This window comes from Lissotriton helveticus, chromosome 7 (genome assembly GCF_964261635.1).
Source record: "Lissotriton helveticus chromosome 7, aLisHel1.1, whole genome shotgun sequence".
Classification (NCBI taxonomy): domain Eukaryota; kingdom Metazoa; phylum Chordata; class Amphibia; order Caudata; family Salamandridae; genus Lissotriton; species Lissotriton helveticus.
In genome coordinates this window covers 656,883,960-657,460,675 of record NC_136068.1, presented here as the reverse complement: position 1 = coordinate 657,460,675, position 576,716 = coordinate 656,883,960, and the positions used below count along the sequence as shown (strand labels likewise).

General features: G+C 42.8%; 1 protein-coding gene and 1 long non-coding RNA gene across 2 annotated transcripts; both read left to right on the top strand.

The window, feature by feature from the left end:
• Positions 1-193,023: 193,023 nt before the first annotated feature.
• LOC144769211 (uncharacterized) lies at positions 193,024-472,605 on the top strand. The gene is made up of 8 exons (XM_078653237.1): positions 193,024-193,087; positions 196,456-196,604; positions 221,076-221,141; positions 245,167-245,226; positions 351,459-351,509; positions 462,263-462,316; positions 470,100-470,172; positions 472,577-472,605. Exons 1-8 carry the CDS (start codon positions 193,039-193,041, stop codon positions 472,603-472,605), a joined length of 531 nt encoding a protein of 176 aa, XP_078509363.1. The 5' UTR covers positions 193,024-193,038.
• A 50,001-nt stretch (positions 472,606-522,606) lies between these two features.
• Positions 522,607-548,669, top strand: LOC144768924 (uncharacterized). Its single transcript, XR_013598652.1, has 2 exons — positions 522,607-523,049; positions 548,474-548,669. It is a non-coding gene; the product is annotated as an uncharacterized LOC144768924 (long non-coding RNA).
• The last annotated feature ends 28,047 nt before the right edge of the window (positions 548,670-576,716 follow it).

Below are 576,716 nucleotides of genomic sequence, written 5' to 3'. Positions count from 1 at the left end.
ACTGACAATATTATTATGCTAGCAGACTCCATTTAGAAATACCCAAACGCAACATAATTTATTTTATTATTTAGGGATGGGATTTGCCCTACCAATGATTGTATTTGTGCACCTAACTTGTGTTTGGGGCCTGATACTTTTGAGAATGAACCAATGGTGATATAGTTGAATGTACCTGCATTCTGGTATATTTAGATATTGTTTTACTGTCATTTGAAATTCTGCTTTTATTCTATTGCTAAGCCTACTACCCTCCATTTGTCTCCCATTTCCCAACCATTCCATCATATCTCCTTTTGCCCTATACGTATTAAATGTTGTCAATAATGAAGCTTCCAATTGGAGGTAGGGAACTACTTAACAAGTAAATTAGCTCTTGTAAGCTTATTGCTTTGGTGAAAATAAATCACATTTAAAGAATTTGTTCTCTATTTCTATTAGTCTCCTCAGATATTTTCAATTTAGTAACCAATGGGCATATTATCAAGACAGGCGATAAAAAAAGAAAACTGCAGCTAAAACGGCGATAGGGGAGTTGATAATATGCTCTATGGAATTCCAATTGAAGCCCATGTTAGATGTGAAGGAAGTCTAACATGGGCTTCAATTGGAATTCCATATAGCATATTATCAAGCCCATTATAGCCGTTTTAACTGCAGTTTTCTGCCGCTAAAGCAGCAATAATTGTATCGCCTGTCTTGATAATATGCCCCTAGTGATTTTTTTATCATTCATGTGCGTTAAGAAGGGTGCAATTTCTTAAGACAGATTGCATTGTTTCCTATGAGCAGTCTTTGGACCCCCTTAATGGGAGATCACCTGAGCTAATAATCTTTTAAATGTGGGTTAAAATCTTAATGTTCTACAATACCAATAAAAATGTTCTACCATTTCCAAGTTCTTTTGAAAGACAAATAATGCAATCCAAAAAGTCAGGAAAGTAAATATTTCCACAGGGTGTGATGCACTAGCAAAAGAAATTATTTGGACTGGAATGTTTCCTGGAGGAGGACCAGAATTTCAGTATTGAGACAATGATGTTGTTGCTGACACTGGAGAAAACAGTGACCCTCAGAAAAAAAAAATGAAACTTAATAACTTTATGGATTTTTATTAATGCTAAAACACCCACACCAATGTGAGATTTGTTGAAATTCAGCCAAAGTAATAAAAGCAAAACCAGGCTAAAAACAGCAACTTGGGGAGCAGTTCCTACAGATTATTATGGAGAAAGTTGAATACATATACAATGCATTTTTGGTGATTTTCAGGAATTAGCCAGCCTTCACAAATATTGGAAACAATATTAGGCAGCAAATCATGTATTTTAGATTGTGTCAGGAGGTTCACATAGACGGAAGATGATCGAAAGCTTTATCAGAATTACCAAATCAGGTAAAAGCCAAAAGAGAAAACAAGACCTTCCCCTTCACACTTTCACATTTTGCAGCTCTTTACTGGAGACGATAAAGCTACAACTTACCATATTTTCTTCAGCAGAAAAAACAAGAAATTTCATCTGTTTAAACCCATTCCTTCTAAAGCATTAATTAAAAAATTGAAAGGGGCATTATCAAGAAATTTAACCTCTTCCCAAGTTAAGTGTGTTGAGTCAACAGTAAGAAGAGGATGTATAGAAGAATAAAGGCACATTTAGAGTTTCCTTTTTATGTTTGAACCAATTTTATTGATTTTAGGATTTAATTATACTAAATCCTCATTTGTTTGTAACAACTTATAGAGAAAGAGATCATATTTTCACAATGGGTCAGAGTAGGATATACAGCAATGACAATTGTGACAGGAGATATTGATTCCTTTTCCTATGAGCAACATGCAACATGTGCAACACAAGTAACTACCAGGACACACATAGTTTTTCAATCAAGAGCTATGAGCCCAAAGAGCAGATGTCCAAGGCACAGGCTGGGAAGCATCCACAGTGCCACTCTCCTTGCAGAGAGCATATGAGGCTACACCGCTTTAGCATCAAGGCCGGCAAGGGCATGCTACAGTATAAGAGGTATTGTAGGCGCAGGGCCATAATAACAATGGGATGAGAAGAGAAGGACATGAGGAGAAGGGGGAGAGAAGAAGGAAAATTGGATAAGAGGGGATTGGATGGGGTGTATGTTATGGTTCATAGTGAGCAATTAAAGTTCCCACCGGTCTCATCACCCTCGAGCCCCTTGGAGAGGACCTGCAGGTCTTTTGTGAGGGCATCCCATTCCAATACCATGGAAACCCTGTGCAACCCTCTGACCTCCACTCTGGGGAACTGCCAGCCATTCGACCCTGCTCCATATCTAGAGGGCATGCCTGAAAGGCACGTAGCCTTCCAGTTCAAGGCTATAGTTCTCTTGGTTATAATCAGGGCTAAGTCAATAAACTGACTAGTGGCGCCTCCCTTCCTCCTGCTCCTATACAGCACAATAGTCCTGCCTCTATAATGTGTAGGACCCTCTTTCCTGTGACTGCTAGCAAGGTGTTCACAACCATCTCCCACAGTAACTGCACCTCTACGCAGTTTCCAAACATATGCGCTATATACGCGGCATCTGCACCACATCTAGAGCATCTGGACTCACTCCCATGTATCTTCTGTATTCAACCTGGCTGAAGGTATGCTCTGTGTAAAATGCTGTGTTGAATATATTAGAATTGTGTGTAGTGGGAAAGTCTGCGTGCATATATGAGCACACCCTCTAACTCTTTCTTTGTGAGTTCCCGGACGATATTCTGCTGCCGGTGATGCCTGGTAAAATGCATCAACACCTGTGGGGCAGAGGCCATCACATGTGGGAACCGCATGATAAGATGTCTACCACCACCCGTAAGTGGAGTGCATGTCATAGTGGATAAGTGTTCGGATCTATGTCTGTGATATACTAAAACCACTGTAGTGTGGCCATCAGAGTTCAGTCTGCTAGGAAATGACCCACGGAATATCTATGATCTTTGCAGAGTTGCTCATATGGTATGAGGGCCCTCCCTGAAAAAAGGACTCCCAGAGTTTCCACGCCCTTCTTCTCCCAGAGCTCTACCCCACCTTCTCAAAAAGTTCCCTGAATGGTCACAGGAATCCAACACAGATCTCCAGCATGTAAGGTAACAGGGCCAGGGTCGGTCAGAGGCTCCTCATGTAGCTCTTGTAGGCAATGATCGGAAGTTTATTAGCCTGTGGCGAAGCTTATCGAATGAAAGTAGTATTGCATGAATCCCTTGATTCTGTGCAGGACAGCCAAGTCCGGCAAGGTATTGACCAGTCAGCCAGTGTGACGGCCACTGTAAATGAGCTGCCAGATAGTAATGTTCAAAGTCAGGGGCCTCCCAGACCCCCTTATCAACTGAGAGCTGAAGCTTCTATGAGGCAGATCATCTGCATCCCTTATTCCAAATAAAGGACGTTGCATGCCATGCAGGTTACAGAACATGAAGCATGGTATATGGGCTGGGAGGTTATGAAAGGAGTCGATGAAGCATTAATATCTTAGCAAGAGAGACAGGTCCCTGTTCAACAGGTGAAAACATGCCCCTGCAGGCCATTTGAGGCTGCCAGGAGACAATCACCCTACTCATATTACCAACTATTAAGTCTCTCATGTTGTGTTACATTCTGATCCAGAGACATCCCAACACACCTGGTGTTGTCCCAACAAGAGGCACTACAGGCTGCATGCTGGGTTCAGCTAAAGATTGACCCTGCACCCGAGAAGGATAAGTATTCTTTTATATAATTGTCCTAGTACATCAAGTTTAAAGAATGGAAAAATATATTGAAAACAACCTACCTTCCCAGAAGAAAGTAAAAAGTCATGTTTATTGATTGCAGTCAGAATTAATCTTTTATTGAAAATCACTTGTTCTTTTAAAAGCACCACACAATTAATTGCCTACGCATTTCATCCCTCTTGGGACTTCTTCAGGGCTTAGTCAAAGTCTCTATCTGCTGTTGGTGTTAAAAGTAACTTCAAGCCAACCTTAACTGCAGCGTCGGTGAAACTGTATATTGATCTTAAAGTTTTCGTTGTCGGTATTGTATCATTATATACTGCTAGGCATCAAAAGATAATTCATATATTACACTGATTTTGAAGGTAGCCGATGTTCAAAATGAAAGCTTGCTTATAATTTCAATTCTATAATTGGCAGTGGGAGTCCATATCTTTTTCATATGTCCCCTATTATAAAGGAGGTAGAAATTCTGCATTTTCAACACTGAGGGCGCAATTAGGATAGCGGGCAGATCGCCCCCGCCGGGCCGGCGGTAGTCATCACCGGCCCAGCGGGGCCGATCCGCCCGCCATCCTTGCAGAAAAGATACCCCTGCCATATTACAATGGCTGGGGGGTCCGCGGAGGACGGAAAGACCTTCCGCCGCTTTTGTGCCACTTTCCACTAGGAAAAAAGTATCAAATTCTAAAATATCGAGTACAAAATATTGTGATGACAAATTATAATAATATTGTAAAGATAAGAAATATCGAAAATGATAATATTGAATATTAAAAATAGCAACATTTGTTAATATCAAAATGTTATTAATGTAATATTAAGCAATGTAAAAATAGTATAAATAATATTTGTTAAAAATATTTAAAAATAATAATTTGTAATATACATTTTAGGAGTGGGAATATGGGTTATTAGGGGATAAGGTTTTAAAAATATAGAGATTGATAACATGTAAATAGAAAATTTATATTGTTGAGAGTATATAAATATTTTTTAAATTTCCTAGAATTTTGTTTATAAGTGTTCAATATTTAAGAATTAAGAAGTGTAAATGTTACAATTAATTTTGTTAATAGTAAAAAAAAGCATGTAGACTCAATAGTAAATTGTGATGTAATATTTGTTGTTAAAAATAAAATTGTAATAAACATTTTAGGAGCAGGATGTTGGATTTTTAGGGGATAAGGGTGGGGAGTGTTTTAAACATATATAGAGATTGATAAAATGCAAATAAAAAATTTATATTGTTGAGAGTAAATACATTTAATTGAAATTTTCAAAAAATTTGTTTATAGATGGTTAATATTTAAAAATTAAGAAATGTCAATTAATTTGTTTTTTTATCAGAATAAAAAATTAATTTTGAAATAATTGTAAATAGAGATCTAATTGGGTTTTTTAACCAAATATGTTATTTTTAATGATGGGTTTGTTGAATACATAATCAATTTTGTAACAAATTTGGGAATGTTAAAAAACATTTTTTTTAAAAACATTTGCTGTATAATTATAACATAAAATTAATTGTTGAAATCTATATTGAGGGTAATAACAAAACTTTAATATATTTGTTACAAAATTAAATGTATTTTATATTTCCAACATTACAAATACAATTAATTTAATATTAACTGGACTAAGAATAGTAAATTATATTTATATTATTTATTATCCAGCACCTTCCCTGATTTAATACTGACTGGAGTGGGAATAGTAAATTGTATGTAGTTACTATCCAGCACCTTCCCTGATTTAATACTGACTGGAGTGGGAACAGTAAATTATATTTATTTACTATCCAGCACCATCCCTAATTTAATGCTGACTGGAGTGGGAAAAGTAAATTATACTTATTCACTATCCAGCACCTTCCCTGATTTGATACTTCTTGCAGTGGGAATAGTAAATGATATATATTTACTATCCATCACCTTCCCTGATTTAATATTGGCTGAAGTGGGAATAGTAAATTAAATGTATTTACTATCCTGCACCTTCCCTGCTTTAAAACTGACTAGAGTGGGAATAGTAAATTATATTTATTTACTATCCAACACCTTCCCTGATTTAATAATGACTGGAGTGGCAATAGTAAATTATATTTATTTACTATCCAGCACCTTCCCTGATTTGATACTGACTGGAGTGGGAATAGTAAATTATATTTATTTACTATCCAGCACCTTCCCTGATTTAATATTGACTGCAGTGGGAATAGTATACTATTTTTATGTACTATTTTGTAAAGTAAATATTATTATATTTTTGGGGAAATTGTTATTGATCTACAAAAGTATTTTTGGTAAATGAATGTGTTTATAATAAACATTCAATAACAATAGAAAGATTGCTAAATAATCAGAGCTTGAAATTGAATGAACAAATGTTTTATTTTTATTTGGATATAGTTAGATGAAAAACTTACATTTTTTAGATAGATGATATATTGATGAAGACATATGTTGAACAATTTTTTGGTATTACATTTTTGGAACATATTACAATGTTTACAATATATATTTTTCCACATATAATTTATACATTGTTATGTTTAATAATACATGTATATATAATTGGTAACATAAAAATTGTTTTTTTTATGTTTGTGAGAAACATATGTTTAATACAAAATAATATTGGTATAATAATTATCAGTTAATTTTTCCATGTTTCACATTTTCAAATGTCAAATAAAAATATTGGTCAACAGAATATTACATTTTAATTTACTTGTATTTAACAAAACATATTCTTATTTTTACACAACATTTTTACATATACACAATACATATTTCGCATTAGGATTATTAATAAGTGTATAATTAATCATATTAATAATTACATTGCTTACATTTTCATTATTGTTGTAAAAAGAATTTTGCATTTTAATATACTTGTATTTAACAAAACATAATATTAGTTTAATGGAAAACGTTTTCAATATACCCAAGAAATGTATTTATTAATATTATGAATATGTTTATTAATATTAATATTAATGATGACATTATTTAAGTTTCTATGTTTTTTGTCAAAAGGTATGTATTTATTTAACATGTTCATATATTTTATGCATATATTTCAAATGTATAGTAAGCCATACAATTCTTTAATAATATAAATTAATATATATTATTCATTATGATAAATTAACAATGTTTGAGAAATGTTGCAATATTTTTCCTTTGTTCATAAGCATTTTTACATTTTTCAAACACATATTTGTTAATTATTTGTAAGTTTAATAAACGCTTTTATATTATTTAAGTTTAACAATAATATTTATTCAGCCATTTTTGTTCAGGGGGACTACTTTTGTAACCCCTACCTGTCGTTTTGGGTTATTTCTTCGGGATAAGATCGCAGTTGGGAGCTGCGTCACTTTGTGCCAGGTAAGACTCATTTATTTTTGTTCAAACTAAGTTTTCATTTAATTTGGATTTAGGGGCCTATTATGATGGCGGACGGACCTGCATCCGTCCGCCACCCCGAGGTGGAGGGACCGTCCGCAGGGGCAGCGGCGGTCCCTCCGGTGCAATTAGGATGTGACCGCCACCCTGGTGGTCATATCTCGTATCTTTAACCTTGCGGCAAGTTAAAAAGGCATGCTTTGCATTTGCATGCACAAAGCGGCAGGCACCACGCGGTGCCTGCCGCATTGTGCATGCAAATGCAGGGGGGTACCATAGGTACCCCCCATGTGCACGCCCACACCCCCCTTCACCCTGGGGGCCCGCAACTGGCCCCCAAAGAAAAGACCGTATGCCTTTCCGTGGTGGCATTGCCGCCACGGAAAGGCATGTCCTGAGGCACATCCTAATATGGCTGGCGGTGTCTGATAGACACCGCCACCATATTAGAGCTTTTGCGCCACGGTCAGAAGGCGACCGCGGCGGAAAGGCGGCGGACAGTCTTCCTGTCCTGCGATGACCCCCCAGCCATCCTAATGTGGCGGGGGTCTTTTCATGTACCGCAGCGGTGAATCCGCATCCTTCGGGCCGGCGTTGGCTTCCGCGGGCCCGGAGTATGCGGATTCACCGCAATCCTAATCGACCCCATAGTTAGGTGGTGTGTAGTTCTTTATGTCTTTAGTGTTAGGGAGTTGTGTTTTTGGTGTGTTTTAAGTGTATGTTCGGTGTTTTCTTTTGACTAGATTTGGTGTTTGTGGCCTAGTGTTTTGAGTGCAGTATATGTCGATAAATTCATGTGTATTGTTTTTAAACAGTTAATCAAAGTATTTTGAAGTTGTATATGTGTATATTTGTGTGGGTGGGGATGTATTTCTTTTTTCTTACAGGCTTTCCTTTTTCAACATTGCGTTTTGGAGAAAATTGCTGTTTTTTTACGAGGTGTGTATTAGTTCTGTAAACTAATCTTCATTGAACAACCTCTTAACTTTTTGAGTGTTAATGGAGCATTTTTACCTATACTACATTTTCATTTTTTTTATGGGATTTGGCAATTCGATTTATAGATAGAGGAATTGTTTTTGGAGACATTTGCATTTTTTACATTTTTTGGCTTTATTTAAATTATTTTCGAGAAATTGACACTTGGATTGATGTAGAAGTTGTATTCAGTTAGCTTTGGTCCTACAACAACTGTAACTAATTTTTAAAATGGTATGTGGGAGGGAAATGTAATTTTATTATATTTTAATATGTGTTATATTTTGTAAAATATTATTATTTTGTCAATATATTTTTTGAATTTTATAAATTATATATATTTGACAAATTAGTAATGTTTTATAAAATATAAAAAGAAAAAATATATATGCAAATGTTGTATTTTAGAATACAATTGTTTAATTACTGTTTAATTTTGAGTTAAAGTATGCTTTCTGTGATTAGGGATAGGTATTCTAAGCCTCTAGTTGTAGGAAAGAGTGTAAATTTACTTTGTAAATGGTCATATATTTTATTTGTTTGTTTGGTTAGTTTTGGTCCAATTAGTGTAATGGATTGTTGCATTCGTAGTTCTTGATAACTTTCCTCCTTTTGGATAGATTGTAGTAATTTGTGAAGTGTTAGTGTACCGTTGCCTGTTGTTGCTTGGAAGGCGTTATGCCATCCTTCAGCGGCATTGTTAGTTTTGGCTTGCTTATTTATGGTACTAAGGTACACATTCCACCATGAATGTGGAACTTAGGTAATCTTCTGTGACCCTATCGATGTAGTCTATCTACCCATGTGTCCTCAAAGTAATCAAGTAGTGGGCTTAACTTCTCCTCATTTCTCTTTTAGTAGGGACTCTCTATTAGTAGGTTATAGTGTTCTACTACTTCCATCACAGGCACATAGGCTAGGGCTATAAGTTATTTTATTTGATATGCTAAGGTGTTGTCTGTTACGTATTCAACACTTAAGGGGTCATTAGGGTGGCGGGCGTTGGTGCAGAGTTCCCTCTGGTGGCATTAGGATGCGCCCGCCACACTGGCGGGTGCATCCTGTATTCTTGACATTGCGGCGGGAGGTGCTCTCAGCACCGCAGGCCACAATGCCAAGAAAGCATGTTGTGCATGCCTTCAGTGCATGGGAGTACCATAGGTCCCCCCCATGTGCACCCCCACCCCCTGGAAAACCCTGGGTCCCGCTACTGGCCCCCATGACAAGAACCACCTGCCTTCCATGGCGGTATTGCCGCCATGGAAAGGCAAGACCCAGCATGCAACATAATATGGATGGCCCGCCACCATATTAACTGCTTTTACGCCCGGTAGGTAATTGGGTGAATTTTCCATCTGCCCGGGTCCCCCCGCCATAGGAATGTGGCAGGGGAATTGGCATGCGGCCGGACTCAAATGACAGGCGGATCACCACCACCATGCAGGCAGTGGCGATCAGCCTGACATGCTAATGGGCCCCTTCATATGGACTTTTGGAGATGTCTTCACAGACACTGATTAAAATGATAGTAGCACCCTTGGATAGCTGTATGAGGGTATGTTTTTAGAATAGCGTTAATCATGGCTTGTTCAAATTCCATGAATATTTTCTGTGGAAAATTATTAGGATTGTAGTTTTTTATTTGGTTGGGAATTTTTAGATAGGTAGCTTGGGTTTTATTTGGGAGTAAGCAATAGATTAAGAGAATATTAGTATTTTGGTATGTAGACTGTACTTTGTATAGTTGATGAAATGGTTTGGGACATATTGTAAATGTCCCATCTATCATCCAGGTTTTGGATTGCTGCAGTTTGATTAAGTTATTTGCAGTGTCAAACATTATTATAAATTTTTCACTGTTTTGATTGTCAAAGAAAACAAATGGCTCTTTATTATGGGTAATGCTTAGTTCTGGTGGGATAAGTACTTCTTGGAATGTTTTAGAGACAGGCATGGTAGTTGTTGTTTTCCTTTTCTGTCTAATTATACATTTTCTAATGCATCAATGGATGGTAATCAATATTCCCTCTATTTTTTTTCTTCTGTGTGCTGCAGTTTATGGTCTCTGTGCGCTGCAGCCAGGGCTATGTGCGCCAGAAACCAGACCGTGCGTGTGTGCAGCGCCAAATATCCCTCCAAACTTTTGTTTAAAAAACTGAAAAGACGGTGCATTTCCACACACACGGCTTCTGGGTCCCTTGATTTCTGGCTGTGCACTGGCACTGTTCAAGTTCAAATAACTTTATTCGATTGTAAAGATTACAATCATAAAAGTACATATCATCGACAAACAATTAAAAACGGTCCGGATAATTCATTTTGACAAGTAAGAAGTCCAATACAGAGTAAAAGGTAAAAAAGAGAAAGCAGCGGGCAACATGAGCATTAACATTATTAAAAGTACATTAAAAACATAAATAGATTCGTTATAAAAATTAAAAGTACCTAGAGCATTAGCAGCATAATTATCCATCCATACTTTTCCTAAAGGTAATGGCTGATTTTAAAAAGTTACAGACAAATAAAGTGCAATCACAATTCAGCAATTGAAGATAGTAAAGTGCGGGTTTGACTTGAGTAAAATTCAATTTTTTAAGGCATGGTTTCAGATATAATTTCCGTGGTAAAGTGTAATAAGGGCAAGTAAATAAAAAGTGTGCCAAGTCTTGTGGAGACTTCCCGTCGCAGCCGCAAGCTGGCACTGGCACTGAAATGTTGCTCATGCACATTCGGCATAGCTGCGGTTACTCTCCTTTGTCACTTCCTTTGAAACAACAGCTGTCGCCGCAGCAGGGACGAGAAATCCCCGCCTGTGGTCGCATGAAATGAAGGCCTTCATTTGCTTGCTGTTCCTGGGGTCGCTTTCTGCTTTTAGTGACCTGCTGGCCGAGAGAGAGTTACAGTGTCACGGGTCCGCGCACAGGGAGTTGGTGTTGGATGATATCTATGGCCTGCCAGCTGCTGTGAGGCATACTGTGGGCAGGGTAGCACCATGCCACCAGAGCTCAGCTGCTACCGACAACGGCGCAGTTCCTCTTTGTCCCACCTTCACCCTCCACCCTCAGTTCTCTTTTTGGTACTTATCATTCCCTAATCTGCCTGCCTCCGCCCTGGCCTCTGTCTCATTGTCACCTGTCCCACAATTCTCTCTGCTGCCCAATTTTCAGCCTCACAGGAGTACAGGGGCAGCATTGACGCCCGCAAGACTCCAGCAGGATGGGTAAAACATTATAACAAGAATTTGCAATGCAATAGGTCACATATTTACGACAAGTTTGAGCTACTGGTATTGTAAATGACAATGCCTTTTATTTATGTGTTGACTCTAAAATAAAAAATAAAAGGCATTGTCATTTTACAATGCTCATAGCTGATGTCTCGCATATTTATTTATATAACCCAATCCTGGAGGCATTATCCAACCATATGACCATCTGCAAAATCTGCATTATGAGACACAAGGGATTGCAAAAGCACATTCTTTTATATGGTGAAATACAGCAGTATATCTTATAAACAAATCTATCTTTTGTAAGTACCTTCTCCTACTGGCTTCTCACATACCCCTTTTTTAGGTTGAGCCTCATGCATTGCTTTAGCAATGCTTGTTGGCGATATATTTAGTAAGGGGCACCTGAAAATGCTGCCAAAGACCTTTGGAATGCGGTTTATGGCCGGTGCATGTGAGGCATTCAAGCGCAAAGCTGGCATCTGGCATCGGACTTGAAAGCAGCAGACTGCTTTGGCCAGCGCGCTCCCCCTCTTACAGCAATTAACTTTTGTTATCACTCACACCCCATATACTCGTTCCCTCCCACCCTTCCTTTGATGTCCACTTTTCTTTTTTTAATTCATTCCTCTGAAGGCATGACACAATGCCTTTCCTGATCTCACAATTTGCACTTGTGTAGCTGAAGTTGATCCCAAAACCTGCCCTTTCACGTCAAAACTGTTTCTTCTCCCTTTTCCACAAGCGATGGATCATCCCAGGTAGGAGGGACCAGAGGGAGAAAGAGAACCGCAACGCCTCATTCTTTTCTCGAACCCTCACTTGCTCTCCTCTGCCTGCATTGCTCGGACTTCCCTCTTGGCTTTGTCCAGATAATTTCCATCTGCCCCTTTGCAAAGCTGATTCCGTCTCTTTTTAGTCTTCCTTTCCACCCGTCTCTTTTCTGTCATTCCGTATTTCCTCTTTGCCTCTCTCTACATTGGCTGTAAAACTATTACAAAGAATTTGACAACTATAAAACTACACACAAACATATAAGCCCCTTCACACAGACTCATGAACACTTTAAGTACAGATGCATACACACACCTCAATATTTGCACACGCCCTATATATAGACACAGTCACACTTTTCTCCCATATACACCACTGTTACAAATTGCCCTGAACACTTGCAACTCTATAGGTTTGCATTTTTTGCATTTATGAAAATACATACAAAGCTCCGGCCATGATAGTGTTACCTCATACTCCCCTTTCCGGCGCGGTGCCGACACCCCTTTTTGTTCCTTGCTATTTTTATGTATTTTTATGACACTATGCTCTTAGTGCGTTTGGCCCACTAAACGATTGGTCAGCTGGCAGCCACTACCGTGTAACGTTCACAGGAGGAGTGTGCGTTTCCCCCAGGTAGAATATAACTCAATACTACACAATATTGGATGGTGTTTAAGCCACCGCAAGATACATGTTTAAAAAAAAAAGTAGACCATGTATTATTTTTGCATCCATTTGTAAAACCAGTGAAAGCTCCTAAAGAGGAGTGCCAGGCAGCTAACTGACGTGGATTTTTTTTTTTTTTACTAACAGTTATACTTTTACTTGATTTTTGCCTACTGTAGTTGAAGAAGTCTGGAAATAATTACGTGTTTTTTTCTTTGTTCTACCAGCAAGTTAGAGGCTCTCATCTCCGGTGTCAGGAGTAAGTGGCTGTATATACCATTTTTACAAACATATCACACATTCCTTAAAAACTTTTTCCAAGTGTTGAACAGAATACACTCCGTCAGTCTTCTATCAGCCAAAGGAAAATAGAAATAGCTCACGTTACAAAAATTATGACTTCCATGAAGAGGGTTGTTCTAAGATGTTGTGCCATTGCTCACAATGTTTGCTAGCACATACACAATGGCTACCTTGGTCCAGAAGAAAACTGTAATCTAATTATTAATATTCTACTGTTTCACTTTTATTGATTGTGATGGGAGCAGTATAGGGCAAAATATTTGATCTATGTTTTAATGATTTATACACATTGTAATGATTTAATTAATCAAACAATACAATAAATAATATTGAATTTTTGCTTTCACCACACAGGACGTGTAATCTCAGAAATGTGCAGGATTCACCAGTTTGGTATTATTTCAAAATGGGACGTTATCCTGGTTCCATCCTGTAATACGTGGGGTACCGCGGCTGATTTATGTTGATGCTTCTTTGCCAATGTATTGACTCTTGTTTAGTTTGCAAAGCTCATTAATTAATAGAGTGTTCCTCTATAAACGCTTTCAAAGAGAGTGGTTATGGCATTTGACTGCACGTCTATGGCACGATTAGACAACATTCATTTGGCACAACATTCATTTGGCTTTTAGTAGGGATAGCGGTTCTTTCTTGCAAGATTGTGTGTTTGCGAGGATGGGGTCCTCTGACTGCAGCCTTCCGCCGCTGGCTTTCCTTCGCTTGTTTAGTTTGCAAAGCTCATTACTTAATAGAGTGTTCCTCTATAAACGCTTTCAAAGAGAGTGGCGAGCGCATTTGATTGCACGTCTATGGCACGATTACTCAACATTCATTTGGCACAAAATTCATTTGGCTTTTAGTGGGGATAGCGGTTCTTTCTTGCACGACTGTGTGTTTGCGAGGATGGTGGCCTCAGGCTGCAACCTTCCGCCCCTTCCTTTGCCCAACAAGGATAGCCGTGGAGGGGAGCAATTGACAAGGCTTCATTCCCCTCCCAAGAATCAATGCTTGCGACCCTTGGCTCCAGATGGAAGCCACGTCTGTTGCAATGTTGACACAATTGGCCATTAATTAAAGAGTCTGGCCAAACCACAGGACGATACGAGAGGTGCATTTCCCACTTCCTCCGCTCATTATTAAACACTAATATACACTGGTAACCAAAAGACACTTTCAATATGTTTCTTCGGATGGATTTTTATTTATCCATCATATTCCTGGAGGATTCTAAGCTCATGAGCAACTAAGGCAACAAACAATCCTTCGGTGCTGCTGGCATCCGCGTTGAAAGACTTTATGGGGACTTCAAAGCGGCACACTGGTTCTGCTCACCACTCTCCCTCCCCCTCCATTTCAATCAATCAAGGGCTTCAGCTACACACCCACTCACAAACACACGTACTCACAAACACACAGACTCGCAAAGACACGCACTCGCAAAGACACGCACTCCCGAAGACACGCACTTCCAAACACACGCTCTCACAAACAGGGTAGCACTTTGATGTCCCACTTGTTTGACAGCTTCTTTGGAAGAGACTGATGATTATGCATGGCGAAGATGTGGTGTCATGGCAGAGCTAAATATACAAACAATATCCTCGCAACCTCCTCATCAGAAGTAAATCAGCAAAGCTTCTCCCATTTAACATCGGAGCAGTACATTCTCACAGAAAGAGCTGGTCTTGTGGTCTTTCTGAAACTCTAAAGGTGGTTGTAAACCCGCAGGCTTTGCTTGAGCTCACGTGCACACATTTCCACATTTATTGCAGAGCTTATACAATAAAGGCTGCAGGTTGGGGTGCTCCTTTCAGCAAGGCTTTAAGTGGGATGAACTGGGGGGGTCTCTCAAGGTGGTGTGGTCAATGTAATTAAGGGCGTGGCTTGAAAAAAATCTAGCCTTACACATATCTATCGCCGTCACTCTATCGCCCTCACTTTATCTATCGCCCTCTATCTATCACCCTCACTCTATCTATCGCCCTCACTCTATCGCCCTCACTCTATCTATCGCCCTCACTATACCTATTATCTATCTATCACCCTCACTCTATCGCCCTCACTCTATCTATCTATCGCCCTCACTCGATCAATCTATCTATCTATCGCCCTCACTCTATCTATCGCCCTCACTCTATCTATCGCCCTGACTCTATCTATCTATCGCCCTCCATCTATCTATTGCCCTCACTCTATCTATCTGTCGCCTTCACTCTCTGTCGCCCTCACTCTATCTATCTGTCGCCCTCACTCTATCTATCTGTCACCCTCATTCTATCTATCGCCCTCACTCTATCGCCCTCACTCTATCTGTCTATTTATCTATCTATCTATCTATCGCCCTCACTCTATCGCCCTCACTGTTCTTTTCTCCCGCGCTGATCTGCTGTTCTCTACCACCCGCCTCCTTCTTTAACTCCCTGTTCTCTTCTCTTGTGCTGATCTGCAGCTGTCTTTCACACGCATCCTTCTTTAAATCCCTGTTCTCTTCTCCTGTGCTAATCTGCTGCTCTCTTCCAACCGCCGCCTCCTTTAACTCCCTGTTCTGTATTCCTGTGCTGATCGCTGCTCTCTTACACCCGCCTCCTTCTCTAACTCCCTGTTCTATTCTCTTCTCCTGTGCTGATCTGCTGCTCTCTTCAGCCCCACCTCCTTCTTTAATTCCCTGTTCTCTTCTGCTGTGCTGATCTGCTCCTCTATTCCACCCACCTCCTTCTCTAACACCCTGTTCCCTTCTCTTCTCCTGTGCTGATCTGCTGCTCTCTTGCACCCCGCCTCTTTCTTTAACTCCCTGTTTTCTTCTGCTGTGCTGATCTGTTGCTCTCTTCCACCCACCTCCTTCTCTAACTCCCTGTTCTCTCCTTTTCTCCCTCTGCTGATCTGCTGCTCTCTTCCACACCGTCTCCTTCTTTAACTCCCTGTTCTCTTCTGCTGATCTGCTTCTCTCTTCCACCTCGCCTCCTTCTCTAATTCTCTGTTCTCTTCTCCTATGCTAATCTGCTGCTCTCTTCCACCCCCACCTCCGTCTTTAACTCCCTTTTCTCTTCGGCTGTGCTGATCTGCTCCTCTCTTCCACCCACCTCCTTCTCTAACTCCCTGTTCTCTTCTCCTGTGCCGACCTGCTGCTCTCTTCCACCCCACCTCCTTCTTTTACTCCCTGTTCTCTTCTCCTGTGCTGATATACTGCTCTCTTCCACCCCACTTCCTTCTTTAACTCCCTGTTCTCTTCTCTTGTGCTTGATCTGCTGCTCTCTTCCACCCTGCCTCCTTCTTTAACTTCCTGTCTTTCTCCCGTGCTGATCTGCTGTTCTCTTCCACCCGCTTCCTTCTTTAACTCCCTGTTCTCTTCTCCTGTGCTGATCTGCTGCTCTCTTCCACCCCACCTCCTTCTTTAACTCCCTGTTCTCTTCTTTTCTCCCGTGCTGATCTGCTGCTCTCTTCCACCCCGCCCCTTCTCTAACTCCATGTTCTCTTCCCCCGTGCTGATCTGTTGTTCCCTGCCCGCCTCCTTCTCTAACTCCCTGTTTTCTTCTCCTGTGCTGATCTCTTGTTCTCTTCCACCCACCTATTTCTCTAACTCCCTGTTCGCTTCTGCTGTGCTGATATGCTGCTCTCTTCCATATACATCCTTCTCTACCCGCACACACACACACACACACACCCACGCACACAAAAAGATACAACCGCACACACACACAACCTCACAAACACAAACAACCACACCACACACACAATCTCACAACCACACACACACAACCACACAACCACACACACACAACCACACATATAACCTCACCCACACACAACCACACACACACCCACACACAAAACCACACACACACCCACACACACAACCACACACACACCCACACACACAACCACACATGCAACCACACACACACAACCACACACACAACACACACAACCACACACACACAACCACACACACAACCACAAACACAACACACACAGCCATACACAACCACATACAACCACACACAACCACACACACCCACACACAACCACAACCCCATACACAACCACACACAACCCCACACACAACCACACACATAACCACAAACACACAACCACACACCCAACCACACACACACACAACCACACACAACCACACGCACAACCACAACCACACACACAGCCACACATACAACCATATACAACCACACGCACACTCATACCCAACCACATACCCTAATACACACACAACCACACACACGACCACACACAACCATACACACAACCACACCCAACCACACACATACAACCACACACAACCACACACACAACCACACACACATAACCACACACATACAGCTACACACATCTATCTATCGCCCTCACTCTATCTATCTATCTATCTATCTATCTATCTATCTATCTATCTATCTATCGCCCTCACTCTATCTGTCACCCTCACTCTATCTATCTATCTGTTGCCCTCACTCTATCTATCTATCTATCTATCTATCTATCTATCTATCTATCTATCTATCTATCTATCTATCTATCTATCTATCTATCTATCTACCTCACTCTATCCATCTATCTATCTATTGCCCTCACTCTGTCTATCGCCCTCACTCTATCTATCTATCGCCCTCACTCTATCTATCTATCTGTTGCCCTCACTATATCTATCTATCGCCCTCACTCTATCTATCTATCTATCTATCTATCTATCTATCTATCTATCTATCTATCTATCTATCTATCTATCTATCTATCTATCTATCTATCTATCTATCTATCTATCTATCTATCTATCTATCTATCTATCTATCTATCTATCTATCTATCTATCAGCCTCACTCTATCTATCTATCTATCTATCTTTCTATCTATCGCCCTCACTCTATCTATCACCCTCACTCTACCTATCTATCGACCTCACTCTATCTATCTATCTATCTATCTATCTATCTATCTATCTATCTATCTATCTATCTATCTATCTATCTATCTATCTATCTATCTATCTATCTATCTATCTATCTATCTATCTATCTATCTATCTATCTATCTATCTATCTATCTATCTATCTATCTATCTATCTATCTATCTATCTATCTATCTATCTATCTATCGCCCTCTATCTATCTATCTATCTATCTATTGCCCTCACTCTATCTATCTATCGCCCTCTATGTAGCTATCTATTGCCCTCTATCTGTCTATCGCCATCACATTATCTATCTTTCGCCCCCACTCTATCTATCCATCTATCTATCAATCTATCTATCTATCTATCTATCTATCTATCTATCTATCTATCTATCTATCTATCTATCTATCTATCTATCTATCTATCTATCTATCTATCTATCTATCTATCTATCTATATATCTATCTATCTATCGCCCTCTATCTATCTATCTATCTATCTATCTATCTATCTATCTATCTATCTATCTATCTATCTATCTATCTATCGCCCTCACTCTATCTATCTATCGCCCTCTATCTAGCTATCTTTTGCCCTCTATCTGTATATCGCCATCACTTTATCTATCTTTCGCCCTCACTCTATCTATCTATCTATCTATCTATCTATCTATCTATCTATCTATCTATCTATCTATCTATCTATCTATCTATCTATCTATCTATCTATCTATCTATCTATCTATCTATCTATCTATCTATCTATCTATCTATCTATCTATCTATCTATCCATCCATCCATCCATCCATCCATCCATCCATCCATCCATCCATCCATCCATCCATCCATCCATCCATCCATCCATCCATCCATCCATCCATCTATCTATCTATCTATCTATCTATCTATCTATCTATCTATCTATCTATCTATCTATCTATCTATCTATCTATCTATCTATCTATCTATCTATCTATCTATCTATCTATCTATCTATCTATCTATCTATCTATCTATCTATCTATCTATCTATCTATCTATCTATCCATCCATCCATCCATCCATCCATCCATCCATCCATCCATCCATCCATCCATCCATCCATCCATCCATCCATCCATCCATCTATCCATCCATCCATCTATCTATCTATCTATCTATCTATCTATCTATCTATCTATCTATCTATCTATCTATCTATCTATCTATCTATCTATCTATCTATCTATCTATCTATCGTCCGCTATCTATCGCTGTCTAGCTATCTATCTATCGCTCTCACTCTATCTATCTATCTATCGCCCTCACTCTATCTATCTATCGCCCTCACTCTATCTATCTATCGCCCTCACCCTATCTATCTGTCTATCTATTACCCTCACTCTATCTGTCTATCTATCGCACTTACTCTATCTATCACCATCCCTTTATCTATCGATCGCCCTTACTCTGTCTATCTATCTATCACCCTCACTCTATCTATCTATCTATCGCCCTCACGATAGATAGATAGATAGAGTGAGGGCGTACCGGGCGCTCCCCCCGGTGAAAATTAAAACTGAGAACTAAGCATTTTTTTTGGGGCCTATATGGGCCTCCTAAGACCCCCTCAGAAAACATAGGCTGTCAGGGGGTGCCTACCGTGCCCCCTTATGCCCATTCCCAACGTTGTTTGTCCTCCATTTTCTGTGTCAAATCTACCGAAACACAAAATGGAGGACTCCCGTAGCGCTGCCGGTACACGTACCGGGGCGCGCACCGGGAAGCGCTCCCAAAAAATGTTAAAAGTTAATTTACATAAAAATCACTGGAGACACTTTCACCAAATATAGAATAGCTCATACTACATACCAGTCCCTACCATTTTCCTAAATTTGGTGGAATTCCATTGAGCCATTTAGCCAGTAGACCTCTCTAAATATCCTGAGGTAAATTACTTCACAAAAACACATCTGAAGTGTTAGAATGTACAACCAATTAAAATGGTACTTTCATTTTCTACTATTATTACCTGACATTTGATTGGTTATGTACATGAATATATATAAAGAAAGAGAGGAAAACACAGCCATTTTGACTACTACTTCCTGAAGTACATTTCAACAGCATTTTCACTGAGAACTTAAACTTCTTTTTGAAAGGTAAGATGTTATTTTCAAAACTGAAGTATGTTGTGCACTTTAAGTTAATTTGGAAAACACTTTCTGATAATCTGTAATAGTTATAGATTGAGATAGACTTCTCTGTTATAGTTATGGATGGAGTTAGGCTTCTCTTGTATAATTATGAATTTACTTAGGCTTCATGATATACACTTTTTTATATTTCTACTTCCAGCTTGATACCATACACTGCCCAAAGATAACTTCACTGTTAAAAAAATCCAAACTACCTGTCTGAACCTAAACCCAACAGTGCCCTATCTCTACTGATATATTTATTTTTTATGCAAATTACAGCAAGAAAATGGAAGGAGAGCAGAATATTTCCTTTGAAATTGTTCTGGAGAGCAACAATGAACAAGTTATTGAACCCAATGATGACTTAGAATTCATGGATGAATCACGGGACTAAGAATTAGTTCAATGTGTAGAAGCAGTAGATTCTCTGATTCAAAATGAGGACATTTCCGACAATCTGTTATTAGAAGTTCTGTTAAATTTGGAAAAAGAATCAGAAAAATAAATTTATATTTAACAATTCTAAAATTGTTTGAGACATTATTTATTTTTATATGTAATTCACAAACTAGTACCAAATTGATTATAATGTAAAGTCAGACTTATAGTATACTGTGCAACTTTTTTATGTTACATAGTAATTTTGCTCATAGATACTTCCTTTCTTACACTATATTATCTCCAATGTGCATTTGACATCTCTTTCTCATCTCTTGCCTCCATGTTCTTTCTGCTTTCCTGACAGACTATGATATGGATTCCATATACCACAATATCTTCTGTAACAACATGCAAGATATTTACAGAGGAAACGGTGGACATTAAATTTAAGACTCAGCATTGGTACCTACATGTTGGTACTTAAAACACCCAAACAACACAACAACTCTATGCAGATCTACCCTACCTCTAATCACTTTAAATTATTATTTTCCTGTTTCACTGGGTTTTCCCCGTGGTACGCTCCCCGGTACGCTCCCTGGTGCACGTACCGGGCGCTCCCCCCGCGAAAATCGAAAAAATAAATATTTTTTCTTTTGTCCCTCAGGACCCTTTTATGATCCCCACATCAAACCTAGGGGGACAGGGGGGGTCTACCCTGCCCCCTTTTGGTCATTTCCCCCTTTGTTCTTTGCCACCTCTTGTGTCTCGATCCTACCGAGACACAAGATGGCGGCCGCTGCGGACTGTTTTGAATGTATACAGACACCCGAGAGCCAATCTGCTTTCCATGCGCAAGTCGCGTGGCGCGCCCGGAGCGCTCCCCGGTGCGCGTACCGGGGCGCGGCTATAGATATATACATTTTTTTGAACCTAAATTACTCAAAATCCTCTGGAGCACATATCTTGAGACATAGCAAAGGCACATCGGGCTACCAGTCCCTACAATTTTGCCAAATTTGGTGAAAATCCATTCAGCCGTTCGAGCTAAAAGTGAGTTCGACCGCCCTATGGAAATTAACATGGGGAAAACACGTTTTGGGACCCCCCTTTTATCTCGGCCCCCAATCGACGAATCCCCACCAAACTTTCAGGGAAAGAGCGGAGAGCCGCGAGGCAAAGTTGAGGAAAAATTCAGGCAGATTCCTCAACCAACGCCAAAGTTATTCCCAATAGAATGTTGCGTTTTCCCTATGGAAATCAATCCTAACTATAACTACCTACTGGCGACCGCCAGTAGGTAATATATATTATATATTATATATATATATATATATTCACAGAAAAAACCATAGGTTATAGACCATATATAGTTAGGAATTAGCATTTACAAAACCTTGAAAATTCACTGAAAAAACCATAGGTTATAGACCATATATAGTTAGGAATTAGCATTTAGAAAACCTTATTTTACTCACACAAAACCATTGAAATTCCATATATAGTTAGTTGCACTAACTATATATCGCGCACCCGCAATCCACTGCTGATGATGTCACATATTACATCAATCATGACATGGTCAGTGACATCACTGATAACAACATCCAGTGATTTTTTGTTTCTATAAAGTTTAAATATGTCTTACATATTGAAGAATGAGTGGATGTGTAAGTGTCTGGACGAAGGATTTAGTAGGTGCATGACTGACTGTATGAGTGAGTGATTAAATGTGTCTCACTGACTGCATGGGTTAGTGACTAAACTGTCTTAATTTGTGCATCATTATGTCTGTTGTTCTGTAAACTGCTGCATGTGTTGATCAGTAGCTATATGAGTAACTATATGGGTTATTGATTGATTGCCCAAGTATTTGTATGGGAGACTGAGTGTGTGTGTGGCTAGCTGGGAGGTGTGTGACTCTGTGCAGATCAATCTGTACTTGTATCAATGATTGTATAAGAAGGTAAGTATGTGTTAGTATATGTTTGAAAATGTAAGGTGCTCTATGTTTAACTCTATAGACAAGAAAATGGAAGTGTCATTGATTCTTTACAGGACTGACTAGGTATGTGAGTAACTCCATGGATGAGTGGCAGACTGTGAGTGTCTGTATAGGTGTATGAGTGCATATGATAGTGTTGTAAAGATGAGTGATTGTATGTATGAATGATTGTATGGGTGAATGAGTGAAGGTGTGTGTAGACGTAGCAATCAGTGAGTGCGTATGTAGTAACTAGTATTGGTGTATCAATGGTTTCAAAAATTATACTCTCTTTTTAACACTGGGTGAAACAGAGGTTATTTTAAAATGTGAGGAGATGCATTGTATTGTCACATGAATGATATCATCAGTGATGTGGTCATTGATGTCAAATGAGATGTCATCAGTGATGTCATCAGTGATGTCATTTGAAATGTCATCAGTGATGTCACTGACCATGTCATGAATGATGTAATATGTGACATCATCAGCAGTGGATTGCGGGTGCGCGATATATAGTTAGTGCAACTAACTATATATGGAATTTCAATGGTTTTGTGTGAGTAAAATAAGGTTTTCTAAATGCTAATTCCAACTATATATGGTCTATAACCTATGGTTTTTTCAGTGAATTTTCAAGGTTTTGTAAATGCTAATTCCTAACTATATATGGTCTATAACCTATGGTTTTTTCTGTGAATTTCATTGGTTTTTTAACAGCTAATATCTGTAGCTGTAAAATGTATTCTTCTTTAAATCCAAAAATATATTTTATATGTTTATGAATATTTTTTTTTTTAAATATTTTTTTTTCTTCGTTCCCGCTTCGCGAATCGGGAAGCTTCCCGTTAGCTGACCTTGATGCCGCGAAATAGACCGCGAGCCGGTAAACGTTTCTTTACCGCAAGTGCCGCGTTAGAAAACAACATCGTGACGCCTCCCGTCCGCATGACGTTTCACGTTGTCGCGTGATACGTCATATGACGTGCTACGTTAGCGAACTGGTACGCGAAGCGAGTCGCAAAGCGCAGGTTTCTGGAAGCAAACCGGGAGGCCCTGCAAAGTGCTTAACGTAAACACAGCAAGTCATGTGACTTGGTAATAACACTTTTCATTGGTTCATTTCACTTTTGGTTTCCTAATGATGTAAGACTAGGTCATATAATCTAAAATGAACACTTTTGATTGGTTGAGAACTCTTGTTTTTCCCAAATGATGAAAATCCCTCCTTCTTTCCTCACTCTGACTTTCATCATTGTGAGAGAAAGACCCTTTGTGATCACTGAGCAATGGCTTCTTTAGTAGCTTCAGCTGGTGCTTCCCCACCACCTCCACCACATCCAAGGAAGAGTGGACCACCTGCTCAAGTTATAATTCAACAAGAAGAAGAAGAAGAGGAACAGGACCACGAGCACGAAGAGAGGCAGTTTTTGCCTGGACGTCTCACCGGAAAGAAAACTTCATTTGGCAATTTTTTAAAATTCCCAAAGGTCAGAAAAAAGTAAATGCAAGATACGTAACTTGCCTTATATGTCAAGATAGACTGTCCAGAGGAACCGAGAAAAAATACAGTTTCGGAAACTACACAATGCATCGCCATATGACTAGGTGGCATCCTAACAACTACAGTGCTGCACAGTTTCGGAACGACCTAGATAATCTCCCTATTATGGCCAGAAGATCTGTTGTACCGGAAGTAACGGGACCAGAGGGCAGGGAGATGGTGCCAAATATACAAATGAAATTTGGTGAAGTAAAACACACCTGCGTATTTTGCGATGGATTCATTTCCTACGGAGAAAAAAGCATCACTCTGATCAACAGAGCTATTGACTATCATATGCAAGTTTGTACGAAACGCCCAAAATAATAAATACTTCTTTTTTTGTTTTGTTGCTCCTGTTGAGCCCTTTACAATGAATCGTTTTCATTGCCCCCTCCAAGAAAAACCCCAAAAAATATAAAACTTCAGAAAAATTCAAAAAAAGTAAAAAAATGTTCCGAAAAATAATAAAAAAAATATAAAACAACAAAAACAATAAAAAAAAAAAGTTCTTTTCAGAACTACCTCCCTGTTATTAAAAAATTGGTACAATATTTGGAACTGTGCCAACCTCTATTTCTCTTAGTTCGCTTCCCAGTTCGCTCGCCGGTACGCGAACTAGAAGCGAACCAAAAACAGTAAGTATAAGGGAAGGAAACAGACACTTATGTTAAAAGAAAGACAGCTATAGGGGAGTAAACTAGAGATACTATTACCCGTAATCCACTGCTGATGATGTCACATATTACATCATTCATGACATGCTCAGTGACATCATCAGCAGAGGATTGCGGGTTTTTTGGCAACGTGCCTTATCCACGGTTTAATAACGCTGCCTTTTGCTTTATATAAGTTTTCAAATTGTATGAAATATATACCAATAGGTCGTTATGAACCTTTAGGTAGTGCTTTTCTTCATGAGGTCTGGTCGCTTCCATACACATACAGATGTTTCAAAGATGATCAAGAAGTTTATCTGAATGGAGAGGAATGCACTGAGACGCCAGATCATTCACTAATGTGTAGGCACATACAGTTACACGGTTCATGCAACAAACACCGACCAAATATGGCTTGCGTGTTGCAAGGCACGCCAGTTCCTGCTATCATCCCCACGTTCAAGTTGTTGGAAAATGGTAGTTATTTGATGCTCAATAATGAAGATTGTTCTGAGTTAATTGAAAAGGGTCTGCACCTCTGTACGGGTGTTCGCTATGTGAAGCACGAAAGTTTCACGGGCCGAACTCAAGGCCACCTCTCTCTGAGACAAAAGAGCTCTTATTCTTGCCATGCCGTTGAAATCTGTCCCAAGGTTGGTATTTGTGGCCAGATTGAAAACTCCCTATGTTCATGTGTGGGAGGAAATAGAACATTTCTGCAGCAAATAACCCGTTCACTTACTGTTACGATAAAAGGAATACTTTTAATTCAGATTTGCCTTTCAATTTCAGCAAGATGGTTCCGACTATCTTTAACGCATCCTCCACAAAGACCCTGGCGCACTTTTTTAAAGTTGTTACCAGTGGTCTCGTGACTTCATTTGAGAAAATCTTTGGAGTCATCCCTGCTTCCTTTCATTCTATTTTCTCCACTCTGGTTCGTGGATTGGCATTTTTACTTGCATTACCAGCGGACGCTCTTGTGCTTTTTTACATTTTTAAATATGGATGTCCCTCCTATGCAACCTCCCACCCTGCAGCTGCTGACACTGTTCCGCAATCGCATGCTAGAATATTATGGCACAATGCCGTTGGCGATATTAAGCACGGCATATGGATTATCTTTTCGATTCTCCTACTTCACCTGTGTCCAGCCTGTATTTCACTGCCTGACCTGTGATTTCGATTGGGCCATTGATTTGTGTCTCTGCGGACCGGTTTCTCCTGACGTCGACTTTAATCAGCTGATGACTCCTATCATTACTCACGAGTTGGTTTGTCCTGGCGAAAGGATTATGGCTGTGGCATTGATGCATGGACTACTTGGTCCCTGGAATTTACTGGCGGCAGCACAGTCTTTCTTGGAACAGAGCTTTCTTGAAAACCCACCGAGCTGTCCTCTGATGGTGATAGAGGATCCGGTGCTGGGAGAGCACGTATGTTCTTTTCCGCTTTTAAATTGGATGGCTGAACTGTTTTCGGATGAAGACGGTGACTTCCTATTGGAGGCTGTTGCAGCTTATTTTGCATACACAGTTATGTCATAGACCTTTTTCATGTTTGATATGCTGAGTACTAGCATTTCATTGACAATTCATTGACTTATTTGTCAAGTTTTTATTATTTACCTTGCCTATTGGCTTAAGACTCGATAAAGTACTTGGCTGTTTTATTTTTCTTTAGCATTAAATTTTCCTAGTTTTTAATGCTTTACCTTGCGGACCGTCCACATATAAACTTGCAATCTGCTCTCATGAGATGGCACTTCTATTATCTTATTCAGTTCGTTTCCGGATCATGGGGAGGTGTCATCTAGGTCCTGGATATCTTTACACCGTGTTAAGTTAGCATGGGCTCATTACCGGTTTAAATGCCATTTTTCCTTTTTTGCAACTTCTGCACACGACACTTAGTTGTTGCTTTAGCTTTCCACCTAGTAGTTCATCGTGGTTTACATGAGAATAATATGTTATTGCTCTACTATCTGCTTTGCTTGTTAAACTATATCTGTACAGCGAGTGCTAAAGTTTCAAGAACAACACGATACAGAATTGTTATGAGGTCTGATCTCCACGACTTCATACTCATAACATAAGTGCAACTTCTGCCAATTCTGGGCATGAGGCGGGTTTTATATTGCTTTGCCGAACACACATACACAACAGTTGATGCGGTTCACATGAAGAGAGAGCTGGTGTATGCTGATGTGATTCCTTCAAATCTAAGACACTAAAGTATGGGCACGCCCTAAACCAACACAAAGAGACCTTCTTAGCAAATAATCTAATATGTGTATTAGGGAGGGTGAGATATAAGCAGCCGCGGGCCGTGGAGGGAGTTACGGTGAGGCAGGGAGGCGGGGAGGAGGTCAAAACAAAGGGGGAAATAACTATAAGGGGGCATAGTAGATCCTCGCTGACCCCCTAGGTTTGATGTGGAGGTTTTAAAAGGGCCCCGCGGGGCAAAAAAAAAATAATAATAATAATAATTGAACGGCTGAATGGATTTGCACGAAACTTGGCAAAATATTAGGGACTGATAGCCCGATGTACCTTTGCTAGGTCTCAATATATGTGCTCCAGTGGATTTTGAGAAATTAACGTTCAAAAAAAGATATATATCTGTAACAGCGCTCCGCTTCGCGTAACGGAGGTTTGCGAAGCTGATTGGTCATTCTGTCACTGGGCTATAGTTGGGCTACATCTGGCTGATATTTGGGCTACATTTGTTTTTTTGTGTGTCTGGCGGCCATCTTTGGGCTACATTGGGCTACATTGGGCTTCATTGGGCTACATTCGGCTAATTAGCAAATAGCTCATCGCAAACTAGGAATGGTAAAGAATCGCTATTTATTCCTTAAAGTTCGCTATTTAGGAAATGCAAAAAACTTTGATGATATATATGGCGGTTCATCTCTAACAAGATAAGAAGCATAGGGATACATTTATGATGACTGGCGCATCCCCAGGGATGTGTTAGTCATTCTGTGCCGCTGTTCCGTCACCTATGGTGTGCTGCATTTACAATGCGGCGCATCATGGGGCAAAAACAGCACAGATGCGTGATGTATCTGTGCCGTAAAGGTGGCGCATTGCTGGAGTTGTATCGCAAGTGTGATGAAGCTCCAGCAAGGGTCGGGGGTGCCCCTGTCGCAGGGTTTCTGTTCTCACACAGAACTGTGGACAGAGGATTGGAACCTCGGCGAATGCATTGCTGGAGTTGTATTGCAAGTGTGATGAAGCTCCAGCAAGGGTCGGGGGTGCCCCTGTCGCAGGGTTTCTGTTGTCACACAGAACTGTGGACAGAGGATTGGAACCTCGGCGAATTAGGGTGTCCCAAAACTCACGTTAGTAATCAAAAACTCCTTAGTAAGCTAGGTACAGTGTCACATTGGATATAACAAACTCTCAATGTTTAGACAATCCAGAATATGAACTTATAGTACCTCAGGATACGTGGAACTCATGAACAGTCGGTCGTTATAGATTTCTTAGAAACCAGAACATGGACTTAAGAAGAACAGATGTGTATTTGAAATGTTTATTTACTAATGCCGTCTTCTCAGGCGTAGTACCTTAGATAATAAAAGTACACATATTATCAGTAGCAAAATTACCAGCATAGTTACTAGTACATAAAAAGTGAATGGTGATAGTATGTTAACATGCTGTAAATGAATAAGAGTTAGCAACACTTATAAGCAGCCGCGGGCCGTGGAGGGAGTTACGGTGAGGCAGGGAGGCGGGGAGGGGGAGAAGCAGGGTGGAGAATACAAGTACACATATTATCAGTAGCAAAATTACCAGCATAGTTACTAGTACATAAAAAGCGAATGGTGACAGTATGTTAACATGCTGTAAATGAATAAGAGTTAGCAACACTTATAAGCAGCCGCGGGCCGTGGAGGGAGTTACGGTGGGGCAGGGAGGCGGGGAGGGGGAGGGGCAAGGTAGAGAGGGCTCCACCCTGCTTCTCCCCCTCCCCGCCTCCCTGCCCCATCGTAACTCCCTCCACGGCCCGCGGCTGCTTATATCTCACCCTCCCTAATACACATATTATATTATTTGCTAAGAAGGTCTCTTTGTGTTGGTTTAGGGCGTGCCCATACTTTAGTGTCTTAGATTTGAAGGAATCACATCACCATACACCAGCTCTCTCTTCATGTGAACCGCATCAACTGTTGTGTATGTGTGTTCGGCAAAGCAATATAAAACCCGCCTCATGCCCAGAATTGGCAGAAGTTGCACTTATGTTATGAGTATGAAGTCGTGGAGATCAGACCTCATAACAATTCTGTATCGTGTTGTTCTTGAAACTTTAGCACTCGCTGTACAGATATAGTTTAACAAGTAAAGCAGATAGTAGACCAATAACATATTATTCTCATGTAAACCACGATGAACTACTAGGTGGAAAGCTAAAGCAACAACTAAGTGTCGTGTGCAGAAGTTGCAAAAAAGGAAAAATGGCGTTTAAACCGGTAATGAGCCCATGCTAACTTAACACGGTGTAAAGATATCCAGGACCTAGATGACACCTCCTCATGATCCGGAAACGAACTGAATAAGATAATAGAAGTGCCATCTCATGAGAGCAGATTGCAAGTTTATATGTGGACGGTCCGCAAGGTAAAGCATTAAAAACTAGGAAAATTTAATGCTAAAGAAAAATAAAACAGCCAAGTACTTTATCGAGTCTTAAGCCAATAGGCAAGGTAAATAATAAAAACTTGACAAATAAGTCAATGAATTGTCAATGAAATGCTAGTACTCAGCATATCAAACATGAAAAAGGTCTATGACATAACTGTGTATGCAAAATAAGCTGCAACAGCCTCCAATAGGAAGTCACCGTCTTCATCCGAAAACAGTTCAGCCATCCAATTTAAAAGCGGAAAAGAACATACGTGCTCTCCCAGCACCGGATCCTCTATCACCATCAGAGGACAGCTCGGTGGGTTTTCAAGAAAGCTCTCTTCCAAGAAAGACTGTGCTGCCGCCAGTAAATTCCAGGGACCAAGTAGTCCATGCATCAATGCCACAGCCATAATCCTTTCGCCAGGACAAACCAACTCGTGAGTAATGATAGGAGTCATCAGCTGATTAAAGTCGACGTCAGGAGAAACCGGTCCGCAGAGACACAAATCAATGGCCCAATCGAAATCACAGGTCAGGCAGTGAAATACAGGCTGGACACAGGTGAAGTAGGAGAACCGAAAAGATAATCCATATGCCGTGCTTAATATCGCCAACGGCATTGTGCCATAATATTCTAGCATGCGATTGCGGAACAGTGTCAGCAGCTGCAGCGTCGGAGGTTGCATAGGAGGGACATCCATATTTAAAAATGTAAAAAAGCACAAGAGCGTCCGCTGGTAATGCAAGTAAAAATGCCAATCCACGAACCAGAGTGCAGAAAATACAATGAAAGGAAGCAGGGATGACTCCAAAGATTTTCTCAAATGAAGTCACGAGACCACTGGTAACAACTTTAAAAAAGTGTGTCAGGGACTTTGTGGAGGATGCGTTAAAGATAGTCGGAAACATGTTGCTGAAATTGAAAGGCAAATCTTAATTGAAAAGGGTGTGCACCTCTGTACGGGTGTTCGCTATGTGAAGTACGAAAGTTTCACGGGCCGAACTCAAGGCCACCTCTCTCTGAGACAAAAGAGCTCTTATTCTTGCCATGCCGTTGAAACGTGTCCCAAGGTTGGTATTTGTGGCCAGATTGAAAACTCCCTATGTTCATGTGTGGGAGGAAATAGAACATTTCTGCAGCAAATAACCCGTTCACTTACTGTTACGATAAAAGGAATACTTTTAATTAACTCAGAACAATCTTCATTATTGAGCATCAAATAACTACCATTTTCCAACAACTTGAACGTGGGGATGATAGCAGGAACTGGCGTGCCTTGCAACACGCAAGCCATATTTGGTCGGTGTTTGTTGCATGAACCGTGTAACTGTATGTGCCTACACATTAGTGAATGATCTGGCGTCTCAGTGCATTCCTCTCCATTCAGATAAACTTCTTGATCATCTTTGAAACATCTGTATGTGTATGGAAGCGACCAGACCTCATGAAGAAAAGCACTACCTAAAGGTTCATAACGACCTATTGGTATATATTTCATACAATTTGAAAACTTATATAAAGCAAAAGGCAGCGTTATTAAACCGTGGATAAGGCATGTTGTCAAAAAACCCGCAATCCTCTGCTGATGATGTCACTGAGCATGTCATGAATGATGTAATATGTGACATCATCAGCAGTGGATTACGGGTAATAGTATCTCTAGTTTACTCCCCTATAGCTGTCTTTATTTTAACATAAGTGTGTGTTTCCCTCCCTTATACTTACTGTTTTTGGTTCGCTTCCAGTTCGCGTACCGGCGAGCGAACTAGGAAGCGAACTAAGAGAAATAGAGGTTGGCACAGTTCCAAATATTGTACCAATTTTTTAATAACGGGGAGGTAGTTCTGAAAAGAACTTTTTTTTTTATTTTTCTGAACATTTTTTTACTGTTTTTGAATTTTTCGGAACAGTTTTATATTTTTTTGGGTTTTTCTTGGAGGGGGCAATGAAAACGATTCATTGTAAAGGGCTCAACAGGAGCAACAAAACAAAAAAAAGAAGTATTTATTATTTTGGGCGTTTCGGACAAACTTGCATATGATAGTCAATAGCTCTGTTGATCAGAGTGATGCTTCTTTCTCCGTAGGAAATGAATCCATCGCAAAATACGCAGGTGTGTTTTACTTCACCAAATCTCATTTGTATATTTGGCACCATCTCCCTGCCCTCTGGTCCCGTTACTTCCGGTACAACAGATCTTCTGGCCATAATAGGGAGATTATCTAGGTCGTTCCGAAACTGTGCAGCACTGTAGTTGTTAGGATGCCACCTAGTCATATGGCGATGCATTGTGTAGTTTCCGAAACTGTATTTTTTGTCGGTCCCTCTGGACAGTCTATCTTGACATATAAGGCAAGTTACGTATCTTGCATTTACTTTTTTCTGACCTTTGGGAATTTTAAAAAATTGCCAAATGAAGTTTTCTTTCCGGTGAGACGTCCTGGGCTGCTCAGGCAAAAACTGCCTCTCTTCGTGCTCGTCCTCCTGTTCCTCTTCTTCTTCTTCTTGTTGAATTATAACTTGAGCAGGTGGTCCACTCTTCCTTGGATGTGGTGGAGGTGGTGGGGAAGCACCAGCTGAAGCTACTAAAGAAGCCATTGCTCAGTGATCACAAAGGGTCTTTCTCTCACAATGATGAAAGTCAGAGTGAGGAAAGAAGGAGGGATTTTCATCATTTGGGAAAAACAAGAGTTCTCAACCAATCAAAAGTGTTCATTTTAGATTATATGACCTAGTCTTACATCATTAGGAAACCAAAAGTGAAATGAACCAATGAAAAGTGTTATTACCAAGTCACATGACTTGCTGTGTTTACGTTAAGCGCTTTGCAGGGCCTCCCGGTTTGCTTCCAGAAACCTGCGCTTTGCGACTCGCTTCGCGTACCAGTTCGCTAACGTAGTACGTCATATGACGTATCACGCGACAACGTGAAACGTCATGCGGACGGGAGGCGTCACGATGTTGTTTTGTAACGCGGCACTTGCGGTAAAGAAACGTTTACCGGCTCGCGGTCTATTTCGCGGCATCAAGGTCAGCTAACGGGAAGCTTCCCGATTTGCGAAGCGGGAACGAAGAAAAAAAAATATTTAAAAAAAAATTATTCATAAACATATAAAATATATTTTTGGATTTAAAGAAGAATACATTTTACAGCTACAGATATTAGCTGTTAAAAAACCAATGAAATTCACAGAAAAAACCATAGGTTATGGACCATATATAGTTAGGAATTAGCATTTACAAAACCTTGAAAATTCACTGAAAAAACCATAGGTTATAGACCATATATAGTTAGGAATTAGCATTTACAAAACCTTGAAAATTCACTGAAAAAACCATAGGTTATAGACCATATATAGTTAGGAATTAGCATTTAAAAAACCTTATTTTACTCACACAAAACCATTGAAATTCCATATATAGTTAGTTGCACTAACTATATATCGCGCACCCGCAATCCACTGCTGATCATGTCACATATTACATCATTCATGACATGGTCAGTGACATCACTGATGACATCACTGATGACATCTCAAATGACATCACTGATGACATCTCACTTGACATCAATGATCACATCACTGATGATATCATTCATGTGATAATACAATGCATCTCCTCACACTCTAATATAACCTCCGTTACACCCAGTGTTAAATAGAGAGTATCATTTTTGAAACCATTGACACACCAATACTAGTTACTACATACGCACTCACTGATTCCTATGTCTACACACACATTCACTCATACAATCATTCATACATACAATCACTCATCTTTACAACACTATCATATGCACTCATACACCTATACAGACACTCACACTCTGCCACTCATCCATGGAGTTACTCACACACCTAGTCAGTCCTGAAAAGAATCAATCACACTTCTATTTTCTCATCTATACAGTTAAACACAGAACACCTTACATTTTTGAAACATATACTAACACATAGTTACTCTCTTATAGAATCACTGATACAAGTACACATTGATCTGCACAGAGTCACACACCTCCCAGCCAGCCATACACACACTCAGTCTCCCATACAAATACTTGTGCAACCAATCAATAACCCATATAGCTACTTATATAGCTACTGATCAACACGTGCAGCAGCTTGCACAACAACAGACATACTGAAGCACACTTTTAGACAGTTTAGTCACTAACCCGTGCATTCAGTGAGACGCATTTAATCACTCACTCATACAGTCAATCACGCACCTACTAAAATCTTCATTCAGACACTTATACATCCACTCATTCTTCAATATGTAAAACATATTTAAACTTTATAGAAACACATAATCACTGGATGTTGTCATCAGTGATGTCACTGACCATGTCATGAATGATGTAATATGTGACATGATCAGCAGTGGATTGCGGGTGCGCGATATATAGTTAGTGCAACTAACTATATATGGAATTTCAATGGTTTTGTGTGAGTAAAATAAGGTTTTTTAAATGCTAATTCCTAACTATATATGGTCTATAACCTATGGTTTTTTCAGTGAATTTTCAAGGTTTTGTAAATGCTAATTCCTAACTATATATGGTCTATAACCTATGTTTTTTTCAGTGAATTTTCAAGGTTTTGTAAATGCTAATTCCTAACTATATATGGTCCATAACCTATGGTTTTTTCTGTGAATAGTATATATAGTTAGGATTTTTTCTCTATGGGTTTTTTGAAAATTCTATGTCTAATAACTTTGGCGTTTGTGGACGGAATTGGCTGAAATTTTCAGGAAAATGGCACATTTTGTTTCTGAGCAGCCCTTGAAAATTTGGGGGGGGTTCGTCAAGGGGGGGCCGAGAAAAAAGGGGGGTCCCAAAACGTGTTTTTAACATTGAGTTTTCCATAGGGCGGTAGGCCTCACTTTTAGCCCGAACGGCTGAATGGATTTGCACGAAACTTGGCAAAATTGTAGGGACTGGTAGCCCGATGTGCCTTTTGTAGGTCTCAATATATGTGCTCCAGTGGATTTTGAGAAATTAACGTTTAAAAAAAGATATATATCTGTAACAGCGGACCTGGCAGCGTCCCAGGACGCGTACTTTACGCGCAACGGAGCTTTGTGAAGCGAAGCTGATTGGTTCTCCGGCGTCTGTCAACATTCCAAAAAGTCCGTAGCGGCCGCCATCTTGTCTCTCGGTAGGATCGAGAGACAAGAGGAGGCCAAAGCGAAGGGGCAAATGACCATAAGGGGGCATAGTACATTGTCGCTCACCCCCTAGGTTTGATGTGGAGGTTTTAAAAGGGCCCCGCGGGGCAAAAAAAAATAAAAATAATAATAATCGAACAGCTGAATGGATTTGCACGAAACTTGGCAAAATTGTAGGGACTGGTAGCCCGATGTGCCTTTGCTAGATCTCAATATATGTGCTCCAGTGGATTTTGAGAAATTAACGTTCAAAAAAAGATATATATCTGTAACAGCGCACCGCTTCGCGTACTTTTCGCGTTACGGAGCTTTGCGAAGCGAAGCTGATTGGCTCTCCGGTGTCTGTAAACATTCCAAACAGTCCGTAGCGGACGCCATCTTGTCTCTCGGTAGGATCGAACAGCTGAATGGATTTGCACGAAACTTGGCAAAATTGTAGGGACTGGTAGCCCGATGTGCCTTTGCTAGGTCTCAATATATGTGCTTCAGTGCATTTTGAGAAATTAACGTTCAGAAACAAGATATATATCTGTAACAGCGCTCCGCTTCGCGGAGATAAAATTATATGTGTATTACCTAGCTGTTGCTAACACCAGTTAGCGACGGCTAGTAGAATATAGCGACCATCTTGGGCCCCACTTTGCATGTGAGTGATATTTATCACTAATGACATGCAAAGTGGGCATGCCAAGATGTTAGCGACTGGAAACAGTCGCTAACATCGCTATCTCCTATTATCAACTTTTGGAAATATTCGAGATAAGCGCGAATATCTCCAAAAGCTACCACCTGCCCTGAGCAGTTCTTAGCCATGTTATCCAATGGGAGGTGGATAACATGGCTAAGAGCATTAGCTCGGTAATGCATGAATATCGCTGAGTTTTCAGCGATATTAATGCATTGCGGTCGTTTTTTATCGTATTTCCGATTAACCTTGATAATAGCAAGGTTTATCTGCGATAATTTCTGACGGTAAAAAAATCGTTGCTAAGCATCGTTAGGGATAAATATCGCTTAACTTTGGTAATATGCCCCAACGTCTGTTAACGTTCGATTCGAAGGAAATCAGGAAGTGTTGAAAAACATTGTCTGCGCCATCTTGTCTTTTTTCAAATGCCACACTTTTGTCGTGCACGGCAGCCATTTTAGATGCCCTGACCAGACCCACTCTGTGCACGCTGTCGATCCTTAGCATGGCTCCCCACCCTCGCAAATATCTCCCCCAGGCAGTGGTCACCCCCGCTCCCTGTCTTATGCATGGGTAATAAACCTCCCCCCATCTGCGCTGCTCTTCCCTGAGAATCACACCCTGTGCCCGCCCGACACCTCCCTTTCGCCCTATTCACTACCGCACCCTCTGACACTCCTTTTCCTCTGTGTCCGATTGTCCAGGCTGGTCCTAGGGTATCAGCTAGCCCTGCAGATGTAGTTTATGGCCACAGCTGTAAAGAATCACCCCTCTTCAAAGGAGTTATAGTAGATCAAGGCCCACACTCGATGAGATCCGTCACAGCAGAAGCGTTGCTATTATCTGAAAACCATCCTGTATTGTGATTGGGGAGGGGACCGAGCCTGAAGCGGAAGATTCCAGGGATGACTCTTTGTACATCAAAATTTTTACAATTATGTGTCACATTAAAAATATATAGCACTCCGACAAAGTAGTAAGATTATAAAACTTTAATAATTTATAAATATATACAAGAAAACAAAAATAGTAATAACATATAAACATTTTTAGGGAAAAACAACGAAGTAGCGGTCGGCTGTGCGAATAGTCCCAACGCAGCACAACGTCCAGATTTCCGGCGTGGGGCGTCGCGGGGGGTGGGTCATCAGTAGCAAACTGTTGTGCGAATAGTTCCAAGGCAGCAGAACGCGCTGAAATCTAGATGACACTAAAGTGATGTCTAGTAAGTTGCCACCCAGCAAATAACGGCATGGGGCGTCGCGGGGGGTGGGTCATCAGTAGCAAACTGTTGCGCGAATAGTTCCAAGGCAGCAGAACGATGGCACCAAGGTGATGTCCAGTAAGTTGCCGCACTGGTTTTGGTATCCTACAATGCTGCTCCGAATAACGGCGCGGGGCGCCCCGGGGGAGGCGGCGTGAACGGGCCTCTCCAGGTGGAGTGTCATCTGTTGTAGTGGGGCGCCCCTTTACCGTTTCAGTTGCCATTCCGTCCGTTTTTGGTCCACTGTGTCAAAAGCCGCAATTCAGCTGAGTTGTGCCCACTCTTGCGGTGCAGCGACAGGCGGCTGTCACAGGACTCTCAAAATGGCGGCAGGCTGTTTCCTTTTTGGGCCTGGTCCACTCAAATGGCCCTGGGACACCTTGGAAATCGGACGCTTGTCTGCTAGGTCTTGGACCCCATTCTCGAAAGCGTCCCCTCCGCCTTGAGAATTCATCAAAAGTTTTGGGGGCTTCGACTCCTGCAGGCTTCTGGTGGGGAGCGGCTGCCATGATTGCTCGCGGAATGACCACGACTGAGCTACGAGATGGTGGTGCTCTCATGCTGACGCCAGCTTCAGTCTGAAACATCCAGAAACAAGGTGGGGCTTTCATCGTTTGGGAAAAAAAAAAAGTTTTCATCCAATGAAAAGTGTTGTTTTTAGGTCACATGATCAAGCCTTCCATCATTAGGAAACCAAAAGTAAAATGAACCAATGAAAAGTTTTATAAACAAGTCACATGACCTGTTATGCGGCATAGGGTGTAAAATGCGGAGAAAATACGTTGGCACGTGAGGCGGCGTCAGTAGCGGACCGATGTGCGAATAGGCCGAAGGCAACACAACGCGCCAAGATCCGGATGGCACCGAGGTGGTGTCCAGCAAGTTGCAGCACTGGTGTGGCCATCCTACAATGCTGAAAGTCGGCGTGGGGCGCCCCGTTGGCACGTGAGGCGGCGTCAGTAGCGGACCGATGTGCGAATAGGCCGAAGGCAACACAACGCGTCAAGATCCGGATGGCACCGAGGTGGTGTCCAGCAAGTTGCAGCACTGGTGTGGCCATCCTACAATGCTGAAAGTCGGCGTGGGGCGCCCCGTTGGCCTGTGAGTTTGCGTCAGTAGCGGACCGATGTGCGAATAGGCCGAAGGCAGCACAACGCGCCAAGATCCGGATGGCACCGAGGTGGTGTCTAGTAAGTTGCCGCACTGGTGTGGCCATCCAACAATGCTGAAAGTCGGCGTGGGGCGCCCCGTTGGCCTGTGAGTTTGCGTCAGTAGCGGACCGATGTGCGAATAGGCCGAAGGCAGCACAACGCGCCAAGATCCGGATGGCACCGAGGTGGTGTCTAGTAAGTTGCCGCACTGGTGTGGCTATCCTACAATGCTGAAAGTCGGCGTGGGGCGCCCCGTTGGACTGTGAGATGGCGTCAGTAGCGGACCGATGTGTGAATGGGGCCGAAGGCAGCGCAACAATATTTTCGGAATAGAAGACACCACTAGGCGCTGAGATTCCAAGATCCGGATGGCACCGAGGTGGTGTGTAGCAAGTTGCCGCACTGGTGTGGCCATCCTACAATGCTGAAAGTCGGCGTGGGGCGCCCCGTTGGCCTGTGAGTTTGCGTCAGTAGCGGACCGATGTGCGAATAGGCCGAAGGCAGCACAACGCGCCAAGATCCGGATGGCACCGAGGTGGTGTCTAGTAAGTTGTCGCACTTCTGTGGCCATCCTACAATGTTGAAAGTCGGCGTGGGGCGCCCCGTTGGCCTGTGAGATGGCGTCAGTAGCGGACCGATGTGCGAATGGGGCCAGAGGCAGCGCAACAATATTTTCTGATTTGAAGACACCACAAGGCGCTGAGATGCCAAGATCCGGATGGCACCGAGGTGGTGTCTAGCAAGTTGTGGCACTGGTGTGGCCATCGTACAATGGTAAAAGTCGGCGTGGGGCGCCCTGTTGGCCTGTGAGATGGTGTCAGTAGCGGACTGATGTGTGAATGGGGCCAAAGGCAGCGCAACAATATTTTCTACAATATTTTCGGAGTAGAAGACACCACAAGGCGCTGAGATGCCAAGATCCGGATGGCACCAAGGTGATGTCTAAGTTGCGGACCGATGTGCGAATGGGGCCAAAGGTAGCGTAACAAGATTTTCTGTATGGAAGATACCACTAGGCGTTGAGATGCCAAGATTCGGATGGCACCGAGGTGATGTCTAGCAAGTTGTGCCACTGGTGTGGCCATTGTACAATGGTAAAAGTCGGCGTGGGGCGCCCTATTGGCCTGTGAGATGGTGTCAGTAGCGGACTGATGTGCGAATGGGGCCAAAGGCAGTGCAACAATATTTTCTGACTGACACCACAAGGCGCTGAGATGCCAAGATCCGGATGGCACCGAGGTGATGTCTAAGTTGCGGACTGATGTGCGAATGGGGCCAAAGGCAGCGTAACAATATTTTCTGTATGGAAGATACCACTAGGCGTTGAGATGCCAAGATTCGGATGGCACCGAGGTGATGTCTAGCAAGTTGGTGTGGTCATCCTACAATGCTGAAACTCGGCGTGGGTCACCCCATTAGCCTGTGAGATGGCGTCAGTAGCGGACCGACGTGCGAATAGGCCGAAGGCAGCACAACGCGCCAAGATCCGGATGTCACCGTGGTGGTTTCATAGTTGAGAGGCACTTCATCTGCAGTGGGGCGCGGAGATCCGGATGGCACCGAGGTGATGTCTAGCAAGTTGCTGTACTGGTGTGGTCATCCTACAATGCTGAAATGTAGTGGGGCGCCCATTTACCGTTTCAGTTGCCATTCAGCTGAGTTTCGGCTGCTCTTGATGCTACAGCAACAGGCGGCTGCAAGAGGACTCTCAAAATGGCGGCCTGTTCTTTGGATTTGGGCCTGGTCCACTAAAATGGCCCTGGGACACCTTAGAACTTGGACGCTCGATTTTTTTTCCTTTCCTGTACATGCAAAAAAAGGTAAATGCCCGGTACGTTACACGCTTCATCTGCCACGATGAACTCTCCAGAGGAACCGAAAAAAAATATAGTTGTGGTAACTATACCATGCATCGTCATATGGAGAGGTGGCACCAATTAATTATAGTGCTGCATAAAAGAGAGATTTGGAGGAGAACCCCTGACCTGCTAGTACATTCATCAAAGAAGTGGCACTGAGAGCTTCAGAGGCAAGGGAAACGGTCCCAAATATTTAGAAGAACTTTGGAAAGATTAAAATGACATGTTTAGATTGTGGTAAATTAATTTCATGTGGACAGATGAGTGTTACTCTAATAAATACAGCATATGAACATCATCATAGTCGATGGTTGGTAGAGACATTTTGACTATATCCTGGACCTGCCCGTCCTCGCCCAAAATGGCGCCGGAATAAATGGGACTCGTAACTCCTTGTTGTGTACTGGTTGCAGAACCTTGAAATCACGAGATACGTATGCAGTTTTGAAGCACATGGCGGGCGGGGACGAAAATTGATTGAATATTTCGACATCCCTATTGATATTAAGTTCTGATGTGTTATTGATTACTGTACTGTTGAAAGTTCGAATTAACGTCACCCATGGTACTTGCCCGCAAATGTATATCTAGATAATTTTATTGTAACTGGCCCTGTCGTATTTTAATTATAAAATGTACGTCCACCGATTCCGTAACTGTTAGACACCTTAGTTCTTGCAACCTAATGGCCCGCCCGTTACGTTCCTCTACAGTGTAAATGTCTATTCATCATATACGATTACAGTTTGCTCCGTGGCAGGCCCACGTGGTTATAGGCTCGTATTTGTATAATGAAATTTTCACAATAAAGGTTTTTAAAAGAAAACATGGTAGTAGTATATACATTGGTAAAGTTTTTAATAATAGTCACTGTTTTAGAATCATTAAAAGGCAAGTGAAATAAAGCAGACCAATTACATGAAGGGTAAAAGGTATAATACGAAGGAACGCAGTAAAGATAAATGGTCAAGGGCTGTTGTGTTTTCTATTCCTGCAACATAAAGTGATCGATAAGAATCTCATATTCAGGCGTATCGGCGACTAAGACAGCAGGTCGACCCTCTTTTGCTCAACGGCTCCGTCATGGGACGAAGAAACGCTCTTTTTCTCGAAAAAAGAATATATTTTACTTGCAGGACAGTTGTAAAATTTCCGGGAAAGTACATTAGCCTGGAACATTATAACATATATTTAAGAAAAAATAATGTTCGGAAGTAATTAAAAGCGTAATTTTTAGGTGATATGACCAAGGCTTTCATCATTAGAATAAGAAAAGTAAAATGAACCAATGAAAAGTTTTATTAACAAGTCACATGACTTGTTATGCTTACGTTACGCGCTGCGCGCCCCGGATGACTTCCGGATGCGCTAACGCGGCGCGTCATATGACGCATTACGCGACAACGCAGGTCCAGAATATAGTCAAAATGTCTCCACCAACCAGCGGTCGAAACACAACCCCTTTCAGCAGGCTAAATAGTTCTGTTAAATGACAACAGAAGGGACAGGCAACAAGAACCATCAGTCAAAGAGGGGAGGGCTAGTTCTTCTCTACCGGGTTACATTGGGGCGCTACCGGAACTGATCGAATTGGTAGTCTACAGTGTTTCTGGATGTTTCAGACTGAAGCTGGGGTTAGCATGAGAGCAGCACCATTTCGTAGCTCCGTCGTGGCCATTCCGCAACCAATCATGGCAGCCGCTCTTTATCGTTATTTTGGGCGGGGTGGGTGGCGGAGCCGAGCTGTTTTGCAGCCATCATTGTGTGGAGTTCAGTTCATCTCACTAGTTTTGTATTTGTCATGAGGGGTTGTTCCTAATGTTTCTATTTTAGCGAGGTCAAAAAGAGATCCCATTAGTGGCCTACTGATTTTGCTCGATTCCTTTTCTTTTTTTTTACACGATTTTTCGTTATCTGCAAAGACTAAACAGAGTATTGCGACTCTGTGTTTGTTTGTAAATAGAGAATGAACCAAAGAGAACTAATTCTAAAATAGTAAATACTTGGATAACAATCAATCAAATGGAGAGAGAAGCAGGCACGACGGATTACAACGGGGGCAAAGGCCTGCGTTAACTACCTTTCACTATCTGCAAAGAGAGAGTACTCCTAATAGAAATGAGGGGGGGGGCACCATTCAAAGCAGATCAGTGTGCATAAACACGAAAATGTTTTCACTTACCACGTACTTGACATTCGACAGCTTATGATATTTGCTATTAAAAAACCATTGAAATTCACTGAAAAAACCATAGGTTATAGACCATATATAGTTAGGAATTAGCATTTACAAAACCTTGAAAATTCACTGAAAAAACCATAGGTTATAGACCATATATAGTTAGGAATTAGCATTTACAAAACCTTGAAAATTCACTGAAAAAACCATAGGTTATAGACCATATATAGTTAGGAATTAGCATTTAAAAAACCTTATTTTACTCACACAAAACCATTGAAATTCCATATATAGTTAGTTGCACTAACTATATATCGCGCACCCGCAATCCACTGCTGATCATGTCACATATTACATCATTCATGACATGGTCAGTGACATCACTGATGACATCACTGATGACATCTCAAATGACGCACGCCACGACCGAACCACCGCCCCCACAACCACCCTCTGCGCATGGACCCCGATCAGCACCATAGACACCATCCGCACGATGAACTCCATCCACTCCGGATCTCCGACAGACCCCTGCCCTCACCACGTCTTCAACAAGGCCGACGCTGTCATCGCACCCCACCTGCGGGACATCATCAACACCTCCTTCGACACCACCACCTTCCCGGAGAGCTGGAAGCACGCCGAACTCAGCGCTCTACTTAAGAAACTATCAGCCGACCCCACCGACCTCAAGAACTACCGCCCCATCTCGCTGCTTCCGTTTCCGGCAAAAGTCATCGAGAAGACCGTCAACAAGCAACTGGCCGCCTTCCTCGAGACGAACGGTTCTCTCGACCTCTCGCAGTCTGGCTTCCGGGCCAACCACAGCACCGAGACCACCCTGATCGCAGCCACCGATGACATCCGAGCCCTGCTCGACAACAGAGAAACAGCGGCCCTCATCCTCCTGGACCTCTCCGCGGCCTTCGACACTGTCTGCCACCGTACCCTAGTACAGCGCCTGAGCAACGTCGGAATCCAGGAGAAGGCACTGGAGTGGATCATCTCCTTCCTCGCCGGAAGGACACAGAGAGTCCGCCTCCCCCCGTTCAGATCGGAGGCCACCGAAGTCATCTGCGGCGTTCCTCAAGGCTCCTCGCTCAGCCCAACACTCTTCAAAGTATACATGAGCCCCCTCGCAGCCATCGCACACCAGCACAACCTCAACATCATCTCCTACGCCGACGACACCCAGCTGATCCTCTCCCTCACCAACGACCCCGCCACCGCCAGAGCCAACCTGCACGAAGGGATGACAGACCTAGCCAAATGGATGTCGAACAGCCGCCTGAAACTGAACTCGGACAAGACGGAAGTCCTCATCCTGGGATCATCACCCTCCGCCTGGGACAACTCCTGGTGGCCCCCCGCCCCGGGCAGCGTACCCAAACCCACAGACCACGCACGCAACCTGGGCTTCATCCTGGACTCCTCCCTCTCCATGACCAGACAAGTCAATGCCGTCTCCTCATCGTGCTTCAACATCCTGCGCATGCTACGTAAGATCTTCCGATGGATCCCCACCGAGACCAGGAAGACGGTCACCCAGGCCCTCGTCACAAGCCGTCTGGACTACGGCAACTCCCTCTACGCCGGAACCACCGCCAAACTCCAGAAGAGACTCCAGCGGATGCAGAACAACTCAGCACGACTCATCCTGGACATTCCCCGCCGCAGCCACATCTCCGGACACCTGAGAGACCTGCACTGGCTCCCGGTCAACAAGAGAATCACCTTCCGGCTCCTCACCCACGCACACAAAGCCCTACACAACCAAGGCCCAGGATACCTCAACAGCCGCCTCAACTTCTACGCTCCCAAACGCCAGCTTCGATCGACCAGCCACGCCCTCGCCGCCGTCCCCCGCATCCGAAGAGCCACCACGTGAGGAAGGTCCTTCTCCTACCTGGCAGCCAAGACCTGGAACTCCCTTCCGACCCACCTCCGCCTGACCCAAGACCACCTCGCCTTCAGGAAGCAGCTCAAGACCTGGCTGTTCGAGCAGTAGCGGACCGCCTCCCCCAGCGCCTTGAGACCCTCCGGGTGAGTAGTGCGCTAAATAAATGCTTTGATTGATTGATTGATTGATTGAGTGATAACCACAAATGCCCGAAGAAACCTTAATTTTTTCCTGATTTCTTTTTGCTCCAGTTGAGCCGTTTACAATTCCCTCTTTTTTGTTTATCCCCATAAAAAAGAGAAAAAAAAATAAAACTGTTTAGAAAAGCCAAAAAAGTAAAAAATGTTAAAAAAAATCAATAAAAAAAAATACAAAACAACAAAAAGAATAAAAAGAAACAGTTCTTTTTAGAACTACCTCTAATTTATTAAAAAAAACTATTTTTTTAAAAAAAATCTCTGTCATTCTTTTTTCTCCAGGGTACGCGTACCGGGGCGCACACTCAAAAAAAATAAATTAAAAAAAATAAAGGAGTGAGCATGAGGTAAGGACACAGAGAAAGTGATGTTTAGAGAAAGAGAGCTAGAGGGAGCAACACAGAGGGACTGTTTATTACATAATAAAATAGAGAGAAGGTGTAATAGGGTGTAAGTGAGAAAAGGAAAATGGATAAGGGAGCAAAAGAACGGCAGAGAGAGGAAGAAGACTAAAGCAGAGGTACTAGGAGAATGTGAGTGGGTGTTGAAAGTAAAAGGAAGGACAGTAAAGGATGGGGAATGAGGGGTAGTGACGGAACCGGAATAAATGAACAACGGTGAGGGAGGGTGAGAAAAGAGCAGTGAGTGTAAGTAAAGAGGGGTGAAAGAGGGTGGATAAAACTGAATTAGGGTAAGACATGGGGAGTGACAGAGAGAAAGGACAGAGAGAGTAAAGGAAGGAGTGACTGAAAGGGTCTGAGTGAAGCAGCAAAGAAAGGTAAGTGAGGGAGTGTGGGTGACTTGTAGGGAGTATGCATAACGAATGAGTAGTTACAGAGTGAGGGGACAGAGACAGCGACGGTAAGAGAGACAGAGTGAGGGAACAGAAGTGAGGAACTGTGAGGACAGACGGACTGAAAGAACGAGTGAGAGGAGTGAAGTAAATGAGTAAGGGAATGAGTGAGGAAGTAAAGGAAGGGAAGAGAGGGTAAGGGAAGTAAAGCAGGGAGACTGAAAGAAGTTGAATGTGGTAGGACAGTAGGGAAAGAGGAGTAAACATGGAGGATAAGAATAAGTGAGGGTAGCAGAGTAAAGAAACAGAGTGTGGTAGGGGGAGAGAATAGTAATGAGGTTAAAGCAAAGGGTGATGACAAATTACATTTTTTTACTCATACTTACCATATAATTAATGTAAATTTAATTACATGTTTTAACTGCACTTTGTATCTGTGAAAGAGAGAAAAAAAATAAGTTATAATTAGTAAAATATATATTTTAAAATAGAAGAGAATGAAGAACTATGAGAGAGGAGCAGTGAATTTCTTTTAAGAGAAATGATAGAAGGTAGATAAACATAAGTGAGCATAAGACAAGGAGAGTCAGGGACTGAGGACATAGAGGTAATGAAGGAAAAACAAAGAGAAGAGGACAAAAGAAAGGAGCATAGAAAGATAAGTCAGGGAGAGGGGGTGAGTTATACTGACAGACTAAGACAAAAGAGCTGAATGAGTAAAGAGGAATTACTAAAACAGGAAAGAATGAAAACACGGAAAAGGGAAATAAAACAGAGAGACTGAAAGTTGAAAAGTGATGCAAGGGAGAAAGGGGATGCAGACAGTTGAAATGGGAATAATGGGTTGTGAAAGAAGTGGAGTAGAGGAACGGGGTGAAAGAGAGTGAGAGAAAGACATTATAAGTGAGTAAAGAGAGCTGAAAGAGGGTGGAAAAAGGAAAGTGAGTGTGAGACAATGGCAATACAATTTAAATTACACAATACAGACTATACAATAACTTGTAAAACATGTTACAAACTTTATTTTTGCTGTTCTCAGAATATATTGAATTTCACTTAAAACAGTGAGTTCAAACTACTCATCATATGACAGCGGGAAAAATCTTTTAGATTGTGTTTTAAAAAAAAACATATAAACTCAAAAATCACAAATGTACACTAATCTTTCATTCACTTAAATTTTCCTTTAGGCCAAATAGTACATCGTGAAGGTCCTTTTCGTTGGAAAGTACTCTGCTGTCCTGTAAAAAATCCATTTCATCGACTTTCTAGAAGAAAAGCTCCAAGAACATCTGAAAAATGTTTCAATGTTTTCAGATCCTCCTTGTGTTCAGTCATGACTCTTTGTTCTTTCCTTCACTTTTCCTTAAGGCCAAATAGTGTCAGATGTATCAGTATATTTTCAAATTACTTAAAAGAAACTCTGAAATTACCGTTTTCCCGACGTTCTGAAAGAAAGACTTATACAACATTTTCACAATGTTTAAAAAATCATATTTCTATCTCTGGCTCACTCATGTTGAACATTTCCTATAATACTGATATCACTTACTATGAGATCCACTTATCGTACCTATATGAGAACTAGAATTTTTATATTATCTTCATCACTTTTACTCACAATATAATTTTAAACAGCAGATTAACTTTTATTAACTGCTCCTGTCGTTATAGGCCAATTACCTTTACTTAAATTTCGGTTCTAAAAACACTAGGTAAGAATTTTTTAAGTCAAAAGGCAAACGTTGTTTGAAAGAGTATCATTACAGTTAGTCCAACCTTTTCGACATTTTAAATAAATTGAATAATTCCCTGATGTTGTTGAAGGACCGTCATGATAAATAATAGCTACAGTTGCAAAGGTTCTTCCTGAAATTGATAATTGAGAATCCACAAACTTTTTAATAGAAGTTGTCAATTTCGTTCCATCAGGTCTACATCGTTGAAACATTAAAATAACATACTGACCATAACTTTGTAGAAATAATGTGGACAGCCTTGCAGACTTACATTGGGTACATACCATATTGTGATCAGCTGCTTTAACTAGATTATTGAAAGACACTGATTTGCAGTCTGGTAAAGTCAAATATATAAATCTTTCAGTGTCTATTCTAGTACTACTTGGTAAACTACAATTGTCACAGTCATGCTGCCCTTGATAAGAAAGGCCAAATAGATTTTCTACATCTACACCTTCATCTTCTAATACTTCAAACATATACATTAAAAATTCCTGCGAATCCTGCTGAATATTCTGTGAAAATTGATTTTGACCAGAGCATATGTCTAAAAGATTTCGAATTTCTAAAACACTTTCTATTTTTGCCCTATCACTGTTACATTTCTCAAACACAGAATTCAATAAACAGCAGAATGTTTGATCTCTATTTTCAACAATCTGTTCTTGTAGATTTTGAAGAAAAAAAAACAACATTAACCACTACATTAGCATAGCAGTTGACACCAGAACTGTTTTCAAATTGAAATCCAACAACATCTTCAACAGAATCCTTTTTCTTTCTGCTTACAATTACAGTTTCATCTACTTTTTGTCTTTTTGCTAGTACCTCACTGCAATTATTCTCATTTCTTCTTTTTCGGCCTACCACACGTTTTTCAAACAGAGGATATTGAGGCAAATGTCGAGCATACTCTCTTCTTAACCTATTGTATTCTTTAACACAATTGAGATCTGCACAAATCTTTGTCTCATCACACTCAACCAAGTACAATCCTGATAAAGTTCTCATTCGTGATAATGCCACATATGCCATACCTTCCTTAAACACAGAACTTCCAATGTTCACCAAAGCACTATCTACCCTTAAACCTTGAAATTTATGAATTGTCACCGCATATGCCAAACAAACAGGAAACTGTTTTCGGCGAACATATAAGTCTTTTACAAGCAAAAATATAGCAGAAGAACGACTGATTTGTTGTACTTCCTCAATGCCATCAAATTTAATTTTTCAAAATTCAATTCCATCTCTATTTCTGTAATTCAAAAAATCAACAACATGACCCATTGCTCCATTTACCAGACCTCTTTCAACATGTAAATTCCTTTGATACGGCAATTTAAACACACATTCAGAGTCTTTTCAAAACCAGCAGTTTTAGATATACTCTTCTCTAATGAATCCAATTTTGATTTCAAATTTTCAGACAAAATAATTGTTGCTCCCATATGCTCTATTTTATCTATAGCTTCCAGTTTCACAATCTCTTCATTTTCTAACTTTAACATTTTGTTGTTGAAGATGGAACATTCTTTCACAGTTGGCATCAAACATATCCCAGATTTGTTGTCAGTAATTTTCTTAAAAATATTCTCTGGTAGGATGTTTTCATCTGGATATAAGTTTGAAATTAATCGTGCATATAAAGCTTCTTTCCCATGCTCACTTAGTTTTCCGGTTCTTACATTTTGTAGAATATTTTTATAACCTTCATCCTTTGCCTGTCGCATATTTTGAAGCAGTTCTGCATATTTGAAGTTTAACCATATATTAAAGTTTCCAATGCTTCCTAGGCACTTCCTGGTATCTTCATGCGTGAGCATTTTAAACACAGGTTGTCCTTTCACTGGAGTCAACTGCAGTAGATCTCCAAAAACAATAATGTGTTTTCCCCAGAATAAGACTTCATAGTCTGTTCTAAGAATTTCTTGCATTCTCAAATGCACAAAAGCAAGCATTAGATTTGAGACCATGCTTACTTCATCAATGAAAAGAAGTTTCATTTTCTTCAGGATTCTCGAAACTTCAGAACACGCATCTCCAGATAACTTGTGGTATTGCAATGTATTATCATGCTCAACTGGTAGCATCAGTTAACGATGTAAAGTAATCCCTTTAATGTTATGTGCTGCCAGCCCAGTTGGAGCAGTTACAACACAAGACAGCGGTGATTCAGTCCTTTTCTGCAAATAAGTTGCAATTGCTTTAATCAGAAAACTTTTTCCAGTTCCCGCTTCTCCACTCACGTACAGTCGGACAGGCTTAAATGATGTACATGAGCACTCTTTTTTCTCATGACTGAATGCATGTTCAATCTGTTCTGTGACTTCGTCATATATCTGTTTCTGCTCAATGTTAAGTTGTTTCACCAAATCTTCTAAGTTAATTACATCCTCTTCATCTTGTTAAATAGCTCTGTCCACCTCATCCATGGCAGTGGCAGCCTCATTTTGAATAATTGGTCCTCCTAGTGGATCCTGACTCAATGAAGTAGAACTCTGACTGTCTTGAGAACTGTCTCTAGCAATCTCTGCAGCAATTGTGGCTTCTTGCTCTATTTCTTCGTTTAACATTTGCAGATAATTTGGAAAAACAGGACATTCTATGGTATCCTTGGTTGCATTAAAAGAATCTTCATAACAGAGAAAATCTCCAAGTACTTCCTCTTCTGTACGCCATGGTTTAAAGAGTTGCAAAAGAGCCAAATAGAAAATCTCCAAGTAGTTCCTCTTCTGTACGCCATGGTTTAAAGAGTTGCAAAAGAGCCAAATAGTAAAATTCCCTTCTGTCTCGATTTTCGCAACTCAATTTTCGATGATTAATCAAATGACCTTTTCTCTGTTTCACTAGACATCCTTCACATCCAATGACAGCATATATTCCATTATTGATATCTTCTCTGATGTTTCTCTTATAAATATAGCTTTGCAGAACTTCATAGAGACAAGCGTTCTCAAGGTGAGGACTTCTGTTTGGATAGTATGTATCCAACATGTTTGTCTTCAAAATATCAGTACTTTCTGGTTCTTTCTCCGCCAAATACTCTATTTCTTGTACAGATTTTAAAACTCGGTTTCGTGTTGCAGCAAGACCTAGACTCACCCAAATGATGGTTCTAGATTTGGCATATAGACTTGCTGATGACAATCGATCAGAACATTCATATGTTCCAATTTCTCGATGTGACAACATCTTCAGACTGTAACTGTATAATTTCTTGCTTAGACTCTTTTCATGTGAAATATCCTCCCACATTTCCTTTAGTTCAGTCTTTTCTTTTTTTGTGATGTAAGACGTCACATATCAAGCCACAGCAATAGAGTTGTCAGCAACGAATTGAATAGCCATGTTAGAATTCCACATGGACAAAATCACTGGGTTGTAGTCGTTGATGTACTTGGATTCTTCGTTTCTTTTGAAATTGTATGTATTTTTGGGTGATTTCCTCGTCACAGTATGTCGTAGAGAAGACATCAAATTATTTACTCTTCCTATAGAAATCACTGGTCGTGGAAAGACGAAACAACATTTTGTGTAGAACTTTTCCTTGTTTTTGAATTTTCGACGACAATACTTCCCACAACGATGGGATTGAAAGCGTAAAACTTGTTGCCTTAAACTATTTTCCTCTGTAGTTTTCGGAACAGCACATGTTAAATACTCTTCAATGAAACTCATCACTGTTTCATCCGAATCTGTTCCAAATTTGGGTGCATCTTTAATCCACAACAACATATGTATGTGAGGAGCACCTCTCGCTTGATACTCCTTTCTCCAAAAGAAATCCAAAACCTCTCCAAGGGGAGGATTTTTTTTGTTGGTAATAAAAGACATCATAGCTTAAAATCTATGATTAAAATATCTGCATACATTCACTGGATCCAAAGAACACAGTTCTCCAGGTGTTTTGAATTCTATATTTTGTATATTTGCCTCGCGTATAAATTGAAGTAAGTCGTCCCATGCATACTCGGCACAGCTAAGAGTGAGGAACCATGTAGGAGTTCCTAAGTTTCTTAGCATACATTTCAATTCCCCATGACGACCGTACCAATACTCATTTGTATCACGCTGACATGCCATGAGATTGATTAGATGAGATTCCAAAATATTATCTTGCAGATTGACTTTCTCCATAAAGTCCCTCGCTGAAACATTTTGCAAATGTGCTGCACTTTTCAGTATAAGATTTACTGCATAAGAAAGCCCAGACAAGTCACTTCCATACAGTAGATGAAACAAATATGGAATGCATTGACGAAACCTTGGATTTTCAGCATATAATCTTAAAGTCCTGTATTCAGATGCAGGAATTTGAAGTGGTCGATCGTCATATCGTCCACCTCGACCTGTTGGAAATAGCCGTGGAAAAGAACGAGCTTCCAAACTTTCTATCCATACACTAATGGGACTTCCTTTTGCTGCTTTCATTTGAAACAATTCAATTGCATTCCCCATTACTTCTTTGGAATGCAAAGGATGAACAGTATAATGTTCATATATTTCTTCACTTCTAGACACATCAACTTTTTCAATTTGGCCGACTGAACAATCACTGTCTTCTTCTACAGCTATTTTCTCTGCTCCAACACATACATGTTTGTAGTACTCATTGTTTTTGACTAAATACAACGTTGCCTTATTGACTTTCCTAACATCCACTAAATCTTGCCAGATTTTCTTACTCTTTGTCGGAACCCCATTAACTAGAATAACTAAAGGTTCCTCTTCCACTTTTTCTACACCAATTGTATCAATATTTTTCTTGAAATCTAGAGGCAAATAAACAACTCTTCCCTTTAATCCTCTCTGTAAATCTGAAGGAGGCAATTTCCCTATCTTAGGCTCCATGCGAACAATAGCCTGAAAAGGATGGACACATTGAATCAAAATAGATTCATATGTATTTAAATCCATCAATTCAACAGGAATGTCTACCAACTCAAGATTATTATGAACAGCTCTAGCAGACATTCTGTTTTCATTTAATTTATTATAACAATATTTACAAATACGCTGATCAGAACTCAAATCAAAAGAATTCTCCACCAACAAATAAGTTGCAAAATTCTTCCATTCACTATTATTTTCCATTTCACTTTTTGCATATAAATCAACTAACCTAGTCTGAATCTTATAATGAGTCCGTCGATAACACACACAAGTAAAATTAGGCCTTTCACTTGATTTCACCTTAAACTTGGTAATTTCCTGGTCAAACTTTTCTGTACTTGAAATCTGTACATTATCTTCCACATTACCTTATATTACTGTGTCAATTTCTACACTGTCCTCTTTTTCACAAAAATAACAAATCTCAATTTCTTCACAAATCGTCTTCACATCTAATTCAGTTCCATGCAAAAAAGCATTATTTAACTGTTTAAGCTTAAGTGCTGGACTTTTTGCATGATACAACCTTCTCACTAATTTCCTCATTTTGTTATGATGCACTGCTAACATCCTAAAATGATGAAAAACACTCTGACATACTTTTCTTGAAAGACAAGCCAGTGAATGTCCATGCAAACCTGTGTTTTCTCTCACTCTACAAGTATCTAAGTCTTGCAACAGCTTCATTTTCTGTTTTAGACTTTTCTAACTATATGTACGTAAGAAATTACGAAGCACATCGATTGAATACTGTCGCACACTACAAATAATACTACACTTCCAAGTGTACACTAGACCCTTAGTACGTCTCCCTAAAACTTCATCAGCTAACACCTCTTCTGCATCTCTAGATACAAGTTTCTCTTTTTCAATCGGACAACCATCTTTCACCTCATATGCTCGACCAATGGTGTCAACTGCATGCACCAAATCATTCTCCTGAAAGTAACTCTCCTCATTAAAAAATAAATGGCTCACAACTTGAACTATGCATCAATTCTCCAGAAAAAACTTTACAAAAATTAGTTTGATTAATTACTCTTTTGCATCTACTGTTGGATTTGAAAACATCAACTGTCTTGTTAAGTGTCCTAATTCTATTAATTATTAAAATAAATAATTTTTTCTTAACTTCAAAAGCTTGATCAACAATCTTCTATACATTTTTCTTTTTCTTGTAAAAAGCAGCTCTCTGTTTACCTTTCTTAAGATTTTTCAACAAATTTAAAAATACCCTATTGCAAAACATTTGTTTACGAATGTCCCTAAATTGATTTTGCCTTCTATTCCTATACATATTATTGTTTCCTGCTGCAGTAGTAACATTTTTGGGGATCTCTCCTTCCTCTTCAAATTTGCTCTCTCCTTCTGTACATTCACATGTATATTATCATTTTTTTGGATCTACATATGTTCCGAAAAAAGACTTCGTTGTCTTACCAGGAGCTTTTTTCGCGTTTTTTGAAGTATTTGTTGTAGGAGACTGCTTTAATTCAGTTGCTGTTTTTGATTTTTTTCCGTTTAGCATCTTTCCTTCTCCTCTGCCTTGGGGGCATATTTCCTTACTATTGAAATCTTGATTTCAATCTGTGGTAAACAAAAAAAAACACATTATAGACCACTATTACCAAACAACAAAGCAATGACAATAAGCAAACAATATAAACACTATAATGCTTATACATATGACGTTATCTCTGTTTTTTAAATGTTATTCTAAAAAACATTTTCGGGCACATGAATTGGTTTTACATTATTGACAAGGATTAGATAGTATCTGCATGATTAAAAAAATATATTTGCACAGTTCACAATCATATCACCTGAGTTTCCTCAGATTAGTAAGCAGATTGTACACATGAGGTAAGGCCTGTCCTGGGGAGAATAGGTGGTGAGGCCGGTGTCTAAGAGTGCACTGGACTGGACTTCATGAAGCCTATCCCCCACTACACTCTTAGACACAGCCCTAACCTTCTTTCCACCCCTGGACAGACCTCTCTTCCACTACACTCTTCAACACAGGCATCACTTGCTATGCACCCCTGGACAATCCTCACCTCATCTGCAACCCTGAATAGACCTCAACTCATCTGCACCATTAGACAGGCCTCAGTTCATCTACACCCCTGGAAACGCCTCATCTCATCTGCACCCTGTTACCATCAATTATACTCAATGTATTGAGGTCTGTCCAAGGGGCACAGATTAGATAATGCTTGTCTAAGGGTCAGAGGAGGTAAGTCCTCTCCATTGCACTCATGGACACAGGCCTCAACTCCTTTGCATCCCTGGACATGCCTCACCTCATCTGCACAATCCACTTCCTAATCTGAGGAAACACAGGTGACATGATTGTAAAAGGTTCAAATATGTTTATGTTATCATGCATACACTATTTATTCCTTCTCAAAAATGTAAAAGCCATTGATTTGCCCCGAAATCGTTTTTTTAATAACATTTTAGAAACAGAGCGCAGGTCCTATGTACACGCATTCAATTTCACCACTGAAACCTCACTATTTCACAAAATAAAAATCCTCTATCCTGCAAATGTAGATACCAATCATTATCAAAAAACATGACACAAACCAACAAGAAAGAATTTCAATCTGCTTCCTAATCTGAGGTAACACAGGTGACATCATTGTGAAATGTTCAAAAATATTTATTTAGTCATGCAAACACTGTTTTTTTCTTCACAAAAATATAAAAACCATTGATTTACCCCTAAATCGTTTTTTAAATAACATTTTAGAAACAGAGCGCAGGTCCTATGTACAAGCATTCAATTTCTCTACTGAAACCTATTGATTTGCCCCAAAATCGTTTTTCCAATAACATTTTAGAAACAGAGCGCAGGTCTTATGTACATGCATTCAATTTCACTACTGAAACCTCACTATTTCACAAAATACAAATCCTCTATCTTGCAAATATTGATACCAAGCATTATTTAAAAACATGACACAAACCAACAGCAAAGAAGCTCAGTCTGCTTCCTAATCTGAGGTAACACAGGTAACATGATTCTGAAAGGTTTAAATATTTTTTATGTAATCATGCACACACTATTTATTCCTTCTCAAAAATGTAAATGCCATTGATTTGGCCCAAAATCAATTTTTGAATAACATTTTAGAAACAGAGCGCAGGTCCTATGTACAAGCATTCAATTTCACTACTGAAACCTCACTATTTCACAAAATAAAAATCCTCTATCCTGCAAATGTAGATACCAAGCATTATCAAAAAACATGACACAAACCAACAAGAAAGAATTTCAATCTGCTTCCTAATCTGAGGTAACACAGGTGACATCATTGTGAAATGTTCAAAAATATTTATTTAGTCATGCAAACACTGTTTTTTTCTTCACAAAAATATAAAAACCATTGATTTACCCCTAAATCGTTTTTTAAACAACATTTTAGAAACAGAGCGCAGGTCCTATGTACAAGCATTCAATTTCTCTACTGAAACCTATTGATTTGCCCTAAAATCGTTTTTCCAATAACATTTTAGAAACAGAGCGCAGGTCTTATGTACATGCATTCAATTTCACTACTGAAACCTCACTATTTCACAAAATACAAATCCTCTATCTTGCAAATATTGATACCAAGCATTATGTAAAAACATGACACAAACCAACAGCAAAGAAGCTCAGTCTGCTTCCTAATCTGAGGTAACACAGGTAACATGAGTCTGAAAGGTTTAAATATTTTTATGTAATCATGCACACACTATTTATTCCTTCTCAAAAATGTAAATACCATTGATTTGGCCCAAAATCAATTTTTGAATAACATTTTAGAAACAGAGCGCAGGTCCTATGTACAAGCAATCAATTTCACCACTGAAACTTCACTATTTTACAAAATACATTTCCTCTCTCTTGCAAACATTACTACCAAGCATTACCCAAAAAATGACACAAACCAACAGCAAAGAAGCTCAGTCTGCTTCCTAATCTGAGGTAACACAGGTGTCATGATTGTGAAAGGTTCAAATATTTTTGTGTAATCATGCACATACTATTTATTCCTTCTCAAAAATGTAAAAGCCATTGATTTGCCCCAAAATCGTTTTTTGAATAACATTTTAGAAACAGAGCACAGGTCCTATGTACAAGCATTCCATTTCAGTACTGAAGACTCACTATTTTACAAAATACATTTCCTCTCTCTTGCAAACAGTCCTACCAAGCATTACCCAAAAAATGACACAAACCAACAGCAAAGAAGCCCAGTCTGCTTTCTAATCTGAGGTAACACAGGTGACATGATTGTGAAAGGTTCAAATATTTTTATGTAATCATGCACACACTATTTATTCCTTCTCAAAAATGTAAAAGCCATTGATTTGCCCCAAAATCGTTATTGGAATTACATTTTAGAAACAGAACGTAGGTCCTATGTACATGAATTCCATTTCAGTACTGATAACTCACTATTTTACAAAATACATTTCCTCTCTCTTGCAAACATTCCTACCAAGCATTACCAAAAAATAACACAAACCAACAGCAAAGAAGCTCAGGGTGCTTCCTAATCTGAGGTAACACAGGTGACATGATTGTGAAAGGTTCAAATATTTTTATGTAATCATGCACACACTATTTATTCCTTCTCAAAAATGTAAAAGCCATTGATTTGCCCCAAAATCGTTTTTTCAATAACATTTTAGAAACAGAGCGCAGGTCCTATGTACAAGCATTCAATTTCACTACTGAAACCCATTGATTTGCCCTAAAATCGTTTTTTAAATACCATTTTAGAAACAGAGCACAGGTCCTATGTACAAGCATTCAATTTCACTACTGAACCCCATTGATTTGCCCCAAAATCATTTTTTGAATAGAAACAGAGTGCAGGTCCTATGTACAAGCATTCAATTTCACTACTGAAACCTCACTATTTTACAAAATACATTTCCTCTCTCTTGCAAACATTCCTACCAAGCATTATCAAAAAAATGACACTAACTAACAGCAAAGAAGCTCAGTGTGCTTCCTAATCTGAGGTAACACAGGTAACATGATTGTGAAAGATTCAAATATTTTTATGTAATCATGCACACACTATTTATTCCTTCTCAAAAATGTAAAAGCCATTTATTTGCCCCAAAATCGTTTTTTCAATAACATTTTAGAAACAGAGTGCAGGTCCTATGTACAAGCATTTAATTTCACTACTGAAACCCATTGATTTGCCCTAAAATCGTTTTTTAAATAACATTTTAGAAACAGAGCGCAGGTCCTATGTACAAGCATTCAATTTCACTACTGAAACCCATTGATTTGCCCTAAAATCGTTTTATAAAATAACATTTTAGAAACAGACCACAGGTCCTATGTACAAGCATTCGATTTCCCTACTGAAACCCATTGATTTGCCCTAAAATCGTTTTTTAAATACCATTTTAGAAACAGAGCGCAGGTCCTATATACAAGCATTCAATTTCACTACTGAAACCTCACTATTTCACAAAATACAAATCCTCTATCTTGCAAATATTGATACCATGCATTTTCAAAAAGCATGACACAAACCAACAGCAAAGAAGCTCAATGTGTTTCCTAATCGGAACTCTCTATCTATATTGAATGAATCATAACTCACCTTTACAAATGCTTTGAGAGATTGAGAACAGTGTCAGATACACACACCAATATTTCTTTAGCAGAGCAAAAGGTATGTACTCCAGGCACTGCAACCATGAATGGCACAGAAATTCTCTAATTCTACACACATATCCCTCATGTTAACCAATCAAAACTCTTCCCTCTCTATTTTGAAACCAACACCCTTCCCCCCTCAGCCCTTTCTACCTGTTACCATAGTAACTCCCTCCTCACTGAGCTCTCAGGGTTAAAAGTTTATTCTGCAATGTTGCAAATGAACTCAGCAAGGATGTTTAACCTCTCAATACACCAGCTTATCAGGTGTAATGTTTCTTTAAATGACTTTTTCTTAACCATTCCAATTACTTCTTTCACTGAACAGAACCATGCACCCTAACTTTCAGTTTTCAACTATCTGAATCCACCAATCTTTGCTTGTGATTCAAGAGCACTGAAACTCCACAGTTTTTTTTTGCAAACTCCTACTGTTCCAACTGCCATTTTATTCCAACACTTCATCTGACTGGACCGGAACCTCCTCTCACCATGCATTCTGTCTGGATTATTGGACATAGCTACATCCACTGGGCTCAAAGGTATGCGGCTCTCAGAAATGTTCACAACCTTGATTTACCAAATATGCACATCAAATTGATTGGCCAAAGTGGATTGAGATGTCATCAATTGATACCACTGGTGAAAACCTTTCACCATCTGCCTCACCCTGACCTTATAATTTTGCACTGTGGTGGAAATGACCTAGGCACTTTGACTGGGGTAGGTCTGGAAATGGTTTTAAAGGACACCTTTGGGCAATTGATGACACTTTTTACACAAACTGCCTTGGTATATTCCAATATATGCCAAAGACAGAAATGGAAGTGGTCCAAACAATTTTGTCCACAATTTGAGAAAGCACAGAAACATGTGAATAAATCTGTTTCTGCTTACATGAGAGACTATGGAATGGGTTCAATATACAACAATAACTTGCGTTACAACATGCAAGATATCTACAGAGGAGATGGTGTGCACTTCTCAGATGAGGGGAATAGAATATTCCCCCTGAATTTAAGACTGTGCATTGGAACCTACTTGTAGGTACCTAAATCAGCCACAGAACCCAAAAGCTCTTTTCAGGGCTACCCTACCTCTGATAACCCAAAATTATTATTTTACTTCTACTTTTTCACTATTTTTCACCATAGTACGCTCCCCGGTACGCTCCCCGGTGCGCGTACCGGGCGCTACCCCCGCGAAAAAATGTTAAAAATTTTTTTGGGGGCCTATATGGTCCTCCTAAGCCCACCTCAGAAAACCTAGGCGGTCAGGGGGTGTCTTCCGTGCCCCCTTTTACCCATTCCCAACGTTGTTTATCCTCCATCTTGTGTCTCAATTCTACCGAAACACAAGATGGAGGACTTCCGTAGCACTACCGGTACGCGTACCGGGGCGCTCCCCGGTAAGCGCGCCCAAACATTTTTAAAAGTTAATTTAGATAAAAACCTCTGTAGAGATGTTCACCAAATATAGAAGAGGCTCTACTACATAGCAGTCCCTACCATTTTCCCAAATTTGGTGGAATTCCATTGAGCCATTTGGGCTGTAGCCCTGTCTAAATATCCTGAGGTAAATTACATGACTAAAACACATATGAAAGTGTTAGAATTTGCAACCAATGAAAATGTTACTTTCATTTTGTATTTTTATGTGCTGACATTTCATTGGTTATGGACATGAATATGTATGAAAAATGAGAGGGAAACACGGCCATTTTGAGTACTACTACCTGAGGTACATTTATAAAGGATTTCCTCTGAAAACATCAACTCCTTTCTGAAAGGTAATTTGTTAATTTGTAAGGGGAACTATGTTCTGTGTTTTAAGTTAAATTGGAAAAACGTTTTCTGATAGTGTTTTACTGTCCCTCTGTTGTAGTGATAGATTGAGATGGGATTCTCTGTTGTAGTTATGGATTGAGTTAGGCTTCTCTAGTATAATTATGAATTTACTTAGGCTTCTTCACATGCATTTCTTATATTTCTACTTCCTACCTGATAACATACACTGCCCAAAGATAACTTCAATGGTAAAAACTCAGAAGTACCTGTCTGAACTTAAACCCAACAGTGCCCTAACTCTACTAATATAGTTATTTTTTATGTAATTTACAGCCCAAAAATGGAAGGTAAGAGGAGACCAATACAATTTCTTTTGAAATTATGGATAACAACATTCTTAACGAAGACTTTGATTTCATGGATGAGTCTGGGGATCAAGAACTAATAAACTGTCTTGACGCAATGGAATCATGCAATGAAATTGTGGAGGAGATTCCAGATAATCTGATGTTAGAAGTCTGAATAGAGTATGAAAAACCTCAACAATAAATTTTTATTTAATAATTAAATATTGTTTCAGATATTATTCATTTTTATATGTAATTCTTATGTAATTCTTGAAGTTGTACCAAAAAGATGATATTATAAAGTGAGACTTATACTATACTGTGCAATTTTTTGGAGTTAAACGGTAAGTTTGCTCATAGTTACTTCCTTTCTCCCACTATATTATCTCCAAAGTGTATTTGACATCTGTTTTTCATCTATCTCCTGCCTCCTTTCTCTCACTGTCTGTCTCTAATGCACGATATCACCGCCTATTTTGTGTAGATTTAGAAGAGATTAAATGTAATACTGGAAAAAATCATAAGGGAGCAGGATAGACTACCTATGATCCCATAGACCTTCTCAGGGTGTGCTTAAAGGATCTGTTTCTACTTTCCTGACAGACTATGCTATGGATTCCATATACCGTAATAACTTCTGTAACAACATGCAAATTATCTACAAAGGAGACGGTCTACATTGAATTTAAAACTCTGCATTGGTACCTACATGTTGGTACTTAAATCACCCACACAACACAACAACTCTATTCAGAGCTACCCTACCTCTAAGCACTTTCAATTATTATTTTACTGTTACAGTGGGTTTTGCCCATGATACGCTCCCTGGTACGCTCCCCGTGCGCGTACCGGTCGTTCCCCCCGCGAAAATCGTTTTTTTTTTTTTTTTGCCCCGGGGGAATTTATATGGCCCCCACATCAAACCTAGGGTGTCAGGGGGGGTCTACCCTGCCCCCTTTTGGTCATTTCCCCCTTTGTTTTTGCCACCTCTTGTGTCTCGATCCTACCGAGACACAAGATGGCGGCCGCTACGGACTGTTTGGAATGTTGACAGACACCCGAGAGCCAATGAGGTTTCCGCTCGCGAAGTCGCGTAGCGCGCTGGTACGCGCCCCGGTGCGCGTACCAGGGCGCGCTTATAGATATATATATTTTTTTGAACCTAAATTACTCAAAATCCACTGGAGCACATATCTTGAGACATAGCAAAGGCACATCGGGCTACCAGTCCCTAAAATTTTGCCAAGTTTGGTGGAAATCCATTCAGCCGTTCGGGCTAAAAGTGAGTCCAACCGCCCTATGGAAATTAACATGGGGAAAACACGTTTTGGGAACCCCCTTTTATCTCGGCCCCCGCTTGACGAATCCCCCCCAACCTTTCAGGGAAGGAGCAGAGCGGAGCGGGCCATCTTCTTTGAGAAATTCGCGAAGATTCGTCCACCGGCGCCAAAGTTATTCCTAATAGAATGTTGCGGATTTCCTATGGAAAGTAGATCCTAACTATAACTACCTACTGGGACCGCCAGTAGGTAATATATATATATATATATATATATTCACTGAAAAAACCATAGGTTATAGACCATATATAGTTAGGAATTAGCATTTAAAAAACCTTATTTTACTCACACAAAACCATTGAAATTCCATATATAGTTAGTTGCACTAACTATATATCGCGCACCCGCAATCCACTGCTGATCATGTCACATATTACATCATTCATGACATGGTCAGTGACATCACTGATGACATCACTGATGACATCTCAAATGACATCACTGATGACATCACTGATGACAACATCCAGTGACTGTATTTTTCTGTAAAGTTAAAATATGTCTTGAGTGGATGTATAAGTGTCTGGATGAAGGATTTAGTAGGTGCATGACTGACTGTATGAGTGAGTGATTAAATGTGTCTCACTGAATGCATGGGTTAGTGACTAAACTGTCTTAATTTGTGCATCATTATGTCTGTTGTTCTGTAAACTGCTGCATGTGTTGATCATTAGCTATACGAGAGGCTATATGTGTTATTAATTGGTTGCCCAAGTATTTCTATGGGAGATTGAGTTTGTGTGGGGGTGGCTGGAAGGTTTGTGACTCTATGCATAGATGTGTGAGCAGTTTATTCACTAGGTGTATGAGTTCAAGAGTGCATGTGGAAACAGCTACATGGGCAGTTGACTGTGTGCATGAGTGTATTGATGAGTGAATGGATATCTCAATGCTACATGTCATAGTAAGTACATATGTAAAACACAGTACATGTGAGAGTTGGCATATATAAATAACTGTGCATGAGAGCCACTGAATGAGTGAGTGGTTGTATCGATCATTGTGAACTTGTATCAGGGATTGTATAAGAGAGTAAATATGTGTTAGTATATGTTGCAATAAGTAAGGTGTGTTTAACTGTATAGTTGAAGAAATGGAGGTGAGATTGTTTCTTTGCATGACTGACTGGGTGTGTGAGTAACTCCATGGATGAGTGGCAGTGTGTGAGTGTCTGTATACACTGAGTGTATCTAAGGTTATAGTAGAGTCTGAAGAGGTTTATCGTATTAGCACAAGAATGATGTCAAATGAGATGTCATCAGTGATGTCATCAGTGATGTCATTTGAGATGTCATCAGTGATGTCATCAGTGATGTCACTGACCATGTCATGAATGATGTAATATGTGACATGATCAGCAGTGGATTGCGGGTGCGCGATATATAGTTAGTGCAACTAACTATATATGGAATTTCAATGGTTTTGTGTGAGTAAAATAAGGTTTTTTAAATGCTAATTCCTAACTATATATGGTCTATAACCTATGGTTTTTTCAGTGAATTTTCAAGGTTTTGTAAATGCTAATTCCTAACTATATATGGTCTATAACCTATGTTTTTTTCAGTGAATTTTCAAGGTTTTGTAAATGCTAATTCCTAACTATATATGGTCCATAACCTATGGTTTTTTCTGTGAATTTCATTGGTTTTTTAACAGCTAATATCTGTAGCTGTAAAATGTATTCTTCTTTAAATCCAAAAATATATTTTATATGTTTATGAATAATTTTTTTTTTTAAATATTTTTTTTTCTTCGTTCCCGCTTCGCAAATCGGGAAGCTTCCCGTTAGCTGACCTTGATGCCGCGAAATAGACCGCGAGCCGGTAAACGTTTCTTTACCGCAAGTGCCGCGTTACAAAACAACATCGTGACGCCTCCCGTCCGCATGACGTTTCACGTTGTCGCGTGATACGTCATATGACGTACTACGTTAGCGAACTGGTACGCGAAGCGAGTCGCAAAGCGCAGGTCTCTGGAAGCAAACCGGGAGGCCCTGCAAAGCGCTTAACGTAAACACAGCAAGTCATGTGACTTGGTAATAACACTTTTCATTGGTTCATTTCACTTTTGGTTTCCTAATGATGTAAGACTAGGTCATATAATCTAAAATGAACACTTTTGATTGGTTGAGAACTCTTGTTTTTCCCAAATGATGAAAATCCCTCCTTCTTTCCTCACTCTGACTTTCATCATTGTGAGAGAAAGACCCTTTGTGATCACTGAGCAATGGCTTCTTTAGTAGCTTCAGCTGGTGCTTCCCCACCACCTCCACCACATCCAAGGAAGAGTGGACCACCTGCTCAAGTTATAATTCAACAAGAAGAAGAAGAAGAGGAACAGGAGGACGAGCACGAAGAGAGGCAGTTTTTGCCTGAGCAGCCCAGGACGTCTCACCGGAAAGAAAACTTCATTTGGCAATTTTTTAAAATTCCCAAAGGTCAGAAAAAAGTAAATGCAAGATACGTAACTTGCCTTATATGTCAAGATAGACTGTCCAGAGGGACCGACAAAAAATACAGTTTCGGAAACTACACAATGCATCGCCATATGACTAGGTGGCATCCTAACAACTACAGTGCTGCACAGTTTCGGAACGACCTAGATAATCTCCCTATTATGGCCAGAAGATCTGTTGTACCGGAAGTAACGGGACCAGAGGGCAGGGAGATGGTGCCAAATATACAAATGAGATTTGGTGATGTAAAACACATCTGCGCATTTTGCGATGGATTCATTTCCTACGGAGAAAAAAGCATCACTCTGATCAACAGAGCTATTGACTATCATATGCAAGTTTGTCCGAAACGCCCAAAATAATAAATACTTCTTTTTTTTGTTTTGTTGCTCCTGTTGAGCCCTTTACAATGAATCGTTTTCATTGCCCCCTCCAAGAAAAACCCAAAAAAATATAAAACTGTTCCGAAAAATTCAAAAACAGTAAAAAAATGTTCAGAAAAATAAAAAAAAAAGTTCTTTTCAGAACTACCTCCCCGTTATTAAAAAATTGGTACAATATTTGGAACTGTGCCAACCTCTATTTCTCTTAGTTCGCTTCCCAGTTCGCTCCCCGGTACGCGAACCGGAAGCGAACCAAAAACAGTAAGTATAAGGGAAGGAAACAGACACTTATGTTAAAAGAAAGACAGCTATAGGGGAGTAAACTAGAGATACTATTACCCGTAATTCACTGCTGATGATGTCACATATTACATCATTCATGACATGCTCAGTGACATCATCAGCAGAGGATTGCGGGTTTTTTGGCAACATGCCTTATCCACGGTTTAATAACGCTGCCTTTTGCTTTATATAAGTTTTCAAATTGTATGAAATATATACCAATAGGTCGTTATGAACCTTTAGGTAGTGCTTTTCTTCATGAGGTCTGGTCGCTTCCATACACATACAGATGTTTCAAAGATGATCAAGAAGTTTATCTGAATGGAGAGGAATGCACTGAGACGCCAGATCATTCACTAATGTGTAGGCACATACAGTTACACGGTTCATGCAACAAACACCGACCAAATATGGCTTGCGTGTTGCAAGGCACGCCAGTTCCTGCTATCATCCCCACGTTCAAGTTGTTGGAAAATGGTAGTTATTTGATGCTCAATAATGAAGATTGTTCTGAGTTAATTAAAAGTATTCCTTTTATCGTAACAGTAAGTGAACGGGTTATTTGCTGCAGAAATGTTCTATTTCCTCCCACACATGAACATAGGGAGTTTTCAATCTGGCCACAAATACCAACCTTGGGACACGTTTCAACGGCATGGCAAGAATAAGAGCTCTTTTGTCTCAGAGAGAGGTGGCCTTGAGTTCGGCCCGTGAAACTTTCGTACTTCACATAGCGAACACCCGTACAGAGGTGCATACCCTTTTCAATTAAGATTTGCCTTTCAATTTCAGCAACATGTTTCCGACTATCTTTAACGCATCCTCCACAAAGTCCCTGGCGCACTTTTTTAAAGTTGTTACCAGTGGTCTCGTGACTTCATTTGAGAAAATCTTTGGAGTCATCCCTGCTTCCTTTCATTCTATTTTCTGCACTCTGGTTCGTGGATTGGCATTTTTACTTGCATTACCAGCGGACGCTCTTGTGCTTTTTTACATTTTTAAATATGGATGTCCCTCCTATGCAACCTCCGACCCTGCAGCTGCTGACACTGTTCCGCAATCGCATGCTAGAATATTATGGCACAATGCCGTTGGCGATATTAAGCACGGCATATGGATTATCTTTTCGATTCTCCTACTTCACCTGTGTCCAGCCTGTATTTCACTGCCTGACCTGTGATTTCGATTGGGCCATTGATTTGTGTCTCTGCGGACCGGTTTCTCCTGACGTCGACTTTAATCAGCTGATGACTCCTATCATTACTCACGAGTTGGTTTGTCCTGGCGAAAGGATTATGGCTGTGGCATTGATGCATGGACTACTTGGTCCCTGGAATTTACTGGCGGCAGCACAGTCTTTCTTGGAACAGAGCTTTCTTGAAAACCCACCGAGCTGTCCTCTGATGGTGATAGAGGATCCGGTGCTGGGAGAGCACGTATGTTCTTTTCCGCTTTTAAATTGGATGGCTGAACTGTTTTCGGATGAAGACGGTGACTTCCTATTGGAGGCTGTTGCAGCTTATTTTGCATACACAGTTATGTCATAGACCTTTTTCATGTTTGATATGCTGAGTACTAGCATTTCATTGACAATTCATTGACTTATTTGTCAAGTTTTTATTATTTACCTTGCCTATTGGCTTAAGACTCGATAAAGTACTTGGCTGTTTTATTTTTCTTTAGCATTAAATTTTCCTAGTTTTTAATGCTTTAACTTGCGGACCGTCCACATATAAACTTGCAATCTGCTCTCATGAGATGGCACTTCTATTATCTTATTCAGTTCGTTTCCGGATCATGAGGAGGTGTCATCTAGGTCCTGGATATCTTTACACCGTGTTAAGTTAGCATGGGCTCATTACCGGTTTAAACGCCATTTTTCCTTTTTTGCAACTTCTGCACACGACACTTAGTTGTTGCTTTAGCTTTCCACCTAGTAGTTCATCGTGGTTTACATGAGAATAATATGTTATTGGTCTACTATCTGCTTTACTTGTTAAACTATATCTGTACAGCGAGTGCTAAAGTTTCAAGAACAACACGATACAGAATTGTTATGAGGTCTGATCTCCACGACTTCATACTCATAACATAAGTGCAACTTCTGCCAATTCTGGGCATGAGGCGGGTTTTATATTGCTTTGCCGAACACACATACACAACAGTTGATGCGGTTCACATGAAGAGAGAGCTGGTGTATGCTGATGTGATTCCTTCAAATCTAAGACACTAAAGTATGGGCACGCCCTAAACCAACACAAAGAGACCTTCTTAGCAAATAATATAATATGTGTATTAGGGAGGGTGAGATATAAGCAGCCGCGGGCCGTGGAGGGAGTTACGATGGGGCAGGGAGGCGGGGAGGGGGAGAAGCAGGGTGGAGCCCTCTCTACCTTGCCCCTCCCCCTCCCCACCTCCCTGCCCCACCGTAACTCCCTCCACGGCCCGCGGCTGCTTATAAGTGTTGCTAACTCTTATTCATTTACAGCATGTTAACATACTGTCACCATTCGCTTTTTATGTACTAGTAACTATGCTGGTAATTTTGCTACTGATAATATGTGTACTTGTATTCTCCACCCTGCTTCTCCCCCTCCCCGCCTCCCTGCCTCACCGTAACTCCCTCCACGGCCCGCGGCTGCTTATAAGTGTTGCTAACTCTTATTCATTTACAGCATGTTAACATACTATCACCATTCACTTTTTATGTACTAGTAACTATGCTGGTAATTTTGCTACTGATAATATGTGTACTTTTATTATCTAAGGTACTACGCCTGAGAAGACGGCATTAGTAAATAAACATTTCAAATACACATCTGTTCTTCTTAACTCCATGTTCTGGTTTCTAAGAAATCTATAACGACCGACTGTTCATGAGTTCCACGTATCCTGAGGTACTATAAGTTCATATTCTGGATTGTCTAAACATTGAGAGTTTGTTATATCCAATGTGACACTGTACCTAGCTTGCTAAGGAGTTTTTGATTACTAACGTGAGTTTTGGGACACCCTAATTCGCCGAGGTTCCAATCCTCTGTCCACAGTTCTGTGTGAGAACAGAAACCCTGCGACAGGGGCACCCCCGACCCTTGCTGGAGCTTCATCACACTTGCGATACAACTCCAGCAATGCATTCGCCGAGGTTCCAATCCTCTGTCCACAGTTCTGTGTGAGAACAGAAACCCTGCGACAGGGGCACCCCCGACCCTTGCTGGAGCTTCATCACACTTGCGATACAACTCCAGCAATGCGCCACCTTTACGGCACAGATACATCACGCATCTGTGCTGTTTTTGCCCCATGATGCGCCGCATTGTAAATGCAGCACACCATAGGTGACGGAACAGCGGCACAGAATGACTAACACATCCCTGGTGATGCGCCAGTCATCATAAATGTATCCCTATGCTTCTTATCTTGTTAGAGATGAACCGCCATATGTATCATCAAAGTTTTTTGCATTTCCTAAATAGCGAACTTTAAGGAATAAATAGCGATTCTTTACCATTCCTAGTTTGCGATGAGCTATTTGCTAATTAGCCGAATGTAGCCCAATGAAGCCCAATGTAGCCCAATGTAGCCCAAAGATGGCCGCCAGACACACAAAAAAACAAATGTAGCCCAAATATCAGCCAGATGTAGCCCAACTATAGCCCAGTGACAGAATGACCAATCAGCTTCGCAAACCTCCGTTACGCGAAGCGGAGCGCTGTTACAGATATATATCTTTTTTTGAACGTTAATTTCTCAAAATCCACTGGAGCACATATATTCAGACCTAGCAAAGGCACATCGGGCTACCAGTCCCTAATATTTTGCCAAGTTTCGTGCAAATCCATTCAGCCGTTCGATTATTATTATTATTATTTTTTTTTGCCCCGCGGGGCCCTTTTAAAACCTCCACATCAAACCTAGGGGGTCAGCGAGGATCTACTATGCCCCCTTATAGTTATTTCCCCCTTTGTTTTGACCTCCTCTTGTCTCTCGATCCTACCGAGAGACAAGATGGCGGCCGCTACGGACTGTTTGGAATGTTGACAGACGCCGGAGAACCAATCAGCTTCGCTTCACAAAGCTCCGTTGCGCGAAAAGTCCGTGGACCAGAGCGCTGCCCGGTCCGCTGTTACAGATATATATCTTTTTTTAAACGTTAATTTCTCAATATCCACTGGAGCACATATATTGAAACCTACAAAAGGCACATCGGGCTACCAGTCCCTACAATTTTGCCAAGTTTCGTGCAAATCCATTCAGCCGTTCGGGCTAAAAGTGAGGCCAACCGCCCTATGGAAATTAACATGGGAAAAACGCGTTTTGGGACCCCCCTTTTTTCTCGGCCCCCCCTTGACGAACCCCCCCAAAATTTTCAGGGGCTGCTCAGAAACAAAATGTGCCATTTTCCTGAAAATTTCAGCCAATTCCGTCCACAAACGCCAAAGTTATTAGACATAGAATTTTCAAAAAACCCATAGAGAAAAAATCCTAACTATATATACCTACTGGCGACCGCCAGTAGGTAATATGTTATGCTGGGGACAGACGAATATTAAACCTCTGTTGAAGTAAATTAGCGCTGTCTTGTGGTCTGTACCTACATTTGGTTAGTTGGATTCCATTGCCGACTAGTAGGAGTGCTGATCAGATATATATATATATATATATTCACTGAAAAAACCATAGGTTATAGACCATATATAGTTAGGAATTAGCATTTACAAAACCTTGAAAATTCACTGAAAAAACCATAGGTTATAGACCATATATAGTTAGGAATTAGCATTTAAAAAACCTTATTTTACTCACACAAAACCATTGAAATTCCATATATAGTTAGTTGCACTAACTATATATTGCGCACCCGCAATCCACTGCTGATGATGTCACATATTACATCATTCATGACATGGTCAGTGACATCACTGATGACATCACTGATGACATCTCAAATGACATCACTGATGACATCACTGATGACAACATCCAGTGACTATGTTTCTGTAAAGTTAAAATATGTCTTACATATTGAAGAATGAGTGGATGTATAAGTGTCTGGACGAAGGATTTAGTAGGTGCATGACTGAATGTATGAGTGAGTGATTAAATGTGTCTCACTGAGTGCATGGGTTAGTGACTAAACTGTCTTAATTTGTGCATCATTATGTCTGTTGTTCTGTAAACTGCTGCATGTGTTGATCAGTAGCTATATGAGTAACTATATGGGTTATTGATTGATTGCCCAAGTATTTGCATGGGAGACTGAGTGTGTGTGTGGCTGGCTGGGAGGTGTGTGACTCTGTACAGATCAATGTGTACTTGTATCAATGATTGTATAAGAGAGTAAGTATGTGTTAGTATATGGTTGAAAACGTAAGGTGCTCTATGTTTAACTGTATAGAGTAGAAAATGGAAGTGTGATTGATTCTTTACAGGACTGACTAGGTGTGTGAGTAACTCCATGGATGAGTGGCAGAGTGTGAGTGTCTGTATAGGTGTATGAGTGCATATGATTGTGTTGTAAACATGAGTGATTGTATGTATGAATGATTGTATGGGTGAATGAGTGAATGTGTGTGTAGACGTAGGAATCAGTGAGTACGTATGTAGTAACTAGTATTGGTGTGTCAATGGTTTCAAAAATTATACTCTGTTTTTAACACTGGGTGAAACAGAGGTTATATTAAAATGTGAGGAGATGCATTGTATTGTCACATGAATGATATTGATGTCAAATGAGATGTCATCAGTGATGTCATCAGTGATGTCATTTGAGATGTCATCAGTGATGTCATCAGTGATGTCACTGACCATGTCATGAATGATGTAATATGTGACATCATCAGCAGTGGATTGCGGGTGCGCAATATATAGTTAGTGCAACTAACTATATATGGAATTTCAATGGTTTTGTGTGAGTAAAATAAGGTTTTTTAAATGCTAATTCCTAACTATATATGGTCTATAACCTATGGTTTTTTCAGTGAATTTTCAAGGTTTTGTAAATGCTAATTCCTAACTATATATGGTCTATAACCTATGGTTTTTTCAGTGAATTTCAATGGTTTTTTAATAGCAAATATCATAAGCTGTCGAATGTCAAGTACGTGGTAAGAATTTTTTTTTTCGTGTTTATGCACACTGATCTGCTTTGATTGCTGCCCCCCACCCCTCATTTCTATTAGGAGTACTCTCTCTTTGCAGATAGTGAAGGGTAGTTAACGCAGCCCTTTCCCCCTTTGTAATCCGTCGTGCCTGCTTCTCTCTCCATTTGATTGATTGTTCTCTTTGGTTCATTCTCTATTTACAAACAAGCACAGAGTCGCAATACTCTGTTTACTCTTTGCAGATAGCGAAAAATCGTGTAAAAAAACAAAAGGAATCGAGCAAAATCAGTAGGCCACTAATGGGATCTCTTTTGACCTCGCTAAAATAGAAACATTAGGAACAACCTGTTGAAAATAGCAATGCGTATGTATATAAGCGGCGTTCATTTGTGTTCACAGTACCCCTTGTTGATTGTTTCAATCGAGCATTGAATTGTTCGAAGTTAATTCTCTTAACGATCTTCTCTACCTGCAAACGAGGAAGAATAGGAATATTCTATCTCCCTTTGCAGATAGTGAAGGGTAGGTAACGCAAGCCTTTAACACGTCGTACCTATTTCATTCCTCATTGATTGATTGATTGTCCGAACATTGACTGTTTGGGAATTAGTTCTTTTTGGAGGTATTCCCTGTTTGCAAATAAACGTAGGAAAATCTTTGCAAGTAGTGAAAGGGTATGTAATGCGGACCTTTCTCCCCCGTTGTAATCTGTCATGCCTATCTACTCCCCACTGATTGATGCACCTTTTTCACCCGGACCATTTACTAGAGATACGTCATCTGGCCCGACCAGAGAGCACCCCTAGTGAAAAGGACATATGCAATAATAACGAAGTGATCACTGTATCCTGTTAACAGAAACTTTACCATGAAACAACCTGGAAAGAAAAAAATAGGAAAACGAAAATCAGTAGGCCACTGATGAACATGAACTTTTATTAAACAACGAACAAAGAAACGATAACATAACGTAATGATAAAACCTATTAATGTCCTAGAAACAAGAAAACGTTAAAATATGCCAGTGGTGAGAGACCAGAAAAACAGTAAGAGAAACCAAATCACCCCTCGCTGTCCCACCGCCTGCCACGCCAAAAAAATCGATAGACTAGGGAAAATGCAAGTCAGTAGAACATCCACCCCCACTCTGGAAACTTCCAAGGTGGGGCAGGGTTCCGGCTACGCCCAGCCGGGAGCAGCCCATATAAGGCAGGTCCTGCTGCCACGCCTCGGCCAGGAGATCCTAACGTAGGGTGTAGCCGGAGGAGAGGCCGAGACCAGCGGGACCCGGCCAGGGGATTGCCTTTACAACGCTGAACAGTTGCAGGGGGGGGGAATGTCTCCTCGACCCTCCCCTCTCTCTCCCAGTCCTGCCGCGGTGGCCCTTGAGAGTTGCAGGTAGTCCCGCCACATGCTCTTCCGGTCCGACCACCAACGGTCGGGGGGCCGAGGCCGACGGGATCCGGCTGCAGCCGATAAACCAAGAAACCCGTTCATGGGGCCAGAGCCAGGGGCGTCCGGCCGACATCCACCGGAAGCCCGGCCCGAAGACGGACGGGACACTTCTTTCTTTTATAATGGCTGCGACAACACTGGAGGGGGATGTCTTCCACATGCCTCCGACCCCCCCCTCGTCCTCATCGCCTGGTCCGGCCATAACAAATCTCAAGCGAGACGCCGTGGGGTGCACTGGGAGGGAGAGACGGTGCGAACAGGCCTCTCCCGCCTCCCCAGGTGGAGGCTTCCCAGCTGCACCCTCAGCGCTCCAGGCGGTGGCATCCTAACAACTACAGTGCTGCACAGTTTCGGAACGACCTAGATAACGGTTCTTCCACTGTGGCCATGCTGCAACGTCTCGCCCGGCAGGGTGGAGCCCGTCCGCTCATGTGACCCCGCGATCGCCGGTAGCTGCCGAACTCTCAAAATGGCGGTCGACCTGGCAAGAGCGGGCCCAACATAAAGAAATGGCCCGGTCACTGGTTGACTCCACCACCGTAGTCCTCCACGACCTTGAAGATTCTAGAGGAGCCGCGGGAGTCTCCGACCCCCGATGGGGAATGACTGCCATGATCGCCCGTGGAGTGACGAAACTGTATCCGCGGGACGTCGGCGCTCCCATGCTGGCGCCAGCCTCACTTTGAATTACTACAATCCTGCAGACCTCACTTCCGGTGAAAGCACAGTGTGACCCGGTAGGAAAAATTATTGCACCCCCTCCCCTTTTTGACTGATAGTTCAAACCACCGATCCTTTCCTTTGCCCTTTTAACGGAACTTTGGACTGCCTCCCCCTCTTTTACATTTTCTAGAGAAAACAAAACATTAACCACTACATTAGCATAGCAGTTGACACCAGAACTGTTTTCAAATTGAAAACCAACAACATCTTCAACAGAATCCTTTTTGTTTCTGCTGTGACCCTGCTACAGCACAGGCATTGTCCCCAGCAGTAATTCTGCAATGCCGGTAAGAATAGCTGTGGTGCCTACTGGACTCACTCACCCCCGCGGCGCCCCACGCCGTTATTTGCTGGGCGGCAACTTACTAGACATCACTTTCGTGCCATCTAGATTTCAGCGCGTTCTGCTGCCTTGGAACTATTCGCACAACAGACTGCTACTGACGACCCACCCCCAGGCAACATCTTCTGAATTTTCATAATTTGAAAGAACTAGTAACATGTCCTCATCAGGAATTCAAAAGAAATTGCCACGGTCTCTTCGTTGTTTAAATGTTTTTACTGTTTTTGTTTTGTTGTATATATTTATATGTTATTAAAGTTTTATATTCCTACTACTTTGTTGGAGTGCTATATATTTTTAATGTGACACATAATTGTAAAAACTTTGATGTACAAAGAGTCATTCCTAGAATCTTCCGCTTCAGGCTCGGTCCCCTCACCAATCACAATACAGGATGGTTTTCAGATAGTAGGAACACGTGTGGTGTGACGGATCTCATCGGGTGTGGGCCTTGATCTACTATAACTCCTTTGAAGAGGGGTGAATCTTTACAGCTGGAGCCATAAACTACATCTGCAGGGCTAGCTGATAGCCTGGACAATCGGACACAGAGGAAGAGGAGTGTCAGAGGGTGCGGTAGTGAATAGGGCGAAAGGGAGGTGTCGGGCGGGCACAGAGTGTGATTCTCAGGGAAGAGCAGCGCAGATGGGGGAAGGTTTATTGCCCATGCATAAGACAGAGAGCGGTGGTGACCAGTGCCTGGGGGAGATGCTTACGAGGGTGAGGAGCCATGCTACGAATCGACAGCGTGCAGAGAGTGGGTCTGGTCAAGACATCTAAAATGGCTGCCGTGCACGACAAAAGTGTGGCATTTCAAAAAAGGCAAGATGGCGCAGACAATGTTTTTCAACACTTCCTGATTTCCTTCGAATCGAACGTTAACAGACGTTGGGGCATATTACCAAAGTTAAGCGATATTTATCGCTAACGATGCTTACCAACCAATTTTTTACCACTAAGCATCGTCAGAAATTATCGAAGATAAACCTTACTATTATCAAGGTTTATCGCAAATGCGATAATAAACGGCCGCAATGCATGAATATCGCTAAAAACTCAGCGATATTCATGCATTACCGAGCTAATACTCTTAGCCATGTTATCCACCTCCCATTGGATAACATGGCTAAGAACTGCTCAGGGCAGGTGTTACTTTTTGGAGATATTCGCGCTTAGCGCGAATATCTCCAAAAGTTGGTAATAGGAGATAGATATCTTGCATGTTGTAATGCAAGTTATTGTGGTATATGGAACTCATACCATAATCTCTCAGGAAAGCAGAAACTGATCCTTTTGGGACCGCCTAAAAAGGCCTAGGGGGTGAGGAGTACTCTACTTTGCCCCCTTTTCACGTTCCGAACTATTTTATTTTACTCTCTTCTGTAATTACACAAAATAGCAGCGATAAGATGCATCGGAGACACACAGTGAGAGAAAGGAGGCCGGAGATGAAGAAGACATGTCAAATACACATTGGAGATAATATAGTGGCAGAAGGGAAGTAAATATGAGTAAACTTACCATGTAACATAAAAATGTTGCACTCTATACTATAAGTCTCATTTTATACTACAATCACTTCGCTACAACCTCATAAATTAAAAATAAAAATGAATAATGTCTCAAACAATTTTTGATTTCTAAATATAAATTTATTCTTCAGAATTTTCTAAATTTGAAAGAACTAGTAACATGTCCTCATCAGCAATGTCCTCATTAAAAGTCTCCAATGATGATTCTTGAAACTCTATGGTCTCCAAACACTCGATAAATTCGCCATCAAGAGATTGATCAAAAAAATCATTCAAGTCATCTCCTCCTTCTGACAATATTTCATTATTGGTGCTGTCAATTTCAATCAATGTAGTGGAATCATTCAAGTCATCTCCTCGTGACAATATTTCATTATTGGTGCTCTCAATTTCAATCAATGTAGTGGAATCATTCAAGTCATCTCCTCCTTGTGACAATATTTCATTATTGGTGCTGTCCATTTCAATCAATCTAATGGAATCATACAAGCCATCTCCTCCTTGTGACAATATTTCATTATTGGTGCTCTCAATTTCAATCAATGTAGTGGAATCATTCAAGTCATCTCCTTGTGACAATATTTCATTCTTGGTGCTGTCCATTTCAATCAATCTAATGGAATCATACAAGTCATGTCCTCCTTGTGACAATATTTCATTATTGGTGCTCTCAATTTCAATCAATGTGTTGGACAATTCAAAAGAAATTGCCACGGTCTCTTCATTGTGAGCCATTTTATTTTGAAATTGCTTGCTGTAAATTGCAGAAAAAAATAATCACTTTCATTTATCGTCTTTAGTAATACATAATATAAAACTAACTTTATCAAGTATTTAGTATAACAGAAGGACTGCAAATAAATAACAGAAAACATTTTTCAAATTATCTTCAAGTGTACAACATAGTTCCCCATACAAATTAACAACTCACCTTTTTAAAAGTAGCAGAAGTGTTAGTACTGTGTAAATCAAACACCAGAAATTCACCACCAAAAATTCCTCACAAATGTACCTCAGACAGTAGTATCACAAAATGGCTGTGGTTTCCTCTCATTTGACATATATACATAACCAATTAACTTTCATCACACACAAATACAAAACCAAAGTAACATTTTAATTGGTTCTAAATTTCAACACTTTCAAATGTGTTTTCCCCATGCAATTTTCCATAGGACATTTACATACGTCTACAGCCTGAATGGCTGAACGGAATTACACCAAACTTGGCAAAATGGTACATCAAACCTAAGAGGTCAGGAAGGATCTACTATGCCCCCTTATGGTCATTTCCCCCTTCGCTTTGGCCTCCTCTTGTCTCTCAATCCTACCGAGGGACAAGATGGCGGCCGCTACGGACTGTTTGGAATGTTGACAGACGCCGGAGAACCAATCAGCTTCGCAAAGCTCCGTAACGCGAAAAGTACGCGAAGCGGAGCGCTGTTACAGATATATATCTTTTTTTCAACGTTAATTTCTCAAAATCCACTGGAGCACATATATTGAGACCTAGCAAAGGCACATCGGGCTACCAGTCCCTAATATTTTGCCAAGTTTCGTGCAAATCCATTCAGCCGTTCGATTATTATTATTTTGTTTTTTTTTTTGCCCCGCGGGGCCCTTTTAAAACCTCCACATCAAACCTAGGGGGTCAGCGAGGATCTACTATGCCCCCTTATAGTTATTTCCCCCTTTGTTTTGACCTCCTCTTGTCTCTCGATCCTACCGAGAGACAAGATGGCGGCCGCTACGGACTGTTTGGAATGTTGACAGACGCCGGAGAACCAATCAGCTTCGCTTCACAAAGCTCCGTTGCGCGAAAAGTCCGCGAACCAGAGCGCTAACCGGTCCGCTGTTACAGATATATATCTTTTTTTAAACGTTAATTTCTCAAAATCCACTGGAGCACATATATTGAGACCTACAAAAGGCACATCGGGCTACCAGTCCCTACAATTTTGCCAAGTTTCGTGCAAATCCATTCAGCCGTTCGGGCTAAAAGTGAGGCCAACCGCCCTATGGAAAACTCAATGTTAAAAACACGTTTTGGGACCCCCCTTTTTTCTCGGCCCCCACTGGACGAACCCCCCCCAAATTTTCAAGGGCTGCTCAGAAACAAAATGTGCCATTTTCCTGAAACTTTCAGCCGATTCCGTCCACAAACGCCAAAGTTATTAGACATAGAATTTTCAAAAAACCCATAGAGAAAAAATCCTAACTATATATACCTACTGGCGACCGCCAGTAGGTAATATATATATATATATATATATATATATATATATATATCCAACACACAAGTTAGCCTGGGGAGAGGGAGCCCACGCAGACAGGTAGAGTATTAGCCTTTATTCAGTGGAGATTGCGGTGTAGGAACAGCAATACCGCCTCATCATAATTATGTCCTTCCCTTACGCGTTTCATGCACAGCACTTCGTCAGAGGGTAACGGACTCGCAGAGTTGAACAAGCTGTATTTTCTCCATGCACCACTTTAAATATAGTTCTTTCAGCCTCAGTGGGCGTGGCCATTTGCATGGCCCGATGTTTCATGTAGTGCTGAGGTTATACTCCGGTGAGTTGCCGGTTCAATCCTCGGTACTTTTAGTAAAATCCCAAATAGGTCGTGTGGCCAGTTCTGCTGTAAAAACACTTCCGTTAATTTCACCACAGGCACTATCTGCTCCTCGCTGCCTCGTCGTTTGGCGCTGCAGTACAGACTGTTTAACAACAGCTGGGCTCACCTCGCGGCTCAGGCAAAAGCCGCTCAATATCCAACACACAAGTTAGCCTGGGGAGAGGGAGCCCACGCAGACAGGTAGAGTATTAGCCTTTATTCAGTGGAGATTGCGGTGTAGGAACAGCAATACCGCCTCATCATAATTATGTCCTTCCCTTACGCGTTTCATGCACAGCACTTCGTCAGAGGGTAACGGACTCGCAGAGTTGAACAAGCTGTATTTTCTCCATGCACCACTTTAAATATAGTTCTTTCAGCCTCAGTGGGCGTGGCCATTTGCATGGCCCGATGGTTCATGTAGTGCTGAGGTTATACTCCGGTGAGTTGCCGGTTCAATCCTCGGTACTTTTAGTAAAATCCCAAATAGGTCGTGTGGCCAGTTCTGCTGTAAAAACACTTCCGTTAATTTCACCACAGGCACTATCTGCTCCTCGCTGCCTCGTCGTTTGGCGCTGCAGTACAGACTGTTTAACAACAGCTGGGCTCACCTCGCGGCTCAGGCAAAAGCCGCTCAATATCCAACACACAAGTTAGCCTGGGGAGAGGGAGCCCACGCAGACAGGTAGAGTATTAGCCTTTATTCAGTGGAGATTGCGGTGTAGGAACAGCAATACCGCCTCATCATAATTATGTCCTTCCCTTACGCGTTTCATGCACAGCACTTCGTCAGAGGGTAACGGACTCGCAGAGTTGAACAAGCTGTATTTTCTCCATGCACCACTTTAAATATAGTTCTTTCAGCCTCAGTAGGCGTGGCCATTTGCATGGCCCGATGGTTCATGTAGTGCTGAGGTTATACTCCGGTGAGTTGCCGGTTCAATCCTCGGTACTTTTAGTAAAATCCCAAATAGGTCGTGTGGCCAGTTCTGCTGTAAAAACACTTCCGTTAATTTCACCACAGGCACTATCTGCTCCTCGCTGCCTCGTCGTTTGGCGCTGCAGTACAGACTGTTTAACAACAGCTGGGCTCACCTCGCGGCTCAGGCAAAAGCCGCTCAATATCCAACACACAAGTTAGCCTGGGGAGAGGGAGCCCACGCAGACAGGTAGAGTATTAGCCTTTATTCAGTGGAGATTGCGGTGTAGGAACAGCAATACCGCCTCATCATAATTATGTCCTTCCCTTACGCGTTTCATGCACAGCACTTCGTCAGAGGGTAACGGACTCGCAGAGTTGAACAAGCTGTATTTTCTCCATGCACCACTTTAAATATAGTTCTTTCAGCCTCAGTGGGCGTGGCCATTTGCATGGCCCGATGGTTCATGTAGTGCTGAGGTTATACTCCGGTGAGTTGCCGGTTCAATCCTCGGTACTTTTAGTAAAATCCCAAATAGGTCGTGTGGCCAGTTCTGCTGTAAAAACACTTCCGTTAATGTCACCACAGGCACTATCTGCTCCTCGCTGCCTCGTCGTTTGGCGCTGCAGTACAGACTGTTTAACAACAGCTGGGCTCACCTCGCGGCTCAGGCAAAAGCCGCTCAATATCCAACACACAAGTTAGCCTGGGGAGAGGGAGCCCACGCAGACAGGTAGAGTATTAGCCTTTATTCAGTGGAGATTGCGGTGTAGGAACAGCAATACCGCCTCATCATAATTATGTCCTTCCCTTACGCGTTTCATGCACAGCACTTCGTCAGAGGGTAACGGACTCGCAGAGTTGAACAAGCTGTATTTTCTCCATGCACCACTTTAAATATAGTTCTTTCAGCCTCAGTGGGCGTGGCCATTTGCATGGCCCGATGGTTCATGTAGTGCTGAGGTTATACTCCGGTGAGTTGCCGGTTCAATCCTCGGTACTTTTAGTAAAATCCCAAATAGGTCGTGTGGCCAGTTCTGCTGTAAAAACACTTCCGTTAATTTCACCACAGGCACTATCTGCTCCTCGCTGCCTCGTCGTTTGGCGCTGCAGTACAGACTGTTTAACAACAGCTGGGCTCACCTCGCGGCTCAGGCAAAAGCCGCTCAATATCCAACACACAAGTTAGCCTGGGGAGAGGGAGCCCACGCAGACAGGTAGAGTATTAGCCTTTATTCAGTGGAGATTGCGGTGTAGGAACAGCAATACCGCCTCATCATAATTATGTCCTTCCCTTACGCGTTTCATGCACAGCACTTCGTCAGAGGGTAACGGACTCGCAGAGTTGAACAAGCTGTATTTTCTCCATGCACCACTTTAAATATAGTTCTTTCAGCCTCAGTGGGCGTGGCCATTTGCATGGCCCGATGGTTCATGTAGTGCTGAGGTTATACTCCGGTGAGTTGACGGTTCAATCCTCGGTACTTTTAGTAAAATCCCAAATAGGTCGTGTGGCCAGTTCTGCTGTAAAAACACTTCCGTTAATTTCACCACAGGCACTATCTGCTCCTCGCTGCCTTGTCGTTTGGCGCTGCAGTACAGACTGTTTAACAACAGCTGGGCTCACCTCGCGGCTCAGGCAAAAGCCGCTCAATATCCAACACACAAGTTAGCCTGGGGAGAGGGAGCCCACGCAGACAGGTAGAGTATTAGCCTTTATTCAGTGGAGATTGCGGTGTAGGAACAGCAATACCGCCTCATCATAATTATGTCCTTCCCTTACGCGTTTCATGCACAGCACTTCGTCAGAGGGTAACGGACTCGCAGAGTTGAACAAGCTGTATTTTCTCCATGCACCACTTTAAATATAGTTCTTTCAGCCTCAGTGGGCGTGGCCATTTGCATGGCCCGATGGTTCATGTAGTGCTGAGGTTATACTCCGGTGAGTTGCCGGTTCAATCCTCGGTACTTTTAGTAAAATCCCAAATAGGTCGTGTGGCCAGTTCTGCTGTAAAAACACTTCCGTTAATTTCACCACAGGCACTATCTGCTCCTCGCTGCCTCGTCGTATAACCTCAGCACTACATGAACCTCGTGGTGAAATTAACGGAAGTGTTTTTACAGCAGAACTGGCCACACGACCTATTTGGGATTTTACTAAAAGTACCGAGGATTGAACCGGCAACTCACCGGAGTATAACCTCAGCACTACATGAACCATCGGGCCATGCAAATGGCCACGCCCACTGAGGCTGATTGAACTATATTTAAAGTGGTGCATGGAGAAAATACAGCTTGTTCAACTCTGCGAGTCCGTTACCCTCTGACGAAGTGCTGTGCATGAAACGCGTAAGGGAAGGACATAATTATGATGAGGCGGTATTGCTGTTCCTACACCGCAATCTCCACTGAATAAAGGCTAATACTCTACCTGTCTGCGTGGGCTCCCTCTCCCCAGGCTAACTTGTGTGTTGGATATTGAGCGGCTTTTGCCTGAGCCGCGAGGTGAGCCCAGCTGTTGTTTAACAGTCTGTACTGTAGCGCCAAACGACGAGGCAGCGAGGAGCAGATAGTGCCTGTGGTGAAATTAACGGAAGTGTTTTTACAGCAGAACTGGCCACACGACCTATTTGGGATTTTACTAAAAGTACCGAGGATTGAACCGGCAACTCACCGGAGTATAACCTCAGCACTACATGAACCATCGGGCCATGCAAATGGCCACGCCCACTGAGGCTGAAAGAACTATATTTAAAGTGGTGCATGGAGAAAATACAGCTTGTTCAACTCTGCGAGTCCGTTACCCTCTGACGAAGTGCTGTGCATGAAACGCGTAAGGGAAGGACATAATTATGATGAGGCGGTATTGCTGTTCCTACACCGCAATCTCCACTGAATAAAGGCTAATACTCTACCTGTCTGCATGGGCTCCCTCTCCCCAGGCTAACTTGTGTGTTGGATATTGAGCGGCTTTTGCCTGAGCCGCGAGGTGAGCCCAGCTGTTGTTTAACAGTCTGTACTGCAGCGCCAAACGACGAGGCAGCGAGGAGCAGATAGTGCCTGTGGTGAAATTAACGGAAGTGTTTTTACAGCAGAACTGGCCACACGACCTATTTGGGATTTTACTAAAAGTACCGAGGATTGAACCGGCAACTCACCGGAGTATAACCTCAGCACTACATGAACCATCGGGCCATGCAAATGGCCATGCCCACTGAGGCTGATTGAACTATATTTAAAGTGGTGCATGGAGAAAATACAGCTTGTTCAACTCTGCGAGTCCGTTACCCTCTGACGAAGTGCTGTGCATGAAACGCGTAAGGGAAGGACATAATTATGATGAGGCGGTATTGCTGTTCCTACACCGCAATCTCCACTGAATAAAGGCTAATACTCTACCTGTCTGCGTGGGCTCCCTCTCCCCAGGCTAACTTGTGTGTTGGATATTGAGCGGCTTTTGCCTGAGCCGCGAGGTGAGCCCAGCTGTTGTTTAACAGTCTGTACTGCAGCGCCAAACGACGAGGCAGCGAGGAGCAGATAGTGCCTGTGGTGAAATTAACGGAAGTGTTTTTACAGCAGAACTGGCCACACGACCTATTTGGGATTTTACTAAAAGTACCGAGGATTGAACCGGCAACTCACCGGAGTATAACCTCAGCACTACATGAACCATCGGGCCATGCAAATGGCCACGCCCACTGAGGCTGATTGAACTATATTTAAAGTGGTGCATGGAGAAAATACAGCTTGTTCAACTCTGCGAGTCCGTTACCCTCTGACGAAGTGCTGTGCATGAAACGCGTAAGGGAAGGACATAATTATGATGAGGCGGTATTGCTGTTCCTACACCGCAATCTCCACTGAATAAAGGCTAATACTCTACCTGTCTGCGTGGGCTCCCTCTCCCCAGGCTAACTTGTGTGTTGGATATTGAGCGGCTTTTGCCTGAGCCGCGAGGTGAGCCCAGCTGTTGTTTAACAGTCTGTACTGCAGCACCAAACGACGAGGCAGCGAGGAGCAGATAGTGCCTGTGGTGAAATTAACGGAAGTGTTTTTACAGCAGAACTGGCCACACGACCTATTTGGGATTTTACTAAAAGTACCGAGGATTGAACCGGCAACTCACCGGAGTATAACCTCAGCACTACATGAACCATCGGGCCATGCAAATGGCCACGCCCACTGAGGCTGATTGAACTATATTTAAAGTGGTGCATGGAGAAAATACAGCTTGTTCAACTCTGCGAGTCCGTTACCCTCTGACGAAGTGCTGTGCATGAAACGCGTAAGGGAAGGACATAATTATGATGAGGCGGTATTGCTGTTCCTACACCGCAATCTCCACTGAATAAAGGCTAATACTCTACCTGTCTGCGTGGGCTCCCTCTCCCCAGGCTCCAAAATACAGAAGAAACAGACGCCGATGAATGACACAATAAAAGACAACACAGTAATTAATCTAACCAATATGGAGCTTTCACAAGAAGAACTTGACATTTTATCTCTGGGACTGACGTTTTGTAGCAACACTAATTTTGACTACACACAGACCCGAATTGATTTGTTTTTATATGTACGGAAACTAAAACTGCAAAAATATTTTTCCAACTCTAGCCAAAACGATGCCGAAACACAATCTAACACTGTGTCTGAACCGATGCTCAATGTAGAACACATGGAACTATTACAAACTCTTATAGGATTGGAACAATCCAGTGAGATCACCAATGAGGAAATCACACCCAGTGGTGCGGCCGGGAGAGCAGATATTGACATTTGGCAGTCTGTCAAAACAGGTTTCAAACCCAAATCTATTTTTCTCCCAACCATGCCCAAAGATGGACTGGACCTCTTTGCTGAGTACGTAACAAGGGATCTCAAGGAACTTTCTGTAGTGAGTACTAAGCAAACTCATCAAGATAACCTAGACCACAATAGAAAATACAACGCTCTGATGCAAAAAATCAAATCAAGATCAGATATAGTGGTAAGGTGGTCGGACAAAGGGGGAAATATTGTCCTCTGGCCCTTGGAAATGTACAACGATGAGGCTCTGAGCCAACTTAAAGACAGAGAATGTTATGCGAGAATCAGCCCAACTCATTTAATCGGAATCCAAGAGAAATACCACGTGGAACTTTATAAATGGAAAGGGAAAGGTTTGATAAACAAAAAGGAGTTTGACTTCCTGAAGAACGACTACCCTGTGACTGCTCAAATGTATCTCATCCCTAAAATTCACAAAGACGACAAAAAACCACCAGGAAGGCCGATCATATCGGCAATTGGGAGTTTATTTGAAAACACCAGCATTTACATTGATCACTTCCTACAACCTGAAGTCCGCAAGTTACCAGCGTACATTAAAGACACGAGAGACTTTTTAACCAAAGTGTATGATGTCAAATGGAAGGAAGATTACCTATTTCTAACCCTGGATGTCCAATCGTTGTATACGAGCATCAGACACAAAGATGGACTCAATGCCATGAAACATTTTTTGGGGAAAAGACCAATTACACTATTTGAACATACCAAAATGCTTCTGGAGATGACGGAATGGTGCTTGACCAATAACACGTTCATCTTTGATAGACTGTTTTACCAACAAGTCCAAGGATCAGCCATGGGTACTTGCTTCTCTCCCAGCTATGCGAACCTCCACATGGGCTGGTGGGAGGAGCAAGTACTCATGAAAGGGTATCAAGAAATTATGTCGAAAAATGTCATCATCTATAAACGTTTTATAGATGACATATTCATTTTGTGGGAGGGCAGTGTGGAAAGTGCTGTCTTGTTTACTCAAAAGCTAAATGAAAACGCTTTAAATTTGAAGTTTACTTGCAACACTAGCAGGGAAAACATCCAATTCTTAGATGTAGAACTCTTTATTCAGAATGATAAAATCCAATCACGCACATACCGCAAACCCACTGCCGGGAATTCCATCCTTCATGCCAACAGCTTCCACCCGACACCACTAAAGCAGTCGATCCCCTACGCTGAATGCCTTAGGATGACACGAAATTGTAGCACTGATGAGGGTCTCACTGATGCCAAACGTAATCTCTTCACAAGACTCAAACGTAGGGGTTACTCTGAAGCAACCTGCAACAAAGCTGAAACAAAGTGTAGCACGAAAAACAGACATGATCTACTGTTTCCCCAGACATCGGAAACACCCGCACAACAAAGACAACCCCCAAGATTAATCACAGGGTATAATCGACACCATGCGAACCTTCGCAAAATCCTGAGAAGGCACTGGCCCCTAGTAAGTAATGACACCACCATAGGCAATCTAATGGGCAATCACCCATTGGTGTCATTCAGGAAGGCTAAATCCATGCGGGCAGAACTAGTCTGTAATGCCCCGGCAATCAAAAAGAAGAAAAACTGGCTGCAATCACAAACTGGTTTAAAAAAATGCAGTAAATGCAAGGCATGCACGCACGGGGTTAACACAACCAGTGTGGTGACGCCCTTCAGAAAAAACCCCCTTACCATCAGAGATCAGTTTTCCTGCAAAACCGAATTCGCAGTGTATGTTTTAACATGCGAATGTGGGAAACGATATGTGGGATCCACCATCCATCAAGCACACGTCAGGATACTACAGCACTTGCGTGCTATAAATAACAAAGACCAAACCTACCCAGTAGCGCGCCACATCCATGAAGCACATGGTGGGGATTCGTCTGGTCTAACTTACTTTGTGATTGACAACATCCCCAAAAATGTGAGAGGCGGGAACCGTAAATTAGCCTTACGTCGATTGGAATCAAGATATATAATTCTATTGAATTCCAAGATCCCGTCAGGGCTGAATGCTGATGAAGCCCTTACTGTCCATATCTAGTAGCCTCCTTCCCTTCCCCCAGTACCCGTGAAGCACGTCTCACCATCATTTTACTTCACTACATTCACTTGACTGCGGTCGAGCACAAGTAAAAAACTATCATGTACACTGAGGCTCATAATCGCAATAACGAATCTCCAAGGCACACCATCTCATCCCGCGCCTACCTGAGCCAAACCATTAGGGTAGGTACATACCAGTAACCGTAGATGCCCACCGGCACTATGCCGCCATTAGAAACCGCGCCTCAGACCGACTCAACTCTCGAGCGCACTGGCTCCGCGCATCAGGAAGCAAACCAGAGTTGTCGGCATGGTTGCTAGGGTTATACTCACAACAACAGTCCTTAGCCAATCAGGGATCCACACGTCTCCAAGTTTACTGAAGCTGACGTATCAGGACCCATTCAAGGTTAACGTGGGCGGATACGGGAGGGCGCAATGTGGATGATACCTTTTAACGGAGAATTGTTTACATAAATCTACAGTAATAGCCTCACTGTACGATCAATATATAATTTCTCACTGGTCCAAGGGCAAAGCTGACAATGAATGATGCGATATTAATGTTGACATGATGTAATGTTTAATGTTTAAATATCACACAAATAGTCACTGTATATGAATAGACTACGGCCATGCAGCTAATGTGCCTTGTTTAGACAACTGTGACGTCACTAACCAGGATGCAATTGAATCACCTTAGCAACAAGCAATGCTAATTATGTGTGTGACGTCTGTGCTCCAATCGCTGTTTGTATATATAAGTGCACTGTGAGATGGTCAGATGTTAGTGAGCAAGGCGGGAGTTAGCCGCCGAAACGCGTCTGAGCAGAAGCTGTAACTGAGAATAAAACGCTTGAATATTGATACACGGAGTCAGCGCCTTCTTTTGATGGAAAGTGTGGTATGGTGAATATATATATATATATATATATGTGTATTACCTACATGTGACCAAGGGCCCACGGGCACGAAACGCGTTGTGCTGTTGTTGCTTCACCTGCACAATAAATTCTCCTGAAGCCAGATCCTGTGGTCCGTTTCTCATTTGCTTCGCCAATCTGGATGATTGGAGGTGGCGTGTGGAGTTTGTCTTTCGCATATATATATATATATATATATATATATATATATATATATATTCACTGAAAAAACCATAGGTTTTACACACGTTATAGTTAGGAAGTAGTATTTAAAAAACCTATGAAATTCACTGAAAAAACCATAGGTTTTACACCAGTTGTAGTTAGCTCAAAGTTTTACTCACATAAAACCATTGAAATTCCCATGTTATAGTTAGTTGAACTCACTATAACTTGCGCGTGCAATGCACTGCTGATGACGTCACATATTATATCCCTCATGACATGGTCAGTGACATCACTCATGACATGACAAAAAAAAGTAAATGCTCCAAAAGTAACGTGCACAATTTGTAGCTCAGTAATTTCCAGAGGAAATCCTACCAAAAAATATTCCTTTTCAATTCATACCATGAAGAGACATATGAGCCAAGTCCACCCTGTGCAATATGCACAGGCAGCGACAAGAGCTCTGGCCACAGAACTACCACCAGCTGTGGCCAGTACTTCATCGACCACACGACCTACATCTCCATCGACTACACAGATGGAGTTGAAACCATTTTTGTCGAAAGTGCATATAAAATGCAACAAGTGTAAAGGATTGATTGTGTACGGGGAGGAGAGCCTCATTCTTATTGAAAGAAGATTTAATGAGCATAAAAGGTTTGAATGCATCTAATTTTTTAACAACTTCAAATGTTCCTGTTTTACAGTTCAAAAATGTGGTTCCTGTTTCACAAATTTTAAAGAATGAAAAACTTAAAAAAAAAACAAAAAACTTAAAAAAAAAACTGTTCTTTTCAGAACTACCTCATTGTACCAAAAAGAGCTCTATTTATAAGCTAAATTATCGCCGCATTTTAGGAACAATAATTAAAGAATGCGGCAATACTTGGGACATATTATGAAGAAGACGTTATAATTTCACTTCGCTTTTATCGGCAGAACGCTGTAAAAAAAGCGCCGATAATCGCCTTCATAATATGACCCATATTATCAAGGATGGACGATACAATATCGCCGCTTCTATCGGCAGGAAAGTGCCGATAAAAAGACGATAATGGACTTGATAATATGCTGTATGAAATTCCTAGCGTAGCCCATATTACATGTTTTCGCATCTTACATGGGCTTTGATAGGATTTCCATACGGCAAATTATGAAACCCATTATCGCCGCTTTATCGCCAATTTCCTGTCGATAAAAGTGGCGAAAATGTATCGACTGTCCTTTACAATATGCCCCTATGTTTTTCTAAATTCAAATTGAAACGTATGTTATATGCCTTTATATCTAACATTACGTTCGACAGCAATTTATAAAGCATATTATGGACGCCGTTTTCGCCCCTATATCAGCAACTTTCTGCCGTTCAAAGCAGCGATAAAGTCTTTTGAATCTTTGTAAATGTTCTTAAACATCTTTATGAGAACATCATAACACCGCCTGCGGTAAAAGCACTTTGCATGTGTGCCGCACAGACAGTTAATGACATGCATAGTAGGCGTATGTTAAACTACAAGCAAAACCTGTTTAAAGGCGAAAATACTATCTCGTACACGGCTGCTGTTAGAAAAACAGTTTAAATAAACTTGTTTATCGTACGAGTGCCACGGGCAGCTTTGATGAAGCATTTGGCAGCGTTAACGTGGAGGTGTGGAAAATAAAACTAAATCAACCCCCTCTCGTATTTACAAAGCACACATTAGTGCATAAAAACAACGCTTGTTTTCACGCGGCAATGTTAACTGCCGCAGGCTGTCACAGGGGTACTATCACATATGTATTCAAATTATGTTCAGACTGCCTCTTTTGTAATTCTCTGCTAACATGCACTCTCATCACTAGAAGTGAAATTATAGTCCTTCTTCTATTTTCATTTAATGTCCCGTTTTTTGCTTTTAGAAATCTACTTACCGTACACAACTAGCAAAAATTATCACTATGTTGGCTTACTTCCAATAATTTTTCGTAGACCAGCGGCGATTTTTAACGCTTAGGAGTGATAGAATTATCAAAGTTTAATTCTAAAACTAGTGATTCCCAAACTGTACACCGCAGCTCCCCAGTCCGCCGTAATGAGGTGCCAAAGGCACAGCGCACACTAGGATGCCTAACCGTCTGTAAATTCCACAGACGTCACTACCCTGTTATGTGTAACTGTATCCATCTCAGAGAGCTGCGCGCTCCTCCCCTGTGATAACGCTGATAGTCCCTGCTGAAACGGCCTTGAATTTTACTGCAGCAGGAGCACCCCTCCCACGCATTGGAATTCTCAAAGGAGCTTCGTGCCTCAATGAACAGAAGACATTGTCTTAGATAAAAAAAAGTAAAACCACCAGCATGGCTTATTATGAAACAGTTTCTTTAAAAAAGGCTATGAAAGAAAATTAATACATCAGATTAACGTTCTTTCATTGTCTCATAAATTTTAAACAGCAGTATTTTCATTACCATATTCAACAATACCATGGTTACTGCTTTTGTACTTAAAGGAAGTAGCACCTATTCTCAAAGCCAATAGTCTTTGCTTGTTGTTTGTGTGAAGGAATTTGCTAATCTACATATCTGCATGCAATCAGACATACAACATACCTGCAGTCGAGCACCACACTATACTACACGCATATTTGTAGTTTGGGTGCTTTAATCTGCCTACAGAATAACATCTAACACCTCCTTTGAAAAGACTCCTCCCCTTTCTAAAACAGTGCTGAAAGTCAGGGGCGGATTGCCAAGGCGGGCATTCGGGCATGGGCCGAAAGGCCAGTGCCTCAGTGCCCTCTGTGGGCCGTTTTTTTGTCCCCTGCCCCAGTCCACACAGACTGGACTTGGAAAGGGGAGGAAAAAAAAAGCCGGCCCACAGAGTACACAGAGACAGACAGCGAAAATCAAAGCAGCCTCCCTGTGCGGCCGGACACCCCTGCCCTGCCAAGCAATGAAGCTGAGGCTGGGCTGGGGAGGGGTGATTGTTTGCAAGAATCGACCTCCCTGGGGGCCAGGTGTTTCTCAGGTCTTTGAGCCATTTTCACCTCGGCCCCCCCTGGGGCCCATGCAGCCCATACAGCAAGTATCTAAAGCAAACAAAAGTGAGAGGTAGCATAGAGTGTCATACCAACGAAAAGTAACGTGTGCAAGTAACAAAAGAGTACCATACACAGGTACAAGGATAATACTACAGTAAATGATAAAAACTCAATCTGCCAGAACACACTGGGAGGGCACTTCCCATGCACCAGCTTCACCTCAACCTTACCCTGGCTACCTGGCTGTGTTTTCTGCTCCCCTGCCACGACATTTTCCCGAGGCCTGGAGGGCTGATTAATTTACTAATTGCAGGGGCCTTACCTCTGTTCAAGTGCTCCTAAGCTGAAGGCCTGGGAAGGACTAAGTAGGTTACTAATAGCAGCGACTTTGCTGCTTTTCAGGTGCTCCTGTGCTGAACGGCTGAAATAATTTTGGGACAGAAAGGGGCCTTGCTATTTTTTTTAGTTGCTCAGCATGTTCCCATTGGCACCTTGGCCCTGTGTCCTATGGAAGAACAGTGTCCTCCCACTTTCATGCCTTGTATGTGCAAATGGTGTTTCATTAAAGGGTACGCCCCTTGAATGTGGGCCACACCCATTAAGTATGGACCACGCCTCTTGAATGTGGGCCACTTTTTTTGTCAGTGCCCGGGCAGATTTGTGATCCCAATCCGACCCTGCTTAAAGCCATGAAAACAACAACATTTAACGGTAACCTCACATGCTGTTACTGAACATCATGTATAACTCATAACTTCTACGTTTTCAGTCTGCCCATGTAAGGAGATATTGTAAACTCTCACCCACCGCACCCCACCCTTTGCTGTAGGTTGTTCTTCACAAGCCTCTTCTTCCTACAACTCTACAGAGAAAGAGTCAGGTCATAAAGTACAAAGGTGGGTCAGTACATAAATGTGGAATGTCTAAATAGCTAGATCGATTACTGAAAGGATGAATGAAAAGAGAATAGTTATATAAATCACAGAAAGCATAGATGAATAAATGAATAAGAGCAAGTATAGATGTCAGAAAAGATAAATTGATGTATGTATGCCTAAAATAGTGCTTGAATAGCTAGAAGGATGGATAGGTATGTTAAAGGATGGATGCATGAGTAAAAGAGCACGTGATGGATCAGTAATTTACTGAATGGATGTTTCAAAGGATAGATAGATAAATAAATGAAAGTGTAGATGATGGTCAAATAAATGCGTGGATAGATAAATTGATATGTGAAAAGGTGAAAGAATGGTTAACTGAAAAGGTGATTACAAAGATTAATTAGTAAACAACAGGGGGTATATGGACAAAACATAAATACATCAGTAAAGTAAAAGGGTGGATAGTTAAGAGAACGGATGGCTGGATCGGTGAACAGATGATTGAATGAGTAATAGAAAGTGTCCCAATTAATTCAAGAAAGGTAACAGGACGTACATACCACCTACCAACCATTAGATAAAATGGTGTGTAACCACTGTAAACTGCTGAGTAGGTCAACAAACCCACAGGTGAACATTGTATGCGAACCACTATCCTAAGTGAAAAAAAATCTATCCAAATAAATAAATATTATTGTGAAGTCACCAATATTCATCCATTACGAAACTCTTTCTCTTAGTCAAGTTATAAACCGACCATTAAATAATACACCTAAGAACTGCTCAGGGGCAGCTATTTGATTTTGATCATTTTCGAATATGGCACAAATATGTTCCAAAGTGGGTAAAAACAGATAGCAATGTTAGGAACTGTTTGCAGTCACTTACATCTTGCAATGTTAACTTTGTATGTCAATTATATTAAATTTCACAGACAAACAAAGCAAATCCCAATATAGTCATTTTCTGTTATTAATTGTCGCTAACTGGTGTTACCATCAGCTACATACTAGTGAGACAATTTTATCTGCACTATCTTGTCTTTTAAAATCAAAAATGCAGAATAAAACTCCCTTGATAATTTGCTGAAAAGTTCTGTAACACATATCATTTACCTGCATTATTTTCACACATCCGCATTAGTGAACAGACTGACTGAAATATTGCTGATTTCTTAAATTAATTTTTTAGACGCTCCTTGTGACCGTGCAGCCAATCCTCCATGGAAATGCTCACATAAAACACAACACTAGTATGACCAGGATACTCAAAGAAATAACACAGGGTTTAAAAAGTATTTTTATTATTTATACTTACCTAAGAAATAGTAATAAAAAAAACTTTAAATATTTCAAAAACATGGTATCTGTGAAAGAAAAGTAAAAATATGGTTATAGTGTTATTTCATTAAACAAAACAAAGTAGAAGTGATTGAAGTAGAAAGTGAAAGAAAACAAGACTGAGGGACAGAAAGAGACCGAGACAGAATATTTTGAAAGAAATAAAAGCACTCAAACAATGACTCTCTAAAGGAAAGTGAAGTGACAGCCAAAATGAGACTATGATCAGTGATAATACACAAAACAAACAGTCTGTGAAATAAACAGACTAAGAGTACCTAAATGTCTTAAAGAGATAGATAAAATGAAGAAAGAACACTAAGAGAAAAAGAGTCAAAAAGGTACAGTAACAGAAGATGAATGGAATACAAACAGACATGGAGTCTAAGAGAGACAGATAAACAGAAATGAAGTAGAGTGAGAAAACTAAACTATAGATTTTAGATTGGAAATTGTTCATAAATAAAGAAAGCAGAGTAAGGGAACAAATTGTAAAATACAGTAAGACAAAGAAATTAAGATTCAGGAAACAAAGCCGATAAAGGATCAATAAAGGTGACTCTCTATAAAGCAACGTAAGTAAGAAACTGAAGAGTAAGAAAGACTGAATAGAATACTAACAAAAAAGATGTAAAAGTAAAAGCATGAGTTAAAGAAAATAACCATATCTAAACACCATTATCAAAGGAAGAGGATGAAGAAAATTAGGGTAAGAGATAGGTACACGAAACTCTCAGATATGATTAGTTGTTCTTACCTTAAAAATGTAATATCTGTGGAAGACAATAAAGAAATCTGTTATAATACATACTTCTAAATCCAAAGTAACAAAATAACTTAAACAACATATTTACTGGTTTATTTTTGCTGTCCTCAGATAAATTGATTTTCACTATAATCAGTGATTTCAATAGTAATCATCATGTGACAGCGGGGAAAAAAAAACACAATCAAAATGATTGTATTTAAAAAACCCATACAAGATCTCTATACATACTATAAATACCTAGAAAAAAACATGTCTTAAATGTTTTTCTCTAATTCGCAATTTCTTGAGTAAGCACACCACATATTCCACAATTTAAAACTAACTAAAGTATACCAGTTACTTTTAAATACCGCTCCACAAATAACCGTGCAACTATGTTCTTAAAACATTTATCTCAAGTCAACATTTTGATATCTCATTTTTTTCCGCATGGCCAAATACTATGAGATAAGTCCTTATTTTTTTGAGTACCTCTCAACAAACTTGCGAGTAAGTATGTTCTACAAACATTTATCTGTAGTCCACATTTAGATATCTCATACGTTTCCGCAAGGCCAAATGGGATGAGTTAATTCGGTTTTTTTGAGTACCTCTCCACAAACTTCCAAGTAAGTATACTCTAAAAACATTTATCTTAGGTCAACATTTCCATATCTCATTGTTTTCCGCGTTGCCAAATAGTATAAGTTAATTACAACATATACTGTACCAGAAACATTAAGGAAACCTTACCTGATGCTATCACTTTGGCACATAAAAGTTTCATTTCCATATTTGAACACCCTTAATCACATCATATTTCTAAAGAACACATTTTCATATCTTTACAGTATTACTCTGACTCAACCAAGTAATTTCACTGAAATTTTGGTTGCAAAAATATCAGATAAGAATTTCTTAACTCAGAAGGCAAACGTTTCTTAAAACTTAATTGACTATCATTGCAGAGCGTCCAACCAGTTGGACTCTTCAAATAAGCTATGTAATGTCCTGATGATATAGATGACCCTTCATGAAAAATAATTGCTACAGTTACAAATGTTCTTCTAGAAATAGATATTTGAGAAGCCACATAATTATTAATTAAAGTTGACAATTTACTTCCATCAGCTCTGCATCGTTGAAGCATTAAAATAACATACTGTCCATATCTATGGATAAATAAGGTAGATAACATTTCTGAATTACATTGACAACAGACCATGTTCTGATATGCATCTTTAACTAGTTTATTAAAGGACACTGTTTTACAATCTGGTAATGTTAAATATATAAATCTTTCTGTGTGTATGTCACTACTACTTGTAAATGAGCAATTATCGCAAATATGTTCCCATTTATAAGAAAGGCCAAAAAGACTATCAATACCTACACCTTCTTCTTCCAAAACTGTAAGCATATACATAATAAATTCCTGACAATCTTACTGAATATTCTGAGAAAATTGATTTAGTTCTGCACATATGTCTAAAACATTCCTTACTTCTGAAACACTTGCTACTTCACTATTACCACTGGTAAATTTTTCAAACACAGAATTTAAAGAACAACAAAATGTTTGCTCCTGATTTTCTCTAATCTGTTCCTGTAACCTTTTTAGAAAAAAAACCCACATTAACCACTACATTCGCATAGCAGTTGACACCAGACCTATTTTCAAATTTAAATCCAACAATCTCTGTAGTACTAACCTTTTTCCTACTCTTATCAATGACAGTCTCATCTTTTTTTCTTCGTTTCTCTAATACTTCAGTACATTGTTCCTCATTTCTCCTTTTCTGACCAACTATACTCTTTTTAATTAAAGGATATTGAGGTAAATGTGGAGCGTATTCTCTTCTAGACCTATTATACTCCTTTACACATTTTAAATCTGCACTGATCTTTGTCTCATCAAAATCAATTAGATAAAGCCCAGATAAAGTTCTAACTCGTGATAAAGCAACATATCCCATACCCTCTTTGAATACACTATTTCCAATATTTACCAAAGCACAATCTACACTTAAACCTTGCGATTTGTGAATAGTCACTGCATATGCCAAACAAATTGGAAATTGTTTCCGACGGACATACAAGTCTTTTACAAGTAAAAAACGACTTGAGCAGCGACTGATTAGTTGAACTTCCTCAATTTCATCACATTTTATTCGTAAAAATTCAATCTCATCTCTATTTAGGTAATTTACAAAACTAACAACATTACCCATTGCTCCATTCACCAGACCTCTTTCTACAAGTAAATTTCTATGTAAAATAATCCGACTATTTAAACATACATACAGATTCTTCTCTAAACCAGCAGTTTTAGATATAGATGTCTGTAAACTATCAATTTTAACTTTAATTTATCAGACAAAACAATAGTACTTCCTTCATACTCTATTTTATCTTTTGCTTCCAGTTTCTTAATTTCTTGATTTTCCAACTTCAACATTTTCTCATTGAAAACTGAGCATTCTTTTAGAGTTGGCATCAAGCATATAACTGACTTATCTTTTACCTCTTTACTATATATTTTCTCAGGTACATTATCTTCATTGGGAAACAACTTACAAAGTAATCGAGTTCGTAGAGTTTCTTTTGCATCTTCAGTTAGTCTTCCAATCCTTATATCTTGAAGAATATTTCCATATTTAGTATCCTTTGCCTGTCACATATTTTGAATCAGTTCAGTATATTTGAAATAAGACCATATATTAACATTTCCAATACTGCCAAGGCACTTTCTGGTGTCTTCATGTGTCACAGTTTCAAATACAGATTGTCCTTTTACAGGAGTTAGTTGCAGTAGATCTCCAAAAACTATGACATGTTTTCCTCCAAATAAAACATCATAGTCAGTTTTAAGTATCTGCTGCATTCTTAAATGTACAAAAGCAAGCATTAAATTGGATACCATGCTTACCTCATCAATAATAAGAAGTTTCATTTCTTTAAGAACTCTTGAAACTTCATAACAAGCGTCTCCAGATAGCTTGTGATATTGTAATTTGCTTTCAGGTTCAAATGGCAGCATCAGTAAACGATGTAAAGTAATACCTTTAATATTATGTGCTGCCAATCCAGTTGGAGCTGTCACAACACAAGACAATGGTGACTGAGTTTTTTGCTGTAGATATGTAGTAATTCCTTTTATAAGAACACTTTTCCCTGTACCAGCTTCTCCACTTACATATAGTCGAATAAGTTGAAATGACATACATGAGCATTCTTTTTTCTCATGACGAAAACCATGCTCAATGTGCTCTGTCACTTCGTCATATATCTGTCTTTGCTCAAGATTAAATTCCTTCTCCAATTCTTCTAAGTTTATTATATCCTCTTGAGCTTGCTGCATTGCTCTTTCCACCTCTTCCATGGCAGTGGCTGCTTCATTTTAGATAATTGGTTCTCCCAGTGGATCCTGACTCAACGATGCTGAACTTTGAGTATCTTGTGAACTTTCTCTAGCAATCTCCGCTGCAATTGTTGCTTCTTGCTCTATTTCGTCGTTCAACATTTTCAGGTAATTACTAAAAGCAGGACATTCTATACTACTTTTAGATGCGTTAAAAGAATCTTCATAACTTACAAACTCTCCAAGTAGTTCCTCTTCGGTACGCCATGGTTTAAAGAGTTGCAAAAGAGCTAAATAGTAAAATTCTCTTTTGTCTGGATTTTCGCAACTCAGTTTTCGGTGATTAATCAAATGTCCTTTTGTTTGTTTCACCAGACATCCTTCCTGTCCAATTACAGCGTACATACCTTTTTCAACATTCTCTCTAATATTCCTTTTAAAAGTGTATTTTTCAAGGACTTCATACAGACAAATATTTTCAAGCAGAGTACTTCTATTTGGATAGTATGTATCCAACATATTTGTTTTCAGAATGTCTGTACTGTGTGGTTCTTTCTGTGCTAAATATTCAATTTCTTGCACAGTTTTCAAAACACGGTTTCGTGTTCCTGCTAGACCTAAACTTACCCACAGGATACTTCGAGATTTCGCATAAAGACTTGCTGATGATAATCGATCACAGCATTCATATGCTCCAATTTCTCGATGTGATAACATCTTCAAACTGTATGTATACAATTTCTTGCTTAGGCTCTTTTCATGAGAAATATCTTCCCACATCTCCTTCAGTTCCGTCTTTTCAGATTTCGTGATGTAAGACGTTACATATCGAGCCACAGCAATAGAGTTGTCCGCAACATATTGTATATCCATGTTAGCATTCCACATGGACAAAATGACAGGGTTGTAGTCATTTATATATTTGGACTCTTCTCCTCTTCTTAAATTATATGTATTTTTGGGTGATCCTTTTCTGATGTTATGTCGCAAAGATGACATCAAATTATTCACTCTTCCTTTTGAAAGCACTGGTCGTGCAAATCCAAAACGACATTTTGTATAGAACTTATCCTTTGTTTTGAATTTTCGCAGACAATATTTTCCACAACGATGTCTTTAAAACCGTAACACTTTTCCTCTTAAGTCTTTATCAGTTGTACTGTTAGGTATGTCACAAGTGGCATATTCCTCAATAAAAGACAGTACAGTGTCATCGGAGTCTTTTCCAAATTTGGGAGCATCCTTGATCCATAGTAACATACGAATATGTGGAGCACCTCTAGCTTGATACTCTTTTCCCCAGAAGAAATCCAAAACTTCACCAAGTGGTGGATTCTTCTTGTTTGTAAGAAACGACATCATTGCTTCAAATCGATGATTAAAATATCGGCAAACATTAACCGGATCCAACAAACACAATTCTCCTGCTGTCTTGTAGTTTATATTTTCAATATTTACATTCGCCTCTCGAAGAAATTCAAGTAAATCTTCCCAGGCGTACTCTGCACAGCTTAGAGTTACAAACCATGTTGGTGCTCCCAAGTTTCATAGCATGCATTTTAAATCTCCATGACGACGGTACCAATATTCATTAGTACCACGCTGACATGCCATTAAATTAATTAGATGAGAATCCAAAACACTATCTTTCTGTTGCACTTTATCCATAAAATCCTTTGCTGAAACCTTATGCAGATGCACTCCACTTTTTAAGACATGGTTTACTGCATAAGAAAGACCAGATAAGTCACTCTCAAACAGAAGATGAAACAAATATGGAATACATTGACGAAATCTGGGATCTTCTGCATATAATCTTGTTGTCCGCTACTCAGATGCAGGGATCTGCATAGGTCGATCATCATATCGCGCACCTTCACCTGTTGGGAATAAGTGTGGGAAACAACGACCTTCCAAACTTTTTTCCCACACACTAATAGGACTTCCTTCTGCTTTTTTCATCTGAAATAACTCAATTGCATTCCCCATTGCTTCTTTGGAATGCAGTGGATGAACACTGTAATGTTCATAAATTTCTTCACTTCTGGACATGTCGACTTTTTCAATTTGTCCAATATACAAATCATTATTCTCTTCATCACTTAAATCTTCTTGTTCTACATACACATTTTTATAGTATTTATTATTTTTGACTAAATACAACGTTGCCTTTTTCACTTTCCTAACATCCACTAAATCTTGCCAGATTTTCTTACTCTTTGTAGGTACACCATTAACTAGAATAACAAGAGGTTCCTCTTCTACATTTTCAATACCGTTTTGTCTCTATATTTTTTTTAAATCAAGTGGCAAATATACAACTCTACCCTTTAATCCTCTTTGTAAATCTGTAGGATTTAATTTCCCAGTCTTAGGCTCCATACGAACAATAGCCTGAAAAGGATGTACACATTGAATCAAAATAGTCTCATAAGTATTTAAATCCTTCAGTTCCGATGGAATATTTATCAACTCAAGATTATTATGAACAGCTCTAGCAGGCATTTTATTTTCATTTAATTTATTATAACAATATTTACAAATACGTTGTTCAAAACCCAAATCAAAATAGTTTTCTACCAGCAAATAGTTGCAAACTCTCTCCACTGAATATTATCTTCATCTTCACTTTTTAAATATAAATCAACTAACCTAGTTTGACTTTTGTAATGAATGCGTCGACAACACACACAAGTTAAATTTGTTTTTTCACCGGCAATGACCTTAAATTTTGTTATTTCCTGTTTAAATTCTTCAGTATTAAAATGTCCAACATTTTCTGACACATTCCCTTCTATAACTATATCAGTTTCTACATTCTCTTCATCTCGACCAAAATAACTTACCTCAATTTCTGCACAAATATTCTTCACATCTAATACACATCCATTCAAAAGAGCACTATTTAACTCTTTAAGTTTAAGTGCTGGACTTTTTGCATAATATATATTTCTGACTAATTTTCTCATTTTGGTATGATGCACTGCTAACATCCTAAAGTGATGAAAAACACTCTGGCATATTTTTTTTGAAAGACAAGCCAAAGAATGGCCTTGCAAACCTATTTTTTCTCTCACTCTGCAACGATCTAATTCTTGCAACAGTACAATTTTTTTTTAGACTTTCCTTAGTGTACTTACGTAAGAAATTGCGAAAGAAATCAATTGAATCCTGTCGTACACTGCAAATACTGCTACAATTCCAACTATAAACAGGAGCATGAACACGTCCCTGTAAAACTTCTCCACCTATTTCCCCTTCTGTATTTCTGACCTCAATTTTCTCTTTCTCAATAGGACAGCCATCCTTCACTTCATACGCTCGACCACTGGTGTCAACTGCATGCAATAAATCATTACTTTGAAAGTAACTCTCTTCATTAAAAAATGGCTCAGAATTTGAAGTATGCATCCATTTACCAGAAAAGATTTTACAAAAATGTGTTCTATTTATGTGTCTCTTCCATTTACTCTTAGCTTTTAAAACTCTGATTGCCTTATTTAGTGCATTTATTCTTTTAAGCACTAAAATAAACACATTTTTTTTCGTCTTGAACGCATCATCCACAACTTCCTCTATATATTATTTTTTTCTTATAAAAAGCAGATTTCCTTTTAGAAACTTTTTCCTTTTGTAATAAATTCATAACAACTCTCTTATGAAACATACGTTTCCTTATTTCCGCAAACTGATTTGTACGTCTTTTACTGTACATATTTTCCTCACCACTCTTTTCAAACACAGTTTTCTTTTTTCGTCCATTTCTCCTTGTAGATCCTGAAAACTGTTTTTCCTTTGCAACATTATCCAATTGACTTTTTCTCTGACACAATTTTTTTTTAAATTCCTTGCTGCTCTTACCAGGAGCACTCTTGTTTTTCTCCGTCCTTTGTTGATTAGGTAAATCTTGTGCCTCTTTTCTCTTCAAATGGTATGTCTTTTTATACAGCTTTCTTTTTTCATTTCTCGTCGGCATACTGATTGATGTTTCTGATATTAATGATAATCTGTTTGGAAAAAAATTAAAAAATATTATAGACCCCTACTACCATATACCATACAAATTATAACCAATGCTTGATTTTATAACTTGAATAAAGACAAAGAAACAGTCTCTGGTCAAAGTAGGAAATCCTATAGTGAATATTGTTTCTAAATTTGTGACACTCCATATCTATGTTATCCTTACACATATATTCTATGAATGTAATTTTTGAGACATATAAGTACTATTCTAACTTTCAAGCATTGTCGATGTTCCTAATGCTTTTTATTTTTATAACTTTAATCTTTTATCCACCTTATAACAACTTTTACTGTCATTCTTAAAAAAGAGAATACTGATTAACAGTACAACAGTAATGTGTTCAAAGTTTTTTTTATTTAATCAAAAATAATTTTATTAATTTAATAATTCATATTCCAGAAGCACATTTAGCATAATTTCATCTGATACTTCATTATTATTTTGCTCTTCCAAATTCTCTTCGTCCACCATCTCTAAGTATGCACTATCAAAAGTGCAGTCCAAAAAGTCCTCATTTTCAGTTGAAATTTCATCCTCAAATAGTCCTTCAATTATTTCTTCAAGGACTTCTTTTGCCATTTCAAAATTGATATTCTTATTTTCACAGTATTCTTCCATGTTTTTATTAATTTTCTATCTTCTGTGTCCTTTTAAAAAAATATAAAGACTAAATTATATATTTTTTATTATTAGTTAACCAATGATTACCTTGAGTAATCTTTCAACTACATACATTTTCATACTTTTAAAGACATTAACTACATTGATTAATATAAGACCTTCCTCTTTATTTTATTAAAAAACAGATACTTTCATCCTAGACATTAACAGTTTCCTATTTAATTTTTTTAATTAAATTTGTGCTGTAAAAACACATTTCACTGTGAAATTTGCTTTCTGCATTTCGTGCTGTAGAACTATTTATACACTTTCTAGTTTTATTGTAGAGATCTATTTTCTAACTTCACCACTACAAACTGTGATTCAAACTGTATGCAAACTGAAGGAATGACTCACAATATACCAATTAATCATTCACTAAACCGATTGCTACTTCCCACAGAGGCAGTTGCTTTTACCTTTAACAGCATACTCATCATCTAAATTTCATCTAATGTAAAACATTTCATCATAATCATATGAAACCACAATCATCCGCGACTCGTGGAGGGAATTATGGTGCGGCAGGGAGACGAGGAGGGAAAGATCTTTGCTGGAGGGACCTAAAAACCAGGATACAGATAATTTGTAGTAAATACATAATTTAATTTTTTAAATGAATTTTGCAGTGTGCACTGCATTCCAAAATGTGATGCTGTGTACACTAAAAAAATTATTTTATTAATTAAAATACATACTTTCCTACATTCATCTATACACCACATTTTAGATCTCTCTACCCAACACCTCCCCCTCCCTCCCTGCCCTACCATTACTCCCTCGATGGCGTTTGACTGACCTCATCATCATACACTTGTGCAAATGCATATAATACAGTGCAAATAGATAGTACAGTCACAAAATGCATCCGAAATGGCCATTACGCCAACAGCCATGTCATAATACACCTCTATAATTTCTCAAAAATTTCTGTACACAAATGATACAGCATAAAGTAGAGAGATAATGATGACTTAGCAAAAATTAACCAACGTAAACAGCAAACTCTTACAGTCAAAGAACAGATGAACCCAAACTGCATAGAAAATAACACATGGACCCGGCCCATCAAAAGGTTGTAACAATAAACAATAAAACCGTATTTCAAAATACATATGTACTACAAGCATGTTCAGACATGTTTAAAATAGAAATTAAAATCCTCATGTAAAAGAGAAGCAGTATAATTTTTCTTAAAAAACATGCATATTATGATAATCTTCTCAAAAATAAATTATCATTTTAAAATTATCAACTCACCTGTAAAAAAAGGATTTTCTGTTTGTATACTCTCACGCTCACTTCAGGTTGTTGCTTTTCAGCACCAAACACTCTTTAAAAAAAATACACAACTAAATTTTAGTTAACATAATACACACATATGTATTAGACAACATACACCCATTTTACCAAATATCATGCCTACCATATACATTTCCTAATTTTCTATCCAATATATATCGTAAAGCCTACGTTTAAGATTTCTTTGTGAACCACATTTATTTATCAAATTTTTCCCCCTACATTTTTTTTAAATCAATCATTATTTACAATATAATCTACCATACATTACCAGGATACTACATGCAATATTTTTGATATGCACTGCTACACAACCTTACTTTCTATATTTATTACCTAAATACATATCGATTATGTGCAGGGAGTTTTTTAACAAAATGGCGGTCAACACTTTCTGAATTCCCCCAAATTGGGCATATTATCAAGGAGGTTTATCTCCACTTTTTTGCCTTTAAAAGCCAACAAAGCGAACATAAAATTATCTCCCTATTACGTAGCTGTCGCTAACACCAGTTAGCGACAGCCAGTAGGAGATACCAACCATCTTGTGCGCCACTTTGCATGTCAGTAATAATTCTCACTAATGATATCCTAAAGTGGGCGTGGCAAGATGATAGCAACTGGAAACAGTCGCTAACATCGCTATCTCCTATTACCAATTTTTAAGATATTCGCGCTAAGCGTGAATATGTCCAAAAGCTAACATCTGCCCTCAGCACTTTTTAGCTATGTTATCCAATGGGAGGTGGATAACATGGCTAAGAGGATTAGCTCGGTATTGCATGAATATCGCTGACTTTTCAACAATATGCATGCATTGCGGCCGTTTTTTATCGCATCTATTATAATTTGCTGCTCAACGTCTGTCAACATTCCATTCGGAGGAAATGAGGAAGTGTTGCCGCCATTTTGTTAATGCGAGTGCATATATTCTACCGAACAAACGGTGAGAACATGGAAAGAGAAAAAGGCACAGATTATCTAAGCGAGTACGTTTTCTCAGGGGGGCACTATAGACCCTAAACGCCATAACAACATATTTTTTTTCTAAAAAAAGTTACGGGGTGCGCGCACTCGGTCGCGCAACCCTATTTACAAGACTGTGATTCACATGCTTTATAAGTAAAATTTAATGGTGCAAAGGCAGACGACACTTGAAGATTGTTTCAGAACTTTAAGTTTACTTATTTTGCCTATTGTTTAAAATTACAAAAAATATACAGTTTACGGAATTCTCATTTGCTGTTTAACGTCTGTCATCATTAGAATCAGTGGAAATCAGAAAGTGTTGGCCGCCATTTTGTAACTGCGAGTGAATATATTGTACTGAACAAAGGGTTAGAACATGGAAAGGACAGAAGGTACAGATTATCTAACCGAGTAGGTTTTCTCAGGAGGTCCAGTGTAGACCCTGAACGTGAAAGAAACTTTTTTTTCTCCGTAAAAAGTTACGTGGTGCGCGCATTGGATCGCGCACCCCTATTTACAAGACTGTGGACTATTGCCTTTTCTCACAGATTATTAGCTGCACATATTAAATACACCTTAATTTACTTATTTCACTAATGTTTATCAATCTTCAACTTACAGTCCCGCTAACACTGTAACAATATTCTCATACCTTAGTTTGTAAAAAAAATAAAAACTATTCCATACTAAATGTAACTCTCTTTAAATGTTTTCCATTCCGTAACTACACTACACTCACCTAACATCATTTCATTCCGTCACTTCTCCACTAGTCATAAGTACACAGAGCCTTATTTATGAAGCCCTTGCGCCGCCGGTGTGTCACTTTTAACATGGAAAAAATTAACGCATCTATGGCGCAAGCCTTTCATAAATGAGGCCCACAGTGTCAAAAATATCAATGCCGCACATAATCGTTCACATCCAGGCACTACCAATTGCATGACTTATTTAACAGGAAGCACTGTAATGTTGCATGTGTTTTCAAAGGTACACCGGTATCTCCTATAATGCCGAATTTTACCATAACACTCAGCAGTAATTATTTATTTTCAAGCAATATTAATTACTATGACTTTTTAAATGACAAACTTTAGTCTGTAATAGTCACTCTGCATATGTTTCTCTGTAAAAATGAACTTCACCCACCCACGCATGGGAACCTTCATGTTTGCATCTGCCGCGAAATACGGCCTTGAACTCAAAGTTCCATCCCAAGACTTGAACAACAGCCTTATTGTCCCAAAATCAAGCTACCCGAGCATCTGTTCACAAACATATCTCATTCACTTAGCTAACACTCGCAGAAAACTGCATATCTTATTAAATAGTGACCTTCCTTTACAATTTTCTAAGGTGACTCTCATAATCTTTAACGCTCCTCCACTTCCCAGTTGCACTATTTTTTTTGCAACTACTAACCAATGGTTTGGTGCTTTTTTTGCACCAAATCATTTAAAGGTATTCTGCTACTCTCACTCCATACTCTCTGATCTATGTTTCTGGACTTCCTCATCTATTACCAGCAGCTGCAACCTTTGTATTCCTATTTTCGTTATTACAAAATGGATGTCCGTCCTGCCTTCGCAAACGAGCTGGAACACTTAGAACTATTTTGCCACAGGATGCTTGACCAGTATAGCATTCTGCCACTCGCGACTTTGAGTGCATCATATGGATTATCGTTTTGATTTACCTATTTCACCTGTGTGCAGCCTGTATTTCATTGCCTGAGCTGTGATTTCATGTGGGCCCTGGACTTATGTCTCTGCAACTCGATACCTCCTGAAGTGAATTACAATCATCTCATGAATCCGTTACTTGATCATGAACAGCTTTGTTCCGACGGAGGGATTATGGCCTTTGCAGCGATACATGGAGTTCTGGGTCATTGGAATATTTTCGCAGCGGCGCAAGATTTCTTGGCACACAGCTACATTGAAAATTCACCGAGTTGTCCTCTGATGCTACTAGAGGCTCCGGTAATTAATGACCATGTATGTTCATTTCCTCTTTTCAATTGGATGGCTGACTTGTTTTCGGATGATAACAATGACTTTCTTTTAGAAGCAGTTGCCACTTACTTTGCCTATTCAATGGAAGGATAACTGTTCTGCAAACCATTGACATCTTGACAGTTTTTTCCTTCCTATTTTTTCTTCTTATTTTTTTATTGTTAAATTTTATATAAACTGACATATTGGCTTTACTAACATTGGACATTGCAATTTCCTGCTGGTGTGAATTTTTTTAATTATGTGGAGTTAATTTTTTTTCCACACCTCCTCGATTTTGTTCAAAACATTTCAGGATGCTCTGATTTCAACAAATCACTACCTTATGTTATCTTATCTGATTTAAAATGTTCTCGAAGCAAGGCTGCGTAAAATATGGTTAAATGTGCCCTGATAAATGTGTATAGTTACAATGTCTTTTTATATCGTTTATCACCATTCTCCCTTTCTGCTCCTTATTTCCGCCTCACACACATGTGCTGCTTTTGTTTTATGCCTATTGAAAGATTTTTGATTCATAACTGAAAAGTATATGATTACCCTGATATTACCCTTGCTTATCAACCTGTATTAGACATTGAGGGGCTCATTAGGATTGCGTTTTTTCCGCATCCTCTGGCCCGGCGGAATCCACCGCCGGCCCGGAGGATGCGGAAAAACCGCAGCGGACCCACCAAAGACCCACCGCCACATTAGGATGGCTGGTGGGTCCTGGTTTCCGTCCGCAGCTTTTCCGCCGCGGTTGGCTTACAACCGCGGCGGAAAAGCTGGAATATGGTGACGGTGTCTCTCAGACACCGTCCACCATATTAGGATGCACAGAAAGAAATGCTTTTACACGGCGGATATTCCGCCGTGTAAAAGCATACGTTGCTTCACTGCGGAGGCCCGTTGCGGGCCCCCTGGGTGAAGGGGGGGTGGGGGGTGCACATGGGGGGTACCTATGGTACCCCCCTGCATATGTATGCAGCAAGCGGCAGGCACCGCGCGGTGCCTGCTGCTTGCTGCATACATATGCAATGTATGCTTTTTTAACATTGCGGCGGGTGCAGCTTGAAGCTGCACCCGCCGCAATGTTAAATATCCAGGATGTGACTGCCAGGGTGGCGGTCACATCCTAATGTGCACGGAGGGACCGCCGCAGCCCATGCGGACGGTCCCTCCTACTCTAGGGTGGCGGACGGACGCAAGTTCATCCGCCATCCTAATGAGCCCCTGAGTACTGAAACCTTTCAAAAAATAATATCAATACAATAGTTGTTCTGAATACTGATTTTCGAACGTCCCTGCAGATAACATACATGCACCTCCAGCCAAATTCTCACTTTTGGCGCGTTTTTCATTTCCTTTCACAATACCATACAACAAGCTTGTTACTGCTTCGTATGCTGAAAACTAACTGTTAATGAGGTGATGTTTAACCATTAGCATTTTCATATCTGATTACTGAACTTAAAATCAAAAGACACCTTCTTGCATGCAATATAATTAAATATATTTCATTGCGGGGCTGTACAATATGTTTTTTAAACGTTATTCATTTTGCTTCATACTACATTTCCATCATTTGTGTTGTTTGGATTAGTAACTATACCCACTATTTTCTTTATATTATGTTAACTTGTATTAGATAAAAAACTTCGCTTCAAAGCACTGCATCATTGAATAAAAATTTGAAATATATACGTTCCCTCTTTTAACCCATATTCACAACTGAAATAATGTATACTAAAACTGTATTCATGTATTTGACGTAATCTCAGCTGTACTCAATTCATGTTTTCTTATGTCAACCTGAATTTTTCATAGTTCAACCCGCTGGCCTGTGACGGTCAGTCAAGCCTTTCTTTTTGGGTTGTGAACCATACCATCAATCGTACCTCTGGCAAAAAAATTATTTATTACTATAACGAAACACTGCCGCAGTTGTGGTTCACTCAGAGTGTTAATCACTGCTCCCCCGCTTTCACAGAGCACACGCTATGTCGTATTTCAGTACTTATCACCCTTTCATCTCCACTATAACAAACACTTCTTTGCCAGCCATCAGACAACCAAGTGACAAACCAAACGGACTAAGAACAGAAACACAACAAACCCTCAGCTCTGTGGAGCCCACCGAGTGATAATTCGGAAACTCGACATACACTGACTAACGCTTCCAAAAACCATCTCAATTATATAAATAATATTTTCGAAACCTGCCAAGTACTTTGATGTGACTATTTGTGTCTGCCTGCAGAACAAACTTCCTCAGCTCAGACTGAGTGCGCACACACACACATACACACACTAAGATAACACAAAGCAACTGATATGAAAAGCAGGAGTGAGATGAAAATGGAGTCACACTGTGGAACACAGAAACCTCTATATATATTTGGTCTTCTACATCAATTTATTAAAGGCATATACTCCTCGAACCTTTCTACAACCTCATGGTCACAATTTTTCATTTGATTGTACTGGGACACCTCTCCTTCTCACTCCACCCCCACCACTGCATCCCTCGGCCGCAAACCACACTGTAATTTTTTCCTCAAACTTAAAGTTTAAAATACCTAAAGCATTTCCACTTTTTTTCGACAACATCACATTTAATCAACTATTTTTCTCTCTACCTGCATTATCTGTGTCTCTGCCAATTCCTTTTTTTTTTATCTGTAACCAACTTTACAAAATATGTGCAAACGCTCCCAAATGTTTATTAATTTCTGTCTATTTTATTACTTTTTATATTCTGTTTATTCAGTTTACCACAAATACAATCAAAACTATAATTCAGACTTGAAAGAAAGTGAAGAAACGGCGCACAACCCCTATTAACTTCACACAACTTCAGCCCCCTCCCCCCTCACTCACGTCTGCTGCAGAAGCCCAAGATAACACACATCCCAGATACACAGAGCCGCACCTGAACGTTTAACATCTCTATAAAGAACCAGTTCAATATTAATTAGGCCTAGCACTTGTTTTACCTATTGTAAGAGCCCCTCCACCTTTACTCTACCTACTGATTTCACGTTCATGTCCCCCTACAAAAAATCTTTTTTTTTCGCCCCCCCCCTCAAATTTCGTTGTAGATCCGTCTCTAAGTGACATTTAATTCATAGACCTAACAGTAGCTGATAACTTAAAAACTTGACTGAACTCCACTATCCTTAATCAAATTATTTAATCGTAATTTTAAACTAATAATTTCAAAGAAACAATGTTCCAAAACATTGATGTAATAAAATGGAACATTAGTTGAAAACATATAAAACTGTATCAAAGTCAAAAATGTGGTTCCTTAGACACAGTAAGTCAAATAATCAAATATAGTGATCAAACCACATTTAACGGTACATCATAAAACAAACAGTTATACACTCACCTTTACCAAGGCTTTATCAGATGTAGAACAATGATAGTAGCAAAACGATAGCCGTTTGACGGAGCTCTCAATAATACTTCTATCACTGCAACCAAAGAATAATGGCATAGATTTTCTGTCAATACACACTCATATATGTCTCTTCAACCAATCATATTTGTTCCTGCACAATTTCATAATCAAATTAACATTTCATTTGGTTATCCTTTCAATATTTTCAAAGTCACATAACGGTCACCCTTCACCCTTCTCTGGCTGTTACCATGGTAACAGCTCAATCTGCACCTGGCTGAAGGCACAGGTCAAAAGTTCATATCTCAACGTTCTAAATCCAAGCAAAATGGATAATTTCCCACCAAACACACCTGCCTATCCACTGTTGTTTTACATTTCTCTTTTTTTCCACGACCAATAGAAGATTTGTTTGTAATAAAACTGTAACATACAGCGTAGTCTTCAATCTTGAGGTATATCAATTAACCAATCATGTTCAGTTTTCATCAACACCAAACCTCACACACTTTTTTATCGTGACTTTCACCATCTACTTGCCATTCCACTTCCAGAACCCATCGGAGTACTACTGCATGTACCTTGAAAATGAAGGTTTGGCTTGTAGGACACAGTTATATTCACTGGAGTGAAAAATATGCTGCAAACAGACGAATTTCTAACCTTGATTTACCAAATGTGCAGATTACGTGGATTGGCCAAAGAGGATTAAGATGTCACCAATTGATACCATTGGTGAAAACTTTTATGCATCTCCCTGAACCTAACCTGATAATTGTGCACTGTGGTGGGAATTATCTAGGCACATTAACAGGTGTAGGTCTAGAAATGCTTCTAAAAGACATCTTTCGTCAATTGATGTCACTTTTTCCTCGAACTGTCTTGGTGTATTCAAATATATGCCAAAGACAAAAATGGAATTGGTCCAATGAACGTTGTCCACAGATTGAGAAAGCAAGGAAACATGTAAATAAATCTGTTTCTGCTTTCCTCAGAGAATATAACATGGGTTCTATATACAACAACAACCTACGTTTCAACATGGAAGGCATCTATCGGAGAGATGGTGTTCATTTCACGGATGAGGGAAATAGAATTTTCCTCTGTAACATGAGACTCTGCATCGGAACTTACTTATAAGTTCAGCAAAAACTCAATTAACACAAGGGCTCGTTTAAGAGCCACCTTACATCTAAACACTCAAACTTGTAATTTATCTCCATCTTTCTTTATGTTTTTTCATCGCCGTGCGCGTCCGAGTGCGCGCACCTCGTTACTTATTTGCCAAAAAAAGCTACTTTTAGACTTTCGTCATCCTTAATAAACCCCTCAAGAAATCTACGAAATCAAACACTCTCCACCCTGCTCCCTTTCCATTCTCACCACTATAGTTTTTCACAGTCTTGTAAATAGGGGTGCGAGACCGAATGCATACACCCCGCAAATTTTTTGTCCCCAAAAAAATTGTCTTTTCGCGTTCAGGGTCCATACTGCACCCCCTTAGAAAACCTACCCGGCGAGACAATCTCTACCTTCTCCCCTTTCCATGTACTAACCCTTTGTTCTGTATTATATATTCACTCGCACTAACAAAATGGAGGACAACACTTCCTGATTTCCTCCGAATCGAATGTTGACAGACGGTAAACAGCAAATCAGAATGCCGCTCGCGCACACCCGCATAGGTGCGCGCACCCATGCGCGCTTACAGATATATAACTGATTTCAACTTTAATTTTCTCAGCAACTACTGAACAGATTTACACCATTTAAACAAAAGCGTGATCTGCGACCCACACTCTACCTTTCTACCAAATTTCTTATAAATCCATTCAGCCGTTCGAGCTGTAGCCGTGTCTAAACGTCCTATGGAAAATAACATGGGAAAAACACGTTTTGGGACCCCCCCTTTTATCTCAGCCCCCACTTCACCAATCCCCCCAAAACTTTCACAGAATGAGCGCAGCAGACCGAGCCATCTTCTTTGAGAAATTCGCAAACATTCATCCACCAGGTCCAAAGTTATTCCCAATAGAATGTTGCGGATTTCGTATGGAAACTAGGTCCTAACTATAACTACCTACTGGCGACCGCCAGTAGGTAATATTACCTACTGGCGGTCGCCAGTAGGTATATATAGTTAGGATTTTTTCCCTATGGGATTTTTGAAAATTCTATGTCTAATAACTTTGGCGTTTGTGGACGGAATTGACTGAAATTTTCTGGAAAATGGAACATTTTGTTTCTGAGCAGCCCCTGGAAATTTGGGGGGGTTCGTCAAGGGGGGCCGAGAAAAAAGGGGGGTCCCAAAACGTGTTTTTAACATTGAGTTTTCCATAGGGCGGTTGGCCTCACTTTTAGCCCAAACCGCTGAATGGATTTCCACGAAACTTGGCAAAATTGTAGGGACTGGTAGCCCGATGTGCCTTTGCTAGGTCTCAATATATGTGCTTCAGTGGATTTTGAGAAATTAACGTTCAAAAAAAGATATATATCTGTAAGCGCGCTCCAGGCAGCCTTCCGGTTCGCGGACTTGACGCGTAACGGAACTTCGCGTAGCGAAGCTGATTGGCTCTCCGGTGTCTGTCAACATTCTAAACAGTCCGGAGCGGCCGCCATCTTGTCTCTCGGTAGGATTGAGAGACAAGAGGAGGCCAAAACAAAGGGGGAAATGACCATAAGGGGGCATAGTAGATCCTCCCTGACCCCCTAGGTTTGATGTGGAGGCTTTAAAAGGGCCCCGCGGGGCAAAAAAAAAAAACAACTTTTTTTTTGTTTTTTTTGCGTGGGTAGCGCCCGGTTCGCGAACCGGGAAGCATTCTGGGCAGCGTACTATAAGGAAAAAAGAATGATAGACTTTTCAAATACTGTATGTTAATTGATTGTTGGTTTTGTTGATTATTTTTTAATTTTTTAATTTTTTAAGCAATTATTTATTATTGTGATTGTGTTTCAAAATGTAATAACATTTCTATTAACTAGTTTATGAATTACATATAAAAATGATTAAAGACTCAAACAATTTTTTAATATTACATACAATTTTATTTTTCGGATTGTTTTTCAAAATTTAATAGAACGTCTAGCATTTGACTGTCCGATATGTCCTCTTGTTGAGTGAACATAAGTTCCCACATTTGACCGTCATCATAATGAAGTAAATGATCCACAGATTCTACACATTGAACTAATTCATGGTCCCGTGATTCATCCATGAAATCTGAGTCATCATTGTCCTCAATATCTTTTTCTGTGTTGTTCTCCAGAACAATTTCGAAGGAAATATTCTGCTCTCCTTCCATTTTCTTGCTGTAATTTGCATAAAAAATAAATATATCAGTAGAGATAGGGCACTGTTGGGTTTAAGTTCAGACAGGTACTAGTGAGTTTATAACAGAGAAGTAATCTATGGGCACTGTATGGTTTCAGGCGTGAAGTAGTACTATTAAAAAGTGCCTGTGAAAATTATACCACAGAACCTAAATCAATCCATAATTATAATAAAGAAGCCTTTCTCAATGTCTAACTCTTACAGAGGGATAGTATATAACTATCTGAAAATGTTTACCATATTAACTTATAGTGCACAATATACTTCAGTTTTTAAAATAACAACTTACCTTTACAAAGAAGTTGAAGTGATTAGTGAAAATCCTATTGAAATGTACACCAGGAAGTAGTAGTCAAAATGGCTGTGTTTCCTTCTCTTCCTTTATATATATTCAGGTATATAACCAATGAAATGTCAGGTAAAAAAAGTAGAAAATTAAAGTAACATTTTAATTGGTTGTCAATTCCAACACTTCAGATGTGTTTTGTGAAGTAATTTACCTCAGGGTATTTAGAGAGGTCTACAGGCTAAATGGTTAAATGGAATTTCAATCAAATTTGTGAAAATGGTAGGGATTGGTATGTAGTATGAGCTAATCTATATTTGGTGAAATTGTCTCCAGTCGCTTTTCTGTAAACTACTTTCCCACCTTTTTTGATGGTGCGCTTCCCAGGGAGCGACCCGGTACGCGAACTGGCGAGCGCCCCGGTACACGAACCTTAAGCGTTACGGGAGTCCACCATTTTGTGTTTCGGTCGAATTAAGATACAAGATGAAGGGCAAATAATGTTCAGAATGGGTAGAAGGGGGCACGGTAGACTTATCTTGACCCCCTAGGTTTTCTGAGGGTGGCTGAGGAGGCCCATATGTGCGAAAAAAAAACATTTTAAAAAAAATTTAGCGAGGTTAGCTCCCGGTTCGCGTACCGGGTAGCGCCCCAGGGAGCGTACTTTGTTGAAAATTAGTGAAAAAAGTTAGAGTAAAATAATAATTGTGAGTGATCAGATGTAGGGTAGCTCTGAGAAGAGATTTTGGGTTTATGGTACATTTAGGTACTTATAAGTAGGTACCAATGCACAGTCTTAAATACAGAATGAAAATTCTGTTGCCCTCATCTGAGAAGTGAACTCCATCTCCTCTGTAGATATCTTGCATGTAGTAACGCAAGTTATTGTTGTACACGGAGCCCATTCCATGGTCTCTCATGTAAGCTGAAACAGATTTGTTTACATGCTTCCTTGACTTCTCAATTTGTGGACAAAATTGGTTTGACCACCTCCATTTCTGTCTTTGGCATATATCTGAATATACCAAGGCAGTCTGAGGAAAAAGTGCCATTAATTGCTCAAAGGTGTCCTTTAAAAGCATTTCCAGACCTACCCCAGTCAAAGTGCCCAAATCATTACCTCCACAGTGAACAATTAACAGGTCAGGTTTTGGCAAATGCATAAAGGTTTTCACCAATGGTATCAATTGGTGACATTTTAATCCTCTGTGGCCAAACCACTTAATTTCCACATCTTGTAAATTGAGGTTAGGTAAATTCCTGTTCTCAGCATACCTCTGAGCCCAATAGATGTAACTATGTCCAACAATCCAGACAGAAAACATGGTGAGAGAAGGTTCTCCTGCAGTCAGATGAAGTGTGGCAATGAAATGGCAGTTGAAAAAATAAGAGTTTAAAATGAAAAAAACTGTGGAGTTTCTGTGTTAATGAAGCATTAACAGTGATTGGTGGATTTTGATTGCTAAAAACAGAAAGTTAGGGTGCATGGATGAGTTCTTTGAAAGATGTATTTTGAGTGGTCAAGAAAAAATCATTAAATGAAAGAATGCACTGGATATGAGGTGCACTGAGAGTTCAGAGTTCAATTGCAACATTGTTGTGTGAACTTGCAAACACCAGAGGTCTTCCAAGAGGTGGTTGCTATGCAAAAAAGGCAGAAAGGGCAGAGGGGGGAAGGGTTTTGATTTGAAAAAAAGTGAGGGAAGAGTTTTGATTGGGTGACATGAGAGATATGTGTGAAGAATTACAGCATTTCTGTGCTTTTGATAGCTGCAGACTCTGGAGTGCATACCTTTTGCTCTGCTGAAGACAAATTGGTGTGTTTCTGAGACTGTTTTGAAACTCAAAGTATTTGCTAAGGTGAGAAAAGATTTCTTTAAATTACATAGAGAATAGTGTGCTTTAAGGAGAAAATTATGAAGAAAGTTGTGTTTTTCAAATGTTGCTTTGTCTCAAGTGTTTTACAAATAGATTTTGTTTCTTTGAGAAATTGTAATTGGAGAAAATGTGAAGTATTAGTACTGACAGGGTTTTTTTGTGCATAGGAGCTGTGGAGTGTTTTCAAATTATGACTTGAAAATCGTTTTTGAGGAAAAGGAATGGTTATAATATTTATGACAAGGACATAATGGTGTATGCTTCTTTATAAGGCAATTGAGTGTCTCTGATGTTATTTTTCCCATTTTAATGTAAGACCTTTCCCTGTGGAGCAAATTGCTTGTAAATATGCTCCCACCTGTGCATGGCAAATTTAGATTTTGAATGTTTGCGTTACATAGCCATGTTAAAAGTGACACAAACATGCTGCAAAGTCAATCAAAAAATGCTTTTATGTGTCTTAAGGACATTTTAAGTCATTTCCCCATGTGCAGTGTTTTCAAATTATAATTTGAAAATCGTTTTTGGGGAAAAGGAATGGTTTTAATATTTATTACAAGGACATAATGGTGTATGCTTCTTTATAAGAAAATTGAGTGTCTCTGATGTTATTTTTCCCATTTTAATGTAAGACCTTTCCCTGTGGAGCAAATTCCTTGTAAATATGCTCCCACCTGTGCATGGCAAATTTAGATTTTGAATGTTTGTGTTACATAGCCATGTTAAAAGTGACCCAACCATGCTGGAAAGGCAATCAAAAAACGCTTTCATGTGTCTTAAGGACATTTTAAGTCATTTCCCCATGTGCAGTGTTTTCAAATTATGATTTGAAAATCGTTTTTGGGGAAAAGGAATGGTTTTTAAATTTATGACAAGGACATAATGGTGTATGCTTCTTTATAAGGCATTTCAGTGTCTCTGATGTCATTTTTCCCATATTACATTAAAAGACCTTTCCCCGTGGAGCACATTCCTTGTAAATATGGTCCCACCTGTGCATGGTAAATTTAGATTTTGACTGTTTGAGTTACATAGCCATGTTAAAAGTGACCCAAAAAAGTTGCAAAGGCTTTAAAAAAAGACTTTCATTTGTCTTAAGGACATTTTAAGTCATTTCCCCGTGGGCAGTGTTTTCAAATTATGACTTGAAAATCGTTTTTGAGGTAAAGGAATGTTGTTAAAATTTATGTGCGCCATATGCCCCCAAATTTCTTTTTCAGGGGTGCAGCAGGGTGTTCTTGAGACACCCCTGCACCTTTGGAAAAATTCCTAATTTGCGATGAGCTAATTGCTAATCGCAAATGCACCTTCATTCCTATGGGCCTCCTGGCCCATGGAAATGAATGGGTAATTTGCAATTAGCAATTTGCTCATTGCAAATTCGGAATGGTAAAGAATCGCTATTTATTCCTTAAAATTCGCTATTTAGGAAATGCAAAATAGTATGATGATACATATGGCGGTTCATCTCTAACATGATAAGAAGCTTAGGGATACATTTATGATGACTGGCGCAATGAAGTGGACATCACTTATTTCATTGGTAGACCTTTACATGTATTATCTCCTCTGTATTCTTCATCAAGCGTAACTTTCATCTGCAATCCTGAGTAGGCCTCACCTTAAACAAACCTCTGGATAGGCCACACCTTATTGTTATCCTGAATTAATCATTTAAAATGCTAGGGACAGATTTATGATAGGTGTATGCCTCTTTTGCGCCACTGTGCGTCACTTTTCTGATGCAGCGGTGGTGCAAAAGATTTGCTATGAGGCGACAAAATTACAAATTGATGCATTTAGGCAGATGTGTCATGGTGTAAAAAACACCGTGCCACATGAAACTGATGCAGCAGTGATGCAAAAGATGCACCATGTTGCAAGACAGGCCTCACTTGGGGCCATATGTATCAAGCTAATTAGCATTTGCAAAGGCCGAAAATCTGTGAATTTCGGCCTTTGCGAATGCTAATTAGACAAATGGTATGTATCAAACAAGTTTGATGCAAAATAAGGAATAATAAAATTTGCTATTCCTTATTTTGCGATTGCACTGAAGGATGTGCAAATTTTGTGATTTCTTAAATGCAATGTATCAAACAAAAAATATGCAAAAAATGCCATTAAGGATTTGCAAATTACCACCAACTTCTAGTTGGTGGTAATTTGCGAATTCTTTTCAAAAAGCTTTTTTTCCAAAAAACAAAAGGTGCCATATGACGCCCATACATGCCCTTAGGGCATGTATGTGCGCCATATGCCCCCAAATTTCTTTTTCAGGGGTGCAGCAGGGTGTTCTTGAGACACCCCTGCACCTTTGGAAAAATTCCTAATTTGCGATGAGCTAATTGCTAATTGCAAATTGCACCTTCATTCCTATGGGCCTCCTGGCCCATGGAAATGAATGAGTAATTTGCAATTAGCAATTTGCTCATTGCAAATTAGGAATGGTAAAGAATCGCTATTTATTCCTTAAAATTCGCTATTTAGGAAATGCAAAATAGTTTGATGATACATATGGCAGTTCATCTCTAACAAGATAAGAAGCTTAGGGATAGATTTATGATGACTGGCGCATCACCAGGGATGTGCCAGTCATCCTGCGCCGCTGTTCCGCCACCCATGGTGTGCTGCATTTACAATGCGGCGCAGCATGGGGCAAAAATGGCGCAGATGCGTGACGCATCTGTGCCGTTAAGGTGGCGCATTGCTGGAGTTGTATCGCAAGTGCGATGCAGCTCCAGCAAGGCTCAGGGGTGCCCCATCTCCACAATGTTGCGTCAGCTTTCTCCTATCTGATTGTAAATGCGGCACACCATGGGTGGCAGAGCAGCGGTGCACGTTAACTGGTGCATGCCTGGGGATGTGCCAGTTAACATAAATCTGCCCCTTTACATTTAAGTATGTGCAGGGGACACAGAGTCGGTGAGGCTTATCCAAGGTTAAGAAGAGATGAGTCCTGTTCAGTGAAAAATTAGACATAGGCTTCACCTGCTCAGCATCGCTGGACATGGCTAAATAATAGCTGCAAAATGTTACTCTTGTTAAACAATTTTACTATTATAATCTCTGAGATTTGTCTCTTACTCTGCAACATCTCATTGTTGTTATCTTTCTTTAAAGATAAAGACAACATCAACATGAGCGACAATCAGCAATCAGTTGATTTCGACCTCATCATTGAACTCGTAATTGAAACATCAGTGGATGTTGATCCCTTGGATGATTTAAATCCTGAGGATGAAGAAGAACGTGATGAGGATGCAGATTTGTCAGAATTATATGACATAGGAAGGGAAGCTGACGTGCTTGAGCCTATGGAACTATAAACATTTATTTAAAAAATTTATAATAAATAAAAAGTAAAAATGTAAACCGTTTAATTTAAAAATAAAGACACCTTCAAAAACAGGTTATGTGTAGTGTCTTCAATAAAATATTAAAATATGCTCATAAAATTAGATCAGATTCACATATAAAATAGCACAGGTAAAATGAATATAAATTCCATTTCTTTTCTGCTATTTCTGTATTCTAAATTTGCCAAGCACTAAAAAATCTTCTATGTAAAAATGTCAAGTAGTGTTTTAAGTTTTTGATTACTGTTATTGATTTACTGTTGGGTAATAGTGGTTAATAAAATGTTTTAATATATTTTACCACAGATTCAACTGCAGATCATTTCAAGATTTCAGCATGCCAACTAAAGAAAGACTGAGAAAGGCTGCAAAACCTCAAGCAGGCAGCAGGTCAATGAAAAAAAGCAGCAGTCCTCTAACAAAAAGATTTGTCAAGTCACCAAGAAAGCACCGGGTAAGAGTACAAAAACATTCATAAGAAATATCTGTAGTAAAAAAAATATTACTACAGAAAATGTTTCAGTCCAGAAAAAGAGAAGCAATTCAAATGGAAAGGCCAATGAAAAATGTTACTGCTAGAGCAAGAGATAACTCTGTGCATGATAGTAGAAGGAAACAACAGTTTAGGGACATTCGTAAACGAATGTTCTGCAACAGGATCATTGGCAATTTGTTAAAAAATATTAAGAAAGGTCAACAGAAAGTGGTTTTTTATAAGAGAAAAAAAAAAGTTGAGAAAGTTATTGATCAGGCATTTGAAATTAAACGTAAGTTATTTATTTTGATAATCAATAGAATTAGGAAGCTAAACAAGGCAATTTATGATTTCAAAAGAAATAGTAGATGGAAGAGAATAGTTAATCGTAGTAATTTTTGTGAAGTTTTTTCTGGAGAATGGATGCATAGTTCAAGCTGTGAGGCATTTTTTAATGAGGAGAGTTATTTCCAGGATAATGATTTGGTGCATGCAGTTGACACCAGTGGTCGAGCTTATGAAGTGAAAGATGGTTGTCCAGTTGAAAAAAAAAAACTTGTGACAACAGAGGCAGAAGAGGTGTTAGGTAATGAGGTTTTAGGAAGACATCCTAAGGGTCCTGTGTACACCTGGAAGTGTAGTAGTATTTGCAGTGTGCGACAGGATTCCATCAATTTGCTTTGTGATTTTGCACGGTCATTTAATAAGAAAAGTTTGAAGCAGAAAATGAAGTTGTTGCAAGAATGAGATCCTTGCAGAGTGAGAGAAGTGACAGGTTTGCATGGTCATTCACTGGCTTGTCTTTCCAGGAGAGTATGCCAGAGTGTTTTTCATCATTTCAGGATGCTAGCAGTGCATCATAATAAAGTGAGGAAATTAGTTAGAATGTTGTATTATGCTAAGAGTCCAGCAATTATGCTTAAACAATTATGCGCTGCTCTTTTGCATGGTTCTGAAATAGATGTGAAGAATATATGTGAAGAAATTGAGTTTTGTTACTTTGGAAGTAAAGAGGAGAATGTTGAAATTGACCAAGAAGAAGCGGGTAATGTGGATGATAGTGTACAGGTTTCCAGTACCGATAATTTCCAGAGGCAAATTGCGACGTTTCAGGTCAAATCAAGTGAGAGGCCAAATTTCACTTGTGTGTGTTGTCGACGCACTTATTATAAGAATCAGACTAAGTTAGTGGATTTATATGCAAAAAGTGAAAGGGAAAATAATAGTGAATGGAAGGATTTCGCAACATACTTGATGGTAGAAAATTGTTTTGATTTGGGATTGGATCAACATGTGTGTACTTATTGTTGTAATAAATTAAATCAAAACCAGATGCCTGCTAGAGCAGTTCATAATAATCTGGAATTGGTTGAGATTCCTTCTGAATTGAAGGATTTAAATACTTATGAATCTATTTTGATTCAAAGTATCCATCCCTTTCAGGCTATTGTAAGAATGGAGCCAAAGACAGGGAAATTGCCTCCATCAGATTTACAGAGAGGATTAAAGGGAAGAGTTGTTTATTTGCCTCTAGATTTGAAGAAAAACATTAACACAATTGGAGTAGAAAAAGTGGAAGAGGAACCTCTGGTTATCTTAGTTAATGGGGTTCCGACAAAGAATAAGAAAATATGGCAAGATTTAGTGGATGTTAGGAAAGTTAAAAAGGCAACATTGTATTTGAAAAAAAAATATATACTATAAGAATGTATATGTTGCAGAAGAGGAAGTAAGTGAGGAAGGGGATAGTGATTTGTGTGCTGGTAAAATTGAGAAAGTAGAACCCTCTACTAGTGAAGAAATATATGAACATTATAGTGTTCATCCTTTGCATTCCAAGGAAGTCATGGGGAATGCTATTGAGTTGTTTCAAATGAAACAAGCCAAAGGGAGTCCCATTAGTGTTTGGGAGGAAAGTTTGGAAGCTCGGTGTTTCCCACAGCTTTTTCCAACAGGTCAGGGAGGAAGATATGATGAGCGACCTCATCAAATTCCTGCTTCTGAATACCGGACTTCGCGATTGTATGCAGGAGATGCTAGGTTTCGACAATGCATTCCTTATTTGTTTCATCTCCTGTTTGAAAGCGATCTGTCTGGACTGTCATATGTAGTGAACCACATCTTGAAAAGTGGTATACACATGCAAAACCTCTCGGCAAGTGACTTTATGGATAAAGTCAATGTCCAAGACAGTATTTTGGATTCTCACCTGATTAATCTCATGGCGTGTCAGCGTGGTACTAATGAGTACTGGTACCGTCGTCATGGTGATTTAAAATGTATGCTGAGGAATTTAGGAACTCCCACATGGTTCCTCACTCTGAGTCGTGCCGAGTATGGCTGGGAAAACTTACTTGAATTTCTACGAGAGGCAAATGCTAACGTAGAAAATATCGAATTCAAGACACCCGGAGAACTGTGCTCTTTGGATCCAGTCAATGTATGGAGGTACTTCAATCATAGATTTGAAGCTATGATGTTTTTCATCATGAATAAGAAGAATCCACCTCTTGGAGAGGTGTTGGATTTCTTCTGGAGAAAGGAGTACCAAGCAAGAGGTGCTCCTCATATACATATGTTGCTGTGGATCAAGGATGCACCTAAATTTGGAACGGATCCAGAAGACTCAGTGATGAGTTTCATACAACAGTATTCTACGTGTGCTGTTCCAAACGCAAAGGAGAAGAAAAGCCTAAGAGAAAAAGTTCTACGTTTCCAAAGCCATCGATGTGGAAAGTACTGTCGTCGTAAATTCCAAAACAAAGACAAGTTCTACACCAAATGTCGTTTCGGCTTTCCACGACCGGTGATTTCCAAAGGAAGAGTGAACAGTTTGATGTCTTCGCTGCGACATAATGTGATGAAGAAATCACCTAAAAACACATACAATTTGAAGAGGAACGAAGAGTCTAAGTACATCAACGACTACAACCCGGTGATTTTGTCCATGTGGAATGCTAACATGGATATACAGTTTGTGGCTGATAACTGTATGGCTGTGGCTCGGTATGTGACATCTTACATCACCAAAAAAGAGAAGACAGAATTGAAGGATATGTGGGAGGACATTTCCCATGAAAAGAGCCTCAGCAAGAAGTTGTACAGTTTCAGTCTGAAGATGTTGTCGCATCGAGAAATCGGAGCTTACGAATGTTCTGACCGGTTGTCTTCAGCAAGTCTCTATGCCAAGTCCAGGAGTATCGTTTGGGCGAGTCTTGGTCTTGCTGCAACGCGTAATCGAGTTCTCAAACCTGTGCGGGAAATTGAGTATTTGGCGGAAAAGGAGCCAAACAGTACCGACATTTTGAAGACCAACATGTTGGATACATATTATCCAAATCGAAGCAGTCACCTCGAGAATGTTTGTCTGTATGAGGTTCTTCAAAATTACATATTCAAGAGGAACATCAAAGAAGATACTGAGAAAGGAGTGTATGCTGTAATAGGAAGTGAGGGATGTCTGGTCAAGCAAAGAAAATGCCACTTGATAAACCATCGAAAATTGAGTGGCGAATCTCCTGAAAAAAAGGAGTTTTTCTATTTAGCACTTTTGCAACTTTTCAAGCCTTGGCGTGCAAAAGAGGAACTGCTTGGAGATTTCCTCTGTTACGAAGACTCTTTCAATGCCGCCAAGGAGACCATAGAATGTCCTGCTTTTCCCAAATATGTAGAAATGTTGAATGTGGAAATCGAGCAGGAAGCAACGATTGCAGCCGAGATTGCCAGAGACAGTTCTCAGGACAGTCAGAGTTCTGCTTCATTGAGTCAGGATCCACTAGGAGGACCTGTTATCGAAAATGAAGCTGCCACTGCTATGAATGAAGTGGAAAGAGCCATGGCACATGCTCAGGAGGATGCGGTTAACTTAGAAGAGTTGGAAAGACAACTCAACGTTGAGCAGAGGAAAATATATGACGAAGTTACCATGCAAATTGATCATGGATTAAGTCATGACAAGAAAGAGTGCTCATGTACGTCGTTGAAGCCTGTCTGACTGTACGTGAGTGGAGAAGCGGGAACTGGAAAAAGTTTCCTTATTAAAGCAATTTCATGTTATTTGCAGGAAAGGACAGAGTCATCGCTGTCTTGTGTTGTCACCGCTCCAACTGGACTGGCAGCACATAACATTAAAGGGATTACTTTACATCGTTTACTGATGCTGCCAGTGGAGCATGACAACAAATTACAATATCACAAGCTATCTGGAGATGCTTGTTGTGAAGTTTCAAGAGTATTGAGGAAAATGAAACTTCTTATCATTGACGAAGTAAGCATGGTTTCCAATGTCATGCTTGCTTTTGTGCATTTGAGAATGCAAGAAGTTCTCAAAACAGAGTATGATGTGTTATTTGGTGGCAAACACATCATTGTTTTCGGAGATCTTCTGCAGCTGACACCAGTGAAAGGGCAACCTGTGTTCAAAATGCTCACGCATGAAGATACCAGGAAGTGCCTAGGGAGCATTGGCAACGTCAATATTTGGTTAAACTTCAATTATGCTGAACTGCATGAAAATATGCGTCAGGCGAAGGATGAAGTTTACAAGACTATTCTACAAGATGTTAGAATTGGAAAAGTGACCGAGCATGGGAAAGAAGCTTTACATGCACGATTACTGTCAAATTTATATCCAGAACAAGATGTTGTGCCTGAGAATATTTTTCAGAAAATTACTGAGAACAAATCTGGAATATGTTTGATGCCAACTCTTGCAGAATGTGCCAAATTCAACAACAAAATATTGCATTTAGAAAAGCAAGAGATTGTGAAACTGGAAGCTATTGACAGAGTAGAGCATATGGGATCAACAATTATTTTGTCTGAGAATTTGAAAACAAAATTGGATTCATTAGAGAAGAGTATATCTAAAACTGCAGGTTTTGAAAAGACTCTGAATGTGTGCTTGAACTGCCGTATAATTTTAAGAAGGAGTTTACATGTTGAAAGAGGTCTGGTAAATGGATCAATGGGTAATGTTGTTGATTTTGTGAAATACAGAAATAGAGATGGAATTGAATTTTTAAATATTAAATTTGATGACATTGAGGAAGTACAGCTAATTGGTCGTTGTTCTGCTAGATTTTTGCTTGTAAAAGACTTATATGTTCGCCGTAAGCAGTTTCCTGTTTGCTTGGCATATGCGGTGACAATCCATAAATCGCAAGGTTTAAGTGTAGACAGTGCAGTTCTGTGTTCAAGGAGGGTATGGCATATGTGGCATTGTCACGAGTTAGAACTTTATCGGGATTGTACTTGATTGAGTGTGATGTCACAAACATTTGTGCGGATCTAGATTGTGTTAAGGAATACAATAGGTTAAGAAGAGAGTATGCGCCACATTTGCCTCAGTATCCTTTGTTTGAGAAACGTGTGGTAGGCCGGAAACGAAGAAATGTGACCAATACTGGGGAGGTTGTAGCAAAAAGACGAAAAGTCGATGAACCTGAAATTATAAGCAGAAACAAAAAGGATTCTGTTGAAGATGTTGTTGGTTTTCAATTTGAAAACAGTTCTGGTGTCAACTGCTATGCTAATGTAGTGGTTAATGTTTTGTTTTCTCTAGAAAATGTAAAAGAAGAGATTGTAGTAAGATTTTGCAGTTTGTTAAATTCTGTGTTAGAGAAATGTAGCACTGATAGAACAAACATAGAAAGTGTGTCTGAAATTCGAAATCTGTTAGACAGATGTTCAGGCCAAACACAATTCTCTCAAAATATTCAGCAAGATTGTTAGGAGTTTTTAATGTATATGCTTGATGTATTGCATGCTGAAGGTGTAGATGTAGATCACCTGTTTGGGCTTTCTTATCAATGGCAGCATGACTGCGAGAACTGTAGGGTATCAAGTACTACTAGTGTAGACTCAGAAAGATTTATATATTTAACTTTGCCAGACAGTTAATCAGTCTCTTTTAATAAGCTCGTAAAAGCAGCTGATCACAACATGGAGTGTAGCCAATGTAAATCTGAAATGATGTCCACATTATTTATACGAACATATGGCCAGTATATCATTTTAATGTTCCAACGATGTAGGCCTGATGGAACAAAATTGACAACTTTAATTAAAAATTTTGTGGCTTCACAGTTGTCAATATCAGGAAGGACTTTTGTAACTGCAGCAATTATATATCATGACGGTCCTTCAATAACATCAGGACATTACACAGCTTATTTAAAGTCTAGAAATGGCTGGTCATTCTGCAATGATTCTGTTTTAATTTTCAAAAACAAATTGCCATATGACCTTAAAAACTCTTACCTGGTGTTTTTAAAACCAAAATTTTAGGGAAACAATCTCGGGATGTGCTCTGAGGAATTTCAAGAAGTTCTAATGGCTCCTACACAATTTGGCCTTGAGGATAAGTGTAGTACAGAGACATAACTTCTTACCATAACAGTTGACATCATCGAAAAATAACTGCACTTTGAATGAGTTCAGAAAAACTGATTCTTTTTATAAGCTAATTGAAGCAGCCAATCAAAACATGGAGTAGAGGGAATGTAAGTCTGCAATGCTGTCTACTGTTTTATATTGCTTTGTGATTAAAAGTGATGTAGAGAATTAAATAATTGTAGTAGTCATAGAGGTAGTGTAAATCTGCTTCATAGTAAGCAGTATCAGTGTCATAGGAAATGTAGAACATGACTGAGGAAGAAGGGGAAGATATTACTAGTCCAGGATTGTGAAAATGATCTTCAACATTTTAATTCTGAAAGTTGCGGAAATGCCAAATGACGGGATTGGCTTACAAGAAATCCAAGAGTTATAAATGGCTCTGACAAGATTTGGCCTTGTGGAAACTTGTGGTAGAGAGCAAGAAGTCATTTATTGTATGTAACATGTTTTTCAAAACGATGGAGGTTTTCTTTCAGAAAGTGGCGGGCTGAAAGTAATAACAGCACAACAGAGTGTAAGCTGTTCATAGGACATCCTTCGACGTCATGGAAAGTAAGTTAACTTTAAGGAGTTCTGAATTCTGATTTGTTATGTTGTATGGTTTTTTTTAAAACAATCATTTTGATTGTGTTTTTTTTCCCCGCTGTTATATGATGAATACCTTCAAGTCACTGTTTTTAGTGAAATTTGATACATTCTGAGAACAGCAAAAATAAACCATTTAACATGTATAATTAATTCTGTACTGTTTCCATTTATGATGTACATTTAGAACTGTGTAGGAGACATGGAGAAGGAGAGGCTTCTGTAAGTGTCAAAGTTCTTGCATACAGTGCTCATATTCTACGTAGTCTTTCATATGATAGACTACATTTCCACAATGAGATACCTAAGCAAAGGAAACACAGGTCATATGATTGTGGAATGAGCAAAAAAAATTTGCATGTTTTTCAATTATATTACCTGTGTTTCCTAACATTACACACCACATTGTGTAGATGAGGTTTAGGCCTGTTCCTGGAGACAGAGGAGGTCTGACATTTGTTCAAGAGTGCAGTGGACATTACTTACTTCGTTGGTAGGCCTCCACATGTATTATCTTCTCTGTATTCTTCAACAAACCTAAATTCCATCTGCAACCCTGAGTAGGACTTACCTGAAACAAATCTGTGGATAGGTTACACCTTATTGGCATCTTGAAACAATCATTTAAAATGTTAGGGTCAGATTTATGGTGGCCGTGCGCCTCTTTTGCTCCATTGTGGGTCACTTTTGTGTAAAAGATGCACCATGTTGCAAGATAGGTTTCAGTTCATCTCCAGCAAGATACCATCAGTTTAAAATGTATATAATTAGCATTGTGTAGGGGGCATGCAGAAGCAAAAGCTTTTATAAGTGTCAAAGTTGTTGCATGCAGTGCTGCACTTCTAGGTACTGTTTAATATGCTGGACTACATCTGCACTATGAGATACCTAAGCAAAGGCAACACAGGTGATGTGATTTTGAAATGAGGAAAAGAAACTCCACATTTTTCAATTACATCACCTGTGTTTCCTAAGTTTATGAATGACATTGTGCAGATGAAGTTTAGGTCTGTCCACGGACACAGAAGAGGTCTGGCCTTTGTTCAAGAGTGAAGTGGACATGACTTACTTCATTGGTAGGCCTTCACATGTATTATGTCCTCTGTTCTCTTCAACAACTCGAAATTTCATTTGGAACCCTGAGTAGGTCTCACCTCAAACAAACCTCTGGATAGGACACATCTTATTGGCATCCTGAAGCAATCATTTAAAATGTTAGTGTCTTGCGACACTTTTGTGAGACAACAGCAGTGCAAAAGATGCACCATGTTTTAAGATAGGCCTCACTTCATCTGCATCAAGATACTGTTAGTTTAAAATGTATATCTTTAGGACTGTGTAGGGGGCCTGGAGAAGCAGAAGCTTCTGTCAGTGTCAAAGTTGTTGAAAAACTGTTTGTCCTTCAATCTTTTCCCTTGTCTTTTCTAATTTTTAAATACATGTTTTAATATTTTTCAAATGTTTGTTCTCTCTTTCACAGATTGAAAGTATAAAAACAAAAAGTGAGTAATTTAACGACAATTATAAGGTAAATGTTTTGTAGTCTTTTCGTTACATTTCTATCACATTCACCTACTAGTAGTTCGACAGCTTCATTTCTTTAACCCTCAATTTCCTGCCTTTGCTACTTTCCTCATTCCTTTCTCTATTACCTTCTTACTCAACTCCTTCCACTCTTTTTCTCAGTCCCTCTCTTCTCATAGTTCCTCACTCTTGTTCACTCACTCCGTCTCTATTACTCTTAGTGTCTTTGACTGATCACTCTTTCACTACTTGTTCATAATGCTTTCTCTGTGTAGTTGAAGCACACTAAGGGGCATATTATGAACACAGCCAATAAAATTATTGCTGTTTTTATTGGCAGAAAACTGGTGCAAAAGTGGTTTTAGCGGCAGTTTTCTGCCGCAAAAGCGGCTTTGGTGACATATTTCTGCCGATAAAAGCTGCAAAACTTTTATTGCCTATGTTGATGATATGGCTCTATGTTATTTACATTTCTTTGCTGTTTCAATTAATCTTTTTCTGTTATTTTTTGTTTTCTGTTTTCTATTTTTTCTCTCTGTTATTCCCCATGTTTTAATCTTATTTTGAACATTCACTCACATTCTCCAAGAAACTCTTCTTTGTTATTGTTCTACTCTCTTTTTTTCTTTCACTTCCTTATCTATTTTGTTTTTCACAATTATACCCTCTTCCGTCTTTTCTTCGGTAAATAGATCTATTAAACAGTATCTCTGGTTTACTCCCTATAGCTGTCTTTCTTTTAACATCACTCTCTGTTTACTTTCCTTATACTTACTCTTCTTTTTTTTTTTTTTTTTTTTTTTTTGGTTCGCTCCCGGTTCGCGAACCGGGAAGCGAACGGGGAAGCGAACCAAAAGAAATAGAGCTTGCCAGAGTGCTAAACATTCTAGCAATTTTTTTTGAAAGGGAAGGTAGTTCTGAAAAGAACTTTTTTTTTAATGTTTTTGTTGTTTTATATTTTTTTTTATTTTTCTGAACATTTTTTGTTTTTTTTTGTATTTTTTGAACAATTTTATATTTTTTTTGTTTTTTTTGGGGGGGAAACAACAAAAAACATGCATTGAAAAGGGCTCAACAGGAGCAAAAAAAAAATTACTGTCTGGGGCGGTTAGGGCAATTATGATTTTCATAAGCTACGTTGATTAACTTTATGCTCATGTTTCCACAGGAAAGCAATGCACCGCAATGCAAACAGGTGAACTTGATGTGTGCAAAGTTCTCTTGAATGTTTGGCACGGTTTCCCGTGCCTCGGCTCCTGACAACGATATTTGAGAAGTTGACCTGGCCACAGGAGTTGTTGTTGGGTTCTCCTGCAGATCACGTATCTCTGCCCGGCTGTAATTCAATGGATGCCACCTGTTCATGTGCCGATGCATGGTATAGTTCCCATAGCTATACTTTTTATCAGTCCCTCTTGATAACTTCTCTTTGCAAATGAGGCAGGTGACATACCTCGCATTTACTTTCTTCTGCCCTGGAGGGAGTGAAAAAAACTGCCAAATGAAACTGGCTTTCCTATGGGAAACCCGGGGCACCTCTTCCAAGAACTGTGGTCCTTCTCTCTCCTCTTCCTCTAGTTCTTCCTCTTCCTCCTCTGTGTTGGTGATGACCTGGGGAGGTGGTCCTCTCTTCCCATGAGGAGGTGGAGGTGGTGGTGGGGGTGCACCAGCTGAAGCAACTACTGAAGCCATTGCTCAAGTATGAAATAAGGTCTTCCTCTCACAAAGATGAAAGTCAGAGTGAGGAAAGAAGGAGGGGTTTTCATCATTTGGGAAAAACAATAGTTCTAAACCAATGAAAAGTGTTATTTTTAGGTCACCTGACCTAACTTTACATCATTATGAAACCAAAAGTGAAATGAACCAATGAAAAGTTTTATTAACAAGTCACATGACCTCTTACGCTTATGTTACGCGCTGCGGAACGCGCCCCGGATCGCTTCCGGGTCGCTGCGCTTCGCGCCTCGGTTCGCGCTCCGGAGCACTTCCGGGTGCGCTAACGCGGCGCGTCATAAGACGCATTACGCGGCAACGCGATACGTCGCGCTTTCGCGACGCGCCCCGGTTCGCTTCCGGGGAGCTGCGCTTCGCGTCTCAGTTCGCGTACCGGAGCACTTCCGGGTGCGCTAACACGGCGCGTCATAAGACGCATTACGCGACAACGTGATATGTCGTGCTTCCGCGACGCGTCACGATGTTCATTTCTAACGCGGCAGTTCCGCAAACGGAACGTTTACCGGTTCGCGGACTGGGTCGCGGCATCAAGGTGAGCTAACGGGAAGCTTCCCGGTTCGCGAACCGGGAGCGAAGAAAAAAAAATATTAAAAAAAAAATTATTAATAAACATATATAATATATTTTTGGATTTAAAGAAGAATACATTTTACAGCTACAGATATTAGCTTTTAAAAAACCAATGAAATTCACTGAAAAAACCATAGGTTATAGACCATATATAGTTAGGAATTAGCATTTAAAAAACCTTATTTTACTCACACAAAACCATTGAAATTCCATATATAGTTAGTTGTACTAACTATATATCGCGCCCCCGCTATCCACTGCTGATCATGTCACATATTACATCATTCATGACATGGTCAGTGACATCACTGATGACATCACTGATGACATCTCAAATGACATCACTGACGACATCACTGATGACATCACTGATGACATCACTGATGTCATCTCAAATGACATCACTGATAACATCTCAAATGACATCACTGATGACATCTCATTTGACATTACTGATCACATCACTGATGACATCATTCATGTGATAATACAATTAACCTCTTCAGACTCTAATATAACCTTAGATACACTCAGTGTAAACAGACACTCACAGACTGTCACTCATCCATGGAGTTACTCACACACCTAGTCAGTCATGCAAAAATCAATCATACCTCCATTTTCTCAACTATACAGTTATACACACCTTACTTATTCAAACATATACTAAAACATATTTACTCTCTTATACAATTCCTGATACAAGTTCACAATGATCCATACAGCCACTCACACATTCACTGGCTCTTATGCACAGTTATTTATATATGTCAACTCTCACATGTACTGTGTTTTACATATGTACTTACTTTGACATGTAACACTGAGATATCCATTCACTCACCAATACACTCATGCACACAGTCAACCGCCAATACAGTTGTTTCCACATGCACTTTTGAACCCATACATCTAGTGAATCAACTGCTCACACATCTATGCACAGAGTCATACACCTCCCAGCCACCCACACACACACTCAGTCGCCCATACAAATACTTGGGCAACCAATCAATAACCCATATAGTTACTCATATAGCTACTGATCAACACATGCAGCAGTTTACAGAACAACAGACATAATGAATCACAAATTAAGACAGTTTAGTCACTAACCATTGCACTCAGTGAGACACATTTAATCACTCACTCATACAGTCAGTCATGCACCTTCTAAATCCTTCATCCAGACACTTATACATCCACTCATTCTTCAATATGTAAGACATATTTTAACTTTACAGAAAAATACAGTCACTGGATGTAGTCATCAGTGATGTCATCAGTGATGTCATTTGAGATGTCATCAGTGATGTCATCAGTGATGTCATTTTAGATGTCATCAGTGATGTAATCAGTGATGTCACTGACCATGTCATGAATGATGTAATATGTGACATGATCAGCAGTGGATTGCGGGTGCGCGATATATAGTTAGTACAACTAACTATATATGGAATTTCAATGGTTTTGTGTGAGTAAAATAAGGTTTTTTAAATGCTAATTCCTAACTATATATGGTCTATAACCTATGGTTTTTTCATTGAATATATATATATATATATATATTACCTACTGGCGGTCGCCAGTAGGTAGTTATAGTTATAGTTAGAACATAGTTTCCATAGGAAATCCACGACATTCTATTTGGAATAACTTTGGTGCTGGTGAACGAATCTTCATGAATTTCTACACGGAAATGGCCTGCTTGGTTCTGCTCCTCCCTGAAAGTTTGGGGTGATTCGTCAAGTGGGAGCTGAGAAAAAAGGGGATCCCAAAACGTGTTTTCCCCATGCTATTTTTCATAAGGACCTTTAGCCAGGGCTACGCTGAACGAAATTACATGAAAATTGGCAGAGAGGTAGAGTTATGTTTGCAGATTGTGCTTTTTGTTAAATGGTGTAAATCCGTTCAGTAGTTTCTGAGAAAATTGGAAGTAAAATCATAGCGATATCTAGAGACGGAGTTCAGCACGCGTACGAAAATCTATTCAATTACGAGCACGAGCTGCATGCTGATTGGCTGTGAACTGTCTGTCAACACTCGAAACCAGGAAGTGTTGGCAACCATCGTGTGCCTCGCTAGAACCGAGTCACAAGAAAACTGTAAAACAAAGTTGAGAAATAAGGGAAGGGGTAGGGTAGAGACATTCTGACCTTATAGGCTTGCTCACGGGGTCGTACATGGAAGTTTAGGTTCTATTTTTTTATTTTTGTTTTTTCAAGAAAAATCACGGCATACACGTATGGAAATGCGTACATTTACGAGCAGGAGCTGCATGTTGATTGGCTGTTAATACTCCAAACCAGGAAGTGCTGGCAGCCATGTTGTTTGTCGGGAGAGCAGAGTCACAAGAAAACAATAAAACAAAGTTGAGAAATAAGGAAATGGGCCAGGGTAGAAATATTCTGAGCCTATCGTCTTGGTCAGGGGGTGGTACAAGGATCTTTAGGCTCAATTTTTATTTTTTCTTAAAATAAAAAATGGCGGGGTACTCGTGCAGTACTTGTACGCGGTGGAGAAGGTGAAAAAAAAGTAGAAGTCCGTTTTATTCATTAGGTCCCGGGGGGGCAAATTACGGGGGCAATTTTTCTGCATAATGGAGGCTTGTAAGGTGCCCCGAGCACTGGGGAACAGAACTCCTTTGGTTTTATTTTGAAGTATGGGGGGGTTACGGTCCTACTCCCCGCAGTCTTGGTGAGCGACACCCCTCGAGTCCTTTTAAAATAATATATGTTTTGAGGTCTCTCTCTCTCTCTCTCTCCCCGTGCACGTCATCTGGAACGCCACATTTCTGGGGCAGTTATATGTAAAATGACCTTCCAGCTCCGGGTACCTGCATTGTCTGGAGTTTTTTATTAATGTTGGGAGGGTGGGCTTGATTATAGGCCCTTGAAACTTCCCATAGCAGCCCAGGTTCTGGTATTAACCTGGGCTCCTATGGTTATTCACAAGGGCATATTATCTAACCCATTATCTCTGTTTTATTGGCAGTTTCTTGCCAATAAAACGGCGATAATTGTAACACCGGTCCTTGATAATATGCACCTAAGTTTACTGGTCAAAAAAAGAGCAATGAGCCGTATTATCAACAAAAGGTGATATATTATTGTCGCTTTTATCGGCAGGAAACTGCGGATAAAGCGAAGATAATGGGCTTGATAATATGCCCTTGTGAATAACCATAGGAGCCGAGGTTAACATAGGAATTTACATGTGTCTATGGTTTTTTATTAATGTTGGTAGGGTGGGCTTGATAATATGTCCTTGTTAATTGCCATAGAAGCCTATGTTCTGGTGTTAACATGGGCTTCTATAGGAAATAACAAGGCCGTATTATCCTGGTCATTATCGCCGTTTTATCGGCAGTTTCTTGCCAATAAAACGGCGATAATTGTAACACCGGTCCTTGATAATATGCACCTAAGTTTACTGCTCAAAAAAAGAGCAATGAGCGATATTATCTTCGCTTTTATCGGCAGGAAACTGCTGATAAAGCGGCGATAATGGGCTTGATAATATGCCCTTGTGAATAACCATAGGAGCCCAGGTTAACACCAGAACCTGGGCTGCTATGGGAAGTTAAAAGGGCCTATTATCAAGCGCATTATCACCGCTTTATCAGCAGTTTCCTGTCAATAAAAGCAGTAATAATGTATCACCTTTTGTTGATAATATGCTCCTTCATTTCTATGATATTATGTAAAGCTTTCCTTTTTTTGGTGTAGCAGTTGTACACTCTTCGCATGCTCAGCGTCGTTTCGAAGCCCACGTTTTCTTTTTCTTCAAGTTCAACAAGGAAACCTTTCTTTATATCAGTTAGTAAATCTGTCGCTTTCTTTTCCCGGTTCGTGTGTCATCCGCTGCTGTACTTTTGTACAGTATTAAGTCATATTTTTTATATATTTATTTGAAAGGCAGTGTCGAGGTGCCAAACGTTAATTACGTACTCCGTCCACCGCCATTTTAGTACTTTATCAACGTTGTTTTTATTATATCTGTTAGTTAGAAATCAGTAGTTTTCAATCCTAGTCTTGACTATCTTACTATTGTATTTCAACATTATTTTTATTGTGAGCCGTCATACCCCTCCTCCACAAAATAAAAGAAGTATATAGTTTTTTTTATCAACTTTTATTAAACAATAAATATAAACAAAACTTAATTAGAACTATATTAGAACTGGAAAAATTACTTAAACAATGTTATAAACAAATTGTGAAATGGATTCCAAAAGGTGTCCAATTGGTATTCTGCAAAAGAAAAAAGAAAATTAGAGTTTAGAATTATGTAGATGTGAGTAAATGAGCTGAAGCATTACGGGGCATATTGCCGAATTATTTCTAATGCATTCTTATGACAGCTTTGTAGATGTAGGCCGCTGTGCTTACCGTTGTATAAACCTTGCGGGTAAACATTTCAGGCAGTTTGTGTCACAACTTATTCTGATCAAGTCTTCTACACGTCTACTCGTCCAAGACAGCAGTGTCTAAGTTTAAGAGAGAAAGAGAAATGATGTCACAGAGAGTGAGAGAGAGAAAGAGAGAGAGAGTAAACAACATTAAAACTATGTTGCAGAGTCTGGAGTTGAGATTTTTTCCTTGCGTCACTTTACTCATGTTAAAAATGACTCAAAAGTGGCGAAATAAGGTTGTGGGATGTGTTTGTCAGACTGTTGTAACGTATCTGTTGCAAAAAACACAGTTGATGGACTGAATGTAGAACAATGTCATACATTCACCCCAGTACAAGGATCTGGGCCTAAATCCATCGTTTTTTGGCACTCCACACCACCCTGGGCTAGACACTGGCTATATGCAAATCAGCTCTGACCCTGTGCCTCATGGGAACAGTCCAGTCCGAACTTCCAAGCCATGTCTATTAACAAACCTATTATGAGAGAAAGAGAAATTATGTCACAGAGAGTGAGAGAGAGAGAAAACATTAAAACTCTGGGCCATAATATCAAGCCTGGGTGACAAAATTATCGCCACTTTATCGGCAGGAAAGTGTCGCTAAAGTGGCGATAATTGGTTTGATAATATGCTCTATGGAATTCCAATCGAAGCTCATGTTAGATGTCCTTCACATCTAACATGAGCTTTGATTGGAATTCCATAGAGCACATTATGAAACCCATTATCGCCACTTTCCTGACGATAAAGTGGCGATAATTTTGTTGCCAAGGTTTGATAATATGGCCCTCTCTCCTTTCATAAATAAAAGTTACACTACAGTTTCACGAGTGCAGTGTACCTGGTACATTTTACTTGTTATAGTGCCGCGTTCAAGTGGTGTCTATGTGGAAGTGCCTACTGCGTTACTGACGCCCATTATTGCGACTTATTTCTAATGCATTGCTATGAAGGCTTTATAGATCTAGGCTTCTGTGCTTACCTTGTATAAAGAGTTCAGCCACCAGAGTTCACCACTCGCCTTGAACTCTGCATCTATACGTCAAAGTATATTCAATAAGTTGCAGAGAATTCCATTGCTGTTGCTCGATAGGCCGTGGTGGCTTCTGAACGATGTTTGGTGAAGGAAACTAAAGGACATTTTGATTAGTCATTGAAACTGAGTTACGTAACTACTATCAAAAGTGAATTTTAATGTGGGTTCTTAATATTCCGTAGTTAAGACTGTTGAAGCTCCAGTAAACAAAGGAAGATCAATAAGTTAATAAAGACCTGGGACGGCCTCGTGACGCAGAAAAAAAAATACTATCATGGACGCACAATTAATAATAATAGAGTACTAAGCACGTGGCGTAGTACAGAAATACGACACAGAAATGTATGCACGCACAATTTTTAAGATTAGAGGTGTATAGGACCTTGTGACTTATAAAGATATATTTCAATTATGTAAGTACTATTTAAAACCATTGAGTGGTAGGAAAGCCATATGAAAGATAAAAAAATAGTATTATGCATATACAATTTACAGTGGAGGCTGATGTTGTGACGTCTTCTCTTACCTTTGTTTCTGTCGTATTTTGTCGTGTCTTGAAAGGCTGTGGTTTAGCTGAGTCAAGGGTGTTTTCGACAGTCTGTCTGTCATCGCAGCAGAGGCAGGCAAAAGAGAGCGTGCTCACGTCAGTGCCCGTGTGTTATATGGGAACCGCGGGGGCTGACCAAACCAAGCCCAGGGCCGTCATTGGTAGCGTTTTCACGGTCTGTAAGACTGATGGCCCTGGGGGACATGCCATTGGGTAATGTATTGGTTTCCAGGCTAAATTATAGCATGGTGGTGGCATGTGGATAGTGTGGGGGGGAGTGCACCACGCATGTGCAAGTATGAGTGTGCGCACCAACAATTAACAACAGAGAGAGATGGGGCGGTGTTATCATGTGTGCAGAGGCAGGCCCAGAATCGGATCTGCAATGAGTCAGCACTTCTAATCATTCTCTTTAGCGAGCCCTGAGCTCTGATTTGTCACTGAAAGGTGATCGCACCATAGTTTGTACTGCTTATCATACTCAGCGTGTACCCGCGCATAGGGTACGAATATGCTTTGACATTACGCGTCGCTTTAAAGCTTCAGTGTGACGTCATGTACGGCGTTCTGTACGCAAAAGGGGGCAATGTTTCTACTTGGTTTAAAACATGTATGTATTTAATGTAAATACTAAGAGTAGACATTTGTGATAACTATGAATTTTTTAAATACTTGTAATGATCATATATTACTTTTAAAAAGAATTACATAAAACACGGTAGAACATCATGAGTACTCGTATTGAAAGAGCAGCGCAAGCGCATCATAAGCGTATGCAAAGCTATGTGACTTAAAAAGTAGGGATTTGATTGGTTCATAACTTTTCATATTGTGACTGTTGAAAGTTCCGTCCCATTATAATTCTTCGACTTTGACTTTCTAAGAAGAAGCATTTGTTCTGAGAGTCTTCTCAAATAGAAGGAAGATCACAATAATGAGAGCAATGGGGTAATCTTGCAGCAGTTCTTCAGAGGGATATTTCATTCCTTAAGAACGTCCAAAGAAGAGGAAAGAAGCTCTAATTTGGAAGTTTTTCACTTTCCAGAAGGTCAAAAAAAGGTTAATGCTCCAAAAGTAACCTGTAAAATTTGCGAAACAACTCTTTCAAGGGGTGATCCATGTAAAAAATACTCCTTTGGCACAGCAAATATGGTGCGACACGTGAAGAATTTGCACCCCAAGAACTTTGCTCGAGCTGCAAGACGGAGGTTGCACGAGAACCCACCTGCTGCTACACCAAGCACATCAACTGTGCAGCAGGATTTTCGGCAAGCAGTCCACACCCACATATTGATTCTGACTTTGCTAATGTTAAAATTCTATGCATTTATTGCGATAAACTTTTGTGTTATGGGGAACAGTCTATAGACTTGATGAAACGCAGGATGCAGGATAATTGCTGTCCTCGACATTAGTTGTTCTTTTTTTCATTCTTTTGTTCCGCTTGGAATTTGTTGAGAAAACACATAAAAAATTCAAAACTAAAAAACCAGTTCTTTTTAGAACTACCTTCACTGGTCAAAGAAAGAACTATATTTGTTAGTGTGTAAAAGTTTGTCAGAATTAATGTGTAGTTCATAAATGAATGAATGAATATGTTACTAGTGTATGGAGAATGTGAAAGTGCAGAACTATAAGGAACTGCTGCAGCATAAATCTATAAGGTGTTTATCTATAGTATACTGTAGTATGTTCGAAGCACTTGAATGTAACATATGTACATAAATATGTTACAAATATATGCTGCAATTTGCGCTGCTGGGTGCCTGGGCAAATTTGTATGTGTTAGGGGCGGATTTACAATCCCCTTGTGCCTCTTTTACACAGCTGTTGCGTCACTTTTGTGACACAGCAGTGGTGCAAAAGATATGCCATGTTATGTGCTACTAACAATGTGACGCATCTGGAGGGTGTATTACATGGTAAAGCGCTGTGCCAGAAGAGGCTTAATTGTGCAGAAGGGGGTGCAGCAACGCCTCCTAAAAGTGACTGAGTGAAATGTATAACATTTCGTTCATATGGGTGGGTCCAAACTGAGATGGTGTGGCAACCAAAACCATGATCTGTGAATGTTTGATTTGTTCAGAATTCTGTCCATCATTTGTTCTTTTTGCTTTTGTTGATGTAACTTGATGTAACTTGGGAGGGTATGCCTAGACGTGGGTCTCATGCTCACTGTGCCACTGGATTCAAGCTAGGCTGGGTGATGAGGGGTCTTACCATGAAACCAGTACCAGGATGCTTGCTTCCGGTCCAGGGAGGACCTGGCCAGTAGTTCAGGATGGGCTGTTCCCATGGGGAGAAAGGGTCAGGACTGATTTGCATATGCATGGGTCCAAACTGTGGTGCCACGGTGAGCAAAAAAACAATTGATTAAACTCAGATCTGTGACTGCTGGTGAATGCATGATTTGTTCAGCATTCCGTCCATATTTTGTTCTTTTCTAATAAAATTCCCCCATTTCCAAAATTGGTGACTTTTATCTGGTGTTAAGGCCTTTGTAGGAAAATCCAGATTTTAGTAATTTGCTTCCTAGACTAGCATTTTGTAATATTTCCCCAGCAAAGTGAGTTCAGCCATGCATTGGTCCGCACTATGCTTTGCCTTAGAGACCAATCTGGCCAATTTGGCAATCTTCTGCTTCCTGTGTGTAGGCTGGTTGTATCCCAAGAAGTAATACAATCAATAGGAACAGATGTGAGATTATCCTGTTTTTGCATCAATGCCCATAGTTCCCTGCAGAGGCCTACCATTGCTTTATCCCAGGTTGACTGGCTAAAAGGCTGATTATCCACCGCTATTGTGTTTAGATATTTTGAGCAGCTCTCCCCAAAGTGGTTCTTCCAGACAGCCAGCTGTTTCAACACGTTGGCAGTTCAGGTGATTCGGGTTGCTCTAGCGGCAGCCACTCCATCATCCTATTGAATCTGGAGCACTGCCTTTTGTGGAAAATGGTCTCTTTCTAGGTGGTTTTCTTTTTGAAACTCTATCAGCTGTTTCAATAGAGGCACTGACAGGAACATGCAGTCGAGCAAGGTGTCATGCCTGGGAGCAATGTGTGAGAATGCTACTGGTTATGTTATGTTATGTTATTTTTAATTTTATACCGCGCCTAATCACCTGCAGGTCTCTAAGCGCCCGGAAAGATGGTACAGGACAATAACACAACAGGGTCAGAACAAAAGATCGCATTGGATTAAGCCATGCTCAGGCTTCTCCTGAACAGTAGCGTTTTCAGACTCTTTCGAAATTTTAAGAGGTTTCCTTCCTCACGTAGCCCTCCAGGCAAGTTATTCCACAGCTGGGGAACCAATACCGAGAAGGCTCTGCCTCCCTTCGTCACTAGCCTGTACCGAGGGCAAGTCAACAACTGCAAGTCCGAGGACCGAAGTGATCTCGTCGGGCAGTACAGTTGTAGGCGCTCCTTGATATAGGCCGGAGCCTTACCATAGATGGCCTTATGGGCAGTACACAGACTCTTGAATTCCACTCTCTCTTTAATTGGAAGCCAATGTAGGTTTTGTAGTAGAGGAGTGGCTCTAGACCTCCTAGGGAGTCTAAAAATCAGTCGGGCAGCATCATTCATTAGAACCTGAAGCCTATTAGTAAGGGTTTTCGGTAGGCCAAGGTAAAGGGCATTCCCATAGTCGATTCTGGAAATGATAGTGGCAGTTACTATTGAACGCATCGTGGGCTCTGAAAGGATAGGGGATAGCTTCCGCAGTTGCCGGATGATGTTAGTACAGCTGCCTACCACCGACGCGATCTGAGGTGCCATCGATAGGTCAGCATCCAACCGAATCCCCAAGCTTTTTACAGCCAGGCTTGGTTTTGGGGCCGGGCCCAACTCCATGGGCCAGTAGAGGTCACTCCAAGGTGAGAGGGTGGATGGTATAACCAGGATCTCAGTTTTGTCAGGATTGACTTTTAAAAGGTTATCTGTCATCCATCGTACCGTGAACCTCAGGATGTTCTGGGATTGGAGTTGTGCAACCGTGGTGTCATTTATACTTAGCAGCAACTGCGTATCGTCCGCATAGTTGAAGACTTTACAGTCCATTGCAGCCAGCGCAGCGATCAGGGGTTGCAGGTATAGATTAAATAGAAGTGGGGACAGGGCCGACCCCTGCGGTACTCCGCACTCTAGAACCCCGACCTCAGATGTTTCATCCCCCAGTTGTATCTTTGAGTCCTGCCTGTAAGGAAGGATTCCAACCACTGCAGCGCCAAGCCCTTAATCCCAAAGCTCTTCAATCTGTCCAGGAGCAGGGTGTGGCTGACAGTATCGAATGCCGCTGATAGGTCTAATAAAATCAGGGCGCTCGCTTTCTTACAGTCAGCCCTACCTCTTAGTTCATCCAGCACCGAGAGCATCACCAACTCGGTGCTGTGGTGTGCTCGAAAACCTGCCTGTCTATCATGGAGTAGATGGTGAGATTCCAGATAGCAGGACAGGGACTGAAGAACATGTTGCTCCAGGATTTTTGAGAGAAAGGGCAGCTGGGAGATGGGTCTGTAGTTCTTCAACACAGCGGGATCCGACCCCAGCTTTTTCAATAAGGGTCTTACCCGCGCCTCCTTAAGTTCACTCGGCAGGTATCCCATGTCTAGCGATCTATTGAGGAGAGAGATGATGTATTCCTCCAATAAGGGACGCGCAATGCGAAAAGTCTCAGGTGGACAAGGATCAGCTGGGGAGCCAGATTTAATTTTACACATCAGTTGTTCCAAGATTAGTGTATCCATCTGTGGGAACATTCTAAGAGAGCAGTCGCTCGCCTTATTAGATGTTAAGGCAATTGCAGTCCCTGTTGCCGCCACATTCTCTATCTCCTGGACAATGATCTTCACCTTCTCCAGGAAATAGGTCTGGAAGGTATTACAGTCAAAAGGGGGCTTAACATTATCAGGCTTCTTACTCAGCTCAGCCAAGATTTTAAAGGTTTCTTTCTGGATATTAGTGGCCTTGCTTAGGCGCGACTCAAGATAGTCCGCTTTAGCTTGAATCATAAGTTTTTTGTATTGGTGGAGAAAGGCCTTATAGGTATCCCTATCAGTATCCTGCTTGGATTTCCTCCACAGCCTTTCTAATCTCCTTAGCTTGGTTTTGGTTTCCCTTAAGAGCGGAGTAAACCAGGGAGCTTTCCCAGAGCTCATGCAAGCCAAGTCTACCTTTATTTGTTAGATTATTTCAAATCATTACAATATGCACAGTGCTAGTGAAAAAATAGCTATAATTTGAAGAAAATCAGAGCAGTAAGCAAAGTGAAAATGTAAAGAGGAACAATGAATTAGATTTAAATTTTTATATTGAGGTAAAGAAGCAATTTGTTAAATTATTGGGTGGTAGCTAAAAACATTGGTGTACATCTAAAATGTTGCAATGTACAAATAATCCATTTACAAGAGGGAGTGTGATTTAATTTATGTCCAAGTGGCAGTTAAGTGGCTTTTGCCTTCTTTGAGGCCCCCTCTACTATTTGGAGATATTTCACAGTCCGGAAGATTGTTTTCTGGTCTGCTCAGTTGAGGTAGGCCAATGTGACCTGTCTGCAGGAGAGTACCCCTAACTGATTCCAAAGAGGAAACAGCCATTGTCAACATATGCCTAAGGTGTAAAACAGAGGCAGGTGATGTACACCAGGTTTTCAGACCTGAGGCCACATAGTCGACAGGTCATTTACCCTTTGCCCCCAGCTGGGGCATTGCTGTGGTTTCAGGATTTTCTTGACAGCTCTTTTGAAAATGTTGTGGTTCGCTGCTGCCCACCATAGTTCTGCTACCCCTAACAGGTCAATATTTTCATTGAGGTAGTCTTGTGCTGGTGAGCGTGATCTGTTAGAAATTTACTCCCATATATGGTGGTTGATTGATTGTTCCTATGCGGATTTAAGCTCATGGAAGCAGATGGCAAAGGCTGCACTCCTAGCATAAGACTGTTTTGTTAGTCCAGATTCCATTCTGATCTTGGCTGGTGTTGTGTGACGAGGGAGCTGGAAGATTTGCATGTATATTCTAACTATCTTGGTTTCCAGAGCTATTCAATACCATCCATTCCAGACACCAGCCCCAGTGCGTGGAGAGCTTCAACTATTGTTTCCCCTATTGCATCTCAATGTTATAGATGCAACAGGGGTGGAGGATATTCCATATTAAATCTATCTAACTCATTGATTCTAGGGTGTCTCAGTAGTTGAATATGTTTAGACTGAAGTCTCCTGTCAGTAATATTTCTGCCTTTGAGTGTTCCATGATGATTGTGTGAAGATGGCTGATTAAATTATCCACTTTTGTTTGGAGGCATTTTCTAGATTTAAATATATACAAAACAGAAGTAGGCTCTGCTGGCACTTGTTTGGGAATTTATTTGAACCCCCCAAATTCCATGATTTCTATTATCTTATTCGCTCTATTTTACAAGTCATCGAAAGACAGCAGAAGATTGTTAGTCCACCCGCTGGGCCCAACTTTGGTGGCCGTTGTATGACTTGGGATGGTAAACGGTTCATATACCAATAATGCAATGGGTTCACTTGCCCATGTTTCTTGGAGGCAAATTAAATCAAACTGCAATAGGTATTCATTTACATGCGCTTGTAATTTGATTTGTTCCCAGACACGAGCATTCCATGAAAAGAGCATGAAGCTTTTAATATTGGTGTAGAGAAGGTTTTCTTGATTTAGAGGCAGCTCAGGTTGGCAGCATTATTTAATTGTCGGTGAGCTGTTTTATAAATATGATTGGTTTTCTACAAAACGGTATGGAGCCAAGACCAGTCTTGGTGCCCTTGATTGGGTGGCTCTGTCACTGTGCACTGTTGAGTTCCTTGATGACCTACTTTTACACTAATCTCCTCCGATACTGCCCTACTGAAACTTGTTTGGTGGATACCCCTCAGGGCTTAGTTAGGGTTTGCACCAGCTCCTTGATTCAAATAGGTTATTGGCATAGAAGACCTTGGAGAATTTGTGGATATTTCACGAGTATGATAAAGTGCCAGGGGTATTATGGGCCAAGCGAGTAGGCATCAGAGTTGAAAATTGTGGGAAATCTTTCTAGTTCAGAAAGCATGATTTCTATTCCTGATCTGTCAAATTCCTCTTTTGAATGGTGAAAACTGCCTCTCTCAAATCAAGTGTCCGTTTAGTTGATTTGTTCAATTCACGATCCTTCTTGGGCAAAATAGCTACTTTACTAATTGTCTGTGCTGACCATGGAAAATTAGTAGGCATGGCCTTTAGTATCTTAGTTATATTATTGTCGTCTAGGAAATCTTGAGGGCCCTTTGACTTGTATAATTGCTTTAGTAAAATTGTTCCTTGATATGTCTCTAGTATGCCTTGAGGTACACTCAACCCGGTGCTTTGTTGATATTGGTCTCTTGATTGTGCCTTAGGAACAAGCTATGGCTTTCAAGGTGATGTGTGCATATGATTGGGACTCCTTACAACCTGCACTACTATATCAAATGCTGATTGGCATGGAGCTCCTTCAAGGAAAGGTTTGGCTCCATGATATCCCGATTACTTTGACTGGCTGTAAGTTAAATCGGATGAGTGTTGCTTGGTACCATAGAGGCACTGCACTTCATGCATTTGGAGGCTTGAGTGTCTTTGAGACACCCACTAATGAGCCTGTAAAGGATGATGTTTTAATGTATAGAGCTCTATGGTTGTATAGGTGAGTAGTTGATTCTATGAATGAACAAGAGGTTGCTTGCACTGGAGTTGTCCTATATTGGGCCAGTATCAACAGCCCCTCTACTAATAATTCTCACAATTGTGCTTCATCTATTTCAGGTGCTAGATGTATGCTTGCTTCTTTGTTGCTGAGTAGCACAAAAGAGCCTTACTGATGCTCAGACCAGTCGTTTATTCCCTCTAAGTTGGTAAACTGGCTGTTTGATGAACGGTGGATACAGCTTCAGTTGCTCTCAATGTCAATTCTGTTCTGCCTTTCCCCTTATTTAATTTCTTCAGCCTCCAGTGGTTGTTTATTGATAGGACTGGAAAAAATGTGTCTTTGTTATTTGGGTCCTTCATAGTGTTCACTTATTGAAAGATTTCGATTCATTGTTACTCCATTTCTACTATGGTGGCATTCATTGTCCTTAGATTGGGTCAAGAATTGCCCCGCATTTTTATATTCTCCCTCTGGTTGTGGTTTCTCTGCCCTGATGACATCCATATTGTTAATTTATATTACACTTTGATCCATAATTTTAGCATACCGGATTTGAGATTTTCCTGTACCATTTTAAGGCCGGGCTGTTGTATTGGCATCCAATTCTAGAAATTGTGCACCTCTGCCGCTGTATTGACTATGTTAGTTTGAGTTTCTATATTGATCCCTTTCGGATTTGCACTTGGCAAATGAGCAGGCCAACATAGTTTTGTTGTCCTAAAGTTTTCTAAGATTGATTTCAATAAAGTTGGAACCTCCTCCATTTTTGATATGATAGCTTTACATGACTGGGGACATACCAGGTTGGGTATTAAAGTTGCGGCCTGAGCTTTACTCATTACATCCTTCACTCCATGCAAATTTGTGTCTATCCCCTTTAACATGAGTTCCAAATTATGAAAGGAGACCAGTTATTTTTTGTTAGAAATTGGGATCTCTAGTTGGCAGAGGTTGATACCTTTGTCCAAATAGGGACCCTGGCTTCTAGTCAGGGTAAGGGGGATACACACTTTAGATAACCCCTGCTCACCCCCTTGGTAGCTTGGCATGAGCAGACAGGCTTATCCCAGAGGCAATGTGTAAAGTATTTGTACCAACACTCACAGTAACACAGTGAAAATGTCACAAAAGGACACCACACCAGTTTAGAAAAATAAAATATCTTTATCTAAACTAAACAAGACCAAAATGAACATAATCCAATATACACAGTCAAAATATGACTTTCAAAAAGTTTCAAGAACTTTTACCATAGAAAACTGGATGCACGACTTTTCACTAAAGTACCTGTAATTGCGTCAAAGTTCATCAAGCCAAACAGCTGCAGTGTTGGTAACTAATGAGATGCAACACTCTTGAGACCCTGAAGTGGAGTTGCACCAGTCCCATTGCAGACAGAGGAACGGGTGCATCGATTCCGGTCTGGATGGAGAGTGATGCATTGCTTCTTCGTAACGGTTCCGGTCCACAGGTAATGCGTCAGGAGCACTTGCCGCACAGGTTGGATGCAGGGAAATTCAGGATGTGTCAGCAATCAATGTGTCAGCATTGCGCAGCGCTGCTTCGGACCTCTTCAGCTGCGATCCCTCGATGTGTTGATTCTTGCAGTGACGATAGTTGCTGCAACAGTTTTTGCAGCGGCGCTGTAATGCAGGAAAATTCTTCTTGTGCCGAGAAGTTGCATCGGAAGAGCAATGCGTCCCTCCTCCAGCCCTTGTCACTCCAAAGGCATACAGTCAATCCACAAAAAGGCAGAAGCACACAGGAAGGTTGAACAAGAAAATTGCCACTTTGTAAAAGTGCTATTTTCAAACACATAATGTAATAACCATCTTTACTAAAAGATGTGTTATTAAATCCTGAACTCAGGAATACCATACTGCATTTTTCTATCTTATCCCTATGGGAAGATTTGTATGTAAAATGTTACAAAGCTTTTCCCCATTCTTTCCCATGGAGAAAGATAGCCTTTCAATAGTGAAAAACGAAATAGGCAGTATTTCACTCTCAGGACATGTTAGACACACCAGTACATGTCCTACCTTTCACACACACGGCATCCTTCCCAGGGGGGTACCTTGGGCATTTCATAGGGGTTTACTATGTGCAAAAGAAGGGAAGGGTAAGGCTGGGCAAGTGGGTTCACTTGCCAAGTCGACATGGCAGTTAGCAAACTGTGCAGAGGCACAGCGGTGGCAGGCCTGAAACCCATTTTCAGGGCTACTCATTTGGGCGGCACAATCAGTGCTGTAAGCCAACTAGTTGCAAAAACCCTATTTGATGGACAGAATGTAGAACAATGTCTTACATTCACCCCAGTACAAAGATCTGGGCCTAAATCCATCGTTTTTTTGCACTCCACACCACCCTAGGTCAGACAATGGCTATATGCAAATCAGCCTTGACCCTGTGCTTCATGGGAACAGTCCAGCCCGAACTACCAAGCCATGTCTTTCCTAGACCGGAATCAAGCATCCAAGGACCGGTTTCTGGCTATCAGCCTTCTTCAGCCTGGATAGCTTGACTCCAGTGACTCCACCTCAACAGTTTTGGATTCTAACCCCTCATCTGCATCAACCATCTGAGGACTGTGGTCTTTCTGAACCCAGAAGTCAGTACCAAACAAGTAGGGCATTGGCTTCTTCAGCACCATGAATAGCTTCCCTTTCAATTGCACTCTACCTCTGTTCCCTGAGAAGTAATCTCCTACTGATGATAGCTACAGGTTGGTCCAAGCCCCGGTCATTCAATTGTGAGAGTACTGCTCCACACCATGCTCTGAAGCATCTGTCTGCACAACAAATTCTTCGGAGAAGTCAGGTGCCTTAAGCACAGGCTCCGTGCACAAGGCAGATTTCAGGGCATCAAAAGCGGTCTGGCAGGCATCAGTCCAGAACACCGTCCTAAGATGCTTCTTTTAAGTCAGCTCTGTCAAGCCGGCAGCAATGGTGCTATACCTCATGACAAACCGTCTCTAGTACCTGGTGAGACCTAAGAAGCCTCTCACCTTTCTTTTGGTCTTAGGGGGCTCCCAAGCCAGAATTGTATCAATATTTGCTTGTAGGGGTGCCACCTAGCCGCTCCCTATCTGGTGTCCCAAGTACACCAGAGATCCCTGCCCTATCTGACACTTACTCGCCTTGGTAGTGAGGCATGCCCTTTGTAGAGCCTTCAACACAACGCAGAGGTGTTGCAAATGTTCTTCCCAACTGGAGCTGAACACAGCAATGTCGTCCAGGTAGGCGGCGCTGAATTCCTCCAGCCTGGACAGTACCTGGTTTACCAGTCTCTGGAAGATGGCAGCGGTGTTTTTTAACCCAAAGGTATAACTAGTAGTGCCCGTCTGGTGTTGAAAACATTGACTACTCTTTGGCCCCCTCGGGTAAGGTAATCTGCCAGTACCCAGATGTTAAATCAAATGTACTGAGGTACCGGGCAGCAACTGACCGATCCACAAGCTTTTCAGCTCTGGGGATGGGGTGCGCGTCAGTCTTGGTGACTGCATTGAGCTCACAGTAGTCCACACAAAACCGAAGTTCAGGATTGACACTGGGTGCAGCAGCTTTTGGTACTAAAACCACTGGGCAAGCCCAGGGGCTGTTTGAGGGCACTAGCACCCCTAACACCAATATATTAGAAACTTCTTCCTTGATGCTGACCCTGAATTTGTCAGCTACCTTGTAAATGTCTGCTTCACAGGTAGACTGTCCCCAGTGTCCACATAATGGAGGCACCAAATGATGACTCCTGATGCCAGGGATAACAGGGAGCTGAACTGTCCCAGCACCTGGCAACAGTCCATCTGCTGCTCTGGGGTCAGGGTAGAAGAGAGGTTTACCCCATCCACTGACCCATCATCTTCCTTTGCTGACATGAGGTCAGAAAGAGGCTCATTCTCCTCTTCCATTTGATCATCTGTTGCAAGGAGCATAGTTATCTCAGACCCCTCAAAGTGTGGTTTGAGGCGGTTCATGTTTAGGACCCTTAAAGAGTTCCTAGGAGTCTGCAAGTCAACCAGATAGGTCACCTCACTCTTGCACTCCATCGCCTCATATGGACCAGTCCTCTTGTCTTGGAGTGCACAAGTCTCCACTGGTGTCATCACCCACACTTTCTGGCCAGGCTGAAATTTGACCAGAGTGGCATTCTGGACATACAATCTTTTAATTTCTTCCTGGCTAGCTTCCAGGTTTGCCTGAGCAAGTTTTCTGAAATGTTGAGTCTGGTTTCAGTAGGCAAGCACATAGCTGAACACATCTTGTGGGGCCTTACCAGGAGTTCTTTCCTAAACCCTCCTTCATGAGACTCAGAGGTACTCTCATAGGGTGACTGTACAGAAGTTCAAAAAGACTAAACCTTAAGGACTTCTATGGTACCTCCCTGCATGCAAACAGAAGACATGGGAAAAATATGTCCCACTTCCGTCTCATGGGTTCTGCAATCATGCCCTTCAGGTTTCAGTTGAATCTCTCAATCAATCAATTTCCTTGAGGATGGCAAGTAGTGGTGAACTTGTGTCCACACACCATTCCTCTCACAAAGATGTCATGTACTTTAAAATGATGTTTGTATCACGGTCAGAGACCACATCTTGGGAGAACCCCACACGGGAAAAGATCCTCATCAATGCACAGCCCACCATGGGGCTGTGGTTGTCTGAAGAGGGACAGCTTCTGGGTATCTGGTGGCATGGTCCACCAAGACCAAGATAAACTTGTTGCAAAAGGCTGTTTTGGGTTTCACTGGCCCTACAATGCCAATGTCCACCCTTTCAAAAGGGGTGCTCACAACAGGAAAGGGTTATGGGGAGCCTCACATTTCCCTCCACTCTTGTCACTTGCCTGGCAAGTTGGGCAAGACCTACAATGTGTGCCAACATGCCTTCTCATTTGGGGCCAGTACAAGTGGGTGAAAAGCCTCTGAAAAGTCTTGCCACACCGTAAATGTCCTGCGAGAGGCAAATCATGAACCACATCCAGTAGGAAGGTCCTGAAGCACCCGGGTACCACCAGCACAAGGCTGCGCTGGGCTCTGTGACAATAGTCTCAAATATATAACAATCGATCTTCCCAGTAAACCAGATGTGATCTGGATTGATCACATGCTGCCTGGTTTGCAGCCTGTTAATGCAAACCAATAAGAAGGACCCCCTTCCTGCTGCCTATGGGTCCGCTCCTGTAGGTCTCCCAGTTGGGCTACCTGCTCCCCTGTGGATTCCAGGACATCAGCCGCAGGGTCTGCTTCCTCCTGGACTGTGGGAACTTCAGGGGCTAGTTTCCCACGCCCTGTGCCCTTCCTCTTCCTGGCAGGCACATGGGCCATTGTTTCAGGCTCCAGGTACTCTTGATTACCCCTACTAGCTGCCTTTGACCAAGTGGTCACAAAGGCCCACTCAGGAAGACCCAACATCTCCAAATGAGCCTGGCTTTCCACCTCCTTCAATGGGGAACTCTCCAGGTCATTTCCAAGCAGGCATTCTACAGGCATGAATGATCTGACAATGACCTTCATGGAACCTGAGACCCCCCCACTCAAAGGGAACTAGCACCACCATATATACGCGCTCTGAGTTGTCTGTTGAATCTACAGGGTCCAGTACATTGGGAATATCCTGCTCTTCAGACACCCATTGACACCTGACAGTGTCACACTGGCTCCTGAGTCTCTCAAAGCCTTCACCCTCCTCCTATTGATTGTCACCCATTGCCTGTATTTATTAGAGTTTTCAGGCAGATAGGATACCAGGACCATCTCTATGTCTCCCAATAAGACAACGGTTATAATTGCCTGCTCCCCCCTTCACTAGTAAGCAATATCTCCCCCAGTGCTATACTCACTAACTCCGGTGACATAGCACCAGTGGTTAGTGCACTTGGGATCTCTTGCATTGTGGCCCACCTAATTACATGAATATCACCTGGGGGTCCCCGGTTATCTTGTCTGCCCTCAGGGGGCCAGGACACCTTAGGCTTGGGGGGTTGGGACTCCTTACCCTAGGAACTGTTTTGGAGCCCTTTAGAGAAGACTTTTTGGTTATCCTTGTCCCCCCACTCTTCCGCCGGGGACCCTGCCCTCCGTTGGCTGGGTTACCTACAATCCCCTTGTTGACCCTGGTGCTAGTCCGGCCGTCCACCTCCTTAGCAAGTTCCCTGGGATTAGTTAACTTACTATCCAATAGATGCTGGCGCAGCTCTGGAACACACAGACTACTCAAGTGTTCCGAACTGATTAAGTTGCACAACCTCTGGTAATCAGTTACCATGCTGCCCTTTATCCGACCTTCTAGTGCATGTGTATACATGTTCACACATTCAACCCAAGTACTTGAATCAAGCTTCTTGAAGTACCTATACTTCTCTCTGTACTGCTCTAGGGTGAGCCTGAGGCATAAAGCCTCCTTAATGTACTGATAGGTAAGGGCCCCCACCTGTTCTAAAGGTGGTAGTGTGTCCCTCCCAGTGGCCTCAAAGTGTCTCCACAGGCCCACCACCAACGCTTTTCAGGAACCTCATTCATCCTTAAGGCAATCTCATGCTCTCTACACCATGCATAAATATCATCACCCCTCTGGTAATTCTGCCCTAGGTCCTAGAGTATGTTAAACTTGCCCCCTTGCACAGGTGGTACACTGCCACCATTTGAACCGGACTCCACTTGTTTGACCTTAATGTCCAGTTCCATCATGCTCTTCTCAAGAGCCAAGAGCAATTTCTTCTCTTCCAAGGCACAAGCATTCTTGCTCTCCTCCGCCTTGGCCTGGAGCCTCATGACCTCCAGCTCATGCTCTCTGATCCTCTGGTTCTTCTCCCACTCCTCTGGGGAAAAACATCCAGAGGAATGGTTGCTGCCAGCCTTAGAGGCTGTTCTTGACACAGGCAGATCCTGACACCTGAAACTTTTCCCATGTGCATCCTCATTCACCTCTGCATCAACTGTCTCCCCATCCTTTTTGGCCTCCCATCAGGCCCTTAAGGCCTTCTGCAGCTCATCCTTCCTGGAGTTGGTTTTCATGGGACATTCAAAATCTTTGCAAAATTGCTTGAGCTGATCTACTCTGTAGGTGTGCAAAACATCAATATCAAACTCCAATTCTGCCATCCCACTTACTGGTTTACCCTTCTGCGACATGATTCATGGATACTTTAAGGGTCAATCAAAAATAGAACCAAAGGCAAAACACAATATGTGGTTGCGTAGTGGTCTGCACTAAACATAGTGATGTACACCAACAACTGTCGGTCAAGTACAAATACAGGTTCAAATCCATGCCGCTGACCATCAGTGTTAGAAATGGGAGTCTATAGTTGGCAGAGGTAGGTACCTTTGTCCAAATAGGGACCGTTGCTTCTAGTCAGGGTAAGGAGGATACACACTTTAGATAACCCCAGCTCACCCCCTTGGTAGCTTGGCATGAGCAGACAGGCTTATCGCAAAGGCAATGCATACATTATTTGTACCAACACTCACAGTAACACAGTGAAAACACCATAAAAGGATATCACACCAGTTTAGAAAAATAAAACATCTTTATCTAAATTAAACAAGACCAAAACAACAAAAACCCAACATACACAGTTAAAGATATGACTTTCAAAACGTTTCAATAACTTGTACCATAGAAAACTTCACCAAGACAAACAGGTGCAGCATCGGTAAACAAAAAAGATGCGACACTCCTGAGACCCTGAGGAGGCAATGCAACAGTCCCGATGCAAGCAGACCAAGGGTTGCGTCGATTCTGGTCTATATGGGGAGTGATGCGTCGATTCTTTGTGGCGGTTACAGCCCGTAGGTGATACCTCGGAAGAACTTGTCACACAGGTACGATGAGTGGAAATCCAGGATGCGACGGTGATCAATGCGTCGGCATTGCACGGCGCTGCTTTGGACCTCTTCGGCCGCAATCCCTCCATGTGTTGATTCTTGCAGTGACGACAGGCGCTGCGATGGTTTTCACAGTGGCGCGGTGATGCGTCGAAATTCTTCTTGCCCCCTGAAGAAGCATCAGAAAAACAACCGCCAGAAGAGTGATGCATCGATTTCTGTAGTTCTTTGAGTTTCTTCTCTCTTCCAGCTCCCAAACAGCAGCAACAACCCCCAGAGGCCTAAAACTGGCACAGGCAGCTCTTGGTAGGTCAGAACTCACAGCAGAACTGTTCAGCGGAGCTGGGGGTGAAGTATTTGTGTCCCTGAGACTTCAGAACAGGAGGCCAGCATACTTCAGGCCCTTCATGCAGGGCATACAGCACACAGCAAAGTCCTTCTCCTTTCCAAGTCAGAAACAGCAACTGCAGGCCAACCCCATATACAAAGCAAGGGTAGTACTTCTACTCAGTCTTTCCAGCTCTTTTCCTTGGCAAAGGCTTTTCCTGAATTCCCGGCAATGTTCTAAAGTCTGGAGTTTTAGTTCTGATACTTACACCCCAAATTGTCTTTATTCTCTCTGTGCATGGGGCTCTGAGCCCAGTTCAAACCAGTTCAGGGGGGGAAACAACCTTTACAACGCAGTCATTAAAATGCACTACCTTTACAATGCAGTCAGTACAATACAACATCCTTTACATTGCATGCCATTACAACACATGTCACTACAACGCATGCCATTACAATGCATGTCACTACAACGCATGCCATTACAATGCACGTCGCTTCAATGCATGCCGTTACAACGCATTATAAGGTAAGTAATGGGGAATAGTAATTTGTAACCCTACACTATCAACCATTTACCCTACTGCTGCACTCGCTGGAGTGGGAACAGTAATTTTTACCCCTACACTATCCAGCACATACCCAACTGTTGCACTCACTGGAGTGGGCATAGTAATTTTTACCCCTACACTATCCAACAATTACCCTACTTTTTACACTCACTGGAGTGGGAATAGTAATTTTTACCCCTACACTATCCAACACTTACCCTACTGTTGCTCAAAAAGTAATATGCGTTGTAATGGTATGCATTGTAGTGACATGCGTTGTAAATGCTGTTTCTGAAAATGGTTTGGCATGCGTTGTAAAATCATGCGTTGTAAGGGATGTTGCGATCTAAAAACTGTGTTGTAAAGGCATGCTTTGTAAATGTTTATGTAGTTATGTCATACATTCCCTGGGGGGCACTCTGCAAGTGCACAACATCATCCATTGTCAGTGTGAGCCTCGGTCCCAGACACACCAGAGGGGGCGGAGCCAGCATTGTGGAAGGCAGGCACTGCCCTATTCAGGTACAGGTGCTACTCTTCCCACCACTTGAAATGCAGATCAGGCCTATTCAGTCTTGTCCTGACCCATCCAGACTCCTGGAGCCTCTGCACCTCCCCAGCCCTTGTCACTCCAAAGACAGGCAGTCAATCCACAAACAGGTAGAAGCACACAGGAAGGTTGAACAAGAAAATAGCCACTTTCTAATAGTGCCATTATCAAACACATAATTTAAAAACCATTGTTACTAAAAGATGTGTTAATAAATCCTGAGTTCAAGGATACCAAACTGCATTTTTCAATCTTATCCCTATGGGAAGACATGATTGCAAAATGTTACAAAGCATTCCTCATCCTGTCCTATGGGGCAAGATAACCTTTCAATAGTGAAAAATCTAAATTGGCAGTATTTCACTATCAGGACATGTTACACACACCACTGCATGTCCTACCTTTCACATACACTGCACCTTTCCACGGGGGTGGCCTTGGGCATACCATAGTGGTGTCTTACGTGTAAGAGAAGGGTAGGGCATGGCAAGTGGGTACACTTGCCAAGTCGACATGGCAGTTAGCAAATTGCACACAGGCACTGCGCTGGCAGACCTGATACTTCTTTTCAGGGCTACTCATGTGGGTGGCACAATCAATGCTGCAAGCACACTAGTTTTAGTTTACAAACAAGGGAACCCGATAAGTAGCTAACAACCACGGGTATCAATTAATATTCAGAAAACAACGGTCCTAAGCAGACACTAAATTTCAGAATGAATTGAATATAGACCATGTTGGGTACTATATCGAACTGTGGTAGCAAGCCCCAGCCAGGCCTAGTAGTGCAAGGGATTCGCCCTTCTCTGCTCAGAGTCCTTGGACCAATTGTAAGAAGTTGGCACAGAAACTGGAATAGAAAATACAGAGTTTATTAAACCTCATGAGGTGGTACTACATTCACACAACACCCTTCAGTGTAGTATGAGGTAGCACACTGACTGGAAGGAGCTGGGTCCTTTTATACCCACACAGGGGCTCAAATGAAGGCCGTACAAGTACAAGCTGCGGTTCTTAGGCAAATACAAGGTCATAGAGAAAATGCACAGTTGACAAGTGGGGGAGCTAACAGTTAGCTATTTGGAGCAAACATATCCTGACAGTTACATGCTAGGGACAGCTGTGTGCTCTTCTGAGCATGTGCAAAGTAGAGGAGACTAAACATATCTTTTCTCTAGGCAGATTTCAAGAGCAGTTGACAGGAAGGCACATGGCATACAAAATGGCCGATAGAAAGACAAAATGGATTTCGTAAAATGGGCAAGATAGTCTCTAAATACGACATGTCTTCTGCTAATGCTTAACCCAATTACTGTTAAATTACCACAGAACCAATGTCCAGCCGGACAAGGAGTTTTATTCACTAAATATTTTAAATAGAAAAAAATGAACGAAAAGACATTTACAGTGGGGCACAGTCTTGCACCCTACAGTGAGAGGGAAGTGCGGGGAAACGAAATTACAATCAAACAATTTAGAAAACTCAGACGGCGATGGTATTGTAATGCATGCCCCAGTGCTTGGTGTCAGTGAAGTGCAATTTCCAATGCAAGTGAATAGTCGCGAACCAACGGGTGCGGTCCGTATTATCAGGAATATCTGGCGCGTGATGGGGAATGGACACGCTGTGTATGGGCTTACCTAGGAGTTGGTCGGTAAGATACCACGTACGGCTGGGTTTAGGCAGGGTTTTCACTCCCGATACGCGCGTTGTAATCTACATCATGTCAACATTTAAAAATAGCTCAATACTCACCATCACAACAGCACTTCCCTGTTTCACATTGAAGAGTCACTATCACGTCCTCAGCAGTCTAATATTACCTGCTCCAATGTCTGACCGCCTGCACTTACCTGCCAAATGCCAGTATCATTCTTCCCTTGAGTTATCACCACCAATACGCACGTTCTCAATTGTATGCCTACCGGATGTCACCCTTCTAATAACGGTTTAATATGTCACCACCACTACAGTAATTCCTTGAATCACAATGAACAGTCACTTTCGTGTTCATCACGTTCACCGCAGTTTAATTTTATTTGTTTCAATGTATGACTTTTGCTTAAACTTGATCGCCTGAACGCACCTGCTGAGTGCCCGTGTATAAAAAATGACTTGCTGACATATTGAACAAACGAAATGTTTCCGTTGATCCTGACGGGCCAATTTCTTTTCTTTTGTTCCCTGTTTTCTACCCCAACAGGCGTTAATTGTGTACACCAGGCAAATGTTATTTTCTAGTCCGGTTGATGATCCCCTTAATTAATGAGCTTGGGATCGAAACGTCGACATTTCAAAAATAGTGCCACAAATGTCCATTGTGTTTAATTATTGTGGTCACTATTTGGCTAATCTTGCTGTACTGATCTGATGAATGCAAGTTGCCACAGCTCTAAGTCTTTGCCTGTAATTGTGTCTGTCTAAATTGTTTGATTGTAATTTCGCTTCCCTGCACTTCCCTCTCGCTATAGGGTGCAGGACTGTGCCCCACTGTAAATGTCTTTTCGTTCGTTTTTTTCTATTTAAAATATTTTGTGAATAAAACTCCTTGTCCGGCTGGACATTGGTTCGAAATAGTACCTAACATGGTCTAGATTCAATTCTTTCTGAAATTTAGTGTCTGCTTAGGACCGTTGTTTTCTGAATATTGCAAGCACACTTGTAGCATTTGATTTACCAGCCTGGGCACACTCATTGCACTTTACTAGGGACCTACTGGTAAAACAAATATGTCAATCAGGGAGAATCAATCACAATATCAATTTTCACAGGGAGCACTTGCTCTTTGACACTGATCAGCAGTGGCAAAGTGCCCAAAGTATCTAAGCCAGCAAAAAATACGTCCAGCTCAGCATAAAAAATGCAGGAGGTAGAAGCAAAACGTCAGAGAAAACCATGCCAAGGATGCCAGTTCTAAAATTTTTCCATTATCAAATTGTGTCTAGAGAGGGCTGTGATCATTCCATTCACAGTGGCTGCAAACTCATGCCAGTTGGTGGAGTAGATTTCCTTATCTTGTGTTAAAATAATGTCAGTCAGTGGATGAGTTGAATAATTCTTAATCATGGATAATAATTGATAGTATCAAGACAAGTGTTTGCATCAGAAATCAAGGACACTGTTTGGGGTCAATAACAAAATATTTTAACATTTATAACTTTAACACTACTTAAACTATTTACATATACAATTAAAAATGACCAATTACACCTCATATTCTATATTCCTGCCACATTACAACTACATCTGTTCAACCATTTTAATGCTACATTTGCTTGGGAGACAAGAAAAGCTTACCTGAAGGTTGCCGCCACCGCCAGGAGTCATTTGAGGCAGCGAGGAAGTCCTGCAGCACGCCGCCACCGCCAAGAGTCAAAAACCAGCTGACTCCACGCGCCGCCGCTCCGGGACCACAACTCCCGGCAGCCTACGCGGCGGCGCGCGTTTCTGACGACGCGAAGGCGCCAGGAGGCGCTCATAAGCGCCGCAGCTACCGGCGGAGCGGGGGGAGACAAGAAAAGCTTACCTGAAGGTTGCCGCCACCGCCAGGAGTCATTTGAGGCAGCGAGGAAGTCCTGCAGCACGCCGCCACCGCCAAGAGTCAAAAACCAGCTGACTCCACGCGCCGCCGCTCCGGGACCACAACTCCCGGCAGCCTACGCGGCGGCGCGCGTTTCTGACGACGCGAAGGCGCCAGGAGGCGCTCATAAGCGCCGCAGCTACCGGCGGAGCGGGGGGAGACAAGAAAAGCTTACCTGAAGGTTGCCGCCACCGCCAGGAGTCATTTGAGGCAGCGAGGAAGTCCTGCAGCACGCCGCCACCGCCAAGAGTCAAAAACCAGCTGACTCCACGCGCCGCCGCTCCGGGACCACAACTCCCGGCAGCCTACGCGGCGGCGCGCGTTTCTGACGACGCGAAGGCGCCAGGAGGCGCTCATAAGCGCCGCAGCTACCGGCGGAGCGGGGGGAGACAAGAAAAGCTTACCTGAAGGTTGCCGCCACCGCCAGGAGTCATTTGAGGCAGCGAGGAAGTCCTGCAGCACGCCGCCACCGCCAAGAGTCAAAAACCAGCTGACTCCACGCGCCGCCGCTCCGGGACCACAACTCCCGGCAGCCTACGCGGCGGCGCGCGTTTCTGACGACGCGAAGGCGCCAGGAGGCGCTCATAAGCGCCGCAGCTACCCGCTTCGCGGGACGCGAGCGGGACGCCCGGGGCTAAGCCCGGGCAAAGGGCGGGCCCTCTACGGCCCTCATCGGCAGGAAGAGGCAGGGGCAGGGCCTGACCCCCTGTTTCAACAGAGACATACCCACAAGTAAGACACAGTCCCCCAGTTGTATACCGTGTTACATATATGGCAACCAAAAAGAAACCTGCTGTTGTTCCCGCTAATACCATGGATAATTATGTTGTGCAAACTGTTAAGAAAATTAACGAACAAAGGAGAGAATCATTAGGGCTAAGCCAGTCACCAGATTTGCGCAGATTAAGCCCTACCTTGCCTATGTCAGCTGAGGATAGTCCTTTTGTGATGGTGGACACAAGGGTATCAACTAATGATTCACCCATGATTGAGTCTGACAGTCAGCCACTGATCACGTTAGTATCTCCTGTTATTTTGAATGTAGACTTTGATAGCATTATTGATTCTGACCCAGACACTGTTACTGGTCCTGTAGAGGACGATTCACCTCTAATTGAGCACACACCTCGACCTGTGCGTGCCTGTGTGAAGAATCAACGGAAACAGGGAGGTCAAAGACCAAGAGCGAAAAGGAAAAGAACATTATCTCCAGGTTCCGCGAGAGCTCCCCCAAAGGCAGTAGGGGACGGGACTGTAAGAAATAAAGGAGAGGATGAATTGTTTGCTAAACTGCTTGAGGTTGTAGAGGGCAAACTTATTGAAATTGTAAAACCTCTGATCTCAAAAATAGATAAGCTTCAGGCGGAAGTTAAAAGGCTTGGAGGTCTGCAAACTAAGCTGACGGAGGAAATAGGTAGTCTTAATACTTTAATATCTGCAAAAAACACTATAGAGGGTGTTGATCATGCCGTAGAAGGGATATCTGGCGTGTTGACTGATCTAGCCCATACGTTGGCCCCCAAAGCTAATCATAATATTACAACAGTAGAAGGGTGCCCGTTGTCAGTTAATATTCCACAAGCACAAGCCCACGGTACAGACCCTCTCCAATTTATTGAGGAAGCTTCACCTGTTGTATTAGTGTTAGCTAATGTACCCCAGTTGGATGACGGCATCATCGAGTCAGCCAGCTCTCTGAGTAGTAAGGCCCTTCACTGGCTCTCTGGTAATATGAGGTTAGCGCCTGGTGGTTTACAGCAATTAGCGCATGATATCAAAACAGTTAAACGTATTCCCTGGATAGGGAACCGCCCTAAAAGATTTAAAGGGGATTGCGTGGCGATAACATTTGCTCATCCCAATATACTTCCCAATGTTTTAACACATATTTTTCCACCTCAACGTAGAAGAGGTACGGTGGTTCCCCTAACATTAAAATTTTTTCACGGGGAACAGCAAAATGTAACCCTACCGAAAACGCCAGCATTGGGATGGGATAACAATTTGATTAACAATCTGAATCTGCATAATCGCTGGGCATCCCCCTTAGTACCTAGTCTGCTATTGCATAATAGATTTGATGCCCTGTCTGGTCTTAACAACTGCGATTGACAAGAGGTCAGACATGAGTCTGTCGCAGTGGTTGCAGGAGTAGATTTACATCAGCCCCCAATTACAATTGGTAGTATACTGCCTAAGCCTGTGGGTACATCCCGCAATACCTTAGTGGGGGCATCATCAACAACTTGCTTTATTGCCAGTTGGAATATAGCAGGACTGGTTTCCAAATTAAATGTACCAGGGTGGTTAGAACTAATTAGAACATTTGATATCTTATGCTTACAAGAGACCTGGTGTTCAAATTTCCAGGGGCTTGACGGGTTTGTAGCCTATGAGCTACCAGCAGTGGCAACTACTTCAGGGAGGGCCAAAGGAGGTTTGCTAACTCTGATTTCTGTGAAAATGCGAATCAGGGTGAAGGAATATATTATAGTGGGCAATAATTCTCAATTACTATGGTTAGCGGATGAGGCAGGTAAAAATATTTTGTTGATTAATATGTACAATAACGTTTTTGATGCCAGTAGATATACGGTTATTGTAGAACTTGATGTCGCAATCAAACAACTGATGAAAAGCTCCAATACGGTTTTTGAATACATATATGTTGGTGATTTTAATACTTCTGTTTGCCCTCTCTCTAATCAAAGGTTGTGTGGTAATTTGAATCGTGTTGGAGAGCCAGTTATGCACTTCAAACATAATACATATGGTGAAACTCTGAACTCTTTCCTATTCGCCTATGACTTAGAGATTCTAGAGATTGAACAGGATGGGAAGGGCGTTAGTTTGCCAACCTTTGTAGGGCGAGGGGCGAACACTGTGATTGATTTTATTTGCATGTCTTCCGAATTAGCTGATTTTAGTTCCGATGTCAAGGTTGTAGATTATATGGTTAGTGACCACAACTGTCTTGTTATTGAAACAAGGTTTTGGAAAGCTTGTATAATTCCAGATAGTAGTGCTATTTCAAACATTGAAGTACATAGGCCGAATGGATTTAGAATAAGGTGGGCAGGGGATAAGGCTGAAGTAACCTCAAATTGCATTATCTCCTGTTGTCTAAATGATATTATTTCTATTACTGATGAGAATTCAAATATGATGGCCTGTATTTCCTATTTTACAAAAATCAATGTTTTTATTAGCAGTAAGTTTACTAGGTCTGCTGGAAATTTTAACTACAAGGCCAGGGGATGGTTTGATAACGCATGCACTGTGGCATTGAAAACATTAAAAAAAAGCATTATCCACAAAACCTAGAGATAAAACAGTTGTAGTTAAGCTTAGATCTGATTATAATTTAGCTCTTAGGCAAAGGAAAGCCGAATTACGTGAGGAAGCTTGGGAGCGATTTGATCTGGCGGCTGTATCGAATAACTGTACGCTTTTTTGGGCAGCAGTAAATAGCCCTTTTCTAAGAGATGATAAACTTCCCACGTTAACCTCAAACGTGGGTAAGGAGTCATGGGTACAGCATTTTTCTGCCATTTTTAATCCTGATACGGTAACGTTGCCGGAAAGTTGCTCTTGGCCAGTACTTAATTTAGATATCACCTTACAGGAGGTCCTAAGTAGTATCAGGGCTAGCAAGGGCGGTAAGGCCCAGGGACCCGATGGTGTCCCAGTTGATGTATATAAATTTGCGCCCGAGACTTGGGGGCCAGTACTGGCCAAAGTTTTTAATGCCGCTGTTCGCTATACTATTCCGTGTACCTGGTCCGAATCCATAATAGTTCCAATTCATAAAAAAGGGGACCGAGGAAACGCCAAAAACTACCGGCCAATCTCGTTGTTGGATTCGTCGGTTAAGATTATGAGTCGTGTACTCCTCGTTCGATTGGAAGAATGGGCTGAGTCTAATAAAATAATGACAGACTGCCAATATGGGTTCAGGAAAGGGAGGGGTTGCATTGAACAATGCTTAAATCTGGAGCTACTGATTGGGAAATATACCCGTGCGAAAAAGGGTTCACTTTACCTCTGTTTCGCTGATCTGAGCAGTGCTTTTGACCTAGTGGATCACGCCATATTATGGACTACCTTGTTAGAAATGGGAGCACCCAGGGAAATCATATATTTTCTGGCCCGTTTATATGAGAGGCTTAGCTCGTGTGTCCGGTATGGGCCCTCGGGCGAATGCACAGACAAATTCAAGGTCAGGAGAGGTATCAGACAAGGGTGTGTATTGGCACCCTCGCTCTTCACTCTGTTCATTAATGAAATAGACTCGGTCTTACAGAGGGCGCCAGCCGACGCACCTAGAGTAAACACAAGTACCATCCCTGTGTTACTCTATGCGGACGACGCTGTGCTGCTCTCTAGGACTCCCCGGGGTCTACAGCTTTTGATTGATAAATTTGTGGCCTTTATTGAGAAAAGAAAGTTGGTCATTAATAAAAGCAAGACATTTGTGATGGAGTGCGGAGCTAGCAAGGTAAAAACTAAAAAACCCTATAGGTATCTCATTGACGGCCAAGTGGTGCAGTCCGTGGAAAACTTCTGCTACCTGGGAGTTAATTTTTCCAAAAATGGTCGCTGGGACGTCGAGCACAAGGTGGTGCGCGACAAAATGATCAGGAGCGCCAATGGAATATTTGCATTCGCAAGTAAGTTAGGTAGTAGAAGGCCTAAAGAAATGCTCAAGATTTTTGAAGCCAGGTGTCTCTCGGCTGCCCTCTACGGAGCAGGGGTATGGGGGGTATCCAGGGTCGAATCCCTCCAGGTTGAAGAGAATATGTTTCTGAAAAAATTGTTGTGTCTCCCGACTTCTACTGCTAATAGTTTGGTCCATAAAGAACTAGGACTACATCATATAAATGATCTATTATTGTTGAGACCTTTGATGTTGTGGCGTTCAGTCTGGATGAAAGACGAAACCTCATTTAATAGGGCCATTATTGAGGATTGTTTACGCCTAGACTATTTTCTTAAAATCCCATGGATTAAGTACACAATTGATTCTTTCTCTAGTGTATTTGGGCTTAACGTTACATTAGATCACTGTTCTGCCTCGGATCTCTCCAAGGAGAGTCTGAAATTAACTTTTTTAAATCATTGTGCAGAAAGACGAGCTACGGATGATCTTAAACTTTCTACTTGTATACGTTATAACCATTTGAATGAATCTGTGGGCCTACACCCTTACCTCGTCCAGGTGACCAAAGGGCAACATCGGTTTGTTCTCACCAGGATGAGGATGGGTACGGTCCACCTACTGGTTGCATTCCCTGAGATTAAGAAGCGCCCTACTGGTCCATGTCGGTGCGACAATATTTCAGAACAAAGCACAGAGCACTTTTTGTTTATATGCAACCTGTATAGCGAATGTCGTAAATTCTTTTTAAAACCTCTATTTATTAAATTTGGAGCAAGAACTGTTAAAGCGGCAATGAAATTACTTTTTAACTTGCATCACCCTGACATCTGTTTTTATACGGCTAGTTTTTTACTCAGGGCCATCAGCTATAGGAAAAGCATGATTTTTTAAATATATTTATCAATATTCTTATTCTATCTTATTTATTGGAAAATTTTTAAATGTGTTATTTGCTTGTTATATGTATCTTACCGTATTTGTAGCTGATTGCGATTGATAAAGTGTATTTTCTTTTATTTGTATTGTTGTATGTACTTTTATGGACATGATTTACATGTTCCGAATAAAGTTTTGAAACTTGCTTCAATTACCATACTTCACTTTACGCCCCTCCACTCTATGCCACTCCACTCTACATCACTCCAGTATACACCACTCCACTGCACGCTAATCCACTTAACACCACTCCAATGTACACCATTATAATCTACACCACTTCATTCTATGTTCCTCCCATCTACACCACTCCACTGCACACCCCTCCACACTATACTATTCCACTCGGGGCTATTCTACTGCATGCGGATCCACTCTATTATACTACATTCTATGGTATTCCACTCTTCGCCACTCCACTAAATGCCACTCCACTGTACCAAACTCAAACGTATGCTATTCCACTGTCCACCAATCCACTCTATTCCACTGCATGGTACACCCATTCAGGTCAATGACAATCCACTGTACGTTCTTACACTTTACACCACCACTCTACGCTACTATACTTTACACTATTCCACTATATGACATTGTACTCTACATCTCCACTGTACGCCACTACATTCAATGATATTCCACTCTTCACCACCGCACTGTAGGTCACGCCAGCCTATGGCACTACACTCTACACCACTACACTATTACACTCTATGCCACTCCATTTTATGCCACACCACTGAATGTCACTCCACTATACACCATACAGTCTACTCCACCTCATTCTACAAAACCCCAATCTGTGGAATTCCACTGTGCAACACTACACCTTACCTCCCTCAACTCTATGGAACTCCACCGTATGCCATTCCACTCTACACTATTCCACTCTACATCTCTCTAAGTCACTCCACTCTACACCACTCTGATTTACCCCACTCAATTGTATCCTATTCACCTATATGGCACTTCACTGTATGCCATCCTACTCTACACCACTCCACTGTATGCTATTCCACTATACATCACTATTCAGAAAGACAAGCAGACAATGATGGTTAAGACAGACCTAGAATGTCATGTGGAAATCGTTATTACAGAAAGTCAAGTAACCAATTTATTAAGGAAACAAAAAGATGGACCAAATGGCACCCCGTTTTCTCTCTACAAAGATGATCCAGACTTATGGGCTGCATATTTAACAAAGGTTTTTAATGAAGTTGTACAAACCGGGCAGATACTAAAATCAGGGAGAGGATCATTAATATCTCTTATCTTTAAGAAAGAAAACTGGCAATTACCGGAGAAGAACTATCGTTTAAGATACTGACGCAAAATTGTTTGCGGGGCTATTACTATCAAGTCTAACAGACTGGGGTAAGGAGAAGCGGGTGTTACCCCCGAATCAAACTAGGTTTATGAAAGGTCTAGGAACCTCCACAAACACATTAATCTTATTGGTTTTAATGGATAAGGCGCTTTTAGCTAAGCAGCTCCTCTACTTTTGTATTGTTGATTTTAAATCGGCATTCTACTGTGGGAACAGGCACCTACTGTGGATGAAGCTCAAGGATCAAGGAACCCCAGACTCACTACTAAAAATGATACAATTATTGTACTCTGACAACTGGGTCAGTTTGAGAATTGGTGATGGCCGAACACTAACCAATAAAATACATACGACTGGAGGATTAAAGCTAGGGTGCATCCTTGCTCCACTGCTTTTTAATTTATTTCTAGCAGATCTTACAATCGCACTGAATGAAGTTAATGCACATCCACCGAGGCTAGCTGGAAAGCAAATATGTAATCTGTTGTACGCAGATGATGTTGTACTTTTAAGTCAAACTAAAGTGGGCCTGCAAAGATTAATCGATCGTATATCAATGTACTCAAAAGAAAATGAAATGGTAATAAACGAAACTAAGACCAAAGAAATGGTAGTTACAAAAAATACAAGATTTAAAAACAAATGCAAATGGTTGTTGGAACAAACTCGATTATAACAGGTTGATTCCTACCGGTATCTTGGACTTATATTTAATGACAGTGGCAACTTTCTCCCGCAGAAAAAATATATTACCAGGAAAGCTAATAGTTTGGTGGCAGCATTTAGGAATGAAGAGCGGAGAATCAACATATACTGCTACCACAATCTTCCCATCACGTGCATGAGGGTTTTTTTACCTGAGACTCCCCACATACCTCCTGCATACCCTGGTTGTGCAGGACAAGTGATCCTTCCACCCTATGATTAATTGACATTAACGTTAAGGAAACTGAATGGATCATGACTTGCTCCTCCCTCATATGATTGATTGATGATAAGCAGCGCACAGCTGTGGGAGAAAAAATAACAACCATATTCTATTTGGAGCTAATCCACAATAGAATTACCCTCCTAGTAAAAACTAACCATGGCGGAGAATCTTGCACTCAGTTATACAACTGAAGAAATTGACGCTATACTGGCAAGACCTCCACTTTTTTGGGAAAGTGACCTCACTCAAACTCTCTCTAATACTACTGATTGGGATTAACTGACTGAAGTTAAAAGGGAGCAAGTAAGAACAGCTGTCCACGGCATAATAATGACTGAATATTTAAGAGTAAATGCGGCGCCCAGAGGACTCTGGGTAACCAACGCACCCCGCATTTTTCTAAAAGACTTGGCATTTAGGAAAGACTGGTCAGCCATCTCATGGAAGTGCACGAGGGACTACCTAGTCTTGATTATTAAGACAGCTACAAGACTCACAGATGAACTCACTGTAAAAATTGAAATCCTAGAGACAAAACTCAACTACACGGTTAACATCACAATCTACAAAAAGAGATTAGAAGAAATAAACAAAGAAATTAATGAAACGCAAGAATACCTCACACAAACAAAGTTACAAAAACTGGCAAAGGAATTGAAGAGATTTTCATTAGAGCGAGTACATCCCTATAGCAGCAAGGAGTACAAAACCAACGATAATGCCTCCAACTACGGTTCCAACAGTGGATCCTCAGAAGAAGGATCGGATCAAAGCGGAGATGAATTTCCCAACTACGGCAGAGGTAAACACCAGAACAGGAGAGGGAATCGCCGAGGGTGTAATTCGTGGAGACCCCCGTTCTTTCAAATGAACACACAAGGGATGCCTTTCCAACCTTACAACCCACACTTTCAGGGCCGGCTAAACCCTTATTTTCAGAGTCCACCACCCATGAACCCCCACATACAGCATCAACAGGGCCAGAATTACCAACAGAGGGTTCCTTTTTTAGGGAATGGCCAAACAACACAGAGAACAAGGAGAAGAGGAGTCATGTCGTCCGACTAAACCCGGCAAGTTCAAACCAGGAGCATGACCAGGGCGAAGACAGGGTCAGGCACAACACCCTCATCGTGAACCTCACAGATAAGATTCTGACTATTGATCAAGAAAGCATTCTAAATAAAGGCCTAGGATACGTTCCTACTCCCAATTTGGACATTTTCAAGAAAAAATGTGAACTCGCAGAATTCTGATCGTACATTGAAGCTTAAAGCCTTTTTCAAGGACCAACCCCCTCCGACTCCTGATGGCGATACCTCATTGAGACACAGATCTTCCTTTTGTCCACTCAATTCTCAGGTACCCATTGAGATCCTAACTTTCGAGCAAGCAATAATGAAAGAAATAGACAAACTCAGTTTGAATTCCCGGAAGCCTTTCCAGAACGTGACAAGGGAAGAACAACTAGCCCTTAACGAGCTAAAGAAAGAGGCCTGTTAGAGAACCTAGCAAAAGGAGGCTTAGACTTCAATAAAGAAGTAACCAGTGGCTGCACAGTGGTGGGAGGTAACCTGCCTTCTTCCAGTGAAGACTTGTAGAGACTGTTTAGTTGCGGAACCAGGTGCAAGTCAAATGTGGTGAGAAACTCTACAGGAAGGCAAACAGACCTGGGGTGTTTATTACAAGCCAGTTCTTTAATGGCTACAGGGATTTAACCTGATGTGAGGGGGTCACCCAACAGGTCCCTATCCATGGCTGTCATCTTGAGGAGTATCAGTTGTTCTAGGAATGAGTGGATTGTCATGGGGTCGTCGGAGGGGACAGTGTAAAAGGCAGTCTAAAAATCATGGAACGCTGTATTCATCTCAAATAGGGTAATGGCCTGAGTGTTCTAAGGTGTAGTTATAGTGGGTATTGAGATAGGCTGTTGCGTTGGCCAGATCATTTGAGACAGTAATGCACTTAAATAATTGGCTCAGGTGTGGGTCTTCTGTAGATAGGTTCTATAATCTCTGATTTATAACTGTTCCAAAAGCTCATTATATTTGACGCTGGCTTCTTGTAGCTTTGGGGCACTTGACCCACCCACGGAAGTGAGTTAGCATTTGTATTAGAAGGCTTGGGGGAATGCTGGGTGGTAGGAAATTCATGCCAGTCTGGTGGCCCCACAACTTTCCTACATAGAAATATGAAGAAAATATGACTTTTTAGCTAAATTTGAGGTTTGCAGGGGATTCTGGGTAAGAAAACAATGGAGGATCCACACAAACCACATCTACCTGGGCTTCAACAGGTACCTTGTTTTCCGAAATGTATGCGTTTAGTAGATTTTCCTAGATGGCCTTCAAAAACGCATGTGCCCCCCTTTCAAAGACAGGTCCTTCCCTTTCTTGGACACTTGGCCCACCCACTAAAGTAAGGAAGCTTTTTTATTGGGAGACCTGGATGGAACGCTGGGTGGTAGGAAATCTGCTGCTGCCTGGAGATTCTATGACTTTTCTTCACAGAAATGCAAGGGAAATTTGTTTTTTCGGGCAAATTTTGAGCTTTGCAGGGGATTTAGGGTAAACAAAACCTGCTTAGAGCCATGAAGTGAAAGCATGGTATGGGGTGCGTTTACCAAAAACAGAATTTGTTTGTCAAGTTGAAAATCAATGCTTCTTTTGCAAAAGCACCCAGCAAAAGCACGCATGGCAAGCTGAATGTTGCAGAAAAGCATGTTATGCTTGCAGTAGGAGAAACTCATTAAAGAAAATTGTGCTTACAGACTAAATACGACGCATCGTGTAACAAATGAAGTAAAGGGGCCAGTCCTCATGGGAGGTTACAATTGAAGACAAGGTGGTACTAAGGAGGGACTAACAAGCGTAATACCAAAACAGAAGACAACATTTATGAAGGACAATGACTCAAGCCAATGACAAATATGGTTGGAGAGTGAAAGGGGATTTAATTCCATACGCCAATACAGCAGGCCTCAGATAGCAGTGCATAAGCTGCCCTTGCTCGACCTAAAAAGGGTCAGTTTTCAGTAGAAAAATGTGATGAGTCCAGATTGCATTTTGGACCAGTTTATGTTGCAGGCACTAGGCCTAACCACAGAAGTGAGGTGGCATTTTTATTGGGAGACTTGGAGAAACGGCAGGTGGAAGGCAGTTTGTGATTCCCCGCAGTTTCCAGAACTTTCCACCACAGAAATTTAGGAAAAATGTGTCTTCTTCAAAGGTTGAGGTTTGCAAGTGATTCTAGGTAAACAAACATGGTGAGAGCAATGCAAGTCAGCCCACCCTGGATACTCCTCTGTTTCTAATGTTCTAAAATGTGCAAGTTGTATGGGTTTCCCTATGTGTCGGCTGAGCTAGTGCTCAAAATCTAGAGCTACCCACATTGAAAAAAAAATTCAGTTTTTGGAGGAAAAATGTGATGCATCCATTGTTGTTTTTTGGGCTTTTTCCTCTCGCTGGCACTAGGTCTACCCACACAAGTGAGGCGCCATTTTTACTTCAAGACTTTTGGAAGTTCTGGATGGAAGGAAGATTTGCGGCTCCCTACAGATTTCAGACCTTCCCAGCAGAAAACTTTGAGGATAATTAGTTTCCGGAATCATAGTTTACGGTTTGCAATGGATTCTTGGTAAAAGGAGGATGAGTGGTTGATACTGCTGATAGCGCGGGACCATTAATGTGGTGAAGTCCCTACATATGATGGTTTAAATGTTCTTCAGGCACACAGGGGGGCAAGATGTAATCCGTGTGAAAAAAGGCCATTGTCAGCTGATAGTTAGTGTAGCAGAGGGCTTAGACCGCCCTTTTAAAATTGACTATTATTTACTTGCTGGCTCTCTCTGATTATAAATATTTTTACTGCTCTTTTCATAAACTTAGTGAACCGGATATTGAGCAGTGAATTGTCCGGATTAATTGAAGCAATGACAGCTTGTCGGCGCGTGTGAATGCCAAGTTTATTCCATTCGCTCTTTAACAAGATTTTTCGGTAGTCAAGTAGTGTGGGGCAGAGACATGCCACATGCTCAATCGTGCCTTGCTCCTCCCTCACCCTCTGCACATTATATTAGTGTTTACGCGTTTCCAGGTCGGCAGGTGGTACAGGAACGGCCATTCGCCCATTCTCAGGGCCATGAATCTTTTTTTCCATAGCACAGAATATGGGACCATAATCCCTGACTGAAACCGTGATACAATTGTCCAGGCATATTTACATTGGGCCAATTGGGCTCTGTCTGAATGGAAGGACCAAAGGCTAACGTTCCTTTTAATGTGGATTTTGAGTGCCTGCTGCGGTGGATTCGAGCTCCAGATTTCTTCTGAGTCCAGGAGTTTTAGGGAGTTTTGTAGATAACGCCAATATGATCTACCAAGTTTTCCGGCTGAGATTTCCTGCCACAAAAGAGCCTCCATGCTTCCTTCTCTTGAGGTACGCAACTTGTTACACAGCCTGATGAAGACTCTGGCCCCTACTGTTTGATGGTCTTGAAGGCCAAACTCGAGATGTATTTGAGCAGGAGATGAAGATTTCGGAAGGCTCAACACTTGTTTGAATATTCTTGTTGTTATTTTATTCACACAGGTGTTGTCCTTCCCTTTACATGATCACCTGGCTGTAAGTGAGGAAATTGATGATTTTTGCCTTCATAAATGTTATGAGTGGGGTCAGACTCGGCCCAGACAGTTGCCTGGCAAGGGTCTTAAATGCTACCTGGATTGTCAAAGCTTTGGCTTCTACCTCGTCTCTATGTTTGGAGAATGAGCCCCTTCTAGCCATGTGGACCCCCAGGTATTTATATGACATGGCTTTGACAACACTTTTGCCATTGTACAGCCAGCCGCCTCCCCGATATTTCCTTGACCCAAACGTGATTACCCTTGTCTTTGTTAGGTTCCATTCCAGTTTGTTCCCGGTGGTGTAAAGGGACAATTGATCCAGGAGTCTCTGCAGGCCTACCCTGGTGTGGCTCAGCAGCATTAAGTCGTCCGCGTACAATAGATTGCTGACTCTTACCCCAGCAAGTTTTGGAGGATGAGAATTAACTTTGTCGAGTGACTCTGACAAGTCGGAGATGAAGAGATTGAAAAGAAGGGGCGCTAATACACATCCTTGTTTCACTCCGCGTGATGTTGGGATTTTCCTTGAGGTATATGATCCATCCCCAAGTTTTATGCGGATCCATGTGTTGATGTGTAGCACAATTATTGCTCATAGAAGCATTGGTGGAATCCCCCATTTCTGCAATTTAAGCCATAATAGACTTCGGGGTACACGGTCAAAGGCGGACTAAAAGTCCTTGAAGCAGCCATGCATTAACATTCCTGAGGAAGCCGATTTGTCCAACAAGACAGATATTGCAAGCAAATTTGTTATGGTGCCTGATTTTTGCACAAATCCTGTCTGGTTAAAAGGTATTAGATTATTTTTGTTGCCCAAGACCCCCAGATCTTGAAGGAGCAGTTTGGCACAGTATTTTGATTTAGTAGGTGATCATCCTATAATTTTTCAGGTCTGATCTCTTGCCTCCTTTATAGTTTGTTTGTACGATGGCGCCCCGCCACGATTCTGGTAATACTGAATTGGTCCAGCAGTAGGAAAAAAGTGGTGCCAGTTGATGGGCCCAGAATACTGTGTCATTTTTAAACAACGCCTGTGGTAGCCTATTTGGCCGTTCGGCTCCATCTGCGCAACCCTCAGTTAAGATTCGAACAGTTTTATCCATGGTGGTTCCAAACTTTGTAAGAACATGTTGGAATGGTTCTGGGGGCTGGAGCGAGGTTTTAATATTAGTTGCTGGTGGCGTCCTTATGTTTGATTCAGCTTTTTTCTTTAGTGAATCTGCATCCATTGTGCATAATGGTTGGCAGTAGTTGTGTTGTTGGGCCAATACCGAGGACTTTACCGGTGGACCAGCTTCTTTTTCTTGTCCCTAGAAATGGGTTGTTAAATAGAATACCCATTCGGCTTTGGAGATATTGGCGCTTCTTTGTCCTCCCTGCTTGTGTGTTTTGAAATTGATGAGTGACCAGAAAGCTTTTGGGTTATTACTTCTTCTTGCTTGTGTCAGTTTTAGCCAAAACTGTTTGGAACATTTGTTTTTTTCGAGGGATATTGCTTGTCAAAGTGCTTTCTGGGCTACCTTATATTTATTGAATATCTGATCTTCCCCTGGGTGCCTACGAGCTTGTCTTAGCGTACTGTTACGTATTGATTATATTTTCTTAATTTCATCTGTTGCTATTGCTAGGTTGTATTTTTAGTTTTTTCTTGAAGTGCGTCAAAAGTTTTTGAGCAGTTCCCGGGGAAAGTTGTCCCATGCTATAATTGGCGATGGTTCATTGGTGCTCCTTAGGTCTTGCATGACTCTACATTTACCCATTATTGCTGGTATAATTGGATCTGACCATTTCAGCCTTTTGAGCTTTTCGGTGTAATCCCCTCCTGAGGTTTGGCTTGTTGTGGCGTGATGTGCTAAGTGAAATTACACGGTGATCACTTGAGGACGGTGATTACTGTCTCCTCGAGCGACTATGGCATAATTCTCGATCAGGGGGAGGATGTCCTTGTTACAGATGGTGTAATCTAGGAAGGAGTGAATATGACCATTTGATCTTGTCCAATTCGTTGGATTGTCCTTAGGGAAACGTCCATTCAGGATTGTGTAGCCCAGAGCACCGAGTTGTAGCACCATGTATTCGCCAAGTTTGCTATATTTGGTGTTGGTGGATTTTGTTTGTTCTAGAATGTTTGGCCATGGTGCAACATATTCTTCAGGAAGTTCTTGAAAGAGGTTTGTATTATAAACACCGGATAATAGGCAGGCTGGTCTTTTGTACTTACTTTCTAGGTTAAACAGGGTCTGGATTAAATGGTTAAACTTCGGTATTTTCTCCCTAATACTTGGTGAAATATAAACGTTGATCAAGATCAGTTGGTCAGTCTGTTTGGGGTTATCTATCCTTATACCAGAGATCCAGTCTGCCTTAAATGTCATTGGGCAATATTAACATTTATCTTAACTGAGATGTAGATTGAAAGACCGCCGCTGGGTGGGCCAGGTTTATGTGACCTCTGAGCAGGGACTCTATATTCCAGGTATCCTTCTATTGGAAGACTGACCAGGGACCATGTTTCCTGCAATAGTATGACCTTGTGGTTTTTTAAGAATGTTATCACATCGGTAGATTGAAGTTTCGTAGTGAGGCCGTTAATATTCCAAGAGCATAGTGAAAGACCGGGTTGAGTGTCGATTCAATTTTGGTTTCCCCGTCCAAGGCCGCTGGCAGCCAAGCCCAATCAGACGCTGTGATTTTTTTCTCCTCCTCTGTTTCAGGGCATATGGCCCTTCCTGGGGATCGCCCTTTGGTGGATATTAATATTGAAAGAGTGATGAAAGTCCTGGTTGATCAAATAAGGCCGGGGATTTTGCGAGAACCAATGGATACCGTGGTTCTGCTTGTTGAACTGCTTTAATTCCCTGTGTTTTAAGTAAATCAGACATTGTTAGAACCTGCTCCTTGATAACGACGGTTGGAAAGGTGATTAACGTTGGTTCGGTGAGTTGATTACTTCCGATGGGTTTGAATTCAATTGAAGTTATATCGTTGGATTCAATATGGCACAGTTCAGGGATGTTTTTAAAACATTTCAGAATGTTTCCTCTGTTCAGGATTTCATGTGGTCCTTGGGTGTGATATTCAGGGATAAATAACAATTTCGTTTTTGGATTTGTTGTTGTCGAGATCTGGCCAGGGGTCTTATGAGTCTATTGTCTAGGGTAAATGAATTCTTCTTTGGGTTTGATGTAATTGTTGCTTGTTTACCACTTGTTCTTCTTGAGGTTGGTAGTCCTCAATCTTGTGGGAATGTTTCCCCGTTTGTATTATGTCCCGGTTCTTGAATAGTGTTATTTGAAAATTCTCTTTGTGTCTTAACCTATACTCGTCCTCATGCTGGTCTATCTTTTCCCAGTTTTTGTTATCCCTTGATGAATTTACCATATTTGTTGAAGCTATCGGGTCTTCAGGTCTGATTTTAACCATATGGGGCATGTTTCCGACTTGATGGCTCCTCCTGACTCATCTAGGGTCAATTGGTATGGGGACTTTACTAAGACCTCGCCCCTGCCCACGGATGTATCCTTATGATTTTTACTGTTGGCGGGAGATGATAACATCCTACTAGTTGACTCTCTGGGTACTTGCGATGATGAATTTTGTTATAGTAAAAAGATGCTATCAGAACTCGCGGAATTGATTGAGCCACGTCGTGTGTTGTCCTTTTCGGAGTAGGGGGGTACATTAGTCGTGTTTTCAGTCACTGTGTCACGTTTATTGCGTTTTTTCCTTAGTCTCTTCCTTTCCCTTTTGCTTAAATGTTGGTTTTGAGGGGGTTTATTCACTGGTCTTGACCTCGAGTCTACGTCTCGAGTGTCAATATGTTGCCTTGTCTCAGACTTAAGCAGTGTTTCTGTTTTTAAGGTGATGTTATTTTTATTGCTTAATTTGGTGGTTTGAAAGATACCGAACTCCTTGGGAGCCACTTGATTCTCTGAAAACAATACTGGTACTGTAACGTTTTTCAGTTGAATATTAGTTTTTGCTGGTAAAATCTTGTTGCCGCCGCTGATTTTATTATGGTTTATGCTTTGATTGTTAACTTTCAAAATAGTTACGTTATTTGTGAGCAGGCATGAGTGATATGGTGTATCTTGCAAACCTGATGGTAATTTTCTTATTTCTGTCAAGACAGGGCAAGGAACTGGGAAAGCGTTGACTGGCTATCAATGATTGGTGAGCAGCAGCATATCGCTTGGGTCAGGTTGACTTTGGATTGTGCTTTTGTAATTAAGGCGTTCAAGCTTTCCAATTTATTGTCAATCCCTGCCGTGTATACTGCTAGTGTGTTTAAAAGGTCAACTTGTAGATCAAGTTTATCTGAGTGATAATTTAAAGCCAATACTGTGGAATGTAAAGTTTGTAAAAGCTGAGGCCAGACGGCGGTGAATTCAAACGCTACGGGGTTGTGACCTTTAGTCTCCACTTTTGTTTTATTTGATTCTGTTTTGAAAAAGGATAAGTCCAACAGAGAGTGATCATTTTGTTCCCCTTGGTTGGTTTCATGAGTTTCCTGGTGGACCAAGACGGGTGGTGTTGTTGGCATTAATGGTTTGATAATACCCGGAGTAGTTGTGGTCCATTGCGCTGCTTGGGGGGTAGAATTTATTTTGTTTCCAGAGGAGACCGAGTTATCTATGTGAGGATTGGTTTCATGCTGCAGGGGTAATCTGGTGTTGAGAGGGGAGTCGTCGTCGCTTGAAATTGGTATTGATGATGAACATTGATCCTTGCTTAGTTGAAGCGCTTGTTGTAAAGTAGGAGACATGTCTCTAGACTGGATGACTGATCGTGGCCCCTTTTTTTCTGACGTACGGAGTACGTCCCTTGTGGAACAACTGTCTGGAGATGTGACAGTGACCTGATTGTGGAGCTGTTCGTGGATCAAGGTCTGCAATATAATCTGAACTAGGTCGGTGTTGGGAAGAATTTGGTGGGGGCTCAACTAATACAGACGATATTTCATTGGGGTTCGTAAGAGTTTGGGCTTTTGATCCATTTTTCGTAAAATAATCTCTGAGGGTCCTCTTTTTTGTATCATTACTTATTTCATCCTGCATATTATGATGTTGGGTGAGGGGGGCTGGAGGTTATTATTTCCATCGTGGTTGTTTGGCCTGAGGTGCTAGTTTTATAATCGTGTTTCTGTAGAGGGGGCGGTAATGGTGCCTGGGGAGGGGATTGCACCAACTCTGATTCCCCAGGTGACTCTTTAAGATCTTTGTTCAGCTTCGTGCGGGTTTTTGTTGTTTCTTTCTTTAGCCTTCCGGACCGCATTGTGATGTAATTGTAGCTTAATGTTGCAAGGTTTCCTTCTTTAAAGTTTTTAGCTTCCGTATGGAGTAAAGCAACTCCTGTGGCTCTTATAAATTGAGAGATTTGGCCTCAGTAGTCTACAGCCAGCCTCCGCTCTGTTTTTGGTTGATGGTTTTTGAGTGTAGGGTACCAAGAACGGGGGATCAGGAGTGCACTAACCTGTGCTGGACCCTACTCAACCCCGCTACACAACCCCTCTGCTCTTCCAACTCGGCCCCCAGTCACCGGTTTTGTTCTGTGTCCAATGGGTGACAGACTACTAACTACAAAGGGGTCCTTCCCCTCCTTTGCAAATGTGCACGGCCAGGTCAAGGATACTCAAGGCTATTCTCTCTCTATCCAGGTGAAACTTAGGATGATTCGGGATGACTCTCCACACTTTCGTTATGGGATAAGACAGTTGTGTGGTTTAAAAGGGCTCAACTACTCCACTCGTCCAGACTACATGTCCCACTGGTGAGTGCAGGTTTAAGGTGGGGGCTGAATGGGAAGACTGAGTTGGAGGCTGAAGAGAGATAACAGGGCGATCAGGAGCAGGGCACACTGGGGCACCGCAGCCGCACCCAACCTAGTTGAGTCGCTTTCCGCGGCGCACCCGGGCACAACACTCTGCAGTCTCAGATAGCAGAGGCCGCGCTCCAGACCCTGCTCTTGCCCCACCCGGGTGTAGACGCAGGCTCCTCACTGGCTGCTCGCTCCTTACCGCAGGCTGCCTCTGTTGTGACAGGGGCAGAGGCAGCAGTCAACAGTCGCGGACCTCAGGGTGCAGGCCACGTGAAAACCGGGTCTCTAACGCGATTTGCCGATTGGCGGCAATCCTAGATCCACGGGGGGCCCCTCGGGCGTTCTCCGGCAGAGGCAGTGACAGCTCGCCTGCTCCTCACTCGCTCCTCTCTCCTCGAGATCTTGCACTGCCACCTAGAGTTCAAAGTGAGCAGACTGTCACAAGCTGACACAGAGCACACAGAGTAAAAAATGAGACACACACTCAAGAAGGAACTCTAGATCAATTTAGAAAGCAGGTATTTTTATATTTATTTTAACACCAAGAACTTGATTATTAGGTAAGTATTTTTCAGTTTATCTATTTTTGCAGGTAGAAATGTCACTCAAATGTGTTTTTATGTGGTAATGATTTCCTATGGAGAAAGAAACATATACAGCATACAGGTATTTGGAAACGATTCTCAGGGGTCCCCTTTAAGTCTTAATGGTGTAAGGGCCAAGGTCCAATGTACCACCAGCATTTCAAGTTTACCCGCCGTACTCGGGTGCAGAAGTTCTGGATGGGTTGGTAGCCTTGCGCACTACACTGTAAGAAAGAAGGGGGCACATAGAAACAGGCTGCAGAGGGGGACTTGAGGACAAGTCAGGGAGCTCCCAATGGAGGGCTCAGTTTGTTGGGTCTAGGAAGCAGGGGAGCACGGTCGGTTGTCATGGTTCCGGGGACTGGAGCTCAGATCAGAGGGTGTAAGTTGACTGGTGCCCTTTTAAGAAAGGCATCCACTATTCTTGGTTAGACCTGCATAGGGATAGAAAACAGGAAAACTGGGCTTCTCGTGGTGTTGCCTCTGTGATGCTGATGTCCCTCATTGGCTGTTCAGTCTTTGCACTGTTTGTGTCCGGATTGGACTCAAAAGAGCTTTGGTTGCTGCAAGGGGCCGGAACCCCAGGCATTGCTGCAGGGCGCCTCCGGTTTTTCCTAGCACCTTGTCACTTGGTGGGGAGATGGACCTATCTTTTTGGAGCACGATGACCTCTATCTGGGCAGCTACTGTGTCAGTGAACTCATTGAACAGCAGAACGGTTAACCAGATATTGCAATTGTTTCCTGCAGCTCAACAAAGTGCTGGAGGCCCTTCGAGGCTGCTGGAGGAAGAACAAATGCAGGGTGAGTCAGGTTGTTGCAATTATCGGGACAGGAGCAGGTAGGCAGGCAGGGTTAGGCACCAAAGTCCACCAAAAGTCCGCAGTTCTCACTTCAGTGGCTCTTCTTTGCCCTACTATTTCTTCAATCAGATGAATCCAAGGTCCTGGTGTCAAGGGGCCTCCAAAATACTGTATTTAGAGTCATTCAGAGGAGTGAAGGGTACTTGCCCCTGGAGTCATTATGCCACCTATAGGACCACTTCCTGTGGGGAGTGGGCATAGTCCTGCTCCAGAGTTTCTCATTCCACCACCATCAAGATGGTGGAATACTTATTTCATGGGGCACATCAGGCAGCTCACAATAAGGGTGTGACCGGCCTGATAGTGCATCACACCTCCTAGCATAGCTAATTTCCTACCTGTTGTGGTGAAAATGGGTCTCAGTGCAGGAGGTGGCATCTCTCAGGTCTGAGGGGGGATCTGTGGCTGCATATAAAAGGTAGCAGAGGCTTTGAAACCTCTTGCCTTGATAAGCAGATTTACTAGCCATTCAGAAGGAGGAGGTCTAAACACCTCCTGCCAGAACAGGCATCGTTTCTTGCTTCTGAGAGAACTGCTCTCACTTCCAGGGGGTCAGAAACATGTGTGTTGTGGCAAGCTGGAATTAACCAGTCAGCCAGCAAACTAAGAGGTTGGAAGGTTTTAGGGGGCACCTCTAATGTACCCCCTCATACATGTTTTTATTAATCTACTATTGGCATCAGTATGAATGTATTAAGACAATGTGGTTGATAACAAACAACATAGGCTTCAGTGAAGCCAGCAGGTATCTTGGCAACTCATAATTAGCAGTGCCTGGTACACACCTTAATCTGGCTTTCCTGTTCACTAGAAACATCTAGTAATATAACTAGACATTACAGGGGCATAACTGCTCGTTGAGATATGACTTCACATAACCTGTATGCACCCTGCCTTAGGGCTCATAGGACCTATTGTTGGGGTGACTTACATATAGTACATGCAGTTTACAGGCATTATACACAGACAGTGTGCAATGTGTTATTTTCAGAAGTGGTTACACCCTTCCATCCATCTTGCAATGGTAGTTTTCATGTAGGTTTTGTGGGGGTCCCTTTGGGTGGCATAAGACATGCTGAAGCACATAGGGAGCCTCTTTAGTAACCATGCTCTGGCTACCACATGTACTATTTGCCAGGCACTTAGAAAGGTGCTCGAGTTCACTGGAACTGAAGCCTGGTTAGCAGTACACATAGGGACAATAAGTGGTGGGACATCTGCAAATGTGGAATATAGAGAGAGAGAGTACTCCCAGTTGATTTTAGGTCCAGAGGGGGGAGAGACAAACCAAGCAAAAAATACAAAAACCTCAAATATGGACCTATATTCCTTTTGACATTGAATAAATCTACAAGGTTCTTGGAAGCGGATGCCAAAGAGAGAAACTTCACCGTGTTATCAAAACATATAAATTTATTTATTAATTTTTTTATTTTATAAAGTTATTTCTTTAAAAGGAACATTAGTACATCTATGCATATCAAATCATTTTGTCATCTATAAGAGATTCATAATTTTCACAAACATAGTTGTTTCACAAAAACTCAATGAAAATATAGTGCTAAAATTTTGCCCCCTAGTAATAACTATTCTCACCACTCATACATGCATACTAATATGTCAATCATACCAATCCTATTTGTGTAAAAAGACAAACTATCAACATAAGCACAGAGACCAAATATAACAAAACATATAACATAAATGACAGCTCTAAGGTGTACTAAGTGGAAAGCTCAAAGAGCCTGGATGGTAACATTTCTGCTGGTGTTGATGGGATTAACCAGTTTATATCCACAACAGGTAGATGTTAGGCCGACGTACGTTTCGGTGAAAGTCACCTTCCTCAGGGCCAAGGACAACGTATACAAAAAATATTACATACATATGCTAATAAAAGAATCTGGAGGGCATAGTGCAATTTTCTATGGTGTGAGTACTACAGGTATAAGTAAAGCTGAGGGCAGGAGTTAAACGATCCTCTAGGTTGTGAACTCAGTTTCAAAGGTTAGACATGCTCAACAGACTATTTGGTGTAGGTCGTGTCTGGTGTGGGATTCAGGAAACTGCTGTATGCCAGGAATATTTTCTGATCTTTGATCTTTTACGATGTAGTGCGCTATAGTAATATTGTTCTACCAGCTTGTGTTATCTGTTTCAGATGTGCTGGCACCGGGACTGGGGGTTCCGGAGGTTCGGCTCGACGTGAAGATTCGTGAGAGCGATGCCGGGTATTTAAAAGGTTTCCTGGTTCTTACTACGCTATCACCGCGACCGGGGGTTCTGGGGACGTGGCCCAAATGCAGGAACCTTGTAGATTTATTCAATGTCAAAAGGAATATAGGTCCATATTTGACATCTGCAAATGTGTCCAGCTTCCTACACCCAACCAGTTAAAAACTACAACCTCAAACATTTTCAAAACACAAAGCGTAGCGACCACGGGAGCTCCAGTCACCAGGGACATGGAGAACTACTTCTCCTAAGTAGCCAGCATGACCGCTGTATCATGTCCAGCCATGAAGGGTTTAAATGCAGCAGGGACTCGATTACCAGAGTGCATGAGAACCAGCAATGATCTGGCAACACAGATACGACAAAAACGTTCTGTCCAAGGTATGATCCTGAAAAACCAGCGCACTCAGGCGCCCTCTCTTTCCAAGTAGAGCAACTAGCTTATAATTTTCCCATTTGATTGTTTTTCTCTCCAAGTCATGTGCAAAGGCTGAGTTCCCTCTGTCCTTTGTACACAGTTTTTAAAAGAGTCTTTACAGTGCTATAAGAGTCCCATCAGACCACCCATTATGGCGGCATTTCATCATATGGGAATTAGTGGTCGTTCCAGGCATTACCTGGTAATGCCTGGAACGACCACTAATTCCCATATGATGAAATGCCGCCATAATGGGTGGTCTGATGGGACTCTTATAGCACTGTAAAGACTCTTTTCTCTTTCCCACAATGTGTGTCCGTGTGATGTCCGCAGACTATACAGGACAGTACACCACTTCTGACCTGGTCTTCTTTTTTGGTGTTTCAAGTTGTTGTTAGGGGCATGAGTTGACAGGTCAATAAACTATTTCCCCTTTGACCCTCCATATGTTTTTTGGATATTATTTGTCTCCAGGAGACTCATATTCCATGGGCGAACCGGAAGGTTTTGATGGATTTTGGGTATGTAGTATTGGCTGCCTCACAACAATCCACTATGAATCGGGGGGTGGCCATATTGGGGCGGCAGTCGATTGTTAAACAGGAAAGACTAAAGTTGATAGCTTAGGACGATGGGCAATTGTTGAGTGGATTATAGGGAATGTTGTTGCTACGATATGCACGGTATATGGGTCAAATACTGACGATACCGCCGTTCTGGAGTTTTTGAATGTTGAGCTGGCTCTTTGGGGTACACCGCTATTTTTACTTGGTGACTTTAATATTCATGGTGAGGTGACCACTTGGGACCCTAAATTTAGTGGCTATGTGGGTAGGAAGCCGAAGGTATTTAGAGAGTTACAGCAATTATTGCTTCAACATGGGCTGTTAGACGGGTGGCCCTTGGCAAATCCAAGAGATCCCAGCTTTACTTTTTTTTCTTCCTTCCATAAAGAATTGTGCGGTTAGATTACATTTGTATACCTAGTTATCTAGCGGCTGGTGCTCGGATGCCTGTAATGCCACGTATTACATCTGATCATGCCCCGGTTGTTATAGACATGCCTTTGCTTAAAATCCAGCGAATGCAACGGACATTTACATTTAATTAGAAACTCCTTTCGGATGAAACTTATGTGCGTCAAGTTTTAGATTGGGCCCAGCAGTTTTTTTATTTTAACAGGGGCTCTGCCTATTATGCAATGGTATGGGACTGCTTCAAGGCAGGGTTACGTGGGGAAACATGTAGTTATGGCTGGACTCTACAACGCAAACAAAAAAACATAACTGAGCAACTACTATCTGAATTAACAAATGCAGAGAGAGAACTGATACTGGATATTAGCATGCATCGGGATAGTAGTACATCTCAAGATAAAGTTGCAAGATGCAAGGCAAAGATTAATGGGGTGTGGAGCCATGATATAGCACGCCAATATGAAATTCACCGCGCGGAGAGATATGAGTATGGGGAGACTGTGGGAAGATGCCTAGCCCAAAGAATGCGGGGGCGACAGACTGCGCAGCGTATAGCGTCTATAGAAAATCGCCATGGTGGTCTAGTAGAGTCATCTGAGGGTATTCTCCAGGTATTTCATGATTATTATATGGAACTTTATACCCAAGAAGACCACTCTCTCGATTCGATTGATCAGTTTGTTGATAAATTTGACTTACCCCAGCTGGACTCCATATATAAAGAAGAGTTAGATGCGCCCATTACAATGCAAGAGCTTGAGACTGGACTTAAGGACTTGGCTCTTGGGAAGGCTTCTGGCTCTGACAAACTTCCTTTAGAGTTATATCATTTGTTATTTCCTATTATTAAAGCTGACATGCTGGCAACATTTATTGCTGCTCAAGCCGGACACCCCCCTCCATCGTGGGATGATGCAAGCATAATTGTATTTAAAAAGAAAGACAAGCCCCTGCATCTTCCTGGGTCTTATCGACCTATTTCACTCATCGATGTAGATGCGAAATTATATTCTAAAATCCTTGCGAACCGGCTGATCCAGGTCGTACCTGCACTAGTCTCTGATCAACAACATGGCTTTCTTCCTGGTCGTGACCATATAGACAGCGTTATCGCAGTTTTGGATTATGCTGCGGTAATGCATGGGAACGTTGGATTGGTGTTTTTAGACGCCGAAAAAGCGTTTAATCGCGTTGCATGGGCTTTTTTATGGGCAATTATGGTTAAAATGGGGTTCGGACCCGGATTTATACATGCCTTACAAGTTATATATAGACGCCCTAGGGCCAAGATCTGTTTGTCAGGCCAGGAATCAGCATTTGTTAATATTACTCGGGGTACACGGCAGGGCTGCCAATGTTCGCCGTTATTGTTCGCTATGTATATCGAACCACTTCTACAGATGTTGGCGACATCTCAGCGAATACAATCTATGTTGTTGCCTGGCGGCAGTATACGTGTGCTAGCATATGCTGATGACGTTGCTGTTATATCATCTGAACCCGAGTCAGCACTACTCGAGATTGAAAATTTAACACAAGAGTTTGGTAATGTGTCGGGGTACAAACTTAATACATTGAAAACCCAGGTCATTTGCTCTACAGGACTTTGCTATAATGACTGTTGTGTTACTCCCGAGGCTTAATACCTTGGCATTAAAATCAGACTCTCGCTTCAAGAGCTGGTCATGGTGAATTGGACAGATATACTGCAATCTGTTTAAAAACCAGCTAGAGAAACTTGAATGTTTACACTTGTCGCTGGTTGGGAGACGCAATGTCCTAAAAATGTCTATTTTGCCTAAAGTGCTGTACCTATTTCCGGTCGGTACCATTGGAGTTATCTGCTATACAACTGAGGAAACTGCAATCTATAGTTGATAGGTTTTTATGGGGTTGGAAATCTCCGCGTAGGGCCTCTAAATTCATGACACTTCCACTTTTGCGCGGTGGGTGGGGCGTTCCAAACTTTGCATTATATTATCTGGCTTGTCTTTTGCAAAATATTAAATGCTCTGTTATTGGGGGGACTCCACCCGTATTTGAGAGCCCGTATATTTTCTCTCTGCTACTCGGTCCTCAATCACGACAAATGCTGCTTCATTTTTTAGAACATAGCTACTATAAAAGAACCAGATACAAATTAGTACTAGCGGCCTTTAAAGGATGGCGCTCAACTCGGAAAATTATCTTTTTGGGACGCATTAATTTCTATACTCCATGTGACTCTACAGAATTGTTTCCTCCAATATTTTGGGATCGTACGATACGTACATGGGGGAAGAAAGGCATTGTGTCTCTTGGTTCTATGTTTAAAGATGGTACAATGGCTACATTTCATGAATTGAAAGACAAATATACTATTTCTCAGCACAAATTTTTTAAGTATTTACAACTACGTGACTTCATTTGTAAACACCAAAGTATCTTACCTCTATGTCCTAATGAATTTATGGAAATTCTAAAAAAGCCGTCACGGATAGGGACTTTATATAATTATTTGTTGAATACTCAGCAGGACGATATGGGGTTACAGGAGTCTAAATGGTGTACTAGATTGGTTATTCCTGTTGTACCCTTTCAAGATTCTATTAATACGGCTGCTAAAATCATTTTGTCTGCCAATTTATTTACGATCGCAGCATTACAAAACTTTATTTAATCTCTATCATACACCTTCTAAAATATTGAAATTGGGCAATGCTTATAATGGGAAATGCTTTAGGTGTCAATTGGACATGGCAGATATTGTGCATATTTTCTGATTGCTCAGTGTTAAAACCTTTCTTTACATCTATTGAAAAATTTCTGTCACATATTCTAAACTGCGATGTGGTAATCTCCAGAGACTTGATTATGTTTGGTTTATCTAATGACACTGATTTTTTTTAGGATACTATAAAAATAGATATCTCTTATTTATGGCTATGGCCGTAGCTCGCCTATGCATTTCTTCAATGTGGCTGAAACCGGAAGCACCGGTATATGAGATGTGACGGGCAAAGTTCTATAATGTCTTTTATTTAGAATATAACCTATATCGTATCAAATCCCATAGGAAAATGCAAAGGGGGACTAAAATTTGGCAGGCAATGATTGATCATTTGGGCCCGTTAGAGTGACTATTTGTCTGATTATTTATGATGGTATTGTATCTTTTTTTATTGTATTACTTTCTCTTCTTTTTTGTTTATTTGTACAATAAGTCTTAATGTTTTGATGTCCCTTTGGGCTCTATCGTATTTTGTACTTGGCTTTGAACTGAACTAATAAAAAAAAATTAAAAAGAAAAAAATATATATTATTTATATTGGACAGTTTTCTATGTTTATATGAAAGGGGCCCTTTATGGGAACCTTTATGTAAATGTTTTTGTACTTGTATAGCGCACAGCTACCCGCTGTGAGTTTCCCGGTGCTTGTACGAATACCGCAAGGGAACCCTTCCTGGCTTTCCCTGTGAAGTGTCCACTCCTGGGCACCCCCATTGTGCAGACCAGGCATCCCTCGCGTTGTGGGGGCCGTTGTGGAGACTAAGCAAGCTATTGCCCAGAGTTGCAGCGTGGGACCCATGATCAGAATAGGCACGGAGGCGAGAATATCCGGTCAGGGGAATTAATGAGCCCGAGACCCGCCGAGGCGGGAATCGAACACTGGTCCCTGGACAGAGCTCTGCATCGAGGCCTGCCTGCTCTAACCATTGAGCCACACTTCTCCACTTTATGTGACATTTGAAGGTTTAACAGTCACATCCCAACCACTGTCATAGAAGTCGTGAATGCCCTGTGACTGTGAGACACAAGTGCTAGGGCCTCTCTGGTTGTTACTCGACTGTTGGAGCTGTTTACAAGTGCCCACTCCTCGGGTGGCTGCAACGCGAAGGCAGGTTGCTGTATCTTACCCTCTCACACTCAGTTCATTTACAGTGATTTCCTCTTCCTTTGGGTTAGGGAGGGTGTGGACAATGGCGGCTGGGTGCCAATCCCCCGCTATAGTAAGCCACATCTGAGAGCATGGACTCTCTCCTGCCTGAGGGTGCCCCTGGTTTATTTGTTGTTGAATCTCAGGGGTCAGCCATCTGTCCGGGCAGAGGATGCGTCACTAAACGCAGGTTCCCGAGGACTGAAAAGAGGCCCCGGCCAACAAAATAAAAGTGTCCCCCTTTAGCGATCATAGAGGTAAAGAGAAGCCGACATTTGAAGATCAGGCCAGTTCTGAAGTTGTAAAGACAAGCTGGTTAAGTGTTTTGCAAGGTATGGTGAACTGTATGCATTTGTACTTGCTGTCGGCAACGCTTGTGGCAATTTCAGCGAGATCAAAAGTAAAAACTGTCTCACAATACCACAAAACATGCCCGAAAGAGTCAGAAAACGGGCGCACACCCTGACCGGTCAGACAAGCCCTTCAGGCATTGCCAGGTTGCTGGAGGCCAGTCCATAAGAATGGGACATCTGTCCAGAGCCGAATGAGAGATGTGTAGAGTTGGGAAGGGCCCTAGGCCCGCATGGTAGAAAGCAGCAATGACAGGCACACAGACACCAGTTAGGGGTAGTGGGAATGGCCACGAGCACGTGCGCTCGGCCCCTTTTATTGGCAGCGTCATGTGACACCATGACGTCTGTGGTGGGTGGGTGTATAGTGGGTTACAACACTCCTGAACACTAGACCGTGTTCATGCTAGTACTCTACATCCCTCCCATTTTTTAATCGCAAAAACCCACATACAGAAATCAACCTGTGGGAAAAACAAACTGTATCAGGATGCAGTAAAGTGTTCAACTTCCGCTGAGTCCTTTTATCTGCCGCTGCTTGGAATCACAGATGATGTTCAATCTGCTGCGGGGAAACGTCAGTTCACAGTGGCACCGGTTTGGGGGTGCTCGATGGAACCAGTCTATTGACGACTCTGCGACAAGATTGTCCTCACAGTCCTTCTTTTGCTCACTTCCATGGTGACGGGTGCAGTTAGAGTTCTTGTCGTTCGCCGGGGAATAATGCATGATTTCCGGTCTCGGCCTTAGCTTCACTTGTAGTCTGTGTCCTACTTGGCAAAAGGCAGATCCGTTGCAAGGCATCCCTCTCACTAGGATGACCTCTCTCGTCGGTGTTCCCCTGCCACGGGATATCCTTGAGGTCCTCTTTCTCGGATTTGCGCTGGGCTGGATGTGCCACATCAGGTTGCTCCTGCGCCGCCGTCAGTGGGGGTATGTAGCAGACCATGTGCCTCACCTCAGATTCCGCAGCCTCGTCCCAAGGTAGCTGTTGGTTTCTGTCTTTGCTTGCGATGTCTTCGCCCTCCCCGGACCTTTCGGATGGGCGTCGGAGGACCGTCTCTCGTCGCGGGGACTGCGTCCCGGAGGCCTCTGCCCCTGAGTCACCACGGCTGGCATGGGTCCAGTGTCCGTGTGACCCCAAAGGTGGATGTCACAAACGGTCTCGCTTGCTCCTCTCCGCAGATCCTGGGTGTGCGGAAACATCGCCTGTCAGCTGGTCTTCTTTGCCACTGGTGTTCTTCCGGCCTCGTGTTCCTCGCACCGTTGTCCTGGCACTTGTCGCCTTCCTTCTCTTCGGGAGTGTGAGTGGTCTTCCTGCACTCCTCTCTCTTTCCTTAGTTGGTTCACCGTGGGGACGTTGCTTCGCACTGACTTCTCCTTCTACTCTTAACTGTGGCAACAGGCCACATGGATATGCTTCCTTCCTTTTCACGGTGGCAGACGTGCCACTCAGATCTCTACTTTTCTTCCTTCCTTTTCACAGTGGCAAACGTGCCACTCGGACCTTCTTTTCTTCCTTCCTTTTCACGGTGGCAGACGTGCCACTCGGATCTCTCCTTTTCTTCCTTCCTTTTCACGGTGGCAGACGTGCCACTCGGATCTCTCCTTTTCTTCCTCCTGCATCGCGACATCACTTGGACCGATCTTGTGTCTTCTTTCCTGACCTGGGTCCTCCATGCAGTGCGCGCACTCTGCATGTGTACCCCTGGTCTTGTCCCCGTCGGGGACACTTTCTCCTTCTTCCTCAGCAGCCAGAGTTGGTGTCGCGAACCTTCTTTTCTTGATGCTTTCATTTCTTGATGCTTGTTGGTGGCGTTCGGGGGTCCACGTCCGTAGATCTTTTCATGGTTGAACGTCCTGGACCGGTTGGTGGTCCACTTCTGCCGATGCCTGGCAGGTTGCTTTCGGTCGTCCTGTCGGACTTTGCGCTACAACAGTTCCTGGGGGACCCGTTGTGGATCAGCACTTGATGGGCGACCATTCTGCGGATCGGCTCCTGGGAGGCGCCACGTCGTGTGGTCGTGCGTGATGATTGTTCTGCGCGATGGCGCTGCCTGCGGTCTTCTTTCTGCTTGCGGTGGCTGTGCGTCGCCACATGGCGCGTTGTTTGCGCACTTACTGTTCAGGGTTCTGGGACGCCTGTTGCGTGACGTTGGGTACTTGCTGCTTTGGCTGTCGTCAGGTACTTGATGCTTTGGACTGTTGGCGGGAGTAGTTGATGCTGCGGTGAGCGCCTGTGGCCATAAGGCGTCGCTGCTCTCTCCGTCCTTTGATCGCGGCAGTCGTTTCCCTGGACGTTCTTCCAGTGCTTGGCAGTCGTTTCCTCCAGACGTCAGTCAGTGCTTGGATGTTAAGTGAGACGTTCGCGCCTCTTCCCACGTCGCGTTGGAAGTGGCAGCCGCCGACTCCTTGCTGGTGTGTGTGGGTGTCACTTGCGCTGTTGCGCACTTACTTCCTGCGTGAGGTTGGATGCTTTCGTTGGGGCGTCACTCAGTCTGTTGCCCCTTTGCTGCTGCTGATTGGGCTTGCGTTGTGCAATGCTTGTTTTGTCCTTATGGATGCAGGTGCACTTTTGCTTTTGGCCACTGGGTGGCAGTGGTGCTGGATTCTTGTAACAGCCTGTCTTGTGTCTCTTGTCTTCCCCTGACGTGCACTCTACTGTCTTTCTCTCAGTGCACAGGGGGCTGGAGTTGCTGGGAACAGGACTTAAAGCTATCTTTCAGGTGAGTCCGGTTCCTGTATTCGTTTACCTTTGGGGGCAGGAGGGCATGGCCGCTTGAAGGAGTGTCATTGTACCTGGGAGGCAGGAGGGTCTGTGCGTGGCAGCCAGTGTCCCTGGGCACAGTTATGGTTGCTTTCAGCAGTGCTGGCCGCTTATAGGCGTTCCATTATTCTGGCAGGTGGGGGCATATTTGGGTCAGCGCCCGCAGCGTTCAGCTCCACTTTTCGCTCACAGCCCACCCCCGCAGCTCCTCATTGCACACGCTGCGCGGGGCGGGGAAAAGTCGACATTGCCCTCGGAGCTTACTGGCTCTGTTCCGAAGCTGTCCTGCTGCCCTCCGGGGCTTGGGAGAGGGGCTGGTGTTTGCGGCAGTGCGGTGTGTCACTGTGCGGGGTGAGCACCCGCTTGTGGGGACATTGAGGTGTAGATGCTTCCCTCAGGTGAGGGGGGGGGAAGCGCGTCGCTCCGGTCACTCTTCACGGGGCGGGGGCGCTTGAGGCAGGCCGCGGGTAGGCTCCGCCGGCTCTGCCTATTTAATAGCTGCTGCAGGCTCCACTCTCCGGTCTCCCGCCGCAGCAGCTCCTACTTGCACACGCTGCGCGGCGGAGACCTGCAACGGACGTCGCAGGCCGCGGGTAGGCTCCGTTGGCTCTGCAGTTCTTTTCCTTTGTTGTGGGTGCCGCCAGCAGGCCGCGGGTGGGCTCCGCCGGCGCTGCAGAGTCTTCCTTTGGGGGGGCTACCGGCGGGCTGCGGGTGGGCTCCGCTGGCCCGGATCACGTTGCGAGGGGGGTCGGGAGGCGGTTAGCTACTCCGCTCCCTCCCCCTTGTGGTTTTCGGTGATTGCGGGTCCGGCCGCACTTTTGTCCACGCCGTCTTCAGTCTCTGTGCCCCGCCGCTTCTAAGCACACACGCGGCGGGGGCAGGGGACGACTCGGGCAGGCCGCGGGTGGGCTCCGCTGGTCCTGCTTATTTATTGGCACAGTTCATGGTGGGCACTTCGCCCCTGGGGCTCACCTTCGGCCGGCGGGCCAGATGCTTTGTCGCGGTCGTGGCGGGTGGGCTCCGCCCGGCCCGTGCACCTCTCCGGTGGGGGTTTCAGCCTCGCGGCCGTCGCAGGTGGGCTCTGGGCGGTCCGCTGTTGCTTGGTGGCACTTGTTGGTGGCGGTCGACGCGGGTGGGCTCCGGTCGGCTTGCTGTGGGGCTCCCGGTCACTGCGGGGCTCCGACGTGCCCACCGGCTTCTCGGCGCGTTGCGCCTCGCTGCAGGGGATGCCCTCTAGGCGGGCAGCTCTCTTCCCCTTTTTCTTGTAGATGAGCAGTGGGTAGTGGCACGCATGGGCTGCACTACCGGCCTCGTCGCCATTGTAGAGTTGGGAAGGGCCCTAGGCCCGCATGGTAGAAAGCAGCAATAACAGGCACACAGACACCAGTTAGGGGTAGTGGGAATGGCCACGAGCACGTGCGCTCGGCCCCTTTTATTGGCAGCGTCATGTGACACCATGACGTCTGTGGTGGGTGGGTGTATAGTGGGTTACAACACTCCTGAACACTAGACCGTGTTCATGCTAGTACTCTACAAGATGGAGGCCTGTGCTGTACGTGGCCTAAGAAGCGCATTCCCTGTTCACGCCCTTCACTAGCTTTTGATCGTAACACGGGGACACTTCTGGCTTGTTACAAAACCATAGCTGACTGAAGCTACCCTTCGTGTTGAATACAGTTGAAGCAGATAATGGAAAACATGTTGACAGTATGCGAGAAGGCGGGATACTTTGCCACTTGTGTTGGCTTCTACAATGTTGTTATGGATCGCATCATTCTTTACAAGTGTCTCATAAAAAAATGGGAAACTATTCTTTTGCGTTTATTCATTTCTGAGTTGCCGTCTTAATGCTGCAGTAGCGATCCTCACGATGCCAACGCCATCTAGTGGATTCATGGCAAAGTGTTGTAATTTTGAATTCTTCCCGAGTGTAAGTGATCGATCAAAATAGGCACTCCTTGAAAATACTGCAAACAACGTGATCAAAAGTTCTCGAATTCCTGTAGAATCAGTTTATAGCATCCTTTCTCAGACAAAATTAAAAGTGAGGATGCAGGGCAAAGTCAGAGATACGGAAACCGGTGTCAAAGGAGGCCTGTCACTAACAGCCCGTTTTATTTAAGGGGAAAAGAACAAGTCGCAAATCAAAAGAGAGTAATCTGGTCCATGGGGTCCATCAATTAAAAGGCCTCGGTTCAGAGCCTGAGTCCCTGTGCTCTTGCAGTGTGATTCCTATGAAAGATGGGCCTGCAGGATTTATACCTTCATGTCCAATGCGCCCATCTCCTCCGAATAAATTGCGGCTTCAAGGCGCAATGGGCATACTGCCGGGTTTCTGTCCTATACTTACATCTAGAAAGTTCCTACCATCGAATTTTACAAGGGTACTGGCATACTAGGCGATCCAAGTCTCTTCTCCAGTGTCATTCCTCCTCGGTAAGTCCGTGATTGAGGACGCACGGAAACGAGGCCAACTCTCTGCGTGCCACCCCATCAGCCAATCTCCATGGAAGGCCACTGTGCGTCATCCGATATATGAGGTCAGCAGGTCAAAGGGCTATAGCTGACACATGGAGTCACATTGAAACCTCTTTAAATCTAGATATTTTCAGCCCAGCCTGATCATCAATGAGTTTGGGCGAAAGTAACACAATTCATTTAAATAAAAATGTATGTGAAGTTAGGCCTTATTATTCAAAATGCCCGTACGTCATTTTGTAGTACGTTTATGAATGAAATGCGTCCTCTCGTCCATTTTGGACACGAGAATGTATTTCGCTCGGAAATAAATAGTGCACAATTGTGCACGGTGTGACCAACAGCTGCTCACATTGATTCATTCGTGTTGCTCCCTGCAATACTATGTTTCCAAAACAAAATTCCAATTATGTGACTTTACATAATATGACATTTTGCATAATATTCATAATGTGAAATTATGCGAAATTACACACGCTCAAACAACATTTCTCCCAAGCCTAATCATTCATTGAGTACATGTAAACTGGGCAATTTGAATCACTGTTAATTCTAAGAAATGCAAAAGAGCTATTTATTAATTGCTATGAAAAACAAATATGAGGGAACTGAAGTGCTTGTGATCCAGATTCCAGAACCACAGTCCATGTGCACATTACCGTGTGATGATTCTAGTGAGTCAACAACTTTCAGGATGTAGATTATGTCAAGAGAAGATGGGAACCTGATATCATTCTTTGGCACATTTAATTTGCTAATTGGGGACATTGGCGGAGTGAAAACATAGGTCTCTTATTCTTATCCAAGGTTGATAAGTCGCAGGTGCATCAGCTAATCAGGAGGACATTCATTTCACTCATTGGATGCCAAGAGGACCATGACACTTTGATTGGCTAATGATTGCTGAAGGGGATTTTCCTCGGCTCCGGGCAGAATATTGTTACCGCTCCTCACATTGGGGCCTATTAGGATGGCGGACGGACCAGCGTCTGTCCGCCACCCCAGAGGAGGAGGGACCGTCCGCAGGGGCAGCGGCGGTCCCTCCGTGCTAATTAGGATGTGACCGCCACCCTGGCAGTCACATCCTGTATATTTAACATTGCGGCGGGTGCTGCTTGAAGCAGCACATGCCTCAATGTTAAAAAAGGCATGTTTACCTTTGCATGCACGAAGCTGCAGGCACCGCGTGGTGCCTGCCACTTCATGCACGCAAAGGCAGGCGGGTACCATAGGTACCCCCCCATGTGCACCCCCCACCCCCCTTTCAACCCTGGGGGCCCGCAACGGGCCCCCAAAGTAAACACTGTATGCCTTTCCACGGCGGAAATGCCGCCGTGGAAAGGCATAGGAGCACAGCCAGCCATGTTAAAGCTTTTCCGCCGCGGTCGGAAGGCGACCGCGGCGGAAAAGCGGCGGACTGAAAAAAGATGCCCCAGCCATCCTAATCTGGCGGGGGGGTCTTTTCTCAGTCCGCAGCGGATAATCCGCATCCTCCGGGCCGGCGGTGGCTTCCGCCGGCCCGGAGGAGGCAGATTATCCGCTATCATAATGGGCCCCATTGTTTGGAGTTGGTTCACGTGGAAGGGCGGGGCTCATGGGCTGAGGATAAAGGTATCCCTCTTGTTGATATATTTAAAGCATTCCCAGGCACCTCTCCCAAACCTATACATCTCCATATGAGCTACTGATATGAGAGATGATCATGCTGAATCCATTGTCTCAGGAGTGGGTTTGGTTATTATCGGTTCCGGAGTTACAGGATAGATTTTAAAATGTGGCTTCTGAATTTTTCATCCTACAGTACAAAACTTTAACCCATAACCACACACCACAAGCATTATGATAGTGCACATGCTGCAAAACACCTAGCATTCATGTTTCAGTCCTAAGAGTCCTGTTCCTCCTCATCTTCTTCCATGTCTCACACCTGCTCAATGATGGACTTTGACTACTTGTTGGCCTAGGCCTTGTTAATGTACAAGAGAGAGCAGCCAGAAAGCAACCCCGAGAAGCCTTACTGGAGGGATGAGGAACTTAAAGAAAATCATTTTTTTACAATTGTGTGCCTGAATCAAGAGAATTCAGATGTGACTCCTCAACATAAAGACCGAGATTAGGAAATGGTGGCAGAGTTAATACAGAAGTAGGTCTTGGACAAAAGATTTGAAATCATCGACAAACTTGCATTGACAAAATCAATATATTTGATGGTAATGGGCTAATGCATGCAAACACAGGTTATATTTGCAGTGTTACTGTGTACCTTGCTGTGTGACACAGAATGTGTGGGGAATAATGAAACTAGCAGGACACAGCCATAGCAATCACAGACAAAAAACAAGGTGAACAGAGACAAATCACTAATAAAATGTACACATTTAAGTATGCCTTTAGCGTCAGATCAATCTCTTAAGTGCAGACAACGCGTTGTTCCTACGCATTACCTCCCCAGAGCGAAAGACGTGATCATCACATGCAGCCCATGATGGCCGGAAACTCCTTTGTTGCTTGCACCAGAGGAATTCTGTTTTATTGTTATTGTTATTGTTATCTGGGTTTTGTATAGCGCCAAATCACCGTCAGGTCTCTAGGCGCATCTGACAGATACAGCAACAGGAGTTTGGTAGGTAAAGGAATTCAGATTATAGCAAGCTAACTCAGAGAGAGCCAAAGGCGTCTCTGAATAAGAGTGTCTTCAAAGACTTCCTAAAAAGGAGGAGGTTGTTTTCTTTTCGAAGGGGCTCCGGTAGTTTGTTCCACATTTGTGGGGCTTGAATTGAGAAGGATCTCCCGCCTTTAGTTGCCATTTTGAAATGTGGACATGACAGTAGTTGGGAGTTAGAAGATCTTAATGCTCGCTTGGGATTGTAAACCTCAAGCCTTTCTTTTATATAGGCAGGTGCGTGCCCATAGATTGCCTTATGGGCAATGCACAGGCTTTTAAATTCCACTCTTTGCTTTATAGGGAGCCAATGCAGCCTGTGCAGTAATGGGGAAGCATGGGTCTGTCTGGGTAGTCTGAAAATTAACCGTGCCGCATCGTTCAGCACGACCTGCAGGCGGTTAATCAGATTTTTTGGCAGACCTAAATACAGTGCGTTCCCATAGTCGATCCTAGAGACTATTGTTGCCGAGACGATGGTTCGGAGCATGTTTAAGGAGAGTAAGGGGACTAGCTTGCGCAACTGTCTAATCAGGTTGGTACAAGTTCCGACGACGGAAGAGACTTGGCTGGTCATTGAGAGCTCTTGGTCGATCTTAATACCAAGGCTCTTTATGTTAGGGCATGGTTTTGGTCAACCATGCTCAAAATTCGGGCTATAACGGAAGGCTTGATTTTTATATGATTGTATATCATCCAAGATGATGCAAAAAAGAAATACAGTAACGTGAAGCACATGTCATTCATGCTAAGATCATTTCATGTAAAAAATAAAGGAGCTGAAGCCTTAAGTATGTGTCCCTTGGCGACGGTGGCCCTGAAGCCCAAACACCATGGCAACCCACATTCTAGATCATTGGTTTTTAGAGGAACAATATTGATGATCCCTGTTTGCATATTTAGTTCATTCCTGCTGCAGACAAAAGTCTAGGAATAATTTTTGCACACATTTTATTGTGAGTAGTATAGGAAGGCATAATGGTAGGACATTTATTATTATGTATACCATTTCTTTAGATTTTTTGGTCCCAAATATAAGGCAGTGTGCATAAAGAGCACTATGAAAAAGTGGATTATTAGTTGGGGTGGATGATAGTCCACCACAAGTAACAATGTCCTTATTCTTGCTAGGTTCAGTAAAGGTTTCTGTAATTTAATCCTCAATCAACCCTGGATAGCTAGAGCATACAGGCGTAAAATAAGAAAATGTGTTACTTAAGAAAATGTGTAAAGCATTCACTAGTACCAAAACAGTTTAAAAAGTATATTTTAATGACCAAAATAACAGAATTCCAAAAAGGGGAACCAAAGATATGACACTTTAAAGTTTTCAATAAAAACAGTGCCAAGAAGATTACTACTTCTACCCCTCTAAATACGAAAAACAGGCTAGCCATCAAAACTAGAATGACTAGACTCCATTGCTAGAGCCAAGAAGGACACACAACTTACAAGCATGAACGAAATCGCCACCTACAAAAGCTGCAGCACAAAGACACACCAACGAGCTGGGGCACATATGTTTGGGAAGAAAACTCAACATTTAGGCTGCTGTACCAGTCCGTGGACTCCCTGGGAAATGACCAAACTAGGAGGCTCAAGCTTCGATAACAGATTATCTGGCTACATATGCCAAACAAAAGGACATGAAGGAAAACTCAAAAGGAGATGCAGTCATGAGGAAAAAAATAGGTTATCTGGATAAACTCCCGGAAAATTCCTATGTAAAGAGACTATTAAGAGCAATGCTAAGATAAGTAATCTTGATAAAATCAATGTAGGCACGGCCTTCTTCCAAGTTTGAATCTCACCAATGAAAAGATAGATGACACTCTGGGAAAGTCTGTGGTACAGTAGAGGGCAGAGCTACTTAGCTCAAAGATACTGTGAACAGTGACTTACCATGAGGGGAGATTTCAGACTGGTAAAAAGAGGCATGCAGATTGAGAAACTAGATCTAGGTGCACAAACCTCTGCAGAGCTGGGATCCAGAGAGGTCTGAGAGGCTTGACCCGGGACTAGAAGAGAGAGAGTGGTCACTTATTTGGTAGAGAGAGATGAATGGGAGATGATGAATTGCCATTTCTGCATTACCTCATTGCCCTGTGCACCGAGCACCACTCAAAGCACCGAGAAACTGTTGACCTCAAGGAATATGTATTGCCTTTTCCAAGACTTGATAATAGAGCTGTTAGCTAAAGCACAGGAAAAAAGTGATACAATTGTCCTTGTGCGTCACACCTTCCCTATAGCCTGAGACTTAGTATTGTGCACTGCCAAGAAGTTAAAAGACATGACACTGTTAATTTTGGAATATTAAAATTTTGTTTAGAGTTCCTGCTTCGATAGTTGTAATATCAAGCTAAAAGCCCAGTGAAAAGGCTCCTTCCCTTTAAAGCCAAAACTAGAAGGTAATCTTAATCTTCTGTGGCAGATCCTAAAGCCGGGTCTATAGGAGAACAGCACATTGGAGGGGAAGGAACGCCCTCCATAACTCATCCTCCTCTTTCCGTCTCTCTTTCTCTCTTTCCCATTCCCGATATTGCTTTTTAGAACTTTAAACTTTGGCATGGACTGCAATCAAAAAGGCAAAGGAGAAGACGTTAAATATCCTGCAAGGGCAATTTAGACATTTGCAGCACATAGGGTGGAAGGGAATGAATCATCCTAACCACACAACTTCCCAAAGAGAGCAAAAAAAAACACTAGTAGGTTTACTTTACTGGCAAATATTCGAGAGAGAAACTCAACAATTAGAATGGTTTTTACTTGGCTCCTGAAGGTGATTGAAAATCCTTTTGCATGAGGGCTTACTTGCACCATTCTAGGGGCCTCATTTATGAGAAATTACGCATCGCTGCGTGAAAGCAGCGATGCGTCACTTCTCAGTGCGCACTCCTTGTGACATTCCTGATGCGTCATATGTAATGTATGACGCATCATGTCGCAAAGAGTTACAGATACGTCAGTATTTCTGACATATCTGTAAGCGCAAAAGTGACGCATTGCTGAAGTGTGTCACAAAAGTGACGCAACTCCAGCAATGCGCCCTTTCACATGGGACAAGCCCCATGTGAAAGGGCCTGCGTCAGTCTTACGCCTGCTGTGAGGCAGGCGCAAGATTTTGACGCAACAGCGTCCTAAAAGTGACGCAGTAAACTCTCATAGATTTCACTGCGTCACTTCTATGACCCTTCCTTGCTTCAATACGCCCCCCTTGCATACATTATACCTGGCGCAGGTATAATGTGGCGCAGGGGTTTACAAAGTGACGCATCTACCTAGAAGCGTCACTTTGTAAATATGATGCTACAAGCCGCATTTTTTACGTCACTGGTGCGTCACAAAAAGTGACGCACCGTCGGCGTAAAAGTGACGCACAGCCTCATAAATGAGGCCCTAGGAACTGACGCCTAAATATTTATGTGTGGATTTGGTATGGCCAAGCCTGGCCTTCACTCGCTGGACTCTTTTGAAGATCTGCAATAAGATTGCAAATCCCAGGGGTCTGCACTTCATAAAATGCAAACACTTTGCAATCACTGACAGTGTTTAGCCCTGTTAACCATGGCTATGCATCCTTCCCACTAACATGATGATATAAAGAAAATTAAACAACATGCAAAGGAGATCGTTTGTTAATGTAAATATAAATGTCTGCCTAGGCTTACGTGTCCTGTTCTTTAAAACAAAAACAGAGAGCTGACAATTACAGTTTTTAGCTCCTCCCTTTGGATGGAACATGAGATTGAAGGTGGAAGGAAACTGGCACCTGTTGAGTCAACATTGATTGATCCCACAGCCAAGAATCAAACTGGTCCAATTGTCACGTGACCTGACATCAGATCTGCTGGGAGGAGACTGACTGGTCGCTTCCAGTATAAAGATAGGAGCTCTGGGCTGACAGAGACACCCTGAGATTGAACCTTGTGCACTCACATTGCATCTTGATCCCCAGCCATCTCTCAGCCATGAAGATCGCTCTCGCTTTCCTGCTGGTGGCAGTCAGCTGCACCCGTGGTAAGAGTCCTTTCTATGCTCAGGGAGTGGGTGAGAGAATGGGGTTTTGAATGGACCTGCTTTTTAATGAATAACAACCCCTATAACATTCTTCAGCGCACCTCCAGGACTCAATAATATCTGTGAAAGCGTGAGTCATAGGAAGCCCCCAGTTCGAATAATATATACAATGTCTGCTTGCAGCAGTCTACGCACCACTATAACTGAATACCAACTGCAGGGGTCCAACTTCAGCTTAGAATCGACTCAGTGTTGGAAGTAAACCGAGTATTTCAAGAAGGACCATAGTACCATTCCATTCTCATCATTTGAAGCCTTAGATTCACATCACACTCTGATAGGGGAGTGTGGCAGGGGGGTGTGAGGTTAGGATGGAGATTGTGAAAGTGCATTGTCAATTAAACCCTCTTGTACTGTATACGTTTGTTGAACATTCTCGTGTTGTTTTTTTAACAATTTGGTCAACAAAATTGATGATAGTATTCTAAATCTAGTTTCAAAATACACTCTGGATTCATTACTTCTCTATCACTCATTTAGGCGTTTGCCGAGTACACACTTACACGATTAGTCTTTTTATGATCCACAAATACATTGATTGCTTCAGGACTTTCCAGCAAACCGATTGTACTCAAGAGTCGCCATGACAACAAACAATATGCTTCATTTAACAAATAAGCAAATATTTAAGCAAGATGGCAGTCTATTCCTTGCAGTCACCAAAAATATGTCTGAGGCAAGCGAACAGGTTTAAAATAAAAGACACTGAATAGCTCAGAGGGTTTGCTGTAGAGGAGGTGTCTCGGTAACTACATCCCAGGTTCTCATGGAGGCCAAAAATGAGGTACTATTTGGGCCGATAGGAAGAGTTTTTTTAGGTACCTTTAGAGATGGTAAAAGTGCTGGAGAGGACATGTATGGGGTCTGATGCAAAATGTAATGGTATACAAGTGAATATGCAAATTAGTAACAGTAGGTGTGCGAGAATGGGAAGTCAAATATTAGAAGACAAAAAAGCGAATCATATGGCAGAACGTGCAACCAAGTACATTTTTAAGGAGGAGCTGTCATTGACTGATAAAAACACACAACGAGCAAATGTGATTGCTCCCATAAAAACACGTAGATAGATTGCAAGTTCATCTTCTTTCGACAGCCTTAAGATAGTTGATGCGGAGACTTCGTAGTAACAAACAGAAAACATTTTCGTTACAACTTCCTTAGGTGTGGTTAAAGTATATTAGGCCGCTAGAGTTGAAGAGCAAATGCCAATATGTCAGCGTCAAGCACAATGTAACATAAACAGGAAAACTCCGGGGCAGATTTACATGCCCCTTGCGCCTCTTTTACGCCGCCGTTGCATCACTTTTGTGATGCAGCGGCGGCGCAAAAGATGCGCCATTGCGCGGGGTATTTACAACGTGACGCATCTGTGAGATGCGTCACGTTGTAAAGCCCTGCACCATAAGGTGGCGCTCCGGCGCAGTGGGGGGGGTTCCTGCGCAGGAATGCCTCCTAAAAGTGGCTGAGTGAAATCTACAAGATTTCACTCAGTCACTTTTAGGCCAATGCTGCATCAAAACCCTGTGCCTGCTTGAAGCAGGCGTAAGGCTTTACGCAGCATTGGACAGATAGTGCACCACCAAGCCTTGCTGGAGCTGCGTCGCAACTCCAGCAATGCGACGCCTTTACGGCACAGATGCGTCACGCATCTCTGCTGTTTTTGCCGCATGGAGCGCCGCATTGTAAATGCGGCGCACCATGGTAGGCGGAGCTGCGGCGCACAATAACTGGCGCATCCCTGGGGATGCGCCAGTTATTGTAAATCTGCCCCTTCGTTTCCTGGGTTTGCCAATAACAAAACTAGGGGTAGATTTACAAGTCCCTTGCGCCTCTTTTACGCCGCCGTTGTGTCACTCTTGTGACGCAGCGGCCATGCAAAAGATGCGCCATGGTGCGGGGTATTTACAACGTGACACATCTGGGAGATGCATCACGTTGCAAAGCCCTGCGCCATAAGAAGGCGTTCCGGCGCAGGTGGGGACGTTTCTGCGCGGGAACGCCTCCTAAAAGTGGCTGAGTGAAATCTACAAGATTTCACTCAGTCACTTTTAGGCCAATGCTGCGTCAAAACCCTGCGCCTACTTGAAGCAGGCGTAAGGCTTGACGCAGCATTGGAAAGATAGGGCACCCGCGAGCTCTGCTGAAGCTGCGTCGCACTTGCGACGCAACTCCACCAATGCACCACCTTTACGGCACAGATGCGTGACGCATCTGTGCCGTTTTTGCCCCATGGTGCGCCGCATTGTAAATGCGGCGCACCATGGGTGGCGGAGCTGCGGTGCACAATAACTGGCGCATCCCTGGGGATCCGCCAGTTATTGTAAACCTGCCCCCTAGTCCTTAGCCTATGTAGGATGTGCTATACATTTCGGGGACGCATCACACACCACGTTTGGTTTGGGGTGCCAGGGCATGTAATTACTACTATAGGTATTTCATTGATCCGAGTATGTTTGACCTTCCTTGAGGCATGTCCTGCAATGATAACTGTGTACTGTCGCTCTCCTATTGGAGAACTTCGGGACACTTCTTTGCCAAGGCTCCACCTCCTTGTCCTCACCTTTATCATTAATAACTCAAGCAAAGCAGCCCCAGCAGGTGGCGCCTTTCTCGCCCGTCGCCTTAAGGACAAATCCAATCGCCCAAAGAGCCGTGAGTAAGACTAAAATGCAAGCCTGATAGTTTCCCTAATGTATTCTCCCATGGTACATTATCTGTTTTTACGCAATTGTGAGTTGCCCCATCTCAGTATTAATCATTTTAATGCTCCATTTTTGATTATTTCAAAATCATCCAATGGTGTGGGCTGCATAATAAACAGCAAATTTAGTGAAACGCAGATTATAATTTCAAGACCCCTTTACATTAAAAATAATCTTACATGGAATGGCGGTGCCCAATGTGACAAATACAACTGTACCCCCACCTTCGTAATCCCTGCCCTACAATCTTCCTAAAACCTTTCATGCATTGGCCACCCTTTAGAAGCATTACCTACATGGTGGACGGACACTGCTTCAGGCCCCAGACACATAGAACAACCAGACCCATGTACAGCAGCCCCACCGAGCAGCCACTTATGACGAAGACAGTGACACACCCCTTCCACACAGACCCCAAATGTAAAACACACTGTCACTCATGATGCATTTGAGTCATTTTGGCACCTCGAATAAGACGTGGTAATTACAGGTGAGAAAGAAGAAACCACATAAGGAAACACATTCTTCATTGTTATTGTTATTTTTAAAACGGATTTCTGTTTGTGATTGCGCTAATTATGTGTTCCATATCTGCTATTCTAGATGTGTCTTCTCTGCCAGCTCCCGCTCTACTTAGTGATCTACTTGGTGGCGGTGGCGGTGGCGGTGGCGGTGGCCTCCTCGGTGGCCTTGACCTCGGTGGCCTCCTCGATGGCCTCGTCAAGGGCCTCCCTGGCTGTCTGAACCTATTGGTATGAATTTTTAAATTAAAATTTTATTTTAAGAACATTCTTCTACTTTTTAACGGATGACCTACATTTTTGGAAAATACATATTTAATACTTTTTTTGCCAACCTGCAGTATTTCTGCAAGTGTTTGGGGATGGGTGCGGGGATAAGTACCTGACTATCCCTCACAACAGGTGAACTGGAGGAATATACTTGGGGGGGGGGGGCTACACTGCTCTGGGCCTTATGAGTATTCTAGTAGGTTGGACGGAGAAATTACTGGGGCCACAAATACGGGACTAAGCAATCCTCGATTTGCAAACTCAGAGTGAGTTAAAAATAAGACCGGAGACACCTGGAGAAGAGAGACGTGGCAGGTCTCTGCCTGCTAATAATAGCAAAAAAAGTCCACACATCTACTGCAACAGTACGGGAACTAGTCATGCTCCCTCCTGCCTCCTCTCAATAGATGTCGTTTAGGGGTCACCATGTGTAGGAGCTGCGACTCATGGCTTGCCACTTGCGACTCCTGGCACTGTCTTTGTGACCCCTGGCCTCAGACATGACAAAGTCAGTGGCAAGAATTCTTACATTCCTTATTTTCTGCCTATTATTAGTTAATAATATTCTATTATTCACTATTAGTTTAATAAAAAATGGTACAGATTTTAGACCCTTGGTGGTAGCTGTGGAAAGTGCAAAATGGATTTAAATGTATGTTGCGTGAGTGCTTGCGAGTGAGAGTATTCTTAAGGGAGAGAGTGTGTGTGAGAGTGTCTGTATATGTGTGTGAGAGTGCCTGTGTATGTGTAAGCATGTGAGTGTGAGTGAAAACGAGTGAAAGTCATTGACAGGTAAAGTTAGATTAGGTGAGACTGAGGCCCAGATTTACTATTCTTTGACAAAAGGCAGCTCTGCACCAAAGTTGCTCGTTGCCTTGCGTCAAAGGGTGAGAGAAAAATGGTGCCCTATCTATTAAGATATGCTGCCTTTTTACTCTCCATCACACAGAACCCTTGTGCCAAAGTGCATGAGTGTGTGTTCTCTGAAACATAGGTTTTATACTGAAAGGTGTCCCTTCCAGCACAAAACTATGCTGTAAGGCTTGTCACACTTTTTGTGTATGCTGTACAGTGTAGCACACATGCAATGTTGGAGAAACGGGAAGACATGAAAATATTATGGTCTGGGATGCCCGCCACCCCTTCCACCATCAATCCCAATGGTAGGAGACAGACACAGTTTTTTGAGCTTTTGGAAGGCAGGGGAGCCTCACGACTTCCCCGGCCGTATTTATTAAAATATGAAACAAAATTTAAAACTTTAAATTAAAAACGTTTCATTTTTATGTACAAAATTCAACTTTCATTACATTTGATGAAGACATGTATCGAGGCTAACCTTAACAAATCTCTAATACAAAGATTTCCTAGCCGAGTCTAACATCATGGCATCATGCATTGTATACGAATTTTGTACATCCTATCGTTAAGCGCCAACGGCAAGGTCTTAACCGGTGTCAGATCCCTATCACCAAATCCGCCCTCTCGTAGTGGCGTCATACCAAATTTCCCTTGCATGGGGGCCCCTTTCCACTCGGCGCCATCTTAAAGGTCGCCCGAGATCCCGTGCGGGGTAACCATAAGAAGGACAGCGTAGACTCCCCCCCTTTCCCCGCACTATCTGGCCCCCGGGAAATTCCTGGGAGGGGCATTTAACCCTCTCCCCCTGGGAGGTACATTTAACCCTCTCCCCCTGGGATGGGCCAATGGCCGTCTTCCCCTGGGATAGGCCCATGGCCGTCTCCCCCTGGGATAGGACCATGGCCGTCTCCCCCTGGGATAGGCCCATGGCCGTCTCCCCCTGGGATAGGCCCATGGCCGTCTCCCCCTGGGCAATCCCATCCGTAATGGGTGTTGCCCCCACATGGGAGGGGCCCATGGCCGCCTCCCCCCGGGCGCTCCCAGCCGTACTGGGTGTCGCCCCCACTAGGGACCTTAAAAAATTGCTCACCGATCATGACCTTACCGCCCAACCAGAAAAAGACTTAATAAATACGACAGTTTTTTAAGAACATATTGACTAAGAATTGTCACAGAATAAATACATTTCCTTGTCCCTGCGGAGCAGGAGACCCCTTATACAGTTTTGACACAGACAAAAGATATCTTTATTCACATTTCTACAAAGGAGAAAAGGGGGCCTATCAACAGGTCGTCCCTTGCGTAAACAAGTTCAGACTACAAATCCGGACACGACGTTACATGTCCCATTTCTGCGTGATTACTGCTTATTCATCCTCCCGAACTTCTGCCTCAGGAGCTGGTGGGTGGGTCAAAAACGCTGCTTGTTCCCTTGAGGGCTAACGAGCGACGAGTGGTGCAGCCTTCAGAGCACGGGAACAAGAGGACGACTTCTACGATTCGGTGCCTTTTAGCTTCTTCCAGGTGGGCGTGGCGGTACTCTCTCCCGCCCTAAGCGCCCGAGCTTCCGGGCGGGAATTCTTAGGACAACCTCTTACTGCGGCGGGGGCGGGCTCCGGCTACATCACTAGGGACATACCAGCCGGGGCACGCCCCACGCCTGCACGGGTTTCCCGGGTCGGCGGGGCACCCAGCCATACGTGCGGAGTGACCGAGTGGTCCCCCCTTTCCATATGGTCTGGGATGCCCGCCACCTCTTCCACCATCAATCCCAATGGTAGGAGACAGACACAGTTTTTTGAGCTTTTGGAAGGCAGGGGAGCCTCACGACTTCCCCGGCCGTATTTATTAAAATATGAAACAAAATGTAAAACTTTAAATTAAAAACGTTTCATTTTTATGTACAAAATTCAACTTTCATTACATTTGATGAAGACATGTATCGAGGCTAACCTTAACAAATCTCTAATACAAAGATTTCCTAGCCGAGTCGAACATCATGGCATCATGCATTGTATACGAATTTTGTACATCCTATCGTTAAGGGCCAACTGCAAGGTCTTAACCGGTGTCAGATCCCTATCACCAAATCCGCCCTCTCGTAGTGGCGTCTTACCAAATTTCCCTTGCATGGGGGCCCCTTTCCATTCGGCGCCATCTTAAAGGTCGCCCGAGATCCCGTGCGGGGTAACCATAAGAAGGACAGCTTAGACTCCCCCCCTTTCCCCGCACTATCTGGCCCCCGGGAAATTCCTGGGAGGGGCATTTAACCCTCTCCCCCTGGGAGGGGCATTTAACCCTCTCCCCCTGGGATGGGCCAATGGCCGTCTCCCCCTGGGATAGGCCCATGGCCGTCTCCCCCTGGGCAATCCCATCCGTAATGGGTGTTGCCCCCACATGGGAGGGGCCCATGGCCGCCTCCCCCGGGCGCTCCCAGCCGTGCTGGGTGTCGCCCCCACTAGGGACCTTAAAAAATTGCTCACCGATCATGACCTTACCGCCACAGGCCAGATAGTTGACCAACGATCTGGCCCCCCCCACACAGCCCTATAGGTCATGTCTCCTCAAATCCACTAGCCATGCTAGGAGATCTCCCACCCAAATGTCGTTCCCTGCCTTGGACAGGTGCACCCCATCATGGGAGTAACAGTGATCCCCCCAAATGCACCCGTGCGGTATACTGTGAAGGTGGGTGGACCGAAACAACTTCTCAATCTTATTGTTGACCCTCTTAACCGAATGGTTCAACGCTGTTGTGGATGGCCCCCCCCTCCAAACCTTCCTTGGCACCATGTGCGACCAGGCTAACGTGCATTCTGGGAGGATCTTAGCTAACCAACTGACTGTTGTTAGAATCTGCTCAATTAAGGCCCGTCTGCCTAATTTTACCAAGTCATTGCCCCCAACGTGCACTATGACTACTGAAGGCGGTGACCCCTGCCGCCCTAACAATTCTGTCATAAAACTTTGCAATTGGGCAATACCCAAACCACCCCGTCCAAAAAAGGACACCTGAAAACCGTATTCCTCAGATGTGTGAATCGCATCACCTGCTCCGAATACGTCCGCGGCCCGTCTCACGTATGAGGTGTACACCTTATACTGGGCCGACCCCAGTTCCCGCCCTGCGTCACAGGCTCGTGAAACTGTAAACCAAACAGAAGAGAAACAGCGTGAGTGCACATCCTTAGTAAATCACAACATATGCAACCGCACGTACCGTTTAAAACAGTCCGAAGACCACCTCCCCAACTGTTTAACTTTGTCTGCTTGCAGACCCCTGGCCGTTGCTTCAGTAGCGGCCTCAATTCTGAAAGAATGTGTCCCAAACTCACTTGGGTTTAAGCGCGCCTCTGCAATTGTCATTGCCAATACTCTTTGGAACTGAAACTTTGTTAACGGGGTGCCATCCATATGCCGCAGCAAGGTCCCCCCCCATGTCGCCCCTCTTTGTCGTAGGTACGCCTCTACATGAGCTACTGGACAGCAAGGACTACCTGGAGCGCGCTGCAACACCACGCTATCCCCTTGGGCCTCTTGGTCGGTCTTAGACCTGGCTATCGTGATGAGCAGGTAATCTCCCCTTACTTGTACATGCTCCCACCGCAAGCCCCCCTCGGTATCCTTCTTGTTGGTCACCACCAGTTCACTTATTCGCATGGCACCATAAAAGGCCAGGGTAAATGCTGTTCGGAACAGGCAAGCTTCACTAAGTGAGGAGCATGTTGCCTCGAGTGCTGCCAGCAAGGTTGTTAATCCATCAAAACCTATCGGCCGCCTTGTGTCCTTCCTGCGCCCTTCTAAGCGCTTCCACCCGCGCAGCACCTTCCTGACCATAAAGGAATCTGTGGGATCCCCCTTCCCATGGAGCTGTGCCATGAAGGCAATGGCGGCCTTATACCGACTGGCAGTTGCCGCTGACCGGCCTTCCTTATGAAGAGCCACTAAAAATTGGGTAAAGGCCCCCTCCTGCACCCACTCATGCTCCCATCTGGGACCCAAAAAGGCGCAGTATGCACGGAACGCCCCTTCATAAGCCTTCTTTGTCCTGAGCCCTAGAATGGCTGCCATGAGGTCTTGTAATCCGGTGCACCGATTTGCCACAATGCCTCGGGAAATGGCGCTGCCGCTAGCTCCGCTGCTGGTAAGCACTCCCTGAATGCCTGCATTTTAAAAACGAGAGAGTGCATCTGCTGCGTTATTCAGCACCCCAGGCACATGTTTAGCCCTGAATTGTACATTCAATTTCAAGCACTGCAACACAATTTCTTTCAGTAATCGCAATATCCATTTGCAGCATGCTGCCTGTTGATTAATACATTCAACCACAGTCATGTTATCTGACCAGAATACTACCGAGCTATTCCTGAGTTCCTCTGGCCATGCCCTTAATGCTACCCATATCGGGAACAACTCCAGGAACCCAATGTTGCTCATCAAACCACTTGTCGCCCACCATGCCGGCCATCTTTGGGCCGACCAGCGATTTGCCTAAATGGCGCCAAAACCTACGCTGCCGGCCGAATCTGTCCACAGACCCAGCTCAGGTGATGATGCTGGGGCCTTGGTCCAGACTACCCGGCCATTGAAGTCCGCCAGGAATGCCAGCCAAATGAACATATCCTGGCGAACCTCGGCCGTCAGCCTCGTGCGATGGTGGCCCTCCTTGAGGCCCACCATGGCCTGTGCGATGGACCGTGAGAATGGGCGAGCCATGGGCATCACCCGTAGCGCGAAATTCAGCTGTCCGACTGTTCGTTGCAGCTGGTGCAGGGTCACCTTACTGTTTTCAAGACATTGCTGTAAGGACGCCCTGAATTTGGTGACCTTATCCATGGGTAACCGGAAGCAACCTTCCACTGAGTCTAGTTCAATACCCAGAAACTCTAGGGAGGTAGTCGGCCCCACCGTCTTACCTGGCGCCAACGGTACTCCGAAACCCTGCATGAGCATGCAAAATTCCTGCAATGCCCTTGCACAGTCCCGAGAGCCGGCCGGGCCGAGGAACAAGAAATCGTCTAAATAATGCATTACATGTTGATGCCCCGAGGCCCTAGTGAAAGCCCATTCCAAAAAGGAGCTAAACATTTCAAAATAGGCGCACGATATCGAACAACCCATCGGTATGCACATGTCCATATAATATCTTCCCTGGAAGGAAAACCCCAACAAGTGCTGATCACTGGGATGAACCGGCAACAGCCTAAATGCAGATTCAATGTCTGATTTCGCCAGCAGTGGCCCCGGACCCAGGTCGTTCAACATGGCCACTGCGTCATCGAAAGATGCATACCTAACACTGCACACGCCCGTATCAATGGCTTCGTTTAGAGAAGCCCCTCTTGGTGCAGACAGATTATGTATGAGTCTGAATTCACCCGGCTCCCTCTTGGGAACAACCCCTAACGGGGAGCACACAAAATCGGATGTCGGTACCTCCGGAAATGGCCCTGCAACCCGCCCTAAACGAACCTCTTTTGCAACCTTCGCCGTGACTACATTCAGGTGTTGGGCAACAGATGCTTGGTTCTTACTAAATGGGGAGCCGTGAAAGTCACCCGCCGGGATCCTGAAGCCCATTGTGAAGCCTTCCCGCAGGATCCCGGCGGACGCACGATCAGGGTATATACTTAGCCAGGGGGTCATTGCCAAAATCGCTACCGGTGACTGGGGAGTCCCTCGTGACCCCTCGTCACTCCTGCTGACCACCCCCTTTTCCTCCGGATCCATTACCCTTGGCTCGACAGCTAGTCTCGGGGTGGGAGGAGTTGCCACAAACTGCGCAGGCATGCTTGAACCGGCATGTTCCCTGTGGCCTAACACATGTCCCTTTGTTGAAACCCCAACATACTTTTCGTTTGCCTCCATTCCCGCCCAGTCTTGACTGTAAGTCCCCCCGTGGGTTGGCCGAAAGGGCTGCGGCTGCCTCTGTGGAGCCGCCTTGAAGCCATTCATGCTTGACCCCGTGGCTATCGCCGGGCCTGGTACGAACTGCCCGTGCCAAGATACAGAGTCCAAGCAATCCCAAGTCAAACATGCAATAAATTCTTTTGCTTTTCTGAAAGACACATCATACCCTTTCCATGCGTCCCCCCCGTACTTCTCGTGATAGCCCACGATCCTGCTCTGGTAGCAGTTCAGGGCTCCCATCAATTCCGGTGTGCACTCATGTACTATCGCCCCGAACACATTGAAGGCCCTGATCCAATTAGCCAAGTTCTCCTCCACCCTGAGTTCCGCCATTTTGGCCCTCCATTCGCTTGGGTGAAGGAAATCCTTCTGACTCTTGGCATACTCGAATTCTCTATTGTCAGTCAACAATGAAAATATATTAAAATATTTGTCAGCCCACACCATTTACTTCGTTTCCATCGGAACATGTTGTGCCAGGTTTTCCCGTCTTGACGGCATAACCCCCTCCCCCATGATTGGGAGCGATCTCTTACCATCCTCCGACGGTACTCCGGTCTTATCTGCCGTCTTGTCCCGACTCGCTCCTGCAACGGTGCTTGCTACCTGTAAGGGATTAGAAGGCACATTCACGGGCCCAGGGCGTCTTGCCCGTCTGAGCTCCTCGATTAGTCATCTAGCTTCCGCAGCCGGACCTTCCCCCGCCACGGCCTCCCCTGCACCCTCTTTCAACCAAGGTAATATCGCTTCCAGGTGTATCGCTAGCTCGGGAGGTATCTGGTCTTTTCCAGTTGGTGTAACTAACACTGGTATTGGCAATTCCTCTAACGGGGCGGCCGCTGGGTCGGCCGCCGGGGACACCGGGATGGGAGGGACAACTACCGGGACGGGGGCCTCGCTAGGGATTGCTTTCTTCTCCCTTAGCTTACGCTTATTCGCCCCCGGGGTGTCGCTCGGTGAATCAGACCCCTCTTACATTTCCCGCCCTGCGCTTCTACCTTCTTTTGAAGCGCCGTTAAATTGCGGTCCATTCGGTCCATCTTCCCGAATTTCCTGTCCATCGCCGCGACACGAGTCACCAATGTCCGAAGCATTCGTTCCATCTCGTAGCTCTTTCCATTCTTCTTGCCAGGCATAATTGCTGAGCAGGACTTGCAGCCTGGACCACTGAAACAGAAAGAACACAATTACCACGTTCAAAAACGCTGCTTGTTTCCTTGAGGGCTCACGAGCGACGAGTGGTGCAGCCTTCAGAGCATGGGAACAAGAGGACGACTTCTACGATTTGGTACCTTTTAGCTTCTTCCAGGTGGGCGTGGCGGTACTCTCTCCCGCCCTAAGCGCCCGAGCTTCCGGGCGGGAATTCTTAGGACAACCTCTTACTGCGGCGGGGGCGGGCTCCGGCTACATCACTAGGGACATACCAGCCGGGGCACGCCCCACACCTGCACGGGTTTCACGGGTGGGCGGGGCACCCAGCCATACGTGCGGAGTGACCGAGTGGTCCCCCCATTCCAATCTCCTTGTTAAACCTGCCTCAAGGAGCAATTGGTTTTTGGTGCTAGTTCCTGTCTGTTTATAGATGAGGGTTTGTGTCAAACCTATTTCAATGTTCTCTTGATGCGAAATAACGCAAAGAAGCGTAACATTGTGGGGCATATTATCAAGGAGGGTGATAGGCAATTTTCGCCTGTTTAGCGGCTGTTTTCGGCCGCTAAGCGGCGAAAATTCTATCGCCCTATTATCAAGCTGTCGCTAACAGCAGTTAGCGACAGCTTCTAGGTGATAGCGAGCAGTTTGGGGCCCGCTTTGCATGTCAGCGATATTTATCGCTAATGACATGCAAAGTGGGCGTACCCAACCCGTTAGCGACTGAAAGCAGTCGATAACGTCGCTATCGCCTATTAACAAGGCTGGCGTAGCGTTGGAAATATTCCCGCTATCGCCAAAAAATAACGCTTGCTCTGACCAGTTCTTAGCTTTGTTATCTAATGGGAGTTGGATAACATGGCTAAGAGCATTTTGTTGCTAATGCGAGAATATCGCTGTATTCTCAGCGATATTCTCGCATTTCGCCGCTATCGCTGGATATTTTAGTGCAATGGAGAAAAACGTTGCTAATAGCATGTTTTCTCTGCTAAAATATCCAGCGATGGGCAGCGATAAAAAAAAAGTCGCTAAGCGCATTTAGCGATAAATATCGCTAGTTGTTTGTAATATGCCCCTATGTTATTTTGGGATATTACCTCTCACAAATCCTGATTTCTGTTGGATAATAAATCCTCCCAACAATTTGTTCTATGTTTGTCACAAACCTGAAAAAAAAGATCATGATCCTGCCCCTGACTGTCTGTATGAATGAGAGAGAAAGAGTGAGATTAAAATGTAGTACAAGTGAGTGAGCATGAATACAAATGAGTGTAAAGGAATGTAAGAGAAGGTGAGTGAGAATGAATCAGTGTAAGTGAGACAATGAGTATGAACGTGTGAATGAGTGTGGGAGACAATGCATACAGAAGGAATTTCCATTATCTTATAGAGACCCCCAAGGCAAAATACTGTTCCTGGCACACTTGCAGCAATCGGTAGTGTGGCAGACACCCATGACAAAATACTTCGACTGGCACACTGTTGGGTAATTCTTGGTATAAAGGACACCAATGGCAAGATTGCTTGTACTAGAAATAATTAATGGCACATAGAGCATCCATTGAAAAGTTCGAGCATACTTGAGGAAATGCTTGGCATATGTACATCAGTTGCATAATGCTGGTACTAGCACACTGAGGGGACTTTTGGCATAATGGGGGACAACCTGACATATGGAAGGGTGACAAAAGCTGGTTGTGACATACAAAGGAATATTTTCCATAAGGGTTATCTATGGTATATAGAAGGCATACATTACATAATTTTAGCACTGGCATATTTTATGTTATTTTTGATATAAGGGGGCACTCATTGAATATGGGGCATCTATGACAAAATGCTGGCCTGGGCACAATGGAGGTAATTTTTTACTTACAGAGGACACCCATACCATATTTTGGATTTGCCCACCATGAAAGAATTTGAATATTTTGTATGGGCTCTTTCTGCACCTGCGGCATTTTAGCAAACCTATGTGAAAATTGTTCTTTAAAAAGCTTGGTTTCCCCTATACTTTTCAAAATGTTCTCAGAGGGAGAAACCTGCTGGAAACGGTCTGCATTACTCACTTTCCTCGCTCGCTCTAAGGTAGGGCAAGTATCACGCCCCAGGACTTTCAAAGCTAGATCAAGCCATCAGCACCATGAATATAGGTGGTATCTAAAATAGACATTTATCTTTGTTATTCTGTTAAACTAATACTCCGCTTATAATGGCACTTCCACAATGTCATTTGTTGTGATGTTAGCATCACATGGCATGCCTTCCTGGAAATAATCAGGGTCAAAGGTCATATAATGTCACTTCCTGTGATTTTATTAAGAGCAAAGGGTATGTGGTGTAACTTCTGCTGTCCCTGGCATTTTGATGCATCAACACCCATGCTCCTTTCTCTCAGAGATCCCCGCACCCCACCCTCCATCCCCTGCAGCAACATTCCCAGGTACTGCCAAAGCCCAGGGATGAACAATGTCTTCCTTCCCATGAGCCCACTTCCTGAAACAAGCTGGAAACAGTCACGTGCAGTGGCAGAGCCCACGGCTGACACAACACTATCTACACCCTGCATGCTGTGCCTATGCCACCCTTCCCAGTCTGCAGGAACAGCCGAGTGCTGCAAACAGAAACCTCATGCTAACAAGGCTCCGATTTGAAGGCAGGACAGGTTGGGCAGTGCAGACAAATCTCCCCCAAGATGACTCATATCCTGCTCTCCATTCTCCCATCCAGCCACCCACCTGCCACCACTGACCCAGATATTTCCCCAAAGCTACTGCACCTATATACCACCTGCCCCACAGTTGGCAAATATATGCAGATTTTTGCTTGGTATACAAACTGTTAGGGGGTAAAACATTGATTTATATTCTGTATTCCTGAGCCTGCATGATGTTCCCTATTGCAGAGAAATATCTCATGTGCACAGGACACAGATGCAAGCACACTGGCCGAAATTAGTGATTCCCACTACCCTTCCCACACATCAGTTTCCTCACAGCTGAAACCATGGATGTCATACGGATACATTGTGTGTTCTTCTTTAATAAATCATCAGCACAATGTTAATGACAGTTTTCTTTTGAGCCATTTGCATCTGTTTTACTATGGGAGCCTTCTTCAAGGGCTTTGCTGCTTCCCACTTGGCTTCCTCATCACAGCTTTTGGTCCACAGTTGCTTCCTGTTTTTACTTTGGATGTAAAGTATTTACTTTAAATTATAGACTGTGGTATGTAGGGGTTTATATACCTTGGCCCTGATTCAAAAAGGTAAATACGCACATCTTGTGTAAGGTTACGCTTATTTGAAGTTCACAAAAATGAATGTTATTCATAATTTTACACGTGGTAGGGCTTCACAGTCAGGGCAGAGAACTCAGCACATAAAAAGATAGTTATGTCTTATCTTTTTTATGTGAGGTGTTCTCCACTCCGAAAGTGGAGTCTCCGCACTCATAAACGTGTGACTAAAATACAGTTTTGGGATTTTGAAACAAACTTAAACTTATACAAGAGTGTAAGTTTAACTTTGTGAATCAGACCTTGTATTCTTTACAAAGTTAAGTAATGGCTATGTGAAATAGTTATTTAATAAGGGAAGTAGGAAGAGATGTTCTATGGTGAATACCCTTGTCCACAGGTGAGTGGATATCAATAGTGCAGGTTGTGCAGTTGAACCTGGGCCTTTAGATTTGATGGGCTAGACCCACCCCAATTAATGGCAGGGGCCTCTCAATTCTTACGACAAAGCCAGGGGATGAGGGGTGCATTAGGGCCCCTGGAAACCTTCCTACTGTTTGTCTATATGTGCTGTAGGCTGAAATGAATGGCCTTGAAGGGAATGTAGTGTGTTGTCTTCAAGGCAGTCAGACAAGTTCGCTGGGGCTATTACAACTTAACAAAAATGCAGTTCACGTGACAATGACAGTCAATGCCTGTTTACCTTGGTAATACAGGAACAAGATGCAACCTGGATAACAATATACAGGAGCGTAGTTTGCATTTCTTATCTTACCTACATACCCACATGGAAGCTGTTTCATTGCTAGCACAGAGTGGGAACCATCTGGAATTCATGTCTGGTAGGCATTCTGATGATAGCACCAACTCATTGATGCCTCCGCACTGCATGTTGTGAACGCTAGGGTTCCCCATACTGTGCAAATTCTATCTCCCGCCTCTTCACCACCTTTGGCCAACCTGACATCTGTTCTGACTGGCCTCCCTCTAGCTGCCTCTTTTCAGGATGACAATTCTACAACACTGCATGTTGTGAATGCTAGCGTTCCCCTTACTGTACAAATTATATCTCCCACCTGTTCTCAACGAGATGCCAACCTGACATCTGTTCCGATAGGCCCTCCTCTAGCTATCTCTATTCTGAATAGTAATTCCAATGCACTGCCCGCTGCTAATGAGCCGCGAATGCACAGCCATCACGAGAATCTACATGTGGCGGTGAGCCTCAGCAAGGCGTACCAGTGCAAGGGATTCACCCTTCTCTGCACAGAGTCCTCAGACCAATAGGAAGAAGTTGGCACAGAAACTGGAATAGAAAATACAGAGTTTATTAAACCTCATGAGGTGGAACTACATTCACACGACACCCTTCGGTAGTGTATGAAGTAGCACACTGAATGGAAGGAGCTTGGTCCTTTAATACCCACACAGGGGCTCAAATGAAGGCGGTACAAGTACAAAATGCTGGTTTTAGGTACATATAAGGTCATACAGAAAATGCACAGTCAACAAGTGAGAGGAGCTAACAGTTGCTAATTCTGGTGAACACATCCTGACAGTTACAGACTGGGGACAGCTGCAAGGACAGCTGCAAGCTCAACTGAGCATGTGCGAAGGTGGAAGATGCTAAATATATTCAGTTTCTAGGCAGATTTCAAGAGCAGTTAACAGAAAGAAAGGACAGAGCACAGGGCGAGCACATGGTTGCACATGGCAAACAAAATGGCTGACAGAAATACAAAATGGATTCCAGAAAACGGACAAGATAGTCTCTAAATGCAGGATAGCTTCCACTAATGCCAACCTAATCACTGCCAAATTACAACATACATGCCCCCCCACAAGGTTAGCTGGCTCTAATGGGCACATGCATCAAAGGAAATTGCATTCGCAAATGGAGCGAATCGCAAAATTCGGCCGTTTGCGGATGCAATTTCCATTTTTGGGATGCACTAACATTTTTGTATTTTGCGATTTCTTGAATTGCGATTGCATTTAAGGAATCTCAAATTGAGATTCCTTAAATGCAATGCATCAAACTTTTAAAATTTGCGAATTTGCCAATAAGGGGAGCAAATTACCATGAAGTTGACCTTCATGGTAATTTGCGAAAACTTTGAAAAATGCACTAAAGTGCATTTTTCAAAGTTCCAAATGTAATTCTAAACAGATTTCAGGGGTGCAATAGGGTGTCCTTTGGACACCCCTGCACCCTTGAAATTGCATTCTTAATTTGCGAATTTCTAATGGTGAATTGCAAATTAAGAATGTCTTTCCATTCATTCCTTTGGGCCTCTAGACCCATAGGAATATATGGGAAAGTATTCCTTATTTGCGATTCTCAATTAGAGAATCGAAATTAAGGAATTTTAAGAAATCGCTATTTTTATAGCGATTTCTTGAAGCATTGCAGTTTGCAATTCCTAAATTGTGATTCCTTATTTTTCGCAATTAAGGAATCGCAAAATGCAATATTGATGCATGAGCCTGTAACTTCCCTAACTCCCCCAGTTATGCTGCTAACAATGCTGCACGGATTCTACCCATGATCCTGTCCCCCAGCTCTACCCACAATCCCGTCCTGGCCAAACCGGCTGGCAAGTGTCACCTGTTGTCTGTCCCCGTCTCCCCTATCCCACTCATCTCTCCAAGTACGAAGTTCCATTTCCCAGAATTCCTTGACCCGGGGCCTACTCACTCTCCACCAGCACTTATTGTGCCTTCCTCCACTAACTATCCTCAACCGCTGGGTCCCCAGGACCTAGCCTCACATCCCCATATACACACCTCATTGGAAGACCGATTTAACGAGATTGCACTCTGCCTTCAACAACTTAAGGCTCATATTTGTAGCCTATCACACATCACTGAAGATCTATCAGTTGATTCCAGACTAAGCCGCTCGCTTTTTGACAAAACTACGCTCACACCCTTACTGCGGTTGTACCTGGCGCCGTACCCCCCTATCCTAGGTGAACCACATCCTATAGTTGGGCTTCTGCTCCGCACCCTAACAACCCCTCTCGCCCCCCCAGATGTAAATCCTTCCTGTCTGAGAGTGATATTTACTCTCTACTTCTGTCTTATGATCAGCCACTTCCTTCCACCCCTTCTAACTCACATCTAATTGAATCAATCCCCATTGATTCCTTCAGGGAACCTAAGCGAAATACAAGAACTTTAAACATGAACAACCTCACAATAGTCACCACCACGCTACCACATCAACTGACATCCCCGTTAGTCTCAAATGTGCGCTCCTAAACTGCAGATTGGCTGTTAAACACCCTGCAGATATTGCCGATCTCATCCTTGTCCAATATCTTGACCTTTTAATGCAGACGGAAACTTGGCTAAATGACTCCGCTGCTCATACCCTGGACCTTTCAATGCCTCCCAACTTTGATATCATTAGGTTGAATAGAACTAGTGGTCAAGGGGGAGGCATTGCATGCCTACATCGTAATAATCTAACAGTGAAAGTCATTCATGCTGACCTCCTGCAGTCTTGTGAATATCTATGCATTGAAGTGACTGGGAGCAGGAATCACACATGCAAACTGCATATGTTATACCACCCCTCTCTCCATAACCTTCCCTTCACAGAACAGATCATGGATATTATTTCATCTAACATGGATTTCCAGGGCACTCAGATCTTCCTGGTAGACTTCAATTTCCACTGGAATGATATGACTGAAGTGATTGTCAACAGCCTCAAATCCTTCCTACTTGACCTTAACATTTCCCAATTATGTGACAGCCCTACACATAACAAAGGAGCCACACTAGATCTGGTCATTGGTAAGCCCAATTCTCTCCTCCTGGAGTCGATCCTTCCATGTGACTGGACAGACCAGTACTGCATCACCTTCCTCGTCTTTGAATCGTTAAGAGCAAGCAGATCCCAACCTAAGAACCCAAAACAGTTAAAAATATGTTTAAGGAACATCAACCCGCAAGACCTTATGGCGCTCTGTGATAGCATCTTGCCACCCCCTTTGAACATGTTGGATGTCCATGAACAGTTGGCCCACTATCACCACCCAATGCTTAATGTACTTGACTCAGTAGCACCACTCCAGCTTAAACGAGTGTCCTCCAAATGCTGCAAACTGTGGTTTAATGATAGTCTTAATGCCGAAAAAAGAAATCTAAGATTTGCAGAAAGGAAATGGTGATCACATCCCTCCCTTGAACATCTCTGTCACTTGATATCCTTACGATGCACATATAATAAAAGCATCAGATGCTCAAAGGCTACCTTCTTCAGAACTCAACTAGATCAATCAAAAAAAGGTCCAAAAACTGTTCAAATTCATCAAATCCCAGGCTAACAATAATACTAACCTCTCCAATCCGGGTCAAGTAACACTCCTAAACTGCGAAGAATTTGCTGTTTTCCTCACTGATAAGTCTACTAAGATTGAGAGGGAATTAAGCTTGGCCCATGATCTCCTCCCGAGTTGTCCCCTGAACACTTTTCACCCTTCAGAGTTGACTAACACTGACCCTTCACAGCCCTTCCTCCCAAAAAACAATGCATCTTGGAGTCTGTTCCAAACCTTGGATTAACCCACTATACGCAAAATGTTGTTGACGTTGAAACCTTCTAATCACTATAACAACCCTTTGCCATCTAACCTGTTCCCATAAGTGAGATCATCCTTACTGACACTCTGGACGATGCAAGGTGCTAATCCTGATTGCCTTAAATCATGTCAAGTTACCCCGATCAAAAAGAAACCAAATACAGATCCCTCGGACCTTCTTAACTTCCGCCCACTCACCAACATCCCTACCTTAGCAAAACTCCTGGAGAAATGTGTGCTTGCCCAACTCTGTCATCACATCGACCACGTCCAGCTCCTGGACCAATGCCAATCTGGTTTTTGCCCAGGTCACAGTATGGAGTCAGCGCTAAAACATATCATGGATGACACATTAAGAATGCTGGATGACAATGAAGTGTGCCTATTGATCCTTGTTGACCTCTTCTAAGCATTTGATACTGTCAAACACGCTCACCTAATTGACCTCCTGGAACATAGGATGGGGCTATCTGGGCCAGTTTTAAACTGGTTCTCTTTGCTCCTTCACAACAGATCCCAAAGCATCAAGGTGAACCACTCATTATCACATCCTGCACCGGTCACCAAGGTTTAGCACTGTCCCCCACGCTCTTTAACCTCTTCATGGAAAATCTGACAGAATTTCTAAAATCATCCTGCATTCATTATCATATGTACACGGATGATACCCAACTATACCTGAAGATCGCCTCCCCTGAAGATATCCAGGCCCTCAATTCAGTCCTGCTGGAAACACAAAGCTGGTTGACAAGTAATCACTTGAAGTTAAATGTTCTTAAAACAGAGTTCTTACTGATTTCCCCACAACCAATCCCCGTCATGGAGCAATGGCTGAATCAGCTGACTGCTCCTAACTGTAGACCGCACCTTGTAGACTCAGCATCTTCTCTGGGTATCATTCTGGACAAAAGATTGAACATGCAGAAGCACATCAGTTCCCTCACCAAAGATGCTAAACTCCAACTTAGACTACTCAGAAAACTCAAACCCTTTCTCCCTGCTCATGACCTAAAGGTTGCAGTACAAGCATTAGTGATCTCAAAGCTGGACTATGGTAGCACAACACTTTGTGGCCTGCCTAGAGTGACGACGGCTCCTCTAAGGGGTTCCCTAAACTCTGTGGCTAGGCTCTTAATTGGCACAAAAAAATACCACCACATCTCTCCGGACTTCCGCGGCCTGAATCGGCTTCCATACGAAGGTCGGATACAGTTAAAAATTGCATGCATGGCTCATAAGACCATCCACTTCAAGACCCCACTGTACCTTGCTTGAACACTGGAGCTTTCCTGTCTTTCTAACTCCTCCAGAAGTGCCAGCACCCTTTAGCTAAAACCACAAAAATTCAAGAAAAAAAAGACCTATAATCGAACCTTCTCTGGAATGGCTCAGAGGATCTGGAACTCCATTCCACCGGAAGTCAGGGTGAACCCCTCCAATGTCTTCTTCAAAAAAGAAGTCAAAGGGCCCTTGATGAAGACATTTCTCCCTTAGCATGGCTCCTTCATTTGGTTCTGGGTCCATACCCGTTGAGTCTGGCCCAACCACCTGGTTCACGAGTTTCTTGGACAATTCTAGATTGTGACCTGTTACACTGCCAATTCTGTTGTGTCTGTTTTTTACCCCTTAGGATAATGTTTGTCTATAAGACTTTGAATTTGTTGCCATGTTTATTCCGTTTTGTTTGCTTATTACCTCATGATGCATAATCTGTAAAGCGCTCTGGTACCGTCGGTGGTCATGTTCGAGCTATATAAAACTTTCAAAATAAATAAATAAATGCCCCAAGCAATTCTTGCTTCTGTGGCATCCCATTGAGTGTACCAGCATCACTTTAAATTGGCTATGAATTCTACTTTTTCTTAATGAAATCTGTTGGACTTGGCCCTTTTTACCCAAACTTTTTCGCTTTTTGCCCCCCTTATTTGAAATGTCTCCCCCATGGTAATAAACCTGTATAGGCCATGTGTGGTGTGAGACACCTTGTTAATATGTAATGCCATGCAATGGTGTGAGCACTTGTCAATTTCCCCCTTGTAAAATGTACCCTGGTGAAATGTTGTGTTTTTAAAATGGATGCCCAGGCTATGTGTGTGCCACCTGACTGCAGGAGGTGAGCAGTCTAGTCGTCAGGTACCCAGTCACCCCTAGCTTTTGGAGGGAAAGCCTGGCACCCAGGGTACTCTACTCCCACCCCTGAGCCAGTTTAGGCCAGTTTTGCCAACATTCTAGTAGGTTCTGGCACTGCCTGGGAGGAGTGTATAAGTAAGGGGGATGTGCCACCATGCAGTGAGACAGAGCTGGGACAGGAATGCGAGGCGACCTGCTGCAAGGGAATACCGCCACATGGGACTGTGTGCTGGACCCTACACCCATCCAGAACCCCCCAACTGTCCCCAGGGCTTGTAAAGCCCCACTTCAGGAGTTCAAGGCTGCTGTGTGGGAGGAGGGCCACGCTGCAGTGGGGATGGTGAGAGCCTACCACCCTGCTTTGGTGACGCCCCCACTACCTGCTGACCTGGCCCAGTAATGCTGCAGCTCTGTCCCCAGGGCCCCTGAAGAAGGAGGGCCCACCTAGGTCCCTGCCACTATTGGGGACCTTGAACCACGCCAGCACTGCGCGAAACAAGCGCCCAGAAGGGGAGGAGTGCTGTGGACTGGAACCACCCCCAGGAGGTGAGGAGTGTGCCCCTGGGGCTGGCTGTGGAACTGTTTGCCCCCTTGCGATGTGTGCCTATCAAGCGCTACCCTTGTGAATCGGTGGCCCCCTTGGGAACGCTGGGCTGTGGGGAGCTGCCTGTGAAACGCTGTATGGGGAAGATTCTGCCCCCGAGGAACTGGTACTTGTTGGAGCGCTGTGGCCTGTGACTGTGGTGGCCCCGAGGTGCTGCTGGCCCTTTGAGCCCAAAGGCCCTGGAAGTTGTGTGGCCCGAAGAGAGGAGCTGAGTGCTGTAAAAAGCACTGTGGGTGCCTACCCCACTTGTTTGCGCTCTTTTTCTGAGGGAATAGCACTGCAGGAGCCTACCCTGCGTTTTGGCGCGCTGTTGGCAATCAAAATAAATAATGAAATGGAGCCTACCCGTTATCGCTGCCGATCTCACCGCCGCAGCCCGGGAGTATTGGCGCTGCCTCGTGCCGGTTGTAAGTTGCCGAAAATCACAGCCACGGCCCGGCGCTACTTCAGGAGACCCCTCGCTGCTGTGGGCATCGTCGCGGTGGCCCCCTGCACCAGGAGAGGGCCGTGCTAGTCCCTGGCCGCATCACATGGCTGGGGCGCCGGTGACGTCACCAGCCGCGCCCCCAGCCCGCCGCACCCGGATTGGCCCGTGCTGCCGTGCCCCCTGAAGGCACGCAAGGATTGGCTGCCGGCCGGGCAGCCAGAGGAAGGGAAGCCGACCGTAAGCCCCGGGTCCCCGTGAGGGAGGGGGACCCAGGTGAAGTTGAGGGGTGAAAGGCGCCGGTGCGGGGCCCCCGTAGTCTGAAGGGAGCCCCGTGGGAAGCGACCGGAGCAGGAGTCCACCCCGCTGGTCTGGGCCCGAGCGAACCAACGGAAGCCCCGGGTCCCTGTGAGGAAGAGGAGGGGCTTGGGTGAAGCTGGGAAGGAGAGCCCCGCGTGTGTCCCGCGCCTTCCCTCCGCCACAGGTGATTGGTCCTTGGCTCCGGAGGCTGGAGGAGGCCCGGGACTCAGAAGGAACCAGCGCGGGCACTCGGAGAATGAGCGAGTGCCCCGAGGAGAGCCCAAGGAGGTCGACGGAAGCCCCGGGTCCCTGTGGGAGGGAGAGGGACCTGGGTGAGGAGCTAAACTGTTGGCGGGGCTCCCACGAGGCAGAGGGAAGCCCTGCTGTGCCCACCAATACAGAGCGAGAGGGAGCGTGTATCGAGGCACGTGTCGTGCCTGCCCCTTCCCCGCCTTGCGTGGAGCCTCCGGACCGGCCCCCTCGACAAAGGGGAAGGCAGTGTGGTGAGAGCCCGGAGTCAAGGAGCCCGGTGAGTGGGGCCCAGCTGCTGGGTGGTTGGGGGCTTGAGTCCAGACACAGGGTCGGTGCTTGTCCCCCCTTCTCTTTGGAGACTGTTGTTGGGCCATGGTGGCCCCCGCAAGGCGGTCAAACTGGGCAAGTGCCCGCCTTAAGTACTGAGTGACCATCTGTTGTGGATATTTAGGCCTACCCGCCCGTGAAACGTTGCCTAACTTTTTGATGCGAAGGTTCCCCAAAAGGGTTGCCTCATTGGTAGGGGGGTAGAGGGGACCGCCACTGGGATCACGGGTTACCCGTAAGGTGCCCATGGAAGAGGTCATGCCTCACAAGCTACGCCTGATGTTTTATGCCCACAGGGTTATAGTGTCGGAAGCCTTGCTGTCTTATTACAGGTGTTCCTGGCCCATGAGATAGGGCCAAGCCTTATGGTAAAGCTGGGTGCTTAGGTTACTGCGCCCCCCTGCCCAGGATCAGTAGTGTCCTGTTGCCAATGTATACTGATGTTTCACGCCTGTTGGCTGAGCTGACGCTGATTCCATGCTAATGAGAAAGCCTTGATGTTTTATTACAGGTGTCCTGCCTCAGAGCTTAGGCCTAGGCCTGCTGTTCATGCTGAGAGCTCATGTTTTTACAGGGGTGATGCCAAAGTTATGATACCTGATGTGCGTTCATGCTTAATGTCCCACTCCAATTGATAACCTGGTTTTTATTTCAGCTCTGGACACCCATGGACTGACTTACCTTTTCCTTTTCCCATTTCTTTCTTGTAATCCATCCCCTCTGGAACCTGGCACCCGTTGGTGCGCTACTGTGACTACTGTGATTACTGGGTGTTACTCTTGCATATTTGGTACAATACAACAGTTATTCTTCTTTTATCCAAACTGGTGTCGTGCCTCTTTTGTGGTGTGCCTGGTGTGTCGTCTGTGGGTACTGCGGGGATACTTCACATGTCCATCCTACCCCTGTTGATTTGGCAACCCCATTCCTAACAAAATCTGTTTCCTTTTCTGAGAGCTGGTTTTAGGTGCCAAATTGAGCATTCCAGCTTTAACATCTAAGCAACGGAAACAAGTTATGTCACTTCACAAATTGCCCAAAAAACTGAAATTCCAAAATGTTTTAGAATTTCTCAAGCTCTGTTTTCTGTGGAAAGTGTACCCTAGTGCTGTCGGCACCTAGGGACACCTATCAAACCTGTAAAAAAAAATTTAAACAAGACACTAGGAGGAACCCAGGATGTGTTGACTTTTGTGGCTCCTACCAGGTTCTAATACCCAGAATCCCTTGCAAACCTCAAACATTGTCAAATATGACACATTTTCTTCACATTTCAGTGATGGAAAGTTTTGAAATATATGTGTTGATCCACAAAATTCCATGCACCCCACATTTCCCAAAGTCTCTCAATAAAAATGGGACCTCACTTGAGTGGGTAGGTATGGTGCCCAGAGCAGGATACAGCCCAAAAATGAACGTGGATACATCACGTATTTCCAGTAAATAATGACCCTTTTTTTGCTATGTGCCTAGCTGTGAATCTTTAAGCCTAAGTCAGCCAGCACCTAGGGAAACTGAGCAAACCTTTATATTTTTGAAAACTAGCCACCCAAGGAAATCCAATATGGGGTGACTTGTGTGACTCTCACTAGGTTCTGTTCCCCAGAATCAATTGCAAACCTCAAACTTTGAAAAAGAAACACTCTTTTCTCACATTTCTGTGATAGAAAGTTCTGGAATCGGCATGGAACCATTAAACTTCCACACACCCCACATTCTCAAAGTCTCCCGATAAAATTGGTATCTCACTTGTGTGAGTAGGTCTAGAGGCCGTGGTAGGAAACGGGCCAAAATTCAACATATACGTATCAGATTTTTACACTGAAAACCAACCCTTTTTTGCAATGTGCCTAGCTGTGGATTATGAACCATAGTTCAGCCGGCACCTAGAGAAAACTAGCAAACCTTTACATTTTTAAAATCTTGACACCCAGGAGAATCGCGGTTGGGGTGACGTACGTGGCTTTCAGCAGTTTCAGTTACTCAAAATTCCTTACAAACCTAAAACTTTGTGAAAAAAACACATTTTCCTCACATTCCTGTGATAGAAAGTTCTGGAATCTGCATGGATCCACAAACGTACACCCACCCAGCATTTCCGAATGTCTCTCAATATTAGTGATACCTCAGTTGAATGGGTAGGCCTAGTGCCCACAACAAGAAACGCCCCAAAACACAATGTGGACACATCACATTTTTCCAGTGAAAACTGACTCATTTTTTGCAATGTGCCTGGCTGTGGATTTTGTACCCTAGCACTGCCGGCACCTAGGGAAACCAATCAAACCAATAAATTTGTTAAGACTAGACTCACATGGGAATCCAGGATGGGTCGACTTGTGTGATTTCCACTGGGTTCTGTTACCCAGAATCCTGTGCAAACCTCAAACTTTGTCAAAAATACCACATTTTCCTCATATTTCTGTGATGGAGAGTTCTAGAATCTGCATGGATAAACAAACTTCCAAGCCCCCACTTATTCCCCACATTCTCTCAATAAAAATGGTACCTCACTTGTGTAGATAGACCTAGTGCCCGTGGCAGGAAATGGCCCTAAAACTACATGGACACATCACATTTTTCCACTTAAAATTGAAACATTTTTTAAAATCTGCCTTGCAGTGGTCTTTGTACCCTAGTGCTGCGGCACCTGGGGGAAACCTAGCAAACCTATATATTTTTGCCAACTAGACACCCAGGGGAATCCATGATGGGCTGACTTGTGTCACTCTCACCAGATTATGTTACAATGAAACCCTTGCAAACCTCAAACTATGTCACAAAATAACACACTTTCCTCACATTACTATGATGGAACGTTCTGTAATCTGCGTGCATCCTCAAATTTTCACCCACCTGCATTTCCCAAAGTATCTAAAAAAAATGGCAACTCACTTTCGTTGGTGGGCTACGTGCCCACGGCAGGGAGTGCCAAAACATATTGTGGAGACATCAAAATGACCTCTCACAAAACGCCCTGGTTTTACAAGGGGGGCCACTGCCACCAGGGTCTTTTTACACAGGCTTGGTGGCTATTTAGGGAAACTTACCAAACTCAGACATGTCTGAAAACTAAATACCCGGAGGAGTCCAGGGAGGTATGGCTTGTATCGATCTCCCAACATTTTCCTACCCAGAATCTACTGCAAACCTCGAATTTAGCTGAAAAAAATCAAATTTTCTTCAAATTTATGGTATGAAAAGTTCCGGCTCTGCGTACATTCACAAACATTCACACACCCGGCATTCCCCAAAGTCTCCAAATAAAAATGGTACCTCACTTGTGTAGGTGGGCTAAGTGCCTGTAGCAGGGAAGGGCCCAAAGCTTATTGTGGAGACATCAAAGTAACCTATCACAAAACAACCTGGTTTTGCAAGGGGGATCACCTGGGTTTTTGTCCCTTGGTTCGCGGACTATCTAGAGAAACCTACCAAACCCAGAAATTTCTGAAAACTACGGCTTGGCAGTTTGGGCTGGACTGTTCCCATGAGGCACAGGGTAAAGACTGATTTGCATATGGCCATGTCTGAACTGGGGTGGTATGGAGAGCAAAATAACGATGGATTAAACCCAGATCTGTGACTGGGGGCGAATGTTTTGCCATTGTGCAACATTCCGTCCATCAATTGTTGTTTTCGCATTTGTCAATCCGAGTGGGACGGGTATGCTCAGACGTGAGTCCCGTGCTCTCCATGCCACTGGAATCAAGCTATCCTGGCTGATGACGGCTGATAGCCAGAAACCGGTCCTAGGATGCTTGATTCCGGTCCAGGGAATATATGGCTTGGCAGTTCGGGCTGGACTGTTCCCATCAGGCACAGGGTCAAGACTGATTTGCGTATGGCCATGTCTGTGTGTTGAGCAAAATAACGATGGATTAAATCCAGATCTGTGACTGGGGGTGAATGTTTTGCCATTGTGCAACATTCCGTCCATCAATTGTTGTTTTCGCAAAATACAGAGCAGCACCTAAAGTTGCTGACCTTTGTTGCAGCAATGGGAAAGGCAAAAACAGTCCTAGATATTTCAAGCACCATAGTGAAAATGAGTGTGTGTTGCTTGAAGCATTTTTCTTTGTACTGGAAGGGGATTGCTCCAGCAGAAAATCATGCTTTAATACTTTTCCCTCTTTGTATTTGTGCTGTACTTTCCAGCACACAAGCAAAGTTTGAAAAGTATTGAGAAAAGTAAACTTTTCTCATACCTTACACCTACCTTAAGAGGCATACGTTTCTATCTCAAAACATAGTCTACCACTGTAAGTAGATAGGTATTTGCTGGTTGATTGATAATGTATATGTACCATCCATTTGAATTACCTTAATAGAAAGTACCTTTATACAGCTAATCTGCAATACTTTAGACACATTTCACACACAAATAAGGAATACATGGTGGTCTTGGTCATCAAATACTAGGAGCAAGCCGAACATGCAGGCAGCAAAATCTGTGCTCATCAAAAGCAAAAAACACTTTAAGTAGCTGTTTCTGAAATTAAAAAGAAAATATATGGAAAGAGAGTTATCAAAACATGAAGAATAAAAGTACCAACAATGTTGCAAGCTAAAGTTTTTGAAAAAAAAACTGTTTCACATAATGTTTGGACAATTCTTCTAACCACTTTGTTTCTTCATCTCTTTTGTAGGTAGGCATCGATGTCACAGGTGTAGTGGGTGCGGTCACAGATCTTGCCTGCGCACTAAGGAAACGAGTAAGATTGATTTGTATTTGCTTTTATTTACTTAGCCTCTAACCTGATTTGAAATGGTGCCTCAGATCATAATGATTAGAAATCAAGCATGAGAGGGATAATACAATTAATGAATGGCCTGTATACATATGTATGTGTTTTATACTTTCAACAAAAGAAGGGGGTGATTTGGGATTGCACAGGTAGCTGACCCACCCACCTCCTCTCCCCCGGTAGAGAGTGCCCTTCATGCCACCATGTTGCTGGAGATCTCTTCAAATAAATTGCTTCTGCTAATATGATGGAAGTAATTTTGCAAGGCTGAATCTGGACGACTGACATATTTTGCCAAATTCTCAGCAATTTGTTTCTGCAGAAATAAACCCAGCACATGCTTTTATTTCTGCAAAATAACAAAACAATGGGCCTGATGTACAAAGGACTTTCTCCCTATTAGATTGTTATAGTTGATTTCTGTGCCCACATCAACTATATTTAGCCAGGCCATAGCAATCACTCTAATTTATGCTAATGGCAGGACTTGTCCTGTTAAATCTGAAGCAGCTCCTTGTACAGCTGTGTTTTGCCATGACATTCTGCTTGAGGTGCTCTGTACCCTTTGACTTTCCCTGCTTTACCCCACTGTCCAAACTTTTGCCAGTTATCATTATTTCCTTTTTCACTTTTAAAATACAAGTCAACAGTCCCTCTTTGAATCTTGTAGTGAGTGCGTTGACAACATAGAAAAACAAACTCTGTTTTTTCTGAGCACTCTGTCTTAAATCTTGTAATCACATCTGCAAAACTATTAACTGTAGTACCTGGGTCCTGTTCTGCAGCTCCTCCTGTTATCAACTCTTCATTTTCCCTAGCGTCCGGGGACCTAGTACCAAAGAAACAAAATGGACATTGTCACAAACTTTTTACACCTCTCCCACATTACCATGCAAAAGTGCCCTATTCAATTCTCGTAAACCTAAAGCAGGAGTTTTAGTACAGCCTCCTAACACAAGTTTGCATTATTGAGTGGTGTACAGCTATCATCCTGAAATGATAAAAGGTGCTTTGGCACAATTTCTTTGATAAACAAGCTAGAGAATGTCCCTGTAAATTTGTACGCTTTATGACCTTGCAAGGATCCAATACTTGTAAAGTATGTATTTTGTGTTTGAAACTTCACCTTGGAAAGACATAGAAATATTCTTAATATATCAATGGATTGCTGTCAAATACTACAAACAGTACTACAATTCCATTTGTATATAGGGGTCTGATTGTGCCATCCCTGTACCTCTTCTGCAATAACTTGTGTTACATTTCTAGGTACTATCACCTATTTTCCTATAGGAGTGACATTCTTCATTTCATAACATTGTCCTCTTTTATCAATATCATGAAATTATGTGCTATCCTGGAGGTAGCTTTCTCCATCAAAGAAATAATCTATACTGGAAGTATGTACCCATTCTCCACTAAAAACTGTACAAAAGTTACTTCCATTCACTAATCTTTTCTCCTGGTTGTGTCTCTTCATGCACAACACCATTTTGACAAGTCTTCATTCAATTTATAATCCAAATGAAAAGCTCCCTTTTCAAAGCAAAGGCCATATCAACTACTCCCTCAAACCTTTCTTTCTGCTTCAAAGCCTCTCTCCTTCTTCTGAACGTCTTCATATTTCTCAGTAGATTTACAACCACTCTAATACAAAACATCCTGGTTCTTATTTCCTTAAACTGATTTAGTCTCCTGGTTAAGGTGTGTCCACCTTTGTTACATTATTCCCTGTTCTTGCACCTTACAATTTTTCCACTCTTATTCTTTCTCATAGTTTGGTTTTTATTTTCATTATTTTGTAATCTTTCTAAATGGCTATGTACATTTTAAAGAAAGTACTTTGTTCTCCGACTAGTAGATCTTTTTTCTTTCACCACTTCTTCTAAATTTTTCCCCTTTTGTGTCTCGGTTCTGCATAGATACTGTGGTTGCGTGTGTTGCTTTTTCCTCCAAGCTTTTGTAGCTATTCTAACTGTTGTAGTTATGTAGATATTGTTCTGTAAAAAAAAAGTATATTTAGATTTTTATTCTAGCCAACATACCAACTACTTTACTCCTGACTTACACATAATACAAAAACAGTTTTTATGTTATCCTGCAGTTTTAAATATGCAGTTAACCTAGCTATGTAACTCAAATACACTTACTTCAATATAGCAAACACAAACAAAAACACAAAAATGTAGGGGTAATGTACAAGAACAGCCGATAACTAAAGGTAACGATGGTTAGCAGCAGTTTTCTTAACACTGCCTGTCACCAAAAACTATCAAATTGTTAGCAATGTATTTACAATACGTTGCTACATGGAGATAGTTTCAGGTTGCCAAGGTGAAAACTGCTGCTATCACTAGTGTGAAGGCGATACAAATTCTGATGTTAGCAGGTGAAAACTGACGAAAGGCCCATTAGCGGCAAAAAAATTCACGGTAGTCAGCCCAATGTGACTTTTTTTTTCCTCTAGAGGCAAAAATAGCCCATAAGTCCACCTCCAATGAAAAATAGAAAACAATACTAATGGAATGCAGAATGGACCAGCCAGGACCAAGTGCAGCACAGATGAACAAACCCCCGAAGCCCAGGATCACAAGCCTAAGTCCCAGGGGAAGAGGAAATTCAGGGCTACAATCATGGAAAAAGGTTCATCTCTGGGAAAAACAGTGATGCATTACATATTATTGTGCACTCCTTGCAACACCATAGCATCTAAAAGCTTGAAAGGCCAGTCAGTCCTGGGGGCCCAGGGGCCTCGCTGGGCCTGCGGATGGACCTGGAGTAGGCTGCAGAGGTGCTTTGGAGTTGCTGGGCCATGGCGGTAGACATTGAGGCCACAGCAATCACCCTTACCTGGTGGTGAAGTCTACCAGATCTGATGAAGACACATTGCTGACCTTTGGGAGAAGACTGCCTGGTGCCCCTTGGAGCTGTGATTGATAGGGTGCTACTATACACCAACATAGGGAGGACTGCATCTCATACCACAGGCCACCACTACACTGGGGTGCACAGAGGAGATTACCATTGGTGGCCTGTGACTCTCTGCAACACAGGCCAGAGTATGTTGTACTTGCCGGATGCTGTGGAGGGTGAGGCCACTGAGTTGCTTAGAAATTGTGTGGCGGGATCGCTGCAACTTCACACCTAATGGGGCCCTCTTGCATCATCTGCATCAGGAGGTTCCCCTATGGACTTGGAGGTGACTGCTATACCCAGGGTTGTGAAATCCTACCTGGCTGAGGCTCCTGCTGGCTGAGTCCTGCTGGCTGTTGGAGAGAGTGCAGAAGATTGTGCCACAGTGTCAAAGTCCAGATGAGGAGAAGGTGGGACATGGAGCTGAGGATGCCCCGATCGAATCGGGCCCAGGCCTAGCATCTGTCAGTGACGCACCCCCTGTGGTGGATCCTCCGCTGTGGCAGAAGAGCATCACCCCACTGCTTTCAAGCAGTGCAAGAAGAGGAAACATAACATGATGACAAGTTCCTGATGCACTCATGCTATATTTCCTTTGCATGCGGGAGGGTGGGTGGGGCTGCTCTACTCATGGAGCAGGGCAGCCGCGGGCCGTGGAGGGAGTTACGGTGGGGCAGGGAGGCGGGGAGGGGGCGGGGCAGGGTGGAGAGGGCTAAACACCGGCACCTGGATAATTACAGGTAAGTAAACAATTTAAATAATAAAACGAATTTCGTAGCGCGCACTGCATCGCAAAATGCGATGCAGTGCGCACTACGAAATTCGTTTTATTAATCAAATTGTTTACTTACCTTGTAATTATCCAGGTGCCGGTTTTTAGCCCTCTCCACCCTGCCCCGCCCCCTCCCCGCCTCCCTGCCCCACCGTAACTCCCTCCACGGCCCGCGGCTGGAGCAGGGCAAGGGCGGAGTGGTATGCCCACTCAAGTGCCCAATGCCTGTTTGCTTGGCCCTCTCAGGCCACCCAAAGCAGTCATGCACACTTCCCTGTTTGCAATGCAGGCTGCATTACCGCCTGCATGGAGTACATTCCCACCCCTCCAGCCCCTGGCTAAACGCCCTTTGCCATAGTCATTAATAATAATCGTAATACTGTATTGCAGCATTGTTGTTGGCTTAGGAGAGGGAGACTGGCTGCCTGCCTGCTCCCTATTCCTGGAAGCAGACTCAGGAGCACAGAAGATGCAGGACCCAGCCTCGAGGTAAGAATTATTAAAAAACATATTTACAATGCCCGCTCCCACCCACATCCCCACCCCCTCCAGTGTCCTCTCCTGTGTTTCACACCTCCCAGCGGTCCAGTCCCACGTAGCACTACTGAAAGGCGGCCGCTGCGCCGCCATGGGCAGCAGGTGTTCCATGGGTGCACCAAAGGCAAGCCCGTCAGCGTTCATCCACCCCAGGACTGCACCCAGCACCAAGGACCCTTCCTCTCTGACACTCCACTGCTACGACACTAACACCCCTGGACACCACACTACCTGCCATCTAGCAACACTCTTGAATTCTCTTGCACCCTGCTCCTATCAAAACTGCAAATTCACCTCTGCCACATCAGTACACCAGCGCCTATCACCACCCATCCATCCAACAACACAGCTGAGTGGCTCAACTGCATCCTTCTTTAGGTGTTGTCCCTCCAAAAACACGCCACAGAAATCTAGGACCAACTCGATGCCACCTCTTCAGACATCTCCTTCTTCACAGATACGAGGACCAACCTCAGCTCTGGAATGGACAACGCCATCATCATCATCCATAACGGCTACAAATTCACCTGCATGGACCACAACGAGCACCCAGGAGTAGCCATTGCAATTGTCTACAAAAGCACACTCTGACCGACCATATTGTGGATATGTCACAAAATCACAAAAAAAGCAGACAGTCAATGGCCACCACCACTTCCAAAAATGATAACTAAATATATATATGTAAATATCAAACATTTGGCATATGACCGAGGAGTGGGTTAAAGAACGGGAAGAGGCAGCTCTGGACATTTTTAATGATGCAGACACAACCGCATCAGCCGCAACTAGATCAACAACCCAGAATTCTGACCCTGCACAGGATGATGTGAAGAAATTAACAATGGAACTAGAGAAACTGCGCATAAGGGAAGTCTACAAATGGTGGGAGGGCAAATCACTGAAAACGTATCTGGTTGTGGTGCGATTGCCTAGAGGACTCAGGAACCTGGTAGCCCCCACATATGAAAACCCAGACCGGGCAATGTTACAAGACTGGGCAGACAACAGCGCGCAGTTGTCGCAAAATATGTTGAATATCCTAATCAAATATGCGGCCAGTGACAGAGAAAAAATCTTACAGAGAATAGCGGAAATTTGCAAGGAACTAGAATCACGATAAAACCAGGAAGAGATACAAAAAGCCATGAAAGAAATTCCAGCAAAGGTAAAAAAAATATGAAGATTGAATAAAAGAGAGAAAAGCGATAAAATTTCAAAGAGACAGAAGTGATTACCTAATGGAAGAATATTTACTTTTTCAAAGAAATTTGACAACATAAGACGCCAACAATTGTCAGCAACGGCGAGCAATCCAACTATAAATGTGGAACAGAGCAAAACAGAATGGAGCTCTGAGTTAGAATCAGACGTAGAAAGCAATGCAAGTGGCAACAAGAAAGGCCCAGTGCCCACCCCAGTGCAGGAGTTTGCTTTTTTACGCATGGAGCATATGATGACCCTGCGCCCATGACCGCCGCACCAGGAGTGGGTAAAAGGAAAACAACAGAATCAAAAACAAAAAGCAGATGCAGAAAAAACAGACGCTGTGGAAAAAACAGTACAAAAACAAACAAAGGGACAATACAGATGACACAAACGCCGATAAACCAAAGCATTGACTTTGACAACACAGTAATCAATCTGACCAACATGGAATTAACGTCAAAAGAAAGAGACATTTTATCGCTTGGACTTACATATTGCACACAAACTAACTTTGACTACGCACAAACAAGGATCGACCTGTTCCAATTTGTGCGCAAACTGAAATTGCAAAAATATTTTATCAACACAGACAAAAGGAGTATACAAACACCATTAGGTATGGAAAAATTTGGGGCATAGACCACAGCTGACATGGGGTTACTAAGAGACATAACAGCTTTGGAACAAGAGGATCTAATAAGCCAAATCTCTCCGAGTGAGGCAGCGGCTAGATCGGAATTGGACATATACCAAACCATACGCACACCATTCAAGCCCAAATCGTTTTTCATGCCTATGTTACCAAAGGATGGCCTGGATGTTTTCGCTGACAATGTAATTAATGACTTACAAACACTGTCACTCCTGAGCACCAGGGAGTTTACCACTCACAACCATAACCAAAGTATTGAGTATAACAACCTAATTAAAAAATTCAAGCACGACCAGACATCGTGGTGAGGTGGTCAGACAAAGGTGACAACATAGTCCTGTGGCCACTCACCATGTACAATGGCGAGGCACTCTTACAACTAAAGGACCAGGAATGCTATAATAGAATCAGCCCAACACATATTGTGGGGATTGAAGAGAAATATCACAATGAACTATATCGCTGGAAAGGAATTGGGCTTATCAGCAAGCCAGAATTTAACTTTCTCAAAAACAACGATCCCAGAACCCCCCAACTATACATGATACCTAAGGTGCACAAGAACGCAGAACAGCCTCCAGGGAGACCAATATTTCGGCCATAGAGAGCTTATTCAAAAATACGAGTATTTTCATTGACCACTTATTACAACCACTAGTGCGTGAATTACCTACCTTCATAAGAGACACTGGGGACTTATTTTTGCAAAATGCATGATTTTGATTGAAGTTAAGAATATTTGTTCATGGCACTTGATGTGCAATCTTTGTACATCAGTATCAGGCATAATGATGGGCTAAGGGCTTTGCAACACTATTTAGGCAGAAGACCGATATCCTTACACCAACACACCTGTATGTTGTTAGAGATGACCGAATGGTGTCTTAAGAATAACACATTTATTTTCAACAGGCTACATTATAAACAAACACAAGGTTGAGCCATGGGTACTTGCTTCTCCCCCAGCTATGCTAATTTGCATATGGGCTGGTGGGAGGAGCAGGTATTGGGGGTTAAACATCAACGGCAAATGACAGACAATGTGGCTGTATACAAAAGGTTCATAGAGTATATTTTTATACTTTGGAAAGGGTCAAGTGAGAGTGCGAAAATCTTTACATCAGAGATTAATGAGAACTGCTTGAACCTTAGTTTCACATGCACCACAAGTACTACATCAATTCAATTTCTAGACTTAGAACTCTTCATAGCAGACATTAAAATTCTGACACAGACATACAGGAAGCCCACAGCTGGGAATGCATTACTACATGCCCAGAGTTTTCATCCAACTAAACTCAAGGAGTTGATACCATATGCAGAGTGGCTCAGAATGACGTGTAATTGTAGCATAAAGAAAGATCTAAAAGATGCGAAGGAAAACCTCTTTTCGAGATTAAGAAATAAGGGTTATAGCAAGGGGACACTGGACAAAGCAGAGAGAAAATGTGGGGAAAAGAACAGGAAAGATCTCCTGTTTCCAGAACAGAATAGTCAAATTAACACCAAGGACAAAACCACACAAAACACCCGAGACTCATTAAAGGCTACAACACGTACCATGCCAACCTGCGTAAGATTTTAAACAGGCACTGGCCTCTGGTACACAATGACCCAAGTCTAGGTCCTCTCTGCGACAAATCAACTTCAGTCACTTTTAGAAAGGCCAAATCTATGAGGAGCCAGCTAGTTTGTAATGCCCCAACAAACACTAAAGGAACCACTTGGCTTCAGGCCCAAACGGGATTTAGAAAGTGCACCAAATGCAAAGCCTGCAAGCATGGGTTTACCATCAACTCTGTAAAGCTACCTTTCAGACAAACACCCTACACAATCAGAGGGAGCTTCTCATGCAAGACTGAATACTCAGTCAACGTGCTTGTGGAAAAAGATATGTGGGCAGCACCATCCATCAGGCACCTGTGAGAATACTGCAACACCTTAGGGCAATTGCCAACGACGACCAGGCATACCCTGTGGCCAGACACATAAACTCGCACCATGCAAGGAACTCACAGGACTTAACGTATTTTGTGATTGACAGCATACCCAAGAACATCAGGGGTGGGAATCGGCAACTGGCATTGAGACGCCTTGAGTCAAGATACATAATCCTGCTTGACTCAAAGATTCCTAATGGGTTAAATGCAGATGAGGTGCTTAATGTGCACCTCTAGTCCAGAGCGGCTTGGCCCGGTTTTCTTTAACTACTTCGTAAACATCTGAAACTCACCTACTTTAATTTTAGAACTGTTATGCTAAATAGACCCTAAACATGGGATAGGGTTATAGCTACTTCCACTGGGAGAAGATTAAACTCACATCAACTTGGATTAAGAGATTAGCGACGCCGCCACACAGGGCGTGGTATATATCACCCATTTTACATGGCAACACTCATTGTCATGCTAAACACAACATATTCATGGGATAGGGTGATCGCTGTGCCCACTGGGAGAGGATCTAACTCACTAAACCAGGGTTGTGAGAATAGCGAAATAGGGCGTTTACCAAATGATTACGCTGACTGAGATAATGTTGTGAATTGCCATTATTTCACAATATTTCATATTATTTCACATTATTTCGCATTGTTTTTAAATTCAAATTTAATATAATTTGTGAACATGAGTTGTATTTTAATCAAATATTGTTTATCGCAGAGTGGGCAAATTTGAATGAAACATTTAGTCTAAACCATGTACAATGCGTAAAAGGCACTCCATAGAAGTGGAGTTTGCATGGAGGTTAATTGTACACAGAACTCTTCTATGTTGTTTGAAGTGTCATGACAGGGTTGTCATTACAACCTGAACCAGTTGTAACCTGTCAAAATTTCTAAGTACATAATACTGATTGAGGTGGAAACCAGATGTAGTGAGCAAGTCGGTTGGATACCGCCAAAAAGTGTCTGGGCTGTAAAGCAGAATAAATGAATCTTACTTTGGATTGATTCACGGTGTCAGCTCCTTCTTTGCAACAAAAGTTTGGACTGGTACTTGATATATATAAATATATATATATACATATATATATACATATATATATATATATATATCTTGGCATGGAGGTTGGCAATGTTTAAGGGGACTCAAGGAAGCCCTGGGATTGAACACCCATCAAGATTTTAATATCGCCGTCATCCCCCATTGTCCTGCACAATACTAAATATATATATATATATATATATATATATATATATATATATATATATATATATGTATATATATATATATATATATATATATATATATACATATATATATATATATATATATATATATATGTGGGATCAATCAAAATTCTGTCCCACCCCCCATTTTGAACTGTCCTGCAACATGCCCATAGGTGAGAGCTCGCTCCTCCCGAAGTCATGTGCTTGTGCACTTCGTCGCTGCTCAATCAAAACTGCAAGTCCCAGAGTTCTTTGTACTAGGTGAGTATTCCACCGGGATTCGGTAATTGCTGTGTGTTGTTAGGTATTGTGCAGGACAATGGGGGATGACGGCGATATTAAAATCTTGATGGGTGTTCAATCCCACGGCTTCCTTGAGTCCCCTTAAACATTGCCAACCTCCATGCCAAGAGGTCACCGGGCAGGGGCAGGTAAAGTAATGTACCCACACCCTCCGTAGAGTCACAGACTGCACTGCATCCACCCTTGCTTGCCTTGTCATGTGAGGTGGGCCTGAGCTCGTCCGATACCTCAGACGCCCAATAAACCTTCTCAGATGTGAATCCGTGATGCTCAGGCCGACTTGTGGAGCGGGGCTTCTGTAGACGCGTCTCTGGTTGACGCGTGCAATATCCAAAACAACTCCCCCTAGCTGAAGAAGCAGAAAGCAGAAGCCACACAGGGGAAATTCAAGTGGAAGCGTTTACTGAAATAATGCATTTCGGCCATCCCACACACACATATATATATATATATATATATTCACTGAAAAAACCATAGGTTATAGACCATATATAGTTAGGAATTAGCATTTACTAAACCTTGAAAATTCACTGAAAAAACCATAGGTTATAGACCATATATAGTTAGGAATTAGCATTTAAAAAACCTTATTTTACTCACACAAAACCATTGAAATTCCATATATAGTTAGTTGCACTAACTATATATCGCGCACCCGCAATCCACTGCTGATCATGTCACATATTACATCATTCATGACATGGTCAGTGACATCACTGATGACATCACTGATGACATCTCAAATGACATCACTGATGACATCACTGATGACAACATCCAGTGACTATGTTTCTGTAAAGTTAAAATATGTCTTACATATTGAAGAATGAGTGGATGTATAAGTGTCTGGATGAAGGATTTAGTAGGTGCATGCCTGACTGTATGAGTGAGTGATTAAATGTGTCTCACTGAGTGCATGGGTTAGTGACTAAACTGTCTTAATTTGTGCATCATTATGTCTGTTGTTCTGTAAACTGCTGCATGTGTTGATCAGTAGCTATATGAGTAACTATATGGGTTATTGATTGGTTGCCCAAGTATTTGTATGGGAGACTGAGTGTGTGTGTGGGTGGCTGGGAGGTGTAGGACTCTGTGCATAGATGTGTGAGCAGTTGATTCACTAGATGTATGGGTTCAAAAGTGCATGTGGAAACAGCTGTATGGGCGGTTGACTGTGTGCATGAGTGTATTGGTGAGTGAATGGATATCTCAGTGCTGCATGTCAAAGTAAGTACATATGTAAAACACAGTACATGTGAGAGTTGACATATATAAATAACTGTGCATAAGAGCCAGTGAATGTGTGAGTGGCTGTATGGATCACTGTGAACTTGTATCAGGGATTGTATAATAGAGTAAATATGTGTTAGTATATGTTTGAATAAGTAAGGTGTGTATAACTGTATAGTTGAGGAAATGGAGGTGTGATTGATTCTTTGCATGACTGACTAGGTGTGTGAGTAACTCCATGGATGAGTGACAGTCTGTGAGTGTCTGTTTACACTGAGTGTATCTAAGGTTATATTAGAGTCTGAAGAGGTTCATCGTATTATCACATGAATGATGTCATCAGTGATGTGATCAGTAATGTCAAATGAGATGCCATCAGTGATGTCATCAGTGATGTCATTTGAGATGTCATCAGTGATGTCATCAGTGATGTCATTTGAGATGTCATCAGTGATGTCATCAGTGATGTCATTTGAGATGTCATCAGTGATGTCATCAGTGATGTCACTGACCATGTCATGAATGATGTAATATGTGACATGATCAGCAGTGGATTGCGGGTGCGCGATATATAGTTAGTGCAACTAACTATATATGGAATTTCAATGGTTTTGTGTGAGTGAAATAAGGTTTTTTAAATGCTAATTCCTAACTATATATGGTCTATAACCTATGGTTTTTTCAGGGAATTTTCAAGGTTTAGTAAATGCTAATTCCTAACTATATATGGTCTATAACCTATGGTTTTTTCAGTGAATTTCAATGGTTTTTTAATAGCAAATATCATAAGCTGTCGAATGTCAAGTACGTGGTAAGTGAAAACATTTTCGTGTTTATGCACACTGATCTGCTTTGAATGGTGCCCCCCCCCCTCATTTCTATTAGGAGTACTCTCTCTTTGCAGATAGTGAAAGGTAGTTAACGCAGGCCTTTGCCCCCGTTGTAATCCGTCGTGCCTGCTTCTCTCTCCATTTGATTGATTGTTATCCAAGTATTTACTGTTTTAGAATTAGTTCTCTTTGGTTCATTCTCTATTTACAAACAAACACAGAGTCGCAATACTCTGTTTAGTCTTTGCAGATAACGAAAAATCGTGTAAAAAAAAAGAAAAGGAATCGAGTAAAATCAGTAGGCCACTAATGGAATCTCTTTTTGACCTCGCTAAAATAGAAACATTAGGAACAACCCCTCATGACAAATACAAAACTAGTGAGATGAACTGAACTCCACACAATGATGGCTGCAAAACAGCTCGGCTCCGCCACCCACCCCGCCCAAAATAACGATAAAGAGCGGCTGCCATGATTGGTTGCGGAATGGCCACAACGGAGCTACGAAATGGTGGTGCTCTCATGCTAACCCCAGCTTCAGTCTGAAACATCCAGAAACACTGTAGACTACCAATTCGATCAGTTCCGGTAGCGCCCCAATGTAACCCGGTAGAGAAGAACTAGCCCTCCCCTCTTTGACTGATGGTTCTTGTTGCCTGTCCCTTCTGTTGTCATTTAACAGAACTATTTAGCCTGCTGAAAGGGGTTGTGTTTCGACCGCTGGTTGGTGGAGACATTTTGACTATATTCTGGACCTGCGTTGTCGCGTAATGCGTCATATGACGCGCCGCGTTAGCGCATCCGGAAGTCATCCGGGGCGCGCAGCGCGTAACGTAAGCATAACAAGTCATGTGACTTGTTAATAAAACTTTTCATTGGTTCATTTTACTTTTCTTATTCTAATGATGAAAGCCTTGGTCATATCACCTAAAAATTACGCTTTTAATTACTTCCGAACATTCTTTTTTCTTAAATATATGTTATAATGTTCCAGGCTAATGTACTTTCCCGGAAATTTTACAACTGTCCTGCAAGTAAAATATATTCTTTTTTCGAGAAAAAGAGCGTTTCTTCGTCCCATGACGGAGCCGTTGAGCAAAAGAGGGTCGACCTGCTGTCTTAGTCGCCGATACGCCTGAATATGAGATTCTTATCGATCACTTTATGTTGCAGGAATAGAAAACACAACAGCCCTTGACCATTTATCTTTACTGCGTTCCTTCGTATTATACCTTTTACCCTTCATGTAATTGGTCTGCTTTATTTCACTTGCCTTTTAATGATTCTAAAACAGTGACTATTATTAAAAACTTTACCAATGTATATACTACTACCATGTTTTCTTTTAAAAACCTTTATTGTGAAAATTTCATTATACAAATACGAGCCTATAACCACGTGGGCCTGCCACGGAGCAAACTGTAATCGTATATGATGAATAGACATTTACACTGTAGAGGAACGTAACGGGCGGGCCATTAGGTTGCAAGAACTAAGGTGTCTAACAGTTACGGAATCGGTGGACGTACATTTTATAATTAAAATACGACAGGGCCAGTTACAATAAAATTATCTAGATATACATTTGCGGGCAAGTACCATGGGTGACGTTAATTCGAATTTTCAACAGTACAGTAATCAATAACACATCAGAACTTAATATCAATAGGGATGTCGAAATATTCAATCAATTCTCGTCCCCGCCCGCCATGTGCTTCAAAACTGCATACGTATCTCGTGATTTCAAGGTTCTGCAACCAGTACACAACAAGGAGTTACGAGTCCCATTTATTCCGGCGCCATTTTGGGCGAGGACGGGCAGGTCCAGGATATAGTCAAAATGTCTCTACCAACCATCGACTATGATGATGTTCATATGCTGTATTTATTAGAGTAACACTCATCTGTCCACATGAAATTAATTTACCACAATCTAAACATGTCATTTTAATCTTTCCAAAGTTCTTCTAAATATTTGGGACCGTTTCCCTTGCCTCTGAAGCTCTCAGTGCCACTTCTTTGATGAATGTACTAGCAGGTCAGGGGTTCTCCTCCAAATCTCTCTTTTATGCAGCACTATAATTAATTGGTGCCACCTCTCCATATGACGATGCATGGTATAGTTACCACAACTATATTTTTTTTCGGTTCCTCTGGAGAGTTCATCGTGGCAGATGAAGCGTGTAACGTACCGGGCATTTACCTTTTTTTGCATGTACAGGAAAGGAAAAAAAAATCGAGCGTCCGAGTTCTAAGGTGTCCCAGGGCCATTTTAGTGGACCAGGCCCAAATCCAAAGAACAGGCCGCCATTTTGAGAGTCCTCTTGCAGCCGCCTGTCGCTGTAGCATCAAGAGCAGCCGAAACTCAGCTGAATGGCAACTGAAACGGTAAATGGGCGCCCCACTACATTTCAGCATTGTAGGATGACCACACCAGTACAGCAACTTGCTAGACATCACCTCGGTGCCATCCGGATCTCGGCGCCCCACTGCAGATGAAGTGCCTCTCAACTATGAAACCACCACGGTGACATCCGGATCTTGGCGCGTTGTGCTGCCTTCGGCCTATTCGCACATCGGTCCGCTACTGACGCCATCTCACAGGCTAATGGGGTGACCCACGCCGAGTTTCAGCATTGTAGGATGACCACACCAACTTGCTAGACATCACCTCGGTGCCATCCGAATCTTGGCATCTCAACGCCTAGTGGTATCTTCCATACAGAAAATATTGTTACGCTGCCTTTGGCCCCATTCGCACATCAGTCCGCAACTTAGACATCACCTCGGTGCCTTTCGGATCTTGGCATCTCAGCGCCTTGTGGTGTCAGTCAGAAAATATTGTTGCGCTGCCTTTGGCCCCATTCGCACATCAGTCCGCTACTGACACCATCTCACAGGCCAATAGGGCGCCCCACGCCGACTTTTACCATTGTACGATGGCCACACCAGTGGCACAACTTGCTAGACATCACCTCGGTGCCATCCGAATCTTGGCATCTCAACGCCTAGTGGTATCTTCCATACAGAAAATCTTGTTACGCTACCTTTGGCCCCATTCGCACATCGGTCCGCAACTTAGACATCACCTCGGTGCCATCCGGATCTTGGCATCTCAGCGCCTTGTGGTGTATTCTCTTCAGAAAATATTGTTGCGCTGCCTTTGGCCCCATTCGCACATCGGTCCGCAACTTAGACATCACCTCGGTGCCATCCGGATCTTGGCATCTCAGCGCCTTGTGGTGTCTTCTACTCCGAAAATATTGTAGAAAATATTGTTGCGCTGCCTTTGGCCCCATTCACACATCAGTCCGCTACTGACACCATCTCACAGGCCAACAGGGCGCCCCACGCCGACTTTTACTATTGTACGATGGCCACACCAGTGCCACAACTTGCTAGACACCACCTCGGTGCCATCCGGATCTTGGCATCTCAGCGCCTTGTGGTGTCTTCAAATCAGAAAATATTGTTGCGCTGCCTTTGGCCCCATTCGCACATCGGTCCGCTACTGACGCCATCTCACAGGCCAACGGGGCGCCCCACGCCGACTTTCAACATTGTAGGATGGCCACAGAAGTGCGACAACTTACTAGACACCACCTCGGTGCCATCCGGATCTTGGCGCGTTGTGCTGCCTTCGGCCTATTCGCACATCGGTCCGCTATTGACGCAAACTCACAGGCCAACGGGGCGCCCCACGCCGACTTTCAGCATTGTAGGATGGCCACACCAGTGCGGCAACTTGCTACACACCACCTCGGTGCCATCCGGATCTTGGCATCTCAGCGCCTAGTGGTGTCTTCTATTCCGAAAATATTGTTGCGCTGCCTTCGGCCCCATTCACACATCGGTCCGCTACTGACGCCATCTCACAGGCCAACGGGGCGCCCCACGCCGACTTTCAGCATTGTAGGATGGCCACACCAGTGCGGCAACTTACTAGACACCACCTCGGTGCCATCCGGATCTTGGCGCGTTGTGCTGCCTTCGGCCTATTCGCACATCGGTCCGCTACTGACGTAAACTCACAGGCCAACGGGGCGCCCCACGCCGACTTTCAGCATTGTAGGATGGCCACACCAGTGCACCTTACTAGACACCACCTCGGTGCCATCCGGATCTTGGCGCGTAGTGAAGCTGCAGCAGCTGCAAATAAGCTTCAGACAGTGTTACAACCGCTGCTCAGAACTCTCAACTATGACACCACCTCGGTGCCATCCGGATCTTGGCGCGTTGTATTGCCTTCGGCCTATTCGCACATCGGTCCGCTACTGACGCCGCCTCACGTGCCAACGTATTTTCTCCGCATTTTATACCCTATGCCGCATAACAGGTCATGTGACTTGTTTATAAAACTTTTCATTGGTTCATTTTACTTTTGGTTTCCTAATGATGGAAGGCTTGATCATGTGACCTAAAAACAACACTTTTCATTGGATGAAAACTTTTTTTTTTTCCCAAACGATGAAAGCCCCACCTTGTTTCTGGATGTTTCAGACTGAAGCTGGCGTCAGCATGAGAGCACCACCATCTCGTAGCTCAGTCGTGGTCATTCCGCGAGCAATCATGGCAGCCGCTCCCCACCAGAAGCCTGCAGGAGTCGGAGCCCCCAAAACTTTTGATGAATTCTCAAGGCGGAGGGGACGCTTTCGAGAATGGGGTCCAAGACCTAGCAGACAAGCGTCCGATTTCCAAGGTGTCCCAGGGCCATTTCAGTGGACCAGGCCCAAAAAGGAAACAGCCTGCCGCCATTTTGAGAGTCCTGTGACAGCCGCCTATCGCTGCACCGCAAGAGTGGGCGCAACTCAGCTGAATTGCGGCTTTTGACACAGTGGACCAAAAACGGACGGAATGGCAACTGAAACGGTAAAGGGGCGCCCCACTACAACAGATGACACTCCACCTGGAGAAGCCCGTTCTTGCCGCCTCCCCCGGGGCGCCCCACGCCGTTATTCGGAGCAGCATTGTAGGATACCAAAACCAGTGCGGCAACTTACTGGACATCACCTTGGTGCCATCGTTCTGCTGCCTTGGAACTATTCGCGCAACAGTTTGCTACTGATGACCCACCCCCCGCGACGCCCCATGCCGTTATTTGCTGGGTGGCAACTTACTAGACATCACTTTCGTGTCATCTAGATTTCAGCGCGTTCTGCTGCCTTGGAACTATTCGCACAACAGTTTGCTACTGATGACCCACCCCCCGCGACGCCCCACGCCGGAAATCTGGACGTTGTGCTGCGTTGGGACTATTCGCACAGCCGACCGCTACTTCGTTGTTTTTCCCTAAAAATGTTTATATGTTATTACTATTTTTGTTTTCTTGTATATATTTATAAATTATTAAAGTTTTATAATCTTACTACTTTGTCGGAGTGCTATATATTTTTAATGTGACACATAATTGTAAAAACTTTGATGTACAAAGAGTCATCCCTGGAATCTTCCGCTTCAGGCTCGGTCCCCTCCCCAATCACAATACAGGATGGTTTTCAGATAATAGCAACGCTTCTGCTGTGACGGATCTCATTGAGTGTGGGCCTTGATCTACTATAACTCCTTTGAAGAGGGGTGATTCTTTACAGCTGTGGCCATAAACTACATCTGCAGGGCTAGCTGATACCCTAGGACCAGCCTGGACAATCGGACACAGAGGAAAAGGAGTGTCAGAGGGTGCGGTAGTGAATAGGGCGAAAGGGAGGTGTCGGGCGGGCACAGGGTGTGATTCTCAGGGAAGAGCAGCGCAGATGGGGGGAGGTTTATTACCCATGCATAAGACAGAGAGCGGGGGTGACCACTGCCTGGGGGAGATGCTTGCGAGGGTGGGGAGCCATGCTAAGGATCGACAGCGTGCACAGAGTGGGTCTGGTCAAGGCATCTAAAATGGCTGCCGTGCACGACAAAAGTGTGGCATTTGAAAAAAGACAAGATGGCGCAGACAATGTTTTTCAACACTTCCTGATTTCCTTCGAATCGAACGTTAACAGACGTTGGGGCATATTACCAAAGTTAAGCGATATTTATCCCTAACGATGCTTAGCAACGATTTTTTTACAGTCAGAAATTATCGCAGATAAACCTTGCTATTATCAAGGTTTATCGGAAATACGATAAAAAACGACCGCAATGCATTAATATCGCTGAAAACTCAGCGATATTCATGCATTACCGAGCTAATGCTCTTAGCCATGTTATCCACCTCCCATTGGATAACATGGCTAAGAACTGCTCAGGGCAGGTGGTAGCTTTTGGAGATATTCGCGCTTATCTCGAATATTTCCAAAAGTTGATAATAGGAGATAGCGATGTTAGCGACTGTTTCCAGTCGCTAACATCTTGGCATGCCCACTTTGCATGTCATTAGTGATAAATATCACTCACATGCAAAGTGGGGCCCAAGATGGTCGCTATCTTCTACTAGCCGTCGCTAACTGGTGTTAGCAACAGCTAGGTAATACACATATAATTTTATCTCCGCGAAGCGGAGCGCTGTTACAGATATATATCTTGTTTTTGAACGTTAATTTCTCAAAATGCACTGAAGCACATATATTGAGACCTAGCAAAGGCACATCGGGCTACCAGTCCCTACAATTTTGCCAAGTTTCGTGCAAATCCATTCAGCTGTTCGATCCTACCGAGAGACAAGATGGCGGCCGCTACGGACTGTTTGGAATGTTTACAGACACCGGAGAGCCAATCAGCTTCGCTTCGCAAAGCTCCGTAACGCGAAAAGTACGCGAAGCGGTGCGCTGTTACAGATATATATCTTTTTTTGAACGTTAATTTCTCAAAATCCACTGGAGCACATATATTGAGATCTAGCAAAGGCACATCGGGCTACCAGTCCCTACAATTTTGCCAAGTTTCGTGCAAATCCATTCAGCTGTTCGATTATTATTATTTTTTATTTTTTTTGCCCCGCGGGGCCCTTTTAAAACCTCCACATCAAACCTAGGGGGTCAGCGACAATGTACTATGCCCCCTTATGGTCATTTGCCCCTTCGCTTTGGCCTCCTCTTGTCTCTCGATCCTACCGAGAGACAAGATGGCGGCCGCTACGGACTGTTTGGAATGTTGACAGACGCCGGAGAACCAATCAGCTTCGCTTCACAAAGCTCCGTTGCGCGAAAAGTACGCGTCCTGGGGCGCTGCCCGGTCCGCTGTTACAGATATATATCTTTTTTTAAACGTTAATTTCTCAAAATCCACTGGAGCACATATATTGAGACCTACAAAAGGCACATCGGGCTACCAGTCCCTACAATTTTGCCAAGTTTCGTGCAAATCCATTCAGCCGTTCGGGCTAAAAGTGAGGCCAACCGCCCTATGGAAATTAACATGGGAAAAACGTGTTTTGGGACCCCCCTTTTTTCTCGGCCCCCCCTTGACGAACCCCCCCAAAATTTTCAGGGGCTGCTCAGAAACAAAATGTGCAATTTTCCTGAAAATTTCAGCCAATTCCGTCCACAAACGCCAAAGTTATTAGACATAGAATTTTCAAAAATCCCATAGGGAAAAAATCCTAACTATATATACCTACTGGCGACCGCCAGTAGGTAATATATATATATATATATATATATATATATATATATATATATATATATATATATATATATATATATATATATATATATATATATATATATATATATATATATATATATATATATATATTAGTGCCCTTAGGACAAACACGCACTCAGACAATTGGCATTAACAGCATTTCAGCATTTTATTGGTAAAAATGCGCCTCCATGACAGAATGCTTTTACAGTCCCTTTAAAAATGTAGCCGCTGTTGCTGACACGTTTCGAAGCTTCCATGCTTCTTTCTCAAAGCCTCGGCAAGTCACGTACGGTGTCAGACACACTCTTTCAATTAAAATAATACCACCCCCTGGATGGGCAGTGAATTATGGTCTTTGTAGTGTGTCCAATCATTCTCTTCCCTGTTGCCAGCAAAGTTCCAAGCCCTCAGATGGGCCTCCGTCCCAGAGTTGCATTTACGATCCAGTAACAATTGTCCAACATAGAGGCAAAGCCAATGCGAAGCCTCGTGGCAACCACAGATCCATGGTTGGTGCCTGTTCTTACAGCAAGGGCGGCCGCGTGATACATCAAGCTCCAGAGTGCCCCTAGGGCAAATACCCACTCAGACAATTGCCATTAACAGCATTTTATTGCTAAAAATGCGCCTCCACGACAGAATGCCTTCACAGTCCCTTTAAAAATGCAGCCGCATGGTTCTTAAAAAAGCATGTTTAAACTCATGTTTTTGTACTGACTTTCTTTAAAGAACATCTTGGAAATAACTTTTCTGTTTTCGTAGTTATTTAGGGCTTCAAGATGACGTCATTAGCCGCGATGATCGCGGCTTTCCCATTCAGTGTACAACACATCTATTTACACATATTACAGTATTTTACACACTAGGTGTTTATTACTGTATTCTCTAGAGCCGTGTTTTTCTAGAGAGTTTCTATGGAAACCATCTCTCAAACCTATTTTCCATTTTAGCTGTAACACCGGGAGTCACGATGACATCGGTAATATTGACCATCACAAATATGTTGCAAAAATACAAAGCAAAAGCAGGAATTCACAAGTCACCACCAGATGCAAAAATTATAACTATATAATTAATTCTAACCATTACACTAGATAAATCACTGTTTAAATAATTCCATAAAAAGATTTATCAGTGTCTCAATATCTCTATAATAGTGTGTATTTATAATTCACTGGGTATGTCACTTGGTGCAAAAGTCTTCAAGTGGGTCTTTGACTGGGAATATAATTCTGTGAGTGGGTTTGTCACTAGGATCATTTGCCTTCAGTGAGTCTGCGAGTTGCTGCATAATTGTCTCAGTGGGTCTGTCTATCAGTGGGTGTGTGAGTGTAAACATAAGTGTATCAGTGGGTCTGTTATTCAGTGCATGAGTGTGTGAGTGGTTCTGTGAGTTGTTGCATGAGTGTCAGAGTGGGTCTGTGACTGGGTGCATCAGTCTCTGAGTAGGTCTGTGAATTGGTGCATCAATCTCTCAGTGAGTGTGTCAGTGGAAGCATAAGTCTCTCAATGGGTCTGTGAGTGGGTGCTTAAGGAGGTGAGTGGGTCTAAGAGTGCATGTATGAGTCCTGAGTGGGTATGTACATTTTTTACATGACTGTGATTGGATCTATGAGTGGGTGCATACATTTTTGAGTGGGTCTGTCTATCACTGGATGTTTCAGTGGAAGCAAAAGTCTTCAAGTGGGTCTGTACATCAGTGTGTGAGTGTCTGAGTGGGTCTATGACTGGGTGCAAGAGTCTCTGAGTGGGTCTATGAGTAGGTGCAGCAATCTCTCTGTCGTTGTGTGAGTGGCAGCATTAGTCTCTTAGTGGGTCTGTGAGTGTGTGTGTCAGTGTCTGAGTAGATCTGTGAGTGAATGCATGAGTCTTTGAGTGCATCTTGGAGTGGCTGCATGAACCTCTGAATGCTTATGTGAGTACACACATGGGTTTCTGACTGAGTCTGAGAGTGGGTGCATTAGTGTCTGACTGGCTATGTGAATGGGCGTGTACGTTTCTGGTTGAGTCTGTAACAGTGACCGACAGTAAAAAAAAAAAAATTGGACACATAACTTGTGTCACCAACACCATATTTCTCAAACATTGAGTCAGAGTACCTCCACACTGACCATGTTTTGTTTCCATGACACGCAGAACTCACTTTAAAAATTTTAAGAAGATGAGTCAAACGACTCCTAAGTTATAGGCAAGTCAAAAAATACTTTTTCTATGGAAACTAGATTTTTAATATAACTACATATATATATTTACGTATATATATCATAAACTGAAATTGTGTACACTGGAGAGAGGTATATTGGAATGCGTTAGAGTAGATTAGTGTAAAGGTTAGTGGTGTACAGTGCGCTTAAGTAAAAAGGAGTGTGGTACAGTGCATTGTTGTAAAGTTTAATTGCATAAAATGGAGGAGCATATAACAGGGGCAGGAGGTTGGCAAAGATTCACAGACATTCATCAAACGGGTGCAAAGGTATTACACAGATTTTTTTTAAACCCCTATCTCTGGTCACCCTATCTATAACTACAGAGTACAGCTACCACTATTTGCCACACTACATTAACTATTCCTCGCCTCTCTATCATGCACTGTGTTCTGACTAGAAAAATTCTTTCTCATGTCATAAGCGTTTTATGTTCTCCAATAACTTTACAGGCTATACCTTAGGTAATATCCAAGGGTGTAGGTAGTGCATAGAGAAAGGGTGAGTTATAGTTAATGTAGTGTGGTGAGTGAGGTGACAAGACTGTGTACTGAAGTGCTTGAGTGATATTACCTGAAAGGTGGTGTGTAAGTATAAAAGTGAGTGAAAAGTATGGTTTACAGTAATATGTACATGTTGTGTAAATGCTAATTTCAACATTTGGTTGTGCATTGTAAGATGTGTTGGCAGAAATAAGATAGAAAGGAGTGTGGTATCAAGCACCAGTGCCCTTACAAATCACTCTTTTGTCCATATGAATCTTGTGATGCCCGTTTACAACAGGTTTGCAACACTGCTAAAACTGGAAGCATGCGACTGACTAAATAATACCTTAAAAACACAACCTGAACCAGAGAATACCAACTACATAGCAAATATAGTTAATGATTTAAACTACGTAAAAATTATGTCCTGGAATATAGTGGGCTATAATCAGAAAAGAGCTGACCCTGATTGGTTAGCATTGGTAATACAGCATGATATCATATGCTTTCAAGAAACATGGGAAATTGGTCACATCCATATAGATAGCTATTCCTCCTACCAGACACTTGCAGCACCCTCTGCTGCTGGTCGACTTAGTGGGCGACTATTAACCCTTGTGTCTAATGCAGTGGGACCTAAGATTTTTGTAGCCACTTCACCTTACTATCAACTACTATTATGTGAAGTATCTAAAGAGCAGGAAGGGTGTAATTGGATTATTGTCAATTTCTACAACAACAATTTCGGTATTAATATGGCAACTGTATTTGCCCCCCTGGAAAGGGATATTACCCTGTTCATGAATTCCCATCCAAAAACCTAGATATAAACTGGATGGGTGATTTTAAGTCACATAACTGGACGTAAATGGCCACATCAGCCTGAAATATGATTGATAGTTATGGGGAGTGCCCTCTTCATTGGAATCCTAATGATTATGGTGATAGTCTTAGTAGACTATTAATAACCCTCAATCTTGAGATTATTAACCTTCGCAACAATACCACAGGCCACTTACATCCTACGTTCTCCTCTGGGTCCTACTGCTCAGTGTAAGACTGTTTACTGACTTCTGAGACTAGTGGACCATGTTTCTTGCTTTCACAATTAACTTTTTTTGCTTTTAGTGACCATGTGGTGATCACTACGTATATGCAATGGGCCCAAAGACCAAAATCTACTCAGAATCCTTTACCTAGACCCCTTACTGGGAAGAAAAATGGAGTCACTCTAAAATGGGAAAACGTTTAATACCCAAAAGTTTATTGGAGGTGTTCTTTTTAAAATGAGAGAAGACATTAATTAGTGCTTAGATTTAAATCCATTTGTTATAACAACACTTTTAGCCTTTAATCGCATTTTAGTGGGAATCAAAAGAAAGTTTTTTTCTTCCAAAAACACACAACCCACAATGGTAGGCAAGGTAATTTATTGGTGTTTGTTTAAAAGCCGTAAGAATACTCCACACGGCTTGGGATCGACCCCACGAGACATCACCCTGGTGAGATCCCTGCGTTATAAATAAAAATCAGCAAGATTACGGGCATTTGAAAGAGGAGGCATGAGAGAAATTACAAAAAACAGCCGTACTGAGTGGTGATAAAGGGTTCTGGATTGTTATAAATGCCAATTTTTAAAAGCAGATACAGACATTAGCCTTTTTTTTTGGTAGAGTTTTATATAGCGCGAACTAGAACCGAACCGAATCAGTTCCCAGAGCGCTTTACATAGCACCAGTGACGTTACATGAGGACACACTCATTTTTTTAGGCACGGTGAGATTAAGTGATTTGGCCAGAATCCAAGGGGGTTATTCCTTCAAAATAGTATTTGGGAATGATGAGGAGGCACCCACTTTGTCTACAGTCCTACCAGTACACCCCTTACAAAGCCACTTACCATTTAACCTTGAAGTAATAAATCATACCTTGACACAGTGCAATAGGCTAAAAGCTCCGGGCCCTGATGGAGTCCCAGTAGATTTCTTCCTAGATAACCGGGAACTTTGGGTCCCGCTAATATTATGTATAAGTATAGCTATGAATTGCTAATGTAATTTTATTCTTTATTTTTTGGATAGTGAACTCTCTTAATTTTCTCTTTAAGGATACGGAAGCAGTAAAGCAAACGTCAACAGCGCTTCTGAGTGCAGTAGAGAAAACGACTGTAAGTCATCAATATTTTAATATCCGTTCTGAAAGATTCAGTGTGCATATATGTCAATTGAAGGAATGACCCTAAGAGTCAGGATTCTCATCCAGACAATACTCACACCCTATTATGACTTTGATATCATTGAAATCTTGGAATTCTCAATGTTAGCCCTATTAAATGGAAAAGTACAATATTGTGCATTAGCCATTCGTATGATTTTTAATGCCATCCCCTGTAAATACTCCCACTAGATGTCATTATTGTAGCATATGTCTTTATACTTCCATGATGTCCCATTTGTCTGTGTATTGCAGCAATATACCCAGATGGGAAACAGCCATTACAACGCAGTCATTACAACGCACTACTGGTACAACACAGCTGTTAGAACATGACTGCATTTACATTGCATGCCATTACAACGCAGGCATTACAACGCAAGTCACTACAATGCATGCCATTACAACGCATACCATCACAACACATGCCATCACAACGCATACCATTACAAGACATGCCATTACAACGCTTTACAAGGTAAGTAATGGAGATTGTTTTAGTTTTAGGGTCGGTATGGGTTTGGGGTACGAGGGAATAGTAATTTTTACCCCTACACTATCCAACACTTACCCTTCTGTTACCCTAAAAGTATTATGTGTTGTAATGGTATGCATTGTAATGGAATGCATTCTAAAGGTAGTTTTAAAAATGCGTAGTAATGGCATGCATTGTAAAACCATGGGATGTAATGGTAGTTGCTAACTAAAAACTGTGTTCTAAAAGCGTGCTGTGTAAATGTTTGTGTTGTAATGTCATATATTCTACCCAGACACAAGCAAGCATAGCCACACATATTCAAGCATGCACTTTTACACATGAATACATTTATTCACACAAATGCTGAATGAAAGGGTGAGTTATTAAATACATAGATTGACAACCACCTGATGGGTGGGTGATTTGTGTGTGATTTCAGTAATTTTCTGAAAACACATATTACATAGGTGTCATTCCTCCTTTCAGAGGGCCGGGGGCAAGCAGGAGCTACTGGGCCCATCCATATGGGTTAAGGCCTTTTACTCCTGATGTCCTGGAGCTCCGAGTTCTTTTTATTCTGATCAGCTAAGCCTAGTACCCCTTCAGCACTTGTCTCTCAGTAGTAGTGTAGGTCGAGCCACCCAAGGCTTCTCAGGGGGTAGTTAGATGCATCGGGTGAACACAGTCTCACAACTCAAAGTTTGATCAATAGCAGCAATAACTGATTGTCCAATCAAATCCTTGTGTTCATATACAATCACAAAGTATAACATGGCATACACAAATAATACACACAGTCCCATGAGGTTGGGGCTCTAGTGTTCAAAAGATGGGTCCTTGAGTTCCACTTCCCTCTCACTACTGGTAGTTGCTATTCCCCATTCGCTATAGGTGACATTCAAGTGAAGCCCCCCTAGTAATCAGAGTCTCAGGAGGCCCACTCCAACTCTTCCAAAAGTCAAACATGTTCCAGAACCTAAAGCACTATGAGGCAGAACAAGGTTCTCTGGGGCCTTCCGGACCTGTGATCAGTCTTCTAAGCTCCTACAGGGGTTGATCTACCGGAGTCCCTGGGAGCATTTCAGAAACATACGTTGCAGGGAGCTGGAGCAGATGCTGATGGTGAGTAGCACTCAGCTTTGAGGGACATAGGAAAGGCTTCCATGACGCTGCCACCGGTGAGGCAGTAAGTTCCTCTGATCCTCCTAACAAGTGAGGGAGACAGAAAGTTGGCTTTTGAACCTCTGGTGGAGCTCAGGCCTGCACATGTCAGCAAGGCACCCTCTCACCTCGACAATCACTTAACTAGGCAATGCCCCTTGTTCTTCGCAGTTTCCCCATCTGGTGTATGGTGTCAAGGACCTTAATCCACACACTGGCAACAGCCCGATCTGCATGGAAGTAAATGTGTCTTCACAGCAGCCACTATAGCAAACAGGGTCCCTGGCTTCACTTATCACATGGACTATGGCCCCATCTGCTTGACAGTAATCATCATGATAGCCCCCTCTGGCAAACAGGGTCACTGACTTCACTCTGCACATGGGCTGCAGCTGCGATTGGCATGACAGTAATGTTCACAGTGAACCCCTATGACATACGGCACAATCATTGCAGCAATTATTTTCTCAGTTCTCACTGTGGGGATCGTCTTGCCAGGATCCCTGTCTGAAACCCTCTCCCCCCAAGCACTCTCCTGATCTTCATTGTGTACGTTGATCTTGCAAAACAGACAGGGATGGGTGCTCCAGGCTCCAGGGGTAAGTGGTCTTGGATTCCTTTAGTGATGTCCCAGTCACTAGTTGGGAGGCTGGCAGGCCTTAGCCTCCAATCCACATCACAGGCAGAAGTCTGACAGAACTTCCCTCTTCCACAGCCTCACTGACTGTTTGACAGTTGACAGTTTTGGAGGCCTCAAGCTCCCATTCTTATTGTTCAATTACAAACACAAAATGTGATTTAGAGGCTTTGAGGTTAGTATTGGAAGCGTGCTTCCCCAATATCTGCCCTGATTTTTTGCCAGAGAGCAATCTAACACAGCAGGAGGGACTCCAAATGTAGTAGAAGCACAATACAGGCCATTGGAGTTATTAGAGGGTCATATCTGGATGTCGGCCAGAGTAGTATGTGCATCAAAATGCTAAGTTGCGCCACAGCTTTACTTTTTATGATTCTTTAATCTGTACCAACTCTGCCCTCAGATGTGCCCAGGCCACTTTCCAGTCACCTATCCCTGAACCAAAAGCTGTTTGAAGTGTACTAAAGATCCCAGCTCTTCTTCTTCCAGGGTATGTCTCTCCCAGCTCTCAGGAATGCAGCAATATACAAATCTGTCTGGGAAAATACTTCTATCTCCACATGCTCCGCCAGTCAGTCCTGGGTCTCGCAAAAATAAATCCAGTACGTATCCTTGGCAATAAAGGGAAAGCTGAATGTGACAAACACTGGGGCTCCCACTACTCAGGGTATAAAATGTACCACCATTGGTCACTCTTATTTGACATTGTTAAATTTTTACAATGCTCAATACCACCCGAACAATCTAGCACATTCAGGTCATGGGGTTGCTACTAAGAAAATTGCAGGGTACTAACATACTATCAGTGGACATTGTGGTGGATAGAGACTTTAATGTTCTTTTGTGTGGGGATCCCAGGGTGAGGGGGTAACAGGAGGGGGCAACAACCTCATCATACCTAACAAGTATGTTACTATTGAGTCATCAATTTGAACATACACACTATAAATTATTTAAAAAAACTAGATTGTGAAACTTTTATGGTTCTTTGAACCGAAATAATGGAATTCCTGACTTGACTTGAACATACACTTCAAGGTTTTTTGCTGAACATATTGTTGAATGAGTTTAATCTAGTATTTTTCCTGGAGAAGATTGCCCCTACTGTGAGAGCCATACATCCAACTTTTATAGGGAAGGGCTGTGAGACATTTATTGGCTTTATTTGTGTTTGTACTTTGCTCTCCCCACTAATTACCAGAGATGCCAAGAGTCCCTTCAGTGACCATAACCCAGTGTGAATGTGTTTAGGTCAGTCCACCTTGATTCAAAGTTCCCAGTCGGACCAGGTGGTATTACTGCCATTAAGTTGCAGGGGAGGAGATTGAGGTGATCTCAGTTGCACCCTGATATATTCTATAGGGCATTTTATGCTCGCTGTGAAAATGAACTAGGGTATTTCTAGAGGATAGCAGTGTGCCTGGGGATGTTTTGGGGAATTTGACGTTATTTAAAAAGTGACGTCCAGTTTTCTGGAGGCCCAGTTATCTTGTGGCACCAAGTAAGGGGCCAGATGGTTTTTAATGGGTCTATCCTGGCACAAAAGTGGCTTATACATGATTTGAGTGCCAACCCTAGAGTATAGTCATTTCCAATATGAAAAAGAGCTTGTGCAGAGTAAGAATGTCTTAAGGGACTTTGGATGCCAAGAACTGCTTAATGCCAGTACCCTAAGAAACATTTCCAAATTCTGGAAAATGTGTAGATAATGCATTCATGGCCTCTGAATCATCCATAGCATCTCTGGGGTCACATATCACAGAGGACAGTTGGGTGTCCTTTTTTGAGTAGTGTTTTGAAACATAAGATGTGTCCGAAGGAATGGAGGAAGGGGTGCTAGTTGGGACTTCCAAAATGGTATTCTCCCTTTAGGAAGTGAAGATGGGAATAGCAGGGTTAACTAGGGGGAAGTCCCTGGGTCGCAATGACATCTCGCATGATATGTACATTGGGGATGCTGAGGTATGGGCCCAGGTTTTAACCTCACTGGTTAATGTGGCAGTGAGGGAGAGACAACCACCATTATGGCCTTGTTCTATTATTATCCCTATCTTTAAAAAGGGAGATAGGGACAACTCAGCGTGTTACAGACTAAGGGGCATATTATCAAGAATTGTGTTAAAATTATTGCCGCTTTAGTTGCAGGAAACTGCCGCTAAAATAGGGTCTTAGCTTCTTCAGGGCCCAGACCACAGCGAAAGCTTCTCGCTCGATCGCACTCCACCTCTGTTCCCTTGGAAGTAAACTCCGACTGATGAAGGCTACAGGTTGATCCCAGCCCTCCTCAGATATCTGTGAAAGAACAGCCCCTACCCCATGCTCTGAAGCATCTGTCTGTACTAGGAACTCTTTGGAGAAATCAGGAACCAGGAGCACGGGCGCCGCGCACATGGCCGTCTTTAGGGTGTTGAATGCTTCCTGACAAGCGTCAGTCCAGATCACTGAGCGGGCGGCCCGGCGCTGAAGCGGAGAGCGACTCAAGCTTGAGCGGGGCTCTCTGCGGTGGGGAGACCAGGCTTCGAGCTGTCACGACCTTAGGAGGGGCAAAGCACCCGAGTCACAACTCCGGCGAGGGAAAAGAACTTAAGGCCCAACAGCAGACGGGCACAGGCAGAGTAGAACCCACTGGTCCTGGGGTTCAGTTCAGGGGGCAAGCTCGAGATCAAGTACTTGGAGATCGTTTCAGGCACAAGTCTTCAAAGTCCTCTCTGGTCTTTTCCTCTCCGTTCTCAGCAAGGCACCACTGCAGGCCAGTCCTCTAGGGCAGAGACCGGTTTCCGTCCCTCAGATTCTCTTGGTCCTTCTAGTCAGGCAGAGGTTCGTCGTGGGGAGCGACCGCTGAGCCTGTAACCAGGCGAGGTCGCCCCCCACTCACCACTGCTCCTGCTCGCCTGCCGCTGCCTTGCCTCGTGTTTCTTCGTTTTTTCCTGCTTTTTTGCCCGGACGACCCACCCGCCGCTGGGCCGCCCTTCTGACCGTTTCCCGCCGCTGCCTCCCTGCGGCCCCGCCCCCCTCCTGCCCATTCGCCGCCCCGCTCCCGCCACCCAGCTGCTCCTCCCTCCCGGGTCCCTACTTATGACGCCCACTCCCATGCACAGCGTTGACGCGCAGCGGGCGTGCCGATGGTGCGCCGAAGGCGTGCCAAAGGCAAGCCCGTCTGCGCCCGTCCGCGCCTGGACCGCACCCAGCGCCAGGACCCCTGGCCCTCCCCGCCGATGCAAGACGACCCGACTGACCTACGACGCCGCCACTCTCAACGCACTCAATGCCGGCCGGACCCACGCCTGCTGCCGAGCCACCCCGAGACGCACCCACGGACCCTTCACCTGCTGTACCTGTAAGTTCACCTGCCTCCAAACCTGCCCCGCACCCGCCAAGACAAACACCAGCAGCAACCACCTGAAGTGCATCCTGCTCAACACCCGCTCCGTCCACAGACACGCCGTGGAACTCTGGAACCTCCTCGACGCTACATCACCGGACGTCGCCTTCCTCACGGAAACCTGGATGAACGCCTCCTCTGCACCCGACATCGCCATCGCCATCCCGGACGGGTACAAGATCATCAGGAGGGACCGCATCAACCAGATCGGAGGAGGCATCGCCATCGTCCACAGAAACACCATCCACATCACGACCGACACCAACGACTCCTTCGCCGCAGCCGAACATCTCCACTTCCAGATTCACACCGACCCTAAGACGACCCTCAGAGGCACCCTTGTCTACAGACCCCCGGGACCATGCACACAATTCAGCGAAGACATCACAGACTTCATCAGACCACACGCCCTCCCCTCCGCTGATACATCCTCCTAGGAGACCTCAACTTCCACCTGGAGAACAACAAGGACCACAACACCACTGCCCTGCTGGAAAACCTCGCCAACCTCGGACTCAAGCAACTGGTCAACACCCCCACCCACTACGCCGGCCACACGCTTGATCCCGTCTTCTCTTCCAGCAAGTACATCACCTTCTGCCACGCCACCGGACTCCACTGGACCAACCACAGCTGCGTCCACTTCAGCTTCAAAAGATCCACGACCCACAACCACCCGCAACAGGTACCTCACAGGAATTGGAGCAAGATTTCCGCGGACCAGCTCACCACCTCCCTCAGCCAGAGCCCACCCGCCAACACAACGGACCCCAACGAAGCAGCCCACAACTTCACACAGTAGCTAACCACCTGCGCCGACGACCTCGCGCCACTAAAGAACCCTCCCAGCAGACCCAGAAGCAAGAAGGCATCCTGGTTCACCGACGAACTCAAGGACTCCAAGAAGACCTGCCGCACCCTCGTGAAAGCCTGGCTCCTCGACCGGACCACCGACAACATGACCGCCCTCAAACACCCTACCCGCAAGCACCACCAGCTCATCCGCACCACCAAGAAGAAATCCCGGAAGGAACGACTGGACAACAACGCCCACGACAGCAAAGAGCTCTTCACCATCGTCAAGGAGTTCTCCAACCCCAGCACCGGCACCAACGACTTCACTCCGTCACAAGACCTCTGCGACTCCCTCGCCTCGTTCTTCCACCGCAAGATCGCCGACATCCACAACAGCTTTGGCGCACCTCCCGCGCACACAACCGTCGAACCAATGCCCCCCACCGCCACCCTTCGCACCTGGACCACGATGACCACCGAAGATACAGCCCGCACGATGAACACCATCCACTCCGGATCACCGACCGACCCCTGCCCTCACCACATCTTCAACAAGGCCGACTCCACCATCGCACCCCAACTCCGGAACATCATCAACGCCTCCTTCAACACCGCCACCTTCCCGGAGAGCTGGAAGCACGCCGAGCTCAGCGCCCTCCTGAAGAAACCTACAGCGGACCCCACCGACCTCAAAAACTTCTGCCCCATCTCGCTCCTCCCTTTTCCTGCTAAAGTCATCGAGAAGATCGTCAACAGACAGCTGACCGCCTTACTCGAGACGAACGGATCCCTCGACCCCTCGCAGTCCGGCTTCGGAGCCAACCACAGCACCGAGACCGCCCTCATCGTAGCCACCGACGACATCCGGACCCTGCTCGACAAGGGGGAAACAGTGGCCCTCATCCTCCTGGACCTCTCCACTGCGTTCGACACGGTCTGCCACCGCACCCTATTCCTGCGCCTCAGCAACATCGGTATCCAAGAGAAGGCACTGGAGTGGATCATCTCGTTCCTCGCCAGAAGAACACAAAGAGTCCGCCTCCCCCCGTTTCGCTCCGAGGTCACCGAAGTCATCTGCGGCGTCCCGCAAGGATCTTCACTCAGCCCCACCCTCTTCAACGTCTACATGAAACCTCTCGCAGCCATCGCACGCCAGCACAACTTCAACATCATCTCTTATGCCGACGACACCCAGCTGATCCTCTCCCTCACCAGAGACCCCGACACCCCCAGAACCTGCCTACACAAAGGGATGAAAGACGTCGCCGAGTGGATGAAGGACAGCTGCCTGAAACTGAACTTGGACAAGACGGAAGTCCTCATCCTGGGATCTTCGCCCTCCGCCTGGGACGACTCCTGGTGGCCCCCAGCCCTGGGCACCGCACCCAAGCCAACCAACCACGCACGCAACCTGGGCTTCATCCTGGACTCCTCCCTCTCGATGACCAGACAAGTCAACGCCGTCTCCTCATCGTGCTTCAACACCCTGCGTATGCTCCGAAAGATCTTCCGCTGGATTCCGACCGAGACCAGGAAGACTGTCACCCAGGCACTCGTCACCAGCCGAATGGACTACGGAAACGCCCTCTACGCCGGAACCACAGCCAAGCTACAGAAAAGACTCCAGCGCATCCAGAACGCCTCCGCCCGACTCATCCTGGATGTCCCCCGACGCAGCCACATCTCCAGCCACCTGAGGAACCTGCACTGGCTCCCCATCGACAAGAGGATCACGTTCCGGCTCCTCACCCACGCACACAAGTCTCTCCACGACCTGGGCCCCAAGTACCTCAACGACCGCCTGACCTTCTACACGCCCACCCGCCAGCTGCGGTCCACCAGCCTCGCCCTCGCAGCCGTACCACGCATCCGAAGAGCCACCCCCGGAGGAAGATCCTTCTCTTACCTGGCTTCCAAGACATGGAACTCCCTTCCCATCCACCTTCGGCTGACCCACGACCATCTCGCCTTCAGGAAACAACTCAAGACCAGGCTGTTCGAGCAGTAGCATACCCCTCCCCCAAGCGCCTTGAGACCCTCCCGGGTGAGTAGTGCGCTATACAAATGGTATGATTGATTGATTGATTGGTCAAGACTGGATCTGATTTGCAAGGAGCAGGGCTCCTATATTTATACTGAATTTCTTTTGTCTTTTCAGGCCAGGGGCCCTGAGCCTAGTTCAACCCGGTTTTGGAGTACTCTGTTGACAGGAAGCTGTCGTCTTCTTTCAGGGTGCAGGGCAGGGACATCAGATGCTCCACAGGAGGTGGAGTCAGCATTGTGGTGGTGGAGCACAACGCTATTCAGAGTCAAGGATTACTCCGCCCACCCATTCTGGTGTAAGCACCCTTTTCAACACCTGGGAGCCCAGACCGTCCACGGGAATTCCCCAGCCCTGTCACTCACACAAACCAGACAGCAGATACACATCCTGGCAGAGGCGGGCTGAAATAGTTAGGCGAGCAAATGCTAACTTTCTAAAAGTGGTACAAAAGGGGGTGGTAATGGACGGAGCATCTGAACCAATCAAACACTCACACCCAGTCAAAAGATCTGGATTTAATCCATCACCGTTCTTTAGCCCACTCTGCCACCCCAGTTCAGACATGGCTATATGCAAATCAGTCTGACCCTGTGCCTCATGGGAAAAGTCCAGCTTCAACTGCCAAGCCATGCCTTCCCTGGACCGGAAACAAGCTTCCGAGGACCGTTTTCTGGCATTACATCCGTCTTCAGCCCGGCTTGCCTGAATCCATTGGCAAAGTGAGAAAGGGACTCACGTCTGAGCATACCCTGCCACACTTATGGCGGCCAAAATTGGTACAAAAGGGGGTGGTAATGGACAGAGCATCTGAACCAATCAAACACTCAAACCCAGTCAAAAGATCTGGGTTTAATCCATCACCGTTCTTTAGCCCACTCTGCCACCCCAGTTCAGACATGGCTATATGCAAATCAGTCTGACCCTGTGCCTCATGGGAACAGTCCAGCCCGAACTGCCAAGCCATGCCTTCCCTGGACCGGAAACAAGCTTCAGAGGACCGGTTTCTGGCATTACAGCCGTCTTTAGCCTGGCTTGCCTGAATCCAGTGGTAAAGTGAGCAAGGGACTCACGTCTGAGCATACCCTGCCACACGTATGGCGGCCAAAAGAGGTACAAAAGGGGGTGGTAATGGACGGAGCATCTGAACCAATCAAACACTCACACCCAGTCAAAAGATCTGGATTTAATCCATCACCGTTCTTTAGCCCACTCTGCCACCCCAGTTCAGACATGGCTATATGCAAATCAGTCTGACCCTGTGCCTCATGGGAAAAGTCCAGCTCGAACTGCCAAGCCAAGCCTTCCCTGGACCGGAAACAAGCTTCCGAGGACCGTTTTCTGGCATTACATCCGTCTTCAGCCCGGCTTGCCTGAATCCATTGGCAAAGTGAGAAAGGGACTCACGTCTGAGCATACCCTGCCACACTTATGGCGGCCAAAATTGGTACAAAAGGGGGTGGTAATGGACAGAGCATCTGAACCAATCAAACACTCAAACCCAGTCAAAAGATCTGGGTTTAATCCATCACCGTTCTTTAGCCCACTCTGCCACCCCAGTTCAGACATGGCTATATGCAAATCAGTCTTACCCTGTGCCTTATGGGAACAGTCCAGGACGAACTGCCAAGCCATGCCTTCCCTGGACTGGAAACAAGCTTCCGAGGACCGTTTTCTGGCATTACAGCCGTCTTCAGCCCGGCTTGCCTGAATCCAGTGGCCTAATGAGCCACACTACCAGTACCCTCAAAGTGAACAATGGAATTCTGTGCCTTTACCATGTACGAAGGTGGTGGCTTCATTTTGTCTTTAATGATCTTAAATGTTTGACCAGATCTATATATCTGAGTGAGAGTCCGATCCGATCCTTCTAATGCAAAGTGCTACTGATATGTTAAAACAAACAGCCTTGCATTGACATCCTATGTGTATGTCACAGTATTTGTGTTTAAATAGTATGTGTGCAGCAGGGTTTAACATAGCTTAAATGACAGAACAGTACAACATTCTCAGACAGTGGAAGTGTGTTGCGTGGTTTCCTGTGGCTCTGAATGGATATCCAGACATCAAAATAAGGAGGAATGAAACAGCGCTGCCTTTCAAAAATGCAATTAAGACTTTATTATCAAAGAGCTGCTCATTAGTTCTTCCTGAGGATTTGGTAGATGGTATGATTGAAGAGTGGACAGAAGTTTCTGCTGTTAAAAGCAAAGAAGTCTTTAGATCAGGTGTGCCTTTTTGTCTGTTCCTGATTTCTGCTCAGAGGGGTTGATCGAAGCAAGATGCAGAAGCCTTATAATGCTGTGTGCATGTTTTCGGATTAAAGACCACCCCATTACAACCTGCTGTGAAAAACATTACTTTACATGAAGGTTGTGTTTGGGTAGTAGACTTAGTAGAACATTTGGAAGCGTACCACCTAAAAACGGTTCTGAAGTTTGATAAGGTGGATCTACATTGTGCTCAAGAAAACGCATATGTAAAATGAACCCAGACCACTGCACTTTGTTCTAGTTCCATTTACTCCGTGATCAAGAAAAGAAGGTCTCTGCAGAGTACTCGAAAGGCTATTGTGAGATCGGGTTGCTGTTTGACTACTAGCAAGTATCTGAGAAGTGAGGGTCATAGTTTGAAGTCTGCTCTTCTTTTTGGTTAGGCGCCTGCCTAAAGCCTATGAACTTGGTTGACTATTGAGAGGGAGAAAGGATGTACATCGCCTCGCAAGAGACCCTGCCCAGTTGGACTAGCCCAGCATGTTACTGGTCAGGCAAACCCCTTAGAAAGTAGACTGTCTGAGAAAACCAAGCCAGGAGTGGCCTGTGTTGTAGAGGGTCTCCTAGTTTCTCTCTGTAGTTCCTGTTGAGAACTGTGGAAGTCTACTTACATCAACATATCAACTGGAGGTAGTCAGTATCAGCCCATATTAGGGCTGCATCTACCTTGCTGTATATATTGTCTGGCTTCTATCCTTTTTCTGCTCACTCTTTGGGAGCCATTTTTCCCTTTTAGGCTATGCAGTTTGTGACAGTGGGTGTGTTCTCCAGCTTTCTCCTTCTCCCCTCATTTTTCCCTCTCATTTTCTCACCCCCTAACACTTCTGTTCCCTTCTTTTCTACTCATCTTCATCCACTCTTTGACTTTCACCTCCTCTTGTATCTCTCCTTTGTTCTCATATTTTTTTTCCCACTCAGCAGTCTTCTTTTTCTGCCTCCTCTTTATTTTCCCTCCCTCTTTCTTATACTCTCCCCATGTCTATTTTCTGTCTCTCATCTTCTTCTGCCTCTGTCTTCTCAAACTCGTCTTTTTGTATCCCCCATCCCATCACCTTCTGATTTTTACTTCTGCACACCTCTACTTTCCTTGCTGTTTTGATACATACAGCGGTACTCAATCCAAAAATATCCCCTTAAACACACTCCAAACATCATATATATATATTTTACTTTCTATCTCTAAACTAGGTGCTACGAATCATGCTTAAGATACATACCCTCTATTTGGTTTTAGACAGCCTAAATATTATATGTTACAAGATGGCCACTATTGTATCCCTTCTATGACTCTGACTTTCAACTCCTTCACTTTCACAGTCACTGATTTCCGTTTTTTTGAATTTACAAACTTTATTTAAATGAGGACTGAAACTAACATATTGTTGACACTAAGGAAGGCAACCATGCTGAAACGCGTCTGTCATCCTGGTTCTAGTGGAATAAACTATTGGAAGTTATAATTGCTCCAGAGTGCGCTCAGTTCTTTACTATTGTCAGGACAGACAATAGTGGTTTTGGGATATATATATATTATATTGAATTTTGCACATTGAATTCTGCACTGCTTAGAAATTAATGAGCTTTGAAAGTATGTTGTTTATGTCTATGCAACTCAAACATCACATGTGTATACACTTGCACTTTAAAAATACCTTGGTAACTCCCTAGCGTATCATGTGATCAAGGCCAAGTGAGGCCGAAACGTGTTATGGCGAAAATGGTGGCTAAATAAAAACGAATTTCAGCACGGAATCGAGGTCTTGCAGTCCGTTTTGTTCCCAGAGGAAGTGAAGTGCGGTGGAACGGCTTTGTGGAAAATATATATATATATATATATATATATATATATGTATATATATATATATATATATATATATATATATATATATATTCACTGAAAAAACCATAGGTTATAGACCATATATAGTTAGGAATTAGCATTTAAAAAACCTTATTTTACTCACACAAAACCATTGAAATTCCATATATAGTTAGTTGCACTAACTATATATCGCGCACCTGCAATCCACTGCTGATGATGTCACATATTACATCATTCATGACATGGTCAGTGACATCACTGATGACATCACTGATGACATCTCAAATGACATCACTGATGACATCACTGATGACATCTCATTTGACATCAATGACCACATCACTGATGATATCATTCATGTGACAATACAATGCATCTCCTCACATTTTAATATAACCTCTGTTTCACCCAGTGTTAAATACAGAATATAATTTTTGAAACCATTGACACACCAATACTAGTTACTACATACGCACTCACTGATTCCTACGTCTACACACACCTTGACTCATTCACCCATACTATCATTCATACATACAATCACTCATCTTTACAACACTATCATATGCACTCATACACCTATACAGACACTCACAGTCTGCCACTCATCCATGGAGTTACTCACACACCTAGTCAGTCCTGTAAAGAATCAATGACACTTCCATTTTCTTGTCTATACAGTTAAACATAGAGCACCTTACATTTTCAAACATATACTAACACATACTTACCTTGTTATACAATCATTGATACAAGTACACATTGATCTGCACAGAGTCACACACCTCCCAGCCAGCCACACACACACTCAGTCTCCCATACAAATACTTGGACAATCAATCAGTAACCCATATAGTTAATCATATAGCTACTGATCAAAACATGCAGCAGTTTACAGAACAACAGACATAATGATGCACAAATTAAGACACTTTAGTCACTAACCCATGCACTCAGTGAGACACATTTAATCACTCACTCATGCATTCAGTCATGCACCTACTAAATCCTTTGTCCAGACACTTATACTTCCACTCATTCTTCAATATGTAAGACACATTTTAACTTTACAGAAACATACAGTCACTGGATGTTGTCATCAGTGATGTCATCAGTGATGTCATTTGAGATGTCATCAGTGATGTCATCAGTGATGTCACTGACCATGTCATGAATGATGTAATATGTGACATCATCAGCAGTGGATTGCAGGTGCGCGATATATAGTTAGTGCAACTAACTATATATGGAATTTCAATGGTTTTGTGTGAGTAAAATAAGGTTTTTTAAATGCTAATTCCTAACTATATATGGTCTATAACCTATGGTTTTTTCAGTGAATTTTCAAGGTTTTGTAAATGCTAATTCCTAACTATATATGGTCTATAACCTATGGTTTTTTCAGTGAATTTCAATGGTTTTTTAATAGCAAATATCATAAGCTGTCGAATGTCAAGTACGTGGTAAGTGAAAACATTTTCGTGTTTATGCACACTGATCTGCTTTGAATGGTGCCCCCCCCCCCTCATTTCTATTAGGAGTACTCTCTCTTTGCAGATAGTGAAAGGTAGTTAACGCAGGTCTTTGCCCCCATTGTAATCCGTCGTGCCTGCTTCTCTCTCCATTTGATTCATTGTTATCCAAGTATTTACTGTTTTAGAATTAGTTCTCTTTGGTTCATTCTCTATTTACAAACAAACACAGAGTCGCAATACTCTGTTTAGTCTTTGCAGATAACGAAAAATCGTGTAAAAAAAAAGAAAAGGAATCGAGCAAAATCAGTAGGCCACTAATGGGATCTCTTTTTGACCTCGCTAAAATAGAAACATTAGGAACAACCCCTCATGACAAATACAAAACTAGTGAGATGAACTGAACTCCACACAATGATGGCTGCAAAACAGCTCTGCTCCGCCACCCACCCCGCCCAAAATAACGATAAAGAACGGCTGCCATGATTGGTTGCGGAATGACCACGACGGAGCTACGAAATGGTGCTGCTCTCATGCTAACCCCAGCTTCAGTCTGAAACATCCAGAAACACTGTAGACTACCAATTCGATCAGTTCCGGTAGCGCCCCAATGTAACCCGGTAGAGAAGAACTAGCCCTCCCCTCTTTGACTGATGGTTCTTGTTGCCTGTCCCTTCTGTTGTCATTTAACAGAACTATTTAGCCTGCTGAAAGGGGTTGTGTTCCGACCGCTGGTTGGTGGAGACATTTTGACTATATTCTGTACCTGCGTTGTCGCGTAATGCGTCATATGACGCGCCGCGTTAGCGCATCCGGAAGTCATCCGGGGCGCGCAGCGCGTAACGTAAGCATAACAAGTCATGTGACTTGTTAATAAAACTTTTCATTGGTTCATTTTACTTTTCTTATTGTAATGATGAAAGGCTTGATCATATGACCTAAAAATTACGCTTTTCATTACTTCCGAACATTATTTTTTCTTAAATATATGTTATAATGTTCCAGGCTAATGTACTTTCCCGGAAATTTTACAACTGTCCTGCAAGTAAAATATATTCTTTTTTCGAGAAAAAGAGCGTTTCTTCGTCCCATGACGGAGCCGTTGAGCAAAAGAGGGTCGACCTGCTGTCTTAGTCGCCGATACGCCTGAATATGAGATTCTTATCGATCACTTTATGTTGCAGGAATAGAAAACACAACAGCCCTTGACCATTTATCTTTACTGCGTTCCTTCGTATTATACCTTTTACCCTTCATGTAATTGGTCTGCTTTATTTCACTTGCCTTTTAATGATTCTAAAACAGTGACTATTATTAAAAACTTTACCAATGTATATACTACTACCATGTTTTCTTTTAAAAACCTTTATTGTGAAAATTTCATTATACAAATACGAGCCTATAACCACGTGGGCCGGCCACGGAGCAAACTGTAATCGTATATGATAAATAGACATTTACACTGTAGAGGAACGTAACGGGCGGGCCATTAGGTTGCAAGAACTAAGGTGTCTAACAGTTACGGAATCGGTGGACGTACATTTTATAATTAAAATACGACAGGGCCAGTTACAATAAAATTATCTAGATATACATTTGCGGGCAAGTACCATGGGTGACGTTAATTCGAACTTTCAACAGTACAGTAATCAATAACACATCAGAACTTAATATCAATAGGGATGTCGAAATATTCAATCAATTCTCGTCCCCGCCCGCCATGTGCTTCAAAACTGCATACGTATCTCGTGATTTCAAGGTTCTGCAACCAGTACACAACAAGGAGTTACGAGTCCCATTTATTCTGGCGCCATTTTGGGCGAGGACGGGCAGGTCCAGGATATAGTCAAAATGTCTCTACCAACCATCGACTATGATGATGTTCATATGCTGTATTTATTAGAGTAACACTCAGATGTCCACATGAAATAAATTTGCCACAATCTAAACATGTCATTTTAATCTTTCCAAATTTCTTCTAAATATTTGGGACCGTTTCCCTTGCCTCTGAAGCTCTCAGTGCCACTTCTTTGATGAATGTACTAGCAGGTCAGGGGTTCTCCTCCAAATCTCTCTTTTATGCAGCACTATAATTAATTGTTGCCACCTCTCCATATGACGATGCATGGTATAGTTACCACAACTATATTTTTTTTCGGTTCCTCTAGAGAGTTCATCGTGGCAGATGAAGCGTGTAACGTACCGGGCATTTACCTTTTTTTGCATGTACAGGAAAGGAAAAAAAAATCGAGCGTCCGAGTTCTAAGGTGTCCCAGGGCCATTTTAGTGGACCAGGCCCAAATCCAAAGAACAGGCCGCCATTTTGAGAGTCCTGTTGCAGCCGCCTGTCGCTGTAGCATCAAGAGCAGCCGAAACTCAGCTGAATGGCAACTGAAACGGTAAAGGGGCGCCCCACTACAGCAGACGAGCCAGGCCCAAATCCAAAGAACTGCTGTCTCACAGGCTAATGGGGCGACCCACGCCGAGTTTCAGCATTGTAGGATGACCACACAAGTACAGCAACTTGCTAGACATCACCTCGGTGCCATCCGGATCTCGGCGCCCCACTGCAGATGAAGTGCCTCTCAACTATGAAACCACCACAGTGACATCCGGATCTTGGCGCGTTGTGCTGCCTTCGGCCTATTCGCACATCGGTCCGCTACTGACGCCATCTCACAGGCTAATGGGGCGACCCACGCCGAGTTTCAGCATTGTAGGATGACCACACCAGTACAGCAACTTGCTAGACATCACCTCGGTGCCATCCGGATCTCGGCGCCCCACTGCAGATGAAGTGCCTCTCAACTATGAAACCACCACGGTGACATCCGGATCTTGGCGCGTTGTGCTGCCTTCGGCCTATTCTCACATCGGTCCGCTACTGACGCCATCTCACAGGCTAATGGGGCGACCCACGCCGAGTTTCAGCATTGTAGGATGACCACACCAGTACAGCAACTTGCTAGACATCACCTCGGTGCCATCCGGATCTCGGCGCCCCACTGCAGATGAAGTGCCTCTCAACTATGAAACCACCACGGTGACATCCGGATCTTGGCGCGTTGTGCTGCCTTCGGCCTATTCGCACATCGGTCCGCTACTGACGCCATCTCACAGGCTAATGGGGTGACCCACGCCGAGTTTCAGCATTGTAGGATGACCACACCAACTTGCTAGACATCACCTCAGTGCCATCCGAATCTTGGCATCTCAACGCCTAGTGGTATCTTCCATACAAAAAATATTGTTACGCTGCCTTTGGCCCCATTCGCACATCAGTCCGCAACTTAGACATCACCTCGGTGCCATCCGGATCTTGGCATCTCAGCGCCTTGTGGTGTCAGTCAGAAAATATTGTTGTGCTGCCTTCGGCCTATTCGCACATCGGTCCGCTACTGACGCCATCTCACAGGCCAACGGGGCGCCCCACGCCGACTTTCAGCATTGTAGGATGGCCACACCAGTACCACAACTTGCAAGACACCACCTCGGTGCCATCCGGATCTTGGCATCTCAGCGCCTTGTGGTCTCTTCTACACCGGAAATATAGTAGAAAATATTGTTGCGCTGCCTTTGGCCCCATTCACACATCAGTCCGCTACTGACACCATCTCACAGGCCAACGGGGCGCCCCACGCCGACTTTCAACATTGTAGGATGGCCACAGAAGTGCGACAACTTACTAGACACCACCTCGGTGCCATCCGGATCTTGGCGCGTTGTGCTGCCTTCGGCCTATTCGCACATCGGTCCGCTACTGACGCAAACTCACAGGCCAACGGGGCGCCCCACGCCGACTTTCAGCATTGTAGGATGGCCACACCAGTGCGGCAACTTCCTACACACCACCTCGGTGCCATCCGGATCTTGGCGCGTAGTGAAGCTGCAGCAGCTGCAAATAAGCTTCAGACAGTGTTACAACCGCTGCTCAGAACTCTCAACTATGACACCACCTCGATGCCATCCGGATCTTGGCGCGTTGTATTGCCTTCGGCCTATTCGCACATCGGTCCGCTACTGACGCCGCCTCACGTGCCAACGTATTTTCTCCGCATTTTATACCCTATGCCGCATAACAGGTCATGTGACTTGTTTATAAAACTTTTCATTGGTTCATTTTACTTTTGGTTTCCTAATGATGGAAGGCTTGATCATATGACCTAAAAACAACACTTTTCATTGGATGAAAACTTTTTTTTTCCCCCAAACGATGAAAGCCCCACCTTGTTTCTGGATGTTTCAGACTGAAGCTGGCGTCACCATGAGAGCACCACCATCTCGTAGCTCCGTCGTGGTCATTCCGCGAGCAATCATGGCAGCCGCTCCCCACCAGAAGCCTGCAGGAGTCGGGGCCCCCAAAACTTTTGATGAATTCTCAAGGCGGAGGGGACGCTTTCGAGAATGGGGTCCAAGACCTAGCAGACAAGCGTCCGATTTCCAAGGTGTCCCAGGGCCATTTCAGTGGACCAGGCCCAAAAAGGAAACAGCCTGCCGCCATTTTGAGAGTCCTGTGACAGCCGCCTATCGCTGCACCGCAAGAGTGGGCGCAACTCAGCTGAATGGCGGATTTTGACACAGTGGACCAAAAGCGGACGGAATGGCAACTGAAACGGTAAAGGGGCGCCCCACTACAACAGACGAGACTCCACCTGGAGAGGCCCGTTCACGCCGCCTCCCCCGGGGCGCTCCACGCCGTTATTCGGAGCAGCATTGTAGGATACCAAAACCAGTGCGGCAACTTACTGGACATCACCTTGGTGCCATCGTTCTGCTGCCTTGGAACTATTCGCACAACAGTTTGCTACTGATGACCCACCCCCCGCGACGCCCCACGCCGTTATTTGCTGGGTGGCAACTTACTAGACATCACTTTTGTGTCATCTAGATTTCGGCGCGTTCTGCTGCCTTGGAACTATTCGCACAACAGTTTGCTACTGATCACCCACCCCCCGCGACGCCCCACGCCGGAAATCTGGACGTTGTGCTGCGTTGGGACTATTCGCACAGCCGACCGCTACTTCGTTGTTTTTCTCTAAAAATGTTTATATGTTATTACTATTTTTGTTTTCTTGTATATATTTATAAATTATTAAAGTTTTATAATCTTACTACTTTGTCGGAGTGCTATATATTTTTAATGTGACACATAATTGTAAAAACTTTGATGTACAAAGAGTCATCCCTGGAATCTTCCGCTTCACGCTCGGTCCCCTCCCCAATCACAATACAGAATGGTTTTCAGATAATAGCAACGCTTCTGCTGTGACGGATCTCATCGAGTGTGGGCCTTGATCTACTATAACTCCTTTCAAGACGGGTGATTCTTTACAGCTGTGGCCATAAACTACATCTGCAGGGCTAGCTGATAGCCTAGGACCGGCCTGGACAATCGGACACAGAGGAAAAGGAGTGTCAGAGGGTGCGGTAGTGAATAGGGCGAAAGGGAGGTGTCGGGCGGGCACAGGGTGTGATTCTCAGGGAAGAACAGCGCAGATGGGGGGAGGTTTATTACCCATGCATAAAACAGAGAGCGGGGGTGACCACTGCCTGGGGGAGATGCTTGCGAGGGTGGGGAGCCATGCTAAGGATCGACAGCGTTCACAGAGTGGATCTGGTCAAGGCATCTAAAATGGCTGCCGTGCACGACAAAAGTGTGGCATTTGAAAAAAGACAAGATGGCGCACACAATGTTTTTCAACAATTCCTGATTTCCTTCGAATCGAACGTTAACAGACGTTGGGGCATATTACCAAAGTTAAGCGATATTTATCCCTAACGATGCATTGCAAAGATTTTTTTACCGTCAGAAATTATCGCAGATAAACCTTGCTATTATCAAGGTTTATCGCAAATACGATAAAAAACGAGCGCAATGCATTAATGTCGCTGAAAACTCCGCGATATTCATGCATTACCGAGCTAATGCTCTTAGCCATGTTATCCACCTCCCATTGGATAACATGGCTAAGAACTGCTCAGGGCAGCTGTTACTTTTTGGAGATATTCGCGCTTATCTCGAATATTTCCAAAAGTTGATAATAGGAGATAGCGATGTTAGCGACTGTTTCCAGTCGCTAACATCTTGGCATGCCCACTTTGCATGTCATTAGTGATAAATATCACTCACATGCAAAGTGGGACCCAAGATGGTCGCTATCTCCTACTAGCCGTCGCTAACTGGTGTTAGCAACAGCTAGGTAATACACATATAATTTTATCTCCGCGAAGCGGAGCGCTGTTACAGATATATATCTTGTTTTTGAACGTTAATTTCTCAAAATGCACTGAAGCACATATATTGAGACATAGCAAAGGCACATCGGGCTACCAGTCCCTAATATTTTACCAAGTTTCGTGCAAATCCATTCAGCCGTTCGATTATTATTATTATTATTTTTTTTTGCCCCGCGGGGCCCTTTTAAAACCTCCACATCAAACCTAGGGGGTCAGCGAGGATCTACTATGCCCCCTTATGGTCATCAGCCGTTCGATTATTATTATTATTTTTTTTTTTGCCCCGCGGGGCCCTTTTAAAACCTCCACATCAAACCTAGGGGGTCAGCGAGGATCTACTATGCCCCCTTATGGTCATTTGCCCCTTCGCTTTGGCCTCCTCTTGTCTCTCGATCCTACCGAGAGACAAGATGGCGGCCGCTACGTACTGTTTGGAATGTTTACAGACACCGGAGAGCCAATCAGCTTCGCTTCGCAAAGCTCCGTAACGCGAAAAGTACGCGAAGCGGTGCGCTGTTACAGATATATATCTTTTTTTGAACGTTAATTTCTCAAAATCCACTGAAGCACATATATTGAGACCTAGCAAAGGCACATCGGGCTACCAGTCCCTACAATTTTGCCAAGTTTCGTGCAAATCCATTCAGCCGTTCGATTATTATTATTATTATTTTTTTTTGCCCCGCGGGGCCCTTTTAAAACCTCCACATCAAACCTAGGGGGTCAGCGAGGATCTACTATGCCCCCTTATAGTTATTTCCCCCTTTGTTTTGACCTCCTCTTGTCTCTCGATCCTACCGAGAGACAAGATGGCGGCCGCTACGGACTGTTTGGAATGTTGACAGACGCCGGAGAACCAATCAGCTTCGCTTCACAAAGCTCCGTTGCGCGAAAAGTCCGCGAACCAGAGCGCTAACCGGTCCGCTGTTACAGATATATATCTTTTTTTAAACGTTAATTTCTCAAAATCCACTGGAGCACATATATTGAGACCTACAAAAGGCACATCGGGCTACCAGTCCCTACAATTTTGCCAAGTTTCGTGCAAATCCATTCAGCCGTTCGGGCTAAAAGTGAGGCCAACCGCCCTATGGAAAACTCAATGTTAAAAACACGTTTTGGGACCCCCCTTTTTTCTCGGCCCCCACTGGACGAACCCCCCCCAAATTTTCAAGGGCTGCTCAGAAACAAAATGTGCCATTTTCCTGAAAATTTCAGCCGATTCCGTCCACAAACGCCAAAGTTATTAGACATAGAATTTTCAAAAAACCCATAGAGAAAAAATCCTAACTATATATACCTACTGGCGACCGCCAGTAGGTAATATATATATATATATATATATATATTCACTGAAAAAACCATAGGTTATACACCATATATAGTTAGGAATTAGCATTTAAAAAACCTTATTTTACTCACACAAAACCAATGAAATTCCATATATAGTTAGTTGTACTAACTATATATCGCGCACCCGCAATCCACTGCTGATCATGTCACATATTACATCATTCATGACATGGTCAGTGACATCACTGATGACATCACTGATGACATCTCACATGACATCACTGATGACATCACTGATGACATCTCAAATGACATCACTGATGACATCACTGATGACAACATCCAGTGACTGTATTTTTCTGTAAAGTTAAAATATGTCTTACATATTTAAGAATGAGTGGATGTATAAGTGTCTGGATGAAGGATTTAGTAGGTGCATGACTGACTGTATGAGTGAGTGGTTAAATGTGTCTCACTGAGTGCATGGGTTAGTGACTAAACTGTCTTAATTTGTGCATCATTATGTCTGTTGTTCTGTAAACTGCTGCATGTGTTGATCAGTAGCTATATGAGTAACTATATAGGTTATTGATTGGTTGCCCAAGCATTTGTATGGGAGACTGAGTGTGTGTGTGGGTGGCTGGGAGGTGTATGACTCTGTGCATAGATGTATGGGTTCAAAAGTGCATGTGGAAACAGCTGTATGGGCGGTTGACTGTGTGCATGACTGTATTGGTGAGTGAATAGATATCTCAGTGCTACATGTCAAAGTAAGTACATATGTAAAATACAGTACATGTGAGAGTTGACATATATAAATAACTGTGCATAAGAGCCAGTGAATGTGTGAGTGGCTGTATGGATCATTGTGCACTTGTATCCAGGATTGTATAAGTGAGTAAATATGTTTTAGTATATGTTTGAATAAGTAAGGTGTGTATAACTGTATAGTTGTGAAAATGGAGGTGTGATTGATTCTTTGCATGACTGACTAGGTGTGTAAGTAACTCCATGGATGAGTGACAGTCTGTGAGTGTCTGTTTACACTGAGTGTATCTAAGGTTATATTAGAGTCTGAAGAGGTTCATCGTATTATCACATGAATGATGTCATCAGTGATGTGATCAGTAATGTCAAATGAGATGTCATCAGTGATGTCATCAGTGATGTCATTTGAGATGTCATCAGTGATGTCATCAGTGATGTCATTTGAGATGTCATCAGTGATGTCATCGGTGATGTCACTGACCATGTCATGAATGATGTAATATGTGACATGATCAGCAGTGGATTGCGGGTGCGCGATATATAGTTAGTACAACTAACTATATATGGAATTTCATTGGTTTTGTGTGAGTGCTAATTCCTAACTATATATGGTCTATAACCTATGGTTTTTTCAGTGAATTTCATTGGTTTTTTAAAAGCTAATATCTATAGCTGTAAAATGTATTCTTCTTTAAATCCAAAAATATATTTTATATGTTTATTAATAATTTTTTTTAAATATTTTTTTTGTTTCGCTCCCTGTCCGCGAACCGGAAAGCTTTCCGTTAGCTCAAATTGATGCCGCGACCCGGTCCGCGAACCGGTAAGAAATCAACATAGTGACGGTATCGCGTTGCCGCGTAATGCGTCTTATGACGTACTGCGTTAGCGCACCCGGAAGTGCCCCGGGGTGCGGACCGAGGCGCGAAACGCAGCTCCCCGGAAGCGATCCGCGGCGCGTCGCGAAAGCGCGACGTATCGCGTTGCCGCGTAATGCGTCTTGTGACGTACCGCGTTAGCGCACCCGGAAGTGCCCCGGGGCGCGGACCGAGGCGCGAAGCGCAGCGAACCGGAAGCTAACCGGGGCGCGTTCCGCAGCGCGTAACATGAGCGTGAGAGGTCATGTGACTTGTTAATAAAACTTTTCATTGGTTCATTTCACTTTTGGTTTCATAATGATGTAAGGCTAGGTCAGGTGACGTAAAAATAACACTTTTCATTGGTTGAGAAGTATTGTTTTTCCCAAATGATGAAAACCCCTCCTTCTTTCCTCACTCTGACTTTCATCATTGTGAGAGGAAGACCTTTATTACTATATCAGAAATGGCTTCAGTAGTTGCTTCAGCTGGTGCACCCCCACCACCACCTCCACCTCCTCATGGGAAGAGAGGACCACCTCCCCAGGTCATGACCAACACTGAGGAGGAAGAGGAAGAAATGGAGGAAGAGGAGGGAGAAGAACCACAGTTCTTAGAAGAGGTGCCCCGGGTTTCCCATAAGAAAGCCAGTTTCATCTGGCAGTTTTATTCGATCCCTCCTGGCCAAAAAAAAGTGAATGCGAGGTATGTCACCTGCCTCATCTGCAAAGAACAATTATCCAGAGGGACGGATAAGAAATATAGTTATGGGAACCATACTATGCACAGGCACATGACCAGGAAGCATCCACTCAATTATAGCCGGGCGGAAATACGGGATTTGCAGGAAAATCCAAGATCAACTCCTGTGGCCAGATCAAGAATATCAATGTCATTGACACCAGCAGAGGCACGGGAAACTGTGCCAAACATACAAGAAAATTTTGGCCACATGATCCACACTTGTATGCACTGTCGTGCGTTGTTAGCATGTGGCAATATGAGCATAAATGCTATCAACCTGGCTTATGAACATCATAATTGCCCTAACCGCCCCCAGTAATTTTTTTTTTGCTCCTGTTGAGCCCTTTTCAATGCCTGTTTTTTGTTGTTTCCCCCCCCAAAAAAAATATAAAATCGTTCAAAAAATACAAAAAAACCAAAAAATAAAAAAAAATAAAAAAAAAATATAAAACAACAAAAATATTAAAAAAAAGTTCTTTTCAGTACTACCTTCCCTTTCAAAAAAAATTGCTAGAATGTTTAGCACTCTGGCAAGCTCTATTTCTTTTGGTTCGCTTCCCGGGTAGCTTTTAAAAAGAGTAAGTATAAGGAAAGTAAACAGAGAGTGATGTTAAAAGAAAGACAGCTATAGGGAGTAAAGAAGAGATACTGTTTAATAGATCTATTTACCAAAGAAAAGACGGAAGAGGGTATAATTGTGAAAAACAAAATAGATAACGAAGTGAAAGAAAAAAAAAGAGAGTATAACATTAACAAAGAAGAGTTTCTTGGAGAATGTGAGTGAATGTTCAAAATAAGATTAAAACATGAGGAATAACAGAGAGAAAAAATAGAAAACAGAAAACAAAAAATAACAGAAAAAGATTAATTGAAACAGCAAAGAAATGTAAGTAACATAGAGCCATATCATCAACATAGGCAATAGAAGTTTTGCAGCTTTTATTGGCAGAAATGTGTCGCTAAAGCTGCTTTTGCGGCAGAAAACTGCCGCTAAAACCACTTTTGCACCAGTTTTCTGCCAATAAAAAATTTTTTGAAACACAATCACAATAATAAATAATTGCTTAAAAAATAAAAAAAATAAAAATAATCAACAAAACCAACAATCAATTAACATACAGTATTTGAAAAGTCTATCATTCATTTTTCATTGCAGTACGCTGCCCAGAACGCTTCCCGGTTCGCGGACCGGGCGCTACCCACGCAAAAAACCCCCCCCAATTTTTTTTTTTTTGCCCCGCGGGGCCCTTTTAAAGCCTCCACATTAAACCTAGGGGGTCAGGGAGGATCTAGTATGCCGCCTTATGGTTATTTCCCCCTTTGTTTTGGCCTCCTCTTGTCTCTCAATCCTACCGAGAGACAAGATGGCGGCCACTCCGGACTGTTTAGAATGTTGACAGACACCGGAGAACCAATCAGCTTCGCTACGCGAAGTTCCGGTACGCGTAAGGTCCGCGACCTGGGGCGCTGCCCGGTCCGCTGTTACAGATATATATATCTTTTTTTAAACGTTAATTTCTCAAAATCCACTGGAGCACATATATTGAGACCTACAAAAGGCACATCGGGCTACCAGTCCCTACAATTTTGCCAAGTTTCGTGCAAATCCATTCAGCCGTTCGGGCTAAAAGTGAGGCCAACCGCCCTATGGAAAACTCAATGTTAAAAACACGTTTTGGGACCCCCCTTTTTTCTCGACCCCCCCTGGACGAACCCCCCCCCAAATTTCCAGGGGCTGCTCAGAAACAAAATGTTCCATTTTCCAGAAAATTTCAGCCAATTCCGTCCACAAACGCCAAAGTTATTAGACATAGAATTTTCAAAAATCCCATAGAGAAAAAATCCTAACTATATATACCTACTGGCGACCGCCAGTAGGTAATATATATATATATATATATATATATATATATATATATATATATATATATATATATACCACACAATCATCTTCACACAAGGAAACCCAGGGACACAGAGGGGTACTGATTGGAAGCCTTTAATCACCAAACCAAACAGCATGATGCATTTCAGCCATTACGCCTTCTTCAGATGCTGAATTGTCCATGGTGTCACTTCCTCCCTCCTTTGTAATTGCCAGGGTATTCCCATTGGTGGGAGCTCAGCTGATCCTGACGCCTGGGAATGCTGCAGTGTGGTAGACAACTACAGCTCCCAGCATGCACGGGATACTGTACGTCTGGAATCTAGATCCAATGTTTTTCGCATAAGCACCGAGATTTGCCACGCATATATATATATATATATATATATATATATATATATATATATATATATATATATATATATATATATATATTTAAAAGTTCCAAAATTGCTGATAGGCAATGCGCGCACTCAGGAGAATGGATAAACAGATTTTATTCCTTAGTAAACGTTTACTAAGGAATAAAATCTGTTTATCCATACTCCTGAGTGCGCGCATTGCCTATCAGCAATTTTGGAACTTTAATTAAAAAATTCGGCGGTGGGGTCTGCCGATCAGCGCGCCACCTGACGATGGGAGACGATCTCAGAAGGACCCTTGCTTGGAATGTGATATATATATATATATATATATATATATATATATATATATTTTTTTTTTCACTGAAAAAAACCATAGGTTTTACACACGTTATAGTTAGGAACTAGCATTTACAAAACCTATGAAATTCACTGAAAAAACCATAGGTTTGACACCAGTTATAGTTAGCTGGAAATTGTATTGATATAAAACCAATGAAATTCCAGGTTATGGTTAGTTGGACTCACTATAACTTGCGCGTGTAATGCACTGCTGATGACGTCACATATTACATCACTCATGACATCACTGATGACACCATCCTTGTGACACAGTGACAGACCTCCTTTCACTGTAATGTAACCCTTGAAACGCATATTCAAAAATAGAAACTAAAATGTTCAAAAAAATGGAGATACCCATACCAGTTACAACAACCAATTCAATAATTCCACCATCTATATACACATGGACTAATTCACCAACAGTTCTATATAGTCACTCATACATATATTCACTAATCATATGTAGTGATACACCTACACATCCTGTTACACACCGACAGTCATCCAAAAGTTATTCACACACATACTCACACATGCAAATAAACTATTGAACATCCATTTATTTGCATAAACAGCTATACACACACTACTACTTTACTTCTAAGGAAACTTACACATACTTACTCTCTTAAAAAATCACTTATAGAAACACATACTAATTTAAACAGGAACTCTTAGAATCCCTCACTCTCACATATACTCACTTATATACATCAATATTCACATATATTAGATTAAAACATATGTAGTTACTGATAAAGACACTAGTAAGACAGTCATTCACTCAGTAACACACACATATACACACTCATCCACCCATACAGTCCTGCACATATGCTGTCTTCAAAACACATTCAAACAGAGACTCAGTCATTCTTGCATCTATGTAGTAAGTAATACTCCCACCAAACCATGCAAACACTCATACTGATACTAAGAAAAACATCTAATAACCTATATACATACACATGTACCTACTCATCAACCCATGGAGCCACTTATACACAAAGTGAAACACTAATACATATATTTAAATATTTAAGCATTACTCAGTAATATATGTATTCACTAAGATATTCAATAATATATACATATATAACACATATTTATTTTTCAGAAAGACACACATTCACAAGGATGGTGTCATCAGTAATGTCATGAGTGATGTAATATGTGACGTCATCAGCAGTGCATTACACGCGCAGGTTAAAGTGAGTCCAACTAACTATAACGTGGAATTTCATTGGTTTTATATCAATAAAATTTCCAGCTAACTATAACTGGTGTCAAACCTATGGTTTTTTCAGTGAATTTCATAGGTTTTGTAAATGCTAGTTCCTAACTATAACGTGTGTAAAACCTATGGTTTTTTCAGTGAATTTCATTGGTTTTTAAAATGCTAATTCCTAACTATCTCGTGTATACAACCTATACTTTTGTCAATAAAGTTCTGGCAATATTTTTTTCGAAAACAAGCCGTTTTCTTCATTGTTCAAGTTGCATAGAGACTCCTTGTAAAGCGATACAAAATTAGAAAGTCTGTACCTTGCCTTTTTTTCAACGCATTAAAATTTGTCTGTAAATAAAAATAGCCTTTCTAAACTTTCGTGCGCGACCCGGTGTGCGCACTCTCGGCAACAGTTCTCAATAAAATGGATATCGCATTTCCAGGCTTTCGTGTGCGACCGTGTGCGCGCGACCGTGTGCGCGCACCCGCCTATATATTTCATGAAAACTTTGCAATGTGAACTTATTGAATTTGTGGAAAATGGACCGAATGTCTTTTTAAACTTTCGTGTGTGACCGGATGTACACACCTTGGTATTTTAAAAAAATATATAAAAGGTTTTATACTTTAACAATTGTATGCTTGAATCGAGCTCAGAAGATATACTAAATCCGGATGTGTTTGGATTTACTCCTTTTCACGTTTTGAAACTTCGCTGAAGTAGACCGCTACTTCCAAATGGCGTACGTGACCAGATACTATCACCGCGTACACGTCCTGAGACGCACATGTGAAGTCATGTGACTTGAAAACAACACTTCCAATTGGATCTGAGTACTTTCTATTCTGCAATTTACACGGAGCACTCCACCCACTTCTCTCACTATCTTTTCTACTCTCAAAAGAGAACAACGTTCAACACCCTTCGGTAGACTTTGCTGAAATGGCTGCCGCCCCGCATTCATCTTCCGAATCTGAAGGAAATGAGCGACTACCTTTAAAAAGAAAAAAGGAATCTTTTATTTGGCAATTTTTCACTTATCCTGAAGAACAAAAGATCTTGCACAAATATTGCCACTAAGAAATACACTCTGTCTTTTATTACTGACACATGTGTGTGTGTAGGGTAAGTCCCATATTGACTTAATGTATCCTTTACCCAACCTTTGATCTGATCATCCCCTCCTGCCCTCGTGTCCTGTAGGAATGTTTGGCTGAGAGATCACAATCTCTTGTTACATTCAGGAGGGGAGGATGACATCTGAGCGACTGGTATGGGAATAGGCCTGAAGCTGGGATTCCAAGCATGCTTTTTCCTACTTCAAAGCGTCTTTATTGCAATAAGGAATGTTTGTGCATCATAAACATGTGTATAAAAGACGAAGCCTCAGAGAAACTTGTTAGAGCACCTCCTGAAGACACTATGCGAGTGTCCGAAATGACAGGCTCTCCTCATGAGAAATACAACTCTGTTCTTGTTTTCCTGCTTCCAGCGCCCGTCTCTTTATTTGGTAATTGTTCAAGATGGGAACTAAGAGGCGTCCTGCGCCAGCAGCCTGGGCATCAGGTGCGTTATGGACTGACTTTTCCACAATTGGCGTCCCAACGCGGGGTCCATCAGCGACATAAGGTCCGGTAAGAGAGGTCCAGACGATGGGGTGAACATCTAAACGATTGGAGTATACCTGCCTTGAGAGGGCCCTCGTCCGGCTGCCGATTGAATGAGCTTCACCGATTCCGAACGGATCTCTCTCAAGTGACCTACTGTCCTGACTGGAATCCCACAAAAATGTTGCGGGAAAAACATGGAGAAAGAGAACGATTGGGCGCTGGAAAAGGGAAGGCGAAGAATTGCCCACACGGTCCGGTCCGGGTAAGGTTAAGTAGGACGTCTTTACGTCCGATTGGTAGGATGGTTTTATCCATCTGATTGATTGATTGATTGTACTTGAAGTATTGGTTCTCTTTGAGACATTTTCTATTTGCAAACAGCGATGAATAGGAACGTTCCTCTCTCTTTGCAAATAATGAAGGATAGGTAATGCAGACGTTTGTCCCCCATTGTAATCCGTCATGCCTATCTTTCTCCCCACTGATTGTTTGTTATCGATTTTTATCGATTATTGCTCTTTGAGATATTCCCTGTCTACAAACAGAGAAGAATAGAAATATTATTATTATATATTATAATTATAATATAATAAATAATATATTATAAATATAATATAATAAATAAAATATTATAAAAAATAAAATATTCTGCCCCCCTTTGCAGATAGTGAAGGATAGGTAATGCAGATTTTTGTCCCCTATTGTAATCCGTCATGCCCATTTTTTCTCCCCACTGATTGATTAATTACTTGGACATTTTATTGTTCAAGGAATAGTTCGTTTGAGGCATTCCCTGTTTGCAAATAACGCAGAAAAGAAATATTCTGTCTAATCTTTGCAAGTAGTGAAGGGTAGGTAATGTGGACCTTTGTCCCCCGTTGTAATCTCTCTTGTCTATCTACTCCCCACTGATTGGTAAACTAGTTCCACCCGGACCATTTATTAGAGGTAGGTCATCTGGCTCGACCTGAGGGCACCCCTAATAAAAAGGACATATGCAACAATAACGAAGTAATCACTATATCCTGTTAACAGAAACTTTAGCATGAAATACGCTGGAAAGGAAAAAAAAAAAAAAAGAGAAAGAAATAAGAAAGCAAAATCAGTAGGCCACTGATGAGTTTTTCATTTCGCTACAAATAGGAAAACGCTAGAAATAGCTCACGATAAAACACATGATTTCGCTAGAAATAAGAAACGTTAGAAATAAGCGTGAAGGGATGGCCCGGTTGCTTGTTAGTTAAGAAATGAGTCCCACAATCAGAAGTGTTCTCCTCGACTTTGAAGATTCTATAAGAGCCACGGGGGCCCCGACCCCCGCAGGCACCCCCGATGGGGAATGACTGCCATGATTGCCCGCGGAACGATGAAAATGTAGCCGCGAGACGTCGCTGCCATGCTGGTGCCAGCCTCAGTTTGAATGACTAAAATCCTGCAGACTACAGTTCGGATCAGTTCCGGTGAAAACCCAGTATGACCCGGTAGAAAAAAATTGTTGCCTCCCTCCCCCTTTGACTGATGGTTCATACCGCCGATCCTTTCTGTTGCCCTTTAACAGAACTTTTGGACTGCCGAAAGAGGCTCTGGGCCAACCACGAGTTGGTGGAGATTTTGACTATGCCTGGATCTGCCTGGCTACACCCAAAATGGCGCTGGTACAAATGAAACTTTCAACTCCTTGTTGTACCCCGATTGCTCAGCCTTGGTGTCATGAGATATGTATGCAGTTTTTTTTTTTAAACACAATGAATTGATATGGGATGGGTACTGATTATGTGTTCGGACAATGAATTGACATGAGATGGGTACTGATTGAACATTCGGACAATGAATTGTTGTTAAGTTTTGGCGCATCATGATTATTGAAAGTTCGAATTTCAACACTTATGATACTCGCTCACACTGAAGTTTCGATATGATCTTATTGCACTTGTCGCACTTTTTATTATGAAATCAACGACCACTGACTCCATTAGGTTTTCCACTAATAAGTATCCCCACATGTACAGTTCCAGCCTGCTCCGTGGCCGGCCCACGGGGTTGTAGGCCCGTATTGTGCACCGACATTCTTATTAAAGATTTTTGAAAGCAAACGTAGTTGTCACGTGTAGATTTGTAAGTTTCGAATAAAAGACCACTATTTCCGATATAACTAAAATACAGGTGAAATGGCTCAGCTCGATTAGTTAAGGGTTAAAAGGTATAGTACGCAGAAATATTGCAAATATGAACGGTCCAGGTTTTTGTTGTATGTGTTTTTCATTTTTTGTACAGCCTAAAGCACATATGTTAATATTTTACTCCTTTTCACGTTTTGAAACTTCGCTGAATTAGACCGCTACTTCCAAATGGCGTACGTGACCAGATACTGAAGGAATGCGTCTTGAAAGTGGATGACTGTAATGTATGATATTTCACTCAGTGACTTTCAGGCCCAGGTTGTATGTTCAGAGGAGCACTTACCGTTTATTAGAGGTAGATCGTCCAACTCCACCGGAGGACACCCCTAATAAAAAAGACATATATATAAAATGCGGACTAGCCGCTGTATCGTACTAGCAAAGTTTAACTTAAAAATCGTTAGAGAAAACAAAAAGAATCGAGCAAAATCAGTAGGCCACTGATAGGATCTCTTTTTGACCTCGCTAAAATAGAAACATTAGGAACAACCCCTCATGAGAAATATGAAACTAGTGAGAGAAACCGAGCTCGACGCCATGATGGCTGCAACATAGCTCGGCGCCGCCGCCCACCCCGCCCAAAATAACGACAAACCCTATGCAAATATTATAAATAAATAGAACACACCAGCAAAGTAACAGAGTAAAATGTTTTATTAAATAACTATTTACATGCCAGCCTGCTGCAATATGAAAACAACACTTCCAAAATGATCGACTACCTTTAAGAAGAAAAAAAGAATCTTTCATCTGGCAATTTTTCACTTATCCTGAAGATCAAAAGAAAGTAAATGCATCAAAAGTAACCTGCACGATATGAAATCCAACAAAAAAATATTCCTTTTCCATACATACCATGGTGCGCCATGTCAAACAAATGCACCCTGTGCAATTTGCAGAGGCATCGACAAAAGCCCTGGCCACGCTATTACCATTAGAGGTGGCCAGCACATTTTCTGATCGACGACCTGTATCTCCATCGAGTGCACAGAAGGACTTGAGATATTTAACTATATATGGTCTATAACTTATGGTTTTTTCAGTGAATTTGCTCCACCAGCCACCCCGCCCAAAATAACCACAAACCCTATGCAAATATTAAAAATATATACAACACACCAACAAAGTAACAGGGTAAAACGTTTCATTAAATAACTATTTACATGTCAGCCTGCTGCAACATCGATCCAAATGCATGACACTGTTCCTGTCAAGGTAGCATAGCTGGCGGCCTAGGGGTGGAGGACCGTTGTGCAAATACCCCGGGAGGACTCCGGATATGCTTGATCCCAGAGATTCTTCGATGTAACTGCCTTCCACAAATGGCATAAGTCCTGGATGTTCGGTGCCATACTTGAAGGTTTGACCTAAAGACACGTCCTGCGGTGCCCTAGTCCAACCATCACATATACCTCCGCCAGGAGACGGCGTGGGGTGCACTGGAAGGGAGAGGCGGCGCGAACGAGCCTCCCCAGGTGGAGGTTTCTCAGCTGCACCCCAGCACTTCACTCGACAAGCTGAGTTGCGCCCGCTCCTGCAGCACATTGCCTCGCTCGGCCAGCTCAATTACACCTGCTCTTGCTATTACAGCATCTCACCCACCATCCGGCTGAATTGCACCCACTCTTGCGGTACAGCGACAGGCGGCTGCCACAGAGCTCAGGAAATGGCGGTCGGCTCCACAGACTTGGGCCTGGCCTGCAAGGATGGCTCTGGACAACCCTGGAACTCGGACGCTTCACTGCTACGGCATGGGCCCCATTCCCAAAAGCGTCCCATCAGCCTTGAAGATTCTACAAGAGTCACCGGGGCGCCCGACTCCCGCAGAGTTCCGGTGGGGAGCTTCTGCCATGATTGCTCGCAGAATGGCCACGACGTAGCCACGGGGTGCTCTCATGCTAACGCCAGCTTCAGTCTGAAACTTCCAGAAACACTGTAGACTACCAATTCAATCAGTTCCGGTGGAGCCCCAACGTTGTTGCATAATGCGTCATATGACACGCCGCGTTAGAGCACCCGGAAGTCCTCCGGTGCGCGAGGCGTGAAGCGCAGCTTCCCGGAAGCAATCCGGGGCGCGGAGCGCATAACGTAAGCATAACAGGTCATGTGACTTGTTAATAAAGCTTTTCATTGGTTTAGAAATATTTTTATGAGCATATTTGACTATTTCATTAAAGACACCACACATAACCTGTTTTTCAAGTTATGTTTAATTTTAAATGAAACGGTTTACATTTTCACTTTTTATTTCCAGTAAATTTTAAAAATAAATGTTTATAGTTCCATATGCTGAAGCACGTCAGCTTCCCACCCTATGTTATACAATTCTGACAAATCGGCATCCTCATCATGTTCTTCATCATCCTCAGGATTTAAATCATCTAAGGGATCCACTTCCACTGATTTTTCAATGACAAGTTCAACGATAAGATCGAGATCAACGGATTGCTTATTATCACTCATGGTTAATGTTGTTGTTATCTTTAAAGAAAGAGAACAACAATGAGATGTTGCAGAGTAAGAGACAAATCTCAGAGACTATAATACCACACGACAGCAAAATAAATATATTATATAATATATAATTTTATATATAATATTATATAATATAATAAAAAACAAAATAACAGGTTAAAACGTTTTTATTCTTGAACAAAAATATACTAAAACAACTATGGAGAACCATTACGCGAATAGTTTTTTTTTTTTTGCAATGTCTGCACTCGTATTAGATAAGAAACTTGCCTTGAAAACAGTGCATTTCTGAATAAACATTTCAAATATACACGTTCTCTCTTTTAATCCATAATCTCAACTAAAATGATTGTATAATGAAACAGTATTTATGTGTTCCACGTAACTTCAGCTGTACTAACTTAATATTTTCTTTTGTCGACCTGATTTACTCATACTAGAACCCACAGGCCTATAAAAGCCCGTGAACCCTTTCTTTTACAGTACATGACAAAACAAACAATTACAGACTTACCTTTACCAATGCTTTGTACGATGTACAACAGTGACAGTCACAAAATAGATATTCGTTTGACGGAAGTCTCAATTATGCTGCTATCACTGCAACCAAAATTCAATGGCACAGATATCCAGTCAATACAGACTCATATATGTCTCTTCAGCCAATCATATTTCCTCCCGCAAAATTTTGTATTCAAATATACATTTCAGTTCGTTGTCCCTCACAATATTTTCAATGTCACATAAAAGTCAACCATCACCCACTGCCATCTCTGACTGTTTCCATGGTAACACCTCATTCTGCACCTGGCTGAAGGCACAGGTCAAAAGTTCATATCTCAACGTTCTACAGCAAACTAACAACACTGTTTTCCCTCCAGAAACACCTGCCTATCCACAGCTCTGTTACATGTCATTTTTTTCACACCCAATACTACTTTTTCTTTTACATAACATTAACATGCAACGTAGTCTTCAATCTTCACGTATTAGAATCAACCAATCATCTTTTGTTTTTCAACCACACCAAGCCTCATCCATTTTTTTATCCTGACTTTCAGCTTCTAACTGCCATTCCACTTCCAGAACCCATCAGAGTACGAGTGCATCTGCCTTGAAAATGAAGGTTTGGCTTTTAGGACACAGCTATATTCACTGGAGTGGAAAATATGCAGCAAGCAGACGAATTTCCAACCTTGATTTAGCAAATGTGCAGATAACGTGGATTGGGCAAAGAGGATTAAGATGTGACCAATTAATACCATTGGTGAAAACTTTTATGCATCTCCCAGAACCAGACCTTATAATTGTGCACTGTGGTGGGAACGATCTAGGCACATTGACTGGGGTAGGTCTGGAAATGCTTCTAAAAGACACCTTTCGACAATTGTTGACACTTTTTCCTCGAACTGCCTTGGTATATTCCAATATATGCCAAAGACAGAAATGGAATTGGTCCAATCAACATTGTGCACAAATTGAGAAAGCAAGGAGACATGTAAATAAATCTGTTTCTGCTTTCCTCAGAGATTATAGCATGGGTTCTATTTACCACAACAACTTGCGTTACCACATGCAAGACATCTATAGGACAGATGGTGTTCATTTCACGGATGAGGGAAACAGAATCTTCCTCTGCAGCATCAGACTCTGCATCGGTACATACTTATAAATGCAGAAACAACTCAATTAACACAAGGGCTCTTTTCAGAGCCACCTTATATCAAAGCACTCAAACTTCTGATTTATCTCCATTTTCACACTCTTGTAAATAGGTGTACGTGCCCGAGTGCGCGCACCCCGCAACTTTTTTCCCCAAAAAAATATATATATTTTCGCCTTTAAGGACCTTACTGCACACCCTGAGAAAACCTACGCAGCAAAACAATCTCTACCTTCTCCCCTTTCCATGTTCCAACGCTTTGAAATGACAATATATTTACTCGCAGTGACAAAATGGCGGTCAACACTTCCTGATTTCCTTCGAATCGAACGTTAACAGACGTCACGCAGCAAAAAAAAATTCCGCTCGCGCGCACCCGCTTCAGTGCGCGCACCCGTCCGCGCTTATAGATATATAATTGACTTTGACTTTAATTTTCTCAGCAACTACTGAATGGATTTACACCATTCCACAAAAAGCGTAATCTGCGAGCCGGACTCTACAGTTTTGCCAAATTTCTTATAAATCCATTCAGCCGTTCGACCTGTAGCCGTGTCTAAACGTCCTATGGAAAATAACATGGAGAAAACACGTTTTGGGACCCCCCTTTTATCTCAGCCCCCGCTTGACGAATCCCCCCCAAACTTTCAGGGAAGGAGCGGAGCGGACCGAGACATCTTTTTTGAGAAATTCGCAAAGATTCATCCACCAGGGCCAAAGTTAATCCAAATAGAATGTTGACGATTTCCTATGGAAACTAGGTCCTAACTATAACTACCTACTGGCGACCGTAGGTAATAATATATATATAGAAGTGGGTCTAGAAATAGACTTATATTTTGAATAAGGTTGAATGTATCCGCATTACAGGTTGTGAACATTAATTGTGGATTTATCCAGTAATACTCTTTAGAAGTCAAATCGTGATCCAAGGAATGAATAACGGCAGTATGTTTTCTCTTTTCACAAAAAAATTATGTCACATGACACATTACGTCACTGTGAGGGGTGTTTCCTTGTGGATTTGCATTTAAAAATAGCTTCGTGTTATGCATTCATGTTGCGGCGTGATCAAGGGCATAACTTGCCAGAAACGCGTAGCTGCTCTGTGCTTCAATTAAAATCTGCAGAAGCTGAATCATTGTGGTCCGTCTCCCTTTGTTTGCTGGTGTTTGCTCGGGGCCAGGCTGGGTCGGAGACGCTGAGAGAGATTCAAGGAGAGTCACGTGGTATATATATATATATATATATATATATATATATATATATATATCAAAGCTCCAAGGTTCCCACCTGTTGGAGACGCACTCTGACATCCACTGCAGCAACCTTCAGGAGGTAAAAGCCGGATTGGCGAGCGGATCCAGTTTACATCATGCCTGTCGCCCTAAATTTCCGGTTGGTGCATCTATCACAGCTGGGAAGCCGCGTATAAATCAAAGCTCCAAGGTTCCCACCTGTTGGAGACGCACTCTGACATCCACTGCAGCACCCTCAGGAGGTAAAGTCCGGATCGTCGGGCGGATCCAGTTTACAGCATGCCTGTAAATTCACGACGAATGCGTTTCGTGCTCATTGCACTCTTCAGCGGCGCGACAGTCATTTTGGCATCCCACTTAAAAATATGAGCCCTCTAATGGGTGACTCGAGTCACCCATTTTAATAGCGAAGTGATCTTGACTCCTAAATAGGTAAAACTGGACATAACAATTTTAGAGTGGTTTAAGAATGGTTTAGAGTCTTTTGATGATTTAAACAGTACCCAGAAACTGAACATATCTCTCACTCTCCTTAGAAATAGATTGAATTGTCTGTGAATGCCATTCAAAGCTACAAGCTTTATCTGAGGACTATGAACAAGAGACCATAAGTATGTTCAAGATAAGAGCAAACACAAGCATAGATAATGGGCAGCCCTGGCTTGTACCACATGTAATCTTAAAGACAAAATAACAAGTGAATGAGTTTCGAATAAACACTGGTCACTGCTGATATATCTATCTGCAAAGCCTGTTATTTGCAGAATTCCCCCCAAAAAGTACCATGAGACCTAGTCATACGCCTTCTCGACCTCTAATCATATCATTCCAATATGGCTACATAGGAGTTTAGTGGCATCAAATAATGCTATAGCAGCATTGATCTGATTGGTAGTGCCTCTTCCTGGGATAAAAGCCATGTCAATGTGAACATGCCAAATATTCACTACATGAGGCAAGAGTTTATCCAATAATTTTGCATATATCTTAGCATCTGCTTTAATTAATGAAATAGGACAATATGACTAGGGTAAGCAAAAAATTCCGCTCCACCAGCAGTTTTCCCATTAGGTCTACCACCCATGTGTGTTTTCTCTTGCTTGGTTCACCAATGTTAAAATACCCAGTGCAAGTGACAATTGGCATCACCTAGTGCAGTATTCAGATGCTAGAACGGCATCCATCAAGATGTTCTCAACACAGGTGGTCACTTGCGGTCATGAAGAAAATCTACTTGAGTACAGTAAAGAAGCAGCATGGTGCCATCTGTGCTGATTTTGCAGCACGGAACAAGCTCCCAGCATTAAAAATCAGTGTGAGCAGCTAGATGTACTGATTTCCTCCCACACACAAATATCTGATAAAATTCCAAAGGCAAGGCGTCCTCTCCCTCTACCTTACTCGATGAGAGTGATCGAATGGCATCCTTTAACTCCGCTAAAGTGAATGCATCATCAAGTGCCCCTGCCTGTGAGAAACCCAGGGATATTAGAAAATAATATAAGCTAATATATAACCATACAAAACATCTCGCTTTGGAGCCTCGGTCTCAGTGTATAAATCTTGGTAAAAGCTCCTTAATTGTTTGAGAATAGCCTCTGAGTCATCATGCTTCAAACCCATCTCATTCATAATACATTTGACAATGTTCTGGCTCTTTTTGTCTGCTATCCAATATCCCATATTTCAATATGGGCACCAAATATGCCAAATAAGCAGCAGCAGCCTTTTCCTACTGCATATGATTGACATTGCAGCCGCACTTAATCATATTGAGTCGCATCCTTGGCTTTTTGAAGTCTTTCTCTCTATTAACCTAAGCATGTTTCCGCTCACACCAAAGTAATTCATGATATAAAAATTGTGCTGTATATATGGATTATATTATACTCAGATACAAACTATGCAGGGATGCCCCCTTTCCGGGCATAGGCTTTCAGAGTACCCCAGGCAATGCTAGAGGAAGAGGAGCCCACAATAATCAATATAAATTCAGCATGCTGTATACGCAGCTTATCTATTTAAGCAGAATTTGATAATAATTATCTAGGGAAGTCCTTTACAACAATCAGAGGGCGGAAGCATTAATAACGGGGTAATGATCGGAAGTAAGCTCAGGAAACAGTTCAATACTGTAATTCCCTGTTAGACCGTATGAGATTAATAAAATATTGATTCTAGAATAATGCCCATGAGGCACTGACTTATTTTTATACCCAGGGGCACATGGATAAAGAATCCACTGAAGATCACCTTGGTCATGTACCCTTGCTAGCTCCTTTATAGACCTCTGAGTGTTTGACATATGTGGTGTGGCAGATCAATTAGTAGTATCCAACTTTTTGTTAATAATACAATTAAAATTGCCAAGGACAAGTATATCACTATACCATTGCGCTCATTCAATATTTAACATATTGAACAGCTCTGGGTCATCTTTGTTGTGACCAAAGACAGCACATATAGTATAGACTTGCACAGCTATCCCAATCCAGGTAATTCCCCACCTACACTGTGGGTCAGATGCAGCCTGTAATATCTTACACTCAAATGAATAATGGTTTAGAATGGATCCCCCATCAATTGAAACTTACTGAGTGGTGCAAGAATAAATTGTAATCCCCAATTGATGAAAAAGCATCCTATCTTTAAAGGCAAAGTATGCCTCCTGTAAAACATAGAAGCTCTGATCTCTAAGCAAATATCTCTTCTTTAACTAAGTGTTGAAAGTGGATGATTTAGGCCAGCAACATTCCAGTCTATTACCTTAGATTGAAACTTGAGTAATAAGGATGGAAATGCCGTGCCTTTTTCCTTCCGCCATTGTTGCATGCCATTAGATCCACCCTACACCCAAATAGTAACTGGCCTAGTAACATAGTATACATCTGTAATACAATATACACCAGCTGTCCACGCCAATTCCTTTTCTTTCTTGTAATCCAAGCCACTACCTATGAACATATCATACTTCACAGATTGCTACAAAGAAAATGCCTACCCCAAATCTCAACCCCCAACTGGACTGCATGAAAAACCACCTGGGAAACATCACCCTATACTTGTGTCCAACTCCACCCCACCGCCCCTCTATGCGTAAGATATAGCGGATGCAAAAACAATAACAAGTGAATAAAAATCCAGGAGCAATATTAGCACACAGAAAGACTATCAAAGCATAACTGTGTGTTAATTCTAAAGAATTCAGTCAGCAGTGGTGAGTTATACCACACTGAACAAGAAGTGCTGCTCCTAACGCTATTTTAAGGTTAGCGCTCAAGTCTTCAAGCAAGCTACACATAAAAATGAGAGCTTGCTTTGTTTGCTTCTCGCTTAAACCTAAGACACTGGGCATTTCAAAAAATTCATTGCTAACACTTGCACCAAGGATCTAGCTACTTTATTTAAACTGTAACTGCTGCTAAACAGTCTAATTGATTGCTGCTAAGAACTCATTGTGGACTCAGAAAAAATCTATTTCCACCCTTTAATATCATTGTTTTTATGAAAATTGCCCTGCTAAAAATCCTTAATTTAAAATCAGCACTTTTAGGAAAAGGAACTGATCACTGGGGCTTTTTTAGGACATTGGGGACATCGCTATCGTCAAAACATAACCGTGTGTTAATTCTATAGAATTCAGTCGGCAGTAGTTAGTTATACCATGCCAACCAGGAAGTGTTGTTCCGGCTGCCATTTTAGGGTTCTAGCATTCATTCAAGCCACATATAAAAATGAGGGCTGTACATGGCCTTGAGCCAAAGGCAAACCTATATTCGTGCAGCCACACCAGGTCAATATCAGACACCACAATCTCTGCTAATTTTACACCAGGAAACAGGTAAGGTTGTCCTACTCCGAGACACTCTACTGACATTAGGCAGGTCCACTAAACATGAACCAATGTCCTGCATGTGGGTCTCTATGACAGCTAGAAGGCCTTTTATCATGACATAATTGTAAAAGGGAAGGTTGCCCATATGAAGAGCCTCTCATGAGTATAATAAAGAACCCAGAAGAACCCATTCTAAATTGCCTAAATTTCAATGCCAGATTTCTTCCCTGACATTGTAAAGTGATCTGTGACATAATTATCAGCACCAACTAAGACCTACTTTTCAATTCAATTCAAAGAAGTCTTTATTTCGATATACATATCATAAAAGACTATACATGTTAAAAAATAGGCATAAACAATACATTGTGGGTGGCAGGGCATCACTGCCAGAAGATTATGGTGATCAAGTTAATCCATGCAATATATCATAATTTATCTAGAAAACAAGATAAAAAGCCTATGAAATATATTAAAAGTATAAAAAAGTCCAGGGTCAAAAAACAATAGGCATCACAGAATTAATTATACACAAAATATGTATAAGTATAATAAAACAGTTTTAATTCTGGTGTAACTTTCTCATCCGTATTGCCCACATGCAATGTAGAAATTTTGCGACAGCAATTATAATGGGTTCTGAACAGTCTGTTTGAAGAATCCTTAGTGCTTCTGCACCAGTAGTAATACCCTTCAGCAAACAAATGGGTTTCAGCCACGTGTGCCTGGGATATTTATACTCTGGGCAGATAAACAAGCTGTGGGCTATACTTTCTGGCTGGGATGGGCAGAACGGGCAACATGTATTGATTTTAGCTTGCCATTTGCCGGTGAAAGAATTGACAGGAAGGGTCCCCATCCTATATTGGTGGTACCGTTTCCTGTCTCCGGGAAGTGTGATAAAATCCCAGTAGCCCTCATAACCAATTTCTTGTTTAAGCTCCAGGAAGTTTCTTGTGAGCGATGGGCTAATGCAAGTTCTAAAATTTCGCATGGAGACCATTGACCAGTATAGCTTCCTGAAAGCCTTTCTAGGCGGAAAAGTATTAACGGTAGGATTCTCCCACAGTGAACTCAGGCCCATGGCGGTGTAAACTGCCTTGACCTCTCTCAGCCAAGGAATTCTGTTGGCGGTATCTGCATCTCGGACTTCGAGGAGGGCCTGAGCGTACTGGGAGAGTTCAGGTGTAACCCAGAGTCTCCTCCAGTAGGCCACAGATCTAAAACGTGCCACATCCTCTAGTCGCTGGCAACCCAGATCGTAGAAAAGGGGCAAAAGTGGCGTCAATGGTGGAAGGCCAACTAATCCCCTCACAAACTTGTTTTGGGAGCTCTTTAGTGGCGCTAAATTGCTAAACGCCCATAGTTCTGCCCCATAAAGGACTGACGTGCTGATTTTGGTACAAAAATATTTTAAGCGCTGGGGCAATAGATTTTGTTGCTGAGAGGCGGAGTTCCTTTATTAGGGCACCTGCTAGTTGAGCGTGTTTAGTGGCCAGCTGGTTAATGTGGGGTTTCCATTCTAACTTAGAACCCAGGCTTATGCCAAGGTAGGAAAAGAGTTGGGTCTGTTCTAATATTACACCATTCATGGCAACCCTCCCTCTCACAAGCTTTTGCTTGTGCATGAACATAAACTTGGTCTTGCTCACATTAATGGTAAGACCATAGTCCTTGCAGAACACTTCGAAGCGCACAATAGCCTTCTGAAGGCCATGCTGCGTTTTAGACATTAACAAAGTGTCATCTGCAAACATTAGCAGAGGGATCAGTTTGCCATCCAGTTTGGGAGCATCAGTAGGGTGGTTCTTAAAGTACTGGATCACACTGTTAATATACAGTGAGAACAGTGTTGGAGCCAGTACACACCCTTGCCGTACCCCTCTGTGAATCGGAAACCTGCCCGTAACTTTACCTTGCTGTCCCCAATGGACTTGGGCAAAGTTTGCCTCATGGAGTTTAATTAAAAAAGCCAGTACATCCAGTGGCATCCCTTGTTCGGCAAATACACTCCACATCTTAGTGCGCGGTACTAAGTCGAATGCCGACTTAAAGGTTGACAAATGCAGTGAAAAGAGTGCCACTTCTAAGGATTACCAACGGCCAGTAAATTAAAACAAATCTAAAAACCTGATCTATGGTGCTCGTATGTGTGCGTAACCCAGCCTGGAGAGGAGACAAAATATCCTCCTCCTCAACCCAGCCTTGGATCCTAGAAAATACGAGCCTAGCTATCACCTTCTGGATGCAATCGATCAAGCTTATAGACCTATAATTGGCTGGGTCCGAGCGATCCCCTTTCTTATAAATCGGGATAATCTCGGCACCCTTCCAAGTATCTGGTATGGGGGAGCCTTTTGCCGTAGCGTTGGCAAGGGACTGGATGTAGGGTGACCTACTTTTCATCAACATTTGGCTCAATAAGCTCGCTCCACCCGATATCACATTCTCAATGCCCTGAGGCTATAACTTGTTGAAATGCGATGGAACAGGGATAAATGGTCTAAATATCGATTCCAAAATATCGAGCAACCTAAATATCGAGTCCAAAATATAGAATGGACAAAATATCGACTGGACAGAATATAGACATCCAAAATATCGTTTTGAAGGTAAGTACTGTAATATCGAATTTAAAAATATAGACAGTCAAAATATCGAAGTACATAATATAGGTTATTAAAAATATTGACTTTTTAATAATATGAAATGTTTTTTAGGTGTTCTGTATGTTAGTATATGTGTGAAAAGTGTATATTTATTTCTAATTTATTGTAAATGATGAATTTTATGTTATTTAATTTTTGCATAATTTAATTCTGTAGCGGGTTGTGGGTTTATAGGGGAATAGGGTGGGAAGTAATTTAATTATAACTAATTAAATATGTTAAATAATTAATTGGTATTTATTTTGAATACATTGTTAATTAATTTTTAATTGGTAATTAATTAATTATTAATTGATAATTAATTTTTATTAATTGATAAATTGATAATTATGTGAATAATATTATTTTATTTTTAGTAGCGGGTTGTGGGTTTATAGGGGAATAGGGTGGGAAGTAATTTAATTATAATTAATTAAACATAATAATTAATTAATTGGTATTTATTTAGAATAAATTGTTAATTATTTTTTAATTGGTAATTCATTATTTCTTAATTGCTAATTAAAATTTATTAATTGCTTAATTTATACTTATGTGATTTTTATTAATTTCTTTTCGCTAGAGTGGGGATAGTAACATTTACCCCTATGCTATCCAATGCTTTCCCTACTGTTGCACTCTCTGGAGTGGGAATAGTAATTTTTACCCCTACGCTATCCAACGCTTTCCCTACTGTTGAACTCTCTGGAGTTGGAATAGTAATTTTTACCCCTACGCTATCCAACGCTTTCCCTACCGCTGCACTGTCTGGAGTAGGAATAATAATTTTTACCCCTACGCTATCCAACGCTTTCCCTACTGTTACACTCACTGGAGAGAGAATAGTAATTTTTACCCCTACGCTATCCAACGCTTTCCCTACTGTTGCACTCTCTGGAGTTGGAATAGTAATTTTTACCCCTACGCTATCCAACGCTTTCCCTACTGTTGCACTCTCTGGAGTGGGAATAGTAATTTTTACCCCTACGCTATCCAACGCCTTCCCTATTGTTGCACTCTCTGGAGTGGGAATAGTAATTTTTACCTCTACCCTATCCAACGCTTTCCCTACTGTTGTACTCTCTGGAGTGGGAATAGTAATTTTTACCCCTACGCTATCCAACGCTTTCCCTACTGTTGCACTCACTGGAGTGGGAATAGTAATTTTTACCCCTACGCTATCCAACGCTTTCCCTACTGTTGCACTCTCTGGAGTGGGAATAGTAATTTTTACCCCTACGCTATCCAACGCTTTCCCTACTGTTGCACTGTCTGGAGTGGTAATAGTAATTTTTACCCCTACGCTATCCAACACTTTTTCTACTGTTGCACTCTCTGGAGTGGGAATAGTAATTTTTACCCCTACGCTATCCAACGCTTTCCCTACTGTTGCGCTCACTGGAGTGGGAATAGTAATTTTTCCCCCTACACTATCCAATGATTTCCCTACTGTTGCAGTCTCTGGAGTGGGAATAGTAATTTTTACCCCTACGCTATCCAACGCTTTCCTTACTGTTGCACTCTTTGGAGTGGGAATAGTAATTGTTACCCCTACGCTATCCAACGCCTTCCCTACTGTTGCACTCACTGGAGTGGGAATAGTAATTTTTACCCCTACGCTATCCAACGCTTTCCCTACTGTTGCACTCACTGGAGTGGGAATAGTAATTTTTACCCCTACGCTATCCAACGCTTTCCCTACTGTTGCACTCACTGGAGTGGGAATAGTAATTTTTACCCCTACGCTATCCAACACTTTCCCTACTGTTGCACTCTCTGGAGTGGGAATAGTAATTTTAACAACTATGCTATTGACTCTTTCCCTACTGTTGCACTCTTTGGATTGGGAACAGTAATTTTTACCCCTACACTATCCAACGCCTTCCCTACTGTTGAACTCTCTGGAGTGGAAATAGTAATTTGTACCCAACGCTATCCAACGCTTTCCCAACTGTTGCACTCACTGGAGTGGGAATAGTAATTTTTACCCCTACGCTATCCAACGCCTTCCCTACTGTTGCACTCTCTGGAGTGGGAATAGTAATTTTTACCCCAACGCTATCCAATGCTTTCCCTACTGTTGCACTCTCTGGAGTGGGAATAGTAATTTTTACCCCTACGCTATCCAACGCTTTCCTTACTGTTGCACTCTTTGGAGTGGGAATAGTAATTTTTACCCCAACGCTATCCAACGCCTTCCCTACTGTTGCACCCACTGGAGTGGGAACAGTAAATTTTTAACCCTACGCTATCCAACGCTTTCCCTACTTTTGCACTCACTGAAGTGGGAATAGTAATTTTTACCCCTACGCTATCCAACGCTTTCCCTACTGTTGCACCCACTGGAGTGGGAACAGTAAATTTTTAACCCTACGCTATCCAACGCTTTCCCTACTTTTGCACTCACTGAAGTGGGAATAGTAATTTTTACCCCTACGCTATCCAACGCTTTCCCTACTGTTGCACTCTCTGGAGTGGGAATAGTAATTTTTACCCCTACGCTATCCAATGATTTCCCTACTGTTGCACTCTCTGGAGTGGGAATAGTAATTTTTACCCCTACGCTATCCAACGCTTTCCTTACTGTTGCACTCTTTGGAGTAGGAATAGTAATTGTTACCCCAACGCTATCCAACGCCTTCCATACTGATGCACTCACTGGAGTGGGAATAGTAATTTTTACCCCTACGCTATCCAACGCTTTCCCTACTGTTGCACTCTCTGGAGTGGGAATTGTAATTTTTACCTTTACGCTATCCAACGCTTTCCCTACTGTTGCACTCACTGGAGTGGGAATAGTAAATTTTACCCCTACGCTATCCAACGCATCCCTACTGTTGCACTCTCTGGAGTGTGAATAGTAATTTTTACCCCAACGCTATCCAATGCTTTCCCTACTGTTGCACTCTCTGGAGTGGGAATAGTAATTTTTACCCCTACGCTATCCAACGCTTTCCTTACTGTTGCACTCTTTGGAGTGGGAATAGTAATTTTTACCCATACGCTATCCAACGCCTTCCCTACTGTTGCACTCACTGGAGTGGGAACAGTAATTTTTACCCCTACGCTATCCAACGCTTTCCCTACTTTTGCACTCACTGAAGTGGGAATAGTAATTTTTACCCCTACGCTATCCAACGCTTTCCCTACTGTTGCACTCTCTGGAGTGGGAATAGTAATTTTTACCACTACGCTATCCAACGCTTTCCCTACTGTTGCACTCTCTGGAGTGGCAATAGTCATTTGTACCCCTACGCTATCCAACGCCTTCCCTACTGTTGCACTCTCGAGTGGGAATAGTTATTTTTACTCCAAAGCTATCCAACACTTTCCCTACTGTTGCACTCACAGGAGTGGGAATAGTAATTTTTACCCCTACGCTATCCAACGCTTTCCCTACTGTTGCACTCACGGGAGGGGGAATAGTAATTTTTACCCAAACGCTATCCAACATTTTCCCTACTTTTGCACTCACTGGAGTGGGAATAGTAATTTTTACCCCTACGCTTTCCAACGCTTTCCCTACTGTTGCACTTCCAGAAGTTGGAATAGTAATTTTTACCCCTACGCTATCCAACGCCTTCCCCACTGTTGCACTGTCTGGAGTGGGAATAGTAATTTTTACCCCTACGCTATCAAACGCTGTTTCTACTGTTGCACTCTCTGGAGTGGGAATAGTAATTTTTACCCCTACGCTATCCAACGCTTTCCCTACTGTTGCGCTCACTGGAGTGGGAATAGTAAATTTTTCCCCTACGCTGTGCAATGATTTCCCTACTGTTGCACTCTCTGGAGTGGGAATAGTAATTTTTACCGCTACGCTATCCAACGCTTTCCTTACTGTTGCACTCCTTGGAGTGGGAATAGTAATTGTTACCCCTACGCTATCCAACGCCTTCCCTACTGTTGCACTTACTGGAGTGGGAATAGTAATTTTTACCCCTACACTATCCAACACTTTCCCTACTGTTGCACTCTCTGGAGTGGGAATAGTAATTTTTACCACTACGCTATTCAACTCTTTCCCTACTGTTGCACTCTTTGGAGTGGGAATAGTAATTTTTACCCCTACACTATCCAACGCCTTCCCTACTGTTGCACTCTCTGGAGTGGTAATAGTAAATTTTACCCCAACCCTATTTAATGCTTTCCCTACTGTTGCACTCTCTGGAGTGGGAATAGTAATTTTTACCCCTACGCTATCCAACGCTTTCCTTACTGTTGCACTCCTTGGAGTGGGAATAGTAATTTTTACCCCTACGCTATCCAACGCCTTCCCTACTGTTGCACTCACTGGAGTTGGAGCAGTAATTTTTACCCCTACGCTATCCAACGCTTTCCCTACTTTTGCACTCACTGAAGTGGGAACAGTAATTTTTACCCCTACGCTATCAAACGCTTTCCCTACTGTTGCACTCTCTGGAGTGGGAATAGTAAGTTTTTACCACTACGCTATCCAACTCTTTCCCTACTGTTGCACTCTCTGGAGTAGGAATAGTAATTTTTACCTCTACGCTATCCAACATTTTCCCTACTTTTGCACTCACTGGAGTGGGAATAGTAAGTTTTTACCACTACGCTATCCAACGCTTTCCCTACTGTTGCACTCTCGAGTGGGAATAGTAATTTTTACTCCAACGCTATCCAACGCATTCCCTACTGTTGCACTCACAGGAATGGGAATAGTAATTTTTACCCCTACGCTATCCAACGCCTTCCCTACTGTTGCACTCTCTGGAGTGGGAATAGTAATTTTTAACCAAACGCTATCCAACATTTTCCCTACTTTTGCACTCACTGGAGTGGGAATAGTAATTTTTACCCCTACGCTTTCCAACGCTTTCCCTATTGTTGCACTTCCAGGAGTGGGAATAGTAATTTTTACACCCCCGCTATCCTACGGTAATAATATTGTGTATTCTTTATTAATACCGTTGACCCTGGCCTTTTCTCCTTAACATCTGCCTCCTGAGAATTAGTAGCATGTAGCGCGGGGACAGTGTTTTTTGTGTAGCCAGGCGCTCTAGAAATGGTTTATTATTATTTATTATATGTTTTTACAGATATGATTGTATATTTTTTTATATGTTTAATTAATTATTTAATAATTTTACGGTAATTTAAGTATTTTTAAGTGTATTTTAGCTATTTATTTTTAATATTATTTTAATTTTACATTATTTTTAACAAATTCAATATTTTTACAATGTTTATATATCTATATATATATATATATATATATATATATATATATATATAGATATATAAAAACTATATTTTGATTCGATATTTTGGTATTTACCTGTTTGTAGATAGGAATTCGATATTTTGTCCGTCGATATTTTGGGTAGTCTATATTGTGTCCGTCGATATTTAGTCAGTGATCCGGAACAAGGCACCAGAGAGGCAGCAATGCCATTATGTTTAAAGACGCATTTACCCGCACTAAGGAAAATAGCTCCTCCTTGACTGAGTGTGAAATTCTAGCCTTCCGGGGGGCACATTCACAAGCCCCTATCGCTACCACAAAGTCACTTTCAGTGACATTGGGGTGGCAATAGGAGCCGCGCATTATTCACAAGGCAGTGTTAAGCCACTTAACATGGCTTAACACTGCCTTGTGAATGAGGCCCCCTTTCAGGCTGTGTTTAGTGTGATAGGGGTGTGCAGTGGGTGTTGTGGTGGGCTTTCCACCGCAACACCCATTGATTTTGACTCTGCCCCCTATTCACAAGGACAGCGTAAATAGGATGTAGAACCAAAATTAAGACCAGGAAAACCCTCGTCTAAAGTTGGCGAAATGAGGAGAAATGCATTATTTCTCCTCGTTTTTGCTTTTTCCATGTGTGCTGCCATGTGCAGCACACATGGAAAATGAAAAAATTACATGGTTTGTTTATGCACTGGAAGGTGTCCCTTCCTGTTCATAAACATACTTTTTTTAAAATTGTGTTTTGTTTACAAACTGGCATTTTATTTTTAAGGTTGTCTTTGTGCAGGGAAGTACACCTTCCTGTACATAAACAAACCTCCCTGCTTGCAGACAACCTTGCACTCAGGTGCAAGGGTGCCTGCATTGGAGCTAAGTTGTGTAACTTAGTGCCATCACAGGGGAAACGCATGGCTGGCACCTATCCTTGTAAAGATGGTGCAGCCTTGCGTTTCCGAAGTGGTGGAGAGAGGCTTTAAGCCAAGAAGGCTAACGCCTCTCTCCGACACTTCCTTGCGAATATCACCCCCAGGTGTCTTATAAAGAGCAAAGGCTACTCAGGGGGGCTGTCCTCTACAGAACTCCCGCTATAATGCCCAATCTCCTCTCCAGGCTCTCCCCATTAATCTTAAAATATAAACAATACATAGTTATTGGAGACATTAACATACACTTTGAGAATGTTAACAACTCTTTCAGCAGACAATTGGAGAGTGATATGAGAATTCGCCAGCTAAAACAATGGATTAGTGGCCCTACATATGTAACAGGCCATACATTAGACTTGTTGTTCTCCAACATAAAAAACATTAATAACCGTGATATCACTCCTTTAATATAGTCAGACAACTCCTTGATAAACTTCTCTTTCATTCTTTCTTTTTCATTTCAAATGTTTTTATTAATTGTTTCTGAAAGAAATAACTGAAATAAAAAGAAAACAAAAATAGAAGGCAAGAATTACAGTGGTACATGTCGGGCAGCATGGTATCATTAACTCTATCCATCCTTTAAACAGATACACAGTAATTCACATTGATATGATACCCAGTGGTCCTTAAATATCATATGACACATATTGTGTATGATGTAAGCAAACTTGAACATGCAATAAACTATATAATAGTAGTGATGTAGTACCCCTGTACATTAAGTCAAGAGATGAATAAAGATCTCAAACATGACATGTAACTTATAGGATTGTCAAGATAAGGGCCATGTCAACACATCCTCACTGGTGCTTCATGGAGGTTGATGCGTATTGAAATATGTGTCTAAACTATCCCACATGTGTCTAGTGTGAGATTTCCATCGGGAGTTTTGGAGAGCGAAATAGTCAGCACCCCTAAGGTGAGTGATACAGTTCAACGAAAAATTTAATGTCACCTTTTGTGTGTCTTTCTAGTTATTCAGGATCATCTTAACTGCAGACGTAAGCAGAAAGTATAGTAGTGCTTTATCCTCATTGTTTAGTGTATCCTCACGTAATAGGCAGTGATTAGAGTGGAAAATTATTTTTTTAAGACTACAAGAAAATAATTTGGATACAAATTTAAATATCTTGTTCCAATATACAGCAACACATTTACAGTGCAGTATCAGATGGGCCAAGTCTCCTGTTTCCTCTTTGCAGTTCCAGAAATCAGGATCAACCCTTATATTTAGCGAATGTAGACGAGCCATCATCCAATATGCTTTATGTAGGACTGGGGATATTTTATTTTTGGTGATAGAGCTCCATAATTGTGGCGAACTGGATTCAGAGATCGGGTGAGAGGTGTGTGATTCCCAAAAGGATATAAGGTTCGTATTAAGGATTGAATTGTTTGGGCGAAATATTTTATATATCTTAGAGACTTGGTGACACAATATTACAATTGTCCCATAGCGATTCTGATTTAGAGTGTCTCATACTGATGTCCAGTTTCTTATCTAATTTCAGTTGAGCTACTTTAGTATTTTTACATATGGATTTTGAACAGACAAGGCTTGTGTGTTTAGAGGTGAGTAGGGCTACCGGGTCAAGGTTAATAAGTAAAGATTTTTCAACCTCTAACCATACTGGAGAGTAATTAACGGGGGGCCAAATCCATTAGGAGCCTTGTTTTGCCAGGAAAGCTGTCTGGTATGGTTTGAAGTTGGCAAAGTTGACCCCGCCAAGGGATTTGTCCAATCTTAGTTTTTTTGGAGCAATTCTGGCCTTTTTACCTTGCCATAAAAATTTAGCTAGAATGACATCTAGTTTACAGTGAAAAATATCGGTTAATAAAAGAGGGAGCATGGTAATTAGATAATTCACTAAGAGCGTGATCATTCTCATCTTAATAGTTTCAATTCTACCCCACCATATATTACATTCTGGCGACCATGTGTCTAAGAGAGTTTGGATTTCCCCAGTGTGGAGGTTTCTTTCCAAAGTAGAGTGTGGATTATATTGCTACTAAACTCAATACCAAGATATTTTTTGCAGCCAGGTTGCCACGCAAGGCCTGAATTGCCTAAAATGTCACTGGTACTATGTACATTTAGGGGCTTTACTTCTGATTTATCTCTGTTTAGCTTTTATCCTGCTTGAATGACTCGGGTCTTCCGTACTGTAAATATAGCATCCGCATAGGCATCTAGTTAACGAGGGTATACTTGAAGCATATTCCTTTCATCTCTCTATTAAGTTTGATATCCTGTATTAAGGGCTCAAGGGCTAATAGAAAAAGTGAGGGAGAGAGAGGGCAAACCTGTCTAGTACCTTGTTCAAGAGTAAAAGCTTCTGGGAATGTCCCATTAATTGTAATACGGGCAGTAGGCGTTGAATACACAGCCATTACCATATTAATGTAGGACCCCAAGACTGAAGGAGTGCATACCCTGTTTTAAAAACGGCCATTATACTTTGTCAAACGCTTTCTCAGCTTCCAGGGTAATTGCTATAGTCGGTACTGACTGCAACTTTACGTGTTCTAAGACATGGCACAGCAAGCGGATGTTATCGTTAGACATTCGATTTTTAAGGAATCCAACCTGTGAACTATTTATAAGATGTAGAAGGACTCCATTGTGGCAAGTATTTTTGCATATATGTTGCAATCCACAATAATTAGAGATATTGGCAGATAGTTTTTGGGCAGTAGAGGGTCCTTCCCCTCCTTGGGTATAATCATAATGTTGGCTTCCTTCATCAAATTGGTTGTGTGTCCTTTCTGAGCTATAGTATTGAATTCTTTTAGCATGGTTGGCTGGATTGACCCTCCAAATGATGTATGAAAGGATGCTCAGAATCCGTCAGGGCCCGTAGTCTTATTATGTTTCAATGATTTAATGGAGTTGGATATGTTCATGTCAGGAATAGTTTTTCCCAGTGCTAGGTTCTCGGCCTCAGACAGCAGAGGGAGGTTTAATGTATCTAAGTATCTGTTGCATTCTTCTGAATTAAGGGTTTGTTCGTTCTTATACAGATTTTCATATTATGACCTAAATGTGTTCAAAATGTATTTTTGTTTAGTCTGCGTTTTATTATTGTTGTCTTTTATTGATGAAATAGTGTGTTGTTTATGTTTGAGATAGGAAACTAGAAGCTTGCCTGCTCTAATACCCTCACAGAGTTTAAGGGCTTTAAACCTGTTGATCCATACTCCCGCCCGTTTACTTAGTATTTTATTATATTCATATTTCTTTTATACTAATTAGTTAAGGAGATTATTGTTGTCCAGCGTGTTAGCGTCTGAGGTCTCCAGGAGTTTAATTTCATGTTCCAAATTTATTAACTCAAAGGTAAGCTTTTTATTGATTTTTGCTTTAAACTTAATGAGAACTCCCCTAATGGTTGCTTTCAGAGCATCCCAAAGGGTGAAAACGTTCGTCTCCGGAAGATCATTATGCTTAAGATATTCTTGGATTGCTTCTTCAATTCTCTTTTTGTCCTCAGGATCTGAGAGGACATCTTCAATAAAACGCCATATTTTAGGAGAAGGTGTAGTGTGGTTCCCAGCTAGTTTGGTATTAATACATGAGTGGTCTGAAACTAACCTGGGTGTGCTGTCTGTATGATCGATTAGATGCATGAAAGAGCCAGATATTAGTATATAATCTATCCTGGTATAAGAATTATGTGGAGCAGAGTAGAATGTATAGTCACGGAAGTCCGGGTGTTGGAGACCCCAAGAAACTTTGATATTGAATTTAAAACACATTTTCTGAACGATATCATGAGATCTAGTGACTTGGTAATTACCCTTGGATTGGTTGTCTATTATAGGAGCTAGTGGTAAAATAAAGATTCCACCAACTATGATAAGATCGTCTTGGGGGAAATTTTCGATAGTGTTTGAGATGTTTTCCCAGAACTTGGGTTCATCGGTATTAGGGCCATATACATTGAATACATGTATTAGATTTTCACCCTTTTTCAGATGAGTAACCACTACTCTTCCTTCATCATCATGTGATTTTGATTCAATGGATATGTTAAAATTCCTAGCTATTATGGTAATAATGCCTTTTTTTATGATCTTCCGGTGAGCATGAAACATGTGAGATCCAGTTATATTTAATAATGGCTGCATCTTTGTCTGATTGTGTTGTCTCTTGTAAAAGTATGATATCCCCTAGGTGATCAAAGATGTTCCTATGTTTAACTGGGTGATTGAGTCCCTTCACATTTAAGGAAACAAGGTTGATGTCCTCCACAATATTATTACATCTAACCTGAGTCATTATCAAAGTCTGTGTTGGTCATAAGAAACACTCCCATATAATATATGTGTATCCCCATAGTCATTCTGCATACTGGTGTATTTAGCTCCATATGAATGCTAGACCGATATGGGAGTTCCTTGATGAACAGTGGCAAATCTATGGCCCTACTATCATATGTAATGCAATGCATACCTGTAAGCTCTAGAAGATCATAAAAGAAAAGAAAGGAAAAATATATGGAATAAGAAAGAACAAACAAAGAATCAAAAACAGCCAAGATTAATCTTACCCACAGTCCCTCTACCACTCACCTCCCTCCCTCCCCTACCTGAATTTTTTGAGTGTAGGAGCTGCAACAACAGGAGCGTCAGTCTAACAGCATAGAGGGTTATAACATGGTAGTAACAATCTGGAATAGCAAAGAAACAGTAATTGCCCTCCAATTTTAGAAGTGACTACAGTCAAGCGAGCTCAACATTCGCACATTATGTGTACTGGTAGTTGCATCTAGGTCTCTCAGTACTTACTTAAACAACACAAGAAACTAGATTACAACTGATTATCTTAATAAGCTGTAATAATCCTGAACTCACTTCTGTGATAACCAGAGATGTGATCTTGTAACCAACCTAGACTAATTCTGCGTAAGACGACATAAAAACAGAGTAACAAAACCTCAATATGACCTAGGAGTATGGAGACCGCCAATTATGGCTGAAATCAATACCTCAGGGTAAAAACTGTCTCAAAAGAATATGTAGCATCATACTGATATTGTGTGGTAGCTGTACACAATGAAAATGTTCTAGCAAAACATATTGACTGTTAACACTAACGAATAGTAATAAGTTTGAATCTTATCTTGAAACATTTGCAAAGCTTAAAGGATATCGTGACTTCCTCTTGTTCAAGGCTGTCAATGATAGGTGCATATCTTGAACTGGTGATGTTTCCAAGTGTTTTGCTAGGTCATTTATGTTTGTAAAGAAATGTGGCCTACAATTTTCAAAGATTCTAAATTTTGCGGGACCTGCAAAAGAAGATTGGATGTTCTTGACTCTCAGTTTGTCTCTTGGTAAAAGAAATCCCTTCCTCGTGTCCAATGTTGTTTTTTAATAGTCTGGCTTAAACGTTTTCTTTGTCCCTCCTTGGCGATGTTTTTGAGCAAAGTTAAGGATGGCTTCTGTGTTCTGGTACCTCAGAGGTTTGCAAATGATGTGGCAAAATGATTTTCTGGCTGAAGAGTTAAACGTTGGAACTCTATGCACCCGGTCTAGTTCCAAGGTTTGATAAAATTTTATTCCTGTGACCATGGGTAGCCAGGATTCCAGAAATGTCACACAAGATGCTGAACTCCATCTACTATGCCTAAAAAATCATGCAGCAAAATTAACATGAAAACAGCAAAAAGTTAAGAAAAATGTATTAAACATGTATCCTCATTGTGCCAGGGTAAGACCAGGTTTTCCCCGGTCTTAATTTTGGCACTGCCAGATACTTACACCACTGTGTAAATATGGGGCAGCATCCAAATCAATGGGTGTTGCGGTGCAATGCCCACTAAAACACCCATTGTCCTCCCCTTTCAGGCCAATTATAGCGTGAAAGTGGGATTTATTTACAAGGCAGCGTTAAGCCAAGTTAAGTGACTTAATACTGCCTTCTAAATAGGGTTAAGTCCTTATCGCCACCACAACATCATGGAAAGTAACGTTGTGGTGACAATAAGGCTTGTAAATATGCCCCAGAGTCTCCTCCATTCACAGTTCTGGACAACATTAGACTAGAAGTAGATCTGGGCAAGGCCATTGCCCTGATTCAACTCGACCCCTCGCAGTCTGGCTTCCGGGCCAACCACAGCACCGAGACCGCCCTGATCGCTGCCACCGATGACATCCGAGCCCTGCTCGACAACGGAGAAACAGAGGTCCTCATCCTCCAAGACCTCTCCGCGGCCTTCGACACTGTCTGCCACCGTACCCTAGTGCAGCGCCTCAGCAACGTTGGACTCCAGGAGAAGGCACTGGAATGAATCACCTCGTTCCTCGCCGGAAGAACACAGAGAGTCCGCCTCCCCCCGTTCAAGTCAGAAGCCACCGAAGTCATCTGCGGCGTTCCTCAAGGCTCCTCGCTCAGCCCACCTCTCTTCAACGTCTACATGAGCCCCCTCACAGCCATCACACGCCAACACAACCTCAACATCATCTCCTATGCCGACGACACCCAGCTGATCCTCTCCCTCACCAACGACCCTGCCACCGCCAGAGCCAACCTACACGAAGGGATGACAGACGTAGCCAAGTGGATGATGAACAGCCGCCTGAAACTGAACTCGGACAAGACGGAAGTCCTCATCCTGGGACCTTCACCCTCTGCCTGGGACGACTCCTGGTGGCCCCCCGCCCTGGGCAGCGCACCCAAACCAACAGACCACGCACGCAACCTGGGCTTCATCCTGGACTCCTCCCTCTCCATGACCAGACAAGTCAACACCGTCTCCTCGTCATGCTTCAACATCCTGCGCATGCTACGTAAGATCTTCCGGTGGATCCCCACCGAGACCAGGAAGACGGTCACCCAGGCCCTCGTCACCAGCCGTCTGGACTACGGCAACTCCCTCTACGCCGGAACAACCGCCAAACCCCAGAAGAGACTCCAGCGGATTCAAAACGCCTCAGGACGACTCATCCTGGAAATCCCCCGTCGCAGCCACATTTCCGGACACCTAAGAGATCTGCACTGGCTCCCGGTCAACAAGAGAATCACCTTCTGTCTCCTCACCCACGCACACAAAGCCCTACACAACCAAGGCCCAGGATACCTCAACAGCCGCCTCAACTTCACCGCTCCCACACGCCAGCTTCGCTCGACCAGCCATGCCCTCGCCGCCGTCCCCCGCATCCGAAGAGCCACCACAGGAGGAAGGTCCTTCTCCTACCTGGCCGCCAAGACTTGGAACTCCCTCCCGACCCACCTCCGCCTGACCCAGGACCACCTTGCCTTCAGGAAGCTGCTCAAGACCTGGCTGTTCGAGCAGTAGCGGACCCCCCTCCCCTAGCGCCTTGAGACCCTCCGGGTGAGTAGTGCGCTATATAAATGCTTGATTGATTGATTGATTGATTGACCTTTCCGCTGCATTCAATATCGTCTCACATAGTCTAGATTACTACACTGTATGAAAATGGACAACACTCAAAGCCCTATGATGGTTAGGTTACTTTTTAAGTAACAGAACTCAGCCCGTTTAGCTAAAAACTTCTCAATCATCCTCTCGGGGATGTAAATGCCGGTCTCCCTCAGCTCTTGCCTGAACCTAACATGTTTTAATGTGCTTATCTCTTCCCTCACTTATCTGGTCAGAAACTTGGGAGTTGAGTTTTACGCATATGCCGATGACACCCAACTGGTCATTTTAATCAGGGTGAAATTTAAAGAAACCATGAAAAACCTCACCAGATGAGGGCAAACTGTTTGAAACTAAACACTGAGAAAACTGAGCTTTTGCTCTTCTGTGGGGCTAAACCGATCTGAGATTCATCCTGGAGGCCAGCTTCTATGGGCTCTGTTCGAGAACCTAAAAACATAACCAGAAACCTAGGTATACTGATTAACGACTCAATATCCATGCAGGATCAAGTCACTGCCACATGTAGCAAAATATTCTGGCCTTCTTAAACATCTACAGAGGCTTTTTCGCTGGATCCCAGTAGACTGGTGCAGAACAGTAGTTCGGGCTCTAATCACTAGTAGACTTGACTAGGGAAATGTCCTATATGTAGGAATGGCTTATGCTCTCTTTACTCATTTGCAGGTGATAGATAATACAGCTGCCAAACATATCACAAGCAAAGACGGATACAGTTCTGTATCGGCCTGCCTAAAAAATCTACACTGGCTGCCAATTCGCAAGATAACTAAATTCAATCTCTTCTGCCACACCAAGAAGGCACTCTACACTTCTGTACCATTGATCCTGCAATCCAAGTTGGGAATCTATAAACCACCAACAAACCTGAGATCACCAAATCTAGCACTAGCCTAAACCAAACACATGAAAAAGCAAGATCTGATGGATGTTCATTTAACCACCTATCAGCGGCCCATAGGAACACCCCACCTTTGGACCTCTTTCTCACCATCAACAATTTTATGTTCAGAAGAAGTTTAAAATATTGCTTTTCCCAGAGTAACCCTAGCTACTCTTAGGACCATTTCTTGACTATCCCCAGTGTGTTAGATGGCAGGACATGTAGCACATAAGTGCCATGATATCCCTCTGGGTATATATGTTGATGCTCTACAAATAAAAATAAATATTTAATAAAACAGGAATCCTAGAATGAGCAGGCCAGTGAAACCCCTCACTGCTGTTGTTGCTGTTGATACAAAGTTTTTGCAGCTTCCTTATCAGAAAAACTAAACCTTGTCTGGCCCGCCACAGATTATTTTGTGGCCTGCAGGTTCCTATAAATTGACATGAGTGACAATTGCTTTTGAAGGTTCTATCATTTTTCTCACCCTCCATCTATGATCCACAGTTTATGTACAAAAATCTGGTTGTACAAATATAGAGACAGAATCAACCGAAATTGGGGAGGTAGGGTGAGCCTTTAGATAAATTGCCTGCCACAGAAGACAATTCCACACAAAACTCATTTTGAGCAATGTGTATCACCAGATAAAGAGGCAGCGTGTTTAGGTATTGGAATTCTATGGGCATGTTGCATCTGGCAATCACAGTCCCAGTCCGCCAGGTGAGGAGAGGCCTGTTGAAGTAGATCAACTCTGAACAAGTGTGTGTCTTTTCCTCCTGATATCCCTAAACCTCTAAAATTATTCTAACAATTTTTGTGACCCTCCAGTTTAGTTTGCGCAAACAGAGTCAGAGAATAGTGTTCCCTGATTGGTCATGTAACAGATGCCACAGTCTCCTCTACCTCATTTAACTCTTTATTGAAGGTGATGGTAGTCAAGTTCTCAGTTATCTCGATCATAGTTCGGTGAAACCAAGTATTATCACTCACCTTAGAATAATGATTGTTGGCTTTAGAGCGATGAATTTGTACCAGTTCAAAAATTGGTGAAAGAGATGGTTCAGAAGCATCTGTCGCAGATCCTGCCTCACCAGTGCTGGTCTTCCCCACAGATTGATCCTACTCCAGGTGAGCAGAAAGCGTTACGGCAGATAGATCAGAAGATACAATTTCTTACAAAGCCTCTATACAACGAGGCTAAACGGCCAGTAAGGGGATTTCCTTACTGGCCGTCTTAGTTCCCACCGTTGTGCCATTAGCCATAATCCCTACTGTCTTAAAGGTGGCCAGCACATCTCTCGCCCCAAGTTTGCCTGACTTTCTTTTTCGGGGACTGAATGGACCATAATTTAAGCACTTCATCCTTTTTTTCCCATAGCCTTTGCCTCTGATATATTTGTAAATGTTAAGGGGCTAGGGGCCTTGAAATAATACCCCTGTCCACTTGCCCAGCTCGCCTTGCTTGTAGAGTTTCCCTGACATGCTCAGGTCCCACAGCTCTAGCAAAGCTCCCACTTGGGGTTAATGAACAATCCTCATTACCCTAGTTTTATCAGAGGAAACATCTTCCAGTGATATAGCTATATGTGTCTGACTCCCTGAGGTCACCCTGGTGGTTGCAATGATGCCGATTGATTGGTTTAATTCCTAGATAATGATGACAAAACCCCCATTCCAAGCCATTGCATGTCACCTCCGGCTCGCTCACAACAGAGATAAGTTCATCATGCAGAGCCCCTTCCAACACCACTCCAAAGTTACCTTGTGCATCTTAGTGTTGCAACAGTAGTGAGGTATCTTCACAAGGGAATTTCCCTAGACCATAGAAGAAGATCTGCATTGAGAGGAGCCCTGGCAGAGCTGCTGGCCTCCAAGTGTGCCCATCACCTGCATGACAAACAGTGAAGGTGCAACAGGAACTTGAATATCAAGAAACGCCTCCAGTTTTAGGCGTGTGCCTCCAGAAAATACCTACCATGTAGCAGGTTGACTGGTAGCTTAGCTGGCAAAAGCTTCAGAACTGGGGAACCAATCTGAGAGAAAAAAGATGGCTGCAGGCTGATTCTGCCATGAGTTCATTCTCTGCTTCTCTCCCCCTTCTCAGTGTGCTTCCTATTTATGCTCGAGGTCCCCTTATCTCCATTTGGGAATCTGATGCAGACACAAGTAGATGATGGACTGAGTGTTGAAACTTTTCAGATCAGCCTGGCTGATGAGGGGTGTTATCCTGAAACTGGCCCCAGGATGCTTGATCCAATTTCCGGAAAACCTTGCTTGACAGTTCAGGCTGGACTGTTCCCGTGAAGCACAGGGCCAAGAGTGATTTGCATAAAGCTGGGTCTGAACTGAGGTGGAAAAGCGAGCTAAAGAACAATGATGGATTCAACCCAGATATGTGACTGGAGGTGAGTGTCTGAAAAGTTTCAGCACTTCGACCATCAACTCTGTGTGTGTGATCTGATGGAGATGCCTTTGCTGAAAGCTGCCACTCTCCTGTATACATAGCTTACAGCCAAACCACTTCCACAGGGAACTGCGCGCAACATGGCTGCACAAGAGTCTCTGATGGCTCCCACACAGGCTGCTTTGGAACGTGGTGGTCGACAGGCAGGTTCACTGCCTGTTTCTCATCATGGTGTCAATAGCAGTGTCTCCGATTCCTACTCACATAAATGTGGCTCTTGTCCGGAGATAGGTTGTGTGGTGTAAATCCCTCTTTCTATGTGTGCTGCAGAGTGCAGCTTAGATTGAAAGATGACGTAATAAGGAGAACTAAACATATTTTTCTTTGTTACTCTTGTTTCAGGGAGCTGTAGCTTTTTGTTGCAATCCCAGTTTTATTCACCTTAGTAAAGCTAGGATTGAGTCAAACATTTTTGGTGGATGCATGGCTGTGCTCCTGCTCCATCCATGGAATGCCTCCCTGACACAAATTAATGCAATCCAGTGCTATACGCTGCCTTGCTTTACTTTGTTTTTAATAAACCAAGCAAAGCCAGGCAAAGTGACTTTACATGGCCTTGCCATTGCCAAAAAGGATTTTGCATTTGTTCTACACCATGATAGTGACTCAACCCTGACACAACAACTTAGTAAATCTGGCCCCAGAAGCCTAAATGTAATTTATGTACTTACTTGAAAGGAAACTATTACCCTCATTTTTCAGTACACACAAGCTGTATCAAATTAATACACACTCTACAACAATCCCCTTTCCTCTCCACCACAAACCAAATAATGGCATTATCAGATCTATTTTTCCCAATATCGAACTAACTCATTCAGGTTGCGATAGGTGCAATTGGAACTGTACTGGCATTCATTAGATGCACAGACTTTGTCTTGTCTTCTGGACAACCTAACATTTTTACATTATACTTTTAGCCACTCAATGAATTACCCCTCAAATCACTACAACTTATACAACACATAAGATATATTGGGGCTTATTGCCAAACACCTTTTACACCCATTGAGAAACCAGCAAGTTGACAAACCACAACACACTTATGCATTGGAAGGTTGCAAGACCAACTCCCATTATGAAGTACTGCAAACATGATATCCTTCACCCTCCAAACCATGCACACACCAAAGCTGTCTCAGACAAAATGTCTACGCAGTATGAAACTTGTGATGCATGAATCGTAAATGCAGATCATAGTCTGTATATGTGTAATTATTCAAAGGAACTTGTGAATGTTGGGTTATATAAATACCATAATACAAGCCAGCATATTTGTTATGTGGCATTTTATTGTGATAATGATGTATTCTGTTGTATGTTGTGCTGTGTTTGTATGCGCCATTACTGTAATCTGATGTTATTGTGTTACATTATGGTTGATTAGCGTTCTGTTTTGACTGTTTTGTGTTTTGACCAGTTATAATTTTAGTGTGTTGTTATGTTGTTTTGTGAATGCTATAGTGCTATCTTCTGTAGAGTACTTTATAAATATCACTAAATGCTGCTGCATTTTCAGGTCAAAAGCATCAAATGCCTTTACACTTCCTGTGACAAGCATCCATTTACCACTTTAATAAGGTGCTACTACAACTCTTCAACTAACTGAGCCCACAGCAGTGGAAAGCCTGTTTCTTAAATAAGCAGTTGCAGTGCTCACCTTGTGTGAAATGGCCTATAGAGTGATTTATGAGCAACCCAGCAAAAGGTTGTTTGTAGATACGTGAAGTGAGTTGGAGAGAGTGCGAACAGACGGATCTGGGGGGTTAAAAGATAAGGTCTCAATAAGCCAGCTTCAATCATCCTTACGAAAAAGCCCCATTCACATTTTAACAATTTCATTAACTCAGGGAACTCCACACTGATGGTTTCTCTTCTGTCTTTCTTTACTAGTGTCCTACTAATTAACATATATTGGATGTTTGCTTTTTGAAATTCAAATTTAGTTTTTTGTAACAAGGATAATAATGACTTTTCCTCGCTATGTGCTGTGTTCAGCTAATTGTTACAACCATACTCTTTAACAATGTTCAGCCTTTTCTTGGTATCAGTTCCTCAGTTTTAGGGTGGGCCTACCAGACAGTGCAAATGTCTGGTTGAGCAAAACTACTGTGGACTTAATTAGAACATAGAGGGGCTTGCAGACCACCCATTATATACCATTCGGTGTCTTTACTGTGTAAACTCATTTGCCTGCTTCTTATCCGGAGGCTTGCCTTGCTCATTTTATGTCTCGCTTCCCTGGATCATTGTCAGAATCAGAAATATTCTTAATTGAATTTTCCATAGAATATTCCATAGTATTAACATCTCCATAAAAGAAAATATATGAAAATGATATATATTTTAAAAACATAATAAATATACAGCAATATAATTGTTGCATTAAATGAAGACATTTAATTCATAGCAGCTTACTCAATCAACTTTTTGTGTATCAAAATAAACCTCTGCAGAAATTTGGAGAAAGCAAAATGGACTTTGTGGGAATGCAGTTGCAAAAAAGCATTGCAGGTCTACACTTTCTAAAATAAAATTTCTGTAATAGCGAAATACCATCACACAGGTTATAAATCAATTTTGACGACCAATCTTTTACTCGAGGGATAGAGATGAAACAGTGAATAATATCAAGTCTAAGAGGGTGAGCACAATCTGTGAAGCAGGTTGTAAGTAAACTTGCTTCAATTAAAACTGGATATTCTTATTTGTACACAACAAATTATAATGTTCAACACTCGCCTTTGCACGTTCCTTGGCAGACCTGTCCTCCTCGAAATTGTTCAGTGCTAGTTGTTTAATCTCAGCCTTGGAAATACCAAGCAGAGAGGATGGATCGGTAAAAAGAGGGTGTCTTCCCAAACTATCAATGAAAGCCTTGATATATTTAACCATGGTATTCTCAAGGCATAATCCTGTTATCTGCAGTCTGGAATTTTTAGCCTATTTAGAAGTGCCTCAGGTTGTGACCAGATTCTTTCACACAATAATATCGGGGCGAGTCCTAATGAGATCTTTTAAAAAAGGGAGTGCCAGCTCTTTATGGCAAACATGCATAAATACAAAATTCGGAACTGCAAGGTACTTCCTTAAGTATGCCTTTTCTGCGAGTTGACATAGCCCAACACAACTGCCCCATATTAATAGTGCAGCGCTCTTTGAGTGCTCCCCTGAATCAGGGTGCACATCTATGATCCCTGCAACAGAACTATCCATCAGCAAGGTTCTAGATGTAACAAGCTGTTTCCATGGCCATGGGACTCGAACAATAAGCCCAGGTAACAGAAGATGGAAGATATCGCAAGCCTAACTTCCCCTATCCTAAATTGATAATATTTATCAGGCGTACATTTCATATTGAAAGATTTTGACAAGCTAACTCTTAGATCTATCGCAGCCACATATTCCACAAAATGATTCATCAAGTTCTGTAATTTGTTTGGGGTGCTCGCCATAATTACTGCATCGTCCGCATACAATAATATGAGTATGGCTCTTTGGTTGATATGTGGAACATCATGAGCTTTTTCTCTAAGAACCTGGTTAGATTATTAATGAAAGGGTGAATACAAAAAGGGCCAGACCATAGCCCTGCCATATCCCCAGTTTAACATCAATTTTTCAATGTATTCTCCATTGATTCCGAACCTGATTCCCGCCTTGGCATTCGCATATATATGCATATTGAAATTTAGTAAAGAGAAATCAACACACATCTTGTTCATTAAAGTCTATAGTTTATCATTATTTACCCAATCAAAGGCACTGCAGAGGTCCATAAGTGGCAAATAGATTAGGGTGGGTTAAAGATTCTGCCCCGCTGGCGGAGTTTGTAAAGTTTTATCCTTGGCGTGTGAAATTTCGGCAGCACTCCGCTAAACAACAGAGTTTTTCCTCATATGTGCTCACAAACATTAAATTGGCAAGTGCACTCAAGGATTTACATCCTCTAGCTTGATTTTCGAGTGCTAGAATGCCTCCCACAAGATTCCTTAAAGTGGGCAGTCATGGCAGGTCACTACCTATCACGTTGAGAAAGCTACTGCTCGAGTAGAAAATCTCTGGTACGCTGTTTCGTTCCCTTCACTAAAAATAAGTGTGAGAAGCTCAACATGGACAAACTCAACAGCACCTCACAAAGGTTTCAGGAAACTCCCCTGAATTATTTGGAATAAAACTCCAAAAGGTCCACCCACACCTAAAGCAGATCTCTTGGGGATTGCATTTTTAACAATAAGTAAACTAAAATTAGGAGACTGTTCTAGAGTACCAAGCCCCTTTCTAAAACCATGTTAATTTATTTGCATGAAAAAGTTTTCCTCTGCCCGATCTTTCAATCTTCTTAGCATTATTATCCCAGCCACATGTATTAGTAAATACAAGGAAATTTGCCGATAACACATTGGAGCTCCCCTATCTCCTTTTTTGAAAAATGGAACTATCATGGGGGAAGATCAAGATTCAGAAGGACCTATTCTGCAGCTCATTCGTAAACATTAGTCAGTTCAGTTCAGTTCAAAACTCTTCATTTCGGCCTCCAGGGCCATGAAAGAACAATTCATAACATAGCTGTGTACATGATAAAATATAATTTAAAAAAATTAATTTTCCTGAAAACATGTAGGATATGTATCTATATACAGTTATAAATGGACACATATAAAAAAAGAGCATATCAAAAAATAAAATGGGGTATTGCAAAAGATAACCCAAGTGGAGCACATATAAGACAAACTGAATGTTGGTTCATTTAACAGATAAGGGATTTCTTACGGAGGTCCCACATTATACCCAAAAACGTTGCAACAGCGATGACTAGTTATAGGGAAGGGTCTGCTCTGAGGCTACGAAGGGCATCTTGGTTGTTCCATATGCCTAGTAGCCTACATATCAGTGTCAGCCATTTGTTTTCTGGGTGGATGAATAACCTGGACCAGCAAACATAGCATGTGAAACACTTTCTATCAGATGGCCATATGAAGGGCAGGAGCTACCTCCTTCACCCTTCCAACCAGCAGTGAATGACCTAAGGGACTGGGGGCCTATACAAAACTGGAAATAAAGTTTCCTATGCAGTGGGACCAGTATTATATCCCAGAATAATTCCCGCCCACACCGTACATTGATGTCCATGTGGTCGCTTGCCAGCTTGGCACTAGTTGACTTCCGGACGACCTTGACATCTCCCAGCGAATGGTATTTTATTTTGAGCTCATATTTGGTTGGAAAACAGATTTATTAGGTTGATACCACAAATCATGATAGTCTAATTAATGCAAGGCTGACTTCATATTTGACAGTCATGGAATTGAAGTGAATGGGTCAGCCTTTATTACATCCCTCCGGCTGTCAGTATATTGTGCCAGCTCTGGAGTGGGCTACAAGCAACTCCAATACAACAGTGGCTGTAAACTGATTTTGCATGTGGCCCATGTAACACCTATGTAACTAAACAATGGGAGTAACAGGGACAAGTTGGGAGAGAAGTCAGGTTCCTTAAAAGATTATTCTCCTATCGTGTGATCTCATCGTGTTTGGCAAATCCCCACAGCTCAGTCCTATACAGGGTTGTGCCCAGACCCTTGGCGGAGTCACCCAGGATTAGGTAGCCCTTAATAGATTTATGCTGCCTGAAAGACATCACTTTAGTCTCAGAAGTGTTAATTTCCAAGGCTTGATCATCACAAAATGTATTAAACTGATCCAAAAGTTTTTGGCGTCCTGACGGAGTCTAGGAAATCAACAAGGTGTTGTTAGCAAACAAAAGAACTGGAGTTTTAAGACCTGCCAACAATGGGGCATCTGCCTCCAGTTCAACCCAGAAGGAAGCCATGTCCTTAATACAAAGCGAGAACAGGATGAGTGTCAGCAAAAATCCCTGTCGAACAATTTTGCAGACTGGTACTTTTTCTGTCAACTGAGTCTGGTTACCTCCCCATCTTACTTGCATAGTTGCATTTGTGTAAGCAGATTAAGAAGGATAACATATTGGGGGACATGTGGAAGTCAGGGAAAATTCTCCACAGTTTCGGTCTAGAAATCATATCAAATGCCGATTTTAGGTTGACAAACGCGATATAAAAGATGTCACCAAGGAGCAATACAGTTCTCCAGTATATTAACATGAATCGAAAAACCTGATCAATAGTTGAAACCTTAATTCAGAAGCCAGCGTGTAAGTGACTTAGAATATTATTCTCTTCTATCATTAGCCAGTAATGGTCCTCATAGATCCAAATTACTTTTAAAGAGATCGACTGCATCCCATTTGGGCCCAGGGTCTTTCCTTAGTGTGATCCGCTAATAGCATCCAAACGTCCTCTAAAGTAAAACAAGCATTTACAATGCAATGGTCTCGCCTTTGCCAAAGTTAGAGCTGTTGACATTGTAAATGACAATTTTTTTTTTTATGGTTGGTGTTGAAAACAGATAAATAAATGGCATTGTCATTTACAATGTCAATAGCTTAATCTCTCGCAAATGCGAGACCTATTGCATTTGCACACACACCCACACACGCACAGAGAGCCACACACACACAGGGCCAGACACTCACACACAGCCACACACACACACACACAGAACTACACACACACACAGAGCCACACACACAGAGCCACACACACACACACACACACACAGCCACACACACACAGAGCCACACACACACACAGAGAGCCTCACACACACACACAGAGCCACACACAGAGCCCCCCCACACACAGACAGAGTCCCACACACAGAGAGCCCCACACACACATAGCCCCATACACACAGAGCCACACACACACATAGAGCCCCCACACACACGCATAGAGCCCCACACACACACAGAGCCCCCGCACACACAGAGCCCCACACACACACAGAACCCCCAGCCCCACACACAGAGCTCCCCTACACACAGAGAGCCCCCCACACAGCCCCCACACACAGAGAGCCCTCCCCACACACACAGAGCCCCCTACACACACAGAACCCACACACACACAGAGCCCCACACACACAGAGCCCCCCACACACACACACAGAGCCCCCCACACATACACAGAGCCCCCCACACACACAGAGACCCCCCCACACAGAGTCCCCCCACACACACATAGCCATACACACAGAGCCCCCACACACACAGACCTCCCCCCACACACAGAACCACCCCCCCACAAACAGAACCCCCCACACACACAGAGCCCCAAACACAGAGCCCCCCACACACACAGAGCCCCCCACACACACAGAGCCCCCCCACACACAGAACCCCACCCACACTCAGAGCCCCCACACACACAGAGCCCCCATACACACACAGACCCCACACACAGCCCCACACATCCCACACACACACACAGAGCCCCCCCACACACAGAGCCCCACACACATACAGAGCCCCCCCCACACACACAGAGCCCCACACACACAGAGCCCCACACACACACAGAGCCCCACACAGAGCCCCACACACACACAGAGCCCCACACACACACACAGAGCCACACACACAGAGCCACACACACAGAGCCCAACACACACACACAGAGCCCAACACACACACACAGAGCCCCACACACACACAGAACTCCCCCCCACACACAGAGCTCCTCCCACACACAGAGCTCCCCCCACACACAGAGCCCCCCACACACACAGAGCTCCCCCCACACACAGAGCTCCCCACACACACAGAGCTCCCACACACTCAGAGCCCCTCACACACACAGATCCTCCCCACACACACAGAGCCCCCCACACACACAGAGCCCCCCCACACTCACAGAACCCCCACACAGGGAACCGGGGCCAGAAAAAATGATCACACACAGACAGAGCCCCCCCCACACGCACACACACAGAGCCACACACAGGGAACAGAGGGAATATAAACGAGGGAACAGAGGGCAAGAAAAATGAGAGAGCAGAGGGCAAGAAAAACGAGTGAACAGAGGGCAAGAAAAACGAGAGAGCAGAGGGAAAGAAAAACGAGAGAGCAGATGGCAAGAAAAACAAAAGAGCAGAGGGCAAGAAAAACGAGTGAGGAGAGGGCAAGAAAAACGAGAGAGCAGAGGACAAGAAAAACGAGTGAACAGAGGGCAAGAAAAATGAGAGAGTAGAGGGCAAGAAAAACGAGTGAACAGAGGGCAGGAAAAACGAGAGAGCAGAGGGCAAAAAAAATGAGGTAACAGAGGGCAAGAAAAACGAGGTAACAGAGGGCAAGAAAAATGAGAGAGCAGAGGGCAAGAAAAACGAGAAAGCAGAGGGCAAGAAAAACGAGTGAACAGAGGGCAAGAAAAACGAGGTAACAGAGGGCAAGAAAAACAAGAGAATAGAGGGCAAGAAAAACGAGAGAGCAGAGGGCAAGAAAAACGAGAGAGCAGAGGGCAAGAAAAACGAGTGAACAGAGGGCAGAAATTACTTCGAGAGAGGAGCGCTTCACATGACCACGTTTCTCCGAGGCGAGGCAGAAATGTCTCCGAGAAACGCAGCGCCATTTTGGGATTCAGGGGTGTGTTTTTCTTTCTCTCCTCTTTCCATTGGCTGGAAGGTAAAATTCCAGCCAATGGGAAGAGGAGAGAAAGAAAGTTAAAAACACCCCCCCGAATCCCAAAAAGACGGGGCTTGAATGGAGTGACGCACCTCTCCTCCAATGGCTGGCCTCTGTTCAGGAAGACAGCCAATGGAGAAGAGGGGCGGGTTCAAGCCCCACTCTCTGAAACATCAGTTTTCTCCCAGCGAGAGCTGCGCAAGCGCAGCCTTGGCTAGGCGAAACCTAAACAAGGAGTTTTGTTCCCTTAGCATCCATGGATTCCTGGGCATAAATACTAGAATGGTTTGTAACCCAGTCTTCTTAGGGTATGACAACTTCAATTGTTGGGATATCAGAATCTTTAAAATGGATTATTAACAATTTGTCAAAAAGCACAGCTATCTTTACAACTGCTGGCATTAATTAATGCTTTCCCGGCCTCAGAATAAACGTATTGATTCCTATGTGCCAATGCAGTCTTTTTTGCTGACCTTCATGATACTCCTTCCTTACTTACTCTATGTAATCTGTTTACTGCCTCCTTCAGGTTTTTTAGAGCTTTTGTACTTTCGGAGTCAAAATATCCGTTATGGTTTCTAATTGATCTCAGTGGGTAGTGTGCCAGACTGGCTATAACAAGCCTGCCATTTGCGAGGAAACCATTTTTAATATCCCATCCTCAGCATTATCATCAAGGCATATATTCACTTGAGCACAAAGTACATTTGAAAGCAAATCCTCGGTGATGACATTGCTCCTTTTAATCCATATATGATTTCATGTAGCCACCTTGATATCATTGGTGCAAACTACGCTGTTAGTCTTTGCCTTGTTATATGGACAAGTAATATCTATACATTAGGATCACTAAAATCATTTGGATTTGTCCTGAAATCCATAATTAAAAAGCACATGTGGCTAAGATAAAATCAATAGTTGAACTACAGTCTCCACTCATAATAGTGCACCTAAAAGGAGCATGCGTTTTAAGACCAACAACCTGATTATAAGATGAATCCAGCTTTTCTTTAAAAAACGTTTGCTGATAGCATAGTGGTAATACACAATATGAGACCTCCCTTTGCTGTCCCTGCCAGGGAGGCAACTGCTTGTTTATGAAAAGTGGTATAGCCATTAATATGGTAACCACCCATGGCCCATGTTTCCTGAAAACACAGAATCCCAAAATGCTTAATGAAGTGACGAAAACATGGTTCTGGATTTTGTTCTCAATACCACCTACATTCCTAAAATAAAAGTCTTAATTTTTTGTGTTATTTCTTTTATTACTGTTGAATGACTTTGCACACTTTTATCACACATACAACATGACCAGTTGTGCAGTAAGTTAATAACTTAGCAGATCCAGTCACCATGCTTCTAGTTGCCCACATTGTCCCCAAGTGCTATTAACACAGTGCAGTGCTTATACACATAATATTATTTCCCTTGGGCTCATACAAATCTATTCCCTATCCTAGAGCGCCCCTCAGCGCAATGCGTTGTAATGACATGCGTTGTAATGGTTGCGTCGTAAAGGCACTGCATGGTAAAAGTTGCGTTGTAAAGGTTGTTTACCGTTTCTAACAGCTGGGCCTCTCTGGTATGGGCGATTATTATTGAGGCGATAGTGCCGTAGATGGTCACCTTAAGGTATGCTCATCAGTGTCGGGGAGGGCATTTTTTTTCAAAAGAAGCTTGGATCTCCCTCCAAATTTCTGTAATGTTGACCAGGTCACATAAGATGTAATAGTGCGGTGCGTAGCAGGCTGCCGCCCCAGCACCCATCAGGGTTATCTCAATGTGTGCATGGGTTGAGATAGAGATATAGGAGATGCTCGCTGCTTCAAGGAGCCAGACAAGTGAATGTGATGAGAAGAAATAGTTGATGAGTGAGTACAAGCAGTGGTCATGGGAGAAGAAAGTGAAGTCCTGTGCATCAGGGAACTTTTAGCAGCATGTATCTACCAGGTCTAGGGTCATAATGTCCTTCTTCACAGTGGCCAGCATTGCCCTCATGCTCTGAAAGGAGGTCTTGCTATGGTCCAGCTCATGATCCTAAATCCGATTGAATTCCCCCCTTACGAGCAGCTGCCCATCTTCTTGTGCAGCTAAGTCCTTGAGGAGTGTCCTGAAATATGTGTTCTGAGATTGGTTGGGGCATAGATAATAATCAATGTAAGGGTTATGGTGCTAAGCTGAGCTCTAATTTTAAGGTAATGCCCCCCCTGTCATGGACCACTTTAGCACCCTGTAATTTGAAACCCACCTTAAACAGAATAGAAACCCCTGCCATCCTGGAGGTAAAAGACTTCCAGTATTAAGTTGGGTGTTTGGGATGTGCCATGCGGTTTGTATCTGAGTGCAAGAGATGTGTTTCTTGCAAGAAAATAACATTGGGGTCTTGCAGCAAGAGTAATCACCAAACCTGCCTGCACCTATTGGGGGCATTGAGACCTTTCACATTAAGCGAAATAAATCTGACCTGTAGCATTGGTATTTGTGTGGGGTGTGACAGACTGTAGTGTGAACATTGTTGGCCGCCATGAGAGAGACCTGCCACCCACAGAGGTAAGGATAGGAGAAAGGTCCCAATATTTGTTAACCAACTTATTCAGCAGGTGGCAGTCTGACAGGCCCCCCTAACAAAAGAAAGTAGCAAGAAAACGTTACAGTGACTGACTAACCCCAGGGCTCCAGGGACAAAACAGAGAAGAAAAAGAGGTGTAAAACAGCAAGAACAAATTCAATAAGGCCAACAGGGCCATAAAGAGCCATTCAAGTCCTTGAATGGTCCATTGGTGGACACCAGGTCTATTCTGAGGAAGTCACTCCCCATGGGGACAAGTTGAACGGGGGCTGAGAAAATCTTCTTTGCAAGTCCTGGCCTCTTGTTCTGGTGGCTAGCCACATAACACAGGAGCCCTCTCTGGGACACAGGAGAGCATTGGGGCAGCTCCAAACATAAACCGCTCTGAAGATGGGAAGTGAGGGCAGAGCAGAAGCTTCTAGGGCAGACCTGTACCCAATCAGGGGACAGCCCTGTCAGGTGAGGCCCAGGAATTCCAGCTCGTGCGTCACTTGTCTGCATATCAAGAAGACGAAGCCACCAGGGTGAGCACCCAGGGCCATATGGAGGACCTTAGTGGGCTGCACCTGTACTCAAGGTGTTTGTAGGAGAGGTGCCACAGAGGACATAGGAGAATGAGTGGGAGATTCAGCGCCATCCATGGAACGGAGATGCTGTACGATGTCTTGTTTAGCCTGTGAGGTTGACTTTTCCTTGGCCTGGGACGTGTGCCTTGAGTATGTACAGTTGTCCATTCTGGGCATATAGAGATCCTGGGTCGAGCAGTGCACAGGTCAGTGCTGCTGGGGCGGAAGTCCATGGTGAGGTAGAGCAGTTGCTGATCCTCTGGCAACAACCATAGAGATCTGGCCCAAGCAGCAGGCCTCAGCTTCTTCGGTCACTCAGGAGGAGGTGGGAGGGAACACCTGCCACCCAATATTGCAACCAATCACACCGCCAGGCACTGCAAGTTCCACGCCATGAGCAGGTGCAGAGATGATATGTCAAGGAAGTCTCTCACCTTAATGCTGGAATCACAGCCCCAATATCAGCCCCAGGGGTGGAGCAGGTAGGCCATCTGCAGACCCCGACACCAGCACACTCAAGGGGGCCCACAGGCTCACCACTGCTGTCTCATTGCACCCTGCAGTCAGGCCCGTACACCATGGGGAAAGTCAGAGCATGGGCTACCCCCCAGAGCTTTCCTATGCGAGCAACTGGGGTTCCGATGTACGGCCCAATCCTGGCCGGAGGGACACCTCCTACACCCAACTTGGTCAGCAACTTCCTGCCCAGACCAGGGGATCGGGGCTCCAAGCCATGTGGAGTCGACACCAAAAGTCTCTGTCAAACAACAGTCCCCACAGAAGGCGGTATCACTCTCCGGCGGGCGGGCTACATCAGCATCTCAGGGTGGCCACAGCAGTACAGTCTCCGTCCATGCCCCAGCAGGTGTCCAAGATCAAGCAGAGGGCCCGATGCATTTCCAAGATTGTCCCCTGGCCCTCAATAGCCCATTGCCCCAGCCTCTGCCTGGTTTCAGGATGGCAAACTGTAATGATCAAATCCACAAGTGATCATGTAGTTTAAAGATGGTTTATTTCAAGATAGTTACAAGATGATAAGTAGATAGGAACAAGACCACAGGGAGACCCCACCATGAGCAGCCAGCATGCTGCTCAGCCCAGCCAATGGTCATAACTCTCTGCAGATTCTCAACATTCTGACAGCATCATCACATTAACATTCCACTGGTGGTAGAATGGCATTGCATTAGCATTAGCAGGATATTACATATCCTCCTTTCTTATACGGGAAAACAAAAAGCTAGAAACAGAAAACAAGAACCTGAGAAAGTGAAAGCAAAATAATTTTACAAAAGTAAAAGGAAGAACAACACTGAGAAAACAGCCAACAAACGAAGAGCAATGAGAGAACAACATCGCAAGAAGAAAAATCAAGAAACAAAGAAGAAAGGAAACCAAACATAGAAACCATCCTCCCTTCTTACACAACAGAAAAGAAGAAAAAACAAGAACGTCAGAGAAAAGGATAAACGAAAGCACAATAGACTGCCCCAAAACACACCCACTGGACAGAACAGGAATAAATGGAGGCTGAAAATGGAAAACTAACTGAACACAGGGCTACAGGCTGCGACGGACACATAGAAAGGAAACACAACAGAAAAGCAGAGGAAAGTCGAAATTCCAAAAGAGACACAAGAAGAAGACCTCAGAAGGAAAACAGAAAAGAAGAAACAAACAAAGAAGATGAGGAAAAATAAGGGTGATACCCCATCTAAACAACATTATCATTACGTAAATGACAAAAATGTAATGCAAAGATAACAGTGCAAAATAGCAATTAAAATACAATATAAATGGAACATACTTAGCAAATAAAGCGTGCAATGCACTCAATTAGGATAAACACGTAAGCTAAATATGTGAACTAGAATGCATGGGTGATATCCCATGACTAATCTCTTGGGATAGAGATGCGTTGTGCACAAAACTGCAAATACTTCCCTTACACACCCAATGTAGAGTAAAGATATACGTGTGAAAAGAAACTTTGTGTGGAAATTCCACACCGTGCACTGTAGTAATGTAACTGCGTAAATGCAGCACATATGAGTAGGTACTCATCACATATTCCAAACAGTGAAAGGAATATTTGGGTAAGAACCCGTGCAAATGCAAGAGGACTGTAACCTTTGCATAATTCCCTTGAAAAAGGGTAGAACTGACAGTGTTTGAGTAGGAACCCGAACACATGGGTAGGAACCCATGACCAATCTCTTGGATACGAGATGCGTAAGGAATGCAAAAGGGACGGACACCCTTGCATAGATCTCCTGTAAGAGGGTAAACAAACAATACACATGAGAAACATGTGTGAGTGTAAGAGATGCGTACGAAATGCAAAAGGGACTGACACCCTTGCATTGATCCCCTGTAGGAGGGCAAACAAACAATACACATGAGAAACATGTGCGAGTGTACGGTGAGCAGATGGGACTTAAACTTATTGCTGGCAAATGGGACTAAACCCATTGCAATCCCGGTGTTGGGAGACAAGTGGCATGCAAAAAAACAGTGAACAATGGACTATTTACGGCCTGTACCCTGACGGTGTGTACTTACGGGGTGTATACCTGGGGCCTCATTTATGAGAAATGACGCATCGCTGCGTGAAAGCAGCGATGCGTCACTTCTCAGTGCGCACTCCTTGCGACATTGCTGATGCGTCATATTTAATGTATGACGCATCATGTCGCAAGGAGTTACAGATACGTCAGTATTTCTGACGTATCTGTAAGCGCAAAAGTGACGCATTGCTGGAGAGTGTCACAAAAGGACGCAACTCCAGCAATGCGTCCTTTCACATGGGGAAAGCCCCATGTGAAAGGGCTTGCGTCAGTCTTACGCCTGCTGTGAGGCAGGCGCAAGATTTTGACGCAACAGCGTCCCAAAAGTGACGCAGTGAAATCTCATAGATTTCACTGCGTCACTATTACGAGGCTTTTTACGTGTGAACGCCCCCTTTGCATACATTATACCTGACGCAGGTATAATGTAGCACAGGGGTTTAAAAAGTGACGCATCTACCTAGATGTGTCACTTTTTAAATATGGCGCAACAAGGCGCATTTTTTACGCCGCTGGTGCGTCACAAAAAGTGACGCACCGGCGGCGCAAAACTCACGCAAGGCCTCATAAATGAGGCCCCTAGAGTCCATGATATAGAAACATAAACAACCATGCAAAGCAATAGAGTTTGAAGCAAAACATAATTCCTTCGAACTGTGACACACGCCGGTGAGCGACTACTCACTCGAGTAAAAATCATCTGCGTTGGCTCCAATGATCAAGAAAATGAAGAAACATAAGATTGCCAGCAAACTAAGAGAGAAATTAAACATGAAGGTGTAAGGCAATAAAACATCCCAAGCACAAAATGCCACAATGTGTTACACAATGCCTTAAACAATGATCAGCTATCTCCCCTTCAACACGGAGTTAGAGCAGAAAAGAAAACCCGATCTAAAATCCATCACAGTTTTAAGAACTTGAAACCTTAAATGAAATCCACATGTGTGCTCACACACTCATAGGCTCCGCATGTGCTGCTGAAAACAAAGCATGAAAAAAATGTACCTCAGTCGAACGAGTGTTCTAACTGGAAATTCGAATATGCTGCAATGGAGGTAGATGGCCAATAGATGGCAAGGTTGTATTACTATTAAATTTCCACCCGTTCCTTCAGAGCCATAAACACTTCTGCAGCATGTTGAAAGATGTCCAGTGCAATACGCCAGGGAGCAGATTTATGAAGGCTGTAATAATGATAAATTCTCGCACACGAGCTGAAGGTGTAAATACCTTTATTCACCGAAGCGCCGGGAGCAACTGCCTGAATGCAGCGGTCGGCGCCAGTATTACAAAATGGTCGCCTTCCGCTTCCTGTCATCCACTTCCTGTCGGGGACAGAAAGACTAGACCGCTACTACATATCTCCCCCCTTTATGCATTTACCCAAACATGTAACAAAGTCCTTACTTCCAGTTCATCTCATAGTCTTTAAACTTCTCTGGTGCCTTCACTCTCCTCCCCACGCGGGTCAGCACTCCTTCACTACTTACTTCTCCTCCAGATGCTTCGTTCTCTGTTCGTTCTCCTAAATCACCTCTCTCACTGTTCACCACTCTCTCCTCGGTACCAGCTGTGCGTCCACTACTCTCTTTTTCTCCTTTTCTTCTTTTTCCTTCTACCTCTGCCACGTGCTGCTCTCCTTCCTCGACATTCTCTCCGTTCCTTTCTCTACTTTCACTTTCGCCTTCATCTTCTACATGCTCTGTACCTTCTCTCGTCTCTTCGTCTTCCCACTTCAAGATTTTACTGCATTTCGCCATTCTGTCCAGTGACCATATCTTGCCGTCACTAAGCAAGGCTGAACGGGCGTAGGGCTCTACCACCTTCAAGGGAGCTGAAAACTTGCTCTCTCCCTTTCTCTGCATGATGGCTAGTTTGACCCTAACCCACTCGCCTTTCTCCAAATTCACATTCTGAGTGTTCCGCCTTTTGTTGTAGTGAGCCGTGTATACCTCCTGCGCCCTCTCTAGATTTCTTCTGACCACGGCTGGTGACCACTTGCTCTGCACCACTAGTTTCCTCCATGCAGTGTTATCTTTCGTGAAGGCTTCCCTTCCTCTCAAAACCTTGAACGGGCTGTATCCTGTGCTCCCTGGTGTGATACGGTATGCCCAAATCATCTTCTCCAATTCTTTCTCCCAGTCCAAACCATCATCAATGGCTGCCTGAATGGTTCCCATGATTACACGATTGAAACGTTCCACCTGACCATTTCCAGCTGGGTGATAGATTGGTGTGTGTTTCACTTCAATTCCATTTCTGTTGGTGAAGGCCGTCCACTTCGCTGAAGTAAATTGGGGCCCGTTGTCACACGTGATTATCCTTGGGATACCTTCCCTGACAAATGTGGCACGCAAAAAACGTACCACGGCTTCAGTGTCTGCATGTTCCATTATCTCTATTTCTGGCCATTTCGAGTATTTGTCTATGACTACTACTGCGTATTTCTGGGTTCCCGCTTTGTCGAGGACTGGGCCCATTATGTCCACTGAGATCATTTCCCACGGCCCATCCGGGACTGGAAATTTACCCAAGGGCGCCCTCAACATGCTCTGTGACTTGTCCGCTTTTGCACATGACTCGCACTGCCGCACATGGCGTTCCACTTGCGCATCGATGGCCGGCCACCAGTACGCTTGTCGGGCAAGGGCTTTCGTTTTCGTTATTCCTTGGTGCCCTTCATGTAGTAGTGACATCAGATGCTCCAGAATGTTTTGCGGTGGGACCACTTTGTCACCTCAGAGTAAGAATACCGGGTTCTCCGCCAGAGACAGCTCGTCCCTGATCTCCCAGTACCTCCTTAGTTCTTCCTTCAAGTGTCTTTTTTCCGGCCATCCATGGACTACGTACCCTTTCACTGCTTCCAGATCTGTGTCCTCCTCATATGCCTTCTCCCATTCCTGAGCACTAATCACTCCTTCTGTGTCTTGGATGGTGGCCACTACATATCCTTCCCATTCCTGTCTCTCTCCGCTGCTCGCTTCATCCATGGCCGCTGCTCTACTTAGGAAGTCTGCAACTTTGTTCTGCGGTCCCGGAATGTGTTCTACTTCATAGACGAAGTCTAGCAATCTGAGAGTCATCTTGGCAATCCTGGGCGTAGCATGATCGTGTCCGCTGGATGTCAGTACACGGACCAGTGGTTTGTGGTCTGTCTTCACTAGGAACTTGGCTCCCCACAAGTACTGCCTAAATTTCTCCATCGCCCAGACCACCGCCAGCATTTCCTTTTCCACCACACTAAACTTCTCTTCGTTGGAAGCTAGCGAGCGAGAGGCGAAACTGACCGTCGATAGCTCTCCAGACGCTGACTGTTGCATCAGTACTGCTGCAAGGCCACGGTAACTGGCGTCAGTAGTGAGGATGGACGCTGCACTCGGGTCAAATCCCTTGAGGGGAATGGCGGTGCTCATCTCCTGTTTGAGTGCGTCAAATTCCATTTGCTCGTCTTTTCCCCACTGGAACCTGTTCTTTTCCTTGAGCAGTTGACGGATGAAGTGCTTTTTCGTAGCGAAATGGGGAATAAATTTGCTGTAATACTCGGCCATCCCCAGGAATGACCGAACATCTTCTTTCTTCCCGGGAATGGGTGCCTGCAGAATGGCTTTCATGTTTGTCCTCTTAGGAGTTATTCCTTGTCCACTCACCTCGTGACCTAGGAACGTGACCGATTGGACTCCTAGATTGCACTTGGACCATTCCGCCGTGAGTCCGTTGTCCTGCAGCCTTTGTAGCACTTTGTGGAGTTTCTCATTATGGTCTTGCTTCGACTTCCCCATCACAAAAAAATGTCGTCCTGAAAGAATAGAACATCTTTCAGGTCTCTTAGAAGTTTGTGCATAATTTTCTGGAAGACTGCCGCGGCCGAGGCAAGGCCGAAGGGCATCCTCACAAATTCGTAGCAACCAAAGGGGGTGATAAAAGATGTGAGATGGCTGCACGACGGATGTAGTTTCACTTGATGATAGGCAGATGACAAGTCTACCGTGGAGAACCACTGAACATCTTTTGTCTTCGCCAGCATTTCATTGATTCGTGGGAGGGGGAACTTGTCTATGACTATGTTTTTGTTCAATTCTCTGAGGTCTACGCAGAGCCGGACCTTGCCATTAGGTTTTTGGGCTACTACTAGGGGTGAGAGCCATTCCGCGCTCTCAATCGCCCTGATCACTCCTTCTCTTTCCAGCCTATCCAGTTCCGTCTGTACTGCCTCTCTACTGCAGAACGGGATATTCCTCACCTTGTGCATAACGGGCTCCGCTCCCTCCTTTAACTTGATGAGATGTGTGTATTTATCCAGTTCTCCAATCTGGCCATTGAACACCTTGGGGTACGCCTTCTGCCACGACTTCACATCTTCCTTGACCTCCATGTCCATCAGTAAGATTTTCTCAATTCCTCCCGGGTTGAGTTGGATTCCCAATGCTCCCTGGTCCTTCCAGCTCAGCACCGAAGGGCCCCTCTCTGCGACATATAGTTTGCAACTTGCTTGGTGGCCCCTGAATTCGAACAGGAGTGGACAGTATCCCAACATTGGAATCTTTTGTCCAGTATACGTGACTGGTCGCACATCCATCGGCAGAAGGTTCACCTTGATCTTTTGTGCGAAGCTGTCTTCCCAAACTTTCCTTTGAACGATGGATATGGGCGCCCCGCTGTCTGCGATCATCTCCAGCGGTATTCCCCCGATGTGCATGTCAAGTCTGGGTTTGTCTGAATTCGAACCTGCCATTTCCAGCACTTGGACATCTATATAGAGGAACTCTTCTTCTTCCACTATGTCCTCCGGGTCCCTTGCATCGTCCCTCTGACTTCGGTCCACTAACTTTACCATAGCGTTCTTGGGTTTTCTTCTACACACCTTTTCGTAGTGTCCGAATATGTTGCAGTGAGAACACTTGGCCCTGAACGCAGGGCACGCTTTGTCATTTCCCAAATGGGCATTGCTACCACACCTGTAACAGTGGGGTCCACTTCCTTTGTTGGATCTGCCGTCCTTCTGACGTTTGGTGAAGCTGTCCGATCTTCCGCCTCCTTGATTCCTCCACGTGTCGCTCTGCCTCGAACGGTCATTTCTGGTAGGCATCGTGATATTGCATACCGCTAGCGACTTAGTGGCTTCTTTCTTCGCTGCTTGGGCTCATCTCCTTGACAATTCTGCTTTCTTGACCATCGCCCAGATTTCTTTAAGTGGAACATCTCCGTTTACCCACAGTTTTTCCTGAATGTGAGAACTGGACGTGTGCATGATAATCTGGTCCCTGATGAATTCATCGTGCAGCGTCTGGAACTTGCATGTGAGGGCCAACTTCCGTAACGCTACGACGTACTCATCCACCGTCTCGCCACTTTTTTGCTTCCTCTGGAAGAAGTTGAATCTGTCGATCGCAACGCACACCACCGGCCTGTAGTGTGCATTCAGGTCAGCTATGGCATGATCAAATACCTCTGTGTCCGCAGCGGTTCTTTCTTCTTTGACTATGGTATCGTACACTCTGATCCCTTCCGGACCCAAGTTGTGGAGTAGGATCTTTTTCTTCCTCTTACTCGAGAACGGGGTATCCCCTTCTTCTTCCAGTGCTTCCAGGTAGTTACGAAAATACCGCTTCCAATCCTCCCATTTCCTCTCCGGTTCGCCCCTCTTCGTCAGAAACGGCACTAGTTGGGTAAGGGATGTAGATTGGTTCGCCATTCTGGGTTCTCCCCTCCTGTTCGTCGCAGTCTTGATCGTCCGACCGGGTGGACTACCCGGCGTGTGCTGCTTTGCAGTGTCCTCTTCACTGCACTCACCGTCACTCTTCCCCTCCTTGACGCTCCTCGTGGGCTTCGACAGACCCTGGGGTTCCCCTTCTTCGTCGTGGTAGGAAGTGCCAGGCGCCTCAGGCACTTTCTGCTGTCCTGCCAGGGTGTCAGACAGGATTCACGGTGCGGGTGCGGTTGAAAACACTCCCCCTGACTTTGTGCGCCAAAAGAAACGCCAATGGTGGGCCCAATGACTCCTGAAGCTTGTGCGCTCCGTTTTGGAACGTAGATGGCAGCACTGGTGGGGCCAGGATAGTCTCCCTTCTCAGGACGCAGGTCGCGGCGCAGTGCTCTGCCCAGGGGCTAATGCGCCGGTTTTCACGCCTTCTCAATGGGCGCCCGACGGCTCCTCTGCCACGCTCCGGGATGTCCGTCTCCGCACCCGCTAAATGCGTGAGGATCGCTGCCGCTCGTGTGCAGGCGGGTTCACACGCCAACTCTCGTCGCCATTGTAATAATGATAAATTCTCGCACACGAGCTGAAGGTGTAAATACCTTTATTCACCGGAGCGCCGGGAGCAACTGCCTGAATGCAGCGGTCAGCGCCAGTATTACAAAATGGTCGCCTTCCGCTTCCTGTCATCCACTTCCTGTCGGGGACAGAAAGACTAGACCGCTACTACAAAGGCCTTGCGCCGCCGGTGCGTCACTTTTTCCCATGTTAAAAATGACGCACCGGCAGTGCAAGGCCTTCATAAATCTGCCCCCAGGGGCGTAAAACAGGCCCACGCATCCCCCACAGTGCGGAGGGCCCTCAAGCTCAAGAGGGCCCCCTCAGCGCTGCACTTCGGCCTGAGAGCTCCTAATAGAGTATGGAGGGGGCCCCTCCACGTACCTGGCAGGGGCCCCCTCAATTATCGTTACGCCACTGTAATACGCAGAACGAACACTTAAAGAAACTGAACTTGTGACACAAACAACACTTCAGGCAGGTTGGTAAATCACTGCAGGGTACACCGAACTTCCGATATCAAGACAAGAGATGAAGAAAGCAAGGATTCGCAAAGGACGCACAGGAGACGCAAGCCGGGATATTACACAAACCCAGGCATTTCTGGCTCCTAGGCCTCGCAGTTTCAGGTCAACAATTCACCCGAGGGGCTCAGGGCACTCACAAGGGGCAGCAGGCAACTAGCAGCTGGTCAGCACTTGGGCCACTATCCCCGCCCAGGTCCCGATGCCATCGGATAAGTATAGGCTGGCCGCAGGGACAGTGAGGTGCGCTCTATTCCATCGCCAGCCAAAGTCTCCATTTTTTATCTTGGTTAGAAATTGGTTCAGTGGTTCTGGAAGCTAACATTCAAATTGCTGAAACCACAAGAAGCAGTTTTTTGACAGATAACCTTTCGCAATGCTATTGAAATTGATTCAGTAATACTTGATGCTAACTGATTCAAATTGCTCCGATCACAAGTAAAAGTGTTCTGGCAGATGCTGTTTTGTTATTCTATAGGACTTGATGTGACTTAATTGTGGCTAGTACACTTGTAAATATTACACATGAACCTTTCCATTTCTTCGTTCTTAAGGCTCAACACAAATACACCAAGGTCAGTTTGTTGAATCATTGAGTCAATCGTTTGCATCCAATTACCCCAGACCGACAAATGGATTCATAATAGTTTTATTGTATAGGGAGTAATCATGCCTCTGATCAACCATCCGCTTGTTAGCAAAATCACATATCTCTGGAGTTTTATGAATGAAGCCCGCAGGTAAGGCACTAATCCATGGGCCTCATTTATAAGCCCTTGCGTCACTTTTACGCCACCGGTGCGTCACTTTTTGTGATGCACCAGTGGCGTAAAAAATGCACTTTGTTGCGCCATATTTACAAATTGACGCATCTAGGTAGATGCGTCACTTTGTAAACCCCTGCGCCACATTATACCTGTGCCAGGTATAATGTATGCAAGGGGGGCGTATTGACACAAGAAAGGGTCGTAGAAGTGATGCAGTGAAATCTATGGGATTTCACTGCGTCACTTCTAGGACGCCGTTGCGTCAAAATCTTGCACCTGCCTCACAGCAGGCTGAAGACTGACTCATGACGCAACTCTAGAAATGCATCCTTTCACATGGGGCTTGCCCCATGTGAAAGGATGCATTTCTAGAGTTGCGTCATTTTTGTGACACACTCCATCAATGCACCACTTTTGTGCTTACAGATACGTCAGAAATACTGACGTATCTGTTACTCCTTGTGCCATGATGCGTCATACTGTAAATATGACGCATCATTGGTGTCGCAATGAGGGCGCAGTGAAAAGTGATGCATCGCTGTTTTCACGCAGCGATGCGTCACTTTTCATAAATGAGGCCCCTTGTATTTACCAGTAATGCCCCTCTGAGACAGGAAAAAACATGCCTGCCCACATAACGTTTGTGCTGTATATAGGGGCCCTCTCCCCCGGTGACCACACCACCCTGTTTTCCATGGTGTGGCTCATCAATGAAAGCACGTCAACTGACTGGTCCATTCTTTTGTATAATTGTGTGAACCTTACCCTAAAAGCCCAGCATAGGCTTAACTTCCCAGATCACTGAGAAACAGTTACTAGCAGTGTTTTTAACCACCTGTGTTTGTTTGTACAGTCTCAGTCACAGCCTTCTTGCTGCCAGGTAGATTTGGAATAGAGTTTATTGAAGGAGTTTCTAACATTCCTTCTGTTGAGTTCTGCATTGTAGGTATGCATAAACGTTGATGCTTTGCCAAGGATGCTAGCATGGTACACATTCATTTTCCTTTTGCCCTTTTTGAAGTTTTTGGGGAACTGTAGACAAAGCTGGATACCGTAGCCAAGAGAGGGGGGCAAGTCTCTTCCAAGCTCCATCGGGTGCAGATGTGTCCCTCACTGTGGGTGTCACAGAGCGGGACAGAGCACAACAGTTAGCTGGCGCCCTTCCTTCTGTCAGTGGGCTGCTGGGGGATGTAGTCTCAACTCACCAGTAACAATGTGGCCAGAAACACGTTCTGGACTGCTGGTGTCCCAGGGCTCTTTAGAACCCGAATGTTAGCTAGCACCCCTCCTCCTGTCTGTCGGATTAGGGGGAAATAGTACCACGCTAGCAACACCAATGTGGCCAGAAACGCTTTCCACATTACGGATGTCCTAGAGCGCTTCACAGCACAAGAGTTAGCTGGCGCCACTTCTCCTGTGTGTCGGCTGCTGGGTAATGTAGTCCCACTACAACAGCAACCATGCTGCCAGAAATGCATCCCCTGGATCATCGTCATTTTACTTGTGCCCTTCCAGTACTCACTTTCAGGGCCCTACTTTTGCATTAAGCGGTACAAAAGGGGGTGGTGAGGGACGGAGCATCTGAACCAATCAAACACTCACACCCAGTCAACAGATCTGGGTTGAATCCATCACCGTTCTTTAGCCCACTCTGCCACCCCAGTTCAGACATGGCCATTTGCAAATCAGTCTGACCCTGTGCCTCATGGGAACAGTCCAGCCCGAACTGCCAAGCCATGTCTTCCCTGGACCGGAAACAAGCTTCCTACTACCGGTTTCTGGCATTCCAGCCGTCTTCAGCCAGTCTTGCTTGAATCCAGTGGCAATGTGAGCAAGGGGCTCATGCCTGAGCATACCCTGCAAACTTATGGCGAACAAAGTGGTACAAAAGGGGGTGGTGACGGACGGAGCATCTGAACCAATCAAACACTCACACCCAGTCAACAGATCTGGATTTAATCCATCACCGTTCTTTAGCCCACTCTGCCGCCCCAGTTCAGACATGGCCATATGCAAATCAGTCTGACCCTGTGCCTCATGGGAACAGTCCAGCCCGAACTGCCAAGCCATGTCTTCTCTGGACCGGAAACAAGCTTCCTAGGACCGGTTTCTGGCATTCCAGCCGTCTTCAACCAGGCTTGCTTGAATCCAGTGGCAAAGTGAGCAAGGGACTCACGTCTGAGTATACCCTGCCAACTTATGGTGAACAAAGTGGTACAAAATGGGGTGGTGATGGACGGAGCATCTGAACCAATCAAACACTCACACCCAGTCAACAGATCTGGGTTTAATCCATCACCGTTATTTAGCCCACTCTGCCACCCCAGTTCAGACATGGCCATATGCAAATCAGTCTGACCCTGTGCCTCATGGGAAGAGTCCAGCCCGAACTGCCAAGCCACATCTTCCCTGGACCGGAAACAAGCTTCCCCCCGCATGACTTTCTTGCCTTAGTCCTTTTTCCCCTGCTTTCCACATTGCTCTCTCTCTCTCCCTCCCTCTCACCCATTCGCTTTGCATTGCCCCCACCTATGGTTTCTGTGTTGCTACCCCCAACTACACCCTATGTATCTTCCACAACTCACTTTAAAAGTAAAAACACAATCACATATATATATATATGATATGATATATATATTACCTACTGGCAGTCGCCAGTAGGTATATATAGTTAGGATTTTTTTGAATAGGGATTTCTGAAAATTCTATGTTGAATAACTTTGGCGTTGATGGACGGAATTGGCTGAAATTTTCAGGAAAATGGCACATATTGTTTCTGAGCATCCCCTGAAAGTTTAGGGGGGTATCGTCAAGCGGGGGCCGAGAAAAAAGGGGGGTCCCAAAACGTGTTTTTAACATTGAGTTTTCCATAGGGCGGTTGGACTCACTTTTAGCTCGAACGGCTGAATGGATTTCCACAAAACTTGGCAAAATTGTAGGGACTGGTAGCCCGATGTGCCTTTGCTATGTCTCAAGATATATGCTCCAGTAGTTTTTACGAAAATTAACTTTGAAAAATATATATTGGGCTACATTGGGCTATATATATGTTAGAGCCCAAATGTAGCCCAATGTAGCCCAATGTAGCCCAAAGATGGCCACCAGAGACAAAAAAAAACAAATGTAGCCCAAATATCAGCAGGATGTAGCCCAACTATAGCCCAGTGACAGAATGTCCCAGAGTGTTCTAAAGAACAACTAGAGCGCCAACAGTCTTACTTATGACAAAAGTATGGCACACCTGAAGTCATCTTGATTGGAATAAAGTGTTAACACTTAAAACATTTAATTTGCAAAGGAACAAAATGAGGGGGTTCATTTTGCCATAGAAATTATGATTAGTGCTGAAGAAATAAAAATTAGGGCACATTTTGAGTGACTTTTCAAATCCTCTTATATTTCATTAAAACAATTCTGATATGCAGTCTACCAAGATGGCCACCAGAGACAAAAGAGCCCAAATGTAGCCCAAATATCAGCCAGATGTAGCCCAACTATAGCCCAATGACAGAATGTCCCAGAGTGTTCTAAAGAACAACTAGAACGCTAACAGTCTTACTTATGACAAAAGTATGGCACACCTGAAGTCATCTTGATTGGAATAAAGTGGTAACACTTAATACATTTAATTTGAAAAGGAACAACATGAGGGGTTTCATTTTGCCATAGAAATGTTATATATATATATATATTACCTACTGGCGGTCGCCAGTAGGTATATATAGTTAGGATTTTTTCTCTATGGGATTTTTGAAAATTCTATGTCTAATAACTTTGGCGTTTGTGGACGGAATTGGCTGAAATTTTCAGGAAAATGGCACATTTTGTTTCTGAGCAGCCCTTGAAAATTTGGGGGGGGGGTTCGTCAAGGGGGGGCCGAGAAAAAAGGGGGGTCCCAAAACATGTTTTTAACATTGAGTTTTCCATAGGGCGGTTGGCCTCACTTTTAGCCCGAACGGCTGAATGGATTTGCACGAAACTTGGCAAAATTGTAGGGACTGGTAGCCCGATGTGCCTTTTGTAGGTCTCAATATATGTGCTACAGTGGATTTTGAGAAATTAACGTTTAAAAAAAGATATATATCTGTAACAGCGGACCGGGCAGCGCTCCAGGACGCGTACTTTTCGCGCAACGGAACTTTGTGAAGCGAAGCTGATTGGTTCTCCGGCGTCTGTCAACATTCCAAACAGTCCGTAGCGGCCGCCATCTTGTCTCTCGGTAGGATCGAGAGACAAGAGGAGGCGAAAGCGAAGGGGCAAATGACCATAAGGGGGAATAGTAGATCCTCGCTGACCCCCTAGGTTTGATGTGGAGGTTTTAAAAGGGCCCGCGGGGCAAAAAAAAAAAATAATAATAATAATCGAACGGCTGAATGGATTTGCACGAAACTTGGCAAAATTGTAGGGACTGGTAGCCCGATGTACCTTTGCTAGGTCTCAATATATGTGCTTCAGTGGATTTTGAGAAATTAACGTTCAAAAAAAGATATATATCTGTAACAGCGCACCGCTTCGCGTACTTTTCGCGTTACGGAGCTTTGCGAAGCGAAGCTGATTGGCTCTCCGGTGTCTGTAAACATTCCAAACAGTCCGTAGCGGCCGCAATCTTGTCTCTCGGTAGGATCGAGAGACAAGAGGAGGTCAAAGCGAAGGGGCAAATGACCATAAGGGGGCATAGTAGATCCTCGCTGACCCCCTAGGTTTGATGTGGAGGTTTTAAAAGGGCCCCGCGGGGCAAAAAATAATAATAATAATAATAATCGAACGGCTGAATGGATTTGCACGAAACTTGGTAAAATATTAGGGACTGGTAGCCCGATGTGCCTTTGCTAGGTCTCAATATATGTGCTTCAGTGCATTTTGAGAAATTAACGTTCAAAAACAAGATATATATATGTAACAGCGCTCCGCTTCGCGGAGATAAAATTATATCTGTATTACCTAGCTGTTGCTAACACCAGTTAGCGACGGCTAGTAGGAGATAGCGACCATCTTGGGCCCCACTTTGCATGTGAGTGATATTTATCACTAATGACATGCAAAGTGGGCATGCCAAGATGTTAGCGACTGGAAACAGTCGCTAACATCGCTATCTCCTATTATCAACTTTTGGAAATATTCGAGATAAGCGGGAATATCTCCAAAAAGTAACAGCTGCCCTGAGCAGTTCTTAGCCATGTTATCCAATGGGAGGTGGATAACATGGCTAAGAGCATTAGCTCGGTAATGCATGAATATCGCTGAGTTTTCAGCGATATTAATGCATTGCGGTCGTTTTTTATCGTATTTGCGATAAACCTTGATAATAGCAAGGTTTATCTGCGATAATTTCTGACGGTAAAAAAATCTTTGCAATGCATCGTTAGGGATAAATATCGCTTAACTTTGGTAATATGCCCCAACGTCTGTTAACGTTCGATTCGAAGGAAATCGGGAAGTGTTGAAAAACATTGTCTGCGCCATCTTGTCTTTTTTCAAATGCCACACTTTTGTCGTGCACGGCAGCCATTTTAGATGCCTTGACCAGACCCACTCTGTGCACGCTGTCGATCCTTAGCATGGCTCCCCACCCTCGCAAGCATCTCCCCCAGGCAGTGGTCACCCCCGCTCTCTGTCTTATGCATGGGTAATAAACCTCCCCCCATCTGCGCTGCTCTTCCCTGAGAATCACACCATGTGCCCGCCCGACACCTCCCTTTCGCCCTATTCACTACCGCACCCTCTGACACTCCTTTTCCTCTGTGTCCGATTGTCCAGGCTGGTCCTAGGGTATCAGCTAGCCCTGCAGATGTAGTTTATGGCCACAGCTGTAAAGAATCACCCCTCTTCAAAGGAGTTATAGTAGATCAAGGCCCACACTCGATGAGATCCGTCACAGCAGAAGCGTTGCTATTATCTGAAAACCATCCTGTATTGTGATTGGGGAGGGGACCGAGCGTGAAGCGGAAGATTCCAGGGATGACTCTTTGTACATCAAAGTTTTTACAATTATGTGTCACATTAAAAATATATAGCACTCCGACAAAGTAGTAAGATTATAAAACTTTAATAATTTATAAATATATACAAGAAAACAAAAATAGTAATAACATATAAACATTTTTAGGGAAAAACAACGAAGTAGCGGTCGGCTGTGCGAATAGTCCCAACGCAGCACAACGTCCAGATTTCCGGCGTGGGGCGTCGCGGGGGGTGGGTCATCAGTAGCAAACTGTTGTGCGAATAGTTCCAAGGCAGCAGAACGCGCTGAAATCTAGATGACACGAAAGTGATGTCTAGTAAGTTGCCACCCAGCAAATAACGGCGTGGGGCGTCGCGGGGGGTGGGTCATCAGTAGCAAACTGTTGTGCGAATAGTTCCAAGGCAGCAGAACGATGGCACCAAGGTGATGTCCAGTAAGTTGCCGCACTGGTTTTGGTATCCTACAATGCTGCTCCGAATAACGGCGTGGGGCGCCCCGGGGGAGGCGGCGTGAACGGGCCTCTCCAGGTGGAGTGTCATCTGTTGTAGTGGGGCGCCCCTTTACCGTTTCAGTTGCCATTCCGTCCGTTTTTGGTCCACTGTGTCAAAAGCCGCAATTCAGCTGAGTTGCGCCCACTCTTGCGGTGCAGCGATAGGCGGCTGTCACAGGACTCTCAAAATGGCGGCAGGCTCTTTCCTTTTTGGGCCTGGTCCACTGAAATGGCCCTGGGACACCTTGGAAATCGGACGCTTGTCTGCTAGGTCTTGGACCCCATTCTCGAAAGCGTCCCCTCCGCCTTGAGAATTCATCAAAAGTTTTGGGGGCCCCGACTCCTGCAGGCTTCTGGTGGGGAGCGGCTGCCATGATTGCTCGCGGAATGACCACGACGGAGCTACGAGATGGTGGTGCTCTCATGCTGACGCCAGCTTCAGTCTGAAACATCCAGAAACAAGGTGGGGCTTTCATCGTTTGGGAAAAAAAAAAAGTTTTCATCCAATGAAAAGTGTTGTTTTTAGGTCATATGATCAAGCCTTCCATCATTAGGAAACCAAAAGTAAAATGAACCAATGAAAAGTTTTATAAACAAGTCACATGACCTGTTATGCGGCATAGGGTATAAAATGCGGAGAAAATACGTTGGCACGTGAGGCGGCGTCAGTAGCAGACCGATGTGCGAATAGGCCGAAGGCAACACAACGCGCCAAGATCCGGATGGCACCGAGGGGGTGTCCAGCAAGTTGCAGCACTGGTGTGGCCATCCTACAATGCTGAAAGTCGGCGTGGGGCGCCCCGTTGGCCTGTGAGTTTGCGTCAGTAGCGGACCGATGTGCGAATAGGCCGAAGGCAGCACAACGCGCCAAGATCCGGATGGCACCGAGGTGGTGTCTAGTAAGTTGCCGCACTGGTGTGGCCATCCTACAATGCTGAAAGTCGGCGTGGGGCGCCCCGTTGGCCTGTGAGATGGCGTCAGTAGCGGACCGATGTGCGAATGGGGCCAAAGGCAGCGCAACAATATTTTCTGACTAGAAGACACCACAAGGCGCTGAGATGCCAAGATCCGGATGGCACCGAGGTGATGTCTAGCAAGTTGTGGCACTGGTGTGGCCATCCTACAATGCTGAAACTCGGCGTGGGGCGCCCCGTTGGCCTGTGAATTTGCGTCAGTAGCGGACCGATGTGCGAATAGGCCGAAGGCAGCACAACGCGCCAAGATCCGGATGGCACCGAGGTGGTGTCTAGTAAGTTGTCGCACTTCTGTGGCCATCCTACAATGTTGAAAGTCGGCGTGGGGCGCCCCGTTGGCCTGTGAGATGGCGTCAGTAGCGGACCGATGTGCGAATGGGGCCAAAGGCAGCGCAACAATATTTTCTGATTTGAAGACACCACAAGGCGCTGAGATGCCAAGATCTGGATGGCACCGAGGTGGTGTCTAGCAAGTTGTGGCACTGGTGTGGCCATCTTACAATGGTAAAAGTCGGCGTGGGGTGCCCTGTTGGCCTGTGAGATGGTGTCAGTAGCGGACTGATGTGCGAATGGGGCCAAAGGCAGCGCAACAATATTTTCTACAATATTTTCGGAGTAGAAGACACCACAAGGCGCTGAGATGCCAAGATCCGGATGGCACCGAGGTGATGTCTAAGTTGCGGACCGATGTGCGAATGGGGCCAAAGGCAGCGCAACAATATTTTCTGAAGAGAATACACCACAAGGCGCTGAGATGCCAAGATCCGGATGGCACCGAGGTGATGTCTAAGTTGCGGACCGATGTGCGAATGGGGCCAAAGGCAGCGTAACAATATTTTCTGTATGGAAGATACCAGTAGGCGTTGAGATGCCAAGATTCGGATGGCACCGAGGTGATGTCTAGCAAGTTGTGGCACTGGTGTGGCCATCGTACAATGGTAAAAGTCGGCGTGGGGCGCCCTGTTGGCCTGTGAGATGGTGTCAGTAGCGGAATGATGTGCGAATGGGGCCAAAGGCAGCGCAACAATATTTTCTGACTGACACCACAAGGCGCTGAGATGCCAAGATCCGGATGGCACCGAGGTGATGTCTAAGTTGCGGACTGATGTGCGAATGGGTCCAAAGGCAGCGTAACAATATTTTCTGTATGGAAGATACCACTAGGCGTTGAGATGCTAAGATTCGGATGGCACCGAGGTGATGTCTAGCAAGTTGCTGTACTGGTGTGGTCATCCTACAATGCTGAAACTCGGCGTGAGTCGCCCCATTAGCCTGTGAGATGGCGTCAGTAGCGGACCGATGTGCGAATAGGCCGAAGGCAGCACAACGCGCCAAGATCCGGATGTCACCGTGGTGGTTTCATAGTTGAGAGGCACTTCATCTGCAGTGGGGCGCCGAGATCCGGATGGCACCGAGGTGATGTCTAGCAAGTTGCTGTACTGGTGTGGTCATCCTACAATGCTGAAAGTCGGTGTGGGGCGCCCCATTAGCCTGTGAGATGGCGTCAGTAGCGGACTGATGTGCGAATGGGGCCAAAGGCAGCACAACGCGCCAAGATCCGGATGGCACCGAGGTGGTGTCCAGCAAGTTGCCGCACTGGTGTGGCCATCCTACAATGCTGCGCCGAAAGTCGGCGTGGGGCGCCCCGTTGGCCTGTGAGTTCGCGTCAGTCAGTGGGGGCTGTTTGAGGATCTGACTGCATTGGAAAGCAATGTGATGCTGTGCGTCGCCCCCAAGATGGAGGTTCCTCGGCTGCAGTGGGGCGCCCCTTGGTGTTTCACTCGCTATGCAGCTGAGTTGCGTGCGCACTTGTGGCGAATAGGCCGAAGGCAGCACAACGCACCGAGATCTGGATGGCACCGAGGTGGTGTCCAGCAATTTGCCGCACTGGTGTGGCCATCCTACAATGCTGCGCCGAAAGTCGGCGTGGGGTGCCCCGTTGGCCTGTGAGGTGGCGTCAGTAGCGGACCGATGTGTGAATAGGCCGGAACCAGCACAAGGCGCCAAGATCCGGATGGCACCGAGGTGGTGTCATAGTTGAGAGTTCTGAGCAGCGCTTGTAACACTGTCTGAAGCTTATTTGCACCTGCTGCAGCTTCACTATTGCCCTGGTGTGGCCTAAGATCGCCCATGACATAGGCGGCCACCTCCCGGGGTCCGGCTGAACTTTTTTCCTTTTCCTTTGTGCATCTTGTCCCACAATCCGTTTGACCTGAAGACACGACCAGGTCCCTGAATGTGTGCAGGGGGACGCTATTGATTGAATCAAAATGGCGGCTTCACACAAAGCTGACTCAAGCGTTGCTGCTGATGCTATACAGACAAAAACTGGTTTTCAGTTTGTACATTCTTCAGGATTTTTCCATCCAAGGCTGGTTGAGAGTTTGTAGAACAATGGCTTCAGATTTTCAACATACTACTCTTCAACATTCTTCCTAAATGTAACAATGTGAGACTCACTAGGAGAACGGTGTAGTGAGGGCCACAAACGGCTGTTTATCTTTCCTGTCAAAATGCTGCCAACAATATTTTCGGAATGGAAGACAACACAAGGCGCCGAGATCCGGATGGCACCGAGGTGGTGTCTAGCAAGTTGCCGCACTGGTGTGGCCATCCTACAATGCTGCGCCGAAAGACGGCGTGGGGTGCCCGAAGGAAGTGTCCTTATCCAGGGGATTATCGCTGTATCATGTCCTCCACTAAAATGGCCCTGGGACACCTTAGAACTCGGACGCTCGATTTTTTTTTCCTTTCCTGTACATGCAAAAAAAGGTAAATGCCCGGTACGTTACACGCTTCATCTGCCACGATGAACTCTCCAGAGGAACCGAAAAAAAATATAGTTGTGGTAACTATACCATGCATCGTCATATGGAGAGGAGGCACCAATTAATTATAGTGCTGCATAAAAGAGAGATTTGGAGGAGAACCCCTGACCTGCTAGTACATTCATCAAAGAAGTGGCACTGAGAGCTTCAGAGGCAAGGGAAACGGTCCCAAATATTTAGAAGAACTTTGGAAAGATTAAAATGACATGTTTAGATTGTGGCAAATTAATTTCATGTGGACAGATGAGTGTTACTCTAATAAATACAGCATATGAACATCATCATAGTCGATGGTTGGTAGAGACATTTTGACTATATCCTGGACCTGCCCGTCCTCGCCCAAAATGGCGCCGGAATAAATGGGACTCGTAACTCCTTGTTGTGTACTGGTTGCAGAACCTTGAAATCACGAGATACGTATGCAGTTTTGAAGCACATGGCGGGCGGGGACGAGAATTGATTGAATATTTCGACATCCCTATTGATATTAAGTTCTGATGTGTTATTGATTACTGTACTGTTGAAAGTTCGAATTAACGTCACCCATGGTACTTGCCCGCAAATGTATATCTAGATAATTTTATTGTAACTGGCCCTGTCGTATTTTAATTATAAAATGTACGTCCATCGATTCCGTAACTGTTAGACACCTTAGTTCTTGCAACCTAATGGCCCGCCCGTTACGTTCCTCTACAGTCTAAATGTCTACTCATCATATACGATTACAGTTTGCTCCGTGGCCGGCCCACGTGGTTATAGGCTCGTATTTGTATAATGAAATTTTCACAATAAAGGTTTTTAAAAGAAAACATGGTAGTAGTATATACATTGGTAAAGTTTTTAATAATAGTCACTGTTTTAGAATCATTAAAAGGCAAGTGAAATAAAGCAGACCAATTACATGAAGGGTAAAAGGTATAATACGAAGGAACGCAGAAAAGATAAATGGTCAAGGGCTGTTGTGTTTTCTATTCCTGCAACATAAAGTGATCGATAAGAATCTCATATTCAGGCGTATCGGCGACTAAGACAGCAGGTCGACCCTCTTTTGCTCAACGGCCCCGTCATGGGACGAAGAAACGCTCTTTTTCTCGAAAAAAGAATATATTTTACTTGCAGGACAGTTGTAAAATTTCCGGGAAAGTACATTAGCCTGGAACATTATAACATATATTTAAGAAAAAATAATGTTCGGAAGTAATGAAAAGCGTAATTTTTAGGTCATATGACCAAGCCTTTCATCATTACAATAAGAAAAGTAAAATGAACCAATGAAAAGTTTTATTAACAAGTCACATGACTTGTTATGCTTACGTTACGCGCTGCGCGCCCCGGATGACTTCCGGATGCGCTAACGCGGCGCGTCATATGACGCATTACGCGACAACGCAGGTCCAGAATATAGTCAAAATGTCTCCACCAACCAGCAGTCGAAACACAACCCCTTTCAGCAGGCTAAATAGTTCTGTTAAATGACAACAGAAGGGACAGGCAACAAGAACCATCAGTCAAAGAGGGGAGGGCTAGTTCTTCTCTACCGGGTTACATTGGGGCGCTACCGGAACTGATCGAATTGGTAGTCTATAGTGTTTCTGGATGTTTCAGACTGAAGCTGGGGTTAGCATGAGAGCAGCATCATTTCGTAGCTCCGTCGTGGCCATTCCGCAACCAATCATGGCAGCCGCTCTTTATCGTTATTTTGGGCGGGGTGGGTGGCAGAGCCGAGCTGTTTTGCAGCCATCATTGTGTGGAGTTCAGTTCATCTCACTAGTTTTGTATTTGTCATGAGGGGTTGTTCCTAATGTTTCTATTTTAGCGAGGTCAAAAAGAGATCCCATTAGTGGCCTACTGATTTTGCTCGATTCCTTTTCTTTTTTTTTTACACGATTTTTCGTTATCTGCAAAGACTAAACAGAATATTGCGACTCTGTGTTTGTTTGTAAATAGAGAATGAACCAAAGTGAACTAATTCTAAAACAGTAAATACTTGGATAACAATCAATCAAATGGAGAGAGAAGCAGGCACGACGGATTACAACGGGGGCAAAGGCCTGCGTTAACTACCTTTCACTATCTGCAAAGAGAGAGTACTCCTAATAGAAATGAGGGGGGGGGGCACCATTCAAAGCAGATCAGTGTGCATAAACACGAAAATGTTTTCACTTACCACGTACTTGACATTCGACAGCTTATGATATTTGCTATTATAAAACCATTGAAATTCACTGAAAAAACCATAGGTTATAGACCATATATAGTTAGGAATTAGCATTTACAAAACCTTGAAAATTCTCTGAAAAAACCATAGGTTATAGACCATATATAGTTAGGAATTAGCATTTAAAAAACCTTATTTTACTCACACAAAACCATTGAAATTCCATATATAGTTAGTTGCACTAACTATATATCGCGCACCCGCAATCCACTGCTGATCATGTCACATATTACATCATTCATGACATGGTCAGTGACATCACTGATGACATCACTGATGACATCTCAAATGACATCACTGATGACATCACTGATGACATCTCAAATGACATCACTGATGACATCACTGATGACATCTCAAATGACATCACTGATGACATCACTGATGACATCTCATTTGACATTACTGATCACATCACTGATGTCATCATTCGTGTGATAATACGATGAACCTCTTCAGACTCTAATATAACCTTAGATACACTCAGTGTAAACAGACACTCATAGACTGTCACTCATCCATGGAGTTACTCAGACACTTAGTCAGTCATGCAAAGAATCAATCACACCTCCATTTCCTCAACTATACAGTTATACACACCTTACTTATTCAAACATATACTAAAACATATTTACTCACTTATACAATCCTGGATACAAGTTCACAATGATCCATACAGCCACTCACACATTCACTGGCTCTTATGCACAGTTATTTATATATGTCAACTCTCACATGTACTGTGTTTTACATATGTACTTACTTTGACATGTAGCACTGAGATATCCATTCACTCACCAATACACTCATGCACACAGTCAACCGCCCATACAGCTGTTTCCACATGCACTTTTGAACCCATACATCTAGTCAATCAACTGCTCACACATCTATGCAGAGAGTCATACACCTCCCAGCCACCCACACACACACTCAGTCTCCCATACAAATGCTTGGGCAACCAATCAATAACCCATACAGTTAATCATATAGCTAATGATCAACACATGCAGCAGTTTACAGAACAACAGACATAATGATGCACAAATTAAGACAGTTTAGTCACTAACCCATGCACTCAGTGAGACACATTTAATCAGTCACTCATACAGTCAGCCATGCCCCTACTAAATCCTTCATCAAGACACTTATACATCCACTCATTCTTCAATATGTAAGACATATTTTAACTTTACAGAATTATACAGTCACTGGATGTAGTCATCAGTGATGTCATTTGAGATGTCATCAGTGATGTCATCAGTGATGTCATTTGAGATGTCATCAGTGATGTCATCAGTGATGTCACTGACCATGTCATGAATGATGTAATATGTGACATGATCAGCAGTGGATTGCGGGTGCGCGATATATAGTTAGTGCAACTAACTATATATGGAATTTCAATGGTTTTGTGTGAGTAAAATAAGGTTTTTTAAATGCTAATTCCTAACTATATATGGTCTATAACCTATGGTTTTTTCAGTGAATATATATATATATATATAACACTCCACCTTTGCCAGTCAGAGCAATGCTGCTGTCGTGAGCGGTCCAGGTAAGGTCACTGGCCAGCCTCGAAATTCTCTCCAAATACCTCTCACATCAAGAAGTAGACCTGGACACTCAGCGTTTGCAGTTAATCCTTTATTCTTGACAGGAAAAAAGTCGACGCGTTTCACCTTTACGGCTTGTTCACGCTCGTCTGGTCGACAACAAACGACCATTCTTAAATTCCCAAAACACACCCAACGTGTAGGTCATGTGATAACCCAAGTAAATGGGGAGGACATTTTAGGCTAGTCAAAATCGCATTGAATATATACATAATATGTCATATATCGTATCCAAAATACATGCACTTGTTTAAAAGCAAATGAATGTCAAACTTGTTTAGGCCTGTATTTATGCATACGTGCAAGTTTCATTATAAAACAAGTGTGCAAATATTTCTTTATGCATACGATAATGTGCACGTCATGACAATAGCGTATTTTGACCCTGTCTATTTGATCAGTTTGATATTTTACATAGATAATTCAAAATTGAATATTCATCCACACAAGTTGCGCCCAAGTGGGCTAATTCATATTGTCCTGATAGCCTAAAATTAAAAAATGCCTAATTCCATCATCATAAATATCATGAAGTCCTTGGTTCTATCATACTCCTGATCCGTCAGAAGTCATTGCCATGTCATGCCATGCAATTGCCATTAGTCCTCCACATTAATCTGAAAAATTAAAATATTAAAATCAGAAACAGACGGCTGACAACTCTACAAATAACATTCTGTACATTATTCATTCAAATAAATGAACCTTCAATTCTTCACTCATGTTAAGTCCCATTGGGTGCAAGCATTGAAAATCTATGATATACTTAGATTCCAGTTTTCTAAGGGATAATTCATAATTGCCTCCTCTTATACCCAGATCCACAGAATCTATTACCACCATGAGTAACAAGGTTTCATTCTGCATGTGTGTTTCGAAAAAATGTCTCGCGACAGGATACAGTTTGTTGTGGGAGCGTATGGCTCGCAGATGTTCTAATACTCTCTTCTTGGCCTCATGTTTGGTGCTCCCCACATACCATCTATTACACGGGCATATCAGTACATACACACTGTATGGAGTATTACATGTAAGATGTTTGCGAATGATAAATTCTCTGTCAGTCCCCAGAATAGTCAGACTTTTACAACTCCTACTGTTTCTGCACGCTTTACATTTGCCGCAGCAAGTAAAACCACTGCGCGTGTCTTTTTTTCTCTTACCACTTTCGGTGACATAGTTTTGACTGAGTTCATCACGTAAAGTTCTTCCCTTACGGAAAGTGATCTGAGGGTTTTCTTGGAGGTATTTTCTCAAATGTTCGTCTGTGTTCAGAACATGCCAATGTTTTTTAAGGATTTTGTGAACTTCATATGACTGACCTGTAAAGGTAGTTATACATCTGACTGTATCTGTTGACTCTTTTGTCTCTCTTGGATGTAGCAATTCCTCCCTCGTTTTGGTATCGACACGTTGTGTCGCTCTATTAATCACCTGTTTGCTGCACCCTCGGCTCAAAAAACGTTGACACATAACATCTTGCTCCTCTTTGAACCCCTCCAAAGTACTGCAATTCCGCTTGGCGCGTAATAACTCGCCATACGGAATGCTGTACAGTAAGTTCTTAGGATGGCAGCTTGAGGCTCTGAGGATGCTATTGCCTGCTGTACTTTTTCTGAAGAGTTTTGTAGTTAGTCTGTCATTTCTCACTTCAACTTTTACATCCAAAAACTCCATACAAGTCTGACTGATGTGTTCTGTTAGATGTAAGTTGAAACCATTGTTATTTAATTTATCAACAACAAATTGTTTCGCTGAAATGGCATCCCCATTCCAAATGAAAAATGTCTTCAATGTATCGCAGCCACAGGGCCACGTTGTCAAATTCTGCCATTTCCCTGACGACCTGCTCCTCCCACCAGCCCATAAAGAGGTTGGCATAGCTGGGGGCGAAGCAGGTCCCCATGGCTGTGCCCTGTGACTGGCGATACAGAACATCATCAAAGTAAAAGAAATTGTTGGTTAAACAAAACTCAATCATTGCCACAATCATTTGTGAGTGATAGAGTAAGGAAATTGATCTGGTTTTCAAGAAATGTTTTATTGCTGCCACTCTCAAATTGTGTTTAATACTCATATAAAGACTGCTCATGTCCAAAGTCACCAAGGTAAAGTTAGACTCCCAATGGATTTCATTGATGGTACTGAGGAAGTGAGTAGTGTCTCTAATGTAAGATGGTAAGGCGATCACAAAAGGTCTTAGATAGTGATCTATATATCTGGAAGTGTTTTCCAATGAAGATCCAATAGAGGATACTATGGGGCGACCCGGGGGATTCAGCTGGTCTTTGTGTAGCTTGGGGAGAAGATATAAGATAGGTATCTTAGGATGGGCACAGTATAAATACTGATATTCTTCCCATTCTATTAGCCCTTTGACCCTCCATTCCAGCAGAAGTTCTCTAAACAAGGTGTGAGATTCTAACAATTTGTCTTTATTACATATGCTGTAACATTTATCATCACTTAGTTGTCTAATACCTTCTGAGAGATACTTGTCCTTGTCCATCACTACAACATTACCCCCTTTGTCAGATTGTCTAATGACAATATCAGGGTCCCATTTGAGTGTTTCTAATGCCATATATTGTTTGTTTGACAGAATCTTATTACCAATGGATGTCTTGTTGTACCGTATTTTCAACAGGTCATTTAAAACCCCCCGTTCAAACACATCAATTGCATCACATTGAATTGCTGGCAAAAATGTGACTTTGGGTTTGAAATTGGAACCTGGATTGATGTTACTCTCAGTTCCCCATGTGTCCCATTCAGGTGTAGTCTCTGTGTCTACTTCATCCATATGTAGCTCATGCAACAATTCTACATCATTGACATCCAGATTACTGGAAACATTAATGTTACTCACAGTTCCTTTGTCTTTGGGTTTGGTGCAGAACCACTTCTTCAGTTTAAGCTTGCGTGAGAAGAGGAAGAGGTCTATGCGTGTTTGTGCAAAATTCAAATTTTGAGAGGGACAAAACGATAAACCCAATGCCAAAGTATCACTTTCGTCTTGGGTTAAAATTCGCTTTGATAAATTTACAACTGTCATGATCATTTCTGCTTTTTGCTCCTTGTTGCCATTCCCATTGGAGCTTGTGCGACGTTTGTACCCCCTCTTTTTTGCTTTTTTGTTGCGTTGGTTCCTCCTCTGTTTCCACGCCCTCGACCTCTCTGATTTCCCACGTTCTGAAACGACTCTGTCCTGTTTTGACTTAACATCTGGAACTGTAACAAAAAATTTGGCTTCTTTTTTGGATCCATTGCAGCTTCCAGGACAGTCTCACTGTTGGATGAGACAGAGCCCTCAGATATTTTCCCGTCAGATACATGGCTTTCTACCACTTCTTGGCAGCCGCCTATTGAAGCAGAGCTTGTGATTGCCATCCCTGTTGTATCAAAAAGATGATCGTATTTTTTCTGGAAAGTTAGAGTACGCCCCGATTGGTAGTCTTTGAAATCACGAATAAACTTGCGTTGTTTTTTTACAGTGATTTCCTGTTCAAGTTTGTCCATATTTATTGCCAGATTTATTTGATATTCATCTAATGCTTCTTTGGACATCATAAGACTGACTTCCGATAGCAATTTTTCAATTTCCAGTAATAATTTAGCACGATCTTTGATGGCATATTTCACCAGTATCTTCATCATGATGTACGAGCAGTTCCCAGAGTTGTCTGACCATTCTTCTAACATTTCTTGGTCAGGATCCTCATAGGTGGGGATGGTAAAAATTCGAAGTCCTCTTGGTACTCTTTTTACATCGATATACCTTTGCAGTGATTCTGCCTACCACCATTTGGAAAGTTCTTTTCTGTATAGTTTCTCCAACATACCCAATTTTGTCTGTAAATTCGTTTCCAAAGTAATATTGGCCGAAATTTGTGCATCTTCAATGCGATTGCCTGTCTCCGTGAAGAATAGTTTAATGGCCGTCTGTTTGCGACGAGCATCCAAATTTCCCGTCATATTGTAGAATGTTGGGTCTGCAAACGCTGTGCGCGTGTACTCGCTAGTTGTTTAGGAATAAGTTCACACACGCTCTCCGTCTCCCAGGTGCTTGCGTCTAGCTTGCTCAGTGACAGGGACAGCAGGAACCTTACTTGAAGTTCCCCGTAGGTGTATCCCACCTATCGAGTATTTCTTTCAAGACCCGCTACTCCCGTCACCCGAGAAAGACGAAAAATAAATACTGTGGTGCTCCGTTCACATCACCTTGACATCAACGGTGTATAACTTCAATGTTTCATCAGGCGGTATGTCCCTAGCCCAGTGAATGGCTTCCACACACCCAGGAGGTCAGCTGCAGCTCTATTGAATTAGAAAACACTCCACCTTTGCCAGTCAGAGCAATGCTGCTGTCATCAGTGATGTCACTGACCATGTCATGAATGATGTAATATGTGACATGATCAGCAGTGGATTGCGGGTGCGCGATATATAGTTAGTGCAACTAACTATATATGGAATTTCAATGGTTTTGTGTGAGTAAAATAAGGTTTTTTAAATGCTAATTCCTAACTATATATGGTCTATAACCTATGGTTTTTTCAGTGAATATATATATATATATATAACACTCCACCTTTGCCAGTCAGAGCAATGCTGCTGTCGTGAGCGGTCCAGGTAAGGTCACTGGCCAGCCTCGAAATTCTCTCCAAATACCTCTCACATCAAGAAGTAGACCTGGACACTCAGCGTTTGCAGTTAATCCTTTATTCTTGACAGGAAAAAAGTCGACGCGTTTCACCTTTACGGCTTGTTCACGCTCGTCTGGTCGACAACAAACGACCATTCTTAAATTCCCAAAACACACCCAACGTGTAGGTCATGTGATAACCCAAGTAAATGGGGAGGACATTTTAGGCTAGTCAAAATCGCATTGAATATATACATAATATGTCATATATCGTATCCAAAATACATGCACTTGTTTAAAAGCAAATGAATGTCAAACTTGTTTAGGCCTGTATTTATGCATACGTGCAAGTTTCATTATAAAACAAGTGTGCAAATATTTCTTTATGCATACGATAATGTGCACGTCATGACAATAGCGTATTTTGACCCTGTCTATTTGATCAGTTTGATATTTTACATAGATAATTCAAAATTGAATATTCATCCACACAAGTTGCGCCCAAGTGGGCTAATTCATATTGTCCTGATAGCCTAAAATTAAAAAATGCCTAATTCCATCATCATAAATATCATGAAGTCCTTGGTTCTATCATACTCCTGATCCGTCAGAAGTCATTGCCATGTCATGCCATGCAATTGCCATTAGTCCTCCACATTAATCTGAAAAATTAAAATATTAAAATCAGAAACAGACGGCTGACAACTCTACAAATAACATTCTGTACATTATTCATTCAAATAAATGAACCTTCAATTCTTCACTCATGTTAAGTCCCATTGGGTGCAAGCATTGAAAATCTATGATATACTTAGATTCCAGTTTTCTAAGGGATAATTCATAATTGCCTCCTCTTATACCCAGATCCACAGAATCTATTACCACCATGAGTAACAAGGTTTCATTCTGCATGTGTGTTTCGAAAAAATGTCTCGCGACAGGATACAGTTTGTTGTGGGAGCGTATGGCTCGCAGATGTTCTAATACTCTCTTCTTGGCCTCATGTTTGGTGCTCCCCACATACCATCTATTACACGGGCATATCAGTACATACACACTGTATGGAGTATTACATGTAAGATGTTTGCGAATGATAAATTCTCTGTCAGTCCCCAGAATAGTCAGACTTTTACAACTCCTACTGTTTCTGCACGCTTTACATTTGCCGCAGCAAGTAAAACCACTGCGCGTGTCTTTTTTTCTCTTACCACTTTCGGTGACATAGTTTTGACTGAGTTCATCACGTAAAGTTCTTCCCTTACGGAAAGTGATCTGAGGGTTTTCTTGGAGGTATTTTCTCAAATGTTCGTCTGTGTTCAGAACATGCCAATGTTTTTTAAGGATTTTGTGAACTTCATATGACTGACCTGTAAAGGTAGTTATACATCTGACTGTATCTGTTGACTCTTTTGTCTCTCTTGGATGTAGCAATTCCTCCCTCGTTTTGGTATCGACACGTTGTGTCGCTCTATTAATCACCTGTTTGCTGCACCCTCGGCTCAAAAAACGTTGACACATAACATCTTGCTCCTCTTTGAACCCCTCCAAAGTACTGCAATTCCGCTTGGCGCGTAATAACTCGCCATACGGAATGCTGTACAGTAAGTTCTTAGGATGGCAGCTTGAGGCTCTGAGGATGCTATTGCCTGCTGTACTTTTTCTGAAGAGTTTTGTAGTTAGTCTGTCATTTCTCACTTCAACTTTTACATCCAAAAACTCCATACAAGTCTGACTGATGTGTTCTGTTAGATGTAAGTTGAAACCATTGTTATTTAATTTATCAACAACAAATTGTTTCGCTGAAATGGCATCCCCATTCCAAATGAAAAATGTCTTCAATGTATCGCAGCCACAGGGCCACGTTGTCAAATTCTGCCATTTCCCTGACGACCTGCTCCTCCCACCAGCCCATAAAGAGGTTGGCATAGCTGGGGGCGAAGCAGGTCCCCATGGCTGTGCCCTGTGACTGGCGATACAGAACATCATCAAAGTAAAAGAAATTGTTGGTTAAACAAAACTCAATCATTGCCACAATCATTTGTGAGTGATAGAGTAAGGAAATTGATCTGGTTTTCAAGAAATGTTTTATTGCTGCCACTCTCAAATTGTGTTTAATACTCATATAAAGACTGCTCATGTCCAAAGTCACCAAGGTAAAGTTAGACTCCCAATGGATTTCATTGATGGTACTGAGGAAGTGAGTAGTGTCTCTAATGTAAGATGGTAAGGCGATCACAAAAGGTCTTAGATAGTGATCTATATATCTGGAAGTGTTTTCCAATGAAGATCCAATAGAGGATACTATGGGGCGACCCGGGGGATTCAGCTGGTCTTTGTGTAGCTTGGGGAGAAGATATAAGATAGGTATCTTAGGATGGGCACAGTATAAATACTGATATTCTTCCCATTCTATTAGCCCTTTGACCCTCCATTCCAGCAGAAGTTCTCTAAACAAGGTGTGAGATTCTAACAATTTGTCTTTATTACATATGCTGTAACATTTATCATCACTTAGTTGTCTAATACCTTCTGAGAGATACTTGTCCTTGTCCATCACTACAACATTACCCCCTTTGTCAGATTGTCTAATGACAATATCAGGGTCCCATTTGAGTGTTTCTAATGCCATATATTGTTTGTTTGACAGAATCTTATTACCAATGGATGTCTTGTTGTACCGTATTTTCAACAGGTCATTTAAAACCCCCCGTTCAAACACATCAATTGCATCACATTGAATTGCTGGCAAAAATGTGACTTTGGGTTTGAAATTGGAACCTGGATTGATGTTACTCTCAGTTCCCCATGTGTCCCATTCAGGTGTAGTCTCTGTGTCTACTTCATCCATATGTAGCTCATGCAACAATTCTACATCATTGACATCCAGATTACTGGAAACATTAATGTTACTCACAGTTCCTTTGTCTTTGGGTTTGGTGCAGAACCACTTCTTCAGTTTAAGCTTGCGTGAGAAGAGGAAGAGGTCTATGCGTGTTTGTGCAAAATTCAAATTTTGAGAGGGACAAAACGATAAACCCAATGCCAAAGTATCACTTTCGTCTTGGGTTAAAATTCGCTTTGATAAATTTACAACTGTCATGATCATTTCTGCTTTTTGCTCCTTGTTGCCATTCCCATTGGAGCTTGTGCGACGTTTGTACCCCCTCTTTTTTGCTTTTTTGTTGCGTTGGTTCCTCCTCTGTTTCCACGCCCTCGACCTCTCTGATTTCCCACGTTCTGAAACGACTCTGTCCTGTTTTGACTTAACATCTGGAACTGTAACAAAAAATTTGGCTTCTTTTTTGGATCCATTGCAGCTTCCAGGACAGTCTCACTGTTGGATGAGACAGAGCCCTCAGATATTTTCCCGTCAGATACATGGCTTTCTACCACTTCTTGGCAGCCGCCTATTGAAGCAGAGCTTGTGATTGCCATCCCTGTTGTATCAAAAAGATGATCGTATTTTTTCTGGAAAGTTAGAGTACGCCCCGATTGGTAGTCTTTGAAATCACGAATAAACTTGCGTTGTTTTTTTACAGTGATTTCCTGTTCAAGTTTGTCCATATTTATTGCCAGATTTATTTGATATTCATCTAATGCTTCTTTGGACATCATAAGACTGACTTCCGATAGCAATTTTTCAATTTCCAGTAATAATTTAGCACGATCTTTGATGGCATATTTCACCAGTATCTTCATCATGATGTACGAGCAGTTCCCAGAGTTGTCTGACCATTCTTCTAACATTTCTTGGTCAGGATCCTCATAGGTGGGGATGGTAAAAATTCGAAGTCCTCTTGGTACTCTTTTTACATCGATATACCTTTGCAGTGATTCTGCCTACCACCATTTGGAAAGTTCTTTTCTGTATAGTTTCTCCAACATACCCAATTTTGTCTGTAAATTCGTTTCCAAAGTAATATTGGCCGAAATTTGTGCATCTTCAATGCGATTGCCTGTCTCCGTGAAGAATAGTTTAATGGCCGTCTGTTTGCGACGAGCATCCAAATTTCCCGTCATATTGTAGAATGTTGGGTCTGCAAACGCTGTGCGCGTGTACTCGCTAGTTGTTTAGGAATAAGTTCACACACGCTCTCCGTCTCCCAGGTGCTTGCGTCTAGCTTGCTCAGTGACAGGGACAGCAGGAACCTTACTTGAAGTTCCCCGTAGGTGTATCCCACCTATCGAGTATTTCTTTCAAGACCCGCTACTCCCGTCACCCGAGAAAGACGAAAAATAAATACTGTGGTGCTCCGTTCACATCACCTTGACATCAACGGTGTATAACTTCAATGTTTCATCAGGCGGTATGTCCCTAGCCCAGTGAATGGCTTCCACACACCCAGGAGGTCAGCTGCAGCTCTATTGAATTAGAAAACACTCCACCTTTGCCAGTCAGAGCAATGCTGCTGTCATCAGTGATGTCACTGACCATGTCATGAATGATGTAATATGTGACATGATCAGCAGTGGATTGCGGGTGCGCGATATATAGTTAGTGCAACTAACTATATATGCGAATTTCAATGGTTTTGTGTGAGTAAAATAAGGTTTTGTAAATGCTAATTCCTAACTATATATGGTCTATAACCTATGGTTTTTTTCAGTGAATATATATATATATATTTCTTTTTTTTGCGATTCAACTTGGATTAGTAAATAAAAAAACAAGGCTATTGTAATTTTGTAGGCGCATTCTTGTTCTGCTTGCCTTCGAAATAAATTGAGCTACAGCATTACAGGGTTTTCAAAATATTCTTCCTTAGCCATGTTGAAAACTATATATGCGAATTTCAATGGTTTTGTGTGAGTAAAATAAGGTTTTGTAAATGCTAAGTCCTAACTATATATGGTCTATAACCTATGGTTTTTTCAGTGAATATATATATATATATATTTCTTTTTTTTGCGATTCAACTTGGATTAGTAAATAAAAAAACAAGGCTATTGTAATTTTGTAGGCGCATTCTTGTTCTGCTTGCCTTCGAAATAAATTGAGCTACAGCATTACAGGGTTTTCAAAATATTCTTCCTTAGCCATGTTGAAAAGTATGTGGGATGCTCTACAGCTTCCAAAGTAGATATGTCCCAAAGGCGGGACCTATTGGCTTTCCCAAAGCATGTTGCTATATTATCTACATGCCAATTATTTATCATACAATGTTGCATGCCCCCTTTCAGTTAGAGTTAAGATGCATGTATCTAAAAAGGTTAATACCGTTTTTGAAAACTGAAATGGTATATTATGCAAGTGAAGTCGCCTTTTTTGTTCTTTCTTGTAACTATTTATTTTACATTGTCTTTTAGAAAGATGCGTCTTGTCTTCTTGGTCTTCTTAAACCTGTGCTTGATCTTGTGGTAAGTATATTTGTATCTAATCCATAATGTAGTCCTTAATCTCTATTTAATCTAAGACCCTGGTCTGTTTTCATGCACATGGTATTTTTTCCGATAAATAGTGTCGTTTGTGTATGGCCTGCTTGATCTACGAATGCAACTGCCAGAACAGGGAGCTGATGTGCTCTATCCTGACAGTGAATTTGTGCTTTATATACTTCATCCTCACTCACTGGGTCTTCAAGGATCAGAGGGAATCAATGCAAGTGTGGCTGTTATAAAACTGGTCTCCTCTGTTACCATTTCTCACTTAGCTACCAATAGATGAATAACTGTACTGCACTGTGAAGTTAATACCTTGTGCTGGAAAACATGACAAACTTTTTGACTAACCAACAAATTAAATTACACTATGAGATGTACATTCATGGTGATGTATAATCTTCCCTTATTTTGAAAGTCTCTCCGGACTTAAGGTAAGTGGTAGATGGTAGAAAAGTGCAAGACTACCTTAATTGTGTTCAACTCATTTCCACAGCCTTGTTGGATACCATGGAAGCATGAATCTATGCCACCCTCTGTTTCTGCTCAATGTCGGAAGAGGGCTGTATGGAAGATTAGAGAAGGAACACCATTAGAATAATTTATTAATACTCTACTTTAATTCAGGCAAGACAGAGCTCACAATTACAAGCACCCCCAGCATTTGGGCATAGAAGAGAATACAACCTTAATCAGCAAGTAAAGTAAAACGTAATCATTAGAATATCTCCTCCCACTCCCCAGACAACAAATAACTATTTTTCTTTTGGTTAAAAAAGAAGGCACCCCCCCCCCCCCCTTCCCAATTATATTTAGGAGTATGACTGCTTTGCCCCTGTTAAGCCCAAGAGCCGATTTCTGTGTCTCTTTTATCTCCGATTCTTCTGTTTTTTGTTCCCTGTTTCTCCTGATCTCTCATCCGTTGGACTAGTGCTGCAACCTATGCTGCCAGTATATGTTTATTACCAAGATCAATGTCTTAGTTTTAGAATTAACTTTTAAAAAGCAGATGTTGTACTTCTTTTTGTAGCACTATTCATACTCTGAAAGCCCTCCTCATGTGGTGTTCTTTCATCCCAACCTCAGGCTCTCTTCTTTTTGTTTGAATTTTCACTAAACTGGTATCTCCATCACTTCAATTATGAAAATATCTTTCTCCACGAAGGGAAAATGGACCTCATCTTTTCCAAATACATCACTTTAAAACATGCTTGGACTAACCAATTTGCTGTCACTGACCAAAACACGCACTCTGTCCATCTCCTTTCTTGCAATATTGATAACCAATGTCTACTCAGTCTCTCCCCATAACAATCTCAGTATTAGCTGTTTCAAGATCTTTGGTGCACCTATCTAAGAAGCTTTTTTTATCTCAAATAGCCCTTATTTAATCTCATTAGTCAGTTTCAGTCCTGTCTACTGTATCCATTCGTTTTAACCTACATGTAGAGCTACCAAAAATAACTGTATTTTTTTCTTCTCATTGTAATTCCACATCTTCAAGGTACCACATTGTCTCTTTCCCGTAATTCATTTTGTCTGCTTGTTCCGATGACCACCCAATAATCATATTGTCATATATATATACATATTTCCACCTTTCCCTTGCTAGTAGACGTCTACTCTAGTCAATGACGGAAAATAATAATCAGATAAATGCAGAGGTGGGAAAGTACTCATCCCTATCATTAATTTCCCATTCATACACTACTAAATCTTATTCTTCTTACTGACCAAACCAAACATGCAGGCAAAGCGCTTTCACCTATCGAATTTAGAACCTGAGGTACTTAAGCCTTAAGCTAAGCATTATGGGCCAGATGTAGGTCACCAAATACCGGTCGGTAACGGCCGAATTCGGCCGTTACCGACCGGTATTTGGTGATTGAGATGTAGGGGCCATTATTTTACAGATTAGGTAAATTTACCGAATCGGTAAATTTACCGAATCTGTAAAATACTGAATCGGTAATTTTACCGATTCGGTAAATCCATATGTAGGTGACACTCCTAAGAGTGCCACAGGCCCTTAAGAGTCGGTATTTTACCACTCAATCCTATTGGGTGGTAAAATACCGAATTCAGGTGTGCATGCACACCTGTGCAATTTGACACACAGACATGCCCTTAGGGCATGTCTGTGTGCCACATTGCACACATGCCTGAACTTGGGGTGCTAGAGGGTGTCAAAGTGACACCTCCTGCACTCTTGCAGGATTCGGTATTTACCGATTCGGTATTGCCCATTGATTCCTATGGGCTTCAAGGCCCATAGGAATCAATGGGCAATACCGAATCTAATAGCGAATATTACCGATTTGGTAATTCAAAAATAAAATTTATCTACATCTCCCTCCTTCAAATTTACCGATTCATAAATACCGAATCGGTAAAATTCGGTATTTATGAGTAGGTAAATTGAAGTTACCTACATCTGGCCCTATGATATTAGTTTACTTGACTTTCTTTGCCCTGAGTAGACATTTAATTGTATTGGCTGAAACATGTCAACCTTTCTTGTTGGAAGGAATCCAGTGCAATTTTGATTTAGATTCGAATAGCAATAAGAGGAACTTGTAGTTTCATTTAAACTCTTGTCCAGTTAAGATATTCAGTTTTATAAATTCTTCCTGTGCATTATATTCTCATAGGCATGCACTATATGGCCAGCCTTTAGTTGGTGTGTTTAGGGTGCTGAATAGTACATACTTTGTTATAGTTCTACTTTTCTCTTTCCTGCTGAAATAATAGACTGAGTCGGCTATTCGCAAGGTAGTTCCATTTGTGAGTAAGATATATGAGTAATTTTACTGGCACAATTTGGAGACACATTTCTACTTTTAGATATTCACAAAATTCTAGTGTGAAATAGTGGCTGCTTTGGCATATGGAGCACAGCCCCATCAACTCATATACACAATAATGGAGAAGTTGCCTTTCACAGCAAAAGGAAAACATTAAGACAGACCTGTTACTTTGAATTCCTTCATTTCTGTCGTTTCTGTACTGACAGTATTAAGGGTCATCAGCAAAGGGAAAGAAGTATCAATATAGTAATCTGAATTGAGAGACATGCTACAGTTGAGCTCCCCTCAAACATTCACAAGCCATTAACATGCTATGCATGTTGAAATCAGTGCAGCATGCCTGAAGATAGAGACCGGCTCAGGAGGTGATGTTTTTTAGCTAGCACTCTATCAGAAGACAGGTTGGAATGGGTTGAAGCAATGTCAGCCCCATTCCTATACTAAATTCTTATTGGGCTTTGAACAGACCCATTTTCAGTTGGGCTTGTTGTGCATTGCCCCCTAGATTCCAGCAGTGAATATCCATGGAGTGCATGTTCTGCAGTAAAGGTAAACAGTACAAGTCGTTCAACAGTAAGAGATGTGAAGGAATGGCAAACACGTTATAGCACAAACACTACTGTGGTTAAGGTGATTTAATGATTCTTCTCTGTGTGTTAAAGTTGGTATCTGCTAACTCCTTACACATGCAGGAGGAGGGAGCACTGCCTCCATAACAGTTAGCAAATGAGGGAAGAAAAGCCTACGAAATGATTCCATCTTTTGAGAAACTTCTAATTGAAGTGTAATTCCTAAATTTGAGGTGAGAAAGCCACCACATTAACAGAAAGAGCAAGGCCAAGCGTTGGCTAAGGCTGTGACAGCCTGTGTGAAAAGTTGGACTGGCATATGCTGACCACTATTCTAGTGGGCACCTTGCACTAGTCCAAACGACCCTTATGATGGTAGGTTTAAAGACAACTTATATAGAAAGCTATCCTAGTGGTATCTGTGGAGAGCAGCCTTCAGGCTAAGTCTTGGAGGAATGTAAAGCAGCTTGTTTTACCAGTCTATAATCTCATAAATGACCGAATGAAAGGAGAACCACACCCGGTATATATATAAAATATATGTATTTATTCTAAACACATCCCTCTTGTCTCTTTATGAGGCTAGAGGCAAAAGTACATCAGTTATACTTATTTAACACACAGTAAATATGGTCAGCCCTAGGGGCCTCACAAATCATATACTAAGAAAGTAGTATAAGAACCACGACTGACATAGATACAAGGCCTAGAGCCTTTAGAACTGCTGGGGCCACCAGGAACCACCCAAGGTAGTTACACAGGGGACCCACGGGGACGTGTGAAGTGTCTAAACACAGCCGCAAATCACCATTAACCCCTTCCGTGCTCATGACGAGCTCAGCTCGTCATGAGGTATACCTCTAGGGTGCTCATGACGAGCTGAGCTCGTCATGACCACACCCATTTACATTAAGGTCCAGCACAGGGGATGGATCTGACAAGCAGCCAAGGTGCTAACTTCCATGGGAAAATTACAAAGGAAGGACACTTGGAAGAGGACTTGGAGCAAACCCCTTTAGAACTAGCCAGTTCTAGATTCAATACCCATGGGAGCACCGGAGTACTCGAGTTACCTCACCCAGGGAAGGCGGGTGCATAGGTATCTTTTGATGTCGGGTTTCATTGTCGTTTTCAATGCTGAGCTGCTGAGAAGTGCCACAGGCAACCAAGTGGAAAGTCTCCGGATGGATCCAAGCCTGGATCGGAGTCGAGAAGAACCTGAAAGCAGAGGGGACAGAGTTAGCATTACTAGCCAGCGAGGAGAAGATGCCAACACATGTCGGGTGATTTCAGGTGAAGAAGGTGAAGCTTGGTTCTTCAGCCATGAGGACCAGGAGGCATTGACGATGACCAGGAGCTGGATTTGAGCTGTCACATGAAGGATGTCAAGTGCTGTGGTGTCGTATTCTGGATGGGACCCAACAAGCATTGGCAACAGCAACCCATGCAGAAAGCAAAGATTGGCTTAGGTGCAGACCTGCAAGGTCTGAGGGAGTCCCCTTTGAAAGGGAGTCAGGGCGCATCTGGAGCAACCAGGAAAGCCCAAGAAACAGAAGAGTTACCTCTGTGGGGACCCACCAGTTGATGGACCAGGGATCGCAAAGGGGCCTCAAGCAGAACTGCTAGAAGCGGGCCCACGGAACACTCATGAAGTGTAGGCACACCATCTTCGGTGCAGATGGTGCTCAGGGCTTGGACTACAAGCAGCCTAATGCACAACTTCAGGAAAGCTTGGGAAGTAGGTGCATTAGCAAAATGTGCACCGTAGCCAGGAGTTCTGGTCCCACGTCTCTCATGATGGCTGTGGGTCTCAGCTTTGCTGGGATATCATGTCGGCCTTCAAAAAGTCTGGAAGTCTGGGTCCTGTGTCACAAATCAGTTGGGATCCGGCGAAAGCCTCAGAAATGCAGACGGGCACGATGCGTCTTTGGTGCATGTTTGAACAGAGAAGTCACTCCTTGGCCCCAAGGGAGATTCTTCAATCTTCTAGTCAAAATAGAATGTCGAAGTTCCAGGATATATGTTGCAGAGTTTCGTCCAGGGTAATCTAAAGTCCTAAGGACAGGGTTCCTATACCTATACTACGTTTAGGGGTTGGACTTACTCTAGGGTCCCACCTATGGGAGGACCCAGGGTGGGGGTGGTTACACCCCTTTCCCTTTGTCCGGTTTCGTGCCATTCATACGGTTTCATGCCCCTGCAACCGGTTTGAACTGGGGTATGCACATGGATACCAAGTGTGCCCCCAAACACTGTCTGAAAAGCATTTTCTGAATGCACCCACCCAGCCCCAATACACTAAAGCCTTTCTGGGAGGTGGTTACACCTCCCTGTGACAAGAGACCTATTGTCCAGGCCTCCCCTGCCGGATTTTTGCCAGCAGCAGGAGGTCAGACCCGTGTCTGTGGTTGCAGCATCCATGTTGTGATGCTGGGGCTCTTTTAAACTATTACTGGTTAAGTAAGTGTGTACATGTCTTCTCCCTCTAGAGAGGTGTAATTCTACCCCCACCGCCAGGACTGGTGGGGGGGTAGGATTCCAAAGTGTTTGACACCAAAGACAACATGTTTCTATGCAGCCATTCCAAAGTTAGCATTTACCGCGAGGTTATAATGCACTTTAGAGTATATGGTCTGGCTGTATCACAGAACAGCTACAGAGAAGTGTTTCCAAAAGCTGCAGAGGGGTCCTGCTCATGCATGGACACCCTCTCACACAAAACCAAGCACTCTGCCTTCAGGATTGATAAGGACTCCCATGGGAGTGACTTATAGGTTTATATGTGTTAGTGATATAAGGTAGATGTAGGTAGCCTATATCTTTGTAAGGGGTACATGCACCACCTTACCCAGGCTGCAGTAGCAGACCTGTAGTGCCATTTTGGATGGCTTCCCAGGGGTGGCATAATACATGTTTTAGCCCCTGGTAGGCCTCAGGGGTACCTATGCCCTTAGTACCTAGTGTACCATATACTAGGGACTCACAAGGGTAACCCAATAACCAATCTGGAGTGTACCTAAGTACTTGCAATCAATTTAGAGAGAAAGAAGCTAGGCTGAGGTCCTGGTTAGCAGGGCCACAGCCAGACTAAAGTAAAAAAACAGTGAAACACCAGCAAAAAGTGGAGGGTGACCATAGTAAGCAGATCCTACTCTCCTACACAACCCCCCAAACGCAGGGACATTAGTTTAACCTTGATCAGTTGATTCTTCATGTTCTAAGTGGAAATACCTGGAGAGTCTATCTGCATTGGCATGGTTACTCCCAGGTCTGTGTTCCACTGTATAGTCCATCACCTGTAGGTAACCGGACCACCTTAAAAGTTTGGGGTTTTCACCCTTCAACTGTTTTAGCCATAAGAGGGGCTTATTGTCAGTCTGAACAGTGCAGTGAGTACCAAACAAGTATGGCCATAGCTTCTTCAGAGCCCAAACCAGAGCAAAGGCCTCCCTCTCAATAGCTGACTAACATTTCTCTCTAGGGGCCAGCCTTCTGCTAATACAAGTTACTGGCCCTGACCTTCATCATTTTATTGTGATAGCACCGCCCCTACCCTCAACTCAGAAGCATCTATTTGGACAATGAATTCTCTGGAGTAGTTAGGACTTTGCAGAATTGGTGCTGTGCACGTGCCCTGCTTCAGATCATCAAATGCCTTTTGACAGCTAACCGTCCACTGAACTTCTTTTTGCCATTTTCTTATAAGTTAAGTCATTCAGGGGTGTCACAATGGAGCCATACCCCTTGACAATTATCCTGTAGTACCCAGTCAGGCCCAAGAAAGCTCTGACCTGAGTATGGGTAGTGGGAGCAACCCAGTCCATTATGGTCTGGATTTTGCTCTGCAATGGTTGAACCTGGCCTCCACCTACAAGGTGGCCCAAGTACAAAACCTGACTCTGCCCTATCTGGCACTAAGTAGCCTTGATAGTTAGGCCTGCCTTTTGAAGGCCCTCCAAAACATTTCTCAGGTGGACCAGGTGATCCTCCCAGGTGGAGCTAAATACAGCAATATCATCTGGATATTGCTGCACTATTGCCTTCCAGGCCTGTTAGAACTTTATTCACCAACCATTGAAAAGTGGCAGGTGCCGTCTTAAACCAAAGGGCTCAATAACTCCCAAATCCAAAGTTTTCTGGACTTCAGTCCTGATACAGTCCCTGACATGATCAGGTTCTTATTTTTAACAGGCAGACTGTCCCCAGCGTCCACATCATGAGTGCACTAGGTCTTCTAACATGGAGTCAGAAAAAAACATATGTCTGAACTGATTGAGAACATGTCTGTAATAAGTTTGGTGCTGGTCAGTGACGCTCCCTGTCAAGGCTACTCCGGCTACTGACCCATCATCAGGGTTCTGTGAGAGCAGGTTAGGCAGAGGGTCACTCTCCTCCTCCTGTCCCTTATCAGTAGCCAGGAGCAAGCCCATTTTTGCCCGGTAAATACAGAATTTTACCGATTCGGAAAAAAAACATCTGGATTGTCCTACATCTCCCCCCTTCATATTTACCGACTCTTAAATACCGAATTGGTAAAATTCGGTATTTAAGAGTCGGTAAATATTATTTACCTACATCTAGCCCCAGGTCCATTATTCCAGAATCCAGGGCCTGTTCAGCTCTTGACATTTTGGCCTTTGACCTAGTCACAGCAAACACATGTGCAGGGATCCCTAACAGTTCTGCATGAGTCCTTAACTCCACTTCCGACCAGGCTGAAGTCTCTAAATCATTGCCAAGTAAGCATTCAACAGGGAGGTCTGCACTAAATACAACTTTCTTAAGGCCAGTTACCCAGTGGCGGCTGGTGACATTTGAAAGTGGTGAGGTGTAAACTTTGTCGTAGTGCACCGTGGCGAGCGAGAGCAGCGAGCGAGCCCTATCCTCTTAAGCGGGTTCGGGGGGTTGTCCCCCCAAGAAAAGTTTTAAAAAAGAGTGGGTAAATGGTGCATTTTCAAGCAAATTGGAGAAGCAAGAAGGTTAATAAAGCAATTGTGAAATTGCAGTTATTACATTAATAAAGGGATGTCATAACATGTAGATAGAAAGGTTTCTGAAGCTAGGCCCTGCCAGTGCCACGCACCTCTGAGCAATATACACGCTGTGTTGCCCTCATCAAAGCCTTCTGGACAGGGTACACTACCCTACTGTGCCTCTTGTTTTGCTGACTTTTTTGCGGACTCTTGATGAAATGTGCCTACTGCAGCAGGGCACAGAACCCCCTGTCTGTGTCTCAGGCAGCAGGGCACACCATCCCTCAGTGCCTCCCAGAAGTGGACACTGTGCTCCTCTGTGTCTTGTGCAGAAGGGCAAACTATCCTCAGTGACTCTTGAAGCAGGGCACATTGTACCTCTATTCCTCCTGCAGAACAGTCTACCGGCCAATCTTTGCAGCTTGACACATTGTCCGTCGGTCTCTTGCAGGAGAACAGTCTACTGGCCTCTCTTTGCGGCAGGGCACACTGCCCTTGTGCCTCCTGCAGCAGGACACACTGTTCATCTGGTCCTTTTGCAGGAAATCAATCTACTAACCTCTCTTTGCAGCACGGCGCACTGCCCTTCTGAGGCATGCCAGTACCTGGAGCAGTGGAGCACAGTGTCCCTCTGTGTCTCAGCAATATCAGACACTGCCCCCTCTCTTTACCTCCAGTGCAAACTGCCTCTGCAGGTGAGGGCACACTGTCTCTCTGTTGCTACTTGGGAGAAACACACCTCCTTTAAAACAGTCTCCACCCTGAGAACAGTGCAACTACATAGCCCTGCCCTACACCTCGGAAAATGGGCTTTCTCCCCTTCTTGTCTTTCTGGTAAATCCACTCCTAATTCAGAGCTTGCTGTTTGAGCACCTAAGTCATAGGGCACATATATCAAGGAGCACACGTCTTAAAACACATACAGCTGGAAGCATTTATCTCATGGAGCAGATATGTCCAGGCATGCATGTCTTGGGAACACATCCCAGGGAGTATATGTCCCCGCCTTCTCATGCGTTTCTACTCTCCACTATGACCCTTTATTTACCGTGTTCCTCCGCAGATGTCCAAAGAGCTCCTCGGCAATGGTAGGGTGACCCCTAGTCCCTACGCCCTTTTCTGTTCTCTGTGCTTCACTCCCACCATTCACCCCGACACATCATGCTCTCAGACCTAGCTGGGGCTGCTGCTGGGCAGACACTCTCGGTGTCTGTGGCCTGCACACCACTTCTTAGGCTCCCTGCCTAATTAACACTGAGATCTTGTCCCCTGAGTGCCTGGTGAGACTGTGGTGTTCACTGACATTTACCCCCCAATGCCAACTTATTTGCTAGAACAGGAGGCGGTGCTCACCAGTGAAAGGAACACACCCCAGTGGTTAGTGACCACATAGCCAGGCAAACCGCATATTTCACTCATGAACCCATCTAATTAGCATACATTAAACAAGCAATCAGTTGACATGTAAACTTGCATGGCTCGTCACAACCTACCTGTCAATCAAAGGAGAGGTTGCACACCAACAGTTTCCAGTGAGGCCCAAATTGCACTTGACGCATGTGCCCAAGTTCTTCTCCCATGATGATTTAACATATTAAATGCGTATATATTGAATACAATACACTAATTTATCGCTTGAAATAACTAAACACCAAGCAGTGCCCATTGTTGTTTAAGAGGGAAAGAGGAGACATTTAGTAGCTGAAATGCACAGTGTGCCACAAAGAAACCTGAGCTTAAATCCTGGCTTCCACACACGCCCAAACTGTGTGATCTTAGGCAGTCACTTTTCTTCAATAAGCATAGCTTCGTGATAGTCACATTCGACAGCACATCTAAGTAATGCTGTTCAAGATTTGCTCTACACAAACGCACCACATGGCAAACTGTCGTTTCTTGGTGCACTAATGGCATCAGGACATTGGGGCTCTCATGGATGTTTCTAAATCATGTTAGAAATTATTACTTCCAATAACTGCCACTGAATGCAGTGATATAATGTAATTTAGTATATTGAAACAGGTGCTAAAGAAATAAACATTGTTTTTAAATGTAAATAGTCCTTGTCATTTTACAGAACATTGGTTGAGTGGTTTCAATGCTAAATACTTCAGTTGCTCAGCTAGTCCTTTGACTCTAAGAGCCAAGCCAGAACTTTGGCTAGGCATCTCCAATTGGCTTTCCCTCTTCCAAGACACATAGCTCAAAATGCACACCTCAATGGCCCTCGGCACAATTCTCAAAATCCTACAGTTTGTCAAATACTGGATGTGTGACAGACAAACGAGCACTGGATAATATAACACTAAGCATGCATGTCATTTCGAGGTCTGGGTAGTTTATTAAATATAGGGTGAATCCTAATAATAAACAAACAAAAAAAACTAAAATTCTCTGAAGGTCAAACTCCCGGATTTTTCAATGTGACGTTGTCCTCGGGAAGGAATGAGCGAGGCAGAACACTGGGACCCTGTTCTTCTCCAACAAAACCAAAAATAAAATCACCAACTACAGAACCAACAGAGCAGCTGTGAACTTTCTCTAAACGGCGAAGGAACAAGCAGTCCTGGTAGAAGGTCCTTTCAAGCGCCGGAGAAGGTACACCGGCCTGCGCACACGCAATTGTAAAAGTAACGCATTTAGTAATACAGCAATATTGTGAAGTACGATAGGGTTTCGAAGAAGAGACAAAGAGGGTCCTGTGAAATAGAATAATTTGTTTCTAATAGAAGGAGTGATGCAAGAAAACACTTACATTTAAACAAATAGGCGTATAGCATGACACTATCTCTACCAAAACACAATGGGCACATTTTACATAGTCGTACATCTAGGGAAAGTGAACTCTAAAGAATTCCCCACATGCTGTCACACAGCACTTTCTACCACGGCTGTAACTTTTTAGCCTAAAAGAACTTCTGTTATAATAACAGATCTCTGTGGTAGGCGTAAAAGATGCCATCTTTTGACTTTCAGGCTGCATACGGATTTCAGTTGTAATCTCTAAACCTGCTAACCCATAGCAATAGTAATAATAGGGTCATGCTATTCCTGACTTATGGAAGGGAGCTGAGATGGTAACAATATATAAAAAAGGTGCAAGAGAGGACCCTGCCAACTACAGGCCGATAAGCCTTATCGACGTAATACAGAAGGTAGTCGGTATGGTCATCGTCACGAGGATAGAGACCTGGATGGAAGACGAGAATATTCGTTCACACTTTCAGGCAGGCTGATTTTATTAAGCGACTCCATGAGGGGAATTATGCAAGAGTCAGATTGGGGAACCAAGGCCAGTTGATCGATAGTGTGGTGGTGAATAGGGGGTTACGCCAGGGCTGTGTGTTGGCCCCGACTATGTTCTCTCTCTTTGTCAATGGGGTGATAGACCATTTGAGAGAGGACCCAGCCAATGCCCCAGTCCTGGCGGGAGAGAAAACACCTACCCTGCTCTTTGCCGATGACATCCTCTTGATGTCCAAAAGCCCAGCAGGTTTGCAAAAACTGCTGGATAGGTTTAGCTTGTTTTGCGATGCAAGGGGGTTAACTATCAATACCACCAAGACCAAGCTAATGACCTTGGCGCCGTCAAAACGGTTTAGGAACAGCATCACCCTCAATGGTACTCCATTAGACGTGGTTGAATCGTTTGACTACTTGGGAGTTCGGGTTAATAACCTGATGAATTCGAACTCCCATATGGCGAAAATGCTTCTTAACTACAAGTGAGTGTCAGGGGCAATTTTCAGAGATCAAGATTCATTTGTTAGTAAAGCAATTGCCCTGGTCCTAGCAGTGTATGAAGGGAAAGCATTATCCTCTGCAGTATATGGGTCCGAACTGTGGGGGTTTGACAATACCACTGACCTGGTTAGATCTGAGAATACATTCTTTAGAGGTCTGGTTTCTCTTCCATCTTTCACCCCATGTGATCACTATTCATTGTTTTCACTGTTTTGCACTATATTGCAGATTTTGACAGTCGTCACACAGAAAGGTTTTTTGTAAAAAAAATGTGACTTATACAAAAACATATAAAGAGGATATATACCGCTATATGTATCAACAAACCATTTTGCATTTCCTAAATAGCGAATTTTAAGGAATCGCTATTTAGGAAATGCAAAACGGTATGTATGTACAAAATCGCTTTCCAATAGCGATTCCTTAGCATTCCTTAATTTGAGATTAGCAAATTGTCAATCGCAAATTACCCCTTCATTTCCATGGGCCAGGAGGCCCATAGGAATGAAAGTGCAATTTGCAATTAGCAATTTGCTGATCGCAAATTAGGGATGTTTCCAAGGGTGCAGGGGTGTCTCAAGAACACCCTGCTGCACCCCTGAAAAAGACATTTGGGGGCATATGGCGCACATACATGCCCTAAGGGCATGTATGGGCGTCATATGGCACCTTTGGTTTTTATCAAAAAAGATTTTTGATAAGAATTCGCAAATTACCACCAACTAGAAGTTGGTGGTAATTTGCTAATCCTTAATGGCATTTTTTGCATTTTATTTGTTTGATACATTGCATTTAAGGAATCGCAAAATTTGCAATTCCTTAAGTGCAATCGCAAAATAAGGATTAGCAAATTTTGCTATTCCTTATTTTGCATCAAACTAGTTTGATACATTCCATTTGTCTAATGAGCATTCGCAAAGGCCGAAATTCGCAGAATTTCGGCCTTTGCGAATGCTAAATAGCTTGATACATATAGCGGTTAGTCACTTAAAAGGCTCTTCTTTTCTTTTCATTGAATGTAAGAAAGGGCCTTTTTTGCTTTCAGAGGGGTTTGAGCTGTTGTTGTCGTGTTCTTTCCATTTTTAAAATTGAGTTAAACTCAGATTTCTATGAGAAAGAAATTGTTGTCCGTACCCGACAGAACCAATCTTGTTTGAGCTATTAGAGGTGTGGCACTCATGTTATGGACATCGACGGGATGAACGTCTGAGGCAGCCCTGTCTGAATAGCACGATAAAACGCTCACCAACATAAGCGCGGGGATAAGCAAGTGCATTGCACCTTCAAGGGTGCATTACCATTTTCCTTACACAGGAGACAGTAGGACAAAGGAAAGCGTATGCTTTACTCGGAGGGTCTCCAGTCCTTCGTCAGCACTCTGTTGCTCTTTAGCTACATTTAGTCCCTAGACACACCTAACATAAACACATAAAATGCGCCCCCCTGCACAGAGGCTAATTACCTAACTGGCTTCTGATTGGACCTCACCTCTATTCACAAAACAAAAGTACAGGGGAACAATGCAGATTTGTGAAAACATTTATCAAGTTCAAATATGAAGGGAAACGAAAAAAAAATCTGAGTGACAGGCAAGTATAGTATTCAGCACCAGAGAGCGATTTTAATAGAATTCTGCCACTACGCTGGTGCCCGATAAGAGAACCTATCCTATTAAAGACAAGTTATAAAAGTTTTCTTTTTCAAACTTTTAATAAGTCTGTGTGTGGAATAAGGAGCAGCGAAAGCAACATCGCTCGCACTTTGGCTGCCTAAAGTCGCCACAGGGTTAACCACGCCACCATCCTTGGTGTTTCAAAAGCCTCCGGTTTCTGCATTTACACACTTAGTTGTCCTCATAGCCCTTCAGTATAAAGTGAACAAGGCTTTTGGGACCTTGTTTCATGCTCTTTTGTTCATGACATTCGGACCAGCGGCAAAGGCAGTACTGGTGGTGTGGACTAGCGTAAGAATAGTAACATTCTTGCGTTTGTCACACAAGGCAGAAAGAACGGATGCTGTTTTTTGTCATGCAAATGAGTTTGTCACTGCTTTGAAAGGCGCGTCCCTGCCATGCACTTCTGAAGCATACACAGCTGCGTGCCAGGCTTCAGCAGGACGGGCCTAGCTGCCTGGACTGAACCAAACCAGTCAGTCTGTGTTCCCGCTATATAAACATTAACTCTCTTTGAAGTGCAGAGTGGCATCACTCTGCACTTGAAAGAGTGTTAATGATTATAACAGCGTGAACGCACGCAACGGTTCAAGAGCTAGCTTACAAACACAAACAAACACACACAAGTCGCAGCTCGCAAAACTTGTTGGGGGGGAGGGGTCGCGCAGGGGTGGAGGCCGCCGGGGAAGTTTAAAATGAAAAAATAATAAAAGAAAACGTACTGGTCCGCGCCGCCTCTGCCACCTCTGCTCAACTGCTCCTGGGCCGGGGTACCGCCTCCTCATCAAATAGGAACAGCTGCGATGTCAATGGCAATCCCTCTACGTGCCAGGTCCAGGATAGGCATGAGGGCAGGGATACTCCCTGCCCATCAGGAGACCGAGGGCTGCGGCATGAAGCAACCCTCGGTCTCTTAAGGGGAAGGCTAGGGCGCATGTTCGGGCTGATCGTAAATATGATCGGCCCAACAACGAACATGCGCAGTAGCAATGCTGTGACGTGACTGTTCAGTGCCGTGCCTGCTGTCACTCAAATGCCCTGAGACAAGGAGAGCTGCTCCAGCCCCCATCCCCTTCAGCGTGACGTCCCTCGTTCTACTTCTCCGACGCTAATTCCAATCAAAGGAGTCCTGATTGGAATTAGCATCAGAGAAGTAGAACATACAATTTGAATGGGGCCTGTGGCATTAGTGGGGCAACGCCCCAGTGCCCCAAATGGATGCACCACCAATACAGGTACCCCACCCGAGGAGAAATTAACAACTGTCAGGGCATGGTTGGTCCTGACATTGCTAGCATTGCTCACTTGGTAAAGTTCACCAAGTATGATTTGTCCAGGGTCCACAAGGTCTTGTGTCACCTTAGTGACACTTGCCCCAGTATCCCTGTAGGCCAAAGCCTCTTTTCCATTTATTAAATGCTGTTGTCTGTACTTGCCCAAGTTACTGGGACTCACAGAGGAGGACATATCCATGCCTCCATCACAGATCAACACAGCCTGAGTTAGTACTCTGACTAGGCCAGAGCCCATCTCAGTACCCAGGGTTAAACCTACTACACCCTTTTGCTGAGTACCACCACCAGGAGCTGAACTAGGGAGAACATTTGCCTTAGGGGCAATGGTGGCTGGAGTTGCATCTTTCTTAGTGCATTCACTAGACCAATGGCTATTCTGTTTACAGATTTTACACCATCGTTTCTTTTGGCCCTTATTTTTCTTGGAAGATTGGGAATCCCCACCAGTAGAAGAATTTTGGGAACCGTGTGAAGAATTCTGGTCTTTACCCTTCTCCCCACCCTTATTAGGATCTTGCTTCTTCTGGTCACCACCTTCGTTCTGTACCTTCTGCTTCACCCTAGTTCTGACCCATTTGTCTGCCTTCTTCCTCAATTCTTGGAGAGAGGTCAGATCAGAGTCTACCAGGTGTTGATGCAACAGCTAATTCTGACCGTTATTAAGGATTTGCTCCCTCATGATCAAATTATACAATCCTGTATAATCACACACACAGTAACCAGCCCTTCAGAGCCTTAGTAGCGCAATCAACAAAGTCAACCCTGTCCTGTGTCTGTGCCTTTTGGGTATCTCTGAACGGTATCCTATACTGCTCAGTGGTTAGGTCAAACCATCTATAAATGCACTCTTTAGGACTTTGTAATTATCAACATCCCCTTCTCTGACAGTGAGGAGCTTGTCTCTACCTTTGTCTGCAAAGAAGAGCCACACGATTGCTGCCCACAGCTCCTGGGGTACCTACTGTACTTTGCAGGCCCTCTCCAGTGCAGTTATCCATTTGTGGATGTCATCCCCACTATTGTAGGGAGGGACAATCTTGCTTAAGTTGTTATTGTCATAAGACAAACCCCTACCTCTAGGGACATTGCTGCCACCTTGGGACTCTAGTCACATCTGTTTTTCTTGCTCTTTCAAGCTCTAGCAACTCCTTTTCTAAGGCTACAGTTTGTTTCCTTATCTCCAGTTGTGCTTCTTCAAACCTCAACTGGTTCTCTCTAGTCTCTTGAGAGGTTTCCCTCCTATGAAAAGAGATAGAAGATCCTACTGATGTACCAGAATGGTTAGACTCAACTGAAGGAGATCTTGGCCTTCTAGGCACACCACCAACTCTTCCTGGGGGACAACGATTGGGCCTCTTTGCCTTCCTCATCTTCAGGTGGAGCTGGATTCCCCAGGTCTAGGTTATTGTCACCTGCCTGGTCAGCATCGGAGTCTGAGTCCTGTAGATTTGCACCACTGGCATCTCCCTCTTCTGCTGCTCCCAACCCACTGCCAACCCTTTCAGGCATATGCTGTCCACTATTATAGTGGGCAGCTTTCACCATGTAAACGACCCTTATGAAAGTAGGTTTAAAGACAACCTATATAGAAAGCTATCCTGGTGGTAGCTGTGGAAAGCAGCCTTCAGGTTAAGTCTTGGAGGAATGTAAAGCAGCCTGTTTTACCAGTCTATAATCTCCTGAATGACCAAATGAAAGGAGAACTTCACCAGGAATATATATAGAAAATATATGTATTTATTCTAAAAACATCCCTCTAGTCTATTTATGACGCTAGAGGCAAAAGTACATCAGTTAAATGTATTTAGCACACAGTAAATTATCACTATATATGGTCAGCCCCAGGGGCCTCACAAACCATATACTAAGAAAGTGGTATAAGAACCACGACTGAAATAGATACAAGGCCTAGAGCATTTAGAACCACTGGGGCCACCAGGTACCACCCAAGGTAGTGACACAAGGGACCCACGGGGGACGCGTGCAGTGTCTAAACACAGCTGCGAACCACCATTAACTTCTAAGGAGAAAGTCGCGGTAGGAAAATTAAAAAGGAAGGACAATTAGAAGAGAACTTTGAGCACACCCCTTTAGAACTAGGAAGTTCTAGATTCAATACCCACTGGAGCACCGGAGTACTCGAGTTACCTCACCAAGGGAAGCCGGGTGCATAGGTGTCTTTTGATGTCGGGTTTTGTTGTCGTTTTCATTGGCGAGCTGCTGAAAAGTGCTGCAGGTGACCAAGTGGAAAGTGTCCGGATGCATCCAAGTCTGGATCAGAGTCGAGAAGAACCTGAAAGCAGAGGGGACAGAGTCTGGGCCACTAGCCAGTGACCAGGAATGCGAGGCGAAGATGCCAACCAATGTCGGGTGATATCAGGTGAAGAAGGCGAAGCTTGACTCTTCATTCACGAGACCAGGAGGCGTTGACGATGACCAGGAGCTGTATTGTAGCTGTGCCACAAAGGCTGCGGTGTTGGATGTTGGATGGGACCCAACAAGCCTTGGCAACAGCAACCCATGCAGAAAGCAAAGATTGGATTCGGTGCAGGCCAGCAAGGTCAGAGGGACTCACCCTTTGGAGGGGAGTCAGGGCACATCTGGAGCAACCAGGAAAGCCCAAGAAACAGAAGAGTTATCTTCATGGGGACCCACCAGTCACCGGACCATGGATCGCGAAGGGGCTTTGAGCAGAACTGCTAGATGCGGGCCCACAGAAGACTCGTGGAGTGTAGGCCCACCATCTTCAGTGCATATGGTGCTCAAGGCTTGGACTACAAGTAGTCCAATGAACATCTTCGGGAAAGCTCGGGAAGTAGGTGCATTAGCAAATGTGCACGGTAGCCAGGTGTTCAGGTCCCATGTCGTGATGGCTGCAGGTCTCAGGTTTGCTGGAATCACGTGTCGGCCTTGGAGAAGTCTGGTTGTCTGGGCTTGTGTCACAAATCCGGCGGGATCCGGCAGGAGCCTTGGAAATGCAGACTGGCAAGATGCTTCTTTGGTGCCTGTTTGAACAGGGGAGTCGCTCCTTGACCCCATGGGAGATTCTTCCATCTTCTAGTTGAAATAGAATGTCGAAGTTCAAGGCTATATGTTGCAGAGTTTCGTCCAGGGTAATCTAAAGCCCTAAGGACTGGGTTCCTATACTTATACTAACGGGTTCAACTTACTCTAGGATCTCACCTAAGGGAGGACCCAGGGGGGGGTAGTTACACCCCTTTCCCTTTGTCTAGTTTCACACCAGAGCAGGGACTGAGTGCCCCTGCAACCGGTTTGAACTGGGGCATGCACAGGGACACCAAGTGTGCCCCCAGCACTGTCTGAAAAGCATTCTCTGAATGCACTCACCCAGCCCCAATACACTAAAGCCTGTCTGGGAGGTGTTTACACCTCCCTGTGACAGGAAACCTTTTGTCCAGGCCTCCTCTGCTGGAGTTTCATCCAGCAGTAGGAGGTCAGACCGAGTCTGTGGCTGCTGCATCCATTTTGTGATGCTGGGGCTCTATTAAAACTATTACTGGTTAAGTAAGTGTGTACATGTCTTCTCTCTCCAGAAGGGTGGAATTCTACCCCCGCTGCCAGTACTGGTGGGGGGTAGGATTCCAAAGTGTTTTACTCCAAACACAACATGTTTCCATGCACCGATTCCAAAGTTAGCTTTTACCGCAAGGTTATAATGCACTTAAGAGTATATGGTCTGGCTGCATCACAGAACAGCTACAGAGAAGTGATTCCGAAAGCTGCAGAGGGGTCCTGCTCATGCATGGGCACCCTCTCAGACAAAACCAAGCACTCTGCCTTCAGGATTGATAAGGCCTGCCATAGGAGTGACTTATAGGTTTATATGTGTCCGGTAGGTAGCCTATATCTTTGTAAGGGGTACATGCGGCACCTTACCCAGGCTGCAGTAGCAGACCAGTGGTGCCATTTTGAAAGGCTTCACAGGGTTGGCATATAAATGTCTCAGCCCCTGGTAGGCCTCTGGGGTACCTATGCCCTTAGTACCTATTGTTCCATATACTACGGACTCACAAGGGTAACCCAGTAACCAATATGGAGTGTACCTAAAGTACTTGCAATCAATTTAGAGAGGAAGCAGCTAGGCTGTGGTCCTGGTTAGCAGGGCCAGAGCCAGACTAAAGTCGAAAAACAGTGAAACACCAGGAAAAGAGCGGGGGTAACCATAGTAAGAAGATCCTACTCTCCTAAAGCCTGTGCAAACGCCAAGCCTTGAAAATATTTTGCATTTAAATCATGCGAAAAACATCATGTTACAATGTGATAAAGTAAAAAAACTCTATTTCTGTTACACACAGAAGCATGTAATCTCAATAGAACGTCAAGCTGAGTCAGAGCTAGGCTTCTGGCTCAAGCTTTCAGTGGTTGTCCCACCTCTGTTTTATATAAGGCTTCGTAAAACTGACGGGCCAAGAAGCGTTCATTAAGCAGGTTTCTCTGTGATATTTCAGGGTGAGTTTCTGGCTGGTAGATGAGAATCGGAAGTGAAGAAACATGTGATTAACATTTTAAAAAATGGTAGGCATTTGAAATTGTTTTTGTTTAACTGCTTGTCATATTTATAACGTGAGGCACTTTTTAGGGAAAGTGTGCTGAAAAATTCATTGATTTGCCCTCATTTGATCAAAGATGTCCCTGGGCGGGTGAGCTTCAACTGTCCTAGTAAGGGAAAGGATGCCTTACACACTTGAGAGTTACTAAAATATTTTATTACTGTCCCTTCAGAAGTCATGGGTTTTTACTGATTTATGTCAAAATGTAGCAAATATTTGTAAAAGCATCCACCACAATCTTTTGAACATTTTGAAACAGCTTTTTGAAATTTTTAAAAATATTTTTATTTAAATAGAACACAATGATACTAGTAAATCCAGATTTTTGAAACATATTTACTAGTGGCTATCATCGTTGTTGACGGTTTCTTTTCATCACCGGCAACATATTTCAAACCAATTGTAGATAACAAAAATCAACAGTTGGGGTTGGTAACCAGCACATCTTTCAGTTTTAATTCCACATCCTAAACAGTTTCCTGCCAATTGAAGGTGACCAGCGGGAGGGGAAGATCTTTTGTGTAATTTAAATTTTACTCAAGTCTCCTGTCAACTGATGTATCGGGCCACATGTGTTTATAACACTCAGGAACATAAGGTTTACACCCAGTATCTTTCATCTACACTCATCTCATTTTCTATCATATGTGCATTATGTACAGCACAAGATACATGCACCGCCAAGTGGTCCGATTACACTTTGAGTACAAAATCTGTTTGAAGGGGAGATTTTCTTTTTTTAAATGTTATAGTTGAAAGATAAAGGAAATCAAAACCGCATTACAAAATAAATGTGAATTTCTTTTTGACCTGCCAGCCTCATTGTGGGCTTCCCTCCAACATTTTTCCTATCTCTTCTACTTTTGCTGACCTCGCTTTTGCTGGCTTTAGAACTCTGTGCACTTTATTACTAGTAACCAGTGCTAAAGTGCTTGTGCTCTCTCTCGTAAATATGGTAATATTGTCTCTACTTGAAAGTCCCTAGTAAAGTGCACTACATGTGCCCAGGACCTGTAAATTAAATGCCTCTAGTGGTCCTGCAGCAAATATTGTGCCACCCACTTAAATAGCCCTCCAACCATGCCTCAGGCCTGGTGTAGCAGGCCTTGTGGGTGCAATGTAAACTGCCATTCGACCTGACAATATAAACATCTTGCCAGGCATAAACCCTTCCCGTTTTATGAATCTCAGGGCCAGATGTAGGTAAAACTTATTTACCGATTCTTAATTACCGAATTTTACCGATTCGGTAATTAAGAATCGGTAAATAAGAAGTGGGGGTATGTAGGAACATCCAGATGTTCCATTTACCGAATCGTTAAGAATCGGTATTTACCGATTCGGTAAATACCGACCTGTAATGCTCCATTCATTCCTATGGGCTTTGAAGCCCATAGGAATGAATGGGGCATTACAGGTCGGTATTTACCGATCGGTAAATACAGATTTTTGGCAAGGGTGCAGGGGGTGTCACTTTGACACCCTCTAGCACCCCCAAAAAAGGTTCGGGGGCCATATGGCAGGCATACCTGCCCTAAGGGCAGGTCTGCCTGTCATATGGCACAGGTGTGCATGCACACATTTGCATGCTCACCTGAATCGGTATTTCACCATCAAATTGAATTTGATGGTAAAATACCGATTTCTTAGGCCTTGTGGGACTCATCAGAGTCCCACCTACATATCGATTTTACAGAATCTGTAAATTTACCGTTCTGTAAATTTACCGACCGGTATATTTACAGATTCTGTAAAATTACAGATCGGTAAATTTACAGAACGGTAAAATTACCGATTCTGCCCCCTACATCTCAAATTCCTTTTACCGGTCGGTAACGGCCGAATTCGGCCGTTACCGACCGGTAAAACCCTACCTACATCTGGCCCTCAGTCACCCCTAAGGTAGGCCCCGGACAACCCAGAGGGCAGGGTGAAATGTATTTAAAAGGTAGGACATGTACCTTTAAGTTTGGCATATCCTAGTAGGGAAATGCTCTCAAATGTGTTTTTTTTTACTACTGCAAGGCCTATCTCTTCCATATCACATCATTGGGATTAACTTATTACATTTTTAAGTGTAATTTCCAATTGCTAAGAGAGAGACTTTTTGATTGTGGCGTCTCTGTACTCACAATTTAAAATCATAACTTATGGTAACGTCAGATTTTAAATTGCTAGTCTGAAAATGTCACTTTTAGAGAGTTGGTCTTTTCCTACTTTAGTCATTTGGTTCCTGATGCCTGTTTCTGATACATGTTCGGGGAGGGTGACAGCTGGGCTTTGTGTATTTTCCCTGGACAGCCATATAAAATTAGAGCTTTGGTGTGATTTGACGGGCCATCCTGGAAGATGGGAAGGAGGAACTGAGCACAGCCTTACACTAACATCTGAACAGAATGTGTCCTCTCCACACACAAAGGTCTGTATACCCCCCTGTAGTGTATCTGGAGACAGAGCATTGGAGGAGGATCTCTGTGCATATCAAACAAATCTCCTTGAAGTCTCCCCCTTTTCAAAGAAACAACTGCGTATAAGTACTGGAATTCTTACACCATGACTTGAGTACTCTTCTGGACCTGCGACCACTCTGCCAGGAGACAGAACTGCTGTGCTGTTAAAGGAAACCCACTCTGCTGGACTGCTGTTTACTCAACTCCTGCTTTGCTCTGTTAACTGGCAGCCTACTGCTCTCTTTTACCTGGGTGAGAAGGACTGCATCACTTGAACCCAGAGTCAGTCCAAGGGCTAGCTGGCTGGCCTCCTAATCTGAAGTCTCAGGGATACAAAAATCTTTAAACCAGTCTGCTACAGCATTTTGAAAGTGCTCTGCCAATGGGTGGCACCACAGTCCTGGACCCTTTAAATTGGGCCTAAAGTGACCAATGCATCGAGAGCAGAATCAATGCATCGCCGCTGTCACTGAAGCGTGATAGATGTATCATACTTAGCTCCAGAGTATCACCTTCCGAACAGCTGCTGCAGAACGACTGCATTGCCACCACTGTGTGGAGAAGATCAGTACATCACCTCTACTGAATGGAGACACACAGCACATCGCCTCAGAACTGCCTCATCTCTGAACCAGTACATCGTCCCCAGAACTGATGCATTGTTGCCATTGCATTGAGAAAATTGAATCATCACCCCAACGATGCAAGGAACACTGACTCATCTCTCAGCTGCACTCAGCATCTTCAATGATGCAACCAGAACTAAGGGGAGCCATCAGCAGCCAGAGGCAGCAGCGGAGCTACAGCCACAGCCAGCACCACAATCCAGGTAGGGGCTCCAAGCCCCACAAGCCAAGCGCCAGGAGGCACTGTCATCACAGTGTCTGCACCCGGAGGCACGTAAAAGCACATAGATGCTCCAACAGCTCGGCAGCCGCTAGCAGTGAGAGGCAGCACCGGAGCTAGAGCCACAGAAAGCCCCACAAGCCAAGTGCCAGGAGGCGTGGACATTACCTTGTCAGTGCCCGAAGCGAGTAAAAGCCCATTGCAGCTCCCGCAGCTCTGGAGCCGCCAGCAGCGAGATGCAGCACTGGAGTACAGCCACAGCCAGCAGCACCACAATCCAGGGGGACTCCAAGCCCCACAGGCCAAGCGCCAGGAGGCACTGACGTCACCATGTCTGTGTATGGAGGCGTGTAAAAGCACATTGTGGCTACCGCAGAGAAGGAGCCACCAGCAGCAAGAGGCAGCACCAGAGCTACAGCCACAGCCAGCACCACAATCAAGGGGGACTCCAAGCACCACAAGCCAAGCTCCAAGAGGTGCTGACATCACTGTGTCCGCACCCGAAGGTGCGTAAAAGCACATTCCTGCTCCGGCAGCGTGGGAGCAACCAGTAGCAAGAGGCAGCACTTGAGCTACAGCCCCAGCCAGCATCACAATCCAGGGCGGAATCCAAGCCTCACAAGCCAAGCACCAGAAGGCGCTGACATCACTGTGTCTGTGTCCGGAGGTGAGTAATAGCACCTCGCGGCTGCCGCAGCACGGGACAAGTGCAGGCATGCCCAGGCCACGTCCAGGCAAATGAGGGCGCACTGATTAACTAACACACCAGAGGGGCCCCATCAGATCCTGACCTTGAACTTGAACTGGGCCCAGCGACCGCACTTGACCCCCGCTGCCCCGCTTTTCAGGCACTACTAACACTATGCATGCAAGCATGAGACTGTCTGGCAATACATCTGAGGCACAGTCTACTGCTGATGTTCTCACAACCAAGAAAAATCTGTCCGCTAAACGTAAGAGAAAATGTGAGAAAGCTGTTTGTGCCAAAAGGAAACAACCACTCATGATAGGCACACCTAGTAAATGTTTGACCGCATGGATGCATTTATCCGCAAGGACCAGTACTCCTGTGGAACGTCATAATGGGCATCGTACCACTCCATTAGCACACAGACTGAGGCACTGCTGGGCAATGGGGGGAATGGGGGGGTGGTTATACCGTTACCAACTCTGTTATTGGTGTTGATTCTGTGTTCAAGCAATTTAACGATCTGCTAGATTTTAAACTCAGCCCCCTCTTTGAGCACTTAGATTGTCTAGATACAGCTGTGGGAAAGCTTAGCCCGCTGTTTGTGACAGCTCAAACAATGGCTGCCTCAGGAGATGGATCCACTGTCACCGCTTCAGTTCCTGATATCTCACCATCCGCTAGGCTCTCTGGGAGCAGCGCCTGCCACACATTCAGACAAGTAAGGGATTGCTTTTCAGTCAGAGGCGAGGCGGCATTAAATCACAATTTAAGGAGCTGTTCATTACCCATAGATTACCCAGTTACAACTTTTCCCTCTGACCCTAGCGGAAGGCATTGGACCAACGTTGATCACCTACATGTTGGAATAACCCCAGGAAATGTAAGCAGCAGCACTGGAGACACCTCCACCATAAATCACCTGAGGCCTAACCCGGATGTCTTGAGCCAGCCCCCAGTATACTGCCCAAATATACTAATCTTGGATGGTGTCCCAAACCTCGAGAGGGATCGGAGGGAGTCCTTGGTCAAACCACGAAATAAATGTATGGACTGGTTAAAAAAGAATAAAAGGTTCCACCCATCAGACATGAACAATATCGTCATGGTTCGTAGTGTTGCGTGGATTTGTACGTCCCCCAAAAATATGTATGGGGATTGTATTTTGATTAACTTTTGTGAATCATCCATAGTACGATCCTTTTTGAGAGCCTGTGAGTTAACACCTAATCAAAGCACCAAAATCTGCTCCCTCCCTCTGGGCTATTTTTACAAACCAACTTTTGGGCTCACTGTTAATGAGCGTGCATTCCCCATCTTACATAACAGGTTTCAGGCCCTATCTGAAGTTGTCACTCAGGATTGACTACCACCCCCACTGGTGCCCCAACATCTTGTTAATCCCCATGGGTTTGTTCTCCCACCTCTGCATCCAAATCAGACAATCAACACGCCCCAACTAAGGCTCTGGCCAACACAGATCTAAGCATTCTGAGTTGGAACATAGCAGGCCTCCAGTCAAACCTGAGGGATCCTGATCTCGTAAGAAAACAGGACATAGTTATGTTTGAAGAGACTTGGGTGACCCAAAAACTACATATTAATGGGTTTCAATGTTATAAGACCGTAGTTCCCATTCCCAAGTCTGGTCGACCCTCGTGGGACTCATCAATTTGGGTAAACACCGCCTTATGCTCCAAAATTTTTAAGTCTTACTTTACAAGAGGGCTGTCTCCTTTTATCTGATGAACTTTTATAATAAAGATTTCCATTTAATCCCTAATGGAAATGTTATTCATTTATTTGATTTCATTGCCAATTTAGAATGTCATCAAGAATCTATTAAATCAATTGAAATTTGTTTGATAGGTGACTTCAATGCAAAATTATCGGACACAATACATAGTACAGGGTCCCACTGCACTGGGCACATTTCCTATAGGGGTACAAAGCTGGCAGGACATCGGCACACACACAAGTTTATTAGTGTTATGGAAATTGTGGGCACAACACCCAATAGCAACCCTTCTGAGCCAACATTCAGAGGGAGGGGCTGTTCATTTACCATACAGTATGTTTTTATTTCCTCTCTCCTCAAAGACTACCTAATGGAAGCGGAAGTTATTGCCACAACCCATGGGGACCATAATCCAATAAAGACTGTTCTGAGACTATCTCCCCGGCCCATGTTCATCTCGGAATGTGGAGCCAGGAACCTTTTTCCCTCCACTGATAATTTAAGATTCATCTGGCAGGGTATAAATAACACCAAACTGTTTCAGACACTTGCGAAACCTAACATGCACCTTATAAACTCTGGTCTGTTAGCCCTTGATCCGCACCCTGATGATGTTTATGATTTTGTTAAACTTTGCTCTGCAGTTAAATCCTTCCTTTCAAAGCCTATTCCCTCTGTGCAATGTGGACCCAGATGGTTTGACCACGAGTGCTGTGAGGCAACTAGACAAATGCGCAAAGCACTGCCAAGTAACCCAAGGTGTATTGTTGATGTGAAAATGTCCAGTTAAAGGTATAAAATAGCGACAACCAATAGGAATGGGGAAATATTTAAAAGACTGTTGGGAAGCATTAGCCCAAGATGCAAACACTAAAAAGGGCAACACCTTTTGGGCAGCAGTTAAGGACCTGAGGACAATGGGGCAGCTACTAAGTTCCATTAGATGCACTATAACAAGCGAGGCATGGGAAAATAATTTTTCAAAGATTCATGCTGCTCATGTACAAGAGGAAGAATATTTTAAACATAGAACCCTAGTTAGGATCCAGATAATGTTGCCCAAGGTTGAGGAAGCCATCCAACAGAGTGTGGGTAACAAAGCCGTGGGACCAGATGACTTACCCATTGACCTAATTAAACACAAGACAGACTTCTGGGCACTTCTTTTTCAAAAAAATTTAACAATCTAATGCATGCCCGTTACCCAACTTATGGTCAACAACTATCATCGTCTGAGTTTTAAAAAGGGCGATCGCTCCCAACCCAACTGCTACAGGCCTATTTCTCTAATAGACAACACTCTAAAAATCCCTTTGTTTGCCGCACCCTGTATGATCCTGGTCCCGTTGCAATCCTGTTGTGAGCCGCGAATGCCCCTCACCACTACATGAGTTTCTGGTCATTTGAGACCTAGAGTTCTGAGAAGAAGACTGAATATTCTCACAGAGACATGTGCTGCTTTATTACTGCTGCTGATTGATGTGGCCCTGTTGATATTTACCATTACATGTTACATGTTCAAGCTATTACATGCTATAGTAGGTGAAAAAAAAATAACATTGTCTGTCCTCCAGTGCGGCTGGAGGGGGCTGAGCAATCTTTGGTGAATGGTAGTCCCTTGTAGGAGCCGCAAGTATTTCTGTGTGCCTATAAAGTGATGCAAGGTGTTTTTCCTTGTGGCAGGAACATTGTTAAGCACAACTGTGAGCCTGGAGCCTTGAGTTATTCTCCTGTGCGGTGGGAGCAGTGAGTGGCTCTTTTAAGCGGCAGGAGCTGTAAGTTGCCTTCCAGTGTCTTTTCGGTATCTTTGCACCTCCCTGTGTCTCCCTATACTGCTTGGATCCCCGGACTGGTTGGAGCCCTGGAATCTAGGAGGTGTCAGAAGGGACGGGGAGGGAGCTGTTTATAGATGTGAGCTTGGAGACGCCAAGAAATTAAGCCCTGGGGACTTCTGCGTGCCCCGTTTGACCAGTTTTGATCAGTTTGTGTCTGTCCAGGACTACCGCATTATTATTGGGATACCAGTGTTGTTACCATAGTAACCATATTAGTGTTCTTAGTGGATGTCCGGTGTCGCATGGCCGGCGCATCGGCTCATTCGCAAATAGGAGCTACATATTTCTGGTGTACCTGTATCCTGGCCAATGGACTGTGGCTGTGAGGTTCAAGTAATGACTGCAAAGAAACTGCGCTCGGGTAGAGTGATATATACAAGAGTGTGTAAAAAAACTAAAGCTAATCCCTTAAGAAACAACTCATTACAAATAAATATTTTTAAAAGTTTTAATTCTACCACTTCTTTTTTTCCCTAAAAATGATTTAAATTTAATTGCAGCAGGGATTGGGGAACTTACTCCAGAAATACCTCGTAAGTCTAAAGCAGCTTCTGGAAACTTACCTCCAGAAGTATCCACTAATCCTTTATCCAAAACTGGTGGATCTCGGTCTAGAGACAACCAAGATTTGGATTTTAGGGAAACTGACTCTTTTCTGGCAAATTTAACTACCCATTCATTGGCAAATGAAGTCTCTTAATCTGAAGGTGTACCTCAATTGTCCTCAAATGTTAGAGTTCCAATAGTGGAAGACTTTACCCTCCCTGATCTTCCTGATTTCAATACTAGCCTGAATCAGCCCTCAAAGCTGCTTTGTGTACTCAATTTAGTCATCCAGAGTGGAAACCCTAACCCAGCTAATTCCCTGTCTTTTAATACTTGTGCTCCTTCTCAAGGGCATCCGGTGCAAATGCAATTGTTCAGCAGTACACCCAGTAGAACAAGCATTCTAGAATCACGAGACTCGATGACACCTGATCTATCCCTGCATCTTCATTCCTTAATTCATAATCGAGAGTCAAAAATGTTGTTATCGGACTCATTACTCTGTTTGGAAAGAGTGTTATCTTCTATTTTAGCTTTATTGGAGAAATCAGATAATGATTCGGACTCCATTTTAGATTCTCAGTTGACACTGACCAAGACATTAGTCTCTGACCAAAGCCGAGCGCAGGGTAAATCTGATTTACTTCCCTCCTGTATGCCAAATAATATAAAAGGGTTTTCGCTTCCTTTAACTATAGAGGATAATTTTAACCAGCCACATCCTCTGTATATTTCCTCTCCTCACCTTGTTAAAGGGCGGGACTTTGGTGTGCAGGCTGGTAAGCCTTTATTTAGGAGGAAAAGTACATTGAAACTGATTGAAAGCAAAGATATATTTGATAATTTACACTCCTCCATTCTCCAAGAACTTTTTGATCCTGAGAGTGTAGTCCCAGAGGGATTATCTACACCTGTCGCACAAGAGAAATAGGATAAGCTTTGCATACCCCTTAGAGAGTTTCCTATTTTTCTAAAAACAGGCATAAATCCACCTATGTGTTCTTCGGAGGAGGGTCTAAATGCTGGTGGCCCCTCTCTCAAAGAAAAAAATACTAAGAACAAAACTAATATCATCAGTATGAAGAAGAAGGAAAAAAGACGAAGGATTCATATGAAAAAGAACAAAAAGGCTACGGTTTGATCCTAATGTAATCATCAATTTACCAATAGCCCAGGATCAAAATGTCTTGAAGAAGGAAGATGGTCTAGTTGTATCCAACGTTTTGGGACCTTGCACTCCTCTTATGAACTCAAGAATTCCAACCCCAACTCATCTCTCATACGAGCCATCTGTATCTGTTATAAGTGTGCCTCCTATTGCTCAGAGTATCCTGAACCCTAATGCCTCTTTATTTGCTTCCTCTGCAGGCACTAATGTTCTCTATAATGCTACCGAGAATAACTCTGAGGTGCATTGTCAGATTCACCATTCTTCTACTATACCTTACACTCTGGATTTTTCATTTATTTTTTAGCATGATCCAGTTATGAATAGATATTTTTTGTTAGGATGTTTCGCCGAAATTCCCGGCCTTCAAATGATCCGAAGCAACGATCTTGCTCTAGTTGAGGTCCAAAAGTATAACAATCCTAGGGGAGCTAGAGTAACATTTACATCTAAAGCTATCTCCCAACTGATAATGTTGCATAGTGATAAATTACGTTGTTGTGGCATTGATGTTCTTGTTCCTGAAGTAGAGTTAGCTCCAAAAATAGAGGTTCAAATTCAGAAGTCTAATTCATATTCTGAAGTTACTAACAGGGGCCTCCACCATACGAAGAGAGAAAGTATTTTGCAGGTTACTTTAGGAATAGAAGGCAGGAGGGTCTCGCTTCTTGTAGAGGAAAAGACTCAGTTCGAACCTCCTATAAGTGAGGAAGAGAAGAAAAGGAGTTGGGTGGCAGGCACCCTGAATAAAAACAAATCCTTAGATTTAAAAAGTGGGAACTCCTCCTAGCAGGGATATCTCTGTAATACCTTGGAACGCAGCCGGCCTAAACTCCAATAAAGATAAACTCTCACTATTGAAGGATCAGAGCGCAGATATTATTTGCCTACAAGAGACCTGGATCACAATGGATTGTTCCACTGAAGATTATATAGTGTTGAGCCGGCCTACACTCTAAGTGAATAGAGGACATGCTAAAGGAGGAATCGCTATTTTGCTGAGCACATATTTTAGCTGGTCTTATAAAGAATTCTTTCATGAGTCCAACTTGATTCAGGCAATTAAGTTGTATCTTAATAATTCTCAGGATCACTTAAATACTCTGTTAATTGTAAACGCATATCTTACTCCAGATGCTTCCCATGTTCACCTATTAAAATATCTATTTGTTTTTATTTCTTCTATTCAGGGAAGGGAAGATTTTGAGTCTTTAATGCTAGTAGGTGATATGAATGCTAAAGTCTCTTCCCACAGCATAAGAGTATTTTCTAACATCGAAAGAAATGAAGCCCTAAAATCCCCAATGCCCAATTTCCGAATAAAAGCAGGACAATCAAAAGACGTACCTTATTATTCGAAGGCCTAAGAATTTTAAATCTTATAATAGCTAATGGAAGGGTAGAAAATGATATTCCTGCAAACTATACTCATAAGGCCCCAACAGGAAATTGTAATATAGACTATCTAATTGTCTCCTGCGATTTTTTTTGTGATCTCTTAAGTACGGAAGTTTTGGGATCAGTGTTTAGCGATCATATGTAGATCTGTTTTAAATTTAATTATACTTGTGCTTAGGTAGGTTCATGGAATTTTAAAGGAAGTAATGTAGGGTTTAATGTAAATAATGGTAGAATTCACTGGAACACTCCATCGACAGTAATATTAAAAGCAAACTTAACAGCTCTGATAAAACATCAACACCATTTAGTTTTGCTTGAATATTAATCGCTTCAAACTGATCTTTTGGAAGTTTTTTCCTGTAATAATAGTTCTCTGGCAGCATCATGTAAATCATCGCGTACTCCATCTAAACACTGCTGCGTTACAAGAGTAAAATCTCTTCCCATTCCTGTTAAAGAAGTGGATTGGAAAATCCACTTGGTAGGATTATACGCAGCAGATATTAACTCCCCTAGTGATTTGCCTGCTGCACTGGAACCTGTGGAAACACACTTATCCAACTATGAACACTCTGTGAGTGACATAGTCGGATCTATAAAAAAAATGAGACCCTCAGGAGCAATGAGCCCGGACGAGATACCGATGACGGTAATCAAAAAGGAATCACTTCTGTGAGCTATTCTCAGGGGAAGATATTGCCGTCGTGGTCTGGTAGCATTTTAATCCTGTTACATAAAAAGGGCCTTAGATCTTATCCAGGCAACTATAGGCAAATAGCTTTACTAGATGCAGTGGGAAAAATATTTGCACAAAGTATTCTTGACCATATCACGGAATGGGTCATGGAGAATAATGTTCTCCCTATAGAACAAGCAGGTTTTAGAAAAAATCATTCGACATTGGATAATATCACCATGCTGAAATTAATAGAGGAGAAATATACGCCATCTCGTAAATCAAATGTTTACATGGCCTTCATAGATTTTTCCACGGCCTTTGATAAGGTAGACCGGCCGCTCCTTTCGAAGAAACTACAAAATATGAGTTTGCCTACTCCCCTGCTGTCCCTAATCATTACATTACATTCTCAAACTTTGTGTTGGGTTTTAATGGGAGGAAACAAGGATTAACATCTGTAATTCCAATAGAAAATGGCCTGAAACAAGGTTGTTTATTAGCCCCTCTACTATTTTCATTATATTTAGCAGATTTACCCGACTGTCTCTCTCAGCGAGGGGGCCCCAAAGATAGGTAGCCGTACTTTCGCATGTCTGCTTTATTCAGACGATATAGTCGTGATGGATCTTATTCCTATAGGGCTAAACAAAAAGTTGTCATCATTGCAGAATTATACGGCGGTCCATTTCCTAAAGATCAATGTTTCCAAAAGTACAATTTTAATCTTAAAAAGTGATAGAAGCAGAAAATTATGTAAATTTAATTGGCACATTGGTCTTGAAAAGTTGGAGGTGGTTGATTCATAGGTATATCTAGGGAAAATAATTTCAAGCAATACGAAGAATAAATCCCATATCAAACATAGCTCTAGTAAAGCTATGTCTCACGCTAATGGTTTGCGCATGTTTTACAGAACAATTGGAAGAAGGCATTTTTTACATCTACTGACGGTGCTGAAAGCAAAAATTCCATCGACCTTACTATATGCTATTGAATCAATCCCTGTAAAGGGGTGTTTTTTTTTTAAAGAAGCTAGAAGGCCAGATTTTACGTAAACTGTGTAATTTTATTATGCTACTTCCTTCAGCTGCTATCAGCACCCATATTCAAAGTATTTCCAGAGTCTTCCGATGGGGATACCAGTTAAAAAATAGTGAATCTGATTCCCTAAGAGGTTTCATGTGTAAGGACATTTTCGGTGGTATGAGGGGGGGAAATATTCTTTAGGACGAGATTTCTCTTTGGCTTTCAACATTTTCTGTGTTAAGAAAGAATCTGTGAATTCACTTCCTCTATCAGAATTTAAATCCTTCATAAAAAACTCAAGTGGGAGGATCAGCTTTAATAGAGATATTAAGTTGTGTAATTCTAAAGAGATATTAAAGATAATAGCAAGGACTACTTCCTCGAAACTGCCTCAAAAATATTTAGCCTGGAACTTAGATCATGGAACAAGATGCTGGTTCTCCCTATTAAGATTCAATCTCCTTCCACTAAATGATTTAACAGCATCCTTGTCCCAGAATTCAAAACATGGAAAACATTGCAACTTCTGTGAACTGAATATCCAGAACTTGGACCATGTTTTGTTCGTTTGTCCGGCACTGACCTTTTATCGTCGTTACTGGCTTAGGCCAATGTTTTTATAAAATGGTGTTAAGGACGTAGCTTCAGCTCGCAATTTTCATCTTATCCCAAAAATGCAGCTCTGTGTGTAAAATTGTTTAATTTCTTTAAGGAATTCATGTACATATTTCAACTGTATATTTTCCAAGTGGGATTTAATTTCTGATCTGCTGACCCTCGTTTTAGTTATTTTATGCTCCCTTGACTAGGAATGTATGTTGCACTATTTGGCCCTCATTTTAAAGGCTGTTGCTTATTTATCTTTTTATCACAAATTGTAAATCTGCACATGATTAGGCTGCTTCTATTTGTTATTTGCACATTTCAGGATATGCCCTGTTCTCTCATTGTTGGCTGCTAATTCCAAACTCTGCTTCAAGTAAGAGTGTAAAACGTTGTCTCAGTCGCTTTCTAATTGCTATTTGCACAACTCTGGATGTGCCCTGTTTCCTCATTGTTGGCTGCTAAATTCCAAACTTTTATCCCTTGAAATTGGTCTATGTTGAACTGTTTTATTGTCTTGTTTCCGCTGTATTATCACATGGTTTTATTGCACTTTATGTCTTAACTGATGTGTAATTTTTAAGTGGACCTCATTGGAGTTACAAAACTTTAACAAAATGTAATTGAATTGAGAGGAGTCTCTTATTCCGTCTAAGGGCAGGTACTGTAAAACTCTTGCTGTGCTTCCCTCTCAGTTACCACGTAAATCTAGATTCCTAACTCTGCCTGTGCGATGGACAGAGTCACCAACATTTTTTACACTATTTGTTCTTTTGCAAGTACTATATAAAATAATCTAAGTGGCTTTTAATCCTGTTTTATTTTAAAAACGACACCAATCAGTCTGGTAGATGCTTACAGGTGGTTACTTACCTTGGCAGATGAAGAGTTGGTTTTCCGCATCGGCACTTTCTTGAGAATTGCCGAACGAGCCAGCAGTATGATGTCCTACCCCTGAGTCAATTTTTCTTTTTATCTACATATAAGTTTCCCTCCTTACATATATATTATTAAAACATTTGTATTTATGCCTATTGCCAATGCATTCTTACTGTGATTATGTATTTGTGTATTTTAAATTGCTATATTTACTGTGCTCTTATGGATATGGCTGTATCTAAATAAAATATTTTGAACGTGATACTTTCTTTAGCGGGCCCTATTGGGTCCCTGCATTCCAGTCAGCCTGAATTCTTGACTTGAATTTGCACCATTTCACCGTTTGAAGTTTTCTTAAATATGATACACATTGCCTTTTAAATTGAGCCTGACTGTTCTGTGCCAAGCTACTAGAGGGTAAGCACAGGTTAGTTTGGGGTGTTTTTATGACTTACCCTGACTAGGATTGTGGTTCCTGCTTGGACATGGTGCATACCTCTGCCACCAAGAAACTCAATTACAAACACTAACTTTCACGATCCATACCATGAACAGCAAGTAGCATCTTTCAATGATGCCCTTTCTTTCCATCATCTGGAAGTAATGTTAATAGCAGTTGCATTTTTTTTTTCAAACAGGTATAACTTATGAATCTGAGAGGGTATTTTGCATAGAGTAGGTCACACCCATTTTTCACAGATCCTACTTATATCAACTGAGAAAATAAAAAGAAAGTGCAGAGAATGTCTTACTGTGAGAAACATAAATCTAGTTAGGCAATCAGTTATTCAATTATTAAGTCTGGGTGAATCAGAAATGTGGAAGTTTCAAGATCAACACATTAAATGAATCTCAGTGTATAGGATTTAAGAGGTACCACTATGAAATATTAGATTGATCAGTAATCCACTTTTGAGAACAAGGGGATATTTTTTAAAACAAACTATGTAAAATCAGTTTGATGCTACTTTTGTGTGCATCAGACGTGCATTTTCTCATTTTCAAACCAGCATACATGGTCATATGTCTGCTTTGTGCTTCAAAAAGCAGTAAATGGTCTTTAATATATTGGAAAAGTGTCCAAAGGCAGGTAGCAAATTGTCTCTGCTTTGCTGCAAAAGGTTAATAAACATTCAACATAGCATTTCACCCTTTACAGTGTTGTGGAATTAGTTCATGTTGCAAATTACCTTCAATGTGCAGGTAGAACATGAAAAAAAAGACCTGCTAGAAATGAGGAAAAGTAGTAATCTCAGAAAACAGTTCCTTCTCTTTGGAGCTCCAAGACATATTCACCAAACACTGATAAATCAACAAACTTACTTCAGTTCAAGAGGCATGTAGCCAAAATATAATGAGATAGATTTTTCAGAAGAACATATTTATAAATAGGTGAAATGTTGTGTAGGTATAACAAGGACATCTACAAACACTAATGTAATAAAATGTTAATAAGGAGAACAAATGCATTATCCGGTGCTTCAACTCTGTCAAGCAATGCCGTATTTTACTTTTGACTGTACATCTCTCACTGAATGCAAAAACATCCAATAGCACTTTTTAGATTGAGCCGACCATAAGTAGGCCACACTATCATGTTATGCCTTAGTCAGCATTATAGTAGCTCCTAACATTACTTTCCACTATGAAACCACAAACACAAATACCCAAAGGATAAGTTAGAGAGAAAACCTATCATGCATACAAGGCAGGCCACATAAAAACATGTATGGAATCCAACAGCATGAACTTGTGTTGTGCGAAATTACATATTTTGTTTCTGTGAAATTTCAAGACATTCCATGGCAAATTTGAAAAACTATAACCTTTCAGAGTGGAATGTGGTTTACCAGTTTCAGGAATTACTTTATGTAACATATATGAAAACAATACAAGTGTTGAGACTAAAGTATTTTATAAGAGACCTTATGCATTTGAATAGTACTAGGTTTCATGCACATTTCCTGATATTTTACAATTAAAGTTCTACAATATTTGGTCACATGATGAAGATGAACAGGTCATGCATTCAATAAACTAACCCATTGTCTTCTATGTAATCTCGGTAGAAATATATGAGAGGTACCCCTTAAACTAGAATCAAGGGAAGTAGGGTTAACCAACCAGTAGACAAAAAGTATTCCCTTGAATAGAGTGTACAATAAAACAATTTAAAACTCAAAGCAAATAACACAATACATAAAATCAAAATCAATTTTGCAAAAAATGTTTTACAATTTATTGAATTTACACAATGTATTTAAAATAACAAGTGGACAATAGCACCACTTTACACAAATAAAACCAGTTAAAAAAGTGAGAAAAATAATCAAAGTACATGGGGTTCAAGATTGACCAGCAAAATTGAAACAAGTAGAGGGGACAGACAACAGTGAGACATCCAATTGTGCAATACTGGGTGTATATTCAAGCTCTATCTAACCCCCATGTGTTATACACAGTCTGTAGATGTGTCAACACAGGTGTCCGAGTTGAAGAATTATACTTTGAAATGCGTCGACGCGTTTCGGTGGTACATGTGATTTTGGGCCACCTTTGTCAAGACACTACGTTCTGTCTGTTGAGTTTCTGGGGTCAGTGAGATCACCCTAGGGGATGAATGTACAAGCAATTAAAATATATACAAGTATGGTGTTCAAGTTAATTCAATTATTCAAAATATTCTACATGTTATGGCGGTTGCAATACAATAACATTTGCGTTTGATCATTTATATAATTCATGACCCTTCTCTTACTTCTATGTAATCTCAGCAATGAAGGAAAGTAAGAGTGAAGGCACATATGAGAAAGGAATATACACCCACGTTTAATTGGTGAAAAGAACACAGGATAATAGAATTTAGCTTTATGTAAAACCATCAATACATCATTTATAAATGTATGGAGGATGCAGAAAAAAATAATAGTTGTTTTGACTATTATGCAAAGTACATTGGAGTCTATATAAGTAGATTGGGAGAGGTCAATGGCTAACGTTTTAGGCTAGTGATATAGATTGCATGGTGGCTCAATTCCTATAATAAGGGAAATAGGCTTCAAACATATCTCTGGCACCAGAGGGTACACATCGCACTGTTGCAGGAGAATCAGTTAATGGAAAGTGAGGTTCAGAAGGTAAAAAAATAAGTAGAGGGGCAATTTTACTCTGCAACATATTCTAATTCTGCTCTAGAGTTTTAATAAGGGTTGCCCCTGAGGTCCCTTTCTGGTTCCGGAACTTTACATCAGATATTGAGGATAGATAGCTATTACTGCATGACTTACTAGATGGGAGAGCAGCGTGAATGTGTACGCACACAACATGGTTGACAGGGCATTCTACCTTGACATAGAGAGGGAACGCCTCCCTTACAAGCCCCAAAACTTGGTGCTAAGCACTTTATGGTTGCCACGTTGAGGGGTCTGATGGAACGCATGGGCTGCCTAAATTTCTAGTGCTTGAAACAACCTGAGTGTAAAGAATTAACATGCTAATTACTAGGTCATGACAAATAAAGTCACTTTGAAAGGTTCCTGGTGTCGGAGGACCTTGCCAGTTTAACAACGGACGTTTGAATATTGGGCGGATTTCTTTCTGAACATACGCCACTGCTCTTGGTGCTGGGGATATGTGGGGACAGACCAAGTGGGCCACTTTTGGCACCTGTGGTCCAAAGCACTCGGGGTTAGCCAGTTTCGTGAGGAACTTAGAGCAGTGAATGTCAGCTATTTTTACAGCTATTTTTAAACCAATTGTGTTTCAGCAGCACATAGAGGGTTTGAGTTTGATACTCTGAAAGCAGTGGCCAAGGGGGTAGTGTTTGTCTTATATAACCATAGGAAAAAGTGTGAGACCCAATAAACCCTTGGAGGCTTGGGCAATCCATCTATTAGCAGGTAAATATGCCTACAATGAATTTCCCTACTGTCACACAATTTAACATTTAATAGGCAAACAATGGTCGTAAGCTCTATCTAGTAGCTCACATTGAGTTATTTGAAAATGTAATTAACTTATTTCAATTTGAACAAATCTACCTCAAATGATTCTACACAGGTGTAACTGTTTCGAAACGTAAATTATTAATGAAAAATTTGTTTTCAGATGGTACAAAAAACTAATACATATATAAATATCAAACAACACACAGTGACTGGGATTTACAAATGATTTGTTGTTGCAAACATCTCATTTTCACTAATGTGGACACCTATTTCAAACAATATATATAGCAGGAACATGTAACTGATGAAACAGAAAACAAATCCTTAAGAGAATAAATCACAAAGACAATAGGTGTAGTTGTCGAATTTTCAGTCTAGATAGTGAAGACATCAGTTAGACCATCTTCAGGATGGTAGATTTGAATGTTGAATGATCCCAAGTTTAATTCAGTTATTCCAGTCGCTCCTGTAACGTTCCTCGTGGAATGGATTGTTCCAAATCTAGCGTTTGTCTAGTGAATTAGTGGGCACTGCTCGGGCAACGTACCGCTGTCTCTAGAGTCGCCGACTGTAGAGACAACAGAACGTTGCTGGAGCAGTGCCCACCAATTCTCTAGAATCTACCATCCTGAAGATGGTCTAACAGAGTCAGAAGGAAAAAAAGGTGAGTGAAACGAATAGAAAAAGAAAAGCGGGCAGGGTAGAAACACTCTGATCCCCTAGGCCTGCTCAGGGGGTCCTATAAAGAACCCCAGGGTCAAAAAAAGCATCTTAAAAAAAATTGTTTATTACACTTTGAATGACAAAAAACTATACATTGTAATGCACTGTATCTCCAACACGCCCCCCCCTTCAGCCCACCCACCCTGAACTGCATGGAAATGATATAGCATCCAGCAGTACGCTGACATGTACAATATAACGAGATTACAATGGTAAACAATAAGCAAATGAAAAATATTACAGTGGCTGCAGCAGTCCTAATGTTGTCAAGTGCGAGGCACAGAGCATCCTGTGGATAAACATACCTGTACTTCAACGCTGATCGGGATCTGTTAGCAGATAGGCAGTAAATGGGGCCCAAAAATCTTTAGGTCTGGAACTCAATTGGAGTGTATCGCCCAGTGCTGTCTGTGTTCCATTTCAGATATTACGAGTGATCCCCTGGCTCAATTTCCCTCTGAGAGGCCCTATATAGTCTTGTAATTAAACCCTTCATCGCAGATACAGCCAGCACTGCCTGCAGTGCTCGCATTGTCCTGGGCTCAGCTGGAAAATCCGGGTATATATCCCGAATCTAGACCTGAAAATCCCTAACTCTAGGGATCCATAACCTAGCCCTTGGCTGGCGGGTATTCACAACCCTCGCTGAAGTTGGAAGAATTAAATGTTAGAAAGAAAATATTTTCTTTCTTGAGTCCCCTCACTCACCAGGGTTTCCCCACAGTAACATGCTTCATCATTGGGGCCATCCCAGTCCTCTACGGACTGAGGCATGCTACGACTTGCGGAATTATGTAGGAGCACTGAAGAGATGGACTATGTGTAGTGCAGTCAGTATAGTGAAGTGGAGTGAGTTGGAAGTGCGTTAAAACTACCTATCTAGTGGGCGACGATGATTTATTGTTGCTCCTAGTAGGCATGATCTAAAAATGGGGTAGAACACTGGGGGTCCTAATTACAATGGGTTAGGTGTACCTAGTAATTTGAGTCAACATGTTTCGAGTGTTTACCAAGCTCTTTGTCCGGACTACACAGGGACCATCCCTGTGTTCGCCAATCTTAGTTGTGCTCAAATGAGGTAAATACTTAATTAATACAAATAATACTGCAACAGTAAAGCATGCAGTAGTACATACGTATTTTGATAAGTCAAGTAGTACCTGTAGGGTAGAAAACACACACAATATGGTTAAGGGGTTAAAAGGGCCCCTTTATATTACATTGTAATTTCTGTAATCTTAATCTCTGCACACAAAAGACACAGTATGTGGAGTTTTTTGTAAAATATTCCCTGTGCCTTAGTCCAGAATAAAGGAAGCCGATTGGCGTGTTCTGGGGAAAAGTGTTGTTGGTTAAAAACCGTGAAACTGGCACTCCGTGACACAGCACACACAAAATGCAAAAAACAGACAATTAAATACATTAATGGGGACCTAGCTTTGCCCCATGGTCGCGGAGAGTTGTTGGTATCTCTTGAATCTAGTTGTAAGGGAGAAAATGCGGAGGGAAATATTGCTGTGTTATTGGCTTTTAAGGCAGAAACAAAAATCTGATTTTAGCTGGTTCTGCCAGTAGTCCACCATCTCTCGGCACCTATATTGCAACATCTGGACCCCATATTAGAGAGTGCAGGTCCAGTTCCTGCTTTTAAGCTACTGTTTCCGCATTGTAATTGCGGAAAGGCATAGTCTGCTTTTGGGGAAAAGAAAATGGCCGTCAGCCTCTGGCAATGGCGGCGGCCATATTGAGAGTATGTAACACACATTTATGGGTGATAAGTGTGCAATTACTGTTTATTTCTGCATAAAATTAATTTATGGGAGGTGTCTTGGGTCTATACCTCATGGAAAGTAAATTTAGAAATTTCGAAAAAAAACTATAGATTAATACATACACGGTCTTGTAATGTATGGCTCTATATCATAGAAAAGGGGGATATAAATTCTATATGTGACCCCTCTCATAAGAACTGCACTCTCCTCCGAAAATAGATAGCACAATCATGGCATCATTTTACATCGTGGAATCATTTAAAAATATTAACAACATTAAAAAACTTAACACAATTCATTCACACAGGGCACTATCCAGAATCGCCTGCCGCACACAGACAAATATAAACCCAAATAGAAAGCAGCCATGACGATCACCCTGTACATTTTGCAAAGTATGAAACTGCCCCTTTGTATATAAATCTTTCATAGTAGTGATACCCGCAGCAGTCAGCTCCCGGAACGCGTGCCTCTCCCGCGCAGCCGAAATGTCCGGATGCGCTGCAATAGGTAGCAATGGGGCATAGAGATATGGAAGCCAAGACCTTTTGGCTAGTGCCCCCCATGCCCAAGCCGTACAGAGAGTAGGATTTATTTCTGTCCTGGGGCCAACCGTGCCGCCTGATAAATTGACGGCTGGGTGAGACAAACAGAGCACAGCGTCCGCTTCTATTGCAGTAGGAGGTTGAAACTGCGGTCGGAAGTGGCAATAATCTGCAAATGGTGCTTGTGCGCAAAGATAATAAAGCCATAAATCCGGAGCCTCAAAGCCACCCCGATCAAAGGGCTGCACCAAAATATCCCAGCTGCTTCTGGGTTTCTTACCACCCCAAGCGAATATTATTAATGCAGATTGGAAAGTGCGGAACAGTGCAATATTTAGCCTGATAGGAATATTAACAAATAGGTAGAGGAGCTTGGGTAACATTGTCATTTTAATAACTGCGATGCGATTCGCCAATGATAGAGGCAGGTGCATCCACCACTCCAACTGCTCGGTAATCCACGTTAATGCCCGACCATAATTCTCAGTGATCACCAGATCAGGATTCCTGTGCAACCATATCCCTAAGTAATTTACCGGGTCGAGTCCACGCCAGCGGGAATTCGGTATTCACTTCTTGGGTTCCATCAGTGAGCAGAAACATAGTAGACTATGCCCAATTTATTCTCAAGCCCGAATACCTTTCAAATTTAATGTATTCCTGAAGCAACGCCAGGAGATAGGTGGCAGACTCCCTAACATACAACAGCATGTCGTCTGCGTAAAGGGAGACCACCAATGGTCGCCGTTGAAAACGGAGGATTGCCGCTGAATGACCTTGCCGGAGCTTGCAGGCTAACGGCTCTAGCGCAAGTGAAATAACATTGGTGACAGTGGGCAGCTCTGGCGCATACCCCGCTCTATGGGGAAGGGGGAGATCTACCCATTGACTCAAACCCGTGCCAGCGACTCCGTGTACAGCACCTGATTCCATTTTAGAAATAATGGGGGGAATCCCATCCTAGTGAACACAGTGAACATACAGTCCCACTGAAGGGAATCAAATGCCTTTTCTGCGTCCACTAGCACAGCAACAGCTTGGAAGTTGGGGTCAAAGTAATGTAGTGTAGAAAATACCATACGTAGATTGTGGGCAGTGGATCTAGCTGAAACAAAGCCCGATTGATCCGGCACCACCAGAGAGGAATAGGTGGCTGCATTCTAGTAGCTATCATCTTTGCCAGTATCTTGGTGTCTATATTAATTAGAGAGAGAGGATGGTATGATTCACATCAATATGCAGGTTTGTCAGGCTTCAGGAGGGTCACGAGTAAAGCCTCTTTGAGAGTGGACTGGAGTTGTCCATTATCATAAGCTTCTGCATACATCTCCAGCAGCCATGGGGCCACCCTGATCTACGTAGGTTTTATAAAACTCACTGGGGAGTACGTCAAGCCCAGCTGCCTTACACTTGGGGAGGGACATTATAGCTCATTTTACGTCTTCAACGTCCTAGGGATGGGTGATATACTCCCTTTGCTCTTGGGACAACCACCCCAGCACGACATTGTGAAGATAATCTTGAATCTCCATCGGGGGGACAGTTGTTCACTTCTCATACAAAGTTGTGTAATATTTAACAATAATATCACTAATTTCAGGTGTCGTATAATGAGCTACATCATCCTCATCCAGCATCTCAGTAACAGAGGCCTGACTGCACGGCGCAAAAAGTTTCTGGGCCAGCGATCTGCCAGGGCGACCCCCCTTCCCATAATAACGAGCCATGCAGCATCAGAAAGCATTTTTTAAAATATTGTTCTTTTAGCGGCGTTCAAGCTGGGTGCGGGAATCTGGCAGAAAAAAAGAAAAAAAACTGAAGTGCCGGCTCCCGCGCTTGCTTCATTAAGATCATAGGTGGGCCAGGTCCTGTGGGCAATGTTGTATTGTGGTGTGGGGGCCCATGGGGCTCCCACAGCCCGGGCGGCTGCCACCTTCCTGGGGCTTTAATCATAGTGAAAGGGGACACACGATCCCCCTGCAGCCATGGGGACCACAACCTTGCAGGGTCTTTGTTTATAAAAATTCATGGGGGGCTCCTGCACTGCATGCTGCCCCAGGGACCGCGACCTCCCCAGGCTTTAATTAATTAAGGGGGTCCCAGGCCCTGTTACAAAATTGAATTTCTGGTTGGCTAAGGTTTGCACCAAAGCCAGGCAGAAACCACCACTCTAGTTCAAATCAAATCAAATCAGCTTTATTCGATCTTAAGTCATACAATCAAGAAAGCACAACGATAAAAAACAATTTAAAAATAATTAATTTTTCCAGCTTCAGAGGTACTTTAAAGTACAGGAGAAGCAATTAATGTAAACAAGCAGTAAATCATTATTTTAAAAGATTATACGTTGATAAAAATACACAAACACCAACAGCCTGATTCATCAAGCTCAATAGCGCTCGCAAAGGGCCAGATTCTCTGAATCTGGCCCTTTGCGAGCGCAATTTTTGCATTTGGGATTCATCATCCCAAATGCAAAAATCGGTAATTAAGAATTCGCAAAATTGCGAGGAATTACATTTAAGGAATCTCTATTTGAGATTCCTTAAATGCAATTCATCATCCATTTTTAAATTCCGAAATCACAATTTCGGGCTGCTATTTACCGCGAGGCTAGACCTCGTGGTAAATAGAGAAAAGTTAGAAAAATGCTTTTAAATGCATTTTAGTTGCATGTTGCACACACACATGTCCTTTGAACATCCCCCGACGCAGCCACATCTCCGGACACCTGAGAGATCTGCACTGGCTCCCGGTCAACAAGAGAATCACCTTCCGGCTCCTCACCCACGCGCACAAAGCCCTACACGACCAAGGCCCGAGCTACCTCAACAACCGGATCAACTTCTACACTCCCAAGCGCCTCCTCAGATCAACCAACCACGCCCTCGCCGCCGTCCCCCGCATTCGAAGAGCGACAACAGGAGGAAGATCCTTCTCCTACCTGGCCGCCAAGACCTGGAACTCACTTCCGACCAATCTGCGCCTGACCCAAGACCACCTCTCCTTCAGGAAGAAGCTCAAGACCTGGCTGTTCGAGCAGTAGCGGCACCCCCCCCCTCCCAGCGCCTTGAGACCCTACGGGTGAGTAGTGCGCTCTACAAATGACATGATTGATTGATTGATTGTGTGCGCAACACCAATGTAAATTACATTTCAGGGGTGCTACAGGGTGTCCTTTGGACACCCCTGCACCCTTGAAATCGCATCCTTATTTGCGATTAGCAAATTGCTAATCGCAAATAAGGAATAACTCCCCAGTCATTCCTATGGGCCTTTGGAGGGAAATATGCTCTCGCAGAGAGATACCACACACTAACCGAACCGCTGCGTTTTGGACGATCTGGAGCCTGTCTAAAAGGCCAGAGGCCAACCCTAAGTAAAGACCATTCGCATAATCTAGATGCGAGGTGATAAGGGCCTGGACAATCGTTTTCCTGGTGTTAGGGGGAAGGAAATTAATGAATTTCTTGATCATCCTGATCTTTGAAAAACAAGAGGAGTACACTGTTTGGACCTGGTTCTTCAAGGAAAGAGTGGTATCCCATCTAACCCCCAGGTTCCTAACTGAATCCTTCGGGAGAAGGGCAGAGCTCAAGTCGAGTGGCCACCAAAGGTTAGAGTCCAAAGGTGATGGCTGATGAAAAAATAAGACCTCCGTTTTTCCGGCATTGAGTCGGAGGAAGTTGTCATCCATCCACTGAGCAACTTTACGGAGACAATTTTTTAATGGGTCAAAGGTAGTGGCAGTAGGGGTGTCATCATAAGCAAACAACAATTGAATGTCGTCTGCATATGAAATGGCCTTAATTCCCAGCTCCGAGATAAGCTCTGCAAGTGGGGAGAAATACACATTAAATAATAGCGGACTCAATGCCGAGCCCTGGGGGACTCCCCATTTTAGTGGGCGATGATTGGACTTGAAAGGGGGAGTAGACACAGCCTGTGTCCGATTGGCGAGGAAAGAGGACAGCCAATCCAGAGCCTTACCTCGGATACCCTTAGACCTAAGGCGGTCAATCAGGACGGGGTGAGAGACGGTGTCAAATGCTGCCGATAAATCGAGCAGCACCAACACCGTTCTGGAGCCCCCGTCCAGTTTCCACCTTACAGAATCGGCCATTTCAATCAGTGCCGACTCAGTACTATGGCCAGTCCTGAATCCATGCTGAGAGGTATGGAGAAGGCCATGGGTCTCAAGGAAACCGGCCAGTTGCTGGTGTACGAGCTTTTCTAGCACCTTGGCAGGGGCAGGCAGTAGCAATATAGGCCTATAGTTGGCCGGTTCATCAGGGTCAGCATTAGCCTTTTTGAGGATAGGGACGAGGAGGGCATGTTTCCAGGAATCCGGGAAAAGCCCGGACCTCAGAGACTCGTTCCAGATGTCATTAAGTGAGGGGTTTAAGAGAGGAGCCAGTAATTTGTATTGTTTGGCAGGCCACGGGTCAAGGGAGAGCCTGATCTGCATTTAGACAGCTCAGTTAAGGAGCGTTCTAAGGTAATCTCCTTGAAGGCTGAGAAGACCGATACAGGGTCAGAGGGGGTATCAATTTTTTCAACCATGACAGAGTTAGAGTTGCTCGGGAACGAATCATAAATATTAGCACATTTTTCCTCGAAATAATCTTATAGACGGTTACATAGGGCTTGAGATGTCCTATGAACACATTTAAGGGCTACTGGTTCTGAGAAAGATTGACTGTATTAAAAATCTCTCTGCATGAGCCATGGGCCCCGTTAATTTTCTCTTCTAAGAAGATTCTTTTGTGATTTATAATATTCTTACGGTAGTCCTTAAGGGCTGTTTTTTATATCCGCTTACACTCAGGAGAGTAAGACAATCTCCAGCGCTGCTCTAAAAGTTTGCAAGCGGATTTAGATTTGCGTAACTCATCAGAGTACCAGGGTGAAGAAGGGGCAGCTCGGTGCATTTTTATAGGCCTGATAGGGCAAGGGAATCAATAGCGGAAGATACCCAACTGTTAAAGGTGGTCAATCGGGAATCTAGATCCGGCACTTCCCATGGGGTAGCAGCTGTCAATGGTGACCTTGCTCCAATTACGACCTGTGGTCTTGGTAGGAACAGGAGGTTTATCTCGGCGATCAAAGGAAAGGTAAAAGGGATGAAGAAATGATCCGGCCAGACTACAAGATAGAGATCCCCTATAGTGATTTCATTAAGGTTAGAGCAAATGAGATCCAATGTGTGGCCTGCTCTATGGGTGGGGTGAGAAATCAACTGACTCAACCCTCCATCATTCAGGGTAGCGAGAAAATTAAGACAGGTGGTATCTAGTGTGTCCTCCGCATGGAGGTTAAGATCCCCCAAGTAAAATTAGCATAGCGGAGGCTAGCCTGAAGAATAAAATCCAGGAAGGTAGACAAAAAGGAGACCTTAGACTTAGGGGGGTGATAAACTAATAATCCTGAGAACTAAATATTCGCTGAAAGCTGGATGGAAAAGGGGAGTCCTTCAATGAATTCAATTTGTGGATAAGGGAAGGAGGAAATGGTTCAGTGTGACCTAAAAATAATCGCAATGCCACCACCGGGATGAGGACTCTGTCTGTTAACACATAACATTTTATAATTCGGGGGAATAGCTAATGATATAGCAGGATTGGATTCCTCCCCCAGCCACGTTTCCGTCAAAAAAAGGAGATCCCAATTATTGTCCACCAATAATTGGAAGATATCTAAGGAATGCTTTACCAAAGAGCGCCAATTAATTAAGCCAGCTTTGAGGGTTACATTTTTGGGATTAATTAAACTATGTCGAGACCAGGGGCAGGTGTGTAGGAGGGTGCAGGGGTACGGCTGGTCAGCAGTATCGTGAACCTGACAGCACGGGCTACAAAGATTGGGAAAGGCAGAAAGATCAGCTTGCATAGGGGGGAGGAGGGCACAGGAGGTAGGCTTCAAAGAGAGTAAAGTCACCTTACTAAAAGTAATAACCTCAGGAGTAAAAAATCCATCAAAGGGTGTGGCCGCGGCATGGTCACCGACGGGCGCAGATGGGCAGGACTCTGGCACGACTCCGGCGCAGGTTTGGTGCGTCCGCTGATCGCGTCCGCTGATTGCGTCCGCTGCGCGGAGGAGAGCCCATCCCCTTATGTGCTGGCCACTGGAATGTGTGGAGATGCTTCCCCACCGAAGATGGCCGCCGCACTTCTGCCTGCCCGGGAGAGGGTCTCCCCAGCCCCAAAATCGGCTGCGATGTAATTAGAAGGCAAGGCAGTGCAGGGGTGAGTGAGCAAGAGTCAATGGTTGACTCATTTTTAATAAAAAAGCGATTTCCGAAATTTTAAAATAGTAAGTAAAAAATTAGCAGCAGCAAATCAAAGGGCTTCGTGACTCAAGCAACACAGATAAATAATGCATAAGAGGAAATCTGACAGAATTAGCACCACAACCTCCCGGCTTCCGCCTCAGGAGGGACTCACTTACACAAACAGCTAGGACGGAGCCTTGCTCCAAGTGCCCCTTAAGCAACAAAGTTTGCAACAAACCTTTGCAGACCCAACTGAGTCTGCAATATTATAACTGCATCGTCTGCATACAATAAAATCAGGACCGGGGAATCCCTAATCATTGGATAATCATGCTGTTTCTCAACCAAAAACTGTCCTAGGCTGTTGATATAGAGAGAGAAAAGCAGGGGGGCAACAATGCACCCCTGCCTCACCCATCTTTTAATGGGAAATCTGTCTGAGCATTCGTCCTGTTTCCCATACCGTACTCTTACTCCTGCCCCCCTGTATAATTCCTTTATAAACGTTATCAGGGATGGATCCAGATCTAAATCCTTAAGAATCCCACAGAATGAAGTGTTTTACACAATCAAAAGCAGAACTTAAATCTACAAAAGTAAGAAAAAGTTTGCCCTTCTTAGCTTTGGTGTATTTATCAATGAGCAGTGACAAATGTAATCCCTGTTCAATGGTGCCTACGCCTGTTCGAAAGCCATATTGAAACATTGATAGCACTCCATTCCAATGTTCCCTTTATTTATTTTCCTCTGTGTAGGGTCTCTGTGCGCTGCAGCCATGGCTATGTGCCCCAGTAAACAGACCACACGTGTGGGTGCAGCTCCAAATATCAATCCAAACTTTTGCTTAAAACAGTAAAAAGACAGTGCATTTTCACACATACTTCACCACGTTAATGGTCTTAAGGCAGATTTGCAATATGGATACACACGCCATGACATGAATTGGTTGCACAGGCAAGTACACTTTGGGTTTAGAAAAGCACAAGACTCCAATGGTGGTACCATCATAAGATTTTACTGCTGTAGGTGTAATGTTACTTGTTGTATTATATATCTGGATGCAGAAACAGAAAGATGTAGCAAAGTACCAGCCGGGCAGCACACTCTCTAAGCAGAAATTCCTTAACTTGTCCCAGCCAACTGAAAGTTTTCCCCCCTCAAATATTCATGCTACTGTGACAATTCTACTTCAATATCTTGTGGGAAATTGTTCAAAGTCACTTTTCATTTAGGCAATTTTCCTGTGAACTGATTGTTTTCTGAAATTATTTTAACCTTTGCTGTTATTGGTCTGTGGTCCTTTTTTGGTTCAGGTCAGTCCAATACATGATGTAATGGATTTATTTTGTCTTCCCTTTTCTGCGCAGAAAAGGCCCCAAGGATTAAAGTGCTAATAAACTTGAAATTGACTTTTCCCTTCTTGGGCCGTTTTCGAGGCAATGCACAATTATCTAATAGACAACTTTACACAATACTCAACAAGGGCATTGATAACCACCAGCCACTCCCTGTGAACGTATTTCACTCTTTCAGGTTCCTTTACTCCTTTTCAGTCGTGCTTTCATTCAGGTCACCGTTTGTCTCTTCTTCATTTCCCCTTATGGTGGTTTTGATAGTCTAGCTTGCAGGGGTGGCTGGCACAGGTAAGAGTGACAGGGATGAGGGGGAAATAAATTAACAGAAGACGGGACAGAAAAATAAATAAAACCACTTACCTTGCGCTTGCCGATATTTTGTTTTATTTTTATTTCATCTTACCTATCCCGTCATCTGTCGACTTATACCTCCCACCCCGCCTCACCGCTCTCACCTGTGCCGTCTGCGCCTGCTGGCTGGACAGCTGTCACCAGGCAATTATGTGAGAATTGCTATAGAGGGGGTTTGGCTCTGCCCACGTGTTGATATCCAGAGTTATATGTTTTGGTAGGGCAGACTTGCTTCCACACTAAAAAGTGTAGCCCTCCCCACAGCTGTGATCATTTTGTTTATTTATCCAGCTGCTGAGCTTGCTTGACCTTTCAGGGACACACACATTATCATTCTGTAAAAGTGTCTTAGAGAACTAGATAATTCATGGTGCTTTTCTCTGGCAGCAGCACAGATGGGAGTAGGGCAGTCTTTAACCTACATGAATTCTTAGGTCTGGCTTGATAGTGCAAATGACACCGGAACTTTTAACCTACGCCAATATGATTCTACATTTCTTTGCGTCCACACAATACATTTCCATTCTAGTGCTATTTACTTGAAATTATTCACTTTTTTTTTTGTGTGACGTTTTATATACCAGAGGTATCAAAGCGCTTTACATGAGCACCAGTTACGTTACATACAGACATATTCATTTTTGTTAGGCATGGGGAGATTAAGTGATTTGCCCAGAATCACAGAATGTTGAGTGTCCCTGCTGAGACTCAAACCCGCTTCCTCAGCTCCGAGTTCGATTGCACTAGCCGTTAGGCTACATTCTCTCCACATTACTGTCCAATATGCCTTTAAAGCTAGACCTACTGGCATTGCCAATGCTTGATAATCTCTTTTTATGAGTTAAAGTACAACTAAGTATGGGCGGGCCTCACCTGCAATAACCATGGGGTGAGAGGGGGAGAGAGAGAGAGATAGAGAGAGCACAAGAGAAAGGATGAGAGGGAGAGAGAGCGCATTACCAAGGCAATACACAGGCTCGCAGGGATTACAGGTCAGATAGCTCAGTCCGTTCATGTGCAGGCTACACACATCGGTCTGTAACCTGAAAGACAGTATGACTCCCGGCAGTTGGGCACACCCTTTCATCCTTCTACACTCAGCTCTGAACAAGCTGAGTTGAGCAACAGTGACATCTTCTAGTAACTTGAAGAGCGCAAGTGTCATTTCCAAAAGGTAGCACAAGTAACCTTCGCAAACACACACACACACAAAACGTCACACAAAAAAACACTGCAGAGCTGCAAACTACTTAAAATCTATCAGAAGTTCCTGATAGAATCAAACATTTGGAAAGAATTGCACATCTTATGAAATAAGAAAAATCTGGACAATAATCAACAAATAATAAAAGCGTCACAAAGAACCCATTAAGGAAAACATACAACATACCCCTCTCCGAACAAACATTCCATTTCTTAGGTCCTAAAAACACTCAAACGGAACCATATGCATACAGTTGGATCATATGGAGGAATGTACACACTCGAGTGCACACAAATGCTGGTTCATGCATCACACAAACCAAATACATGCAAGATTACACACACACATATGGCCAGCAAGATATACAAAGTATGAGGAACCCAAGCCACATTCTCCTGAGGGAGTACCCATACTAAAATATATGCACAAGTGTATGCCAGCACAAACACGTGAAGGAAGGTGCGCATCAGCCCTCAGCCTCGCTCCATTAAGAAGAAATGCAGCAAGCCCAAAAGCACGATGTATACTTTACACATCGTGCTTTTCAACTTGATGCCTGTCTTTTCATAATAGAGTGTGGCTGAGGGCTGATTGTGGGCACTTGTGAAATTATTCCTGTTAATTGCTGCACCCTCCTGGGCTGCAATTAACAGGAATACTTTCACAATAGCCCACAATCAGCCCCCATCCGTGGCCTAATTAAAAAACAAATGAAGCAAGTGCAGGAGACTCTTGCTTTAGAACTACGACCCCACATTTAGAAAATTACTGTTTTTCGCGCTGCCTGTTTTAAAAGCGGTGTGAATACTCCCCCGGGATGTGTGCGCGCTAAACTCAGGACACTGCTCGCTCAGGGTCACAGAGCTGGGCGGGCGTGCAGGCGCTCAGGTTACAGGGAAGACTGCTCCAGTCTCCTTGCCCATATCTCAAGCTTGTTTAAAATGAACCCTGTCTGCTATTTTCATTCAGGCATCTAGTAATCAAATCAGGCGGTAACAACTGGGTTAATTCCTATCCTCTTTCTTATATATGGGGATCACCATTGCATCTGCACAGGTGGAAATTAACCCATAACGAGTGCAACACCTAAGAACATTGGTTGGGAGGGGAGCCCATAAACCGGTGTTAGCTTTATAAACATCCACTGATATACCATCCGGCCCAGGGGCTTTCCTTGGAGCACTGTCATTAATTACCCTGGTGACTTCCTACATGGTGAAATTAATCTCTAGGGGGAAAGAACCTTGGACATCCTTATCAGCTATGCTACCCACGGCTGTCTCTGTTATATTAGCACCATTCGAATCATCCATATAGAGTCCAGCAAAGAAATTCACCCATTTTTCGCCGCTGATCGCCATATCAATGGTATTTATCTCTCTGTCATTCAAAAATGCGGCATTAACCGCTCTCCAAAAGCCGGTGTTATGTTTGGATACGCATGCCACGTGTAGGGAATCCCATGCTTCCCTTTTTAGTGTTCTCCTACGTTTTCTTAGTGCCAACCAGTGCAGCAATCTTGCCTGCCTAATTTCGTCCCTAGATCGCGGTGCTTTATACAATGCCTTTTTTAGGGTAGTGTGGGCCTTTGTACAATCAATTCAATTCAAAATAAGCTTTATTCAGTTGGGACATACAACCATAAAAACACAATGTATAAACACATGACAGTTAAAATACAGTTAATAAAAGTCAGCGTGCATATTAAAAAGACGTTCAAGTACTAATTTCCTTTACTTATGATACATTGTGTCAGTTCTCTTAATGTAAACAGTAAACACATAGCAGCTATGCAAAGTTAGGGTATAGAAGTGCACCGTGGCATCACAAAGTGCTGTATAAAGTGCATAAATTACGACATAACTCCTGATGTAAACAATGGACTCATAGCAGCATAACATAATTATAATAACAAAGGGCCAGATCACGTAGGCTTGGGAAGTACAGAGTATAAAGTGCAAGTGCATTTTCGATAGATCCACCCCAAACATTAAGGGGGGTAACATTTACGTTAGAACAGCATATTCTTTCTCGCCTTAATTGCACTTAAAATAAATGTAGCAGTATAAAAACAAATCACATGTTCCTTAAGTGCAGAAAGTAGGGTCATAGCAGCATTAATAGTATGGGCTTCGTACTTTTTAAACAAAGGTTTAAGATAACCAATTCTAAAAGATAGAAACAGGTCACATAAAAGTAAAAAATTCAGGGTGCTCTGTTTTATAATCCCATCACAAGGACAAGAGGAGACGGGGTGCTGATTCATCGTAGGAAACGCAACCAGATGATGCACAAGGCCTAGCCTCATTCTAGTTAATACATAACGATGGGAAGGTCTCGTGACAAATGAAAGATAAGCTTGGAAACCCTCCGTATATATATGCAGATGGTAAAGCTGATACGGGTTTGTTTTCTTGCTATTTCCCTCCTACGTCCATTCTTATTGGACAAGAAGGTGCTCTTTAACTCCTGTTTTGACAAGGCAGATGTTTCGTTGTGCATTCCCAAAATAGTTTGATCAAAGATGTCCCCATAAGATTTAGCTAGATAATTGAGCCAAAGTATCTTTAAGTAATTATCCAAGCATAAGCACTCATTTATAATAGATTTGATAAAAATAGTCTCCTCTTTTAACCATAACGATCTCCATAACTGAAGCGGTCTCATGGCTATTAGGTCCATCAAATGGTTAAGACCAACCTCACAGTGAATAAGTCCCAAGAAGACTGAGACCGGGAGGCATAAAAGCTTTAAAAAATAATTCTCTTGCACTTGTAAATCATGGCATGGTTGACATCCCCAAAGCCCAGGCCCATAGAGTGCAACTGATATACATCTAGCTTTATAGATCTCAATCATATCTTTAATACGGCGGTCCCTCAGATTAGTAGCAAATTTAAAAACACTGTATATGATCTTACTCAATTTTGCCCGAACCTGGGACATTTCATGATTCTATTTCCCATCCAAAGAAAAGGAAATACCCAAAGAACAAAAGTTGTCCACGTTTTGTACTTTGTTCCCTTCGATAAAGAAGGGTTTCAGGCATTTAGATTTCGGTCCATATACCATTGTAAAAGTTTTGGTTTTGTTTATTAACAACTTCCTCTTATTGATAAAAGCGGCAAACCCATTAATTACCTTCAGGAGGCCTACCGGTGTTCTAGGTTAAAGCACAGCATCGTCCGCGTAAAGCAGGACTGGCACTTTCTTGCCCTCCACTAGTGGGGTGTCCGCCTGTATCATCTTAAGTGCTGCATCAATTTAATTAATTAACAAAGTAAAAATGAATGGGGCTAAAACACTACCTTGGCAGATACCGCGTTTTACATTAAAATTAGGGGTAAATTCACCCTTCACCCATATTATTAGAGGTTTCAGCAGCAAATGCAAGGTTGTCCCACTCCTCTTGTTGGAGCTCCTTCTTCCTTCTTTTTAAATTAAAGTTATATTCTGCTCTGAGAGCATAAACTGCTGCCCTGTCAGCGAGACAGTACAAGAGTGATCGAACCAACCCCTGGCCTGTGTTTGTTTCCTGGATGATGTCACAGTCAATAATTTAGTGATGCATACATTGATCGTAAGGAAATTGGACAGGATCTTGATTGGTTCGGTCCCAACCAATAGGCTATCATCTATCATCTATTACATTGCCACAAGCCTGTACAATTTATTTGACATTTCACATGAGTTGGCAACCTTCCGTTTAATTCTTGTACAATTGGGGCATGACGGAATGATGTTATTCATAACAGTACATGATTCAACTATCCTGTGCCCCATAAATACAGGCACATTATAATTGAGTTATGGTCACTCATTAACAAATCAACAATCTGCGGGATAGAACATAGATTTGCAATGTTGGCCTAGACGATAACATGGTCAATGCTGACTTTCCTGTAAAGGTTGAGATCTCCTGCCCACTCTCATCCTTGGCGCACTGCAGAATATGCAGATCAAATTCTGTCAGTACTGCATTTAATGTGTTACCGTAGGGGGTATGAGGAAAGTGTTGATAATCATTACCTTCTTCGTTTTGGAACCTACAAGCTTTTGTCATTGATAGGGGCCAAATATTAACATTATAATCGCCGAGCCAAACATTATTCAAATAAATACTATCCATGATAGCCATTTTGTCTAGTTCCTGTTTCAGTTCTAAAACTACGCTATGACGGGTAGAATCAAATACATTATTATAAAATATAATCAATAAGACATCCTGACCATCCCTATGGTGCAACCAGAATAAATGCGTGTGGTGCGCTATATTAATACTTCTTTTGGCTTTCACAGGTAGGTTATTTTTTAGTAAGATTAACAGGCCCCTCCTTTGCTCTACCTGAGGATGTTGGTGTAGCGGACAAGTTATATGCAGTAAGCCCATCAAAGTGAACGTTTACGGCACTCCAGGTTTCCTACAAACCCACTATATTGTGTGAACAAATAAACTCCTTAAATCCTAAATCATCGGTCTTACTTGCGATTCCAGCTATATTCCAACTGACAAAAGTGTATCCTTCAGCCAAGGGGGTTACTTGATGTAATACAAATGGAGTAGTTCTTTGGCAGGTAGCAACTTCACTAATAACCTCTAAACTGTCATCTAATAAAACACTAGTGGATGTATTCGCAGTTGTTCCAGGCCCATTACTCACATCTATTTTATCCCCCTTTTGTGTGGCTTCGTACTCTCCTTGGTATGCAATTTTGATATTGATACTTGGTGGACAATTAAGCATGGTGATAACATCAGAATCTTTAATGGATTCACTGTCTAGTGGTGGACCTGGATCCAAAAACCTAGTATCGCCCTCCCACCTTTTGGGTGTACTTGCTGTTTCCAGTCAGTCCTTAGAATTTAATGTACTGAGTATTTGGAATCTATTAGATGTAGGCAAAACAGGGTATAACTGTGGATTGGGTACTGTATTAGGTCTGCTTAATCTAGTATTCCTGTCCCCTGACAATGGGTAACTTATATGTCTATAAAAATAACCAAGGGGGTAGAGTGAGGCAATACGTTCAGTATGCGCACTTATAGCTGCTCATTCCGGGGACGTTCGTGCCCAAGACGGGTTCTTAAAGTTAGTAATAATACAGTCCCCATGCAGAGTATTTCTAGAGGGCCCTATCCAGTTCACCCTTGTTGTCAAAAGTACCTGATCAGCATGACCCACTGGAAAATCGCAGCTATGGTGCAACCAGTGCACCACCTTATTTTTTAGGGTGTCATAACTTTCTTTTTGTTCCGCCTCTACCAATGGTACATTAACCATAACTGTCACATATGGACTACATTCTGGCGGTAGGTTAATAGATGTTTCTACAGGTCCTACAAGCTCTTCCCTCTTCCTGGATTTATTCGGGGCAAGAGTTAGATGTTTATTGACTACTGCCACCCCTCTATTCTGTGATCCCGACTGTCTGTCCACTCTTGCTATCAAATTGTTAGCGGACATAGATGTGAGATTAATGGTCCTTGTGTCAACTGGACTCCAAATGGGACCATGTGGTGTAACTGTATCACTAGTGGATGTATTGGCTATAACAGCATTTATTGGATTTAAATTACGCTCACCAAAGGGATCACTCGTCATTACCCTTACTGGTCCACTAACTTCTTTTAGAATATTACAAAATTGGAATCTGGTGGGCTCCCGTAACAGACCCGACGAGACCCTGAGGATATGTAATATCCCTCCCCAGAACTGGTCAAAACACTTTGGGGCCTTATACGCTCCGGTAGAAGGGCCCCTAAATGACCCAGCCTCTTTCACCGTCTCGTTAGGGGACGTTAATCTTGATCTCTTTACGGCACGGGAGGTAGAGGAGGTTATCAAGTGGGTGGCACCGCGGAAAGCAGGAGGCCCGGATGGGCTTCCAGGGGATCTTTTGCATGCATATCCTTCTGACTGGGGCATTGTAAGCGCTGCACTTCTAAATGACATTTTGAAGGGTGGCCCAGTTCCAGATTCATGGAGAGGGGCGGTGGTCGTCCCTATTTATAAAAAGGGTCCCAGAGATAGCCCAGGGAATTACAGGCCAATTAGCCTGATCGACTCCACGCAAAAGGTGGCAGGAAAGGCAATTTTGGGAAGGATTCTCCATTGGGTGGACGAGAACAGAGTGCTATCTGATTTCCAGGCCGGTTTCCGTTCTGGAACGGGCACCATTGAGCAGGTCTTCAGGTTACCACTCTTAAACTGGAAGGTCGTGGAACTAGGCAAGGGCAGTCTCTACCTGGCCTTTATTGACCTGAAGACTGACTTTGACCTGGTCCCTAGGGAGGAACTTTGGAGGGTACTTCAGGGTCTGGGGCTCCCCCCCTATATTCTGTCCCTACTCATTAAATTTCATACTAGCAACTATGCCCAGGTCCGTTGGGGGAAAAATGGGGAAACAACGGACAGGATCTCGGTCTGTAGGGGTGTCAGACAGGGTTGCGTGTTAGCTCCCACACTCTTTTCGCTCTACGCCAACGGTGTGGTTGAGCATCTGCAGCAAGAACCAGCGGACGCACCTTGTCTGGGGGGAGTACGGATCCCTACTCTGCTGTTTGCAGATGATACTCTGCTTATTTCAAAAACTCCCCAGGGACTACAGAAACTATTGACCCGCTTCCAGGACTTTTGTCTATCCAGAGGTCTGGTAATCAATGTGGATAAAACTAAATATCTGATTTTGCACCCTCCAAGGAAACTAGGACGCCCGCCTGTTTTGAACACCGTCCCCTTGGAGAAAGTTTCCGAATTTGATTACCTGGGGCTGCGTATAACTGACAATATGAATTGGTCCTCCCACATTGACAAGATGGTCCTGAACCACAAAAAGGTAGGGGGCGCTCTGCTTAGGGAATTTCGAGCATCACCCAAGCACTTTGTGAGACCTGCTATCGAGATTTACAAGGCCAGAGGCGTAACCTCAGCATTGTACGCGGCCGAGCTGTGGGGCCATTGTAATCTAGAGTCCCTATCCAAGGCTGAGAATACGTTTTTGAAGGACCTCCTAGCCCTCCCCTCGAGCACCCCGACAGTCCCGGTGCTCTTGGTTGTGGCCTGCAAGAGCATTAAAGATCAGGCTTGCCTTCGACCACTGCTTCTTTGGTCCCGTATATGGAGGGTCCCGGAGTTAAAATCTTATGCCGACGGCTTGGCAGAGGTAATGAGCATGGGAGGCTGGGCCAAGATCAAGTGGCTGAGGGACACCAAAAATCTCTTGGGAGAGCTGGGCCTGGGGGACTGTTGGACTACAAAATCTGCTCCACCAAAGGCTGACCTCAAAAAACTTTATTGGGACTGGGTCTCTGGCAAACTCATCAGGAACCAAAACCACTGTAACATGACTGCAGCATTTTTGGAAATAAAGGACGTGGTAGCCTACGAACCCTACCTGGACTTAATCACCTTGCCAGTTGATAGGGCCCTGTACTTCAAACTCAGGGTAGGCACCCTCCCGATCGGGGCCTTTGTGTCAAAATGGAAATCCGGTGCTCATCTATCGCCCTTCTGTGCCCTTTGTCAATCTAGGCCAGAAACGGTAGCACACATTTTTTTTGAGTGCCTGGACTATATTAATCCTAGGCGGTATTGGCTTAAACCTCTCTTTAGATGCTTGGGAATACGTAGGCATCTGGTTGCACTACGTATTTTATTGACTGATACTGCCCCTCCAATTGTTTGCGGTGTTTCCAAATTTTTAAAATGCTCATGGTTGATTCGCTGCAAGAGACTGTCAATTTCAATTTAATTCACCTTTTAGCTAATCTATTTAGGGTTATACCCTATTTTATTGTCTTAGTATTTTAATGTTGACATACTTATTTACTGTTTTGAAATGCTATTTTTATATGTACGTATGCTTATAAGATATCTTGCATATCGAATAAAGCTTTCCAAAAAAAAAAAAAATGCAAAATTTGGTCACCTCCGCATTTAGGTTATTTATTTTATCGACCAATAGTTTGATGGTTAATACAAATTTCTGTGTTAAAGAGGATATGATAAAATTAACTTGTTCATAAGACATCAAATTTGGAGCACAGCTTTTAACAGGTCCCTTGCTTATATCGCAAGAGAATGGCCCTTTTTTTGTTTTGCCATTATTCCCTGGCTTGGCTTGGTCTTTCCTGCGGTTCCTTTTCCTTTTCGGAGCTGGGGACCCACTTAGGGGTGGTGAATGGGGGACCACAGTTTGCAAAGGTACGTTTTGAGGTTGGGTGGGGCTCTCAGAACACACCAAAGGGGTAAATACTTGGGCATTGTCCGACGTGACATCTAACTCCAGGGCAGGTACGTTCTCTAAACCTTTGCCCACTCCAAGAGATAGGCGGTGCTCTGCCCTATTAATTTCAACATCAATCCCACTAACCACCTTAACTAGATAGTCATCGATGGTTGAACCATGGGTATCCTTATTTTTAGGGGTCTTCAGTAGTTTGTGTTTAGACATCCTACCGCTAGAAAAAAAGCCTATTTATAAGTCTAATTATAGGTCAACCAACTCTTGGCTACCAAGTGACCTAATGCAACTGTTGCTTTGGGTGGTACCACTAATGGCTGCTGTAAGCAAGGACACAAAACTAAAATTAAAATACATTTAAAAAAAAAAATTGGGGAGGCACAGGATAAGGCACTGCTGCACGGTTACAGTTCAACGCGCCTCACCACTCGCTACTTACTGTTTCTATTTTAGTGGCTTCCAGCAGTCCCAGTAGAGTCCAGAAAAAAATGGCCTTTGATGTTAGACTACAGTGTACAGAAAGGCACAGTGTTAAAAAATTCAATAATGTGGCCCTGCCCTGCCACACTCTGGCGTGGACGGGCGCAGACCAGCCTGCTCTTGCGGTGGGGCACCTGGGTTCTGTATGGTGCGGCCGGTACCGCATCACAGCTGTGGCATTGTGGGCTGCTGAGAGTTGTGGTTTGCCCCACACGGCCTCAGGGATTCGATGAAGCCGTAGACCTCATGGCGTTGACCTGGTGCGCCCAGCCGTTTCCATCATGGAGACCGGCGACTGGCAGGTGCAGGCAGCAAGGAGGGTAAAGGTAAGCTGTTCCCCTCACTGCATTTCACAGGACCCGCGCTGCGGTGGGGTGCCTGAGTTTTTTTTGGCGCGGCCGGTACCGTGTCACAGCTGCGGCACTGGAGGCTGCTGGGAGTTGTGGTTTGCCCCACACGGCGTCATGGATTTGATGGAGCCGTCCCCCTCACGGCGACCGGCGACTGGCTGGAGCGGGCAGCAAGGAGGGCAAAGGAAAGCCGTTCCCCTCATGGCGTTGCAGCCATGCTTCCCTTTTTAGTGTACTCGTACATTTTCTTAGTCCCAACCTGTACAGCAATCTTCCCTGCCTAATTTCGGCCCTAGATCTCGGTGCTTTATTCAAAGCCTTCTTTAAGGTAGTGTGGGCCTTTGTACAATCATTATCAAACCATCCATTAGTAGGTTGGAATCCCTTACGTTTTTCCCTTGTTAACAATTTTCTGGCCTCATTTGAGATCTTAAGGAAAGCATTAAAAACATCTTTGTCCTCCCTGTCATGTGAAAGACATGTCTCTATTTCCTTAATTGAATTGGTAATCAAGTTTACCAGGAATGCCTCGGGGTTGACTTTTTCCCACTTCAACGTGTAACCATTAATACTAACGAGGCTAATATCAGGAGGATATCCTGAGTTCCTAACAAGTTTTTTCCTCTGACCCTGTTCGCAGAAGGACAAGACATATTGGATAGTGGTCACTCATTAGATTATCAAATGCAGTGGGACGAGGGGAGTCCTCTTCTGCCGCCGCCACCGCCAGGAGTCATTACACTGCTGAGATAGCGCCGCCGTCCCGGGACTGCAACTCCCGGCTGCCTCCGCGGCGGCGCTGCATTTCCACGCACCGCAAGCGCCAGGAGGCGCCTACAAACAGCGCTCTGCTTGGCGGAGCAGGGGGGAGCCACACTTACCGGTGCAGGGGGACGAGGGGAGTCCTCTTCTGCCGCCGCCACCGCCAGGAGTCATTACACTGCTGAGATAGCGCCGCCACCCCGGGACTGCAACTCCCGGCTGCCTCAGCGGCGGCTCTGCATTTCCACGCACCGCAAGCGCCAGGAGGCGCCTACAAACAGCGCTCTGCTTGGCGGAGCAGGGGGAGCCACACTTACCGGTGCAGGGGGACAAGGGGAGTCCTCTTCTGCCGCCGCCACCGCCAGGAGTCATTACTCTGCTGAGATAACGCCGCCGCCCCGGGACTGCAACTCCCGGCTGCCTCAGCGGCGGCGCTGCATTTCCACTCACCGCAAGCGCCAGGAGGCGCCTACAAACAGCGCTCAGCTCCGCCTCACGGGACGCTCGCGGGACGCCGAGCTAAGCCCGGGCAAAGGGCGGGCCCTCTGTGGCCCTCAGAGGCCCGAGGAGGACGGGACGGGCCCCACCACTTGGTTTTCCTGGAGGAGGTAAAGCCTATTTGACGTACTGTTCTGGTCAGTAGTATTACCCTAACAAAATCTATTACCTTGTCCATATCCAAGTCATATCGTGACCCTGAAAGGGGTTGCTACAAAACTAGTGCCTCGGCCGACTACTTGTCAGAGGATGCAAGATAAGCGCACAAATAACACAATGTTACCCTCACGTACAGAGGTGGACAAAAATAACTGCCATCAGCATGCAGTCAGTCCATCTTGTAATCACTCCCCCCCTCAAACAAACAATACAATGTGTAGACTTTCACTGTTGGAGGAATTAAACAGTCTGTGCAAGACCAGCTATGCCCCTGCAGGATCACCAGCCCCACCAAAAAATACTAATTTGTTAACTACAAACGAGAGAATGCTGGAACCTTTTTCTATATTTACTAAAACAAACACACAAAGTATAGTATCCGCCCGGGCCACTCCTAATAAAAGGAAGCATGACGGGGATAAATACAACGAAAGCCAATCGAAAGTACAAAAAACACAAAATGAATCCCCAATCCTGTCTCCAACCCCCATCAATCTTCCCCTAACTGCAGAGGTGGCCGAAAAATTAGATGACCTTATTCCTTCTTCCCAGAGTGCTCTATTGTCAATGATCGAACAACTGATCAAATCCACTATAGACCCCCTAATTGACAAAATTAACATCCTGGGGGATAGATTGACAGGGATTGAGGAAAAAATCAATTCTAATTTGTTAACCTCTACTCATGCTTCTATATCCACCCATCCTTTGGCAATTGCTACCTAAAATATCCCTAAACCTGCCATTCAAAATAAAGTTATTCAAAATAAAGTTGCCAAAATTCGAGCATCAGTTCCCACCAATCTCCCCCTAAACATTTCTAAAGCCTCTCTTAAATCCACTACATCGAAAAATTCCATCCCCAGAGTAGAGCGCAACAGGCTTCCCAGAATACATTTACCTCCAGAGGCAGCCCCATATGTATGCATCCTCTCGGGAGTCCCGCAATTGAAAAAGGGAAAAATAGAGAGACAAGATGACCTGTTAAATAAGGTCCAGTTTTGGTTATCAAAAAATAGACCCCTGCCCCATGACTTTGACGGCGGGATTGTGAGCATGAGGAGAGTGGGTTGGCTGGGCCCCCTTCCGAAAAATATTATTGGTGACCTGATACTAATAAGATTCAGAAGTAGAAACATTGCCCCATTTCTTCGAACTTGGCAACCTAAAGAAGGGGATGGCCCCATAACCATTGGGGACCTACATGACTTCTATCCAAGCACATTATATACCCCTGCCTCCAGGCCAATGACCGGGGATTGTACCAGGCTGGGTAAAGGATCTTGTTTACCGCTATTTTGTAGTACTTCCGCCCCAAATAGATCTGAAATACCGTATAACTTTTTTTAACCACTGTTATCCCTTGCACATTCCCTTCTGATGAAAAGCAAGAACTGTCATCATGAACACTCTAAAGTATGCTATTATCAGTAAAGTTATATTTACAGGGTGAGCTTTTAACTTGTAGATATTTGTGCTTCACATGTATGTACTTTTATTTTTTAACTATGAATGTATTTTGAAATTGTACGCTTTTATGATTTTATACAAAAAATCGAATAAAGCTTATTTTGAGTTTGAGTTTGAGTCTTGCAGGACACGATGTTACGGGAGTACCTACTAGGTATTAAGACAAAGAAAATAATGGAGTTACCTCCCCTTCCATTAAAAGTTGCTTTGAAGGGGATAGAAGGTGAACACGGTTCGTTTACATAGCCAAGATCAAATTGAAAGGCTATGTCATTCAGCAATTCCCCTAGAGATGTATGTGAGAAATGTGTGGGGGTATCTTCCTTGTCCTTTCCCAGACCACAGTTGCCTTGATGGCTAAATTGACACAAGGTGCAATTAAAATCACCCACCCAGATGATGAGGAGGTCTCCTGATTTTTCAAACAAGAGACTAAGTTAGATAGAACCTTCACTATCTGGGATTTGGGGATGTTGTTATAAAAATGTATCAGAACCATATCCTTCTGCTCGCCTAAATGCATGGTCAAAACCTGGTAATAATCACTGCCATCTATAACTCTCACATGTGAGATCCCTGCCATATTGGAGAGAATAGTGCAGAGACCTCCTTTATTTCGACCATATTTACTAACTTGTGCTGCGGTATGGAATGTCTGGAAACCAATTATATGCTGTGCCTCTATGATCCAAGTCTCCAGAAGGCAAATTAAATCGCAATCCTGTATAAACGTTATTCAATGACGGTCTTCTACTTTTGTATATAACCCTGCGATATTCCATGTTAATATATTGCCATGTTTACTTGATTTTATGATAATCTCTTCGCTCTAATTGGCCCTACAAATATCCGTTGACATGGAGTCCAGTTGACCATCTTCACTTGGCAAATTTGCTATATCAACACAACTAACAGCCACCACCCTACTTATATCTATAACACTAAATGCATCTGGGGTCCTTGTACTTTTAGTACAGTTTTCTGCTCCCTCACTCACTTCAATATTTCCCACCACCCCAGTTTGTCTCTACCTTCTTTGAACCTCCTCCCACCCTGTGGGTTCAATAGGTCAATCCACTTCTTTCAGTCCACTTAATGGATGAAAACAATTGGAAAGTAAAACACCCTCGCCTCCCAGGAGATCCCCGTTTGTGGCCCTCAAAGTGTTTCTAACATGGGGACAGAGTGCTTCTCATTGTGCTTATATATGTCAACATGCGGTAGATAAAAAGCTCCTAGTGGCAGTCCATTTATTGAGCTGTTGTTAAAGGCAGCATTTCCCAACCTATTTAGAATTTCATGCAGCGATGAAGAACTATCCTGGCTACAGCCTCACTCCTTCCCTTCTGGGTGCCTTCTATCCTTCGCTAGCAACTTCTCAACAGTGCTAAATTGCTCCTCATGGCCCCGGAGAGAGTTGACAGTAATGAAGTTTGGCCCCCAGTCTTTCGATCAGCATTTCTAGTACCCGTAAGATGTTTCCCTTTGGGCATGATCACAACAGTTTTAATACACAGTTTATAGGGGCACTACAGTTTGCTTACTTCTGAGAAGAGGTAGTCCAATGTCCATGCGTTGTGTTCAGATGCAAGAGGTTGGGGGGGGCAGCCCTTTAAAGCCCCTGACAGGCACAGAGGGGCCCACCCGTGGGTGCCCTGGCGTTGCTTTATGTGCCGGGAGGTGCAGAGGCATTGCGCTGCTCCTGCAGCAATAACACAAAGCCCTCAGAGGGTTGTAGTTCGATCCATGTGCCGGTCCCCGCAAGCGCTGTGGTTGCAGCGGGACGATGCCCAAAGCAGTGATGACCAGGGAGTGAGGCAGTAAGCAGAATTGCAGTGATCTTTGCAATACCGGCCACCAAAGTCCTTTTCCAGCCCCCGAGTAGTCTGGCAGTCTTAGGCTGAGCAATGGGTGGCTGTCAGCAAGTGCTGCAGCGGAGGAACTATTCAAGGCAGTCTTTTATAGCCTGCTCCCAGGGCCCATATTCGAGCGTGGTGGGTTGCGGTTCTATATGTGTGCTAATGCCAATCCTTTTGCGCAGCAGACGTCTTCTTGCACCCGATTCTCCACAGCAGGCTACCCGATTCTTGTAAGGCCGGGGGAAGTACTCCAAAAAAGCCCCCACACTCACTTGCTCCATCTGGTACTGCGGTCCGGGTCCCCAGCACCTGCTCCGCACCGTGTGTTGCCTGAGAAGAAACCAGCATCTGTTTCAGGAGCTCCCAGAAATTGTCTTCTGCCACACTGCCTCTGCTGGCCATTCAATATATTCAAATATATTGATAAATGAAGGCAGTATGCTTGAGGATGACTTTCTTTTTTTTTTTGGTCCCAGCAACGCAGGGAAATTCTTTTGAGCAACACTACCTCTGCTGGTCACTCAGAATATTCTGTGACCGTTGAACCCACCCATAGATCAGCATGACTACAGACAAGGAAATGACAGATTAGGTGTTTCATTTAGCGCCCAACCTCTGCCCCCTGTGAACTTTAGCTAACTATCTAACAACAAAGGAGTCTCTTGGAAGGTCTGCAATGTCTGGTACAGCCTTCCAGTTAAGATTTTTTTTTGTTAGGATAAGGGAGTTACACTCCTAAAATAACCCCTGCTCACCCCCGTGGTAGTTTGGCACGAGCAGTCAGGCTTATCTTAGAGGCAGTGTGTAAAGTATTTGCACAGAACCAACAGAAATACAATGTAAGCACTGCAAAAGGACACAATATCCAATATTTTTATATATTCAAGACAAGACTAAATACTATAAAAATCTATACAGTACTTTAAAAATAGTTAATTCACCAGTTGTCTTTAAATTGCAAAAATACATGGAAATCACAGTTTGTACGAGTCGGTAGCTCGGTTCGACTCTATCACAATGCTGAAAACAACAGAGTCTCGCAGTTCTAGCTGACCGCATCGGTGAGTGCCAGTAACAGCGGGAACAGACTCATTAACAGTACTTTTCTTAGTGCTGCCTACATGGCTGTGCGAGTCGGTCTTGGCATCCGTTGCGTTTGCGATGCAAAGTGGAAGCTGTGCACGGTGCGGTGCCTCTTGATGCGGTGCGAGCAACGGCTCGGTGACGATTATGCAGACGGTGTTGGTGAGACCAAGGCGGGCGGTGTAAGGCGAGAAGGTGCTGGATGCGGTGCTGGCAGGCGACAGAGCCGGTTGGTGGAAATTGGCGCTGGCGGAGCCGGACAGCTGTGCATAACGAGGCGGTCACTGGTGTCTAGCTAGCGGCGACTGTGTTGGTGAGACCATGCCAGTGAAATGAAGCGAGGCAGCGTGGGTTGCGGTGCCTCTTGATGCAGTGCAGACAGCAGCTCCGCGACGACCATGCAGGCGGAGTGTAGTGCAGGGCAAGGCGGTGTGGCCTGTGATGCCTTCAGGACACAGGGCCAGCGACGGAGTTGGTGACAGAGTCGGTCGCGATTCCCTCTTCTCTGTGGCAATTGAAATAGCGGTTACAGGAGCGGTTCTCAGAGGTTGGTGAAGTCTTTGCAGCCCCTGCGACTTAACAGGAGGCCAGATGAGTTTCAGGCCCTTGGAGATACTCAGCACAAGTAGAGAAAGTTTAGTCCAGTCCTTTCACTGCCCAAGGCAGAAGCAGCAACTGCAGGCCAGCCCAACAAAGCAACAACACAGCAAAGGGGCAGTACTCCTCCTGGCAGCTCTTCCAGCTCCTCTTCTTGGCAGGTGTCTTGATTCCAGCAGGTTCTAAAGTCTTGGGGTCTGGGCACCAATATTTATACCAGCAATTCCTTTGTCCTCTGAAGGCAGAGGGGCCTGGACCTAGTTCAAACCAGTTTGGGGTGCATTCTGCCAGTGTGCACCATCTTCCTTTGTCAGTGTGGGCCAGGGTCCTCAGACGCTGCACAGGAGGTGGAGCCAGCATTGTGGAATGCAAGCCCAGCCCTATTCAGACCCAGGTGCTACTCCTCCCACCCATCTATGTAAAGATGTGTCTATTCAGCCCTGTGCTGACTCACTCTGTCTCATGGAGTCTCCCCTAGTCCCTGTCACTCACAAAACAGACAGACAATACATAGGATAGCAGAGGCAGACTGGATGGTTAGGTCAGAAAATACCTACTTTCTAAAAGTGGTATTTATTTTCAAACACAGGATGTTAAAACCAACTTCACTTAAAGGTTCATTTTATCATTCAGTGTTCAGGCATACTAAACTGAACTTTCTACCATGTTCCCTGGGTCAGTTAGGATTATAGGATGTTATAATCAAACTGCCCATCCTGGCCTACGGGGAACAGGTCACCTTGCAATAGTGAAAAACAAAGTAGGCTGTAATTCAGTATCAGGACATGCCACACACACCAGGGCATGACCTATCTTTCTCATACAGTGCACCCTGCCCATGAGGGTACCTTGGGGATACCTTAGGGGCGACTCACATGTAGAAAAGTGAAGGTTGTAGGGACTTTCAAGTTTGGGCACTTGCCAAGTCGACATGGCAGCCCAAGGCTGTACACAGGCTATGCAATGGCAGGCCAGAGTTACACTTTACGGGCTGTTTGCGTGGGTGGCACAGTCCAGTGCTGCAGCCCACCAACAGCATTTAATTTAGATGCCCTGACACTTGCAGTGCACTTTACTAGGGACTGACACATAAATCAAATAAGCCAATCATGGAAACATCAATCCATAACACATGTTATACAGAATCCCTTGCACTTTACCACTGGACAGCAGTGAGGAAAGTGCGCAGAATCATTACACCAGCAAAAACTGTCCAAACCGGGAGGTCAGAAAGCAAAAACTCAGGGGAAACACGCCAAAACATGCCAAGTCTCGCAGGCCCCCAAAGTCCCGGGGACCACCACCTCCCCGGGGCTACTTTAGAAAACTGTGGGGGGGGGGGGCTTTAGCCCCCCAAACTGCTTCCGGCTCCCACCCTGTCATTGCACATTCCTGCTTTCCTTCATCTCGCTTCCATGAAGCAAAGAAGATTGCTTTTGGACAATGGGAGCTGCATGTAATCAGTGGCCTAGGTTAGGGAGGCCACGTGTCCCCCTCCTTAAAAATGTTTTTTTTAAATTAATGAGTCATACCGCAGGGGGTGCGGTCCTGGGGCCAAAAAAGGCTTCAGGAGAGGGGCCACACAGCCCGCCTCCTTTTAAAAAAACAAAAATCAATATAGAAATATATGTCCATGCCTTGGGGGATGGGGTCACCGGGGTCAAAATCGGCTTCGGGAGTGGGCTGCACGGCCCCCTTGCTGTTGTTTTTTTTTTAAACCCATAAAATATGTCAAAGGCCCTGGTGGATGGGGTCCTCAGATCTCACAAAATATTAAGAGGAGGGCCTTCTAAGGAAAAAAAAGAGAGAAAAAAAGGCAACTCATCGGAGGCCCTGCCCATTCCCTGCACCACTCTGCAAATGCGCCTCCTGGCACATTCTGGGTTGAGGGATTAAGTCCCCTTAAATCTTGCTGAGAGGTGGTCCGAGGCAACGCCCCATTTTACAACACTCTGCAAACACACCTCTTGGCGCATTGCTGATGGGACAAATATGTCCTCTTGTGTCCTGAGATCCTCAGGACTAAAGTTGACTTCATCCCCGAGCAGCAGCGTGCCAAGAGGTGCGTTTGCAGAGTGGTGCTAGACGGGGTGGTGGCCTCGGACCACTCCTAGCAATACAGCTCTGTGGGATTACTGGAGGTGCCTGGTGGGATAGTTGGCCCCCAGGGACCCTCAGGATTCAAGAGAATTTAACATACCAACTAAGAACACACCAGGAGGTGCATTTGCAGAGTGGTGGAGAATGGGGGCGTGGCCTATGTCCACCTGTCAGCAATCCCACTATCTGAGGCATACTGGAGGTTTCAGGTAGGCTAGTTGGTCCCTAAGGCCCATGTAAGTGATGGGGACTTTAATCCTCATGCAAGGGCGCGCCAGGGAGTGTGTTTACAACCTAACAATCCTGCTGTGTGGGACTTACTGGAGGTAAAAGGAGGGGTAGTTGGCCCTCAAAGTTGATCTTGGGGGCCAACTACCCCTCCTATTACCTCCAGTAAGTCCCACACAGTGGGATTGCTCAAATGTCTTTGGAGGCCACGCCCCCTTTTTACACCACTCTGCAAAGTACTGATTGTAGGATGAAGTCCACTTTACTCCTGAGGGACTTTGGCACCCAAGTAGCCCTCCTGGTACATCCTGTATGTCCTATGCCGTGGAATTCCTGAGTGCTGGTAAGAGGCCCATGCCTCTTTCTGCACCACTCTGCAAACATGACTACAACCTTGTAGTTAGAAATTAGCATTTAAAAAACCTTAGAAATTCACCGAAAAAAACATACGTTTCAGGGACATTATAGTTGGAAATGAGCCTTTAAAAACCCTGGAAATTCACTGAAAAATCACACATTTCAGGGACATTAGAGTTAGTTGGACATTTCACTGGTACAAAAGCAGAGAAATTCGGCCGTTATAGTTAGTTAGTTAGTTGAGCTAACTATAACTTGTGCTCCTGCAATGCACTGTTGATGACATCACATATTACATCACTCATGACATGCTCAGTGACATCACTGATGACAACACAGATGACATCTCAAACGACGTTACTGATTGTAATTGTATTGTATTGTATTGCAATTGCATTTATATAGTGCTTATAACCCTGACAAGGCGTCAAAGTGCATTTTCAGCGTGTCGCACGCTACTCCGGGACCAATAGAGGATTAGTGTTGAATTAGTATAGTGAAACATGCAAGTACATTTTAAGTGGTGGATAGGTTAGTCAGTTATTTGGATTTGGAATGATAGCAGAAGGATAGAGGAGGAAAGAGGTTTGTATTTATATAGCGCTTGATGGGGTGTTGACGCACGCTATTCAGGAAGCCCATAAAGGATTAGCGGTGAATTAATATGGTGAAATATGAAGTAATTTCAGTGGTGGATTTTAGTCAGTTATTTGGAGTGAGAAGGATAGCAGAGAGATAAAAGTGAAAGAAAGGTTTGCATTCATATAGCACTTGTTACCCCTGATGGGTGTTGAAGCTCTTTTCTGGTGAGTAGCACACTACTCCGGAACTCATAAAGGATTAGTGTTGAAAAGTAGTATAGCAAAATATGAAGTAATTTGAGTAGTGGATATGTTATTCAGCTATTTGGGTACAGAAGGGGGTTCTGAAGCGCAAGTAGCACGTTACTCTGGAAACCATCAGGATTAGTGTTGAATTAGTATGGTGAAATATGAAAGTGAATGTAGTGGTGGATACGCTAGTCAGTTATTCTGATTGAGAAGGGTTGGGTAGGGGTAGAAAAGAGGGAAGAGTTTGTTTTAGGAGATCAGTATAGTAAAAGAGGTGTCAGATGATACAAGGAGGGGTACCGTAGGAGAGAGACTAGAAAGGGTTATTTTGGGGATCATAGTAGTGGTATGGGGTTTGGGATAAATGAGAGAGTGGATGTAGAGGATATATTGAGCGATGTATAGGATGAGAGATAGGGTAGTGCATTGGAAAGAGTAGTAGAAAAAAGTTTGAGATGAGTCAGAAGGTTTGGCTAGAAGATATATTGAGTGAATTATAAGCTGAGAAAAAGGGTAGTGCATTGGAAATGCTACATTAGAAGAAAATGATAAATATATAGATCCATAAATACATTGATAGTATAAACAAACATAAAGGAGGTAAGTATATTGTGCAGCATTTCTGGCCTTGGTCCTGGCCAGTCTCAAACAGGTAACTTCCCTTGTCCTCTCTGCCCTTAGCCTTGATGCCCGGGCTGAGACTCCCGAACCCTGGCATTTTATAGCCCTAGTAATCAGGTGACCCCTTCAGCCAATGGGAATCCTAGCCCTAACACTATCCAATCACAACACTAGCCCTAACATTTAGAACCAATTAGACACCAGGATCTTACAGCCAATCCTAGCCCTAGTCCAAGCAACCAATCAGTTAAAAAACCCTGATCTCTATGTCCAATAGAGACCGTAGCCCTACCAGTAGTCCCAACCCAAGTCCAAGCAACCAATGGCACAGGAAGCCCTAGTCCCAACTTCCAATCGAAAGCCTAACCCTACTCTTAGTCCCACAACTAGTCCAGCAACCAATCAAACCGGAAGCCCTAATCGCTACTTCCAATTAAAGGTCTAACCCTAGCCCTAGTCCCACCCTACTCCCAACAACCAATAACATAGGAAGCCCTAGTCCCTACTTCCAATAGAAATCCTAACCCTAGCCCTCATCCCAACCCTACATTGATTGAATCACAGACCCAGAAACCAATTAAGAACCCTCAAACACCCAACCAATGAGAACACCAATCAGTGTACACATGTACCAATCACTAGCAGACCATTATAAGGTCCCAGGCAAGGTTTGCTGGTCAGGGAGTTGGAAGCTTCTGTTCCTGTTCAGAATCTCCTAGGAGAAAGACAGTCCACACTTTGGACGTCTGCAGGTAAAGGTCTCACTGACTTGAAATCTAACAATACTGTTTGAATAAAACTTTACTCCCTCCCCTGGCCAGAAAACAAAGTGCACAGTCCCCAGTAAACATAGTTCAAACAGCTCACAGAAGCACCCTCTGATGTTGAATATCCCTGTTGCTGAAAGGGGGCATGGGGGCTTGTTTCACTGGCTTGTGAACACAAAATGGTGGCTGGGGGTGCACTGTTTTAACATACAGGTCTTAGCACTGAGCAAAGGAGAAATTTGGAGGGAAAACTGAATTGTCACCAGGAATGAGAGGGATAAACTACAGAGTTTGGACTGCAAATCCCACAATTCAACATGTTAAATGGAAGCAATCATGGGCTGCAAAAAACACAAGTTTAAAGCACAAAACAGGTGATAAAATGTGCAATCAAAGGCAGGTTAAAACTACAATTTTAAACTATAACAAGTACAGGCAAAGACAGTAATCACAGAATGGGAAAATAGTTTCTTTAACAACTTTTGTTTTGGGGAAGAGACAGCTCTATATATATATATATTCACTGAAAAAACCATAGGTTATAGACCATATATAGTTAGGAATTAGCATTTAAAAAACCTTATTTTACTCACACAAAACCATTGAAATTCCATATATAGTTAGTTGCACTAACTATATATCGCGCACCCGCAATCCACTGCTGATGATGTCACATATTACATCATTCATGACATGGTCAGTGACATCACTGATGACATCACTGATGACATCTCAAATGACATCACTGATGACATCACTGATGACATCTCATTTGACATCAATGACCACATCACTGATGATATCATTCATGTGACAATACAATGCATCTCCTCACATTTTAATATAACCTCTGCTTCACCCAGTGTTAAATACAGAGTATAATTTTTGAAACCATTGACACACCAATACTAGTTACTACATACGCACTCACTGATTCCTACGTCTACACACACATTCACTCATTCACCCATACAATCATTCATACATACAATCACTCATCTTTACAACACTATCATATGCACTCATACACCTATACAGACACTCACACTCTGCCACTCATCCATGGAGTTACTCACACACCTAGTCAGTCCTGTAAAGAATCAATCACACTTCCATTTTCTTGTCTATACAGTTAAACATAGAGCACCTTACATTTTCAAACATATACTAACACATACTTACTTTCTTATACAATCATTGATACAAGTACACATTGATCTGCAGAGAGTCACACACCTCCCAGCCAGCCACACACACACTCAGTCTCCCATACAAATACTTGGACAATCTATCAATAACCCATATAGTTAATCATATAGCTACTGATCAACACATGCAGCAGTTTACAGAACAGACATAATGATGCACAAATTAAGACAGTTTAGTCACTAACCCATGCACTCAGTGAGACACATTTAATCACTCACTCATACATTCAGTCATGCACCTACTAAATCCTTCGTCCAGACACTTATACATCTACTCATTCTTCAATATGTAAAACATATTTAAACTTTACAGAAACACACAGGCACTGGATGATGTCATCAGTGATGTCATTTGAGATGTCATCAGTGATGTCATCAGTGATGTCACTGACCATGTCATGAATGATGTAATATGTGACATCATCAGCAGTGGATTGCGGGTGCGCGATATATAGTTAGTGCAACTAACTATATATGGAATTTCAATGGTTTTGTGTGAGTAAAATAAGGTTTTTTAAATGCTAATTCCTAACTATATATGGTCTATAACCTATGGTTTTTTCAGTGAATTTTCAAGGTTTTGTAAATGCTAATTCCTAACTATATATGGTCTATAACCTATGGTTTTTTCAGTGAATTTCAATGGTTTTTTAATAGCAAATATCATAAGCTGTCGAATGTCAAGTACGTGGTAAGTGAAAACATTTTCGTGTTTATGCACACTGATCTGCTTTGAATGGTGCCCCCCCCCTCATTTCTATTAGGAGTACTCTCTCTTTGCAGATAGTGAAAGGTAGTTAACGCAGGCCTTTGCCCCCGTTGTAATCCGTCGTGCCTGCTTCTCTCTCCATTTGATTGATTGTTATCCAAGTATTTACTGTTTTAGAATTAGTTCTCTTTGGTTCATTCTCTATTTACAAACAAACACAGAGTCGCAATACTCTGTTTAGTCTTTGCAGATAACGAAAAATCGTGTAAAAAAAAAGAAAAGGAATCGAGCAAAATCAGTAGGCCACTAATGGGATCTCTTTTTGACCTCGCTAAAATAGAAACATTAGGAACAACCCCTCATGACAAATACAAAACTAGTGAGATGAACTGAACTCCACACAATGATGGCTGCAAAACAGCTCGGCTCCGCCACCCACCCCGCCCAAAATAACGATAAAGAGCGGCTGCCATGATTGGTTGCGGAATGGCCACGACGGAGCTACGAAATGATGCTGCTCTCATGCTAACCCCAGCTTCAGTCTGAAACATCCAGAAACACTGTAGACTACCAATTCGATCAGTTCCGGTAGCGCCCCAATGTAACCCGGTAGAGAAGAACTAGCCCTCCCCTCTTTGACTGATGGTTCTTGTTGCCTGTCCCTTCTGTTCTCATTTAACAGAACTATTTAGCCTGCTGAAAGGGGTTGTGTTCCGACCGCTGGTTGGTAGAGACATTTTGACTATATTCTGGACCTGCGTTGTCGCGTAATGCGTCATATGACGCGCCGCGTTAGCGCATCCGGAAGTCATCCGGGGCGCGCAGCGCGTAACGTAAGCATAACAAGTCATGTGACTTGTTAATAAAACTTTTCATTGGTTCATTTTACTTTTCTTATTGTAATGATGAAAGGCTTGGTCATATGACCTAAAAATTACGCTTTTCATTACTTCCGAACATTATTTTTTCTTAAATATATGTTATAATGTTCCAGGCTAATGTACTTTCCCGGAAATTTTACAACTGTCCTGCAAGTAAAATATATTCTTTTTTCGAGAAAAAGAGCGTTTCTTCGTCCCATGATGGAGCCGTTGAGCAAAAGAGGGTCGACCTGCTGTCTTAGTCGCCGATACGCCTGAATATGAGATTCTTATCGATCACTTTATGTTGCAGGAATAGAAAACACAACAGCCCTTGACCATTTATCTTTACTGCGTTCCTTCGTATTATACCTTTTACCCTTCATGTAATTGGTCTGCTTTATTTCACTTGCCTTTTAATGATTCTAAAACAGTGACTATTATTACAAACTTTACCAATGTATATACTACTACCATGTTTTCTTTTAAAAACCTTTATTGTGAAAATTTCATTATACAAATACGAGCCTATAACCACGTGGGCCGGCCACGGAGCAAACTGTAATCGTATGTGATGAGTAGACATTTACACTGTAGAGGAACGTAACGGGCGGGCCATTAGGTTGCAAGAACTAAGGTGTCTAACAGTTACGGAATCGGTGGACGTACATTTTATAATTAAAATACGACAGGGCCAGTTACAATAAAATTATCTAGATATACATTTGCGGGCAAGTACCATGGGTGACGTTAATTCGAACTTTCAACAGTACAGTAATCAATAACACATCAGAACTTAATATCAATAGGGATGTCGAAATATTCAATCAATTCTCGTCCCCGCCCGCCATGTGCTTCAAAACTGCATACGTATCTCGTGATTTCAAGGTTCTGCAACCAGTACACAACAAGGAGTTACGAGTCCCATTTATTCCGGCGCCATTTTGGGCGAGGACGGGCAGGTCCAGGATATAGTCAAAATGTCTCTACCAACCATCGACTATGATGATGTTCATATGCTGTATTTATTAGAGTAACACTCATCTGTCCACATGAAATTAATTTGCCACAATCTAAACATGTCATTTTAATCTTTCCAAAGTTCTTCTAAATATTTGGGACCGTTTCCCTTGCCTCTGAAGCTCTCAGTGCCACTTCTTTGATGAATGTACTAGCAGGTCAGGGGTTCTCCTCCAAATCTCTCTTTTATGCAGCACTATAATTAATTGGTGCCACTTCTCCATATGACGATGCATGGTATAGTTACCACAACTATATTTTTTTTCGGTTCCTCTGGAGAGTTCATCGTGGCAGATGAAGCGTGTAACGTACCGGGCATTTACCTTTTTTTGCATGTACAGGAAAGGAAAAAAAAATCGAGCGTCCGAGTTCTAAGGTGTCCCAGGGCCATTTTAGTGGAGGACATGATACAGCGATAATGCCCTGGATAAGGACACTTCCTTCGGGCACCCCACGCCGTCTTTCGGCGCAGCATTGTAGGATGGCCACACCAGTGCGGCAACTTGCTAGACACCACCTCGGTGCCATCCGGATCTCGGCGCCCCACTGCAGATGAACTGCCTCCACATGGAGAAGCGGGAGAGGCTCGTTTGCGCCGCCTCCCCCCCCCCTTCGGGCACCCCACGCCGACTTTCGGCGCAGCATTGTAGGATGGCCACACCAGTGCGGCAACTTGCTGGACACCACCTCGGTGCCAACCGAATCTCAGCGCCTTGTGTTGTCTTCCATTCCGAAAATATTGTTGGCAGCATTTTGAAAGGAAAGACAAACAGCCGTTTGTGGCCCTCACTACACCGTTCTCCTAGTGAGTCTCACATTGTTACATTTAGGAAGAATGTTGAAGAGTAGTATGTTGAAAATCTGAAGCCATTGTTATACAAACTCTCAACCAGCCTTGGATGGAAAAATCCTGAAGAATGTACAAACTGAAAACCAGTTTTTGTCTGTATAGCATCAGCAGCAACGCTTGAGTCAGCTTTGTGTGAAGCCGCCATTTTGATTCAATCAATAGCGTCCCCCTGCACACATTCAGGGACCTGGTCGTGTCTTCAGGTCAAACGGATTGTGGGACAAGATGCACAAAGGAAAAGGAAAAAAGTTCCGCCGGACCCCGGGAGGTGGCCGCCTATGTCATGGGCGATCTTAGGCCACACCAGGGCAATAGTGAAGCTGCAGCAGGTGCAAATAAGCTTCAGACAGTGTTACAAGCGCTGCTCAGAACTCTCAACTATGACACCACCTCGGTGCCATCCGGATCTTGGCGCCTTGTGCTGGTTCCGGCCTATTCACACATCGGTCCGCTACTGACGCCACCTCACAGGCCAACGGGGCACCCCACGCCGACTTTCGGCGCAGCATTGTAGGATGGCCACACCAGTGCGGCAAATTGCTGGACACCACCTCGGTGCCATCCAGATCTCGGCGCGTTCTGCTGCCTTCGGCCTATTCGCCACAAGTGCGCACGCAACTCAGCTGCATAGCGAGTGAAACACCAAGGGGCGCCCCACTGCAGCCGAGGAACCTCCATCTTGGGGGCGACGCACAGCATCACATTGCTTTCCAATGCAGTCAGATCCTCAAACAGCCCCCACTGACTGACGCGAACTCACAGGCCAACGGGGCGCCCCACGCCGACTTTCGGCGCAGCATTGTAGGATGGCCACACCAGTGCGGCAAGTTGCTGGACACCACCTCGGTGCCATCCGGATCTTGGCGCGTTGTGCTGCCTTTGGCCCCATTCGCACATCAGTCCGCTACTGACGCCATCTCACAGGCTAATGGGGCGCCCCACGCCGACTTTCAGCATTGTAGGATGACCACACCAGTACAGCAACTTGCTAGACATCACCTCGGTGCCATCCGGATCTCGGCGCCCCACTGCAGATGAAGTGCCTCTCAACTATGAAACCACCACTGTGACATCCGGATCTTGGCGCGTTGTGCTGCCTTCGGCCTATTCGCACATCGGTCCGCTACTGACGCCATCTCACAGGCTAATGGGGCGACCCACGCCGAGTTTCAGCATTGTAGGATGACCACACCAGTGCAGCAACTTGCTAGACATCACCTCGGTGCCATCCGAATCTTGGCATCTCAACGCCTAGTGGTATCTTCCATACAGAAAATATTGTTACGCTACCTTTGGCCCCATTCGCACATCAGTCCGCAACTTAGACATCACCTCGGTGCCATCCGGATCTTGGCATCTCAGCGCCTTGTGGTGTCAGTCAGAAAATATTGTTGCGCTGCCTTTGGCCCCATTCGCACATCAGTCCGCTACTGACACCATCTCACAGGCCAACAGGGCGCCCCACGCCGACTTTCAGCATTGTAGGATGGCCACACCAGTGCGGCAACTTACTAGACACCACCTCGGTGCCATCCGGATCTTGGCGCGTTGTGCTGCCTTCGGCCTATTCGCACATCGGTCCGCTACTGACGCAAACTCACAGGCCAACGGGGCGCCCCACGCCGACTTTCAACATTGTAGGATGGCCACACCAGTGCTGCAACTTGCTGGACACCACCTCGGTGCCATCCGGATCTTGGCGCGCTGTGTTGCCTTCGGCCTATTCGCACATCGGTCCGCTACTGACGCCGCCTCACGTGCCAACGTATTTTCTCCGCATTTTATACCCTATGCCGCATAACAGGTCATGTGACTTGTTTATAAAACTTTTCATTGGTTCATTTTACTTTTGGTTTCCTAATGATGGAAGGCTTGATCATATGACCTAAAAACAACACTTTTCATTGGATGAAAACTTTTTTTTTTTTCCAAACGATGAAAGCCCCACCTTGTTTCTGGATGTTTCAGACTGAAGCTGGCGTCAGCATGAGAGCACCACCATCTCGTAGCTCCGTCGTGGTCATTCCGCGAGCAATCATGGCAGCCGCTCCCCACCAGAAGCCTGCAGGAGTCGGGGCCCCCAAAACTTTTGATGAATTCTCAAGGCGGAGGGGACGCTTTCGAGAATGGGGTCCAAGACCTAGCAGACAAGCGTCCGATTTCCAAGGTGTCCCAGGGCCATTTCAGTGGACCAGGCCCAAAAAGGAAAGAGCCTGCCGCCATTTTGAGAGTCCTGTGACAGCCGCCTATCGCTGCACCGCAAGAGTGGGCGCAACTCAGCTGAATTGCGGCTTTTGACACAGTGGACCAAAAACGGACGGAATGGCAACTGAAACGGTAAAGGGGCGCCCCACTACAACAGATGACACTCCACCTGGAGAGGCCCGTTCACGCCGCCTCCCCCGGGGCGCCCCACGCCGTTATTCGGAGCAGCATTGTAGGATACCAAAACCAGTGCGGCAACTTACTGGACATCACCTTGGTGCCATCGTTCTGCTGCCTTGGAACTATTCGCACAACAGTTTGCTACTGAAGACCCACCCCCCGCGACGCCCCACGCCGTTATTTGCTGGGTGGCAACTTACTAGACATCACTTTCGTGTCATCTAGATTTCAGCGCGTTCTGCTGCCTTGGAACTATTCGCACAACAGTTTGCTACTGATGACCCGCCCCACGCCGGAAATCTGGACGTTGTGCTGCGTTGGGACTATTCGCACAGCCGACCGCTACTTCATTGTTTTTCCCTAAAAATGTTTATATGTTATTACTATTTTTGTTTTCTTGTATATATTTATAAATTATTAAAGTTTTATAATCTTACTACTTTGTCGGAGTGCTATATATTTTTAATGTGACACATAATTGTAAAAACTTTGATGTACAAAGAGTCATCCCTGGAATCTTCCGCTTCACGCTCGGTCCCCTCCCCAATCACAATACAGGATGGTTTTCAGATAATAGCAACGCTTCTGCTGTGACGGATCTCATCGAGTGTGGGCCTTGATCTACTATAACTCCTTTGAAGAGGGGTGAATCTTTACAGCTGTGGCCATAAACTACATCTGCAGGGCTAGCTGATACCCTAGGACCAGCCTGGACAATCGGACACAGAGGAAAAGGAGTGTCAGAGGGTGCAGTAGTGAATAGGGCGAAAGGGAGGTGTCGGGCGGGCACAGGGTGTGATTCTCAGGAAAGAGCAGCGCAGATGGGGGGAGGTTTATTACCCATGCATAAGACAGAGAGCGGGGGTGACCACTGCCTGGGGGAGATGCTTGCGAGGGTGGGGAGCCATGCTAAGGATCGACAGCGTGCACAGAGTGGGTCTGGTCAAGGCATCTAAAATGGCTGCCGTGCACGACAAAAGTGTGGCATTTGAAAAAAGACAAGATGGCGCAGACAATGTTTTTCAACACTTCCTGATTTCCTTCGAATCGAACGTTAACAGACGTTGGGGCATATTACCAAAGTTAAGCGATATTTATCCCTAACGATGCATTGCAAAGATTTTTTTACCGTCAGAAATTATCGCAGATAAACCTTGCTATTATCAAAGTTTATCGCAAATACGATAAAAACCGACCGCAATGCATTAATATCGCTGAAAACTCAGCGATATTCATGCATTACCGAGCTAATCCTCTTAGCCATGTTATCCACCTCCCATAGGATAACATGGCTAAGAACTGCTCAGGGCAGCTGTTACTTTTTGGAGATATTCGCGCTTATCTCGAATATTTCCAAAAGTTGATAATAGGAGATAGCGATGTTAGCGACTGTTTCCAGTCGCTAACATCTTGGCATGCCCACTTTGCATGTCATTAGTGATAAATATCACTCACATGCAAAGTGGGGCCCAAGATGGTCGCTATCTCCTACTAGCCGTCGCTAACTGGTGTTAGCAACAGCTAGGTAATACAGATATAATTTTATCTCCGCGAAGCGGAGCGCTGTTACAGATATATATCTTGTTTTTGAACGTTAATTTCTCAAAATGCACTGAAGCACATATATTGAGACCTAGCAAAGGCACATCGGGCTACCAGTCCCTAATATTTTACCAAATTTCGTGCAAATCCATTCAGCCGTTCGATTATTATTATTATTTATTTTTTTTGCCCCGCGGGGCCCTTTTAAAACCTCCACATCAAACCTAGGGGATCAGCGAGGATCTACTATGCCCCCTTATGGACATTTGCCCCTTCGCTTTGGCCTCCTCTTGTCTCTCGATCCTACCGAGAGACAAGATGGCGGCCGCTACGGACTGTTTGGAATGTTTACAGACACCGGAGAGCCAATCAGCTTCGCTTCGCAAAGCTCCGTAACGCGAAAAGTACGCGAAGCGGTGCGCTGTTACAGATATATATCTTTTTTTGAACGTTAATTTCTCAAAATCCACTGAAGCACATATATTGAGACCTAGCAAAGGCACATCGGGCTACCAGTCCCTACAATTTTGCCAAGTTTCGTGCAAATCCATTCAGCCGTAAGATTATTATTATAATTTTTTTTTTTTGCCCCGCGGGGCCCTTTTAAAACCTCCACATCAAACCTAGGGGGTCAGCGAGGATCTACTATTCCCCCTTATGGTCATTTGCCCCTTCGCTTTGGCCTCCTCTTGTCTCTCGATCCTACCGAGAGACAAGATGGCGGCCACTACGGACTGTTTGGAATGTTGACAGACGCCGGAGAACCAATCAGTTTCGCTTCACAAAGCTCCGTTGCGCGAAAAGTACGTGTCCTAGGCCGCTGCCCGGTCCGCTGTTACAGATATATATCTTTTTTTAAACGTTAATTTCTCAAAATCCACTGGAGCACATATATTGAGACCTACAAAAGGCACATCGGGCTACCAGTCCCTACAATTTTGCCAAGTTTCGTGCAAATCCATTCAGCCGTTCGGGCTAAAAGTGAGGCCAACCGCCCTATGGAAATTAACATGGGAAAAACGTGTTTTGGGACCCCCCTTTTTTCTCGGCCCCCCCTTGACGAACCCCCCCCATATTTTCAAAGGCTGCTCAGAAACAAAATGTGCCATTTTCCTGAAAATTTCAGCCAATTCCGTCCACAAACGGCAAAGTTATTAGACATAGAATTTTCAAAAATCCCATAGAGAAAAAATCCTAACTATATATACCTACTGGCGACCGCCAGTAGGTAATATATATATCCTCCTCCTTTATACGATGGCTAGAAAATAAACTCACACTAAGCCTTTAATGAGTGCAGTCATTTATTTGGAAAGAGTGCATTGCGTACTTTACGTGCTGCGGAGCTTTATATATATATATATGTGTTTTGAAAAGTTACGATACTGTATGATGAGGTGTATCAGCTTGTCACATGGATGATGTCATCAGTGATGTCGTCAGTGATGTCATTTGAGATGTCAGCAGTGATGTCATCAGTGATGTCACTGACCATGTAATGAATGATGTAATATGTGACATTATCAATAGTGGGTTTGGGGCGCGCGAGTTATAGTTAGTACAACTAACTATAATGGGGGAGTTTCATTGGTTTTATATGAGTGAAATGTCCAGCTAACTATAACACCCCTTAAACCTATGTTTTTTTCAGTAAATTTCAAAGGTTTATTAAATGATAATTCCTAACTATAACCTGCCTAAAACCTATGGTTTTTTCAGTGAATTTCAAAGGTTTTTTAAATGATAATTTTTAAATATATTTATTGTTTTTTAGTATATTTTCTAACTCGATTTTTTAATGTTTTTATTTTTATGTTATTTTTTTAATTACATTACAAATTTGTTTATTAAATATTTTTTTACATACAAATATTTCTTTTACATTATTGTATATTGTTCATAATATACTTAAATTCTTTTTATAAATTCTTTCTTTTTTTGGGAGTTGCGCACCCTACGAACAGCCTGCTTGATTACTGCACAAAACGTGTCCGCCATTTTAGGGTCGCTGTCTAGGATGCGCGAAGGGTGTGCGACGGGTATGACTTTTCCAACGTGGTTGCTATGCGACTTGTGCGCGACGCTTGGCACATACGCAAGATGTACGTATAATGTGACGTGATGGACGCGCTGTAGCGCATGACGCCATTTGCAGATCGGACGCAGTGGGTGTGTGACTTCCGCGATTTCTTTAATGTTGAAAAACCTATTTATATATATTTAATATAAATAATAATGCAAGAGATTTTCTGAGGTTATAAAAATAATATTCTTTAACTTTCTAAAAAAGTACATCACTTTTTAATGCAATTTCATGCAGTTGCGCTGGATGCAAGCACGATGCACTCAGGCTGTGTGCTGGGTGTACGCATCCTACGTGCACCCCATGTGATTTCAAAAACAGAGATTTGATTGGTTCATTACACTTCCTATTGAAACTATTGAAGGACCCCACCCATTTTAATCACTCTTATTAGAACTTTTCTTAGGGAAAGACCTCCTGAGAAGATTTGCTGCTCCATTATTATTGGAGAAGTGATTCACCTGAATACACCATGGCTGCAAATCCACCGCCTTCCTCTGATTCAGAGAATTCATCAGAGCAAGAATTTGTTCCTGAACATCCACCTAAGGAAAGGCATACCAGCATTGTCTGGAAATTATTCACTATACCTTCAGGCTTTAAAAAGGTGAATGCAACGAAAGTCACTTGCCGCATTTGCAAGGCAGTGCTTTCAAGGGGAGATCCCACAAAAAAGTACTCCTGCGGTACTGCAAGTATGCGGAAGCACTTGCAAATCAAGCATCTGATCAACTTTGCCAGGGAGGAGGTAAGAAGATTAAGAAAGGCTCCTCCTGCTTCATCAGAAGGCCCGAATACGAGTAGAGCAATACCATCAACATCTACTACACACCATGATATTCGCCCACAAATAGGGAAACTCAGAATGACCTGTGTAAAATGCGGTAGGCTCATAGCATATGGAGAGCAGTGGTGGATCTGGTGTGTCGAGCTGTTGACCACCACCATTGTTAGATTTCTTTTCTCCTCTCCTCACAGTTTTTAGTTCTCTTTTCCCAGGTCTCATTTTTTCCCGTTAAAAAAAAATACAAAATCGTTAAAACAAAATACAAAACAAAAAAAACAAAAAAAAAGTTATTTTCAGAACTAACTACTCTGGTTAAAGAAACAACTAAACTAGTATGCTAGTGTCTGAATGTTTAGATGAATGTATGTGTAGTAGATAATTGACTGTAAAAATACATTTGTGATGTGTGTTGAATGCATAAGTGCAGAATTATAAGGAAGTGCTGCAGCATGACACTGTAAACTGTTTAACTACACTGTGCTATGGTACTTCCAAAGCACAGGGATGTAACATATGTACATAAATATGTTGCAACTCTGTGCTTCCCTCTGCACAACTGCACAAACTGCAGCCATGTGTTGACATAGGCAACCTTGCACCATGGTGCAAGGATGTCTGTGTCATGGGGAGATTGTTTTTGTGCAGGAAGGTGTCACATTTTTGCCCTTCATTATATGCCATGCATTGCAGCATATATTGAAATTGAAATAATGAGAAGAAGTGGAAACAATTTTCCTTGCTTTGCTACACGAATAGGAGGATCGTGCAGCATTCACAAACATGTCCAGATTCATGATTTGTGATACATTTAGAGCTGTGTCTTGTTCTATGAGTGTTCTGTACAAACACGCACAGCAAAACCTATAGAACACCCTTTTAACGCAAAGTACTGTGTATGATGAGATTATATTTACATGGAAAAAAAAGGTATACAAAATGCCTTTTCCTCACCTTATAAATAAGAAAGAGAGTTAATGGCTAGGCCAATTGTTAATATAGGAGTACATTTCAGTACTGATAACAGAGAACAAGATACATTTACAACTACTTACGTTTTAGGGAACTGATAGGACATTTTTATATATTACTGAAGAGAAGGGATGTGACCTAATATGACATATGCGAAAACACTGACTGATGTAGTTAAAGAGTTTCATTTCTTTTAATTCTGAAATTACCAAGACCTGCAAAACAACCACATCAGTCTATTCAGTATTGTACCATGTATCTTGGAGACAGGTGTTGTGAAGCTGTCCCCTATTTTATACCTGTCTGCATTGCAATTTTCTGACAGAAATATAGTCCATCCATGTTCCTTTTCTTCAACTGTGTGGAAACACAGCCCATTGTACATTTTAAGACTTACAGAAACTTACCTGACCAGTAATACACGTAAAAAATGGTACACATTTTATTCACTTGTTTTTTTTAAATCTAAATGGTGCTAAATTTTATATCTTAAAATTAGGATCTGTAAAAGAAAAGAAAAAATAGTTATAACATATAATAATACATTTTTAACAGCACAGCATCATTTTAACATTTTACAAAGTAATTTTTTTGCCTTTTTTACTTTTCTCAGAATATATTGAATTTCACTAGAAACAGTGCTTTCAATCGTACTCATCACATAACAGTGGGCAAAAAAAACCCCAATCAATTAGATTATTTAAAAAAAACTATAATCCATCTATAGTAAAATACTAGATAATACTAATCACACGTATATAAAATGATTACTGCTAAGAAAATGTTATAACAAATTTGTATTCTTATAGATAAGACAGGAGTATAACCAATAGACCAGGTCAGGACTGGGTAGGTAAGATACAATTATAACACAATGTCCTGAAAGGTAAAAGTCAATAGACAGTTTTTTAAATAGCATGCACATAGCATTGCTTGGGTGGACAAGAAGGAGAAGACTAATTTTTTTGAAGCAAAAGATAATTATTCATCTTTTTGTGGTAACATTCATTTCATGGTTGGATGTACACAGTTAAAAACAGCACTGCATATAATGTAATGACAACCACATGAAACTTGGTGCAACAAACGTGAATAAATAGTGCAAGTGGCGACGCAAGTGAAGGAGAACAGAGAACAGCATAGTCGGCGCACTGTGTTTCAGGTGCAAATTATATACAGTGAGTGGCTAAAACGGCGCATGTGACATAGTGATATCACAGTGGGCAAAAATGATTTAATGAATCTGAAGCCACCGGAGAGAAATGCGCCTATTAATCAGGCTGTTGGGTCGACGGCGTTTCGATCCGGAGCATTTCGGATCATCATCAGGACTGGTTGTCTGAATTGGAAAGTGCTGTGAAAGAAGGGAGGGATTGTTAAGGCGGGAAAAAGAAAAAATGGTTGTGCCTGGGTGAAGAGCACCTGAGAAGGGTACTGGTTACCTTGAAGGATCCTTGAAGATTGGAGTCCTTGTAACCAACAGGGAGGGATGACTTAAAAAACCAGAAGATCACCGAATGGTCGGGTGGCTGGAAGTGGTTTAAAGAAGCTGGGGAGAAATGAGGGGAGAAAGTGAATGGCTGGACAGTGGGAACGTGAAACCCCAAGTTTGAATCGGGTGGCGCCATGCTTGAAGGAGAGACAAACCACATACCTCGCTGTAGACTCCAGCGCGTGTGATGTGCGTGAGAATCAGCCGTACTTGGTGTATTTGTTCTGAAGGACTCAGCGTTATAGCCGGCCGCGTCAGTCAGCCGTGCTTGATGGGCGCTGAGAAAAAAGCGAGGCGGGTTTAAGTTGGAGTGTGCCCGCATGAATAATTCCAGGGCATATAGTGAGAGAGGTATCAAGGGTTACCTGAATAAATCAGCGCGTCTGTCTCAGTATCGGGGAAGGTGATTATGCGGCGAGCGCTGAACGGGGAGTGATATTTCACTTCCGCGTTTGGGCGGGGATTGAAACAAGGGTAGGGGGCGGGGGATTGACGTCAGCAGGGGTGTGTTGGTATCGGGCGATAGAGATAGGGTAACCAACATGGGAGGTGGAGCTGCGTCAGTTACTATGGTGAGGCGTCTCTAATGGCTGCCAGCGAGGCCGATGTAAGGGGCCTGCAGAACGAAAACCTGGAAATGGTTAAAACCAATTATGTGTAAACAGTCGATATTTATAAACAAAAACTAGGTGACACACTTTTCAAATATACAGTTAACCCCTTGTTGAGGGAATATAATCAAGACACCTGTTACAGTTTAACATCTCGTTTCTTAATGTTGCCACCTAAGTAGGTGTTGGCCAATGTCAGTCTAATTCGTGTGATTGAAAGGACACGATTCAGGGGCTAGTTGTGGCACAGGGAATAGATTCAAAGGAAAGGAAAGCGCAGCTCTATAGTCGGTTAGGGCGGAGTCGGGATGGAATCAAGTAGTGACCGTGCTATTCCATTCATCAATGGTGTTAAGTCCATTGTTGATGGAATCACAGATCGTCATCCATTTGCATTCTGCCTTGTTGAGGAGGGTTCTGATATCTCCCCCTCGGATAGGCAGTGTGGGTTTTCCAATTACTTACCATTGTAAGTCTGTATCAAGATGGTCATGTTGTAGGTAATGTGAGACCAATGGGGCTTACATGGTTTTACAATTGATCGGCTTTTATGCTGGATGATACGCTGTTTGATCATTTGCGTTGTCTGCCTGATATAGATCAAGTTGCATGGACATCTGATGGTGTAGATTACATTTTGCGATCTACAGCTCGTGTGTTTTTTTAGTTTGTAGGTGCGACCATTGGCGACAAATTCTTTCGTGTTGGTGGTGAGACAGCAAACGCTACAAGTCTGGCATTTATAATGTCCTACTATAGGATCAAGGCCCCAAGCAGCTGTGATGGTGTTTCTGTCTTGTTGGGTTTGTGGCCAGGTTATGGCGTGTACCAAATGGTTGGCTAGATTATTACCCCGTTGATATGAAAAAAGGTGTTCATCCTTAAATTGTTCATGTGAGCGCAACAGAGATCAAAATACTATCTGTTACCATGGATGAAAAAGACAATGACATCATTACTAAAAAGGAATTCGAGTTCCTTAACAACGCAAACTCCCGCACCCCGGTACTTTACGTTTTGCCCAAAATACACAAAGACAGTTTGAATCCCCCGGGCAGACCTATTGTTTCTGGCTGCGGCTCAATCCTGGAGCCACTTGGAAAATACATAGACTCCATCATTAAACCCTTTGTTCCTGAAACTGACACCTACATCAGATACACGATGGACCTCATCAATACCATCGAGGACTTACCCTTTGACACCAACCTACATGTGATGGCAGGATTAGACATCGAGTCCCTTTACACTAACATCCCTCACGATGAAAGCCTACAGGTTATTCACAATTTACTCATCTCAAGACCACAGCCCACACGCATTCCGACAGAATTCATCATGGACCTTCTGCGAATAGCCTTAAAAAACAATTACTTCCTCTACCAAGACACATTCATTATACAAATAAAAGGAGTCTCTATGGGCACATGTTTCGCCCCAAATTTTGCCATTTTGTTTGTTCATTATCTGGAAAAGACATTGATCCTGACACCAATAAATCCATTCTTCAACAATATCAATCTGTGGCGCAGGTATATAGACGACGTTCTATTACTTTGGACTGGCACAGCTGACACACTACGGCCCTTCATTGATTGGCTCAACCGTTCCCAAGAACTCCTCAGATTCACTAGTGATTGCAAGCAAAATGATCTGCCATTCCTGGATGTGACCATCCATGCGGAAGAAGCGCTTCTGGGCACCACCCTATACCGAAAGCCAACCGAAAATAATACATTGTTGCTTTATTCAAGTTACCACCCATGCGGATTACGTGATGGTCTACCTTATGGACAATTCCTCCGAATCCGTCGCAATTGCAAATGGAAAAAAGATTATTTCAGGGAAGCAGATGTTCTTACCAAGAAACTAATACATCGCGGATACCCCAAACGGTTGGTTACTAGAGCGAAGAAAACAGCATGGTACTGCCACAGGGAGCACCTTCTAACCACCCAACCCAAGAAACCAATGTCAAGGATCCCTTTTGTTTCGAAATTCAATCCCCACAGCAACAAAATAAACAAAATCATCAGAAGTAATTGGTCTCTGTTGCGCTAACATGAACAATTTAAGGATGAACCCCTTTTTTCATATCAACGGGGTAATAATCTAGCCAACGATCTGGTACACGCCATAACCTGGCCACAAACCCAACAAGACAGAAACACCATCACAGCTGCTTGGGGCCTTGATCCTATAGTAGGACATTATAAATGCCAGACTTGTAGCGTTTGCTGTCTCACCACCATCACGAAAGAATTTGTCGCCAATGGTCGCACCTACAAACTAAAAAAAACACACGAACTGTAGATCGCAAAATGTAACCTACGCCATCAGATGTCCATGCAACTTGATCTATATCGGACAGACAACGCAAATAATCAAACAGCGTATCATCCAGCACAAAAGCCGAATCAATTGTAAAACCATGTCAGCCCCATTGGTCTCACATTACCTACAACATGACCATCTTGATACGGACTTACAATGGCAAGTATTTGAAAAACCCACACTGCCTATCCGAGGGGGAGATATCAGAACCTTCCTCAACAAGGCAGAATGCAAATGGATGACGATCTGTGATTCCATCAATAATGGACTTAACACCATTGATGAATGGAATAGCACGGTCACTACTTGATTCCATCCCAACTCTGCCCTAACCGACTATAGAGCTGCGCTTTCCTTTCCTTTGAATCTATTCCCTGTGCCACAACTAGCCCCTGAATCGTGTCCTTTCAATCACACAAATTAGACTGACATTGGCCAACACCTACTTAGGTGGCAACATTAAGAAACGAGATGTTAAACTGTAACAGGTGTCTTGATTATATTCCCTCAACAAGGGGTTAACTGTATATTTGAAAAGTATGTCACCTTGTTTTTGTTTATAAATATCGACTGTTTACACATAATTGGTTTTAACCATTTCCGGGTTTTCGTTCCGCAGGCCCCTTACATCGGCCCCCCACTCCCCCTGGTCACCTCTGTTTCCTTCACCCAACCCGCCACCTGCTTATCGCACTCCCTGTCTCCTCGCTGGCTGCCATTAGAGATGCCTCACCATAGTAACTGACGCAGCTCCACCTCCCATGTTGGTTACCCTATCTCTATCGCCCGATACCAACACACCCCTGCTGACGTCAATCCCCCGCCCCCTACCCTTGTTTCAATCCCCGCCCAAACGCGGAAGTGAAATATCACTCCCCGTTCAGCGCTCGCCGCATAATCACCTTCCCCGATACTGAGACAGACGCGCTGATTTATTCAGGTAACCCTTGATACCTCTTTCACTGTATGCCCTGGAATTATTCATGCGGGCACACTCCAACTTAAACCCTCCTCGCTTTTTCCCCAGCGCCCATCAAGCACGGCTGACTGACGCGGCCGGCTATAACTCTGAGTCCCTCAGCACAAACACACCAAGTACGGCTGATTCTCACGCACGTCCCACGCGCTGGAGTCTACAGCGAGGTATGTGGTTTGTCTCTCCTTCCAGCATGGCGCCACCCGATTCAAACTTGGGGTTTCACATTCCCACTGTCCAGCCATTCACTTTTCCCCTCATTTCTCCCCAGCCTCTTCCAACCACTTCCAGCCACCCGACCATTCGGTGATCTTCTGGTTTTTTAAGCCGTCCCTCCCTGTTGGTTACAAGGACTCCAATCTTCAAGGATCCTTCAAGGTAACCAGTACCCTTCTCAGGTGCTCTTCACCCAGGCACAACCATTTTTTCCTTTCCCCGCCTTAACAATCCCTCCCTTCTTTCACAGCACTTTCCAATTCAGACAACCTGTCCTGATGATGATCCAAAATGCTCCGGATCGAAACGCCGTCGACCCAACAGCCTGATTAATAGGCGCATTTCTCTCTAGTGGCTTCAGATTCATTAAATCATTTGTGCCCACTGTGATATCACTATGTCACACGCGCCGTTTTAGTCACTCACTGTATATAATTTGCACCTGAAACACAGTGCGCCGACTACGCTGTTCTCTGTTCTCCTTCACTTGCGTCGCCACTTGCACTATTTATTCACGTTTTTTGCACCAAGTTTCATGTGGTTGTCATTACATTCTATGCAGTGCTGTTTTTAACTGTGTACATCCAACCATGAAATGAATGTTACCACAAAAAGATGAATAATTATCTTTTGCTTCAAAAAAATTAGTCTTCTCCTTCTTGTCCACCCAAGCAATGCTATGTGCATGCTATTTATAACTGTCTACTGACTTTTACCTTTCAGGACATTGTGTTATAATTGTATAACAAATTTGTAAAAACTATAAATAATGGAATTTAGAATTATACACCGAGACAATGTGCAACAAAAAGTCCATAATTCAAAGAAATACATTTCCTTGAGGCCAAATTGTATTTGTGCACTAATTTTTATGTAAATTGCCCAATGATAATCCTATGAAATGATTAACAAAAAATTCCTCAGAGGCTGAATTACCTTCCTAAAACTTTGGCTTTAAAATTATTAGGTAGGAATTTGGTAATTCGAAAGGCAAACGTTGTTTGAAAACCAACTCAGCATCATTACAAAGACTCCAGCCTTTCTCACTTTTGAGATATGCAGTGAAATGTCCAGATGTTATTGAAGGACCATTGTGGAAAATTATTGCTACTGCTACAAAAGCCCTTCCAGATATTGATAGTTGTGTATCTACGAAATGTTTTATTAAAGTGTCCAATTTTCTTACGTCAGCTGTACAACGTTGCATCATTAAAATGATATATTTTCCATATGTTTCGATAAATAATGTTGATAACATTTCTAATTTGCATTGCCTACATTCCATATTTTGGTTTGCAGCTTTAACTAATTTACTGAAAGACATTGATTTACAGTCCATAATGTTAAATATAAAAATCTTTCACTGTCTACATTACTGCTACACATTGATGTTCCCATTTATAACAAAGGCCAAAAATATTCTCTATTTCTACACCTTCATTTTCCAATTCTGTAAGCATATACATTAGAAACTCCTGAGCATCTTGTTGGATATTTTGTGTAAATTGTGTACAATCAGAACATACATCCAAAAGATTACGAACATCAGAAACGCTTTGTATTTTACTTTTATCTCTTCTCAATTTTTTATAAAGAGAATATAACAAGGAACAAAATCTTTTATCCCGATTCTCCATAATTTGCTGTTGCAAACCTTCAAGAAAAAAACAACATTGACCACTACATTAGCATAGCAATTGACACCAGAACTATTTTCAAACTGAAAACCAACAATCTCTTCAACAGTATACTTTTTCTTTTTGCTTGCAATCACAACATTATCTTGTTTTTTCCCTTCTCTAAACCTTCAGTACAGATATTTTCATACATTCTTTTTCGAGCAATCACATGCTTTTCAAATACAGGATATTGACCTAAATTAGGAGCATATGTTCTTCTTAACCTATTGTACTCTTTGACACAGTTGGCATCTGCAGTAATCTTAGTATCATCAAAATCAATCAAAAACAAACCAGATAATGTACTGACTCGAGACAAAGCAACATATGCCATACCCTCTTTAAACCCAGCATTTCCAATGTTCACCAAAGCACTGTCAACACATAAACCTTGAGATTTATGAATAGTCACTGCATATGCCAAAGAAAATGGAAACTGTTTTCTATGGGCATATAAATCTTTAACAAGCAAAAAACGAACAGAACAACGACCAATTTGTTTCACTTCTTCAATCTGATCAAATTGAATCTTTAAGAATTCAATACCATCTTTATTTTGATAATTAATAAAATCCACAACTTTGCTCATTGCTCCTTTAACCCTTTAAGTGCTGCCGTCGGCCAACGGTCGTCACGGGCACTACCTCCCCAGTGCTGCGTGCGACCGTTGGACGTCCAAATCAGCACTGGATAATGGACAGCGCAGCACTGGGGAGGTATGTTTACAAGCTCCTAAGGTGTTAACTAAACCGTTTTTCTACATCCAAATTACGCCTTAAAGTTATCCGACAGTTTCTACATGCATATAGATTATTTTCTAAACCAGCAGTTTTAGATATTGATTTTTCTAAAGAATCCAATAATGTCTTCAATTTTTCAATCAAAATAATAGTGATTCCTTCATGTTCTATTTTATCGATGGCTTCCATTTTTATTATTTCTTCGATTTCCAGTTTCAAAAGTTGTTCATTGAATATAGAACACTCACGCAGTGTTGGCATTAAGCAGATTACAGATTTCTTATCTGCAATTTCCATGTATATTTTCTCTGGAACTATATCTTCATTTGGAAACAAATTGGAAAGTAATCAAGTCTCTAAAGCTTGTTTGTCATGTTCTGTCAGTAATCCAATTCTTATATCTTGGATAATAGTTCCATAATCAACATCATTTGCCTATTGCATATTTGTAATAAGTTCTTTGTATTCAAAATATGACCACATTTTCACTTTTCCAACACTACCCAGAGACTTTCTGGTGTCTTCATGCGCAAGTTTTTTAAATACTGGTTGTCCTTTTACAGGAGTCAGTTGCAGTAGATCTCCAAATCTATGACATGTTTCCTCCAAAAACACGTCATACTCTGTTTTAAGAATTTGCTGCATTCTTAAATGCACAAAGGCAAGCATTACGTTTCATACCATGCTTACCTCATCAATATTGAGAAGTTTCATTTTCTTCAAGACTCTTGAAACTTCACAACAAGCTTCTCCCGATAGCTTGTGGTATTCCAATTTGTTTTCATGCTTTACTAGTAGCTTAAGTAAACAATTTAAAGTAATTACTTTAATGTTGTGTGCTTAAAACCAAGTTGGAGCAGTGACAACACAAGACAAATGCGACTCAGTTGTTTTCTGTAGATAATTTGTAATTACTTTAATTAATTAAAAAAAAAATCCTGTTCCAGCTTGTCCACTCCTGTACATTCGGAAAAATTGAAATGACGTGCATGAGCACTCTTTCTTTTCATGAAGTAAACCATGGTCAATCTGTTCTTTCACTTGCTCATATATTTGTTTTTGCTCAACATTTAGTTGTTCTTCCAAGTTTCCTAAGTTTGTTACATCTTCTTGAGCTTGATACATTGCTGTTTCCACCTCATTCATGGCAATTGCTGCTTCCTTTTCAACAATTGGTTGTGCTAGTGGATCTTGACTCAGCGCAGCAGAACTTTGACTGTCTTGAGAACTGTCTGTAGCAATCTCAGCTGCAATTATGGCTTCTTGATAAATTTCATCGTTCAACATTTTCACATATTTTGCAAAAGCACTAGATTGTATGCTATCTTTACAAGCATTAAAGGAATCTTCATAGCTCTGGAAATCTCCAAGTAATTCCAGGTCTGAACGCCATGGTTTGAATAGTTGTAAAAGAGCTAAATAGTCAAATTCCCTTTTATCAGCAGTGTCACAACTCAGCGTCCTGTGATTAATTACATTTCCTTTAGTTTGTTTCACCAAACATCCTTCGGAACCAATGAATCCATATTTTCCACAATTGAAGTTCTGTGTAGTATTCCGTTTAAAAGTGTAGTTTTGCAGCACTTCATAGAGACACAAGTTCTCTAGATGATGACTTCAGTTTGGGTAATATGTATCCAACAAATTTGTTTTCAAAATATCTGTACTTTCTGGATCTTTTGCTGCTAAATATTCATTTCTTTTACAGATTTCAGTACTCGATCTCACATTGCTGCAAGACCTAGACTCACATAAATGAATCTTCTAGATTTGGAGTATAGACTTGCAGATGATAACCGATCTGAGTATTCATACGCTCCGATTTCTCGATGCGATAACATCTTCAAACTGAAACTGTATATTTCTTACTTACAGTCTTCTTGTGGGAAATCTCTTCCTATATTTCTTTCAATTCTGACTTTTCAGATTTTGTAATATAAGATGCTACATATCAAGCAACAGCAATGGAATTATCCGCAACATATTGAATATCCATATTAGCATTTCACATGGATAAAATGACTGGGTTGTAGTCATTTATGTATTTTGAATCTTCATTTCTTATAAAGTTGTAGATATATTTTAGAGACTTTCTTGTGATAGTATGTCATAAAGATGACATAAAACTGTTCACTCTTCCTTTCGATATTACAGGACGTGGAAATCCAAAACGACATTTGGTGTAGAACTTGTCCTTAGATTTGTACTTTCGTCAACAGTATTTTCCACACCGGTGGCTTTGGAATCGTAAGACTTGTGCTCTTAAGTCATTTTTTTCTGTGCTTTTGCGGACAGCACATGTTGCATATTGTTCAATAAAACTCAAAACAGTATCATCTGCATCTGTTCCAAATTTGGGAGCATCCTCAATCCATAACAGCATATGTATATGAGGAGCACCTCTTGCTTGATACTCCTTTCTCCAAAAGAAATCCAGAACTTCTCCAAGAGGAGGATTGTTTTATTGCAGATAAAAGACATCATAGCCTCAAATCTATGATTGAAATACCTGCATATATTAACAGGATCCAAAGAGTACAATTCTCCAGGTGTCTTGTATTCAATGTTTTTTATATTTGAGTTTACTTCTCGAAGAAATTCTAGTAAATCACCCCAAGCTTACTCAGCACAATTCAGGGTAAGGAACCATGTTGGAGTTCCTAAGTTCCGTAGCATACATTTCAGTTCTCCATGACGACTGTACCATTATTCATTAGTCCCACGCTGACATGCCATCAAATTAATGAGCTGAGATTCTAGATTATCATCTCTCTGGTGCACTTCATCCATAAAATCTTTTGCAGATACATTTTGCAGATGTATTCCAGATTTTAGAATATGGTTGACTGCATAAGAAAGTCCAGACAAGTTACTTTCAAACAAAAGATGAAATATATAAGGGATACATTGTCAAAATCTTGGATCTTATGCATATAATCTTGTTGTCCGATATTCAGATGCAGGAATCTGCACAGGATGTTCATCATATCTTCCTCCTTTTCCAGTTGGGAAAGTTGGGAACAACTGTGGAAAACAACGAGCTTCCAAGCTCTCTTTCCATACACTCATAGTACTTCCTTTTGCTTTTTTCATTTGGAACAAATCAATAGTCTTTCCCATCACTTCTTTTGAATGAAGTGGATGCACACTGTAATGTTCATAGATTTCTTCACATCATAACATATCCACTTTTTCAATTTGTCCACTTGACTTTTCAGTATCTTCTGCTAAAACTATTTCTTCTTCTCCCATATAAACATTCTTATAGTATGTATTGTTCTGTTTCAAATACAATGTTGCCTTTTGCACTTCCCTAACATACATTAACTCCTGCCAGATTTTCTGATTCTTAGTTGGCACACCATTAACAAGAATAACAAGTGGTTCACTTTCTACACTCTCTACAGCAATAGTTTCAATATCTTTCTTTAAATCTAATGGTAAATACAAAACTCTTCCTTTTAATCCTCTTTGTAAATCTGAAGGAGGCAATTTATCTGTTTTAGGCTCCATACGAACAATAGCCTGAAACGGGTGCACACATTGAATGAGAATAGACTCATAGGTGTTTAAATCTATCAGTTCTGGAGGAATAGCAATCAACTCTAAATTATTATGAACTGGTCTAGCGGGCATTTTATTCTCATCTAATTTGTTATAACAATATTTACAAATACGCTGATCAGAACCCAAATCAAAACAATTCTCTACCAACACATAAGTTGCAAATTCTTTCCACTTATCATTATTTTCTTTTTCACTTTTTAACTACAGATCAACACTCCTAGTCTGATTTTTGATTGAGTTCCGTGACAACAAATACAAGAAAAATGTGTCCTTTCACCTGAAATCAACCTAAACTTTGTAATTTAATTTGCAATTTTTTTTGTACAACTTTGTTTAACATTCTCTACAACATTTTCTTCTATTAATGTCTGAGTTTCTTCACTCTCTTCTTCAGGACCAAAGTAACAAAACTCAATATCATCACAAACCTTTTCACATCTGATACTGACCTTCGCAAAAGAGCACTACTCGACTCATTTAACTTTAGTGCTGGACATTTTGCATAATACAAACTTCTCACTAACTTCCGCATTTGAGTATGATGTACTGCCAACTTCCTGAAATGGTGATAAACACTTTGACATACTTTCCTAGAAAGACAAGCCAGAGAATGACCTTGCAAATCTGTATGTTTTCTCACTCTGCAAGGGTCTAGTCCTTGCAACAGCTTAATCTTTTGTTTAACACTTTTTTTTACAACATGTTTGTAAGAAATTGCACAATTTATCAATAGATTCTTGTCGTACACTACAAATACTGCTACAATCCCAAGTGTACACTGGGGTTTTAGGACGTCTGCCAAGAACTTCATCAGCTTCTACTGCATTTCTAGGAACCATTTGCTTTTTTTCAATTGGACAACCATCTCTAACCTCATAAGCTCGACCACTGGTGTCTGTTGCATGCAACCAAGTCCTAACAGCTCCAGTCAGGAGCCTAAAGAGCATCCTGAAGCCAATTTACGGGGAGTCAATTAACCCGGGGCATCATTACACAGAGGAAGCAGTGGAAACGCTGGGATTAGCAATGGAAAATTGGGATCAGGGGACGTTCAACTACCTGACCATCAAAAATTCAATTAATAAACAATGTTATCAACTGTCGCATCGAAGCGATCTAGCAGACTACCCAATAGGAAGAGGCTCACCTTGGCTGATCACATCGTTTGCCGGGAGTAAAATCCAGCCATATCTCGAGCAAGCTCTGGGAAGGAAAGCACTAAAAACATTGTATGGGCCAGACTTGTGCCCCTCCCCATTAAAGAATTAAATCCCGGGTGGAGATCTCTAGAACATAAAATCAGATGCAGAATCTGTGACTTTAAATTTGAATCATTGCTATATTTGATTTGTTGTTGTCCCGGTATGTTGCAGTTCCGTCAGAACCTTTTAAAAAAAATATGGCTGCGCAACAGGGTACGGACAGTGAAAGAAGCAACTTCGGTTCTCTCTTCCTGCACTATACCACAGGACTTGGCCAGATTTGGAAGATACATGGCCGAGTTGCGTCTTAGGCTTATGGAAGAAGAGGGGCCAGGCAACATAAAAGGCAACCTGGTCCGTTAAATAAGTATTCTCCAACAAGGCTGAACTGACAATCATTTTCCGATTAATAAATGTATATAATATATCTTCTTACTCTGTATTTATACGGTTGTATGTAAAACCCATTGTTTTTTTACAAGAATGTCTTTTTTTAAAATAATTGTTCTAATTTGCTTGTAAAATTGCATGTAAGTTATATTGCAGATGGTTTTAAGTAACTGTGCAATACAAAAAATAAAATACAATACAATACAGCATGCAACATATTATTGCTCTGTAAATAACTCTCTTCATTAAAAAAGCTCTGAACTTGAACTATGTTTCCATTGCCTTAAAAATAATCACAAAAATTAGTTTTGTTAATTACTCTTTTCCTCTTACTTTTGGCCTTTATTAAATGGATTGGTTTATCTAGTGATCGAATTCTCTTCAATACTAACATGAAGAGTTTACTCTTTACTTCAAAAGCCTTTTCAACAATGGATTCGACATGCTTCTTCTTTTTATAAAATTGTGTTCTCTTTCTATATTTCTTTGTGTCTTTCAGTAAGTTATGGACAACTCTGTTATAAAATATTTTTTTCCGGATTTCTTTACATTGATTTTCTCTTCTTTTACTAAAAGTTGTATCCTTTATTTTTACATTGCCTTTTTGCCTTTCCTATTCTTTGCACTTTTTTTTGTGCTTGGAACATTCACTGCTTTGCACATTTGCATTTTTTTTCTCAATCTAGTAATGTTTTTTATAAAGTCGTTTGTAGTCTTACCAGAAATTGTTCTCTTTTTAGTCACATTATGTTGGTCTTCCAACACTTGTGGTTTAGTTTTTTTCAAATAAATATCCTTTTTCAGTCTTTTTCTTCTTCTTTATTTCTGCGGCATGATAACTTTACTTTAACAATGAAAAACAGTATCTGTAAAAAATAAACATAAATAAATATTCATTAAAAACTTAAAAGAATTATTCATTTTTATTACTATACAAACACATTTCATACAAATTCGGAATAAAAAACTGTAGGCCTGAAGCACAACTGTGAAGGTGATAAGACCACTACATAGATAATGCTTAGCAGTTTGAAGCATTCCATAACCCTAGAACCTGAAGTACTGTATGCCCACATGCATATTAACTAAATAATTACAATACTATATGGAAAGACACTGAATGAATTCATAATTGGTTCACTTTACTACATGGTATATAAACAATCAGTATGGTTTTGCAACAGTACAGATTTAGAATTTACAGTAGTGCAGTGTGATTTCTCTAGGTTTAGAGAGTCGTGCTGAGGTATTCTTATAGGATAGTACAGTGGTATTTCAGTAGTGTAGTAGGTCGTGCTGACATAGATTTGAGGTTTAGGGTAGTGTAACAATATTAATACTTGACAGCCAATTAGAATTGAGCGTGTGAACAGGACGGTGCACTTATGCTACGATAACAATACTCGTACAATCCGCGGATCCGTCTCGCCCATAGATATATAAATAACTTTAACCCTAATTTTCCCAGAAACTACTGTACAGATTGACACCTGATAAGCGAAAGGCACAAGTCAGAACTGAGGACTACCTCTCTGCCAAATTTGGAGTAATTCTGTTCAGCCGTTCGGGTTGTAGCCGTGTCTAAAGGTGCTATGGGGAAAACACATTTTGGAATCCCCCTTTTTTCTTGGCCCCACTTGACCAATCATCCCCAAACTTCAAGGGAAGGAGTGGAACTGAGCTGGCCAAATGTTTGGAAAATTACAAGAACATTCATGAATCGGTGCCAAAGTTATTGGCAATAGAAGGTTGTGGTTTTCCTATGGATAATAATATAATATTTCAGGGATGGTGCTAGGGTACTGTTTTAGACTTTAGGGTACTACACTGATGATTCAGTAGTGTAGGTAGTTGTACTGGGGGTAGATTTAGGGTTTAGGATCATGCAGTGGTCTTTCTGTAGTATAGGGGGTCCTGCTGGGACAGTGTTCTAGGATAGTGCAGTTGTTTTTATGTAGTGTACGGGGTCATGCTAGTGATAGTGTTTTACAGTTTAAGGTAATGCAGTGGTGGTTGTGTAGTGTAGGGGGTCATGCTGGGGTAGTGCAACTGTGTTTGAGTAGGATAGGAGGTCGTGCTGTGGTACTGTTCTTGGGTAGTGCAGTGGTGTTCATGTAGTGTATGGGGTCATAATAAGGATAGTGTTTTAGAATTTAAGGTAGTGTAGTGGTGTTTGTGTAGTGTATGGAGTCGTGCTGGAATAGTGTTTTACGGTAGTGCAGTAGTGTTTCAGTAGTGTACGGGGTCATGCTGAGTAGTGTTTTACTGTGTAGGGTAGTACAGTAGTGTTTATGTAGTGAAAGGGGGTCATACTAGCTACAGATTTAGACTTTAGAGTAGTTCACTAGCTTTTTTGTAGTATATAGGGTTGTGCTGTGGTAGTGTTTTAGGGTAGTGCAGTATTGTTTTTGAAGTGTATGGGGTCATGCTGGTGTATATTTAAGGTTTAGGGTAGCGCAATGGTATTTGGGTACTCTAGTGGGTAGTGCTATTATAGTGTTTTAAAGTTTATGGAAGTGCATTGGAAATGGGTAGTGTAGGAGGCCGTGCTGGAGTAGTGTTGTAGGGTAGTTCGTTGGTGTTTACATAGTGTTGGGGTAGTGTAAGGGGTCCTGCTGTGATAGATTTAAGCTTTAGAGTATTGAAATGGTGAATAGGTACTATAAGGAGTCATACTGGGGTAGTGTTCCACCATAGTGCAATGGTGTTTATATATCATAGGAGATCATACAAGGGCTAGGGATAGCGTTTTAGGCTTTAAGGTAGTGCAGTGGTGTTTGTGTAGTGTAGGGGGTCGTGGTAGGGTAGAGTTCTGGGAAATAAACTGGTGTTTGGGTAGTGTAGGAGGTTCAGCTGGGGTAGATTTAAGATTTAGGGTAATAACGTGGTGAATAGGTACTGTAGATACTCATGCTGGAGGTAGATTAAGGGTTTACAGTAGTACAGTGGTGTTTGGGTAGTGTAGGAAAGCATACTGGTGGAAGTGTCCCTGCAAGACTAAATGTACTTATTTCTCTACAAAAACATCAAGCATGCATTCCATATATTTCAGAACTGCATTTTACGATTAATACTAAACTCATTTTGGAAACACTTAAGCAATGACTATTTTCTAATTCTACCAAAATGTATGAACACAATACGTTTTGAACCAATCACATGTCAGGAAACACATGAACTATCAAAATTCTTCTCTTAGAGTGATTCCTAAATGCACAGACTCACTGTGTGATTCTAGACAAATAACAATGGGGCACATTATCAAGACAGGTGATAAAATTATCGCCGCTTTAGTGGCAGAAAAGTGCTGCTAAAGCGGCGATAATTGGCATGACAATATGCTATATGGAATTCCAATAGTTAAATGTGAAGGACCTCTAACATGGGCTTCAATTGGAATTCCATAGAGCACATTATCAAGCCAATTATCGCCGCTTTAGCGGCAGTTTATTCCCTGTCTTGATAATATGCCCCAATATTTCTTATAAATACAGTAGTAGGATACTATAGTGGTGTTTGGGTAGTGTAAGGGGTCCTGGTGTGATAGATTTAAGCTTTAGAGTAGTGAAATGGTGATTAGGTACTAGGTACTATAAGGAGTCATGCTGGAGTAGTGTTCCACCATAGTGCAATGGTGTTTATATACCATAGGAGATCATGCTAGGGATAGCGTTTTAGGCTTTAAGGTCGTGCAGTGGTGTTTGTGTAGTGTAGGGGGTCATGGTAGGGTAGAGTTCTAGGAAATAAACTGGCGTTTGGGTAGTGTAGGATGTTCTGCTGGGGTAGATTTAACCCCTTCCATGCTGGGCCGTTTCTGCTCCTGTGCTGAAGATTTCAGCGCAGGTGCGGTCATGACGGCCCCCAGCCGTCATCAGCACACGAGCACTGTAGTGTATGACGGCTGGGGGCCGTCATCAGCATGGAAGGGGTTAAGATTTAAGGTCATAAAGTGGTGAATAGGTAGCGTAGGTGGTCATGCTGGAGGTAGATTAAGGGTTTACAATAATGCAGTGGTGTTTGGGTAGTGTAGGAAATCATACTGGTGGAAGTGTCCCTGCAAGACTACATGTACTTATTTCTCTACAAAAACATCAAGCATGCATTCCAAATATTTCAGAACTGCATTTTACTATTAATACTAAACTAATTTTTGAAACACATAAGCAATGACTATTTTCTAATTCTACCAAAATGTGAGAACACAATACGTTTTTACGTGATAACATGTCGGAAAACACATGAAGGGGCATATTATCAAGCAGGGTGTTACAATTATAGCCGTTTCAGCAGCATAAAACTGCTGCTAAAACGGCGATAATGGGCTTGATAATATGCTCTGGAGAATTCCAATAGAAGCCCATGTTCACACTAGAACATAGGTTTCTATTGGAATTCACAAGGCCATATTATCAAACCCATTATCGCCGCTTTAGCAGCAGTTATCCGCCACTAAAACTGCGATAATTTTTAACATCCTGCTTGATAATATGCCCCGAAGTACCAAAATGCTCCTCTCAGAGTGATTCCTAAATGCACAGAAGATTCACTGTGTGATTCTAGACAAACAACACTATCCCTTCTATTTTACCAAAACACATTTCATAGTGTAGAATAAGTACTGAATTTTATTGTAGAAACTTCAATCATTTTGTAAATACATAAAAAATAACTGGTGTCTAATTCTTTTTTTTTTTTTTGTCCTCATATTGCGAAGCTTTATGTGTTTGGAGTTTCAGGTGTCTTCCTCTTGTTTTTATTAGTCTGTTCCGTTTCTGCCCCTTGGTCTCTCTTGTCTGGGGAACAAAGAGGAGTACCTTTAAACCTTCACATAATTTAGAACTTTGGTTTTCGAGTCGTGGGGGAGCTAGCTTTTATAGCTACTCAACAAGTACCTTACTTGTTCACCAGAAGTTGTTTCGCCTTAATCGTAGGACTATTGTTTCTACTCAATGTTAGGATTTAGATATTTTTCAAAACTTTCCCAATACTTGAATCTCTTACAATTATTTCCTTTTCTGTCTAATTTGTTTGTTCTTACTACCGAGTTCAACCACTCTCCATGCGTTGGTGAAGAGGCGCTTACCCATTTTATACAAATTTCCCTTCTTGCAAGTACAACCAGTACAAAAAGTAAATTTTCTTGACACTTATTTAGACCCCCTTTATTGACTGTGTTGTCTATCCCAAAAAGAGTAAGAATGGTACTTACAGTTATTTCTCTTTTCATGATGTTACTCAGTGTCTTACCAACTCTGTTCCAGAATTCCTTTAATGTGGGGCAGCTTCTGAACATATGAATGTCATCAACCTTATCTTCTCCGCATTTCGGGCATTTCTTTGTTCCTGCATTTTTAAATTTAGAGAGTTTTTTCAGGGTCCAGTATGCTCGGTGAATGGTATATAAGTGATTTATTTTTAATGCCGCAGATTTTAAAGTCGACCAGCCTTTCCCCACTGATTTTTCCCAAATTAAATCCAAGTCAGCCGTGAATAAATCTTTCCCCCAAATTTGATTTCCAATGTTTAAGTTTCTGTCTTGAGTTGTTATTAAGGCCCAGTACCATTTTGCCACTTCCTTTGGTATTGATGACATTTTTACCATTTCTTCTTCTAGTTTTTCACTTTCTTTGGTGTTTATAGTTAATGTTTTGGACCAGCTTTGAATTTGATAATATTTGAATTTGGAGATTGAGTTTTTAGTAATGTTTTGCAGTTCTACCCATACTGGTGTCTAATTCTACCAAAAACATTAAAACAACATAGTCATCTGTGTGCAAACACATAAAATAAACAAATGCTTATTTCAGAATACTTTCTAAATGTAAACACACTCACAATAAAATTCTAGAGGAAAAAAAAGTATTCCTTGTACTGTAGCAAGACAAACACATTACTGTGATTAAAAACAAAATGCACCACATATATTCCCTCACAAATTAATAACTCACCTTTCAAATTGTTTTGTAGAATAAGAAGTATGTCAGTCACACAGCAGATTTTCTTATTCAGAATCTCTGACCAAAACCATAAAATGGCAGAGTTTTCCTCCAAATTTCAACACATATATACCTGAACATCAAATCACATGGCTTCCCACATTATTACAAAACTAAACACACATTTCTAATGGTTAGACATTTCAATCCTTTCCAAACGACATACATTTGAAACCTACCCCCATTCTACCTTCTGCCTGTTACCACGGAAACACTTCATGGAACACTTAACTGACACACAGGTCAAAAGTTCATCACACAATGTTGCTAATCAAAACAGCAAGTGTGCTTGACTTCTCAATATACCAGCATATCTTATGTAATGTTCCTTTCTATCACTTTTTGTTAACCAATAAGAATCATGATTTTAAAAAACAGAAACATGCACCCTAGTTTTCCGAGTAGAAAATTCTCAAACAACCAATCATTTCTTTTCTTTTTTCAACACTGCATCTTATCCACCATTTTAGAAAAATCTTAGTTTTCAAACTGCCATTTCATTTACAGAGGCCATCTGAGTTCATCCAGAGCTCCTTTCAAGATGCTTAGAGTGTGGATTGTGGGACACAGCTATATTTTTTGGAGCCAAAGGTATGCAGAACGCAAAGGAAATCACAAAGACCTAGGCTTACCAAATGTAGACATTAAATGGATTGGACAAAGAGGGTTAAAGTGGCACCAATTGATGCCATTGGTTAAATCCTTGTTGCATCCCCAACACCCTGACCTCATAATTGTACACTGTGGTGGCAATGAATTAGGCACTTTGACTGGGGTAGGTCTGGAAATACTTATGAAGGACTCCTTTGGAGAATTGATGTCACTTTTTCCCCAAACTGCCTTTGTCTATTCCAACATATGCCAAAGGCAGAAGTGGAACTGCTGCAATCAATTTTGCCCACAGATTGAGAAAGCTAGGAAACATGTGAATAAATCTGTTTGTGCTTTCCTCCGAGACTACAGAATGGGGTCAATATACCACAACAACCTGCGTTTCAATATGCAAGGCATCTATAGGAGAGATGGTGTACATTTTACAGATGAAGGGAACAGAGTCTTCCTCTTAAACTTTAGACTCTGCATCAGTACTTACAGGTACTAAAATCTCTCAATAAACACAAGGGCCATTTTTAGAGCCACCCAATAGCTTGATGTATATCTCAAAAATACATGCTTCTTTTTTGTTCGACGACAAAATACGTGGATCCTTCACGCATCTCACGACTTATAAAATAGATATATATTACCTTACTTTTTTTGCCCTATGGGTCCTTATGGGACCCCCTGAGCAGGCCTAGGGAGTCAGGGTGTCCCTACCCTGCCCCTGTTCACATTTTTTTCAACACATATTTCACAGAATTCTTCACTAGGGGTGGGCTTAGTTCTTTGCTCTGCCCACAGAGTGGGCATAGTGTTGCCTTCTTCGAGATTCGCAAAGTAGGCGTAGGAGCCAACACTACACACACGCCATGGTGGAGCGAAGTTGCCTGCCCCCCGCCTCCCTACCGCCCTCCTCTAAATGCCCTTAATATATTTTAAAACATTATTAAACTAAAAACAAAACTTACCTGCGATGCGGCATCCCGGGGCTCCTTCTTCCTGGTATCGCTGCCACCTTCTTCTTCACAAATGCACATGCGCGGGCTACCGCGCATGCGCATTTCTCGCAAGAAATGCGCATGCAAATGCCTGCCAGAATGGTTAATAGGACCTATTAACCATTCTGGCAGGTATTTGTTAAAACTGCTGTGTTTGCACTGTTTTTAATCTTGGGCACTGAGTGATACTAATAAACATGTATTTCTCTTTTACCCAATTTTAAGTCACTTTTTGATGAATTGATTTCTGCACTACAATATAATTTCTCTCCCATCACAAATCTAGGGGCTATCCAGTGACTCATAATTTGGTGTGGGACATAACCATCAGGCCCCTCAGTTCACCATTATTGATTTTTCACGATGAAAGTGCCAAGAGGAGGCCCAAATCATGACTAATGGCGGCACCGAGTGGTGACTGATGGGTTTCCTTACTCCCGAGAAGATTCTTTTTCACATATGCACAGAATTGTTTAGGCTTTTGATTAGTATATCTTTGAGGTAGATTCGTTGTTTTTCTCTAGATCCGTGGACATTTTTTATAGTATAGTCAGAATTTGGGGGCTAAATATTCCCTAAGACCCTTCCCTAACGGTTTGTGTTATATATAAAGAGTGATTAAATGTGTCTTACTGAATGAATGGGTTAGTGACTAAACTGTCTAAATGTGTATATCAGTATGTCTGTTGTTGTGTAAGCTGATGCATGTGTTGGTCAGTAGCTACATGAGTGTCTATATGGGTTGTTGATTGGTTGTAGGAGTATTTGTATTGGGGACTGAGTATGTGTATGGGTGGGAGGGAGGTGTGTGACTCTGTGCATAAATGTGTGAGTGGTTGATTCACTGGGTGTATGTGTTCAAGAGTGCATGTGGAAACAGCTGTATGGGCAGGTGAGTGTGTATACGGGTGTGGTGGTGAGAGATTGGATGCCTCAGTGGTACATGTCCAAGTAACTACATATGTAAAAGGCAGTGTATATGAGAGTTGGAGTATATAAATGACAGTGATTGTGAGAGTGGTTGTATGGATGAGTGTATACTTGTATCAGTGATTGTATAAGAGAGTAAGTATGTGTTAGCATATGTTTGAATAAGTGAGGAGGTGGTGTGTGTATACGTGAGCAAATGGGAGTGTGATTGATTCATTGCATGACTGACTAGGTGTGTGAGTAACTCCATGTATTAGTAGCGGTGTGTGAGTGTCTGTATAGGTGTATGAGTGCATATTATAGTATTGTATTGATGAGTGACTGTATGTATGAGTGATTGTATGGGTGAATGAGTGGATATGTATGTAGACCTAATAATCAGTGAGTGCATATGTAGTATTTGGTATTGGTGTGTCGATGGTCTGTATTTTAGAGTGGGTGTATCAAAGATTATATTAGAGTGAGAGAAGGTGCATCAGATTTTGACATGGATGATATCACCAGTGATGCCATCAGTGATGTCATTTGAGATGTCATCAACGATGTCATCAGTGATGTCATTGACCATGTCATGAATGATGTAATATGTGACATCATCAGCAGTGCATTGCGGGGGTGCGAGTTATAGTTAGCTGAACTAACTAACTGAGGAATTTCTATGGTTTTGTATGAGTGAAATGTCCAACTAACCTTAACGTCCTTGAAACCTATGGTTTTTTCAGTTAATTTCTAAGCTTTTTTAAATGCTAATTTCTAACTATAACTTGCCTGAAACCGATGTTATTTTCAGTGAATTTCAATGTTTTTTTAAATACTAATTTCTAACTATGCTACAAAGTTAGGACATGTGAAGAAAGAGGAAGAAAAGTGCAGAAAAAAAGCAAGACAAATGCAGAAAGAGGCAACAGAATTCCAGAAAGTCCTCCTGTGCCCTCACATTTTTAGTGATGGATCCCAGTGGTAACTGACTCTGACTAACCAGGACCAGACCCAGTGCTATGCTGAAATACACTTAGAATACAGTGAAAACACCTACATACACAAGGGGACACTATGTGCAGAGGCACCCCTGTAATTAGAATGACCTCCTCTGTATGCGCCATGAGTTAGTGCCTGGGTCATTGAATGAGCGCATGGGTAGTGACTGGATGATTACAGTGCTGCATGGGGATTTTATAACTGTTTGGGTTTTGGCAGAGTGATTCGAAGTACAAGATACTGGATAGGTGATTTGAAGAGTGCATGGGTAGTGAAAGATGAATTTTTGGAGTGCTTGGGTACAACCTGGGTAATTGGAGGAGTGAATGAGTACAGTGTAGGTGGTTAGAGTTCTGCATGGGTAGTGCACAGGAGATTGTAGCAGTGCATGTGTTAGTGCCTAGGTCATTCGATGAGTACATTGGTACTGACTGGAAGATTAGAGTACTGCAAGGAGAGTGCATGGTGAATGTAAAAGTGGTTGGGTATTGGTGGAGTGATTGGATAAGTACATTGTGCTGGGATGGTTATTGAAAGAGTTCATGGGTACTGACAGGGCAATGGCTGGACTGCATGGGTAGGGCCCAGAGGATTGTAGCAGTGCATGTGTTAGTGCCTGGGGCCTTACATAAGTGCATGGGTACTGATTAGACTATTAGAGTACTGCTAGGACAGTGCATGGTGAATTTATAGGTGCCTGGGCTTTGGCAAAGTATTTGGATAAGTACATGGTGCTCGCTGGGTGATTGGAGGAGTGCATGGGTAGTGAGAGGGCGATGGCTGGACTGTATGGGTACTGCTCAGGGTATTGTAGCAGTGCAAGAGTTAGTGCATGGGTCATTGCATGAGTGCATGGGTAATGACTGGATGATTAGAGTGCTGCAAGGAGAGTACATAGTGAATTTACAAGTGCTTGGGTTTTGGCGGAGTGATTAGATAAGGACATGGAACTGGCTGGGTGATTGGAGGAGTGCATGGGTGGTGACAAGGAGATGGCTGGACTGCATCAGTAGTGTTCAGGGGATTGTAGCAGTGGAGAGTGCATGGTGAATTTATAAGTGCTTGTGTTTTGGCTGAGTGATTGCATAAGTGCACACATGTCACATCAGGCCCTGCCCCCTTCCTTCACCACTGTGCAAACGCGCCCCCTGTCAGGTTTTGATTTGGGGGATTACCTAGCCCACCAGGTACCCCCAGTAAGCACCACAGAGCTGCGTTGCAGAGAGGTGTAAAAGGGGCGTGGTCTCTGAACACCTCTCTGCAATGCTGCTTCCTGGTGCATACTGGAGGTACCTGGTGGGCTAGTTGGCCCCCAGGGACCCTCAGGATTCAAGCGGACCCCATCCCCAGGGGCTGTGTTGAATTAATTTTTTCTCTGATTGAGTGAAGGGGCCACTCCTGTCCTTGTGGACCCGATCCCCCGGGGAATTGCCTTTCTGTTGGGGACCTGATTTTAGGACCTAACCTGGACAGACTTTTTTGGGGGGAGAATTCCGCAAAGATTCGTCAAACGACGCCAAAGTTATTAGCAAATCAATAAATGTTTTTCTATGGAAACTAGGTTCTAACTATAACTACCTATTGGCAACTGCCAGTAGGTAATATATATATATATACTAGCAGCCCGTCCCGACATTTTCCGGGTATTAATTGCTGCCGGCCAGTAGTATATTGTTTTGTAGGATTTCGTGTTGATAGCATTTCTTATCTGTGACAGGCCTGTGAAACGCTCCGATTCACAGTGCACTGCTGATGCACTTAAGAGTGCGCGTTCAGTAGTGTGTGAACTCGAGTTTCCCTACTTTATTTTTCCTTGCAATATTATATAGCGCAAACTCGACAACATGGCATGAGCACAATTTACATTACAGAGGAACACATTCATTTGTGATAGGTACGGGGAGACAAAGCGACTTGCCTGGAATCGCAGGATGTTGAGCTGATGCCGAGATTCGAACGTAGCTCCCCAGCTTTAAAGTTCGCAATTATAGAACTCGTGGCGGGAGGTGTGTCTAAAACTGTATGTCGGTGCTGGTCATCAATGAGAGAGACCTGTGCATTATTCAAATGGGTGGTGAAAAAATATGAGTATGTTGCTGGAGATGTGGGCCGCCGTGCCACCAATATACTTACCAGGGAGGGTAAACACCCATTATTCCGCAACTTTCTTTCCGCATACCATCACTCCGCATACTTTCATTAGGAAAGTACCATGACTCCGCAGTGCCATTATAATGCATGGCATGACATTTTATATGCTTTTACCACGCATACATTTACAACGAAATTCGTTGTAAATGCATGAATGGTAAAAGCATGTTTTTTTTAATGTGTGGAGAAGGTAAGTATGGCTATAGGGGTATATGTTTTGGGGTACTGAGGTATATGCTTTGGGGTGTTTGGGTATTTTAAGGGTTCAGATATAGTTTTGGGTTATGGGGTACAGGAGTAGTTTTAGGGTTCAGGGCTAGGTTTGGGTTTTGGGGTACAGGGGTATTTTAAGGGTTCAGGGCTAGGTTTGGGTTTAAGGGTACAGGGGTATTTTAAGGGTTCAGGCCTAGGTTTGGGTTTTGGGGTACAGGAGTATTTTAAGGGTTCAGGGCTAGGTTTGGGTTTTGGGGTACAGGGGTATTTTTAGGGTTCAGGGCTAGGTTTGGGTTTTGGGGTACAGGGGTATTTTAGGGTTCAGGGCTAGGTTTGGGTTTTGGGGTACAGGGTTATTTTTAGGGTTCAGGGCTAGGTTTGAGTTTTGGGGTAAAGGGGTATTTTTAGGGTTCAGGGGTAGGTTTGGGTTTTGGGGTACAGGGTATTTTAAGGGTTCAGCGCTAGGTTTGGGTTTTGGGGTACAGGGGTATTTTAGGGTTCAGGGGTAGGTTTGGGTTTTGGGTTACAGTGGTATTTTTAGGGTTCAGGGCTAGGTGTGGGCTTTGGGGTACAGGGGTATTTTTAGGGTTCAGGGGTAGGTTTGGGTTTTGAGGTACAGGGGTATTTATAGGGTTCAGGGCTAGGTTTGGGTTTTGGGGTACAGGGGTATTTTTAGGGTTTAGGGATAGGTATGGGTTTTGGGGTACAGGGTATATTTATAGGGTTAAGATGGGTTAGTGTTTTAGGGTGTTGGGGTATTCTAAGGAGTAAGGGTGGGTTATGATTATGGGGTGCAGGGGTAATTAAAGGGAGCAGGGTGGGATTAGCACACGATATGAGACATGGCATGAAGGGCGGATCGTACCACACGCCCCCAGTGTTTGTCACGCCCCCAGCACACGCCCACAGCACAACACAGAGACACCCACAAGGGACTACTTTGCTGGCACAGTTCTTTAACCTTTTAAATGTATATGGTGGGCGTCTGCATAGCCTATGTCCTTCTGCTGCAACTGCCCTTTCCAACGCTGTATTGGGTGTTGTGATTGGTGCCGTGGTTCCTGAGATTACCCGCCTCAAAGGTTTGGGCTCTCTCTTTATTATATTAGTATGGATATTCAGAGTCTACCTTCAAGCACGGCACGGCACGGGTGGAGCAAGGTATTTTACCTCCGACAGGACGCTATGCTTTATGGCTGTCCCTGCCCTAATGCTTACCTGGACTTGGAGGTAGCAGCGGACCGAGGGAACCCAAGGAGGGGTCGGTGGACTTCTGCAGACCCCTGTGCACAGCCTCATCTCCCACCTGCACCATCCGGACTTTGCTCCAGCAAATTATCCAGCTCCCCCCACACCGCCAGCCCAGAAGCACTGACTCCATGCATTTTGGGAGTTGGAGTCCGGCTCATGTCGCAGCGGCCAACAAGTGAGCCCAACTTGCTTGGGGGAGGAGCCTCCAGACCTGCACTCAAAGGGGCGCAGCAGTGGGACTATTCAGTGAAGCTGGCCATGCAAGGCAGGGCGCTGAGGAAAGTTACTCAGCCGAAATGCATACCCCTGATAACTGCATTGCTGTGTTTGCCGAATAAAACTGATTTCTCCTTGGAAACCCCTCTGGCCTCTGCCCATTCTTTCGTGGAAGGGGGCTCTTTTCATGTTTTATGCTCCAGCCAGAGGGGCATTCCAGATGGCCCTGCTGCAAAAGAGACCTGGACTAAATTTGGCGCACCCTCGCTGGGCTCAGCAAAGTTACAACCCGGGGTACCGGGAGATCCAGAGTCCACCTTCAAGCACGGCACGGCACGGGTGGAGCGAGGTATTTTACCTCCAACAGGATGCTATGCTTTATGGCTGTCCCTGCCCTAATGCTTACCTGGACTTGGAGGTAGCAGCGGACCGAGGGGACCCAAGGAGGGGTCGGTGGATGTCTGCAGACCCCTGTGCACAGCCTCATCTCCCACCTGCACCATCCGGAATTTGCTCCAGCCAATTTTCCAGCTCCCCCACACCGCCAGCCCAGAAGCACTGACTTCATGCATTCTGGGAGTTGGAGTCCGGCTCATGTCGCGGCGACCAACAGGTGAGCCCAACTTGCTTGGGGGAGGAGCCTCCGGACCTGCACTCAAAGGGGCGCAGCAGTGGGACTATTCAGTGAATCTGGCTACGCAAGGCAGGGCGCTGAGGAAGGCTACTCGCCAAAATGCATACGCCTGATAACTGAGTTGCTTTGTTTGCCGAATAAAGCTGATTTCTCCTTGGAAACCCCTCTGGCCTCTGCCCATTCTTTTGTGGAAGTGTTTTTTTCATATATATATATATATATATATATATATATATATATATATATGTATATATATATATATATTTATATAATGAGGCATTGTGGGAGTTTTATTTCCTATATACAAAATGTACATATTGTGTTTCATCGATCAATGTTTAACAGTAGTATGACAAAGTTGCCTATACTGCAAAATCTTCATTGTGACATACATATTAAACAAAGATTCTCCGTGTCTGAGGCAAAATACATAATCATGCACACAGTAGCTGAAACTATATATAGTGGCCCATACAATGTTGAGTATAGTCACTTGCGGGCACATGCATCATTGTCAATTGCATTCGCAAACGGTGCTAATCGCAACATTCACAAATTGTGAATCGCAATTAAGGAATTTTAAGAAATCCCCCAAAAAATTGCAATTTCTTGATGCATAGCCTTTTGCGATTTCTTAATTGCGATTCCTTAATTTTCGCAATTAAGAAATCGCAAACAACAACAATGATGCATGTGGCCGTTAGTGTCTTAATGGGCAGAGTATACAGTGCTATAGATTCTCTTCGGGCTGAGTGCCTGCGTATATAGAGCAAAGGTTGCATGCTCTGGAGTATGACATGTCTCAATGTGGGGCTAAGTGCTCATATGTGAGAAATAGACAATGTGTGCCATCAGATATTGGTGCAAGGTAACTGCATCTTTGTGAGGAGCAATATCCTGGCCTGTGCTTTGGCCCAAGGTGCATATCATCTGATACTCTGTTATGAATGTGGCCAAATGCAAGGCATGCTTTTATGCTTATTAATGCACTTTTTACAGATTGGGGGGAAAACTGTCAATAAACTGGTTAGCTTTCAAAGTACTTTATAAGCGCATTAATTGTTTTAATGTTTGTGTTTTAGGCCAACTTGGTGAAGGATTTGAAAGGATCAGTAGCGCAGTTGATCGAGCAAGTGGTAAAAATCCTTTACAATTATTTTGTGTTAGGGATTTTTCAGCATAGTTCATGTTTATTTCACAAGTGTTTGATTTACAAAATGTTTGAAAGGTCGAATAAATTAAGCAAATTGTTTATTTTAAACAGACAAATAAGTCAATGTTCAATATACTGCACATGTTATGTTATGTTATGTTATGTTATGATTTTATTTATATAGCGCACGGCTACTCAACAAGAGTGTCCCGGCGCTTTATACATATTCCTATATACCCTTCTGTGGGGATGCTGTGTGTTACTAATCAATATGGTTGAAGGCATTGCCTTAACCCTATGGTGACTGATTGCACCCAATTGTTAGGAATTATCAATGTTATCTGAATTGGCCAAATGGTAGTGGCTCAGTATAGGGTTTTAAGTTACGCTTAACAGCTAGATGCTAGAAAAATAAACGCATCTATCAATCAATCAGGATTTGTAGAGTGTGGCTGCTTCACCCGTGAGGGTCTTCAGGCGCTGTCAGATAGTGTTGCCTGTTCTCGTATTGATTGAGCAATCATGTCTTGAGGTCCTTACTGAATTGCTAGAGCGATGATGAGGCTCTGATATGCTGGGGGAGGTTTGAAACTCCCGCTGCTTGAGTGTCAATCTGTGGTGGAGGTCAGCAGATGAGGCGATGCTAACCGCGTGTTCCATCTGCTCGATTTTATTTTCCAGCTGAGTAATCAGTATGGATTCCTCCTTCTTCTGTGCCCCAATCAGTGCCTGAGCCTGTCCTTGCAGCACCGTCTTGTAGGCTTCCCACAATGTTCAGTGAGAGTCAGCCGAACCCCTGTTTTCCTCAACATAGAGAAATGAACCCTCCCAAAGCTTATCCCAGAGGGCCTGGTCCTGCAGGCACCACAGAACTGTTCGCCGGAAAGGATGGACTATTGGATGCTGGGCAACTCAAAGTGGTGCTGACTGGGGAGTGGTTGGAGATCCCAAAGGCCATAATCTGAGGTGCGTCGAAGTCTCCCACCTGGTCAGTGCAGGTGAATAGATAGTCCAGTTGTGAGAAAGACCCGTGTTGAGCTGAATAGAACATGTATTGTCTCTTTGAAGTGTTATGGTTGCGCCACATGTTACTCAGCCCCATGGCCGTAAGAAAGCCGTCCAGGCCCCGCTTAGGAAAAATCTGCAAAAGGGGGTGGTGATGGACGGACCGGTTTCTGGCATTCCAGCTGTCTTCAGCCCGGCTTGCTTGAATCCAGTGGCAAAGTGAGCAAGGGACTCACGTCAGAGCATTCCCTGCCAACTTATGGTGAACAAAATGGTACAAAAGGCGGTGGTGATGGACGGAGCATCTGAACCAATCAAACACTCACACCCAGTCAACAGATCTGGGTTTAATACATCACCGTTCTGTAGCCCACTCTGCCATCCCAGTTCAGACATGGCCATATGCAAATCAGTCTGACCCTGTGCCTCTTGGGAACAGTCCAGCCCGAACTGCCAAGCCATGCCTACACTGGACCGGAAACAAGCTTCCGAAGACCGGTTTCTGGCATTCCAGCCGTCTTCAAACCGGCTTGCTTGAATCCAGTGGCAAAGTGAGCAAGGGACAGACATATGAGCATACCCTGCCAACTTATGGCAAACAAAATGGTACAAAAGGGGTGCTGATGGATGGAGCTTCTGAACCAATCAAACACTCACACCCAGTCAACAAATCTGGATTTAATCCATCACCGTTCTTTAGCCCACTCTGCCACCCCAGTTCAGACATGGCCATATGCAAATCAGTCTGACCCTGTGCCTCATGGGAACAGTCCAGCCCGAACTGCCAAGCCATGCCTTCCCTGGACCGGAAACAAGCTTCCGAGGACCGGTTTCTGGCATTCCAGCCGTCTTCAGCCCGGCTTGCTTGAATCCAGTGGCAAAGTGGTCCCTTGCTCACTTTACCAATTCCAGAATTGTAAATCTCTGTTTTGATATCGTCAAAGCACACATTCTGTCCTCCCTCTACACCAAACTACGCCCCTTCCATAGATGTTTCCTGAAACACTTTTGGCATAGTACTCTATGAGTCCTGAAAAATAATAATTGTATTTTGTTGTTGGAGCAGGAACCTTTACCAATGCATCCAATAAAGGAAAGGTAGGTTTGATGCCATCATGGGATATTGTGTACCTAATCTATTTTCTGGTCAAAAATGTACTCTTATCTCAATTAAGTGTCAAACCAAATTCTCCCAAGTTCTTCAGTACCAACACCAAAGTTGAGTGATGTTGCTCTACAGTTTCACCCAAGACTAGAAAGTAATCTTGAAAATAGATAACTTTTTTCACCCCCTCAAAGATGTTCATCATCATCTGTTGCAATACACTCTCAGCCGACTCTAAACCGAAACGCACAGGAGTTAATTGATTCATCCCTTCTGTAGTGAGAAAATATATCAACATTTAAGAATCCTCATGCAAACTGATTTAATGGTAAGCACCCCTCAAATCCACGGTTGAAAACTAGTTGCCATCCTTCACCAATACCAGCAGCTCGCTGATATTTGGGAGAGGAAATCTGTCCATGACTATCTCCTGGTTGAGGGATCTCAAATCCACATAAACTCTCAAATGGCCATCAGATTTTTTGGCAATACCAACTGGAGGTAGCCATTGTCAAACCTCTACAGGTTCAATTATACTCTCTTTAAGCATGTCACTCAGCAACTCTGTGACACCTCTCACAAAAAGAGGTACTAGATGAAGTTTTTGTTGCATTGGCACAGCATTTTACTTAATAATTTTGTGGACATACTCCTTCCAGCCTCCTAAGGTATTTCAAAGCATCTTCTCTCAAATATCACTCAAGTTTACATCCTCCATAATCATTATTTGGTTGATTGCTCTGGAATATTTTATTATATTATGGTCAAATTGATACATCCACCCTAAAATTGTTCACATCCTATAGTACGTGTTCCCCTCCATGTATCCCAAAATATCAGTGGGTTCCCCTTGATATCCTCCATGATTGATATCCTTAGCGGACAATGTAAAGTTACTCCATTGCACCTCGAAAATTTTCATGGGAATGGTGGTATACATTGATCGCTAATCCACCATGAGCTCAACCTCTTTCTCACACATTTTCTTCCACAGTGCCTTCACTCACAACTAGTATTCTATCTCTATAACCACTGTCCCTTGCCTTCATCTATCACCTCCGTAGGAGAGGGGTACTTTGCTGCCCATAACCTCTCCTGAATTTTCTTGTCTTTGCACTGTACAATGAGCTGACTACGAATCAACTCATCTGTCATAGCACTAAAATGTCATTTAATGAAAAGCTCTGAGTCATGTTACAAATTTGTCTATTGATTCATATTCTTCCTGAGGGTGAGTAAAAAACGTATAATGTACCTGGACCAAATGGAGTTCCTTTGCTAACCTGCCCTCAAGGTGTTTAATTGCCTCTTTGGACATATTAGCAATGGGTTGGTCATCGGGTCAAATGGCTACCGACAAATATTTACAAATTATTCTCTCCTATCTACCTAGTGCGCTTATAAATAATGCCTTCTTCCTCGCTAGCAAAAGTCCTGTCCATCCAATGCTATTATAGAATTCTCCTTCATTTCCACCCAATCCTCCAAGGTATTTGTGGAGACCCGATTGATTTACAGAAATAATGGAGTTATAATGTTACTGTGAGCAGCCATGCCAGCTGGAACAAATCTTGGAGACCTCCTTGACCTTCAAATGATGTATGCAGAACACTGCCGTGGCACACTACTTCCGAGAATGGACATCTTCTGCCACTGTCACTGATCCACTATATTGTTAGATGGCAAAAGATGGTATTGTGCAATGTAAGGTGCGTTGCAGTGAGGCGCTGCATCTGGGACTTAGATTGCACTCCTTGAGTGATGCAGAGAATGCAGGAAACACACTCTATATCACAGCAGCAAGTTCCAGGCCTGTGCTCTCACGGATGTGTTCAAGCGTTCACCCCATCTTGGAGTTTGAAAATGAACCTTCCTGTTGGTATTAAACAAAACACTGTACCTGGGCTTGTATTGAATATTTCCCAAATATTCATCCAACTTCAAACGTAAACTGATGGTGGTCCACTCGGCACTTCAAATCCAATCCAGTCTTTATTTATTGGTGACACAGCATGGCATCACCTCTCCAAGGTGCCAGCATCAACTGATCAAAATAGAATTCCTTCTACCTTATAATCTATACAATAACATTTAGCATTGAACTCAGGCAGATGAGATAATAGAACACATGCAAAGATACCCACCACATAACACACTCTCCTTTTTTCGTTGCTATAACAAAACAGACAGGTACAAAGGTCTGTGGCACAGAACCCAGGTACTAGAGGGGGCTGTTGAAGTGGAACAAGGCCCAGGTTCTTAGGGGAGTAGAGAGCTAATATAAAGGGGCTCTCTAGGTTCATGTGTAACAATTGTGTCAGTGGGACCACAATGACCCTTCCATATGTCACAAGGATCTCACCAAATTGTCCAAGAAGAACCGAAGCTGCTAACAAAGTTAATTTCCAAAACCGCTGTCTCAGTGCACCTTTTGCTCTCTGTTTAGCCTTTCTTTAAATGTTTTCCCATGGCTTTCTCCCTCATCAATTATTCTGCTTTTACTCCATTGTGCCTCTCTTCCTCTTGTCTCTATTTTTTCGGTTTCTTAATTGATCTTTCCTCTCTTGTTTTCTTCCCCCCTGATAAGCTCATTGTCCAGTTGGTGGTTTAGTCTGGAAGCTATGAGTTGAATTTGGCAATGTGTGTGCTGGGTTTCTCTTGGATAAACAAATACTCATAGCTCGAGCACATCCTTCTACTCCCACTCCACATGGACAGGATAAGCAAAGGCAATTATTAGAATGCATCAAGGTCTTATGACACTAAAAACATTTGATGTAGCAAAACCATTCCCAGGACTAATAATTTGTTTTTATAATGCACTTTGCATTTTTCTGAACACTATAAAAACATCATAGTAGCACACACTACTCGGTTTTTGCAACATCGGAGGAAAGCTTGGCAGATTTGAACTCTTGACTCCTAACCCCCCTCATAGTAAGTGGTGAGCATTCAGAGGATTAAGTCGTTGAGCCATCCTGCAGCTAGACATAGTACTCACCGCCCTGCTTCCCCTAAGCACAGCACACTTCATCTTAAGATGGTGCAACACAACTGTTACAGTTTACGTTCAAGCACCTGTTTGTTCCATAGAAAGTGTAGTTGACATGTTAAGAGTGATTAATTGTGGCTGCGTTGATAAATATGTTTTTTAAGCAACAGAAAAACATGTGATCTGGCGAATTAACTTAAACACTCGTTGCAATCCTTGCTTTGGCACATGAGCATGAACATCATCTTTTTCTCCCTACACCTCAAGTTGTAAATACATGAAATTTAAGCAGGAAAGTGCCTGTACAGTACATTTCATAGTGAATACATTTCACAGTGCCTCCTCTTTCAATTACATAAAGTGTTCCTTAATCCACTCTGAACTGCTCAGCACGCTGTTCCATCTGCAGGGCCTTGCAGTCGAGACCGTAACATGTATTAACAAATTCCAACCTCTAGTTCTCACCTAAAGGAAGCTTTTAGGAATCTGTTGTCGGAAACCTATGGTGGACAATAGCAGAACCTATAGTACATGTGGCTCAGCCATTGGTTGGCTTTCTTCTTAACCTCATTTGCTTGCTTCTCATTTGACGGCTTTCTGATCACTTCTTGTGTTTATCCATCTCATGGAGCACTGCTTTTTATCATCCTTTTGACTGAATGTCTTGCATTTTACTCCTGCTCACATGTAGGGAACTTCGTATTTCTATTTCTGCCACCACTCCATGGTAGTGCATCTGTTTTCTTGCTATCTCTGTTGTGTGCTACTTTTCCCTCAAAAACCCACCACCTCACTCTCCCTGTTGCTCTCTCCCCCTCCAGCTATTATGTTTCTTCCCGCCCTGTCTGTCCTTTTTTACTTTTTTGCATTGGAACAGTAAACTAAATATTCCAAAAATGAAAAGAAAAAAACATGATGCATCATGATACAGACATCCAATGCGGTCTTGCATCGGCAAGCAGACATGTTTTATTCTTTTTCTGGATGCACAACAGAATTGGCAAAAAGCACCGCCAAAGAAAAAAGGTAGGATAACACAATTGAAAGGCACAACCAATTACCTGTGCCAATGTTTGCTCTAACTAATAAGGGAGTAGAAACATGGCAGAAACTACTACAGCCTTCATGTTTAAGGTCACATTTGGTATCCTGTATGGGTCAGTCTATTTTTAGGCCATGAAATGCACTTGCAAGTAATGCAGTCGTGTGAGAGAGCAGAGTCCACTTGCTCAAGGTTAAGCTTGGAGCACAATCATGTGAAGGCATGACAAGTTAACTTGTTTCAACTTTAAACCATACTTTAATACTTTATTTGTAAACTATAAGCTTGGCACACTGGAATTTTTAGAAAGTCTATCAAAAACAAACGTTCATATCAATTTGAAAAAAAATATTGAACAAGTCTCATTTGTAGTGAACTTACAGAAATGTTTGACTGAAACATATTCTAGTACAAGTCACCAAAGTATGGTGCCAATGTTATCTACAATTGTGAAGTAGGATTTTCTTCCTTTTCGACTGTTATACTTTCCAACACTTAGGGCCAGATGTACTACCCTTCCAATTTGCTAGTCTCAAACCTAGACACTGTTTGCGATTCCTAATTGGGTCGCAAATCACCTGCCTCATTAATATTCATGAGGCAGGTGCAGGTTGCGACCCCATTGATAATGGCTAGCACACCCAGGGTGGTGGCCTGCTGGGGTCAGCAGATCCCCATGTATGTTACTGCTTTCTTAAATAAAGCAGCTTTTTAAAAAAAATGCAACCTGTTTTCCTTAACCCGTTATATGCTGCCGTCAGCCGTTGAACGTTCAGAGCACTACCTGGCTGGTGCTGCGCACGTTCAACGGCCGATGCAGCCCCACCTGTTTTTTAGAACGGCCGAACTGCCGTGAAAAAACGGCCGCGGTTAACGGGTTAAAGGAAAAAGGGATGCATTTAAGAAACAAAAATGATATGTTTCTGTTTAATTTTTTAAGAGTAGGCAGCAGTCCCTGGGACCAATGCCTGCTCTTAAAAAATGTTTTCAGTGCCAGTCCCAAAGGGGAAGGAGTTCCCTCGGGTCCCTTCCCATTTGGTGGCTTACCACCCATTTAAAACTGGTGAAAAACTGCGAGTGTTTTGCTGCCGCAAAACAATCTTACATTGATATGCGACTCGCTATTAGGAAGGGACGCACGCCTCTTCCTAACAGCCAGTTGCAAACCCAATTTTGGGAATCGCTCATAGGTTACTAAATTGCAAAATAGGGTTTGTACATAGGGCAGACCGACTTTGCGGTCGCAAACAGGCCGATTACCTGTTTGTGACCACAAAAATCTGGCGCACATCTGGCCCCTAGTTTGATAAGAAAGAGCAAAAGTGTTGCTCATGTGCAATTGTCCTGAATCGTAGGTCACTTTACTTGTATCTGTCCTTGCCTATTAGACGCCAGGAGGTAAATGTATATTTAATTGCCCTATTTGAAATGATGCTCTTTTGCATGGAAGTATTATGTGCAACAAGCATTTCTCATTAGAGGCGTTCTGAAATCCAATTTTCATGTGTACTAAAATAAATGTACAAATAAGAAAAGGCTACGGGATTATCTTTTTGATGTATGAAGCTTTGCCTAAGAGGATGGATTCCTGTAACGTTTTCCTTTCTTTGTTTATGTTACAGGATAAAATAGAACTTGTCGCTGCTACTCTTGCCGGAGTATCTGAACTGATTTGCCCTGGTGACGTAAGTAAATGTAAATGTAAATGTAAATGTGCTGGACTTGTAAAGCGCACAGCTGCCCGTGAGCGTCCCGGCGCTTGCTTAGGGAACCCGTCCTGGTATTCCCCTGTGAGAAACCCCGGCAGGGTGTCCACAAGGTGAAAGCCAGGCATCCCGCTGCGAGGGGCCGTAGTGGAGATTAAGCAAGCTATTGCCCAGAGTCGCAGAGTGTGACCCCGTGAGTTGAGTAGGTACCAGAGCGAGAATTGTCAAGTCCGTGGAATTTTTGAGCCCGAGACCCGCTGAGGCGGGGAATCGAACCCTGGTCCATGGTCGATCTCAGCTTCCGGGTCTGCCGCCTCTAACCACTGAGCCACGCTTCTCCACTAAGTCATGTGCTTGTCTTAGAAATACTGGCATTTTCTACCTTGAAAAAATAGGGAAATCTGAAGTTGCTTTTTTACACATTTGAATATATTTCCACTTATTTCATTCAGAATTAATAGTTTTGACTTTAAAAATTAGCTACTAAATCCCTGCATTTCTGGCTGAATGTAGTTCCGTCTCAGCTGCCATGAATCACCTCAGGGTCTGACCCAAGCGGATAAAACAAGGGAAGAAGGCCGTGCTGGCTGCACTCTTCATCTTTTGGCTTTTCAAAGTCTTTTCTGCTCCAATCCACATTTGCTTGGTGTAAGAGTTGAATAACGAGGTCTGTAGTTCGCAATTGTTAGAGAAAGTAAGTTTGTGAGCAACAGAGTAATAAGCGTTTGGTCTCCCTCTGCAAAGTATTTCGAGGACTTCACTCATCTCCTATTATGTGACAGAACCTTAATGCAGCCAGTGACCCCATGATGTTAGAAGGACTTTCACCAGCACACTGAGCATCCAAGGAACAATTGATCTCTGAGTTACTGCTCTACATAATAAGAGTGTAGTGTCTCATTTTATGTTTCCATCACATCTTAGAAACTAAGATCATTTGAGCCGTTGAGAATCTTTAGGGGCAACCACTGTCAAGAAAATTTGGACAAAAATTGACCTAACAGTTTTTTTCTTGCAACACAGTTTTTCAAAAACAGTGAGTAATCTCAAGATTAACAGACAGTTCTGAAATGGTACTCCCAGTTTAGTCAGCTACTTCAGAATCTGCCTTAATACCCAGAACCATTATTTATTTGTTGCAGTCACAGATCATGTATGTGCCAGTGTAAACTACTTGATGCACAAATGACATATATTTGTACCACAATATAAACAGTGGCTGAACTTGTTCGTCCATCTTGCCAATAACTATATCAGAAAATCAAATACAATCAGATTTATGATATCACATCAATCAACCAATCGGGATTTGTAGAGCGCTGCTTCATGAGGTTCTTGAGGTGCTGGGAGCGCATGTTGAATGTTCTCCTATTGGTTGAACATTCAGATCTTGAGGTCCTTCCTGAACTGCTAGGGCAATGTCGAGGCCCAGAGGTTGTAGGGGGAGGTTGTTCCAGGTCTGAACCGCTTGTGGGAGAAAGAGTGACCTCCACTGTTCTTCCAGAGGATGCCTCTGGTGGCTACTAGGGAGGGGGATTTCGAATGGAGTTTCCTGGTAGGTTGGTGGAAGTACATTTGTTTGCTGAGGTATGTCGGTCCTTTGTTGCGTAGTGTCATGTAAGCATGGGTGATCATCTTGAACTGGCATCTCATCCCGACTGGTAGCCAGTGGAGTGAGCTGAGGTGTGGTGTGAAGTGGGTGAGGTCCAGAATGAGTTGCGCTGTTATTCCTATGTAGAGGGAGTTGCCATCGTCTAGTTTGCTGGTGATGATAGCTTGCCAGACTGTTTGCCTTGTGTTAGGTGGGAGCCATCTGAAGACCTTCCTTAGCATTCAGAAGGTGAGGAAGCAAGCGGAATAGTCAACGCTTACCTGCTTCTTCATGGATAATGAAACTGCTTGCTAGGTGGTTTTAAAGGGTATTAGCACTCCTGGGCAATACGTAGGTAAGTATACTCTGGTACTGAGTGAGGCTTGCTGTGCATAAGGGTAGGGAGAGCCACCATCCTCCCCAATGTGTGGATATCCACTGGTAAAACAGAACAACAGTCCCCTGCACATGCTGGATAGCTGAGGAGAAAACCGAGGTTGCAGGTATGTTCAGTGGGTTTTGGGGTTTCCTGCTCAGGTGGGCACCATGCATTGTTCCAGAGTGTGTCCTTTCCTATCCTGAAGATGATTACTCTGTCTTGTCAGTGTCGAGTTTGAGGCAGTTGTCGTTCATCTATACAGCATTAGCAGCAAATCTAGCTGCTTGAAAACAGAATGACATAAGATATTGCCATCCTATGTCAGAGTACTTCCAATATAGGTCTGACTTGCATGAATATTCTAGCGTCCTGGTCAAATATCCTGGGATGTTGGTATTAACATATTATTCAATGTCCCAACAGCCTTGCAACTTAAGGTGTTCCCCAGTTGAAACATAGATGCTCACTGTGTGGGAGGTGGTGTTGGAATATCCTGGCTAGGAACATTTATACATTACTCTTGTGTTACAGATCTTACAAGAACCAGCAGCCTCTGTGTCCATTCTGTCACATATGACAGCATGAATCTGCTTTTCACCCCAGTATTCCACAGATGGTCTTCCACTTTGCCCCAATGAATGTATTGTACTTAACATGGCTTAGTGCAATGTCGGAAGAGTACATTAGAATGGCTTTTAGCTGTGGACAGCGCAGAAGATTAGAGTTTCAACAACATTATTTACACCATACAGAAGTTTAACTTAGTGGGGTTTTTATAAGATTGCGGCAGGAGCTGTTAAAGGCAAACTGTGCTTTGTTTATTGCTTCTACTGGACAACAGTGAGTCTAAGCTCAGTATTTTGGTCAGCATGAAATATTTGAAAAAGGGCGCAGAATGGGGCTGCCTGTATGCTTTTTGCACTACCTAAGCACTACCATGCCTCAGACCTTCACCAACTTCACTGGCTTCAGATAGAACAGAGAGTGTATATTGAGACTCTGTACCACACACAAGATCTTGCATGACCAAGGTCCAAAAATTTTGAACAGGCTGTGCTCACCGTATGTTCCGGCTCGATCCCTCTGCTCCTCGGATCTGCATCTGCCCTGTGCCCACGGGTGTGCAGGGTAAGAACAGGTGGGCGCTCTTTCAGGACGATGGCACCCATCATATGGAATTCTATTCCTCTAGCGGCTCAGAGCATGCAAGACCACTGGGCTTTCATAAAAATGATCAAAACGTGGCTTTTCTCTAACCTTTAGGTGAAATCTTTTCCTGCATTCTCCTCTCAGTTTTAGCGCTGGGACGCCCGTGCTGGGAAAGCCACCACTTTATGAGAACTTGTAACATAACACATATACACCTACATAGAGGAGCAATCTCAGGTGAAGTGTTCAGTGTCCCTGGAACAGACACAGATAGAGCTATACACACCTAAAACATCCCAATATTCAGTAGTGCTTCCTCTGTGCAAAATATATTTTCACTGCACTAATGCACTTTGTAAAGGTTTTATCACTACTATTCCTTTATATCAATCCCACACTGTGTAGCCCTCATATCTATCTCACAATATTGCTGGTCAATCTCCCGTTCATTCACTTTCTATACTACTCATTTTCTCACCAACAACTCTACCTCAGTACATCTCTCACCTTCACTGCTATCTTCTCATCACCTTACATGTTAGCCCTGGTCTCACCTCTAATTCTTATTTAATCATACCTATGTTAAAATGTACTAGTTTTATTTCCCCATCCTGTCTAGCTTTCAGGCTGTGTCTTTTACCTCTGTGTTTGCACAGTTACATCTGTTTCCTTTTGTTTATCTTCAAATACACAACCCTCACTCTAACCCGTCTATGCCATATTCTGTCATTCTCTGACCTCGGACGGTCTCTCTCGCCTCTGTCTTCTGGTTTAACTTGTACCTCTACCTCTTTGATGTGTTTTCCTTTCTCTTAAGATTTGCTCTTATCTCCAGTTTTCCCACTTTTAGTTTACTTTTTCACACCTATCTCTGTCTGTCAGTCAGTCACTCACTCACTCACTTCTAGCTCTTCTACTCACCTCTACATCTCTTATAATCAGCCTCATTGTCCAGTACCCTGTATATCTTAAACTCTTTTCCATACTATCTTGAACATTCTTCTGTATCTTTGGCATATTCTAAATCTCTTTAGTATTCCTCTTCAGTTAATCACATTCACATTCTCTTACCATTATAGTTCTGTTTCATTCTCAATATCTACACCCCTCTAATCTACTCAACTTTATCGCTCCAGTTTTCTCCAAGTTTTTCTACTCACTTCCAAATCTACGTATTCTCTAAGACCACTATATCTATCGTTTCTCTCTCGCAAAGCACACACATTTATTTTCATGTTTTCCTCTATCATGTGATACTTTAATATTTTCCCTTTAAATCTTTCTTTATTTAATCAAGTTTCTTTCTACTAATTCAGGCTCTTCATTCATGCAGGTATCTTTCCATTTCATGCTTCACTCCTGTGCCATCACTCTTCAATCTCTCATTCTATCTTTCAGTTCATCTTGTTGTGTTACTGTTCACTCTCCCACTGTCTTGTCTTCTTTAAAAAGAATAGCTGCATTTCACTCACTCCTTCACTATCTGCCCCTTGCTCTTTATTTGTTTACCTTTCTTGGGCATCATCTCGTGGCTCTTTGTCCTGTTCTCCTACCTTTCTTGTACCCATTCTCTTGATCCTCTATGTCCCTCTCCGTTTTTTTGTACATATCCACCATTTCTTTTGTTTTCTTTGTTAACTATTGTTTATTTATGTCTTTCCCTCTAACTTTCCTTTCATTCTGTTCTATTTCATTTATTTCTATTGGTCTCTTTCACCTTTTTCTCTTATTGGCTTATTTATTTCTTTATTCCCCATCAGCTAATATTGTAACCTCTTAATAATTTTCTTTTATTTTGTTGCTACACATTTTTTTACAAGGTCTACTTTGTTTCTTTCTCATATAGTGCTACTCCTTCTTTATATTCTCTGCCTTTTATTTTTTTTCTTCCTTTCCTTACCATGCCATTCAAATGTTCTTTCTTTTCTTTTCCTCTAATGTTTGTTCTTTACCTACACTTTATTGTTCATCTATGACCCCATCTTAGTTTTCTTCTCTTATTTCCCTTAATCTTACTTATCTTTTACTTCCACCATGGTCAGTACATAACACCCTATCAGATGATGAATAAAAAAGTACTTGGCAGACAGTGCTTCAGTCAAGGTAGTTCCCCAATACATAGAAGAGTATGCTCTGAGAGAAATGTGACCCAGTTGGCCATACCGATATAGCACCCCACTCAATGTTGGGATAATCTTCAGAAATAACAAATTCATAACTGTGCTGTGCAGGGATGTTTTACCAGCTTGTGGGTAATATTTCAACAGCTTTTCTTTCCAGCGACCATATCCACTGAGTTACACCTAGTTCTCATTAAAGAGGTATAGAACAGAAAACAGCTGTACAGAATGTCTTACACAAAACAAAGTTAGCACAAGAAGCAGCCCACCATTCCTTTTTTAGAAGGATGTGCATTGTTAAGCATCACCAAGAAGACAATCAACACCCAACTCTATGAGTTCATTGAAGAGACCCACATCATGGACATCTCCCAATCTGGCTTCTGAAGCAACCACAGCTCAGGGATAGGCACTCCTTGCCGCCACTGACCACATCTACTCTCTCCTTGACCGAGGCAAAAAAGCTGCCCTCATCCTACTTTACCTTTTGGCCATCTTTGATACCTTCTCCCCCTGCCTCAAAAATTATGAGACTCCACAATGCCAGCAATCGTGACAAAGCCCTGGACTGGATCCACTCTGTCCTTACCGACCGAACACAGGGAGTCGGAAAACCTCTGTTCCTCTCAGAACATACAGAGATCATCTGTAGAGTGCCCCAGGGATCCTCCCTAAGCCCCCCTCTTCAACCTCTACATGATTACCCTCACGGCTATTGTCAGAAACCACAGACTTAACAATGTCTCTTATGCTGATGACACTCTTTCAACGAACCCACACCTGACAGAATCAACTTTCACAGTGGGATGAAGTCCGTTGCCACCTGGATAAAAGATATCTGCCTCAAGCTCAACTCGGACAAGACCACAGTACTCATCATGGGATACCAACCCTCATGCTGGGACAACTCCTGGTGGGCCACTGCACTGGGAACCCCACGGACCATGCACATAACCTTGCATCATATTGGACTCCTCACTCATAATGAAGTTCCAGATCAACGCTGAATCCACCTCCTGCTCCCATACGCTCTGCATGCTTCGAAAGACATTCAGATGGATCCCCACAGAATCCAGAAAAACATTCTCTCAAGCACTCATCACCAGTTGACTCAACTACGGCAATTCACTCTATACCAGAGTCACCCAGAAACAGCACCGGAAACTTCAGAAAGTTCAAAACGCCACAGTCAGACTGGTCCTAGACATCCCCGCCATAGCCACATAACAGAACACCTTCGACAACTCCACTGGCTCCTAGTCAACAAGAGGATCACCTTCAAGCATCTCACACATGCCTACAGAGCTGTCCATGATGTAGGATCAGCATGTGTGAACCACAACCGCTCATTCCACATACCCACTAGAAAACTTCGCTCCACCCATCTTGCCGGGTGGAAGAGGTTTTAAAGCATACAAAAGCGAAAACTACTTTTGATTTGTACTTTTATTGGGATACAGGGAAGATTAGAAGTAAACTTGTTTAAAACCATTTCAGTTTAAGAATATTTTAGCTCTAAAAGTGGCACTTTGATTACCAAGTAAACAAAGTTGTCATTGTTTTATATAAATATATATATATATATATATATATATATATATATATATTCCTCTGCTCCAAAACACCAGGCACAATTTGAAGAAGCCCTATGGCGAAACGCGTCGTTGCTGTACTGTTCCCGAAATAAATTACTGGTGGAACTAACCCCTGAGAGTGCTACTTTCTTTATGGGTTAAAACCCTTGGATGTTTAGGAGCTTGGATATATATATATATATATATATATATATATATATATATATATATATATATATATATATTTGGCATGCAGAGATATGCTATGGAAAGAGTGCAGTGTGCATGGGCAGCGCTACAACACTATGGAGCATTTGAATCTTAATTCTTTTCCCACACTATCTTCTCTTCCTTCAACCAATTATACCCCCTGCTATCTTCTCTCAAGATTTTAACCTCTTGGCCATGTACCCATGTTTTGACGTTATTGTGTAAGGACTGCAAAACTGTCTTGAATGTTCTCGCAACCAAATACCTCAATCTCTTTCCTATCTTTAAGATTCCCATGCTCATGGCCTGTAACTTGTCCATCATCATATTGTGGTTTAGCTCACTGGTATTTGCTAGGCTTAAATTTAAGTCACTTTTCTTCAATAACTGAATTATAGGCTCACCATATTTACAAAAACTTGCACCACACCATATCCCCACTAGAAACCTACTGTCTATATATTCACACTTAAATGTAATGGTTGTTTTTTGCAATTTCAACCACAATTATTTCAAATTGCATTTTTTTGGGATCTGTAGACTTTTAAAGTGTCTGTACAAATATTTTACCTACATTTATTTTAACCTTTTTTTTAAAATAAGTGTTGTATTTGTCCTATTGTTTTAGTTTTGTATAATAACTACTATACATGTATAGTTGTGCAAGTATTTACACTATAACCTATTCATATATTTTTTGATAATTTGGGGTCACTAGAGGGCAGGCTAACAAGATGGCCGCACTGTAGTGAGGTTCCGTCAACCCTGGAGAAAACATCCATAAATCATCCTAAACCTGTGGGGTAATCTAACTGTACTCTGCCTCAACAAACAGCGGAGGGTGAGCGGGAGTGGCACCACCCTTTAGAAACGAGTCAGAGACAGCGGTGGACCAGCTGGGCACTGTGCAAATTTGCAGCCTGTGAAGCGCGGTGCTACGGGCCGAGGGAGGTGAGGGCTCGCCACCCCCGACGGAGACCGTGAGACGGCACCAGCATGGGACTGCCGGGACTCAACTGTAACAACCCCATGCACACCTGCAGACATCCGAGTGAGGCGATTGTGCCACTGCAGAGACCGTGTAACCGAGGGCCACCCCTGCGGACTGCGTGCCACCCAGGGGGAACCCCTGCACTGTGCAGCACTGCACGAGGCCCCGAGTGGTGCACAATTCTGCTGAACCTCAGCTGGGGTCAAATACCAAAATCTGCCAAGGAGCCAGGTACTGTGCAAGCTAGGTGGTGCCTGGAGACACACACTCTCTCTGCTGGACAGCAGGTGACAGACCGCAAAGAAAGCTGCACAGGTCTGGGAGATAGAACGGGAGCGAGCGGACTTCAAGCCAGGCCAGGGATCACGGCCCACTGCACCATAGTTAATACCTTTGCTGTTAATTGACTGAGCGCCACTAACTGTGGCCTGCTAGGGCGAATGGCATCAAGTATACCCTGCGGAGCAGAGGGTCGCGGTGACACCCTGCAGGGATAAGCTTTCATCCCACGATGCAGTGCTGCGAGCCCACGGTCTACTACCACGGCTCACCTGGTGACTGCAGATGGCCTCATTTGTTCAGAGATTTCTTCTGGTGGCCGCAACATACCAACCTGAGCACCCTGACCCTCTTTCTGGACGGTGGCAGTAGGGAGTAGCACGCAGCCCAGGCCCTGGTCCGGGAATTCCTCCATGTGCTGCACCATCCACCTAGCTCATGCTGCAGCCCAAACCCAACTAAAGATAAGGCGTCCCAGGCGTAGAAGCGCCATATTGCCCACAGTGACGTGGTGCCGAACAGGAACGTGCCTTCACAACCCACATTTTAGACAACGCCTCCCGCCCCACTCCAACACGGTTCAAATGCACAACCCTGAAACAGTCAGCCCTGCACAGTGAGGAGCACGTAGTCTTCACCAGACTGCCCAAGCTCACATCAAGGACATTACAAGGCTCTTCGCCACCACTGCTGTATCTCTGAGGAGTCAACATTGGGGCGGGTGGCTGGGGGCAAGACGAGGTGGTGGAATGAGCCAAAGTACACCTGAATAACTGACTGTGCTGTTTCGTGGGGCCCCCACTGCCAAGAACAGAGGCGCAACGCCCAGCCTAGGAAGAGCATGCTCTCAGTCAGACATCCGATATGACACGAGTTGAAGCGAACGGTGGAACGTCAAAAACTCACCAGTGCACCTACCTAAACAGACCGGGCAATGGGAAAACTGGATGGCAAACAGGCAAGCTTGCGTTCAACTCCCGCAGAACACCCAGAGGGCAGCCATCTGAGGACGGAACTGGTCAGGTGGGCCAGAGCCCTGACGATGTTCACTTGAAGGTGCTACTTCTCACTTCTCACAATGAAAAACAGCCTTGCATCCATCGAAGGGATAAAGGACTCACTGTGTGCCAGAATGGACCAGATCACCCAAAATCTTGAGAAACAGGATGGCAGAATAAAGGATGCGGAAACGCGAATCTCTACTTTCGAGGATGACCACACGCAGGCAGTAGGGCAAATTACAGACATGGACAAACTGCTCAAAGTGATCCGGGCGAAGAATGAAGACATCAAAGCCTGCTCGAGGCGGAATAACACCCACATTACCAGCATTCCCAAGACAACCAACACAGGACTTCTGGAAGGCTATGTAGAGAGACTGCTCACAACCTGTTTTGGCCAGGAGGCCTGCTTCGGACTGCTTATTGTGGAATAGGCACATCGAACACTGGTGTTAATGCCTCCACCAGGAGCGCCTCCCAGACCATAGTCGCAAGACTACTTAATTATAGAGACCGCTATATGGCTCTCCTCAAAGCGAAGTGAACTGAAAGATGTAATATTTGAGAACAATGCAATATCATTATATCCTGACTTTACGCTCAATGTCCAAGAAGTGTGGAAAAAATATTTGCCAATCAAGAAAAAGTTACAGCAAGTGGGAGTGGAGTATGCCATGCTCAACCCCGCACGTCTGCGGCTCACCTAAAAAGGCAAGCACCACATCTGCAACACACCACAAAAGGCAGCGTAACTCTTCAAAACAATGGTGCAGGCTGCCAAGGGAGTAGAGTGCTCCTCTTCAGGCAGTAGAGAAGACCCTACGCACCACGATGAGGACTGAGAGCAATCAACGGGGACTAGATGGACACCCTCAGCAGGCTTGCTTTTGGACCTGTCCGCACAGGTGCCAGCTCTAATGGCAGGTAACACTCTAGGTCTTCACTATATGGCCTTCCGACCCATCACCAGATTGACTAAAGACAGTGAGAAACTTACTATTCATTAGGCATGCATTTCAGGGCCCCTGTCTGTGTGTCACATCCGTGCAGGAGGTGCTGCATTGCCCCCTAGGACACACAGCTTCAAGGGAGTTAGATTTTCCTCCGTTAGTGGGGAATGTTTTACTTTGATGAGGAAATGTTGAATTTGTTGTTTGCCAGCAACCCAGTGACTCAGACCCACTCCGGTCTTCACATTGGAAGCGCCTACATGCTAACACAGCCCTATACCCTGATGGCTCTGGCATGCTATAAGCACACAGCACAGTCCGCACACCACCAACATGGAATAGCTGCGCAGAAGACTAGACAGTTTTTTTTAGATCTATTGGGAGGGTTTAAGAGAGTGGGACGGCACTTGGCAAGTTGGGGTCACCTCTGTGGGGGGAATCTTGGGGTACCAAAGAGGGCAGTGCTAGTATTTCAACATATTTTTATCTGCACATGTACAGAAAACACTTAGACATAGAAGCATGTCGGCAGGGCATATATACTCCCTCAGCACTAGTAGATGGCAGGTGATGGACAACGAGCTAACCCTACTGTGCAAGTGGGACTCCTAACTTGGAATGTTATAGGGCTTGGTGACCACAGAAATAAACAACACGTATTGGCCTGCTTGGACAGGCATTATGTTAGCATAGCTATGTTGCAGGAAACACATACCCTCCCTACGCAGCAGCCTCAGTTCGCAACTAGGTGGACCTCTCACAGATACTTTTCATCGTACTCAGCCTACTCAAGAGACACAGGTAGTATAATTAAAATACTGTGCCTTATAAAGAAGAGGACTCCATTCTAGGCCTGCAGGGAAGGTTCTGCATGACTTGGAGCAGGCTGGCATTGGCATCAGTCCCATTAATATGCAGCTATGGGCCCAATGTGGATGAGGAGGATTACTTAATTAAACTATGGGCACAAATAGTGAGCATAAGCTCGACTCACCTCATATGGAGGGAGATTTTAACCTAATGCTCCACCCACCATGCGATCACTCACACCCCTTGCCACATCACTACACCAAAGCACAACACCAACTCTAGCAAACAATAGCCGACAACCTACTGGTAAATTTCTGGCAGCATCATCACCCCATGAAAAAGGAAGTGACGTTCCACTCGGCCGTACACAACAATTGGTCTAGGTTAGACTTGTGGCTCACCTCACAAGACATAGTGATACATGCCCTGTCCACACAACACTTAACGCACACTTACTCCGATCACTCCCCAATGCTAATGCAGCTGACCCCCGGTACGTCGCTCCAGCCAAAGGTGTGGCGTTGATAGCCCACAACACTCTTGGACATGTTGTTTAAGGCAGAAATGGGGGAGGCTCTAGGATTATTCCTAAGGCTCAACACAGATTCCATCCCCTCCTTAGCCACTTTTTGGAAGGTGCTGAAGGTTACTGTTTGGGGATTTTGTATACACAAAGCAGGGATAAGATAAGATAAGATAAGATAAGATTTATTTTGCTTGATTAGTTAAAATCTTTGCAAATGCATAACAAAAAATATTCCCATTGTACACAATTAAATGCAATTAAAACAGTTAAAAGCTGCATAATGTAAAAAAGATCATCAATTACATTTTCCTGATTTGTACAAAAGGCTGTTTTAAAAAAGATTCTCATAGACTCTTGGATCTCATGTAGTGCTATCTGCCAGTGACTACAACAACTTCTCAGATCGAATGGCCCAGCTAAGTCAAGTCCACTGTCCAAGTAAAATGCTTGGTGATTAAAATACGGATACAACTAAAACAAGGTATTAAGACAAAATTGTACTTGTAAAGCATATGACCGTATTTCGGATAACAACAAGGTTTCAAGTCTCTTTGTTACTGTCTCAAAATATTTTGTTAGCTGACAGTTGAGTTGAACGTCAATGGGATTAAAGTAAAGCTTCACTGCTTGCCTACAGGACGGGATGCCAGAATACCTGAAAAAATGGCTCAACAAGGTGCATCTTATGTCCTTTAAGTCGGGGCAGTTGCAGATGACGTGAATGATGTCTTTCTTCCCACTTCCACATAGGGGACAGGTCGGAGTCCCTCCTTTCCTTTCCCATGGTGGAAGATGGGGTTTAATCACAATTACCCCCAATCTCAACCTTAAAGTGTTTTCCTTCTTGCTTCTCTTGATTCCGGCACTCAAGTTGGCTTGGGGTTTTAGCCTTACATAGTCACTGTGCACTATCCAGCCATGCGCCTTGTTAGCGAGGATTGCTTTGTCTTCTAGGACAGATAGCATTGATGTCGTTTTTCACACTACTTTTTTGAAAGAAAGATGATCCGTTGGAACGGCCCAGAGATCAGAGAGGCACAGTAACTCAATTGAGTTGAGCAGATCATCCCTGGCTGGGCATTTTTCTTGGTTGACCAAGGATTTCCAGAGGTGGGAGTTTAAAGAGCCTGCCTCAGCTCATTGGATTTTATGCCAACTTTTAATGTAGACACTCCTCCTTTCCACCGTTTGTCTTTAAATCCCAAATTCTAACCGGATTTGAGCTGGGGAGACATATTTTGGGAGGTAGAAAATTGCTCTATAAGATTTGGCAATTACGACATCTAAAACTGCTGCATCTTTACCTTTTAGAGCCTCACTCCAATATGTCAATATCGGCAGCAGTTTGACCCTCAAGACCTGTAAAAAGGGGTCAAGCGTGAGGTCGGGGAGTCGTCTCATCAGTGAATTCAGGGCAAAATACGTGGGGGTCCCCTTTCTTCGGATGGACTCTAGCTGGAGTTTAAATGTGCTTTTATGATCCATTAGAATCCCCAGGTATTTATAAGTTTGTACTTGGTCCAAGCATTGGCCATCAAGGAACCAGCTGTTGGTCTTCTTTTTGTGATAGATGACTGCCATAATTTTCGTCTTCTTGAGGTTTATGGGAGCATGGGATACGCAGCTATCCAAATCCCCAGGCAGGTCGGGCAAAAAAAGATTAAAAAGGGTCGGGCCAGGACACATCCCTGCTTGAGGATCTTCGAGGTCATGATACGTTTTGAGATGTGTGACCCTGCACCTAATTTGACCCTGATCCATGTATCTGTGTGCAGCTGTTTTAGCCGATCCGAAAGAGTGGTTGGTATACCCCAATTATCCAGTTTTTCCTAAAGTTTGGAACGGTCAACATAGTCGAAAGTGGCTGTATAGTCAATAAAACACAGGAAGAGAGGCATTTTTTAAGTTTTGGCAGCATCCATTAGCAATGTGAGAGCCAGTATGTTTGTTGTAGTTCCTTGGCCCCTACGGAACCTGGTTTGATTAATAGGGATAATGGAATAGTCTGAAGCCCAGGATGTTAGCTCGTCCAAGATTGTACCGGCGTAGCATTTGGCGTCTACGTCAAGGAGGGTGATCAGTCGGTAGTTATTTGGATCGTTTCTTTTGCATTGTTTAATAATTGGGCTAATAATAGATCTTTACCAAGATTCCGGAATGGTGACCGTGGTAATTAAGCTCTTGAAAACTGGTAGTAGAGCCTTGCTCCAAAAGTCGGCATCATGTTTATACAGTTTCGGTGGGATCTCGTTAGGGCCTGGTGCTCCCATATCTCCACCCTTGGTAATTAGGCCTTTTATCTGTTTTTCTGTAGGGGCGTACCCTTCCTCTGCTGTAGGGTCTGTGGGGTCTGAATCCCCAGCCATCAGTATCCCCTGTTGCTTATTGATATTGGTGCTGCTGACCAAATGTATCGCTTTTCTCTTGTTGGGGGATTCGATGTCAAGTGCCACAATGCCTGCTCCCTTATTGTTAAAGTGAGCGGAGAGATAATGAACCCAGTCGGCCTCTGCTTTATTAGAACTGATTCCTGGGTGGTTCAGATGCTCTATCTCATGAATTGCTTGCCAGAACTTGGCACTATTGTGTTGCTTAGCATCGTGCAATAATTTGGCCCACGTTTTGTCATTCTTTTGCCTTATTTTTCCCAACTTCCGCTGTCTAAGTAGTGCCTTTGTTTGTCTAAGGGTCAGCTGCAGCTCCTGGTTCCCCGGTGTTTTTCACAATTGACAAAGGGTTCGGTTTATGGTTCATTTAGGGCTCTTTGTTTCCGGGCTGGAATTTACTTTTGTCAATTCGTCTTCTGGATGTCTTGATTTGGCCCCTGTACTAGTTGCAATGTTACAACTAAAGGCCTTAATAAAGTTTTCCCATGCTGTTACAATTGTAATACCAGTTTCTTTTTCCCTCTCAAATAAAGTTTTAGCAGAGGCTGAAAGAGCTTCAATATTATTGACATTGCACCTTAAAAGCATTAAATTAGTGACTTCTTCAGTAGCGATCGGGTTCTAGATGTCTAGTGTAGCAGCTGACCTCGCTTTCAACGTTATTTCCTGTGGAAGGTGATCGCTCTGGGCCATATCACCTATTTTGAAGGTTGCTATTTTATCAAACATGGCTATTGTTACAAATTTGTAATCTAGATAGGAGGAAGTTTTTTGACGAGTGAAAAGTGGCAACTGATGGAATATCCTCAGGAGAGCAGCCATTCAATGCTCTTAAATTTAGATGTTCTAGTTCTTGTAGCAGATATTTAGCCCATCTTGAGGGTTTGCTATTGTTTGCTTTGCCCTGAGTTGGTATCCCCCAACGTGATGTAAGTTCGTGCACAGGGCCATCATCTTGGCTTGACCCAAGGAGATGTAGCTTGAAATCGCCGGCAACGATAATATGGTCAGTTTCTTGCTCATCCATAATCTGTTTTATTTCATTTGACAGCTCCTTTACAGCTTGTTGTTTACATTTGGGGTGCACGTAGGTGTTAATTATTACTACATCTTGTATCGTGATGTTAAATTTGAGCTTTATCTGTATTGCATGAACTGCGTTGGGTGATGTAATTTTCACCTCTATGGACTTTATTGAGCCCATTGTGGTAATTGAAGCCAGCATCGTTAGTCCCCCAGATCAGTTACCAAAGTTTGATCCCTTTGTTGCCGGGATGAAGTCGGGGAATAACATTGGAGTTCCTTGACGTTCTCTTGCCAGGTTTCCTGGAGAAGTATTAAGTCAAATGTTTTCAAATAATTGACTACTTCGTGATCGAACAATTTGGCTGCCAGGCTGTTAATGTTAACAGAGTTTAGTTTGACCTTGCACAAGTAGGGCTGTCTGTGGGGTATCACTCTCTTGTCACTTTGGACGATCTGTTAATATTGCGCGTGTTCTTTGCGGCCGAGCTTCTGGACCCGGTTTCTCAATTGGAATTAGTGGCCCTGAGGTTCTGCTTAAATTAAATCCTTCCGTGCTGGCCGTGAGTTTGCCGGGGGTTCTGCTTTTTGCCCCTCTTAGTACTTAAGTGGTAATTTGGTCTGGGGCGACAGTTGGAGCTTTTAAGAAAGGGGTTGAATAAGGAGATCTCAATTCGACTGTCATTTTTATACCCCAGTGTTTGAACGTACTTTCCTCTTCCTTGATTTAATTTGCGATTTCACTTGAGCTCCATCTTGTCCATGTCACCTCCAGGCCCAGGGAGTTACTATTTGGAAGGAATTCAATGGAAAGTAAATCCATTGAGTTTATATTTCCATGACTTGGGATAGAGTGTAAGAGTCGTAAAACGTTCCCTCTGTTTAATATGTCATCTCTTCCGCGTGATATGTATTCCGGAATGAGAGTGATACTGACCACTTCATCGGTTAACCTTTCCTTCATTCTATATGTGGGGGTTTCAACCTGTGAAAGAGGATGTAATTGCAGAGAATTGTTCTGTTCTACTCCTTGGTTAACAAATTTAGGAGAGCTTGACAGGAGGGCAGATGGAGACTTGGTTTTGCAGGGTGAATGGCAATCCTTAACTGGGCCCCCTGTCAGCTGGTGTTATTGGTCCTCATTTTTTGACAAGTGGACTTCAGGGGATGATCCCCCCTGGGGTTGGTTTTCCTCTATGATTTTTGGGGTTGCTGGATTTATTGTTTTTTTTGCTATTAATGTTCCCTCCTGCCTTTTATTCATTATTGAGAAGTTCCTTCTTGCTGGATTTTTTGCTGTTAGTGTTGGGTCCTGCCTTTCATTCACTATTGGGGCGTCCTTCTTTCAGGACTTGACGGTGGCCCCTCAGTGGCAGACATAGTTGAAAAGGGCACTGCGATGGAATGATCCAACCTGCCAAGCAAGGGGGAACTATAGCTGGACCTGATTTCTTCATGAACGGGGGCTGGTTCCTCCGCAAAGACGGATGGTTTGCTCAATGTGTTTAGAACAGGAGGTAGTGGCTTCTTATTGCGACCCTTCCATTTTTGTTTGTTACGAGCTTTCCGTGGTGTAAGGTATCTATTTGAAGGAGCAGTTTTTAGTGGGGCCAATGTTGGCGTTGCGTCGCTAACTTCAGAATTATTGGAAGAGCTAGATACTGTTGGTTTCGTTTTTTGGGGTTCGAGCAAGGCGTCCCTAATTTGTGCTGACCATCTGGAGATGTAGAAAATGGTGGAGCACTGCCTTTCATTTCTGATAGGAAGTTCCCTATAATAGTTGGTAGTGTTGTTAGCTTATCAATTATTGGTGCACAAGTGCATTCAAGATGGATGGTTTGGCTTTCGTGCAGTGCTTCTTGTCCCCGCTTGATTAGGTTATTAAGCTCTGATAGTTTATTATCAATCCCTGACGTAAAGTCGGCCAGTGTCTGAAGGACTGTGAGTTGTAAGTCCATTTTATGGGATTGGTATTGTAAAGCTGTAGTTGAATAGAGTATTGAATTTAAAATTGCCGCCCAAATTGAATCAGTGGGCGTAATATTACTGAGATTGCTTCTTTCCTGCAGAGATGTATTAAGAGGTACGGCAGGTGTATTGTTTTGGGCAGATTTTTGATTATATGAAGCAACAAGCTCCTCCCACTCCTGTGAATCCAGAAAGGACCGATCCGGGCTTGATATATAAGAGTCTTCGTAAGGAGACATTGTATGGCGTTCTGGTGGTTTACCAGCCAAAGAGCTGTGGGGGTCTGTGGAGTGATCTGACGCACCAGGTACGCCTGACTGTACATTTTTCTGGTGGAGTGGGGAGCTTGCAAGAGAGCCATTCCTGATCGATCTGTGAGCTGGTTCCGGGGCGTGTCCCCTAATGTAACAATTCCAACCCTTGCCCCTATTTCCTCTTCTGAGACATTTCCAGCTGGCCTAGTATCAACAATGCTTTTTAGTTGAGGCTGATCTTCTGTGGTGGGTGAGTTTGTTTGATCAGTTTAGACTTGATTTGCAACCTGATTATTAAGTTGATGAAGTGAGAATTGAGGTTGAGATTCAAGTCGCATATTGGGCGACATTGGGAAAGCCTGGTTTGGTGGCTGAGTGGTTAGCTGATAAGGCTGGCCAATTGGTTGGCTAATACCAACGGTGCTTTTTGGTGAAACTTGATCATCTGTCTTAGATGTGCTTTGGTCGGGTTTTCACTTGGTTTTCAACTTGGTTATTGATTTGGTGAAGTGAGGGTTGGGATTGGGGCTCAAATGATGTCAAAAATGGCTTAAGAAAAACTTGATCGACTAGCTGATCAGTTGGCTGTTTGGTTGGCTGATAAGTTAGGCCGAACTGCTCAGGCTGTAATGGCGATTTCAGCCCTTTTACATTCACACTTTTTGAATAGATTGCTATCCCCGGATCTTTCAAAAATGCGAATTTCATATAAATTTTGGGTTGGAAAGTACAAGGCTTTTTACTTTGGGAGGCCACGTCAATGTTTATGAGGGTGCAGTCACCTTGACTTCCTAAAGTCCAATTGTTTAGGAAGGACGTTAGCCAGGACAGGGCAATGCCTGAGACTCCCATGTTAGATAGGCGCTGAATTAGGACACGGTGATTAACTGTATCAAAGGCTGCACTTAGATCCAGGAGGATCACCACCGCTGATCCTCCCGAATCCAAGATGCACCTCGCCTCTTCGATGACTGATATAAGGGCAGTGGATGTTCCCTGGCCCGGGCGAAAGCCTGTTTGAGAGCTACGTAGTAGCTCATTAGATTCCAGAAACAGGGACAGTTGTTGAGTGACCATTTCTTCTGCAATCTTGCTGATTCCTGGTCACAATGAGATAGGCCTAAAATTGGCCAACTCCAGGGGGTCCATCTGTGGCTTTTTCAATAGGGTTTTAACAATGGCCCCCTTCCAACTTGGAGGAACAATGCCTTGACAGAGAGATGCATTAATAAGTCGGTAGCAAGGGGGGAAATGGTGGGAGCAATGCGTTTGAGGATATACATAGGTGCTGAGTCACTGGAAGAGCCACTTTTCATGGCTGCCAGGACCTTTTGAAATTCTTCCACCAAGACTGGGTTGAAGGAATCTAGCTGAGGGCCAAGCGCATGAGGCCTGCTGCCTAGATCTAAGTTAACCCAACCTGGCCACTGCTAGTGTCCACCTGCTGGTTCCAATGACTTCTAAGGTCTTGGGGGGCCTTCTAAGGTCTAGCATGGGAATGTGCTCCCTTAGGAGAATGGTCTGGGGGACTGTTCATGAAGGCTGAACCGGGCTCCCCAGTTCCAAATTCGGCAGCTCTGGCTATAGTGCCACATTCTCTCCCCCACTGAACACTAAACTGCCCCACTAAGAGAAACTTGCACTGCCTTCAACTACAACCCAAATGTGCCCCGCTATAAACACTTGGACACAATTCAAATTGCTCACACAAGTAAGTTGCTGCCTGAAAAAAAAAAGCAATAGCATCCTGGATAAAGCAAACACTCATAGGGAATTCAAGTTTAAGTAAAACATGTGAAATGTAAGCAGAAACATGACTACCTTATTGGTTTCACATTAATTATTTAGAAATTAATGTGTTTTTGCCTTAAAAGGTTGTGGACATATCTACAGGGCCTGGAAGGAACCCATTTCAATGTCCAAGGCTTATATCCTTACAAAACGTAAGCAGTATCGTTTAACAAGACCACATCCTTGAACACAGAACCGGGGTACACAATTTGTTTTCTAATCCATCCATCAAGAATATATTGCACAATACCTCCAGCAAAGGTGCACTTCCCCACCCAGGGAAAACAATGTTCAAAGAAAGACAAGAAAACAAAAGTAGCGCTTCACTGGCAAACTCTGTAAAGTGGTGTTAATGTGTTTGGGTGTGAATAACATCAATCTGGCCACTTTGTGACCCCTCTATCTTGCTCTATATTGTTATTTTTCACATTTTGAACTTTTTATTTCTCTCCATCCCCAGGCTGCACTTTTGAATAGAAACATGTCAGAAAAAGACGACATGTCCAGTAAAAGTGTTTTTTGGATCCATTTCACAGGGAAACAAATAAACGAAAGGTGAGGGAAGAGGGTGCAATAACCGTTTCTTGAAGTCACGGTTTTCAGTAAGTGAGGAGGAACAAGATAAAAACAGAGGGAGGAAGAGTAGGAAAGAGGGAGGGGGAGGGCAGATGACCACGGCAGAACAGGAGAAATGGACACCGCACTTGTATTCTCTGAGTAAGAAGCAAGAGACAAGCCTTTTCCTTCTCTGCCCGAACGGCCCGCAACACCTAGCCTTATCTACTGGCTTTTTCTGCCGTCCTGGGATGCGGGTTTAAAACAAAAAAGTAGGGGAACGGAATCCATTAAATTATATAAGTAGGGGCACGCCGTGCCCAGCCGATCCCGCCCCACTTCTACCACTGTCCTCACCTCACTTTATGGACACCCATCGCGCATGAGGGACCTCGGACCACACATTGTGGGAACATGCTGCTGCAGCCCAGCCCTTCTGTCTTCAATTTGGCACCAGACACGAGGCAAGGTCGAGGTGAGACAGCAGCATGTGCACTGCCACTGCAGGCAGCGGAGGAGAGAAATAATTCCCGGAGCCCCAGGAGTGCTGCTCCACACAAGAGTTCAAAAGGGCAGAGGCAGGGGGCGGGTGGGGCCTGTGACGTCCCCTGCTTCTGCCCTTATGAACTCTTGTGTGGCGCAGCACCCCTGAGGCTCCAGGAATTATTTCTCTCCTGTGTGAGAAAGAAGTTGTGGAAGGTTCCAGGGGCAATTCAAACGTGGCCAGTTGTGGCAGCCATTATAATTTATTTGGTTACACTGACTGGTAGTGTCAGTCAGTGTACCCAAATAAATTATAAAGGCTGCCACAACAGGCCAGTGCAGCACGGCCGCCGCCCTCAACATCGTGCCGCCTGGGGCGGACCCCCCCCCCCGCCCCACCTTGCTACGCGGGTGAATAGAAGTGCTACAACAAACACTCCTGCACTACATTATCTCTGATCCAGAGAACAGGTAAAACAGTAAAATATAAAATGTTTCATATTACATAGAAATACATTCATTATTATTTTTAAAATTTGTATTCTGTACAATTCAGAAACGTGCTATCCTAGTGTTTACAAGTTGCAGACTGTTCCGCTAAAAAATCACATAATCAATCAATCAATCAGTGACACTTATAAAGCGCGCTACATACCCGTAGGGTCTCAAGGCGCTGGGGGGGGGGGGTGCCGCTACTGCTCGAACAGCCAGGTCTTCAGCTTCTTCCTGAAGGAGAGGTGGTCTTGGGTCAGGCGCAGGTCGGGAGGGAGGGAGTTCCAGGTCTTGGCGGCCAGGTAGGAGAAGGACCTTCCTCCTGTAGTCGCTCTTCGGATGCGGGGGACGGCGGCGAGGGCGTGGTTGGCTGATCGGAGGTGGCGTGTGGGAGCGTAGAAGTTGACTCGGCTGTTGAGATAGCTCGGGCCTTGGTCGTGTAGGGCTTTGTGTGCGTGGGTGAGGAGGCGGAAGGTGATTCTTTTGTTACTCACCAAAGAATATATAGAATGTTACTCTTATAATTGATAGTACAGGTCCTATATATTCTTTAGGGAGAAGGTGAATAGGAATCGTAAATAAGAATAGAAATTAGAAAATAACATTCAGAAATTTAGGGTTTATTAAATATTTAAAGTAACAAAGTATGCATGATAGCTATATTTTAATATATATAAAAATATCTGATCAAGTACTTATAAATATTTGATAATTATATTAGATGGCGCTGAAAAATCTCCCATTCCTCTTCTATAGCAATAGGACATTCTATTATAATATAACGATTGATACCATTGTTATAGTAAAAAGAAAAGGAAAAAAAATATTTAACGCGAACATTCATAATGAAATAGTTTCGAGCGGTAAATATTTACTGAACTTCTTTTCTCCGAGTGTGAAAAAATTAGATCTTTGTGGCGATGGGTCATAAACTCCTCTGAGATCATGACGGTGAGAATAATAATATGTATATATTCTCACAGCATATGATCACGAGGGGTAATTAGACTGAAAGCCGCAAGCCGGTAATGTTGGTTACTTATCTTTACTGTTTGCGACGACGGATTGTGAATTCCGCTTGAATCACTAAGACTGTTAATGTTATAATATACATGTTAATAGTATGTGATCTCTAGGGGAAAACATAATAACAAGTGTATCATTGTGACGTTGATTGTAAATGTTTAGGGTTTGCGTCGACGGGTTAGCAACACCTCTCGAGCGAAGTACAGTATCAATATTATAATATAAAAAGTCACTATATATAAGGTAAAAGGAGCCAGAAAAGGAGTAATATTTGTTACAATATATCTGTTTCTAAGAACAAGCTGCTGACATTCCAGAGAAAAAGCAAAAAACATGCAATTACATTTTTATCTACATATAAATGTTTAAATATTGACAAATAGTCAGAATTTATAACTAAGTACTATGCCTATGCCATCTTGTAACAACTTACAACTCCGGAAAATGTTTGTTGACGCAAAAAGAGAATCCGATGCTAGAGAACGGAACCTGCAACAGAGATTGGCGATTCAGAAATAACTCAGGAAAACTAAACTAATTGCACAGTAGGTGTGGTTTATATAGTTTTTGTTGTTTAGTATTCTATGGAAGGAAGATGTGGCTCCGCCTATGTAGATGGCACGTTTTGCAGTTTACACATGCTCATGTTTTAACTGTTTTTCGTCTGCACGTGTTCGGAAAAGTTACAAACTGTGAATCGTTAAAGGTTTTGTTTTTGATAGTAACACGTATAAGGTATTATCTACATACGCTGGAGTGTTTAAAAAGTGTTACTCTGTAAAATGTGTTCTTTGCATTTTCATGATTAGAAGCATCTAAATAGAAGACGTATAAAAAATATCGTTATCATTAGAAGAAAAAAAAAGGTTTAATATTTGTTATTTTTATGGTTCTTAATTTAAAAAATGCTATCATTTGTAAATCGTAATCCTACCCTCGGAAAGTAAGTAAGTAAGTAAGTAACATTTTATTGTGTATGGTTAGTTAAAACCTTTACAAAAGAGTACATTTCAAAGGAGCTTATTACATAAAATAAATAAATAAAATTCATCTACAGACTGATAACCATTTTTTGGAGTAATAAAGTCTATCTTTCATTGTCTAACTTCAAAGTCATTTGTTTCGCTAAGACTTTGGGATTTTGTCCCATTGATCACCTCTTTTTCGTTTTTCAGCAGTAGGAGGCTCGCTTTCTGAAAAAATCTGGTGGCCCTGCAGGCTGTCTGCAGCTGTTGGCTGTTCATTACTAACATGACTGCCGACCGACAGGTTCTGATTTGGAAAAGGCGGAATATTTGAAGGAGATAATACCGTCTCAAGTTGCTCAGAGAGGGACAGATGCACAGGACGTGAATCAATGTTTCTTCTGAGAGACCACAAAGTCTGCACAGTGCTGTTGGCCATGTTTGCCGCCATGCCGGGATCTGATCTTTTGAGATATAGGTTCCCAGCCGCAGTCGTAGTAGCGTTTGTTGCGTAGATGGAGTTATGTAGTTAACAAGATACGGTTGCGGGACGCATCTCTCATACGTCGCCAGTACCATCCAGCCGTGTTTTTTCTTAGCCAATGCAGCTTTATCAGCAACCCAGGATTTATGTTTTGCAGCACCATTGGCTACTTTTTTAAAGGCCGCGAAGGTAAGTTTGGTATTCCACGTCTCTTGCATGTCTAAGTTTTTCAATGCTTCTTCCAGTGTTGTTTTCCATGCCTTTTTTCCTTTTGCTTGATTGTTAATTTCAGACCAACAGTAACCCATCAGCGTGTCCCCTTCAGCTGCTCTTAGTTTCCAGCACGTTTTTATTGTGGCGGCTTGTCTGGCTTGGTGCTGGTTTAGTAACCCGAATTCGAGGCGTACCTGCGCCTGTGATGCAAACTGCGGGATTTGGTAAAGGTGTTTAAACAACACTGACTGTTGGAGGTTCAGGAAATTTGCGTCTTTGCCTCTATATAGGTCGGAGCCGTACGTAAGGGAAGGTAAAAATTTGGCAGCAATCACTTTCAGCAGGTATTCATTAGAAGGACATTTTATTTTTGTTTTTAGTATGTTTAAGGCGAACCGCAATTTATTTGCCTGGGCTTTTCTATACAGGGTGTGCTCTCTTAATGACCATCTTGAATCTACCAGTACTCCCAGATACTTATAGGTGGCACTTTGCTCTATGTTGTTTCCAGCGATGTGCCATCTGAATGTTTGCTGCCCTGGCTGAGACGCAAAGCAGACCACTTTCGTTTTTTTGTAGTTGAAAAGCAACCCATGCGTACAGGTGCATCCATGCAGCCTTGTTATGGCGCGTTGGAGACCCAGTGGGGTTTGGCTGCAAAGGACTATATCGTCGGCATACTGCATGCTCCTTATTTTGTATTGGGCTAAATTTGGCGGGTCACTTTGGATCTCTGAGATGCTCTTGTCGAGGTCCGCAGTGAAGATGTTAAAAAGGGAGGGGGCCAATACACATCCCTGCTTGAGGCCGATGTGGGTGGTGATTTTTGATGTTGTTCTGTCCCCATTGCCAAGTTTTATCTTGACCCAGGTGGATGAGTACAGATTTATGATGGCCCGTAGCAACTTCGGAGGTATGCCCCAGCTGGCCATTTTTTCCCATAGGATCTCCCTTGGTACTGTGTCGAAAGCCGCTTTTAGATCGACAAAACAGGTGTACAGTTTTGTAGATTTGGCCATTGCTTTATCGACAAGAAGATTCAGCGCTGTCAGGTTACATGACGTGTTGGTTCCAGGCCTGAACCCTGTCTGGGTGATTGGGAGGATGTTGTTGCGGGTAACCCAATCTTCCAATGCTTTCAGGAGATTTGATGCATATGCCTTGGCCTCTACGTCAATTAGCGCAATCAGTCTGTAATTCGCTGGATCTGTGCGCGCGCCTGCTTTGAAGATTGGGTGCAGAATGCTCCCTCTCCATGAAGAGGGAATACTTCCTGATTGAAATGCGTGATTGTACAGTGGGGTAAGGTATTCTGCCCAAAACAATTGATCATGTTTGAAAAGCCCATTAGGCAAGCCGTTCGGACCTGGCGCACCTTTTGGCCTCAATTTTTTCAAGACCATTTGGACTTGGCATTGCGTAATCCAGTTTGCACCAAAGATTTAATCTTCTTCATGCTTTTCATTCAGCAGGTGGGTGAGGAGATGTTGGTTCCTTACGTGCGCATGGGTCATTTGTGTTTGCTCTAGATGGTGGATCCAGTCTTCTTGTAGTATGTTTGCATTAAAATCGAGGGCTACTCCATTGGCTACTTTGTTGATTTCTGCCCAGAATTTCCTGTTGTTATTGGATTTACTGGCTTCTAATATATTTAGCCAGATTTCTGTTTGATGTTTTTTCTTTGCAGTCCAGACTTCTTTTTTGTATGTTTGCCTTAAGTTATGTATTTGCCTCTTGATTTCGTCACCCCTCTTTGTGTCTATCCCTTTAAGTTTTCTGACTTCCTGATTGAAAATCCTTTTTTTACTCGCTATTGCTCCCAGGTGCATTTGGTGTACCTTATAGGGTTTTCTTTTGTTAGTCTGATTTTGTTGACCGAATTTGTCAGTTAGTTTCTCGGTCATTTTTTCCCAGTTATCCTGGTATGCTAGAGGGTGTTTTTCTTTGGCTTCTGCCGACATAGTTTTCACATGAACCATGATTTCACCTACATTCTTTCCGTTCCAAGCTAACCGGTTAAGATTGTAAAGGGCCAGGGTTACAGTCAGATCTTTGGTTGCTGGGGCCCTTGAGTGTTGTAATCTGATCTCTATTACTTGTAGGCTGTGATCGCTCTCCAGTTTATGGATTATTCTATAGTTATCTACTGTTTGGAATACCTCAAAGTCCACCATAGTGTAATCCAGGATTGATTGAGCCTTTTTGACAATTCTGGTCGAGGATGCCGGCTGGTCCTGCGAGAATCGGCCGTTCAAAGTAATCAGTCCGATTTCGGCTAACATTTGGGCACACATCTTACCATATTTGTCTTTTTTGCGATGGTCTGTTATTGTTGGGGGGATTGATTTCCCGTGCAGCTTGGTTCGTTGAATATCGTAGGCGGGATCTGTTTGTAGTAGGAACATGTTCAGGTCTCCAAAAACCACCAAACCAGCCTGTGGGTAAGTGGCTTGCAAGGATTTGAGAAGTGCTTTAAGCGTCAGAATTTTCTCTAATTTGCTCTTGGATGCCGGGTGTATATAAATATTGCATATGACCAGTGACCGACACTCTTGCGTATCCTGTAGTCCTGAACTGGGGTCTGGCGGGAGGGAGATTTTGATACATTCGATCCATGTTTGACCTGACTCGATTGACTTAAGTGACCATGGGATGCTGGTGTTCAAGTAAATCGATAGACCTCCCGCGGCCCTGCCCGTTGCACCTCTTTTGATGGCATGTTGTTGAATTTCTTTGAAGCCATTTATGTGGTCCGATGAAATTGACCAAGTCTCTTGAAATAGTATAATGTCGAATTGTTTGAGGAAAGCTGTTAGTTCCAGGTCATTTGTTTTTCCTCCCTACCCTCGGAAAGGTGTGATGGCGCTTGGGGCTTTGGGAAGGTTATTAAATAATAAATGCCCTTTTCTATGCACCTGTAGACTTGGCTTTTAAACTTTCAATTGCCTAGTCTGTATCTTTACACTTCCTCCAAACATTTTGGTACTGCTATTTTAGTATTGTACTGAGCCATTCAGCAGTATGTGTTTATGCATATACTGTTCAAAAAGTGAAGCTGCTGTACATTTTGCCAGACACTGTCCTTGCAGAATTATAATAATTCAGCCAGTACCCAAGTAGTCATGTTGCAAAGTGGGCCTTAGGGCATGGACTGCTTCAAACTCATATGCATGCAGTCTTCTATGCATGGGCAAACTTGTCTTTTATAGCTTTTATTATCCAGTCTATATTATTACACTTCCGGCAAACTGTTTGTGATTGCTGATTCAGTATTGTAGTGAAGTATTCAGAAGAATGCCCTTATGTATGCACTGTGCTAAAATTGAAGCTCTTTTAAATTCAGACAGACACTCTCCTTACAGAACTGTAATTATCCAGTCAGTACTCAAGAAATCATGGTGCAATGTAGGCCTTAGGCCATGTACTGCTTTAAACCTGTATAGAGTATGCATGCACCCTTCGATGTAGCTGCACGTTTGTTTTTATACATTCAATTGCCCAGTCTGTCATTAGACTTTCACAATCACTCTCACTCTACTGTTTCAATATTGTAGTGAGCCATTCAGCAGTATGTTCTTATATACGTCCTGTGGTAAAACTGAAGCTCTATAAATTCAGTCATGCGCTCTCTTTGCCGAACTGTAATCATGCAGTAATTATGGAGCAAAGTAGGCCTTAGTATATATGGACTTCTTCAAACTCCTATTTACTATGCATGTACTGTTCTATGCACCTGCAAATTTACCTTTTATATTTTGAATTCCCCAGTCTCTATCCTTACACTTCCACCAAACACTCTGTCATTCCTGTTATAGTTTTGAAGTGACTCATTGATCATTGTGTAGTAATCAATTCACTACATTCAAACAGTAATCAGCAGATGTACAATAAGTGGTACATTCCCAGAGATATGGCAGTTATTGTGCACTGTGATATCAGCACAATGGATACACTATATTTACAATGTTTACAATGTAGTGTATTATGGAGCAAAAACGGTACACATATGTGATGCATTTGTGTTGTGAAGGTGGTGCATTGCTTGACTTGCGTTCCAACTACAACGCAGCTCCAGCAATGCTCTTGGGGTTCTATGCTCACAAAGCAGTGTCAATCCTTACACCTGTTTCAAGCAGGTGCAGGGTTTTGATGTAGCATAGGCCTAAAAGTGACTGAATTAAATCTTATAGATTTTACTCAGTCACTTTTAGGAGGTGTTCCTATGCTAGAACACCTCCACTCCCTCCCCCCCCTCTCTGCGCAGGAAAGTCTCTTTCTGGCACAGGGCTTTAGAATGTGATGCACCTTCCATATGCATCACATTGTAAATATCAGGCACCATGGCATATCTTTTGCAACACCGCTGCATCACAAAAGTGACGGAAAAGCTGTGTAAAAGAGGTACATGGGGGTTGTAAATCCACTCCTAACACATACAAATTCACCCAGGCAGTTTTACTAGCAGTGCAAATTGAAGTATAGACTTTTAACATATTTATATGGATATGTTACATTGAAGTGCTTCGGAGGTACTACAGTATACTATAGGTAAACACCTTATACATTTATGTTGTAGCACTCCCTTATAGTTTTGCACTTTCACATTCACCATACACTACTAATTCATTTGTTCATTTATGCACAACACATTTATTCTGACAAATTTTTACACACTAATATAGAAATATAGTTCATTTTTTAGCCAGTGGAGGTAGTTCTGAAAAGAAGTGTTTTTTTTTCTTTTTAGTTTTCTATTTTTTTTGTATTTGTTCAGCAAGTTTTTAGTTCGTTTTTTTTTAAACCGAAAAAACGAAACTGGAAACAAAAACCTGTGGAACAGGAGGAAAAAAGAAAAAAATATATTGTTTTGGGCTATGGTGCTCTTCTTTGCTCTTCACAATGAGGTGAATAGACTGCTCACCGTAACAAAGGAGTTCTCTGCAAAATTTACAATGAATTGTAAGATCTGCAAACTGAGGCAAAACAATAGGATGCGGACTGCTCGGAGGAGGTGGTGGTGCAGTTGAGGTAGAAGGAACTGCAGGTTGAGTGTTCTACTGGAACCTTTGTGTTGCCATCCTTCCATAATTGGATGCAATTTTTTGAGGCTGTCCCGAAATAGTACTTTTTAGTGGGGTGAGCCCTGGAAAGTGTAACCTCACAGATCTAGCACGTTACTTTCTTTACATTCACCTTTTTCTGTCCCTCCGGAAATGAAGAAAACTTCCAAATGAAAGCTTCTTTTCTCTTTTTCTGAGGTGGCTCAGTAACAAAATCTTCCTTAGAGGAATGTACTGATGAAGCCATTGTAGAGTTTGGTTGTAAAAGACTACAGCTCCACAGAATAGATGTTTTTCCCGGGAAAGTCAAAGTAGTATTATCAAAATGAGAGGGGTCTTTCAACAGTTGGAAAAGGAAGTATTATGAACCAATCAAAAATTCTTTTATGGTCACATGACTTTGCGTACGCTTACAGGGCTCTTACGGTGCTCTTAAGATGTGAGTACGTAAGACGTACCTCTGCGATTTGCGTAATTGCTTTTAAAAGTGAAAATCGCTTATTAAAAGTTAAAAACAACTATTTTCATGATTGTCCTAGATAAGGTCTTCCGTTAATATATACATTAAATACATACATTTTATGAACTTTTGCGCCGTTATAGTTAGCTGGAGATTTCACTCATACAAAACCATTGAAATTCCCCCGTTATAGTTAGTTAGTTCAGGTGACTATAACTCACGCGCCTGCAATGCTCTGCTAATGATGTCACATACTACATCACTCATGACATGGTCAGTGACATCACTCATGACATCACTGATGACATTTCAAATGGCATCCATCTACCAGAGTGCAGCGAGAGCAGCAAACGCCCACCGAGAGAACCTGCCAGCCGCTTCTCCTCATTTGCCATCCCGAGAACAAGGGCGAGACACAGCCCGAAACACGTTGGGATATTGATTGTTGAAATCCCTTTTTGTACTCACCGTGCCCCTGATCCATGCCACCTTACAGAATAAAGATTCTACATGATGAAGAGTGGGCCTCCAATTGTCGGGTCTTTCATTTGGAATATATAAATATATATATATATACATATACGCAAAACAACTCCTGTCGTCAAACTCCAATAACCCACATATATATATATATATATATATATATATATATATATATATATATATATATATATATATATGAAAAGAGCAGTCCAGGTTCCGAGTGGAATTCAGAACCAGAGGTCAGGACCTCAAAACACCTCGTATCCAGCAGTCCACAATAGCCTCGAATAGAAAATACATCCGACAATGGAAAACAGGGAAGACGTTTTAATGTAGGATGACGCGTTTCACTCTGCAAGAGAGCTTGTTCCCACAGCGCGCCAGAAACAGGGAAGTGCTTAAATAGTAAACAAAAACAAAGGGCTAAATGAAAACAACCAATGCTATACGCCTTCTCATAGTAATAAACACAGTAGATAGACTACAAAGTGACGAAATATAGAAACAAAGTAACAAAAAAACATATGACGTTAAATGCTGAATATGCATGGTCCCATACATTTACATGTTATTAATCCAAAAAATAATAGCAGGTAGTAATACTATGTACACGGGGGTTATTTACAAAAGGAAGGAATATTTACAACCAACAGTGAAGGCAAGTGCCTGATATTACCATCCTAAAGCAATGCTGTTCAAATGAACAAGAAAAAGAAAATGATGACATAGTGCCAAAATAACATTGCCAAGCCTAGCTTATAATTAGCAGCTAAGTAAATGCCCTGTGCAGAATATTACAAACATATTGAATGAGATAAAGAAATAATCATGTGAATAGGACCACAGCAAAGTAGATGTACACAAAAAAGTAAACCAAAATCAGCCAAAGCAACTGATCAGAGAAAGCATAAAAAAGTGATGATAAAGTAAAAATGAAGGGGATAATAAAGAAAAAAGTATGTAAAGCCACAGCTGAGCAAAATATGCTAGACAGAACAAACTATAATCGAATGGCATAAAACTTTGCAAATAGGTGTCAACTCGAACAAAATAAGCACAATTCAATATCATTGGGAGGAACACCTAAACAGTATATACATGTGAAGGCTGACCAGCCGGCCAACCACTCAGCAATAATCTACGTCACATCAGAAAAAAAAATTTTTGACAAATAAAAGAGAATAAAGTCATCACCAATCACAACACAGTTCACAGGAAATTGCTCAAATCTTCGGTCAGGTTCAAACCATTAGGTGCCTTGGTATCTAAGGCAAGAATCAAATGAGATTCTTTCTGCCGAAGAAGTTTCATCCACACACCTCCCCGTCCGGGTTGAGGTACTGAGCACAGAACTGTGTATTCAAGATCACTCAATTTTTTATCATGTACAGCTCGAAAATGTCTAGCGACAGGATAGTTATTGTCGCTATTGACAATTGCACGGATGTGCTGCAAAATCCGTTGGTGTACCGGAAGTTTAGTATTTCCGATGTACTCCAAGTTACACGTGCATTTGAGTTTGTATACAACATATTCAGATCTGCATGTAAGATATTCTCGAATAGGAACAGGTGTGGAGCAGAATGCGGTGACATAATGCGTACTGTTTTTGGCAAAGGTGCAGGCTCGACATGAAGTACAACTGAAGAACCCAGTTTTGGTGATCAGACTCTTTTTAGGTGGGTCTTCGGGCATGGGTCTATCAAGAGCGTCTCGCATACTGGGAGACCTTCTGAATGTGATATTGGGACTCGTAGGAAGTATAGGTCCAAGAATGACATCCGTAAGGATTATAGGCCATTCAGAAGAAATGATACCCCTGATTTTGTTCTCCTGGGTGCTGTAGTTAGTGATTAGGCGTACATTGCATTCAGCGGTAGAGATGTTAGGAGTCTTGGGCATCAATAATGTTTTTCGCTCAAATGCACATGCTTTATGTAGAGCCTTGTCAAGGATAGAATCAGAGTAACCCCTACGGATGAAACGTTGTTTAGATTCATTAAGACATTTCTCAAGGGAGTCATTTTCACTGCATATTCTGCAGATACGAATGAACTCCCCATAGGGGATGCTCCGGATTGTGTGGGCAGGATGAGAACTGTGAGCATGCAAGATTGAGTTGCCTGCAGTGGCCTTTCTGTGCAGGCAAGTTTCAATTTGATTGTTTTTAATGAACATGCTAACATCTAGAAATTCTGCTGAGTCAGTCGTGATGGTAGAAGTGAATTTAAGATTGAAGGCATTCATATTAACCTCTTTGACAAACATTTCTGCCTCATCAGCTGATCCCTGCCAGATAATGCATACGTCATCTATAAAGCGCCAATAATGCGCAATATAAGGTAACCATCGGCGATGTGTGGTTTTGAGCTCATGTTCCTCCCACCAGCCCACATGCAAGCATGAGTAGCTGGGGGAGAAACACGAGCCCATCGCCACACCGCGAAGTTGCTGGTATATCTGACCCTGAAATTTAAAGAAGTTAGTAGTAAGACAGATGTTCAGCATTTCCATCAACATGCTGTTATGGTCTCGAAAACAAATGTCTCTTCTGTCCAAGTAATATTTACAAGCTTGCACACCATGCTGATGGTGTATCGACGTGTAAAGCAATTCTATATCCATTACCAAAAACAGCAAATTCTCATTCCATTCCACTTCCATGAGTTTATTGAGGAAGTCCGTGGTGTCCTTAACAAAGGACGGAAGATTCTGCATGTGGGGCTGCAAAAAGAAGTCTATGTACTTGGAGAGGTTTTCATTGCTGCTCCCAATGGCAGCTATGATTGGACGACCTGGAGTTGGAGTAACCTGTTTATGAATTTTCGGTAGAAAATATAATACAGGTGTGATCGGATGATCATTGACTAGGAAATTGCATTCATCTTTGGTGAGCAAACCTTTGCGCTTCCATGTGTGGATTCGTTTGCGCGTAGACTCATGGCATTTGTTCATCGCAAACTGGGAAGTCAATAGATAACAGGAGGTGTCATTAAGGTGTCTCAGGGCTTCAGTGATGTAGTCTTTAGTCGACCAAAGCACTGTGTTGCCACCTTTATCAGCGTTTTTGATTATAATGTCTTTGTTCTTTTGAAGTTTGCTCACAAGTCGATGGTATTGATTATCATTGTAGTTAGACTGTTTTCTTTGATTAAGGATTTTTCCATTGAGTGCTTTCAATTCAACAATCACCCTGTCGCTGAAAACGTCAACCGCATCACGGGGCATGATCGGTAAAAAGGTAGATTTTGGGCGAAAAGGGGTGATAGCTGAGCGGCTCATCTCGGTACTCTGGCTCACAGTAGGAGTGGGCTGTGAGTCATTGTCAAAAGCAAGATCAAGCAAGTTTTGTAGCCCCGCAGCATCTTGAACTTGTAATCCAGGTGTCATCGTGTTGACCTCGGTTATAGACTCTGTTTGATTCCTTTTGGCTTCAAGTCTAAAATATTTGATAAGTTTAATCTTGCGAATAAACTTGTAGATGTCAATCCGAGTTTGGTTGTATGAAAACCTGTTAGGTGGACAATATGACAACCACAGAGAAAGTAGTTGTTGTTCTTTTGTAGTCAGAGAGAAATTAGTCAAGTTGATAACAGTATTTTCTACCATGGTCGTTATCTTCTCCAATTCTTTTTTGCTTTTCCGCGTGTGGTATTTGCGTTTGAAGAGGACCCTTCTTGCGTGCCTGCGCTGGCTGCTTGATTGCCTAGTTTGTTTTGAGGTTGCCGGGAGCGCAGGGAGTACCGCCGGTACTCGCTCACAAAATTCAATTCTTCTATTAATGTGAAGTTTTCACAGTTGGAAAGACCTTCTGTAGATCTCCCTTGTCTAATGTCGTCTTCACTGCCAGATGTGAGCGAGTTCAAGGAGAGATTGTCACTATTATCAGGTTGTACCGTGTTAGCATAGGTTGAAGGTTGAATGGTCTGAGCAATGCCAACATTAGCCACTGCTTTTCGCTTTAGATTGTCATATTTTCTAGAGAATGTGAAGATTCTCCCTGTGGCATAATCATTTTTGTCTCTGGCAAACTTGGTGATTTTGCGCTCAATAATGGTTTCTTCCAATTTTTTTATCCGTATGTCAATCTCTGCCTTGGTTTTGGTGATTAAATCAGTTTCACCTGATTCCTCCAATAAACCATTCACGGTCGATTTCAAGTAGCAATTTATTACGATCAGATTCAGCATACTTGATTAGAATATGTAACATATTCATTGAGCTTTTCAGGTTGTTTTCCGCCCATTCTTGGAGCATCAGGGGGTCTGGATTGTCATAGGTAGGGACAATGAGAACTCTCAAACCACGCGGTATTCTATTGGCATCCCTATATTTCTCGAGGGATTTCTTCCCCCACCATTTGGAAATTTCACCACGGAGAAGCTTTTCTAATGTTTTTAGTAGATTTTTCACATCGTTATCAGCCGACCCTGGCGCCTCACTTGTTTGTTTAGAGGCGTTAACAGGGAGACTGTCAAAGCGTGCCTCAGCTGTGGCTTCTCTGTTTCTTAGCGCGTCACTTGAGATCATAATCACGTGTTAGAGTACACGTACGTCCGACTCGGATGAAAATAACAGTCCAAGTCCCTGTATTTTGGTAAAGAGGCTTAAATGCTGGCGAAGTAGGAGGCAATCCCAAAACCCACTACTGCGCGTATATATAAGCAGCACACGTGAAGCAGAGGAGAAGAGAAGAAACCTTACCGGAATCGGTGTCGGGTTGTCCACAAGTCAGCCGACCGGCAGAACGCGCCTCTCACCACGCCGAAAGGTCAACAACGTCCTCACTCGCAGTGCGTGGCAGCTAATGAAGATTTCCAGCGCGTAGGCGGGGGGCACAGCAAAGGCAGAATCCAACGATTCAGAAAACGAAGAGGCGTTGCAACACCTCTGAAGCAGCGCCGACACTGTGCCTCACAGAACAGGGAGGGTCCAGAAACCGGGAGCAGCCAATCCCGGATAAATTGAATGAAAAGAGCAGTCCAGGTTCCGAGTGGAACAGCAAAGAAAAGAAAGGTAAGTAAGGCAGTGTGGGTGACTTATAGGGAGTCAGTGGGTGTAGGTGGGGTGTGGGTGTGTAAGGTGTGTGTGTGGGTGTGTGGGGTGTTTCGGTGTGGGTGGAGGTGTGGGTGTGTGAGATATGTGTGGGGGGGTGTGGGTGTGGGGGGTATGTGTGTGGGATGTGTTAGTGTGTGTGGGATGTGTGTGTGTGTGTGTGTGTGTGTGTGTGTGTGAGGAGTGTGTGTGTGTGTGTGTGTGTGTGTGTGTGTGTGTGAGGTGTGTGTGTGGTGTGTGTTTCTGCTTTCCTGACAGACTATGATCTGGATTCCATATACCACAATAACTTCTGTAACAACATGCAAGATATCTACAGAGGAAACGGTGTACATTAAATTTAAGACTCAGCATTGGTACCTACATGTTGGTATTTAAAACACCCAAACAACACAACAACTCTATTCAGAGCTACCCTACCTCTAAGCACTTTAAATTATTATTTTACTGTTTCACTGAGTTTTCCCCATGGTACGCTCCCCGGTATGTTCCCCGGTGCGCGTACCGGGTGCTCCCCCCGAGAAAATCTATTTTTGGGGGTTTTTTGCCCCACGAAGCCCTTTTATGACCCCCACATCAAACCTAGGGGGTCAGGGGGGGTCTACCCAACTCCCTTTTAGTCATTTCCCCCTTTCTTTTTGCCATCTCTTGTGTCTCGATCCTACCGAGAAACAAGATGGCGGCCGCTCCGGACTGTTTGGAATGTTGACAGACACCCGAGAGGCAATCAGCTTTCCGCTCGCGTACTCGCGTGGCACGCTGGTGCGCTCCCCGGTGCGCGTACTGGGGCACGCTTATAGATATATATATTTTTTTTAACCTAAATTACTCAAAATCCACTGGAGCGCATATCTTGAGACATAGCAAAGGCACATCGGGCTACCAGTCCCTACAATTTTGCCAAGTTTCGTGGAAATCCATTCAGCCGTTCGGGCTAAAAGTGAGTCCAACCGCCCTATGGAAATTAACATGGGGAAAACACGTTTTGGAACCCCCCTTTTATCTCGGCCCCCGCTTGACGAATCCCCCCCAAACTTTCAGGGAAGGAGTGGAGAGGGCCATCTTCTTTGAGAAATTCGCCGGCGCCAAAGTTATTCCCAATAGAATGTTGCGGATTTCCTATGGAAAGTAGATCCTAACTATAACTACCTACTGGCGACCGCCAGTAGGTAATATATATATATATATATATATATATATATATATATATATATATATATATATATATATATATATATATATATATATATATTATATATATATATATGTGTATATATATGTATATATATATATATATATATATATATATATATATATATATATATATCCAATAAGCAAGTCCCAGACCATCCATGCTTCGACGGAAAGAAAGGGTACGGACTCCAATTTTAGTGCCAAACTTCTGTTTCTTCCAAAAACCGCTCCAGCTTGTTCTGACGCATTTTGATCACTGCTGTGACCTTGATCACATAAATACGCACACACAAGCACCCACACACAGGTATTTCAAGTTTTACACAAAGTTACTGTTAAGAACAGGTTGCATCAGTTCAATTCAGCCCTTTAAATGCTTTTTAACAGTAGTGAAAAACTAATTTGGGTGTTTGTCACTACCAGGATCACTCATGGGTGGGTGCTCGAAGAATGTAAGGCTGGGCTCACAAATGCATTTTGTACAGCTTTATACTTAAAACCGACAGCAGGAACTTGCTTCCCTCAAACTACAAGCTGTCAACCCAGCAACCTCAAGTGGATCACCCTTTATGTGGAAATGATTTGCCTGAAAAGTAAAGGCACTTGGGAATAGGATTATGAAGTTGCAGCAACAGAGGCAATACACATATTCCAGATGAGAAGGTACCCCACAAAAGTTCTTTATGAAACAAAAAAGTAGACATGAGTCAAAATCAAGACAGAGCCTCCTTTTACACAAAATCAGTAAAGGTGGCACCAACCAGAAATTCAGGTTAATCGTTAATCGAATAGATATTATCATTTTTACTGAAATACAAGCTTATCCAAGCTTAATAAACAGCATCGGAAGATCAATAAAATATCAAATAGTTCAGAGCCTTTTGTTGACAGATTAAACTAATTCTAAGCTAAGTGGAATTGTAATATTTTTTTTCCATGTAATAACTGCAAAGCCTGCAAAGTTACTTACATATCCAGAGCAAGGATGTAGAAAGCCAAGGCAAATTAATAAATTCATAAAATGCAAGACTCCCTATACTATTCACTGTATCTCATGCCCATGCCAATTACAGTATATTGGCACTACAATACATCCAGCAAAAATATGGATTATCAAATACTCATAAGATATTGTAAATAGAGATCAGTTGTATCCCATTTGTAGACATTTTGAGACACAGCAACAGAAAGGCAAGCTGGACTCTACCATCACTCTAAGTGATCTCCAAGGGCTTGCCTGCTAATGCTTGAGGCTCAGGAATATTAACATCTCTTCCCCTGCTCTTGTGCCGTTCATCACTGGAAGTGTACTGGATAGTTGCAACATGGATTTCAATACATTTACTATTTGTGGGTGGCAGAACCATCACTTTGATGCAGTTGTGGGAGTAGAAATGGCACATCACGTCGGAACCCGCGCTTTGCATCCAGAGATCGGCGAGTGAATTGCCGCTGCTGCAGCTAGGCGAGTTCAGCACATCTAGTCAACAGCGTGGCATATTTTGGCGTGTTCCTCAATGTCGCTCATCTCTGGCACCTTTTCTCGGAACAGACACATTACCTTTACTGTTTGGAGGAGATCAACGCATATCACTGTTTGCAACCACAAAAAGTACTTTGTTCACCTGAGCCTGCAAGAGTCCTACCTGGCTGGCCCTCCGTCACGGTTATCCCGAGCTTTGATTTTGCTCTGGTCCGTAATAATTTAAAGTAAACTTTTAGCGCTACTTGCTTTTAATCGCTTTATTGTGTTAAATTACTTTACAAATCAACATCTCAAATTCTATACACTGTTTTTTTGTTGTTTTCATCTTATTTTGCTCACAATACTCTGCTTTTCTAAACATGTGTGGAGTTTTTTCATAGTGTATTCATTGTGTTACTGTGTGGCTGTGCTCAACAAATGTTTTACACGCTGCCTCTTCAGATAAGCGTGACTGCTCTGTGCCAAGCTACCAGAGGTTCATCTTATTTCGTTCACAATACTCTGCTTTTTTAAACCTGTGTGGAGCCTTTTCATGGTGTACTTACTGTGTTACTGTGAGGGTGTTTTCCACAAATATTTTACACATTGCCTTATTAGATATGCCTGACTGCTCTGTGCCAAGCTACCAGAGGTTGAGCATGAGTTCCCTTTTATTGTGTATCTTACTTACAAGTGTGGTGGTTCCTGCCTGGCTGGGGTGCATACCTCAGACAGCCAGGAACCCATTTCATACATATAAAGAATATTGAGTGAAAATAATATATAAGGAATATTGGCTGAAATTACTCATAAGATATTGTAAATAGAGATCAGTTGTATCCCATTTGTAGACATTTTGAGACACAGCAACAGAAAGGCAAGCTGGACTCTACCATCACTCTAAGTGATCTCCAAGGGCTTGCCTGCTAATGCTTGAGGCTCAGGAATATTAACATCTCTTCCCCTGCTCTTGTGCCGTTCATCACTGGAAGTATACTGGATAGTTGCAACATGGATTTCAATACATTTACTATTTGTGGGTGGCAGAACCATCACTTTGATGCAGTTGTGGGAGTAGAAATGGCACATCACGTCGGAACCCGCGCTTTGCATCCAGAGATCGGCGAGTGAATTGCCGCTGCTGCAGCTAGGCGAGTTCAGCACATCTAGTCAACAGCGTGGCATATTTTGGCGTGTTCCTCAATGTCGCTCATCTCTGGCACCTTTTCTCGGAACAGACACATTACCTTTACTGCTTGGAGGAGATCAACGCATATCACTGTTTGCAACCACAAAAAGTACTTTGTTCACCTGAGCCTGCAAGAGTCCTAACTGGCTGGCCCTCCGTCACGGTTATCCCGAGCTTTGATTTTGCTCTGGTCCGTAATAATTTAAAGTAAACTTTTAGCGCTACTTGCTTTTAATCGCTTTATTGCGTTAAATTACTTTACAAATCAACATCTCAAATTCTATACACTGTTTTTTTGTTGTTTTCATCTTATTTTGCTCACAATACTCTGCTTTTCTAAACATGTGTGGAGTTTTTTCATAGTGTATTCATTGTGTTACTGTGTGGCTGTGCTCAACAAATGTTTTACACGCTGCCTCTTCAGATAAGCGTGACTGCTCTGTGCCAAGCTACCAGAGGTTCATCTTATTTCGTTCACAATACTCTGCTTTTTTAAACCTGTGTGGAGCCTTTTCATGGTGTACTTACTGTGTTACTGTGAGGGTGTTTTCCACAAATATTTTACACATTGCCTTATTAGATATGCCTGACTGCTCTGTGCCAAGCTACCAGAGGTTGAGCATGAGTTCCCTTTTATTGTGTATCTTACTTACAAGTGTGGTGGTTCCTGCCTGGCTGGGGTGCATACCTCAGACAGCCAGGAACCCATTTCATACATATAAAGAATATTGAGTGAAAATAATATATAAGGAATATTGGCTGAAATTATTGCAGTGAAAAAGGATGATGGGCATCAGTTAGACATTCATTAGAGATTAGTTTTCCACTTGCATTCCTTGGCATTATATATTCTAATTTTCTAGTTGCTAAACAGTAAATGAATGCCCAATTAAGTATCTTATCGATATCTAACTCTTTCTTCATTTCATGTCCACTTCTCACTCCTAAATATCAATGAATGTGTGATACATTGCTCATTTGTTTTTTTATGGATGCTTTTAATTGGAGACTTACTTATGTTCTTTTTTTATTCTTTTCCATCAAATTTTTATTTCTACTTCAGCAACCGGTAAGTGCAGATTTTCTCTTTATGGAGACTTTGGTATAGCTTAAGAATTGTAGATGTTTCCAATATTAGCATAATAATATTGCCTAGCATACCACAATTTCTATGTGAATGTTGAATAGTGCATCTGTATCTCCTGCCTTCATGGACTCTACCAAAAGAAAAGTAATGACAAGTCATGTCCATTTTAGAATGAAGTGAATTATATGTCTTTAAATAGGTACAATCACTGTTGAGGTGGATCATTCAAAGTACACTTTTCTTATATATATATATATTTACTTTTTTAAATACATACAACAAATTTCATGTCCATGATGCGCCACAGAAACGACTAGCACACCAGGGGTCACTTTCATGATATAAGTGTATTTAACAGCAACGCGTTGAGACAGGGACGGTCTTCTTCACAAGGGCTTGTGAAGAGGACGAGTCTGTCGAAATGCATTGCCTTTAAATACACGTATATCCTGAAAGTGACCCTGGTGTGCAAGTTTTTTCTGTGGCGTATCGTTGACACAGAATTTCCTGTATTTGTAACAAGTTCCTGGCACCAGTACATCGCACCGACCCCATCTGGCAAAAGGATCAGCTGTGCCGGAAGTTTTCACTGATATATATATATATATATATATATATATATATATATATGTATATATGTTTGTGATTATATATATATAGATAGATATATATATATTTATATATATATATATATCTATCTATATATATATATATATAGATAGATATATATATATATATATAACCTACTGGCGGTCGCCAGTAGGTAGTTATAGTTAATACCTACTTTCAATAGGAAGTCTGCAACATTCTATATGGAATAACTTTGGCGCCGATGGACGAATCTTCGCGGATTTCTCCAAGAGGATGGCCTGCTACGCTCTGCTCCTTCCCTGAAAGTTTTTTTTTTTCTCGTGAAGCAGGGGCCGAGAAAAAAGGGGGTCCCAAAACGTGTTTTCCCCATGCAATTTTCCGAGGGACCTTTAGCCAGGACTACAGCCCGACCGGCTGAACAGAATTACACCAAATTTGGCAAAAAGGTAGAGTTCAGTTCGCAGATCACACTTTTTGTTGAATGGTGTAAATCTGTTCACATGTTCCTGAGAAAATCATAAGTGAAATCATAAGTATATCTATAGGAGATTACCGTACTATGTACTGTACTGTGTACAGTGCACTTATAGTCCGCGTACCTTACCGAGCACGAGCTGCAACGTCAAGTGGATCACCCTTTATGGGGAAATGATTTGCCTGAAAAGTAAAGGTACTTGGGAATAGGATTATGAAGTAGCAGCAACAGAGGCAATACACATATTCCAGATGAGAAGGTACCCCATAAAAGTTCTTAATAAAGCCAAAAATAGATATAACTCAAATTCAAGACAGAGCCTACTTTTACAAAAAATCAGTGAAGGTGACACCAACCAGAAATTAAGGTTAATCGTGAATTATTCAAAAGACACAGGAGCCTTAAATGCCATAATTCGTAAGAACTGGCATATCGTAAGAATAGATACTGTCATTTTTACAGAAATACAAGCTTATCCAAGCTTTATAAACAGCATAGGAAGATCAATAAAAGATCAAATAGTTAAGAGCCATTTGTTGACAGATTAAACTAATTCCAAGCTAAGTGGAATCGTAGGATTTGTTTCCATGTAATAACTGCAAAGCCTGCAAAATTACTTACATATCCAGAGCTAGGATGTAGAAAGCCAAGGCAATTCAATAAATTCATGAAATGCAAGACTCCCTATACCATTCACTGTATCTCATGTCCATGCCAATTGCAGTATATTGGCACTACAATACATCCAGCAAAAATATGGATTATCAAATACTCATAAGATATTCTAAATAGAGATCAGTTGTATCCCATTTCTAGACATTTTGAGACACAGCAACAGAAAGGCAAGCTGGACTCTACCATCACTCTAAGTGATCTCCAAGGGCTTGCCTGCTAATGCTTGAGACTCAGGAATATTAACATCTTTTCCCCTGCTCTTGTTCCTGGATCAATGGAAGTGTACTGGATAGTTGCAACATGGATTTTGATACATCTACTATTTGCGGGTGTGGTAGGTTCCAATCCTAGGGATCGTTTGTTGCTATATGGGGTCCACCTCTTGACCTATCCACGCCTGTAATACCGTTATGGCACAGGACGAGGGAAGGATCAAGTGAGGGAAGGAAGGGAAGGGGTCTGTGTGGAGGGAGATCTGAAACGACAAAACAAACAATCACTTCTCCGCTATTCCACTATAGATATAATTAGAACACACTCTCTGTTTCCCGCAATAATATCTGAGTGGAATTGGGTGCACTCTCTGAAGAACAAAAGAATCAAGTCTTCTCTTGTGCAGACTGAACCAGATGAGATGACCCTGTATGGTGACACACGACTAGTTAAACTATTCATTATTACCCAAGACTCTACCAGTGAACTAGGAAACTTATATTTTCTTACCTTCCTTTCTTGTCGTTTTTGTCTAGAAATAAGGTGCTCAAGTATTCCCTCCACAGTAAGAAAATGAAGAATGTAAAATCAAACAAAGGTTGTAACCCACAGCTGTTCAGTAGGTAATTCACAGCCGATGTTCATGCACTCCAATGTACTTCTATTGAAAGCGCCGTTTCCCCAAAGGCACTGTTCTATGAAAAAACAAAGAAACAATTCCTGTTTCAGTAGATAGCCATCCGTTATCTAGCAAGACAACAAAGAAATCGTCCTCTGCATGAACTCCTGGAAAGTGAGTTCGCCAATGGAGGACCTAGGAATCAAAGGCGGCCGAAAATGCCACCTGAATAGAGCCCTTCTGGAATCCGGCAAAGGATCAGCTTTTCCCCAGGCGGCCAACAACACCACCCGATTCAGCGTTACTGATGTCCCCTGCAAGAGCCAATAATGTAGCGCTCACCAACGGGGGGCATACAAAGACAAAGAACTTTCCTCAAGACCCAATGGAATTCATCCTCTGCACGAGCACAACAAGCGGCTCACCAACAGAGGGCAAACACAATGATTTAGCAGATCGTTTCAGACTGAGTGCAACAGCAACTCAGTGAATCGGACTAAAGCAAGGCAAACGAAAAGGATCCAGGAAAGGCTACCCTGAAGGCAATAGAATCCACAAGCAACAGTACTTCATTCAGCAAAATATTCGACGTACTTCCTGATCAGTCACATTTTTAAGTACCCATCACATGATCCACCAGAAAGCACAGGGAGTTATGGGAGATGTAGTGTCTTGGGTATGCTTGTATATAACTCCTTCTTTAGCGCCCAAACTGGATCATGACAGGGTGGCAGAATCATCACTTTGATGCAGTTGTGGGAGTAGAAATAGCACATCACGTCGGAACCAGCGCTTTGCATCCAGAGATCGGGGAGTGAATTGCCGCTGCGGCAGCTAGGCGAGTTCAGCAGATCCAGTCAACTGGGTGGCATAATTTGGCGCGTTCCTCGATGTCGCTCAATTCCGGCACCTTTTCTCAGAACTTCTCATTGCCTTTACTGCTTGGAGGAGATCAACGCATATCACTGTTTGCAACCACAAAAGTACTTTGTTCACCTAAGCCTGCAAGAGTCCTAACTGGCTGGCGTTCCATCACGGTTATCACGAGCTTTGACTTTGCTCTGGTCCATACTAATTTAAAGTAAACTTTTAGCGCTACTTGCTTCTATTCGCTTTATTGTGTTAAATTACTTTAAAAATCAACATCTCAAATTCTATACACTTTTTTTTATTGTTTTCATCTTATTTTGTTCACAATACTCTGCTTTTCTAAACCTGTGTGGAGTTTTTTCATAATGTATTCATTGTGTTACTGTGTGGCTGTGCTCAACAAATGTTTTACACGCTGCCTCTTTACATAAGCGTGACTGCTCTGTGCCAATCTAACAGAGGTTCGTCTTATTTCGTTCACAATGCTCAGCTTTTCTAAACCTGTGTTTAAGAAATTTTTATTAAGTTTTCAAAGGCAAAGGAAAAGCCACAATAACATACATTAGTCATAAGAAAATAAACAAGCAGGCATATAACATGGGATAAATATAGTATAGAAAAGAGGTAAAAGGGAAAGGACAAGAAGAAAAAAGAAAGAAAAAGAAAAAGAAGGGGAAAAGGAACGAAGAAGAAAGGAGAAAGAGAGCCACGATGGTAGAGAATAGTATTATATAAAGAGAAAGGAAAAGAGAAAGAGTTAACGTATAGGAGAGTTAGAAGACAGATAAGTAGTAAAGGGAATCCAAAGGAGATCAGATCTGATTTTTTGAGAAACAGAAGAAGAGGAAAAAGTTGCAATCCTTGTTCATCACAAATAAAATTCCACCAAGTAAGTAGCGATAATTTGGAAGTATCTTTCCAGGACGATAAAATTACCTTAAAAGCTAAAGCAATAAAAAGGTCAAACAGTTTCGAAACAGAGGATACAGCATCTAACTCAGGTGATAAAGATCCTAGAAAAACATGCAATAGCGATAAAGAAGCTTTAAATTTAAATATTAAAATGCAAACATTCCAAACTGAATTCCAGAATGATAAAACATGAGATCATTCATATATTTGATGAATTAACGTACCCGTTTCAGTAGAACAGGACCAACAAAGGGGTGAAGAGGTTGGAGAAAACTTAAAAATGCTAACAGGAGTAATAATTGCTCTATGATAAATAAAATAAAAAGATTGAGTTATGCGCGCAGCAGCAGAAACTTTGAACAACTTGGACCACAATTTTTCCCATGTTGCAACAGAGAAAGAAACTGACAAATCATGTTCCCATGCAAGTTCAACAGTTGACTTAGAACGATCAGTAACGGTAGATAATAATAACTTATATATAAAAGCGGCTTTAGGCATGTGGGTTGAAAATAAAGGGTATAGAGGAGTAGAAGGGGTCAAAGATGGTAAATCAGGTGGAAGTAAGAGGGTAGTGAGGTGATATTGTATGGCTGTAACAATGATATTATATTCATTTAATAATGAATCAGGCAAGTGGTATCTTAATTGTAATGCATGAAAGGGGATAATAGAATAATTATGAAGAAAGTGATAAACAAAAGTGATATCCTTTTAATTCCAGTATTTGTAATAAAAAGATTTGCCTTTGTATTTGAAGAATTTATTATACCATACAATAGATAATAAAAAAACATTGGAGAGGAGTCAGATCTTTGGAAAATGTATTATTGAGTAAAGTCTGAGAATATTTCAAAACGGGATTTTTTGACAGAAAGCTACAATTTGACATAAAGATAATATTTTGAAAGGAAAAGCCTTTTAACAATGACCGTTCAAAAATGATCCATTTAGGGATAGGGGTATCCAAGAAATCATACACTAATGAAAAGGATTGTTTGATTGAAAAGGCTGAGTGATAAGCTTTAAAGTTAGGAAAGCGGACTCCACCTTCATTTCTAGGACGGATGAGTTTATTTAGAGCAATACGTGGATGTTTGTTATTCCACAAAAAATGTGTACAAATAGAATTTATAGGGGAGAAATATACATTAGGGAGTTTAATAGGAAGCATAGACAATGTGTACAATACATGAGGAACAATCATCATTTTAATGGTGTCTAGTCTACCCCACCATGAAAGAAAGAGGGGGGACCATAGAAGGAGGAGTGATTGGATTTTCTTCACTAGTACATCAAAAGTATACTTAATAGTATCCTTAAGGGTGGGTGCGAACCAAATGCCAAGGTATTTAATTTTAGAGGAACACCAAGTAAAATTAGTATCATTGAACATAAATTGATAGCAAGTACAATTTAAGGGTAAAACCTCTGTTTTTGATAAATTAAGTTTATAACCTGAGATGGAGGAGTAAAGTTGGACTTCATTCATGAAATGTGGAAGAGAATCAACAGGGTTAGACATATAGACCAAAATATCGTCTGCATAGGCAGAGATTTCAGTTTCAACAGAGCCAAATTTGAAGCCAGTAATCAGAGAGTTAGCTTGGATATGCTCCAAAAATGGCACAAGGCACAAGATAAATAATAAAGGAGAAAGAGGGCAACCCTGCCTAGTGCCTCTAGATAAAGAAAAACATCTGGAGAAATGGTTATTGACAAAAATACTGGCACGAGGACATGAATACAAAAGTTTAATATAGTAAATAAAAGAGGGTCCAAAACCAAACCATTGGAGAGTTTGAAACATGAATTGCCAATTAATACGGTCAAATGCTTTTTCCGCATCTAAAGACAAGGCAGCAAGGGGATCCTTAAATTGTTTGCTAAGGGAAATAATATTAGTGAACATTCTAGTGTTTTCAGAGGCTAAACAACCCTTCACAAACCCAACTTGATCAGTTTTGATCAAGAGAGGGATGATATTATCAAGACGGGATGCAAGAATCTTAGCAAAAATCTTACAATCATAATTAATTAATGATATAGTGCGATAGTTTTTACATAAAGAATGGTCCTTATCAGGCTTGGGGATTATAACAATCAATGCATCCATAAAAGACCCAGAAGCTTTGGCATCAGCAACAAAGGAGTTAAAGAGTTGTAAATGTTTAGGAGCAAAAACAGAATGAAAAGTAGAATAAAACTCCACAGGTAACGCATCAGGGCCTGGTGCTTTTGATTTTTTCAGGGAGTGGATAGCATTAATCATTTCCTGAAGGGTAATATCTTTCTCTAGTGCTTTAAATTTGCTCAGTAAGAGGTGGAGTGGGGGGAAGACCAGAGAAAAATTAAGTTAAATTGAGATCAGAGGGAAAAGTGTCATCGGAATAAAGAGATCAGTAATACTCATGGAAAACCTCAGCAATCCCTTCATCCGACGAAGCAAGGTGTTTAGTAGCTTCGTTAAAAATAGGGCCAACAGTTTTATGTTCAGATTTAACTTTTAAGTAGTTTGCCAACATCCTACCCGCCTTATTCTGACCTCCATGATATTTGAATTTGAATTTAAGCAGAACGTTACAAGCTTCAGTTGTTGTTAATTTATTGAGTTCGGTCTTTGCTGTTATTAAAACATGAAGGGCATCAGAAGACTTGAAGGTAAAATATTCATGTCTAACGCTCTAATCTTCCGTAATTGATCCTCATACTTGGTTCTCAAGGCCTTCTTCTTTTTTGAAACATAAGAAATAGTGAAGGCAAGGAAAGTTGCTTTGAAAGCATCGCAGTTATTGGAAATAGAAGTATACAATGGGTTGTTAAAAACAAAAAAATTCTTTAAAGAAAGTCGTGATTTCTTTAAGAAAGACTGGGTCAGATAGTAAAAAAGTATTAAACTTCCAGCGACTAAATTTGGAAGAGGTAAGTGTAAGGTCCACAACTGCATAAACAGGTGCATGATCTGAAATAAAAATGGATCCAATATCAGATTTATGAATAGAAGGAAGAAGGGATTTACTAACCAAAATATAATCAATTCTAGAATGAGTGTGATGCACATTTGAAAAAAAAAGTGTATTCAAATAAATCAGGATTACAAGTTTTCCAAACATCATACAATGGACGAGTGGCATTGGCCGATTGGAAGGATTTTTGAGTTTTTTCAGGTTGAAATTTGCATTTGGACAATCTATCAGAAAAAGGGTCTAACCATTGGTTAAAGTCACCAGCTACAATAATATTGGGACAATCAATTGAGGAGAGAAGGGTTTTAATATCATTCCAAAATTTAGGGTCTGGTTTGACAGGGCCATAGATATTCAACAAGACAAATGCCTTGTTTTGTATCACAATTGTAGCCATTTCCCAACGTCCATCATCATCCTTTTGAGTAGATACAATTTGAACCCATAAAGCTTTATGGAACAATATTGCAACACCTTCTTTGTTGTTGGATGCAGGAGAAAAAACAACCTGTCCCACCCATTGTCTTTTCAACTCTAGTGATTCCTCATCAGAACAATGAGTCTCTTGAAGAAAAGCAATTTGGGAGTTGAGTTTAGATAAATGGGAAAGTACCTTTTGTCTTTTGACTGGATTACCAAGACCCTGGACATTACATGTAACAGAATTACACATGATGGAAGGTTGGGAGGTTAGGAAGACACGAGGAGTAGATACACTGCAGGGATATGGCTACAAGAAAAAAAACACCATACAACAGAATTACATGAAGAACATCCATAAAAAAACACAAAGCTAGAATATATTAACTCTGAGATAATAAGAAAAAAGAATAGTAAGTGAATAGAAAAGAAAAGAGAAAAAAAAAAGAAGAAGAAAAGACGAACAGAAAAGGAAAGTAAGAAGTAAATGAGAGGTAGTGCATGAAAAAAAGGGGAAACAAAGAAAGAGAAAAAAGGAAAGAAAGGAAAACGGAGGAAGTGAATAAACAGATCAGTGTAAAACAACCCAACCTGTAAGAAAGAGAAAGAGCAATAAAGGGAGAGCATGATGACGCAGAGCGGAGCGGATCTCAGAAAACAAAATAGAGAAAAATAAGAGCCTTAAAAAGTAGAAAAATGAGAAAGAAGGATATGAGGAAACAAAAAACAGAAGAGGATAAGAAAAGAGGAAGGAAAAGAATCAGAAAGAAGGAAGCAGATGAGCACTAGGAAATATCAAACACATATACGTCAGAAATAATAAAAGTGAAACGTTAACAGATAGAGAAAGAAGGAAAGGATCAGAACAAAGAAGATCAGCGATTAATATCCATTCCAGCAGAAGAGAGAAAGCGAAGGAAGAGTTTCAGCTTTTAAAGATCATCAAAGGATTGTGAGCACCCATTATGAGTAATTTTGCAGACACAAGGATGAAGAATTCCATATTGAATATTATGATATCTCATCTAAGGACGCAATGCTAGAAATTCTTTCTGACGTGCATTGGTTGCATTAGAGATGTCCTGTGAAATAAAAATGTTATGACCAGACCAATTAAGATGACGCTTAAGTCTAACAGCCTTCAGTACAGACATCAGTTCAGTAAATTCCAAAAAGAGCATAATGATTCCACAAGGCTTCGATGTGTTGGAAGTAGGTCGACCCAGGTGATGTGCTCTTTGGATATTAAGGGGTGCAGTTGTAGAAGGAAGACTCAAGAGATCAGGAAGAAATTTCTGAAGAAAAAGTACCATAACTGGACCTTCAACATTTTCCGGCAAACCATACAGGCGTAGGTTATTGCGACGATTACTATTTTCCAAATCCCCGGTGTGTAATTTCAATTTATGAATTTCCTGCTCCAACATTGGAATTATCGTAGAGATATCATGTAGCCCACTGAGAATCCACCTCTCCTCAATTTGCTTCAATTTTTCGTTAGTTGTAGTCATGAAAGGCTGCAGGCCTCGAACTTCATCTAGGATAGAGTCTAGAACAGGGTTTTGAGAGGAACGAATGGGAGATGGTGGATCATTTTTGTGACGCTTAGGTTTCGTGCCCGTGATGGAGGAGTGAGCAGCATTTGAATCATTAGGCTTGGTAGCGAGAGGAGCAGGAGTTCTCTACGAATACACAAGTGGCAGACCCAGTAGTAGTGGAGTTGATAGGATAACAAGCACGAAAATTGGCTCAAGACAAGCACAGCAAGTATTCCTCAAGGAAAAGCAGAGTTATCCTTTTTGTTATGTTTTGTATGGCAGAAGACAAATATGAAGAACGTGAGCTCAGCGGCTATAGAAAAGCGGGCGCTCACATCTACAAATGGTACCACAAAGAAAGCAGGATTATCGTCTGTTGACAAATGTAAGACCATGCATACCTAACTCGATGCAAAGATCCATTAAAATAAAATAGTAAAAAAAATTCCTCTCAATGTGAAAAAAATTGCTATGCCAGTCAAGCAAAACAAGTGTCACAAAATGCTGTTTAAATGGAAAGTAGCTTGGGGAATGTTTGTAAAGAAGTCATAGCAGAAAAACAGTAACCTAACAAAGTAAGGCAAAAAACAGCAAGTAAATATTATTTTCCACACATGGCTACCTTAGGAAAAATAAAAGCGTCAAAATCTACACATGACCTTCAAAAACAATGCATTCTGAGGAGAAAAGAAGAGTGGCAGGCTTAAATAATTCCAGGAGTGACAGAGCAGTTGTTATCGGGGAGAAAATAAATTTACCGGACCTTAGTGGCAATCGCGGGTGCGACGACCTAAAATGGCGGCTGCCTGCGATTTAATGAGGAGAGCAAACACGGGAGCCTTAGCGTCGACGTCCTGTGCAGAAAACAAATGCAAACGCCTTCAGGGTGTGCCGCACATGTTCCGACGGCGAAGGCAGCAATTTGCGGGGAAAAAGACGTCCTGGAAGCGGCTCCGTATATAGAATGAATTCCGCCGATGCACAGAGTTCACAGAGGATCCGCAATCTCGCAACGGCGTCAAGCCACGCCCCTCATCATCTCAAATACTATACACTGTTTTTTTGTTGTTTTCATCTTATTTTGTTCACAATACTCTGCTTTTCTAAACCTGTTTGGAGTTTTTTCATAGTGTATTCATTGTGTTACTGTGTGGCTGTGTTCAACAAATATTTCACACGCTGCCTCTTTAGATAAGCGTGACTGCTCTGTGCCAAGCTACTAGAGGTTCATCTTATTTTGTTCACAATACTCTGCTTTTTTAAACCTGTGTGGAGCCTTTTCATGGTGTACTTATTGTGTTACTGTGTGGGTGTTTTCCACAAATATTTTACACTTTGCCTTATTAGATAAGCCTGACTGCTCTGTGCCAAGCTACCAGAGGTTGAGCACAAGTTCCCTTTTATTGTGTATGTTACTTACAAGTGTGGTGGCTCCTGCCTGGCTGGGGTGCATACCTCAGACAGCCAGGAACCCATTTCATACATATAAAGAATGTTGACTGGAAATAATATATAAGGAATACTGGCTGAAATTATTGCAGTGAAAAAGGATGATGGGCATCCATTAGATATTCATTAGAGATTAGTTTTCCACTTGCATTCCTTGGCATTATATATTCTAATTTTCTAGCTGCTAAACAGTACATGAATTTCCAATTAAGTATCTTGTCGATATCTAACTCTTTCTTCATTTCATGTTCACTTATCACTCCTAAATATTAATGAATGTGTGATACATTGCTCATTTGTTTTTTATGGATGCTTTTAATTGGAGGCTTACTTATGTTCTTTTTTTTAATCTTTTCCATCAAATTTTAATTTCTACTTCAGCAACCGGTAAGAGCAGATTTTCTCTTTATGGATACTTTGGTATAGCTTAAGAATTGTAGATGTTTCCAATATTAGCATAATAACATTGCCTAGCATACCACAATTTCTATGTGAATGTTGAATAGTGCATCTGTATCTCCTGCCTTCATTGACTCTACCAAAAGAAAAGTAATGACAAGTCATGTCCATTTTAGAATGAAGTGAATTATATGTCTTTAAAAAGGTACAATCACTGTTGAGGTGGATCATTCAAAGTAAACTTTTCTTTTATATGTATTTACTTTTTTAAATGCATACAGGAAATTCAATGCCCAAGATACGCCACAGAAAAGACTAGCACACCAGGGTCACTGTCATGATATAAGTGTATTTAACAGCAACACGTTTCGACAGGGACGGTCTTCTTCACAAGGGCTTGTGAAGAAGAAGAGTCAGTCGAAATGCATTGCCTTTAAATACACGTATATCCTGAAAGTGACCCTGGTGTGCAAGTCTTTTCTGTGGCGTATCGTTGACACAGAATTTCCTTTATTTGTAACAGGTTCCTGGCACCAGTACATCGCACCGACCCATCTGGCAAAAGGATCAGCTGTGCCGGAAGTTTTCACTGCTATATATATATATATATATATATATATATATATATATATATATATATATATATATATTACCTACTGGCGGTCGCTAGTAGGTAGTTATAGTTAATACCTACTATCAATAGGAAGTCTGCAACATTCTATTTGGAATAACTTTGGCGCTGATGGACGGCTGAACGGAATTACACCAAATTTGGCAAAAAGGTAGAATTTGGTTCGCAGATCACGCTTTTTGTTGAATGGTGTAAATCAGTTCAGTAGTTCCTGAGACAATCAAAGTGAAATCATAAGTATATCTATAGGAGCTTACCATACCATGTACTGTACTGTTTACAGTGCGCTTATAGTCCGCGTACCTTCCCAAACACGAGCTAAACATCAAGTGGTACAAAAAGGGGTGGTGATGGACGGAGGATCTGAACCAATCAAACACTCACACCCAGTCAAAAGATCTGGGTTTAATCCATCACTGTTCTTTAGCCCACTCTGCCACCCCAGTTGAGACATTGTCATATGCAAATAAGTCTGACCCTTTGCCTCATGGGAACAGTCCAGCCCAAACTTCCAAGCCATGCCTTCCCTGGACAGGAAACAAGCTTCCTAGGACCGGTTTCTGGCATTCCAGCCGTCTTCAGCCAGGCTTGCTTGAATCCAGTGGCAAAGTGAGCAAGGGACTCACGTCTGAGCGTACCCTGCCAAACTTATGGCGAACAAAGCGATACAAAAAGGCATGGCTTGGCAGTTCGGGCTGGACTGTTTGTGACGAATTGAACGACCTTAAAGTCACAGGTCACCTTACGAACAAGGTGGTTTTTTGGATATATATATATATATATATATATATATATATATATATATATATATATATATATATATATATATATATACGCTCCTGTTCCTCAAAGAAAAACACTGCACACACGTGGCCCCTTCAAAGACGTTTTAATCGCAAGGACGCGTTTCGGCGTTCTGCCTTCCTCTGCTTGCTTATTATATTTTTCGGACTTTATTAACTCCGGAATATCGAGAATGAAAAGAATCTCTTTTTTATTTTCTACAAGTCCTCTTTCTATGCCAAGCTGCCGGTATCCAATCGAAATACATCTACCTGGTTAAAGGTAATCACGACAGGCTATGCTGTTTTAATAAGCAAGCAGAGGAAGGCAGAACGCCGAAACGCGTCCTTGCGATTAAAACGTCTTTGAAGGGGCCACGTGTGTGCAGTGTTTTTCTTTGAGGAACAGGAGCGTATATTTTATGTATGGAACCACCTCCATACTAAGCTGCACCCGTCACTAAGTGTGCATAGATTGCCTTATGGTGGACTTTGGAGCGGAATATATATATATATATATATATATATATATATATATATATATATATATATATATATATATATATATATATATATATTCACTGAAAAAACCATAGGTTATAGACTATATATAGTTAGGAATTAGCATTTACAAAACCTTGAAAATTCACTGAAAAAACCATAGGTTATAGACCATATATAGTTAGGAATTAGCATTTAAAAAACCTTATTTTACTCACACAAAACCATTGAAATTCCATATATAGTTAGTTGCACTAACTATATATCGCGGACCCGCAATCCACTGCTGATGATGTCACATATTACATCATTCATGACATGGTCAGTGACATCACTGATGACATCACTGATGACATCTCAAATGACATCACTGATGATAACTCCTTTTTGTATATATATAGATATAATATCTTCATTAATGTATATATATGCTTGTTCCTGAGGCAGCTAAGCCATAGGCAGAAACTTTAAAGGTTTAAATAGGAAAAATGGTACAGTCCGGTATTTGATCTTCATAAATATTTTTCTTTTCTTTTTTCAGCCTGCTCCACCGTGTATGCCAAACAAACGCTACGAGTAGATGCCGGCGCCATCCACTGGGCCATAGAGTGGTAACGTCTAGATTGTCTATTTAAATGTCAACATCCCCCATTCCCCCCTCCTTTAAGCACAAGCTTGCATATGTCATTCCCTGTTTTAAATCATTGAACACTGCGTGCCATATGTCTCTAGTAATTCACAATTGAAATGCTTGTATACAGAATAAAATGATATAAAACATATTTTCGACAAAGGAGTTTATGATATTTTCAAAAATGCAATAGAAAATTAACTTTTCCTTTGATGCATATTAATTCTCAACCTTCAAGATTTTGATAAATTTTTTGTGGTAAAGTACCATACTTAAAAATAACAATAGGGGACTGTCCATTTCAGTGATTTTGAATATTCACTGTAGGCAAATAAATAAAAATTGCAACTATTTGGTTCAATATGCAGTTTTGTGCACATTTTTTCATTTTCAATGTACGCTTAAATGTCCAAATAATCAATTGTCTCATTGCTCATTTTATACTCAAATTGTAACTTTTTGACATTTTTGTATTATAGGTTTGAAATCCATTATGTATCTTGTTATTTTTTCTTGTATATCTTTTTTGATAGTCTTAGGCACCAACAAATCCTCTCTGTTTCGTGCCTTTTCACTCTTTAATGCATCTACAAAAACAGATACAGGATAGCCTTGTCTCTTTAACGAGCATCTCTTGTACCTTAGTTATAAACTCCTGCACCTCAGAAGAATTTTTGTTAAGACTTAAACGTTCTCTGTAGGGCACATTCCATTTCAATGGCTTGGGATGTACACTGTTGGCAAATACAATACTAGTGCAGCTGGTTGGTTTACAATGCAGTTATGGGAATTATATATTCTGTCTTCCATGGAATGCCATTAATGTGATTTAAAACGTCCATTGAGTCCCTGATATAAGTTGGGAGGTTTGCTACATATGGGAAGAAAAAGATATCGACAAATCTGAATGCATTGTCAAATAAAGCATCATAGGAGCTCACAATTTGTCATCCTGGGGGATTTTCTAGACTCTTATATACCTTTAATAATACATATATTTTTGGTGTTGGGGGGTGGTTCGTCTGCAAATATTGGAATTCCTCATCTTTGAGCAGCCATCTTTTATGCCAATCTTGCAGTTGTTTATAAAATTCCATCATTATTTAATTAGTAAGATTCTCTTCCAATCTTTCATAGTAGTTAGGAACATTCGGCTGTCTTTTTACTTCCTCATTTTATTTAATGCGATCCACTATGTTTTCTCCCTTATCAGAGTCTTTTATGGCAATGTACTTGTCTTTTTGTAGATCTTTTAATCCCCACCAGTCTTCTACAGCCATATTTCTCCATTGTTGGCAACAGTTCTTTCTCTCTTTTAGATATATATCTCTTAATTCCTCTGCCATCAATTCCTGAAACAGATCTAATTTATTTCCTTGTGGAAGTTGTGGGCATAACTTTGATTTTGGTATACAACTAATGAAGATCAATTCATGCGTTTCAATTCCTATTATTTACCAATACTCCTAATATGATATTTATTCCAAATGTTCAACTATCAGTGATGTGCATGATTCCATTTCTAGGCTATATAGAACTTTCATGGGAGCAACATCTTCTGTTATCAAAGTTATACATATTTGAGGAGCACTATACCTTCTCATGGTGTATGTTTTCATAACAAAGTATTTTTTTTATTTTTCATTTTCTTCAAAATTCATTCATTCATTAAACTTTATTTCGGTTATTTTTAACCATAAAAGTACATAGAATATACATTTTCATTTTTCCACAATTCATTTGTAGGTATACATTTAAAATAGATCATATGCAATCGGAGTGGCGAAGACAAATTGTTTAAGTCAGTAAAAAATGTAAATAGTGTCTTCAAAATGTATATAAAGTCACTATTGCTGGGGGTAAATTTATTTCTGTACAGGACCAAAATGTGAGACCATTATTTAGCAAATTTCTATACATATTGTTCAAACTTTTTGTTCATAAGTTGATTACCAAATCATCCTCTGAAATGCATATGTTTGTGCTGTACACTTCTTTGTACTTTTGCCACTTTTGTCTTTGGCTTTTACTGCTCCCCCTTGTTCTTTTTGATTTCAGTAGTTAGAGCTCCTTGCCTCTCACTCAGGTTATCATTCAGAAGAGGTGCATTTCTCTGGGCAAACACAATTTGAACTGCACTGTAACTGGTCCTTCATCCCCTGAACTGACGTCAGAGCTTTCTAAGCTTGAAGGGGGTCTCCCATTGTCCAGCATTTGATCCACTGTTTGTCTGCTATAAATTGCATCCAATCATCTGGAAACGGTGTACATTCATCCAGTGGTGTAGTCTGTGTTGAACCTGTTGAATGTTTTACATTTTTGAAGTTGTGCTTCTTTTTCATGCTTCTCAAAATTTTTTCTCTAGTTGATCGTTTTTTCCCCTCTTCTTTTTCTTGATATATTTCCAAGGATTTTTTTAGATCCTAGATCTTCTCAGTTGCTGGCAAAAATCTCTGTTCAGCGTGAATAATGAGGGTGTTTATTAATTTCATTGAATCATCTGTGGTATCGGTATGTCATTGTTTGAGCAGAATCTGATCCATATTGCTGAATGTTCTTAGAACAAAAATCCTTGAGTCTGTTGGAATCCAACTCCAATCATCATACTTCTTGATATATATATATATATATATACATTTATATATATATATATATATATATATATATATATATATATATTATATTTATGTTTCTATATATATATATGTTTATATATATTTGTGCAGATATACATATTTTATATATATCAATACACACACACAAAACTAATCTCCCTGGGGTGGAAAAACTGTACAGGAATTCTCAGGCGCATTTCTCAATTTGTTTCAGCAAAACGCGTGTCAGCACCAATGCCTTTATCAATTGCTGAGAAATAAATAAATGCAATATGGTTGAGTTTTTCATTTAAAATATCCAAAAGATGCTCCTATTGGCGGGTGACAGGGAGGCAAGGAGAGGGCTGTGCCATCTTGGTTCAATATCATGCTTTGGTTGCCATTTTAGTTGTAATATTACAATGTTCGGTATGTCATCCTACTGGCTTCCTTGATTAATACCCTTGACCTTCTATGATTCAATCGATGTTCAAAACTATATGGGTATAGCTGATCGAGAATAGCAGTATTGAGTGTCTAGTGCCCGATAAACAGCAGAAACTATTTTGAATAGCTGCTCCTGTGAGTTATGGAGAGGCGGCTCATACAGAGCATGATTGTTACAGAGAGGACTAATATAAAAAGCCAGTCGAATGGTGGAACTATGATATACTGGCTAATTAAATGTATATGTATATAAGCTTTATTTCGAGCAGCTCCTGTCATGAAAGCTATAAAGCATCTAAAATAAGAGGAGGATTAAACATGGTCAATTCGAACAGCAACACATTACAAATAAATTAGTGGAAACAATTCATCCTGGTACACAACTACAGCAAGGGTACAGTGTGCAATTCAGCAGGTCAGCAATAAAGCAGTTATCACAACATAAGACAATAAAACATACATTAAAACATTATAAAAGAATATGAAGGGGTGTTGCAAAGCTTCCGAGTGAGGGGCCTCTTCAGTTAGCCCCAGTTTGCAATCCCCAGAAAACCTTTTAAGATTGTCCAACCCTCCTCAGGACAACATTGTATGGAGACTAGAGGTAATAACGTGCACATGCGTCGTCGCAAGGCTGTCAGGGTGTCTTCGCATCATCATCACATCGCCGCATCAAGAGCGAAATCTTCTCGCATCGTAACTGGATCATCGCATCGCATCAAGGTGCCATCTTGCGCACCGTAACGGGCCAGCAGGCCGAGAATCTACACATCACCTCCGCACCAGTAAGGATCACAACGCATCCCCTATTCTGTGCAAGCATTGAGGCAGGACGCAACCGCTCCCCCGGACCACGGAACCAACGCATCTCCCCTTTTGCGAATCTTTTGTTTACTTTGCGTTACTTTGTTGAGAACTTTGTCGCATTTATCATCAAATTGAACTAAGCAACCTGAATCATCTTTAAGTCAACATTAAGTGTAGTATTGTGGATTTTTTGTCGTTTGTGGTCTTGTGTTAAGTCTTTATAAAGAATACTTATTTTCATAAACTGTGTTGTGTCCATCTGTAGTCACTGTATTACTGTGTATATTCATAACTGCTTAACACACTTCCTCCGAGATAATCCTGTCTGCAGCTACCAAGGGGGTGAGCAGGGGTTATCTAGGAGTGTAATCCCCTTATCCTGACTTAGAGGTAAGGGTCCCTATTTGGACAAAGGTGAATACCGTTGCCAACTAGAGACCCCCAGATCTAACATTGGCGGTCAGCGGTGAGGATTTGGAATTTGAATTTGTGTGTTTCATATACAGTAATTGATGTACACTACTAGTGAGTGCTGACCAAACGCGACCACATACTTTTTTTTAGAATCTTTTTACTTGGAACAGTTTTTTCCTGAAAACTCCCAGTTGTTACTACCTTGAGTAAACCAGCATCTGTTGCATCTATGGATCGTGAATTGGAGGAAGAGAGGTTGGAAACCTATACTTTGAAACAGCTCAAGCATCTCTGCAAGAAATTGAAAGTAGCTACACCTGGCATTTCTAAAAAGGATGACTACCAAAAGGCGCTAAGGGCCAGGGTAGAAGCAAGAAATGCCCCTGATGTTGTCGAGTGTTAGACCTGGCACCATTGGCGTGGGTCTACCTTCCATTTTTATTGCTGTGCCTCATATGTTTTGCTGGTGTTTGCTGCTCAGAGCACTGTGCCACTGACAACCAGTGACACAGTGCAAGTGCTCCCAGGGCAAATTGCTAGATTTATTGGATTCCATGATTGGCTTATTTGGTTTACTGTCAGACCCTAGTACAGTGCACCAGGAGTGCCCAGGGTTTGTAAATCCAAATGCTGCTAGAGGGCTTGCAGCACTGGTTGTGCCCCCCCCCCCCACAGAAGCATACTTGTAATGAGTGTCTAAGATCTGCCATTGCAGAGCCTACATGCAGTCTGGTACTGTCATGCTGACTGGGCAAGTGTACCCACTTGTCAGTCCCTAAACCTTCCCTTAACTTCATATTAGTCACCCCTATGGTAGGCCCAAGGGCAGGGTGCATTGTAAGTCTAAGGCAAGACAAGCCCTAATGTGTGTGGCATATCCTAATGTTGAATTACAGCACATTTTGTTTTTCACTATTGCAAGGTACCTGTTCTCCATAGGCCAGAATGGGCTGCTGGAATTATTACACTCTATAATCCTAGCAGACTCAGAGAACATGGTAGAAATTCAAGCTTAGTATGCCTGAACTCAGAATAATAAAATACGTCTTTTAGTAAAGTTTACTTTAATATTCAGTGTTTGCAAATACCACTTTTAGAAAGTTGGTCTTTGCTTGCCTAACCATTTCAGCCCGCCTGTCCTAGAATGTGTATCTGCTGTCTGGTTTCTGTGAGTGACAGGGCTGGGGAATTCCAGGAGACAGGCTGGGGCAGCCAGGTGGTGAATAGAGACATTTACATCCAGATGGGTGGGAGGAGAGCACCTGGACTCTAAATAGGGCTGTGCCTTCCCCCCACAATGCTGGCTCCACCTCCTGTGGAGCGTCTGATGACTCTGCCCTGCACACTGAAAAGAAAAGCCAGAATAATGTCAACAAAGTGCTCTAGAACTGGGCTGGACTAGGCAAAGCCCCCCTGGACTGAGAGAACAAAAGATTTGTGGTATAAGTATTGGGACCCTGAGCCCAAGAAATCAGATCCTGAATTGACAAGAAGAAACCTCAGCCCGACGAGAAGGAACTGGGAAAGCTGAAGGAGGAGTACTGTCCCTTACCTGGGGGATTGGCTTGCAGTGGTTGCCTTGCTGCTGAAGGAGAGGTGAAAGATTTCAAAAGACTTTATTTTCTTGCTTGTGCCAAAGATCTCCAAGGGCTTGGAATCGAGCTTGTCCCCTAAACGAAGTCCCAGGACCAGTGGACTTCATCCGCCTCGAAGTGAGCTGTTGGAAACGCTGTTTTCTGAACATCGCAACTCCCGCAGTATGGCTCGCACGCTGCATCGTAAGCTGAATGCATGGCATCCAGCACCGTCTGCCTCAATCAACGTGGCTCACCGCTCTACGCCTCATACAGACGACTTCAACGAGCTGGAGCTCGCCCCATGACTGGCCAACAACGCTTTTGCATCGCCTTCGCTTCACAACGCCTCGTCCGTTCCCGACGCATCTCTAAAGGTGCTGTGTACAACTCAAACTCCATCCGATTACGCATCGGACTGAAGCGTCCGCTGTGCTGATTAGACTCTCGTGTATTCTTTTTCATTGCCGTAAGAGCCGGACAGAGAGTATGAATCATACCAGACTTTAAAAACTACGCATTTATCAAGAACTTTGCATTGCTACTAGTATTGTGGTCATTTTTGTTGTTATTTGGGTATTGTGCTAAGTCTTACATAAAAGTATCTATTTTTCATACAAAAACCTGTGTGGTGTCCATTTGTAGTGTTGTCACTGAGTTACTGTATGTGGTTACAAATTCTTAACCTTCAACCCCCCTAAGAACAGCCTTGTCTCCTCGCGTCAAGCTACCTGGAGGGTGAGCAGGGGTTATTTTTTAGGGTAATCCCCTTGTCCTGACTAGAGGAAAGGGTCCCTGCTTGTCACAAGTACTTACCTGTGCCAACCAGAGACCCCCAATTCCAACATTGGTGGCAGTGGTGGGATTTCGAATTTGCATTTGTGATTCATGTACAGTGATTGGTGAACACTTCTTAGTGAGTGCAGACCAATAGCACAACCACGTACTTTTGATTCTTGTTGTGCTGGAAATCTCCATTTTTACAAGTCATGTCTGGTACAGTCAATATGGAGAGGGCAGCCTCTATAGTCTCTGATGGAATCGAAATAGAATTGGAAGAAGAGCGACTAGAGAGCTACACCCAAAACCAGCTGAAGGGCTTCTGCTTTATCCAGACTGGATGTAGAGTCAAGAGTCAAGGCACACTACCAAAAGGTGCTTAGGGCCTGGGTAGAGTCAAAGAAAGCCACTGAGGAATTGCTGGAAACTGAGCAGGTGGAGGGCAACAATGGCTTGGGCAAAGGCCTGTCACCAGAAGAGTTGGCAGGCAGGGAAAAAAAAGATTACACGAAATGGAGATGTCAAAACTTCAATTGAATGGGCAACTGGAGCTGGAAAGCAAAATGCTGGCTCTGAAAGAAAGGAGAATCCAAATAGAGAATGATATGGCTCTGAGATAATTGGAACTAAAGGCCAACAATTTAAAGCTTCTTCCTCTGGTGGCAGCACACCGCCAGTGCAGGCGGAATCAAGGGTGGTAGTGGTTCAAGGCCTATGAGGTAGCCATGTCCTCCCACCGGGTCCCTGAGAAATATTGGGAAACGGGTTTATGGGGGCCGTTCCTGAGTGAGGGGCGGGACACACTGCTAGATTTGCCCTCTGATGTTCATAATTCTTATCCCCATGTGAAGGATGCTTTGATGGCTAGGTATGGGTTAACTCCTGAGTTATATAGACAGAGGTTCAGGGGTTGCACAAAGATTCCTAACAGTACGTATGTTGAGTATGTAACTTTTTTTGCAGAGCACTGGATGCTTGGGTGAAGGGTAGCAAATTTGATGATTTTCAGGGGCTTCTTGATTCAATTGCATGGGAGCACTTGTCCAGTAACTGTTTTCCTGAGCTACGCCAGCACCTGATTGATAGTAGGCTGACTAATCCTAGGAAGCTTGCTGAGGAGGCGGACCGCCGGGTCAGTACCAGGGTCCACAAGGGTCACATGGGACACTCCGGCACAGGCGGGCAGGGTCCCCAGCAGAAGAATGGCACTGAAGAAGTTGAGACCATACTTGTTTGGGACTCACTTCCGTGTTCAGACCGACCACAGGCCCCTCAGATGGCTAATGCAGATGAGGGGTAAGAACCCAAAGTTGTTGTGGTGGTCCATTTCCCTACAGGGTATGGACTTTACGGTGGAACACCGCCCTGGTACAGAACATGCCAAAGCTGATGGTCTGTCCAGTTTTTTCCGACTTAGTGAAGAGAACTCCCAAGGGGAAGGGTTGTTCTCCGCACATTTCAGCTGTAGGGGACACGTGTAAGACCTGACATCATTGGCGTGAATCTCCCTTCCATTTTTTAACGGATTGCCTCGTCTGTTATGATATGTTTTTGCTGGTTATATGCTTTGAGCACTATGCCACTGCTATTCAGTGCCACAGTGCAAGTGCTCCCTATGTTAAATTGATGTACTGATTTGTGACTCCATGAATTGGTTATTTGATTTACTTGTCAGACCCTAGTACAGTGCACCATGTGTGCCAAGGGCTTGTAGATCAAATGCTGATGGTGGGCTTGCAGCACTGGTTGTGCCACCCATGGAAGCAGCTTGTAAAGTGTGTCTCAGGCCTGCCATTGCAAGGCTGTGTGCAGTCTAGTACTGCCATGTCGACTTAGCCAAGCACACCCAATTGCCTGTCCCTAAACTATCCCTTTGCTTCATATCAGACACCACTATGGTAGGCCCAAGGGCAGGGTGCATTGTAAGTCTAAGGTAGGACATTCCCTGGTGTGTGTATCATGTCCTAATAGTGAAATACAGCCATTTTAGTGTTTCACTATTGAAGGCTACCTGTTCTCCATAGGCCAGAATGTGCAGTTGGATTATTACATTCTTATAATCCTAGCTGACTCAGGGAACATGGTGGAACTTCGAATTTAGTATGCCTGAACTCTGAATGATGAAACACATCTTTTAGTAAAGTTGGTTTTAACATTCTGGACCATTTTTAGAAAGTAGGTTTTTTCTTGCCTAACTGTCCAGGCCTGCCTCTGCTAGGTTGTGTATTCCTTGTCTGGGTTTGTGAGTGACAGGGCTGGGGGATTCCAGGAGACAGGCTGGGGCACCCCCTTGGTGAATAGAGAGATCTGCATCTAGATGGGAGGAAGGAGTTGCACCTGGACCTGAATAGGGCTGGGCCTTCCCTCGACAATGCTGGCTCCACCCCCTGCGGCTTGTCTGAAGTCTCTGCCCTGCACTGTGAAAGGAGAGAAGGAATCTTGTGAACAAAGTGCTCCAGAGCTGTATCTTCCCTCCCCTGTGCTGGCTCCACCTCCTGTGGGGCAGCTGATGTCTCTGCCTGCACAGTGAAAGAAAGAAGAGAGTCATGTAAACAAAGTGCTCAGAAACGGTTTTGGACTAAGCAGAGGCCTCTCTGCCTTCAGAGAACAAAGGATTTCGGGGTATAAATATTGGGACTCAGACCCAAGGATTTTAGGAACAAGAAACCTTTCTGCCAAGGAGAAGAACTAAAGGAAGCTGCAGAATATTCTTCAAAGGCTTGAACTTGTGCTTGCCTCCTGCTGAAGTCTCAGGGACAAAAGACTTCACCTCCAGCTCCCCCTGTGAATTTCCTTGCTGGGAATTCTATCTATAGACATGTGCGTGTTGCTGGGAGCTGGAACCACAACGCATCAAGAGGAAATGTGTCGCTGCCGCAGCTGAAATCATCGCATCGCTGGAGAAGCGTGCCGCTGCCGCATCTCCCTGGAAGCGTGTGTTCATCGAAGCTGCCTGCTGGAAAATCACTGGAGAAGCGTGACACCATCGAGAGAGTCGCTATTGCATCACTTGAGAAACGTGTCGCAGGGCCTGTCGTGGCTCCAAGGTACAGAGTCGTCGCAAGCCTGCCAGGGCGTCTTCACATCATTGTCGCATCACCGCATCAAGAGCGCCATCTTCTCGCATTGCAACTGGATGATCGCATCACATCAAGGCGCCATCTTGCGCACCGCAACGGGCCCACAGGCCGAGAATCTACGCATGAACTCCGCACCGGTAAAGATCACGACGCATTCCCTACTCTGCGCAAGCATTGAGGCAGGACGCAACCGCTCCCCTGGGCCACGGAACCGATGCATCTCCCCTTTTGCGAGCCTTTTGTTTACTTTGCGTTACGCATCCATGTACTTTGTTGAGAACTTTGGCGCATTTATCATCAACTTGAAATAAGCAACTTGAATCATCTTTAAGTCAACATTAAGTGTAGGATTGTGGATTTTTGTCGTTTATGGTCTTGTGTTAAGTCTATTTAAAGAATACTTATTTTTATAAAACCTGTGTTGTGTCCATCTGTAGTGTTTTCATGGTATTACTGTGTATATTCATAAATGCTTAACACACTGCCTCTGACAAAAGCCTGTCTGCTCGTGCCAAGCTACCAAGGGGGTGAGCAGGGGTTATCTAGGAGTGTAATCCCCTTATCCTGACTTAGAAGTGAGGGTCCCTATTTGGGCAAAGGTGAATACAATTGCCAACTAGAGACCCCCAGATCTAACACTGGCCAACAAACATAACTTGGGCAACACTTTCTACTGGTGCCTTGCAACATGGGCAATCCCTTGGTCTTGGATTGCATGGGTGCCACTTAGCTGTTGTCTCACAAACAGGAAATGTGACAAACCTAAAAAGCATATATAACATCCGGTCCCAAGGGACCCATAATTATATCTGAAAAGAGCTCTAAGTAGCTGGTCAGTTTGTGGAAATAAAAATTATGTGGTTTTGTTTGCTAACTTCGTGTTGTTCCACCCAATTCCAGTAAAGACGTTTAAGATCTTATTTCCTAGGTGGGTCCTGCTTAACCCAATGTGCTTGGAGCCCTAGTGCTGACATCATCTTCATAACAATGGAGATTCAGCCTACTTTGTTACTTGTGTCTAACCGGATGACATCAGATAAGGCTTCTGCATAGGGTAGGAGCTCTGGGGACCACCTCATGCGAGCCCAAAAGAGCCGCGGGCGAAGCCTCACAATGTCACCAATTGATCGCCTACCCATGAGGGAGGTGAGGGGAATCTAGTGAGGCAAAATAACTAGGGGCCAGATGTAGGTAGGGTTTTACCGGCCGTTACCGACCAGTAAATGGCTTTTCGGTATGTAGGGGCTCTATTTTACAGAATCGGTAAATTTACCGATTCGGTAAATTTACCGATTCTGTAAAATACCGAATCAGTATTTTTACCGATTCGGTAAATCTGATATGTAGGTGGGACTCTTCAGAGTCCCAAAAGCCTTACCGAATCGGTATTTTACCATCAAATCCAATTTTATGGTAAAATACCGATTCCGGTGTGCATGCACATGTGTGCATGCACACCTATGCCATATGACAGGCAGACCTGCCCTTAGGGCATGTATACCTGCCACATGGCAGCCGAGCCGGTTTTGGGGGGGGGGCAGAGGGTGTCAAAGTGACACCCCCTGCACCCTTGTGAAATTCGGTATTTACCGATTCGGTAAATACCGAATCGGTAATGCCCATTCATTCCTATGGGCTTCAAAGCCCATAGGAATGAATGGGCATTACCGATCGGTATTTACCGAATCGGTAAATACCGAATTTCTCCGATTCGGTATTCCAGCACATCTGGAATACCTACATACCCACCCCTCAGATTTACCGATTCTTAATTACCGAATCGGTAAAATTCGGTAATTAAGAATCGGTAAATCAATCCTACCTACATCTGGCCCTAGATCCCTTAAAAATGTATGGTCAGGTCTGCGGAGATGGTGAACCCTATCAAATCTCCACAGCTCTGCTATATACAGTGCTGCACTGACTGCCTTTGCATCGTAGACCTGGAGTGCAGGGGCCACCGGTCTGCTATGTGAAGAGCGATGTTCCTTTCCACGTAGCCCCATTACCCTCTTGTGGCCATTTAGCATCTTTTTAGGTGGGGCTGCCACAACATTTTATCTGATAGTCAAACACCAAGGTAATCAAAAGTGCCAACTCTTTCCAAAGGAGGCCCACCCACCAAGGGGCTGCCTTTGTAGGACTTATGGGGTTTTAAGGCCATAAATTAGTTTTTTTAGTTGTTGATAACCAACCCCCTGTTAAGGCAAAAGAGATGAACATTTTAGGTAGACGCTGCAACCGCACTGGGGTCTTTGACACCAGCAGTGTGTCATCTGCGAATAAAAGTGTTGGTACCTTATCACCTCTCAGAGTTGGTGCATCTGCTGGTTCTTCTTGCAGGAAGCTGGCCACTCCATTCATATAAAGGGAGAATAGGGTGGGAGCGAAAACACAACCCTGTCTAACTCTCCTACTGACAGAAATGTGATTGGTCAATTGCCCCTGCACCCCTAGCCTAATCTGTGCAAATTGTGTCATCACCCATGGTGGGTTTCATATCAATTGAATCATACACTGACTCGCCCTCTCTGACATTTATCTCATAGCTTTTTTTTATCCTATGTTGACTTATTGTTTTTCATTGCTGAATGTTGTATGTATTTATATACTACCTATTCATGCACATACAGCTCTACAAAATCATTATGTAAGTTCTAGTCACAATCAATGAATACAATGGGCCTGGATAAATTGTCAGTTTACAATTGTCAGATTACAATTTTCATAACCAGTAATGTCACATCTGCCTATTTACATATGATTCTGTTTATTATTGACTTCACAAAATGCCATTTGGGGAAATTTGCTATTGCACATTTGCTTAAACTTTTCCTTTTCTTCCATGGTGGGGTAAAGTGTTAACCCAAAACAAGGAAACAAAGCCTATTGTAATCATAGCTTTTGTGTTTTTAAAGAAGGGTTAAATCCCCTGTATGGGAAACAGGCAGATGGTGCAGCCTGACGGATCATGAGGGTATTTGTTTTTAATCATTCTATTCATGTGCAATTCACTATATCGTTTTGATCCTGAAGAAGCGCCAACGTCCATGAGCCAATAGAGGCGCAAAACATGTTGGTCGACGACAGCTAAAGTGACCCTTCAGGGGACCTGTCGGGCATTTCAGCACTGGGCCCGACGAGGAGCAAATGCCTGATGATGAAGCATGGCATCCCTAAGGGTGTGTGAGGGCAACAGGATCAAAGACTTGCTCTTTCTCCTATTTTGTGGGGGTCCCTTTGTGTACCTAGGCTCTTTCTCTTACTTTATGGTTGTTGTTTTTTTTAGCACCCTACCTTAGGAACAGTGTCCTTCTTTAGTTTAATTGTCATGTGAGAGGAGCATGGACACTGGACCATAACTCGCTCCTCTGTCCCCCCCCTCTTTTTGTTGATTATTTAGAAGCAGGTATCGGCAAGTTGCCGTAAACAGTGCGGTAGGCAGTGGTGTCCATACCACAATGGCGCCACCCTTGTCTGCTGGTTTGATCGTAAGTGATTTCATAGCTTGACATTTCTTTCTAGTCAGATTCTGATATAGTCTGTCAGACCCCTCACAGGTAGTGGTTGAGTTGTGACCACTTTTTCAAAGGACAAATCTTGGGGGGGAATCTGATACAGAGGAGGATTGAATGTAGACTTGTTTTTTAACCCTGTATTGGTGTCAGTCTCCTCATGGATCTCTTGTGTCTTATCTCTGAAAAAGAAATTGAGACGAATCTTGCGAAAAAATCGCGCAGGTTCTTGTTTGATCACGAAGGTGTCACCTCTGTGAGAGGGAACAAAGCCTAATCACTTGTTCAAGAGGGCATGTTCTTCCATCTTCAGTTGCCGCTGACTGAGATTGATGACTAAATCGTCTCGTTACTGGTCCCTGCTTGGGCTTCCGTCATGCTCAGTGTTGTTTGTGCTGCCGGTAGGGGCGGCCCATGCTTTTGGGCTTGTTGGTACTGCCGTTTTCCTCTGGATCTAACCTAAAAAAGGATTGTTTGGAAAAATCTTTGGTTGCTGTTGGTATGGGAAAATGTGCCCATGTGGAGGTAAATTGGGATAACCAAAGGGTCCCTGCGGCCACCACTAGGGTGGTGGTGGTGGACCACTTCGGTAACTTTTATCTGAGATTCCAATGTCTGTATTTCAATGAGGATTGTGTCTGCGATATGTTTGGTTGTATTAATTATAAGGATCACCAGTCGCGGGTGCCGCGCTACACCACAAGAGACCAATCCGTTAGGAACAGCTTATCCTCCAAAACAGACGTGGTGCATTGGTGACTCTTAACCCTGTTGGTGCACAGTTTCCTCTCAGATATTCTGTCATGATGGCCCCGTGTATATATATGCAGGAGTGGGATTTCTTGAGCAACAGAAGTTTATACCAGTCATCGCCTTGTGTTGAAGGTCTAACTTGAAAGGTGTCTATTATGCCTGGTGTACTCAAAATTGATTGCACAACTGTGTCATCAAAAGCTAAGCCTTGCTGTTTTGCCACCCTAAATTCAAAGGAGTGCCCTTGGGGTGACAGTGAAGCGCTATACAAATATACCAATAAATAAATAAATAAATAAAATAAATAAATATATGTAACTAACAGACAATAGTTGTATGTGTCAAACTAAACAGTTCTCTCTCATGCCTTACTTCTGATAAAAAACAAATATCCTGCTCTGATACTCATCAGATAGGGACCCACAGCCCTGGCTGCTCAGAGATACTTGAAACAACAAGAGAGGAAGGGAAAGGAAAAAAACGCTCCTACTCCCCTCGGGTCAAAATACAATAGAACAACAAAGTAGCGTTACTGTTGGAATGGACTATATAAGGAGCTGGCAAGTATGCTAGTACTATGTCTTAAGTCATTTGCAAAGAAAACCTCTATAGGTTAAAATGAAGGCCCTCACTCACCGACCTAGTCGGTGACATGCATTATCATCGGGCCCCAACGGGAGTGCCCGAATGCCACCCTGGTGTGCTGCGCGCCAGAGTTACTGCGGAGCTGGTGTTTTTTTTGTGAGTGTGAAGTGAAAGTGGTATTAAAAAAGTCACAACTGAGTCAAAAAAAGAATTTATTTGTTTTGCCAATCGGACTAAATTAAAAAGGTGTAGGATAAAGGACCAAATTAAAAGTCCGGTATTATCCTAGTGTAAGGTCAACATGTTTCAGCCTCTGTGATTTGGTATATCAGGCATTTGTCAGGAGCAAAGAAGTGAGGTGAAACATACAGCCCTGGTGGTATGGGCGCGCTAAGGCCCACCCTAACCTGGGGTCAAATATGTAAAAAAGTACAAAAACTTATTCTGTGATTCCAGAGTGTTGGAGTGGAACCGAGTTTATTGAGTTGCGCTAAAGTCTAAGACACCATGGATCTCGGGAGGGGGTGTTAGCAATATGGCACACCACCCTGTTAGCTAAGTACCCGTTTGGCACCTGCTAGGTCCTCCACTGCCGGACCCCGAAGTTCTCATTACTTGTGGATTTTGTAAAATCCTGGTAGAGTTGACACCAAAACATCCCTGAGCTCTTCTTTCTCAGAGAGGGGGTTGTAGCCCTCAAAGGAACTAGGTTTTTCCTTAGAGAGGGGCATCTCAAATGATGACGCATGTCACCTCTGGGGAGTGAGGGATTTCGACCTGAAAAGTGAATTTCCTACAGCTAGGTCTATAAGGTAATTCTACCATGTTTTTAAAAAGAGAGCACAAGAACTTTGGCGCTGGTTAGCATTGGTAAACTGGGCAGAGTCCTAAAGCCAGCAAAAACGAAGTCAGAAAACAAGAGGGTTGTAGGCAAAAAAGGGGGAACAAATCCAAGGATGCTAGGTTTAACACTTCTGAAATATGCAGCCTTATACATGTGCCATACATAAGAAAGGAATAAAGCATGCATTCTGAAGCTAACCTCAGTTTTAATATTTTCGGTAAACACTATCCTTTATCTCCATTTCAGTCTGGTTGTCACTAAGGATAGTGTGGTTGCAGCAATCCAACAAGTAAAGTTAAAATCAAGTTCGCGGGCTACCAGGCACGCTGGCATCGTTCCTGCCTACGACACAGCACACGGCAGCCCGCGAACACTCGCCATTTGGTGTATGAAGCATCATTCCTACCAGAAGCTCACCGACTGGGACAACATTTCTGCGGTCCCGCGTTCATTATTGCCAACCCGTGCAGCAAAATCCCATCAGACTTATCGGACAATTCGCGCTCTCAGCCATGCTGTGGTTAACGGTTGTTCCGCATCACACCACACCGGTTACCTCCATTCATCAGGTTTTTGCACCACCCGAGCTATCAACCCGGTAGCTCAAAGCCACACAGTGGACACCGGCTCTCCCTGTGACCTCAGTGGCGACTTTATAAACACCTCCGGCCCGTTTCAAGCCTCAAGCTTCAAGGTTGTATTTAATATGCAGGCATTCATTAATAGCCCTGATGATGATCCTTGTATCTATTTGTTAGGGATCGAAACGCCGTCGACAAGTTAAATAGTTACACACAAGTTTTCCATTGTGTTTTCATTTGTGTGTTAGCTATGTATGGACAGCTCTGATACGATTTACTACTGATTATTAGGGTCCTCTTTTCTTCCTTTTGCCTGGAAAAAACCCTTTCTCCATTTCTGTTTTTGTCTTTCTTGTATTGGATACAGGATTGTATCCCACTGTATATTTGTGCTCACAATATCTTTTTATACCTTATATTGATTAAATACAGTGTCCGGCTGGACACCTTTTTTCATTATAGTACACATTGTTGACTATAATTCATTATATTGTGTTTACTTGATGCATTAAGGACCGTTGTTGTCTTACTAAGGAGCACAATAGAAAGCACAAAAGTCTAGATAAAGCACACTCTCAGGAGAATCACACTGCAGTGCTCAATTTATTTACTCCGGTAACACATTTCGACTGTGGACAGTGAACAAGACTGTTCACAGTTGAAACGGGTTACCAGATTTATCAACAGGACTTCATCACCCAAAAAGAACATGCCAGGAGGTGTGTTTGCTGAGAGGTGGCCGCAGGCCACCTTCCCTTCCTCCACCATTGGGGGATGTAGTCCACTTTACCTATGAGGGACCTTTGGGCCCAAGAAGCCTACCTGGTTCCTCCTGTAAGTCCTACGCAAAGGAATTCCTGAGAGGTGGTAGGAGGCCCAGCCCCCTTTCTCCACCACTCTGCAAATGTGACTAGTACTTAAAAAAACGTAAAAGTCCAAGAAAAAATAAATGATACAGGGACATTATAGTTAGGAATTAGCATTTAATAAAACCTACAAATTCACTGAAAAATCCACCTGTTTCAGGGATCTAATAGTTAGGAATTAGCATTTAAAAAAACCTTAGAAATTCAGAGACAAAAAACACAGGTTACAGTAACGTTACAGTTAGGCTGACATTTCACTTGTACAAAACCTGTGAAATTTAGCCATTATACTTACCTGAGCTAACTATAACTTGCGCTCCCGCAATGCACTGCTGATGATATCACATATTACATCACTCATAACATGGTCAATGACATCACTGATGACATCTCAAATGACATGTAAACTCAGGGCTATGCACACAATACTTTATTGGGAAGGGCAACACAAAAGTATACAACACATTTCTGCCTGCCCTTCTTGCTCACACTAGCATTTCACTGGCTCAGTGAAGATCTCTATGCCTTCCAAGAGCCGCCACCACAATGGATCTTATGAATGTACACATCGTTTGTAATTAGCCATTGAGTTTCTGGTGGCCAACCACCAGACTTTTTTGTTTTTCAAAAACAAACTCCTAAATCAAGAGATTGGTTTAAAAAGCAAAACACTAATAACTCTCACACCCTGGGAGTTTTTTCACAGAATTTAAATGTAATTTTTTTCCAGTTTTGGACCACAGAAAAATCAGACCCTTTGCTCTAAATAGGTCAGTTGGACCTATGTACTTAAACTGATAGGATCTAGTCTTTAGGACCATTGGCGTAAGTTTTCCACCTGCTGAGCTTTCAGGGGCACAGTTGTCATAAACATGACCATCGACCCATCTCTAAATTGAACTGGTGAATCATCAGTTTGGTGGATAGGGTACTTCTCCCCCTTTGCTATCCAGTGGAATTAACTTTATTTAGTACAGCAATGCCCAAACTTAGGAGCAAATATTATGAAACTGATTTGGTAGTGAAAGAGTAACATGTGCAATCCGACAATGCGTGGCGATTATGTATTCCAAGGCTGCCTCAAGTGGAATACAAAACAATAAGACCCAAGTGATTTAGATCAAAATACTTTGTTCTCTTTATTGTAAATACTGTCTTTTAGAGACCCTGCGGAAGTCAAAAGGGGCATGTAAGTAACATATAAGTATACAGAAAATCAGGTCCCTTATCCAACCTCCGGTTATCCTGAGCAGGCCTTTAGTCCAGCACATTACCTTCCTACACTTGGCTAGTTGGAGAGATAAGGCAGAATAGCCTCTCACAGGAAGTTGGATATTGTTGTGGTACTCAAAAGAGCCACTAAGGGTGAGGTGCCAACCCTCTGGTATGCTACTAGGTGCCTTATTATGCAAATATGTAGTACGTGTAGCATCAGCTACCAACCCAATAGCTGTAAATCCCACCAGAATATAATACAAACATTGGAACATTACATTTTAGATGCCAGCGACTTCTGTTCATAGAAAGAATATTGTTTGCAAGTAGCAAAACGTCAATGATCATATTTAATTGCTCTTCTTGGTCTCTATCTGAGAATTGCCTGGTACCTTATGCCTCCAATTTCAATAGGAAGTGCCTCTCTATATGGTGTGGTATGCTATGCAATATGTACAGTGGGCATGAATTTTCAATTACTTATGTAAATGTATGGAGTGTGGTACCAGCTTAACCAGCCGTAGTTTGTTCTTTGGCTCTCAGATGAGGAGGAGCCATGGGTTGTTTACTGGTGTATGATGGGAGGGAATCCTCAGCAACCCATGTCTAATCACCAGCTAGTACCTTGCGCCATCTGTACACCTCACAGATTCCATCCCATCAGGTATCATAAACAATGTGAGCAGCACGGCGTTCATCAGAGCATATGGCGATGCACCTCCCTTTCCACTGTTCGCGTAGATTCCAAGGCCTATAACATAACATGTGTATTTGTAAAGCGCACGTTCACCCAGAGGTCTCTTGGCGCTGAATAACAGATGTTTATTGTTACCCAACTCAATGGTACTCATTTTATCGACCTCAGATGGATGAAAGGCTGAGTGGACCCGCCGGGATTTAAACCTTTGACCATGAGGCTAAACACAGGCCCCTGTAGTGGATGCATTAGTCCATGAGCCACCAGACCCGGCCCATGCCATAGAAAATGCACACATTTAGCCTGGGCATCATAAATATGCAGCTCAATATCAGGAGTGGAAAACCACCTGTATTTTTTGTATATATTTTTATTGATTTTATAATTATCTGTTTGTACTCCACTGGCATGGCATCATCGTAATATATATTTTCCAGTCCACAAGAAGTACAATACCGCAATGAAGGGTCACTCAGTGTAAGCAGCCTGTACAACAACATGGATACCTGCAGAAGCTTAACATAAGGATCATGAAAATCAGATTATGTCAATCATGCCATTATGATTCCAAAATTAACATAATGGATAAGCACAATCACAAAAATTGCTCAATCCCCTACGCCCAGCCCCGTCAATTATCAAAGTACATCAGGAGTCAGAACCTCACAACACTCCAATAGGGAGTAATTACTCACGGCTGCAACCAACAAGTGGCCTTTTGTCTAAGATGTAGTAGCATTGTCCTTGGGGGCAAGAATCACATTTAAACTGGCTGAAAACTAATTCCATTGCTCGATGACATTACATCTCCCATCCCGTGCTCTATCATCTATCCAAACCAATACCTCTGCATTTGCCCATGGAATCACATCCCTTTTCCACACAATCACGGGAGGGGCGAGTGCACTCCTCTATGTCATTGTGATACACCGTTTTGCTGATACCAATGTCAACATTTGGAGACCGATCAGCTGTGTCATAAAAGCATCTGACACACAGGCAAACACTGTCTGCCAGAAGAACTCAGGGGCATATTATCAAGGGGGTTTATCTCCACTTTTTTGGCTTTAAAAGCCAAGAAAGCGGAGATAAAATGATCTCACTATTACCTAGCTGTCGCTAACACCAGTTAGCGACAGCTAGTAGGAGATAGTGACCATCTTGGGCCCCGCTTTGCATGTCAGTGAAATTTATCACTAATGACATCCAAAGTGGGCGTGCCAAGATGTTAGCGACAAAAAACAGTCGCTAACATCGCTATCTCCTATTACCAACTTTTGGAGATATTCGCGCTAAGTGCGAATATCTCCAAAAGCTAACACCTGCCCCTGAGCAGTTCTAAGCCATGTTATCCAATGGTAGGTGGATAACATGGCTAAGAGCATTAGCTCGGTAATGCATGAATATCGCTGACTTTTCAGCGATATTCATGCATTGCGGCCGATTTTTATCGCTTTTGCGATAAACCTTGATAATAGCAAGGTCTATCTGCGATAATTTCTGGTGATGCTTTGCGTTAAACAATTCGTTGCTAAGCATCGTTAGCGATAAATATCGCTTAACATTGGTAATATGCCCCTCAGTTGTTGGACACAGCCACACCATTTGGAGGAAGTCTGGATTAACCTGTTGTCATCAAGGACACCTCTTCCCCGTACTGGGGAAACATTTTCTATTCTGTCTAGAGAAAGGTATGTGTGGTGCAAATAATTGAATTGTGTAAATCCAAACCTCGCATTCGGCATAATCGTTTTTATTGAACCCAACCACCTCCTCCATGTGGAATCTTGTAATTCCACATTCAATTTCTCGTCAATTTCTCATCACACTAGACCTTGAGCCCCGGGAACTTCTCATCAGGGCTGTGATCTTATAGTGCCCTGTATGTATATGAGATAGCCTGTCTGATGCCGGCCAATGTCAGCATCAGGTCCAGCGGACCTGCCATCTGTCAAGGGTTCCCCTCCAGTCTCCTCAGATTCCCCACCACAGTGCAGAGTACCAAAGGAACTGTACTGGATCGAGTCTGCCTCCGGCCATCAAGTGGTCAAAAGTTCGGATACTACCATTCACTATTATATCCCCCCAAACTCCAACCCAGCAGCTGTACAAGAGTCCACCGGGAAGGTCCTAGTTCAACATCTGCTCTGTGGGAGGGGTCAGAGTGTCAGGCCAGGCACATAAGGGATATTGCATTTTCCCCAAAATATACATTTCTTCCAAGTCCACGCTGGCATATTTGAGATTACAGTATGGAGGGAAGTCAAGAGCCACTCCAAGGGTGAGCAGGCCCCAAAGTGCTTGCCAGTCGCTGTTCTGGGTTGGCCTCATTTAGTATCCATCAGAGGGGCCTCTGGAGTTGGGCTGCGGCATAACAGGGCTTGTAACTGGGAGCTTCCAACCCACCATCCTCTAGTGTGGCATATAACGTCTCTAGTTTCACTTTATGCCTTTTATTTGTCCAGATCAAGGCAGCCAGTAACCACCGAAGGTCCACAAAGAAGGCTCTCTTCAAAATCACCTGCATATGCTAAGCGCAGAAGTACTAAAATGTTAGCAATGGACACTCTCCCCTTAGGTGATTAAGATTCTTGTGTCCATAAAGGCAGCAATTGTCGCATCGGGGATCATGCCCTACCCAGGTTACCCTCCACCAGATCCTGTCATACTTCCTTAACTATGGGGCATCAGGGGTCTGCAATAATGGGAATAGACATCATTTCCCCCCATTAATTTGCAGTCCGTATATTCGGCCAAAGGTGTCTAAAGTCGACATTCACGTGGGAGAATGGAAGGGTCCGCTTGCAAATATTTTATCATGTCATCCGTGTAGTGGAGACTATGTTAGGGTGGCCTCCGACGGTATATCCTCAGCCACGCACTCCCTTATGAAGCATGAACGCCAGTGGCTCCATGGCCAGGGCAAAGAGCAGGGGGACATAGACTCCCATGATGGTGCCTCTCTCAATCCTGAAACTGTCAGAAACGAGCCTCCTACTGCGTACTGTAGAGATGGGTAGGTCATACAACACCTGTGTCCAGTTACAAAACTCCTGGAGGGTGTTTATTATTTCAACAATATACCCTGTCAACATTTTAGGTTACTAGGAACATATCTTTATTTTCCCATTAAAACTTTCTGCCACATCAAATAATTATTTCAATTCTTGGGAAAGGTAAACCAGCATAGGGGTGAATGTGGAAATTAGGAGACTGCCAGAAGGTTATGTTTATTGATACGGTATGATTATGCCAATCCTGTAAACAGAGCTGTTAAAGGACACTCAACGTGCCTCTTACTTTTAAATTAAATAATCATATCAAACAAATCTATCAAATACATCATAAACCTTTCTTGGTGATGTATGCGGTTGTTTAACCACGTTGCCAATATGTTCCTCTCCCATCCTTCCTCAGTAGACGGAATCACTGTACATCAGGCTAGAAATTTTGGCATTGAAATCATCAGCTAATAAAAACAAATCATTAGCACAGTATTATTACGCACCCGGCCAGCCTTATGTCTATGACAGACACATCTAACAGATGAATAAAATGGATAAATTGAGAAGTTCTAAAATAATTTCTGTGAAAGTTGTCATGCAAAATCATTTTTCCAAGGGTAATTTGTAATCTAGTATACTGTTTTAATACTTACAAGTCCAGCTTTAGGAAAGAGTGTGCAGCAACACAGTGCAAATGGTGAGGCCACCTTTACCTCTAACCAAAAGTTGAAAGTGCAACTAAAATAAATGATGGATACCTTCTATATGTTAAGGTGTGGTGATCTATGTCCGTTAGAGCAAAATAAGAACAGTGACCCAACAACATTATCTAGTTTCGATTATCCTGCAAAATACTGTAGTAAAGTTGGAGGTATTGGTAAGGTAAAAATGTGTTATGGGGTATTATTATATTTAATTCTATTGTTGTCTTTGCACACCACCCAAAGGATTAAAAGTGTGCATTTTCACTCCTCCATAAAGAGGCAGAGTCTACATGTTTCAGAACTACAACATATATCCCTCTCTTCACAACTAGCAAGTGTCCCAGTTTGTAAGTGCCCAGATGGTAAGGGAAAGTGTGCCTTTAGCATTCGCAGGAAACTGTGAAAATGAGCTATATTCCACAAGTAATGTATGCACTTCTCCTTTCTCCATAGGACAGAAAGGTCTAATATATAGCAGAGTGGGATAAAAGGCTTAGTTTGGTCAAAAACTGCTTGTCAACTGGAGGTTAACACCAGCCAAGTGTGGTTGAGATGTGAAAAACGCAACCATGATACTGTTCACAACTGTCAGTGTGGTCTTCAACTACCCCAGGCACAGAGCTGGCTAACTGAGTTTGAATGGCTGGTGTAATCACATCAGAAAGAGCAGTCATCTCGTCTTGGGCCTGACTGCCAATGTAAAGCTTGCAAGCATTTCTCTAACCAATTGCAGGGCAATTTCAACTAATCGAGCTTCACCACTCTTTCACATCAGACATTGATCAGATCAAATTAGTTTGTTCAGATAGTTAAAAACACCTAATAAAATAAAAAAGGCAACAACAACTTATATACACTATTCTAAATGAATAATACATCATTTCAAATGTTCAATAAATATCAAACTAAAACAAAAAATGTTTATACCTGCTAGAAATGCTTCAAAGTCTTGACATCTCCTATTTTGCATAATCATTTCCCTCAGGCAAGTGATATGACGTGACCTTTTATACAAATCAAACCACGTGACATTATACAAATTCCATCTTATATAGATTCAAAATGATATGCTTTTTTGTGAACTGCACTGACTTGATGTTACCTACATGCCATGTAAAGACATAGAATAAATAACATAACATTCCGCAATATAACACACATAATGTTGTTGTTTAATGGCCATCACAACAACACCATGGTTCTGTTGTTCAATGGGTGTTTGACTCACAATCAAAGGGAATACATCACGTGTGTCAGTTTTCCAGATTCCCAATGTCTCCCAAGGAGATCCTCATCCTCACTAACAAAGGGTGCAGTTTATGTTTATTCCCCGTTGCTTCAGTTGGCTGAGCAGCGTCATCTTCAGGTATTTATCACCTGAGTTCTCCTGGTAATCTGCTGTCCTCCACCAGGAGGGAGACTGTTTGGTTTATGGCAGCCTTGAGTGATAGGTGGGTGGTGAAAAGTGTGAGTTAAAATTACCTCAGTTCCCATAGAAAGTATTTTATTAGTCAGGAAAGGGATAACATTAAAAAGGAATAAAAATGGAGCTTTAGTTGACGTGTTAGTGATGCAGAGCCCCTAGGGGTTGGTTGACCTGTTTTGCCTTAGGTCGTCCTTGTGGTTCGTGGGGACTTCATCAGGATCAGTGTGAGAATGCCTTTTTCCGGAGATCGCTCAGTGTGTGTAAGTAGATTGACTTACCACTCTCCGTCAGCTAGCTTGATTTGTTAATCTCTGACTTTGTGTTATAGGTCCAGACTCTGCCCACAACTGTGGAAGACAGAAAAACTGAAAAATACACTACTTTCTTGTTACATGTAATGATAGCTACTGTCTTGCCCAATGTGGTGCTACAATGAAAACAACCTAGTTAGGAGCAGGGGTGGTGTTATCCATCTTCAGCACATACAGACTTTACTAATCTTGCCAAGGATTTGTGAATATACTATTTATGTATCCCATGTTGTAATGTGTCCTCTTGGAGCCTCACGAATTGTTGTTGGAAACAACGGTGTCATCATCAGTGAAGCTGTGTTTGACTAGGGTGGCTAGAGCAAAGGGAAACGGGAGCATACAGGCAGCATCCTCGATGCTTGGTTGATTCAGAGTACAACACAGCTTCCCATCTTAGTACGCAAATGTTAGGTGATTACCCACCCTCAACAGCGGACTATCTCGCTAAGGCAAGGAAAATATATGGCTTGAATGTGTCCAATCTTTCCCCCCACCTTATCTAAGCAAAACTGCAGGGTAGAGGTGTGACTGGGGGGCGGCGTTTTGTGAATAAATATAACCTCTTCAGGGCTGGGACAGACAGAACACTGCCCTGTTCGTAAATGTTGGGAAGGACTGAACACACGCTTTTATGAGCGGGCTGTCACTGTAGAAAGCAACTTATAGACTGAAGAGGCTCAGGGCAACTTCCATGTGTGTTAAAACAAGTGCATGCCCCCCCCCCCAGTGTGTGCGACCATAATTGGGTGAAGCCTATATGATGACGTTTATTCGAAACATGAGTCAAACTTACTAACAAACCAATTTCATTAGTGCTCATGACCCAAAGAACACTCATTTGTAGGTGTGCATTCACAGGACTACAAAATAAACTAAAAATGACAATCTCTTCAGTAGGCAGCATGCACACTACCACTACAATACATCTATCAATCTAAACAAATACAAAGGCTGGTATATTCATTTTCAGATCAGGACATATTCCCTAAGATATACTGTTAAAAATGTCCATCTGAACTGTAATTCCCTGTCCAATGCATCAACTTCATGAGGAGCAAAATTATGCCAGCTTATGTTGGCACACCATGCACAAAGAAGTCTTCTATCACAGCATAACATGGTTTTCCAGTGATCTGCTTGTAGGGCTTTGCTTTCCATTCATCCAGGAGTACGTTTTTCAGCATTGTCTGTTTTTCTCTCTTGCAGGGTAGCACTGCCCCTGGCCTTTATGCTACTTGATGAATTCTGCAACAACGCTGATTGGCGGAAACAGTCACTTTTCAACTTTCTACACAAGGGATCATCTTCTATTTCTCCGACTTAACACGTTATTCTCTAGTAACCTCTTGTGATTCTGCTATTCCTTGTGTCACTTTTCCAATAAAGTAGAAAGAGCATCACAGTCCCTGACTCGTCTCCATCATTTATTAGATCTAGGAGGATAGACTGAGCAGCCAGAGACTGCAAATGAGAGCGGACTTTGGACAGTTACTCAAACTTTGTTAAATATCACAATCAGTGGTAAGAAACCATCCAACAAATCATGGTTATTCGGCACTGGTAGTTGTGGAGGCAGGAATTCTTCTGCCAGTTTCAGCTCTACAGGCATTGTTGTGGTCACTTGGGGACTGACTGATCAAAGAACCTTTACAATACTAACACAGCTACTGAGGGGATTCTGAGCCAATTGCACACCAGGAAACACATTCGACCAGCACCACACAGCCAATAGGACTGGCCTTCACACTGTTTATCAGTAAATACGTTAGTTAAAGTAATGTCATACAAACTGCCAAATAAAACAAACATTATGTTATAGGTCTTAAAGTGAAGCGATTAACATAGTGACCTTGGCATAAAGCAGATGAATTCAGGATAAAATAAACAGTGCCTAAAACGAGATGAGGCACTTTTATCACGTGTGTATTAACACAGCAAACTTAAAAGAGGCACTGCTTAAACTGTCTCCGTACCATGCAAAAAGAATGACATTAACCACACCTATTTTCATCAAACTCTAGATATTCAAATCAAAATCTTTTGATCATGACAAAATGTAGCACATCATACGAATACAATATGTTTTTACAAAGTGTGCACTATGATAGCAACTGCATGACTTCTAATTGTTACATTATATCTGTAGACAGCAAGGTGAAAGCATGTACAACGCCATATTATTGCCAAGAAATTCCAACCATCCAGCTGTTACCAGAGGAATAAGAACAGGACGAAGAATTAGACCGGGAAAAAGTAACATGGGTTCTAAAAATAGGCTGAACAACAGCATAAAAGTACAGCCGCACTTGTAAACATGTCTGCTTGCAAAGTAAAACAAGACGAAGCATCCTGACAGAAAGCTGCTATTGAAAGTCAAGCATTCAGCGGATGATGGAGCAAGCCATTTTGGAAAGTATCAATACTCATCTATCACCTACTCCGAGATGCCCTTCGGGTTGAACGTGAGCTTTACCAATGTTTATATAGATTTAGGTAAAGTCCAACACAGTTACGTTTTCACAAGTACTTCGCCTGGACTAATGTGTAAACTGAAGCAACCGGTTGGTGCAAACATACATGTTTTTGTAAACAGTTTCAAATAGTGAGCAATACTGTTGCTAGTAACATGCCATATATCACAACTGACTTAACAAATTACATCTTAAAACATGGTTGTTCTCTAAATTGCTCCAAGTGTTTCCTCCTTTCCTCTTGAGGTAAACTTAAAATTGTCTATTTCATTTAGCTCCCCAAAAACTTTGGTTTACATGCGCTTTACACATTTTATTAATAATAACAGTAACATTATCAAATGTGTATAAATCTACTGATACAATTATTATTTTAAAAAAGAGACCCACTACTGAAAAGGAAAACATTGGGTCCGTTCCTATCATAATTCATCAAAAAGATATATATTTTAATTCAAGTCAAGTCAAGTCAAAATAGCTTTATTCGGAACATGGTATATGACCATAGAAGCATTCTAATCACAAAAAACAATTTACATTATAAAAACATTAAAATTTGTGCTGATGCAAATATGTTTTACATTCATATACACAGTACATTTTTAGTTCATAGTGCAGGATAATTAGTCAATCATAGCTTCGGATGATAAGAGCCTTTTTAAAACTATTTATAAAAACTAAATTTTAAAACAACAAATTACATATTCATATAGGCAGAGTGCATTTCCATAAAGTGCAAAATAGTGCCTTACATAAACATTAGAAGAAAAATATTCAACTTTCATAGTACGATCATCGGGTCATATTATTAAGAAAAGGCGATACATTATCGCCGCTTTTATCTGCAGGAAACTGCCGATAAAGCAGCGATAATGGGCTTGATAATATGCCCTTGTGAATTCCCATAGAAGCCCAGGTAAACACCAGAACCTGGGCTTCTATGGGAATTCACAAGGGCGTATTATCAAGCCCATTATCGCCGCTTTATCGGCAGTTTCCTGATGATAAAAGCGGCGATAATGTATCGCCCTTTCTTGATAATATGGCCCATCGTTTGCTAGAGAGGATTCGCCTAAGTGCGTGGAGTACAAGATGGTAATGTACATCAGAGTTAGGAGAGCATTTCAACTCCAAGGTCATTCATTAGGTTGTTCATAAGTTAATGCGTCTAAATTGGAGTAATCCTTTGTTTTCCTGATAAATATTTGTATAAAACTAATAACTGCATTTGTAATTTTCACGCTTTCCAGACTACCGAGAAAAGTAAAAGCTTATTTATAGTGATAAAAGTTATTAGCTAAAAAAAGTGGTTTTAGTAATAATTTACGAATTTCCATGTATAAGTTAGGGAATTTTACAAAATGCAGTGTGGACTGGCGAGATTTTCCATCACATGGACAATTCGGGAGAATATGACACCACTTTCCCAATCTGGGGAATGCAATTAAATAATGTAGGGGGCTAAGCCTGAGCCTCATTAAATAAACCTTTGCTGAGTATTCCTTACCATAATCAGATATGGTTGTGTAGTCATAGAAAAAGGGCGCTCACAGCAAGAGGTAATACTTCGTTTTGAGCTTGCTTCTGCTTCTGCCTCTCGCACCGATTCCATAGAAGCCATAAACAGTGTTTTCAGCTCTTTTTTACTGTAACCCTGTATAGATGAAGGCTCTTTTTGGTCTAGAGCTACCTTGCAACCTTTTAAGAGTTTGTAGATATACTCTAGCCAAGGTATTTTCCTACTATTGTCAAGGGCCAAACAATCCATAATTAGGTCCTTGGTAAACTTTGTCGCTTCTTTCATCCATATCCCATGCCATAGGGTAAGTCCTGCTATACATGTAAGATCACGAATGTAAGGAGTGGACAATTCTTTATGGACTATATAATTAGCTGTGGAGCTTGGGACTGCCAAAAACATTTAAAGAACGTATTCTCTTGGGTTTGTAAAGTGGTAGTTTTGGCCCTACCCAATTTGGCTGGCCCGAAGCATGCGGTTGTGATGGATTTACATCTATATAGGGCAAGGATTTCCCTTATTGGTTTATTTCCTATTTTTGTGGAAAATCTAAATATGCCCTTGATTGTTCGTAGACATTTTGGATTAGATAATTCTATATGTGAACCCCAGGTACCATTCCTACTGAATAGTATGCCCAAGTATGTAAAACTTGATACTCTATTAATTATAGTGCCGCCCACATGATGCTGTCTATTCATCACACCTTCATACAAATGTGTTTGAAAGATGCAACTGTAGATCTTTTTCAGTCATGAAATGCGTACATTTTTCTATTAGACATTTCAGGCCATTCACTGTCCTTGAGGACAGGACAGCGTTGTCCACGTATTATAGTAATGGGGTGGGACGGGCACCGATCCTACCTTTAAGTTTTGTAAAAAGGAGTCAACATTATTTATATATAATGAAAATAAAAGAGAAGCTAAAATGCAGCCATGTCGTATCCCGCGGGTTACCCTAAAATGTGGGGTACATTCACCCTTTTTACCAAACCGCACTCTAGATGTTAAAAGGGTATAAATCTGGGATAGATAAATAACAATGTCATTGGGGGCACATAACTCATCCAACGTTTTCCATAGTTTGGCATGGTTAACCAGGTCAACGGCGCTGGTTGGGTAAAAAAAACAGAGATGTAAAACCCCTTCCTTGGCTAGAGAATATATTCTTACCAATAAGTCAAGGTTCACACATTGTTCCACTGTCCCAATACCCCTTCTAAAACCAAACTGGGCCTTGGTTAGGATGTTGTTCTATATGTTAAGTCAAACTCTATGGGAACTGAAGTAATTCAAAGTATTGGAAAACATTTTCATATGGATCTTCAAATTGGACATGGTGGAAACTGTAGCCTTTACTTAAAGGTAGAAAAACACTATTTGGATTTTCAACAAGATCTACGTACTTTACGACCACTGTTCTTTATATGGGAACTTTATCGCCCTTCCCCCATCTCGATTTGCACCAATAGAAATACTTTAAATTAGTTACCATTATTAAAAACTTCTGCTAAAGAATTATGTGAAGTAGAAATAATATTAAAGACAATTTTGTTTGGAAAAATGTAAGGCCTGGCACGTATTCAACAAACAGTGTTTCAGAGCTCAATATTTAATTAAAAGAAAGCAGTTAAGTAATAATATATTTGTTTAGTGTGAAAGGGTTTCTTATATGCTGAAAACCAGATGAATACCTGTTGCAGCTCACAGGCAAATAAAGGTCTGCCATACAAAACAAAATGTAATTTACATTAAGGGATATTGAAAAGAAAAACAGGGAAATATTATTAAGAAAGTCTTCTCAGTCAGGCATGCCTTACGTACCAATAATTCAATGCAAACTACCAGCAAGCTAAAGAAACACCACAAAAGTGAGCACATGGTCCTGGGTGGATTTTGTGAACTTTTTAGTGAAGGAAATGTTGAAAAGTGGCTTATTTAGTAGTGGTAAATATGCATCTACCATTTGCAATAAGGCCACTAACATGGTCGAGGGTTCAGCATAGGTCTCAATAAGTTATTCCCAAGCTCCACCTTTGGTAGCTTGGCTGCAAGCAGGCAGGCTTAACTTAGGAAAAAGGAATGTAAAGCATTTAAAAACACCAATTCAGTAAATAATTAAGACACAGCACACAATACAATTCCAACAACAATGTATAAAAATAGGAAATATTTTAATCTTTACAATGACACCAAAATGACAGAAATCCAATGTAGGGTACCGGCGTTATGAATTTTTAAAAAGATTTAACACGATAAAGCACTTAGAAACCTATAGGTCCACTTTGGGACATCATGTCATGCTTGACCGGGACATAGTCAAAGTTTTAGGATGACAACAATGAAACCCTGCTCTGCCAAAATGTTACCTTTGGTGCTTTTTCTGCCATTTTCCCTTGATGCTTATTGCCAGTCCGGATTCAGGGAGAGTTTGCTGACCTGCTTTACAGGGAGCTCATAGTCAAACTCTAGAATTTTGACCTCCAGACCTTTTCATTGGGACTTACAAGCAGTTCAGGCCAACTTGCATTTGAAGATGGCCTGCTTGGCTCTTGCACTGGAGTTGGTCCCCTAATTGACCTTTTTCTTAAAGTTGCTCCAAAATTAGAATTTATTCCTGAAGTTCCTCTTGACGTCTAAAGTGTCCAAAACACAATTCAAAGGTCCAAGGTGGTCCTTGAAAGGTTGAGACCGCAATTCCTACAATGCATCTGGACAAAACCCTTACAAATACACTGGACACACTCCAGGCAAGGGATTCTTGGTGTTGAAGATCCAGGTGAGCTCTGTTAACCTGTAGCTTGCATCAAGTTTACTCTTTATTCCTCATGAAGCAAAATACATCCAAAGGGCTGTAGTTCCAGATAATGCAGCAGATGCAGTCAGTCAGACTGTGATGGTGAAAATCAAGTGTCCAGCTTGGCCTTCTATTCTCTTCGTTTCAAGTAGCAGACATGAGAGGCTCTGCTCCCCTCGCATATTTATTCATTGTTCTCTGTGGTCAAGCAGGAGAGCACTTCTGTCCAATTAGATGCAGGGTAACACCCTATAGCATTAGCACTTCTTCCAAAGTGTGGCATCATCCCAGAAATCCCTATTCCTCCAAAATTCAGTATGGCGGGATTCTTAGCAGAGGAGGAAAAACTAGTTAAACCAACCTTTAGTATGGCTTATTTCCATAGCTCTCCTCCCTCCAACATCTGCAAATTCCTGCCTTAAGCCTGCCACCAGGCTGGTTCAGAGGGACTGTTGGGTAGATGGAACTGGCATTCCCTGCCAGTACTGTTTTCTGTTTGAAGATCATGATTTACTACCCCCCCCACCTTCTCTGGCATTCCTGTGTAGCAGAGCTCTCTCTACCAGATAGCCTCTCCCTGGTTGAGCCACTTATCACTTCATCAAAGCAGCCTGGCTAATCCTGTTAACTCTGACCTATCAAGGAAAAGGGCAGAAAGGCTGAATTTTAGCTTAATGACAAGAAAGTCTGTATACTGTAGGATAAATTAAACAATGGCAGATTGTTGGATTTATCAATCCCATTCTCCTAAGTCCTTGAACGGTATGTTATTTCATTCCAAGCGATATGTATGCATTCATAAACTATTGCACAAGTTATCCTATGGGGCTAGGCATCTACAATGTGGAAACTGTAACGTGCAATTTCTCCATCATCAGGGCATATAAAACACATGCTATATGGCCCTGCTTATACTTACACGACCCCGCACGCCTGGGACACCTAAAGGAAACTTTAGGGGTCCTGAATATGATATGCAAAAAAGTGTACAGCCTCACTCCACAGTGTCCCTAGCAACAATATTGATTTTGGGAAGCACTTTACTACAATGGGGGGAGTGAAATGAACAATTTCTCTATCATCAAAGCATAAAGAACATCTTTTTATAAGGGCCCTCCTTACCCCCAGCCCCAGGGAGACCTAATGGGAGACTCTGGTGATGCCTAATATGCAAGAATATGGTAAATTCTTACTTTATAAGTGCACCTAACACCAGGCAGGTAATTCTGCCCCCCTCGTAGAGGTAATGAATTTGGCTATTTCAGAAGGGGTTTATCCCTTGATGTGGAAAATGGCCATTGTCAAGCCCCTTCTGAAAAAGCCTACTCTGGACCCCGGGACCCTTAAAAACGTTCATCCCATCTCCCTTCTCCCTGCCCCCGCTAAGCTCCTGGAGGCACACCTTAACCATCATTTGAGTGCCTTTCTCGACAGTTCCACCTCTCTGGACCCCTCCCAGCATGGCTTTCGGATGGCACACAGCACCGAATCGGCACTTACTGTGGTTGTCGACAGTATTTGGGCCAAGGTCGACAGTGGCCAGACTGCCTTACTGGTGCTGCTAAATCTAACGGCAGCTTTTGACACCCTCTCCACATCCATACTAGCTAGCCGCCTTAGTAAGCTGGGAGTTGTTGGGCCCGCACTCAGCCTTCTTACATCCTTCCTTGACCAACAGAAGCAAAGAGTAAAGCTGGGCCACTTCATCTCGCCAATCAAGCCTGTGAAGTATGGGCTCCCACAGGGCTCCTCCCTGAGCCCCATGCTGTTTAACATTTACGTGGCCCCACTCACCAGGCTTGTAAGGTCCTTTGGCCTAGAAGTTCTTTCCTACGCCGACGACACTCAGATCATGGTCTCCATAACTTAATCTGTGAACATTACAGCTCTTAACTTTAAAAACTGTATGGAGGCGGTCGCTGGTTGGATGGTCAAGAACTTCCTCAAGTTGAATGGGGAGAAGACCGAGGTCCTCATTTTTGGAGGCAAACATGAGATCTGGTCAATGGACTGGTGGCCGTTGCCCTTGGTGCGTGCCCTATTCCATCCCCCTCTGCCCGTAACTTGGGTGTTATTCTGGACAGCACTCTTTCCCTCGAGAAACAGGTCAGCAGGACCGTCTCCACCTGCTGTGGTGCACTTAGGATTTTAAGAAAAATCACTTATTATCTCTCCGTAGAAGCAAGCAAACAGGTTGTGGTGGCTCTTATAGCCGTAAAACACAAACAATTGAAGAAGGGTCTGAGGGAAATTTAAAGACCTGCCCAGTTCGTATCCCCCTAACTGTAATCCTAACAACAAAAGAACCGGGGGTCTATAACGGAGCTTCAAGTACTCCGAGCTGCTGCAAAACTCCTACATAAGTGAGTTAGGCGCTAATAGAGCTACATAAGTCTCTATATCAGAATGTGTGCCAGGACAAACCTGTCGAAGGACCTACTGAGATTGTTGGTAAGACCCGTACAGAGATGTGTTGGATTCCCATCAAATAGGTATGTAGATCAAGTGTTCTCATTTGGTCATCCAAAAATGGGGTGGTATGTCTCTTGATCAATGAGACCCATCCATCGCCCTTACTCAATTGGGTCGCACCATCAATCGCTAAGGTACCCATGAACAAATGATAAAGATGGGATCGAGTGCAGTGCAAAAATCAAAAGATGTGTGTCAGTTTGGGCACACATTACATTTAATAGCAGTGCTGCAACACAGGCTGCACTTAAAATTACATCAGGCTCACAGAAGTTTACACATGCAAGTGCAGAAAGGGTTGCTCACCTTTAAACTGCCAGGCGCTGTTATATACTACTGTCTTAAGGTAGTTTTTGCCCCCCTGCCCTATTACCTACTAGGTACTTAAGGGTAGGGCATGCCAATCATAGGTGTACCCTAACACATAGTGTACCCTTATGCATGTGTGTGTTTTCACATGTGTTTTCAACAAAGCAGTGGGTGTACTCAACATAGCGTTGGCCCTGGGCCTGCCAGAGCAGAGCCCAAGGCACACTCAGAGTAAAAAAACCAGCATCTAGGTATCTCAAATGAGGCAAAGAGTGGGGGGACACTGCAAACAGGTCCTGATTTCCAGCACACCACCAAAACATTTTCACACCACAGAAAAGCATTCACACTTAATTAACTTAATGATAACTGTGTCAACAAAGACCTTAGTATAGAGGAAATAAGAGGGAACACTTCTATAAAGCAAAACGTTTAATGCACTTTTCAAATCGAAACAATGACATAGATAGAGCCACAACCAACACATAATGACAGCTAATTAGATATGATTTTTCTGTGCACAGACAAAGTGCTGTTACTCAACTGAGCTGACACATTTTCTGATAATTATTCTGTTAATAAAATGGAAATTAAAATATTAATGCCAAAGAGCCAAAAGCAAGCAAGGGCTGACCCACACTCATGGTCTCTTAATTCTCTGTAGGTGGAACCTACTTTTAACTGACAATTAATCCCTACCAGTGGCAAATATTAAAGTATTATTTTAGGAACAGCAAGAGTCTTGGGAGAGAGTTAAAACTGTCTCTCGGGCAGACTTTAGAATGTGCCAATATGCAGGTAACTAATCAATATTAACATATTTGAGTGCAGATGTTTGTGGCATATGAACTCCCTAGATGTATGCGTGTAACCTGCTTATTAATTTACTGTAGGCATGGTGTGCCATGCATCATCATCATGAACTAATAGTTGAATCACAGAATTGCTTTGTTGAATCATTACAGGAGGCAAAAAGTCAGTTAAAAATGTAAACAAATTCTCAAAATGCAAAATAGTGGAAATAAGTTTAGGAATCCGTCTCTATTCTAGTTAAATATCCAGAACCAGATACTGTTTAGCACATTGCAAAATAATCCATTAGCAAGAGGTTTGACATGAAGTATTTTTTCAGAAAAGAACAAGGGTCTCTAAAATTCACTAACTGTTGCAACAAAAAGCACACAAATGCAGAGACAGCTCTTCTAAGTAACCGGAACATCTCTTCGCAAAACATCCCTAAAACAACGTTTTAGTTTTTTAAAACAGAAATCAACGTGTTGCATGGTGTAAAATATATGATACATCAAAATATCCAATGGTAAAACAGAAAACATGTCACTTGGAAAAAGGCTTTTGCTCTAACTACTAATGCATAATCCTGTATGCTGATACAAGGGAAAAGCAAAGTCATATTTGAAATTACAAACACAACCGTCACTAACCAAAGGAAGTGGCCTTGTAAAGACACTGTCAAGCACTGTGCCGTCCTCCAGGACAGTAGGAACATGAACAGTAATTCATTTTAACATGCAACAAAAACAACCTGAATAAATTATGTTTTTCAAAATGCTAATTTTTAAATCGAGCTGGTTAGAGAAATGACAAACCAGGTTAATTTCAAAATGTGCAACATACAGTAAATGGAAGTGAATTTGAGGCCAAGTCATATCAACCTGAAAAACTTTGTTATGTTAAATACTGGTTAAATATATTATTTACGCTCTATTAATGGTTCATAAACAAACATTATTTGTTAATTATAAATTCACTTTCGCACCATTTACCAAGCGGGAGCCCTTTCTCAAACCAACACTGTGATAGAAGAAAAAAATGAGATGAGTAGAATGAACACCAATAACTGGATTCCAATTTATGGATCTTTAACCATTGCCTGACTGGACCACGGGGCAACTGAAAAAGATTCTGGAGATGGAGTTGTTGGTTTGTTCGCCTCTCCTCTGGAATAAAATCCTTACCCTGATTGAATTTAACATGACTCCGATGAATTTCATCTGTCGAGATGGTTGCAGAAGAGAAGTCTCCATATTCAGAACCAGATTCAAAGATGTTAACACTCAGATGAACTGCTATACCTGTTCTTCTGCCTTGGAAAAGAAGATGCTACAAGTAACCAATCACCTAAGCTGGAAAAACACTTATACTAGAGGTGGGCGTAACTCACCTAATTCAGTGTAGCATAATCATGCAATTACCAAAGAATTACAGAAGATTATGCAGAATCAAGACAGAAGAGTAATTCTGCATTTAGCACTATTTTTGCTACAAAATTCCCCCTGGCATCCCACATTAATACAAGGAAGTACCGCTAAATGCAACAGAACACGATTAGTGAGTGAGAGTGGCCCATCACACTCGTCAAATGTGCTCTTGAGGTGGGGTTTTTGTCCACAAAATACAAGAGCAGGAGAAATGCTGTATTTATTGATAAATGTGCATCAAACAGTAACGCAGAGTTACCATAAATACTCTGCTTACTCTGGCGTAGTTGAAATTCTGCCTAGGCCTTGTTCATACCCAACAAATGCAACTGTGCTACTTTTGACACCTAAACAAATATTTCACAATAGAAAGTAAATCACATTCCATCACACATCAGTAATATACTTTGGAGTATTTATTTTTTTCATCTATGTTAGATTCAATAAATCCACCTAACCTGGATAACAAAATGTACTTTGTTTTCCTATTCTCTTTTGATATCTATCCAGAAAGTTCCACATCCCCCAAGAGAATGACTCTGTGGTGGAATTAAGGTATCTATTAGGAGTTTCAACATACTTCCATTGGTGTTCTGGGATGTGTAACAAACCAGCAGCGTCATTGGCAGGATTTGCATAGAAGGCATTATAGAGAATTGAGGTTGGCAGAATAAGAGAGTGATGAAGTTGGTGCGAGTCTGATGCAAAGTAACAGTTATTGCGTCCTGTAAGATCTTTTGTTAGAAGCCATGAATCAAGACATCTATGTTTGGATACTGTTTTATATAGAGCAAACTTGGCCAAAAGGCAGCAGAGCATTGAACAGGTTCAAAGGCAAGCATAAAGTCAACTAATGATAGGGGAGGAAGCGGAGTTGTAGACGGTTAATGCATTGTGATGTAGTGTTATTTAAAGAGATGAGGCTTCAACTTTTCACTTCTTTCCAAAATTGGATTAGTGTTGGAGCAGTCATGATGGATCATTGGTGCATAGAGGGTAAAGGTCTGCTGTCTTTTTCTTTTCTATCTTCCACTTGATAGCCTGCAGTCTGATGGTGTCCTGTCTATGAGAATGCCAAGAACCAGGAGAGATGGCGAGCATATATGTAACTTAAGTGGGGTTCTGTACATGATGGTTTTATAAATGATCCAGTTGGTTTTAAAGATGGTGAATGTCGGCACGTTGCACCCGTGGAGTTACGTCACAATGGGGGGGTGTGATGGCGAAGTCCTACCTGTTCCCACTTACCCCCACGCTTCCCAACCCAAACTTTGTATTGTCCTATTACTTACCGGTAATCTTCATTACTCCTGGTCCCATTGTCCTCATCCCCTTCATTATTAACAAGTGAGATAATACTATCGCACCAACAGAAAAAAAGGAATGAAGGAATGCTGCTACTACCCCTCCCCCTCCCACTAGGCGGTACATACCCGTACCCAATCCCAGCATTCCTCCTGAACCACCAAGCCTCAGGTGAAGGCTGGCAAGTCCGGGATGGAAGGAGGGATGTAATGAAGGGGATGGGGACAACATGACCAGGAGTAATGAAGATTACCAGTAAGTAAAAGAACATTACCCCAGGTCCCTCCTCTCCTCGTCCCCTTCATTAATAACAAGTGAGAATACCCAAGCAGCAACCGGCCATCATCCCACAACCATCCACCAGGACAAAGAACCAACATCAAACCCAGTGATTTATTGAAAACAGCAAAGAAAAAGGAGTAAATCAGGAGCAAATAGCCTGAAGAGCCCCCATATCAAAATTAGCATTGTCCTCCAAAGCATTCTGAATGGGGTAATGCCGCACAAAGGTATTAGAAGAAGCCCAGGAGCTGCCCGACAGATCTCAGATAGTGAAACACCACGGACCTGAGCCCAAGAGGCTACCAGTGCCCTGAACCCCAGCAGGAGGAGGGGAGCCAGAAAGGGAGTAGGCCAACATAATAACCTGTTTCAACCAGCGACCAATGGATGAAGCAGAAGCCCTGCACCCACAAGAGGAAACTCCGAAAGACACAAAAAGAGAGTCAGGCTTCCAAAAAGGACAGGTGTGTTCCAAATAGACCTGCAATGGCCTGCAAATTTCAAGCAGATCCCAAGGGAGATCACATTCTGCCCCAAGCCCAAATCAGGCAGCACCAGCTCCTGGAGGTGATGGAACTGAGACAGAACTTTTGGAACAAAGGATGAATCTAACCGCCAAAGTAATGGCCATCAAACCTTCAAAGTCCTATCCATGTCCGACAAAGGCTCAAAGGGCGAACCCACCAAAGCACACAACACCAAAGGGAGTTTCCAAAGAGGAAAAGAAGGCCTCACCACAGAGCAGGATAAGGAACAGCTGCACAACAATCGAGAAATCAAATCATCCACAACAGACAAATTCCCCCAAGGAGAATGAAAAGCTCTGATAGTAGCCCACTGGGCACGCAAATTGGAGACAGCCAAACCTTTCTCAAACCCCTCCCAGAGAAACTGATGGACATCAGGTAGGGGACAAACCAGAGGAGACAACTCCAGAGCTGGGGTACTCCAGAAATTTCTCCTCCTTGTACATGCGATTGTTTCTCAACACAGGACACTCTGCATCTGGTTATGCTGTGTGAGCACTATCTGGTCCTGCGAAAAAAAATTATTGTGCCCATTTTAAAACCTTTAAATTTCGTTCAGGTACGGCCAGCATTACTATATTTACAGATGTTGAACTCAGTGCCAGTCGCTTATGGCGTAGCCTGTTTTTTAGTAGCTGCCACCAGACAGAAAAGAGTAAGAACTGCCGCACTATCAACTCATGAAAATTGATTGTTAGTATATACTCTGGTGAGATTTATATACTGTTATCCTTAGGTGTTCCCTGTATCTACCAAATCTCTTCTTATTAACGTCCCCTTTTCCTTTGTTTTTAATTAGGAATGCAATCAACTCTCTCTATTTATTTAATTGTTTTTTATATTATCTTTGTATCATGTACTGCTTTTATGGTTTTAATTAACCGAATAAAGTTTTTTGACTGACTGACTGAACTCCAGAGCCAGACACCAACTCTGGAAAATACCCCAATGACAACTGTAGGAATTGAGAGTAGAAGGCTTCCTGGATTGCTGAATGGCTACAGCTAAATGCTCCAGGAGACCCCGACTCCTCCACCCCTGCCTCTCAACTTCCAGACCGACAGACAAAGCAGCTGGAGAGACAACATCAGAGAGGATCGCAGGGGGACGGGAGGACAGCCAACAACCGAAGAGTGGGAAACCACGACCACTGGGGCGAAAATGGCACCACCACCTCCTGATCCTCCAACAACAGACGAGACAGAAATCTGGGGTTCAGAGCAAGAAGAGGAAAGGCATACTGTAGAGTGAGAAGGCCAAGGGAGGGTCAAGGCATCCACCGCCCAAGCACCCCTCCTGAGGGACCCGGGAGCAGAAGCGGGGAAGCTGAGGATTGTGCTGGAAAGCAAAGTGTTTGAGAAAAGGAAGACCAAACCTCACGCACACCAGACAAAAGGCCATCGGAGTCAGAGACAACTCCTGAGCGGCGGGGAAATAATGACTTAGGGAATCCGCCACCCCATTTGTCCACTCCCCCAGCTATGAAGAGACAACAGAGACAACAGATGCCCCTCTTCCCAAAAAAACAACAGGATCACCACCACATTCAGGGACCAGGACCGTATACTCCCCTGATGATTGAGGTATGCCACTGTCACCATGTTGTCCGTGCGAAACACCACACTGCAATCCAACAACCGATCCCAGAACCCATGTCAGCCTGGAACACACTGACAACTCTCTGCAATTCAAAGACCTCCTCCCTTCCAGAAGAGACTAACGACCCTGAAGGGACGGACACCCCAATGTAGCCCCATCCCAAGACACTGGCATCTATTGTAAGAACAACTGGAGTAGAGGGTTGCGGAGGCAGACCCCTGGTGAGATTGTCCAACACCGTCCACCAGTGCAAGGCAGGGAGGACAGACAGAGGCGCCAGAATCAGGAAGAACAAATTGTGAGACAAAGGATCCCAATGAGACAACAAGTGTGTCCAAAGAGCACCCCACCAGAAATTGACAAGACACGGAACACAAGGTCACCGACCGAGACACAGGAAGGAAAACCCAATTCAGATCGGTGCAGAAACGAGCCCCTATGAATGTCAAGTCGTGGGAAGACACCAACTGACATTGGGGAGATTCAGCAGAAACCCATGGTCTCTTAATGCTGAACACACCAATTCCTGATCCCTCAACAACAGTTCCCGGGTGGGAGCATGGATCAGTCAATCGTCCAGATAGTGGTAAATCCGGATAGAGTGAAGATGGAAAAAAGCCACCAAAGGTGCCACCACCTTGGTGAACACCCTCGGAGCGGAACGGATGCTGAAGGGCAGAACCAGAAACTGATAATGGTACCCCTCTTGTCAAAACCTCAGGAACCTGCGAGAACTGGGGTGAACAGGAACATGATAATAAGTGTCTTAGAGATCCAGTGTGCACAAGAAATGACCCAGGAGAACCAGGGGAATCACCTGTTGAAGAGTCTCCATCTTGAATGGCACAGCTAAAACTAACTTGTTCAGAACCTTCAAATCTAGAACAATACGGAACCCCCCCTGTCACTTTGGGCACCAGGAAATTCAGGGTGTAAAACCCCTTCCTCTCTCCAGTAGAGGAACCTCCTGGACCGCATCCGTGTCCAACAGAGCCTGGACCCCTCAACACAGCTCCCTTTCTCTTGGTCAGACAAGATGGCCAGGCAATCATATGGACCCCAGAGTCCGGAGGAGGCTCAGAGAAGTCGATGAAATAATCCAGGCTCACAATGGCCAGGACCCACAAATCTGAACAGAATCGGTTCCAAGCAGAGAGAAAGTACAGAAACCAACCTCCGACCAAGGACCCGGATTCAGATGCCAGATAGTCAGAACAAAGCTTGGCAGTAGGAGACATGGCTTTATTGACCCGGCCCCTACCAGAAAAAAAACTACCATGGCCACGAGAAAACTTCAGCCTTGAGGGGGCATGGGATAAGCAGCTGGGATTAGAAGGAGCTTCCACAGAGGATGAAAGCTTAAAGGAAGAGGAATGCTTCTTTTCCTTAAAAAAACGAATCAGCTTGCCCTCCAACTCCTCACCAAACATCTTGGTACCCTGAAAGGGCAAACTGAAGGGCCAAGGACTTCTAGGCGGACTCTGTCTTCCAGTCTTTTGGAACCAAATTGCAGCGAGCCACCACACATGCCCCCCATAAAGGGCCGAAGCTCTCACAACGTTGAAGGAAACAACAAAGAGGAAGTCCACCTGCCTCTTAATATGTTCCAACAGTCCCGAAGAGTCATCCATAGACCCATAAAGAGCCTTAATATATAAAAATAAGTGACTGAGCAACAGAAGTCCCATAAATGCCAGCCCTGGGAGCAATATGGGAACCAGAATAAACTTTACGAAGGAAAGCATCCACCTTCTTGTCCATAGGATTCCTGACCACCGCATCCTTAGCCAACGAAGTATGACCCACCAGACTCACCACAAAATAATCAATAGGAATGGAGACAGGCAGTTCTTTGAACTTTTTTTGTAGAGGGTAAAGCTTAGCAATGAACCTGGGCCACATTATGCGATCAGGGTCCTTCCACTCCCATTTATGAACCTCATGGTTCCTCACCCCCATACAATTATCCTCAGAGTCAGAGGAATGAGAAAGTGGAACACGCCAAGAGATTGTGGGCTGGGGACCACTACCTATCTCCTGTAGCATTTCTTTATTAAAACGCTTAATCCTGGCATCATCACTCTCTTTGTATCTTTTGGAGCATGCAGGGGAGTATGAGGAAGAAGACGCAGACAAGGAAGAGGAGGAATATTCGACATACCTGCTCTCCTTGGCATGTTTACTAATATCCACAAGTCCAGGAACAGTAGGAGAATGAAGAAAATTCAGGATACTGGCTGGCGAGACACACTGCGAAAGAACAATCCCAATAGTCATCACAGTCCCACAGCAATGTGCCCAAAAGTGCCAGCAAGGGACCACAAACAACTATCAGCAAACTCCTCGACAAAGGAATCCCACAGGCAGCTGCCAAAGAAGCAGATTAGCTCCTAAATCACAACTGCAAGTGAAAGGCAGACCCCGAGCCCAGGAATGATATAGTGACACAGGAAGTACCGCAAAGAAAGCAAAAACCTCTATGCGGTTCTTATGGCAGACTGGCCTTATCACTCCTCAATATTAAACAAAGGAAGGAGAGAGAGAGAATATGGATTTGTTCTCCCTAAGTTACGTTTATGAACAAGAAGAATCCATAAAGTTATGGGTTGACAGTGTCCCTACTGTGGTTGGGAGCACGTCTGATGTTTTTGGGTACCCCTCACACACCAACAGGCCCCTTGGTGTCATGCTTCATCCTCGGGGTCATCGTATCCCTCTACGGGATACGGCGTGCTGCGACCTGCGTTTGCGCGGGAGCACTTTTTGACTATGTGTGGTGTATAGTGAGGGGTGTTTTTATATAATATTGTGAGTGAGTGTAGTGGTGGGGTTAAGGGTAGTGAGTGGAGATTAAAAAGGACCTGACTCGTGGGGTTACACAAAAACTTTAATTGGTCCCCGAGTTGGTACTGTTAAAAAGAAATACAAGAGGAGGTGTGGCGTAGTATTATGTGCGCCGCCTCTTTGTGTGTGTCAACATGTTTCGATGTAAGAGCATCTTCTTCAGGACTGGGGTACACAAAATCCCCACCTTACTCACGTTTTTCTAATCTCTTTCTGTGTATATACAAGAAAAGTGATATTAACCAGTGAAGGTCTATCAATGTACCTACACTTTAGCCGCTATTTTGCTGACTGTAAAATAAGGAGTTCATTGCTCCATGAGACCGTGTCTAACGTAGGGGTTACCCGGGCTTCCTTGCTGCGGGTCTATGAGGAGAATCCCTCTTCGCTGCCCCTTACGCCGGCTCTGCCTCTCATCCAGCCGCCCGCCGCACAGCTCTCAAATGCCTGACTTCCTGCTCTTTCACCACGGAATTCAGGCAGCGCTGCCCTGGAAGCGCCCGCACCCATTGGGCTGCCGGGTCAAACTGCTAAGAACTCCGGAGACGCCGCACCCCCGACGTGCCAGGCAACCCGGAAGATGCAGCACAGACCCCTCACTGGCAACAAGAAACTGAACACGTCGGACTGGCACCGAAAAGAATAGAGATAACACACTGCCAAATAACAATATTAGGGGCTAGCATGTCTCCCCCCAAGCCGGGCAGGAAGGGAGTCATGGAACCAGTGCCGCCCGCACCGCCAGGCTGCAGGAAAACAATAAGATTGCAGGAGCCTCTCAGGCTCCTGCTTGTTCCTATACACTGCTGGTAGAGAGAAAAAAAGAACAGGGGTGTGGTAAATAAATAAATAATACCCTATTTTTGACTAGGCATATATCATAACAGATAGCTCAATAAATAAGAGTCAAGATTCGAGGTAGTAGGAGTTTTTGCAGGTTTAATACAGCATAAGGACAGGAACAGGACGACCTGCACGGGAACAGGGGCCCAGCAGGGGAAAAGAGGCCCAGCAGCTGCTGGGGTTGGGTCTGGGATGAGCGCGCTAACTTTTAATAACAATACATGAGTTTATATACATAACGCAAACACATAGCATTACATTGCAGTAGGCGTAGCAGTGGGTGGAGCAGAAGGCGTGACGCGTAGCAGTCGCGAAAGATAAGAGTAAAAAGAGGTGTAACTGGGCGTATACATAGACATGTGGTGCAGACGTAACGGAATATGTCATGAATGGGGCGGAAACATTGGAGGGGGCTACCTAAGGAGCCGGGACCTCTAACCTGGTGGTGCGCGCAAACTGGCAATGACGTGCTGCAGGAGAAGCTGGGGGCTATGAACTCTGTGCTAGGAGCAGAGACTAAAGTCTGGAGGGTCGGAGCGACATGTACCTAAACCCTATCTAGTATCTGATGTTTAGGGAACATGTTGATATAAACTAGAAGTCAAGAGGGGAAAGGCTAACTTGACTCTAAGACTGGACCATGCATTATTCTACATGTAGTGCGTGATGAAGAATATTAAATGACCAGTAAATGCAGTATTTCTCTTAACATGGAGCCGAGAAGGCTAGACAATGACGGAAACTATTGATGCAGTTCAGTAGCTTAGGAATGCAGAGAAGGAGGACTGAACTGATAACTGGAACTATAACATACTTTTGGCAGACTCAGAGGCAGAGCCAAGCTGCACCGGGCACTGCGAGGCAGGAAGTAAGTGAAAGGTCGAGGATACAGGTGGGGGCTGCATCGCTCCTCAGCGAGGCTTCAGGAGACAGGAGCTGAATCTGATGTCCAGGCCCTTTTGAGGCCTAGAAACGGGGACTTTATAATGGAATAACGTGCACACTGAGAAACGTGGCAACATTACTTTACATAGGCCTGATATCCGTAGTATTCACGAGGCCTGGAAACTGGCATACTAGAGGTGGACACAACTGTAATTGCGTCATTAATCAGACATGGGGAATAACATATGCATATTTAATCATGCACACATAACATATGATGGATGAGGCGTAGGGACACAGAACATGACAAAATTTACTTTTCCACATTCCCTCCTTGTCACTACGTTTTCATCAGGAAACATCAATATTCATGATACCATCTATCATTTCATACAGTATCATTTGCTCGTCTCGAATTGTCTTGGAACGGGATTTAGAACGGGGCTTGGGACTAGGAATACAAGAGGTAGCACAAATGCCGCAAATCGCAGGGCCACATTGTATACAGAGGCAGCAGCTAAATATGATCGCTACTGCAATACCTAGAAAGGACAGGACTTTCCATCCCCATGCGGAAATTATATTCCAGAACCAACCGGACCATGTCCAGGTGCCTGGATCTTGGTGTAACAGATGGGCAATTTTATGGAGTCTGGTTATAGCTGAATAAACAGACGGCGCGTTATTTGGAATGAAAATGCAGCAACTAGATCCGATGACTCTACAGGCCCCGCCCCTATCGGCCAGTATGACGTCAAGGACGAGACGATTCTGTAAAACGACAATTCTCATAAAGGATTGCTCTTCGGTTAAGTTACCTAGAGCAGAGGCAGTCTCATCTACTACAGCTTCAAGGGTTCTTGTTAACCTACGGATTAGCTTACTATTTACAACTGTACCTAAATAAGGGAACACACCTTTATCAATATCAATGAATTGTTCTGCAGCAGTTTCAGTATAATCGACAATCGGGAGGTTTCTCTTGTGTCTAGTATGTACTAGGAAGGAATTCCTATGGTAGTCAGGTGGGGCTAGAAAAACTGGTGGCAGTAGGAAGGCAATGTAACAGGTTCCCTCCCAATCGAGGGGCAGACGAACATATGCGGTCTGACCACAAACAAAATAAGAATGACGTGAAGCTTTGAAAATAGATTTCCCACTGTCACTATACTTGACAACAGTAGTACATTCACTATGTCCTACATGTACGGAACCCTTATTTCGGACACATAATTCGCCTTTGACTGGCAGTACTGAAATAGCAGGTAAGTCTGGAGTAGTATCAGACTGAACATTCAGGACCATAAAATTCGAAGAATAATTACCTAAATTATACACTTCATTTTCTAGATCTAAACCTGTTCTGTGGGGGAGACCTTGCTTGTCTGGGAAACATGTGCTGTTAAGAAAAGACATATCTGTTGAGGATGACGTTAACGTGGACCATGCTCCACACGAACCATTATGTGAAAATGGATAAGGAAAAAGTGGCAGGACTCCCTTCGGTGTCTGGAAAGGGGGGAGTCGACCACACACCCAACAATTAGTGGCATTGCTGGTCTGGTGTGAGTAATGTAACATACGGATAAAAGAATTATTACGCATAGCGAGGCGGTAAGAGAGTTCATGAGGAGGCAGATCACTAAACGTGTGCTCTACTGTAGCATTAGCAGACTTATTTACATGAGGAACTGGAAAACACAGGAAAATTGCGTAACTAGTGCAGGAAATCATAATGCTGAGAAACAATATGAAACTCAGAAAAACGATACATTGAATTGAGTTGTGACTGACTCTCTCACTATGGGGGTCTATTTTATACATGTCAGAAACAGTCTAACCGTTTCACCTAGGGGAGGACTTAGACAATCAAACTGACTGACTTATTTTACTAGACCGTAGTTTTTGCTTATACTCCTGCTGCGGAGTTTTCTCTACCAAGGGAGGGGTTGTATCAATGTCATTTGCGGGACAGTCCTTAAAATCCTGGGAAATGTTCTTAAAGACGGGTTTCAGTCCTTTAAAAAGTTTAACGTGAGAAAGGTGTATCCATCCTTTTCGGCCTTCCAACTTCACGGCTGTACGGGTGGTGAGGAGGACCTGACGGGGCTCTTTCCATCGAGGCTCCAGCGGACTTGATCTGTCAAAATTCCGGACCATCACCATAGATCCTGGAACGATTTCATGCGGTGCCACCTCGGTATTGTCTGGAAATGCGGCGGCAACCTGTGAACGACATGAGTTGAGGGCAGACATCAAGGAAGCTAGGTAATCTGTCAGCATATTACATGAAACATCGGTAATACTTCGGGGTCTAGGAGTACCCCACATGTTAGGGGGGCGGCCGAATACGACCTCATACGGGGACAGACCTGATCTGGAATGTGCGACCATGCGCATATAAAACAAAGCGACTGGCAGAGCTACTAGCCAGTCCACACCCTTATCTTTACATATTTTTGCAATACGGATTTTCAGAGTCTGATTATGTCTCTCGACTAGACCGGCTGCTTCAGGATGGCGTACACAATGGAACTTCCACTGGTACCCTAACAACAGGGAAACGTGCTTCATTAGTTCTGAGGAGAATGGCTGGCCGTTATCAGAATATACGACTCTAGGGAGTCCATATCGAGGGAAAAACTCACGAACCAACTGCTTGGCAGTGGTCGCGGCTGTGTAATCTGGGACTGGATATGCTTCTGTCCATCTGGACAAAGCGCATACAACTACAAGAACATACTTGAAACCTCGACATCGCTCCATCTGAATATAATCCATCTGGAGGACTTCAAAAGGGTGGTCAGGAGGCTGGAAACCACCTTGTTCCACCGGGACACTTTTACCTGGATTAAACTGACAACATATCATACAGGTACGGACTTTCTGCTTGGCTGCAGCTCGTAAATGCTTGTTGAACCAAATGTTCTGGATACTGTCTAACATAGCTTTTTCTCCTAAATGTGCTGGACTATGTGTGGTATTAATAATGACTTGAACCATAGAGTCGGGGAGAAACCATGTGGCTCTACCCTTTGTTAACCATCCTTGATCTGTCTGGACCCCTCCTTGTTCAGACCATTTCTTGATTTCCTCAGGAGTAGCATGTAACTGGATATCTATGACATCTTGTGTAGGGTCCTTAACTGTCATACATGTAGCCGGATCTGGAGTATGTGTCAGGTTAACTGGAATGTCTGGAGTCTGTGCTGTAAGCTTGGCTGTGCGATCTGCTAGATCGTTACCTTGAGAAATAATGTCAGTAACTTTCGTATGTGCTTTGCATTTCATGATAGCAATGGATGTCGGTAAATGTATGGCGTCTAACAGAGCTTGAATAAGGAGACCATGCTGAATCTTGGTTCCATGAGAAGTCATGAAACCTCTCTCCTGCCAGAGCACTCCGAAGTCGTGTACAACTCCAAATGCGTAACGTGAATCTGTGTAAACATTAACTTTCAGGTTCTTGGCGTGTATGCAGGCTTGTGTCAGAGCAACTAGCTCTGCTGCTTGAGCGGACAGGGTATCAATACGATGTGTTTCAATAACTTCAGTGTCAGTAGTTACTGCATACGCGGCGACTAGTTCTCCTGTACTAGTTCTCATACATGAACCATCCACATAAAGTGTCAGGTCAGGATCTGGTAACGGAATATCTGTCAGGTCTTGTCTTGGCTTTGTCGTAATGTTGACTACTTCCACACAGTCATGCGTGGCAGAATTTGAACTAACTGATGGTAACAGTGTAGCAGGATTCAGGACGTTGCAGCGTCTAATTTCTATGTGTGGCTGGAACAGTGTCAATTCATAACCTGTTAAACGTGCAATTGTCAAGTGCTGAGTTTGTGTTCGGTTTAGAAGAACTTCTACTGAATGTGGGACTTGTACTGTCAAGGAGTGTCCTAAAACTATGGAATCACTTTGTCTGATAGCTAGTGCTGTGGCTGCAACTGACTTGAGGCACGCAGGCAACGCCTGGGCGACTGGATCTAGTGTGCTCGAAAAATAAGCACAGGGCTTGTGTTGTCCTGCTTGATCTTGTGTAAGAACAGATAATGCTGTACCTTCGCGTTCAGTAACGAAAAGTGTAAAAGGCTTACTGTAGTTCGGTGTAGCTAGAACTGGAGCTTGGCATAGGGCTTTCTTTAACTCGTTGAAACTAAGTGTATGTTCAGATGTCCAAGGGAGGACAGTCGATACGGCTGCCTCCTGTGTAGTTAACTGTATCAGTGGTTTGGCTAGAAATGCATACTGGGGAATCCATTGTCTACAATAAGAAGTAAGGCCGATAAAGGCACGTACCTCCTTCTGGGTTCTGGGCTGGGGAAGACTCGCTATTAACTGGATACGGTCTGGTGTCAACTGCCTACCCCTCTTGGACAGCAAGTGTCCTAAGTATACCACTTGCTGGACACAGAATTGAAGCTTAGAAGGGGACACCTTGTGCCCCATCTCGGCTAGGAAATACAAAACAGTAAGGGATGCTCGCTCGCAATCACGTTCAGAACGGGCTGTGATCAGTAGATCATCGACATACTGGAGCAGGGCAGTGTCAGTTGGCATGTGAATATTGTCTAGTTGTCCCTTGAGTGCTTGACTGTAAATACTAGGACTTTCTGTGAAACCTTGAGGAGCGCGTGTGAACATATAGCTCCTTCCATTTAAACAAAATCCGAAAAGAAACTGGCTGTCTGGATGAATTGGAACACTAAAAAATGCGTTCTTGAGGTCTATGACAGTGAAGAACGTGGCTTCGGAATCAATGGCTGTCAATAGGGAAGAGATGTCTGGGACAACTGGGTACTGCGGAATAATACATTTATTAAGCTCTCGTAAATCAATCACTAATCGATATACTGGGGGTGCATTTGGATCAGTACGTTTCATGACTGGAATGATCGGAGAATTACATACATTGGAGTCAGTTTCTACAACTACTCCTTGAGCGATGAGCTCGTCAATAATTTTGGGTAAGGCTGCTACAGCCTCGGGTGGCAATCTGTACTGTCTGATACGTGGTAACACTACACCTGGTTTGAGAGTCACACGATAGGGTGTGATTTGCATGTAACCTACATCAGTTGGACCTTGCGCCCATAAATGCTGTGGAACATTAGACAGTCTGGAATCAAAATCTCGTAATACATAGTGACCCTTAAAGTCACGTAGGAACAGACGTATTCCCTCCGGGGAACAGCATATAACTGCACCTAACTCTTTCAGTGTCTTAATGCCTAATAGATTTTCTGGACATGACTTAGTAAGTAACAGGTCAGTAGTGCGGGACAATGGACCTACTTCTAGAGTAACTGGCTTTGAAATCTCATTAACGATGGGTTTTCCTGAAAATCCAAGGGAAACATTTCTAGAGCCTGAGAGCGGAGCCCCTGGAACTTCGGCGTGACTAATTGTGGTCCTACTTGCCCCTGTATCAATCAAAAACTTTCTGTCTTTCCCTAATACTTGACTGTGAACATAGGGACCTTCTTGATCTACAGGTATCTCGATGAGAGGCAAGCCTACCTCCCTCTCTAGGCTGTTTCATGAATATGGCTGGTACTCTGGATACTCAGACTGTGCATACTGGTACATCTGCGATGTAACGTGCTGTGTTGCAGCGATAGGCTGCGGTGCGGTAACTGTCTGTGGTGCATTCTGTGACTGAGGAGTCTGTGAAACTTGTTCTTGTCTAGGCGGACGTGGTCTTTCTTTAGTCTTACCAGTAGCTATGTTATGTTTCAGAACTGCACACTCATTTATAAAATGACCTGGCTGTTTACAATAATTGCAGTTCCCTTTAACGGGAGCTGCAGGATGACTGGCTTGATTCGGACCCCTCTTCTGACTGTCTTGAGGAACAGATTGTGCAACTAGCACTTTCATTTTCGTGTCTTTCATACGTTTTCTTTCGTGTTCTTGCTCTTCCCTGATTCTATTCTGGTGATACTGGAGCATCTGGAGCATCTGGGACGGAGTATTAGCTTGCCAGGTGCTTTCGACTTTCAAAACTCGGTTTTTAATTGGTGGACTTGAATTCTCGACTAATTTAGTAACAAAAAGGTGGGGATAGGACTCACTACTTGTCTTAAGACCACTGTTGATACTAAAACATTTTTCAAACCTAGAATAAAAATCACTAATATCTTCATCTTGCTTCTGTTTACAGGCTGAGATTGCATCCCAGTCTTCTTTTCTAGTTGTCAATAATCTGGGTAAAACTTGAATCAATAATTCTGGTAATTCTTTACATTTATCTCCAAGACCGGTACCTGGTACTCGTGCCTTGTCTTCAGCTTCTAGAACTGTCCAATCGATCTTTTTCTCTCCCACCTCCCATTCTTTTTCCTTTAACTTTTCATACACCCCTGCGGGCAACAGGACCTTTAACATTTTAATGATATCTGGGTAAGTGTATTCTCCCATACGGAGCATGTCTTTTAATTCTCTATGGAACCCTGCTGGATCTTTGTCATGACAGGGAATTAATTTCTTCATTTCAAGGAGTTCCATCTTTGTGATTGGAGTGTATACAAACACTCGTTGCATTTCGCCACCCGCTCCTCTGACTGGGTGGACTTCTCGTAATGGATTCTGTCTGTCTATGTAGAATGATTTACTTTCTGGGGGTGAGACATGAACAAAATGCGGGTTCAGGAATGTTCTATATTTGTGACGCTGTTCTAGAATGACACTAATGAAATCGGTACCTAGACCTCTCCATCTGTATTGGAGTAACTCGTTCAGGATATCATGTAACGGGCCTGGATCAGAGTGCTGACCCTCATACAGAGTAATGAGGTGCTGGATCATATACATACCCACCAGTCGCTGCTCGGCTGGGGGCAATTTCAGAAACATTTGTGCCACTATTTCGTCTGGAAAAGTGGTAGAATCAGTAATCCATCGGACTGCTGATCGGACTAGTTCTTGTTCATGCATGGTACTTAACTCACTGTAACCGATTCGTGATTTCAGAATGTGATCGGTAGCTTGAAATACTTGTTCTAGGGAACCTTGTTCTGGTGCTGGATGATGGAAAATAGACTTGTGTTCTAGACGTAAATGGCGATCTGGAAATCTAGGTTTTCCTACATACGCTATTCTGGCAGTATTCTCGTCGTCTTCCTCTTCAGGATCAGAGGTACTTTCTTTCTCGCTTACTTGTGCTGCTTTACGCAGTTCGTGTATCTTTATTATTTCTCTACGGATTTTCTTGTACATACTTTCCATGGCACCAATGGTGTTGTGCTTTCCTTCGGCTATATTATCACTCCACTTTGTCAGAGTTTTCATTTCGGCTGGATCTTTAGACGGGTAATCTTGTTCTCTTATTAGACAATTAATTAAGAACTTTAATATCATACGCTGAATCTCGGCTTTCCTTTGAGACATGGCATCACTAATACTTTCTGGATCATCCCCTGTACGGATGAAACGATATATTCTGTCTAGATCTTCTTTCATATTCGGCAAGGTGACTAGATACTCGGTCACTCTCCTTATGCGTACGGAATATAAAACCATATTAAACTCGCCTGGAACTGGGTCATAGACACATTCGCCAAGGGTTTGCCTGATTTCTGCAACAGACTTATTACTTTTAGGAGTACGCTGTGATGCTTGAGCATGTAATTCGAGTGCTGATAGACGCTTGTGTGGCGGCGGGGTTTGAGGAAGACCTCCCCCTGCGGCCCCTAAACTAGAATCATCAACTGAGGCTTTTCGTCCTGGCAGGGTCGGTAATTGTAACGTGGGCTGGACTTGTATGGCGGGCTGACCCGGGGGAGCTGTTAAGGGCACCCCGGTGTCTGGAGGAGCAAGAATTACCTGATTTACAGGGACGGGCGGAGCGTGAACAGAATTTGCATATTCGGGGACTGTGTCGTCCAAATAGGACGAGATGAAAATATCAGCTGCGGTCTGTTTATGACGTAGCTTGGTCGGAACTAATGGTGGCGGGAAATTACTGGATGCCTCTGGGGTTGCTTTTGGCAAGCCTTCGGCAAGAAGAGGATACATACCCCTAATAAGGGCATGCCTCTGTCTGTCTGACTGTTCGGCTTTGACTCGTTCACCTATCTCGATTAATTCTCTTTCTTGGGCTCGTTCTAAGGATTCTCTACTTAATTCTGACTTTCTGATTTCTTTTTCGGTTCTTTTATGAGCTTCTTTGCGCCATAACTCGATGGCGTCTTTCTGTGACTGTCTGGCTTTCTTTTTCCATAATGCTTCTTCTACTCGCATGATGCATTCGGCATCCCATGTACCCGATACGGGCCATCTATACTTTTCCTCTAACTGTTTGGTATATTCTACCCATAAATCTAGATACAATATGGCGCTTATGCCATGTTTCTGATACATAAAATGACCTGGACTGTCCCTAGGCGGAACAGGAACTGCTTCTTCTAACAAACCCTTTCTAGTTTTTAACTGACGTAATCTCGAAAAGAGAGACATTGTAAACTTGAATCGGAACACAATACAATAGACGAGGAACAATAACAATTGGGAAAACAATTCAGGCATACCACGACATTGGAAATACATTGAACATCATAACATAACAGTTCGGACAGAATATTACCTGGAATACTGAAAACAGAAACACAAGAATTTCTCGAGAACGGAACAGACTAGAGTTACTGGATGCACTGCTGAAACAGTACGGAACATACCGGTCCCATAAAGGGACGCATCAAGACCCGTATCCACCTAGGTGAACACTTCGTTTGTGGGCCTGGGTACCACCTACCCACGGACCAGAGTCAATTTAGATTGACCCTGTCTAGATACTACCCCAGTAATGGTACTCACCGGGCAGCAAGAACGGAAGGCCTTGGACTGGACTGGACTGCTACGACGACGGACGACGAACTTCGGACTTCTGTTACGGGTGGGCCTCCGGATACCTCGGACCTTGGACTCTTGGCTTGGGCTCTGGTCGGGACTCGCCGCGTTCCTCCACCGTCTCGTTTGGATGCTGGACCGCCTCCTCCGTCTCCTCCGTGGGCCTGAGGGATACTTGAAGCAGAAATATCTGCCGGTGCACGGAAGAGTTCCGTCACGACTGCAGAGGGTCAGGGGGTCGGCGTGGCTTCACCGACGCGTGGGGAAAGGGCAAGTCCCTATTCGGGCGCCATTATGTGGTAAATAAATAAATAATACCCTATTTTTGACTAGGCATATATCATAACAGATAGCTCAATAAATAAGAGTCAAGATTCGAGGTAGTAGGAGTTTTTGCAGGTTTAATACAGCATAAGGACAGGAACAGGACGACCTGCACGGGAACAGGGGCCCAGCAGGGGAAAAGAGGCCCAGCAGCTGCTGGGGTTGGGTCTGGGATGAGCGCGCTAACTTTTAATAACAATA

What these genes read in the sequence shown, in the direction of transcription:
- LOC144769211 (XM_078653237.1), top strand. Translation starts at nt 193,039, where the DNA reads ATGAAGATCGCTCTCGCTTTCCTGCTGGTGGCAGTCAGCTGCACCCGT. An exon ending in GTGCAGTAGAGAAAACGACT is followed by an intron (nt 245,227 to 351,458) that starts GTAAGTCATCAA and finishes ATTGTCTTTTAG; the next exon opens with AAAGATGCGTCTTGTCTTCT. An exon ending in CGCAGTTGATCGAGCAAGTG is followed by an intron (nt 462,317 to 470,099) that starts GTAAAAATCCTT and finishes TTTATGTTACAG; the next exon opens with GATAAAATAGAACTTGTCGC.